This window comes from Dromaius novaehollandiae, chromosome 7, assembly GCF_036370855.1.
Source record: "Dromaius novaehollandiae isolate bDroNov1 chromosome 7, bDroNov1.hap1, whole genome shotgun sequence".
In the NCBI taxonomy this organism is placed as follows: Eukaryota; Metazoa; Chordata; class Aves; order Casuariiformes; family Dromaiidae; genus Dromaius; species Dromaius novaehollandiae.
Window position 1 is genome coordinate 9,550,764 of NC_088104.1, and position 576,716 is coordinate 10,127,479.

The window sequence follows — 576,716 nt, forward strand, 5'->3', positions numbered from 1 at the left end:
CACCAAATAAAGAACAATGAAAAATGTCTGCAGTCTTCCTTGGAGACTAAGATTTGGGACAAGTAATTTTGCATGTGATTGGAATATGTAAGTGTGAAGAGACTTAAATATCTGATTTTAATAGGTTTCATCCCACTGGGAGAGACACTTTTGATTATCTATGACCTATACCAATTATTGTGATTCTCCCTGTAGGCCAACCATAATTTTAATAACTAATCAAACTAAGCCTGAAGGTTCTGAAAAATGCCAAATATGTACTTGCACTCTTGCTAGTTACAGAGCTTATAGTTGCTACCTAACCTTGTTTCAACTTCTTAAGCTACTTATTCTCACTCCATTGAAATATTTAGCTTTCAAAGTAGGATTTCTTAAAAAGCAAAAAAGAAAAAAAGTTGATAATAAACTGTCACTTTCTTGTATTCATGTTTTTATCAAGCAAAGACAAAATAGTGTTAACTTTAGACTCTTTAAATGCAAGTTGGCTTGATGGATGCTGATGCATAAAGTGTCAGTAGTGTGACAGTATAAATTACATTTAATTCTAAGGCATTAGCCCCCTTAAAATCAGTATGTAGTTGACTGTACCAACCTCACTTTGCTTGTTAGGTCAATACCATGTCTTTTCCATTGTTATATATGTAAGAGAACATTTTCTTGCAAAATAGCTGCAGAAAGTCCCCTAGAATCAGAACAGGAAATGGTATTATTCTAAGGTGAGAGCCAGGACTTTTTTTTATTATTTATTTATTTATTTATTTTAAAAACACCACGCACTGGGTGAGCAGAAATAAGACATTTTGCTGTTATTCTTCAGACAATGGTGTAATGCCCAATTCAGGAAGAGCTATTGGGAAGCTTTTGGCAGTCTGAACAACAGTTACATTTCCTTGTTCAGAGTCTCCGTGGCCCTGTATCTTGGTAGTACAAACTGGACAAGATTTTAACACACTGATGTAAGAAACAGTGTGTTGAGCTCATGCTGGTGTAAATCAGTGATGAATTTAAAATGGCAGAAGTATATTCAAGAACTTTATCTGTGTTTACAGCGTTGCATGTGAATCCTAAATCAAACTCACTACTTCGGGTCAAACATTTCGAAATGCCCCCATCAAAAAGCTGTACACAGTTGTATATATGGTGAATGCTCTTCAAAGCTTTTCACAGGAGTCAGAGTTTGGTAATGAAAGACAGCTTTTAAATGAAGGGAAATACTGCCCTTCCTTCTATTCTGCTAAGCATCAAGCATACATCATAGTAAAATAGATGTATTTCTAAGTATGTGTAACTGTAGGGATGATGAAGCAGATTCTAATCTAACAGTGACAAATGACAGGAAAAAAGACTGCTTGAGGGGAAAGACACTGCAGTCAGGGAGATGAGCACTGTCTCAAATATGGCCATAAATACCATTACTGTACATCTCAGCTGAGCTCTGAGCTCCAGACTCTTCTGATAGGTGAGGAGCACTCAGTATGAAAGTAGATGCCTGCACACTGAATGCATAGCTTAGTTTCACCTTTAATGACGTTGCTTCTGTTTGACACCTCAGTTGGATCAACGTACTTGTGGAACAGCCGGAAGTTTGCTTACTTGTCAAAATCCTACTTACTAAATACTTAGCAGTTCAGTTGTTCTAGGAGCTCCTCACATCTCCCTATTTCCTGCATCCTTTCTGATTTCATATATCCTATGTAAAAGATTCATAGTCTAATGGCTGCTAATGCTTTTCTCTGGCATGGCTGTGTAACACAAATGCAGAGACATTATTTTAAAGCATCTTTAATTCAAATTTCTGGAACAGCCCTGAAGAGAGGAATTTCCAAATCGGGCAGCTTGCTTGCTTGTGTACTTGCACTCTTTCCCATGCAGGCTGTGTACTACTTGTGTGCTTGTACTCTTTTCCATGCAGGCTGTATGGAGTTTGGATGTGATGGAAGGAGAAAGGAGCTTCATTTTTTGTGTCATTTCTGGACAGTTGTACCTACAGTTTGATTTGAGACTATGATAAATCGAGTAATAAGGAACTGACACTAAATCCCTCATCTACTTTTATGTCCAGTGTTTCCTGGTGTAGAAAATGATACAGTCTGCAGTAATCAATACCTTTGTAGGAATCTTTTCTCTATTACAGTTTCTCCATGGTTACAATTTTTCTTGGTTTTGGGTCTTTTTTTTCTGACTAGATTACAAGCTTTTCTTAATAATTGGGTCATACTTTTTTCCCCTATGTTCCTGCTACTGTCCCTCTTCTACATGCCTCTCACTCATTCCTTTCTGTAGATGCCAGTTCACTTGCTTGTTCTCTCCATCAGCTTGCTTCTGCTCCAGTCACCGGAATGTATTGTCTCTTCACTGTGGTACTACAGCGCACGTGATCTCTAAGACTTCATGACCATTTCTTAACCCTTTTGGTGTCTTTTTTGTGGACTTTGTCAAGGTCCAACTTTCCATGGTCCATTTTATGCGCAGTTATGTGCAACTATAACAGCACCAGACTCTGTCTTGTTGCAATGCACTTGCTGCCAAAAATACATGCTTGCTGCACTCAAAGAATGCAAACCTTGAAAGGAGGTTTAGCTCCATAAAAATAGAAAATCAAGCCAATAAAGTTTTACAGGTTTCAGATTTACTCTCATGCATGCTCTCATCCGTTTAAAAAAAAGTAACACTTCTATCTCAAACCAATTAGATGTTTAGGAGCCTAGTATTTTTACATGTTAGTTCAGGCAGTAATGTTACACTAACTACTTCTTGTTACTCTGCAGTAGACTTCAACATGTTTTATACTTAGTCTTGAAAATTGGGGGAGGGGAACTACTGAGGTTCCCCTCCTCCCCCAACACCCCATGCATACAAAGCTGTATAATATTTCAAGATATAATCCATGCCCTTCTATGTCAAATCTATGTCCCTAGCTTTTAAGATTTGCTTTAGAGGAACAACATAAACCTGTTTCTGGTCAGCTGCAGTTACGAGGGGTCGTTGTTAATGCTTTTTCCAATAATTGGAAATATATAATACTTTTTCTAATTATATTTAGTCTGTCTTTGTTTCTGCTCTTATTTTTCAGTGGGGCTTCGTTCACCTCTTTCACACATGCATCTTGTCACTGAATTTCAGTTCAAGTTTCCTCTAACTTAACACTAGCGTAAGAACTCTTCCATTCTTTTCTCTTCTTAGCTGTGTAACTATCTGTTAAATGTGGAATTTTTGCTCTTCTAGGAACTAACATTACTATATTAAGGAGCATCTATCTACAGAATGACTAATAGTCTTAGAGATGGCCACTGTCAATCCATCATTCTAAAGACACATGCTTGTAGCAGACCCTTACACAGGAATCTGTGCAAAGCCCTATTAAATATTTGTACAGTGCACAAAGCCTATTTCCTGTTTTCTTGCTCGTTTCTATCCATACTCTGCACTGTGTTTTGGAATTCAAAATTATTATTCTGCTTTTCTCCCTTTACTAAGAATGAGCTTTCTTTTTTCTGTTTTTCTTTCTTTTCCTGTTTCGCTCATACCTGAACTCTATATTAATTCCGTGCTTCTTTTTTCTAGCTTCTCTATCCCCATGTCTCCTCTCTGCATTCTTATATGATCTTTCTCACGTCCACATATCATTAGCCTGTATAACTTTTTTTTACAGTCCACACTGATCTTCCCTCTAAGGCACGTTTCTTCTTGCTGTAAGGTAACTTCCCAAAATATTTTCCCTGTTGTCTTTTTGTATCATCCCTGACTATCTCCCAGATAAAGCTGTGAGAAATTTGACTTCACTGTTTGCCTGCAAACAAAGGTAGCCACCTTTCATTGCAGACTGGTGGATGGAAGCTCTGCAGGAGTGTTCGAGGCATGGAGAGCCTCCAGTCTTCCTCATGAAAATATCATTTACCCCAGCAGTTGATGTATATTGCTTAACTTCGTTCTTAACTTCACAGGACTAGAAGAACTGAAACTGGTGACCTTAGATTTAGATTCTGTCTTCAGCTGTCACAAACAAATATATCACCTTGAAATTAATTCATTTTCTTTCTCCCATTTTCCTGTTGACATGGTGTTGTCACTTAGCTGTGTGGATACTATGCGTATCTAGATCTCTGTGTGTGTGTATATATAGATCAGTAAGTCCAGCACAATTCACAGTAAAACCAGTGAAAAATAGCTTAATGGTTGTGTTTTTGGAACACCAACCTGTGTAGTGCCAGAACGAAGTGCCTAATACAGAGCTGGCTTGCTGCTGATCAGCTTGGCGTACAGCCAGAGGAGCTCTCTGTCTGTCCTTGTATGTATACCACTATCAATTCTGTACTAACTACTATACTTTTTCAACCAGTATTTCCCAGGTGATGCCTTATAAAATACTTTCCTGAAATCCAGAGAGGATTGTATCTACTGTATACATTTTATCAAGCAAGCCAGTTATCTTTCAGAGAAGATACATTAAAATCTGCATTAATCTCCAAATCCACATTAGCTAAATCTACATTGGCTTTTATTTTATTGTCTGTTTACTTTCTTGTCTTAAGTTGACCATTCCTTTAAAATGTTTTCTAAACTCTCTATGCTACAGAAGGCAGACTAATAAACCTGTGGTTGGATGATCATCCCATCCTTTTTTGTGAACTGGAACACTGGCCTGCTTTACCTCTCTGCTTTTTTCTTTCTGACTCAGCAGCTGGCTTGGTGAACTACCTTTAGAGTCAGACTGCTCCAAGCTCATAAATACGGGCTTTCAGGCCTTTTGTTGCCATGCCACAGGCATCGGAGCTTAGTCTGAGATATAATTTTTCACCTTAAGATAAAAAAGGTATTTCAGTTACTTAGAAATGTTCCTTTCCTTCTAAGAGAAGGTTAAAAATGCCTATTCATTAACCCGCAACAGAGAATAGTTCTTTGTGCTCTCCCCTCCCATTCCTCTACTCTGAACATGTTTCTGATTAACAGAAAATGCAAAGATTCTCTGAGAAGTTGTGATTTTTTTTTTTTTTTTTTGACTCTGGCAGGGAAGAAGTTGCCTGACATATGTAAAGATTAGTCCAGAATTTGATTTACTGTGACCCTATGATGCTTGTTCAAAAGCTGACTTTGAGCAAAGAAAGTATGTATTCTATTAACTGTGTTTTGTTAGGACTTGGACTCTGTGCCTGAAATTTGTATCTCGCCTGTAATGGAGGTAAATATTTCCTAATTAGAAAAGCTTTGATTATACCAGCAGATATTTTTGGGCTGCTGCTGTTTGATTCACTTTGTGGTACATCAGCTAAGGTAGTACCTACAAAATTATTTCACCTCTCCAATGACAGTTTTTAAGTAGAAATACTCAAACAGATTTTACTAGTAGGATTGTTGGATTATTAAATCATTTGGCCAAAATTTGAGGTCTTCGTTGCTTCCTGAATGATGATCTCAGAATTTGGCCTATCGATTCACATATCCAAGCAACAATCAAAGAACAGAAAGAGTTTGAAAAACAATGTACAGTAGAGGATTAAATTGCTATCTTCTTTACTTACATTGACTTTAATGTATATCAGAATATTTTTACTTTTTACTTGTAAAGAGTAATTTAAAATGCTCTTTCATATTATGATTGTGGTTCAATTAACAACCCTAACTTTACATAAACTGTGGACAGCATTTCATATTAACTTACTAGTTCTGTTAGAGTTTAGGACATTTAGTGAGAAGTATGCCTAATTATACATTATTTTCCAGAATATATTTATAGACAGTTTTTTTTAAGAACAAGTAATATACCATTGAAGTACTGTGTTGGGTGCACTATAAGAAAATACTGAAAGCTTGGAAAAAAAAAAAAAAAAAAGCTTCTTTCTTTTCTCTAAGATTCAACACAGTGGTTTGTACATATTTTGGTAAGATAGAACAAAGAGAATGGCACTGTAGAGTTATGCAGAAGCACATAAGAGCATGAGAACATCCTCTCAGTCAGGCAAACATTCATTTATACTTGTATCCAGTAGCAGATACGTAGAGCATATGTACAGAGCAAGTCCTTCAGGACAGCCTCCAAGCTTCTGACCGTGCAGGTTCAGGAACTTCTTGAGAGGGAGGTTGTGCTTTGGGCCAGCATTCTAATAGAGCAAAATGGACAATGAATTTGTCCAGTTGCTTTTTAAAAATATTTTATATTTTTGGCACAGAAAATTTAATCATGCATTAAAAACAAAAAAACAAAAAAAACCCTTCCTTTTGCTGAAACTTTGTCTGATAGTTTCATTTAATGGCTTTTATTTTTGTGTTATGAGAATTAATTCTTGGTCTCCTCCCACTGCATTGTGTCATCTTCAAGCCAAAGTCTTTGTTTTAACATCTTGTTGCATGAAAGTCATTCCGTAGGTGTGATCATCTTTGCTGTCTGTCTTGTTCACTATCACTGTTTTGGGGAGGTGATTACCATAACTGTCACATTCAGGAGGTCAGAACACAATGGATTTATCTAATGGCATAGCGATGGGGGTATTGTTTTGTTCTTAGTATTTTTGTTTTTTGTTTTTTTTATTTAACATCTCTAATGAGGCTTCTAGACAGATATATTTTACTAGACCGACTGAGATAATTGGAAAGGACTTGACTACTACTGAGAATCAAGCTGATATTTTGAGAACAATCCAAAATGACTTTATTTCTCCTGAGTGATAAGGGATTAGGAATCATCATGACTATATTGTTAGCAGTATTTTTATGTGAACTGTTTTGCAAAGTTTAACATTTAATTTCTTCTATCAATTTTTTCTACCTTTTTTGTTCAGTTGCTCACTATGTTCTCTGTATTTTTTTTTTTTTTTTTTTTTGCTGTTCTAATTTATGTATGTTATTCCAACACTTCATATGTGACTTCTAACCATTTAATCCATTAGAGGAGCTTTCTTCCTATCCCAGTTTACATAGTTAAATTTCTTCAGACATAGTGGACAGGCCTTCTCAAAAGAGCTTCAGAAATCCAGGAAGTTTACACTTAATGTAAGACAACTGATTTGAAAATAACAAAGTGAACAGGGAGGAGAGTAACAGGAACTCTCAAATAGAAAGTAAAATGTCCAGCCAAGCACCACACTTCTAAAGTGCTTTGAGGTAAATGTCTAGTTGAGGACAGTAGTAATATAATGATTAAAAGTTATGATAATGATGTTATAACTTATTCAGGAAGGAGAAGTAGTAGTTTTTAGTGCTTATAGACTGACCTGATTTGATAAACCCAAGAAACATGTTTACTTTTTTGAAAAAACTCTATAATTTCTCCATACTGTTGGTATTACTCCAAATATTTGGTCTCCAGGTGAGTATTATGTTAGCTGCCTGTATCTGTGTGATTAGTGGAGCAAATCCAGCATGAAGCAGAATTGTCTAACATCTACAAAATTCATTAATTATGTTTTCAATTTATTTAATTACTAAAATCTTTTAATCCCATCATAAATGAGAGGTTTGAGATTTAGCTTTGAAGCTAACCTACAGCAGCCCATAACAATGTCAAGATCATAGTGGAAAGGCGTAGAGATTCTTATAAATTGAATGCAACATAGCTGAACTTCTATAAGAGGGTCTTAGAATGAGCTGACTCCATGTCATCAGTAACACAACTAATTTTTTGCCAAACCTTGTACCAACAATGCAGCAGGATGCAGTGGGACACTGAAGCGTTATCCCTTGGTGAAAATGTATTTAGATGAATATTCTTGAAACTAAGTCACCAAAACTGAACAAGAGCCAGTATGGGCTGTGATCACTTCATGAATTAATAGCTTCACTGCTTACCTTAATTTTACCGGAACTGAATTGACAGATACAGTTAGAAACAAAAATATCTCAGTTCAGTTCTTCATCCCTCCTGATCAGCCCAGTTTTAGTAATGTGGAATAAATGATATGTAGAGCTGCAGCTTGTGCTTGGTTTGGTGTCATATCATCCAGAACAGACACTGATGGGACCCAAACATAATGCTGGCAGCCTTTATGCAAGGGTCCACTCCTTTTAACAGTTCTCTTCTGCTGTCTTCTGCTATGTTTATGCTGGTAAGTGCAAGAGGATTGAGGACTGATTTCTGAAGTAAAGTGGCATGGATTGGCCATATCCATACTGTTTAGGCCTAGGCCCTTTTATAACAGATTTCTCTTGGAGAGAGAAAGATGAATCTGTCAGAACAGAATTAGGGAGCAAGCTAAAAATTAAGCAGTGTTGGATTATCAGAGATCCAGTGTTTAAATTTGCGGACAGGAACCATTTTTGTTTATCAGCGTAGACTTAGCTTATGGTGTCACACAGGTTGAGCAATTACTACGTGCCTATATTACATCCAGTAATCATACTGGTATTTTCATAATCTAGATTTGGAGACTGGTTAATGCGAGCTGGTTATGCTCTGGAGCTGTAGGCTGCTTATTACTTATGGAGGAAGGCTTATGTTGGTTTTAATTGTGCCTGAAATGTTAACCTTTCTATTAACCTTTTTATTTGTCTGCTCACGTGTGTACAGGTAGAAGAGACGGGACTGTAGCAGTAGCCCACCATGCTACCAACTCAAATGGAGCTCTCCAGCCCATTTTAAAGCTCTTCTGTCAAGAAGACACCTGATCAGATGCCTTTTGTTCAATATCCTGAATCAAAGGCCTGCTAGAAATCTATAAAATGTGCTGTGCACAGCTTATGAAACCCAGTTATAGTCTCAAAAAGCTGTATCAAGGTGAAGTGCAGGTCAGCACTGACCAGGCTGAAAACTGCCCCGAGTATCCCAGCTTTTGCCACAGAGCAAAACACATCATAGATTTGAGATGTTCCTCCAGGACAAAAGATGACTGTCTACTCTGAGACCCAAGAGCAAAGTAACACTGTTTAGGCAGCTTTACTTAACATTATCATCCATGGGCTTGGGGCTGATGATAGACTGCCATATGGTCTCCTACTCAAGAATATACTTGCATATTAACAGAAGTAATCCTAGAGTAAATAAAAATCGCTTATCTCAAGCAAGTAGTACCCTCATGTAAGAACAGATGACTCCCTGTGTAATTACCCATACACCTCAATCTAGTTAGCACTGCATTAAAGAAATACATGATCTGGCATTGGAAGAGTCAATACTCAGCACTGTGCCTAAGAAATAAGTAAATTTTAGAGTCGTTGTATGTATTTACCACTATAACTGGATGCAAGTAGAACACAAAAGTTGAGTTTAAGTAAAATGGGAAGGGGAATGGAAATTAGGCAGTCTTACAATTATATTATTAGTAATGAACTGTGAGCTCTTATCAAAATAATTTTTTTAACTAATATAAGGTGATTGCTCATTTTAAAAGGCTACTTGTCGAGTATTCTTTGTGTATGAGGATTTGGTCTTTTTTTCTTTGTGAAATAACAGGAGTTCTAATCCCAGTAACACTACCTTGATTTAGGAAGGGTATGTATAATTTAGGTATTTACCAGAACAAAATAGTGTTTGCAGTAATTATTGCAACACCTGCATGCTTATATTTCATTCTAAAATTGGCCCTGCAAAACAAGCTTTGCTGTATAATTGAAGGAAAGAAGCATTTTGACTGTTTGCAAAGCCTGTTCCTGATTGGTTTCTTTATGTGAGAGGCAAAGGCCTGCAGTTTATGCAGGCTGTTTTCCTGAATGCTATTTATTTTCTCAGAGAGAAGCTGCTTCATTAAGTGTTTTCAGAGTGAAAACATAAATTTTGAATGATACTTCATTTAACTTTAAAAGATTTGTATTTCCACATTATCGTCACTGTAGTGTTTGAAATATCTTACTGTTTGGTTTTTGGTTTTCACTGTCTTCCAAGTTCTTAAATATGTTATTTTTCAAACTTTAAGCTTACTGTTTGGTCTGCTTAGCCTGTTCACTCTGTAGTTGCATGTCTTTTTCTGTTGGAAAGTACAGATCCATATTTTCACTACTTAAGGGGAGAGGGAAATCCCCAAACACAGGCAACACACCAGTAGTATTACCATTTGTAACAGGTTGAATTTCTTCATTTAGTATGCAGTAGGCTTTTGTGGGTATGTGAACGCTATGCAATAGAATATTAAGCAAAATCTTTGATCTAGTTTTGCTACTGAGAACCATATAACCATGTCAACTTACAGGTGTCTGCACATGCATCTCTGGACTCAATATTATGTCTTTTACTTAGCTTTTAGATAATGGGGACTGAAGCACATGCTCAACACTTGACTTCTGATGCCTCAATTCAGTAATTAATCATATTAGGCAAAAAATAGTGAATGACACAGCAGCCTTTTTTTTTTTTTAAACATTAAAAATACAGAAGAGCTGATTTGTCCAGTATATGAGCCTAGGAAACAACTTGATTAGTTACTCCAACTCCTAATCAACCTACTTACATCTCTTTCCTAGTAGTCTCAATTTAGGAATCTTGTAACTCTCAGGATATAATATCTCTGCAGGGCAATTCAGATAGGTATCACCAGAGGAGGAATGAGTGAGCCTGGATTCTGAATTGTCTTTCTGAGGTTGGTCTCTGTATTTCTGTGTGTCTTTACCTTATAGAGTGACTCCTAACTTGGCTACCTTAATCAAAAACAAAATTAAGTTTGTGTCTATCTTAAAGCTTAAATCATTATCCACATTCTATTTGTGATGCATCTATTTAAATTGTATTTGTCAACTAGGAAATAATAAACAGTTTTAGAATGTTTATATGTTTGCTTGCAGGATAAGAGAGAGAATTTCATGCGATTTCCTGTGGTCTTGTATTATTATGAGCTTGACATTGATTAGTCATATTTGTTTGCAGTGACAAACTAACTTGATGGAGGCTAGCATTCTAGGTCTTGAAGCACAGTGAATGGTAAGCGTGCCTTAAATTGTCTGAAATAATAGATATCTGCCATTGTATGGCAAATTCAATTTGAAATTGTGTTTTGGATAGCACATGCTCATTTCATTTTTCATCTTAGTATCACACAAAGCCTCAGTGCCTCCAAACACTTCTAACATCACCTGTAATAAATTAACCAGATTCTGCTCTACTAGAATGGCATAAACTAAAATAATTGTCCTCAATTTGATGGAGCTGCACAACAGTAACTGTATTCCAGATTAGGTGTTGTGTTGTTTCTCCTTGTTTCTTAAATTAGAATGACAGTTCTTTTGTAAGTTACTATATTCAAATCACGTCATCCTGGAAAGAAGACTCCTTGCAATTCATGAACAGGACTTTACTAGTGCTATTAACTTAATGGAAGATTTTTAGCCTCTGTGGTAATGGACAGTAGTACAAGATCATAGGTTTGATAGAGAAAATGCTAGTTGGGCTGAAAGTTATTGCTCAGTCTTAATTTCAGGTTGTGTGAATAATTGCTGGAGATGAAGATAGAGGAAAATCACTTTGGTCATTTTCACTAGCAATTCAGGTCTAATTAATTCCTTTTTCTTCTTCGCTGATTTGCCATGTAACTCATCTCTTGTTAAGAAACCTCTTTTTGCTAAATTCCAGTTTAAAGAGCTGCTTTACTGTATGTGAACGCAGTGGTGTGTGTTTTTTTGTTTGTTTGTTTGTTTTTCCTATTTTGTTAGTGTGATGTGAAGCAGCAAGTTTTAAAATTGATTTCTCAGAAGCCCTGGTATGTGAATCAGGGTCCAGCTACCTGATGGCCGTTTGATCCTCGGCAGTAAGATACTTGTTTTATGAATAAATCACTAATTCACCACACTTCACCCAAAGGTGCATGATGAGAAGGAAGGTGAGCTATTTAGCATTCCACTATAGCATATTTAGGTTGAATGAGACAAAATCTATTTGTGCATTTTGGAACTTATTTTGAATGGAGAGTCCCAAAGGAGCTGATGCCTAAGAAACTGTTGTTTGCTTTCTTTGCAGATAAACCTGGTGCTATGTCCTTGAATGCATGTTTTTATTACGCATGGTCTTGCTAACTGCAAAAACCTAGCCATTGGTTGCAAATGACAGTATTCCATAGAGTTCATTTTACATCAGTCATACAATCATGTTGCTTATAAACAGCTTACAGCAGGGGAAATATTGGCAGTAATTAACTAAGGATTACTGCCTACCCTGTTTTTCTTGCTAGCTGAAATATTTTTAAAATGAATGTTTGACAAGTAAAATGGGAGGGGAAAAAATGCTAGTTTAAGTAACCTTAGTTCTATAATGCTGTTTAGAACCTGTACGTGAATGTATTTTTCTAGTTTTTGATATATATAGTATATATGTATATTATATACACATATATACACTCACATACAATATATGTATATTTTTATATATATACACACATGCATGCACACACATACACACACACGTACAAGCCCACTCTTCCCCTTCAGAAATCTGTGCTGACTGCTCCCGGTCACCACCTCATCCTTCATACGCTTGGCAGTAGCATGCAGGGCTAGTTAGTCCATCACCTTCCCGGCATTGAGGTGAGACTGCCTGGCCTGTACTTCCCTGGATTCTCCTTCTGAAGGCAAGAGTGATGTGCTGGTGTCTGGGCAGAAGAACTTCATGAAGTCAGCTGGTGTCATTAGCTTCTACATAGTTCATAACTTGCTTCTAGTGTTCTGAAAAAACTGGAGTAAGATAGAGGGAATCAAAGTATTGTTACTTTTTCCTTAGTTCTGGATGAACTGTGAGTCTTTTCCTTCTCTATAAAGAAGTCTCTTAAGGTGGAAGTCAGAAATATTCTCGGCTACAACTGCAGAATCCATCTAGAGTCAGTAGGGTGGAAGTGATAGTCCTGAGAGAGCAAAATTTAACTTTTGTGTTTATTAAGTTTGTGACACACTTTTTCAATTCTATATAGCCTTGGAATTTAGCTTATACATGGAAGAATTACACTTTCTTTGTGCAGTCTTGGCTACTGTGAGATGATGTATATATGAGTTCAGTTTCCTGACACTTTTGGAAGTTTTCAAATATAGGCACAGATAGAAAGTACAGTGCAGCACAAATGCATTATTAACGCACTGTACAGCACCTCTTCCACTATGATATATTTGCTTTTATATCTAGCTCTTAAATTCTCTGAAAACCTATGTGATTTTTTTTTTCAGGCTCCAGAGAGGTTATATGAAAAGGAAGTGCTGCTTTAAATTGGGTTTATTTTATAATACCTAGTATAGCTAGTGTACATGTAGGACCACAGTAGAAGATATAATTTGTGAATTAGCACATCTTATAATGTTGAATCTATGTAAGCAGACTTGCTATAGAGCAAGTGAGTCTGTAATTTAACTAAAAATAAGTAACATATCTGAAATAGCTAGTGTATAAGTATTATATCAAAATGAAAATTTATTAAAGTTGGCATTGGTGGTCAAACAGTTATGGCTGTAGTCACCTACTGTAGTTGAGAAAAGGCTATCATGATATTTATGACGCACAACTTGTATTTAGCTAGTGTTTCAATGAAAACCATCAGCAGAAAAAGACAGACACAGGAACTGGGGAAGATTATTATGCTTTGAAACAGAATGTGGATTTTTAACACATACAAAAGATATAGCTGCCTTGCTGGAATGCTTTATTATAGTGAAAGTGGTTGTTAAAAATACTACTTTTTGCAGTAGGACTTTGTCCTTCCATAGTCAGTATGATAATTAGCCAGGATGGTATCCTGCTAATTCAGCAAATGGCCCAGGATGTACATAGCTAAGGCTTTCAGTAATACCTGCATAAATGTTCATAGCATAGACTTGTATTGAAATGTGTTGTAAAATGTGCATTTTTCTACATCTACATATCTTATGTCTTTTACTGCAGAAGGCTGTATAAAATGTGTGTTTCCATGAATATTTCCTCCAAAAATTCCTTTCATTCCCTCCAGGATTGTTTATAGACTTTGTGCAGACTCTCCCAGGAAAAATTTATTTTTCAGTGTTTCTGTTGTACTTTTGAGGCATTATCCTCAAAACATCAGTCAGCATTTCATTGCACTACTACATGAAAGAGTACAAACCCTTTCTTATTCCTTAGCCTCATGGCATGATCTCCTGTAGCACTATACCCACAGTTACAATATAAAATTAAAATACATGATTGCAGAGGAAAATTTTTTATAGCATTTCATATATACTAGATTGCTCAGATAAGAGTATAATGTGCATACTTTGCCCAAATGCTTGCTAAATACACTGTGATTGTGGTTAGCAAATGTCACTCTCCAGCTCTCTCTGCTTAGAAAAAATTGGAAGAAGCATTATTAGAAAGGCAGTGAGGATTACTGAACTATTAAACTTTCATAAAAAGATCAACTCCGTATGAAATGAATGTAAACAGACTGATCACTGGGAATTTGTAATATCTTTGGCTGTCTTGTCAGTTAAGATGATGATAACACATGAAATAAATATGAACACTTAGGATATGGTGGCCTGTTTGATTTATGCTGTATTGAGGTTTACATCAGGCACTTTTGACATGTAGATGGAGACTTGTCTCTGGGGATTTCCATGGCAGAGAAAGATGTCTGACTACAGCTCATTGTTTTGCTCATCAGGTTCTCTGCTGTTGCTTTCAAATTCCCTTGCAAGAATCCTCTCAGGATAGCCCATCCTCCTAATAACAAGTGACTTGATAAAGAAGACAGACAATTTGTAGCTTCATTCTGTATCAGAAGGCAAGCTTTAAAATTTAAGTGCTGATTCAATAAGTGAAATAGCATTATATTACACTGTGATTTCACCTATACCTCTGTGCATATGAAATAAATGAAAAAATCTGAGTTCATTTCAGTTTGATCCCTGAAAAGTAACTAGCCCCCCATTGCTTTAGCAGAATGTTATAGCAACACTAATGCTGAACGTATTCTTTTGATTGTCGTCTTTTCAGTGTTATAGGTATCGTAAAGGAGTTAACCCTCAGTCTTTCACTGGTCTCATGAACTACTTAAAATTCTTAAAATAAATTATTGAACAGATTCACCTATTTTTAGATTTAAATATAGATTATTTATTTACTACTTCAGTAGGCACTGGTTATCAAGGCTAGATCCCCAAGGAGGTTTGTTCAAAGTTGCAGCACTGAGCTCTCGGGTGTCTTTCATCTAAGTTGCCTGTTTTCAGTAGAAGAAGAGTTAGCCTTGGAATGAGACCTGAAAAGATCTAGATGTTTGGCAGGGTAACAGCAAATAACTAGTAGGCAGTAACACAACTGATTCAATCCTTTCTTGTAGTACAGACATTTACCTTCACTAAAGATATTTGCTTTCTACTTGTGCACTTTTCAGTTCCTTTGCGTGTGCAAGGGGAAGAAGCTGAAGGAAGTCTTAAACAGGTCTGGGTAAAAATCCTGTAGTCATGATCACATCTGGAATAAAAGCTGTAGTGTGCCCTGGTGTGCATCATGTCAAACAGTACAGAGCAGGGATCTCTGTTAGCATTCTTGGTGTCACAGGATTTTTAAGGCACAATAGGAATATTTTTATTTGTATTGTGGGAAATGAGTGAACTTGTCACCTTTCCTATAATAGTATTAGAGATCTTTAAATATTCCTTTTCTGCCAGAGTAGTTCAGCACAATTATAATTGCAATCAATAAAATTACTGATTAATAATAATAAAAAAGGTAGTCAGGAGAAAAAAAAGAAATTGAGTGATTTACAACTTAAAATGTATTTGATATTTTCTGGATAAAGTCATTTTATTACAGTGAATAAAACAGCATTTTAAAACCTTGTTTCATTGTATTAGGTTTTAGTAATAAACAAGAAGCCAAGAATGGTAAATATTTAATTGGCTTATCTATATCAAATAAATGCAGAGATTTTGCTGTATAGTGTAATATTTCAGAGCTGTTGTTGGATTTTCTTTTTAATATGAGTTTATGTTGAATTTCTGAGAAGCTTCAACACTGGATTTTTAAGATCTACTTTAGCTAGTACAGTGTAACACTTCAGCAAAATACACAGTAAATCAAGAAAGGCTGGCAAAACTGCTCGAGTGTGCTATAAGCACAATAATCAAAGAAATAAGGAGATATTTCTCCTACTAACAGTAGTAGTAATTCTTTAGAAATGGATAGGAATACAATACATAGAAGTATTTTTACTTTTCAGAATTTCAAAGACACTGCTCCTTCACTAGTGGGGTTTATTCTTTCAAGACAGAATTTTCTGTTATGTTGAGTATTAATGGAGAAGGAAGTATCTCCTGCACTTTGTTGTTTCTGAACACAGTGTTCTTGGCCAGAATGTCTCCTTACCTCCCGTGTGTTTTTGATATATCATGTGATGTTTAATTCTGATTGTAGCATCAAAGAAGCTTAACTCCTGTGCTTTCCTAGCACTGTAAAGTCTTCATTTTGCCTTGGGGCTTCCTGTTTTCAACCTGAAATGTGCCATGTATGTATACAGTAATGATACATATTATTAAAGGTGAGGTACTGAGACAAGTAAGTATTATCCGTGTTTGTATTAAACCTATCTGGGTTATGCTTTATTTCTTAAAAACTGAAGGAAAAATCCCTGGAATTTAACATCTATGAAGTTTGATAATTGAAGACTAGCAGACTTTGGGAAAGCATGGCTGGTAATGGGTAGCGATATAATTCTAGCAGCTGACTAGTCTAGTACTGATTTCCAGAGAAAGCATTAGCACTGTGAAAGCCTAGCAAAAGAAAAGTAATATTCTAAGTTATTGATGAAGAAATGCTGTGGGGAATTCAGGTTTCTGGTTGTAATCTGGCCACAAAGGTGTGCTATGTTGCCTTCTCCAATATCAGTGTTGGCCAGAACCTTTGAAAATCCGTGGTTTAGGGAGTGCAAAGAATTCCTGCATTTGTCATTAGTGGCCATCCTAGAACATTACTACAGGCTCTCTTTTGAAGGAGTTAAATGCTTGCTTTGTAACTCAGTGGCCGAAGAAAGCTAGGAGCCTGGTTTAGTGCATGCTTGCTAAGCATATATGGCTGTACTTGGCTGTTGTTTTCACACTGACATACACGGCACAGCAGAGAGTCTAAAGTAAAAATTGAAATGCTGTGAAATGGAATAATTAATTTTAGCCAGATTTTATTCTGAGGGAAGGAAAAAAGGGTGCCTGTGAAGGAGAGTTTCAGCTAAGCTTCCAAAAGCTTTTCGATAAGATTTTTCTTTGGAGAATTTTGAGATGCTGAGGGTCTTATTCTAATACTAAACAGCCAAATTAAAAAAATAAAAAAAAGCCTAAAATTTTTCATATGAAAGAATTTTTCTTTACTGTCTCTGGTAGATGTTTCTAAAGCACAATATTACATTTTCTACATGTTGCTTTAAAGCACAATGTACATCAATTCTGGACTAGATTAAGCAATCATGGATGGAATCACTGACCACCAATTTAGTAATCTCAAATGCCAAAGCAAATAAATGAGGCTTATTATGAGAAATCTTGAAATGGATTTAGCCTGATTCTGATCTCTAAATCATAGAAATCTTTCTTATTTTTTTTTAAACAGAAAAGTTGTGTGATAAGAAACTAGTGTCTGGGCTTATGAGAAAAAATTCTTATAAAATGGTCAAAATGGTAGTTAATTGAAGATCCAAGGGTAAAGTCCTACGAATCTGATTTGCGAGACAAGTTGTTCTTCCTGACTTCATGCTTTAGTAGGTGGACATTTCATGATATGAAACTGCATTAGAGGCCAGAAGCTAAAATAAAACACTACTTGATAACCAATGGAAAAAGGAAAATTAAATCAACTTCACGATGGAAATGTTCTCTACCTTTATCATCAATCCCCTACTGAAAATAAAGATGAGCTTTTTATTTGCCTTGTGCAATAAATTACAGCATTTTAGCCTGAAAAGTCATACTGCCCTCCTCTTCTGTTAAGAAGCTCAAAGGTTGGTTTAATTACTTGAATTACACTAACCTCAGATATTCTGAAATTTAGGATTAATTTTTCCCACATTCCCTGGGGAAGTGGAGACAAGAAATTCTTACTTCAGTTTTACTAAAAGAAATATTAAATACATTAAATGTCACTCTAACCATACTGTACCAATATGTGAAATGCTCTGTTCCCTAACACTGCTGAGGAGAAAATGCAGTCAGAATTACCAACTCAGTAATTTCAATGCGGTGCTATGCCAGATGAAGCTGAACAATAAAATTAAGGAAGGTGCACCCAAAGTGTGAACTCGCATGCTTGAGTACAATAAAGTTGCTGCGTGCGGAAGTTCAAATACAGAAATCCCAGTGCATATTTTGCATACCAGTTTTGTAGCTGTGTTAAATATTGATAGCTAAACATAGTTAGAATTCAACTTCCTTCTTGCACTGGTTATCATGTTAGAACATACAATGTTCTGTGAACCAGAAAAGAGACAATTCTCTGGTTTAAATTTATGAAGATCACAGTTTATACCCTAACAGTCATCCTTCTGTTATCTTGACCTTTTGTTTGAGGGGCACAACTGATCAGTTTTCTTCCAATGTTCTTAAATTTAGTAGGTGTCGGCTAAATTCATGTTGCTGCATGTTGTCACTTGATAGAGTATTTTATTTTAAATCTTTTTCGTAGTGTGATCTGTAGAACAACATAAAAATTTGGAAAATAAATATTACAAGTAAAACTCCTTCAGCATAGAATTTAAGTGAATCATAAACAGGAGCTTTATGGAGAGGGCTGGTGAAGGAATTAAACTCTCTCATTTATAAAGCACTTTCAAGACCTGTTTTTTGTTTCGGCTAACTGCAGGCACTTACCTGAGATACTGAAGTTAAGGGTCTAGACACTCTAGCCTGTCTATGATCAACAGTGAGAGATAAGCACTTGTTCAATGTAGGTAAGAAAGACTTGAACAAGAACAGGGTCTCCCTCTTTACCGACCATTCTTCACAGAATAGGAAGGGAACCAAAGGTGACGAAGAGCACTCGGACTGCTGGACTAATTGCACAGCATTCCCTGTCTTTGCAGCCCCTTGGTGAGTACCTACCTGCATAAGGATTGCAGTCACAACTTTCTGATCTGTGCTGTTGGAAGTCAGATCACATGGGTAAAAGGATAAGTGTTCACCCAGATGGTTTGATGTGGAGTTGGGATGCAAGAAAAGACCAGATGCAGACTTGGAAAGGTCTGCCAGTTCCCAGAGCTTGCAATTACCTAAGTTTTAACTATTGTGTTTTAGTGATGTTATTAATAGAACAATTCCATAGCTGACGTTTCAGATTCCTCACTTGCATTGCTTTTTGAGGTTATAGAGGTAAAACTTGAGATGGACAAATATTTTCTGTGAACAACTATAGAAGTATGTGCCATGGAACAGAAACATGCTTGATTCAAAATGATTAATTCACATAAAAATCAAAGAAAAAAACATTAAAAAGAGGTGAATGCTGAATAATTGAATTGTTTCAGGTTTGCAGAAAATTTCATAAACAGTTCTGACTCTGAACTTTTTTTTTAAGAAAAAAAAGATAATCTTGGAAACAGTGTTTTGTACAGGGAAAATGGCTGAAATTTAATCATATAAACAGTAGTTTAGCCTTCTTACAAGAAGTTCATGAAAGATTTTGGAAAACTTTAGTGGCATGTTTTTTCCAGGTCTTTAAATGGTGGAAATGTAACTTTGTGCTACTGTTATTTATGAGTTTACAACAGATGAGGATAGCTCAGCAGAACATCCCTGCTGAACACCTCTGTGTACTCCCTGTGCCACAGCCACATGCTGAACTTTCTTTGTTGTCATAGTATTAAACATTTAGGTTTACAAATACATACTTGTAATTTATAAGTCCATTTTTACATTGGGTCTTAGGAGCTGTTAGTATAGTTATACTGCTCTTATGTTGAATTTTAATGGATTTTAAAATAGTATAAAGACTTTTGTGTAAAAACCCAATCTTTCCCTCAAATTACCTTAATTCATTGCTTTCTTGCTATGATAGTTTAATTGAGTGCAGGGTATAAAGCTAATTTATTTCTCTTTTGCCATTCTAATAGTTTTCACTTTCTTTATTGAAAAAGTAATTACTGACTTTCAATACAATAACTGGGAAATGACTTTTTCTAGTAACTCGGGTTATATCATCATCATCATAGCAAAATTCATTGATGCACCAAAAAGAGGATTGTGTGACTTAAAATCAGTTTAGCTGATACTGTTATAAAAATGTTGTATTTGTGTGGTCGCCATTTAACCTTCTGTGACAAAGACTTTAACGTTGTGTGCAGAAGGTCATAGTCTTGGAAAATGTTGAAAAGTTTACTTTTCTGGTATTTCAAAGTTCACCATGTCAAAAAGACACAATATTTTTTGTGCATTAGGGAATGCATCCAACTTTTCTAGACTATTTGCTGATTTCACAGAACCTGCCCCTCCTCCTAACATGTTTGACTGATATAAGCTAAAGAAAAAAAGAGGATTTAGTGGTATAAAAGCAGATCTCTTTTACAAGTACATAGATATATGCCATAAAACAATGTTTACATGTTTAAAAAAATATATATATATGGTGTTGATAATGACTTAAGATTATGTGAGGTCTATGTTAACTACTTTAAAAAATAAGGAAACTGACACTTTTAAAATGTGTAGCAAAAGAATTACTACGTAAGCACTTTCACACTGGCTGTCTGAGCAATTAAAGCTGATGCAAGGATTTTTTGATTGCTCAGCTTTTGCAGATTGAAGGCACAATAAGTTGTATAGAAAAGAAAATTGTTACTCCTAATGTATATAGCATATATAACTGAATTTTCCTCTTGGACTTGCTTAATTAGGTAATGCGTTTTTGTTAACATGTTCATCAGGAAAAATAAGCTATAAATGTGATTGTTTTCCTCCCTTCAGTTCTGTTGTCAATAATTATTATTTTGCATTTGACAATTAAATGACTGACTTTAGAACTCTGTCTTGGGGTAAAATAGAGTCATTACGTGGCCAAATGGGACAAGGCTGTGCTGAACAGGTGGAGCACAACAGGCTGAGTGTCAGCTCTGAGGCACTTGTAGCAAGGTGTATCACACATAAGGAACTAGGTGGTGATAAAACTCTAGAAATGATAAGGAGACCATTCTGTCATTGATTTTTAGGATTCAGTGCCTGATGCATTGCTGAGTCTTTCTGCTGATGTAACTGAGCCAGAGTCCAAAAGACTGAGCTTGTAGGTGTGCATGGCATAATGTTCAGGTACACATTCCTGTACCTGGCATCATATGAATACTTAGACACTTCTCCAGAATGACAGCCATGATTTTTCAGTGGAAATCTGTGCAACCAAGTATTGTTTCATCCAGATAAATATAGGCTATTATCAAGTTTGCTTTATTAATGACTATTACTATCATTTGGTAGAATGAGGTCACCTACCTTTGATCTTCAGGCACTATTTTAACAATAGATGTAATAACAGCAAGAACAGGGATATCCCCTGGGAGCTGGAATATGGTGTGTGTTTTTTGGAAATCGGTCATGATCTAAAATTTAAAAATTGTCATGTGGTCATCTAAAAGATAGCTTTTCTCTGTATTGTGATTTCTTATATAAAATGCTTAAAGAAAGTAAAATGCATAGTATATCCTGTACTTATTTCTTTTTGCCACTGTTTCATCTCTTTGGAGGCAAGTAAATTTAGTATTATGATTTTTAGCTGTACTGTGGTTTCTCCAGAATTGATCATAATCAACCATTTGAATAGAATGCTATGCAATTACCTACTGCTATTTTGTGATGTAATTTTAAATAATGCAGTGTGCTTGTAATTTTCCCCATTGTTTATTCTTTTTATTCTTAAATCCTAGCCTTTCTATTCTTCCTACCCTTCACTGCAGCAGTGACCACATCAATACTAGTGGTAGAAAAGAAATTATGATGCCACCTCACACTTCCCAGAAGCTTTGGCTTAGTTAATGCTAGAAGTGTATTTCTGTTCTTCTGTGCAAGGTCATTGAAAAGTCTTCTTTTAGTAGTAAGACTCCAAAAGTTATGTGCCGCTTTTTGCCTAGCGTATTGGTTAGGAAATATGACACATCAGCTCACAAATTTCCCAGGAATAAACTACACGTTTTTGATCCTTCTTAAATGAAGAAGGTGGCAATATCTTTGAATCCAAGACACTGCAAATAGAGAGGTCTTTCCCTGAAAACATGCATACCAAACATAAAATGGAATGGGAAAAGGCAGTAAAGACAGTCCTGTCTGAAACATTTTGTAATGAACAGTTTACCTCTCTAAAGAACATTGTGCTGTGTGTCAGAGAGACAAGCCAAAACCTTGTGTTGTAATGACATCAAATTGTAAAATATCACCAGGGTAATTTATCCCTGGTGTAAATCTTTTGACTTTAATAGCTTCATGTATTTTGCATCAAAGCTCTAAGTACTATCCTTTCCTTCTAATTTTCTGGAAAGAAGGAAGTATGTATTGTGACAGGTTATTCCAGAATAATGCTGGCTTCAAAATATAAGGAATGGTGGCAGGTATGAATGAAAGGAGCTTTGATGTCGTTCACTGCAAATAACAGACTAAGAGTAAGCAACTGACAGTGCGTGAACATTATAATTCCAACTATGAGATTTAGCCAGTAAGAACACTTATAACTTTATTAGGTGCCTTAAATAACAAGTGTACAAAGGTGTGTAGTCTCTGCACCTCTGTTTCAGTGGTGCTTCAGCACTGAGAAGAGTTTGTGTCAACATTTTACAAGCAGAGGTCTGAGTGAGCAAGAGCCTGTTTTTTTGGATCCCCTGAGGCATGGAATGAGACTCCCTGGGGAGCTGCAGAAATAAAAAAATATAAACACCTGGTGAAAACTGATGCTCATTCATTCAAATGTCTGTTGGAATAAAGCTTAATAGCTCAATAAAGATTTTTTCTATTTAAATATGCTTCAAAATTCTTGTTTTGTGGGACATTGTTTCATAAGTGTAAGATTTTAACTTATGTTACTTTCTTATGAGGATTTGGGAAAATATATCACAGAGACCCATGTTTATTTCTGAGTTTATTGATGATTATCTGGAGAAATATAGCAACTTTGAAGTAAAAACTGTGACTGCTTTGCTGGGTCATGTTCTGACTGCTGCCTGCCTGAATGTACATGCATGATTTGATGAATCTGTTGCCTTTTAAATTTGGTGGGCTGATTTTAGAATGGGTTTTCTGATGATGAGAGCTGTTACAACATTGTTTTATCAATATTAATAATATGTATTGTGATTGCCAATAGAAATACTAATCAAGTTTCAGCCTGTGTTTTGCTAAACAGGAAGCAGATTCTGACCAGCATATTTAAGTAGATAAGGTACCTTTTGAGGTTGACTTAGCATCTAAAAAATCACAGAAGATTCATAGGGCCAGAGAGAATGTAATGGGGAATGTAAGACTCTATAGGCTAACATTTACCTGAAAAGGAGCTCCTGGGCACTGTTTATGTGTATTTCATTCAGGTCCTGAGCAACTTATCTAACTGGGAAGTTAGCTCTGCTTTGAGAAGGAGTTTGGGCTCCTCCAGATCCCTCCACAGATCCCTTCTGACCTAAATCTTCCCATGGCTCTGTAACTTTGTATTTAAACGGTTAGTGGTTAAATTAGTCTATTCACTAATTCAGTTCTTTGGTACTCTGAGCTGAATTACTTGGGTATGTTATGCAGCTAATGCTGTTAATAACTAGGGAACAGCTGGAAGAATAGAACAAATTATTCTGATTAGATGCTTTTGTAATAAAGGCTGTTCTAAGGTTCCCAATCTCTTGAATGTTTCATATGAGCAAACAGGTTTTAAATGTTTAAAAATTGTGTGTGTGTGTGGAAATATATCTTTAAATATACAACCTGGAAATATAAGTTTACTGACATTACAACGGTATGTCCTTGTAAAGGCTAAGTCACAGTTCAGTGTTTAGCAGTGTGTCTTTGAGGCTAGCAGCCTAAAAATTTGAGCTATGATGCGGACTCACTTGGCTCTAAAGTACAAAAAAAGAAGACAAGAAATAAAGACAGATAAATCTCAGCTGTGGGCTAAGTGGAAAGCTTAGCACAAGAAATCTGACCTCCATGAGGTGTGGCTGCAAAACACACAGTTAACCATTTCTTCTGCTGTGGCTCTACAGATATGAAAGAAATGATAAAGCTGGCCGGTTACATCATCAAACACAATATTCTTTATTACTGACTTTTTTTTTTCTCTGGAGTGAAGTTTTCATGATGCAAGGCCATGAACTCAGCACCTGAAAAGTGTACTTTCTATATGTACAAATTGACTTTTTATCATCAAAGATAATAGGATGTGAAATATACATTTGTATTAAGAATGTCATACTGGTAGAAGAAAGGAGCCCCTTTGTAGCTGATGTCCTTTCTGACTTAAAATTTTATAACCAGCTTTAATGCTGCTGCTGCTTTGTCAAAGATGAAGGTACATGGTTTAATGTTAATGAAAAGTTGGACTTCAGGAATTCCCATGTAACTACTGTGAGAATTATAGCTGTATTGAAAATCAAAGTAGCTTTAGGTAAATTTGCTATTAAAACTCACTGCTTTCTTCTGTTTTAACCTTTAAACAACATCTTAGCAAAATATTTCATGTTTGCCTCTGTCAGAGTAAACTTTCAATATGTGCTGCTCCTGCAAATATCATCTCAGGCCTTGTTCCGCACTGGACTGCAGCCAGTACTTCTTTTCTCTTTAGCTGTTTCTTGAAACATTTTTCTGTTGTCACACATGCAAAACATGTTGAATGGCGATGGCTAGGTTGAGCCACAGTTTGGTGTAGTTGATATGATTTGTTTATTGAGTTACAAAAATAAATACATAAATCACAATAGTTAGAGTTGTCAAAGGCTTGATATGAAGCCTATGAAAGTAATGGGAATCTTCCTGCTGATTTCTGTCTATTATCGATCAGGTTCTTCACTGGCGGTTGGGACCTAGCATTTATATTGTCTTTACAGTTGTTGCTGCCATCTGCTCCACTCACTTGTCATGTCATGTTTACATTAGATCTGTAAAGTCTTGGGGTGAAGGTGACCTTATCTTCCTTTATGGTTCTGTAGCTATTAAAAAGGACACTTAAATTTGACTGGAGAATTTGAGTCCTATAGCAATATGAATAACAGTAATTTAATTCACATAACTCTTATACATTTTAGTGTGCTTGTTTACATGTCTACTTCATATATTTTAAATCTGTATCTCTGTTCAAAGTTGCACTAGACGCAATTGCTTATCAAAACAGGAGGCTGTGATATGAAGAAATTGTGCATATCCTTAGAAATATAACCTGTGTGATTCAACTTCATCCCCTCTTCCAGTTCTGTTAAATATAAGCAGAACTTGTTGACAGGGATTCAATATGTCATATCCAAATTAAGCCTTGTAACTAGTCTTGGCAAAGACTTAACAATGGTTGCAGTTGTACATTTTCCAGTTTGGGTACATATGTTGCCATGGGAATGGATTAATGTCCTGCCATTTTCTGTCCTTGTTATAATCTTTTTTCCCAAAGAATGTCATATCAGAATTTTAATGTCTTGTATAATCTGTGAATTATATCATTGTGCTCTACTGCTTTGACCTTTTCTACATGCTGTAATTTGATTGAGTAGCCGTTCCATTGCTGTCTTTTTTTAACTGCTTTATTATCCCGCAGGGAATGTGTAGACTAGGCAGACATTCAGAATACACTCCACCCTCATTTTGACATCAACTGTCAGCCTTTTCATTGCTTTACAGGGTTGTTACTCAAGCTTCATATTCATTAATTGGTATCTAAAAGGGAAGTAGTCTTATCAAGGAACGTGTTACAATGAGAGTTTTGAAGGAATGAAGTGTACCAGAATGTTGAAAATTCATAGTAGTGTTGCACAGGTAACATTTTGTAAAGTAGCACAGCAATATGGTGTTCCCAAATGATACAGAATTAATCTGTGCTATGACAAAGATGATAATGTGGAAAAAGAAATAATTTTCACCCTATTCTCCTTATGATCTGGAGTGATCTTGTGGTCTTTTTCAATGCTGTAATAATAGCAAAAGGTATGATGAATGGGAGATAGTACCAGACATTACATTTCAAAGGGATACAATGTTATCAAAACCACATCTGTGGCTGAATATGATATTTAAGTATTAAAACTGTAAGAAGACCGATTTAATTTTGCACTATTTTACATTGTTTTCATTTGAAGGTTCATCATGAGAGTGAATTGATTTTATTTCACTTTCTGTTGCCATTGTGAACTTTCATGTCACTCTGCTTTACAAATGTCTATTCTCTGGCACAGGTTACGAGTTGCAGCGTTTCTAATGGGGCAGTATGCTCATATTTTGTTCAACTTCCTCCAATTTTACGGTACAAAAAAGTTCCCGAACTCTTACTGTACATTGTCCTACTGTACAGGAGTTAGTTATGGCTAAGGAGAAACTAGTTTTGAATAGTGGAGATAGCAATCCAATACAACGTACACTAAAGTGTGACCAACTGAAAAACAGTAAACTATTTATTGAATGAACCTAAGAAACTTATGGCTAAAATTTTTATGAACTTAAATTTATGCTGCACCAAGCAGGAAGAATCAGAACGATTATGTCCGTGATGGTAGTTGTAATTCTGATATCTATGAGGATGATTTGTTTTGGGCAACACTGGTCTGTTAAGCTGTATTAGCTTAGAATATTTATGTCATTTTTTACTGAGATCTTTTCAGTAAGTATATAATACTCCAAGATAATGTTTGTATTGGTGGGAAGTTTCTTCTTGGATCTTTTTTCTTCAATTTACTGTCCCCTAGTTCATTTAGTGTATCAATTTTTATTTGAATACACATGTACACCATTACTAAGTTGATCATATTCCTTGTTTCAAATTAATTAGGTAAGTACATCACTGTCAGTTATCCAAGAGACCAAATAAAAATGTTAAGTTCAGACTGTTGATACTACTCTTGTTTAACAGTTGCTGAGCTGTTACATTTTATCTTAAGGTATATGTTATCAAGTGGACCAAATGTTTGTTCTGCTATTCTGCATTTGATAACATGCAGTTGTATCACAGCATCAATTTGTAAAACCAGGTCAGTGGAATGATCACAAAGTTGTTCTTGATTTTTCTGATAATCTCGAATTCAGTAAATATACTTAACTTTTAATCATGTTTTGGTATGCTATTCTGAATAAGAATCCCTATATTGAGTAAGGGGTAAAAATTGGATGCAAGTGTTGTGAAGGGTTAAGCATTACAGCATGGTATATGGTATAAATTATAGACAGTGGTCATATTAAGACTTTGTGTGATGAATGAAACCAATAAGATATAGGTAAATAAGAAGGGAACAAGATTTCTAACTGGGAGATATTCTGGAGTTTAGAATAAGAAACTATTTGATGTTAGGTGGTGATTAATGGGACATAAGGTGGAGCTTACCACTAGGGTCATTATTACAAAAACAGATAACCAGGAGAGAGACTGATTGTGAAGGAGGGGGCGGGGATATGGCTATGTCTTTGTCCATGTACTTGCCAGCTACAGCTAGTTGACACCAGAACTTTTAGGGAGTTGTACTTTAGACCATGCCATATGAAGAGCCAGTTTCTCTTCTATTGCTGATAACTTTTGCGTTACTGTTGGCAGAAGGTTATTTGCATTGACAGGCAGACAAAAAAATAAAATAAAGCTTTTAATCCTACGTGATTATATATGTAGTATCTGTAGTTATACACATGCCAGCATTTTTCCAAAAGTCTATTTCTCCAGAAGTCAGCCAGCATTGTTGCACGTACTTATCTTATTAATGCAGTTGACTTTCAGAATCAAAGTTGTCAAACCATACTGTGCTTTCATCACATAAAAAGTTTGAAATGGCTTTTAAATTAACTCATAATAAAAAATTACATATATATATGTTCTATGGAAATTAAGCCAAGCTATTTCAAAATTCAGGAAAGTATTCCTGACTTTTCACCCTGCTTTGGAACAGCAAATATTTTTAAGTGTCAAGAACAAAAATATTCACAGTAGAGGGAAACATTTCCCTTTCAGTTCCACTGTTGAATGGCTTTAGAAAATTCTCTTGACCTCTTTGCTTTTTCTTCTCCTTGTGCTTTGTATCTTTCCTATCTTATCTTGGAAGCCCTTGAGCGCAATGTTCTCGTGTGCAACAGAGGGCATAGAGTCTCTCTTGAAGGTGGGTCTTTGAGACATAAGACATGCTATTAATTTCGTTAAAACTTATTTAGATTTATGTGTGAAAAAACTTTGGAAGCATTTATTGGAGAACTGATCTATTACAATACATTTGAGACACAATAGTGTTAAAGTATATTGCGCATATAGTGGTCTGTCCTGTCATGTGCATTACACAAACTGGTAGCCTTTCTGTAGCTAACTCCATAAAAGTTGATTTCTGTGCTATATTATAAAATAGAATATGTTTAAACATGAACTATAATATCAAAAATTCTATTAAAGCTTTACCAGGTGATGCTGGCCCTATTGTGCTAAGTGCTATACATGCTTTGTGAAAAGGTAATTGCTGCTTTGAAAACTTTGCAAACTAAATACACATAAAATTTAAATAATGTGGAGCTGGTTAGCTTACTGAGGTTAATTTTTAAATCACTGAAACATAAAATACAGAAATTGCCAGAAATACACTTTAAAGGAAAGTTGGAAAGTATCGCTTTAGTTTCTAATTCATTCTGTTTTAAGGAATCAATTCCTACTGACCATGGTCTTCTAGCTGTAATGAAACTAGTATGTGCTGCATATGAGCCACAAGACCAATCTCCAGTTAAGTTTCAGTGAGGATCCTGTGGTATAAAGACCATGACAAAGTTACGCATTAAGAAATCAGCACATGATATGCAGAGAGGGATTTGAGAAGAAGAGATGAGGCCAGCAAAAATAAAAGGGTAGGTTCCGTAAATGAATGTAAATGCAGGAGAATGCTTACAATTTGAATAACCATCCATCCTTAATCTTCCTAATAAAAAATAAGGTTTTCAGCTCCTTTTCAACAAGTATTTTGTTGGTGCTCCTTTTCAACAAGTATTTTGTTGGTGCTCCTTTTCAACAAGTATTTTGTTGGTGCTCCTTTTCAACAAGTATTTTGTTGGTGCTCCTTTTCAACAAGTATTTTGTTGGTGCTCCTTTTGCAGACAGGAAACAGTAATGAAGGTCAATGAGTTGCTATTGTCCATGTATGTTAGCCCTGTAAAAGAATTGACATGTTCTTGGCTCTTAGCCTAACAGTCATGCCTCTAGGTCAGAGCATCTCTGAACCATCGCTTGCCTTGCTGTTCAGTAGTGTGCAAAGGAAACTGATAGCTGGTGTAGGAGCCAGCCCTACAGCAGAGCTCAAGGTCTCCTTTTCCATCCCACATTGTGGGATGTAGGAGAACATATGGTGCATGTTGGATAGTCTTTGGGGTCCAGCCCACGGGTGCTGTAGCTGGGTGCGGAGTCAATGCACCACTAAAATCGGTGGGTGTGTGCATGAGCCTGCCAAACTCAGCTATGCCACTGGCTATGATATGCTTGACTTTGGGAAATAGTTTGAAAAACAGGGTTCTCCCAAACTAGCAGAAGAAGAAAACATAACTAAAAAGCCTTCCTCCTGCTTCTCAGGGAATGTCTGTGCACAAATAGAAGCTCCTGTGTTCCTACAACTCAGCAAATGCTCTTGGCCTGGCCCCTGTCCCAGGCAAACTTTGGAGGAAAAAAACCCAGTCCTTTCAGAGGTTTTTGTGAAGCCTGCGTGCATACTGTATGCCTTGCGGAGGATCCCCGGTGAGCCCAATTACATACAATCCCAAATACAGGTAATCACACACTGCCAAACTCTAACAATGAAATTCACTGCTGAGAAGGGGGAACAATGAGAAGTAAAATGCTGTCTATTTTTCTGTTCAATTTAGTGTTGAGGACAATCCTTGAGTGTAGTCTTTCTGTGGAAGCCTAAACCTATCATTAAAAGATAGAGGGAGAAGTAAGTTTTCACATTGAAAAATAATTTTTATCTAGACAGTTACTTTTAATTTAGACATTATTGCTACAGAAGAAAGTGTTGGGGTCTGGTTCAAATGGAAATAGCAAGGGAGAGATTTCCTTGCCCCCAGAAGTGTTGGGGAGAAGAGTTAAGGACATGCTGGGATAAGAGATGGGGAGGAATCCCCTAGGGAAAACTCTGGAAGTTTTAGTTAGCCTCTGAAACTGCACTGCCCTTACCATCGAGATTTTCCAACTAAAATTCACTGCCCCTCAGTGCCAACAACCCCCAAACCTTACTGCTGTCTACTATATATAGATATATATATATATATTTTTGTCTTCTCCTCAGCCCTCTCCAGGAATCCTCTGTATTGGCCCCATAAAAATGGGTGAGGAGGGGGAGAGGGTTTGCCTGCAGAGCAGGAAAGCCCTAGGTCCACTCCAAATGTGCCATACGGGGTAGACACTGTGGTGCAGCGTTGTGAGGACTAATCATCCTTCAGTTACTCTTCAGTGTCTCTGTGCTCTGAATGTGGATGATAATTCCTGTTACATATCTACATCTTTTGTTTTTGTGGAGGCTGATGTTTAATGACACAGAAGGTTTGAAAAAGAGATGACCTACTTGATTGATGCACAAGCACTTTCCCTGTGGTCAGTGGGACTCTTTCTGTAGATTTGACTGGAAGCTACATTCAGCACTGCTGTTGCAGGCACCAAATCTGAGGAGAGACTATTTTTTGCCCTGTAACTAGAGGGGGGGGGGGGGAAATCTGGGGTGAAAAGGGTGTGTTACAGCTTCATTCACTTCTTAGGATCAATGTTAAACAAAAGAAACTTTAGGAGCTTTTTTCTTTGTCTTCAGTTTATTTTATTTTTTAATGTATTCCTTTTCTTTATTGCTAGTCATTTTCTGTCTTTTCCTAGTCTTTTGTATGCTTACTAACCAATCAATGTCTCTCTCAAAACTTCCCTAGAAGATTCTTTTACAATAATTTGCTATAATCACCCATCTTAGTGATACTTTGCAGAAGGCACAATAGCTCCAAGAACAGACAGACAATTGGTGCTTATTTTCAGACAATTTTCATTTATATGATTTTTCTTTTTTCTCTCTTTCAAATGCCCGTAACTAACTACTTGACTTTTTCAAGGTCCCTTCAATGTGACTCTGCCTTAGGAAGATGAATCACAGTTCTGACCTTCAGTTCCCTTTCCTCATCCTGATGAGGCAGCTTTCCATTTTGTAAAATAAAAAGCTGTTTTCACTTGCAAAATTGCTTTATTGTGCCAGTCAAATTGCACAAGTCATGACAGAATGAGTATCTCTGATTTATCATGAAGGCTAAAGGAATATTTAAACAATTTTTCTTTGTGTGCATGTGTATTGGGTTTTTCTTGTTTGTTTTTGAGAGCCAACTCAAAACATTTGCAACACAATCCCTCTTGTTGTTGTTGCTTTTTTTCCTCACTACTTAATTCTGGTGCAAATTCCTCGTAGTAGCAAGCATTCACAGTCTTGAATATGCACAGGGATTTCATTTTGGTAGGAACTGTGTGTTTTCCTAACAAGTAGACATAAATTTTCTTGATTTAAGATTAAAGGAAAATACAATTAATGTTTTTTTAAAAAAGTTCTTTTAATAGAGCCAGCAGTCTACTAGAAAGTGCACTTACAGAGGATTTAATTAAATTGATAATATTAATTGTATGTATTATTACATTGAACTTTTAGCAGTAAAAGGAAGTGTTTATTTTAATAAACTTTAAATTGATTTGGATGAGAGAAATGTCTGTCCTTGTATTTCAACTAACATGTCAGAATCAGTTTCTTATAGACCTCTGTACTTCCTAATCTTTTCATTTCCCATTCAAAGACCTTAGAAAATTGTGTTTAAGCCTCTATTGCTATTTGAAGCTTTACAGAAATACAGAAGCTTAGTTACTTTACTCTGATCCTTTTACCCTTTCCTTACTTACCACTGGCCCTTAAAGCATAAGAAAAATACCTGAATTACCAAATTTCTGCAGTGCTAACAGATTTCATGTTATATGGCTTATCAGCGGCATCTCTTTGTCAGTGTAATAGTTAAATGCACTTGACTTGATTTTTGCCCATCTTTAATTATGGAACACTTGAATTTTTCTGAATTGTTTGGGCAGACTTCAGGTATTTTCTTATCTGGGGAGCAGATGAAAGGGAGTAGGATCTCTAACTTGCAGGAACCAATACTCTTCGGGTCAGTGTTGTGACTACAAGTCAGAATAATAGTAATTGTAAGTCACTTCTGTCTGAGGAGTCTTAAAAAGCTCAGTTTAGTTGCCATATAAAGCCATAGCAGTCACATTTTTGTGACAATAAGAGGGAAGCAAAGTATTGATCTGGCAGTGTTTAGAAGATGACAGAGGTGTAGAATGTTTTCAAAGCTGGTTGTAATGAGGAATTCAGTTTTTCCACTGTGAGTATTACATTACCTGTGTGTATTGAGGATGGTATCAATTACAAGTGCACACTATTTTCTATGCGTTGTCTCAGACTGATAGATCTGGGCCGCAGTGTCCAACAGGAGTATGTGTAAAGTGAGTTCATGTAATGGCAATGTTGAAATATGTTGGAGAGAAACATGAAAATATTACATATTGCATGCCCTAATAGTGATGACACAAAAATAATACTAGTAGGCAAGAGTTCCTTTGGGATGTTGTCTTAGCTGAAATTTGTGATGACCACTATGGGGGTATTATCATGAGCTTTACAGCATTTTGTGCTTTTCTGAAGGTATTTTTGATTGTACATGGAGGCTTCAAAATGAATGAAGCTTGGGTTTATACCTGGCTTTATTTAAAAGTCAAAGAATTACAAGTTGGTGTTTTTAAATCTTAAGAATTTTTAAGTCATTCTCATGATCCTTTGAAACCTGTTTTATGATACTTCAAATTAGCAATACTGTAGGTTTTGTTTCTTCTGAGTTTCCTGTTCCTCTCCAGATTATTCAGCCTTCACAAGCAGGGAACTGGTGGGGTTTTTTTAGTGTTCTCTTAATGAGTAGTGATAAGCTCTTTAATTAGGTTATCAGACTGAGAAAGGATGTATTAATATTCAATTTGAAAACCGTATTCTTGTAAATCATTGTTACTGATACTTTGACCTGCAGTGGGTGCAAGACATGAGCTGCTGAAAGCAACCACCCTTATTTATTGAAAAGATCTCCAATACTGAATTTCAATCTTTTTCCCATAACATTTTCTTTACTTTCCTCACAAGGAGCTATTTAGAGTGTATTTATTAGCTATACAATAGGTAGCAAACCTAGATGCAGACACCATTCTTGGTCATATATGCAGTATTTCAAATTTATGAAATCAGTTGTAAACCTGTTTTTTGCATTTTCATACTTGCAACGTGCCCTGATTTATAATTCTGAGACTGGTGTTATAGGCACCTCATGTGAAGAAACTGTCTTCTTTTGTAGAGCATTTCACGTTTTCATGAAATTCCTTTCATACTTAGTTTTAATTTTAAGCACCATGTTCCTGACAAACAGGAGTGCTGTTATTTGAGTGCATTTTATAATTTTAAAAATTAAGTGGTAATATTCTGGAAGATACAAGAAATAGAAAGAGTATTAGTTATTTTGTATATATGTTTTTTTCCAGCAATGTGAAGGCCCAAGATTTCATCAAAGAACAATATTGGGATGCTGTTTAATGGAGGAGGAAATTAAGTTACAGAGGAATACAAAGTCACTAAAATACTAAATAACACTTCAAATAATTTATCAGAGAAAACTCTCAAACTGGGCTGGTGGTATATCTTGATAAGGTTTTCAGAATATTTTTTAATTCATATCATATAGAAAAACTCTAATAAGCGAAGGGCCCTAGACCTTTTGTGCCTGCGCTATGTTGATCACTTTACTTCTCATTGTCTACTTCATCTCCAGAATCCTTTAACTTTTTAAGAATGCAGCTATGAGAGAAACTCATTTTAGATGCCTTTCTTGTTTAAAATCATTGCTTTCTTATGCTTTAATAATTGTTTGTGATAATCTATTTCCTATTTGCACTTAGAACCTCTGGATTTGGTAGTTTATGAAACTTAAAAAGTTTAAATGGATCAGTTTTTTATAATTTTAATTAGATCATATGAACTTTCTTCTTCCCACTAACCATAATCCTCGCACACTGTCGGTGTTTTTGTCTGTTTTCTCACTTCCAGAGTATAAATCCAGATGCTGCTGTGTGCCACATCATTAGAAACTGAGTGATTGTTGCCTTTCAAATGGAGATGAGAGGACATTAAGGAAAGACAGAGCTTCTTTCTACTTCAAACCCTTCCTTCCCCTTTCCCCTCAAACCCTTCAGCTAATGGCACTCTGTTACCATAATAGTTGCCATTTCCCAGAAAGAGATTCTAGGTCTCCCGCTTTATATCTGCCAGTAACACCAATGCACCTGCTTGCAATTTAATACCAGAGAGAATCAGCCCTGCTGTACTGTCTGTCCTGCTCGCACCAAGAGATTGTAATTATGTGTTTGGGAAGACAGTGGGCAGGCTTAAGCTCTTGAACCAAGGTGGGAATCTCAACACCTTCAAGCGCAATTTGAAGTGAGCATATATACTACTAGGTTTCATTTCTTGAACAATTTATCTAGTCTGCTATCTCTTCAGGCTTCTGAAGGCTTTTATTCCTGCAACAGATTTTATTAGTTATCTCTAAAACTCTTCAGTTTCTGCAATATCCCTAGCTTGTTTTCCTAAGGAGATAAGATACATGTGGTTGCACTCTGTCCTGTACTTCCAAAGCATTTAAACCTGTTGGCTAATTCCAGCCAAATTTGAGAGAGGTGTAGTTTTGAGGATGATTCAGTTTCCACACATGCTTCAAAAATTTGGTGACTGGCTAGAGAGGGGAGAGGCTGAGTTAGTGCTGTGGCTGAAAAGGCAGGCAGGGCTTGGTTTGTGGGGCTGCGGTAGCTGTGGGCTGGCAGCCAGCTCTGTCAACCTGCTGCAGTTTCAGGGTGGCTGCTGCATGCAGTATCCACAACTTGTACCAGTATCTTTGGAAATGTTAATTGATTTGGAGTCTTTACAAATGGAGCATTAAGTTTATAGAAGAATGTATTTCTTTTTGAGTGTTTGGGTCTATATTTCAAGTGTGGATGAGTTGTCAGTTTGTATTACGAAATTATACTTTTTTCAGTGTTACTCAGATTGGTGATTTGCTTTCCAAGTTCACCAACCAGTCCCATCTTTTTATTTTTTATGTTCTACTCAATGGCATAGATGTACTGACAGGCTGAGATATGTGTTACTAGCTTGTGTAGGTATTGCAGTGCTCTTGCTGTATCATTATGGGGCAGTGACAAAGTCATAGTTTGTCCTCGCATAGAATGTGTGATTTTTTTCAGTAAAATAGATTTTACCTGTTAAAGTATCTGATGGACTAAAATAGTTATCCTGTAGCTCAACCTTTACTAAGTATTCTCCTAAAAATTGGGAGGACAAAAACCTATAGAAATATCTCTTTTCTTTCATTTGTCTAAATCATCTCAGGTAAGAGGACTTGCTAGGGATTTAGTTATAGCTAAACCAACAGACTTGGGAGGAGCTCTTAATACTAGGGTATCTCATTAGATGAACCTTATCTGTCATTGGAGATTGGCTAACAATGTTTCTTTTCTTTTTTACTGTTCATCTGTTATCTTAATTTTTTGATTCTATATTTTTCATTCTTCCTGCAGTGAAACTAACCCCACTAAAATCTGCAGGGAAGGAAGGGAACTCTAACAAAAGGTAGCTGATGTTGAAGAGAATAGGGTGCCTTTCTGTTTCTCCTGGATTACTTAGCCATCAGTGAGCAGATGCATTCTGTTCAGACTTAGAAGATAGAGTTTGTGGCTTTTTAAATAGTAACTTTATCATAACCAGAGACACAGCCTTTAATGTCTCATCTGGTGCAGTTCCAACTGAAAGAAAGGTAGCATAGCTTAAGTGGTAGGTATAATGAAAAAAGCCCACAGCAGTTAGTAGTTGCTGAAAACCTCTCTTTTCCTGTAAGAATCTTGTAAGTTATCCTGAGCATGTTAAAAAAAAAAAAAAAAAAAAAAAAAAACACTTAAAATGTGGTGTATTTGCCAAGTCATCTAAGGCATTGTGATGTTTCTGCTCTGGGTACTGATCCATAGCAAATTTATCAGTTTTCTTGTATAGAAATTTATAGGACCAATATTACTGCCTGACCTGTGAAGAATTTTGGAGATCTCTGAATGAATTTCCCATCTGGTGATTTTTGTGAAAAAAGTCAATACTTTGTTTTGCATCTATATCTGATGACTTATCATTTCTGGTGTTCTGGATAGCAGTGCTGGTTGCTAATCTTACACCCCTTTTCTATCAAAAGAAGTGTAAAAATAGCTAAAATGAAATCATCTCCTAGTTGCAGCTCTAATTACACCATTTTTATTATTTATAAATTTATGATTTGCATTATTTGTATTTGCACTGATAACAAGGAGGACCATTTGCAAAGGCGCAGTCTCCAGCTTCTAGCCAGGATTAATTGTCAAGTTACTTTTAGCCTTTTTGAAAAGCTATCCCCAAAAGAAGGATGAATTACTGGGGAGCGTGCTCATCATCTTAAGGCATTGTCCTGGCATTAGGAGATCTTGATGCAGTATCTGGTTTTGAAAAGCTTTTGGGATGATCTAACATATCTTAGCCAGACCAAAGTCTGACATCATTTGTCAAGCTTTCACCCTCTTTGGGAAAGGAGCATTTGCATCTCTGTAGATTGTATGGGCCAATATCTCCATTAGCTTATGTAGTTCAACAAAAGTAGTAGTGTAAGTCAAATAAACCATGAGAAGATAACAACTACATGGATGAAACAGAGCTCTTTCCTGTGTAAATGAAATTCAGGCTCTGTAAAGCCAGTGGCAATGCACTCTATCTGTAGACTGTTAATATAACCAAACTGCATCACCCTGCTTATAATTTTAATTATTCATATGCTTTCTTATTTGCCGCTTAACTCTAGCTGACTCTGTTAGAAGGCTTTGACTTGTTTTTGTCTGAGAATGACAACCAAAAGCAGTTTTGAAGGTAAAACTGAAATTCTATTCAAGTAGTAGGTAATTGAGTTTAAAGTTTTAGTTTTCTTCTTACCTTTTGCTTTTAGTTCCTTTCGACGATCCTTTTAGTTTAAAAAAAAAAAAAAAAGTGTAGCATGTCTGCTATTAAGTAGTCTGATGTGGTAAGGAAAGTGATCCTTGCTATCTGTGATAATTTGTTACTAGCTTGTGGAGTTGCATAGGAAAAATTCTGTCTTTTCCTCTTGCAGTGCAAGTTTAAAAAGGAAGTGGCTGTAATTTCAGGAAATGTAGACTATCATTTGCATAGGACCATGTATTCCTTGCCTGACTTTCTAGGTGAGAAGGGCAGTGAAATCTTTTCTTGATGCTCTCCTCCAGTCTTTATCCAAAGTCATGATCTGGCGGGATCAGTAGTGGTGGTGTTCTGTGGATGTATAAGCTCATGACATCTGTCTGTACTCCTTCTTGTCACAGGGTATGTTTCAAAGGAAAGTTTGATATCAGTTACTGATTAAAATTGGATAGGTAAAACTCAGAATGGAGGCTAGATATTTTCTAAGCTGTGTTAAAATCTAGTGAGGTATTTATGCAATTAATATCCCAAATTAAATGTGTTCTTTTCTGTTTTTAATGCACTTCTGTTAGGGATCAGTACTGAAAAAGATGTGCAATGCCATGCATGATGTGAATGTGTATTTGCCATGATTGTGTGCTGGACCTCTCTGTTGGATTAATGGGGCTTATGTGTCTTTGGTGCACAACTGAGCATGAATTTTTAATGTTTCTCTAAGCAGCTGTTTTTATTTTTGCTGTTTTAACTTATTGCTTAAATTAGCAGCATTTGGTGGGAGTGGTATAACAATAGTTCAAAGAAGGTGAAATCAGCCCTCCTGGGTAGTCTGCCTAGTTTGGTTACTGGCTGGATATGTGAACTTAAACTGCTCAATCTCTTAGTAAGTTCATTATTCTGATTGTAAAAGTGAGGGGTGCAATAATTGCTTCTGCAGAAGAGTCATGCTCCTCTAACAGGGGTTTTCAAACAGTTATAGGCTTTTGGTATACAAATGAATACTTTTGTGCCTACTTTGCACAAGTCAAATACCCAAGGATCTGCTTTTTGCATTATTTTCTCAACTTAAAAATCCTTACTCAATATCCTCCATGCTCCCTCACACAAAATATTTGCTATATGAAGAAGCAGTATAGAACAAAACTGTATAGAAGGAGCACAATGGTGCAATGTGCACCAACACATCACTTAATTGCATCAAACTACAGTTTGTGAAGTGTCCTGAATTACACTAGCTTTTTGCTTTGTGGTCTTAATCTTTCACATGCTGCTGTAAGGCTTGAAGGATTTGCTGCTGCTGCATGTCAAAGCCTCATTTCCTCCCGGTACGTTCTTGTAGTTCCATGGCTCAGGTTAAAAGAGAGAATCTGGGAAAAGGCAGAGGTTCCAAGAGCAATCTGATGGCTCATTTAGGCCTATTATTTTTGCCTGTTTAAAGGGCAGATTTTGAATTTAAATTCTTGGGTACTTTTTTCTCCAATAGTAGAAATCCAAAGCAGAGAAACTTGAAAAACCAAAAACCTGTTCCTGTCATTTCTGTGACCAGTTGTTTTCCTGAGTTTCAAAGCATTTAATATGTTGCTTGCAAATGTTAGTTAAGAAAGAAGTTTGCTTTGATACAGGTTTTCACAGTACTGCTGTTTGTAGCGCTGTTGGTGATAAAAGATAAGAATATAAACATCAAAGGACTAATTTATGGACGTCTGCTAAATTTTACTGAAGTAGAGAGATGTGCATGTTTGGTGGAAAAAATACAATCAAGCCTTTGTACTTAAATAGTAGCTTGTATGTCAGTCCTTGAGGACCTAGTGAAGGACCTTGAAAAACAACTATACTTAAACATGTTTTTGTTTGTTTATAGTGATACAATAATTTGTTTGAGATTGTTTCAGAAATTTTCTTTTGGTTCTTAGGAGGCAAAAAGATCCAGGAGATAACTGGGAAGTCCAGAACTTAAACCTTTTAGGAACTTGAGTCCATTGTCCCCTAAAGGGCTGCACTGTAGTTATATAACACTGCACTACCTTTAAGTTGCCTTGACAGCATAAAGGAATAGAAAAGTGGACCAGAAAGGTCCCAGAGTCGCTTGCATGGCATGTGTGCTCTTAACTTGGAAGGGTTATGCCATGCCTGCTGCAGCAGGAGCTGGTTTTGTAGAGTGATTGAGAAGTATCCTCCTACTTTGCTTCCTACAAGCCTTTACTGTTACTTTGTGTAGAATAAAGTCAAGGAAAGAATAGAAGTGACTTAGAAAATGGAGGAATATATATAGCTATTTTCGTCCAAAATGTCACATCTTTATATCCGTATTAAACATTTTTTAATTACCCAGTGCAGATTTATGTCCAGCCACATGACTCTGGAAGGATGCATTTCTAGGTCAGGAGTTTTAAGGCAGGTGCTCCATGGATGTTTACTTTGTTGCTTTTCCTGCAGTGAACTGGAACTGCTTGATCTGGCGATGGTTGCTGGCTTTTCTCATGGATATTCTTGTTATTTCAAGTGGTTAAAACTGGCATTTTTAGGAGATTCATGTACAGTCCTTGATATGTCTATGACAATCCAAGTGGCCATGGTGTGACAACTATGAAATCTTGGGTGTCCATGGCTGTTGTCCTATATAATGCTGAATACATATCCCAAAAGCTTAGTGTACTGAGGAGTTGTGGAGTGTGCAGAGATTTCCAAAGATGCAGCAATTGTACTTAAGTCAGTTAAAGCTGATTAAATAAGTTCTACTTGGTTGCAGAGATTGCATACCTCGCTTCTGCTCATTCACAGGAAAAGAATTAGAGAAAACTGAGCCACAGTTAACATTTTATATATAACTGCAATAAATTAATACTCACTGTAGTTTTATATAGAATGTCTGATGTTGTTCAGTAGAAAAATTATTCATGTACCATGAGATCAGTCAAATGGTGACAGTACCCCAGTGTAAGAAAGTAAAGTAACATTGGAGACCAGGAGGACAATATAAGTTTTATCCTGGTAGCCTTTTACTTTCTCTGGCTTTCTACATTTAAAATTATTCTATAAAGAGGAGCTTCGTGCATTAATTAGGTTGCAGTGTAGAGCTGTGTCCTGAAATTTGCAGAGCAATTGAAATTAATGAGGTTTCTCACAAACGCAGCTGTGTCCTTCCTATGCTACCATTGGTCCAGTCTAGCCTTAAGGAGACCCTGGAATCAGGAGCCAGTGGAATTACTTCCTTTGTAGTAAATAAGTAGTGGTGGATGCTTAAATATAAAATGTTATGTGTGTGTATACTGAAAATTAATAAATAGATAAACCACATATATATTTAAGTAAGTGCCACTATTTGTATTTAAATATGCATACCTGCAAAATGAATTACAGAAAAGGGCATTTCATTCATTCGTTCATTGCCTTCTGGCCTTATCGCTATTGTCATCTTGTTAAAACTACAAAACATGCAGTTTTAGCAAAAAGCTGATATATTTCAATGTTTCAGAAGATACCACAGTCTAATTTAACTTTTTCAACCACCTCTAATAGTGTGTAAAGCAAAGCATATACATACTTTTTCAGTACTAGACTCTATTTCTATATATTCTTTTTATAATAGGTGATATACAAGAGCTGTATGTTATTCTAAATGCAGTAAGCATTCTATAAGCCATGTGAAATCATTGTAAATCTCTTATTATCTCAGACCATTCTTTGGAAAACAAGCAATTTGAAAAAAGAAACCAAATTCACTATAAAAGGACAAGAAATTTCTTTTAAAAGGTTGCCAAAGGAGAGCTACTTAAACAGGCCAAGTGTAATTCTAGAACATGCAATTGATAGGGAAGAATATAATTAATTGTGGGATTAGCTGTCTCTGGTAGTGGTCCACTTTAGAATATATCAACAGATTATAAAAATATCTTGTAATTGAAAAATGGGAAGAGTAGTAATTACATTGATTCCAGATTTTAAAGATGAAGAAGAAAAGGTGTGTATTTGGCTGGAAAAATGTAGTTACTTTAAGAGAGTTCAGTTAATTATATGAAATCTTAAATGTTACAGGTAATGGCTTTACAAATTAGCGTTGTCAGCCTAAACCAGATAATAGGATAATACGACATTTATGGAGATTATATTTAAAAAAGTTACAAATGTGTACTCAAGCCAGGTAGATTGCAGGCAAAAACAGTGGGGCCATTTAGGAAATAATTAGAAATGTTCACAGTGCAGGGTAATACTAAGAAGGAATTGAACTTTGGGCTTAGTGGCTTTTACTTGTTTCCTAAAGGACACTTAAGTCCTTTTTTGGAAAAGCTCTCCCTGCTATAGGACAGTTATACTTCAGTTATTCTTCAGCTCCTCTGTCACCTGGCCCACAGCTGCACAAGTTTTCAAATGCTCCCTAGTCCTGTAGGTCCTTTTGGAAGATGGGGTTATCTGATATGCCACTCAGCTGTAAAGAGGCAGGGTGTTTGCCAAGTACCATTTTCACCATCTGCTGGTGTTTCCAGTGGAGTAACCCAGCCCCAGTTCCTCTGATGCATGTGCTTACACAAACTCAGAATCTCTCCTCATGAATTATTTGCTTAGTTCTGCAGACATGTTGTGTGTTGCAGTTTTAATTTCCTATGAGAAAGTCATTTCATGACTTAGAAAACTGAATTTCTTTCAGATAAAATGGTCAGAGTTTGAAAAGTTTATAAATAGTTTTCTCAATAGTTCAGAGAAAGAAAGTTGATACAGAGGGTATCATGAGCAAAGAGGGATGTGATTATGTGTCAGACTTTGTCAGTGCTGGAGGTTTCACTGACTTAAATGGGCCATATGGATCTGGTTGTATATGAAAATTATGGAGATAATAGAATGTGAAACAGAAGGAATAATAGAGAAAAGATGAAGAGATTAAGGAGGAAAGGCATCAGAAAAACTGGAAAAGCATGTACTGCAACAAATAGAGATGCATTTGAAGAGAATGCTGGTACCTGTGGGTCCTGCCTGTTCTGTACTTGTCAGTGAAGGACTTCAGAGACAGTTGGCCCAGACCTTACTTCACACGAGATCATGACTTGGGTTGGTGGGGTGGAGTTTATTGTACAAAGACATGAAAGTTGGTATTTCATTTTCATTAACTATGTGGTTACCTTTAAAGTAAACAGTGTCTTCAAAACCAAAATTTAATAGAGCTTTTTTCAGTGGATTTTTTTTGACACTGATTAGGAATGGCTACCTAACTTCACAAAGATGAAGGGTGTTTACAAGCTCCACTAAATCATGAAGAGACTAGAAAGGCACACTACCTTCTCATTTGCTGCCCCTGCATGGGAATTTTCAATCCTGGTATTTGCCATCAGCTCAAAAAGCTTGTTTTGTTTGATCCTTGCTTTTTCTCTATGCATCCTGAAGATTTCACTTGCTCTAGTTCTCTTACGTTGTCTCTCAAATTAAGTATCAGTTTTCCAGTATTTTCCCAAACAGGCCTTCCAGCCCCATTTATGGTTCTTGTTCTCCTCTGTACCTTTTCTTGGCCTTTCTACAGCTGGTCTTAGGACACTGTTTTTAACTTGGAACAAAGAAGCTTAATGCTGCCTTTCAGGCGATTTCAAAACTCATATTGACCTCAGTAAGAAGTTAGCACTTGCAGGTAGTGATCGAGTCCAGACTGTCTTATCGGATCATCTCAGCTGATTGCATGTCATGTACTGTTAACATTTCATCCTGTTTTAAGTGAATAGCTTGTTTTTTGTGTTTTTCCTCCTAAAGCATATCTTCTCAAAAGACTTTAGATTCAGAGACAAGGACATTTTTCTTTGTTGCTTGCTGTTTTGCTTTTAAAAATGTGTGTTCCATTTCCAAGATGCATTTATCTGACTATACCTTGTTATCGCTGGTTCTCTTTAATACTGCCTTTCATTTTGCTAATGAAGAAACCTCTTTAATAGCTGCTGGAGTTTGTTGACATAGCAGTTGAGGCCTTTAGCTACAGATTCAGAGTGGTGAATCTGTGGATCAGATACAATAACCAGCTGTAAGCAGATGCTGGGATGTAGTGTTAGCTATGTCATTCTTTGTGCTCTTTGAGGAAAACTGAAGCAGAGTGGGAAAGCTTCAGTCTTGCAATGTATTTTCTTCTTTGCTGGTAAATATGTACTAATCATCTCTCAATCTTCTTGATAAGATTAGCAGATGTGTTTTTTTTACTGTGTGGAGCTAACTGCAGAGTTAGAAAGCCTAAGATTACATCTATGGGATTACCCTTTTCAACTAGTAAGGTTTATTATCTGTCAGGCTATAAGCTTTGTTCTGTATGATTGGTTTTCTATAAAAAACCATGTTAGCTTGTACTGTGTTCATCATTCTGTAGTTTTTATAAAAGTCAATCTAATATCAAATTTTCCATAATTTTGAATGGAACTGCAATAAAATTCATTTGGCTATAGTTATGAAGCCATTCCTTTTGACTTTCTGAATATTTACTTGAAATTCAGCAATCTGTAATCTTCTCAGTGTTTTAGTCCAACTTACCTAAAAGAAGGGGGAGGGAGAAAGAAGAAAAAGAAAGAAATCAGTAAGGAAGAAATTAGGGAGTCTTGTGTTCAAGTTATCTAGATCAGCTTATTTTAAAATATTTAGCCTACTTGATATGATTTAATATTTACTCTATTTGTCCATTGTCTTACTTCTTACCAAGGATAAACTGGAAATAATTATGGAATAAATTTCTTTTCTGAATCATTATTGAGAATATATTGTTTTCATAGAATAATTTGTCCAAGTATTAAGATTTCTCTTCTGCCTAGAATTGTCAAAAACAAACTTTAACTCTTGCAGTGATTCATTCTGCTTCTATCTTTCCTGTATTTTCTCAGTGCATTTTCCCACGTTTCTTATGAACTACTTCAGGAAAATTCTTAGTGATTTTCTCACTTTGCCTCTTTCTTGTTCATGAAATTGTGATTTGGAACAGTCTAATAATCTCTTTCTAGGTCCCAGTTTCAGTGAATATTTCACTGTCTAATTTTCTTCTTTCACTTCAATTTGCTTGTAATTTTCCTCAGTTGGGATAATTATTCTGTCTAGGATGTCCAGCGGTTGCTTACATTGGATTTAATCTAAGATCACTTTTTCCTGGGTAAAGTATTTATTTCCAAGAATTTGAAGAACACTGAAGGCCAAAATCGTGTTACACTGTGTTAGCTGTAGTATCTTTGGTTTTAAAATTTTGCCCTGTATAATTTTCAGGAAAAAAATGTCATTTTATTACTGGATGCGTGAGAATTTCCATGCATATTGTAAACTGAAGTTGTCCATAACAAAATGTTCTTTCCAAACATTGGAAATGATCTCTGTTTAGATTTAAGCACCAGAGAGAGCCCAACATGAGATTTAAGGGCTAGTGGTCTAGTTCATATGTATTCATTGTCCCATGAACCTGAATTACCAATAAAGCAGGGGATCTTCAACAGAGTTATCCCCCTGCTTCTGCTTATCTGAACAAGTTAACTATTGAAGCAATAAATTATCCCAGCAGGTTTCGATAAGGCCATTTATATCAAATTTCTTTTGATCAGTGAGAATATCTAATTCTGTTTTGTTGTTACCCAGATTTTTGATTTACGCTATATAAGCCATTGATTTTTTTCCCCCATCCCACGCTGTATTTGTTAAGGCTGAAATTCACCTGAAATTCAGATGCATTTCACACAACATTGTTTTACTGCCACTTCTGAGAACTCTTTTTGCTTGCTCTGCCAGATAATCAGACTATTAACCCCTTAATTCTCATATTATATGTATTCCTCTCTCTTTCTGCCCTGGTGACCCTTTCCTGTGTTTTGAGGTCTGTGCAGCCTCTGCAGCTGACCACGCTGTGTGTGGAGCTCCATGCTCAACTGCCAGAGGACAATACACAGCATTTTGTAGCCTGTACCCAAGGAGACCAGACTCACTGTGCCTGGGATGGAGGCTGTCCGGGGGAGGTGCTGTAGGGGTGATGCATCTGGTGTTGAACCATCTCTGTGCTAGTTACAGACCCCTTTTGTACTTGCAATGCAAGCTAGTGAGCCTCCTATGTCCATGCCTTAAGACAGCATTTCGTGCATGAACGTTTCCAAGTCTGCTGCTGCTATAGACTTGCTGAGGCACTGTTAGGCCTCTCACCAGTCATCCTTCTAATGAAGGAATAAGTTTGAGTTTGAAAATGATTATTTAAATATTAATTTCTTCCCATTGTTCCTACCTTAAGCTGTTTTCCTCCTCTGGGAATCTAGCATTCACTCAAGCAAGGAGAACTTGCCTCCCAGTTCCAAGTAGTTCTGTATTTATATTCTAGTTGTTGCCTCCCATAACTTTTGGTTGTACAGTGTGATTGTCTTCCATGTTTTTGGGATGAAGGAACTGCAGAATGAAGTTCACCAGCATTATGAGCAGCCTGAAGATCTGTGTTACTTAAAACATGCACTTTAAAAAAAAGAAACTGGCAAAAAAAACCCAAAACAAAACAAAAAATCCCCACGCTTTTGGCTAATGCATGTAGACACCACACTCTCTAATTGTTAGGTATAAGAATTTTTCATTCCTCGCAATATACGGTAAGCTGTAGGAATTAAATGCAAAATTTTTCTACTGTGTTCTCTCTTTGAAGATACTAAGATATTTAAGGAGATAGCTGCATCTTTAAAATTACTTTCTCTGATGGCTTGATTTCAGATGTAGATTTTTACATTCTAAACCTCTCAATTGATGGTGCGCTGACATTAATGTTTAGAATATCATTAAGGATGTATCATTACAATAATGTATTAAGTGTAATATATCACCAATATAATGTTCTTCCGATCATACATCAATGAAATACATCATTACTCTGAATTGTCTGATGTATCAGCGAAATGCATCATTACCTTGAACCATCTGAATTTTTTGCAGTGTAATACATCACTGGCGTGGTGTAACCCTAATGATAAACTAGCATGCAACCAGGCTTCATTATGTTAAATTATCTAATACAAGATTCTTTAGCTCAATGAATATATCGTGTAAGCCATCTCATCAACCGAGACACTGAGAGAGAGAAAAGATCGGTGTATTAGCATATGTCTGAGTGTACTGGGAGAGCAAACCACACAATTTGATGTGTTTTAGAAATAAAATATAAGCCCAAGATGGCTTTAGAAATAATTGGATAAACTGGCACTTGAACATACTCTTTCAATCACAAAAACATGATATTCACCATTCGGTAATTACTTTTTGAGCTTAGCATTATCCTGTTGGGTCTGTCAAATAAGAAATGTGGAATGGTACCTGAAAATGCCTATCTGAAAAAGTCTGTATTTCTCTATATAGACATGATCATTAAGAGGGGTTGAGCCCATGGAGGTACAGGCTCTTGTAGTTGCAAGAAAACAGTTGACGTTTTTAGTAATGGGGAAAAGGAATATTCAGTCATTTACATTAAATTCTGATGTAATATATACTTCCAGGTCATCTACGGTGACTGAAAGTGTCCAAGTTCCATACTTCAAATGCTATCTGATGGTTATTGAACATAAACCATATCCATGTGTCCATCAGTATACTATATTTTAAGTTGTTATCATGAATTCTGACACTACTAGCATGAAAAACAACTCCATCTGTCACTGAGTTAAGAAAATCTTAGGTAGTAGTTTAAAAAGTAGCAAATTGAAATAGTTGCCAACAGCAGACTAGAGAGGGATGATCAAGTACGTTTGGTCATGTGTTTAAAGAAATGTGATAACTTATTTAAATGTATAAAGCAAAGTATTTTCCCCTTTAAAAACATGCTTTGGAAAAAATGTCATTTTCCACAAGTGATTTTTTTTAATGTGAAATTGTAACATTTTTATTTTTCACATCCACTTTTGATGAAACAAAAGATAGTTGATTACAATCAGAACAAAATGCAAATGGTCAATTGGTTTTGCTTCAAAATCTATTGTGGAGAACAGAATGAAATGAATGAAATTAATGAAAAAATCCAAATGAAAAATTCTGCTTTTAATTCTTTTGTAAAGTAAGGAAACATTTTAAAATCAGCCCTCATCAAACATAACCTGAATATGGTATTCTATTTACATATTTACACCTGTTGGAATATCATGAGGTCAGGACTGGATTTGGTCAGGTTGTTAATGAAATAGATTCTATGCTAAAACTAGAAACACCCTCACCTTCCTGTTTAATTGTTTTCAGATGAGTATTTGTCCAAACAGCTGATAAGAAACAGCAGTGTGATCTTGGAGACTTAAATACAGTTTATGCCCAATGGGGCTCACCTACAAACAAAGCAGATTTACTTGCAAAGGGAAGATTTCATTCTGAAAACTAGCACGTGCTTGAATGTAGACATAGTCTGATACTTCAGAGTGCTTATTAACATAGATAAAGCATGCCAATAGTTATCTGGAGGATCAATAGTCAATGAACTACCCACCATGTGAAAGGGTGAAAAAAAAGGTCTTTAAACAAACAGTAATTCCTGAATTTTAGGTTACAAATTTTTGCAATAAATTCATGCAGTGGTGTGTTATACGTAACAACAGTATAAGATTTCCTTTCTCAATTTGTTTTCATTAGGTGGATTAGAAAACCATCTATTTGTTTGTAGAAGAATATCTCAAATATTTACTTCTCTTGTCTAGAGATTTAAAAATTTGCATGAATTCTCCAGAAAATGTTGGATGGCAAGGTAGCATCAAACAAAATACATCATTTTGATTCAGTATCTTTATTCATTTCCTGAGTTTAAATTTGGATATAAATGGGATTTGCAGAAAGTAGTTAACTAAAAAAATCAAATCTAATTTAAAAATTCATAGCCTGCATAAGTAAAGGGATTTGCAGAATATAGTGAAAGATTCAGACTTAATTAAAAGCACCATATTACATTAAAAATGAGGGAAATGTTTTCATGATAACTGTACTCCTGCAAATAGTAGCTTTTTCCATTAATACTGTTTGTTTAATGCTCTCTGTTAAGTTAATGAAATGCCTGGAGATAATTTGGGATACATAGCTTTGTGAATTTTTTTTGCCTAATCCTATGTGTGTTTTAAAGTCCCACACTGATTATTTTTCAGTAGGCTCTGAAGCTTGTATCCAGAAAAAAGCCCCACAAAAGATGATCTGAAGCAGCTATGTAAATATATTTGAAATTCAGTTTATAGGTGCCAGCAAGGATTGTTGATATTTGTTTGCCTGTATTTCAGAAAGAACAAACAGAAGAAGAAATGATCAGATTCAGTACAGCTGAGCAAAGTGTGTGGTTTTTGTGTATATGCTGGGGGTGTTCGTATATGTATAAAAAGCATATTCACCTTGTCCTGCTGTTTCTCTTAGCTCCCTAGCTACTGCTAATTAACGTAGAAAGGTGAGAATCGGTGGGAAGGCTGACACTTGAAACTTGGTTCCATGAATACCTGGACAACCAAACACCTTTACAGATCTGTCCCTTTTCTATTCCTGCTATTATCATTTATTTACAATGGGGCCCAGGAACTTCAAGCAAGGATCAGTATTTCTTATAGACTGGCACGGGCTGGATATGTAATAAAGAAGACTTATGTCTGGTGCCACATCCATCTTTCGCCTCCATCATTTTCTAAAAAAAAAAAATCTGTTCACTGGTTCAAGCTCTTAAGCACTGAATTCAGGATATAACTCTGACCAGTCATAGTCATATGCCTATTTTTCCCATGAGGAAGCACTCTGCAGTAAAGACAGGCCGCTAAGGTTTTAGGTATTCCACATTAAATTAGAGTCACTTAAACTATATCTGAACAAATACATAAACTATGATTTGTACAACCAAGCAAATTGACATTCCTAAACATTTCAAATAAACACTGGGCAAATTCTTCCTGGTGAATTCTGTAACTATTTCTCAAGTATTTTCTCACCTTAAATGTAGAGTCCACCTTCAGTGTGTGATTATGAGCTATGCAAGCTGCTGGTTAGGTGGTGAAGATTAAACTAAGAAAGGCAGTCAGGGAATTTGTTCTTTGATACCTGCCCCCTTTTGAACCTTCTCCCATCATTTATCAATACTCACATAAAGTTTCCACAAAATAAAAATGTTTGGCTCTTCCTTCCCTCTCCCGAAGGAAACAGAACACTGTTTTAGAAAGCAAATCCTATAAAAAGCCCAAGTTTCTGATTTCACAGAACATATCTAGTATGTGGAGGAAAATGCATTGTTTGTATGCAATAGATTAGTAGCACTAAGTAACTCTTAATATCAACAGTCTAAAAATCCACATATTCAAAAATCAAAAAATCCACAGAACACAAAGTTACAGCACTTGGTATCCTGTAGCATCATCCCTCTGTGTTTGCTTTGGCAGCAGCTGCAGAGTGAAATGCGAGAGGTGTTGAATGCGAGACGAATGAAATGTGGAGCGTGGGTGAAGGGTCGCAAGGGATTTGTTGGTATGTCTGTATATGCACAGATATATATATATATAGAGAGAGAGAGAGAGAAAGAATATGCATTGTGTAAAGGAGCATTTGTGCTTAGTTAAGTTATGTCATTTGAATTTTTTTAATGCTATTTGTCCCTGTACTTAATTTCTTTCTTCTGTGGAATCTCATCAAGAAACTAATTGACACAGTGGCTGAGAGTACCTTTCATATGGCTATTTTAATCAATCTTCAATAGTGTATATGGATTCATATAGGACCTTCAATTAACTTGTACATTAACATTGGTACAACAATTTTAGATCCTTAACTTATCAGGAATGCTCTATGCAAGGGAATTGAGTAGTGGAGTAAAACTTGTCATGAGACATATTTCTTCGCTGTGCTCATGTAATGCTGGGTGTCAAATGGAAAAGGAAACAAGTGGATTGAGAATGTTTTTCTCTGAGATTTTCCATTATTATCTGCATATTATTGTCACACAGGTTTTGAGAGATTTTTTGAAGGGAAAGGTACTTCCTGTTGACTTCATTCAGAATTGCTGGTATTCTCTACCTAAAGAAGCCCAGCTCACTTGATTTAGTAATGGTTTGTAACGTGTGATTTCCTCTTGTTATTACACGTTATCATATCTGTTATCTGTAGTTATCACTAAAATACAGTTCTAAAACAGTGCTTAGCTTTACATGTTTGAACAAGTGTTATCAAAGTCAACGGAACTACTCATATAGAAAACCTGTATTTGTGGTGAGCCACTTTATCGCTTGGGAGTAGAAGTTGTTAGCTAGACATACACAGAAAATGGCTAATGAGTTTAACAGCTTTCTAACAGTTAACAGACAAAGAGGAGATTAGATCCACTGATCAATCTTCAGAATTTAGACATTTATTTTTAAATGTGTACATCTCAGAAAATCTCCTAGAAAAAAATGCACTATTTTTGTTTTTTTCTAGCTATTTTAATTGCTATTTTAATCACTATATAAAAATAATATATTTTATGGTTGATTCTAGGGTCTGACTAGAAATGCAAATCTCCTATGGTATGGATAATAGTAATGCGTTGTACTCACTACCCCTCACTGTGAAGGACTTGGAACATTTTAAAATCTAGTTTAGTCATTCAATGTTAGATTCCACCTTCAGAAACTGCAAGATAAATCCAAACCCCATGACAAAAAGTATTTCATTGCACTGAATGTGAGCTCATGTTTCTAATTATTCAAAGGTTCCTAAAGTATTTTCACCTGTAGTAAATTAACTTCTGCAAATTATTGTGTCATGTCCAAAATGATATAATAGCTCTTTTCCTATTCAGAAAGATAGCAATGAGCGAGTTTCAAATCTAATTATTCTGTTATCTGCTCAAAATTTCTAATGACTGGATGACATGATTATTATGCAGGTTTGTACAATAAGTATTGGGATAGCCATCACGGGAGCAATGAAAGATTACTGCCTATTGTATTGGAGGTGTAGCAAGGACTTCCATTTAGTACTCATTAGTGACCCTGTTAGTCTTTAAACTAATTCAGCTCTGGGGTGAGTGCGTTCAGGTCCGCTCAAGTGAAATGAAATGTGTTAGACATGGATTTGGCCCCTGATCTCTGATAAATATTTAGACATGAGAGTAAATCTGTTTTTCATGCGACTTACTGGAACAATTATGTGACACAAAAGCTTCACACTGGTATAATGAAAATGAATGAATATGAATGGCATTTATAAAGTTACAAGAAAACTGCACTGCATCACTAAGCCTCTCCTGGTGGAACGATTTGTATGAGACTATGGTTTCTTAACTATACTGTACTCTTTACAGAACTCAGGAAACATGAAAAAATGGTCTTTGGTCATATTGTATTATGTCATGTACCATGTGTTAAACTAAGTCACTGTCATCCTGTTAGTTTGAGAGAAGCCTGAATTGAACATAGCACTGTATAGGAACCAGAACTTCTGTCCTGTGAGAAATTTTGCATTTCTATGCAAATATTTTTATGAATTGTAGATTAAAACACTGTTTAGAGGAAGTTAATTTTATAATCCATTTATTTTCAGTGAGCAAACCAGCTCTTAAGCAGACCAGCAAGTGGATTGGTGAGCCAAGAGGCATACTAAACCAAAGGAGCAAGCTCAGGATTATGTCAGCTTTGTAGGGAGCTCAGAGTCTTAAGTTAGACAGCCCAAGAGTTCGGGAGCTGGGAAGTCCCAGGATGGACAGTAGCAAAACTGGAACTATTCATTAACATGTGTAACTCCAGGAAGCTTGAAAACTATATGCAATTCCTGGACACAGGGGAAGGCAATTAAAGTAGTGCATTCCCAGTGTAGAAATGTATAAGAGTACTAGAGACTAATTAAAGATGTAAGCACACAGATCACTAGGAATTGCCCAAGAATAGAAAGTTCAGCTGAAAATAAGGTAATTAAGTTAATCTTCTGATAGTGGAATTTTGCAGTAAGTGCATGTATCAGATATGGAAGTAAGGAACTTAAGAGGTAATTAAAAGTAATTCAGGCATTAAATTAAGCTTCTAGCTATATGAAATGGTGGTAATTACAGGCATTGAAATTAGAACCATATTGTAATCAGAGTAACTACAGTGTAATTAATGTACCTACATCACAGAGTATCTAAATATTTCATCGACAAAAATGGAATGTAAGGTGTTTGTTTCACTGGAAACTTTACTGTTTTAACTGGAGAGCAAGCGAGTCAAAACTTGGGACAGCCATTGGTACTCAAAATGTGAACAAGGATACGTGGAGGATATGTACTAAATTGCAGGTGCTAAACCAAAAGTTGCTGCTGAGTTTCCAGGAAGTTTGTCTAAATTTGGGATCTTCACCTGTTTTTACTTTCCAGAGATGCACTTGTACAGTGCACGAGTTGCAGACTACCTGGCAAATCAGGGGTTACAGCTCTGTCTGGGAAAGACAGAGCCCCTACAGTTGCTTTCTGCAATTAAGCTTGTCAACATCTCTCTCAGGAAAGTACTACTGGCTCATTAAGGCTAATTGCTGTCAGGCACCTGATTCCCTTGGATGAGAAGGAGAGAAGCCAGGCTGGGGGAGGGCAGTGATGGGCTAGGTGAGAAGAGGCTGCCAAGCAGGTGTGTGCACCCTTCCTCATTCCTGCAATTGACTCCCAGCTACAGGAAGCTTGACCTTTTCTTTGATTAGAATCTGAGCTGATGAAATTCCTCCTCCTCTTTGCAATCAGCTGCCACATGAATTAGGCCATTAGAGATGTGTATCTACCTGTCTGCCCTAGGCATGTTGCTAATGCTACTGTGATTAAAGTAATTTATTACAAATTATTGGGTCTGAAAAGGGATCAGATACTATTTTTAAAAGGCATTCTGAAAGGTATGGTGAGTGTCATACTTCATTTTCAGTTATTTTCCTTTGCAATCTTAAATGTTTTTATCTCTGACATGAACAATAGATTACCCAATACAGACCTAGTGTTACAGGGAAACTTCTACTGAATCTGTGAAGCAAATCTAACCCCTTCCCCTCCGCAAAAGTGGCTACATCTCCGTCCTAGCAGAGACTGCAACATTCTCCTCTGCAGTGGAAGCAGATCAGGTACTGTAAAGTTCAGTTCTGTGTATACCTTTACTCCACAGTTAAGCACAACCCACTTTTCAGTTTCAGAGGTTTATTACATTTTATTCCTCTCCCTTCCTTTTCCTTCCCTCTCCCAATTTATTAAATACATTCACCTGGAAAATGTTCAAGTCTTATTTTAAAATTGAGTGTTGAACTATGGCTATGTGCACCTGAGCAAATACTGCAGCACTTGTCCACACTATGTTAACGTCGGGGGTTTTTACTTTAGAATTACCAGATTTTTTGGCTCAAGGCCTTTATCGTGGAGCTAGGCCCCCTTAAAACAGTAAGATTTTGGATGTACGAGTGATGTTACAAAGTCTCCTGTATATTTGCAAAGGTCAGTTTTTGGAGCTCTGAGTGTTTTAAATGGTTTGGAGAGGCATCCAAACCTTTTCACATTTATGACAGTGTGGTACCTGACTCCAATATATGTGTTCAGGCACATGGCTATTCTCCTCTGTGTAGAGGGTCAGAGCCACAGAGACCCATAGCAACACCTTTGTGTTTCCAAGACTTTACTCAACAGTTCTTCACTGATTGCAGCTGAAAAGATGTAGATTGCTTTGTGTAATTACCCAGTAGAACTGCTGGAATTGCCTAAGGGATAAATTGTATATCACGTTCATGGCGTTTATTACTTTTCCATCCGAGTGAAATAAGAGAAGCAGAGTGCTATGTAAGTCTGATCAAAATAAGCACAACGATGTACTTAGCAGCAGCCATAAATTAACAAGTAACACAAAAAAGATTCACAGAAAAGTCTAAATTTTACCTTAAAACTTTGATAAGTGCATTGTGGTGTGTCACTGAAAAAATGCTTTTTTTTTTTTGTGTGGATTAAAACAAGAGGAGAATGAACATAACAAGGAATTGGAGAAGTAAGAAATTGTATCTTTGATGTAAAGACAATTAATTCTGTAAAGGGTGACTCTTTGATATTTTCCCAAAGGAATAGTCTGAGCTATTTTTATACTTGGCTTGTAAGCAGCCTTTATGGGTTGGACAGGTGTCCAACTGGAAAGAATCTAATAATCGTTTTCGTGAGACACTTTTTTCCTGATCTGATAAACTGTGTTAAATTCCTAAACATCTTTTTCTTTCTCTCTCTCTTTTTTTTAAAAGTCTATCCTGTTATTTTGTGATTATTTAGGGAAACAGTTTTTGGTGCACGCATATCAGAAATAATATAGGATCCAAAATTATTCAGTGGCATTATCGAGTTTAGAATTACTGTTTTGCATGCAACTTGATTTTTGTCAGTTATGAGTGTAAGAACCAATAACTTTTTTCTGTTTCTGATCAGAAAATGCATATATATTTTTCATATAGGGATTCTAGCTGAGTATTTTAAATCTGTCTTTTCTGGACACTGATTTTATTGGGAGAAAGCAATGGTTTAAGACTTAAAAGGAAGCGTACTAACTTTTCATAGTCAAAGCTGTACATTTTCTCACTATTCTCAAAAAAAGTACAAGAAATTTACTCCTTACTGAAGTGCAGTGAGGAAAAACATTTAAGCTGCAAGATTATTACAAATTTGGATATTGCCAGAATTAATGGCACTATAGTTTAAGCAGTAGCTGAGAGGCATATAGCTTCTGATGGTTCTGTAGCTATAGGGTGTGTCACTAAGTCTGAAATACCTGTATTTTGCGTCGTAGTTGGACAAACTTCTAACACAGTGGAAGGAAAAAGAATAAGGGTTGTACCTGTAATTATTAATAGATGCATCCCATCTGCTATGGATTAGAGGATGACAGAAATTACTATTTTATTGCATGACTTGCACAAAAGAAGTTAAATTAAGTAAATCTATAAAAGCAAGACTGAACAGTGTTTACTTCCAAGGGCTTCAACCTTGCTTCTAATATCATGCCCAAACTTTGTGGGTGCAATAAATTGGAGGCACAAAAAACAGAGGTTAGATCTGCAAGCACAAAGGGCAACAGAATTTTCACCTGTGGTTGAATGCAATATCGCATGCAATATTGAAGGTACTAAAGAGAAAATTAGGTTGAAGACTGTTGGAAACGTGGTCCTAAACAGAGCGCTCACTGGAGAAGGAATTGATGTTCATGGGCAGTCATGCTGTCTTTGCAGAGGATTAGTGCTGTGTAGGGGGTTTGGAAATACAATTAGTATGTTTTAATCTTTAGAATATGGCTCTGGGTATTTGCGAGAGGTTAGGGATAATTTGCTGCTTGTACAAATCTCATCTTTTTCAGGTAGTCTTTTCCAAAAAATTCTAAGTATAGTTCCACTGACAGTCAGATATTCTGGAGTTACTGAGCAGCAACTGAAAAGGTTGGAGCAGAATGTTCCTTTCATCTGATTTTAGGGAGTCCAATCTGCTGAACTGGCAGTGCAGAGAGTTTCAATAATGTGTTCAATAAAAGTAGGTAACATCATTTATTTCCAAATGAGTGTAGGCAGTGGCTTAGTCTCTCTCCTTTATTTTCTGTGTTGTCTTATTACAAGAGTAAAGAAAATACTAGTGCATATCTGTGCACAGTTTGGAGTGATGGATATTAAATTTTTGAGCAACCTGATTTTTGCATGGGAGACAGCACAACTGGATACTCCATACCAGATTTTTCAGAGGAACAGCTGCTCTTGTTCGGAACGAGATTATTTCCTGTATGTCCTTGGAAGCGCTGGTGTGTGTCTAGAAAAGTTGTGCAGCTGTGGAGTCAGGAGGCAAATTGTCTGAGAAGAGCTCTCAAGAGGAGGACCTCAGCATGTCTGCCTTTGTACCCTGCAGTGTACAGAGTCCTGGTAACTCCAGGCATTCAACTATATTTTTTCTGAGCTTAGAATAACAAGAAAAATTTCTGATAGGGACTTTAAGGATCACATTTCAAACTTCTTGAAAACCACGACAGTGTGAGACTTCTAATGGATTTTTTAAATTCTGGGATTCTTCACCAAAAATCAGGAGTTTTAAAAATAAGTAATTGGAAATATTGCGTAAGGCACTTCCATCTTAAATTCATCTGATGCAGAAGGAATGAAATCTTGGAAGCAAGGGTCGTATCTAACCTGTAGTGCAGGAATTGTTCTGAAATCAGACCCGAAGCCAAGTTTGCTGTCCATCTAGTCTTCCTGCTTAAGAGTCCTCAGGGCTCCAGAGTGAATAAGCCAATACTTTACAGATGATCATGCTCCTGGGCAAGCTTTGGTGTAGGCAGCCTCTGGTAACACCCATCTTAGCCTTGTCGTGATGGCATGTGGATGATAATGGGCAGAAGAGATCACAAGGCCTATCCTTATGGATCCACCGGAGCCCCAAAATCACCTGCCACAAGGAAAGATGAGATTTATGAGCAGTTTGAAGCTCCTTCTGAGTTTAGACTGCCTGTATCAGCAAAGTGGATATGTGGAAACAGGTTGTGGGAGTGCCCTGGGCTTCTAGCTGCTCCAGGGCCACTACAGTTCAGTCTGGTTTAGCCATCCTTCTCATGCCTGATTCAGACAGCTGAGCACTAGCTGGAGTGTGACAGTAGCACAGCTGGGGGACATGCTTTGCCTGGTACATGAAAGTGAGTTGAATACTTTACTTTCATACAATACTGAATAGTAATTCCCTTCCTAAGCGTAACCACACATAAGTTTGCTAACAGTGAGCCCCATTGATATAAATAAGGTAGCAATCACTGATCACCCCCAGTTTCTTTCATTTTAGCACTATACCTTATGGATTAGAAAGTGTCTCTTGAGTAAATGCTTTGGATGCTATGTTAGGTTGCAGTCAGGTTTCTTTTCTGTTTCCCACTCTAGTCTGAATGGCTGGCTCTCGCATGGTATGACCTGATCACCAGGACAGGTCATTCAGCATAGAACTTCAAATTGGGTTGGATGTATCTTGAATTTAATTAACTCCTGCTGTTTAGGCCACTTAGACCTCACTTTCTGAGCTGAATGGTTTACTCTTCCACTTTCATCTCTTCAGAATGAGAAGCTGGGTCCAAAGACCAGTGAATTGAAAGGACTTCAGGAAACTTTGTAGCATATTACAATAATAATGGGGGGAGGGTTGGCAGAAGCTACCTTTTGTGCAGTTATGCGCCAGGTGAGAGCAAACTCTCTGAAGCGGAGGGCAGGATTACTGGCGTGCACCATTTCTTAACTTTTGTTCCCGGAGCTCTTGATGAATAAGGCCAGCTTCTGTTCTCTGTGCCATGCACAGCGGAGACTTTCCAGTAGGGAGCAGAGGAACAGACCAAAAGGAATGACATGCTCCCGGGTTACTTGAGGTCCTCTTGATTCATCTTTGTTTTGTTCCTTGCTAGAGTCATGGCTCAACAAACCTGTGTAACCAGTGCTGCTTTTAAAGTGTCAGACAGTAGAAGCCCACCCTCCTGCCCCCAAATAAAAGGCTGTACTGGATCTTTAGAAGGGCTGTCAGTTCATATGTGTTTGAAGGACAGTACTTGCAGTTCACTCCATCATCCACTCATCATTTGCAATGCTATCTTCTGCATGTGGAGGGTGACCAAGACTCCTGTTGCAAGATATCTGGGGACACGCTGGTGTGAGGAGAAGGGAGAATGGAATGGTAGAACAGGATGAAGGCCTGTGAGGTGGAAGCAGAGATGAAAGTTTGGGATGAGGAAGGGAAAGGGGGAATAAAAGCATGATTTGGGTACAAAGAGAAGGAAAGAGGAGAATAAAAAGCAACGGCAGAGAATATTGAAGGACAGTAAGACTGAACAGCAGGGAGTATCTTTTGCTGAATAGAAACTTTATAGAAAAATAATACTAAAAGACTTAAAGAGAGGAGTATGTAAATGATGTCGGAAAAACCTAACTCAAAGATTATGGTAAAGAAGGTAGCCTAGAAAAAGAAAAGAAGAAAATTCTGTGTGTGTATGTGTATGTAAGAGCAAGAGAACTGTACTTCATGGAAAGTTTGCTTTAATCCTCAATTGTCATCTGTGATTTAGTAACAGCTGTTCTAGTTACTTCCACTAATACTTTCAGTAGAAAACCTGTTATCTCCTGGGTTTTTATATGGAGATTTTCAATTCTTTCTAGTGAGTACTTGACCGATTCTGAATTGTATAAATTCCTTTGTGTCACTTCCATTTATCTTTTTTTAAAAAAGGTAGACAAACATCATAGGGAGTGAAAACTAGTTGAATTGAGGAGGACTGACATAACACATTTTAAGAAACTATGCTCTGTTCTAGAAGCATTCCTAAATTTCAGGGGACACTTTTAAACCTTTGCTTCTGAATAAATATAGCTGTTTCTGCAGAAACCTTGTCTATGGAGAGCTGGTGACCTTGTTCTGGATCCTGTGTGCCACATCCTGTAAAGAGGCTGTGCTGGGCTAGGTAAGAATTTTGCAGTGGAGGAACAACAAGGAGTCTTTTAAAAGAAAACTACAGTACCTGTCCTCTTCTTCCACATTAACATGCCTTGGCATAAGGGTATGTCAAGAGGGTAGGTGTGAATGGTGGACTCATGGAGGCCATGCTGTCTGTGTACCACTCAAAGAGGCGTTCTGTAGTGTGGCTCAGAAAATGGAGCTGTAGGGAAGGTTTGTAGATTGTATCTGCTGCCCAAGGCTGTTACAGAGCTATAGGTAGAACAGGGCTATCTGCCCTTTGTATAGGGTTACATATAGGATGTATGCAGCTATTTTGGCTCCCAGACTAGGTTGTTATCTTCAGATAACGTATTAGCTTTGTTATCAAACAGAGTTAAATCCACAGAAAAATGTCCCTATCTTCTAAGAAACCATTCCGTGGTTGAGCTGATGATTAAATGGCCTAACAAAATGTTGTCATTGCCATCAGAGTTGCAGTCTCTTAGTAGTTCAGGTAGGTTGGAAATACTAGTTTTATATATTGCTGCAGTGCAATGAAAACGAGAGTTATGATGAAGTGAAAGTCCACGGTGGAAGTGAGGGTTACGATGTACTTGCTGTCATCGCAGTATTGCCCTACCACCGTGTTGTAGAACTCTGATTCCAGTCCCAAACCGGTGTCCTGTGCTATGCTATGCTATGCGTACATCACAGCTTAGGTCAACAGCAGCCTGGAGATCTCTGCAGCAGTCTTTGGTGAGCTGTGCAGACATGCTGATTGATGGGCTTCAGTCCTCAGCTAGCTTCTCAGTCTATAAATCAGGAATAACATCAGTTCTTCAGCTCATAATAATGTTACAGTACTTAATGCTTTAATAGTTGCAGAATCACTTTTGAAATCCTTTTAGTATCAGTTATTTTATAATGTAAATATTGCTGGTGCGGTAGTGGTGGGAAATGGGTTATAGTAAGAGATTAAGAAATCATTTTCATTATATGAGTGTTCAGTTGGTGAAACCTGACATTTCTGGTTTTTCATACTCGTTAAAGTTGCCACTGTCAAAATTTGATGAAATATTTTTCATTTGGAAAATAGACCCCAATTTCTATACAGGGTAAGAGAGGGAAATCTGTTAAACTGCTGGACATTTATTTACTTACAGAGGGTTTTTTAATTGAGTATAATTTGTTATGTATTCAGTTTTTAATTATACCAAATATGTTCTCAGAGTACTGATAAGAGAATAAATAATTTGTGTACTTTGCATGCTTACTTGTGTATCTAAGAAAGTGTCTCTGAAATAAGACTTTGTATCTCTGTTTAAAATAATAAATGATCAATATGCAGATTTATATAATATTTCTATGGTTTATGATTCTGTATCTTTACAAATACACAGACCATTTTAAACACATACCTTTGTTTTTAGTGTTAGCAGCCTTCTACAGACAAAACAGATATTTTTCTGGCTGGTATTGTGTGTTACTAGCTTTGACTGAAAAACATTCTCACTCAGTGAAACAAAAGAAGGATTGTGTAAGTGGAAAATGGTTTAACTGAAAACCTGAATATTTGTATTTTGAAATCTTGCCACCTTGTTTCATGGAACCAATAGTTGAGATGCTTCGGGCTTACAAAATTCTCCTTAGTACACCCTCCTGGCCCCGATTGTGAAACTGTGGATTCGTGGCACTTCTATGGACGTGGAGTAGGGAGTTCAGCTGGGAGGCTTAACATGGAAAAGGGAACTGAGCAGCACTCAGACTAGCTCTCGGGATGCTCTGTGCTGGTGTGTCACAGGCAAATTTTAGCTGATTTCTCTTTCCTACAATTTTTTGCAGGAATTCAGTTCTTTGATTAGAAGTTAACACATCTAATATTTGGAGGAGCAGGTTAACTGCCAGAAGAGGGAAGGGGGCAACGTTCCCACCCAGCGATACAGCATGGGTTTTTATTACTCAGCTTCGCAGTGTCTGTAGCTGAGGCTTCTGATTCCAGCCCAACTTTACACCTTTATAAAATAGGGTTGGGCTTGCGTTGGCCTATTTCTCTTCATAATCCAAGGCTACTTTAGGGATATCATTCAAAATTTCCCCCTTCCTAACCCAGTTATATTCATTATCTGTGATCCCAAGCAGGAAGAGCTTTGGCCTTGGATAGAGCCTGAATTCTGTCACCTGCCCACAGATGATCCATGATCTGCTGAGCCCACATAAAACTGATAATTCATTATAAGGAACAGTGCTCCTTCCCAGTGGATGAACAGAGAACTGTCCTCCTATACAAAGTCTTATATTCCATTCACAAACACCACGCCAGACAGAAATATATACATGGATATGCATAACTGGGATTAACGAAGGTTACTCTGTGCCGGTTCATGTGAGACCTGGCATGGTGATAACCAAGCACTCTGAGGCGAAGACTAGTTTGTGGCTCCTGGTCCTCTTACTCCCCAGTCTAGTTTTTGCTGGGCACCTGCACAATTATACAATGTCTTCCGTTTCCATAGATACATAGTCTCTGTGATTTTTTTTGTGCCATACATATGCCTGTTTCTTGCTCAGAATAAATGTTTCAATATTCACTTAAAAGTACAAAAAAAATTAGCATCTGCAGCTGAGCTCTCAAGGGCAATGATCTAATAACAAATGTGTGGATGAAAGGGAAAAAGAGACTTGATTATGCATTTCTAAACCATTATGACAGACAACAACAGCGAGGAAATGTTTTTAACCTATGAAACTTAATTAAATTTTATCTTCCAATATAAAATATTCTGGGAGAGATCCAAGAAGGACTTGAGCACGAATGCCTCCCTTCGAGGTCCTTGGCATCTCAAGTGGGTTGCATGACCCTGTGTTAAGCAGTTTGTCTCTCTAAGCACATCTTGAAAAGAGCTGGGAAGAATTAGGCTGCAGCTGGAACATTACTTTCAAATGTTGTACTGGTTTAAGCAGCCCTGTTGAGGCTGTTTGATCCTGCCTCTCTCCTGCTCACATTTAATGCATCAGCTCCTGACCATGTTCATCATGTGGCTGTAGGCAAAGCCATGTACATGCATCTAAGTGATGTGATGGGGGGCACAAACATGGGAGAGACAGAGAGCAAAGGGCCACTGAAACCTGCTCTCTCTCTGAAGGAAAGTCTGATGGCTCCTGAAGGAAAACTCCATTATCAGGTAGGCAGAAGAGGGCTCAACGCCACCAGCTCGGCATGCAGCCAACTGGCTGGTAGTGATTCATATCCTAAACTCCCTCCTGAACACACCCGCACTAAAGAACTAAACAGGGCTTTGTCCTTGCTTTTAAATGGGGCTGGAGAAAGAAGACAAAGTGCAGGCAGCTGCCTCTTACTCATAAAAGCAGCTTTCCAACCCTTTTTTTTATAGTTTATGTATAAAGAATATTGAATCAGCATTAAATAAAATATGGAAGTGTTCTGGAAGCAGGACCTGGAATGACCTTCCCAGGCCACAGAGTGACTTTCTTCCCCCATGCTCCTGTTTGGGCACTGTGGCACATGGTTTCTTTTTCACTTGGTGGTACAGCCTAAAGGGGGATGTAAGTATGTTTTAGCTTAAAAAAAAAAAAAAAAAAAAAAAAAAAAAAAAAAAAGTACCATGAAATTTGTGTGAGGTATAAACTGACTTTTTAACCATGTAATTTTGGTATGAGGTCCCTACATCTCATCTAAGTCCCACTTTAGTTGTGTGACTACCTTTCTTAAATAATTGCCTGGTTACTTTTTTGTTAAAAATACACCTCTAAGCTAGGTAGCTTTCTTAGCAGTATTTTTCCAGCCAATGGCCTTTTTCAGGAAGAATTTCTTCATTTTTAAAAGCCTGTCTCAATTCTTAAAAGTTTGTCATTCAGACTGTGGTCTGAGTGTCCTTTTGGTGAAACACTGATGTGATAATGAAATATATATATGATCTGAAGGCCAAAAGTCCTCTTGTACATTGCCTTGAAATTCTTTATTGCTAAACAACAATTTACTAAATCTGTCTTTGTGTAATGTGTATTTAGGTTCCACTTAGGCCTGTCACAGGTTTTGCATTTGACTGACTTGATGTCTGTTTCTAATGATTTCATAGTAATAAAGGTATGGGGAACTGGAGAAATAAACTATTGATGTATTTTTCTAATGGAATTCCTATGCCACAGCAGATGCTGGTAGGAAGCCAAAAAGGGTGGATATGGAGTACTTCAGAATTAATGGAAGGAGGGCTGGGCTCAGTATTTAAATATGATAAGACTTGCTTTGTCAAGAAGTCCTCTTGACAGCTAATGTCACATTGGATCACTAAATAGAGGAAAAATAAGCCCTTGGGAATCCTTCCTTCCATATGACAAACATCATCTTACAGAAATAAAAATAGATACTCCGATAAATATAAATGAAAGCAGATGGGAACTGACCAGGCTTACCTGTATTTTCACAACATCATACACTACTTAAATTTTATTTTTCTGGTTGTATGATCGCTGAAGCTCATTAATGAGAATGTGCTTATGTAGGCATAGTATCTCACTTAAAATTTACTGTGCCTAGTTATTTTTATCTCTTCTTTCAGTTCTATGATTTAGGCATTGAGTGGGAAATTTGTTAAACATTCTTGTAGGATGCTCAGAGAAAAATGTTTCCTGGTAGTTGTCCATTACATGCCAAATACTGTAATACAAGACCCCTGATGACATGCATTCACAGGACGAAAGCCTGAGCAGTGACCATCACTGAAGAGAGGTATGTGTAGGTAGTTGCAGCATACTAACCCCGCATTTTCTTGGCTTCCTGGAATATGTTTTGTAGAAGTGTCTTCCTATACAAAATTCCGTTTTTCACAAAACATTATTTCCACTTTTTTTCCTTCTGTGTGAGATACCCAAATAACATAATGAGACAGTAAGTAAAATAGTGATGTACTAGTTGTATTGTCTGATTTTCAAGGACATGTAAAGGGTTACTTTTTAAATGTGAATTTAAATTAGGCTTACTGCAAATTCCTGGCCAAGTACTTTTTGTCAGGCATAATCTTCAAAATGTTCTGTGGCTGATGGATAAGAACCATTATCCTCATTTTACACACACCCTACAGAGGGGAATTGAATTTAATCTCACACAGTGAAATCAGTAGCAGAACCAGACCTAGAATACATGTTTTTTTTCTGCGTTTAGGTTCTCATTTTGATACAGCTGTTGAAGTTGTCCCAGAGCTGCAAAGCTCTGAGATGCTTCTTCTACAATGATTAGTGCTATTATAAGCATACCACTGAGATATGATGTCTGCAATACAGAGAATCGTTCTTTTTAGGTAACTTAACTGCTGAGTCAACACTAAATTTTGTGTTAGAGTAGAAAGAGATTAAAGAAATTATTTGATTAAAAAAAGAATTGGGCAAAAATCTGCTCTAGCTGGAACTTTCTGTAAATCTTGAGACCTACATAGTGCCATGTAAGTGTAAGCTATGCATAGCACTTAAAGGAAGTTAGTTTTAAAATAATTTTGTTTTTGACAAAAGTAGGTTTTGAAGGACACTCTAGCTAGTTTAGGAAAAGAGAGGATTACATGTAAATTCTGTTATAAAAATATGCGGCAAATACTACATTGCGTAAGAATGAAGTAGCTGGTGAATGCGTGTACTGTCAGTGTTTAAGAGGAAAGCTGGCTTATGCAAGAGCTTTTGACTGATCAAAGATGGAAAGGCCCCACAATTTATGCCATTAGGAAAGCTTTTAACAAATAATGGGATCTAAAAGAACAAGTGAAAAGTACTGTTGCTACAGTAATTGGAAAACAGTAAAACAACTAACAGAGCAAGTGAACTCACTGGTCATTCTTCTTGGTGAATTTGCAAGATTAAATACATGAGAGAAAAGCATTATTTTCCATGCAGGAGATAAATTAGAGGGGACTATCTGATGCTAAGTATATTTATTTAATCCTAAATATTTTTGTATACTACAGGTATCAAAAGAGATTGCGAGAGCTCTTAGAAAAAAACAGTACCTGTGGTGTGTGTACTTCTATCCCCTTTGAGAAACTGCTTTTGCAGAGTATTATCTGGGTTGCGTACAGCAGATGAGGTGTCACCAGAAAATAAAGTGTTCTGTTAATGATTCAAAGGATAGTGAAGTTTGTATGAATGATCATTTAATCTGAGATAGGAGAGCATAAATGCTTAATTAAAGGCTCCAGGCAGTTTCACAAAGTGTGTAGTGGGTAAAGCAAAACAAAAACTTCCTGAGGAGGGTATTGCTGTCTTACAAGACAGAGCCAGAATTAGGTACCAGTATTCTGCTGCCACAGACAATAATGAACTATGGATCTGTGTGTCCAGACAGGAGTGGCGGCTTGGAGAAATAATCATGGTGCTTAACATGCAGCATGAAATTTTTAATTTATTGTTTCTTTTGCGAAGCTACCGTTAGTTGCTTATTCTAGGTCTGTTTTCTCCTGGAAACACTCCCAAGAATGCTATGAGTATTTTTCTTTTCTAGTTGCAAAGGTACAGATTCTAACTCTGGAACAAGCTCGGGAGCAACTTGATAGCAGTAGCTAACATTTTAAGGCTTGTTTTAACTTCCAGCAAATCTCCTTTAGCATTAGGTAGTCAATCAAAGAACAAGAACAGGTTAGATTTGCTTTATAGCTTGGTTGCTGAATTGAGAAATTCCGAAAAGGTTTTAAATGAAACATCATTTTTTTAGGGTTTGTGTTTGTTTTTCACTAGACAGTACCAACTTTTATTGTTGCAACTTTAAAGACGGAACAGCTAGAAATATTTTTCTGTTAAAGCAAAAGCTCGTGTTTTGCACAAACTGATGGGAATGCATCAAAAATGCAAATAATGTATTTGGATAGGTTTACCATAGATTTACGGAAGCTCGGTCTTTGCGAGTAAGTTATACTGCACGAGGCAGGGCAAGAGCACAGAAAATAAATGCAACAAGCAATGGGAGAACAGCTGTTGCGGAAGATGGATGTTTTGCTGTAATGATGTTGCTAAGATTATTAATTTATTTAATAGAATTCAGAAAGGATTCATCTGTTAACTGTCATGGTTTTATCACTGGGAGTCTGCAGGTTGCCACAGGCTATGGGCATGCTGCTTGCCTGTTAACAACATCCAAGGGGGGTCAGCTGACAAATAGCTTTGTTTATTGCCACTTGGTTTATAGTTCAGTGTTCATTTGGAATGTCCCAGCTAATGTTTTGTCCCTCAGTTTCCTAGGATTGCTGACACCAGCTGTAACAGCAGCCTTTCTGTCCATGAAAATCTTTCTTGCTTTGATGAGCTTGTTCCCATAATTGGTCAGATTCCTTTTTTTCTCCCTAGATTTTATTACTATTTGTATTGTAGTGATACCTGAAGGCCAGTTAGAAAACACAACCTTACTCTTCTAACTACTGTCTGTAGACATCAGAAAAACATATGTTCTTCACCAAATGGCTTACAGTCTATGTTTAGGATGAGACAATAGGTGGGTAAAACCAACAGATGCAAGGAACACAAGGTAACAGCGAGATGATAGCAATTAATATAATAAGCCATCTGCCTCCAGTCACTGTCTAGAAGTTTAATAATCAGAACTTGATATCAAACATTTTGAGAAAAAGGATGAGAATTTTTCTTAAATATTGAAGGAAGTTTATAGGTTGCCATGGTTTTGACCACAGCTCTTTGGCTGGTGTTTTTGGTCTTTTCCTCGTTCTTTCAATGCTATGTAATAAACTGAACTTTTCCGCCATAGTGACATCTGCCTTAGAGTATGCTGGTATCACTTCGAGGCAGAGAGGTGAAGGTGACGGTGATTTATCCTGATACGTGTACCGATGGTGTCCGTGTTGCTTTAGTCATCAACAGTTACTGCTTGCAGTCTTGGGCTGTAACTCAGGTGGTTTGGTTGAATACAAGGGTGGATAATGCTCCTTCTCATTATCATTCTGAAGGAAAAGCACTTGCAAGTGACCACATAGTCACGATTACCTCATCACCTGAAAACTCTGTGAACTCTGGTTTGATTTCTAAGGCTAACGGAAGAAATTGTATTAATTTAAACAAATATAGGAGCCTTGAATGTCCGTCTTTCACATTTCCTACCATAAATCTGACATAGCTTTAGAAAATAATTTTACTTTAATGAGTGATTTGTTTGTAAATTGTCTAAGAAGGAATGTAAATAACAGAAATTTGAATCATATTATTAGGATCAACTTTTCATTGAAACTCAGGCAGATTACCCAGTTGAGTTCTCTCCATGCTTGTTGAAATATGATACAGTGATTCATAAAGCCAAAGAAGAAAAACCATGAGTTATAGGAAGTACACAATGTGTAAACACTTGGCAAGTAAGGAGAATGAAACCACAGTATAGCAAGTGAATGAAAGAAAAACAAAGCAGGAGTGTTGTGATTACTGCGCTGCTCCTGAAGGGTGAACTGTTAAAAAGAAGGCAGCTTCCTATTCATAAAGGGAAATATTTTAGGGAGTGTTTCTAAATCTGATATCCCTGCTGTTACAAGCTTCAAACATATAATCTTAGGAAAACATATCCTGGGACACAGCCCCAAGACCAGGTTGAATTTTAACCTGTAATTTTAGCTTGCATTATTAGGCCACTCTGCTAATGTCCTTGTCATCTCTCACCTTGTCTTCCATCTTCCCACGTCCCCTTCCAAGCAAAATAGCACCAAACCATGGCCGCAGAATTTATTACTGAACTTCTCCAACTTACGTACTGCAAACAAGTGGAAAGAATGTAGCAGATATTCCACAGTACTGCGGTGTGACAAGTAACCTGTCAGCCTGAAAAATAGCTGTACCCACAAAAATTAATTAGAATTCAGATGACCTCTTAGAACCGTGCCTTGAACACTGCAGTAGGATCTGTCAGTCCTTTCTTGAAACCGATTACTGTCATTAACAAGTCAGATATTCCTGTTCCAGTGATTAAGGCACTCACCAGCTTCATCTGGATAATTGTTAGTTGAAAGTGAAAGCAGTATATGTTGCTGATCAGTACTACTCTGCTGAGGAATGGGAGCCATGAACTTGAGTTCTTTGGTCTTTCTGTGCCAGCTGAGTAAGCTGAACACAGGGAGACTGGTAAGGAGAGTCTGTTGTCACCTCTTTGCTTATTTAAGCAAAGCCCAAGTCCTGCTATTTGAAGACTGCTAAACACGGATAGGTAAACTTGCACAAACTGGTAGCCAGCTTGTTGGCAGGGTCAAAGAGCTTAATTTAGCAATTGATAGTTATTACTACAAATACCTAATGCAGAAATAAATGCATTTAAACAATTGTCAATCTATTACAATATTTTTACTAGACTGAGCTTTTCCTTATAAAAATTGTGTGGCTATTAATAGCATAACTAAAAGAAAGCCTGCATATTTTTGCTAGGCCCACATACTTTTGCCAGTGCTGTGTTGCTCCTTGAAGAGCAGCTTAGTGAGGTGACACATAGGCTGGAACCTGTTTTTCTTTATCTCCTTTGTCTCTTCTCAGGCATTTTGCACTTGCTGTGTTGTGAAGTAATATGTGGTTTGTTTTCTGTCTTCTCAGAAAATGCAAGTAAATTTGAAAAAAATTTAATGAAAATGAATCAGCTCAAATGTTTTGAGGACAAAGCCTCACCAATTAACACAGTAAAAAATGTGACAAGTTTGGACGTGCATTGTATTTCAGGGGATTTTCTGCAAGATAATCCTTGTAAGCAGATGACCTTTTCGATATATATATGCATGCTCACACACAAATGTGGACCCACATCTCCTTTTTTTCCCTAAGAAACGTCGTTATTCTCTGTGGATGATATAAAATACCTGACAGTCATGATGTTAACATATACTGAGTTTCTAAGGATTTTCTGACATATATAGAATTCAGATGGGTGGGTAGATTTAGGGTTTGGGGCCCAGTATGTTCTGCTTTCTCCATCTTTTAAAATGGGAGATTTATGGAGTCCTTTGAATCTCTGGAATACCATGGTATCATTTAAAAGAACATTGTGAGAGAACTTAGCACTTATGAGAGATCTAGGATTATAACTTAAACCTGGCATGGTGGAGGTGGATGCAAATAATTCTACACCTGGATTTCTGATGGTGCCTCTCAGTCCTGAATTGTGCCCTGCTCGCTATGGCAATCTTAGTCTTTCTGGAAAGACTCATGTCTCTTTTTTGTAACATATTTGATATAAGTAAATACAAATTCAAACCCTACTCCAAACTTACCAAAATTTGATGGATGTTCAGATCCAGTGTTTCAGTTTGAGTTTACATCTGTTTACAGAAAAGATGCTACAGGAAGATCTGGCTAATTTTCTGGAGGGAGGGTAGGAGAGTTGAGGGAGGAAAGCATGAGGAGAAGATTAGGGATAGAGAGAGGAAAACTACCACGTCAACTCAGGGCATCATTAGTATCTGTTTATTTTTTACTTATTTTGTCATCTGCATCAGCACGAAGATTAATACAATGATAATATCTGAAGAGAGTTTTTTTGTGAAGAATGAGGAAAAAGACACACTTGCATAAATTTGATCTATATTGTAGTACAGCAAAGCCTAATTTAAGTGTTAATCATGTTTTTGTATTATTTGTAAAATTTCATCTGAGACAAAATAAAGAATATTGTCTCATTAAGAAATCTGGCAGTATTACTGTGACAGTAATCACGTTTTTCATTCTATTTTCATAACCAAAGCTTCAAAGCAGCTTGAGAAATATTCATTAATGATGCAGGCTTGAACATGCAAGTGAATAGCTGTATCAGCACTGTCATATATAATTTCAGTAACACTATCAAGCGCAAGAGAAGTTTAGCTAGCTGTGGAATAAAAACAATGGAATGCTGGATAAGATTAATGCAAATGTGCCTTAACAGAAAATAAGCATCTTGGAAACAAAACAAAACAAAGCAAATGGTAATTTATTATTAAAGCAGTAAATGCTGCTGCTTTATTGTTTGTTATTGATGAATTGTTTCCTTAAGGAATGTAGTCCCATGGATTTTAAATATATATTTTTATGTATTTTTGCTCAGAGGAGTTTCTCTAGAAACATTCAGTGCAAAGAAAACAAACGCAGTCTCCTACTTTCAATAATTTAGCTACAGTTTATGCATTTAAAAACAAATGTAGATTCCATCTTTTTCTTTTATTCTTTTGGAATTTTTTATCGTTATTAGATGCCAGCACTGAACTCCTCAAAAACACTTTGCGACAGTAGGAGGTCCACGGTAAGAGGCTTTTTGCTCTGCTTCCCCACGGAGCCTGTTGTACCCGGTAGACAGAAGGAGACTTGCCAAAGGCGCCGGGGCACCCAGCTGGGGCCCCCGTGGGAGCAGCCTGCCTCCTCGCTGCGCTGTGGTGGGTGACTGGCGTAGACACTGCAGCCTTCCCCACCCCAGGGTGAACGGTGTATGAATTAACAGATGGCATTGAGCACGTAACCTAACACCAGAAGGTCAAAATGTGTTACGTAGTGTATCGCTAGCAAAAGAGCCGCAGAGAACGTCACAACCATAGTGCTGCCCAACTGCAACGTGACTTCATAGTCTTGTTTCTCACATCCCACCCTTAGCCGCAGCTGAACTTCCTCCTGCGCAACGTTTGCAGTTTCCTGGCGCTATTGCTCTCACCTTGGAGAAGAAGCAATAGCTATCTATGCTAATTTTGGATCTCGTCTGCATTTAACCGAGTTTTTCTTTATTCTTTTATACATTTTATATTTCTAATTCTTCTTCATTAAATACATTTAAAACTACAGGCTAGTAACAAAATATTTGCTTTAATGTTCTCTGGGATCCTTTTCCAAAAGTCCTTGAGATAAAATGAAAGTAGCTGGTGTGCAGCAGGCTATGTTGCTCTGTTTGTAGAGTATTGTTGATCACTCACATCCCTTAGTATTATTTCTACTTCCTAACTGTGGTAAATAAAACTTAAAAAAAAAAAAAAAATGTGAATAGGGAATAATTTTCTTCAGGCACAAAGAGTTTGAAATGGAAGTTTATGAATACTTGGTGGTTAAGCAAAAACTCAGTAATAATAATAATAAAGACTAACAGTATCTCCTCGGTTCTGGACTGTATTTGAAATTAATCACGATTACTTTTAAATGGAAAACTGCACTGTGCAAGAGCTCTGAAGACTTTCTTGCAAGTCAAGGTGTCAGCTTTGAGATACATTTATGTACATATATAGTTTGTTTGTTTTTCTTAGAGTTTCATCATGAGTGCAACAGAGCATGATCCTTATGAAGTTTTGTTGTCTTTGAGAACACAGTAAGTGCTTTCATAGTAATTTATCTCCTTGGGATCTCCTTGCATCATTTCAGGCAATGTTGTTCACGTTCCCCTCATTTAAAAGCTAGGTGCTGGAAGGACTCGTTCTAAGATAACCATTCCTGCTGGTCTGATAGGCTCTGCAGTTAGCTGAAGAGCGGTTGATTAAACATGTGACAAAGTCCACCTTTTCATTATGTTAATTAGAGAAGATGAGCCAGAGACTCAGTTATAGCCCCAGCTGTAAAAATCCATTTTTGCCCATTAGGCAAACTTCAAAGGGATTCGAGGTTTTGCCAGTTCAGGAAAAGCAATATGCTGCTCCAGGATACTACACATCTGTGGTGCACTCTGTGGCAAGGAACCAGAATGACACAACTCTTCAGGTTGAGAAACATGATGACTGTGGTCACCGGCGCAGGGCTGGAGGCCTGATACAGCCTCTCACCGGAGAGGAGCGCCCGGCACGTTCTGGACCCTGACTGTGGATGTTGGCGAGATACAGTGATGGTGAGAGCTTGATTTGGCTCAGAGAATGGAAAAGGCCAAGGGAGGATTTTATTTTTCCCTCTCCAGTACCTTTTTTTTTTTTATTGGCTTTTCCATTTCTTCAACTAACTCGGAAGCAGCAGTTATTCAACTGAAGTTAGAAATGTAATTTAAAACTTACAAATGCTGTAGAGTTGCTAAGAGAAAGAAGGAAAATGGGAGAAGATGAATACTACTCCTGTAATTTTCATACCTAGAGGTTCTGAGAGATGCACAAGAAGGAAGGTAAAGTTAATCCCCACCCTGTCCTTCTCTCCCAAGCCCTGGGGTACATAGTTGTAGTTAAAAGATATCTAATACTAAAACTGATGACAGAAAACTAGCTTAAACCATGTTTCATTCTGGACCTGCCTCCTGGCTTAAGTCATAACAGTTTTAATGATGCTGTAATGGTATATACAGTACTGCATATAGCTACAAAGGCTTTTTTGGAAATGGGAAGTGTCTGAAAAACAGCAGTATTTTGGCTGTGGCTCTTGCATTCCCTCTTTTACTAAAGTCTGTGCTGAGAAAGCCGGGAAGTGAAGTGGGAATGGCACCACAACAGGAGCTCATTTACACATAATGCATCCTACAGAGTAGTGTGGTTTCTGTATGGTGTTCCACCATTTCAGTGATATTTTTTTTCCCCTCAAGGTAGAATTTAACCTTAAATTATTGGGGTGTAATTCTATAAACTGCCTGAAAGGGAGAAAAAGAGTGGATTTGTCTTGTTTTCTGTTAGAATCACTAAATGAAAGAGTTGGAGTTGGCACTACTATATTTTTAAAACCTGAATAAATATAGACTAAATAGACCTTTGTAAAAAGTAGTTCAGAAAATTTGCAGTGATTTTCAAACTAAATTGTTTTCCTGGTGTTGTTCCAAGTTAGGCTTTTGCTGTCATTTCAATCATCTGAAGCCATGCAAACCAAGGTACAGTACTGGGAATGTGAATGTGAGGAGTAATGCTTTCTAAATCATATTTATTGCTGCCAAAGATCATCTTGATTAGTGTAGCTGCACTCATTTCTGTAAATCAGCTATGCAAGTGAAAACTACAGCTTTGATTTATTAGCTGAGAGAGTCATCAGGCTTCACTTTGGAGTTCAGTCATTTTTGGAATTTGGCTTTAGAACGCGGTGCGGTGGCATGTCCTGATTGTAACCTTGTCTAGCAGAAAGCAATTACAATGTTCTTGCTTTTTGTTTTGCAGTTTCACCACACTTTGATGTGATGTTACACTATTAGCAGCTGATTGTGCAGCCTAAAGTCTTCCAGTGAGAACATGCACAAATTTCCTATGGCACTCCATTTCTCTGCTGATTTCCCTCTGGGATCTTAGTCTTCTGTGGGTTGTGGTTTCAAGGTTTTAGTCTACTTAATATTTAATGATGTTGATAGCAAATGGAAAATCAAATTTGTGACATTCATGTTTATTACTGAAAAAATGTTTGCAGCTTTTCTACTGTGTAAATTTAAGGGTGCTTAGTGTGGTGATACTTCGAGCTGCTATAAAGACTTCTCTGCTTTTGTCCTTAAAAATCGATCTCTTGTGATGACTGCTGTTCCATTTCTGTTAAGGATATTTAAAGGAGCCAAATTAAACAGGTGGAGTGGGAAGAAGGTGAGGGAAGTGGGGTTATGGGGTTAACAACAAACCCCAGCCTTGACAATGTGGAGATTTCATAAATCATACTGTATGCTCACTGCTCAGTTGTTCACAATAGCAAAATAGTCTTGTGTCCTAGGTTAAAATAGATGTTATGGAACTCTGTAAAGCAATGAAATATAAGAAATCTTTACAAGCAGTTTTTTCAAATAGACACCCCAAACAGATTACCCTATATAGGGACTGTGTAATAATAAATGTGTAGTAATAAATGAGGCTATATTAAATTGCAGATGTACTTCAGCTCTCAAGAAGAGTTACTATATACTATAAAGAAAAACGCTTTTCATAGGTGTAGGAGATAATGGAAAATCCTTTCTCTTGGATCAGGACTTGGAATCTGCACATAGAGGGACTTCTCTTAAAAAAAATAAATAAATAAATAAAATTGAGACCTCATTTACTCTGGAACACCTGTGCTAAGTATTGCTGAATATTTCTCTTCAGATATTCTTGCTTCTTTTTAAGTTCTCTCTTTGCGTGTTGCCGTATGTCCCTGAGCAGCTCTGCAGCACTTGCTGGGTTTCTAGCAGGGCGGGCTAGAGTTGTGCTGTGCTCCTGCAGTTGTCTGGAGAAGAGGAAGAGAAATCACCACTGTGTGTGCTTGTCTGTGCCTCTGCAAAAGGTTTCATATATAGCACTAACTTTTGCTCTAATAGATGCCATGTTTTGGGCGTTAGCATGCATGCTTTCATATTCCAAATTCCTTTCCTTTCCTTAAAGCTGGGCTTTCCAAGACTGAGCAGGATCTATGGTATTTCCCAGAATTGTTTTTTATGGAAGTGTCAGGATATGATGGCTACTAGGCCTGATTTGAACTTCTAGTGGTTACTGGAAAACATCTGTAGATAAAAGGTGTTCTGGCTGTTGTCTGTTTCCAAAGCAAGCCCAGGTTTGCTTGAGTTTAACCTGTGTGATTTTTTAGGCTTTATCCATAAAACATTTTATAATGGTCTCTTAAAATTCATCTGTTAGTAACAGAAAGTGAAGGATTAAACAAAGTTGAGCAGGACCTCAATGAAGACTTGAAAAGGAAAGGTCAGAAACAGCAAAATACCAAAACATGCGAATTAAAATCTGAGGATTTTAACAAATATACTGCACGGGAAGATAGATGAATGGGGTGTGTGTGTATATGCACATATATACGTGTATATAAACACATGTGTATATATGCATATATGTGTATATATGAGACTTTTCAGTATGTTTATCACTAGTATTGAAAATCAAACATTGCTCAAAAGGAAACAGACTCAATAGATGAAGAAAGATGAGATTAACACAGTTTGCAATTAGTGGTATGGATAAATTGCACAGAAAATATAGAAAACTGATTCTGAAGTAATGAGAACCTTGTTAATGGTAAGCAAACTGAAAAACTGAAATGTGTATATTTGCACGTGAAGATGACAGTAACAATCAGTATATCAGTGGCAAGGTTCAGTAGGAAATAAGCTACGCTGTTACTTTTTTGGCAGTTCTCTTTTTAACATTGGGAAGGGTTAAAGTGGCTATAATTTAGTTAAATGAAGAAAAAGTAGGACTAGCTTTCAGTAACAGATCAGTCTTTTACCTGGTAAGATACTATGTTAAGTAATAAAACATTACATATGAGAAAGTAAAGCCTGGAAAAATGTAGGAAAATATAACCATGAAAAACAAACTGAGCACAACTAAATGTGGTTTGAGCTAGCAGGTCCCGTTAGGCATTAAAACATACTGGCCATACTCTACAGAAGCCTTTTGCCCGCTTGGCTAATACAGTTATTGTTGGCTATACTGATAATTATTGCATGTAAGCCAGTGAAATGAATAATAGTATTGCCCTTTTCCATACTCCCAGTGAGTTAAAACTAAGCTACAAACTACTGGGATATTGTCATATGGTGTAGTTCAATTCCTGAAGTAATGGAGGATGGCCTAGGTGACCTAAATATGCCTATTGTGTCTTTAACCATTGAAAGGGGGTTCCTCTCTGTGATTCAAGCAATATAGAGATGTCTGCAATCTGTGTTCCTCTGTCTTGTCCTAAATAAAGTATAGATATTATCTGGGAGGTAACTACCCATGTAGTCTTGCTCCCTCACTGTAGTTCTATTTCTAGGACCTTTGGTTAGTTTTTCCCAATGTCATTTGTTCAAACATGACATTTGTCTGCTATCTCCAGAGTCCAGCTTTCACATTTACAGAGAGTTTAGCATTAAGGACTAAGCTAAGGCTCCTATCATTCTGATTTTGTGCTTATCAACACAGTCCATCCCTTTTCCATGAATGTAAACTGTTGTAGATGTCTGTCACACACTGGAACAATCCTGAAATGTTACCCTATAAAGGCATTTTTATCTGTTTGTTTTATACAGTTTCTGATACACATGTAGGATTTGTCACTTCAACTTTATTATTTTAACTATTTATAGGACATTTGTGTTAGAAGGTACAGTCATGCCTTACAGAGTGAATACTGTATTGCATTAGTAAATAATTTATGTAGTTTCTTCAGCATTGGGAATGTTCTGCTTCCTCAGATTTAACAGTGAGCTTCTGATTTTATCTGATTATTCTGTTATGACTAATGCTTTACTCTAAACTTAACTATTAGTCAACTTTCTGCCATCCCAGTCTATGACTTTTCTTCTTAAATTCAGTAAACCTGTAGTTCTAGTTATAGCAATAAATGCAATACAAAAATTAGACTTGGTAAGAGCGTAGGTAGAGCAGGATTTTGGCCAAACTGCCCAGTTTTGGTTTAGTCTCATGTTTTTTCACACTTTGTCATGAAAAAATCTCAAAAGTCTTGTCTGTTGCTACAAAGACCTTAACATTCATTATTGATGTTGTAACTATTCACGTCCCTGAAGTGCCCGTTACATACTGTAAACAGTAGAAATATGGGCCAATACTAGCATTGACACATTTATAGCATTGATTTTACTTCTCTTCATCCCAGCTTGCGATATGTTTGTTTGCAGAGTAGTTAACCTGGCAAGGCATAAGTAATTCTTTTCTGCCATGGATGTTGAGATAAAATGTTAGCGGGAAGCTCACTGAGAAGCTTCTCCTTTTCACTGACTTCCCTAAATCATTTTCTCTCTTTCCTTTCTAATCTATAGTCTGCTTCTTTTACTACCTACTTCCTCCCTGCTGACTCTTGAGTACAGTCATACTGGAACAGACTAATGGTCCATCAGGTCTGTTATCCTTCTCTGGCAGTGACCTGTACCTGGTCTTACGTGCTTTTGTTTTGTTTTTGGCCTTGATATTTGCCGAAGAATGCACTTGCGTTACACAAATATGTTAAGAAATCTTAGCTGTCAATTAAAAAAGGGTTTTGAACCTTTCAATTACATAGAAATCCTTTTGAATACAAACTGAAGGTGTGTTGTTGCAGCTCTGTGTGCAGGAGTCTGCTGGTATTGTAAAGCAACACAGACACCCTTTACCCTACAGGCAGGTTTATCTTCAAAATCTAATGGTTACAATATAAATATCACCATGACCACAACATCTAACTCTTTTAATAACTAATGTTTCCTATTCAAGAACCTCACACCTGTTGTGGTGACAGTGGCCAAGAGAGCAGCATTCTCAGAACTTCTTTTTTTTTTTTTTTTTATCTTTTATTTTATTGCAGGTCACCTGCAAATAATCTATGTGCAGGTACCTTGCAAGTTCTTGCAAACAAAACCTTTCTGCCATCCTATTTTATGTGCTTATTGTGTTGCATGTCACACATTAAAGCAAAGCTTAATTTGGAGAAATTAAAGTTTTATTAAAAATGTTTATTTTATGACCTTCTGTCTGTGAGAGCAGATATCTTAGCTGTCTGTAAGCCTTTTTATACTACATAAGGTAGAAGTATGAGATGAATACATGGAAAAGTGTCTGTTTTACTCCTAAAACGTGTTTTTAAAGAACAGTATCTCTTGATTCCCCATGAGGAATCTCATGTTGGCACTGCATTCCTCTGGAGAATTTGACTTCTTGAGGAGCTCTTAAATACAGCTCTTTAGTTCTGTATGACACTGTGGTCTGCTTGAAAGCCCATTCTCCACAAAAGGCAAGTACCATTGAATAAGATCCTGTGGTAAGCAGCAATGTGGTCAGGAGAGCTGTCTGAGAGGTTGCATAATTTTACCCAAAGCTCTTGACAGTCAAGCCTACTTCTCCTAACACCTAATGTGAACGGTTTTCTGTGTTGGAGTGGATTGAAAAAGTGATTTAGTACTTGGTTTTCTTTTCTAGAGGTAGGAAAAAGGAACAGTTCCTGCATTTCTCTAAAGAGGAGCTGATTGTGTATGTTTGAGAGAGACACACATGTGAGATGTGTGCAAAGGACACAAAATAATGCGTTTTGTACTTTTCTTCCAAGTACTTTTGTGTTAGAGCAAGGCACAGTCTGCCTAGAGCATGCAATCAAAGTCAATCCCTTTGCTCCCATTTACGGCAAAGTATTTCTTTCTGCTTAGGATGCGGTATGCGGAGGGTCCTGAATGGATTGGTGATGTCCCTTTTCTTGAAGAAACAAATGGAGATTGTCAATAAGTGAAGCGGAGATAAGATAGATAGTGGCTTGTTAGTGATTTGGGAGTGAGGTAATATGGCACAATAGATTAATGCTTTGCCTTCATTTGTTGACATTTAATCTCTAGACTTTGGTTTGTATTCAGTGCACAGAGTAACTGAAAATGTCTCCCATTTGATACTCGTGGAGTTGATATTCCAATAACATTAAGGACTCAGAATCAGTTTCCATGATCTTTAACATTTCCTTTCTCTAGATAGGTGTTTTAATTTGTCTTTCTGCAAACTGACATAATTTCACTGTTTTCCCCCAAGAGGATTCAGTACTTTTGACTCTGTAGTATATCCTGTCCTCCTCCTCTGAACTTCTTCCTCCTTCCTTCCACCAGTCTGGGCGGAGGCTCCCTAGTTTTGCTGTGTTACTCACTACGCTGCCTGCATTTCGCAGGTAGCTACTTGTCTTTCCTCACCGCACTCCCATATCTAATGAGACCAGTATCCTAGAGCAGAGGTAGTTGTTCCATGTCGGGACATAAGATGGACGAGGGAGATTGCTGACTTGCTGCCTGTCCTTTCTCTCTGCCAGACAGGGCAAAACCTGGAGGCAAGGAATGAAAGCTGCCATATCTGCTGTCTCAGATAATCTGGAAGCCCTCTTAAAGAGAAATACTCTTTTGCATCAACAGTTGAAACCTTACTAGGACGTAGGATTGTACTGTTTTTCTGAAATGCTGTTTAGAACAGTGTGAGACTGAGTTGATCATGAATTCAGGTTGGGAGACAGAGCGCCTTTACTTGGAACCTCTGCCAGAACTGTACATTACATCGTCTTTGCAAAAAACAGTCGTTACTAGTGCAGCCAGCATTTGAGAGAGAAGCTATCTTAAGATGACTGATGATTGAAGTTCCTTTTCCCTCAAAGCGTTTGTGCAGTCTGGGCAGTAAAAACTGTTTCAGTGCAGCCTCCTCATTCCTGTACGAAGTTTCCCTGAGCTCTGGGGAGTTAACATCAAATACTGAACTGGAGCAGGTGAATAACTCCGCAGGTCAGTTGAAGGGTGCCAGCGCTGTTAATGCATTTGATAATGACCCTTCTTGTCAGGAACTGTGCTGTCTTTGAAAGAAGGAAGCGGTAAACTTGGGCATACTTTCTAGACTTCTGTATTCTCCTCTCACTTCAGCTCCTGAAACAAAGATGTTTTCTACCGTCTTGACCTATTATTATCTTATGCGTTGTTAAGAGATTTCCTGCTAGGCAGTGACGAAATGACATATTCCACCCCTGGAGGAGAGATTGGGTAGCTAAGAGCAAGGCGGAGAATGGGCTCTGTGACAGCAAGGAGAGGAGGAGAGGGAGCCCTGTGTGCTGCTTCTTCCCCTTACACCTTCCTCACACAGATGATGATGGCAGTCACAATTGTTCCTATCCAGCACACAACTGTCTTTACCATTGCCAAGCTTTTGTAAGCACAATAGATCCAGGAGAGAAGAGATGGAGTAGAAAAATAGGGAAACCTATTTTTTCTGCTGGCATAGAATAGCAGATGGAAGAGTCTTGTGCAGCATGCTGCTGCTGCAATGTGTCTTGCTTAGAGCCAATGTTCTTTTTCATTCAGAAAATATCAGTTGAGGCAAAAAGCCAGTTCATTCATGTATTTTCTAGTGATGGAAACAGACCCTCAGATATTATCTTCTCATAATACAAAATAAATGAATGAAGATTACATGCTCCGGATGAATGGACAAATAGAATTTGCAAGGATGACCTGCTTCCTTTTTTATTAAAAAAAAAAAAAAAAAAAAAGCACTTGGGTCTGTTCTTATTTTAACCAATCTCTCTATCTTTTATAGCAGATTTTTCTGTAGTTAATATGCATTACCATTTTTAATTGTTCTTCAGGTTTCCCCTAAATCAGCCTATCGTGTACAGAAGAATGCTAACAGATTTTGTTTCTAAATCTTCTAAAGTACCATGAAAACCTCTGCTACATGGCTGACTTCTGCCTCTTAAATATTTAAATTAGTGTATTTCTGTGTGCACAGGTGATTTACATGACCACTGTGTGGTCATGGCTCTGTGGCTATTGTAAATACTGCAAGATTCTGTAATCACCAGAAACAGCATGCAGTCTCTTAAGAGACCATTTAAAATAAAACTTCATGAGGTTTCCATTCAGTTCCACTTGACTTGTTTTTTAAAAGGCATAGGTCACATTCTGTTTTTTGTTTACAGAGATATATATCCACTGTATCCTCAATAGCCTCAGATTTATCTCAGCTTCCCTGAGATCAAAATTTACTACAATTACCTTAGGTGGCCATTTTTCTAGTTGCTATGGAGGTCAGTTGGGATAGTCATTTCCATATCTCATCTCTTGGGAGATGTTTGTTGAGTTTAAGTATGGCACTATTTCTCCATTCTGAAAACCAACTGTAATGATGACCTCCATGGACTATCAGAAAAACTATGTAGAGAGCAGCTGTCTCAGTCCTACACTGCTTGCTGCTATATACTGTAGCCTCTTCTATAATTAAAGTATTTTCTTAATCAAGTATCATCTGCTGCAACTTTCCTGTTACTTATTTCTATCAATATACTGACCAGCTTTCCTGTAAATCCTGTTCCTCCCACTTCTACCTGCCACAACTAAAAGATTCAGACAAACATTTTGTTTCTAAACGTCTGGTTGAGTTACTTCTTGTTTACAGTGTTAAAGGTCATAGAATAATATATGGAATGAGCCAGTGTTAGTAAAAGCTTGGTACTAGGTGATCAGCTCTAGAAAGGTTTTGCTTTCTCACGGATGCTGTGGTTTAAGTGAAGAGAGCTTGCTTCTGCTGCAATCTTCTGCAAAGTCCATGAGGGAGGTCAATCTGGAAGGCTAATAAAGGAGTAGGTGCCCTCACAGAGGCTGGTGAAGAGTGGCTCTGACCTCTTCTTGTTGCCTTCTTGATGGTTTCCTCTGGTTAAGGAATGTGTTTGTGGTTTCGGTACTGATACTATTCCCTGGCGCTATCTATTGCCAGGGAAAAAAAGGGCATCTCTTGATGGCCAAAGTACTGCCCTTTTCCTCTGTAGATCTCGGATCCAGTGTCTAGATTTAATCCGAGTTTATAGAGTCAGTTACTTGTTTCTGGTCTTAAGACGTACCTTTTTGCCTTTGACATCCCTGGGTTACTCATGATGGCTGCTGCGCAGTACGCTAAGTAACAACATCAGAGGGGTTGTGTCCAGAGCTGCTTAAACTTCCCGATAACAAATGGACCAGCTCAGCCTTAGTTGTAGAGAACTTCAGCTGTTGTGTGCTTTGGTGCTATTTGGAAAATGTGTACGAAACTGAAAGCAATATCACTTAGCAGCATGTGTTTAACACCCTAAAGAGGATCCTTTGAGGGCTTCCTTTCTCCATTAGCCACAGTACCATCTGGAAAGCAGGATAAGTGGAGATGCGATGCTTTTCATCTGTTCTGCGTCATCATTTTCATCTCCATCCTAGCTTTTTTAATAGCATTGCAGCTCTTTGCAATGGCCTGGGAAATGATCTGGGAAAATCCTGCAGCTCCACATTAACTTACTTTATATGACAGGTCTTTAATTTTCTGTCTTCAGGATTTTGGTTTCTGAATTTTATTAATTTTTTCCAGTATTTTTACATTCCAGAACTCTAATTGTATTTTTTTCTTCAATCCTTGCCCCAATCTGAATAGATGGACCAACTTGGGTTAGATGACTGCATACAGTTTGAATTATGGCACATAGCTATTAGAGTCTAGACTCCAATAATACTACCGTGCTTCCTCTATAAGAACCAAAATAGGAAGAAAACAGCATTCCAAAATAGATTTTTCTCCAGCGCAGATTCAATAAACAAATTCTGCCAAAATATTTGTGATGCTGATTACAGGAAGTCTTGCAAGAAAAGAACAAGAAAGGTCACTCGATATCTTCTTGTGATGTTCATGACTCACTAATCAGAATGCAGAGTTTGCGTTTATAATTTTTCTAATCAGACAGTGAAGTTATGAAGGAACAGGGACAATTAGAGTATATAACAGATTTAATACTAAAATGGTTAAACGCATGTTAATCCAGTGTAAATCAGAGATTTGTAGAGGTCACATTTTCCTCCAGCAGGAGTAGAGAGGCAGTGTTCCCATATACTCCTTAGCAGTTGATTTTAAAGTTGAATTACTGCTTTAGTGAATACTGTTAGTCCTTTGACCTGTTAGGTCAGTGCTGTGATGCAGCAGAATATAGATAAGGAAGAGAGAAAGGTCAGTGCTGTGATGCAGCAGAATATAGATAAGGAAGAGAGAAAAACCTTAAAGGAATGCGGTCATTCTTTTAAAGTTTCAAAATACCCTTTCTGCAAAAGAAGGTAAATCCCATGCAGATGGCATTTTTTATTTGAAGACTTTGTTCACTTTAACCGAGGCGTTGGCAGTCGCTTAGAAGGTGCCTTATTGAGTCCTTTGACATGGAGAAGTAGCCGTCTAAAGTATGATTTTAGACATGCGGAGTCCAGATGCATAAATCTAAGTCTCTAATAGGTGGTGTTGTTTTTTTCTCCTCCTGTGGTCATGTTGACTAGTCTGACAAGTCCTGAGCAGTTTGATCTAACTAGACCTGCTTGGAGAAGGGGAGTAGACCTGATAACCTTCAGGGGTAATATTTTTATTTCACCTTACAAGTGGGACAAGAATTTTAGGAAGTAAAGGAGAGTGTTATGAAGTGTGAATTGGTTAAAGAGTTATGCTTGAGCAGAAGATATTTACAGAAAATTAACACTGTTGACCTTTTAACATAAGCCCTCTGTTCCCTGCAGTGAATTCAGAGTGGTGTGCGTTTAGTAGGCTACATGTCTGTCATTTGATTCAGTAATTGTTCAGCTGCATGGTTGAAACTGTGCCAAAGTGATTTGACTTAAAATGTCTGACTGTTACTAAGTTTAATTTATATAATAAGTTTTCTTACATATTAGTACATATGTAGATACACATTTTATTTCTGGTTATTTTGAATAGAAAATCCTCCATGTTTTCATAGAAGAGTCCATGAATATCTGTTATACTTCTAGTATATTGTGAAATTATGGGTTGAGCAGCCATTACTGAAGATGCTGTTGTTGTGTGTAGATATTTGCATATGTTTTCTCATCTCATTTTTTTTCTGTTCTTTTGATTTTACTGCTTGCCTGCTGTCCTAAATATTTTCTTGACTGTTTGTGTAGATCCTCTCATAGCAATATCAAGCTCAGCTAGCTTAGCTCCAGTGACAGCAGGAGACTGTGGCAATTCAAGTATTTTTGCTTCCAAAGTATATGAATAAGATAAGTAACCTAAGACATGTTAAACTGATTTTTACAGTCGTGAGCATGTGTACATACAGTCTGAACAAAGAAACCTAACTAGCAGGAAAAACATCAGTACCTCTCTCTTCTTTCTACATTGCCAACCATCTAACACGTCTGCATGTGCACGAAGTGAACGTCGGCCGCTAATAGTGGAGGGAGCTCTGCCGATGAGGCTCTGCTTTTGCCCACGTCCCCTTCCCCATCCCCTCTTTGAACAATAGGGAATTTGTGAATGTGTGCAGCTGCCGACTTCTTCCCTTTAAGTCCTGAAATTGAATGGTGCAAATTTTCTGCAGAAACCAGGAGATTTAGAAGTTTACCAATGTGAGGTCTGCACAGGGTACCAGACCTCCCGGTTACGGGCAGCTCTGAGGCCCAGAGCCTGGTGGCCTGGTCCGTCCGCTGTTGGGTGCACCCGGTACAGCTTGCTGACAGATCCCGCCTGCCTTGCAGCAGGCAATATCAAGACCCCTTGGAAATGACTTCTGGATCCTTTACAGGAAAGACTTCTGCTTTCTTCTTTTTTTTCTCCCCCTCTTGTTTGATGTTATTCCTGCAAAGGCAGACAGCACAGACGAAGATCACAGAAAGAACCAGCACTGTAAGCACCAGCCTCCAGGAATAGCAGAGGGGTCTCTCCTGAGGCTATTGCTAGACCCCACAGCAGTCCAACAAGAGGAGAATGTGCAGAGGCATCTGTATGCATATTTCTAAACACTGTTCTCATATACCCTTCTATACGCCCACCTAAACACAGGCACCAAAGTCACTTCAGTGATCTAACAAGGCATCTGTAAGGGATCATGATTCTGGGGGACAAAACTCCTTTCTGCCCTTTTCAGCCTTTCAGTTCGGTGTACAATATGGCTTTCCATGTAAGGAAAGGCTGATAGGCATGTTTTACGCAAAGCATGCAATTACATAATGCTGAAAAATTTTCCAAAGTGTTTAGTGATTAAAGTTCGTTTTTGTCTTGCACATTTTGTAAGATTTGTTTAAAATGGGGAAAATATTTCCTTTGACACTTCTGACAGCTGTGAAGCTGCAAGCTTTCCACATGCACTTGACAAGCTATTGTAGCTCTTACACGCATTATTTCAATCCAATATTGTCTATACCTAATAGACTACAATTCACTATTTCATTATAGTGAATATCTAGAGTACCTGCTGTATGTGTTTTTTTGAAAGAAAATTTTTTTTCTTTTCAATGCTGCAGATGAATGGATAATATTTTAAAGAGTAATTATTAAATTTAATCTTTAATGTCAAGTGATTTATACAAGTGAAATATGTCTAATAAATGAAAATGACATTTGGAACTGTTTTTTAAAATCATCTTTTGCTATAACATTCAGGCTGATTCTGATCTCAAGTTTTATCATAGCTGAATTCTGATTTCAGTAATAGGTATTCTTGACTCTAAATAGTACATAAAGGTTCAGAATCAGGTCTCATAGTTCTGTAAGCTAACCCAAAATGCCAGTCTGAGAGCTTGTCAGGATTAAGCAGAAATACCTGTCTTCCAGTGTAAATCTAGCTATGATGATTCAAATACTCTTTAAGCACTATAGGAGCAATATTTTAAGTACTTTTGAAAATGTGTATGGAGTTTCGGTGTTCACCAGGAACGTCCAGCCAAGCACACTGCATTGGTGACTATCCTAAGCATAAACTTTCCAAGAAGACTCCCTGGTATGAGCGTGGCAGGGTTGTACGCTGCACAACCACGATGCGGAGACTGGTGTGGTAAAGGGCCATTACTGTGCCTGTTCACTTAACGTTCTTTATCTTTGTATAGATGCGGAGAGTTATTGCAAAGATTTGTTTCCTTTAATTGTAAGTATGTTTTTTTTTTAATTTCTGTGTGTATTTTAAGAATTGATTCCAAAAAAAGGTGATAGAAATTATGTAGAAAAGCTGGAATGGTAGAGTTTTGACATGCATAAAGCACAAGAATTTTGTAGACAAAGATGCGTATCTGGAATGCTTACATACGCTAATTAGGTAAGATCCAAGGCATCAACAACCTCCTCCAGCTCCATGCTTTTATGGTTTTGAGGTTTTAACAAATGAAATTCATTTCACAAAGCTGCTTAAAGTTCTCTTTGATGTGCAAACCTTTGGAAACACTGAATATCTTGTTATGTTCTTACTGATGCAGTAATCAGCTAAAGGACAGACACGTGTTTTATTATCAGAACAAACAAAGTGCATCTGTTTGAGGGATCAGAGAGAAAGAGACAAGGTTTGACAGCTGTAGACTTCTAAAACAGGCTGGACTAAAGAGAAATTTTGCAGAACAAGAGCTGTTAGTGCTGTGACAATCAGTTTTCATCTAAATAAAAACATTTGCATTAAAGTCAACTCGGAAATAGTGACATTTTAATAAGATCCGCATGTTCACATTTGTGCAGCAGCATTGTAGAGCTACAAATGCTCTGTAAAGATCTGAAAGCTGATTTTGCTGTATGTCAGGGGAATATAAATGAGATAAATTAAAATGCCAAGGTTCAATAATAAAAAATAATAATAAGCTAAAGCACGGTGATGAGAAAGCCATTACAGTATCATATTAACCTTGTAATGACTTGTGTTAAGCTCCACAAGGTTAAAATGTTAATCTTGGCCAGAGTTCTAGTAATTCTATGAAATTTGCTTTTTTAAAAAAACATATCTCCATGAAAAATGTTCTTCAAAGTTATTAATATTTTCCTTTTTTATAAAACTCCCATTCCAAAGGTAATAAACTCAATTTTTAATGTAAGCGTTATAAATGTCCACTCCCCGAATGACGGTCTATCCTAGCCGTGGACATAAAGCTTCATTTTTATGATTTAAAGGTCTCTAACATCCATGGATTCCTACTAAGATATGGAATTACTCCTGCATTCTCTTCCCATGGTTTCCTGCCCAGCCTTCAGTGTTGTCTGTCCCTTCCCATGAATTTCTTCCCATCCGTTCATGCCATCCATTCTTCCATCATGGTTTCTTCCTGTAGTTCCCTTTCAGATCAAGAGCCACTGGGGTTTAGCGGTCCCAAAGAGATACAAAGTACCTCTGTAGGCCAAGGTTTGGGCAATAATGCTATACGACCTTTTGGCAAAAAAATCAATTTTTTTCTCTTGTGGTCTCAAAAATTGTTCATAGTGTGTGAGACTTGGGATTTCTTATGAAATCTCTCAGACCAGCAGACAGATAAACTTGTGTATCAGTGCAGTTTACTCATACAGCTTACATGCACTACAGTATTTTGTTTTTTTCCCCAAAAGAGTGAGATAGAATAAATCATTCTATGGTGTGAAATTTTTTTAAACATCCGATGTATTTCTGAAGTAGGCTGTCAGTCACTTCACACACATCCAGGAAGAGAGAGACTTAATAAAAAGTGGCAGCTGAAAACCAATATTCCAACCTGTCACCAACTAATTAATTTTCTCATTCATATTCTAACTACATTCCCAACTCACATGGACTGCTGCCAAGAAACTTGACAATAAAATGTTCGCTTAAAATTCTGAACAATAAAGAAAATATTGAAAGGCTGGGAATAAACAGATTAACCTTTGATGAAACAGGTGTCTTCAGTCTGAAAATTTTGTAGTTTCTGAATATGCAAGAGCATGGCCATCACATTGAGCTAATGGTAAAACCACAGCGACCGACAGATTGCCTTACATTTCAGGAGGAATGGAGTTGCCCTTCACACATTAGCGTAATTTTGGAATTCCTCAGAATTCACTGTTGCTTTTTTTTTCCCCTGTGCGTTTTTAAGACTATCAGACAAAGCAATCATTGATCATGCTCTTTAAATTTAATAATTCTTACATTAAATTATTTGTTGCAGACTGGTTTGCAAGCTCGGTATCCACCTACAAGTCATTGCTTTCATTTGCAGATATTGAATTCAGTAGCAAGACTTTTTAAATGTACTGAGGTACCTAAAGGTGCAACTAATGAGATGTATCAGAAAACATCTAATGACCTAATTCCCTAAATGCTCAACTACTTTAGAAACTCCTTGAGACATTATCTGCATCACTAAATACCTGTAAAACTCCAGCACTACAACCCTTATAACTGTAGATTCCGGAGCCTGTCTGTGTTCTTACTTTCACCTGTGAAATTCCATTCATGTAATTATGTATTGTATAAAATTTATACTAATTTATGTACATGATGCCCAGAACTATGCACCGGTGTTTGGTAGGAAACCTATCTGTACAATTTCTGCATCAGTAACTTTTGCATAGCGGTTTCTTGTGTTGTTTTGCTATCTGGTTAAACAATGTATTTGTGAGAGCAGTGTTGCACTGGGACCTCATGTGACACCGTAAAAATATATGAATGAACAATATATTTTTTGACATAGCAAGGAAAAAAATGACCTAACTTTTTCAAAGATGCTGCTTGGTTTGGAAATTGAAAAATTGCTTGAAACTATGCTAAGAATTGAAAATAAATGAAATGGAAATACAATATATTATAATGAGACAGATGTGAGCTCATTTTCCCTAGTGCAGGTTCATGGACTATGCATTCACTTGGTCTGCCTGACATTTAAATTTGAGTAAATTCAGTGGTTTATAAGAAAAGCATCTGTTGTTGGAATGACAATAGCACTATACAATACCAAGGAAAAGAAATCTAATTGTTATTAGATATTACGCCAGAATGTCAATGAAGGGGCTCTCATTGTGTTCAGATTCTGGCATCAGCCTGGATATTAAATTGGCCAGCTCATCAGGGAATATAGTACATTAGTGAGTGATTCAGCTGTGACTGAGTGTGTGCATTAAAATGGTGACTTAGAAAGTTTCTAATGCCATAAATCAAGAAAAGATTTCATACACAACACACTGATGAAGGGAATATAGTACAAATGTGTGTGCTTCACTTCTGTTAAGTTTAACCTTTAATCATATTAGGCTCACTGTTTAATTTTTTTCATATGATCTTTATGTCATGTTTGCTCTGCACTTTACAGCACAGCTGAAACCTTGTGTTTTGCTCTATATTCCACCTGAGGCAACTGTAAAGCCTGGAGCTTGTAGCTTCTGGTTTTAGGTCTCTATTTGGGCATGTTCAGCAACTGAATGGTGGGGTTGCTTTTAATGACTTTTAATTAAATCAAAAAGCTCTGAGATCATAAACCTGCTGACTTCATTTCCTTTTTCCAGTGCACTTCAAAGAAGTAATTACTGTACTGCATTTATAGGCAAATCTTGTAAAATGCCCTCAAGATGCAACTCAAAATTGAGACTTTTGGTAATGAACAAAATCAGTAATGTTTTTTAGTAATGAAATGAAGCAAAAGTTAGTATATTCTTCCGAGCACATTTACGAATGATATTATTTCTGTTCTGTTTTTGAACAAAAATTCACAGGAGCCTGTGTTTTCAAGCTTGGAGAAGGTTAAATGTAAATCTGATTTTCTTTTGTTTGTTGATTAGTTTCTAATCACTGCAGCATATGTAGGGCCTGTGCTTGTTTTTCAGGTCTTTACATTTTATATACTTTGTCTTTTCTTCATCATTAAAATTAGACCAAAAGCCTTCTACAAAACACGTTGAGAAGACGGGCAGAACTTCTGTAATGGAATATCTCAAAAGTGAAAGACCACAAAGATGAAGCAAGTATCCCCCAGAACATTGAGCCACCCATATAGCTGCCACCTGGGGTATTTTTTTTTTTTTTTTTTTTTTTTGGTAGGAATCAGAACAGTGAGTCCTGAAAGAAAACTAGTTCTTTATAGATAATCCGAAGATCAGCATTATGGATCACTTCAAGATGATTGTTTGATATGTAGGAAGCAGCACTAAGGAACACTCAAAGGCAGTTTTTCACAGTGCAGAGAAGTTTTCTAGCCCCTAGACTATGCTATCTACTAGCACGAGTGAAATGCAGTATCTTCAGCTGTAAGGAATTCTGCACAGCATAGAGAATCTTTTTGCTTCATTGCAATACCAAAATATAATTATCTGGAATGAACAGCCACTGTGTCCCAGTATTATACCTTCCATTTGCACAGATGAATATAAATGTGAACATCTCATGCCTAGCAGGACCCTGCTACGTTTGGCAGGCACTTGAGGTTTTATTTTATTTTATTTTTTCTGTGTTTTTTCAGAGACTTAAATTAGTTACTCATCTAAAATGTAAATGTGAAGATAAAAAGATGCAGCTATGCAGTTAATATTCATTTTATAGTATTAGCCAGTTTGTGAAGACATTAAGAATTTGGTTGGTATTAGAAAGACACTAAAACATCCAGAAGTAATAAGGATATTTAGAAAATCACACCAAACAAATGCTGACATTTACTGTTTATCTTCTTGTTTCTCCAATCCTTATGCTTTAGATCCATTGACAATGTGTATCCTCACAGGAAGGAGTCAGCTGTAGATTCCTATGTGGGCACATACATCAGTGCTGCTGCATTGCCTCAGTGTAGCCAACTGTGATGGAGTAATTTGGAAATATATTTAACTGCTTCAGGAAAATAAAATATCGTAAGTTTGTTTCACTATAACCTCCAGTGGCAACGTATACTTTGGAAATACAGCCCATGGAGAGTAGGTAGACTACAAAGGACCTGCCTATTTTGGGATTATGTGGCTGTGAGGGATGCTAGTCCTTGGCTGGGGAGTCTGGGTTCCATGGAAATGATACGATTCATTGTTATCTGATGAAAACAGCTAGCTTTTGAGGCCCCATCCTGTTTTTTCCTCTGTGATAGTGCAGATGACTACGCTTCATCATTCATCTAAGTCTTGACTTATTGAAATTAGTGAGAATATTCAGATAGTATTGGACTTCAGTTAGGCAGTAATCACGAGAAGAAAACTGATCCCTTCTAAGAGACATTTATTTAACTGCAAGCATTTTGTATTAGGTTATTCACTATTACCTTTTGAACTGAATTAGAGACATACGTGAAGACCTTTTTTAGATTATTGTTAGACGAGACAAAGTGAGGTTATCTGAAAATTCAAATATTTTAATTAGCAGAAATATATATTGTATATCTTTTTTAAAAGATGCTGATGATGCTTTGATTAATTGTTCAGACCTAGGCTCTCCCCTGTGCATGCTCTATGCAAATGTTATTTTTTTCTGGGATTTTCAGAATATCGTTTAAAATTAAATTTTTGTTTTTACTTGAATATATGGTTTGGGAAATGTCTCTAAGATTGCTTTTTTACTTCTGCTACCTTTCCCTTCTGTCCTAACCCCTTCCCAAGGAATAACAGGGAGACAGGAGAGGCTGCAAATATAACATTTATTATCTGTATAATATGGGTTTTTTTTTGTCTAGTGAAAATAGTTCAGTAGAAACGTTTTTGTGAAGATACTTGGTTCCTTTAATCTTTTTGTATTCAAAATATTTTGCTCAGCTGGGCTACATTTTAGAAAACATGAAACACAGGATAAAAAAAGACTATCCTTTAGGAGGAATGCAAATGTTAAAACTGTCTTTTTATATTTAAGTATTTTCATGCCTTGTAAAATGGAAATTTCTCTACGCAGTGTTTGTCCACACAAATGACGGAGAGGCGAGTTTCCACTCATTTGCAGTGATCCTCATCCCTCACTAGTGTGGACCATCTGTAATTGCTGAAAGAAACTTTCACTTTTCTTACTGACTCCTTGGCCTTCCTGGGGAACTGCCAGCAGAGAGCTGGTTTTGTATGGAAGACTGCCTAGAAGCAGTCCATCAAGCTGGTGTTTTTCTCTAGCTGCTAAGTAGCTGGTTGCAGTATCATAAGGCTAATGCTGATGTACTGTATGCAGAAATGAAGCGACGTCTCTTTGAACGGGCATCATGATGGTGTCCTTTCGGAGCAGCAGTATATATACATACAGCTAGAACTTGCTAGTGCAAGGCAAACTCTGGATGTTTTGTGTATTTCTATTGATGTCTGTGATAATTTGCACCACAGCTCGGCTGTAACATCATCTTGCAACAAGTGGGATCAACAAATGGTAAAGAAGAATGGGGTTTATACACAGATGGCCATTTATGCATTTGGCATATAACCTTTGCGCATTAAGACTTTTATGCACTTATTCCCAAACATATAGAAGTGACCATTTCCAATTAAATTATGCAGCGCTCGGTCTCATTAACTGCTCACTGCCTGCTTTCCTTCCGCGGAAAGCAAGCTCCATTAAACACCTAATGGTGTTCATGGCAAGCAGGGGTGAAAACAGGCTGATAGGAGGTGTTCTCTTCTTCACTGCACAAACTATATTAGGTTGAGTGAGTATAAGAAAGTTGGCCAGGGTGAGACTAAAAAAGTATTCCACCATATATATACACTGTATCTGTGTTTTAAGCAATGACTTCATGGTGCTATTTAGTAAGAAATGAACACCTGTAACATACCCATTAGCAGTCCGCATGTAGCTGTTACATGAGGAGTGTAAGTACTAGAGAAACTGGGTCACTCATATGTAATATCATTTTCTAGAGTTTTAAATGTAATGAAGGAGTAGCAATATTTATCGCTATCCTTTCTTTAAGAAAATTAAACAAACTTGGAGGTGTATAGTCAGGTGCAATACTAGTTGAGATGTTAAGCAAAGGAGAAAAGATACCACTTAATATTAGCTTATATTCTTCCAACTTTCAGTTCAAGGGATTTATAAATAGGTCTAACACTGAAAAAATAAGTTTCAAATTACTTCCCTAAACTGAAGAGGCTGGTTTTAGCAGTTTATTAGCCAAACTGTATCGCTTCATGTGTTGCAAGAGCAAGTTGTCAGCGTTTAAGAGAGAAGTACTGTTTTAGGAAAGCACGCTAGTTTGGAAACAATGGAGAACAATGGACCATATTCTAATTTAAAAAGTAGTTTGATAAGTTAATACTAATAGGAATAATAATTGCAAACAAAATTTAATGAGTATTGGGGTTATTTGGAGGGGCTTTTTTGAAATGGTGACACCTTGGACAAATATTTTACCGAGTAAGCAATTTGCAGCTCAAAAATTTGAAATGTGAATGTCAGTTCAATAAAGGGAGAACAAACCGCAGCAGCATTACTGGCATGGTTATTCTGCATAGCAACAAGCTACTAAATGTAGCTTCCTTAGTCAAACAGGAGACTTGAGCTGAAAGGAGATCTCGTTATCCTTTGTTGAAAAGATCAATTGAATACAAGCAAAAATCACCGAATCAGAGATCCTTAACTTGACTTGGATGCCATTAACCAACCTGCCAAAGAATGTGGCCCTTCGTGCTCTCTGAAGTCATGAAAGTCCCATGAAATATTTGGGTCTGTATTTATAGCTAGTGAAAGCTGGCACAAAACAGTTATTAAAGTTCCTCTCTTTTCCCAGTAGTAGCAATAACTGATGCCGTCTCCAGGACAAGGCAGAAAAGGGTACCAGCCGTCCCTTGACTGATGATGATAACAGCCAAATCCTCAGTGTCAAATAATAACTGCCAGTACCTAGACACTTTGAAACTGGGCAGCGCCTCGGGTAGAGTTTGGAGGCAGCATGTGTAGTCTAAATTGAGTTCTTTCATGGCAGTGGAAATGAGAAGATTTTCCAGTTCCTTGGAGGTGTAAGCGGCCAGAAACAGGAGCAGGGCGCTTTCAGCTGGGGAAGATAAAAAAAAAACAAGTGGAAGTGCCTGCTAGGACTCCAGCTTCTACAGTAGGTTGGTAGCTGAGGATCGGGTGAAAACAGCTGATCCTTCTCAGAAGTGCTCATCTGGGAAAAACGGACCCTGTCACCCTGTGCCTTGGAGCGGCGGCGGGGCAGCGTGGAGGTACGCAGCTGTGCGTGCTCTGCGGCGAGCACACCTCGGGAGGGGAGGCGTGGGGGCATCAGAGCGGGGAGCCAAATATCAGAAAGAAAGCTGAGGTTCTAAGTCTGAATGACAGGGAAAATGGTGTAATTTCCAGTTGCGATGAAGGAGCAAGCGAAGAAGCTTTTAGAAAAGGAGAAATAAAATGTTGAGGTGTCGACATGCTGGGAGAGGCTGCTTGGCTTGTGAGTGCTTGACATTGGGATAGTGTTGTAACTAAAACAGCAGGGGTGAATAATGTTGTCAAGAAAATGAGAAGGGGAGAAGTATCAAAACACTGAGCTCAGAAGAAATTAGAATAGACTACATGTAAGGTGGGAGACAGCAATAAAGCATTAAAGGTTTGTTGAGATAGAGGAGAGGAGGAATAGACAGGGAGGAGAAAGGCAGGCCTAGCGAGGACTCTCCACAAAGAGGTCCGTTTGAGAGAGAAACAGAAGAATGATCCCAGAAAAGTGCTTCCTTGCACCACTTGTTACTGTAATTACGGTCACTAGACTGAGTTCACATGATGCCGCATGTTCTATTTCTAGTGAATGAGGAATGATTGCACAGCTTGCAGTAAATTATCAGTACTTGCATAATACAAATAGTAAGTTCTTCAGTTACTTGATTGAGGGTCTCTGGGCACCTAACAGAGCTTTCAAGTAATGATAGAAAAGGAGCAGGCATGAAATCTGCTTCTATCCCTGTCCTATGTTTTATTTGGGTAAAACTCGAATAGAGGAAGAACCTATTGCATTATCTTCATTGTTTGTTCTAGGATCCAGCTATTTATTTCACCAAATTGAGGTTTAAATTCTCATTAGTTACTAATGCAGAAAGCATTTGATGCTCATAATTATACAAACATGATAGCAGCTTATTTAATTTGCATCTTTATATTTTCTCCACACAATGATTCATCTGATAAGTGCTTTCTTACTTTTTTGTAAAATCAGCAAAATTAAAATGGAATAAAAATACATTGGTTCTCCCTTTAGTTACACTGGTGTAATCAGAGGGGTCCAATGAGGTCAATGGAGAGAAACTAATACTGTAGCTCGGCGGTTGAGAGGTGAGAAGGTGTTTTATAGCTACAATAATTTGACTTATGCCAAGAATATGGTATTGTTTGGTAAATGTGACCTTAGTAATAACAATTATGAACGGTTGTATTTTTTCATTAAATATATGGAAAAAAATCTCCAATGTTGAGGTACTGATTAAATGAAAGTTTTCTGATGAAAATACTGTAATAGAAGTCTTTTGAGGGAAGTATTTTGGAAAATAAAATGTTGCATTGGATGATCTCCTGTTGGGAATGTGACTTCCATGGACAATATATGGCTAGTATTTCAGGCTGCTACTGTCTAGCATTACTTCCAGTGGTCCACTGAGATACTCTGTACATCTCAAAGCAACAAATATATGAGAAACTGGACAAAAAAAGAAAAATATGTTTTTTTAAAATTTGAGTAATATTAAATTAAGCCTACTTGAGTGATTCTGTTTTCCCCTTTGGACTCATTTAATTAGACATATGTGTTGGGGTCTCTGACATAGGTTTTATACACTTGATATTTCAGGCTATGTTATTGTTGGGTGTCACATCATGAAAGCTCTTCTGCTGGGCACCTTCACTGTTGTTACTAGATTTCAAAATTAATTTACAGAAACTGATGCCAACCAGGCTGAATCATCTTAAAATTCCAAAGAGTAAACAATTCCTATGAGAATACTTTTGCTGTCATAATATTCATTAATTCTGAAGTAACATACAGCATGTTGTAACATAAAAAGATGATCAAGAGTTGTAGAGAACGTAAATACAGGCCTGGAAACACATTGCAGATAGTGTATATTTTCAATAACTCAACTCTTTTTCAAACAGCTTGTTTGGGTTATGATGCTTGTCATCGAAAGCAAGTCAGATTGAGCATGTGGACACAATACAACCACAATTAAAATGGAAAAATAGATTTTTAAATAAATGCTAGCACTCACAGGCGATTGGGGAGCTGACACTTAATCTGCAAGCCCTGATCCTTATTGTCAGATCAACTAAAGAGATACTGTATGAAGTGGCTGTCAAATTACATGGTTTAGCAGTCTTTGTAATTGAAATGGTTGCACATAATAACTGTATCATGTCTGGGTAGTCTGTATCTAATGCAGTGCTGGCATGAATTTTGATTTTCCTGTACATTTCTGGTGCTTTCCTTGAAAACTAGAATACTTGCAAAGACGTGGCATGTTACACTTCCAGTAAGCGTCAGAAAGTTTTGTTGCTCTTGCTTGGTAGTCTTTGGGTCTTTTTAGGGATTTATTTTTGTTTCAAGTTTGAGAAATTTAGTCCAAAATACAAGAGAGGTGAAACACTGTTGAGGTCACCATGGGGCAGTTATTATGAAAAGGTAAAAGAAGTAATTCCATATGGGCAGTTCTTGGTCTCTAACAGGCTATGGAACATTGCAGTTAAGCGTGAAATGTGAAAATACCCGAGCAGCGGCTGTAACTCCAGCAAGAACGCCGGTACCTGGTGTCTCGGACTCGGTGGCAGAGGGGACCCTCTGGCATGGCACGCCGAAGTACCTGGGAGAAAGAGGAGATACATTTCTCTCGTGTGTGACCGAACTTGAGTGTCTTCAGAGAAACAAGAGGTAGAAATGGGAGGAATATGGGAACAGTGCAATGTTGATCAGCTCTCAGGTATCCCAGTAGGATCAGGAAAGGAAATCAGTAACTTCCTACAGGAGCCTGCTTATGCCGTGGGCTGCTGCTTCGAGTGGGTCGTGGTGCAGGAGCAACTAAAATGTTCCCTGGCAGTGCAAGCAGAGTAAAGCCAAAATTTTGGGAGCATGAGTGCGTTGCAGAGGAAACGCTGTTTCTATGGAGCCTCAGGACAAAAGCTTTTCATGGGAGGCTTTTTCAAAATGCTCCTTCTTTTACAGAGGAAAGCAATAGGAACATTATGCGGTTTTCTTCTTCCTGTATATTTGTTACTATGTAGAGAAGATAAATAAGTCGACGTTGAGAGACCTGAGGAAAGGAATTACAACCCTTATTTGCCAATAGAAAACCACTGTAATTCTGGAAGGTGGATTCCTTGTTTGGTCTCCTCGTGCAGTGACTGCTTGCTTTATTGCTTTCTGAGAAATGCAAATGATAGTCCATGAGGATGTGGTGAGGACAGAGACGTGTCCTAAAGACCTCAATAAACCTTTGGGCCAGTTCCCTTACATAGCTCCTACAGTTAGCTGAAATTAAGACATTTAGAAAGAGTAAGCCTCTCATTCACTATCTCATCTCTATGGACCAACAAAAAGCATGAATGTAGTTAAACCAAAAGACCCGATCAATGGGAAACAATGCAGATCTGGGACTTCGGCATTTACTATTGCCTTCAAGTAGATGAGCTGTTTACCGGAAAAATTGCCTTAAACAGTTCAGACTCGGATAAAGTCTGAGAAATAAAGAATAAAATCATGAAGTCAAGTTCCAGTGCAAACATAATCTTGCCTTCCTCAGGGACTTGTTCTGTAGACTGCAGTTTTATAACATCAAATGACTTCCTAAGGCCTATATTAATACTCTACAGTATACGGTAGTAAACACGATGCAATTTTTCACATTCTTAGTGACAACAGCAACTTAAAGTCCCCAGTCTGTGCTTGTCAAGATAAAGGTGAAAAAAACCTTTCCCTATAGCAGCTGGAGGTGGAGAGGGCCTTGGTAAGTTTGAACAACAGAAAAACTCCAGCCATTCTCTAGAGTAATTTGGACAACAGCTTGCTTGGTTTTGAATAATATTTCCTTATGTTTCAAGCCCTCTTTCCTTCCCTTTTCATTTAGGACTCAGTAGTTTGCCAGCTGAGCCCTTTTAAAAGATTTAAAAATATTGGCAAGTAGTTCTTGAACAAAGGTGATCAGGGCAAAGACCTTCAGGATCCAGAAGTACATGATACGGAGTGTGGGATCGGCAAAGTCCAGTCACCGTCCGTGTTACTAACTGTTGCCTCTGTTTATAGGTAGTGCAGTTGTTACTTGACAGCTGTTCTAGTGAAAGAATAAACCTGAGGTGAATTGGATTTAACTGACAGCTGGATTTCCATTTAGCATTAGGGCATTTCATGGCCAGGTATTAACCTGTGGTGTACTTTGAAGTATTTGGACAAGCTCAGTTGTTTTCAGTTCTACTTCCCTAGAGTCGACTTCCAGGAGTTGACAGAGTCCAACTGCAGGGAATATGTGGATTATGGAAGGCAATAGCTCTGTTTAGCAGTGCAGTCTCTGTGTTCATATATATGCTGAAATGTCATTCAATGGATCAAACAGACCTGAGTATTGTCTTGCAGTTTTGCTTTTAGAAAAGATGCAGGTAACAAAACACGAACATGAAGCGCACTCTGTTCCATGTTGCAACTCTTGCAGACGCCTCCGAGTTCAACAGACCAAGCCTAGGGCCAAGAGCGGATTCAGATTTTATGCTTTCCATAGTTTTGTTGCTTTGTGCTTTCAAAAAGTTACGGAAGCATCATACTTGTTGGGCATAACATAGTTGATTAAACCTTGATACTTCAGTGTTACTGACAGCCCTGAAAAAAACCACATTACCCGAAAGATTCATTGTATGGATTATAGTTCCTATTGTTTATTGCAGGGGAAGTAAATGGAGTACAGCTTAACTGTCAGTTTATTGCTATAGTTGTGGCTGATTTATAAGCTATTCTAGCTAGCGTATACATTCAAATGCCTATGTTATTCAGTGAGCCTTTTTCAGGACAGATCTCTTGACAGTAATGTCTGTAAGCCATCAAAAGCAGAGACCATACAGAAAAGCTGCAGCCCTGGGAGGAGAAGCGAGACCTCTGACAGAGGGAGGAGGAATCAGACAGCTTTAGGAGAGGGGTGTGAATCCATGTTACAAACTTGGAGTGCTGTTTTATAGTGTGTGTGTGTGTGTGTGTGGGGGGGGGTTAATCTCTTCAGGAATTGTCTTTTTTTCCAGGGACTACAGCAGTCAGTCTTTGCAGGACAGTGCTGTGAGGTGGTAGGCTAACGGCGAGAAAATGGCAACTAATGTGCATGTTGAAATGGGTTTACTTTTAATAAGAGGTACTTAATTTATTTTGAGTATCACAGGTGGCTTGAGGCAGGCTGTAATCACCTGTCATTGTTCCATCAAAACATCCTTTCACTGCTAAAATATGAATTGATCTTTTAAACAGTAGATCACATTTAGCTTGATTTTGCTAAATATATATAGTTTTGAATATAAAAATGACATGGTTGGTTTAAAGTTCTACAATATCGTGTGTGTGTATATATATATAAAAGTAAGTATATATATTTATGTATTTATCCAACACAAGGCTGTAGCTCTGATTCTAGCCATAATAACGAATTTTTGTACAAGATATAAAGAGCAAGTAAGATGTTTATCACAAGCATGAGCAACATGGTAAAATCTTCTTTCCCAGCTAGGCTGAGAATGCTAAAGGCTGATACAGCAATTAATCAGGCTGCACAGTGCGCAAGTTTGCATAAACGCTGCTTTTAGTAACCGAAGAGTGAGGCTGCTCTGTAGATACTGCAGTCCGAAGAAACAGAATTTGTGATTGTTCTGTTCTCAGCTTTACCTCCAGTTTTTAAGAATATTTTCTGTTCATGCTTATTTCTATTGATTGTACCGTGCTACATTACATTTTATGTTACTCTTCTGTTTCTACTTTGTCTCAAAATAGCTCCTCAATTGAAAAAAACTTTTCCCTATCCTTGTGTATTGGAGCAAAATGGAATATTGGAGCACAACAGAGAACATGCAGAGTGCTCTATTTTCGCTAAATTTGTGTGCTGTCGTACTAAAAGGTTGGTACTAGTGCAATACTAGATTGTGTTTGTTGAATTACATTATTTTCTATAGGCTGATTTGCTCCTGTAACTGTCAGAGAGTAAAGTAATGGTACACAATTAACAAAATTTCCTGGTGAAATTTCGTGTTCCAGGAACTAACAGCGAATTGTTGACACCGTAATCCCAGCATTAGTTATTACCTTTTCATAAATACAACAAAAGCTGAGATAAGGATCCCTGTACTGAAACTCTGCCAGACCTTACAGTTACACGTGGCCTAACCACACATCAGCCTTGGAAAATTCTTTCTAGTATTGCATTTCTGTCCATAAATAATTTTTCCAGGTTTCTAAGGAATGAATGATTTAGGGGAAACATCTAACCTGATAGTGTGGATGTGCGCTGCGTTTTACCTGGTGTGTCCTTGCTAGCACATCTGGCTATAGGGGATTGTTTGCTGTGCCAGGTGAGAGCGGATGTTGCTATGGGAGTGACAAAGGGGACCACTACGTTTAAACACTTGCACATCACTCCTATGATTGTTCATAATTGTTTCTCTGGTCAAGTCATAGGGAGAGGTCTTTATTAATAAAGGCCTATAAGATCAGAGTAGCGGTATCACCTGATCAGACTAGCATAGATAGAATGGAAGATATGTATAGGAGGATATCATATTTCATTCATATCTGTGATATAACCATGATATGTCCTATTTTTTTCAAATATTACCATATGTATTTTTTCTGCATCTAGAGAAGTTACAAGAAGAATATTTTGCTAAGAAATAATGTTGTCCTGAAATTTATTTAGAAATAAAATATACTGTGGAGTGTTTTGAGGGTTAAGTTCCTTTAATTTTTGTGTTAGCTCCTTTCATTTGTGTTTATTCTGTTTATGTGTATTTACATATAAACATACATATATGTATTTACATATAAACAGAAAAAGAATTAAAATGAAATTATTCAAAATGATAGTTGAAATGAAAACTTTTCACCTTCTTCAGCTGATAAGATCAAAGTTATTCATTTTCTAGCTTTTCACTGAAAAATGTTTTTGATTTAGATGTAACTACATTCTCTTATGGAAAATTATTCCATTCATTTTTTTTCTGACGCTAGTCTCTTCTATGAATACTGCAAAAATATTGAAAAACTGCAGCATATGAAATCTCTTCTCTCTCTAACACTGTTCTAAGATGATGGAATATTAGAGCTGGAAAACAGTTTTGTTTTGAATGGTCGAGCAGGAATATGTAAGATATATACAGTGACAGTAAAGCTCTTCCAAACCAGGAATTAATATGTGATGCTGTTGGAATTCTATGAAGATAAGGTTAATTTAGATTTATTGTTATCTAATGTAGACAGGGTTATTGTGCAGCATGCCTGGTTTTTTGGTTTGTTCATTTCTGAATAACGCTTTTCTCAGGTCAGCCACAGAGAAAGAACTTAGAAGTTCAGGACAGAGGTGTGTGTTGGACCTCTGTGTTGTATTTCTTAAACAAAAAGAGTAGGTACTTAAACAGGTAATACTGGTTCGTTGTTACCTTCTGAGCCTCTAGGGTATGTGGCGTATATTTTGTATACGTTTTTGAATGTGTTAATATGTGCCTTATTTTTTATTATAAACAGTCCTCTGTTTAATTTTGGGGAAATTCAGAAATAACACAGTCCCTGAATTGATTAATGCTGGTAATGAGCTTCTTGAGTAAACAGTTTCCACTGAAAAATAAAAATTTATCAATGCCATTTCCTAGCGGCAGAATGGAATCTGTGGTCAGAGAGAGAAAGCTCCTAGAATAACAGACAATCCAAAATTTATTGACAAAGAATTGGTCTTTCTCTCAGTTTGCTCAACTGGCTCATCTCTCACTTTTAAAATGTGTGCATTATTTCAATTTGCCTGGCTTAGCTTCCAAGGATTGGTTATTACTCTGGAGTATTACTCAGTTTGCTTTGCAACTGGATTATTGGTCTTTTAATACCAACATTTTTTCTTCAGCAGTACGTGCACCTTCTAATCAAGTCACCTTCATCTTCTTTTTGATAAACTTAAAACCTCTGCCTTCAACTGTAAGACATTCTTTCTTGCTCTAGGTATAATTTATAATTCTTTCAGCACTCTCAATATTTTAATGAAAAATAGTAGACAGCAGTATCCAGTTTTGCCAGAATCAAAAATACCTCCCTATTCACAATCATTTAGGAATCAGGTTTCTAAACCACGTTATCATGATGGCAGCCCATGTTAATGCAGCATAACCCCTCTCCCGTTCGGGCGCATAGTCTCTCATTTTGCATGCGTGGTCGGTGTATATGGCACAGGTATGCGTATGGCTACCTTAAGATGCATCTTGCTTGAATGTTCCCAATTTATCAAGCAATCTGTATTTACTCTTATGACTGCCCTGGCCTTGGTTTACATCCAGTGGTCATTAGTTATGTCATCTGCAGATTTTATCAGCATTGATTTTATGTTTTATCTCTAAATCATTTAAGAACATCTTGGTTAGGTCCGTCTACTGCTTCCTTATAGAAGGTCTTTTCAAGTCCCCTTCCCTCAAGGATGATTCCTGGCAGCTGACTTCTTTTTGAGTTTATCAAATAGCCAGCCAGTTCTTTGCCATTGAGGTGTTTCCTACACGCTTAGGTCAGATATTTTACAAAGCTCTTACTACAACTACACAATTCTCCAGTTTTCTGGAGTGTGTGCGAAGCCCCAAGATTTATTAAGCTGAGAATCATGAGTAATAGTGGCTTACAATGATCCCGGGTAGATGTTGTCTGTTAGGAACTTGTATTACTAGTGAAGTGAGGGGTGTGCTCATCTTCTCTCCAAATATAGATGAGAAATAATTATTGAACTCTTGTTCCTTTTCTGTGGTACTATTAACAGTGTTACCATTCTGCCTCATAACTTGAATTATTACAACATTTTTTCATTCAAATGTGTTTAGAAAACAAAAGCAAATCTCAGCCTTTCTCTGCATTGTTATGCCTGGATTTTTTCCTGTGTCTTCAGTTTTTCTTATCAGTTTTCTATATTTAGAAATTGCTATTTCCTGTTAATTATTACTTCTCTCTTTTGTCTTGAACAGCTCCTCCACCATTCGAAAACATGTTACTTTCTTTACACTAATACAGTGGATTAGGAAGATTGCAATCCTGCTCCTTTGGATCTAAACAAACAGCATCCGTGGCTGTGCAGACTAGTGCAATATCTGGACTCCCCAGCCAGATTTTTTTCATCCCCCCATAAGGTTAAAAATGGACAGGAAACTGTTTTTGCTCATTTTGCTGCTTTATTTTCATATTCCTTCCTTCAAAGTTTGTCTGTGGTTTCATTAGAAAAAAAACAGTGTAAAAAATACCCTCATGTTGGGAGATTCTGATCTCCTAGAGTTGTCAGCATCTTCCAAATGTTAGTGGCCAATAGAGCCCTTTTCCCCTTTTTGTACATACAAGGTTAGGTCTAGCTACAATTGCACTCCTAGGATACAAGACTGATATTCGAAGCAAGATTGTGACAACTGTGGTATTCCAGCAAACGTACTGTGCGGCAGGAAGCAAAATTTTCCGGTTTGGGTGAAAGCCTAATCCCCAAAGGGACTGACTGCACAGTCCCGACTTTCGGTCATGCCCTGATCCTTTGGTCTTTGGTCTGTGTGCTTGTGTCTTTTCTCGTCAGTCTTCCCGTCACACTTGACACTCAGAGGGTGCCGTAGGAGGTATAGGGTTAGGATCAGCTTCAGCATGCCACAGGGCTCGCGCTTCCGCTTTTGTGGAAGTCAGTGATGATGTTCATGTGCGTGTTTCCAGGAGATTTTACCCCGATGGCTATGACCACTCAACAAGACAAGTACGTTTACACTGGCTGTGTGTAATCATCACTAGCCTGTGAATATTATGGAGATTTTTGGTGAACAGGAACCCCGTGGTGTCACAGGTCGGGTCAAAGTGACACAAAGGTGTTGCCGGTAATGCCGCAGCCCTGCAACCAGGTGCTGCTCCCTGCCCAGTTCAGGCACTGTCAGGTATCTCAGTTAACATCGCAGATGAAATGGAGCACCAAACACCTACATTTTTTTACCTCTTTGGAGGGAAAATGATAAGGGAAGGTGGCAGAAGAAGCCCACGTATTCATGTATATAAAAGGACCATGGACTTGGCTGTCCTGCACTTGAAGACCAGGGTCTTTTATTCATCTCCGGTTGTTTTGCTGCCCCCTCGAAGGAGAATCGGGAGAGCGATGATGCTCTCAGTCCCCTCCCCTGTGCGAGTGATTTGATACACCAGCCTTCCCGAAACTTGGCTAATGGTGTCAGCTGTCTGCGCGACCTCTAACAGACGGCTGGGCATAAACTGCACCTCTTGGGCTCTAATGCATTTACTTCAATATTTGAAATGCATTTCTTAATATACCGTATCATAATTTTGAAGTTGCTTTTTTCTTTTGTTCTTAAAATCAGAAAACAGCAAATGCATTTAACCATGAAAGCAGGTACAAACGTATTCCTGTTAGTGGATAATAATGAAAAGTCAGAGAGATTAATGTGCTGTTACTGTTTATTCAGTACTGCATTGCTTGTGACTAACTACAATGGATGAGACCTTCTTTCTGCCTCATTAGATAAGTTAATCATGTAAATCAGGAGAAAAAACATTTTGGATAGTGTGTGAGTATAGGTTGAGCATCACATAGGCATTTTTTACCACCATGTATTAAAGGAGATTTGACAACATACAGGTGTCCCAGCTACAAAACATTAACATCAGTCTTCCGTTATCTCTAAAGTAAATGAAAACAAAATTAAAAGGTCAAAGCGGTGCGTGTTTCAATCAGGACTACACGGCCACCGACTGGAATTTTCTTTGGAGGAAGACGGAAGCTCTTAAAGGAGTGGAAGTGCTTCTGATATGAGTAGACAATCAAATTATAATGGATATTCCAATATATTCAGAAAAAAATACTGTTTTATGTCTTTTAAAGAGTAAACCAAAAGTATAATTAACTTTCTATGAAGGATTTACTGAATCTTCTAGGTATTGCTTTCTTGGCTTACCAAAAAAAAAAAAAAAGAGGGAGGGAGGGACGACACAAAGATGTACTGTAGATTTGAAGCCAAAAGAATAAAAAAGTAAATTAGGACCTAATCTTGACAACATGGCAGGAATAGGAATAATACTTTTTAGATGAAACTAGCAATATGGTGATAAAGAAATGTAACTCTCAGGATTACAGGATGAAATAGTAAAAAGAAAACTTATCTGAACATTTGTCCAAAGCACTATTTTAAGCCACAGCTGAGCTGCTGAGACTAATGAAAGTTTAGATTTTGATGTTTGTTTTTTAATAAGACTGAGGGCTTGCATTGCAGAGGGGATGGAAGCAAAAATTCTAAATCCAACTCTCTAAACCCAAGAATTGCAAGAATCCTCATTTTTGACATCTTTCCAGTATTTCTAATCCAAAAACATCAGATAAAGTTAGCAGCCTTTAAGGTTCCTCTAACTCCAATACAAGAATAAAATAGCCATGTTAATTGTCAGAATTTGGATTAGAGGAGATAGAAGTATTGCAAAAGTAACTGCCTGTTTGTTTTCAACTGCAAAATAAAATTATCTTTTTTTTAGAGATGGTAGCCACCACAGGGGAAGCAAATAAGGAATTCTGCAAAAGGATACTGAGAAAATGCCAAAATTTTATTGGTTGGAAGGAAATTATTATGCATCTTATGCAAAACTTACTGAAATCAGTGGAATACTCTCACTGGTTTCAGCAGTGCTTGGGTAAGGCTCAGTGTGAGCTTGAGGAAATGTTATATAATTAGGCTCCTGACTGCTATTTAATTCAACAAATTGTACTGATACTTAATTGCTGGAACAAAACAGAATTAAAATAAAGTATTCCTTAAAATAAAAAAAAACATTATGCTTCTGCAGTAAACTTAGTCTACATTTCAAGCTAGAAATATCTGGTTTTAGGATCAGGATCTTCCATTTCTGGATGGCAGTGTAGCAGCTAGTGCTTTTTTCTTTCTGTCTGTCTTTCTTTCTTTCTTTCTTTAACCAAATGGCTATACAAATTTGATATTAAAACTTTAGGCAAAATTAATTGTTATTGATTTTCAGCACACTTTTTCATGTTTCAATTTCATGATGGTAGTAGATTTAAATGAATTGTATAAGTGGGTAATAATGAGAAAACTCTAATCATTTTAAATTTGTATCTGAGTTTAGAGTAGGTGAATATCTGGAGACTTTGTTACAGCTGTTTATTTTGGCTTGAAATCGTTGGGTGTAGGGAAATTTTTATTTTGTAGCATTGCCATGTGGTGCAATTAAAGTTAAAATTATCAACAGATCATGTCAGTTGGGACCAAACAAATATCATTTACCCTCCATCTCGGCGGTGATTAGATTAATCTTTTTCTCTTAATGTAACTTTGTTCAGGTTTGGATTTGTCCTAGAACAGGACCTATAACCAAAATAAATGTCAGATAGGATTGTGTAAGAACTGCTGTCCCGATGACATTTCTTCTCAAGGTGACAGAAAGCTGGCCAGAATACCTGGTGTTACCACATTGACACCTTTTTATGCAGAAATGTTTTTGGAACAGTTACTGACATTTTGATGTTCTTGAAACGAATGCTTATCTTCATTTCATCTCTAGTGACGTTAGTATTACTGATAATTGAAAGAATATGTAACTTTATGTTTTTATAGCAAAAATAGGTACAGCATTAGATTTTTTTTTTCCATGGCCATTTTCATAGCAACATAAACAGGAATACAATATGTGGCTTAGAATGACAAAAAATTATGTATTCAATTTGGTAAGTCGGTTTCAATTGAAAATATAATGTATTCCTAACTAAGACATACTGCAGTGTGGCAGACTGTAAGTATTAGGGAAGAACTAGTCTATCTGAAACAACATAATTAATGCTCTTTGTTGTTTATTTGCTTATCATGAACAAAGACAGGTCTTTTTCCATGATAGATAGCATCTTTATTAAAGGATTAATCTAGATCTCAAGCCAGGATCTATCTAGGATATAAATCAAGGTATTGTGGTTCCATTTACAGCTCCTTTTACAACTAAGTGCTAAGTTTATTACATACAGCCCAATAATTCACTGTTCAGGGGCTGCAAGCCCCTTCCTCTCTATTTCCACTGTGAGTGGAGACGTATTTAGTTCACGACACTATCTCTGGTTTGTTCTGTTTGTAGCAAGTAGCTTAAGTTCTGGCTGTCTAATGGTACCTATATGCTTTTATTAAACATGTTGAAGCTGTACTGATAAAATGTGTTGATATATGCTAAGTATTTAGTTTCTTCAACTTGTGTGCAAAGTGAAGGTTGCCCTGGCTGAGGGCTTCGATGCCACATGCTTCAGAATGTGATCTCTTGAAACAGGCAAAGTTGGAATAACAAATGGATCTGCACAAAAAACTGCAAGGAACTTCTGTATTATGGTCAGTTATTAGCTAATGTTTAGACATGATGGGTTGAAGTAATCTGTTCCAGCAATTCAGTAGATGCCATGATCTGTGAAAACTTCTTTGAGCAGCTGTGGCCATTATCTTTGTTTCTAGTCAATAGTTCCCTGTGCTACTTGGGGCTCCCAAAGGCTTTTTCCTTACTTGACTCAGGGGCAAATGAACAACCAGAACACAGGTGATGTATATTCAAAGCTATACTCTACCTTTTGTTGGTTAATATCAGACCAAACTAAGGGGCCACATCAGATTGTTGTATGTATGCATGCATATGTGGTGGTGTAAAATTGGTCGATAGCATGCAGAATCCCTCGGGGAACTCCTGAAAGCTCTCACATGCCTCCCTTCTTTCTGGCTGAGAATACTGCTTTGAGGTAAGGATCACAGGTTGTTTGTACCGTATTGTATCCATTTGATTTTGCTGTGATCAGACTATTAGATTCATGGTTTAGGGAGGAACTTGCTGAGGTTTATTTTATGCTTTGATGTGCAATGGAATAGCCAACGATGATGGTGTTTAAACAATCATCAGTGGTATCACGGATAGCTGCTACTGAAAGATCACATCAACTGTGGTTTCAGATTTTCAGCAAATGCAAGTAGGTAAATCGGTGGAGATTACACTCCTCAGGACTGGAAGGTTTCCAGAACAAACATAGCAGAGCTCTAACTTTTAAAAATGTTATTAGTAGCAGTATTTTAATGAAAACTGAGATTTTAGAGCATTTGAGAGGCTTGCTTACAAGGTGCTCAAACAGATGCTTCTGCTCATTAGGGAATGCCAATACAGAAGTTAGATACCTTACTGGCCTATACATACAGGAGAAGGAGATGTACTGTGTAAGCATTAAGGACAGTGGAAAATCTGTAGTCTGCATAATCTCTTTGAAACATACCATCCTCCAGTTTTCTTTTTTTTGGGGACCTTGAAACAGGGAAGGCATAAAGAGAGAAAATCCCTTTTATGGACTTTTTTTTTGCTTACATTTAGTTTTGGGAAGGCAGTGAACTAACTAACTTGGTAATTGTGAAGTAAACTGTAAAATGAAGTGTTTTTCAACACAAATAAGGGAATAAGAATTTGATTCTATGCATCTAAACTATTTATCTAGCTTGAAAAATAACTTTTCAAGAATATGGATGTAGGATATTGTTAACACATTTAGTTTGAAATGGCTTGTGGTTCTCAAAAATCAATGGCTTTTATGATTATAATCTTGACTTCAAGCAAAATGAGGCCCAGATTTTTATAAATACACTAGTGACTTTAACCGTGAATATGCCTGTCAAGACATAACAATTACTTAATTACCAGATTTTGTATCTCAGAAAGTCAGTCATGTGAAAAAATCTTCAGAATGCTGTCCCTGCTGATAAGAAAGTAAGGCTTTATAATTGCCTCCACAAGCAGGTTCAGGGTTGTGACTGGATTTGAAAAAAAGTCATGCTAAATTAGGTTTAGGTCAAGCCACTACTAAAAAAAATAATAGCATTTCACAGAAGCAGGGAATTTGAAAACATCCCAGTGCCAGTGACCGTGTGTTTTGGGGTAAAGTCACCTTAAGTTACATTTCTTCCCTTGATGTATTGATCTTTTAGCTTTTCTTAAATTTTCATTTTTAATACCTAGATAGTTAGATGTTTAAATGTCTTTAAGAATTACCCCCCACACACCTTCACAAAGAGCTATTAGCATTCATGTGAAATATGCTTAATCCAATTGAACTGTGCAAGTTTGCCCACAAAGCTTTGCAATTTCTGTACTGTTCAGCTTCTTGGCAGTTCTTGGATAGAGTCTTTGCCTTCCATTAGGCAGCATCAAAATGCTTTGAGATTTTCTGAAATGAATAAGTGGATTCCGGGACGATGTGACCAAGTTAAAGATCATTTGTGATCTGAGTTAAGATGTGCAGCAGTATGCTATTTTTTGTTTCGTTTACGCATTTTTCCAGGGTAGAGCCTTGGTCAGACTTTTTGCAGCTCAAAGACATTTCTGTGTCTTTTTTCTCATCTTCTAAATCATCCTGCTAGTTCTGCGTGAGTTGCAAAAACACAGTGACCCAGATCCTCTACTGCAGCTGAGGTGGCAGCAAAGATAGCTCCTGTTGCCGTATTGTTGGACTTTTTACTGGGTTTGACTTTGAACACGGGTTATCACAATCCGGCAGTACCCAGGCCAAATAACACCAGTTTTGGTAGGCTGATTTGCAGCTCGGTATTACCATGGGGGAAATGAAATCATATAGTCATGGTTTTCTCCTTATGCACAGCCTTTTCTTTCAGTTGCTGATAGTGAAGTAGCTTAGGTACGTGTCAGGGATTGCATGTGTTCCTCTGAATTATTCTCATATTGTTTATGTGGTTATAGGGCTGATAGTGTCATTATGCAGCATTGCATGAAGCTGTGACCATTGCAGATGTGAGGAAGAACCTCTTAATGATGAGGATGATGAAGCAAGGGAAGAGACTGCCTGCAGAGGCTGTGTGTGTATTCCTCATTGGAGATCTTTAAGGAGAGATTAGGCAGGAATGAGGTGCACATAGCTGATCGTGCTGTAAGTCTGATGTGTGTCCTAGATCAGCATTTTCTACTTGTGATCTGCAATTTTTTTTTTGCCCCATCAACTCTTTCATGGGTTTACAACTGAAGCTAATAATTTCCTTTTATTAACTTCCCTTTAATAATTTCCTCTAACCAAGCGAATCTTTTTCTGCTGTTTATTTAAGTAGATGCTGGTTTTAGCATCTATTTTTAAGCCTTGGAAGCTCAGAAATAATGTAATAAAAAATCAATGCCAATACTGAGTTTTACTGACATCATACCCTGACCTCAGAAGCCCTATTCTGAAATTCAAAACATCCATATTCTTAAATAACTTTTTTCCTCTAAAATAAGTGGGATGAATTTAAGAACTTTTTGTCGTTTGTGACTGTTCTGTTCCTCTGAAAGATGGCATTTTTTTTAACAGGGAAAGAAAGCGATAGTGATAAAATGCTATGTTCCCTAATCTTTGGCCTGTTGCGAGACTTTTTCTGCCACTCTTCATTTTCCTGATAACGCAAGATAAACAGAAGATAGCCAGAAATTAAGAAGGAATGTTTTTGTTTCAGCAGTGCTTGGGTTTAACCATTCCCTATCTGATGATTCCATATGAGTGAGACACTCCCTGCATGTGACATTAAACTTGCTAAGGAATTTGAGGGGACGGTCATTATGATCACTGATACCGTTCTCAGTGGAAGCAGCTGCTGGCACGTTCAGTGGTAGCATCAAAGCACTACCTAGAAGGGAAAATTTGTGCTCTGGAAAGGAGGAATGCCAGTGGAAAACAATGTATAAAAGCAAAAAGAGTCATAAAAAGGAAAAAATGGCAACAACGACCGCTAATAAGACCCAAAGTTAATCAAGTGGTGTCTTTAGGGCAGCACTGTGGGAGAACAGGAACAATGAAAAAGCTATAATAACTGCACCTTCTATGGAGAGAGACTCTGGGAGAGGGCAGCTTCTTCCTTTGTGTCCCTAATCCAACGCTTTATAGGTCTTAGAAGGAAAGTAAATGAGAGCGATCGTATTTGTGGACCTACTGATGTTGGGATCAGGGCTAATTGCTAAATATAACACAAGCCTCCAGTCAGCAGAAGAAAGAAAACTTAAGACCTGTGGAAGAGCATCTCCTCACTACTAGTGACAGCTATGGAAATGATGTACTGCGCCTTTACTATGTGAGTCTCAATTTACAAGGTTGCTTTTGATATAAGACCCCTCTGCAGTGACAGCTACCTTCACTGAAGTTCATTATGCAGTAAATAGATGCTGCTTTTATAACTCATCTCCTGATAGAATATGTTTATTTCTTAATTCCCAAGAACAGGCTGTGAGAGTGTGCTCAACTTCTCAGTACCGGATTTTTCCGATCGATAACCTAGGAAATCCAGCAGGTTTTTTTTCTGTCCATGTGATGCTTTCCTCCTGTGTGTGTCTTCCCCACCGCAGTGAATTGTTTTGGGACCTTCCTTTACGTGCAGCCAAGGACAAAGAGCAGTGGAGAGAAGGTCAAAGGAAAATGACAGCAGGCATAAAATAAGGCAAAACGAGTATTTGCATCTGTCTTCCTCTGCTGCCATGTCCTGCTTGAAGCAGAGGAAAGAGGTGGGCATCCGGGCAGGCGCTGTGGTCCCCTGCCTGCCTGCCATCCGCGAGCTGAGTGTGCTACTGAGGGCGGATCAGGGCTCTGGGGACCTGCTTTGCCATGCCTGCTGCCTTCAACCCGGTCTGGAGCGAAGGGCTGCCTGTTGTGGGTGCTGCAGGTACAGAAGCCACTTCACTGTCTCCAGCTGTTTTATCTGGACCCTGCTGAGACCGGCTGGAGAAGGGTCCCCAGCAGCGCAGGTCTGCGCTGCTGGGGACCCTTCTCCAGCCGGTCTCAGCAGGGTCCAGATACAGTTTGTTATTTGTGTGTGCAAAGTGATGGCAGGGCTGGAGAATCCATCCAGTACATGTTAGTATTGCTAAAAAGGAGGAAAAAAAAAACCCTCAAACCAAACTCCAAGCATTAGGGAAGTTATCGGCTCATCCAAACCCACGGAGCTGTTTGATTTCTGGGTACAGACTTAAATTACTGTCTGCACTGAGTGAACAGCCAGGACTAGAGGAAGGTGACCCATCTGTCATGCTGCTGCTCTGGCAGGTTGCTGTGTCCAGGGTCAGTCGGAGGTTTTGGTGTGGTCTCACTCCTAGGCCCGCAATTCAGAACAGTCTTTCCTAGGGAGCTACATAAGATGATGTCTCTCATAATCCAATGTTTCCTTTAGCTGTTGTCTGCTGAAACCATCAAATCTGTTTTTCCCCTTTTTTTCCACAGTGCTTTTATACCACTGGCTGCACAAAAAATCTTGTTGCTTTCCTTTGGAGATCGTTCCTTGAAACAAGGTCTTGTGTACTGTAATCTACCCCCCCCACACACACCCTTTTGGGTGTTTGTTTCATTTGTCAAAAAATACTTTTTCCTCCCTGATAGTGCTGGTGGTTAGTAAATTTAGATGCATGTCTTGCCTATTGCAAGTCTTCTGGGTTCACGTCTGCTGAGGGAGCAGTATGATTTCTTTTTTTACTTCACCTCAATTTTGCAATAGCATTGAACAAATGCAGTGGGGCTTCTGTTTCAGATGTCTTACCTGGATGCTGTCCATTGCAGAATTCATGCCTTTGGGGAATATTTGTATGACAATACCTATGCTTCCTGCTGATAAAGGGCTTCAGTATATTGAAATATAGCTAAATTGAAAAAATAAAGAACCTCCTGTTCTCTGAGAACTTGGAATTTTAACTAAAGATTGCATAGTACAAAAGTGATATGCTATAAAAGCTTGTTCTACTGGAAGCAGTGAAATTGGAATAAGATTACCCACATGGGTATTTTTAATAAGTTCAATAGTGTGTTTCCCTGCCTGGTTGAGAAAATAAAATAAATCTCTTGCTTTTGGAGCACCTTACTTACATTACTTGGAATGAGATATATTGTAGCTCAAGCAACATCATCTTCAATCAAGAAAGCAATAGCCTTTTTTTCTTGTAATTTTAAAAAATTACCAGTGTAAAACCATTCCTGATGAAAACTGGTTCAGCTAAGCTGAAATCAGAGCCTCATACCAGTCTAAAATCGTATTTAAAATGTTACACGCCTAAATTATGTTTCACCCAACTTTTTGATCAAAGATCATTCCACTCAACCTGGCCCGCGTGCAGTGTCCCTTTCCTATTTCAGTAGGACTTTGCAGAAGCAAAGGATCCGTCTGCATGAAATTTATAGTAGCAGTAAGGCTATACATAATATTTGTGTGAAGTGTAAATAATATATTAGCATACAACATAACAGTCATTAGCAGTTGAAACAGGCAAGCCAGGTGGTGCAAGTCCAAAGGAGAAAGAAAACTTCTAGTAGTGGTGAAGGCTAACAAATAATAGTTTCTTCTGGCTTAACAATAAACAAAAAACTAAAATACTTTGGATTAAATAAATTACAACAATTCTTTTGTAGGAAGCAGCTTTAACTGCTGTTTTGTTTCCATAAGTAACTGCATAAAATTTATCTTCTCTGCAAATTCTCTTTGTTTTTGGCTTTGCCTCCTGGGGTTTTAATTTATCAGACTTGTCATTTCTTGAATATTATCACAGATTGAAATGTACAGTAGACACCTGGAGGCTTTTACTTTCTTCCATCCCTGGGCTTTGTAGAAATAGGACCATCTGGCCTGTAGGTCTGGAAGCATCCACATTCACTCATTAAATGTGTCTGAAGCCCTCGCTTTCAGTCTGCCTCATTTAGCTACCTTAGGACTGTGGCTGGGTGCTCCGTTGTGCTCACTCACTGTTTCCCAGCAATTTAAACGTGTGCTCCGAACGGAGGCCGTCTTCTCGTACGCCCACCCCCTTCTTTGTGTTTGGCGTACCATTTGGCCATTACTGGAATAAAAATTTGGAGGTAAAGAGAGATGATATGTCCAAAATTTCTGTTACCACTTCAGGAACAATTCTCAAATAAATAGTGAGCCTAAAGGTGACCCTGCTAGTGGGATGTTTCTAGTAACACAAATGGCAGCGAAGTGTCTACTTCCCAGTAGCAATTGCAGGTAAAAATCTGTGTGGAGTGAGCTGTGCAAACCTTAACCATGTCAAACCACTCAGGTGTGCCTGCCTTACATGTCAGGCTTGGAAAGAGCAGGTAAGAGGAGAAAATCTAGCGCTTTTGCTTCTTGCTGGGAAGGGAGAACAATCTTCATGCTGGGAGAGAAAACATGTTCTAGTTGCGAACTAGCTGCAGGCTGTCATCTTGCAGAGTTTGCCTGAGAGAAGTTAGATCCGAGGCAGGAGCCTTCTTCTGATGGTTACCCGTCGCTTGCCTGCCTGTCAGTAGATGCTGACAAGCTGTAAAAACCCTCCTCTGTTTTGCACATGCTGGAAGCATTGACAGCAGGTTATTGTGTTCTCACTAGTGATGTAATTGCATTGTCTTGCTAATCTAGTTTTTTCTTCTCATGTCTATAGTTAAAAAAATACCTTTAAGAACTTCCTAAAAGGAGTTGAGAGTGTAAAATCCCAAACAGAATACTAAAATGATTACTTAGTCGTGTGACTGTACCACCTCACGTGAAGCTGTGTGAAGTGTGGCTGAATTAGGCTGCAAGTTTATCAGTTTACCTGGGAATATTATTCAACAATAAATTGTGCAGCCTGACTCCACGATCCCTTCCTGATCAATCTGCTGTTCATATTTGTTGTACATCTGCTGCTTTTTTCTGTGGTCTAACCTCTTCCCACTGTGTCCCCCCTTCATATTAGAGGCAAGGATGTATGCAGCATCTCTTACGTAAGAGCTAGGGAAGGGCTCACGGGGAGGTGGGGGAGAGTTAGGTGGTGAAAAGGTGTCTGTCCTCCTGTGCCAGATGTCCAAAGCCTCTGTACTTCCAGCTTCAGTAAAGTCTTCCTTTGAGCTGCCTTCAGCTCCAGCTGGCCTCTCTGTACAAGAAATGCATATGCTAGCTACCGAATGGCAAAAGTTTGGGTTTTATCCTCCTTGTCTGCTGAACCACGTCCTAGCTTGCCCTGGGAAGGGGAGACAATCTGGGGGAAAAACAAGCATTTCTCCTGCAGAGAAAGGATTCCTCCTGCAGCTGAGGTCACAGCTGCTTACAAAACTTGGCTCTACTCTAACTCCCAGATTTGGGCTCAGAAATCAGAAGGGTTCAGCTGATGGGTATGTGGAGTTATTCCTCCTTCCCTTCTACTGCTACTGACATTTGGCTTCTGTCTATCCTCCTAACTTAAACTTCATTTGAAGCTGTAAGAAATTTTGGTGCATGCTTCCTCCTAGCAGTCGGTAAGCTAGTTCATGAAACAGTTGCATCATCCACTGTCAGAGTCAGTGGGAAAGATCCCTGGGGTATCACCAGGGATAACAAAAGCAGTTGCTTGACCTTTGTTCTATCCTTGATGGCTTCCTAGCTTCATAACCCATATTTTGGTCTCTGTTACGATGATTTGGTACCTGAATGATCTATGCACCTCAGGCAACAACAGTGAGGTAAAATGACTGAAATGGAAACCAGGGGCAAAATACTGCATCAGCTTGAAAGAGCAGTATCAGTTTCTCCTTTGTAACCGTTCAACTAGAGCTTGAAAATTAAGGGATGCAACTAATTTACTGAATTCCAGATTTCAAATAGTTATTAGAAATAACCACTTATTAAAATTATGCATGTGTTGCTATTTATATGGTTCAATCAGGAAGAGAGTTTTATAGCCAGTTCAGAGATAAAACATAAATGAAGCAACTGCACTAGCCTCAAAATAGTATTTTGCACAAAGTGAATGTTAATCTGTGTTTTATAAATGGTAAAACTGAGGCACAAAGTGATGCAAATGCCTCCTTGTAAACGTTCATCAGCAGAACCACCGTGTCCAGGAAGCTCTGAACTTGTGCCATCTGCACGGTGCAGTTGGACTGTGTAAGTGCTACACATCTGAAGTGTTCAGGATATGATAGATAGGGTAAACTCACAGTGCTGAGTCAATTTGCATGCGAGCAGTGGCCTTTCCAAATATCCCAAATCTGACAGATTGCTGGTAGAATGGCAGACTTAGCTTGTTGAGTCTGTGAGATTGGGGATTCAGTTGCAAAGCCTAAAAATACTTCAGTCTTTCAAATTTTTCATGCTCTTTTTCTGCATCATAGCCTTGAATCTGAAGTCTCATAGTTATTCCAGGAAAGACTGTACTGAAATTGTTTTTTAATTATATCAATGTGTAACTACTGGAAGAACAGAAGTGGGATTCTTACAAAGAGGACATTGTTTTAGCTTTAAATCAGTTCAAAATTAACAGTAATACATATGTTTTAGGATACATAGTCTTTTATTACAACTTGTTACTGTAAATGTGCGTAAGTTTAATGCATGCTTTTAGCAGCTGCTTAGATTACCATATATGAATAAACAAGCTTAAGTGAATACAGGCATCATCTAAACTTCCATAGGAAATGTCTGAAATGTAGTAAGCAACTGGGGTGAGCTCAATTCAGTCTCCCAGGCAATAATTACGGCTGACTACTGAAACCATTCATTATATGCAGACTGTTTTGTGTTTACTTCATCCAGCTTCAGCTGAGAAAAATCCCAGAATTTGGTATCCTACTTCCAGTACAAAAGGGTAAATTAGAAGTTACTGTATTAGTGCCAAGTTATACCAGCCTGAACCTGGTGAGTGTGGACAGAATAGAGCCCTCTCTGTTCACTCATGGTTTATGAATGTGAGCGACTATCTTGCTCAGTTTTCAAATAGAGAAAGAAAAATGGACTGCTCACTGTAAAGCTGCAAAACTGTATGATGTGAAAACTGCCAGTTTCTATTCACATAACTGGATGAGATTACAAAACTCCAGTAAATGTAAGCCTGAGAATTCAAGTAATGACGCTCATTCCTGTACGGGAAAAACTAACCCAGAGTATAAAGTTAATTGCTGTCAATCACAGACAAATTATTCTCTCTGAAACAAATGTGAGTAGCAGACAACAAATACCAGAAGCTCTTGTTAAATGTTAACCTGTTCACAGTGGTTTTGGATGGTTCTGTGTGGTACACAGGTAAAGACAATGCACAGTTAGACTCCTGCTTGTCCTCCTGACTGCCGGTAGGTATCCAAAAATCACCCTACAGCTCAGATACAATCTTTATGGCTTGAATAAGTTTAGTGGCTTCAATTCATCCTTACAATTTCAGATCAAACTTTTTCTTACTAAACAATGTTGATACAATGAGTGCTTTGAAATGGAAGGTGCCTTATTGTAGTGTAGAAATGCTCATAGCTTGGATTTATATCATATGCAATGTGAACTGTAGACATGTGATTAACATTCTAAGCTAATATCTAGAACAGGTTGTCATTTTTATAACCTATCAAATGAAAATTATGACGCTCTTAAAAAAAAAAAAAAAGAAAAAGAAAAAAAAAGAAAAAAAAAAGAAAAAAAAGCCCTCAACAACAGACTCATAAAGGGGATAATGAGAGAGACATTAGCTGTTTATAAAAGATAATATCTCATGTAAATTTGACATTACATGTCTTACGGCTTATTATTATATGTTCATTGGTTATGCAAATGTTCATTTTTTGTAAATGTTTTCTGCTCTTCAATCAGCATAAGGAAATATTAGCTCCAGTACTATGGTTTAGCATTTTTCAGTGAAAATAAAGAGCTAGATTACATGTTTGCCATTGATCAATGTACAGTCTAACAGGAAACTATTAGTCCTTATTTCCAATGCTCTTCTGCAAGGTGGCAGTAGGTTTTTTAATGCAATGTTAAACTACATAAATACTTTAAATAATAAATAAGAATACATGATAGAATTGATTCATAATTTCTAAAATTGTGTTATCTATTCACATTTATCATGTTAATAGTGTGAACATTTCTGAGACTTAACATACCTGTAGATTGGCATGAGGAAGGCCTAGCATGGGTGCCTTTCATTTGTTTGGTTTCAATGAGTTTAAGGGTATCTTGTAGTAGTATTTTTCAACAGTGAAAATACGTGGTGTCCCATTCTCTTTACCTGAAAATTGATGTGGCTTTGGCTTCATAGTGTGGGCTGGAAGAGCATCAGGCATGTATCTTCTTAAGGCTGAGCAGACATTGTTGAAAAGCTTCCAGTTTAAAGATGAAATGTAAATCCTGATTTCAAACACAGTTACAGGGGAGACCGAATTCCAGGAGCTTCTGGGTCATCAAAAGCAGTCCTTTGCTGTGGCTTGCAAATACAGCATATAATTCTTTTCAGAAACAGAGTAAGTCCTATTTTCAAAGCCCTCCCTCCCCCAGGCTACTCCCCTGGGAGGCTTTTACAGAATCTCTCTCTTTTAACTGTTCAAAATCTTTCTCTAATGTCCTGCCTAAATGTATTCAAGGTGATTTATACCCATTTGTTCCTGTGTCAGTATTGTCCTTTAACTTAAAAAATGTCTTTTCTCTTCCTGGTATGTCTCTGAAGTGTTTTCTGAGAGCAATTATACCTCCTCCTAGTCCTTGTTTGGTTAGGCTAAACAAGCTAGGTTGTTTTAGCCCTTTCTCTTGAACTGATTGAAGCCTTTCCCTTGATAATGATGCTTCACTGCTTCTCTTCAGGTTTTATTTCTTCGATATATTTTAATACAGGCAAAGAGAATTGTTCAGAGCCTTCAAGACAAGGACTAGTGCCTTGTACAATGCTCTTTAGTACTTGCCGTATCTCCTTGGCAGTATCTCTCTGCCCACACATGCATTTACTTCTTTTTCCTTTTTCCTACTTCTTCCACAGCTGACAACTGCGTTTTGATCCTGTGCCTCCTATGCAGTTTCTAACTTTAGGATGCCCAGTTTGTAACTGATATTCTTTCTAGTCCCTAAATGCATGGTCTTAACTTCCATCGAGTACCCCTTACCCCCCTTTTTAAAGTCATGCCATTCATCTTGTGTGATACCCCCATGCACTCACGTATGAATTGCCTTTTGGAATTTGTATCAGCAGCAAACTCCGTCAGGACTCCTCCTCCGAGTGCTAAAGTAGTTCATGAAGATAAAAGCTGTGCCCTAATTCTCCTAGTGACCCTCCTCCAGCTGCCAGTTTCCCCTATCAGTGCCATCTATTCTTGTGATCTCTTCTTCAGACAGTTCCTTGTCCATCTCTTAGTCTTTCTGCAAATCTCTTTCACCTTTAACATATCAACTGAATTACTGAAGTTCTGAAAACTGAAATCCCCTGTGTTTTCCTTGCTGGAGCATTCGTTAGGTGCTTTTGTATGTGGCCAGGCTAGAACGGTCTCCTCCTGGTAGACTGGCTGACAGTCAAGCGTGGGACGCCGGATGGTGCAGCCCACAGAAGAGGGGTTTGCTCTGGGGCACCAGTTAGCAAACGCCGGGTGCACCACGGCCGGCCCCACCGCTCTGTGGGGTTGCTGCAGCCTGGGGGTGCACCCTCCACCCACCCCGTGATTGACCAGTCCAGCCAAAGGAGAAGCGACACCGCAGACCCACGCCGTAGACATCTCGCCCTGAGGAGCCTTTCCCCGCAGAACGACCCGTTGGTACCGCTGAGCAGGGCCGTGGGCTGAGCGTGAGGCTGATGTGCACGCCCGTATGGACTAGAGCCACGCGGCCTCGGTACGGCAGTGGGCTGGCGTTCTTCTGACTGCGTATAAGAGGGAATAAACCATATACGTTTGGTGTGGACTTGGACCCGCCGTCAGCTGGCCTGCGGACTGGAGGACCCCCCTGTCAGTGGGGACCGATGTCAACAGTGTGGTGAGGAGAAGCCAGGGAAAACCACCCCGGAGAGGTGGCCCATAAGGGGCGAGAGCAGTCGCTGTACCCTGCATCCCTTTGCTTGAGAAATTGGGGAAAACTATTGCGGAGGGGTGGCCCTCGAGGAAAGGGCGAGAGCAGGCACTATACCATGCACCCATGACCGAACTGTAGAGCTCTGATATGTATATGTATTTTCAGTCCTATTTCTAGCTTTGCTATACTGTTAGCTTTGCTATAACCTCTTAGCTCGAATAAAATCTCACGCTTGACAAATGATGCTCTCTCGAGCTCAGTATGGCTAACCCTGGAACCCGAAAAATCCCGGGTGCCCCTCTGGTGGTGCGTCACGCTAGCTTACATTTGGACATTTCTCTGTTTTATACCTTTTATGTCTTTATCTTGCTGGAATTTTCCCCCCCCCCCCCGAAACTTTGCTTGCCATTGGTCCCAGAGTGACATGTCTGAACTCATCTATATCACTGTATTTTTGTCATAAAATTGCTCAATTAGTAAAGGAATGAAGCTACTAAAATAATGTTGTAGAAGAGGTTTGGAATATCGCTCCTGCAGACGTGCTACGCTGACGGCATGTGCGCATCCCCGAGCCAAGCTGTCACCTTGGCACGTGCTAGTTTCCCGTGCTTCCTTAATCCAGCTAGCAGCTGTAAAAGTCCCGCTGAGGATACGCAGCTGAGTGCCTGTGTGTACCTTCTGCGTGGTAGCAGATAGTCCGGCACTGCTTTTGTACCTGCGCTTACTACGTAACTACCTGTGCAAGATCTTGCTCCTGCTGTATGTGCTGTGCGGACATCCTCAGAGCCTTGCCAAACACAGCCGCCCTCAGCCGCGCTCTCGAAAGTCGGTCTGAACACGTGTATGCTTAAGACAAATTAGTGGGATAGTGTAATATGGAATAATGTGACTGGATTCAGTGAAGTTACGGAGCGCTGAAAATCTGCATGTGAGTTCGGTCTGGAGCATGTTGTTAAGATGTTTTTTGCCCGTGTGTTTCCAAGAGGGGTCCTGTTGCTTGGAAATAGGTTTCTGTAAATTCAGTGATCCTGCAGTTCCAGCTACGGTTCACCCAGGCAACATACTTTAAAGCAACGTCCCTGGTCTGCATGGTGTATAAATGGAGCGAGAGCCTAATAAGTTACAGAAAAGTAAATGTGTCAAGCAGTACAGAACTTAGGCTGTGGCCATCCACCAGGTTTTTCAGATCGTAGCACAGGCAGATCCCTTTCTTTAAGAAACAACCGATATTTTATTCATAGAGACATTCCCTGCTCCATTGCCTTGTGTGATTCCTGCTGCGTACAGATGTGAATATAGTGGCTTTAAATTCACCTGACTGCTGCATATGTCCTTGAATCAGCAGTCTGCAGTGCACTTAGCAGCGTTATGCTAGCTATTATTTTCCTGTTTCCCAGTGGGCCACCATTCATTCCAATCCTGTCAAAACCTCCAAGTGCCAAATCCAGAAATTTAACATTCAGTTAACACTGTTTTGTTCAAGAAGCATTTTAAAATAGTAATATGCTGTTTGTATATCACTGCAAGATAGCAGCTTTTCTTTGCTAACACCTTGCTGTAATCTGTCACAAATGCTACATTACAAAGGACAGTAAAATTGGAGTTATAATTATATATCTTAATACAGTGCCTTAGGCACAACCATGCTCATGGTTTACCTTATATTTCAGCATTTTATTATTTAAAATAATTTCTTTCAGGAATTATATTATTTTTCTTATATACAGCCCATGTGTGTGAGAGAGAATTTGTTGTTTGTCTGCTGTTATGATCCGCTAGTGAGTTTGTATGGTTCATATGACTCGGCCTTTGCACCGTTATTATTTTTGTGGCAAACTCCCACTTCCTATGGGAGAATTTAGGATACCTGATGCAGGTGTCTAAAATATAAAGGATGTTGGTGTCTTTGGGTTAGAGAAAACTTCAGAAGGTCTCAGAGAAAAACATAAGACACTATCCAAAGTTGAATTACTGTCTATAGGCAGTTTATATATATTAGTAAGAAGCATAAGAAATTCCAAGGTAGGGGATGAATGTGGACCAGGTCAGGGTCTGAGTGCTCTGGTGAGATCAATTCAAAATAAAATCTGTTTTGACTGTTAGGAGTTACGTTGTGTGTTTCCTGATACCTGATTTATTTTCCCTGAACCTGATTTGGTCACTTAAAATCCTTAAAAATGCCAGCTAAGTTACTTGAAGAAGATGCCATTCTCAGCTTGGGAGAGCAAACCAGGAGATAAAGCGGGTAATTAACAGGCCTAAGAAAGTGTGGGGCAATCCAATGATTCTCCTGCCTTGTCTTGTATGAGAGGGTTATACTTGGATATAAAAAAACCCACCACAGTGGTACAGGGGCTGGGTGCTTCCTGATGTGGGATTTATTGCCCGTTCAGCACAGCTGATGGGGCTGTTGATGTAGGAGAAAAGGGACTTCAGAAAATGATGCCAACATTTCACCTGAAACTTCAGATTTACTAGAAGCTTGAATTCAACTCTGTTAAAAATGTTACCATTTTTCCACCTATTCAGTCAGAATCTGTCAGTGTCTCTGCAGGCTTTTACTGTTCTCTGTCTTGCTGGATAGTCATTTGAGAAGATGACTGAAGTTTATTAGCTAGTGCTGGCAAAATAAATAAGAAAAGCACCTACTAAAGAATGCTGTTAAGTATTGCGAGCTGTACAAGAGTGGGTGGTTTGAAAATACCCTGAAAGTCCATCGATCTTTCTTTCCCCACCATTGCTTATCTTGCTCTGGATCCTGCAAGCAGATAAACGCAGTCAGAACACCCAAATTCCTTCCTGAAGTTTTTGAAAAGGAGTAGGATTTACTGTACCTCCGATGATAGCAGTGACTCACTGAGATTGTTCTCATCTGAAAGGTCTCTTTCCTTCTACTCCTACACCTTGTCTAATACTTGAACAGGGAAAATATTCCTTCTCCATTGAAATACAGCAGCTGAAATGGCATATTTGTACAAAGATGTTCTGTTCAGAATTCTTTTGACTATATCTTTCAAATGTCCCCTCATATTTCTGTCTAAAACTGAGAAACCCATCATTTTTATTACTGGATGTTATTTATATCAGGTAATGGAAATTGTGTAATTGCCTTTACTCAGTGAGCAAATTATACAGAAGAAAGGAATCTGGCATTAGGTTTAATGCATAACTATTTTTCTGTTATTTTCCAGTACGTTTGTGTGCAACAGTTAGACCTTGGGGAGTGGCGAGGTAGGTGTGGTTCCCGGCAGGCGCCAGGAAACTGGGAGGGTGCCATTAGCGGGTGACAGGAGAGGAGCAGGAGCTGTTCTGCTCCTAAAATTCAGAGGGAGCTTCCCTTGCCTTCTGTGCCTACACTGCTGCTGATCGTCTCTCCTTTCTGGGAGAGGTTCCTGATGTAGATAACCAGCGTATGTATTAAAACAGCATTAAAAGATACTAAAAATCTTCCTAAATGTGAATGCTATAGATGAATTAAGTAAGCAAACTTTGTATCTGAAGTGTTGGTATCCAAAGTATTTTGATATCAGTTGAGGGTAGTTCCCTGCTAGCTGCATGCCTGCCTTTGACTTTGAGTTTTGAGTGGGTTACCGGTTTTCAGGAAAGGGGCACATAAGGGGAAACCCATTTCTGGTGAGAAACAGAGCAGCAATACCCACTGGTGGCTATGACTTAGGAAAAGAGAATTATTGTAATAAAAATGCAAAACAAACCCTACACAACAACAAATTGAATTGTGAATATTCTTATTCTGGGCTTAAAGTTTCTTCCTGATAGGGTATATGTGTTTCTACATTTAAGAGCCTTTGGCTGCACAACCACATTTCAAACAGTGAAGCTGTACAAAGATTTCCCAGGAGATCTGTCTTTATTAAAAACAAAAAACAACAAAACCCCTTCTTCTCTGCCATTTCCCAGAATATTCTGGCTCTTTCGTGGGTGCCCAGCAGAGTGCTATTTTACAAAATATATGCATATCTAAGTGATTTCCCAAATGCACCTGTTAGTATGAAGTAATGTGGCTGACAAGTATTACACTAAACGAAGTGTGTCCATATAAAAATATATATATTTGGAAAAAAAAAAACTATTAATGTAATTGAGCTGAGAGAAATGTACATCTTGAATAATGAAATCATAGATGGAGTATAGCCCTTATTGTAATTTTCAATTGACATTGTCCTAATTAAGTAAGGACATAAAGCAAGTAATTCTTGATAGAACAGCTAACTCCAGGTATGGTTTAACTATCTGATCATTTCTTGAAAATATATTTCAATACTCAGTTGAACTGACTTAAGCTGAACCATCTTGAGTGAATTAAAAAATAATGATTTCAGTCATGATTGAATTTATCCAAAATAAAATACTTCACTAGTCTTTTTCTTCCAGAGGGTAGATCAAATATTCAGAACTTCTTACAGCTATAGGTTATTTTTAACAATTAGCATAAATATACTAAATTATTGTTTATTTACTCCAGTTATTGAATTGGAGGTTGGAGCCAATAGGTTAGAAACTAAGGTGGCAGAAGCAAAGAGAGAAAGCTGCAGAATGAAGGGGTGCTGCTAATGTGGAAAGAGGAAAATGCATTTTACAGAAAAAAGAGTGAAGAAAAACTACAATAGAAAAACACTGTGTCTGGGCTACTTGAAAAGAAGGCTGGAAGCTGTAATCGAAGGGCTGTCAAATGTGAGTTTTTTGGAGAGGTGAAATGGTATGGGCTACTATACCTTTCTTCCCCCGAGCCTCATGACAGACCTAGAGATTGGACTGTAAAATTTTATCATTATCGGCGGAAAAATTTCAGACAATACCTAGAGGTTATACTCGAAGAACAAGCTGCAGTTTTCCCAAGACCTGCCTGCCCAAAGGAGAAGAGAGCCGGGAGAGATGACAGGCCCATGCAGGAGGGCAGGAAGCAGCTGTTGAGCAGAGAGTCCCGCTGGATGCTCCTTCAGCTTCTGAGATCCGTGTTGTCCAAGTAAGATTTTGAACAAGGGGAAAACGCACTCCAGATATATTTGAAATGAAACGGCCACGCTCCAGGCAGACACGAGAATACGCCAGACACAGAAAAGAAAGATAAGCAGCTCAAAAATCTTGGCTGAGGGAGTGAAGACATAAAGGAGAACTACCAAGAAAATGAGGGTAAACCAAATATGTACAGAAGACTTTAGAAAATGTGCTGGAAGGTAACAAAAGTGAATCTTAAAAAGAATCCACGGATACCAAAAAAGTAATCTGGAGATTAACTAATTACTCTAAATAAGAAGTTGGCAAAAATGAACAGTAGGACAATGACAATGTGAAAGAACTGAAACAAACTTCAAGCTATTTTCATTAGAAGCTGATGAAATTCAAATGCATGTTTTTACATATTTTTTAGAGAGAGTGAAGCATAGTAAGTGCAAGGTGAGTGGATAGAAGATCTTGGTGATAGAAGATACTGGAGAAAAGAAAGAAGATGGTGACGGGTCCCTGGAGCTGCTGTGTGAATTGTTCATACACAGCGAGGGGAATCCAATGCTGGTTTATTCCTAATGGGAAGAGCTGCGATTCCTGAAGCGCTGAGTGCACTTCCCGCGCACAGCAGCCCGGGAGCATGCTTGCACAGCAACTGGCGATGTGGCTGCAGCATTGCTAGCAGGCGTGCCGTTGCTGATATTTTAACCTGTTCAGCAGGATATCAGTAATGATGATACGCTGGTACATACTTAAATGCTGTTTGTGCAGGCAGCTGGAGCGCCTACATTTGTGTTTAGGCTTCATGATAGCCTAGTAAGCTGTGCCAGCAGGTCTTCACAATTACTCATTCTTGTGCTAGCTATCTCAAAACTAATGTTTGAATACCTGTAAAGGCTCCAAGTGCAATTTGCTTTCTATGTAAATAGGGTAGATGTTTATTTAGTGTCCTCTGGGGTTTAGTCTCATCACAGCCATTTGGGGTTTGATTCATCTCTCACTGTGGGTTATTTAAATAAGGAGAATAGGTAGGAAGGAAAGGATGGAGAACATTTCTGGGGGCAGGGAGTTTTAATGCAGAGCATAGCTGTGGAAATGTTGAATGTGAGCACAGAGTCATGATTCGAGTATATTTAGAAATACCCATGCTTTCAAATAACATTGTTTCCTCAGCAAACTAAGTCATTACCACTGTCTCTTTTCTTTAAAGCATTATCTCTGTGTGCCCAAAGGCTGAACAAGATCATCAGAAAGAATTCAAACTCATATTATTCTTCCCTTAAAATCTCATTTTGAAAGGGAGGGGGAAGCAAGGGCATAGGCGTTACTTCAGTGCTGCTTTTTACTTTCATAAAGCAAAGAGTATCAGACACAACATTTCTAAATGCCTAACATATCGTGTTAAAACTCAATTTAAAGTTAAGGAAAGATGGTTTTAAATTGTCAAATTATTAGTTACATTGAGTGTGGGATATGTTCCCACGTAAAATCAAAAAGATCTGAAAATCCCAAATCCTCGTAAACGCTGCTATGTGAGAAAGACAGGGAGCCTTTGAGGAGTTTGTGGTGGTACACAGCCTCCTTACTGGGACAAGTCTGATTCAAAAACCAAGAAAACAAATAAGCAAAGAGGTGCAACATTAACCTTCCTCTTTTACCAGTAATTTATTCTCCCCAAGTGCTGCAATGAATTGTACCCAGAGGAACAAGATTCAACATTTTATCCATGCCCTCATCATTTATATACTAGAATGGATTAAATGTTAACCTCTTAATAATCCTTAATGAAGCAAGACAGATCTTCAGAAATTAGCACTGTTTAATTGTGAGATGCCACCTCCAAGGAAACACTTTTTTTTAGTCAGGGCAGGTCCCAGTCATTGCTAGTTTTGAAAATGGATCGTTTCCTTCTCCAGGACAAAGCACTACTGCAGCAGCTGGAAACTATATAGTTTAATGCCTGCAGATAAGTGATACAAGTGATATAGGTAAGGCTGTCTATCAGAGACAGGTAAATCAGCAATTTGGAAGCTTTTAGTAAGCGGTCTTCCTCATTTGGAAGGTGAGGTCAAGGAAGAAACAACACAAGATGCATAAAAACACTGACTTAAAAGGCATCTAAAATGAGAGTAGTGGAAGACGAATGAGTGCATAGATGACAGACTCCTTTCTGTGCATCCTCAGGTATATGGTGTAAATAAAAGAACAGGGAGCGATAAGGTTCGGCTCAAGAGCTACAAGGTCTTCAAGAACAACAGGGATTTAACAATTTAAAAAAATCAAAGATATTTTAATTCTCAATGAACCATTTACTATTTCTATTAAAAACTAGTAAGCTTGAGATATCTGAGCTCTGAAGTTACAAAAAACACCTGAAAATAGCAGATGTGCCAAAAATATATGATATTGTCCAAGAAACGTTTTGATAAAGTAATAGCAGAAAAAATTCTTACAGGTACAACTAGGAGGAAGAGAAAACTTATGACTGAGCAGAGATGTCCATGGTCTCCTCCATTTTCCTTATCACCCATGGAGCCTTTTGCACAGAGAATAAGGAATAAATCTGTTGCAGAAATAATCTTGAAGGCTGTTCTATGTTTATCAGATTTTTATCTAACCTGAAGAGTTTTTTAAGTTATTATCTAAAGAAAGTGTCTGTGTCTGTCTTTAGACTAATTCCTGTCAAATCTGAAGTGTTAGCTGTATGATTGCCTGGCTTAGAGATGCTGTCCTTCCAAAAATGTTCTGGTACAAATTGGGCAGAAGATTTTTGTATCTGTAAATGAAAAGGGATAGAAGGGCTAATATGCAACTTCATTATTAAAAAAATAAATAAATAAAGCAACAGGCAGAGGAATATTTAGTGAAGGATATCTTTATTATTCTAAATTCATCCTGCTGTCTTCTCAGGTTAAACTCTAGTAGGAATAATGAAAATATTGCTGGAATTTGTTAGGAATGGGAATGATAAAAAAAAAACAACAACAACAAAAACCCCAAGGTGCAAATGTGCAACATTGAATGTTATATCACTTTACGCCACCTAAGTAGGCAGGTGATAACCAGAGCAGGGCCTGCCTAGTACTCAGCATTGGCCAGGTTTTGCAGACATAAGATATTTAATTTTCCTTCCCTGGTGATACATAGTGCAAGTAGTTAAGTCTTTAACCCAAACCATAACCAGAAGTTTCAAAGATGAGAAAGCAATGGAATATATACAGTTGGCTGCCTGTTCCTCTCCTTCTCTAGAAATGACACAGGCAGCTCTGTCTCCTTTCTCTCCGTCTCATGGTTCCTTCGAGCTAAACACCATACGTCTGACCTTTTCAAACATACGGCTAACTTTAATAGGCAGAATAATCTCTGTCATAAATAAGATTTGCCTTTTTTAAATGAAAATAAGGCTCTATAATCATCTGATTTCTAATATTTTCCTATCTGTCATATATAAGCCTCCCTGAACTTCCTAAATAAACCATACTAGAAAAATAACATAGTTCTGGAAGTAAAGGAACAGAAAATAATCAAGTCGCAGGTAAGTCTATTCAAACTATGTAAACTTGAAAAGATGTAGGTAAGAAAGGAAAGAGTGAAATGGGACAGGTTCTTCTGAGTGGTATTGGTAACAAATCTTAATTTTTGTTTGTTCCTTGAGTCACTGGCTTGAACATAATATTGTTAGATGTCTCAGAAAGAGTCCCACAATGTGGTCTAAAATATCCATTTCTGAATGAGTTATATATTCATTAACAAGATTTCGTAAGCTTGTTTTGCCACTCAGTCAGATCAGTCAGGTTTTCACCCTTCCAAGACCTAATAACTTGAGGATCATTTTTCTTCAGTGGCAATGTCTCTGTGAAAACACAGCAGATAGATATAATTTAAGCCAGAAGATGTGCTTATTTCAAGGTAGGAGACACAGAATGCCAATGTTTTTATGTTTAGATAGTGCATCGTATAAATCTTCATGCATGCTGAAACTGAAAAGGAACAATTATCTCATAGAAACTAAGATGTATGAAATGAGGTGCTATCGACTTAAAAAAACCCTTACATATTTAGATGTAGACTTTTTTTTTTCTGATTAGGCAAATAAAGCAAGAACGTCTTTTCTTATTTCACTAACAAGTTCAGCAGTTCCCCTAAATTAAAATGTCTTTGTAGTTTTGCGTGAAGTTTGTTGAATGTTTAATATAGTATTCCAAAAAAACTCTTTTATCAGCGTCATAATGCTGTAATCCCATAGCAAACAGGAGATTCCCCCTTGTTCTGAGGGTTGCAGAGACAAAGAACAACAAATTGCCTACGCCAAGCATATGCAGTCCTTAATGTAAGACAGAAAAAACATGCAATGCATTGACCAGCATGATTGCCTTTGAGGTCTTTTAGGCATATGGGAAATGCTTTTTTTAGAAGAGATTTGAGGTGTGTTTTGAAAAATATGAGAGCTTACTTTATAGGAGGGAATTTGTAAGTAAAAAGTCTCTTAGCTTATGCTATGAAAGTGATAATAAGTTTTAATGAAAGTGTTTCCGTAGCGCTCTAAATTTCAGTGGCAATCATATTATGATATGGTAGATAAATACAATTTTATTTGCTTGAGCTGTAGGTCTCTGTTAAAAGGTTCATCAATACGTGGGCTTTGCATTTGCATTCCAATAAAATTTTGGGGGCAACAAACTCCATTTCAAACGTAAATAAGAAAATTAAGATTTAAAAAATTATGTCTATCTGCAGAGGTAATTAATAATCAAAGATGCAATTAAATATAAAAGGAGTTTTAAACTTTGAAGAGTTTCCTTAATGAGTTCCTAATAATAAGAGATATTAAATAACTTTGAAAATTCATTTAAGTAGGCATTTGCTTTTGACAGATGTAATGCTTTAACACATTTTATTTTAAATCGGAGAATGAAAAATAGATACTGATGGAAGATGTTAAGGATTAATTAATGGCATATTTTCAATGTCTGTTAATGACTGCTAAGCTGCTAGAACAACTGGAAATACGTATGTGCTATTGACATATAAAAGGCATGATAAATTAATTCCTCATTGTTACTACTGTGAAATATTCCTAGGATTAACTTTGCTCAACAAAATAGTGCTCTAACTCAGCAATTAGACAGAACATTTAGAAGATGATGAAGTAGAAGCTGTTCTTCATTTTGAACTATTGATGATGCATTGAAGTATTTCCAGAATAACAGGTTTTAATCAGAAAATGCAGTTTTGTCGAAACTGAATCATTTCAATGCAAATGTGTCCTTTTCAGTAACAATCCTGAAGGAAAGTGTAAATCCTTTCAAATTTAGTGATCTATTTTGGTTAGGTAAAAAATACTGCTAAAGACAAAGCATTTTATTTGACTTTTTTGCTCATGCTGTTTTGGTCTTTACATTTACAGAATCTAGTTATAGTTCTTATTTTAAAACATGATAATAAAAGTGCTTTTTCACAGTTGTTTTAAATTATTTTTTTGAGAGAAATCTATCACTCAGCAACCTTTTTCCATTTGTCTAATGCAAAAAACTAGTAAAGTATCGTATCCAATTTCTAGGAAGAAATGCATGGGGAAAATTTAGTTAAAAAACTAAGAGAACTTTTGGTGATAATTTTCAAACTCTTCACAGCAAGTATGACTGAAAGAGTTTATCAGCATAGTACAGTGTCTCAGGTTTCTCTTTGGCCTATTACCTGAATCTAGCGTATGCCATCGGAACCAGAGCTGATGTTAACGTAATGTACAAATAGTTATATTTGTGATTCTGGGTGTGGATAAAGATGGAGCATTCTGTTCAACCTCTAGTAAATGCTCTCTAATGTCTTCAATCATGAATCTGGCAGGCGACAAGAGTCCTTACCAAAAATAAGAGAGAAAGCAAAGTTGCGTGGGGTTGTTACATTGTGTTATGGAACAGCACAATATTTAGCTAAGCCACTTTCATTGCCTGCACCATTCACAGATCTGCAGCGTATGAGGTGTGGGCCTTTTCTGCAAGATTTGGGGGTTTCAGGATGATCAGCTGGGGTTTCTTCTGAGGGAAGTGGATTTTACCATCTGTGATGGTCCTTGTGCAGGAACGTGCCATTTCACTGAAAAGGTGATACAGCACAGGCGCTACAGCTAGTTTTGGTTGTGTCTGAAGAAATGTAATGTTCTCTGATTCTTTTCCCTCAGTCTAAAAAATACTCAGAAATTATTCCTAGTATAAGTAGTTTCTATTAACGATGATTTTTGCCCATTGCTTTAAAACTTTGGAATTTATCTGTTTGTCTAGTCTCATGGATGAGAATATTTTTCTTCATAAAGGGAAAATATACATAAATCTATATGAATATATATATATCATATAAATCATACATGATATATCTTCTGGGCTTGGAGCAAGAAAACTGAATACAACTACTTCTTCCCGTGTTGTGATCACTCAGCAGCTATTTAGAGTGTCACTATCAATAAATGCAAAATTCTTTGTTTCGGCTGCAGACAAATATTTTTGACAACAGTGGCAGTTACAGGCTGGTTTCCTGCAGTAGGTTTTACTGATCCCGAAGTCCATTATTGTCAGTATTTTGAAATGAAATCATGGCTCAGCAGATACACTGTTTTATCTAGTATTCTGTCTTTCAGTTTCTCTGTGTTTTCTCTTTTTTTCCACCAGTCTCTTGAGAGTTTGAATGAAAATGTGAGACTATTAACCTCTTTTTTTCCTTGGAGTTGAAAGCAGGGTTAAAACCAACACTGTGTTGGGGCCTGGTGTATAACAAACACATCTCTGTCCATAATGATGTCCACAGAGAGAGTGCTGTTTCCATTAAAAACAAGGAAAAAATCCTGCACACTTGATCTATCCCTAAGGGCATTTCTTCACACAATAACATTAGAAGCTTGTGATTGTTTATTTAAATGTTGTGATACATAGTACTCACTTCATCTGGTTGTCAAAAGCCCATTTATTCAATTTTCTCTTAAGAAGTTAGAATAGCTTTCAAATGAAGTATTTTGGCATTGCCATTCTTTTTTAGGATTGAATGGTGTTTTAATGTCCTGGTGTAACGAGTGACTCATATTCACTCATATTTTTCAGTGTTTCTACTCGAGGTACCCCTGCCGATGCTTCGTAACGTTTGGGGTCTTTGTCGGTTTATGTATTCACTTGGGCTGTATGCACTCTTGGGGGGATCAGTCCCTCTGCTACAGTGATTTCAGGGACTGATGAAGGATGAAGCATCTGCAGGGAGCAGCGCCGGTGCTGGGCTCGGTTTATGGGTGTTGCTTCTGACGGGTGCCGTTTCCTACGTAGTACCCGAGGCTCAGCGTGCTGGGGCGTCACGGCAAGCGGGTACAAACCCTCCGTCAGCCCAGGCAGCAAGGGAGGGCAAGTGCGAGACCGCGGGTCCGTGAGAAGACACATGCTGTCTGGTAGCTCCATGTGACAGCTTTTCCCTGCTTCAGTACCCTGCGTGCTGGCTTCAGGGAGCTGCGGCACCAGGCAGCTGCGTCTGTCCTGGAGAGACAGCTGCCGAGTGGGGTTGGGAGCCCGTTAAACGTGAGACTCGACATCGTTAAAATAGTTAAGCAGGTAAATACAACAATGCCAGCTTGCTCCAGCTGCCCCGTTCTTCCTTGGATAAAATGCCAGCATGAATGTTACTCCTTGCTGCAAACACACCTGCGCCTGCAAAGCTCCATGCTGAAGTCGAGAGATGCATGAGTTTCTAGAAGGCTTTTGAGCAGTGAAAAAATACATAAAAGGATTGTAAAAGATTGAAAAAATGTTGCCTAGGTTATTAATGTAAAAGAGAAAGAATGAAGTAGATTAACTAGATTCATTCTAAAATGCTAAAATATGAGAGTTATTGCAGTATAATAAAAATGTTTAAGTCTTGCCCACTAGTATTAGCAAGCATTCAACATATTTTTCTTTAGGAAATTCTCTAATAAAATGGCAAGCATTGAATTATCATAGAGATAAGTACTTGCTTTTAATGTCAGTCCTTCAGAACAGCTTCTGCATCCACTTATTCTAGAATATTTTCAGTTTCTTTAAAAATGAAGTGAAATTCTTTCCTTTATTGTGAGACACAGGTTGGTGTGTGGGAGTGAAGGTACATATGGCTTTGTTTCCTGATTCCTCCTTGGAAAGTAAGGGCCTCCAATGTCCAAAGCTATTAGGTGTTTACGGCTACAGTGCTCTGTACATCTACAGGAAGTTCATGATCTTTTATGACTCAGTAGCTTTTTTTTTTTCTTGTCTTTTCGTTTTTTTGACGATGAAAACTGGAAGTTTTTAACTCATTGCCTGCTTAGTTCTGCCTAGTTTAAATGATTATTTACTAGGTGATGGTTATTACAAGATGTTATTAGCGCACACTGCAATACACAGAAGATTTTCTTTTTAGAAGGTAAACATTACTTTCAACACTATAGTTGCAGCTTGGAAGGAGTTTTATTGTTAAAGAATACATAGAAAAGTAAATTTAGAAGTACTCCCAGGGCGGAGAGAGTGTCTCATTTACTGTATTTGTATTTTGGGGTGTCAGTCCTGAGACTACGGAGAAGGAATACTGTGTTTTCGCAGCCGTTATTGTCATAAACTGAGAAAGAGTATTCCCACTGTGGAGGAGGAAAGGCAGTGTAAAGAGATGAGAAAAAAGGGGGAAGAAAAGGAATCTATCTTGAACGAAAATGGAGAAATGTTATCTCAAAGAGCTTCCAACAGCAAAGAAAGGAAAATATATTTTGCAATTTCTATCTTTTTATGCCAGCTCCGAAAATTCTTGCATAGGAGGTGATATGCTACTGAATTATTATCTTCATGCTAACATAAGCTAAAAACTCAACATGGTCCCATGCTGGAAGACAGTGCCACCCTCAGTAGTGTTGTCTGCTTAGAAGGTTTCAGCTTCTGTAGCTGAGGCTTGCCTCAGAAAAGGCAAGTTGAAGGCAGAGCAAGAAACCGATAAAAGGGTAAATCTGCGTTTTCTAATCTTTACGCTTTTCTTTTATATGGGTCTAATGCTTTAAGACTCATTCTACAGTGCACGTTCTATAATATGTTGCATATCCAAATTATTAGCTGCATTCTGTGTTAGGAATTGCTATTTTTCTGGTGGTATATACTAGTTCGTCCAAGGCAGGCATGCTTTCCTAAAGCTTGAGCTGCACTAATCAGTCCTGTATCTGCAAATACAAAAAAGATTGACCTTTTTGACATGCTGCCCAAAGAATGACTTCCCCTTCTTTCTTTCTCCCTTTTCAATTTGGAAATGACGCTATCTGCCAGGAAATAATAATACTAAGGATAAAAGAAAGTGAGGAGTTAAAAGAGGAAATTTAGAAAGAATGATGATTATACATTGTGGCCCTGATTATCTCTGGTTTTCGTCTTTTGTAATTGGCACAATGAATGCATTAGCATAAACATATATGTTATATGGTTTACAGAGATGTAAATGATTGCAAAAAATATACAACAATGGCAAGGTAGGCTCAATATTCAGCATTTGAAGTACTACAGAATGAATATGCTGGAAATACAGGTTGAAGAGAAGCATAGCTTGTTTCTTTTTTCTGGAAATGAGAAATGATTAAGTTTTAGCAAAAGTGGGCTACTTTCAATGCCACCGTGGCAAACCTAGCAGACAACGTGACACATTAGGTACAGGACAAAACTTGAGCAGTTGCCTCTGCGATGTGCAGCTGCATTTTCTAATTTGATTACTGCTCTAGTTGACGTGCTCTTAAGCAGGGTTTGAAATGTTACTGCTCTTCTGGGGAGACAAGGGTGGGGATTCAGAATGCTTTTTGCGCTCTTGTTTCTCCTGTTGTTATGAAGCATAGAAATTCCTACGTGAAGATTAAGAAGACAAAACAGCTCCCGAGTTTATTCTTCACTTTTTTTAAAGAACTTGAAGTACACACAGTTCTTCTCAGGTTTCCAGCTGGACTGTTTGTAAAAGCCATACTGCCCTCAGTAGCTCTGCAAAAATGCTATGACTTAGCTACACTTCAGCCATGCTGGCAACCCCTTTATAAGCAGAAGTACTTCTGTTATCACTTCGAACCGATCTGAGTTTGAAACGGCCATCAGCTAAATCCTGTCCTGCAATAAGTCCCCTTTTATCACTGTAAATAAGCAATTAATGATTTTCCTCATGCTGGGAAATCATCACACTTTATACCACCTGTTCTGTCCTTCTTTAGGTGGAAAAGTCAAAAATCTGGCAGAAAGAGATGATTGCTAAAAATAGTCATACAGTAGTTTTAGATGAGAAAGTCCGTTAGCACTGTGAAATGCTTTTGGAGTCCCAGAGATGCCAATATGAAGCCAGTTTGATTGGTCTTCCATAGTTAATGACTGCTGAGTTTCACTTGAAGACTGAGCCTATAGTCTTATTTTCCTGCTTAAACAACCTATGCATTGCACTTTTGACATGTACTTTAAGTCTTGGATTAAGCGCTATAAGTTAGCAGTTCGGTCATGTACACTGAAATACCAAATTGCTAAACCAAACCTGTGGCGAGCTAGGGGCCCCTTTATTCTGAATAGTTTCAGTCAAGTAAGATTCATAGCTGTACAATTTCTGTTGGAATAAGGTACCCAATTCTGCAGCTGGAAACGCAGATCAGCCTTGATGCAGCAAAACCCCTGTTGCTGGTGGGGTTCTGGCTGTTCAGGTGCCGGTGCTTGAATATTTACCTGTTGCTCCCAGAGTGGTACTAACTGAGAGTGGAGCTAACTGAGTTACTTTAAACAAATCCAAGAGTCTGTAAAAGGCTTTAACTTGGGTGAACTTTGTCTAGAGCAGACACTAGGAAAAAAATTACTCTTGAATGTCAACATATTCACAATTTTCTTGCTCATATTAGGGGGTAAATGTTATAGAACATTGACTATGGCTACTAAATAAGATAGTGTAAGCCCTAATGAAACTGTTTCATTAACCACCTCACAAAATGTGCATTCAAGCTGTTATTTTTTAATGAAGCACTGGATGGTTACTTTTGTTTTCTTCAATTAGAGCCATGATTTTTTTTTTTTTTAATTAAAGGGCAAGAAGCGATAAACAAAGAAAAGTCCTGAGGGGGGAAAAGTCACATTTTTTTATGTATCATTAAACACTTACTTTTGATCTCTAAATGTCATTAATACATTTTAAAAAAGATGTCAAATCGTGACCTGACCTCAGTGGTTAAATGTTATTTTAGAGTGTATAATACATGAGCATACATAGAATTTCTATCACTTAAACCTATCTTGGCATCATTGTGATGACCTACTGTACTTTTGCAAATTACTTGGTCTTCTTTGTGGCTTTGCAGTTCTTCTTCTCAATGACTTGTCACTGATAATGCCTCCTTTAACAGTGACTGTAAATGCTGAGAATTACTAATAATTTTCTGACGCTCTGTTTTCCAGAAGAGTTTGCTGTCCTTTCTTCCTACCTTCTTTCTGTGAAAGTCCCATGATGACAGATTGTCTGAAGAACGGTGTTTAAATCTTTGTGTTTAAACACGTGGAAGACTGTGCTCCAAGATGAGGGAGATGCTAAAACATCTCATTCTTTAAATAAAGTCAAGCTGAAGGATGCGATATGGAATACCCTTGTAAAGATTTCATTTTACATGAAGTAATGAAGTACAGTTAAGCATACCATAAAATATGCAATTAAAAAAAAAGACCATGCACCCTGACAGGTAATATACAAAACTGCAATTCTGCAGTTTCTTTTGCTTGCTGCCATATAAGAAAACACAGATATTGACTTTTGTTGAAGGTCTTTTGATCAGACAGATAAATATTGACTACACTGAAGTAACTGTCAGTGTTGGATCCCAAGGGTCAAAATAAGGATATGTTTAGTAGGAGTGAAAGTGAGTGCCAGAAAAAGAAAGATGAAAAGCTTATAGATTTTTATAGATTTTTTTCCCCCAAAAAAGTCATTACGAGACTAGTCATGTTTGGTAGCTATAAGGCAGCTATTTTTTCTTTTTTTCTTTTGGTTTCAAGCCCTCAAATATTTAGAGAGCCCCCACTTTCCCATCTGTGTTAAAGTCATATTTCAGTTTGTGGGGTAAAGCTGCTTACTTTGATCTGGTGCAGAGCTTGTTCTTAAACTCACATATGTGTAGATGCTATGGCCTGCTGTCACCTGTATGTAAGGGAACATTATTGAACATAAAATTTGCATGTCAATTGATTTCAGAAAATAACTTCCTAACAACAGGACTACTCAGAAGACCATTGTTTTCATCAGTTTGCCCTGAAAAAAACCATGAACATACTAAATGAAGATTACCGGTATTCTTTTTCATACTACTTTGCTTCTTCAGGTTTCTTTCTTATAGCAGGCAATTACATTGCTGTGTAGTAATAATTTAGACCCATGTCACCATCATAATGACTTTGGAAAGCTATAAAGACACAGTTTGCAGAGTTTTAAAGTATGTCCTTAAAGTATATTGCTGTTGAGCTAAGCACTTAAGCACATGCTTAATTTCAGGTATGTGGTAAAGTGTCATTGGATTTATTTATACTGCAAGCTAAGGATGGCTGAAAAATTGATTCAGGAGCCCGTACGCCCACGATGCAGTGAGCTGAGGAACGTGGAGCGAGGTGTGGGTGCAGCGCGCTTGGGCCTCAGCAGCTCCCGTCCTTGCTGAAGGCTCCTCCCTGCTTTGCCCGGTGCAAGTGTAGCAGCAATGCTCTCTGAGGGGACGCACGTGTCCAGCAGTAAGCGTTGGCCTTCTCTGCTAAGCAGGACTAAATTGCTGATGATTGGATACAGGCTTTCTAGGAGAGAAGCCTTGCTACATGTCTGTCCTGAAACCATGAAAACCATCGAGAAACTTCTGTTTCAGGGAGAGCAGGGAGTGTGGGAGGGAAGGGGACACAAGGAATCATGGAAATGTAGGATTTGAAAGAGCTCCTCAAAATCCTCTTGTCCATTCCTCAAGTGCATGTAAACCCCTCTGACAGTACCTGGCCAGCTGCGATCAAGTGGGTAATGAGAGAAACCCCATAACCTCCTTTGCTAGGTTGTGGAGTGCCTCGTGGCCCTTCTCGCTGGAGACACATTCCTGATGGATGGTTCTCGTACTGCAGATGCTTGTCTTTTCCAGTAACTGACTTTTCCAAACAGGTGTCCACTGTCTTTATAACATGCTTTCACATACCGGAAGATTTATGAAATGTAGGCAAATGAAATCTCCTCTTGTTTTCTCTAGATTATGTAAATCCAGTTTCCTTAGCTGCTCCGCAGATCTCAGGCTTCTTTAACTACTTGCCTTGTTGCTCCCCTTCTTCTTGCTTTTCTTAGTGCAGTGACCAAAATGAGCCACAGAACCCCATGAGATCTCTCCCTCAGACTGAACAGATCACACAAGTCTTTGCTGCCATATATATACGAACTCTGCTCTGCACCTGACTTGGGAATGAAGTGTGCTTTTTTGGGGAACAGCATTGCATGGCTGAGTCACACTGAGCTCATTGCTCACTGCAATGTGGAGCTCTTCCTCAGTATTACTTTTGGACTGTAGTTTATCCTCTTACTGCTTTTGCGCACCTGATCTTGCTAGGTGTAGCACTTTACGTGTTTTTATTGAATTTCACATTGTTGATTTTGGATCATTTCTCCAGTTTATTTAGACTGCATTGAATTCTGATCCCGTCCTCAACATCGTATGTAATCCACCTTTCTGCATGTCCCAAAGTCTCAGTTTTGTACTTGTAATCGTTTATAAGAATATTCTCTAATAAATCGCAATGAAGCACTGAATCATAATGAACTGTACACAACTCCATGAAAGGTCCTAATTGAAAATACTTCCCCTTTTGGCAATTAACTACTGAGAAATAATATTTCATGTAGTTTGTTAACCAGCTGTGAAATAATTTAATCTAGGACTCATTTCCTTAGTTTTCTTACGAGAAAATCATGTGATACTATGTCTGAAATCTTACAGTACTTTCTCCTGATTGCCCACACTTAGCCTATTGAAGAAGAAAAGTAGATGTTTTAGGTACTATATGGCCTGGATAAATTAATGATGGCTGTTCTTTTAATCACCTTATCTTCTGTAAACTTATTTGTTTATATGTTTTTCTGAGAGCTCAAAATGAAACTGCTTGTGTGCATTTTCTCCTTTTCTTCCTTGCTAAGGCAAGCACAATTCTTGCTATTCTCCAGTCCTCCAGTGTTATCCCATCCTTTTGAAGCTCACAGAGAGTTCTCTTAAATGGTTCAGAGATGCCGAATACTTTAAATATTTTTGAGTGAGATTGATTTGTTGATTTGAATAGACTTGATTTATCTAATTATTTACCTCTTTTATTTATTTTCATATTCAGGCCTTCATAACTAGTACATATCTAAGCATCTGGTCTTAACCTTTTTGTGTAACGGAGACATTAGAAACATCAGCCTTATTCCCTTTCTCTTTTTGCTTCTTTTGATGTGTGCTTTTGCTAAAGTCCTTTATGCTTTGTACCTTTTCCTCTTCCCTTTTTCCTAATCATCCACATAACTTTCCAACTTTAGATTCTTAACCAGTTTTTCCACATTATCTCCATTTCCCTTGTAGCTTCTCCTTTTTTTGAAAATAAAACGGTGTCCCCAAAATATTCAGAAAGTTGATGTATCGTCTTTGTCCACCTGCATTGCTTTTCCATCAGACATTCATGTAATAAAAATCCTCCTTGTTGCCTCGTCCTTCTCTAGGACGTTCCTATGTGTTATTCCCTTTAATACAAAGACATGCATCTCAAGATATTTGTGAAGACTAAGGTCTGTGCTTGTTTTTCAAGGGTAAATAAGTAAGAATGACTCCTTACATTGTACCACACTTACTCTTGGTTCCTTTTATCTTTACTCAGAGTTATTCAAGAAGAATGTAATTCCTTTTAACTTGTTGAACTGCAGGCTTCAGGGCAAGGATATATGTTATTGATACAGAGGCAAAGCCTCCTTTTTCTCTGTTCTTGCTCTTCTTGAACAATTTATTGCCCTTTTATAGCAAAATCCCAATTCTGTGATGCATCCCATTAATGCTATAGTGCTGTTTATATTGTTGACTGAGTACTAAAACTTCAGCTTCCTGCTGCTATTTCTCATTCTCCTGGCATTTGCATGTCACGATCCTCGATACTGAATTGGCGGCTCCATTACTTTCTCTCCTTTACATCTGTGCCAATTTCCCAACCAAGCAGCCATCCTAAGAGTTTCAGACTTTCATAATACCAACTGTTTTCTTGCTCATCTGTGTGATTTTTTCATTGTATCAGCTTAGCTTAGGGGAGGGATGTGAAGGATAGCTCCTCTCCTTAATAGCATTTTTTCTCAAACCTACAAGAATCTCCAGGGTTAGAGCCATCAGCAATTCTTTATCTGTCTGCTTCTCTTGCCCGATAGCCTGTTGAAATCCTCAAGAGGGTTTCTGAATGTAGCTCCCCGATGAGTAATGATGCTGGGACTCATTTTAGATAGTTATTTAGAATCTAAGTACTCTTGTGCCAATATTTGGTCCTCTGCAAGTCTCCTGGGAGGCCAATGTCAACAGAGTTTTCAAAATTTGAGGTTCATGCCCAATTCTCAAGGTTAAAAATAGTCCCAAAGTTTCTGTAACATTTCTTATTAATGTGTCCTCCTAAATCTCCAGTATTAATTTTCCCACTGCCTGCATTTTTTCTTACACAATTTGCTTCTAATTAGAGATTTTTGATTATATTGAAAGAGGAAGAGCTCTCTCCTGCCTCAAATCACCCTCTGACTTCTGTACGCACCCTTAAATATCTCTGCCATCTTCTTTATAGAGCAGAAGTGGTGGAATGACTGCTAAGCTTAAAACACTGAAAATCACAGGATGTTATTCAAAGAAAATGTCTGAGCACCATAATTGGAATGAAGACCAAACTGAGAGTTCAGGCATTTGCCTTCCAAATGCCAAGGTGTTCAATCTGGGCCACCATGTTTCTTGTTTTGCAAACATAGGTTGCAGAAATTTCAATGCCTAAAGAAATAGTATTGCTGAGTAAAGTGCTATATTTATTTATTCCTCCCTAGGTCTTGTAGATACTCCTCTTTCTTGGATGGAACCATTTTTAATGTAACACCAATATTGTGAAATGTGTATGAAGATGTACAGTAAATTAGCCTTGGAATTTGCAAGACATATATATTAGAAAGTTGTGCTGGATAACCATGTGAAATTATGCTTGGATAAATTAGTATGGATTAGCTTATCCAAACTCTTAATTAGTATTAGACTTCTCTGTCACCCTCTTGATTTTACTTGCTTTGGTCCCAAAATGTGGTCCATTTCCTATTCTGTCAGGAGGCAATAACATACTTCTACTAAACCAGTTCTCCAGGATGAGGCTGAATTCATTGCACTGCTGTATTTGGATAGCATTCTTATTAATTCTTAACCTTTAATATTATGTATGCTTGTTCTTAATACTAAGCCTAATATTCTTAAGAATATACTTATTTGACTCAATATTATGATAGCCAGTGTTCAGGAGATGTCCTTGTGTTCTGTCCAAGAATCAGGATTCTGAAAGTAAGGTTCTTCCTAAATCCTATGTTGCTATATGCTGTTTACTTAACATTTTCCTCGTGGTCTTGACTGGAGAAGACTTTCTTCATTTAGTAAAATTTGTTGTGTTTATTATATAGTTGCTGTGTTTTGCCTTGGGCTGTAGTTGTTTGCATGGTGGATGAATAGCTTTCTGCATGGTAATTTGTATATCGGTTTGTAAAACGTTTTCAGATCCTGTGGGGAAAAAAAGGTATTATACAAATCTTGGATAATATATGTATATATTGTTATACAAATGTTTGATACCTTTCATTATATAATGTATGTTATGGATGAACAGGCTTTTATCTTATAGTTCTGTGACAGCTCCATTTCATATTGTAATAACATGACAGAAAAAAACTCTGGTATAATTTTATACAAAATCTTTTCTCCTTCCCTTTGATGTAGGAATAAGACGTTCATGAGCATAAGGGCTACTGTATTCGATGACTGCTAATCAGCCTTAGGGGTATTGAATGGAGAACAGGCACCAGTGTTCCCCTCTTTTCCCCCACCAATATTTTAAGGTGTCTTAAAATTATGGTGGCCAGAGTTAGTGCTCTTAAAACAACTTATGCGGTGTTAGATGCTTTTTATAATTTTCAATGTAAAGTAAGTGCCCATAATTATATCTCTGTTTCAAAGGAGAAATTGATTTTTACTCATTGTTAACATCATAACTTTTGTCTGTTTAGTTGTTGAGTAAATTACAGCTGGATGGAAAATATTTCACAGCCCAATTGTCCTTCAAGAACGAAATGGTCTGTGGGATTATGCTGATTTTTACAAAATTTTAGAAAGGGGGAAGAGAATAATTTGTACTGGTATTGAAATATTCTGTTTAAGTTTCTGGCTTCAATTAATTACAACTTGCACTGTATTAAAATTAACATACTATTTCTATTTAATGTAACAATGAAATAGAATTAACATAATAGTCAAAATGCATCATTTTGCTTCAGTGACATGAAAATGTTTCAATGCAATTAAAACATTTAGTTTAGATTTTTTTCCAAATTTCATTCTATTGTAGATTATGACATTTTATGCTGATTCTATTCTGATTCTTAACTCCTCTCCTTCTCCTCTGCTCCCTCTCCTCCAAAAAAGATATTATGGAATGAAATTTGGGATGCCTACTCCAGCCTTATTGATTTATTTGATGTATAAGGACAACATTTTCAAAACTGCATAATTAAGTGTTCAGTCTGGCTATATTTTAGTAATAAATTAGGTGCCTAATCTATTGAGGTTCTTTTTAATATCCCATTTACTGCCTAGTTGCATCCCTTGGGCTTAAATGTCTGTGCGAATCTGACAAGTCTTCCATGAGTAGCACGAGTAGATCCTAGATTCATGAATGCCAGTTTCATTTCTGTAAACTGTGGTTTAGGTCACAAAATGCGTTTGAATCTTAGTCTGAACTCTTTATTCTTTATGAACTATTGATTGTTGCAAGGAGGTCCTCAACGAACCACTTTGTGTTTCTGGAGGCCACGCATGCCATGTGAGGTTCTTTGAAGAGCAGCTGTATGACAACTACCAACAAGAGAAAATCAGTCTTGTCACTCATCGTGGTTGTACACCACGAGGTGACGGAGTAATCTCTTTGATTTTACTAGACATGCTTCTGATTTACAGCTGTTTCAGTGTGAGATATTTGAGTTCCCAAGCCAACAGGTTTCAGTCCTCTTTTGACCAAAGTTAACCTGATGTAATCTATACGAAGCTGACAGATTTGTCAATACATGCATGCAGTATAATATTCATATTTCTAGCTTTGTATATTTTGCTACAAATATGCTGCAAGAGGATTTTAAAGAGCTGAATCTTAAAATGTTGTTAGTGCAAAAGGGCAATTTTTAACCTTTTGAACATACAAATTATACTGTTTTTTCTCTTCCATGTAAAAATGTGATCAGACGCTTCACTGTTGTCTGTCTGTAGCTGCATAAACATTTTGGTTGGTCAAGTTGAATAGTGCCATTTAAAACTACTTTTACTTAAGAGTGGGTAAATACCTTTCCAGCAATGAAATACGAAGCATTTAAAAAACATTCTATCATTTTCAGGTGTTTTTCTTGATAATTAAAAAGCAAAACAAAAAGTAGTATACAGGAACTGCGTTATAACTGATCTCCATGCGTGAAGGGTTCCTACAGTAATGTTGCCATATTAGAGACATGGTGTAATGGCTAGGGAGTAGAAAATACATGTTTCAAAATATAAGATCTAGTTTTGCCTCTTCCCTGCCTAATTCATAACTTGTTTGACTGCTTTCTTGAATACGGATAACTGAAGTGACGATCCATACAAATCAGGATTTTTATGGTGAGCTACAATGAGGATTTAAAATCCACTAATAAATTCCTATAGAGTTGCTTCCTAGAGACTTCTGGAGCAGACAAGATCGTCTCCTGTTAGTAACAGGGAGTTCTCGTCTGGGCAAATGGACAGGGGCAGAACTGGAGGAAACAAGGCTGCCAGACGTTCACCACCGTTGCCTCCGGGAAGCAGCTGCTTCCAACACACGGCAGAAATCGGCTGCTGGTGCCCCAGTCCTAGCTTTCCGTTTCCCGTTGTGTCCAACAGGGATGTTTGTATCACTCACTCCTTTTCTGCTCAAACCAGCTGCCCGGAATGGATTTACAGTTGTTTAGATCCTGAAGATGTTTGGATGAGAATTTTTACTAGAGGGAAGTAAAACAGCAAAAAAAATAACATGGAGTTATCCCAGGCTGGATTGTTCTCCTGAAGGAGTCTTTGAGGCAGTAGGGCAGGTATTCCCTTTGAACGCTCCAAACACTCTTGTCAGCATATACCTATTATTTCATTTTCACTTCAGAGTTATGTTTTGCGAATTTGCCGCTTGCTACATTCATAAGAACAAATGTTTCATAAATACAATCAAACAAGCTGTAAGACATTAGAATTGCTTAAAATTTTCATAAAGGTACATCTGTTTTATAAAACTTGCTTTTAACAACAATCTGTTTGCACTTTTCTGGCCAGAACTGTAGCAATTCAAAACCTTTCCCATGACTGTATGAAATTTCTCTGAGCAGCAGTAAAGACGCTGGCTTCTGGCAATTGCTCGCAAAGAGGTGGGGGAGGAAGGTCCTGCAGGACCTTCTGCCAGGGCCATGCGGATGGCGTTGGACATGACCTTAGGACACCGACAGTGACACTTGTGACACTTGGTGATTGCACTGGCTAGCTGAGCCCCAGTCTCAAGCTGCGATACCTGACATATCGCACGTTTGTATATCTCTGTTTCTCTTGGAAGCTATTGTTTCTATTTTTTTCTATACGTTGTTTTGATCATCAGAAGTGGATGTCATAGATTTGAAACTGCTTTTGCAATGGACTGTTCCTTCAAACACTGGTGGTGCATTTTATTGGTTACCAGAAGGTATTTTTGGAAACACAGCTTTGTTCTGTTTACTTTAGCTGCAGTATTTGCACGTGTATTTTAATAAGTCCTGCAACTTTACTGCTAGAATATATTTGCATTTATTTGTATTAACTCAGTGTTTGCGTTGGTTGTTTTTCTAAAACAAGACGAGAAGAGAAAAACATAAGTACAACCTACTCACACAGAAAACAGCCTTTCAGTGAAACAAATACTAGAATATAATGTGTTTGGGAGTGCAGAAGGTGACTGCAATTTTTCCCTCTATCAGAGAATTTCTTAAGCAGCAAAGTTCAAATATTCTGTCATTTAAAACTGTCATTTAAAAAGCACCTTGTACAAAACCACATGCTGTCTGTTTTCCAGGTCTATGTGCCTCACAGTGGCTCTGCTATGCACAAGTATTTTTAGCTTGTTTAAGCCCACAGATCTACTTAAAACACCAGTGAAGAACAATCATTTTAACTTTTCTTGTTGTTTTTGGTCACGTTGATTTGATTTTTAAATCCACCTTTATAACTTCAAAGATTTTCATAGCCCAGTTCTGTAGTTTTACAGGAATCAGAAATCCGTAGTCAGCGTATGCTTGTAAGATCTGACTTATAGAAGCCCCAGATGAACTCTCAAGCCGTGACCTAACAGATTTCATAAACTCATCAGGATTGGGCTGCGTATGGGCTGGTATAATAGACTGAAGACTTCTTCTCAGGTTGTAAAATGTTGCGTGGTAATGTTGCTAGCAAATGAGACACAAAGCTGAAGTCTTGGCCAGACCTGATTGAGAATCTTTTCATCTCAATCAATTGGCTTCACTGCAAAAAAAGCAGAAGCTGTTGTAGGAGTGGGTCAGCTGAATGTTAAAGATTTAATAGGCCTCTTATTTATGTGTGAATGCTTATAATTAGCAATCATATAGTACTTATATCTTCCCTGAGCTGTACAGATATTAATTACTTAGTGCTGAGGGCCATCTGAAATATATAGGAAACAAAACCGTACCTGTCCCAGTTTCGTCCTTGGAAACGCCACCATTGGAGCAGCAGCAGACTTAAAAACAAAAACAAAAACAAACTCGCTCATAAAGGAAGGGACAAGATGTTTGTTGTTTCAGTCACGACTGTGAGTTTTTACGGTGATCTGTACAGGTACAGCATCCGCATGACACAAGGGCACCTGACACAGGACAGTTCTGCCGCTGAATCAGTTGATAAGCAGGACTTTGTTCAACAACAGATTTTGTACCTTTACTTACTTCAGCTCAGACGCTACTGCACCTCCCAGCCCACCTCCCAAGGGCACCGGTGTGATTAACCTGTGGCACAGACTCGCCGCGCAGTGTTTGACACGTACAGGTGACCCTGACAGCTGTACTCTACCTGAACTGGTAGCTGGCCAGAAGAGGTAGTGGTAAACAGCGTAGACTACAGGCTTTGTTAAGAGGAAAAAGGGAGATTTTCCTTCACTGGAGCAGCCTCTGCTATATTCTTTTTGAACGTACGCACGGCCTTTTCACTCCCTTACCAGGTTCCTGGCTTTCTTGCTGGCTCTGCAAAGTAGGCACTACCTGTTAGTCTGCTGTATCAACAAAACTTCTACATTGTTAAGTCCCAACGCGATATAATTTGCAACTATCTAATAGTACCCTGATGGATTTGATAGGCAGTGTATTCGGAAGGTAAAATAATAATGTAACTTCTTGACTCCTGCACCCAGACCTTGTCTGGGATAAAGAACATGGAAGGAAATTACAAGCGTTCTGAAACAACATTTCAGTTGCAAAGACAGATGAATTAGTGTATGACTTGTAAAGAACTTACCAAGAGCAAAATTCCATATTTTTTCTGCAGCTATTTCACCCAGGCCTTTAGAAGACACAAAAATGCTTTCCCTAATGGTACTGAGGGGTTTGGGTGAAAATGGTCCAAGAAACTACCATAAATATTGTGCACCTTAATGGCTTTTGCCCATATGGCATCAGTTTTAGTACCAGCCTCCAGTTTCAGAGATGTGTCCTATTACTGACTATGAAACAACTGTATTTTTAAACAACCTGGTCAAATGACTTGTGAACACCAATTTACAAAGGAAACAAACAAATACAAGTTGATGTGGACACTGCTGATAACTGGTGAATTCATTTCATATTCCTAAAGCATCGATACTATGAACCAGCATTCAGAAATAACGATCAAAGGGACGATCCAGTGCTATTCATGAGAGTTTTGGTATTGATTTTAAGGAACTTTAGCTAAGACTCTGTGTGTAGAGAACCACTCCCAAAACCCCTACTCTCAAAATACTCAGGATTTAAATAATTTTAATTCACTTCTGAATACCCAACGACCGCCATGTATGACCTTTAACAAAACTCATGCTGCATATTTTAGCCCATTAGAGTGGAAGAACATCACAATGACTATATTGTGAGCCACCAAGCTTCAGCTAAAACTGACTGTTAATGTCTTTTTAGTTCTTGATTAATAGTGGAACTCCAACACAATGGAGCTCATCAAAAACAAGCCGAAAGTAATTTTTATTTGAAACATGCCCATTCAAACCCTAAATTATTAGAATTCTTCAGAGAATATCTTCTCTGATAGGGGCTCAGTAATTACTCTAGTAACAATAGAACTGTGCCATAAACAGGATGAATCAGAATAGGCCTGATTTTAAGACTTATTATTTGTATTACTGTAGCACCTAGAGGCCACAGGCAATATCTGTGTCACTTCATGTTATACTTTGCTCAGAAAATAAGGTACTGAGTCCAAAAGAACACAGCCAACACAAAAGAAGGACTGGTAGTAAAGGATGCTCCACAGAAGGTAAAGCAAAGCAATACATATGGGTGCGCAAAACATGTCTTCTTGGTTCCCCTTTTTCTTCTTTGCATAGCACAATTATTATACTAAAAGAAACAGCAGTGAAGGGCAAGAAAGTAAGGGGGCAGGGGTGACAGGAGTAAGGGTAGAGAAGCTAGGGAAATGATGAACTGTAAGAGAGAAAACAGTGATATGAAATGGTGAGGTGAATAAGGGCAGAGATGGTGTGAAGGTAAGTGCAGGAACGACTGATTCCTGAGCTGAAAGAAAACTGTTCAGATTGAAACCTGAGGTGAGCAATACATGTCACCACCACAGGCCCTTGCAGCTGGGTCTCATGCAGTGAGAGGTGGTCGGACCTCTGTGCCATACTGGAAGGGAATTGTAAAGTCAGCGAAAAAAAGCATTCACTTACTTACTTTAGACTGTCCTTCTATCCTAGGCAGCACCAACTACACTCATATCACCAGTGAGAGATGTTTATCTAGCCTCCAGGGATGGAGGTCCCAAAAGCTCTGAGGCAATCCAGTCCACTTCTTTGCTCTCTTTACTTTGGGAAATATATATATTTTTTCTGATGTTTAACCTGAATCTGCCTTGCTGCTTTTTAAACTTATCGCTGTTTATCCTATCCAGCATGCACACTGAAGATGATTTCGATCCTTTTATTGCACCCTTTTAGAGCATTTGAACCTTGTTTCCATATCTGCCATCAGTTTTTTCTCCTTTAGGCTAAGTAAACCCAATGATTTCAGTTCCTCTTCAGAGCGTGTGTTTACATGACCTCCGATTATCCTTGTTAGGTATCTGTCTTGAAGCACGTTAACTCACATTGTCCCCTGTATTTTGTATGATGCCTTACCAGTACTGACAAGGGCAGGATTTCTTGATGCATCTTGACGGTTGTAGTGCTACTCGTTTATCACAGCATGGTGTCGTTTTCACGACAGCATGATACTGCCTCAGGTTCAGTTTTGAGATCCTCTATAATGCCTAGGTCTTCTTCTGGAAAACAGTTGTGCTCCATCCATGTATAGTGCCTTGCACACGTCCTTACTGAACTGCACATGAGTGTTTAAGATCATTTCTTCAGGATCATTTTAAACTCTGATCATGTCCTACAACATATTTTGCACTTTCCCCACCTTCACACTGTCTGCAAATCTGATGAGCATACTCCGTATTCCTGGTGCTCATGGAGACACCGGCAAACCACACCAGGACCGACCATCGCGAGACCCCCTTGCCGTGTGTCCTGGCAGGGAACCCTTGGAAACTACTCAGAGGAGTCAGTTTTGTAGATATTTTTTAGTTTTATTTAGATCATGTTTCTCTCTGCCTCATGAAAGTGTCATGTAAGGCAGTGTTGGGAGCCTTTCTAAATCAAGATAGATGACATTTACTGCTCTCCTAGCCACAAGGCCTGTTACCCTATTAAAGAAAGAAATTAGATTTGTTTGACAAGATCTGTTCTTGACAAATTAATGGTGACTATTAGTTATCATCTAGTTTTCTTCTAGGTGCTTGCAAAGTTTATTTGATTATTTTTTCTAGAACTTTTATTGGGACTTCCAGAGAAAATGTGGGTCTGTTGATTGGTGGGGAAGTCAACATAGTGATGGATGATACAGAAAGGTGGAAATACTCGATGCCTTTGTTACAAGCAAAGCAGGCTTGTGTACCGGCATGGTTTGGAAAAGCCAAATGTGAGTAAGCAATAGCTTAGGGGCTGCTTAGGGAAACTGGATGTGTTCATGCAGCTGGACTGGATTCCCCCATCAGAGCTGGCGGATGGGATTGTGAGGCCAGTGTTCACTGAGAGAGTGTCCTGGTGACTGGAGAAAGGCTGATACTGTGCACAGATTTTTGAAAGGCCAGCAGCTGGAAGAAAGTTACCATTCCCCTCTACTAGGCACTATGTTGACCACAGCTGGAATACTGTGTCCAGTTTTTGGGCTGTCTAGTTCAAGAGGTGTGCTGAGAAACTGGAGGGGAGCCAATGGAGGGCTAACAAGACGGTCCAGGGCCTAGAGCACACAGCCGTTGAGGAGCAGTTGAGGGACATGGGTATCTTCAGGCTGGTGAAGCGAAGGCTAAGGGCAGCCTACAGCTCCTTAAAGGGGAATTACAAAGATGAGTAAACCAAACCCTTCCTAATAATGGCAGATTGTAAAATACGGGGCAGCAGTCACATATTTCAGGGTGGAGGGTCCAGACTGGACACTAGGAAAAATGTTCCTCCAGGATACTAGTGCAGCACTGGACTGGGTTACCCCGAGGAATGGTGGAACCCCCCTATCCATGGAGGTTTCCCTGACTGGGCTGCTCTATGCTGTGCTGCCCTGATCTAGTGTTGGCGATGGCCCTGGTCCGAGGGGGAGGCTAGACTGGATGACCTCCAGCCAACATCTCCATCTGTTTTGTGGCTGCAGTGATGCTGACTGGTCTGTAATTCCTAAGCTCCTGCTCCTTCTAAAGGGGTGGTGCTGTCGTTGCCTTTTCTGCTAGCTGGGAACTCACCCATCAAGTTTTTGGAGATAACTGTCTGTGTCTCTGATGTTGTTCTAGACAATTCTTTAAGGAGAAAGTCCAGAAAATCTAGTGATAGGAAAACATTTAACTTCTCTAAGTGCTTTCTAACCTGTCCCTACTGAAGACTGAAACCTTACATCTTTGTCATTGCTGTTAATTATGCTCACCATCTGCTCAGAACTGACCTTTCTTGTGAAGTTTCATGCAAAAAATAATATAAAAGAAATCAAACACTCCCTGTGCTATTTGCTGATAGCTTTCCTTCTACCTCCCAGTCTCTGAGAGCCGGGTTAGCTAGGACAGGCTGAGGCTGCTCCCTTCAGGCACGTATTGCTGCCTCGCACGCTGTGTTCTCACCGTGACAATCCTGGTCTGCTGGGGCTACTGCGAACTGGATCAGGAAACAGCTGAACTGGCAAACAAGCCCAAACCAAACTGAAGTCCCTCATTTCTTTGTGTTTGAGGTTCTCCTTCCGCAGAGAGGCTTATGAACTTGTGGCTGCTGTGAGTTGAGTTACCATCTACCTCCGCATTTTCAACTTTCTTTCTGGTTAGAAACAAATTTTGGGTAGTCTCGTTTATTAGTCTTTATAAAAGATACCTGTCACCAACTGATGATACTGCCTCAGGACACATGGTTATAGTGTGTGACCCCAAGGTCTTTTTTTAAGTTCTTTTCTCTACCCCATGTAGCTTCAGAGGCAGAAACTGTAAGGGCTCCATATGCCGAGTCTTGTAGTGCGGGAAAGTAAAGCTGATGCTGCAAATTAAAATTGAGTAAAGTAGGAAACTGAGCTCAGACTGGGATTTCCCAGACACCTCCTAGTTCCAAATTCAGTGCAAACAGGTACGTGAGACCCCTTGGACTGGGACAGGCTCGGTAAGGTGCAGGCCTGGGTGAAGACAAGGCTGGTGGCCTGCAGCGCCGAGCTCCGAGGAGCTCCCCAGCTCAGGGGCCGTCCGTGGTGCGCCGTCCTGGGGGCAGGGAGCGCCGGGGTGCGGCGTGCTGCCCCGGGACACCGCTCCGCCGGGGAGCCAGAGAGGGGCAGCTCGGGGGCACCGCGGGCCTGGGGGAGCCCCCCGGGAGACGGGAGGGGATGACACCCCCCCGCCAGGGCCGTGCTCTCTCCCTTTCCGAGCCGCCCCCCGCACACACCTCCTTCGCTCGCTGCTCCTCCGGGCTCGGCGTTCCGCGCTGGCGGAGCAGGAGCGGGGCAGCGCGGCCGGGGCGGGCGCCGTCGCGGTCCCCGTGGCGGGCGCCGATGGTCGCTGCCGGGCGCGGAGGGGACCCGCTGTGACACCTGCTGGCGGCTCCGCTCCGCTCCGCTCGGCTCGGCTCGGCTCGGCTCGGCGCGGGCGGGCCCGGCGGGCGGAGCGAGCCCGTCGCGGGGGCTGCCCCGGCCGCGCGGCGCCGCGGGGAAGGGCCGGGCCGGGCGCCCGGCGGCGGCGGCGGCGGGGCGAGGCGCTGCGCTGCGCGGCCGCACGGCGCCGGCTGCCTGCGCGGGGCCCGGCGCCCCCTGAGCGCCCGGCCGCGGCGGGAGCACTGCGGTGGCGGCGCTGGCGCGGCGGCTGCTCCGCGCCCCCCGCCCGTCCGCCTCTTTCTCCTCCTCCTCCGCCTCCTGCGCGCTCGCCGCCGCCGCGCCACTTCCAGGGAGGCTGGTGTCATGCGGCTGGCGCCGAGGGAGAGGTCCCCGGGGCCGCGGCGGCGCTGAGAGGCGGCGGAGCCGGGCGAGCCCCTGCGATGACAGCCATGAAGGAGCAGCCGGCGCACCCGGGCGGCAGGGGGAACCCGCCGCCGCCGCAGCCCGACCAGGTGGGAGCCGCGCCGGGGAGCCGCCGGCCGCCCGCCCCGCCGCCGTCCCGGCCAAGTTGCGCCGAGCGCGGGGGGGAGCGGGGCCGCCCCGGGGGCGCCCAGCCTGGCGGCGACCCCCAGCCTCCGCGCCGGGACCCGGCGGCGGGGCGGCGCTGCTGCCGCCGGAGTTGCCCCCCGCGGGCGAGCGGAGCGGAGCGGGGCGGAGCGGAGCGCTCCGCGGTGCGGGGTGCGCGGGCGGCTCGGCCCGTGGGGCTGCGCGGGGGGAGCCGTGGGGCTGCAGCGCGGGCCGGCCGCGCCGCGCAGTTTGCTCCAACTCGCGGCGTGCGAGGCCGCGCTGCTAGCGAATAAGGCTGCGAAACAGCCGTGCCTCTGGGCCGCGGGGTGCTTCTGAAACGGGGGGAGGGCAGCGGGCGGGGAGCCAGGCAGCCGCCGGACTTGCCTTTCCTCGGCGCGGCGGCGAAGTTCCCGTTAGCGGGCGGCCGTATCTGTTGCTGCCGGTGCGCGAGGGGGGATCGGGCTTGTGCGCGCTGCCGCCGGAGACCCGCGCTCGCTAACCTGTGACACCCGCTGGCGACGTGCGGTGCTGCAGAGCCGCGAGCGGCGGGAGGGAGCCGCAGCCGGAGCCGCAGCCGCAGCCGGAGCCGCAGCCGGAGCCGGAGCCGGAGCCGCGCAGCTGCCCGCGCCCCGCAGCGCCCCGCAGCCCGCGGGCACCTCTGTGCGCCGGCCCCGGCGGGGTTTCCGAGGCGGCGGTTTCTGCCCCTCGTCAGGACTCGCAGTTTTCTGCCCTGAGTCCTGACACCCCGGGCGGGCGCTTTCCGGACGCAGACAGCCCTATTGCGTGTTTTCACTGCCCTCTGTACTAATTTACAGAGGTTCGTTTTCCTCTGATGCACCAACATCGGGTGAAAACGTTACCAGTAAAAGCTGCTGTGCGCAGTTATGTTTTAAATAGCCCGCATCCAAGTATCCGGTCCTGCACGCACACCCAGGCTTGACATTAAGCTTGGGGTAGTCCTCGTGATGCCAGTGAAACTATTCATTTAAATAGATTTAAGTATGTGTGCCTTCTGCTGAGAAGTGTATGCATTATGACAAATTTCCATGTAATATTGAATAAAATGTTACATTTGAGTTCGTTTGAAGAGCCTTATAATATCTTGAATAAATTAATTGCATAACTTATCTAAGAAAGAAAGATGGGTAATTTCCATCAGTGCTTAAATTTTATGCAAATAGTAGAATTTGTGCGCTCGAGATTGCTTTAAACAATCTGAGGTTTGCAGAGCTCATGAATTTCAGTAGCCTTGTTTTGCTTTAGAGGGTTATTGCTTTTAGACATAATAAAAAGTAGTTGAACTTAACCAATCTTTATTTCTTTAGTTTGATTCAGACATTCTGAATTGCCAGAATGGCTTTTTGTTGTTGGAGCTGGAAATTTTTTTCCAAAACGGGATGATTATATACCAGAATTTACTGGGCTTGACTGCTCTTTTAGGTCATAATGAAGAACAGTAGTAACTTCTCCATTTAAAATACTCTAAAGATTAGGAATTTATCCTAAATATAGGAATATTATTATCATAGTGCCCTAGATTTCTCCCTCTCTCAGCCGTGGATGGAAAGACCACTCCTCTCTACTGTGCCTTTGTGCACGAAGGGTAAATGTTGAGTCCCATGTATTTGCATCAGGTTTTTCCAGATCAAGTTTGGTTTTCCAGGTCAATAAAGGTTGATTCGGTATCAATTTTTACTACTGTCATAAATGCTGGGGATGTCATTTTATGCAACATATAATGACATCACATACGAAATCTGTTCTTAACAGATGCTAGCTCTTTTTGTAGCTTTAAACGATACTAATAAGGGTGCAGGCCTGAATCCTTCACGAGCTTCATACGGGGTCAGGCTGACACTGGCGCAGACCCCTATGAATACAACCACCCCTTCATACGTGCTCGCCTGTCTTGGGTAACGCGGCAGCCGAGATCCGCACATCAGGATCAGGCCAGGGGAGGACGGGCACCCAGGCTGCCTGAGGCCAGGTTTGCCCTGGAGACTTCTGTCAGCACAGCAGCGTGATGTGGGTGGGATGTTAACAGAGTGATATTGAGGGTGAGGTGGTTTTTGGTGGCTTTCCATGGTTGCAGTTGCGTAGTCTGAGCCAGCTGCAGCTCTGATGGATGTCGTGGTGGGCAAGGGAAGGCAGATGACCAGGGGATCGTACACGTTCACTTCAGTTTTGCAGCTCCTGTAGCGCTGTGTGACTGACTTGACAACATGGAAAAACATCAAGAAATCCCTCTTTGTCGGTGTACTTTTGCTGAACGTTTCATTTTGCTTGGCGAACTTGTATGAACTTGTAGTGTCAAAAGCACTTGCTTTTTGAAACATCTCCCCCCACCCTGAAAATTCAGTAAGGTGCATCTGTGCTGAGAGGGTTTCCTGGGACAGCAGGAGCAGCGAGTCTTTTCTGGCACTGAAGTGGCTGGACTTGGGGTGAGCCGCATAGGAAGTCCAAGAAGGAGCAAGGAATTACACCAGGATTTTCCAAACCTCTCTTTGCTGTTTTCAGTCGGAGTCTGGTTTCAGGAATACTCTTGCGAATAGGCATGCTGAATGCGTTTGCAGCGAGTTTATGGGCTTGGGACCTGAGCTGTAATTTCAAATTACAGCAGGCTAATACCGGGACTCTCCGCTTAAATAAAAGCTTGGATCAACTGGCTGAAGCATCCGTAGCCATCAGCTTACAAATAAATTGGATACAACTTCATATCCAACACTTCCCTTGATGGTATTTTTAAACCAGCCTTCCCCTGGGCCAAGGCATGTAATAACAACTTCCATTAACAGAGCTATTGATGTTTCAGTGATTGGTTTGATAAATTAGCCAGATTTATTCTCAACTCCCTGCTAAATGATGACTCATATTTATTGCTAAAATTACAGTTTTATGGTCAGATGATATATCTATAGAGAAGAAAATAGCTGTAAATTACTTGTATTTCTCATTTCTGGAAAGCTCTATCAAAATGCTCCCAATTCTGTTGCTTGAAAACTTGTATGAGAAGTTAATGTAGCTCCTTCAGTTACTCTTAGGTAATATAAAAAATGATGTTTCTCGTTTTTAGTTTTTAAGAACTGTCCCAGGGACTTGGGCAATAATGTTTCGTGATCGTTTGAAAAAGGCACAACCATTCAGCAGTCAGTGGACACAACAAATCTGAAAAACATAATGTACCTGGATGACTCGCTGCTTGATGAATGTTGCTGTCTTTGCAGATGAAAAACTAAGATAATTCCTTTAGGTATTACCTTTGTGAGGCTTCAGTCTGTTTACAAAAAACCAGATGATCTACACCACCTGGTGCTGCTTTGTGTGGAGAGAAGACAGACCTTTGAAATTTATAATCGTTCTCTCCTGAGCCTCTCTTCTTCTTGCAACTTAAGGACTTTTTAAAATCGATTTTAAAATACAGACCCCAGATTTTTTCTTTACCGTGTGCCATTTAGAACCACGTATGTTATTCTGCTGGAAAAAAACAGGTAAGCAAATGTGAGATGAGATTGCATTGTGCTGCACTAAATAGGGAAATTGTAGTTTGGTTGGAGTTTCAGTTACATGTTCAGTATCCAGACAGGCAGAACTGACTGCTGCTCGTTGCAGCAGGGATATGACTGCCTTTTTGTAAAGAGGTGAATTTTCTGCTGTCTCAGGACCAGTTTCTGTAGTCACTGTGCCAGAGGCATAATCTAAAACTACATCTGGATAAAAGAGAACAATCTTTTTCTTTTTCAGTGACCAAAAACTAGATTATATTTTAATGTCTTCTTTCATTGTGTTACTTCCCTTTCCCAAAATTAGACTCTCATCTTGCAATTTTTGCAATTGCTGATGGATGGCTGTGTCTATCTACGACCATATTTATCGCAGTGGAGGTTCTGCAAGGGAAAAGGGCTATGTGCCACCCCACCGAGCTCATTTTGAACTCGGCGGGTCAGTGAGAAGCTTGAACTCTTAATCCTACGCTTAAAACAGTTCCAGTAACTTGAAAGGTTTACTTAGGTAGGCAGCTCCATGGCTTAGAAACTCTGTTCTTGACTGCGTTCAGAGTTGGCCTCAAGATGAAATAAGAAATGCTGTTCTCATAATCCAAAGTGATTTCACATTTTTCCTTGTTACCCAGCTAGTGGATTTTTTTACTTGTGACACTGTGGCAATATATCAAACCTATTGATTTGCAAGGTTCAATACAAAGCCAGGAACATCAGGGAAAAAGCCAGTAGAAGTGGAGAAAGAAAGTCATCTTATGCTCAGAATATTTCATAGAGAGTTAACATTTAAATCTTAGCCTTAACATTTAAGTTCTGTTTCTTAGACTATGTATGTGCCATACTATATCCATGCTGGATCTAGAAAGAAATCTTACAGACTGGCAGGACCTGCGGGGCGTACGAGCAGCAGCAGCAGAAGTGCCCGTGGAAGTGCATTAATGACGGCGGTTCGGGCCAGCAGTGGGGACACGAGGTCCCGGGGCCGGCGTGGAGCGCGTGGCGTCGGGCAGCTTGCGTCGCCCTCGTTCGCCTTCTCTTTCCTGCGTGGCTGATCAGAGGCAGGTTGTTCATGTACCTGATTGCGGTGATTACCCCGAAAAGCCTAGGTTTGTCTTCCATTTCAATGCATTTCTAGTCTCCTGATTTGATTTCTGTGGAGAAGGGGCAAGGAGGAGCTTGGTTTTGGTGGCTGAAACGCTTTGATTGAGGAACATCGTTTTATACGTCACTTTGTACGTAGTCTCTTTACGCATAAGATCTCGGGTAGCTTGAGAGAGCACAGTCGTATGAGGTTTTTTTAAGTGTCTGTGTAGCATGTGTGTGTGTCTATACAAATTCAGAAGTTACGAATTTCGCTTCAGAAATTTGCTTACCTAATGCCAAAAACTTTACAAAGAACTTCCCAATACTCGCTGCCCCTCTGCCCCGGTGGCTTTTAAAGGAACAAAACTGAAGAAGTCTCTTTCAGCGCACCTAGAATAAGGTGCTGATGAGCCTGTTCCCCCGCTGCTTGCACTCTGCCCCCGCGGTACCCACGCCTTTACGCAGGTTAGTCGCGTTTTGCATTCAAAACAATGTGCGGGGATCTCCTGTGCAACATGCTACAGCACCTGTTTTTCAGCATTTAGAGTCTGCCACTGCTTTGCAGGTGGGGTTAATGGGATGGATTAATGCAGTAATTCAGAAACTCCGAACCAGCACATCTTTTTTGTCCATTCTGTCTTGAAGTAAATTTCAAGCACGTCAGAAGTTACATGGTAGCCTCAGATATTTGAACATATATATTGTATTAATTATTTTAAGACATAATTGGTCCATTTCTTTCCAGTGTCTTCCAGCTGAAGGTATTGCTTGGGGTAGGCTGTTCTGATAGTTGACAAGAGGCAGGAACTCTTTAAGCAACCTGAATTGGTCTTTGCTATATTCTCGAGTCTGAAAGTCATCATCGTGGCATTTTTGTCTTAAGGCATTCAGAGACTTACCTGCATGTGTTACGAATGTGAACACAAACTTTTTGTAGTGGTAATAAGGATGAATGTAATCCCCAAACAAGTATCTGAGTTGTATTTTATTTTATTTATTTTTATTTGTTTATTTTTACTAACAGAGCTGTGAAGTGTGTCTCACCTGTGAAAAATCCCTTGGGCGCACATGGCTGTAGCAGGTCCTACTTTGCGTTGCTCAGTGATATACTTTAATATTGTACCGGCAGACATAGGCAAGTAGCTGCAGTTGCATCTGCTGCCGCGAATGCCGGTGTTCTGCCAGCAGGTAGCTATAATTTGTTGATGCTGTCTTCCTAACTTATAGGACCTCTGCCGTTTCCCAAGTCCATGCATTAGCCATGAAATCTAAGCTGTCTCAAACTCTGTACCTTTCCACTTTAATCATACACTTCTTTTATGCTCCACTCAGCTGCATCGAATAATGTTCATGAATATATGATAGTAAAAAGAACAATGCTGATGGTGACTGATGATGATAAATTACTGTATTTATCCATTAGGAAGGACATTGGATGACCTACAGATTTGAGGCTGAAGCAAAAAGACCTTTCCTAATCGTTCTCAACGCTGCTGGAAACAGTCATGCAACTGATTATGTGTTATTTATGTAGAGATGCTGTAAATAGTTTTGAACGATTCTAAGCCAAGATAAAAGCACTCTGACGCTTTGAGGATGTTGTCTAAGAAAATCAATTAGGAAGTATTAAACAATGTGATAATTCAAAGAAAATAAAGATTCTTTAAAGGCTTTTTGGGGTTATCTTAGCCTGCCTGGGGCAGTATTTGCAATTTCCATTCCTTTCAGGGAGAAAAAGTGTTTTGTAGCTTTCCAGAAAGCAAACTGGGCAAAAGTTAGGTCCTTCTGGAAATAAGGAGAGAATTGCAAATGCTAGTGGGAAAACCATTCAACTCCTTTGAAATGCTGGGTGGGTGCAAGAAACAAAATCAGACAGACCCTGCAAGTACAGCTGCACGTTCAGTCCAGGTGCTTGTGCTTTCTGCTCCTGACCATGCATCCTGTTCAGAGACTGCCTAGTGCATCTAATATACATTAGAGAAGTCTTTCAGAGTAAGGATTTGAGCTTAAGTGCAATTAATGAGGGTAATGATTTGCTGCAGTTTTAAATTTTATGGAAGAGCTATTTAAATCGAATGGTCAAACCAAAGTTCTAGATACAAAATGGCTATAAAAATTAGGTGGCTTTAATAATAAAAAGCTTGGTTCAAGAATGCCTTCCTGGTAGTTCCTGCTGGAAATCTCCTTTGAGGAATTCCTACTCTGTAATATCCCACCGTGAATAGCAACACAACAAAAATCCTACTGGCATATTTAGTCAAGGGCCTGCTTGTTCTAGGGCAAAGATGATTGTATTGAGTAATTAGATGCTGTCAAGCATAAATATAAATTTATATCTGCTCAAGCCCACAAAGTCAAAGACTTTGAAATGAGGGGATAGCTGTGCAAGGAAATTAGTTGCAAAAGGCTCCTGTTTCATCTTCAGTTCAAAACTTTATTGTGTACGTATTACCTTTCAGCTCCTGAGGTGGGTGGTTGAAAATATTTCTATATCATAGCCTATTCCTAATGCCCTTATTTACACGAATTTTGCCAATAAAGTCAGTGGGATTGCTGACATGTATAATGGCTACAGGACTAATCATATAATTTTCACCGTAATCATCTTCATTTTATCTTGGGGAGGACGGGGGGAAGAGTCCTTCGGGACACGGTAAGACGGATCAAGTTGCAGTACTCAAGCTGTATGAACGGCGGTTATCGAACTTTTGTCACTGGCAATCTGCAAAGTGTTTGGTAGTAAATGTTCGGTGTTGTGTCATGTTTTCAAACGTTGAAGAGCAGAGTTACAATGCTGGTGGTGTGAGCCAGACACTGAGAAGTTGCCTGAAGTCAGCTGTCAACTTATGCAAGTTGTTTGCTCGCTTGTTATGAGCAAGGACCTATATTTAGTTTTATACATGTTCTTGTGTTTCTTGCAGGGTCCCTACATGAAATTCTGTCCTGAAGAGAGGATTTGTCCCTTTTCTGTGTCTTCTCACTGTGGGTAGAAAAGGAGCCAGATGCCATAGTCTTAAGTAGCAGTATTAAGACCCTACATTTCTGATTTCATTATGGCATAACTAGCAAAGACTGGAGGAAGGAGCACGAAGGCTGGGTATTTCAGTGGATAAAAGCTGATCTGGCTGGATTCCTGAAGTCTCTTTTTGTTGGCAACTATCTGGATCACATCCCTAGCTATTTTCTTTTCTCCCTCTATACTCTCTTTTTAGACATGTTATCTGATTCTGTAAAGCGATGTATTCTGCATGAGCAGTTCTCAAGGCTGCCTCGGTCTTTCTGTCTTCAGTTTTCTTATGTCTCCAGGTGATTCTCTCACATACAGTACTGTTTTTCCCAGCTTCCTGCCTTTCATCTTCTATACATAAAGTTTTCCTAACATTTTTCTTGCAACAGCCCTTCTGCCTTTCTTTACCAATGTCATATTCCTCCTTGTAAGCTAAGCAAAATCTTTGTGATCTTTGTCTCTGTATTCTTCTTCCCTCACATCTAATCATTTGAAGGATATTATCTCATTTGCTTAAGTGTCATGCTGTCTTTCATCAACAGTATAAAGGGAATCTCAGAACAGAGTACAGTAAAATACATAATGAATATATGTGTTTTGATATTTCCATTGTAATTCAGTGATTTCATTATGTACTGAGAAGTGGTTGGGTTTGAGGGTGTAGAAAAGAATATGCTCGTGGTAAATAGCAGTGTCGTTGTGATCCTGTCTCAGCTTCCAGAATTGTGTTTAGCCAAAGCAATGGCAGACAGTGCTTTATCCGTAGTAATACACATTATAATGCTACGAAAGCTTATGTAAATAGTTCTAAAAAGTGATTTCCTGCTCCACATGATCTGAGAAGACAGGTCCCTGCCTCCAATTACTGGTAAGATGAGACAGTTGCTTTGTTTTTTTCTATGAGGCTGAACCATGCAAGTTGAATAATTTAGTTTCTTTTCAGTTAGTTTTATTTTCGTGTTCCCAGCATTGGTATTCCAAAAACTCAAAGCGAATGTTTAAAACATTAGTTTCCATTAAAATAACTCGGTTCTTTAATTTCCCCTCCCATAACGTGAATGTATATTAAGCTTGTAGTTTAAAACGTGTGCTGGTCAGCGAATGGAAATGGAATAATCCTAGTGCAAAATATATTGATATATCAGAGGAAATTGGAGGAGGTTTGGCTTTCATGGTGCGGGCGTCATCTTCCTGCAAGAATTTGGGGAGAGGAGATTTTGTCTCTTCTTCTACCGTGTTTAGCTGTTGAATAAAAGACTTCTGCTTGCTCAGGAAAAGGGGAGGCTGAAGGAGCGAAGGCTTAGTGTGCTACTTCTGTGAGCAGCATCCTGTCTCGCGTGTCGCCTCTGGGTGTATCCTTTCCCTTTATTTCCGTCCTTGTACGCTGAACCCAAGGACCTGCTGTAGCGGCCTCCTGTGGTACGGCACGCACGGCGAGGTGGTGGACACTGCCTGGAAGGAGGAGGCACATACAGGGCTGTATATCATGTCAACATGGGAATATATTCAGTGCGTTAAGAAAAAGCAAGCTTCTTAACTGAAAATGTTCTCCTGAGGTCCTTTTACCTCCGTCGTGCTGCCGCCTGCCTGTATTTCTTTCCCGTGGGCTGGGGTACCCAGCCAAGCTGGTCTACAGCTTGGGCTGTGTCATTTTTCTCTGAAAACCACACACCAAACCAAACCAAGCAGTCTGAAAGCAGCTTTCAGAATTTCCCCGTTTGTCCATTCCTTCATTTGGGTGGTACTTTATCAAATGTGCTATTCATATCTCGGAAACTATCAGTTACAGTCTTCATAAACCTTGCGTCGTTGCCGTGCAGGTCAACTTGCCTTTCTAAGCCGTTAGCTGGGCAGGCGCCGTGCTGGCTTTGCTTCAGCTGAGCTCGGAGTGGCCGGACTAAGCGGACTTGCTGCCACTTTTTGACCAAGATGAGATGGTGCCTCAGTACAGGACTTTTTCTTTTCTATGTAAAAAGGTGGAATAGTTCCTGCCAGAATAAAGTGTTGCAAGTGTTAAGCAAATAGATGTCCTTACCTGCTGCTGTTAGTATCTTTTAAGCTACTATGCCTTAAAAACTTAATTGCTTTGCTCTTAATTGCTTAGTGTCAGGCTTTTTCCTCCAGCCTCCCCTGCTGTGGGAACTGCCTGTGGAGCCGGGGCGAACGCTGAATGCGTTTGCCTGTGTGCTCTCCTCTGAGGGAGGGAGTCCTGCCCCGGGAATACCGTACGCTGGATGTTTGCATGCAGGCGTGCGCTTAGGGCTTCCTTCGATCTAAAGCAAATGTCAGTCTACGAGTGCAATAATTTTGGGGTAAGCCTGTGGTAGCGTTTGAGTCCGGATCACAGGCATACCTCTGAACCAAATCTTCTGACCATGGTTTTATAGCTTTGGTTGGCATCTTGCAGTGGTTTCAGGAGTGGGGGCAGTGGCTTCCTTTTGGGTGCAGTGCTGCATGATGCTGTGCTCGAGGAGCACGTCCAGCCTGCCCCGGCTGCTAGCAGGGATCCGTCCCCCGGACCAGAGCTGGTCCCAGCAAACCCTGCGACACGTGTGGGCTGTGGGCCCCAGGTCCTCAACACGAAGGGTTTCTCTCTCCAGTTCTGCTCCTCGCTCTTTGCCAGTATATGCATAGCTCGAACACACACGGAAGGAGAGCACAGGAAGGAGAGTATGCTTTGGTTCTCTTTGCATTTGGTTTTCATGCAAGGCACAATTGCCTTCTGAGACTTTTTTTTATTGCAACACTGGATTTTTTTTCTTACATGTTTAGACATACTTGATCGCCATTTTTCACATGTAGCAATGTTTGTTGCCTCCCCAGTTAAGATGGAAATACACTGACAGGACCGAATGGGGTGCAAGCAGTGGAAGAGTCTCAATTACGCTAGGGAGATATTCAGAAGAGCAGCTCAGAGTCTGAGACTAAAAGAGAGAGAGAATAGACGCAAAGACAAGAAAAAACAAATCTTGCTGGAGGTTTTCTAAAATTTTAAAATTGCATAGACATTTATAGATCATATGACATTATGTAACTGAGTTTTTGTTTGCTTGTTTGGCCTGAGAAGTCAATAGCGGTGAGGGGGCATGCAGGGTTTTCCATAGCGGGTATGTACGTGGCTGTGTTTGGAAGAGTGCTGCTATCTTGAAAGACCAAGAGGATTAGGAAAGTAGAAGTTGCAGAGGGGTAGCATTGTTGGCAGCTCTGGCTTCTGCCGTGGGGACGGTGTGAAACCCGGTGACGGCAGCGGTGGCCTGAAAGGCCCCGTTCCCGCTGCCGAAGCAGTGCTCCCCGCTGAGGGGTTACGGTGCGGTGCCGTGATGAGTCGTAGAAATAAGAGCACATTAAAAACACAGTGATGGGAATGGAAGTTAATTTGATCTGTTTGTCCTCTGCTATCTGTTCTCCATCCGTTATTCTAGGAAAATACTCTTAAATTGTAAATAATGAGAGTACTTTTGAACTTATTTCTAAGTGGGTAAACCTTCTTCTCTAAAATGTCAGCTAGGCAAGCACAATGCTAACTTTTGCTTTAAAGCAAAATAAAAACATAAAGCAAGATATGATCCAGCCTATCTTTCAGCGATTAGCTGTGGAGTGGTTAATATGGCTAACTTTGGGGCCTTTTTTGTTTTTTTGGTGAATAATTCTGTATTTTTGCACAGAATTAGCAGTCTCTGTTTGCCTGGCCCGGCTGAGGCGGGCTGTTCGCGGGCTGCTCTTGCTGACGGCAAAACCCCGGAGGCCGGTCGTGCCGCTCGGAGCCCGCGCCGCTCGCCTGCTCTCCGGCCGCCCGTAGCGCTGAGGGCCCCAGCCGCAGGGCCGCGTTTACGGCCGTGCGTCCTTCCCTCGCTCGGAGGAGTTAGTGCTGCTCACAGCGGTGAGGGAGGCAGCACGCAAAACTGCTAGGAAATTGCCAAGTATCTGTGCAAACGCGCTTTCCTTGCGTCCGTCTGTCCGCGTTGCGCTCGGGCGGCCTGGCAGGTACGGCGCGGGGTGAGGAGCCGTGGTGGCGGTGCCCTGGATGAGGCCCGTACCTGCGTTAGTGCTCAGCGGCGACACCCGGGTGAAAAACCTGCTTCTAAAAATGCAGTGGGGTTCGTTTCTTCCAAAACCTTTCGCAAGGCAAATAGCCTCGCGCGAGGCGTTTTTGAAACGTGAGGCCTGGAGAGAGCTGCTGCCAGTTCCCCGGGCCGGAGGAGGGGGCTGGTTCCAAGGCAGCAGGCTGCGGAGGGGACGCCTGCGGCAGGGCAAGGGCACGGCGTGTGGCGGCGTGGGGTTTCACCGCACAGTGAAGGTATAGTCGGATGACATGTATTTTAACAGTGTATTCGACATTTGGTACTTGACGCTAATGTGGTTGCTGAAACGCCCTGCGAAGACAGTGGAGAACTTTTGGTACGTGGGTAACTGCGGGAGATACTGGCTCTCAGCAAGGGTAAAGAGACCCAGAACACTTTCACGCAAGTGCACAAAGGGCTGGGTGATATTTAGGCTGCTTATTCCAACCCGAGCGTATTTTGGAGTACCAGTACATCTCAAGCGAACTGGGAGAGCCCTGGAGGCGATTCGCTCAGGAGAACCTGGACCGTTCGTCTGGCATCAGAGTCCTGGGCGAGGTGATGTAAGAGCTCGACTGGTGGTGGAGGGGAGCTTAGTTTACATCAGTTTATGGGAAATAAATTGTATCACACATTCTTTGGTACACAGGCTTGATTATAATTACTGCATGGAAGTAATAAACAGTTGGAAGTTTTTTTCTTTTTCTCTGAAAGATAGATGCAGGCAATAGGGCTGCAAAGAACTTTGGTTGAATTATTTATTTCTACACCTGTGGAGAGAGCAGGTTGGGAGACTCAGACAAATGTGCAGACAGCTAGAAAATGACTGGAGGTTGTTATCAGACATGGCTCGAGTTGTCTGTTTAACTACAGGGGCTTTCCATTAAAAGCGAGGAGTCCAGCCCAAACACCGGCTAAACCTTTTGCTGGTCCGAGCTCAGTGGAAACAAGGGATACAAATAGGAGTGATGGATGAAATTGCAGTCCCTCACTTGGAGCAGTTGAGGTAGGAAACAGATATGTGATAAGAACTGCCTGTTGGGTCCTGGTCTGGGTTGTGTTCACGTTTCCCATCTTGCAGAAATGATAACAGCAACCAGTAGCTACCTCCAGAAAAAAACAAATAGGAACTAGGGAACACTTTTTTTGTTTTTAAGTGAAAAAATTTAACCCTTGCCAAAGTAAGTTGAACTCTCCACCTTTCGATGTGTTTGAACTAAGAAAGGTTTCCAGAAATATATCCAAGCAAAGATTACTGGCCTCAGGACAGAAGTGTCTGAATTAAATTTAATGGCTTGCTGTCTACAGGAGACTAGATGATGGTGGTCCCTTTTGATGCCTTGGTCAATCTATGAATCATTAGTGCTTTTATCATTGTTGATAGTTGATATAAATGAACTTGTAGGAGGAAGAAAAATACTTTCCTTTCCAATCATCTTTTTCTTTTTTTCCTTCTGCTGCTTGACAATGATAGAAGGTTCCTTCTTCTCTTTTTATATGCTATTGTAAATCTTTCTCATAATAGCAAAATAATAATAGGCTGTTTTGTATATAATCTAAAGAGAATAACTTCTCCTGAAAAAATACAGTTTTAAATATGAAATGGTACTTTTGGGAAAGTTTGCATGTGGCATTTTTGCAAAACTTAATATGTATTTGCTCTGGGACCTGAACACTGCAGCTGAGGCTATGAAGAGGATTTCAAAGTCTGTATTTTGGCTGCAGGTGGTTAGTATCATCCGCGACCTGGTATTAACTCTGGTTCTAGAACACCAGTCTGGTTGTCAGTACTATGCAAGCTGCTTATTTTTTTTTTCTCTCTGACCGCTCAAGAATTTTAATTATACCAGGTCTCACTTACTATACACACGCTGAGGAAATTGCTTCTTGCATGCGCAATTGCAACGGAAGAGACCAACTATATATCTTCCTTGTAAATATGCACAATGATGGTTCAATTAAAGCAGGCCTGAAAATATGGTAACGCTTGTTCGCTGCTTTAGCAGATACGGGTTTGACCATGCAGATGAGTAATGTCCATCCGGGTCTAGTGGAGGGACTCTTTCTGTTCAGCGTGTCACTTAGTCGCTACATCGGGGAGGTATTTTCCTCCCATAAGACAGCCTTGTCTTACACCTGGTGTATTGGGACTTGATTCTGAGACTAGGTCAAGTCAGAAATGCTTGCTGTGTTGTTCCTGTCTTCCAGACACTGCACAAAAGGTGCAGACAAATTCTGTACTTAAAAGTGTTTGTAGAAGAAGTGTTTATGCGTTGAAAATAACTATTTCTATGAAGGCTTTCAGAGTTAGCTGATAGATTACTGGGAGGATTTTGCCCTTAAGGACTTTCTTGAGGTTCTTGATATAGAGAAAACCATGCTTTGAGACTGAATTATTCAGCAAATGTTTTTCAAAGTAATTAAAGCTTCTAGCATTTAATCTTTTATGTATGTAGATTAAAAATGGAGGTTGATTAAATCATGACAAAGGGAAGTTTATTCACAAACAGACGGTAATGTCTCTTTTGTGACTGGTGGAGCACTGTTGAGCCTACTTTATTATGTGGAATACTGAATCTGTTATATTAGTGCAATTTTTTATATGTGACTGCATAGTTAAAACGTGGGTGGTAGCGTTTGATGCAGTAAGGTTCTGGCTTTAAGTGGTGCAGAGTGCTTCTTTTTCTGTCAAGTATCTGATTTGTGGGCAATTTTTCAGCTTGTGTTTTTTGAAATGGCCAGAGAAGGCATATAAAACTCAACAGTATCAAGAAGCAGGTCAAGTAGTGATTTTCTTGTTGGAAAGTAATAGGCATGCCAATATACCGTGTAGTAACAGCAGGTTTTACAGCATGGTGCAGAACAGTAGGAATGTGAAAAGTACACTACATAAATTATCTGTGCATGAGTTTCTGTGGCTTTCTGGCCTACAGGAACTCGGTCTATCATCTTCCTCCTCCCCCCCCCCCCCTTTTTTTCCTCCAGTCACTTTAGAGTTTCAGCATGTAAATTCTTTCAGCCCTTTAAAATTTCTGCTTCGCTATCTTCTCTGGATTGAGTATCTCATTACTTGAATACATATACGTGCTCTTCAGAATAGTCAATAGTTGTCTTTGAAGTCTAGCAGAAAATGAAGCCTTGCTGCTGCACATGCCAGGGTACGTGAAGTGCCCACTCGTGTGCACGCTGCTTTTCCCTGGCAGGAGCTTCCCCCGTGCAATGAGTCCACCTTTCTGGCCGAACAGAGGGAGAGGGTTGGTCTTTTTGGTCTTTTATTCCAACAGCATGATCCCATCTTCCAGGTGCTTGGGCCAGCTGCCCAGGATGGCCTGGTACCCTGTTTCCTAAAGAAATACTTTCATCTGACAGAAGCCATATAGCCTTAGGGGGATCAGCTAAGTCTGTTCCTATCGTTATGGCAGAAAAAAACCACTGGCTGGATTATCCTCATACTCCACGGCATACTCTGTGGAGTGCTTCACAGATATTGCTTGGAGAAGATATGATTCCTCCTCAGCTTCTCTCTTTCATGAACATCCATGTAGGTATTGTGCATTTCTGATCATTTCTGCAAAAGGCAAAGTCGCCAGAGAGCATTGCCACGTAAATTTATGCAAAGTTTGGAATATGTGATGTATCATGCCAGGCTAGAAGTAAGAGCCCTAATTGTTGAGAAGACGTATGAAGAGTGTAAATCCTTAAAAATTCATGGACATTTGATGGAGCTTCAAACTATATAAAATAAGCTAGTGAGCTCTGGGAAATATGTTGAGGGAAATATGTTGAAGGAATCTTCATCAATTTCAACAAATCCTATAGAAAAGTCCTATAGAAAACACATAATAGTTGTTCCTTAAACAGCATACATTTCTCATATTCTTTCCACTGGAATAGACAATTTCAGGTGATCTTAATAGATTCTTCGCAGGGGAAAAGACTCTGGCTTTTGAATGGCTTTGTTCTCATTTGCAAAAAGATTTTTGGATCAGTGTACATTGAAGAAGGGGAGGTTAATGATGGGGAAAATCTTTTCATGGTATGAAGGTATTTTCCATATTAGCTCCCTTGCAAGTCCTGCTTGATGAACCAGCAGCAGCACCCCAAAATGTTTTCTGATTTTTTTTTTCTCTTTTTACTATGTGGCGTATTTCATGGCTATTCCTGTCTCTGTTACTGTTTGTGCTACCAAAAAATTCCCTACCCATTAGAATTTGAGCTCTTCCTTCATTTAGGGATTAAGTTTTCTGTATTTTATATCTGGAAAATGCATCTACTTTCTGATCATGTTACAGTCCTCTTCTGAGACTCAGAGGTGTCTACACTTCACCTTGAAGTGTTTGAAAACAACTCCCTGTTACGAAGATTTAAGATCACTTGGGAAAAATCAGAAGTTAGTTGGCTTTTAAGATATTGCCCAAAGGCATTGCATTCTGGACGCAGTGTTCTCTGATGCCAGTGAGGCACGAAATTTAAGACTCTCCAGAAGTTCACCTCAAGTATAAAACTTCTAAGGAAAAACAGAATCTGGAGGCTGCCCTGAGGTTAATCTGGGTGAGAGTGAGTTGTTCTCACGGATAAAAACACATTGCTTTACAGATCTCTGGACCACGGCTCAGGATCTGTCAAAGCTGCTGAAATACCTCATCCTTCTTGGTGAGGAATGAAAGATTTTGTACAAGTTTATAGGACCTTTCATTATTTTTCTTCAAAGCAGCCGCTGATTTTTTTTGAAGGCTCTGTTCTTCAAATAGATGGCACCTACGACTGCATTTCTGAAGTTTTGTACATCCGCAGTTCCAGTTTATTGCTGAGAAAACAGATGGTTGCTCAGCATTTCTGAAAGTTTATTTATATTGTGACCGGGCTTCAATGCTCATCCAAGATCAGACTGCTGTAGTAACACCAAGGGAAGCAAAAGCACTTTTCTGAAATCTGAATAGTTAAGATAAGTAACAGGTGGAGGAAAGGTAATACTGTTGTCTTCATCTGCCACTTCTCACTTCAGTTTTTCTGAAAGGGAAGTGAGTTGCTGTGGTAGAACAAACCTACCAGTAGCTGAGCTGACTCTCTCTGAAATGGAGGCAGCATCTTTTCATACAGAGGTGAAGTAGGGAGTGAAAAGTGTTTCGTTCACTTGAAAAAAAAATCAGCAGATAAGATTAAAAAAAAGGTACTACAGAAATAGAGTATTTGCAAACAGTCTCAACAGTGGGAAAAGAGAGTATATTTCTGTATTAGAAAAGTAGTAACTACAAGATATCAGTGTGGCTTAGCTGAAAACCTTTAACTAAAAAGTTAGGATTGTTTTCACGGTGACCTTTCTTGCTCAAGGACTCTTGGTGAATATTAAAAATGTTACGCATGCAATGAATTACCTTAAACAGATATCTCTGGCATACCAGGTGGTGGTAACTCAATCTACTGCAGTCCCTGTTATAGTTATTTGTATATACTGACTGGCTGTGCTCATTTTGCCTGTAAGCAGCGTGAATAGTCAGTGGTGAAGGGAAGAACCACCAGACCTTGGTGGCTGAGGAACCAAAAAATTAAGTTGGGAGCAGTAAGGGGAAAAGACCAAGGCACCGGGTGGAGATGACTCTCCTTAAACAAATGTGCTGTGGAGAAGTGGTGGAAGGTTTCTACATTCAGTTCATTTGCTCTAGGAGGTTTCACCCTCAACCCGCAGGGGTACTTTGAACCCCATGATAAATTCCTGCTGTTTGGGCCCTGCTAAGTGTTCAGCTGTTGTCTGGTCATGCTCTGATTGCCTAGAAACCTGTTTTGGGGGCCTGAGGATGAGCAGCCGAACCTAGAGCTGCGAAGAGAGCCAGCCTCTGGAAACAGTAATTGTGAAAGAAAGCAGTGATCGTTTCTGGAAATGACTGAGAGTCAATCGGTCCCATTCCACAGCTGCAGTCCTGACTTTCTCTCATCCTTTTAGGTTATGCCCCTCATCAGTGCTTTCAAAGAATCAGAGGGATCTCAGAAAGAGCGTTGTTCATCCTGGGTTTTATTGTTTTATCGCTGGCCAAGACTAGTTTTGTCATGCATGGATTTCTGAAACCTCACATGTATAAAGGCTGTTGTCTGCCCTTCTCCTCCTGATTTTTTTTTTCTTTCCAAACACACTTAGGTCCCTGGAGGATGTTGTGGCACTTACAGTTGAGACATTCTGAACCACCAAGTCATTTGTGACATTAAACCAAGGTGTAATTGGGTATAATGACACCTGCATCCCAGGACAGTATGCGTTTTGGGTAGTTAACATTTGTGAAATAGTTTGAGATGTTACATTGATAGGTGCTTTGAAAATGCAAAACACTATTATTATTCCCCAAAACACAAGGCTTCCCACTAGAAGTGCTCGTAAACATGTTACTGTTACTGTTGAGATTTACTTAAGTCTTCATCTTGGGATATGTGCTGTGTAAATCCAGTTGGAGATTTTATTGATATTTTTCTTAGAAATTAATGAAGCTACAAGTGGCCCTGCTGCTCGGAGAATGGTCTTATTCTAATTCATTGCACTAAGGCTTTGAAGAAGCCAGCCTTGCAGAAGTTTCTCCCTTTTCACAGGATATCGAACTGGTAAAGATAGATGTGGTCCGTAGTAACCCTTTACTCTAAGCAATATAGCTTACAATAAATAACCCTTTATTCTAAGCAATAACTGTTCTCTTCAGCAGCATAACTGATCTTGAGAGGAGCAAAGGAAGAGTGAGTAAAAAGCTATAATCCAGCTGGCAAATCCCTGAACATTAAGCTAAAGTTCCAAATCCCATTTTCCTGTTTAGAAATCTTACATAATAAACACAGTAGTTGTCCCAGTGTAATCTACCCCTTGCCTCCGTGTTGCTGGCCAGGATGGGGAGCTCCTGCAGTGGCTTCCGGCACTGAGACATAATGCAATATTGATACCAAAAAGAGTCAGGACACGGTCGTGGTGTCAACGTACTGTGGCATCAACAGTGTGTTGCTGGCACAGTGATTTCTCTCTCCCCTAGTTTCCAGGTAGGAATGTAATGATTTGAACACCATTTGGAGCTGCAGGTTCTCAAGTGCAGTTGCACCTCTTTTGGCCATTGGCAGATCTGAGAAGAAAGGCCCAGAGGGATTTTGCAGGCTCATTTCGCTGGAGTGGAATATGACTCAGAGAGATACTCAGAAACACTTATCCTCAAAACATCTGGCTGAAGCCTGGAGTAGTTGAGCACCTGAAAACTACTCTAGAGGCGGAAAAGATTACACACCGTTAGACAGTAACCAATTTTTACGTCACTGTGACAAAGCCTTTTCAAATAATTGCTTGAAAATACAGCTGTGAAAGAAGTATTTCCTATATTTCTAGTGCTATTTATCAGATGAACATCAAGTTGTTAAAACTAATCTTCATCTACAAATTTCTTTCAACCAAAACGCTACCATACTGACTGCGTTATTCCTAATCCCTAGAGTTTACCAACCTGTGGGCATCGGAAGAAATATTGTTTTGCTTTGGAGCTCTTATGCATAGAAGATAGCACAGACTATGGGCATCTGCATCTTTAAAGTGTAAAATTGGTTCTATTTTTAAACATATTTTAATGCATAGGCATTAAATACTTTGTGGACCTTGAGTAGTCGCCTGGCTTTTGTATGTCTGAAGTAGAGTTGATAATCCATATGGTAGGTTTCTGGGTTGCTTTTTGTTCTTTGCAGTTTATTTTAATTTTAATTTTTAATTTAAAAGTTTGCCTCCTTACCTGACTTTATGGCATTAGATGAAGTTCTTGAATCAGCAGGGAAGATAAGACAAATTTGAAGTATTCCAACGGAACAATTCAGGTCATCTGTTCTTGGCTGATAATTATAGAGGAAAGCCTGGGTGACTGCTCTCTTAAATTAGATGCTTACAATGAAGATGAAATGAATCTGGATCTTAGTATGCTAAAATGATTTTCAGACCACAGTATATGCAGGTCAAATCTGAAATACAAGAATGAATTGCTTTTTTGTTGGTTGCTATTAAAAATACATTCCCAGAATCAATTTTTATAAACTTTTCCTAGGCATAAAAAGTAACTATGCCTGAGCTGGATTTTCTTCAGATGTTTCCATACATTTCTTTTTGAAATGGAGAACAAATGAAAGAAACTTCAGTTCAAAGAGGAAACGTGTGACAGTCATAGGTGATGAAGAAAAGCTGTTGGTCTGCAGTACCTTTGAACCACTGCTGCGGTGGTGTAAGGTTCCTAAAAAATCCAGAGATCTACTTCAGGTTTCATTTATACCCCAGCAGTGCTGGAGTAATTGCAGTGACTTATTAGAGTTATGCCATGATTTCAGAACAGACTCAAGCTGCCGTTTCCCCAGAGAGGAAGCAGAGTTGTATCAGTATGCTCTGGTGTCACAAAATGTAAACTTTATACAAAGGCAGTTGACAAAAGATTAATGTTTTGCAACTGTGAGCAAGAAAAGGAAGCTAAAGACCTTTGTACTGTGTATTTTTAAAAACAACTAGCAAGCTGTTCAGAAATGTGCATGTGGATCAGCATAAAAATTTACCTCTCTGTGGAAAAGAGCCTTAGTTAAGAGTAAAAATGTCACTTTGCTTTGAGTCTTTTAGTGGCCTCCTTCATGAGAACATTTTGCTGTGGTGAGTGCGGAGAAGATACAGCACACAAACACCTCTGAGGCTTCATCCAAGTCCCTGGATATGCTTTGAGATCCAAAGTTAAATTTCGTTGTACAAAGATTATATTTTTTGCTACTGAGATCTTTTTTCCTGAATTTATAGGAAAAATCTGTTCTTTATGCATAGCCCAAACTATTGTTGAAAAATTACATGCTAACCATCTTGTTTTGTATTTTAGCTGTGGCATGAAAAGAGTTGAAGTCATCAGTGTAGAATTCCTTGGCTTTCGAAGGGAAAGAAGAAGGGATGATAGTTCTCCTTGAAGCACTAGCTACAGGACAGGGTTTTTTTCCCCAGTGCTTTCATCAACCTCTAGTACAAAATTCTTGTTGTGTCTGTGTGCTTTTCATTGAGGCTCACAGCCAAGTCCACTCTTAGGCTGGCCGAAGTCCATAAAACTTGCGTCCAGACCATGGTGAAATAACTGCTTGCAGAGTCTGGCAGCCCTGTGCCTTGGCGGTGGAAAGGTGAGAGAGTTCGGTAAAGCACCTGTAGTGTCACAGGTTGGACAGGCCAGTGTAGAGCTCTGAGATTAAGTTATTTTTCAGCTTTACAAGCATAACGCATATAATTTTCCTTTCTCTCCGTGCTGTCTTTCCCTGTGTTTGGCTGTGCTGGAGAGGCACTTGTCCTTGCTTGCTCTCGTTGTGGCGTTGCCGGCGCTGGCTCAAAGTAGGTGATGAAAATTTGTTTGGAGAAATAGTGGGAGGGTGAACATTTCTGCTATGTGGAGGTCTGTGACTAATCAGAGATGACAAAGGATAAAACCTAGCAGAGAATATAGCTCAAATGCTGTCAACACGGGGAAGAAGTTAGGGACTGATTTCTTCTTTCCTTTATTGGGGCTTTGATGGTTGCTCGGTCCTGGTTTGAGTATATCTTGAAGGCACAAGCTCTCGATATTCTTCCCACAAAAGAAGAGAAAGATTAGATTTGTAGTTGGGTAAGTGCTTGATCATTTTCCAGGATTTGCAAATGTATCACCCTTTTCTTAGTACAGTGTCCTCTAATAAAGAGTGATAATGATCAAACGCTGTCTAATTTTATAAAGTTTTCCATTGTTGTTGTGGCTTTTTTGAAAAATATATCCCAAAGAACTCTAAATATCATCTTGTCACACCAAAAGTCATTTTACCAGAACAGCTTTTTTTTTTTTTTTTTAATCTTTATATGCGATAAATGAGATTCTGATGGAAGATATTTGCCAAAATGTACATTTAAGAAACCTTTTTCTCAGCGGTTGAGCCTGCAGGGTAGTCTCAGCTGACATAGTGTGTTGTCAAGTAAGCTTCAGACCCAAGCTATTATTCAAGTTGTTCTTCTTTCACCAACTGCTGTAAGAGCTCCCAGTTTTGTTCTGCATCCCACCTGTCCTGGTTCTGGATTAATGTGTTAAGAAAGTGAAATGCTGTAAATCTTGTCTTCGTTTTGAAAAGAAAATGTGGAAAAAAGGCTTTTTTTGGAGAAAAAAAGAGAAGGTTCATATGTTTTGGTTCTATTTAGTTTGCCTCTGGAAAAATGTTCATCTTCTCTGTGTATCCCTAGTTTCATTCTTTTTCTTGAAAATAAATAACTCTTTCACTAATGACCAGCTATAGCGCAGGGGTGGCCAGCATGCCTTCGAGCTGTATATAGCCGCCTTCATAAAGACAGGAGCCCTAAGATGCGGATAGTATCCCACTGAAGATTAGGATATTTGGGGAATAATTCACAGCAGATTCGGACTCGCAGGCCTGCCTCGCTCCCAGCATTAGGGTTTCGGGGGTCCAGCAGTGCTCACGTCAGCGCGTGGGCAGGTGTGCGACTGAGGCATGGACACGGGTGGCACTTTGACTGCTGGAAGGTGGCATGTGCTGTGAAGACCACGTGTAACCAGCCCAGCCTGGCTACTGTACGTACCACAAGGTAGGAACGAATTCGGATTGTCACTGACATTTTGAATAATTTCAGTAAGGACAGAATAGAAGGATTCAGGGAAAATGTATCTGAAGTAGAAAAGGAAATTGCTTAAAATAAATTAAACTTTGAATATTCAGTCTATCCTTAATATTAGGTTCTATGATGGATGATTTGTATTTAAATCTGTGCATGCTCATGATACCAAGTTATTTGCCCAGAGTGAAATTGTCTCCCTGTCCTTCATTTGCTAGCAGAAACAAGGCCTGCAGTAAGTGTGGGCACCCTCTGATATCGCAGCCGAGCTCCACAGCCAGACCCGCTGTGCACAGGCGTTGAGGGTAGACAGTCGGAGCCTGATCCTGCTCTCATTTGCAGACCTGCAAAAATTAGGGATGCTCATAATTCACACGTTACTGAGGCACGCTTAACGCTAACATTTGTGCTGAGTGATAAGTTGTCCTAGTGAGACAGTATTTGAAATAATCCTAAAAGTGGTGATAAGCTTATTTTTAATATCATTGTATAGTTTTGGCTTGAAAGTGTTCTACAAGAACTATAGTAGACATATCTAGATGCATACAGCAGGTTTTGCATTGTCAGCCCTTTTTTGGGCACTCGTGGTTTCCTGTCATTACTTACGTTTCTTGAAAGCAGCAAGGATTTGGCCAAGAAATCTTTGTGAACTTGCTTTGGAACAGGAAGAAAGAAGGTGCTCGAAGCTGAGTGCAGAGAGTGCCTGCCAAGACTGCCGGTCATTTCAGCCAGCTTAGGAAGTTTGCTGGTGACTCCTTCTCTCTGCAGATCTGGTTAGTCTTTGCTTTCACCAGCGCAGAGGACTGTGAGCATGCATGGTCCTTGGCTTCTCATCCTGGCTCTTGCAGGACGCTCTGTGTGTGACTGAGTCCAGCTATGTCAGGGCAGATGGTGGCGAAATCGTCTCTTCCCGTGCGTTTTATGGAGTCGATGGGTGAAGGAGTGAGGGTGAAGTCAACTGCGGGCTCTGGCCTGTCGGAGGTGGTGCAGATCGCCTGGCTTCCCGCGCTGCGTGAGAGCCTCTTCTCTCGTCGAGATGCAGTAGCTGAGGTAGTGGCATAGCGTGCGCGACTGAGGAGGAGTCTGGCCTCGTAAACTGGGCTGGTTTTCTGCGATTGCGCGTACATTCGCCTGTATGTCTGAAGGCAGGTGGGATCCTAGGCATGGCCACGTGTGAGTGTCTGTAATAATTCACCAGGGGGTAAATGAGAGTGGGGTGGGCCACAGCCGCTGGCGTCGTGGCTGACTGTGGCGATGGTGGGGATGGAGCAGGCGGTGGTGAGGATTTGGAGGTGGCAGAGAGCGTCTGTGAGTGCCGGAGGAGCAAGGGGAGAAAGGGAAGGTATGAAATACCCGTTCTGCACGATGGGTGATTTCGGAGCCTGTGGAAACTGTCATTTTTACACGAAGGTTTGAAGGCAGCCGCTTCCCTCCCTCCGGGTAGTAAGATGAGCAATTGGAAAGAGATGTGCCTTGTGTGTTGTTTTGTTCAGGGTGTCCTGGATTTGAGTTGTTCAGTTGTAAGAAAGACGGAGAAAACCCTCCGAGTTTTGTGCCTGAGACGATCTCGGGGGGCTGCCGCAGGGCTCGCTGGGGGCTGGTGCAGCAGCACCGCGTGGTCCTGCGTGGGCGCGCTACGTTTGCTCCATAAAACCCCAAAGGAAATAGCATCATTACTGAATATTAAAGAATTGTGTTGCTTACTTTATTGGAAAACTGCGTCTTAGTGGTAGAGACCAGTATCTTTCTGTTGGTGTGGGGGTGCGACCTAGCTACTGCTGTTTGTTTTGGCGTTGAAGCCAATGCCCTACCAGGGCGTATCTTGCCTCTGAAATCCTTTCTTAGTTACCTTCACAAGATGTCTTTTATCTATTTCTATATAAGCAGTATTTAAAATGGAGCAAATGGCCTGTGTGATCATTCCTGTGTTCATTTTTTGATGCATTTAATTACTGATGCTGAGACTTTGTTTTTCAAAGCAGGATTAGAAGTGATGAGGGTAAACAGTGCCAACATTGCACAGGCAGTAGTGGGCAACCGTGCAAGGCTCAGCCAGGGTTTCCTATGGACCAAGCTTAATTAAAAATGGAGAACGTTAAAGATGGTTGTCAAACGTCCCAGCATGAACCATCTCATGCAGCTATTCTTGCAGGGGCACAATGGAAGTTAAGCCATGAGTTGGTAAAAGGCTTTGATGCCAATCTCTCTCTTCTCTCGGGACTAAGAAAAACCATGGTTTTGAACACGGCATTTCCATGGGCGACACGGCGAAGCCCTTTAGCACAGCTGCCGTCTCGGTACGTGTTCTGTTTAAAAATCTTAAATTGCTTTCCTGGAGCAGTTCCTCAGTGCAGCCAGACCGAGCATCAAAGGATTGCCCAAATCCTTGTGGTAGACCTGTTTATTAAGGCTGGTTAACATGACGAACATGCTGCACAGGGATTAATGGCACCCATAAATACCAGACCTCCAAGAGTTTGTAGCATGTCTATAGGGAATCTTTTAGGAGGCAGTGGTACAGCCATTGCTTTTGCATTTATTTTAGTGCTTTTTTAAATTGATTCTGATTACCTGGAAGTCGCTAATAAATTTTACCTGATATTCAGTGGTTAAATGAATATCATGTTTTTAATAGTAAAGGGTGTACAGGATGTATTTCAGGATTAAAAACAATTATTTCTGTTTGTTCTGGGGTACATAAGTAATGACTTAAGAACAGCTTTGTGGTAGAGTGTGTTTTGCTTTAGGTTTGCTGATGAACAGGGTTCCCTCCAGCCAGCGAGGACAGGCAGGGCGTTGCAAGCAGCGACCGCGTCTGTCCCACGAGCGCTCACTCTTGGTGAGGGTTTCGTCAGCCGGTGGGAAGACGGTCACTGTTCAGTTTTGTTGTCAGGATGGGAGCAGAAGCCGGCCCCCCGTGAGGGAAGCAGGATAGTTCAGTGATGTATTTTATTATAGCTTTAGGCAGCGTGTGCTGTAAGGCTGTATGCTAATTTAGGATGTCACTACCCAAAAACCTTTTGCAAAAATAACGCAGCACGCTGGTTTATTGAAGCTGATGTTTCTCCCCTTTGTAAAAGGTAGGGGAGGATCCGTGCAAATGTAATACTATTGGTTTGATTTTTAAGAAAGAAATTACTGAACATAGGGTAGATTCATCATTTTCACAACTCTTTTGGCCCTTTAACCGACGCTGTGTTTGCAGTGTGGAGCTCACAAGTGTGCTGTGTAAGGTTAAGTCTCACTACAAGTGAAATAATAGTGGAAAAAAAATTGTAAATGAAAAATTTTGCTTGTGCTTTCTCATGAACAGTGGGAACTCTGAACACTTACCTGAAGGATCACCTTACTCGCTTGGAGTGACCCGGCTCATTCTTTTTAAAGCCAAACTCAGGTGGTTTCGTTTTGTAAAATCATGTAGCGGACTTAGTGCAATGTAGCATAGCTCAACATTACGCTGGGTAGAAGATATTAAAATATTTCTTTTTACTCTGTTTCCTGGTATTAGCAATGCATATCTAATGTCCACAGTGTCTACAGTTATAGGGAAGGACAAAACTGTCCTTGCCGCAAACTGGCAAATGCAGCTTGCTGCTTTCAGACTGGCAGGTTTTTCATACAGGTCCTGCTTGGTGACTTTGACACATATATTATTTAGTGGGACTTCTCAGGACATTTTGATAAATTAAATATTAGTACTTAGCAGTACTATTTACTTAATGTTGTTCAGTGTAAACTGAGGAATAAGTGTAAATAATAAACAATGGTTATTATAAATAAATAATTTGAGCCAATTTTCATCCTTTGTACCTTTTAAAGTCATAATTGAGATGTAATTATGCATAGCACCTTTGCTGCACCATTTTCTCTGCTGAATTCCAGGGGGAGGTAGCTAGACAGATGTGATCATTCACAACTGCTTGGGATGCCTGCGGCTTGTTTTGGGTTACTGGAATATTTCAGTTTGACAGATTGAAGAAGATTCTTAGAAAACTTTTCCGACAGAAGAGATACTTTATGGTCTTTTTTTGTACAAAGATGCTGGGCATAATATTCGGCATGTATCCATTCATTTTTGAACATTTTGGATATGTTGCTCGTGAAAATACATTTTTTTTCTAGTGGCTTATTAATGACAAAGTGGCTTGATTTGTCTTTTCTGCTCTGATTGTAGAAAAAGCAGCGTATTCACAGAAAGAGAAGGCAGGCAGTCTGCATATGTGTGCTCCAGTGTTTAGAGGGAGCTTTGATCTTGAGGGTGGAGAAGGAAAAGGCATATTACTCCAGTGGTATGATGCCAGAGCCCCTTGATGAATAAGCAAGGCATCTCTGAAGACGTTTCCCTGGCAGATCATATGCAAAAGAGAAAAATCTGAATATAGGGGAGAGGACCTGATAGATGCCCAGGTGAGCTCCTGCTGCAGGAGCTGGTCCGGCGCGGCCGAGGGGTGCTCGGTGCCCTGCCGGGGCGTTCGGTGGGGCCGGGAGCAGCAATGCCCGGGAGCAGCAATGCCCTGGTGCGAGCACCGAATCCAGCTGTGCCTCCCTGTGCCAGGCGGAGCGGGGCAGAGCCCTCCGAGAGGTTTTCTTGCCGAAACTGCTGCGGGGAGGCTGACCCCCCAAAACTGGAAATTTCAGCCAAAAGCACAGCCTTTGGCCGGTTTGCTGTTTGGTTTTGGTTTTGCATCGTTTGTTTTCTGCTACCAAGTTCTGTATTTGGAAGCTCCTATTTAGGAGCGTCTCTAGTGCAGCTGAGAAACAACGCAGTGGAGCCACTGCACAAAATAGATTCATTTCACATCTTTGGCAAATTTGACTAGATTTTTACAGTCTTTCAGGGTAAAGAAAAGCAGATTACTGTTAATCTTTCTGAGTAACTGAAATCTGATCGAGGTTACTATTGAGACTTTGTTGATCATGTAATTAAAAGTCAATACTTTTGGAAACTACTGCTGTTCCGGTTACCTTTCCTGACCTCAGATGGTCCGGGATGGGTTGAACTCTGTTATTTGCTTTATAGCATGCGACAGAAATAAACCAATCCCAAAGATAAGCACAGCTGATTTGCTATGGTCGTGTAATGAGCTCATACTGAATGCTCATTTATTTAGTATCTGCTGTTCGTATCACTGTATCAGTGTCTTATCCTTAACAAAGCTGCTTATTACTATCATTTCCTCACTCTAAGACAAGATGTGGACAGCATAAAGTTTGCATGCTGTCATCATGCTGGACTGATAAAATCATTTGCTATGCTGTGCCAAATTAAAAAAACAAAAAACAAAAAAAACCCCAGTACTTTCATATTATTGAAGTCATTTTAATGAGCTTTCCTGTCATCTGCCCCAGGAAATGGTACTTGCATCTTTGACATTAGAGTTATATACTGTGTTATATCTCTATGAAAAAATCTCTTATTATTTTCTAATTTTAGCTGCTGTTTGTCCATATCGACATAATATAATTTTGTTTTCTATAAATGTTTCAAACATCCCTAATTACATATTCTGATTTTTAAAGATATTTAAATATGACTGAAAATATAGGTAGATATTGATATTAAAATGCATATAAATGTAGATATTTTAAAAATATAAATGTAGATATTTAAAAAGGCTTGCAGTGATACATACCCGATAAGCATGTGTTTTTTCACCGTAAGTACGCCAGGCACAGAGCACCCTACAAAATTACTTTACTCCCCGCTTCACCCTGAGGTCCTGGTTCCCTGGTCGCCCAAACTGCCTTTCTGCTCTCTTGACATGACCCAACTCATTTGTTTGAAGGCAGAGCTCAGGTGTGTTTTGGGTTTAGTTTAGACCGGGGGCTGCTCGACCTAGGCAGTATGCCTGAGTCTGCATCAGCTTTCCTTCCCTGCCTGCCCCTTCCGCAGCATCCATATATTTCTCCAGTGCTATTGCAGAAGGCTCTGCACACACAAGGGAGCCAGGACCTGCAGGACCTGCCATATATACTCCTGGGGCCATGCTATTAAAGTAGTCTTTTGCTAAAGCAACACAGGCCTTGTTTTATTTCAGGCATTTTGAACTGAAATAACTTTGTCTTAAGGCAACAAAGGTGCCTCATGGGGCCCGAAGGAGACCTATATCAAGCGCTGCGCGGTGCAGATACTGCTGGTCTAACTTTGAGCAGTGCGGGCAAAGCCATTCTCCACAATCCAAGAATTTATATGCACTAGAGAGAGTAATTTGGTTTGGTCAATAGTTTAATATGCATTTTAAACACTTATTTAGAAGTATTTAATATATCACAGAAGTGTGTGGGGGGAACTATATCTTTTTTTTTTCCAGGTTGTTATTCATAATGATAAAAAGGAGTTTTGTTAACTTCACAATTCTGTTCTATTGATACTGTTCATTTTTGCTGGGTTTTGTATTAATCTGTTTTGAAGGAACAGGACAATACTGTCTACTTGTGGTTTAGGTTTTATTTATTTATTTATTTTGCTGTCATTCTTTTTAAAACCCTAAGTACAATTTGGGCTGAATATTCAAGACTAAACCGGGGACTTCCGTAACAAGCATGACCAACAGAGACACTGGAGCATGAAGGAAAGAGCTCTGTATCTGGGGTTAGAAATAGCACGTATTCTCTGTTAGTGTGAAGACCGAGGATGGCATATAAAATGAATTTTCCAGTAAGACACGGGGAAAAAAATAGTAAAGTTAGTGAACTAAACGATAGAGAAAGAGCAGGGAGAGATTGAGGAAGAGAAAACATAAAGTGTGCAGACAGACAGTGTGCCGCTGTCAGAGGACTTCCTCTGTATGATGTCTGCAGGCTGAGTTTCTTCAAGGAGAAGGTCTGATCTTCAATAACTGTCTGAATAAAAGCTTGGAAGGAAAACTATTCATGCTCCAAGCAATAACCATAGAAACCATTACAGTTGAGTGCCAAGGCAACTTTTTAGGGTGTCACATATCAGACAGATCTTCATTTAAAATTAATGGGAAGTGATGAGTATAAACATTGACAGGAGTAGTTCAGACTAGTTGTACATTCACGGAAAGCATCAGTCTATACGCATTTAACAAGGGGCTTAAGAGCTGCATTCATGCCTGAAGCAAAGTTTGAATGCGCCAAGATTCAGATGAAACATCAAAGGTTAACGAAACCTTATTTACAAAGAACTACATTTTTGAATGAAAAATGGTTTCCTCAGTTCATCACTGTGATGCGAAGCTAGTAATCCATCTCCAGGTGTACCTCACAGTAACAGCTCTTTGGTCAAATGAAGGTGCATTAATTTTGAAATTAATTTTCAGAAGGATTCAAGAAATTGTAAGGGATTTTCCATTGCCTAAATTCCAGAAAGGCAGTTCATTTATCTTGAGAGATCCACAGAAGTTAAGAAGAAGAGAGGATTTAAGATGTTTGGAAAAGTCGATATAGAATTGGCTGCTTCAAATACTTTTCTTGTTCAAGAACTGTATAAAAAGAGCTTATAGAAGTATAAGTCTTCAGTCCTAGAAGGTTTCAGGGCTTACTCAACCAAAGCAATAGCAGCTTTGAGGGATCATCAAGAGCACAGCTTCAAATAACGATTTATATAGAGTCCTAACTTCAGATTCAATCCCCATCTTCTCCACCTGAGGTAATCAGCACAGCTCACCATCAGCAAAGCCTCCATCGCGAAGGAAAACCTTTTGTAACGGTCTTGTCAGGAGGGCCCATTCCCCCTTTTCTTTAACATGTAAAGTCTTCAATCTGCAAAATTTTGATACGGATATGAGGGTTGCTGCTGAAGGGGAAATAGTCCTTGTCCCAGAAACTTATTTATGGGTGACTCTCTCCAACCTGATACGTAGTGCACGTCTATGTTCTGCTTAAGGAAAAAATGGCCTGAGATCAGGTTTCCTTTACTAATGTAAATGATGGTTACTGAATTACCGCCTTTGATTTTGATAGTGATACTCCAGAGCTTTAATTGAAATCAGAATCTGGCCTACTCCGTTGTTTAAGAAGCTGTAAAAGGACCAACTTGGGTAATACTCTTGTGAAAATGCATGCTATAACCCATAGCTTTCTGAAGCAGGATAAACCCTAATCTTCAGCTTTATCTCTCTTTGTCTTTATCTTCTGTCAAAAAGTGGCTGTTAACTCTGAAAGAGGGGACTGATTTGTAGCAACCTGCAGAAAGCAAAGTATTTCCAGGAAATTCCAAGAAACATTTGCAAATGGGGAACCCCCCACTCTTGTGTATGCTGTTTTTCTACTATTGGAAAATGAGAGAGACCACTGTGAAAACTTGGACTGTTCATAATCTTTCTCAAAAGTCTCTGTTTCTCCTTACTGTTTGGCAACACATAAAATCTTAGGCATGTGCGTGGAATGCTAATTGGGACAGTTTTTAAATTAATGTTACCTCAAACATTTTTTGAATCAGCTTCTTGTGTCTTTAATTAATCATCACTTCTCTGGCAGCTCAAATTTACATACTCTTAAGGCTGGCTCTGATCCACGTTGGCATCTGCAGTGCAGAGAGCAGAGCTCTGCCGAGTGATGGAGCGAGGCACCAGGCAGCGATAGTGAAACTTGAAATGCCCTATGAATCGTTAACTTCTGCCTAATAATACAACTCTTGGCTTTGGCAGGCGGAAGAAAGACTATGAAGCCGCTGCAAAACACTTCATTTTAAAACATGCAGTGCTTGTTTGCCTGGGAAGCTCCCAAAAAGAAAGTTTTCTAGAAACTAAGCATCACAAACTGCTTGGGAAGTAATATGTGCCCATCCATGTGCTATTATTAGTGGAAAGATGGACGTTACGTATCTTCTCTCTCCCATCAATGGTGCGAGAAAAAGGAATCTTTTAGGTAAGAACTAAAGGAGAAAAGATTACTAAAACTGTCTGTTCAGGAAAGATATATCATGATGTACATGTAGCAAATGAGTAATTGTATATCTTGTAAAACTGAAGTTAAAAAAATATTTATAAAATGAACTTTCTTAATGGGAGGAAGGTTTGAGAGAGCTGAGTTTTACTACGCTCTTTCCAGTGATGAGCACTAGCATGTGATAGAAGGTAGATAATTTTACTCGCTTAGTTGTAGAAGAGCATTTCTAATTAGAAATTGGCTCTTCTGCAAAAGAAGAGACCTTCCTCCAGTAGAAACTGATGAGGAAGATGAAGGCTCATTCTTTCCGGTGAACTGATTTGTACATATGTTGGTTTAGATTTAGGATGGTCTAATCGTCTGTGTGGAGACCATGGAAATTGCCCCATTTCTGGGTGAAAATCAATAAAATGAGCTGCTGGTGTGTGAACTTCTGCGAGAGTGCTCAGGATATACAGTGTGTGCTCCTCACCCTCTGCTAGAAGAGCACAGTGTTCCCCTTTCCCGTCCGGTCACACGGGTCCGTGTAGTGGGAGTTTAATGACTGACAAGGGGTGCTACGAATTACCCGTTTCTACAGTCACTGCCCCATTTTGTTGCTGTTAAATACTGCTTTGTGTCAGGAGGGGTGCAGAAACAAACGTCCCTGGGGAGATTCCCAGGAGGAAGCCGTCATTTCCAGAGCTCCCAGCAGCCGGTGATGCAGCTTTCTCATGGGTGGTGGGTGTTGTGGCCAGCCAGCTGGCCGGCCCCGCATGTGGGTGCTTACAGAGGACCCTCGACGCATCCCTCTGGAGAGTTTCTGCTGGGGCAAAGTCTGATGCCATCCTAGCTGGGTCTTCTCTCAAGCCAGGTGGTTAGCTGTTGTCTAGCATTTTCCTCACTTGTTCTTTCTTTTGTGTCCTGATGTGTTGTTCTTCATGTCAGATGGTTTATTAAACACCCACCCCCCTAAAAAAAAAAAAAAAAGAAAAAAAAACCCAAACACCAAACCCCAGACCTGCATGGTTGTTCTCCAGAATGGTTTCCATTCACACTAGGATCTGTTTCTCGTTGCCTAACAGCTCTTCCCAACGTCCCAGATGGATCTGTCTCTTGGAGAAGATCACTCTAGCAATTTTGACTTTGAATCAAAACGTAGGGCGAGAGCCTTAGCTGATCTGCCTCCTTGCTGCTATCTATTAGCTGAACATATATTTAACTTGCTCTCATAGCAGCTTTGAGTCTCACTTTTATTTCTTATTATACCACATACAAGCAACGATGGTGTATTTGGAAGTGAGGAACCCCCCCAAAACTAGTTGTTCGTGCAATTTAAGGCAGTAGAAACCTTGAATGAGGAGCTTGCCTCTTACATACACAGGTGTAGGCTACACTGGAGATTTACTTTAGGTTTCTTCCTAGTTCTACAGCAGTCATACTATCCCTCTAGTTGCACTTTCTGTAGCACATAAAGTGCAGTGATGTTGTCCTTTGGTGATGTGATAGAAATGCACTGGTATTTTGCTACAGACCCACCTGTATATCGTTATATTTCCTTTGCAGAGCGTTCCAACACTTGCAGTTGCCCGTATTAAAATGTTATTTTGGGTTTGTTTTTGCATTTGAACTGTGCTTTTTATTCTTTTTTTTTAATTTTAAATCAGGTTAGTGGGACTTCTGGGAGTAGGAGGCACATTTGGGAAGCTGACTTTCCGCCCTTTGCGAGGAAGGAGCACAGATTTCCTCGCTGGCTGGAGGCTGGCACGGCCGCGGCTGCGGGACGCAGGGCAAGGCGGTGGTGACCTGCCCTCCGCCGCTCCGTCTTGCTGCTGCTTGTCCATGCACCCGGTGCGACGTCGCTTCAGCACGTGCTTTGCCGTGTGTCCTTAACTTTGACCGTTACTTTTCTCTTTGTGGAGTTTTAAGAGAATTGTATTTTTGGAGTTCTTAACTGTTGAAATAATTTTTTTTAAATGATCTGTTATATTTTAATTAAAAGGTCATATTTGAAGACCGAAGTCTATTTTTATGTATAATGGATCCTCTTCTGGAGTGCCTTTGTTCATTAAAATTAGAAAATTAAAATAGAAAAAATAGGCAAGGGAAGTGAGGCGTATTATATTATTACTTTCATGTTTGGTTTTGAAGGTAAAACTATGTCAAAATTATAATTAGGTTTCGTCCTTGAAATGGCCTTGGTAGAGTAAATGTGTCGAAAGAAGCAACTCTGATACTTTTTCCTTGATGGAGTTAGAGAAATCCCAATCAAGACGGGTCAGAGTGCCTCCAACCAGTCCACTGAAGTCTGATTACCATGCGTACCTAAAGCACCATGCCTGTACACTGCACCTTCATATATAGGAAGTAGAAGCATCGTTCTGAGAAATTAGACTCTATACAATTGTTTTTCTCCTTTGAAAAATACTTACTAAGAAAAAGATGCTATGTACATTAAAACTACAGAGTCGAGTCTTTTGGCAAAACGGCATCCTTTCTACACTCCTTTTCTAAACTTCTTTCAATACCTTAAAACTGTGGTTCTAAGGTTTTTTTTTGCCCCCAGCAACTGATGGTAGATATTTGTCTTTGATGTGTAAACAGTATGTATAAGTCCATTAAACAAGATTCGCTGAAACCGCAAAATGTACTTGCTCTGATGGAAGAAGCGTGGTGTTTGGCTAACCTCCCTTCCTGGGGATGCCCGCTGGGGGAGGGCACTTGTCAGTCCTCAACTACGCTGGCGGTCTGCTTACGAGCCCGTCTTTGGGACGAAGGGACGTTTCATCATCTCTTTCGGCCACACGCCTCTCCCTGGCTGCTTTTGGGGTCCGGTGGGCTTCCCACTTGGAAAGTCATCTGCCATTGGCGTGTCCATCACTGCCTTGGCTGAGCTTTGTGCACTGCAATTTTAAGCACTGCATTTACTAGGAATAAATATTAAAGTGCAGAGAAGTTATAATGCAGTGCTTCTCGTAGTACTTTAACTTGATTTGGACTTAAGTGAGACTGTTTGTACTAAGGTAGATTAAGTCATCACCATTGGATTGAAAAGACTTAATTTAGGTGCCATTAAAAACCTGACCCTGAGAGACTGCTGGGGACTTCAGGTCTGAAGTCCCTGCTTTTGCGTGATCCACTCATAACGAATGGGCCCTTCCAGACAATCCAGCTGCAATTAAAGGGCGAACATGCAAAACTGTAAATGCAAAGCATTCGCAAAACTAAAAAAATAGAGTTGACAGTCTGTAAACCTGAATTTGCTTCCTCTTTGATGATTCTAAAATGAAGCAATGCTGTTTTTTGGGGGGGTGTTGAATCCTTAAACCTCAAATTTTAAATTCCATTTTAGACAAAAGCATAATTTTTCTCACAGTCCTCTAACTCATACCTGGCATAATAATATATTTCTGTTTTCCTGTAGCTCTGAAAAATCAAATTCAAAATAAATCCATAAAAGCTCAAGTTACATTGGTACGTTGGAGTGGAGTCCATACCCAAACCTGAAAAATGGCAATAAAAAGCATTATTAGAATTCACTGCATTTTTAAAATCAGTGGCTTGCGTTTAGGTATGTTTTATACTTTTGGTTTGTCCCTATGACAGCTGATTGACTATTGATTATTTAATTTTCTATAATCAGAAGTTGTTAATCATTTTATGTTCTAATGTTCTAAAGTACCACTTGTTGCTCTGTGGAGGTGTCGGGAGTATCACTGTCCTTCCAGGTTTGTTTTGCTGTGTTTCAGGTACTCAGATGTTCATTATGCATCAGTGAAATATTAGTATTATATAGTATTTTCTTGAAAATACTGTAAATGCATGTAATGTGCTGCCTTCATTTACAAATACTATTTTATCTCAATAGGAAGAATTGTTACTTAGATATGATTTTGGTCTAGAGCAGCAAATAATTTGTGTGGATTTTGTTTGATTGGCAGTGCTACTTATTCTTGACAAATCCATTTTGATGTGAGCTAATAAATACTGTAGCATTAAATCCTGAAGATTACCAGGTGTTTGGAGAGGCTGTAAACTCTCTTTGCACTGTGCACTGTATGCTAAAATCATTGTAGAAATGCAGATAATACTGAAGCTTATATATGAATTCCTTGGATTAATTCACAAATCCTAACACCCAATAATCATTACAGACACATCACTAGTGAGCTAACTGGTGGACCTCCTCTAAGTTGTGGTAACGTTTTCAGTAGTTTACGAGCTAAAAGTCAGCTTTGCCTTTCTCTGCTGTAGTAGTCGAAACAGTTTTAGCAAACTCATGGGCATCATAACTTTGAAGACCATCAAAATGATACTCCAATATTACTTCTAAACTTTTTTGCTAAAATATAGTCATTTTACCATGAATTAACTTCGTAACACGACATTGATCATACAATTTTTACTTAAAACTTACTTAATACTTTTCTTTTCAAAGAAAGCCTTAAGTGCTTATGCATGATCAAAAATGTTAGAAATGGCTAGAAATTATTCTTATTACCACAAACTTTTGATAAAGCAGTATGATTTGGTTTTATGGTTCATATTGTTAATGGTCACTATAGATAACAAGACTACTTCTAGGTAGTAAAACTGTAATGTAGAGAAAATGAGAATAATGGAAGGGAAATGATAGATTTATATAGTGTCTGCAAAATGTGCAAAGATGAAAATGAGGGAGTGGAGAGCTTTTAAAGAAATGGAGGTCATTTAAACTCTTTATCGGTATTAGGGTTAACAAAAACAAGAGTAGGAGTGTAGAATAACGGGCAAAATGGGAAGGGGAATCAAAATTCAAGCAGTTGTTACAGCAATAATTCTCAGCTTGTAGTTGCAGTTTTCAAAAACAGATTAAGGAAAATGATTTTCCTGTTCAGTTGAATGCTAATGAGGATATCAGGAATTTGAGGAGAAAGCTTCAAAAAGTAGCGACTAAGTTCGAAAGGTTTGAGTAGACGTACCCGAAGACTGAATTTGGCTAATACATTGTAGAGCAGCTAGGCAGATGGTATGAATCCAAGATTTTTAAAGACCTACTGGAAGGAATTGCAGCCTCAGGTAGTCATTCTTACCAGCTCATTTATGAACAGCTGAGTAGACCATGGTTGTGATTTTCCTCTGTCCTTCAAACCTGATGATTTCTTCCATAGTGGGGGGGGGGAAATCATATGGACTTTTTAGGAAGTGAAGCGCTCAAAATGCTGTCTGATGAATTTACCCATTTTTTTTATTCTTAAATGGATAAGGACTCATTATTCAATCAAAAATCTTGTAATGCTCTGAAATACACTACAAGAATGCTACTGTCCTCATTCTACCGAGAACTTCTCTCTATCCCCGATATTAAAGTATTTATATCATCATAGCTTATTTTTGTTTCTAAGCTTACTAAGGTTTTCTGATTACTGTAATATAACTGTGCTACATGATACATTTACATGAAGCTTTAGGCATATAGATAGATGTGTCAGTCTTTTATAAAACTTTGAATTTCTAGACTTACCTGTTTTATCTTGTAAGACTTTTTTTTTTCTCATGCAATTTTCCTTTGTTTTGGTATAACAAACCCATGATCCCAGTTTGAATGTATATATCTCTGTATATCCAGCTATGAATATAGCTATATGTATCTATATATAGAAAGCTGACAACTGAAAGAGAAGACCTGTAAATGAAGAAAAAAATGGAAAAGCACTACGTAGTCGCATTTCAAGCAGCTCTTCAGTTTGAGAGGAACATGTTGTTTCTCTAATGGAAAGTTTTCCTACTGTCTCTGAATAGTATGTTATTTTCCTGTGACCTTGCAGCGTCTCTGCTGCGGGGTATATTACAGTCGAGTCAGGCGCCGAACCCTGGTAGCTGACAGAGTACTTCAGTTTGGGCATTTTTTGTGGGGTGATTTGGCAGAACATAAAACAAACTGAAGGAAAAAGAGGATAGCTGCTGTTTTGGGTACAGTTAGTGCTTGTTTTTTCATTCGAGTTAATATAAGTGAATGGTTTTCAGTGTCCCGCAGAATGTGCCACAGCTGACGGTGCTTAATGAAGTTTTACCTCTCACGCAATTATCAGTCTAAAATAGGTTTTAAAAATTCCTGGTGTGATCTCAGGAGACAGCGACCTGTAACAGGCGTGCTATCGAAAATCAGGTATGTGGTAGAGAACGTGGTCCTTGTTTCTGTGAATGCACGTTTCTGTGTTGGTGGTATCTGGCAGTATCTCGGTCTGCCCTTAATGTAGCTGTCACTGCCTGGCAGATGAGTCACAGGTATCAGGACAGTTGTGGGTCATGGAGATACCTTCTGCTGAGATGGTAGCAGCCATATGATCCTTTATTTACTGGAAGACCTGGAGTCCTTTGGAGATGCTATGAGGACGGAGGAGCCCCAAGGGAAGCAGGGGTGCCCGGCTGCCCGTGCCGCTCGTCTGGGGTGGGCGACCTTCTCGTCGCCTCCCCCTGCCCACGCGCCGGGCGTTTTCGGGGACGGTCCCCTGCCTTTCAGACACAATTAGCTGTCCCGTTGGTTTCTTCCCTTCGTGTGCCTCGTTAGGTGCTGGAGCCCGCAAATCAGCTCGGCTGCAGTCAGAGCACACACAGTTGCGCCGTGGATTTGGAGCGCAAGTGGAGCACGGGCAAAAATTCGCGGCCTTCGTGCGCGGCCAGGGAGGACGGGGCTGCGCGGCGCCAGCGAGCGCGTCCTGCTGAAGCCGCAGCGGTTAAGGCATTGATTTGCTGCTTCTCCTCTGTCCTATAACGATAGCTTGACTTGCAATCTGAATAATACGTTTTTCTTTTCTTTGTAACCTTCACGTTAATGCAGTAATTACTGTACGCCTGGCACATTACAGAGCAAGGTCTCATTCTTCAGGAGTTTATGCCCTTTTCTTGCTTGCTCTGCTTAAAATATCGAAGGTGCAGTCTTAAAATAAATTACTTGACAAAAGTGCCAAGGTTTCCTTTCCTCTTTCCCTGTGCTGGGTTGCCTAAAGATGCAACTAATAACCCCAGGGAATGCACAGAAAACAGAAAATAAGACATTCTTACTGCAGTGGCTTGCGGTGCATTGACTACTGACATAGACACAGCGAGGGAGGGGAGGTACCTTTAGTGGTAGATGCTGAATTGCATAGAGACAGCTTTGGGGCAAACTGCAGTTTTTGATTGCCCCTTTGGTAAAAGTACCCAGAATAATTAATGCACATATTTTTAGTAGTTTTTTGTTTCAGAGGCTGACATATACAGTTACTGCTGGTGCCGTTGTAGTTTGCAAAACTCTCCACTATTTCCATGGAGGCTTTCAGATGTATTTTTTTTTAGTTCAATTTTTCATTTCTCAAACAACCTGTCTTTTTGCTTGCAGTAAGATGTTAATACTTCTGATAACTAGATAGGGTAAAAGTACTCAGGTTATAGAAATGCAAAGTCAAAATGTCCAAGTTTAATTTTGTTGCAAAATCTTGCGTGCAGTATGCTTTCAGATTATTTTATTTAATACTGTATGTAATTATAATACAACGTATATATGCTCCTCTCCTAGTGGAAATAATGGAATAAATACCAAGAACAACTGTTTTGCTAGGTCAGAAAAATGATTGTTATAAAACTGCTCCAGCTTACTACGTTCCAACAAATTGTTCATTGCTGCCATTTTGATATATATAAAATAATTAATTAATAAATAATTATTAATATAATAATATTTGATATATTAATTAAGAATAACATCAGCAACCTAGATAGGCAGTTAGTATTATACTGAACTAAAAATACTAAATACTTTTCCTTTAAGGTTCATTGCCTCAATTTCTTTTGCTGCGTCACGTTGGAACATTGCAGCATTAACACAGGCTGTTTTGCAGATGATTCTGTCGTAGACAAGTAGTCTTTAAGAACAGATGAGATCAGTTCTTGATCTTACGCACCCAGCAGAGAGGCGAAGGGATTTGGCTGGCTCCTTCTAGCCGCTGCCATTTGAGGATTTGCCTCCCTGAATGGCCGCCGTAGCCGAAAATCATTGATCCGGCATGTTGCCAGGCGTTCACGTCATCGCTTGGTATGTCAGGTCAGCTTCAAGGAGCTAATGTCTTTGGGCTAATTTTGATATTATTCAAAATCTTGACCCTCTAGGAACACCTGAAATTGTAACCTCATCAGTTGTGGTATACCTGCTCCCAGAAAAGTTAATAAAATTTTTACACGGTGGAGGCAAGGTTATAAAAAATTATGCAGTTGCTCAACAGGGAATAAGGAGCCTGTGATATTATGAGCGGTGGAAAACAGGAAGAAACCCCACAGGTGTAAAATAAACAGAAAATGTGAAAAGGAAAATTCTTCTGCAGAAGTCAGATATTAACTACAGCAGTGCTTGTGATACACGGTGAATTATCTTAAAAATGATTCTTGGCAGGTTTCCACTTATTTGAAAAGATGTCTGTTAATCATTGCCACTTATATGTGAAGAACATCCACACTTAGTTCTGTGGGTGGTTTGTTTGTTTTGTTTTTTTCTTTCTCTGAAAAGTGGTTTGTATTTTATGAGCATTCAAGATCACCTATGAGAACCCATTTTTGCTAATCTTTGGCATGAATCTGGAGACAATCTTCTTCTATAGCTGATTAAATAAATTATTCAGATTTTGTGTCCATAAAAAATAAGCAACTCCTGACAAGTATCAGCCTTTAAGAAGAAGAAATAAATTTTGCATTTCTTATATATTAATCTGGATCTCATGGTTTGAGTATCCCAAGAATCCATTTCCTTTATAACTTAAAGAGAAGTACTGCAAAATTTGTGATAATAATAAAAAGAAAACCATAAAATCCTGTCTTGTAGCTCAGCTCCTTCATATGAGTCAAATATTGTGCTTTCCTATGCTCACTTAAAACTTCTGGAGATTTCAGTGGGAGTCGTTGAAGTAGATCTGAAGGAATTATTTGGCTGTAATATTAAAGCTCAGAGCCAAGGAGAGATTTTGAGCTGAATATCTGTTGTGAGTACTGGATCCGTAGACAGCAAATTACCTTCAGTGCATTAATGGAAAACTCAGTGACAAGACTGTTTTGAATGTTTCATCCAATTTAGTATAACGGCTCAGCCAGCAGCCGAGTACCCACCTCTGCATTGGTAAGATGTTTGTCTTCTTTCTCTAGAACTGTTTAACAAACTTTTAATTATATATTCTTACCTCTCAAAATGGCAAGAAACCAAAAAGGAATAGATACGGTGCATTTTTAAAAAAATCACCCCTGTCTTATTTGCTGTGAGGCCCAGGTACATTAGCTAGGAAGAAGACATTACTCTGCAGAAGATTAACAATGCCATTTGCTTCTTACCCTTAGGCAAAACTCCTAGTTTGATGGATTTCTGCCAAAATTTATAAGATGTCCAGTGATATGTTCTCACCTTTATTAGTGCAAGTATTAAGGCATGGATGGGAAGCCTGACAATATCATTGCCTTTCATGACGCTGTCTATAATTCTCATTAAGCAAATGACAGAGCCTGTAAAGATGTTCTTCATCAGCATCGTTGGTGTTTTGTTTTTGTTTTTCCCCCCAAATATGTGGTGAAACTTGGGTGAGATATTGCTTTGTATGTGTGTGTGTGTATGTGTGCTGTACAGACATAACCTTCTTGGGTTAAATTAGCAGCAAGACATAACTCAACCATTGCGATTTGACATTGCTTGAAATAGTACTACCTAAGCCCCCGCCACTGAGGGCTTTGGGCACCCTTCACTAATTGCAGCAATACGGTTTCTCGTTCTTGCTGCCGTGCTGCAGTATTTCGATGCACAGCTGTATGGTGTAAAGTAGGAAGTCCACGTAGAATAATAATGTGCTCATTTCTCAGCCTTCCCCTGGTTTTCTTTTCCATCCTGCTTTATCTCTACTAATTCCACAAAATACCGGGTCTGGACACGTTGTGTGCTCAATTCTGGATGTCCCGGAGAGGACTGAAACTTCCCCACGACTGCAGCAATAGAAGCTTTAACCAAGAGTCAGATCCTGGGCAATTTTCTATCTTCATGACCAAAGGTTCGATGACTTGTTTGAGCAGACCGGACTGTATCTGCTCATTCATTTCGCCTGCAGTAAAAGCAGCATCTGGAAGATACAGCCAATAGGAGCATCTCAGCATCCATTGGGGGACCCTGTTCAGGAGCATCTCAGCATCCATAGGGGGATGCTTAGTCCCCTTTCTGTTCAGGAGAGACTGCAGTCAGGACGGAGCCGGCTGTGCGCCGTGGCAGGAGGTGTGCTCTGCCCCCTCCAACATCCCCCTGATCCTTAAATCAGCCAAGGTCTACTGAGTTATTGGGTTGCTCACATTCCCCTGTGAAACGTAATGGATTAAGAGGCCTTTAAAGTGTTTTATGTAGTGTTGGCCATTAAACTAAGAGTTTGCAGGAGGGGGGAAAAAAGCTGGATTTTCACAGTATCCTAAAACATACTGTTGAAATCAATTAATCCTGTAAAACAGCCAAGAAATTCCTGATAATTTTTTTTCTACTAGAGCTTCCCTTGCTTTTTAAATGAGTAGAGTATATGTGAGGAGAAGAGATGGTGGCCCATGCTCTTTCTACAAATGCCTCTTTATAGGTGGTGTGTGTGTGTGTGTGTGTGTGTGTGTGTGTGTGTGTGTGTGTGTCTGAAAAATATAATTTAGTCATTTAGTGCTGTCAGGGCTTGGATGGTTTTTAAATGAACTGTGATCTTAGTTCTGCGAGGTTAATATATATATTAGTCTTTTTTGTTTTTCTTTTTTTTTCCCCCTTATACAACACGGTTGTAAGTATCTAATCTGCAAATCTGTCTAGTCTTCTTCCCCTAACAATCTGCAGGGGAAACATATTTGCATTTCTGATGAAGCACAGTATTCCTCTGTATCGCATAAAATTGCATTTTTCTGAAAAGTGAGTAAATTAATCATGAAGAGGACTGTGGAAAAGTAAATGATAAACTCCTAATCAGAGCCCAGTGACACTGGCCAAGTAATTTAGTCTGTTACAGTTTTGTTCACAAATATTTATATGAAGAAGTGGCAGGTTAACTCTGGTTTGCCATTCCTACATGACCTTGGGAAACTCAACTATCTTCCTGCTACCATAGGTTTCCCTAAAAGCATAGATTACAGTGCTCCCTTTTCTGGTACTGACACTCTTTGGCTTATTTACAACGTAATCTATTTACAGCAATATTGCCTTTAACAATATATGCAACAATATACAATACATATAAGTATATATAAATATTTACTATTATATGTATGTGTTTATATAGATGCATACACACAAAGGGCTATTAAGGCATACTTGGATATAAATTACTTGTTGTATTTGAAAATACCTCTGGTTTATTGGAAAGCAAACAGAAAAATATTGAGAGAAATCTGCAAAATAACTTTTACAAACTGATTCAGTATTTTGACAACTCCTGATCTGATATGACTGATCTCAAAAATGTTTTTGTCCCATGCATTCTCCAGGGACTATTAAATGGCATAAAATTAACATGGGTATAAACACCTGAACAATGAGAACTGCAGAAACTCCAGAAGGCAATTTTGGTTCTTCAAGTCTAGTAATAGTCTTAATTTAGAGTTATACTCCAGTGCATAACTCAGTGTTATGCCACTAAATATAAGGGCACTGTACTTGGTTCAAATTGTAAAATTATGTGGCATAAACCTGACTTTGACTTAATGTGACATTACCGCGGTATAGTAACCTTTCCTGTTTTCCTAACCTTTAGTGGAATGTAATATTATGCTGTCAGACAGATCCGCTGATTAATGCCAAAATCGACTATGTGAGATTTAAAAGTCCTCTCTTATGGGACCTTGCAAATACAATTGAGAAATAAAAACACATTAAAAAGCAATGTTTTTCACAGCAAATCAGGGAAAATATATCTTCGTTTCTGGGTTATGAAAAGGACAAATTCTAGCAAAAAAGATATGTTACATCTGGTGAAGCCTCTGTTGTTATGCAACACGTATAGCCTGTATTCATCAGTTTTTTGTATGTCCCTTTTTAATGATATATTATTTTACATGATTGGTTGATTTTTCTTCAACATAATCAATAGGAATGGAAGAAATATGTTACTATCTTGTGACATTTCATTAAACTTTGGATCAATAGGAATTTGAGAAAATACCTTTTTAGCCATAAGCGACTGTGCAAGTACTCGTGTAGACCTCTTCCTTTACATCATTGTCACCTGCAGTAACATCATCTTTCCGCTGGCTGCTTTGTCTTCCTTTTCTGTTCAGGACATTACTTTTGTTAGTAAAATAAGAATTTTCTTAAATTATGGCAAACCGATTGTTGATTTCCTGTAGATGCTAATGAGGCATGGGCTCGCTGGAGATGAGCCGGTCGTTCTGCTCCCCTGTATTCTTGTAGGCCGTCTTTAACGTGCAGAGATAGTTTTTCTTATTCAGACAAAATCCTCATTAGCTTCCAGATGAGACTCCTGCGTTGGGGCGGGGGAACACAGCGCAGTGAGAACATTGGAGCTTCGGTCCGACAGGAGACGTGGAACGAAGCCCGGCGTCGCCGCCGTGCCAGGATGGGCCCCGGAGCCGCGGGAGGGTGTGCAACCTCACGGCAACCTGCTGCTGGGGGGCAGGTTTTCAGCAGAAATGGCATGAGTACAGTTGCAAATGGATGTATTTTATAAACCCCATGTTTAGAAGCTGTCCTGCTTAGGATCTTTAACCTGGTAGGTGGCTATGCGGAGCTTTCGTGCTCGTGAGTACTGCTGGGTGTCTCAAGACGCTTCCTCAGATCTCGGCAGAACATCGCGGTTCCCCTCAATTCTCCAAGTATTTCTGCTGGGCTGGAAATGCAGTAATATTTCTACTTCTAAAACTTTGTTAGAAACAGAGTGTAGAAAACTGTGCACACAGCATGAAAAAGGAACACTTCTTCAAAGTATTGAGCCTCAGTAAAGTTGACCTTGATGCTGCAATAACTCTATATGGGATTAAACCTCTTTACAGAAATGTGTTAAATTCAGCTCAGCTCCTAAAAGCCAAAGAAATTCTTTGCCTGCTGTAGCTTGTCTCCCCATCTTGACATGATTTTATTTTAGATTTAAATGAGTTTTGTCATCCGTTGTTATTTTATCCAACTCCCCCTTGGCCCAGCTACTCAACACTCCTTATGGCAGTATCTACAATGACCTGTGGAACCTGTTTTACACATTTTTTTGGTACAGCACAATATGAAACTTGATATTTATTTTTTTTCTTGCTTTTCTACACTGGGAATGTGAATACTCTTATATTCTCTCCCCTCTACCCCCCCACCCCCCACCCAAAGTGAGTGTCCACAAATTGTAGTTTCTTAGTTATTCTGACTTCTGCATGTACCATACTGTTTTGATTCGTTGTGCTGATATATTTCCCCATTTTGTCCCTGTTTTTGCATTTCTTGTATGTATAAATAATGACCGAAATTTTAAACTCACTTGCTATGATTAGACTTTGAACAGTGATTTTGGTGGGAGGGTTTAAAAGTTTTGCTTTTCCTTGTTTGTCTAGTATTATAGCTAGTTCACTGTGTGTGAATAAATGTTACAAGTCCACTGCAAAGAGAGCTGAAAATGTGAAATACGTTCTTAATATTGGCCATTCTCCATTAAATAATGTCCAGAGATTTTTCTGGTCATTTTTGTGAGTAATCAGAACTAAGGGTGTTGACATCGCTCTTCTAAAACATCATGGAGCTCCTGAACGGTCACTTGCAGTTCTAGGAGAAAAACATAGCAGCTTAGAACAAAAATAATCCATGCTGAAAAAAGCACAAAATGTTTTGCAGGGTTTAGAAAATACATAACCAGTGTGGGGAAATGATTCATACTTCTCAAAATGATTTGCATGTGCACATTTATTCTTCTAGTTTATTTCTACTGAGACAAGGATGGGTATCGTTTTTCTTTTGATTTTTGATTTTTTTTTTTTTAAGTTTGGCTCAGCAAAGAGCCAGACTTGTCTCGTACCAGGACAAGCTTAGAGAAATAATAATGCGAGACAGATTGTTCCCACGTCCACACCCCACACCTGTTCTAAGCAGTGCAGTCGCTTACAAGCTGCTCTCTTTTTCTATTGCCCAAAAGCTGACGGAGAGTGATGGATTCTTGTGCCGGTGGCATTTCACAGTGACTCTGGAAGACAGCTCTGCTGTTTTGATGAATAAAGATATGGACTGGGGAAGTAATTGTATGGCCATCATCGTTCAGAGAAGAACTGGAGCAATAGGCTCTTACAACACAGCGAATTGTAAAGGGGGCATGGGGGTTGAAAATGATGGTACTTATGCAAATGGATTATAACTATCGTGTGCCACTTTGTGGATCTGTTTTTTAGTCTCTCTTGCTATCTAGGCCATGGGATTACTCAAAAACAGCTGGGAAGAAGTAGATGCAATCATTTAATCACAAATTCAGAATGCTTGCTATGGTAATTTTCCTGCATATGGTACGCTGCAAAATCAAGGCAGGTAGTATTTAGCACCGGTTGCAGGACCAGCTAAATAAAGAACTCTAGAAAAAGAACTCTAGAAAGACCAAACTCTTTTTGTAAGTATCCTGGGTCTCAGGTGCTTTAAAATACCTGAGATACAACATGAGCCTGTTTGTCTTTTTATGTTTATCACCTTTTCTTCATGTTTGTGGAATGCAAATGATAGTATTTAATGAAGTAGATGCTGGAGGAGTCATTAAGTGTTATTGTCATGATTGCATCTCAGCTACAGAGTGAGACTCATTCACATTCCTACTGGCAGATCATGTTTGTTTTTCCTAGCCTAATGTGCTTTGCCCCAGAAATTCTTGCCAAAATGAGAGAAGGCTGTGATTTTTCTCAGCTTTCCTGTGTAGGTTTTGTCTTGGTGACAGCATAGGAACAATATATATATATAAATATATATATATACATAAAAAGCAAAACACACACAAAAAAGACAATTCATTCAAGGCTTCAGAAGATGCTATGCTGGCAGAAACTACAGTGAGAAATCCTACATTGCTGCAACCCCGGCTGCTCTAACCCGGAGCCTGTGCCTGCCCTTAGTGTCCCACGGCATAAAGGCAAGCAGCCAGCGGTACTGCTGCAGCGCTCTGCTGGGGGGTTCTGCTTCGAATTCCCGCAGTTGGGCGTAAACTCCACTGTCCATCGGTGCATTTGTACCGCCGAGCACGTAACCCTGGAAGAGTTTGCTCAAGACTGCAGGAATAATGGCAGAATCTCAGCCTTAGTTTTGAGCTGCACCCATAAACACAGCAGAAATAGTTGAACTGAGTGAAATTCTTGTTCAAAATTTTTTAGATATATGCATATTTTCTATATTTAGATCATCGTGCCATTTAGCAGCCTGCTGTTAAGCACTGCTGTTGGGTTCACTGAGTTTAGCTCCGTGACTGCATGAGCAGGTAGTTCTGTGAGGAAAAGTAGTTGAGTTAAACTTCAGCTCTCGGTGTCTCCCATACATCTGCAAAAGATGGTTTCTCATTTCTTGTCCCAAAGGGAATGATGCGTTTTATCTAACCTACCTCATCTGGAAAAGCCTGGGAGAGGCACTCGTCAGTCCCCAGTCTCCTGCCAGTGCCTTTCAGCACGACCTGCCTCCACCAGCAATTCCCTGCTGCCGCCGTCATTACCGTGCGGGAGGAAGATGCATTACGTTGTGGTTTACATAAAAAAGTTTTCCAAGAAATCAGGAAAATGCTATTAAGATGATTCAAAAGACTGACTTATTAATTCAGCGTGTTAAGGCAATGTTTTTTGTTGTTTGTTGTCTCCTTAGTTGCACACATGCTTGTTAGAAAAATTATATCTTAAAGGCTTTTTATCCTCATTGATTAACAATAAAGCTGTGCAACTCAATAGGCTTTAGGAAGGAAGCTGTAATTTTTTTTCTGGTTATGGTGCTTACAAGAAAAAGTGGAAGTATATTCAGGTGAAAATATTTGAGCTTTTTTTTTTGTTGTTATGGTGATACATCTATTAAATTTAAATGATTCTTTTTTCCAAATCTATATCCCCAATGCTACTCAAAAGGAAACAGCTCCCTTAAATTATAAGCGTTTGCATGTGAAATGATAAAAAATATCTCTGTACGAATTGAATTTAATGGAAATTAGTTTCCTGTTATTACTTCCATTGTAATAAGGCCCTGGGTTGTATCTTCCTGTTAGATCCAGGCTGTCTGAAGTGCAGTACATTGTGGTGGTAACGTTGCGTTTGCAAAATGAAACATCCGTGTCAGACTCTGTATTTCATTCAGAAGTAGAGAACAACTCCTCATCACTGTTGGATGGGGTTTTGTGCCACAGTTTCTGAAATTCCAAGCCGCATCCTGCTCCCGCTTAAAGGATTTTCATTCTCGTAGTGAATCAGTCCATCAGTCGGTAAATTGTGTTTGGAGAGGGAGTATATATTTAGAAAGCAGACCAGGAAGGGAGAGAGGAGACGCAGCATATGTGATTTATGTTTGGTTTCTCTGTTTTCTGCATGGAGTTATCCAGTGCTTTCCTCCGAAATATCCTGGTGTGCAGTGGCGAGGGGGATTTAGCCTAGAGGGATACTGCAGGGCTGAAGTGACTCGTGGTCTCTCTTGGCAGCCTCAGCCTGTCATCTCTGTGCTGTCCTGCTTCGGGGGATTTTAGTCTTAGCTTTCCTTTTGGTTACTATCGTGAAGTTTTGGTGGGATTACATAAGTACCCTGGACTTTGCCAGTGGAGATTGTTGGCATCCTAAGTCTCAACCCAGGCTGGGACTGGACAAGCCCAAAATGCGCTGCTGTTTCTTGACCTGGATGAAATGCTTATTGTGTAACCTCTGTAATGCCGTGTAATACCTCTTTTCATAAAACCGGCCTGCCGACGAGTTGTGCTGTTCCCCTTGGGGATCTGCTCTATGGAAACAACGGAGGCGATCACAAAGCGGCGAGGTTGGGCTCTGGCGGCGTCCCTCGGCTGAGCGATCCTGCGGGAAACGGCGTCTCTCCGGTCTGCCCTCGCCCAGCCTTGTCCACGGCTTTACGCTGCAACCGGGCACCAGGGTTGGCTCTGCCGGTTGCAGATCCACTCGAAAAAGATTGCCGGATTAACAGGAGCCCAAGGCCTAAACCTCGCTCAGAGAGGAAATGTTAAAAAATGTTCCGCCCCTTTGGTGCTGTAGAGAGAGCAGATCTTCTCTGTCCTGGGTTGGTGTGATTTAATGTTTAAGATGACTTTTTCTTACTGGTTGAGGACAGATTTACCTTGCTCTTACCCATGGCAGGCTGGCTGCAGGCACCCGGTCTCCCAGGCATGTCTCAGCCGTTGACGGTCCCTTTTCCCCTCAGCAGCCTCCCTGAAAGCAGCCTCTTACGCAGGAACTGAGCAGCTGAAGTTAAAATATTTAGCAATTCTGTAAAGTTAATTTAGTTTTTTCACTGATGTAAACCATACAGAAGTTCCACTGTGTTTTGTAATGCTTGGGCTCTTCAGCTAGAACCTCCCTTCAATCACATACATTAAGTTCACTGATGATAGTGATTTAAAACTAATGGTAAAACGTGTTCTTTAGCATTTGGGAGGGATAGGTGGCCAAAAGCACTAGGTCCTATAATGTTGGTGTACTTCTTTTTTTTTTTTTTTTTTTTGTACACTATAATGGATTTTTGTCTTTGTGGCTGGGTTTTAGTAGTGTGTGACTCGATCACAAATTACATTCAGAAATATATATTGCTTAAGGATTGTATTTGGCAACAACGCAATTAAATGGTTCGTGAAAAAAGGTACTTTAAATAATGAGAATACTTGCAATTGTATTATGCTTTGAGCAGCCATTTTCTGATTCATTAGAGTTAGATTGTAAAATCTATAATAACATTATAGTAGTATTATATATAAAACACCCTCTTCAAAAGTTGGTATTTTTTCAAACCACTCTAATATAACAGCCTATTTAGAAGATTACATCCTTAAATCTCCATCTGTGTGTTCATCGCTATTATGTGCCAGTTAGCAGTTAGTTATGGGGAAATTTTATGATGTCAGAAGCTTTTCATCGTACAGCCTTCCGTGATGCTTCCTCTTGGATGTCCCCAGCCTCGTCATGCTCAGGATGACAACTTCTGTCTTCGCAATGATACACAGTCTAAAAACCCATTTAGCTGCTTTTTGTTTATGACTGCACTGAAAACCAGTGTGAGGCTGAAAATGGTTTATTTTTGAAGCACAGCAGCTTAGTCTGTTTTAAGACTTTGTGGGGTGTACTCCAAGAGTTGCATTGGTTAACATCGAGAAAGCTCATTGAAGATGTCCTCAATATTGGCCATATTAGTAATTCACATCATAGTATTTTTTCTAATATTTTAGCAAATCTTTTGTGTTAGTGTAGATTAACCCCACCAATGTCTTACCAAAGTGCTGTCACCTGATACCAAAACTTCTTCATGACCTTCTAAATAACTTCTAATCTAATGAAGTGGAACTCCTCATGAATTCCATCTAATTATGAAAACCAAGTACTTTCTTCTTAGTCAGAGAGCCGTCCTTTTTATGCCACTCTTCAAAGTTTTCAGCTAGCTAGAAGCCCCCTTCTTTCTCACCGTGGGTACCAGTAAGCTTTGTATGTTCTACGCTAGATATATGTGTTTGATCTTTCCCTTGTAAAAATTTGTGGTAGTGTTTAGAATAGGGTTTTATTTTTAGAAACTGAACAATATTCATTTCTGTAGAGAAGAACCTTCTGAATAATGAGAGCTTGCTACAATTTTTAGAGGCTTTGGTACAGAGAACATTCATCAAGTTGTCTAGCCTCTGTCGTTTTAAGCCAGTCCTTTGGAATAGGATTTCGCAATGCTCTGGGCATAGCTACTGTTTACTTGCCATAACTCGCTTATATGAACCACTGGTTCCTCTGTTACAACTGCACTCTGTTAAATGTCATTTGAATAAAGCTTATACCATTATGTCCAGAGTACGTCCTTAGTTTCTTAGACTGTGTTATTAACATCAAAAGAATTCTTACTCAAGTAAAAATAATAGGTTGGATCTCAGTTTGCTTGCAGGTGGTGAAAGTTTTGTATTGTTATGAAAAGACGAGGGATCTTGGCTTAGTCAGCGTGGTCAGGACTGTCCAAGAAGAATTGACCCATGCAATCCTAAGCACCACAAAAAGGGGGTTGTGAAGCTGACCACAGTCCTTATGGCTGGTCAGGAAACTACAGTGCTGATTAGTATTTAACAAGGTGGGAAGGAATCAGAAGGAGCTGAAGAAAATCAGGGAAGCAGCTGGGTCTGCAGAAGCTCTTGGAAGCAGGGGGTGAGCAGGTAGAGAAAGGACATGAGGTGCCAGGAGTTGCTGCTTACCCTGTTTTAATTTTTCTCCTACCTACGCCGCACAGCAATCCTCAACTTTAGAAATAAAATAGAGGCATGAAAAGCGCAGTGCTGGGATGTCTGCCTGGGTTAAACTGGTCTGCGGGGGTGCCGAGGACTGCCTTGGTTGGTGCTACAGCAGTGCTGGTTAAGGCTGATCAGGCTGCTTCTGTACAGCTGCGTCCTAATGCCCAGGAACGCTAGTGCTGACAGCAGCTGCCCACGGGTGTTGCACCGTCCTCAGTACTTTCTTTTTATAGATTATAATTGAATAGCGTTCGGTGTCTGCAATTCCATCAGTATCAAAGGGGAGATTTGTGTCGTGATAAAAGAGAAGAAGTGCAATTGCCATTGCTGCATCTGTGGGGAGGGGAAAGGGCTGAGGAGCGGCCAGGCTGGCCGGGAGCCCCGTGCTGTTAAGCTTCAGTTGCCCTTCAGCTGTGGGGAGGGGAAGGTTGACGGCAGTCAGGTGAAAGAGGTGTCTGCGAAGAGCAGCTGCAGTGCAGGGTTTAAGTGGGCAGAGGGTGTGTGTGTGCGTGCGTGTGTGCCCCTGGGGAGGTGAACAGCCTGGGAGGGGGCACGGCCAGGACCAGGGAGGGTGAGGGGGCCAGGCTCTGAAAAACACAGCCGAGGTGCGAGACCATCTTTTACAGGTAGAAATGACCAGACAAAGGCTATAAGAAAAAGAATTAAAGAGGTGAGGGCTTTTAATTGGCCCTGCCCAGTGGCCCAGCATGGCTCAAAGAGCAGACAGGAGGTGCAGGCTTTCGTGTAAGGCCAGGGTGAAGGAATTTCCCTTGCTTGCTGCCCTGTCTGCGTGCTGTTCTGGGGCTGTATCACGTAGCAGTGGCGTCCATCAGTCAAGAAAACACGAGAATGTTGTTATTTTCTCTTAAAGACTTTAAATGTGTGGTAGGAGCTTATTTGACCTGGAAGAGTGTATAATAGTCTGTGCTTAGGTGTGTGAGGCAAGAGAAGGTGAGACCTCGGGGCAGCTTCAGGCTGGTATCGCTGGCTGCTCCCCAGCTCGCAGCCGCCTCTGTCGCCTATATTTTGTGGCCAAAGAAGCTCAGCTGTCAGAACAACTTTATTTCTCACCCATTTGCTGTTCAGAAACCCCAGTGAAATAATCTATTTGTGGAGAAGTACATCTTTGAGAGGGTGGCCCGTCGCAGAGCTGCCCGGCCCTCCGTCTGCACGGCCCGCTGAAGGGCCAAAGACGAAAGGGCGCCTTTGCTGCGTGCTCCCAAGTCTGACCAGCCCGGCGTCTCCCCGAGCAAGCAGGAGGGAGTCCCCATAACCTCTCGTCTCCCTTGGCAATTCCCCCCGTGGCCGTAGGGACGGCTGCGTTGCCGGCAGGGCTGCGGCACCGTGCCAGTAGGTCACGCAGGAGGGGACACCGGCTCTTACGCAGCCGTAGCGTCGAGACGGGGCGCGTACAGGTGAAACCGTACCTCGCGCTCACCTGGGGCTTGGTGGCAGCTTGTGCAGGCCAGGTACTGCTTGTATAACGTAACTCAGCCTCGTAAGTAGGCTAAAACTCTATCTTCTGAAAAGTCCTTTTTTTTGTTTTTTCTTATTTTTCCGCACATTACAGCAGTTTAATTTTGCGATGATAAAGACATCGATAGCTGTGGCAGAGAAGCACTCACGCGTGCCAGATGTAGATAGAAAAAATGTTGTTTCCTGTGAGAGAAAGTTAAGCTCCTGCGAAACAGCTCTCTTGCTGTTTTTGCAATTCTGTTAAGTTGTTGAATACTTAGGTGCCGTTTTGGTCTAAAACGGGGCTATGAGCAGAGGCAACGCATCGCTGCTATTGATGAACCTGCATCCCTGGTGACCGGTGTTAATAGGAGTTAAACGTGTGACCAAGGAGAGTATCCATTTAAGTGTACTAGTAGTTAAAGAAGCATTTGTGTAGCATTTGTTACAAGCTCCTGCTTATTTTTTATGAGTAATAGGGGAGTAGTTTACAGTTGAATTTCTGTATAGAGAAAGAAGAGCTGTTCAGTTTAGTGTGGAGCATTTTGAGCTTCAGGCAGTTTTGTAAATGTTTTCTATTACAAATAAGTTTAATAGCTTACGTTAAAAAGGATGTGTGTATTTAAACCTTTATGGTCCATGCCACTTTAGGTGGAATTACAGTAAATTGCTACATTTCATTTCTGTAATTATCGTGTAAACTGCTAGTTGATATTGTCCTGAAGTTTATGTTCAGCACACTTTAACACCAGTCATATTTTGGACAACTTGTATAAGCTCATTTGATTGTCTCTTCGGGAAATAAAATTTCATGTATATTAAAAAAAGGCATCTCTATTAAAAGGTGTAAGAATGATGCACCTTTGGATGACTATGTGAGCTACTGAGAGGGGTGGGGTGGTGCTCAGCTCCCGTACTGTGGTTATAAGTATGCACGGAGCAATTTCTCTATCGATAATACTTCTAGAAATATATGATGATGAAACATGGCCTTTTCCTTTTATTTTATTTTTTTCCATTCCTATAGGAACTTGGAAGTAACAGCCCTCCGCAGAGGAACTGGAAGGGAATTGCTATTGCGCTGCTGGTGATTCTAGTTGTTTGTTCACTCATCACTATGTCTGTCATTCTTTTAACCCCAGGTAACCTACTTCTTTATTTTATCTTACTGAAGGTGTATGATTCATAATGCAGTCATTACAGTGACATATAAATGTGAAAATATCTCTTGCCCTTAAGCATTTTTAACTTCTGGCTACTATAAATTTGGTGCCTGTAGGGGCTCGGAGTTAGCGGAGGCCTCCTGAAGCACAAGTATTTGGCTTCAGCGGTAGGTCCTTAGGTTTGTGTAGGCCTGGAGATGGCCGCAAGTGATCCTTGTTAGCCTCAGCAGGTGGGAGCTGAGTTTAAGATTTTTGTCATTTGTCTCCCAGTATAATTTCAGATTCAGAGGTGAGCTAAGAGAAGGCTGTATGTCAGGTAAATCTAATACGGAGAATGAAACTTCTCGGTGAACCAGAAGCATACATCTTCCATATGTACATGTGCAGGCTTCTTTTCCTTCTCTCAAAAGGGAAGAGAGAGGAAACTATTTAGCAGTTCACTTACCAAAAAAAAAAAAAAAAAAAGGCAATTGCACATAGAAAATTAATTATGCCTAATTTTTTTATTCTAATTTGATCTGCATGATTTTTCCAAAGATGTTATTGCTGGAGCAGCAACCATTTAGCTATGTCTAGAAACCTGAGAGAAGGAAACGCTGCACAAGCTGTAAAGAGGATATCTCTTTGACTTCTTCCTGTCACATTTAAAGTCATAATGAAAATGATTTGAATGGTATGTCTAGATAATAAGTATTGGTCTGCAAATGTTCTGCCATGCAAATGCCCAGTTTATACAAACCAAAGGGCAAATGACCTGTTGTTTAGGCAAATAACAGTTCCAAGTTACTTGACCACTGGACAAAATCATGAGGGGAAGCTGGGTGGGTCTGTGCATGGGAAAGTGCAGCAGTAGCTGCTGCCCTGGAAGGAAGGTGCTGGGAATGAATGGCAAAGGACCAGGAAGTTTGCTGTAAGAGCAGAGTGTGTGTAGGCATACTAAAGACTTCTCTGCTTCCCCTGTTTCGTAGAAATATCTACTGCATATGCATGGTGCTACCCAGAGAATGATAAAGAAATGATTGTTTGCTTCTCTCCACTTAGAACACTTTGATAAAAATAAAAACAAAGTTGTGCTGCTCTAGTCTCAGTTAGTGTACAGGAGTTTCTCCAGGGGGTAATGAAAGACAAACGTGAGGGCAAATGGTGGCATACTCTGGTACGCTCTGAGACAGAAGGCTATTTTTCTTTTCAGGGAGAGGTTCCTTTGGTTTTAAGGCTTGTGAAATCTCAGAAGGATTATGCTGGAATTCACAATAATGAACATCAGTTCTGGTGCTTATATCTATATAGCATTATTAATGATGGAAGAACATAAATTCAGTCTTCGAAGGCACTTGTGTAAAAAAGGATAAACAACCCAGGGTTTTTTTTTTTTTTTAATATTATGGTAAAAAAGCCCAGTTAATTACAGCATCTCTGGGGCTGCTGGAAAATCCAGAGAGCTTGCTTCAAGACTTTTATGTAAGCTGGGACCTACATTTCAGTTCAAGTCATGCAAGTGAAAACTAGTTCTGTCAGCTCAGATGCTCTAAGATATCCCAAGGAGACTGAAGAGCTTGGTATAATTAAGAGTCTTTTTTACAAAAGTGATCTATGTCTGTAAAGCTAAGGTTTTTTTGTTTTTTTTTTTTTGTTTTTTTTTTTCAGGCTGGAAACACTTACCAAACTAAGGTTTTGGGGGGTACACTATAGGATATCTACTTCACCTATCTTTGCTCCTAATCAGTGCTCTTTCCACTTCACTTTCATGATTGATTAATACATTTTTGAAAGAAAATGTTTTAGTACTCTGTCAGTTTTTTGGTGGGTGCTAAGCACTGCAGCTGAAGTTAATTGGTGTTGAATATATCCCAGATGACTCTGGGATGTCTAGTATTGGAGGAGAGAAGAAAGTCAGAGACCATCTCATAGGTTTGGAAATTGGCTATTGAGAGGTGCTTAGTGCTCGGGTGCTCCAAATCTGTTGTGAAAAGATATTGTTTTTGCAAATTCTTCTCATAAAATATGGCAGATATAAATTAAGATGGTCAGTGCAATAGTAAGAGTTATGTCATATGTTACCTTGGGGTAGTTCAGAGTGCATTGCTTTCATTTCTAATATTACTATTTTGAGCACCAGGAGTTTGTTTCCCTATTTAGTTCTGTCTCTGATGGGTTTTTTAGACTTTACGTTAACTCCTTTAAGCAGTATGTGTCATGCTGTTTTCATTTTTCAGTGGGGATAGTGACACAGATGGTGGCAGTTGAGGAGCTGGACTGGTCTTTATAAAGCATTTTAATGAAAGTTATATGAAGGCAAAAATGTATTTAATAATGCTAAATCAAACAAATAATCACTTTTGCTTACAATTATTTATGTATTGTGTTGCCTATAATGCAAGAAATTGAGGTCCATGTACCCTTTAACGGTGCCATTGGACTTCTTGAACTTTGAGCAACAATTCTCTTGCCTGTTCTAATAAAGGGATCAGTGCTTTTCTATGAGATAGCAAGCTTTTACAACAAAAACTTCTGTGTAAGCTGTATGCAAAAGACTTCAAAGAGGCTTTCTTTTCAGTTGCTTCTGTTAAAGATGCAAACAATGTTAAAGCTAAATAGAAATTCTTGATGTCTATTTTCAGTGGGTTTTTTTTAATAGCACATGAAATGCATCTTGAATATACAATGCTACTTAAGAACTATTTTGAAATAGGGGATGCAGCTCGATCTAATAATATCTTAGCTTCTGTTAAAACATGAAACAAAATATTTGTGTCACAGTTATGGCTGTGGTACCAGTAAGCAGTGGCAACCACAGTAATATTTCAGTCCCCTATATATTGCTTGTCATCTGCACTAATACTCTGGTGCTTAACAAAAGAATTACTGTTGTCAGCGGAGTGATGGAGAAGTGGGAGAATGGACCGTTTCAGGTCCATTCAGGTATCATTGGTAGAGTTTGAATGGCCTCCCCGTCCAGCCCCCTCTTGCTGCGGCTCAGCAGTTCCCTCTCAACCCTCCTCTGTGGACTCAGGGTCTTAAAACCCAGCTGCATCCCCCAAATACAAATGGGTACTCTGTGCTGTAGCTGGTTGGAGGAGGCTTATGGACTAGTGTCCCCACCAGTTTTCTCCGCCATTAGGTGAAGTGCAAGAGGATAGCAAAAAACGAGATTACTCTTGTTGAAGGCAGTAAAGCAGTGGAGTGTGGAAACGCTTGGGGTTTTGGAGAAGGAACCCATCTGTCCTACCAGGAGCTTAATTATGAATCCAGTGATTTTTGTGTGTGTAAGATCTGGAGATGATTGCAGGAAAAATTATTCAAGAAAAGTATAAAAGCAGAAAATACCTTGGGAATAAAACTGAAAGCAAAAGCATCTGTACGAAAAATGGTCTCAGAAGAGCGTAGGAGTTGTTCAAATGTTGCCATCTTGGTACAGCCACGACATTTAGGACTGTTCTTCTCTTTGGGAATGACAATAGTTCTCCCTTCAGGTTAACATACACTTTGGAAAGATGCAGCAGGCTCTCAACGCTGTACGTGGGACTCCTTTATTGATATATATTGTTGTCAGCATTTAAACCATGCTTGCTGATAGATGGTAATTGCCGTTGAGCAGAGTGGCATGTGAACTCTACGGCAAAACGTAGTCAGCTTTGCTCTCTCTTGATGCAAAGAAAATGGACAGCTTTGCAGAAAAATTCCGTAGGGAACGTTTAGGTCAGCCAAACTGACAGCAAATGGTTTTGTGAAATTGCTTTGGATAAAATGGAGCTCCAGGAAGCGGATCCATTTGGATCAAGTCCAAGGAATGAATGTTCTGCCCAGAAGAGGGCTGAGACTCACCCCTTCACACAGTGTCGCATGTCACTTTTTAAATTAATAGAATGGGAACCAGTGGTGGTTTTTGCTGGAGTAGATATTTATCACCAACAAGATTGAGGTTTCTGTTTAAAACTGCATGGGCTCTGTGTAATCACTGTAAGCAAACAAGTTTTGATAATCTGGCTACTTTCTGTCAAGTTGTCTTTCCTTTCTCATACAAACATAATATAATTATACCAATTCCAGTAGCTTGCACACAGCTAAGTAGTGATGTTTTTTCCACTTTTCAGGCATTTAACATCAAGCTTTTATCCCAGTTTCTACTGTTATTTCCCCCCCCCCCCCAAGAAAGTAATGTAAGGTGTTTGCGTTCATCATACACTGTGCTACCTAATTATTAGTTTTATTTGCAAAATTGGAAGATAAATTTTGAGGTGTTTGGCATACATGTAATTACTCATGCAAAAATAATACCCTGTAAACTCATGAAAAGTGATGAAACTATTAATTTCTACTTTTGAAGTCTTCTAGTTTACCAAATGCAAACTGGTTTGTCATTTTGAGTAAAAGTACATCAGTTGTTGAACTGTTAAGCTGTTCATCTGAAGTACAGTTAAGAAGTATAGCCATGAAGTTTTTAACATTTGATTTTGTTTGTCCCTCTTGTAATCTGTATTCCTTTTCTATACATAATTTATATAACTTCAGATTGAAATATAGAAACCCATGAAATAGTGGGAGGACAGTCAAAGTATGAGTCCTTCAAGGAATAATGCAATCAAATTTTAAATGGAAATGAAAGAGGGAGAGAGACTATTTTGTAATGCCGTAATAAACATAAAGTGGAAAAAGGCAGTTTTTAAAAATAGAGTACTTTGTCAAGTACGTGCCAGTTTGTTCTTATCCTGGAGAAAGATTCACCCTTTACAGTGTTTTGAGAGCTAACATGATATGTAATTCGTCTTGCTATATACAAACTAAAAGTACTATTTTTGATTCTTTTGCTGTCAAATCAATATTCTGCTCAAAAATTACTCAATATGTGACATTGACAGAGTGGAAAGCTGGTGTCAAAGACTACAAGCAAGGGTCTGTTTTGGTAATGGCTTAGGATTAGAAAAAATTACTCTTCAAACATGTAGTAAAGTTGCTTGGAAATGCCCTGTCTCAGCTTAGAGATGTTAACAGCAAGTTAAAAAGTTATTTTAAAATATGGTATATCTCAAGATTACCTGGCAGGGATGTGACTTGTGAGACAGGAGAGCAAAGCAGGTATCTGATAACCTTCCAATACACAGTTGTAGGAGTTTTTACAGAAGTAGCTAATTAAAAAAGTGAAAAAAACAGAATGTCTTCAGTAAGACTTTTTTTGCAGCACAACAGCTTGTGTGAGCTTGGTTGGCTGTCAGCAAACAGGCAGGATACGAAGGGTCGTGATAAATGGGAGCAGAGCCCTGCGGAAGGTGCGGAGGGGAATCCTGGGGGTCACGGGCAGCACCGGCACTGTGGGGGCTCCACCGAAACGGGGCAGGACGTGGGGCAGAGCGGGGTTTTGGGGGACGGGCAGGTGAAGGGCGCAGCGTGTGATGCTGTTAGGTACAGGAGTGTTTTGGAGACGGGAGATGCGTTTGTGGAGCTGAGCAGAGCCTGCGTAACAACACGCGCTTGCCTTGAAGGTGAAAACTCGGCGTTCGGCAGGAGTGAGAGCTAACGAGGTGCCATGGTGTGTAAACAGAGGGATTTAGGTACAAATCAGGAGAGAAAATTTTCTTCTCTAAAGCCCTGGTACGACTGCAAGTGGGTACTGAGTCCCACGCTGGACTGGGAGACCAAAAAAACCAAAAAATTTTGATTCCCAGAAGGTAGGAAGATGGCGAAAAATTTATTTAAGGATTAGGACATTTGTTTTATGCAGCTGGACCTGAACCCCACTGGCTGCACGGCCGTAGGAAGGTGGCGCGTGCGAGGCGTTGGGCAGGGGCTCGGGGTGCACCTTTTGATGCTAAAAAGTGCCTGGAGCAGGCAGTGCTGGCATCTAAAAGCACCAGAAAAATCCTATTGGTGTTGATTCCAGTATGCTTTCGGAGACTTTCAGCCTCTAATTTTGCAACTGGACTGAACAAAGACCAATAGCTACACCGTGATCGACTTTATTCGCTGTGAAGGGGTCACGTTTTCATCTGAAACATGTTGCAGGACAAGACCTTTACAAAGCACAATTTTTTTTTAGTTCTGTTAAAAACGTGCTGGTAACGTATTGGGTGAACACAGAGGTGACAACCAAATGTAGGTTCCTTGGCTGCGGGGATTCAAGATGCACTTTTATGTGTCTGTCATCAGTGGAGCTATTTAGTATCAGCAATCGGGAAAGACAAAATCTGCCTCTGACCCAAAGCTCGCCTGGGAGCAGGTCCTCCTGAGTGCCCACGGGGGAAGGGAAGAACCTCAGAACAGCTAAATCCTGCTGTAACCTCCCAACATCCTGGCTAAGGATGACAAAATGGTGAAAAGAGCTGACTGGGCATCTGTCTGGTTCCCGGTGCGGGATGCGCATAGACGCCTGCTCTCACCAGTGCACGAGCAACGTATAACACCTCTTTTAGCAACTGCTGTTCTGCTAAACAGCCTGAAGTGGTTAGGTTAAGTGCGTAGGGGTGGTATATGAATATTCATTGGAAAGTTTGTATTTTGACAGCAAATTGTGGCTTTTGCTTTATTAGTGCCTCTCATTTCACACGTCGGTGAGGCACACGACCTGCTGAGATCTTCACTATTTATTATTTATTTAATCTGCAGCACAAGAGGAGCAAAATTTGAAGATCCATATTAGCTAATCCAAATTAAGCCAACTGTTACGCTGTGCTTATCACTACAGAGCAAGCACAGACAATAAAATATGCATATGGCATATATTTTTTCTTATTTGATTTTCTAATATGTAGAACAGGTAATATTTGTTGTAAAATGATTGCTTGCAGGAGTATTTTACCTGGTGTCTATCCATCTGAGGTGCTCAATCTGGCCTTCGTGCTGTAGCTGTAAGAAATAGTTATATTGGTTTGCAATCTGGCTCGGCTTGTGGGCAAGAGCTCTGGGAGCGGGGAGCCACCGTGGGAAATGGCCAAACACTTTGGCTGTTCTGTCCATGAGGTACCAGCGCTCTGGTTTTTAAAGCTTTACTGAAGAAAATTGAGAGTTTTTCTTCTAGTGGGGAAAAAAACCCCTAAGAGCCGGTTATTATTACTGATTTTGGCAGGACCTTTCAACTACATAATCTGGTTCTGTAATCCTGACGTTTTGCTATCTGCGCTGAATGTGTTGTTTCGATAATCATCTAACGTGGTCTTGTTTTATTTTAGATGAGCTTGCAAATTCATCAGAAACCAGATTGTCCTTGGAAGATCTCTTCAGGAAAGAGTTCATAGTTCATAATCCAGAAGCCAAATGGATTAATGGTAAGTGTCTAATATCTCATATAGCTTGGAAGTAGGTAATCATTTTGAGTGTCAACTGTTGAATTTTGAGTGTCATTATGCAGGCATTGAGAAGGAATTGGTTAAAACGTCAGACTCTCTTGAAATTGGCCAATGTCCTGGTTTTCTTTGTAGTTCTGAATCATGTCTTCCATGAATTTTTAAGTGGTTTTGTGATTTTAGAGCTCTGCCTAGTAGAAATCCACTAAAATTTTCTGTTGATGCTACTGACTGAGTTGGAGGCAGTGATGAAGAATTGTTTTTAAGAACTGGACCTTCTTTAGAGATTTGGGAAAAGATCAGTTCAGAAAATTAAATGAAACTGTTCCGTTAATATCTGAATTTTGGGATTTGCAAACTGGTTCTGATGCTTCACGTCCGGAATGGATGCTTAAATATTTCAAACTATTTCAGTATACCTGTGCAGCTCTTAGTCATTTTCTGAAGCCTACAAGTTGTATTTAAGGCTCTATTTTATCAAACGATTTATAAGTAATATGCAAATTCCCAATGAATAATGCTCACTTTTAATGTAAAAGAGTTTCTTTCAACTCCTTTTCTCTCCATGAAATAGGTTATTTGCATTCTTTTTCTTAGCAAGAAAGGTACAAATAGCACAATAGTGTCTGTCTGTTTCATGCCATTACAACTGGATGCATATTTTTGTGTGTTATGCCAGGTGGCATGATCAGAGGCATAACAATAGGCTTTGTGCAAAATAGTGTGACCGTGTAAGTTCAGAATCAGTTTGCAAGGGCAATAACGGTTCAATTATATTAATCAGGTTTGGCATTCAGTGATCAGTAGAAATGGATTTCATTTGTGGGAAGCTATATGTTTTAATTAAATTGTTGCTTTATGATACGCTCTACAGAATGAAATGGGCATAACCAGGATGCGTGCATTTCAAAGAAGAATAAAAAGGGCGAAACGTATCAGTCTCCTTTTTTCCAAGATTCTTTTTATATATATTTTGTTTGTTGCTATGTCCTAGTTTGTTGCATCTTCATTTATGGGTCGGCTAGAATAAGTACAGTACTGTTGCTCTTCTAGAGCATCTGTGTTCGTAACGACGCAAGGATTCCTGGACTACCCAGCTGTTGTGCAGGTGAGGGCGAGCTCACGAAACAAAAGAAACCAGAGTCTTGAAGGCCAGAAAAACCAATGCACACCGCTAGCTCTACTCCTGTTTCCAGAATTCTTTGAACCTGGAAGTAAATCCACACTAAATAATTAATCTTCTAGTTTGGCAGTCAAATAAAACAGGTGTTGGTCAGATAAAAATGTAATTCTTGGTGTTTGCTTTGGGGGGCAAAAAGGAAAGAAAGAGGGGCAAATGTGAAAATTTGTCTTTTATTCGACACGCAACATTCCTTGAACCTTGAAGCAAAATGATTTGGTTTTGGTGGTTGTAAAAGAAGAATGAAGAGCCCTAGTAACAAAAAGAAGACTAGCGAAAGTGTTAACTTGGCTGTTGTGCAGCTGCGCAGTGGTTAGGGAGGGAGGGCTCGATTCAGTCCCTGCAGCTGCCTTTGCGCGGTGGCCAGGCCCTCCCTGAGATGCTCTTAGCTTCTCCTTTGAGCCAGGTTCCCTTTGAAATTGAGGCCAAAAACTTTCTGGAGTTTCTGGATAAAACCAGAACTGTGCGACTGCCAAGAATAACAGTTTTCTGTGTTTAGCAGGAAATATTTTTCCAGTTAAGACTATTTGGCTAATTAAAATCTAAAGTAGTTTTTGATGAATTTGTTGTTTTCTGCTAAATGTGCAGTTTAGCAACTGCCTTTGCTTTCACCCCACTTGAAAAATCCTGATCCTAATTGTCCAGCAAAGTTACTAGGGAGCCAATATTGTCAATAAAAGTGTTCACTAGAGGCAGGCAGGTACATACTGGAAGAAGATCCATGTGCAAGTTGTGTATAATAAGCTTGCTACTCAAAAATTATGTTAGATTACTCAGCTGGGAGCCCTGATGGGCATTAATAGAACATGTAGAATATCCTATGCATAGAAATACTTATAATTTCAAAACCCAGGATGCCCTAGCTTCCTAAGGGGCTGTGGATTGACTTCAAGTTCTTTGAAATACTGTGTAAAGTATACAGCATGCAGTCTGTTGTATTTTTGAACTCTATTCTACAGTCTGTGGTAAGATAAAGCTGCTTCTAATAACTTTGCACATGTGTGAAAAGGAAACATGGAATTTGCTGATAAACACCTGCTTTTGGTGTTTCTTTTGTGGCTCTCAAAATCCATCTGAAGAAGCTCATATGATGGAAGATAATTTTACTAGTATTGCTTGAAAAACAGAGTTTGTGGGCAATCTTGTTTAAAGCTGTGACATCATACAGTTGTTAACTTTTCCATTTATTGGAAATAATATTAGAAACATTATGTGATAGAGATAGGCCTGTGTTTTATTATCAGTATGGTTGTACTAATAGCCAGCTTTTCTGCAGTGCTATTTTTCTCAGCCAATATGAATACCAGCAAGCAGGTGTTTCCTGCATTTATTTGTCAAAGAAGCGACTAAGTCGCTAAGTGATATGCAAGAAGGAAAAAATGGGTATTTTTTTCCTCGTTAGAATATGTTGGGGGGGGCAATTAAGGAAAAATTTGGGACTACTTCCAGGTTTCACTGATTGTTTAGCATTTCTCATGAACACAGAATTATACAGAGGTTTTTTTTCTGTATTTTCTTTGAAAATCCCCAATGTAATCAATGAAATAAGTATCTTATATAATCCCCAATGTAATCAATGAAATAAGTATCTTATATAATAAGCAAGAAGAGGAGGAGTCTTACCAAGTAGCATCTCTGTTTTCTGCTTCTATTCTTATTTTTAAGGCTTAGGATAAGACTTTATTTTGTTTCTTGGTATGGTAACATTGCTGTGGTGGCTTTATATGCATGGAGAGTGAAATTCATAACTTAATACTCAGCATTCATCATTGTGGAGCTGCAGGGGAGCATTTGATGCTTTTTTTGGATATTGGCAGGGAAAGTTCCTCCTGGACTTTGCACAGGAAGACTTTTTTGCAGAAAATGAGTAACTACTTACTGCTACATTTTATTCCTCTTGGGACAGAATAATTTGTATCCATCTGAAAGTTTTATCATCTTGACCTCCTAGGAAAGAATAGGAATAGAGATTGAAAAAGTGATTCCTGCTGTAAGCAGTTTCTGCAGTGGCTAGGGAATATTTTGTATAAAATTGTCCAATCTTGATTCAAGGATTTCCAAGTGCTCGATGAATCACTGTGTTCTTAGGTAAGGTCTAATACTTAATTGCACCCATTTAAAAATACTTTCCACACTGATGTATGGAAAATTTGTGTAGCCTTATCTTCCAGCCACAATGTTATTTCTTCCTTGTTTGGAAATCAGAGCCCTCCACTATAGAAATCCTCCCTGTGTAGATACTCAGATGCTTTCATAGGTTCTGGTCTTAGATAAGAAAAGGTCTTTAAAAAAAAAAAAAAGTATTTACATTCCATTTCCTTTTCTGCTTGAAACTGAGTCTGCAATTTTTTGCTTGCCATCAAAGTTAATAATTGTGCAAACATTTAAAGCTGCGTAGGGAATGCTGTTCTCTACCCTGTTTCCCATGCGATGATCAGCTATTACCAAAAAAAAAAAAAAAAGTCTGAACTGTAGTTCTGAAAGTGAGGAAATATGTTCACATTGATTGTAATTTTAAGATGTACATATGCAGATGTCCTTTATGGATTTCTGTCCTTCTGGTAAGAACTTACAAGGAAAAGAGAAAGAAAATACCTTCCACTGTCATCTTATTTACCTAATTCTTGCTATCCATGACATTTTTGGCACTAGAAGTGCCTGCATGTTCGTATTTGTTCTTTCTTGCTCTACAGATGATGGCTAGTATTTTTCCTGAAAATAATCACTTAATAGTTGACTAAGCTTTTTTCAATTATATATCTGATTGCTTAGAGTGCATGAAGGCATTCCAGTTGCTTGGCATAGTTCTGAAGATGTTAAATGAGAGTGCGTCTTCCCTTAGCATTATTGATCTTTTTTTTTTTTCTTTTTTAAGAAGAAGTGAAAATTTAAAATGCTGCCAGTGAATAATAAAAGTACTTTAATCTGACAGCACATTGCTACTGAAAAGAGCTTCGCATTAGATAACAAAACCAGCTTGGTTTATATAGGTTTAAAAGCAACAGTGTGACATAGTTTAAGTAATTACATTTAAGAAAGCACTGTAGTTAGATTTCCCCTATGCTTTCCATTACCAAAAAAACCTGAAAGGCTTATGTATCCATCATATTGCTTTTTGTGGGGAATTTTAACTATTTTGAAACGGGGACTGTTCTCTGCTTCAGCTCTGGCATTGCATCTTATTTCATGACTGCAGGTTGCTTGGGGAATATGTTTCCTGGCTGCTAGTATAGTACGTTTAATGGAAGGAGCTGATACGTGATATATTACTGCATAGTTTTAAACTAGCTGTATCAATGTAGACTATAATCGCTCTATTAGTTGTTCATAAAGATTCATACTGGTGTGTGTATCGTTGCTGATCTGCTACTGTCAGCAGTCTGCAGCAGGATCTTGGAGCCATCCTTAAGAGCGTTTTCAGTATGCTTTTTTTCATTTCTGTTAAGTTACTTAAAAATATGTATGCTGGTCTTTGAGCAATGGTCCAGGGGGTTTGCAGTCTAATCTCTAGAGCTTTGCTGGTGTCCTTACATCTCCGACTGTCGTTAGGCACCTTGGCTGTTAATGGCAGTAAAGTTCTGAATCTTTGCTAGCCTGGTGCCTGCAGCAGGGCCCTGCGCCCCGCCGGGGAGGGCATGGGGTAGCTGGGCAGGCGGTGTTCGTGTCGGCTTGGCAATGCTCTGCTCCTTGGCTAACCGAGAGGAACTGAAATGTGCCGTTTTGCTGTGAGATTCCTGGAGAAAACATCTCCTTATGCCTCTCTCTCTCTTGTTGTAAAGCCCGGCTTTTGGAACGAGGCTTTGCGGTGTGAGTTCCCAGGGTGTGCCTGCAGTCTCAGCAGGGATAAAAAAACTGTTGGGAATAGAAAACCTGCTCAGAATTAATTTCCAGAGCAGATCATCTTCCACATAAGTTTTCAAGGCAAAGGCTCTCCAGCACTCTGCTCTTAGGATTTTTAATGCTTCTTTTATGATCGTTAGGCCATTCCATCCCAAGTCAGACATACTTTCCCTCCACCCTGGAACAAAACCAAACACCTTTTGCCTTGATACTGCTCACAACTCACTCCTGTGCTTTCTTGCCTTGACCTTGTTTTGATGATGTTTCTGAATCTCCTGCATTAGCCCCAGCAGAGGCATGGTATTCATTTTCTCAGTAATCTCTACGAGTGCTGACGTGAGGATCTTTCAGTTTCCCCGGTCATGGGAAGAAGAGTGGGTGAGGCTTAGCCTTGGAAACGGTGAAACGAAAGAGCTGTTTTGTGGAGTCTCCCCCTTCACCCCTTCACGTCTTGTTTTGCACTTGCTGTGTTGAACATTATAGTCTCTTTTCCATTTAAACACTTGTGCTTTACAGATGAACAGGCACTTCACTGCAGTGTTTTGTAGACTGTGTATTAAAGTCAGCATGGCTGGATATTACCTGGCTGAAAAAACATTACTGGTTCTCATCGCCTGTTTAGTCTCCTTAAAGAGAGAACGAGGCGGTGGCTTCCCACGCCTTTATCTGTGACTTGTCCCTGGCGCCCCGCTCTAGCTGCACACATGCTCCTGCCCTTATCTCCTTATCTCCCAGCGAGTCCGTCATGTAGACAGGGGCCTTTGCTTGAGCTGATGCTGTGCTCGAGTCCCTGTTGGCTCTGGTCTACCCTGAAAAATTAAATAAAAAGTGAGCCTTGCAAGAAGATTGTTGAATTTGTTTTTAAAATTGCGGCTGATGAAAATGGAAGTGGCTTGGGAAGGGCAGCACGTGGAGATTGCACAGTGCAACATGCCAGTTCTGGGCAGGAGACTCGTTTAAGCCATTTGGCCCTTCTTAAAGGATGCCTTTTCCCGTGTGCGTGAGGCAGATGCGGGCTGCACCGGAGCTGCACGTGCGCTGTCCTTTGCCGGTGGGTACGGGTCAAGGGCAGGAACTCATTCGATCGCTGAGCAGCACAGACTCAGCTCCAGAAACTTGCTGCTGAGCTGGAATCAATAAACAGACAAACCTCTCTGTTTGAATTACATATCTGTGTATGTAGGTATTACTCGTGTAATTTATAGTGGATATTATTAAGAGTGAAGTCCTTTTCTTTCCTAAATGAAATGAGTCAGAAGTGGCTGGGCTGGAACGTAGCCATCGTGCACAAGCATCTTCTCGGTACCGTCGGGGCCGAGTTTGGCAGTCAGATATTCAGGCTGCGATATGATGCATTAGTCTTCTGGCAAGGGCCTAGGCAGAAGTGGAGAGAGATAGATACAGCGATGCGGTTGCCAGCTCTCTGTGCAGCTTTCGTTATTTCTCTGAACGTACGTGCAGAGAGGGGTGGCTGTGGCTCCTGTGGTTCAGCCTGATGGTCTTTTCCGAAGGCCGCGGAGGTGCCTGGACCTCTGATGCCCTGGGTGGGGAAAAGCTGTGCGTAGAGGAGCAAGTAAAAGATCTGGGATAGGTCTCCAGTCTTTGGAGGCTTTTAGCTAAAACTCATCTTTCGTAAAACTCTGGCAGTTGCAAATTACACTAAGTTTTTGCCAACTCTTAAAGTTTTGGAAAATCCCCAGAAAATCAGAAAAGCCAGGCAGAGTGTCTGCAGGGCGACTGAAGCCTCTGTCGGCAACTGCGAAAGAGGTGCATAAAGGCTTTATTTGGTACTGTTGCACAGATTTATTAACGTAACTTGCTAAAAGAGTTAAAACCAGCACGAGTTAGCAGAATGATTCAATTATCTCATTAGGGAATTAAATACAGTAGTTTGGGCCTTTATTTGCTCTAATGCTGAGAACTTCTCTGCAAGTCAGTTGTAGATGGGTAACTGCTCAATCAGGGAAGGGACGTGGAGGTACCCACAGCTGGCCCAAGGCATCTTGTTCCTTTCTGTGTCCCTTGGGGCAGGGGTTGTGGCATTGCCAACAACGGCCATCTAGGTTTAGGGAGAATGCTCATCTTTATAACGTTTTTGTGTTAGGCTGGAGTTCAGGTGCGGTAGTGCCTTGATTTAGGTTTTTCTGCATGTCTCTAGTTATAAAAAGAATTTATTCTTCAATACTCTAGATGCAGAAAGCATATGAGGGAGAAGATAAATAACAGGAGGTGTATAAAGCTACAAAAATGTTAATGTGAACAGGAAATAGAAACTGAAAGGAGTGGTTTTATGTTCTAAGTAGGACTGAGTAAGAAGGCATGAGATTATTTGGTTTGCAGCTGTGTCAATTTATCTCCCACCTTAAAAAAAGGGATGGAGAAAATCCTTTACTCTTTTTTTTGGCCTGGAATTGGGGATTTCACCTTACTTCTGTAGTGACTTGTCATAAAACAAATAGCCTTTTTCATCAGTAACCTTTATCATAAAGCAAATATTTTCTTTCATGATGCAGAGATGTTTTTATGCCTCACATTTAGAGACTTGCACTTGGGAGTGAAGCTTGCCGGTTCAGACGCTGTGGTCTCTGCGGCCGTGGGACGCTTGCAACGTTGGCAGAAGAAGGTTCCCCTGCGGGGCGCAAGGTCGAGGATTGCAGTTACCTTCATCCGCTAGCTCTCTGCCCTGAAGAGGAGCAGTTGTAGTTGTAGAGCAGCTGTAGAGCCTGTGGCTCTCAGAGGCCTTGTGTGCTCCTCGCTGTAATTCTGTATTGTGTTACAACTGGTGAAATACAGTTTTTCCCGGTTGTTTTTTACTCTGGATGGTATGCAGTCTAGTCTTTGGATAGTATTAGTGGCTATTTTTACTGAGCTTCCTTCCTGACCATGCCACTACCATCTGCTGTGTGCACAATTCTTCTTTCTGCTCTCGTGTTATTGATGTCTCTAAGGGGCCTCCTGACTTGCTTGCTTAAAAGTAGGTCTTGGGTAATTTCTGCTCAGATCAACGGTGTTAGGCCCCACTGCTACATCGATACTGGTGCCAGTGTTAATGATAGTTAACAAGCATTAAACTGCGCTCTGTATTCAGGTCCATTAACTTGTGTCACCGTTGCATTTTGTAAATGACTCCTTAGCACACCTCTTCAGAAATCTCCCTTCCTTCGCTGATGCTCTTTCAGCACAAATACAACATTGTATTAGAGGTGACCTCTACACTGTCTTGTACCTCTCTTCCTTGCTTGATCATTACCATTATTGACCGCAAAAGTTTTCCCTGGGCATTTGTTTTCTAACCAGTTTTGCACTAGACATGTTATAGTTCCTCCACAGAGTACTTGAAATTTATTTTTCTGAAGAGTCTTTATTTCCTGTTACAACTTATTTCTATTTGCGTTTACTGAGACAAAGACTGATTCCCTGCTTGGTGAGATCTGTGGCGATCCACAACCAGGCACTGAAGTTAGGAAATAGGAAATCGGCTTTTCCAGCTTATGGGAGATCAAACTACCTCTTGCTACCTGTAGCCAAAAATACAACTAATCATTGCAATCCTTCTTAAAATTTATGTCTGTATTGATTTTACACTTATTCCACAACTCAAAGCATTAAGAATTCAACAAAGAGATCAATATACTTACTTGCAAAATATTTACGCAGGCAGCAGTGTATCTATCAGATGATGTATTGTATTTCAGAAGAGGCTAGCAGAATGGTTTACATTTTCTAAGCAGTCTTTATAGATAGCAACCTAATGTTCAAAGGGTAAGTACAGTAATTCTGTACGTGAACCCCTAGGACAGTGGACCAGATGCTTAATAAATCTTAGTTCTCCCTTTCTGTTGAAGGTAAAGTCTCCCAAGTGTGCTCTGTATCTTATGGTTACGCTTCTAGTTACTATAGCAGTGTCCATGAAAGAGGGAGACTTTCTTCTTCTTAGTACTACATTTTTGACTAAGAAAGCAGCCCTTAATGTAAACAGGTACAAAGTGGATGTGCTGCGTCATTATTCTTAGATACTACCCTTTAGGACAAATATATTTACTATATGGGAACAATAACAGAAAATGAAAGGGTGCTGCTGAACAGGTCTGCAAGTTCCTTCCAGAATGCCCTGTTTTTCTCCATTTTATGTGTTGACATTGGAGGTGTATGTCATGCAGATTTATATAGATATGAAGTTTTAGTTCAGTATGCTAAATAATGCAGCTGAAACTACTGTGTAGATTCTGCATGAACATTTGCTCCAAGACTCTTGTGCTGTTCCTAGTCACTCTAGCGGGAAAAGCAACGCATGTTGGTGTCAGATCTTATTCATCTCTACCAGTTACCTTATGCCTGAAGTTTAAAAATATAGCTAAAAACTCAAGCATCTTCAAAACTGCCTGTTCACTGTGGGTGTTTGCCTGTGCGCACCTCTGTGCCCGTCCCCACGCTGCACATCTGTAGTGTGCAAGGCAGGCAGTGTGTTCTTCCCTTCCCACAGCCCCTTGCTGTGTTTTCTCCCACTTATCATGACTGATCCTCAACTTATTTCAGGGACCTGTAAAAATTGCATTTATATCTGTGCACACGCATGCACACGTTTATTACGCCTTTAGTCCTTTTCCTTTGCTCTCTCTTAGTTCATTGTGTTGTATATTCCTTGATTTCTTTTTTCCTGTTCAAATGCCAGATTTCAGCGACACTGAATCGTATTTGCCATTCCTTCATGTGTTTCCCTAGTCTGTTTTGCTTTCTGTGCAGCGCGTTGTCTTCCTTGACTGTACGAACTGATCCTCTAGTAAGGCAAGTTGGACGCACAGAGATGGATACCAGCCCAAGGTCGTTCTCCATATGGAAATGCAGTTGGTACTTGAATAGTTTTGCTAGTTATCTCTTTCCATGTGATGCAAAAAGACTTTTTTTTTTTCTTTTTTTTTTTTTAATTTAATATGTTTGGGAAAGTGTATGGGCAAGACACAGATGCGTGGCCTGCTCCCAAGCCGGGAGTTGCCCCTTGCAGCCACAATTTCATCTTTGGGCATGTGCGAAGTGCAATGAGAACAAAATTGCCATAAACTTTAGATGGTTACATTTTTGACAGTCTGACTTAATTACATTTTTAATTTACTGTTGCAGAAGTTGAATGTGGCCCACGTACTGTCTGTACCAGGCAACGTAGTTGCGGTGAACCAGAGGCAACAGATATTTGCTTGTTTATCCAATCTGACAAAGTTTCCAGGCAATTTGTGTGAGATATTTGCCAACTAGTAATCATTATAGCAACCATGTATCTTTTTGCCAAATCAGTAAACATAGATTGATTTTAATCCATTAATAGGGCCATACAAACCCATAGCCTCTCTAGTGAGATAATTAAATTCTGGGCACTTTGTTAAAATAAAATTACTAAAGCATGGAACTGGGAAAAACAATCAGGTTTTTGCCTGAATTTAAATATTGGCTGTCCGCGCTGAGAGAGCTTCAACTTTATCCAGTTTTTTCTGATGTTTTCTGTGGTGTGTTCATCATGTAAAACCCCTCAGGAGAAAGGAAATCTTTAGTTTTGAGATGGTTTTTTATCCATGGTTCACAACCTACTTGCTGATGAATGAAGACCATCTTGTTTTACAGGTACTTTAGAGGGAAGTGGAGAGTGCGTTTTCTGTACTTGCAGCCTACTTCAAGCATATGGCTGAGAAACTTCCTCCCACATTTGGAATATTGATATGTAATATATATAATCAATATTTTTTTTTTTAAGTGGAGTCAAAGCTAATGGGAAACCTAAAATTTGCTGCAGATCTATGAATTGCAAATTAAAAGTTGAAATACTTGAAACTGTAAAAACATGGTCAGTGAGGAGCTGCACTCTAAGTCATAGTAAAGTGCACATCAAGCAGATAAGTTAATAGCTTTATTGCAGGAAGAGGTATTACATAAGAATTAGTAATAACAGCTTCAAAAGTCATAGTTGTTGGCCCCATCATGGAGCAGCCGTCAAGAAGGCAGCTGCTTCTCTTTCTCCTCTCAGCCCTGGAGTTAGGTGCTGGGACTTGTCTGCTGAAATGGCTCTGTTAATTCTGTAATGTTGATTCAAATATGTAGATTATAAGGAAGAGTGTTTCTATGGAAGCTTTGTGGAAAAGGTTTAAATGGTTCACTCCAACTTTCTCATATTTTGGATAATGTGCGTTTTTTTTTTAAATGTTGAAAACTTCTCTTTAGCATAATCACTTTGTCATTTCTGTTTTATTTTGGTACACTTTATATTGCTTGTGCACAGTATTTTATAAATACCAAAATGCTATGTTTTGGCATTAGCAGAGTAAATTGCTTCAACACTATAAAACAAGTATTTGAATATATACTGTTTAAAATTCTGAGGAAAAATAAATTGGAGATTTCCAGTTTATTGTAACTTGGAATAAAAAGGCATGCAATGTCCAATACTTTGTTTTCTGTTTACCTCTATGCAATTTAGAGAAGAAGGCTCTAAATCAGATTATAACTTACTCAAGGCTCCAGAGCAAGTTATAAATTATCCGAAATATCATGTTGTATTCCATTCATGGAAGTCAATTGCAGAATTAATACTATAACCTGCAGCATTTGCGTTGACTTCTGATGGGTTCCAGATGTGCAGAGATATGGAAATCGGCTCTTCTTATGAGATATTTCAAAGGTGGAAACTGGTTCTTTGCTTTCTGTCTGACTGCACATGTAATGAAATTTATGTAAGTTAGGAAAAAAAGATGAAAATTCATTTTTCATACATAGCATTGTATCTTGTTCTCCTAGAGGCAAGGACTGACTGTTCTAGTGTGTTAGTCTTTTCTTTTTTTAGCAATTTTTAAATGATCATATAGAGTGTTATGTAAATGTTCCTCTCTGTTTTTAATACTCCGTTCTCTCTTTCAGCTATTTCTTGAGATCCTATTATGATAAATTTTGTTAGCTAAAGACAAGTAGGCCTCCAAACTTAATTTTTGAAGACCTTGATTAGCCTATGCATGTTACTATAATGGGAATAATAACGATAGTCTTGCTGTGTTCTGGCATATTTTATAAAGTTAATTTAATTTTTCAACAATTTAGTAAAGGTCAGAGGAAACCAGGAGTATTGAAAATGAGCTAAAAGTGGAGAGCTTTGCCCCCCCCCCCCCCATTTGGTACTGGTTTCTATATATTTTTACTGTTTGCTATACTGTATATGGAAGCAGAAGACAGTACATTGTTCAGGGCTAAATGCCTTCTTTCCCATTACCATCTTCCGAGTGCTCCTTTACCAATTTTAACCAAACACGTTTTTTAGCATCGTTTTTGTGTATACTGTATACTCCTAACACACATCAATGAATGTTGAGCCACAGTTCTACATCAGAAAAATACTCTGAATTAGTGGTGTTAACAGTATTCGGTTCCTCACTTTGCAAATGAACCTGTTTGAACGGCAGGGTAAGTGCAGTCCTTGGTGCGACTGCTTGGAGTTTGGGGGGGATTGAGGGACACTAAAGTCTGAGGAAATAAAATGACACTTGAAATATGGTTCATTTTTACTTGAGGAGAAGACTTTCCAGAGATGCTTGCAGGAAAACAGTGTTTTAACTAGCCTGACTTCACCTGGCTCTTTTGGGGGAGTTTCTGGACACTGTGGTGAAGCCGACCAGTCCCTTCACTGAAAAATATGAATTACGCCAGAATGAGAAACAGGATCTGATCCATGAGGTGGCCCCTCAGCAGATCCTTTACTTCTGAAAAATGTCCGTTTCTTTTTGAAGGTGGATAGCCTCACTGAAAAAGGGGATAAGCATCTCTCTGTGCTTTCCTCAAGAGCTGGTCACGGCACCCTCATGGTAGAGGGGATATTGCTCACTGCTGTGCCAAAGTGTTTCCTGAAATGAAGAAAGAAAAGGTGAATTTGTTTTTATTTCAGAAATGTCATCAGTTCACCATCTTAATAAATACATGAGTAACTGCATGTTCCATTTAGATAATCTAGGTGTCCACCAGCAGACCGCTTTTGGTGCAAAATCTTACTGCTTATCTAGGAGAGTATTAAATAAAGGGCCGTAGACAAAAATCGTCTGATCGCATCTTCATCAGGACAGCAGTGAAAAGTTATTTCAGTGATGGGAATTCTGAAAGCCTTTTGGAATGACAACCTTTAATTATAAGGGTAATTATTTTTATTGCATTTTACAATGTATTTTTCTAACGTAATAGCAAACTGATTTCCTGCATTCAGGCCTTCCAGTGAAGGAAAAATCTCTTCTGAGTGCATAATTTGAATTTAAATGAATGCAAACCTTTGTACGCGGCTTGCATAGCATGGGAGTGATAACTTAAGAAAAATACAGCTTTGTGACACACTGATTACTTTTGTAAAGACAGAAGTATATTCTCTCTTTGATGAGTGTGTCTAACTTCCATTAGTGCTAATGGGAGTTGGGCATTTATGCTTTGAAGAGCCTGCACTCCAATTAATTATAACACTTTAAAGAAAATGTGAGATGTTATTAAAGGTAGAGATTCCATTGTGTGTAAATCTATTTTTTATTTTTTTCCCTGAATTTCTATCCTGTTCTCCTTCTGTGAATGCTTTAGCGGTGACTGACGTATTGTCATGAAATCTTGTAAATACCAGTATTGCGTTTAGTTGCAATCGCGCTGTGACACATCGATGGTTAAAGTCATCTCACGTCTAGTTCTCCCTGAGATACCAAGCCCACCTCCTGCCTGGCCGGGGCTCTGGGCTTTTTCCTGGTTGCCTTTAGCTGACAGCTGAATAACTGTTCCAGGCAAGTCGTCAAGTCAAGGTTACGCTCAGAGCAGGTTTTATCTGCCCGAAGCGGAGGCAGGCGAGTGAGCTGCCTTCCCAGCGTCCTCCCGAAGGTGCGGCAGGGACACCTGCAAACGGAGCATGTTGAGCACTTTGCTGTCTAAGTAGGGGTGTAAATGGCAGGAGATCAGCGCGCGGTGGAAGAGAATGAGAGCACGGCTGTATGTATAGCCATCAGGTAGACCAGAGAGACCTAATTATTTTTTCCCCAGAAGCAGCTTATTATATTGTTTTATTATCATTATTATTATGTTATTATTATTATATTATTATTATGTTAGTCTCCATCTCTTCTGCCTGGTGTCTGACTCCCCGAGCGCTCCGTGGGGACGTGGGACGGACCCGGCAAAGGGTGAGATGCCGCCGCGGACAGCAGGGACAAAGGCGCCGCTCGGACTGTGCTTCATGCGTTGCAGATCCCGGGTGCCATTACGTCCTGGTCGATACCGTTTGCAGATTTATTCTTGTGCACCCGTGATGTAAAATTGGCTTGTTTGCTGCAGCGTTGGGCAAGGGTTTGGCTTCCATGCTGCGTGTCCTTCGTCTGGCTGATGCCTTCAGCTCCGTTTGCGGGTACCGAGTCGTTCTGTCTGCTCTTTCTTAATAGCCAGTGCAAGTACTTTCCACGTGGCGAGAGTTTTATTTCTGTATCTGTGTATATATCTCCACTTTCACGACAGAGCAATGATCTCTTTTAGTGGCTGAAGTCAGGCTTTGCTCGCCTAGGGATTAGATGGGGAAGATCCTGGCCGATCGCCGCCGCGGCCGTGGGACCGTGCTGCTGTGAGGCTTCACCTCGAGCATGTGATTTTCATCACAGCAGAAGAGCAAGTCTCTATGGGGATTTAGCTTTCCTTCCCTAATGCAAACAAAAGGCACTCTCAAAATGTACGTTTTTTTGTTTTATCTGTTACAATGGGCAATTAATCTAGACACAGTGAGGAAACTGCGCTGATAAGGGTAAAAGCTGGCACGTATCTTTGTAATTTGTATTGTAACAAAATGAGAGATATAATTGCAACAGAGGAGGATGTTTAAATAAAATTAAAGCTGTGATGAGCTGACAAAGGGAAGAAACTGTGAAATTGAAGGATGGCACTTTGTCTTATTTTCACACAGCTGTGAAATGGAAAAAGACTGTCTCAGTGGCACGTCTTTGGTCGGGAAGGATGAGCTGTCAGCCCCAACTACAAATTTCGGGTTTTGTATTTGGTTACGACCTAGCAATTGTACTGTTAGGACACAGCTTTGTCTGTGATTTTCCTGCTTTTGTTGTACTTTAACAAAACTGGAGAACGGGCTAAAGTGGTTTTATTTAAAATGGGAACAGATTGGCTAAGCTTGCTTGCTAACCTGTATTGAGGCTGATCTATTAACTGTACATATTAGATACATTACGTCCAAATATACCTGTTTTTGCCTACAGATATTATGTTTAATTAAGACAAGGAGCTTTTAACGCTTTGTCAGAAACAGAGATTGCCTCACGGGTGGGTTAGGGGTGCTCAGGACTGTGACGTCCCTTTTCTCCTGCAAAACTGCCTGGCAAAGCTGAGCGTGGGGATGAAGCAGTCTTTTTTCTGTGCTCGTACACTGAAACTTTATTTCAAATGAAGAAATGAGCACAGTGTAAATCTCTGTTTGGTTCTTCACTGCGCCTGTTATGTGGCTATCATCTTTGCTCTTTAAAGGGCACTTGGGTGTTACAGTGAGTGTTTTCATTTAAAAAGATTCTTCTGTGGAGTGAAGTTGATGTGAACCAGTAAGTCATTAGCTAGTAGCAAGCTGCTGTACCTCCCTTTGCTGCGATGCAGACAGCCCTGCTTCTTTTGAGTGGGAGTCTCTCATTTCTGGAAGCATGGAAACAACGACCTCAGTAAAGATATGCATCATCCAGATAGCACGTTTTCCTCCATAGGTATTCAGGTGCTTTATCAATGAGGAGCAAAATCACTATCCCCAGCCTGATGCAAGGAAATTAAGGCAGAGCACTGAAGATGTGAAAGCTGCAGTTGAAGAGAAGAAAATTATAAAGACTTTATTTCCAGGGCTGAGATGGCAAGAGAGAACTTGGTTTTGGCTCTGTCGGTGCTAGCGAGCGGCGTGGGCGACCGGAGCGGGCTGAGTGCAGGGCTGGTGCTGGGCCCGGCCGGCCTGGGGTGGGGGATTTGAGACCCGCTGCAGCCTGGTCCCGAGGCTGCAGGAGAAGCAGGCGGGTGTCTGGAGGGCGTCCCTGCCTCCCGTCTCGCCCTGCGGGAATCGCCTCTGCACGCCGAGGTGGCTCGGGGACGCCGAACGTAGCGCCGTAAAAGCGGGCAATGGAGGCGTTTGTTCCAAACGTGCTTTTCCAATCTGAGCTAAAATACTGATTTAGAAGTATCTTTGTATTTCTGCATGGCTAAGTATTAGGAAAGACATCATCTAAAAAGGCAAAGGAGAGGAGCGCTGAAATGGGCCATCAGGGATGCTGTGGGCTGTCTTCCTGGGCACTCTAAAAATCATGTTAGACAAGTATCTGCAAGGGGTTGTTCAGGTGTAGTTGTCTCTGATCTGGCCATGAGAAGCTGTGGGAGGAGAGCGACAGAGGAAGAAGGAGTTTGAGGGAGTGGAAGAAGTTATTTCTTGATACCTCTTCCAGTCTCTGATTTTTAAGTTCAGAGACTTTTCCTAGTATCACAGGAGAAGCGAGTGTTCCCGGGAAATGAACTCGGATCCTTCACTCCCTTTCTTATGTTTTAATTATCTCAGGAGGCTTCTCCCCCTCAGGAATATTGATTAGCTTGTGAAGTCCGTCAGGAACCTTGTTGTGGTGATTTGTCTGTTTTGCGTGTTACGGTGGTGGGTACCTTGCAGTATCAAACCTTCGGAAAAATATGTTCCAGGAGTGAAAAAGTTTTCAGCAAAAGAATAGAGTGACTTTACCCAAAGCTCTTGGGTAGCAATTAAGGGTAAATTACATAGTATGTATAATAAATCCTAAGGATATGCCTAGACTGCTAGTCTGTTTTAATTGGCCTTAATTGATTACCAAGAATAATCCACAAATGTTTGCGGTATGTCTAGACTAATATTTACAGTTGTGTGTAACTCAGTGTAATGACTGTTTAATTCATTAGTGTTAAAAGGAGACCTTGTGCTGAATGGTCTTTTCCCACTCGATATCGTGATAACGCTGAGGTGTCGAGGTGTTTAATCTGCAGTCACGCGGTTAATCACGCGAGCACTCGAGCGCGATGATTTTCATGAAGCGGGATGGAAGATCTGGCCTGCATAACGTTGTCTGATAAAGCCTGAATATTCTGAATTACAGGACAGATTGCAAAGCATGTTTTTCTATCTGTGCTCCTTTTTCATGATTGAATGCAAAAGAAGAGGTGTACTTAACTGCCTGATGGAGAAAGACTTGTTGTTACAAATTGTTAAGTTTTCCTTTTTAGGTACCGATCTCTATATGTGCTTTATTTTTGCTTATGCTCAAAACTCTGCATGAAAATTATTTTTAATTAAGTTTCTTTAAATTAACACTTAGGTAGAAAGTTATTTTATAAAGTATACACAGCAACTGACATATTTTTCACTTGAGTTTCTTGGGAAGTGTTGATTATGATATTTTTACAAAGGATGCACTCACGTTTCTATTGAATGGAGCATTTTAAGAATTAAATACATATTGCTGGATGTCAGCTATCTCTTAATCCAGCCTTGATACATAGCAATTTTTCTGTTGTATGACATTTTTAAATATGGAATTCTCCAAAAAGTCAAAGGCAAAAAATTTGAAGTCAGCCTGTCTAGACCTGCAATTCTGTTTTGGTATCAAGGTATCTCTAAAATGACCTATCGCTTAATTTTCACATACAACTGGGGTTCAGTGTCTAAATGCCAACACTTAGCCCTTTGCCTCCCCCGCCAAAAAAGTGATTGTGCCACGTGATGGCCAAAAGGTGGAGGGAGTCCAAGTGCTGGAGCTTGGAGCGAGCTTCAGGGGCTGCGCTGCACCTCCGTGCGTCACCCTGCCCCTGTGTGCCACCCCGTCAGCGACAGCACGCTGAAGTTTAGGAGTTTAGGCCAGGCATTAAAAAAAAAAAAGAAATGTGCAAAAGCTGTAGAAATTCATAAAAGCCACGGGAGCTTGGATTCCGTATGTGTTATTCAAGGAAAGGGTTTCTTCTTGAAAAGCCAGAAGTTTTTACGCACATCGAAGCACCCAGTGAGGCAGAGCTGCTGCAGCCCAGCGAGCGCTCGCTGCCGGTGCCCTGCTGGCCCTGTGTCGGCCAGGTAAGCAGCGCCTTAAATCTTTAAACGCATCTGGGCAGCAATTGCCGAGGGAACTGCTCTGCAGGAGATGTCACCTGCCCCGGGGGAGGTAACACGAGGCAAACGCCTTGCCCCGTCGGTGGCGAGGGATCACGCGTTCACAGCGGTGGGATGCGCGTGTAGCCACATGGGAGCATGTGCAAATTTAAAACCAAAGGATGAAGCATTTGGGACTGGGCTGTCTTTCCTCTTCCAGCTCTGTTAATAGTTTGGAGGATGGATATGTATTTTGTCTCACTTGCAGTGGTTTCATAGCAGCGCACCTACAGAGATTTTAAGCGTTACTCTGGTTTTACCTGCAGAATCACGGTCCCTGGCTTTGTCCTTATTTTTCTTTGGTTGCTCAGCAAACAAGCAGATGGATCCAAAATGCCGCGGGTGGAAATCCTGGTTAGTTGTGCAGAACGGCAGGATCGTCGCACTAGTGCGCGCAGGGCCGAGAGAGGAGGGAGGCGAGCCGTATAGCCCGTACGAGTAGCTGCTCGCGAGGAGCTCGGCTCCCTTCCTCCGAGCGTGGTGCGGCGTGCTGCGCGCCTGCCTGCCGAGAGCCCCTGCGCTGACGGCCTCCCTCCAGCACCTCTAACGTGGTGGGGAGAAGCGCGGATACCCTTAGGTGAGCGTCCCGCTGAGATGCGGGATTAGTGATGGGTTTCACGGTCGGTGATTCTCCCTGAGGTTACTCGTTTTTTAGCCTTACTCTTCACAGTGGGAATCTTTAAGTATTATTTTGATGGGGAAATAATAGTGTTTTTTGACAGAAGGAAATCAATAAAATGGCTAAGGTGAAACTGTTAGGGCTGCGTTAAGTTTTTAATTTGGGAATTCATGTGTTGCATGTGGTCTTGCACAGCCAAGGTTTGAGATTCTGCGGTCCACCAGCCCCACGTGATGGGACAGTGGGATGTCGGTCGTGGCTGGAGGTCAGGAGAAATGTCTGTAAATCAAATTACTAAAACTTGATTCTATTGATTATCTTACTTTTTCCCATCCCACAGTGAGGATCTCCATTTTCTAATGATCTCGTAGAGACGCCTGCAAAAATAGTCCTTGTCTTAAAAGTTTTGCAGACTAAATTTGGATGAAAGTCCAAAGTGATTCAGCTCAGGAGCACTAATGAGTAAGATGAATAGTTGCTTAGGTGGTTGGGGTTAAGAGGAAGAATACGAGACTGTGCAAAGACAAATGCCTGTAAATAGGTCTACTTGTGCGAATTGCCTCCGTCTGTGCATAGCAGATGCGACGAGTGACCGGTTGCCCAGCTTGGGGCTCCTGAAGGGGTGCTGCTTAGAGAGTTTTCTGTTCAAGAAGTGTGGTTTTTCTTATTAAGAACAGGTCTTCCGTGACATAAGGTGTAACAGGTGTCTGACAGGGTCTCTCTCTGCAGATATTTTTAATGAGTATTTCAGCTCTCCCTGGACAGATTGTTGAAGGACTTTTGGGTGAGCATTTTTTCTCTTTCTTCTGCAAGTTTGATGATTGCCTAATAAGTCATTTGCTGGAAGCCACTCATAAATCAGAGCCCTGCAGAAGTGCTTCTACCTTTTGTCAGGATACGTCAAACTTGAAAGTAGTGGGTTTTAGTCCAGATTGAAACCTTTAGTAAAACCTAAACACAGCTTAATTCTAGACACTTGAAGCATGATGATTCTGTCTTGCCTGAACAATTAGTACTACAAAAGCTGCTGGGAAAAAAAAAATGTGTTTTCTTAGATTAAAACGAAATATATGTAAAACATGGTCAGATATATAATACATATGTAATATGTATATAAAAATAACCATTTATATAGGTTAAGAGGGTCATGATGTCTTCTGGGGAATTAGGGGCCTTCGTCCAAGGTAGATCTTTAAAAAGTGTATGCAGAACGCATGTCAAATTAAAAAAAAATTCTTTAGGCTTGTGAAGGTTAATTTTTTTTGATTTACCAAGAACATAAAGATGGGTGGTCTGTTCTTATCTAGAATGCTATGATCAGGTAAGCCCTCTTGTTTCTGGGAAATACTGTCCCACTTTGATCCTGATGCTATTATTATTTATACGCTAGCCCTATTAAAGCTGGGAGGACTTCTGCCATTTTATGTGAGGTTATGCGCTCACCATAAATCAAACTTTGTACTGCCAAATCTTTGCTGAATCTAATGACTACATACCTCAAGATTTCCTGCGACAGCAAGATCAACGGGTTCATTATATGTTTTGTGAAAATTTTATTCTGTCCGTATTATGTCTCCATTTTAATATAATCAAGCAAAGACTAGTCTTAGGGAAAGAAAACAGTATGAAGGACTGTCTCTATTGTTTTTTTTTACTGTACCTGAGGCTTTATTCTATCCTCTTTCTTCTGAATTATTTTCTCTGTAATTTTTTATAACTGGAAAATACATTTCTAACTGTATTCTGCTGCTTTCTGTGGATCTGTTGTGTCCTAGGTATAGAAAATGAATTGAAAACTTGCCTCTATGAAATGGCATTTTAACATACATTTTTTAATACGTCCCTTCCCTTTATCTGTTTTGACTGTCATAGTCAGATCCTGTATTGCCCTGGAAATGCCGTTTATCCCATTCTCTTCCCTTTTGCTCAGCAGTCATAGCTAGCTCAGGATGCCCCGCATATACCAGCTCCCCCAAAGGTCTTTCCCATGTTCACCCGCTTGGGCTGCACTGTGCTGGTGGTGTTTTGTGCCTGGGTGTGTGGAGGTGTTTTAGCACTTTACTAAGTAGAGGGGAGAGTTGAAATGCATTATTGATTTCTTAATATAATCTGTTGTCTAGCCAGAGCTCTCAGGTGTTAGGGTATCAAGCTTAGATGCAACCTTGTGGCTTCACCTGAAGAAAAACCCCAAGCCCAGTTTCATTTGGGCACATCCCAGCGGATGTGGGCTTGGTCAGCCGACCAAGCCGACCATGGCAAGAGTGCGAAGCTTCTGGGATGGTCCCCATTTAAATCAGAAGGAGGTAGTGACTTCTGGGAAGCCACTGTGGGAATTAGGGGCAAAGGCAGGAGGGAACTGGGATTTTTGCCTTCCTTGTGGCCGGGACCTCCTTCCTTTTGGTGTCTGTTCCCTTAAGTGACAGGCTAGTCCCACAAATCTTTTGGATACTCCAATACCCTTGCATTTGTCTCTGGGCATTTTCATTTTGCTGCCTGAGCTGTTGAACTGCTCCTCCAGTCACCTTGGGAGAAGAGGCTTATTTCGGCTTAGCTAATGAAATGATGAACTATTTTCATGCAAAATACCCTTCTTCTCGTTTTTGTCAGTGTTTCCCTGCCGGCCCTCTTGCTGCCCTTGGAAGGATAAGCAGACAACGCTGCCTCTTTGATGCTGCCACTAATGCATCTGGCAAAGTCAATTTTTTTTGTTGATACACCTGAACTTTCCTGGTGGCATCACAGAGACTGGTCATTGCCAAAGCTTGTGCTCTGGGTTGCGTGAGAAGGAATCCCTCTAGAGATGGAGAGTAAACTGCCTTGCTCTAACTGTGTATAGAGTAAAGGAGAAGAAATGGTTGAGAAATGGGAATCGAGATAAGGGTAGGAAACAGAAGAAAGGGAGGCAAAGTCTGATACGCTCGTCTGTGGGCAACCCCCTACCCTGCGCAGTAACGTATGTATGCTCTGGCCCTAATAGGGAGAAAACTTATGCAACCTAAGTCTTTCTCTTTATTCCTTAAAAATCCGAACTAAACCCAATCTGTCCTGTGGGAACTACTGAAAGTCGAACTGCCAAAAGAACAAAGACCAAGGGAATTCTGAAAGTCTGCTACAGCTTTCTCTATTGTCAGACTAATTCATATTGATATTACTTGAATATTGCAGTGACGATCAGGGATGCAAAACCCTCAGAAACAGCTGAAACAGGTATTTAGAAGAATTTTCACAAATTACATCTCTGGGTTAAAATAATGAGATTCAGGAAATCTAGGCTCTGTTCAGGAGTTTAACTTTTTTTTTTTTTTAATTACTTATTTAAATAATCACTTTATTGCAAAAGAGCAAGTACTGTAATACTGGTGATGATGGACTATCATCTTGTTCCATCCATCATTAGTTCTTAGAGTTTGACTTTTAAAAGTGAAATGTTGTCAGTGATTAAGATTACATAAATATAGTTTGCTAAAGGTTGTAGTCCTAAAAGATCTGAATTACCAAATATGGGAAGGTCATTCAGTAGGCTTGTGAAGGTCAGTCTCCTCTTTTTAATTATATTAACTTTTATATGTTTCTATTTGCTACTGCATCTGCTTCGTTATTTTATTTTGGCAATGTCATGATCTATAACTCTCACCATATAATTTGGATAAATAATTATTATGTTGCAGAATTCAAGAAAAGATCAGGCGGTCCTGAATCTTTGAGCATCCTCTGTCCAAGATGATGCAAATAATTTCCATTCGTTGTCATTAACTTTAAACTTCTGAATTTCTTCCAAGGTTTCTCTGTCTTTACTCCAGCCATTTGTCAGGAGGAAATAGCAGGAGCTTTTGATTAACACTCAGCTGTCTCCTCTTTTGTTTTACTGATGGTTTCTACTGTCGTTCCCCTCATCACCTTTGTGTAGGCCCAATGTTTTCCCCTTGTTGGAAACTGCAAAATCAGTTTGATTCAAAGTCGTGTCCAGTGGTGCTGTGCCAAGGGGTTGGGTAGCAAGCTTGCTAGGCAGGAGATGTGCAATGAACCTTTCGTTCTGGACTTTATAACATGTCCTCCACGCTTTTCCGCAGTGTTTGTTTTTCTCCAGGCTCTGATGTGTCTGCAGTAGCATGGAAGTCGTAGGGCACGTGCTTGAAACGTCACAGGGAACCGCTCTGCCCATAGGGATTTGGACCCGGATTTTCTGTTTCCCGGACAAACGACACAAGTACCACCCTCTGCGATGTTCTGGGGCGGGCGTCTTTCAGTGATTCATGCTGCAGTGGTTGCATTTTGCCCAAACTAATTGATTACTTATTGATCCCGAGTGCTGCCCAGGTTATCCTAAGCAGAGCGCTTGACGAGGAGCAGGGAGCTTGACCCCCACGCTGGACGTCAGTCTGCTTTACGTTTTGTGCAGCCTCCTGCTTTATAGGTCAAAATTCACATAATTTGGGCAGGGAGCCTCATGCTGGTTATTTGATCATCTGAAATAACAAATAAGCATGGATCAGATGGGATCTTTGAGGGGTTTTAAATAGATTGAGAGTGATCTGGAGAGCCTTATTTGTTTCCATGCTTCAGACAAGTGGCAGAACCCAATGCTCTTGAGATGAAAGAGGAACAAGAGGAAAACAATTCAAATAAAAATTATTGAAGGAAGAAGAGTCTCCATGACCACAGTTCTGAGAAATGCTCTTCTTTCTTTTCTAGTTCCCCTAACTTCTGAGGAGCTAAGTGCTTGAGTGCTTGAATAGAAAGTGCTTAGTAAGAAGCTTTTATGTAATTTAATAAAAAAGAGCAATATGGTGCTGAAGCAGAGAAAGCTTCCAGGGTATGCATTTGCTGGACTGCACTATTACAGCACTATTTCCCAGTATTATCCTACTGTAATTGCATATATGTGAAATACAGTGTGCGTGGTAACACAGTCCTTTCCTACAAGTTAATTTCCGTTCTAAAACGGATCCTGTTTTCTAAAGTTCTTAAATACCTGTTCCATTTTCAGAGTGAAACTTCCAACGGTTGGTGCTCAGGCTGATGGCCTCATTCCCACTAAAATTAGTTGTTTGCGAGAGGAATGGTGACATGTAGTCATAAGGAGTTCACATTTATTTTTAACGTTGCTGATGGATGAATGCTGAGGAGCTGCGGTTGCCAGTTCCCTTCAGTCAGCTATTCCTGTAAATTTGTGGGGTGAGTGTTGGGGAAATTGGTGACAAGTGTGTCAAGGCAGGATTTTCTTCACCTAGACAAGGTTATGCCAGATAGCTGCAAAGCAGTTGTGTGGTTTTTTTGTTTGTTTTCAGCTTCTAGGGCTCACAGACTGCGAGGTGTCAGGGAGACGTAGACAGGAGAAGACAGGGATCTTCTCAGAGGCTGATGTTAAAGCGTTGAGATAAATTGCCTTGGTTTTGTCCTTCCTGCTCCTCCTGAAAGAGGCTCCTGCGGCCACTGATCTGGGGTGCTCCAAGCCGGCTGCCGAAGGGGCTCCTAGCTCTGGGGTTGACTTCAGGAGTGAGCCCTCGCGTACTAAATGCAGCTTTTCGGATACCCTCCTAAATGCTTTGGGTGTGTCCATGGTACATAGCCAGAATTTTTAAGCACTTAGCTTTCCCAATTTGATGCTAGGAAGAGAAGAGCTCGCAAATCCAAGTGGGTCGGGTTGTGCGCGTTGGAGAGGGGCTCGGTGCCCGATTTGTGGGAAGGAGGTGCTGGCAGGTTGTGTGAGCAGAGCTGAGAAAACTGGTAAGAGATAAGGAGAAGGCAGAAATGTGCTTTCTCCTGGTCAGCAGAGCGCTTAGAAGAACACTAGTCCCTACAGCCGCAGGTTTTCGGATGGTGAGCAGAGCTGCGTGTCCTGCTCTTCCCGGCTTCAGGCTCGTGGCCCCGGGGAATCTTCCGATGCGCAAGACCTGGCAGCTTGTGCGCTTTTTCATACCCAAATTTTTATTTCTATTTGAATCTTTTATCAGCAACATTCTTTTAATGGATGCAGGTAAAAGGTGGGATCATACTTATATGTATGCATATAAGCATCAGTCAAATCCCCCCAAAATATTAGGGGGAAAGAAATTCTTCAGCTTGAAACAGCTCTAAAACTCAGCCTAAGGAATATGCTCCTCAGTGTGTGCTGTGCCGTTTGGGCTGAAGCCCTGAAAAATCTGACATACTCAAATGTTAATTAACATTTGTACATTTAGTTATACAGATATTTTATGGCTTTAGATTATCAGATTTTTTTCTTTAAGGTTGCACAGCAATTTCTCAATAGCTGGATGAAGAAACAGCTATAATATGAGATCTATGCAACTGAAAAAAAAAAAGTGATGGTCCTGAGGCATCTGTTCAGATTTTAGATAAGAATTTTGGTATTAAAATACTTATCAGGCTCTAAATTTAAGACTCAATTAGGCTGGATAGTAAGCCTTCAGTTGTAGCCTACAATCAAACCGACAAAAGCCTCCTTAGATCTTTCATGGATTTAAAAGGATTGATTATCTTCATATTAATCACACAATTTAACTAACTTGGTTATTTAATTCAAATACAATACTGAAGTTAGCATATTGGTTTGACCTTGATTTGATTGCTATGTTGTTTTATTCCTGATTTAATTTACAGTTATTGATAGTAGTAGTTCTTGGGGGTTTTTTTCTTCTCTTACTGACTTTTTAAAATGATATTTATAATACGGGGTTATATTTCTTTCAAGAAGAGCAGAACTTCTGATGACTTGGTTAAAGCCCTGAACCATTTCTTTTTTTTGATCTGTTGTATAATTTCTTGTGCTTAGTGACTAAACACTGGGACAAATTCAGCAGCAATTTTTGACACACTTCCAGTAAGTAGTAGGTATGTCGCAACTGATAATCAGTAAAGAATTTACATCACCTGATGTTCAGTGAGCCTGCAGAAGTCATCCAGAATTTTGCTGTGGACTTCTTTGGAATCAAAGCTTCATCCATGTTTAAGTAAGCCCATTTGGGTTTTCTGATTTCCCCTCCCCCCCACACACACACCTATGTGGTATTTGGGGTGGATTTTTTCCCCCCTTCTACAAAAAAATTATACTGTCAATGAGAAAATGGATAAAGATCCATATATGGATAAAGATATGGTGAAGATCCATACAATAATGTTTGTCTGTAGCATAAAAATACACAGAAATTATATGTCAAAGATGAAGAAAAGCTTTAACCATAGCAAAGAAGTTATACTAAAAATGTGAATTCATTTTTATGTTGAAATAACATTCCATTTGCCCTTCTGAAGAATTGGTTGTGGAGTGCTTTTGTGTGGTTGTTCCCTTTTAGCTCTGTTGGTAATTGGATTTCCACCAGTTACCACTTAGAGGAATAATACTTCATGAGCATCCTTCTGTCCTGACCTTTTTCATGTGTCTTTTAATCCTTCTTTATCACAGAAAGTGAAAGTGACTGAAATACTCAGTTTTTGCACATTTAAACATAGTTTTTCACTTCTTACTAGCTTTTGTTTGCCTTGAGTAAAAATTAATACATTTGTACATGGTTACCAGAGAAGTAGAAACAGTGTTAACTTTTAAATCTAGTTCTTTCTATCAGAGAAAACTGTAAGATAACTTCTTTTAGTCAAGTGAAGTTTTTCATTTTATTCATTGTAATCTTAACAATGTCTAGCTTTAAGAAAAATTTCAAATTTCTTTTTTGTCCTGTTATCCTTCTAGCCTGAATTTGACTTGCATATATGTTATTTTGGCAAAAAGAAAAAAAGGCACAAATATTTTTCTGATTCTGACAACAATCACTAGACAATTTTTAATTTAACAAATACTGGTGAATGTCAGGATCTCTTTGTATTTCTCTAATGGTGCTGGGATCTGGTGAAGTTCCTCATCCTACTGGACATCTCGGGCAATGCAGCTTTGCATCAGTGGCATTTTTGGCAAGAACCAGTGGTTGGGAAAGACTTGACGTGCGCACAAGGAATCGGAGCCACTGAATGGCCACAGGGACTCATGAATAATTGCACAAATTAGAGTAATGCTTGTTTCTGCGGTGTCCTTGCTAATAACATAATAGCTTATTTATGTGTAATGAATGGTATATCAAAATATCTCTTTGAATAAAGCTTCTTGCTTTTTTAGTGGTTTACTTGGTTATTAAAGGGAGTTGCTGAAGGAACCACAAGAAGGTAACAGCAAGATAAATCTGTGAAAGAAAATAATCCATATAAACTGGTGTCTACAAAATAACTCCTGGATGGCTTCAGTCAGACTATCAGCATCCTCTTCCCAAAACTAGAGCTAGGATATTGAGGAAGATACTAAACGGAAAGAAACCCTCAGCCTTAGACAGGATGGGGCTGTTCAAGTAGACCAGGGATTTAGATTGCAGTAGGGGGTGAAATTTCTGAAAATTGAACACTGCTGCACTCAAAGGCTTTCTGTGGATTTTCCTTTTGTAACTAAGGTGCATAAGGACTAACAGGAGATGGAGAGAGAGGCAAAAAGTACAGGAGAAGGATTCAAGTTATCCAGACCTGCAGATGGAAATAACTGGGGTGGCCAAAATGCTTTAGGTGGTGCTTAAGGAAAAGCGGAGTGGGAACTGCTGCTTTGAGGGAGGGGGGAGAAGAACTCCCCAGCTGGTCCCCACCAGCTCTCGTGGATGTGTCTGCATCTCTGATGTAGGTGGTGATATTCCACCTAAGAGAGAGATACGAGTTTATTCTTCCTGTTCCTGTTGTACAAGGCTTATATTTCTGTGTGAATCAATACCTAGCAAATTGTTCTGAAAGGATATTTTGAAGTGGTTTTACTTATCTTTTGACTCACAGGTTGTCCAACTGAAAGAGGCAGCAAATGCCGCACAAATTTGGATCTGTTGCAGCGCGTGAGAAGTGCGGTATAGTTGTGGGGCAGAGCGAGTGTCCCAGTGTTTAACTTGCCTGGTGCGTAGGATGCCAGGATTGTCAGGCAGGGAAAGGATACCTCTGGATGCGCTTGAGAAGGACTGAAGCAGTGTGTTGCTCGTGTTCGTTTGCAGGGTAGACACAAGGGCACGATGCTTTGGGATGGGCAGCACTGCTGAGGGCACGCTGGTCAGGCTCCCCTGGCCTGAAGGACGTACGTTCCTTGGAGCAGTTGATCTGCGGGATTTGCTATTGCAGAAGCTCCCACAGTCAAGTAGCAAAACTGGATTTTAAGTGATGAGGGTCTTGTGTGACCACAGTAACATTTCCAGTTTAACACAGGGAGAAGGACAATCAAATACCGTCTTTCGTATTTGCAGCGCGTAGGACAGCAGACGACTGGCCAGAGCTTTGTTTTCCCTTTACCTTCTTCCCTTCTCCAGCACAGCCACTGCTGTAGGTAGAATACTGGTTTCAATGAATCTTGATCTGCTGTGGGAAGAATTATTTTTCGGCTTTATTTTAATGATTGTTTCATTAATAAGCATATGCTTATTATTCAGTGCAAACTTATTTAGAACTTAAGATCTTTTTAAGATAATCCCCAGTTCTCAAGTTTATTCAGCATTGCATGCATGAGGAAGAAGCTTTTGACAGAAAATTTTCTCCTGACTATGTGTAATTTCCAACATTGTCCATGGGAAAAAGGGATATCCAGAACAGGAGAATTCTTAGTCGCCTTTGGGGTCCGTTGCTGCACTGTGTCCATGTTGGTTCCCTGAGGGCTGGCTTTCCCTCCAGAAGTCCAATGGTGATGCCGTCCAGCTTATGAAGGGGAAAAGGAATATAACATTCAGGAGCCCTATTGCCTGCATCATGCTGTTAGCTTTTCTGAATCTTTTAGTATTCACTGTAAGACTGAAAGTGGATGAACAATATTCAAGTTCGGAGGAGAAATTTTACAGCCGACTCTGTTCATAAATCCCAAAGAATGTGGCAGAAGAAATCACTTGGTGCACAATTTCCTGTATTCAGTATTCTGTAATATAAACTTTCTTCCCTCTGCCCCACACAAGAAGGCTTAAAGGAGTGCAATCTTAGCTGAAGTAGCACTATGTCAATGTGACTCCTTTTGTGTTGTTTAAGGCTGTGTGCAATAGCTGTTAGAAGAAGTTATGCGCTGCTCTCACCAGAATGGGTCTAGAATAAATAACCAGTTCATTTGAAGGTGGAACATTTTGGAGAGTTGAATTATTGGAGTATACGATGCTAACAGTGCTTCCTCTTTGAAAGACAGCGTTTGGTCACCACCACGGATACCACTGACTTGTAATGCTGTCTGCATAAATACCGGCAACTCAATCCTATGGTGGGGGAGGAAGGAAATTTTTTGATACTTTTGCAGCTTCTTGACTATTAGCTTGAAAGTCCCAGGGTCCTGATAGCAGTGAGAGAACAGTGGAAGGGTGCATCAATTTGGAGAGTTTTAGCAGGCTCTGATGAGGCGTTTGGTTTCAGATTCTTCTCCAGCCTAGCAATAATCATTTTCTGAGTGCAGGCATTTATGATTCAGAAGCATTTTATACTTCTGTATCTTTGTACGTGGTTTTACTACAGGCAAAGCAGTCGGAAATCTAACTTCTTTAAAATTAAAGCTGAAATATCAGAAAGATAATGAAGATCTTGTTCCTTTAAATCTTGTCAGCTTTTTCCAACCATAACAAAGGTCTAATGAAACATACTCTAGCTTGGTATGAAAATTTTCTTTTATATTCTGTGACTATTACAGCTACAGCTGTAGGACACTGATTTCAACAGAAGAATTCAAATTCCCAAATAAAGCGTAGTATTGAATCTGCACAGTTATACCTTAAGATGTTAACTAAAGAAATGCTAATAAATGTCTCATGCAGAAACAAGAAAGGATGCATCTCAAGAAAGACATTAAAACAGGTCCTTCAGCTACAGTTTTTGGAGTAGTTCCAGTGATGTTAATGGCACTACCCTGATTCATGACAGCTGAAGTTGTACCTTTTGTATTTATCACTCAATCTCTAAAATGTTAACTGTTTTTTTTCCAAAAGAAGCAAGACAGTAGTAGCTGCAAGATGTACCCAAATTATGAAAGTGAAGAGAATCAGGGTGCTATTAAATACAGCATCAGAGAATAGGTGGGGTTGGCAGGCACCTCTGGGGACCATCTGGTCCAACCCACCTGCTCAAGCAGGGTCAGCTGGAGCAGGTTGACCAGGACCATGTCCCACTGGGTTTTGAATATCTCCAAGGATGGAGACTCCACAACCTCTCAGGGCAACCTGTTCCAGTGTTCAACCACTCTCCCAGTGAAGAAGTGTTTTCTTCTGCTTAAATGGGATGTCCTGTACTTCATTTAGTGCCTGTTGCCTCTTGCCTGCTGTGTTGTCCGAGTTGTGCCTGTTTGGTGCGGTAGTGGTGGGGTTTAAGAGAAGAGTGAGCTTGGGCTGCCAGGGCGGTGGCACCTCTGGGCTGCTGTGTAGACTGGGGTGAAAATGTGGAGCTTCTGGCTGGGAGGTTGGGAAAGTCGCCTAAGGCAGTGTTGCTTTTGATTTCATTTCTGTGAGTGGATGCCAGTTACAGAGATTTTTCTCTATTTGTGTTTGCTGATCCAGGGAAGTACACGGCCACAGATGGATACGTTATTTTCTTTGCCCATTCCTCTTCCAGAGCACAGGAGATTTAAACTAATTAAAACCTTCAGAACTAACTCCCAGATAAATAGGGGGAAGAAAAAAAAAAAAAAGAGAGAGAGAGCATGCTTCCCAACCCTTTTCTAACAATAGGAAATTTAAAACCCATACAAAACAGCCCTCTAGGTTATATGTAAGAAAATTTTCTATTGTTGTAATTTAGATGTTAGAATGCAAGACTGATGAGAGAGAATAACTTTAAATAACTGGATGAGTGAGTTCTATATTACATTAGCAAATTTTATGTCATTTAGTGAAATGCTGTGATTCATGAACCCACATTATTAAATAATATACTATATAAATGCAATGGAAAAATTGTTCATGTGATTAGCATTTTCTTGTTGTATACCAAGTAATACTTTATTTTATTGAAAAATCTCTTAATATTTCCATTTTGTAGGAATCTTTATAGCATTTTTTCTGATGGATGTATTAAGTATGACTAAATGGCTTGAAATTTAGAAGCTCATTTCATACAGAAGAAAGGACAGTGGGAGATAGGAAAGGGCAAAGTGATTTGTATATGTAAACACTAATAGCAAATAAAGTGTTTCTAGAATCCATTTAAGAATGTCAAATACTTAAAACTCAGTAGACTTGCATTTCTGCTACTAGCCGTTTTAAATTTAACAAATTAAGTAGATTTGTTGAAATGATCCCATGGATGAAATGCCTCCTTTTCTTTCTTTCTTTTTTTTTTCTCAATTACTTTTATAGAGCTGTGGTTATTAAAATACTTTACATGAGATTCTTTTAATGTGTTTAGGTGTATCATCAGACTACTGATGCTGTGGTACCTCAGTTGTTTATGTAATACTGAAAGCACAAGCATTCAAGGTTTCTGGGGGAGGAAAAAAAAAAGCTTTAAGCAAGTGCCATTTTTGAAAGTGATGAATGAACGTGCCAGTCAGCTTCTGACAAGTCCAGCACAATTCCATATCAGGGGAGCCCTGCCTGGTTCGGCTAAAATACACACATCAGCTTTTTGGGATGTGATTAGAGAGCTAACAGACTGAGTCTTCCAGAAAGACTCAAATAGGAGGTAAGAAAAACAATGGTATCAAATGGAAGTGTAATTTTTTTCTTTTTTTCTCTGGGTAGATAAACAGCAAACCTGGAATTTCCTGTCCCATAAATCCTGCATCTGTTGAAACAGTGCAACAAGTAGTCCGGGTAGTGAATTCGCAGACATGCACAGGAATTGCCCTCTCGCCTATGGCGGCTATAGGCAGCCTGGATTTTTGCCTGCAGCTCTACCTGAGCAGCGAGGTATCATCAGAGACGAAGTACGGTTCCTCCTCTCCTCCTCACCTGCCTCCTGTTCTGCCTGGGCTTGGCAAACGGGACCGGTCTGGGGGGGTTGCGTGGTCACCCTGCGGAGCTGCTCCTACGAGGGCCGTAGCACCGATGCATCGTCGGGCTGCTTCGCGCCTGCCCCAGCCTTGTGCTGCGCTTTGGCCAAGGTGCATCAGCACGCTGCCTGCCTTTCACTGGATCTGGTCCGAAAAAGTCACTAGTGCAAACAATATCATATGTTTATAGGTGTAGGGTGTTTTTTTTTCCTGTCAGTAAAAATAGACCAAGTGACTCCATAACTATGCAAAACCAAATGAAAGTAGGTTACTTTAACAGAGGAATCAGAATTCAAGGATATTGCTCTTTATTTTTTACTGGTGTTCCGGTTTTTCTTAGATCTTAAATTTCTGGAAGCAGTAGTGTAACAGCTACGAGGCTGAGCAGCATTCATTTTAACCCTGGTAAATGGCAGCTCCGGAGTAGCGGTCCTAGCCGTACACTGGGAGGGCCATTCGTTATTAGGTTATTGGAGTGATCTCCTGTAGGAAGCAATTTGCAATGACTACAATCTGTCTGCCTGTCTATCTCATTTTTAAATAACATCATTTTGTGTAGACTGCATAAGATGATTGCATGCATGGTATTAAGCTGCTTACTAAAAAAAAACCCTATAAAAATAGATGGCATGAGTTTGCATGAGACGTGCAAAAATTTCACATTTTTAAACTCATTTGATAATAATTTGCTTACCAACTGAGAGACCCTAGAGGGCAAATTTAAGTTACTCTGAGAAATGCTTCTTTACAGCTGGCTTTTAAACCCTTAAAAACAGGTTAAATTATAATAATACTTATGAGAAAATACTCAGCTACTTTGAAAATCCTGTCTCAAGAAATAAGCCCTTTTAAAATCTCCTCTCATTGATTATTTTAATAGAAGAACCAAAAAAACATAGTAGAAAATCAACATAACCAAACTGAAATACGACTAAAACTGCTCTGCAAGATTGGTTTAGCAGCATGAGGCATTGGTCACCAGATGATGGATCTGCTGGTGGTTTTGAATTATTGGGTGGAGAAGGGTCATCCTCTCGCCCAGTCCAGAAATTGGATCCTCATCACTGTTGGAGCTGGAAGAAGCACTGAAGACCCGGTTCCAGGCTATTTGGCATGCTCATGGTCCAGGCCCGCCATACAGGAGTTCCTTCACCATGTCTGTGCAGTCAGGGATCAAGCTGGAGACCAGCTTTACAATTTAATTGGCTTTATGTTCTGATGTGTACTACGCTGCCATATTAGTGGTGTGCCTGAAAACTGTCAGTGTATTTACCCAGAGGGGTGTAAAAATGCTTTTTTCCCATCTAACAAATGAGGAAGTGAGTCAGAGCAGGCTGTGATATATCTGCAATCAGACAAGATCTCTACAGTAATGTAGAAAATTAAGTGGTTGTTTCCTGTATCCCAAACTCATGCCTTTGCCTTGGAGGATTGCTCATCTCGGATTGACTCTTTGGCCTTTGGAAGGGCACAACTTAAGACTCTCTGGCTACAGTTCAGGAAAGCATGTAAGCATACAAGCTTACCATGACACTTAAACAGGGTTGAGCCTGTGTGCGTATGTACTCTGCTACACAAGAAACAGCAAAAATGTGATACTCATTTACTACTGCCATGCCTCCTCCCTGCCAGGAGCAATACTTTAGACATGCCAAATAGACTGTGTTGCTGTTGTGTTCTCTGTCCAAATGGGAAAAAATTCCAGCCAGATGACATTCCTGGTTTGCATGCACAGACAGCATGGCTTCACTATTTTTCATGTAGATCTTGTCTCACTGACACATTGCAGCAATGATACGGCTATGGAGAGCCGAGTCTTCATACATATTACTTGACTCTTTATGAGGATGGCATTTATTGCAAAGCTGCTTATGAAAAAGGGTTGCATAAATATAGTACTAGTGGTACAAAAGTTAATGCTGAGAACTGTTTTGTCATAGATTTCAGAGTGTTTAAAAGAAGTAATAAAAAATTTCAGTTCCCAGAACTATTAGCCCTGGTTGCGACCGCAGAAGTCACGGCAGTATTGGTTTCCTTTCATCATCGTCTCGCAGTCAGATCTACGATCACCTTTATAAGAAGAGTGAGTTGTGAAAACCACAGTAAAAGATGAGTCTGAAATCTGGAAGCTTTTAAACTTAATGATAGCTTTTTTTCCTTTAGGTGACAAGGTTAAAGGGCAGTCTCAAAACTCCAGTAATTTACTTTTCTTATTGTTAACTGAAAGGCCTTTATTTAGGAATCAAGTGGTTGCCCAAATAACAAAGCTGATTAGTAACCTCTTTGTGAACAGGGCTGTATAATACGATAGCAGTTAAAACATTACTGATGGATGTCTGAAGTTCATTTGTTATTAATTATGTGATTCCAAAGTCACAGTAAAATCTTTTGCTTATTCATTATTATTTCTGCCTGCCGGTAGGGATAAGAAAAAATATACAGCAAAGCAAGACCTCTACAGCTTGATTCGTATTCACTTCTGCCAGTTCCAGCTCTGTCTGTAATTGATTTTAGTGGAGTTATTCTTGATGAATAATGGTGTGTGGTGTACATTACAAAGCACCTATGAACAGATTTGTGGACATTTTCTAATGCAGCACTCAGCAAACATTTGGACTAAAGGCTCAGGCTTGCAAACTCTTCAGCAGAGGCACAGCTTTTCATATGAATCACCATGCTGATATTTGTGAGCTGATTTTGATGAAACATTACAGCCCTTTTGCAACACTCAGGATCATAATACAAGTGCTGTCAGAAAGGACCCTTCCGTTGGGCTGGATGACTGCAGATATTTCCCCGACAAGGATCGCTGTGGAATATCCATGGGGGACGTGGGGCAGCATGTTCTAAACTGGTCTTGCTTTGTGAAAGCACAGGGACCGTCTTCAGCTTACTAGTTCTGTGGATCCGTGAGAGTGTTTTGGGATGCTGTATCTTTTGGGTGCATCTGCATGAGGTTTTTGTTTGGATCAAGTTTGTGCTGTCAAAGAGTTACCCCATTGTCCTCATTTACTATACGTTGGTTTGTGTTGTGGTTTGGTTGCAGAGCGTATGAAAAGGAAGGGGTTTCTTTCAGATGAAGCTTGCTTGACAGGTGTGATCCAGGAGTACCCCAGATGTGCTCCAGTCGCTACTGGAAATTCAGTCCATGAAACCACTCTAGAGCAGATCTCTAGTAAAATCTTTGAGATACAGTTGTTGATGGATGTTGGATCTTTAGCACTGCTTCTTTCCAGCTGTTGGGCTGCAGTACTTGCTAGTATACAAACAGCTTTTGGTTGATTTCTTTTCCTGTAGAAGAGTTATAAGCTAGTAAGAAAGAGAGATTTGCATTTTTTCCATGTCGAGGATTATGGCAGGGGGCTTCATGGCAAATCTTCCTGCCAGATGAACATGGCTTCTGCAGCTCAACATTTTTTTTTAGCAATGCACTTGACTCAGCTTACATAGTTTCAAGAGATCTCCCCTTATCCAATACTAAAATTTTTTCTTCTAGAGGAAAGCTTTCGTATAAGCCCCTGTGCTACATCTGGTTATAATATATCTTTTAGATGGGGACATGCATGGTGAAGCTTTGTCTAGGGAATAAACTGAAATAGCTGACTGCCCTGTGTTTATCATGGCCATCTAATACCTGCAGTAGCATTGGGTTAAAAACAGTAGGACAAGCACCTCTGCTTCATCTCCTCACAAAGCCACACAAACCCAATTTATATCTGTTATTTGATGAAACACCACTATCAGCCAAAATCAACGCGTTGGTCTTGAGATATACAGCAAAAATAGTGTTTTGATCCCTGTTTAATGAACAATATATTAAAAGTTTTTGAGAAGTGGAGTCTTTTCTCCTGGGCATACGTTTGTCTGTGCCGTAGCAATGGCAGAACAGAACGCAGTGAAGGATGCGCTGTTGTGATTTAAAAAATGTTCATTGTATGAAATTAGCTCTTACAAGTTTTACTGTACTATGTTCCTCATGCCAATAAAACTATTATAGAGTATAACATATAAACCAGATGCTAATACAGATTTCAACAATGGCTGTTAAGAATTATGGATTACATTTTAATTTAAAGTACATGATGGAGCTCTTTTGCCTTGGAAGATTAGCTAGTCTGGCACTGAAGACTTTAGATGTGATAGGTTTGGAGGAATAAAATGTGCAGACAGGTGTGCACTAGTTTTGTTGGAATTTAAATTAGTTATGAATTCTGCGGAATGAAATCGGCTTTTTCTGTTAGGAGTGTCGTGTAGAGTTTCGTAGAGAAATGCAGTTGCCTGTGGTTATGCGAGTGTTTGTTTTGCGTTTTGAAAAGAGCGGAAATCAAATCTCCACGCAGTCAGTGTTTGCTATAATGTATATTTAATTGAGAACAGAGAGGCCCGTTGTCTCTTTATGTATTTGGAGGCATGTTTTATGGTTAATTTGCTTCTAAGCATTTAAAAATGTTCAAAATTCCAAGCATTAGCTTCCAATCCCAGCATAAAATCCTTGATGAGGATGGTGCAGAAGCGCTTCTTCGAGGTCGGAGGGAAGTGGGTCTCCTTCCTCTGTGATGAGGGTTTTTGGCCGGTATCTCAAGTTCAGGACTACTGTAGCCTCCAGGAGCACAGTTTCTTCCCAGCCTCTCGGACAAGGGTGTCTGATTTTGGGTGGCCATTCAGCCACATGCTGTTAGTTTTCATTTCAAAGAGCTTTTCCAACCACCCTGTCTTTCTGTTTCACACATTTTTGTAACCCTTGCTTGAGATGGAGGATTTTGCCTACAGTTCTTAGTCCTTAGCTCTGAGAGAATGGGACGAAAACCTTCATTAGCATTAGAGGCTTGTGGTATCCCAAGGCTTATTTTCAAAAGTTTAAATTCCATCTAATTTTGGGATGCTAATGTATTCTGTAGTAGAAGAGGTAGGTGCAAATGGGAGTCTTGAGGCCATGGCTTATTTTCAATAAAATACTGCAGCTTAGAATTGTGCAAGTTATTTCCCTTAATATCGCTTACCACATTAAAAGCATAGCAGTAGAGAATACTAGTAGAGTGCATTTTAAATGGATTAAGAACTGGCTGATTGACAGATCTTAAAATGTGGTTGTCAGTGGGAAATTACAATGTCATGAGAACGGTTCTAATGAGGTTCCACATGGGTGAGTTTTAGGTCCCACGCTATTTGGTATGTTCATTAGTGAACTCAAAGTAAAATATCACTGCTAAAATCTGCAAATGAAGCAAAGATCCTCACACTAGTAAAAATGTTCTTTACATCTTTCTATATCATATACAGCAGTAATATGGAAGTACATGCACACAAACAAGATGATTTTGTATTTCTTTTAAGACAGCAAACTAAAAAATGCTGTCTACCTAGGAAAGAAAAGATTGGAGAGCATCACTGTTGTGACACAGTTGTATTTTAGAAAGTTGTAAACCTGAGAAAGGTTCAGCTGTCACAATAAACAAGGTAACTTGAGTTCCCAATATGATGTTCTGGTAAGAAAAAGGATGGGTGAAATTGGGACTGTCACACAGCTCCTACAGCTGTTAAAGCAGGAGCAGGAGTAGGGAGATGACTTTTATCTCAGGATATGGAATAGGCAAAATCAGTACAGGAATACTCTTTCCTTTTGAAAAGTCCCCAGTTTTTGAATCATATTGCAAAATTTTAGACAACGAAGGGAGGAGCCACGTGTGCATTTGAGAACTTGAGAAGATGCCCCAGGCCCGTTACAGATATAGAGGAAGAGGTGTTTGTGTTGAACAGCTTTTGGTTAAAATACATCAATAAACCTTTGCTCCAGTCCCTCCTCCAAGGAATCTCACGTTTCCAGAGTTTTCCATATCCTGGCTGAATGCAACTCGGCTACTGGATCCAAAGTGTTTCTATGAAAATGATTGTGAAAAGAGACTCCTCCTACTGAATTTGGAAGGACCCCAGTCCCGTTGCTGTGTGTTTGCGACCGCCTGGGTTGAGCCGCGCAGAGGACCTTGGCAGCAGGACAGACAGTTCGTTGATCCAGACTGGGGCTCGCGTGCAGGTAGGCATCAGGGTGCTCAGCCCTGCTGATGTGAGGTATGCGCAGACGCTGAACTGAAAGCACCTGGAGGAATGTGATATTAAAAAGTCAAGTTCTGTGGTATTTAGGAGTTCCCACGTTTAGGCAGTAATTAAGTTGGATTTTTCAAGATTAAAATTTTGGCTTCAGGTCCTTGGGATTTGAGAATATTTATTTAGAAGAATGGTGGCTCAGGCTTGCATTCTGATGGACCAAAAGGAGTTGATTATACTCTCATTATTATTCATCCATATCATCCACCAAGTGAAGCCTTTTTTCTTTGTCCCCTTTATTGTGTTACATTTTGACAACTAAATAATTCTGAACACTGTTCTCCCAAAATAGAAAAGGAACCATCTCGGAATGATTGACATCTTGCTACCTATTAAATGTAGAACACGTTAAAACAGGAGATAATTTTTCAACAAGTTATGGAAAGTAGAAGATTCATTCAGGGAATGTGGCCGATAGTTTGGATGATTCAACGTGGTGGGAGACCTAGGTCTTAAATGTACTTTGGTTCTGCATAGCTTGACCACTGTGTAACCGCATAATGCTTATGTGATCTGCCCTGGACTTGCATGTTCTCAGGGAATTGAAGGTGTAGTTTGGCATTTATGGAGGAAATAGCTAAAACTTTCCCACTAAATTGCTGCTCTTTATCTTCCATCTTCATAGGATTTTTTTTTCCCCTTTCTTCTCTCTTCCCTGTAATGGCCATGCAGACTGTTTCTCTCTTTAGGCCCAATCTCAGTATCCTGCAGTGTTAAAGCCCTGCTGTGATAGCAAGCAACCAGTCTAGAGGTGGCTCTTCACCAGTCAAACCAGAGAACAAGAACTACATTCAGGTGTCGGTGAACACACAGGAACTTTTACTGTCTGCTTGTTTAGGAGGTAATGTCAGTGCTCCTAATGCTGCTGGGGGAGAGTACTGTTTCATCGTGAAGGTTTGCAGAGCCTGCCGTCCCTGTTAGCTTGGTTCTTCTGGGCTTGTCCACTAACCTAGACATCAAAGTCACTGTCTGTGAGCTGGGAACCCAACATGGATAGTCAGACTCTCTCGAAGACTGTAGATGTCTAAAGCAATTGCAAAGAAAAAAAGAAACATCACTTCCATCTGCAATAGACCTTGGTTTTGTATTGCATATAGAAATCTTTCTTCAGACTAACATGAATGTTTAACTTCATTAAAGAGCAGACTGGACATCTTTTTAGAGATCAAAGACTCCCACAGTGAATAAAATAAGTTATTTAAAATTGAAAGAAATACGTAACATTATAATTCAGCTGTGGTATCACTCTGGAATTCAGAGAGACCGGGATGAAATCTGCATATTGGAAATTTCCGTATTACAAAGTTCTTCTGCCTCCTTTGAGGTGCCGCACCGGGCACTGGAGAGCCGGGGCTGTACGGGCTTTCTGCCTCTTGTAAGGAACTAGCATAGCAACTGTCAAAGAGAAGGACCTGTGAATGTGACTAAGTTGAGGCATGTGTGAGAATTTAAGACTGCTGCTTAGAAGATGTTCTGTTCTGAAGAGCCAAATTCGCCTCTAGGTACACAGCCAACAAAAGCGCTGCTTAAACTGGAATGTAGAAGCTGTGTATAAATGCTGCATAGCATTTCTGCCAGCTGCTAGCACCTAGGTAAACGTCGCCTGTCTTTCGAAGGAAAGCACTTGGCAGTTTTTCACTAGGTTCTTGCTTTAAAGTACATCTTGTGCTTTAAACTCATTGACTAAAAGCAGTCAAGCTGCAGAAGTAATTCTGAAATTGTTACTGGTTGTATTTTTAAAATAAAGAGAGCAGAGGTGAACGCGTATCCAGAGCTAATGTAAATTTGCATAGTGCCAACGACGTTAATGACAGAACTATAGTGATTTATACCACTGGAGGTCTAACTCTGTATTTTATTTTTGTCTTTGTTTTTATATTTTGTATTACTTTTGTATTTTTAAGTTGGTAGAAGGAGAGACTTTTAGTATGATTGGAGAAGTTTTTAAATATCAAAGCACCTAATAACATGAGATCATCATCTTAGACTATAATAAATATTTAAATATGACAAAGTTTAGAGGTTTACACATCCCAATTACAGAAATGTTTGAAAGCAGAAAAATTTACACTTGTATTTTTTTTTAAATCCAAAGCAAAATCAATAGCTATATTGAGACTTGAATCAATCTTTGCTCATTAACTGAATTTACCATAGCATTAAACCCAGTTCCAAATGCTGAAAACTCTGTTCTTCTCCTCTATTTGTTGCTGATACTGGTCTGTCTCAAATGGCTTCTGCCTGAATTGGAGAATATCACCATCAGTGATGATCAAGTATAACAACAACATAACAATTCTGCAAACAAAGCTGACAGTAATAAAATGTGATTAATAGAGTACACTTTAAGAAGATTACCAGAATGAGTAAATAATGTTTAGGTAGTGTTCCCATCTGCACATAAATGTTACCCAAATACACTTTTTTTCTTTGTCTCTGCTTTGGTTGTATATCAAATAATAATGAAACGAACCCTCAGCCTGAGCTCCCACCGCAAGTTTTCTTGTTCCCGTGTGTGCGCTAGGTCACTGCAATCCTAATGTTATTGCTCAGTGCTGACTTTTTAAAATTGATCTCAGCACACTTATCTGTATTGATCATAACGAGCAGGATTTCAATCGTCTTCAGTGCAGTTGGATTCCGTCCCGGTTTGGGATGTGGCGCACGTTTGGATGACACAACGTCTGCATTATGCAAGCACACTGTGGTTGTGAAAGCACAACCCTGGATGCTGCATAATGGGTTTGCATCTCGGTTTTGTGACATAAAACTAGTAGGGAGAAGCATAACCACAGTCGTCACTGGGAGCAACTGCTGTGCTCTTCTGGAAACAAATAGCAAGGAGCAGCGTGGTTCCTTTCTCTCCCATGTTCCAGCCCATTTGTGAGGCTGGTATAAATCAGTGCAGTGATTGGGATAATCACTGGTATGCATGATGGCCCCAAACCTCCCCCCACTATAAGACCCTGAGATTTTGAGTCTCCCGCCGTTTCCCTGGAAGATAAAGATAATTGCGTAGATTACTCAGAGAAAGGATTCTTCTGTGGCTGTTCTGATAGTCCAATCTGCGCAGGCTAATTATACTTAAGAATCCATGCATAAAACCCTTACCTTTTTCATGTCCTGAAATTGTCTGTTTTAATAGCTATAAGAGGGTAGCTCACTTTTTTTTTTTTTTAACAGCTATATCACAGCTAGTATGCTGTAGGATACAACTACAGTATACTCTGTAGGCAGATTTCCAGCATGAAAGTAAAACCTGCTAAATAATAATCTTTGTAAAATCAATGCCTTCCTCACAGCGAGCCTGAAAGCGGCATATAATGGCATTTTTTGAGAAGGAAAGAGTATCAGTGCTTGCAAACCTTATTCTTGCCATGGATAACAGATCACTGTGCATGTGGCAGACCGTTCCTTAATGTGAACATCAATTCCAGTCTTTCTGTACTCTTCCTCAAGGTAGCAGGACTGTCTGTCTGCCCAGAGAAGTATTCCACCTTTGTGGATATTGTGCATCGAGTACCCAGACACCAGCTTTACTCTTCCATATTTATGGTTATTGTCTTTTGTCATTGTTATTTGAAGTTATTGTCATTGTATTTGAAGCTAGATCTGAAAAGGTTGGTCTGTTCTGTTTATTTATCTTAACACCATTTCTGGCTTTGGAGGGAGAAAATGCATTATTCCTAGAAACAAAAGTAGCATAAATTATTTACCCAGAAACACAAACCCGGCTTGAGAGCGCTGCTGCAGACGGAGGGACCGCTCGGCCTGGTGAATCATTCATGAAGCTCCGTTTAACACAGCCTTCTTTCTGTCTTCACAGATTAGTGAATGCTGTTTTATAACTTTCAGGGTGTTGCTGTACGTTTTCATTCTGCTCATAAATAGCTGGGTTTTTTAAAAATGTTTTCTAAGGAAACTCTAATGCATAAAGTTATAATGATCTGTTCACTCCTGAATACCTGTTTGCTTTTATCATGAGTGAGAAGGTGTGGAAAGAGGTGAAGTGGTGTGGGGAAGGAAAAGGAGGTATATTATAGGTCCTGTTTGATCATATCCTTCACCTCATTTTGGCAGATACTGGAATATGTGGCAGCCAAGTATCTCAGCCTCAGGACAGCATGATCTTTAGCTCCTTTTAAGATTTGCTCAGCAGCTCCCGCAAGTAGGCCATCATCTTCTCCGCTTCCTTTGTGTAATTTTTAAAATAATGTTACTATTCATATATAGGGATTTTATTAAAGAGCCGCTTGAATGTATCTCATCTCTTTCAGTGATAGTGCAAAGCTGTTTGTGTCAGCAGTGTTTTATCAGCCGTTCGGGAGCCTGTTCCAAGGCGGTGTGCGGAGCGAAGCACACTCCGGATAATCAAGTTTCACCACTCCGGATACTCTCCTTTCTTCTAAATTAACTGTCCTGGCTACATACATACTTGCTTAAAAAAAGGCATTGAAACATCTTATTTTCGTAATAAGGCTTGATCTATGTAGGAGTCTTTCCATTCATTTATACAAGATCCAGATTCGGCTTTCGGAGCCACAGTCACCTCACAAGCGTTATTTATAGTAGGCACTAGAGCTACTGACATGAAAGATGTGTCAGGCTGGTCCTTAACCACTGCTGATATTTTATTACGATTTAAAAAGAAAAAATGCTCTCATGTTTGCTTCTTAGTCAGAAGATCTTATAAGAAAGTACTGCTTAATATGACCTGAAAAATTTTATCATTTGTATGCATATTTACACAGTTCAAATTTAGAGATGCGTCAGCTACTGCTGATTTGGTGAAGTTCAAAAGTGAGCTTTTAATAACCTGCTTGGATCTTTTAAATATTTAACAGTTTCAAAGTTGGGAAGTTATACTGATGTAAGAAAAAAAGGAAGAATAATGAGTTGCTTTGGAACTGCACTGCAAACACTTGCTACGTGCTGTGGTGTCACTGGAGGCAGTAGGGCGTTTCCTCTTAAATCAGTGCTCTCTTCTGGGATGGCGTTTGTACAGAAATGTGCCGACAGGTATTAAGACTTCAGCTTTTCCTTCCTAAGCAATTGGAAATGAGGGCCTGTGAGACTGAGTCAACACCCACTGAGGTCTCTGTAAGCCCTTCTGAAGACTATGCTTTGGCCCCTGGTCTTGCAGAGTTACTGTCAATGTCTGGTTTTATATATGTGTGCTCATGTGCCCTATCAGGTAGGATAATATCCAGTCTCATGGAGTTTGATTGCCATTATAAATCAAAATAAGATGCTGTTTCATTTACATGAATAACATCCCTTTTTGTAATACTCTTCTAAAGGAAACATGGGAATACAAGGCAAAAATAAAAGAATCACAGCTGGATTTGAGGAGTAGAAGATAAACACGAGAAATATCAAAACCTCTCCATTTTCAGTAAGAGTTCTTCTCCTCTCCCCAATCAAAGAAGAGTTATGACTGCTATTTACCATGAGAGGCAGAGGTAGGATAGATCACAATGACATTGTGAGTCTTGCTTGTAGACCTGTGGTAGATACAGAAAGGAAGCACACCGAAAAAACACTTCAATCTATTTAAAGGCAGCCTAATTTCAGAACAGCTCATCCTGTGGAAGATGCATAATCCAGTAGATATGATTAAATGGTGTTTCTTCACATTGCATTTTCTTGTAAAAGCTCTGGTGGTAAGACAGATATCTTGGGAAGATTGCTCTTTTCAAATATAGATTTAATAAAAGGCATACAACAGCCAAAATCTGTTGGTGGATATCAGATAAATGCATCTATTTGTAGCACAGGTCTGACACTAGATGTAATAGTATTTGATAAACAAATTCATCTGACTCGTGGTGCTGGAAATTACACTTCAAAAAAGATATTTTTAACTAATGAAGTAGGTGGAGTTTTCTACCAGGTAGGTTTTCTCTGCTTTGTGGCCAAGATTCCTTCACCCCGAGTGAGGACAAGTCGGGCAAGCTGGGTTATCGAGGGAAAGAACAGGGGAGTGGAGGAAGTGACCTGTAGTCCCTGCGTCCCAGGGAGAGAATGGACAAAATCTAAACAGCATTTAATTTTTGATGATTGCCTTAATGTTTTCTGCTCCCACGAGAACCCTCGGCAGTAGTGAGAGAAGAGTTGATCTTCGTTCTCTGCTGCTTACACAGCTAGTCTTCCTCAGGCTTATTACGGAAAATGTCACTGAAGCAAGAGTTCGGTTTAGCAAGGAAATAGAGTGACATATATAACTCCCTCTAATAGAAATATGTTAATGCTAAATGTATGTACAGTACCATATGTATTTATGGTGGCTAGGGAAATATACCATTTTTTATCCTGATCTAATATTAAACTTCATCATCTGAAGTTTTGGTTTAGTATATCTTCAGAGAAGCATGTACGTTGCATTTTCCCATTCACTGTATATATGTTTTTGCCATCTGCGTGAACTAGTTGTTCCTCTTGGATGAAATTGAGAAAGCTATGGTGAAAAGTACAGTTGCTCCAGCACCAGTATGTCTGGAGCATACCTGGGAGTCCTTTCTACTTCTCCTTCCAGAGGTGATTGATCAGTTCAAGGAATACTAGCAGTTCTCATCCTTCTTTTGCAAGGGATTTGTGCAGTTAAAGCCCGGTTTGGCCATTACGGATGCAGGAGTGACTGTTCTGTCTGATACCTGTACGGGGGTTGCTTATTTTCAGCTGAAAACCTCCTTGTGCTGTGAGTGGATATTTTGCTGCAGTGGCTACACTGAAGAAAGGCAGAGGGAGGTATGTGTGCGTTTATATGCAAGAGGATGATTATGGATCAGCTCAAAGATGAAGGTGCTTAAGAATTTTCATCAAAGTGGAAAGTTTACTTGAGGTAAATGAGGCTTTTAGTTATTTCCACCAACTGTAAAGGTCTGATTCAGAAACGGTTTTAGGGACAATTCATGAAGCAGCAGAGGAGATGCCGTTACTTTTTATCTTGTAACCTAGTGTTTGGGACATTTGTGGTAAATATCTCTTAAATCTTTTCAGATCAGTTAATCAATCTGAAAAGTTAGGACCAACCCACTCAAAGCTTAAGAGAGAGACAGATTGTGAGTCTTGTAGGAATTAGGACAACATGAATTAAAGCTGTATACTGAAGTTGGCAGCAAGGGTAGTTGAACCTGAATTTCATACTCCCTGGCTGTCTGTTCTACCTGTTATGTCTGAAGGCATAGTTGGCATTAAAACATTCCCAGCTCCAGTCGAAACAAACTGTTAGAAGTCTTTGTTTTTAAAAAGTTATTTTTAAAAGATTTTTTTTCCTCTTTCTTGTATGCAAAATACTTACTTTGGTAATGGTCAAACTCTAAGCATGGTTCGCGCGGTTCCAAGGTACCTCTCGCTTCTGCTATTCAGGCAACTTTGGTTGTCCTTTAGGGCGGAGTAATGCTTTGGGGAAACCTATGAAAATTCTTTACTCTGTGCAGCTGTGACATACCACATTCCTTTTTTTCTTTCCACCTTGGTGTTTGCTACCGTTGTACCATTCGTGTAGCTTTTTCAGACTTCTGTCTTCACACTTGGAGTCGATATTAATAGAATTTGAGGGCGTAAGAATCTTCAGTCATCAGTGTGTGTCTGGGGAAAAAGTCAAGTGTCTGCTCCTCTATCTGTGTTTTTAGGGCATCATTAAAAATAAAGACAGGAGTTTAAACAGTACATTTTAATGGTACTGCTCCTGTTAAGGTCAGTGCTAAGCTCTTTCTGGTTTTCAGACCTGGGAAAGAAGTAATACTGGTATATCTGCTGTATATATCATAAAAGATATTCCATCCCATTAAAACAAAAAATTGCAGGCCAGCATAACGAACATTACAGGCCAGCATAACGAACAATATCGTGCAAATTACAGTATACAGAAAGCAAAATGAAATACTTTGGATCACCAGAAGGTTTCAGATAATGTCCTCAGCATTTCAGAGTGCCAAAGCTGAATTGCAAGGCTAAAGCTCTAATTTGTCTATTCTTGGGCTACCACCGTTATCGAGGGCTTGTTGACTGTGCCTCAGGAGGTGCCCTGGTTTAGGATGAGGGTACTTGGTTAAGCTGGGGGTAGTAGTCTGTCTCAAGACAAGTTTAATCTCAGTGTCCTGAGCTTTTCGCTTGGATTGTTGTAGCCTGCGCTGCAAGCTTACAGCAGGACTGGGGTAATCTGTGCTAAGAAATACAATGTGCAGTTAAGAACTAGACACCAAGTGATAAAGACATGTATTAAAACCCTCCAAATGGCCTTATTTAATGGGAAGTCTCCCTGGTGATACCATATAGCATATTTAGTTGATTAGTATGTATCTTTAAAAGATAAAAAAAATACAATGGAGACATTACATGTAGCACTATACAAAATGCTGCATATAGAAAATAATGAAGCTAAAGTCGCTGCAAGATTACAAAAAGCCAGTACTTCTGCGGGAAAGACACTGTTTCATTTTCTAGCTTTAGCAGCACGGCTTCCCCCATCGTCTACCCGGCATCTACCACCGTCATTCCCTCAGAGCGACTGTTGTGTGGTTCAGGAGAGTGCTTTGCTCGCGCACCATTTATTTGTAGTTCCCATACAGATGCTGTCCTTGTGCAGCCACCCACTGTAACGCGTGTATGACTGAGTCCTTAGTTTTGCATGCAGACTCCAGCACCTTCCTCCTTGCTGAAGGTTTGCTGGGATCTGCTGCAGGATCAGTGAATGTCGAGGAGAAGCCCACCTTTCTCTGATACCTTTTCCAGCTATTGAAAAATAGCAGTATAAGAAAGGAAAGGTTTATCAGCTCATTTTATCTCCTCTAGACATGAAGACACTGTGAAACATTTGCCTGTGAGTATGTGTTTGATTTTGCAATTGAGTGAACTGCCTTTTTGCTTTAGTGCCTCGCACATATTACCTGGGTGGGTCTTCCATAAGCAGCAGTAACTCGTAATGTTGCCTGAACACAGACTTTGAACGTTACGTTCCGGTGAAGCATTTTTAATTCACATGTCTCACCAAGTTGCTTAATTACAGAAGTCACCAGTTGGTGAACTGAAACATCTCTCCGTCTTCTGTAATGAGAGCAAAACTCTGTCTCAGTGTTACTCTACAGTCGTTTCCTGTGAGGGGGAAATATTTGTTTAAGAAATTCACTGGTGAGCTTTACAACCAAATTTAATTAAGAGTTTTGCAATTCTGTGTGTATGAGCAAGTAAAAATATCAAAGCGGTGTTTTGTTAATATAGATCGTAAATGAGTCAGTCCATTCTCGTTCTCTCCCTGGTAATGCTAATTATCTTCTACAGCATAGTCTAAATCTTTTGCAGTCAGCACATAAATAACAGATTGCATCTGTTGCTCCTTCTAGAAGATGATTCCCACCAAGATGAAGTACATTTGGAAATGTATTTTGTGTACTTAAAGTCTCTCAGTGTATGGGCACCTCCTTTTTGTCTTTTCTTTTATGGTTGTATAACATGTGCAACTACCAATTCTCCTACTTTGGATTTGGATATCTGTAGGCTTTTTTATTTTGTGTGTCATTATAATTCATTTCCTTTCAGCTATAAGCTTCAGAGAAAAATTGAAAACTTAAACAAATTCTTTCTTTATTGCAATGTCTAAAAACCAGTGATTTAATTTTTACTATGCCAGTTCTTCAGTCATCTTTAATGATCATATGATCCTCTCCAAACAAAGTCCAATCTATTGGTATCTTCACAGTATTAATAAAGTACTGAGGTATACAAACATGCCCATCTTTTACTACTGGTTAACATATTCTACTGTAGGTACTATCTGCATTTGCATATATGTCTTTTACTTGTTACTGCCTTTTTAGAAGAAGTTCTGGCTTTTTGATAATATTATTAATAACATGATGTATAAGAGGTCAGGCTAGGTGTCTTTAATGGTCTCTTTCAGCATCAGTGTCAGTAAGTCTGGTGTCTGACTGCATGAATTGCTCTTGAATATCTTCAGGTAACTGAAGTCAATAAGGTATTGTTACCCATTTAGCCTTCAACCTTCAGTTTAGCTGAAAAAAATTTGATGTAAGCAGAGCCAAACCTCATGGAAAAATAACAAACAAATAACAGAAAGAAGGAGTCCAAGGATGAGACTAATAGTGGACCTTTAAATTATCTGACTGGTGAAACCTCAAGCTATTGGAAAGAAGAGCATCTCTTATAGCAAAAATGCCTGCAGAAGAAAAACTTGAAAAATGTGACTCTTAATACTGCAGGGTGTCTGCTTTCTTCTCAACTTGACAGCAATTTCTCCAATAAAAAGCAAATGCAGAACCCGAGGAGCCCTCTCTACCGCCCCTTTCCTGGGAAGGAATGACTCCTTCCTCCTTCAGCTGAGTAGCTGAGCTCAAGTAGTTTGCGTGTGTCAAGCTTTATTGCAGTGTATTACCGATGTAATGGCACAGAGGCATGAATAAACCTATCATAATAACTGGATTAGAAATATTGGTCATCTTATTTGCCATCCAGCTGAAAATTATGGCTTGTTTGAATCCTCCTGGCCACCAGAATTTTTACTGCCATCTGACAGCGATGTCCTCGGAGTGCACTTCCATCACTGCTAACGGCCCCGCGGGCCGTCGCCGGATGAAGGACGATGCAGAGAGCTCTACTGCCGTGCCCGCGCTGGTGATGGAGATTTTTTCTGGCTCAGTGGACAGAAGCTAGGCAGAGTGCTTTCACAGCTGAAGTTGCCCTCTGCGATGGGCAGAATACCCTGAACAGGAGGATAGTGGAAGCGAGGCAGAGAGTACTGTGCTTCTCTGTGCTCAGGTTTACTCTCTGTTTTGCTGCTGTGGCTTACCAGAAAAGTCCACTTGATGTATTAATCTTTTAAATATTTTAACATTTCCTCTAAAGCCACATATTATTGAAATGGTTCATTTAACTTGAACAGAAAATCATTAAAGTATAATTATAAAAGAAAAACATATCTAAAGGGGAAAAAAATCACTATTCTTGCTCCTTTGGAAACCCGTTCTTCATTAACTGCATATTAGTTTGTCCAGCATCTGCAATGCTTGCGTCAGGCCAGGTGAATTCGCGATGTGTATTAAATGCCGGGTGCTCTGCAGGGGGAGTGGGCGTTCGGGATCTGCTCCTCCCCGGAGGCGCGTGCCTGGCCCCGGGCTTCTCCCCGTCTCTATTGCTTGCAACATGCCTTTTTTTCAAAAGTGATTATTTCCCCAAACAGCTTTATTAAATTCCATCTCCGAACTGCAGTAGTTTAAAGAGGATGAATGTTCTGAAATATTACCTCTGCTACAAGGACAAGGGGAATCCTCATGCATAGTCTATGCAATGTAACTAATATTTACCATTTTGTTAATCGTCCGCAGGGCTTTCTTTTGTTATTAAACTTGAAATGGTGTATGTAGATTATCTGATAAAATGCAACATTCTGAGAAAATACTGTATAATCTTAGATGCCAGTTCACTTTAGCATATCCTAACACAGTTAAATGTTAATAGTATGCTGTTTACCCCACCCTCAGCTATATGTATAATTAGCCCTATGTTTTGCGAGCAAAAAATATATGTAATAAAATCTCAGATATTGATTAGACATACTACTTAGAAACCCAATGCTGAGAAATACCTCGGTGCTGAAAGACTTTGAAGGCGTTTTGTCTTAAAAAGCTGGGGTAGTAAAGAACTGAAGTGCAGATTATTTATTGCACTGTAATTTTTCCAGTGCTTTGTGGTATTTCAGAAGAGGAGGGTTTAATCTATGATAGATTGCAGAAGCATGGTTGATAGTTTTTTGCCTGTTTTTTTCGTAGCCACAGATAAACTTCTCTCTCATACGTAGGCCTGTAATTGTATATTTATTAAAAATATTGAATTTATTTTTATTTGGATTATTTGGTGTATATGCTCAGTACTGTTCCTAGAGGTAGGAAGAATGGTTGTAAGTCCTGCAGTAAGAGTCAGAGCCCAGCTGTGCCAAACCTTGTCAGTGATGAGCTTCAAATATTTTGAAAGTCACAGTTTTCTCCCAGCTACTCTCCTTGCTGCAGGGAGCGAGTAACCTGCTCTTGCTCTTGGCAAGAGATAGTTACTTTCTTGTCTTTTTCTCTGTCTTTTTCTCTGTCTTTTTCTTTCTGGAGAATTAAGGCGTTTCTAACCTCCCCACCCTCTCATCCCCCCCAAAACCAAGACTACCAGGCATGTCCTCCTCCCGGGGCACAGGCTGATAGTGCGGGTGTTGCACTGCACTCTTGCTTGGGAGCTTTCTTCCGCTGCTGTCCTGGTGAGGAAGAAAAGGGAAAAGTCACACAGAGTCACTGATAAAAAACAGGGGGTTCTTGCCCCAAACTAGGTGTCCTGGTAGAACAAGACGTCTGTTCTCGACTGGAGCAGCTGTTTTCTCCCTCCATGAAGCCCTAAGAGTAGGAAGCTTTCTCTGTTTGCTGATTCTTCTCATGGAGGACAGCAGAGTTGATCCAATGCAGTTTTTTGTCTAATCTGGAAATCAGTGTTATGATAAGAATAATGTTGGTATTGTTTATTATTTTCACACTTAGAGAAAATGCCACTGCATAAAAAGGAATGTTTGTGCTCTGTGCAGATGGAATATGTGTGTGTGTGTTTGTACAGGGCATAGAAGTTTACATATACCTATTAATTACGTGTTAGAGATTGAGTGGTCTATCTTTAGATACTTTGTTATCTGTGATTTCGGGTGGCCTAAGTCCAAAATGTATTCTCCGAGGCAGAACAAGCTATCTCCAAATGCTCAGATTTAGCCCAGCAAGTTTAGTGGTGTCACTAAATGAGCATCATTGCTGCTGAAAATTTTGAGACTAAAAAAGCATGTAAGGAAAAGGGATGCAAGTTTACAAGATTTCCTGCCCTTTTTATCTCTCTACATAGAAAAAAATTCCAGTGCATTACAAAAACTTGTTTTCTGCGTTGTGCATACCTATGCCTTTGGCACAGGTACATCTTAAAAAGTACAGTGTGATTGATGCACTATAAAATACGATGGATCCTTTCAGTCTAACCTCCAATGGTAGAGATGGTTTCTGCACTGTTCCTGCAGGCTGTTTTGATGGGAGACGGGAGGCTATAAGGTAATTCAGGGCACTTTTTATTTTTAGCATCCCTTTCTCGCAGGCCGTCGGTGCCGTTAGCTGTTGCTCGCGGCGGCTGCCCGGGGCTGGCAGCCGGCTGCAGAGCCGGGCGCTGCCGGGGGTTACAGCCCCCTCGCTGAATCCGCCCTTGCTGCAGCTAGTGAATCCCAAACCCGCGCAGGCTGTGTCCAGGGCAGCGACCTGGGCGTCTGGGTCCGTATCAGAGCTGTAACGCGGGAAGATGCGATACTTGAGGCCGTTTCCTACAGTGGGTGCGGGGAGATGCTTGAAGCTGTTTGCTGAGCTCTTGAAAACAGCAATTTAACTTGCACTTTGGGGCCAGTCCCCACAAATCTGTTAACAGTATGCTGGAGACGTGTGGATATAATTTTGGGTTGTTACCTGAACAGCTTCCCTGACACCAGCGGGATTCGGAGGGGGGGGTCGTACGAAGCGGTGTGCGCGAGCGGATCCCGAGTCCCTGTGTTCACCTATTGCATTTCAGATTGCGCTGTATAAATTATTTGGTTTTCTTTTATCGATCGTTCTCCTTTGTCAGCTCATATCATAGTATCAAGAGGTACCGTGGATTCTACATTAAGGTATTTAAATCAAGCCTGCATGTCTTCTAGAGAAGACAGCCCCACGGGAAATTACAGGCTTCGTGCAGGAATTGCAGGTTAAAATCCTCTCGGTGCTCTGAAGGAATTCAGGACAGAAGACCATAATGGGCCCTTCTGGCCTTGCAATCGCTGAATCCACCGTGTATAATGAATGCAATTTATTCTATTTACATCACTCCTGCGTGTCCAGCATTTACGCAGTTTGAATACACAACAATTTGGAAGAGAAAATCCACTTCGTGTGCTGAGGACTAGTACATGGGACTGCTAAGTGGCTTCCCTGCAGCGACTTCAATTTCGACCTGTGAGCGAGAATAAAGTTCATGTTTAGAGCTACTAAAAGTGATTTGTGTTTGGGGAAAATTGGAGCATTTTCTAACCGTGTTCCAATTCAGCAGTACAAGACCTTTTCTTTAATTGCAAGTGAAATAAAAATAATAGGACAAAATCTGTTTGAAAAATTCAACATCAGAACAAATGTTTAATAAATACTGAAAATGAAGTAAACAAACAATTTTAACAACTTTCATTTAGTAAAGTACTTAACGTTCTTCTAATGCAAAATATCTAGATATGAAAATATTGGACATATTATAGGGAAATTCTGCCAAAGTAACAGTTACACCAAGATGAATTTCATTTAATTTCAGTTAATGTTTTTGGATCAGCCCTTCTTGTATGCCCAGTAATATGTCTTTGGTAATGAGGCTAGAGGAGGAAGAATGAGGATGTTTCTATTGAGGGTTTCCCGTTGACATAATGATGCTTATTCTGGATCTGTTTATTTTGATTATTATAGATTATGAGCGCTGGCTGTATAATAAATACTTTTCACCTTTCATTCTCTACTTCATTAAATCTTTCCATCTATTCTTCTGTTTTTATCTGTCTCTCTCTCCCCTCCCCAGTATATTACTGCCACCTCTTCTGTCCCTTGCTCTGTCTCTGTATACTGTGTTCCTGCCACCTCTACTTTTGGGTGCAAATGTACGAGATCCCCAAAAAGGTGTGTGAAATTTGTAAATGGGTACTTTCTCAATGTCTAAAAGTGTTCCTGAACAAGTATATATATACTTATGAAGTTGGTATTTAAATGATGATACCACAGCGTACCTATGCTTTGACTTACGGAAAACCAGCAACTATTTGATGAAGTGTGTAATAAAGCGAATAATAATCTGAAAGGGGCAAGTAATTCAAATGCAAAATCAAAGGTGAATTGCCCGAATGATCTGATCTGAGGTTGCGAGCTTGTGTAATTCCCAGGAATAATCAGTAGGATAAATTTGGAGTCGTAATTTCAATTTTTATTCTTTGAAGCTACTGTGTGACTGAAGTATGGAGAAAAGTCCTATTGTTTGGCTTAGACGTTGCACCTGGAGCAGGTCTGTGCTCCTCCTCTTGTGGGGAACAGGCAATCAAATTGCCACCAGATGTTCATACTATTAAAGAACAGTTGTTAGCTTCCAAAAAGAGTGCCATTATTCAGCCTTTCCTTGCTTTTTTTCTTGTTGTAATATCGCAGTTCAGCTACGTTTGATTTTAAATTAAATTAATTGCGTAGATTAGCTGCACAAGATGTCCCTAACTGAAGTGTCACCTTTGCAATTTTGAGGGAGGTAAAATAAAGCACATCAAGATAACGTTAGGGTAGAAACTTAATTGCTTATTTCTCGCTCCCTTTGGAACGAAGACTTCATGTCTGAGCTATGCAAAATAGGTTGGCGAGGGCTCCGAAACGCGAACGGGAGGGTCTCCAAACCACGCGGGCAGCTGCTGCCTCGAAGGGTTCTGCGCTGGAGCTTGAGTTACGGCACTGAGTTTTCTCTTTGCGTCCTGAAGACGGGACTGGTTTTTCGGATGACGTTTCACCCTCCGGACCAGCTTCCGATTTCTGTGGAGCTTGCGCCAAGCGCGGCAGCTGGGACAGGATGGGACCTGCAGCACCAAGACGTGCACCGTCCCGGGGACGGGGGCTGTGCTGCTCCGCGGTGCCACCTGTGCCTTCCCAGTCCCCTGCTCCAGCGGACCTGTGTATTTACATGCCCAGTCTGGAAAACGACACCCCCACGGCACAAACGCCAACGCAGATTCTGCCAGCGCTTGCAAACGTTAGTGCCAAATCTGTGTTTCCATATCCATGTTGATTAGAGACCCAAGCACTCACCATTTAGCTTTCAAACTACTCAGCATGGGTATTTCCCGAGGACTCCAGTAGTGCTGGAAAATAATGACTGTGCCTGAGACCAAGCACTCTGTTAAGTGCTTTTATTTCGTAAACGAAACTTAGATGTGCAGGATTGAGTACTTCTGGGCAAAATTTTTAATGGCACACATGACTTTTGGGTGCCTGATTTTTGTCCAAAGCCTAGGTGAATGTTCAGTAGAAATAATGTAATGTAGACTAGTATTTTAGGTTCACAAAAGGATACAAACTGAATCACTAAACAGTGCCTTGATGTGATTTGTGTGTTTCTACTTGCATGATATTTTTTAAGAACTAATGATCTTCATTTAATCAATGTTTTTTTCTCGTAAATTGGAATGAGACACCTGCTATTTTGCAAAGCCCAAGTTAAATCATTAAGTGTGAACAGAAAATTGCCTACCTTTGTTTATTTTAATAACAACTTAGAATATTTTGTTTATCCTTTGGTAGCATATAATAGAAAAGCAAGTCCTGTCAATCACATAATTCTGTGACATTTAGCTGCACCTGCTAAATTCTGGGTCCACTGCACTGTGAAGCAAAGCTTTTATTGACTCAGTAGAGTCACCTTTTTGAACAAAAATGTCTAAACTCTAGCAAAGCTGTTGGATTCAGTGCTGTGAAATGGAAGTGCATGGTAAATATCTGGCTGAAAGGGGCTGAGAAGAAATGCAGTAACAGCTTATTGAATCTTTTCCACCTAGTGCCATAGTGAAGAAAATGTATTAAAGAAAGAAGCATTTGTATTGTACACAGATATTTGAATTTATTATTGAAAATTGGATTTTTTAAATTTTAATTTCATCGTCAGAGGATTAATGTCTGCAAAATACAAGTTTTATTGTTATCTGTAAGCAAATTTCAGAGTTTATTTCCAGTCAATGTCCAAGATCACAAACATTTTCTTATTACTACCTAGTGGCTAGCAGATATTTGCTACCAGAACTATGTACAAGGTAGTTAAAAATTGAGAGGATTGGTTTTTGCAGACAATTAGCAATATTTTCCACCTCACAGTCTCCATCTCTAGATGGTATAGATTAGGTATACATAGAGGTATACATTATCACCATCCAATTGATACATACAGGTAAAGGTAGTATTAAATAGGTGACTCTGTAGATACCTCACAGTTTTAATTGCATGTTCATTCTGCATCTTCTTGCCACAGCTAAATCATCTGATTCTGACAGTGACAGAAGAGCCTGGACCAGTTGCAAAGGAGGTTGAAATCTGCAGTGTCTCAGTAATGGGAAAAACAGTAGAGAGCCATTCAAATTAGCCTTGACAGAACTGGATAGTCTCCTGGTGATTTGCACCAGGAGATAATAGTTGCTGATAATGCACTCCAAAGGATGCTCAGGAGATGTGCTTTTCTTTCGTTATTCTCTCCCTGTATTGACCGTGGGCCAAGGTTCAGGACGTAAACCCGTTGGTTTCAGGGGAGAGTTTGCTTGCGTTCTGCTAATGATTTGCTAATGTTTGCTTGTGCTTTGCTGATGCTGTAATTTTTTTTTTTTTTTTTTTAATGTTGCAGCTTTATAATAGGCAGGCCAGGTGTGGTAAATTTGGTGATTGCTGTTTTCATTACAGTGGAAAGCTTATTCTGAGGAAGTGAATAATCATTAAAAATTAAGGAAATTGGAGCATTAACTGGAATGTTATTTGCCACCATCTTACTCTGAAAATTGGTATTTAATTGGATTGATATAAATTTTCATTCTGGGACATAATATATTGTCCTCTAGTCTCATTGAGTGAAATTAGAGAGTTATGATACATTGGTAACAGATAGTCCAGTCTTAGATAAGACATGGTGAGATCTGGACAAAGCTAATTTGATTGTATACATACATTTATTTCTCCTTTCAAGTGCCAATGAATACTTATTTTCCACAAAACCATCTACAAGCTTTTTATTTTTTTATTTTTATTTTTTTTTATTTTACTGTAGCAAATAGTCTGACTTTGGCTGGTCCTTGCTCTCCCTTTGTGCATAGGGGTCCCATCGTACAATCACGTACTCTGTATCTTTTATTTTGATTATAAACCCTGCAAGATGAAGTTCGCTAGAGGCCGTACTGCACCCAGCACAATTTCCACACGTGGGGAAATCTGTAGAAATTATCTAGAGAGTGGAAAATAATAACCATCCTCCCTGTGAGTATATATCTGGAAATCCTATAACTTCGTTTTCCTTTGACGTGCTCTGCTGTTACTGCCAGACTGTCGAGGGCTAAGTTACAGCTTAAGAGCATCCCCGAGGCCGCTTCCGACCTTGTCCTTGCTGCTCCTGTGGGCTCTGAGCCTGCGGGCCACCAGCCGCAGCTGAACCAGCTATCTCAGACGCATCGGTGTGGACAACGCGGGGTGGGGAGCGAGCTGCAGGCCCACAGCTGCTCCAGGGGCTGTTCTCCTACAGTCGTGTGTGCATCGCCCTTGAATTTGAATGTTCTCCTTTGCTGGGCCGGTCTGTGCGGTGCCGATCGCACCTGGAGCGCTGCAGAGGTGGGAACAGCGCTGAGCTCTGGGAGCGCTTGGGAGGCAGGGGAGGTTCACGGTCGTACTGCAGGCTGAAGTACTGTTTTTTTGAGAATTGTAACTATATAGGAGTACACAAGTACGCAGCTCTTGCTACCTTTAAATCTTCATTTCTTATCCAAAGTGCAGCCCTGCCTATTCTGTAATCTGCATGAAGTCCTGCCTGGGCCTTGCCACCTACTCCCACAGAGTGTGTCCGCATCCTGCCTGGCTGTCCTCCTGATGGTCTCCGTAGAAAAGTCAACCACTGAGGCTGTCAGAGAAGCACTGTTATCCTGAGATACCTGGTTGTCTCTCCAGGGAAGAGGCTGCGATAGGTTAGGTGACTGAGAATCAGAATTTGTTCACTGATTTTCTCCGTAGGCCAGGGACACATGCGTTATTTGGGTGAGAGCTGGCTGGCTGCATTGCCAAGTGGGCTTGGGAATGTTCCTCGGTGCTTTTCAAGAGAGGAATCAGAGATCGTTGTTTATTCCTCTGCAGAAATCTTTCCAGGCAGACAGGTAAGATGGATATAGCAAACTTCCTCCATCCATTTCCCCCACAGTCCTCCAAACAGCATCTGCCCCCATTTATCCTTCTGCCTTGGCACAAACACATAAAAACATACAGTAAAGAGAATACTGCCCTTCCCCTGCTCTTTTTCATGGTACTGATTTACTGTTAATTGGGTTTCAGACAAATTGGAATGGACTAGTAGATTCAAGTCTATTATCCTAGCTTTTAACACCATGAAATCATGTTCAGTGCTTTCCTCTGTAGTGGGAAATGAGCCTTGCTAACATTTCCCCCTCGGTAATGACAAATACAGATGAAGATTTGTGCATTAAGAAAAGTGGAGTGGGGAAAGGCTGAGGAGGGATGGCAGAAATAGTCAAATCATGTGCTGTAGTCCATCAGCTGATTGCTGCCTGGGCTGGATAACTGCTTCCCATTTGTGCTAGTGCACAATTAGATCTTGGTGTTTTCATTTGTATTTATTCATTTGCTTTTCTCGTGCTTTGTCCAGCTGTATTCTAAAAATGAAGGAGACATCTTCTACTTCTGGTAGGAGATTAATCATAGCCTAACTACTATTTTTCTTCAACTTTTCTTAATTATTAGACACCTCTTCAAATGGTGTAAGTTAGTATTTTGCTTTTACATGGTGAATTGACCATTTAAGAAAGTTGGAGCTCAGCTCTATGTGTATAAGCCTACATGTACTCTTGAAATGGAGAAAATGAGGCAGATCCTGCTAGGGCAGCCTGGACTCAGGGAGTGGTCTGAGTGAGCGGATCCATGTAGAGATGCTCTGCTTACTCCTTACCTGGAGAGGAAGAGTGGGCTGTAGGAGAAATTCCCCATCCAGAAAGACCAGGTATGAAATACTTTCTTGGAGCTGTCTGCCATGGATGGCAGGCCCAAAGCCCTCAAGGGGACTGAGGTGAGTTGCTGGGCCCAGAGGGTTATAGCATTGGTAAGCCTGTAGGAAGAGTTTGGAAATTTCTAAATTGAACTGCTTGTGTCGTGACAGCAGCACATAGAGCAGGGATGTGTCTATGAAAAGCCTGGGTGTGATGGTTCAGTTTTGCTGTGACAACGAGGATGATGGAGCATCTGGATTCCTCAGCGTGACTGGTCTGAGCCCAGTAAAGTCACTGGGAGTGTTGTACAGCTACATTCCTGGTGACTATGTGCATTTCATACTCTCTAGCCAAATCTTTGGTGTCTTTGTGAACTCACTCAGCTCCTTTCCTTGTGTTTACATCTCCCCAACACGTACAGGAGAAATTACTTGCTTAGGCTGTAGACATGCTGTCAGGTTATTCCAGCTCCAGCTGAGCTGGTCACCGACTTCACCACCTGCAGCTGACGGTCTCTCTCCACCTTACTGCCTCCCACAGCTCTGCAGGGAATATTTCCTAATCTGCTTCAATGCAGACTGTTGTTAAGGCGGTTTAACTAGCCCAGCTGATTTTGCCTGAAGCAGTTAGGCAAAGCTCCAGCTATTTTGCCTCCTGGGTTAATCTCCAGTAAAGAGCTGGTAACAAGCACTTGGGTGAGCAGTGGCTATGCAAGGGCATAGCTGTCTACACAGTAAGGTCTCGTGGAAGGCTTGGTTTAACTGCACTATATATTTCACAATTGTATTTTTTCCTTATAAATCAGTCCTACAGCAGATTTGTCCAAGTTTTGGAGCTGTCGCTTCCTCTGCCCTCTCTGAAGTGCTGGCATGGGCACATCAGCGGTTCTGATAGTGATGCAGGATCCTGTGCAATTGCATGATAGAAAAGAAAACTATTATTTTTTAAATGACTAGGGACTGCTGGCATAATGAGAGACTTTCATGTGTTGAGACACAAGAGTAACTGGGACCACTAAAAGTCTGGCATGAGGTGGGCATGACTCGGAATGACGTCTGGTGACAAGACTGGGAGAAAAGGAGGAGAGCATGATAAAGGAAGGAGATTTTAGCTTTCCAGGCCGATGCAGGGTGCCTGGTTGCTCTGTGCTGGCATTCAAAATGGTGGGAGGAGAGACTTTGTGCAAACACCTGCACTCCTGGCTTGTGGCAGTTGCCTGTTTCTTCACAAATATACAACATATGATAGAGCGTGGCTGAACACACTCCAGGTTGTTTCTGAATAGGCAGTTCATCACTTACAGCTTAGCAGTCTGGACCTTCTGGCTCAGGCTGGACCTTCCTGGACCTTCTTAGCTGAGCTGCTTGGCTTGTGTTGAGCGGGACGCTAGCGGGGCTCTGCTGCTGCCGCCTCCGTAGGTGACGTGCCAGCTGGACAAGGTGCAAGAGCCCAGCCTGGCCCGGCTAGTTTGCGATTGTGCTGGGGAGGGCGAAGGAAAGGGAAGGAGAAGATTTTTGGCGTGTGTGATGGCATGCTTTCTTGGGTGGTGTTAGGATGGGGCTTGCAACAACGTTTTTCAAACAGGGAATCTTCTAGACAATGGAAGAGTCATTCTCCAAAAATGTCACAGCCACATTTTAAAACTAGTGCAGAATAAATGTTTTCGTGAAAGCCCTACTAACCAGAACCTAAATTTTAGAGAAGCGGTGGAAATGTGGCTCAGCTGAAATGTGACGTCCATGGCATATTGAAATTTTGTCTGTATCTGTAATATCTTTCTAAATAACTATTTTATTTAATTAGCAAACACTTAATTAGACAAAGATTTGTCTAGCACCTCCTGTTCATTAAATCAGAAAGCATTCTCTATTTTAATTAGCATGACATTTTCTATAATCAATTTAATGAAATGCCATCTGCAGTTCTAATAATATTGTATACAGCAAAGGCTGATTGACATATGTGTTGACAGCAAGGTATCAACCTTCTCCTGTGTTCTTATTTTAAAAAAATGTGAAATATAAGGGAAAAAAGGACCCCGACACTGCTTGTGTGTGCTGCAAAGCAGAATTTCGTTTAAACAAACAACAATGCGGTAAATAGGAAATTTAGTAAGGGGATTATAAGCATTTACAATCTTCATGTTAAAACTATCTGTAATTTCCAAAGATTGCCCTGAAGCCTCCGTGCTTTGGATACTGTGGGCCAGGTTTTCAGCACAGCTTGGATGTCTCTCCATCTCTCCGCTTCTCTGTGCAGGTGCTTCCTCCACCCAAACCGCTTGGGAGGTGCCTTGCTTTCGGGCGGTGGCCTTGCGCGGGGCTGCCCCAGGGTTGGTGCTGCTGCTTCGCCAGCAAAGTCGGCTTGGCGGGAGGCAGTGGCGGACGGCACAAGCACTGGGCTGGTATCTGTCTCTGCTCCATGTCATAACCAGAACAAGGAGGACAGAAAGCACACCAGATTTCTGCAATGTCCATCTTTTGTAAGTGAGGAGAGGTTGGAACGTGATTGCTTGAAGAACATCAGTGGATAGTGCTTTCTGTGCTCTTTTAGGCAACTATTTTAGGCTAAGATTTACAGTGCTATGTACAAATGAGTAAACAAAGCCAGAAATGAGCTCTCTACGCTCTGGGTTTACAAATCAATTCTTTCTTCCAGCTATTCAACTGCAGTATTAGTGAATTCTAATACACTATTGAGCCACCTCCTAGCAAGCTGAAACTCATGTTGCCATTGGAGTTGATGGATCCACAAAAATTTACATCAGGAGTTAAGTTGAAGTAAACCTTGTTACTAACAAATAATCCAGATTTAGCACATATTATACCAACATACTTCTGTTTTGTAAACAAAATTTCCGTTAACAGTAATGTGAATTTAGTAGGAAGTATTTCCCCCCCCCCCCCCAAAGGAGGGGACTCCTTTGACTCCATTACTCCTTCTCACTATTAGCATCTGCAGAGGTTATTGAAGGTAATCTCAGACATGGTGGAAATGTAGATTTACAAGCTAGACAGATTTTGGTTTTCTGATAAGGGTGGGTTACTATGATGACTATGAAAGGCTAGAGGAAAAGTACAGTGTGAAAGGTATACATTAGGTTAAAAAAACCGCAACTGGAGTAGAATAATAGAATAACATTCAGTAGAATAATAACATTCAGTAGAATAAACCTGCTGAAAGCAACGCAACATTAGCCTGACTAAAATTCAGCATGAGCAGAATATTTGGAGGCTCAGATTCAGGTATCTCCCTACTCCTGTGGTTTTAGTGCGTCAAAATTGTCTCTGAGTTTTTGTAAATTCTCAGAGTCCATGCAGGGCAGTTTTGTGATTTTATGCTTTATCTGGGAATCTCCACATATTACTGAAGCTGGTGGATCTTTACAGTACAACACTGAGGACTTTGCCTCAAAGCTTAATACTTAGTTGACCAGTCATATCTGATATCCCCACTCGTCTGGGATCTCTTGTCACGTAAGCCAGGCTTAGAGTCCTACAGAAACGTCAAAACATTTCCCATCATCTGTGTTCATTCATATTTAGGACATGACTGGTTTTCTCTTGGTTCTTCCAGTTGAAATTTGCAGTTAGTAACTCTCTTCTAACAGTTTGTGACACACGGGGAATCTCTTAAGTTCTTTGAAAAATTGCTACATTTATTTGTTCATTAGCCTGAAGCTTTTTGTGTCATCCACAGGTCAAAATACACAGCTAGAACAAATAAAAGAAGAAAATTTCTAAGTACTAAAAAGTTGGCTCAATACTGAGATGCAAGTGTATTGGGCACGGGACTAAAACTCAAGAGACTAGAGTTCCTCATCATGCTAGTGATATCCTGCGTGACCTGAGGCAGGTCACCGCAGCTCTTTGTATATCTGCTTTATCTGTTACCTTCTGTATTGCTTTTTTGTTTTGAATTGCTTGGAACAGGAAACTCTGATGATGCATAATCCAGTTTCTAACACAACAGGCGTGCATCTGTAAGATGAAACAAGGAAACGGTTGGGTTTGGAGGAAGTAGTTGCTCTACTTAATGTCAATTGTGTCCCTGTGAAATAACATGCAATTGCTATCTGTTTGCTATTGCTATATATATTTCTGTTGCTAACATTTTTTCAAGTTGTTGAAATAACAATTAATGTTAATTTGGGAAATGCTGGTAAAAAGAGAATTAAAAACAATACAATGGACTGACAATGGACATCATACAACTCTTGTTTCAAATAATTACATGATTTATTTGGCAAAACGGTTACAATAGCCTTCTTTACAGATGTAGTCATTGTGATTAAAGATTACAGAGGCTCGTTCCAAACATTAGTAAATTATTCAATGTTTGCAATATGGCAGTTGAGCCATAGTTCAGTAGGTTTGCTTTGGAGGATGTAGGAACTTGCCCTTTTAACCTAGTCTGTGTAATTTAAATTACAGAAGGAGTTGCTTAAGTTCAATGATATGTGAAATCAGAGATTATAGCCATCAAAAAACCCACTACGATTCAGTATCCTACTTTCAGAATGCTGAATCCTTAAAGGCAGCATAGTTAGCAGGCCAAATTCTCACGCACTAGTGCAATTCAAGGCTTCATTTTTAATGATGGCAGTGTAATTCAGAGTGGGAGTTGATCCATTTTTTTCCCAAATAGCACATTATTTTAATTAAAAGGGCTTGAATTTTTTTAGATAATGTGACCATATATGATTTCAGGTGAGGCTAGTCGGAGCGTTGAGTGCTGCACATAAATTCTGTATCATTTAGGACATGGCAGAGTACTGTCAGTTCAATACACGGGGGTAAAGAAATAATTGCAGGATTGTCAAGGATGGGGGTCAAGCTGTTGATCAGACATGGAAAGTTTTTACATTGCTTTCATTGCCTTTTGTGATATTTTGCCTGTAACTTTGATGTTTTCTGGAAGAATATGTATTAGGCCAGGCACAGTGCAGAGCTGCATCTCTGCCATCAACATGTTTTCTGAAGTGGTGAACCTTTAGAACCTGAAATGTGAGCAATAGCTTTAGTAAAACTATTAATATAAAATGTTCCTTTTGTACTAAAAGCACCTGGAACTGTGAGAATGTTATTTTTATATAATAGTTGTATCACTGAGGGATATATTTATGTAATTGATATATGCATCCAAATTATATAAATTACATGGATTTAATCATTTAAGCCTTTTTTTTAATCTCTGTTCCCTACAGTATTGTGCAACTTATTCTTCTAACATAGCACTGGAATCAGTGATTGTTCGCTTTCACTACACATCATTCATATTAGCGTAAATTCTTCTCTCTGTCCGCAGCATTATGTATCATCAAAGACCTCTCTCATTTTCCAATGAACGTGGTTACTAAACACATCTTGTGTGAAACATCTTCTCTTACTTCTTCTTAAAGGCAGTATTGACCCCAGCACCTGAGCTGTCAGTTTTGCCTCGAGCTCTTTTGCGAATACGGACGTGAGCTGTGCTGAGAGTGGAAGTAGGAGCTTCCCAAAGCATTTCTTTTGCTGCTAGGATGGCTGCAGCATGTCACTGATCTTCAGACAAGTATTTTTAAAACATCCTCTAAGCGGTACTTGAGGACCAGCAGAAATGAGGATCTCTCTTCAGTGTTTTTCCCTTGGGCTCTTCTCTTTCCTAACTCAAACTGAAGAGTGCTTCAGGGGAAAGGGATGCTGCTCGTTGCATCGGTAGAGCGCATGAGCCTTGGGGACACTGTAGGCAGTCCTGGACCTGCTGTGCTCCACGTGGAGTGGGCATGGGTTATGAAAAGAAGGGATTGGGCACCATGTAAGCCTTGACAGCTCCTTCGTAGCTCAGAGCAGCTGAACTGCAAAACCAACAGATCTGTTTCCTATTTTCTTGCTGAAGATACTCTGGGAGACTTCTCCATGCTCCTGGGAGCACCCGAGAGAAAGACTGAGAAGCTCCAGGGTCTTTTAGGCTGGATTAGGAAAGAAATTCCAGAACTGCTGTAGAAAGAATAGGGATTATCTCCTGATAGAACCAGGAGTATATTTATGTGTATGCATGTGTTCTTTTATTTTGTATATATATATATGTATAAATGGATTGATAATAGTGATGGGAAATCTGGGCAGAGTCTGCAAAGGAAAAGGGAAAAAATAGCATTAAAAATTAGGAAAACAGAGAACCTGTAGTTACTTGAGGAGGGAAAACTTGAAAAAGTATCAAAACTTCAATGGGATGAATGGATTATGAACTGTGAATGCTGCAAGAGTTTAATCAGACATCATATAATACTAACTTTACTATTACTATTGCCTGTTTTTTTATATCACTTTTTAAAACTTACCCTCGTTGTAGTTTCATATCAATTTTAAAAATATGACTTTTTGTAGTGCACAGTAAAGTGTTCTTGCTTACATAAAACAAGGTTTGCTCCATTTATCAGGAATGCAAGAGATTATCAAGTAGCTTTTAGAAAGTGTTTTATATGTTAAATTTTCTATTTATCTAGATATTATTTGTGCAAATGTAGAAGGAAGAAGTATAACATTTGTGTTCCAAACTCTTCACGCAGAGATAGGCCAAGTGAGGAAGAGTGTTACTTTTAAAAACATATAGTAGTATGGGTATGAATATAGACATTTTAGCCTCATGATGATAAAACAAATAATCCTTTGTTTTGCAGCAGACAGATTTCTGTGAGCAGATGTAATAGTCACTTTGCTGACTCAGGTGACATTATTATACTGTGATAATCACAGAAGAGGTTTTATTTTTTTAAAAAGTGCATCTTCATTCACTTGTTCCATTCTTCGTGAAAGCCAAAGAAGTTGCAGAGATCCTGTTCAGCAGCTGGTTTGACTAATGGAGCTGCATGTCCCCTAGGCAGTCTCCCTCAGAGTCAGCCTTAGAAATAAGCTGAAAATAAGATGGAATAAATTCTTCCTGAAGATAATTATCCATAATAGCAGCTCTGAACCTACCATGTCTTCATCTGTCTGTCTGTCTGTCTATCACCGGAGTGACTTGAATTATCTAGTTCGTTACCTTATACGGGCAATCATTAAGTTCATAAGTCTGTGTTCTAACAAACTCGATGAGTTTAGTTAAACTAGATATTGCAGCCCTGGTGAAAAACCTTAACTACGCGGTATGGGCAGAGAACGGGAATGACGTACGGCACTGCTTGTTGAAACGCCTGTAGTGGAACGAATAGATCTGGTAAGCCGTCCCCGCACCATCGCAGCGGGTGAACCGAACCACGCGCTGCAGACGAAGGCAGGAAGAGGGTTAGTCCATGTGTGTGTCTGGGGAAAAATCATCATTGTGAAACTCATGGACTTTGCATGCTGCACCTTTGAGCATCCTGCTAGGCATGCATCCAGGAGGACTGTCTGAACGAGGCTGCAGCACTAACCAACCCCAGTATCCCGTCTGCAGCTGAGATCAATATTTGATAATTTGTAGTGGAGCAGGAGGCACAAACGAGAGATGAATTATGAATCAGAAGGAAAAATAAATATCCTTGATCCCCCAGGCAGTCAACTAAAGAAAAAAACCCCAAAGTTTGAGATTTTTATTAAAATTGCCTTAACATAGCTACAGACATGAGTCATATTGTGAACAGTGCAGACAATCCTGTATTCCCAAAGGTGCATCGCAGAAGGGGATGAGGGAATGAACAGAGGGAGTTAAATCCACAGATTCCAGGCCAGGAGAGATGATAGCAGCAATCTCAGCTGAACGTTTTATATCTTTACTCCCATTCAGCCTAAATTAATTCTCATTACAAAGGTCTAAGGCATACCTTTAAAGAAAAGACTCCTGGGGCTGGCGATTGTCATCTCCTTTGCTGAACTCTTCCATGCACTGCAACCACCATACCCATCATCAGCCTCTCCTTAACTATATATATACATATATGTATGGCCTAGATGTCTTTGAACTTTCTCCTTGTTAACCTGAATAATTTTAGCTATTCCAACCTTGCATTGTAATGTTTGCCTTCTGATCCCAAGTAATACTGAGGCTTTACTAGCACTCTAATGTACCCATTTCACGTTCTTCTCACAGCACGCCTTCCAGGAACTGCACATTTTGTACTAGTGGCAGTCTTACCAGTGGTGTGAGCAGAGGCAAGATTACCCTGCTGCTTTTACTGGTGATCCTTTTGTGCTGAAGAATTGCCTCAACCCTTTCTGCCATCATATTGCATTGAGAACTCATAGGACAGTATTTATTTATATAAACTCATAAATTTGTCTCTCCATTCTGCTTTCCAGTTTCAATCTCTCATCTACAGTTACGATCAGTTAGCTAGGTGAGACAGGCCACTTGGTAGGAGTACCTTGTCTACCTCATTATTTTTCTTAGGAATAGCATTTTTAATGCATCTGGTGTGTTTCCTGTTAATTCTCTATAATGTAAGCTCTGGAATCACAGTCTCGTGGGGTAATAAATCAGATGCCTCCAAGAAATCCCAATATACAGTTTCAGCCTAGTTGCCTCTATCAAACATACCTCTGTCAAACTCTGTTTGACAAGATCTATGTTCCATAAAATGCTGATGGGTATTAATTATATTGCTAGCCAGTATTTTGTAGGTAGAGTCCCAGATTTACTGTAACACTACTTTATTTGGGAGTGATGTCAGGATTACTTACTTGTTGACCCTCAGCTGTCATTTTTCACCCGTTAGATGCACAGAATGATATTAACTGTCCTCCAACGCTCTGGAGTTTTCTAAGTTTTCCGAAGCTTGAGAACTATTACAAGTAGGAAATTTTCAGTGAGTTGTTTTAAAGAATATTTTGTGTTTGTCATCCAGGGAAGCTGACTTGAAAGTATGTAATCTTGATAGAGCCTTCCTCACATTCTCCTTTATTGTATGCTTTTTGTTTTAGTGACATCCTCAGAAAGGATGGATAACATGGCTCTTCAATCCAAATTCCAGAAACACACAGTTATTAAAGATCGCTACCTTTTCCAACTCATTCTTTGAAAATTAACCACCTGTGTTTAGTTCTGGGATTTGTGCCCAGACAAGGTTTTTAAAGTGATACTACTCTTACTTTCCATCTTTGTTGTTTTCTTGTTCATGTGTTATCCTTGTTTCAAATTAGACCAGAATTTCTTTGGAGCAGGAGCTCTGCTGGGTGAATGGATTTGTTAAGTGTCAGAGATGCCTGAGCATCCCTGGGAGAAACATGCCAGGACAGTAAAATAAAATAAATCGATCAGGTGTGTGAGTGGACAATGTTAAGGACTTGTTCACTCTAGATAACACAAACTGAAACAAAAATGTATGTTTATGGCACTTATTTTCACCTGAGCTATCAATAAAATATCATCATTATGTTGAGTGGCCATCAACTAACTACCCATTCTCCAGCCTGAGAAGAGCTCTTCATCACCCAGCAAGCTATTGACTGGAATGAGACTTCTTTATAAGTTAGTGTGATTACTTTTGAAGATGTTTAAGTTCAGAACTTGATGTAAATTTTACCCGAGAATCTCCATGCATTTTGCAAGCAGTCATTTAATTTATGCATTTCAGGAGTTAACTACTGCACCCAATATACGGGTGAAAGCCTGGATTCAGTGAGAGATGTACTTGCTGTCCAGTGAAGTCTGCCTTTTGAAGAGGTCTGACTTTCAGTTTTCTCTTCTAATCATTAGAATAAAATTTTCTTCCAACTTGAGAACAAAGGCTTTAGTTTATGTCATTTCACATTATTCTCTGTTCTAAAAGTTGTTTTACATCATGTATATAGCTTATGCAAAAAGAATGCTAGCACTGGGTATTTTACTGTTGGTCCTATAAGCATATTTAAGAGAAAGGTCTTCATGTGGGTGAAATTGTCTTGGTAGGCTTTGCCGACGCTCAAAGTCCTCTTGGCCAAATGCACGTGGCCTGTTGGGCAACCAAAAAAATAGATCATTAAAAAGGATTTATATTCTGATATTGTTGTTTGGATTTGGGTATCATATTAGTCTCACCTGTGGTCCAAAAATATATTGTGTGGGGATGTGTACAGGCTGAGAGCATGAACACAGATAGTTGTTGATGGTTGTTGATGTCTCTGGAACATAGCACCTCAACTGACACATCATTTTTCATTTGCTGGTTTATTAATAATTAGAGACAGCTCTTTGGCCAGAATATTTTGTTTTTTGTATAATACTGATTAACACTGTGGTACAGCATCCTTGGGGATTTTCAATGCATAAAAAATACATACAGAGAAGTACATAAAAATACATACATACAAAAAAAAAGAAGTTGCAAAAACTTTAATGTCCTGTAGTAGTCCGTAACCTGAAAGCGAAATAACTTTCTAGAAAGTGTTTTCTCTTTTTATTCAAAATGAATAGTTGATGTCTTTTTTTAAAAAGTAAGTTTTTAATTCCACACTTCACAGTCTTACTAATTTTCTTTTCTAAACAACAGATCCGATAATCCTGTCCCAAACTCATCTATCCCACTTCCCTTCCTAGCCAAGACCTAAAATAGCTTAGTAATGGTGAAATGAGGCTTCATTGATTGTGCAGAATATACCAGGGGACATTCACTAGTGCTATATATCCAGAATTTCTATGTAGTCTGTTAAAATTTAGTCACATTTTTCTGAGTAAGTGAAGCACATTTTATAATTGCATAACCTTTTTCTGCTTTCTCTGCTTGCTACTTCATAAAATGCAGGGATCTGCAATGAATTTCTCAGACATTACTGGGGATTAGTACGGTTCTTTTGTGTTTCCTTTTGGCTTAATTCAGATTTTTCCTTATGCTTTTCGGCTTTTTATAACAAAATAGTTTCACTTGATTAAATACAATTCTCTAACCTGTTTTTAAATAAAACCAAGGAATCAGTGCTCAATCTCTTATTAGAGATAGTGGGACATTTGGAAGCAAAATGTTTTGTTGAATCGAGGTTTATGTATTTGTTGTGTATTTCTTGGTAAAGATATTGGTACAAACAGATACAAAGCCCTTTTCATAGGAACCACAATTAATTTTAGAATTTGTATTTTTTCTTTAGTTCCGATGTATTATTTTTTGTTCTTTTTTTGTTATGGAAACATATGAATCAGGTAAGCAGTAGAAGGGAAAAAAAGCCACAGAATTCACCCTGCAGTGTTTTAAATGTTGCTCAAATAGACCTATTAAGCTTTATTCCTTCTTTATTAACATAATGCAGTTTAATTGACTATCCGGCATTCTGTGGTACAGCAGTAACCACACAGTACACAAACTGTCTTAAGATATAGTTAGTACATACCTTTATGCATACAGTTACCAGAGCTACAGACTAGCGCTGAGATTTTGTTGGCGACAGGTGAAAATGGGTGTCCAGCAAAAGCCTCCTGCTTGGCAAACCTTTACTCCAGTGAAGAGCACTTTCTCGTCACAGGTCGAGTTGGACCTTAAGGTCTCAGGGTGGCAGAGTGATACTCCACGAGAGAGTTGGGAGGTTCACGATGACACTTTGTTCACGGCAATCACGTGCGGTGTGCTGTCGCCACATAAAATGTTCCCATTTAAATGCAATCCTATTTTTGAGCAAGGTGGACATGCTACAGGGCATAAATTGATATTTTTGAAGCTCATGAGGTAAACCAACAAAACTGGATATTATAGGTGCAAATCTTCTCTCAGTCCTTTTTGCTCATTTTAATAAAGCTACTTTAATATGCTCTTTTCTTCTACAGGCTGTGTATTAAATACTCAATGTATTTGCTAACCATCAATGCCTTTGTTGTTGCAGATACAGAAGTGGTGTATAAAAATAGGAATGGACATGTTATTGAACTGAATGTAGAAACAAATACATCTACATTATTATTGGAAAATACAACTTTTGTAAGTAATATATATTATTTACTCCTTTAAAATATGTCACTTCTCAGTGGAAGTCTGCTAACATTTTTTCCTGTAACAGTGGAGACAGAGTATAGTACAGAAAATATGTTTATAACCTAGAATAGATTATATATAAATGGAAAGTATAATCCATTCCTCTGTCAGTGCAATATTTCCAGCTGAAGTTATTTGTCATTTTATTCAACCTACCTGTAAATAACCAAGATGTTGGAGGATATATTGTTGGCAGTAGTCCATGCTTTGTTCAGGCCATTCGAAGGCTCACTCCTGGCATATGTGCTAGTGAATCTAGCTGATGTCTGTTATAATAAGAGATTCCATAAAATGGGGGGATACGATTCAAAATTTTGAGAGATTTTCCCTATTTTAGTCAAAATTGTAGCATTTCAACAGATCAAAGGAGGAGAAAGTGAGGAAACGGGGCAAGAGTGTTTGAAATTGTATTAACATTTTCCTTTAAAAAACTAAGCAATTAAGTATATAAAGAAAAATATATCCTCTAGTCCTACTAATTTGCTGCCTACCTGTTCTTCTGTGCTTTAATGGCAAACTAGTTGGTTGGGGATTGTTCCTCTTGACCAGTAAATGGTATGTACATGAGTGGCTTTCATATGTTACTGACCAGTAAATTACAGTAGTAATTGCTAAGAGATATTTTAGTACTTAATCTATGTTTTCACTTGTTTTCCTTAGTGCTGTTATTCTCAGTGAATCTTCTTATATCCTATCCTGTAATTCTCATTTATCAGGGTTTTGTAGCTCAAATGCTGCTCATCAATCTTTCCTCATAAGTACACCACACAGACCTCTGGCTGTTATGGTTAATCCCTGTATTTTCAGTTTATTAAAATCTTTTGCACCTGCAGAACCAGAATGAGGATTCATTTTCAGCAGAGGTCTCTGGCAAAGGATGATTTTGTTCTTGGTCTGTTCCTGGCCCTTGCTGATACAGATCCCTCATTTCAAAGCTTTAAGCCCCTGGTGATCTTTTCTTATAACTCCTGGAAACTAGAAAGGGAGCAGAAGGTCAGAGGAATGAGCTTGATGCTGACTTCCCAATCCGGTGTAAAGACGAAGCGAAGGAGAAGGGCGAAGAGAGCTGTATTTTACGGGAGTTTCTGGGAGGTTCCCCTTGGGCGAGCTGCGCCCTCCCGTCTGCAGGGCAGCGCCTCACCGTACCCCCAGCCCCCAAAAAACCCAATTAAGAGTGGGTGAAACGGTGAACGTCTGTGAAGTGCACACCGCAGAGTACTGCACAAGCATTTTCCTGCTTATCTTTCTGTGTGTGTGTAGGAGTGTGTGTGCACATGTGTGTGCATGTGAGGCTAAGCAGAGGATTACCGGCGTCAGACCTACCTGTTAGCTTTAGTGTGCAACGTGAACGTGAGCAGCTGTTTGGACGTTTCTGGCTATAAAACTTGACTTCAGTGACAAGGCTTGAGCTTCCTCACAGATGAATTCATACCCTTTTGGCTGCAAGCATTCGGCCCGTGAGATGTCAAGTGTAACGGCAGCATGACAAGTTATTCAGGCCATTATGCTAAAGCAGTCGTGCCAAGTAATGATGGATCAGGGTGGACAGGCTGCTTCACGCTGTAAGTGTATCCTCTGTAAGGAAAGTCGCTCCTCTCTGGGCTTCCTTTAAAAGTAGCCGATTCATCCATAAGTCACACAGACTGACAGAGATACTATATATCTGCTCTTCATTAGGCATGGGAGACTGATCCAAGATGGATAACGTTCGAGCAACCATTTAGTGATTATGTATGGAACAGAGAGAAACAAAGATACAGGTATGTTGTCTTCCTGAGGAGCTCCTCTCTGTACCACATCACGGCACAGAGAAAAGCTAGGTGTGCTAGAGGTAAATAAAGTGACTTCCATCCACAATTGTTCATGTGGAATTAGAATAAAAAGCTGCAAGCAGAGCAGAAGTCTCAGTAAGATTGCTGGCACGTATTTGGCGGAGAGAGCAGTGGAAAATGTTGCTGTGCCCGAGTGCCTGTCTCTGTTGAAGAGGGGGCCAGCAATCCTAGCAGGAGATCCGAGCGTTACAGAGTCAGGCTCTGCGGCTGAAAGCAGAAGCTGTCCTATTCTCCTAAGCACCATTGTCCCCAAATTCGCACTGCTAAATGTACTTCGTCCAAAGTTAGACACCTGGATCGTTAATCAAACATTTTCCCCGCTCAATGTCACATCTGCTTAATCACTAGTGCATAATTAGAGCGGTGCTGGTTTAATGACTCTGCAGAGCTGTCTTATATTAATAAAAAATAGAGTACAGATCCAAGATAGGCAGTGGCAATGCAAGTTCCCTCATTCTCCCCTATCAAAGGGTTTTAGTCATGGAAGAGTCACCTTTAGAGGAGTTATTAGTCTCCTTTGAGTGTGCATCCCCTCTCCTGTTTGCCTCTCTGCTCAAGCAGCCAGCAGAAGTGGCAGGGTTTTTCTTAGTAATGTTGATAATTGTCCATTGAAAACTAAACTGCCATGATAAACTCTGCACAGAGCCTAGCGGCTGGTAATAGCTCTTTGTCGCTGTTGGTCGGGCTGTATTTGAACCAGCGGCTTAGAAGCGATTTTCTTTTTTCCTCCTTACTAATCCCCTGACGCAGTCTTCCGCTGGGTGCAGATCACTCGTCGTGTTTTGCATCTCAGAGGCTGCCACGCTTGTGCAAAGCACATTTCTGCTTCTGCTGTGCTCCCTTTTCATATGCGTACCAGCACAAAAAGCAGACTTTTTTTTGGTTAAAAACATATGTGTTATATATGAAAGATTTTCAGATTTTCAAAAAATAGCTGGGTTTTAACCCCTGGAGTTGACCTGGAAAGAAGAAAAGCTAGTGTTTTGTTATTTTAAGATGACCATTTCTCTTCCGTAGAGAAATGTCTGTCCCAAGTTCCTGAATGAAAATTTTTTTTTTCCAATTTCACTAGGATTTATTCAGACAGTGGAAGAAATTGTAGCACTTTAGTCTAATTAAGCCATTTGTCCTCTTCAAATGGAATCCTTTTCTGTAAACACCCTATTAGTAAAACAATCTAACCTTTATATAATTAAGCTATTAGCAAAGCAATCTAATGGATAACAAAATACAATGGTACAAGAGAAAACAGTAGCTTTTAAAGCACCAGGAATATCTATTAGCATCTCTGGAGCTCATGGTTTAGTCATGTTTCTAAGCTATACCTGTCCTCCGAATTTATTTGTGTAGTGCATCCTGTTCGAGCTGCCTAATAAACAGTTAATATTCTAAGCCAGAGGCACAGAAACGTTAACAGCTGGAGGCCAGGCGACTTCCTTATCGGATGGAGCCAAAAAAGCCCTAGACATTAATCACTGTGTGGCATCCTGATGCTTGTGACGCTGCCTCGATAGGCGATTACAGTATGTTCTCTATCACAGCCGAGGTGCCTGTCACCATGATCGGCAGTGACATCCCGGCTAGGTATTCGGCACGTAGCGATGCTTTGTTACACGCCACGGTTCCAAAATAAATTAATGTTATAGCAAATTTATATAAGTGATTTTAGTATTTTAAAAGTTTTTTTTTCAATGCCTTTTGCTAATCAGTTACTAGATAAATAGGCAGTGACTAAAAGCAGGCTACAGTTCCCGCACAGCCCGGCCACCCGATGTGGCTATGCTGGAGAGGAGCTTTGGAGGTCCGTCCATCTGGTCCCTCAGCAGCCTACTAGCTCAGCCCCCCTGCTTCGTTTAAGCCCAAAACAAAGTATAAAAGGAAATTCAGAGGTGAGACAAAACAGGTATTGGGACTGTGTGTTCTGTTATAACACTGTCCAAATTGTAACCCCTGAAAGAGGCCTTTAGAGATTTTTGCCTTGGTGTCCTCCTCTAAAAAAGCAATAGCGATGAGAAAGGTAAAAGCTATTATTTGTTAGCCATCAATTCCACCCACTTTTGTGGTAGGTGTATGGAAAAATTCACAGATGTCATGCATGCACTCTAGCAAACACCTGATCCAAAATCCTCGGTCAGAAATGCATCTAAGGGTGCCTCCTCAAACCTTCCTTCCATCCTGCGTGATGGGACTTACTTAGAATCACAGAACGAGAGGCTTTGGATTTGTATGTAGTGCCAGGCAATACACTTATAATTGTTTTCAGTTTGGAAATGTAGATCCTGGAATAAGGTATTTATAAGAGCTTCCCACCAGCTGTGTGCTTGGGACCCTTCTCAACGCCAGCAGTTGCTGACCTGCTCTCCCCCTTCATTTCTGTGCCTTCCCAAGAAGGCTTTCGTTCCAAGCTCGGGGGAAAGTTCATGCTGGTCCACAGCAAACAAACCTTATTAAGTGGCAAACCTGTTTCCAGGGGCTTGCCTGGAAGATGCCGTGAAGTATCTTGCATTACCGTGTTACTGTGGGCCATCTTTTACACAAGGGTGGAGAGCACAGGATTACTTTTTGCTGCCTGCTAATTAGGGGATGGCGTCAGAAGGGTGAGCGGAGCAGTAGTCTCGGCTCATGGATCATGATTAGGCTGTGGCAGCCCAGCTGTGAAAGCCCTACGGAGGCCTCGCAGCCAAAAGCGGAGAATTAGAGGTTTTGTCTGAACAGAGCTTTTGGCAGGGAATTTTTTTTCTGCTGTTTCACAGAGCATTGTTCATAAACAGCCCTTCTTGCTGATAATTCTCTTTTCCTGATTTTTTTTTGTTTTGCCTTTTTTTTTTTCCGTACCACACCCCCTTCCTCTTCCGACAGGAAACTCAATGCTGGCATCTTAATGCAGTTATGGTTCCTTTGTTGATTAATGGGGCTTTAATTGCAAGAGTAGTCTACATGCTTATACTTTAAGAGCCTTGCACAAGAGATTAATGAAAGGGTGAATAATGGTAAATACATTAAACAACATTATATAACCACATAAATATTAGTAATTGTTGCAATACTGGACGTTTTAATGACCTGCACATGTTGTAAATAGGTTGTTACGAACTTTGTAACGTTATCTCCTCTCCCATGCTCCTCTAGAGGCTGGATAACCCCCTCAGCAAAACCTCTTTGGCAGAGGGGTTTTTATGAGTTAAGGTTTGCTGTTGCGGCGCAGCAGCGCGAGCAGAGACGGCGCAGCCTGACAGATGGAGGGGCCGCAGTCACGGTGGTTGGCGGTGGCCACTGGTTTCTGTCCAGGCGGAGGAGGTGTCCACGTCCTGGAGGAGGTGTCCCCGTGCAGGACGCGGTGGAGAGGACGCTGAGCTGTCAGGGCCGGGGCCGTTCTGCGCGGGGTCTCTCCAGTTGATACTGCTGATGAAATCATTCCTCGGTGCAGAAAATAGTTGGGGCGAACACTGCCAAAGACGGCAGATGAGAGGGAGAAAATCCTGTGATTTATTGGTTAGAGGTTATTTTCCACCAGTGAAGCGATGGTGCCAGACTCCAGGCAGGTTCACGGGTCTGCTCGTGCTTTGTACCCCACCATCGCCTGCCCCTGTGCATGGACTGTGCCGTGGGGCTGCATGCGAGGGGCTGGCGGGATTTTGGTTTGTGTTTCTGCGAGCTGCCAGGCCAGGACGCCCGCTCCATCGTGCAGGGTTTAGTTTGGGTCACGTTGTGAGCACCTCACTCCTTTTCTGCTGGATGGGGAACCTGGGGGTTAGAGTAAAGCATCACAGCACATAGCGCTGCAGCGTTTTTGGATCTAGACTCAGTGCTCCGGGTGGCCCGGGAAATGGCGCGGGGAGGAACGTAACCTAGGAAACCCACGTTCCTCAGCGTGCTAATTACTGTGCATTTTGCTAATTACAACCTGGCTCTCTTCTCAGAGGTCCCGTGTTTTTACTGCTACAGTATTTGCTCTTCGGCTCTTGCATGCTGAACTGCTCTCGCTCCCGACCTGCCGGTGGTCCATATTCTCCTTCCAGTGGTACTGGAAGACAAATCCCCCTGAGAGCCGGCACCACGCAAGGAAACTTAAATACCCAATACTGGGTCATTTTGCAACTGGTGTCATTCTGTCCCATGTGATTCCTCTAACGGGGTGCCGTTTGGCCGGTGTCCGTCTGCGAAGTCGGGCTGCATCGCTGTGACTGCTAACGAGCATGGATGTTCGGCCGTACCATTTAATTAAAATTCTGATGTGGATGTAGGTATGGAATACAGAAAGCAGTATGATTAGCTACGTAACAGTATTCCTAACAGGTATAAAGTGACGGCCTAGAAATGGATTCAAGTCTTAAAATATTTTATCCTTGATGAGTGACAGAAGTACTAAAAGCCTAAATATGCGTAAAGTGGCTATTAAACCATAATTAGAGAAGGATAATAACAAGAGTCTGGAAGATGTAAGGATGTAAGAAAAGTAAAAGTTAAGAAACTGAAATAGAAGGAGGGGTAAAACTAAAGGAGAAAAATACCAAACAAGTAGGTTAAGTAAACTGCTTAGAAGTGAAAATTTCCTCTAGTTAATCGGCTTAAACTGTAATTTATCATTTCATTTTAAACTATCCCATTGAAACTATAAAAAGGCACTAAAATGTGTGTGACAGGATAAGGATGCATTCTGGTAGCTGTGGGCTAGGCTGTCTCACAGTTCGCTTCCATCTGTCTGCTCTATGGTACAGTTTTGAAAGACTACAAATCAGGCACCGATTTAACTGTAACAGCAAGGAAAATTCACTCACATCGTGGAGACAACATTTTCTAGTGGGTGAAAATATTGAGCTAGTACATCAGGACCGAGGTTTAAGAAAACAGAAGAAATAAAGGGGAGCTGGTGCTGCGGGGCCCTTACTGGCAATGGAAATCAGGTTAAGGCTGAGGCAGGATGAATATCTCCTGTCTTACTTGCATAGGTACTTACTCTGGCCTTTAACATTTGGCAATGATGTGAAGTGTAGTATTGTCCTAAATTCTCATATACGCAATCGCAGCAGGTGTTTCTCTTGACAGCAAAACATACAAGATGCAAAATAAGATTCATCCATGCAAAACACTGCCTTTGGAAATAAAACTTGAGAAAATACTGTTCATCAGACTTTTTGCATATCCATTTTAATAATCTTTATGGAAAGGTGGAATAAAAAGCTGATTGCTGTTTTTTTTCCCCCTTATATTTCTTTGCTGCAGAATTTCATTCTTTTGCTTTGTTTCACATTGTTTCAGACTATTCTCATGGTTTTTTTCTTTCCATGCAAAACTGTATTTAGCAAAAAATACCTGGAATCTGGACAAGAGAAGGAAGCTAGAAAGCGAAAGGGCTAAAGGTTGTTCAAATACACTGTCTCATTTTGCCTCCCTGTGACTCTCACACTTGTGGTCTTTAGCCGTGGTGATACTGGCAGGCATTGCTTGTCCGTGGATCCTCACGTCATGGATCACTGTCAGGAGAAGAACTCAACCCCTTAGCCCATGAGGCTTTTCCTTTCAAAGGAACCTAGAAATGCAATGTTTAATATGGTTAGATCTAATTATATAGTCAGTGGGGGTTTTGTTTGGGTGAGAAATGAAAAATCTGATCTAGGAGCTTGCTTTTATCGCTGAAAAAGTGAAGTGATGTCAAATTCAGCAATATAGGCAAAACTGACAGGAGATTTGTGAATTTAGAAGGGAAGGCAGTGCACCAATATTGAAAAAGCCGTGTTTTGGCTCTTAATTATGCAAGTGTGAAGTGCAACTACTTTAAGGATAAGAATGATGGTTTCATAGGGATTTGAAGTGTTGATGTGGCCAGATAGAACTGACAAAGTTGAGGGATATAAGGAAGTTTCTGTATCTTCTTCCTTCCCTTCCATCTTTCCGCTATGTTCGTTTGCAGGGGGACGCAGGGCAGCACCACGCAGAATTACCCTGAGCCTCCTAACGAGCTGGTCCTGGGCAGTGATGCGGAGGGAAACTAGCCCTGCTTCTGCATCTAGGGACCGTGCCTAATTAGCGAGCTGTATTTCTCCCTGTTTCCGAGCTTATTTGTCCAGAGCTACATTTCTTACAGATCAAGAAAAGATAAACCCTAGAGGCATAGCCATGAGGGCAGCATTAAGGTCTGTCTTACTGAAGGAGGCTCAGCAGCTCCTGACAAAGCAAGAAGCTTGGAAAGTTGCGGATGTGCAGAGATGGTAGGGGAACAAGCAAGAATTTTCCAGATTTTTCATAACAAGACATTTGAGGTTTTTTAATTCCCACTGTCTCCAATATGATATTTTTCCAGCATTCTCTTGTAAACTTCAAAATGAGTTGTCCTGAGGAGAGAACATATCCCACAGGTTAAAGCCTTCATGAACTTCTTCACAATAAATAAATATATCTTATGCCTGCAGTGAATATCATGTATTTTTGCCTTGTCTTCAGTTTAAACAAAAAAAAGAGTAATCTCTCATATGGAAATTAGAATTGTCAGTAGCTGTATGGTCTCCCAAAGGCTTCGGTGGCATACGTCCAGCCTGCTGTGGGAGAGACTGAAACCTTCTTTTAAACCCGTCATCAGCTGATCTTCTCTCCTCAGGCATGCAGTCAGGCATTTGTTGCTTGAGGAAACACCTTAGAAATGTTTATGGAGAAAAAATAAAAACTGTCTGTCTTTTGTTTTCCTGAACTCACAGATTCTGAGCTTGCTTTCTGTGTTAGGCAGGAGGAATGAGTCAGGTGGGGTTTTTTCCCCTGTTTTTAATCTAGAAGAGTTTCTTCTGTGCATACAAGTACACAGTTTCTGAATTTATTCCAATTGGTTTATGCCAAAATTCGGCTTGTGTCAAAAAAAAAAAAGTCTATGAAAATTTTAGTTACTTAAATCCCCTTGAAATTCAATTAGAATTGAACATGTATTTCCTTACAGCTTTGATTATAAACCCAACCTCAAGAAATAGGCTAATAATGTTTTTAGGATGTTTTAAAGAAATCAGCATAGCTGCCAACCTTGGCAGTGAACACATGGTTTCTGCTGGTCTCATATTTATTCTCTTGTTTCTTAAGTGGAACATTAGAAAGTATGGAATAGCTTTATGCTCCTCTTAGCAAGAATAATCCTATAATATCAGCAAAAGGAAAAGTATTTTGCCAAAACTATTACCTGCGTTCAAGAGATTATAGCTCACTGGTATCCCACTACACCATGTGTCTGAGACAGTGCTGGAACCAGGCAAAATTTTGCACATGAGTGCAAACTGAACAAACAAGGTCATTTTCAGTAGGATTCAAATGATTTTAAATCCCAAATCTACAAGACTCTACCTGGATACAGAATATGAGGTTAGCTCTTGCTGGGGTTGCCTAATGCTGCCAATACTTTGCAGCTGAGCTACTCAGGTGTGTTGCATTAAGTGCATCATTATTTTTGTGGTGGCACAACCAGGGAGTGGAGATTCTTCCTAAATGCAGGGAATGGTAAGTGCTGCATGCCCTGAAAATGGATCTGGAAAGCTGCTTGGGTTGTATGTTGCAGAAGACTGAGGTAGTGGGGACAATAATAAACTGTCAGAAAGCAGAGGAATTCCACCTCTAAAAATGTTGTCAGTGATTTGCCAAGCAAAGGGAACGTAGTTTGTGTGGTGAGTCTTGGCTGAAAGGTGGTTATCCCCCAAAAGCTAGTTTGCACGTAGCAGAAATCTAATCCGCGTGCTTTGTACAAAAATACAAAAAAACCCCTCTGAAACTGTCCTTTTTCTTTTGTCTTCCTACCTTAAGACTGCAGATTTTTCTTCTAACTTGGGACAGTGTAATGCTCTTACAATACAGTTTTTCATCAGAACTTTTTTTTCCCCCTTTGATTTCTTTAGTTAACTTGATTCTGATTATATTATCTAGGGACTTGAGTTTAGCCTGTATGTCAAAATATAGTGCTGTCTCAGGTTGTTGGACTATCTGCCTCTTTATTTGGAGGAATAACACTTTAGCTACTCTGAATGTACTGGTTTGTGACTTCTGGTTTGTGTACCTTAAACCCCTATTGAATTCATTAGTTTAGTAGTGGGATTAGACTAAATGGAGCAGAATGCATAAGAAGCAAAATCAGGGAAAGCCTTTGAATACTGGATAACTGTAGTTCTGCATAGCTATTCATTTATTGTCTTTCATCTTGTACTTTTGTGATTCTGTTAGTTTTCCCATCCTACTTCTTCCATTCTTATCTGCGTTTTTCACTGCTTCTCCCTTTCCCTTTCATTCTGTAAATAGATGTCTCCAGATTCATTTAAAATTATTTCCTTCAATGCCCTTTAAAGCATGCTCTTATCTTCCTCTTACATTAGATGCATTACATTCTTTCTGACATCAACATTACCCCTTGATTAAATTACAGCCCTGAATTCAATTGGGTGTCATGTAGTCTTAGCTAGGTATAAAGCAATATTAGTTTTATAATGCTACCTTATGTTTCACTTTTCTTTCCACCAAGCCTTTTACTTATAAGGAAGAGAGATTTTCATTAGTGCAAGCTGTCTTGCAAAATGTTTATATACATGGCCTTAAAAGAAAAGCAATAGAGACATAGTGCACAGTTATTCTTTCTCTTGTACGTTATCTTTAAACTTAACCTAGTGATGAATCTCCCTCATAATCGTTCATGAAGTACACGCAAACCGAGGTGCCCTCCATCATCCTCTCCAATTGGTTATAGTCGCTATCCTCGAGCACGGTGCTTGCAGTCACGACAGAAAACTCATCGACTTCTTAATTTGTTCTTGGAGTAGAAGCCTGATTCATCTGTTGTGGTTGTACTAATATCAGCAAATTAGACTACGAAGTGTTTTGGTCCTCCTTTCAGAGAAGCTGTATAGGTGTTCTTGATCAGAACTGCCTTATGCATGGGAAGTTCTTAAACTAACAATGAGAAAATTTGGGGGGGAAAGAAAGAATCCTTCCCTATTGTAAACTCACTTGTGTTGTTATTTCATTTTAGGTAACTTTCAAAGCATCAAGATACTCAGTTTCGCCAGACTTGAGATTTGTTCTTCTTGCATACGACGTTAAGCAGGTAAGGCAACCGCTCACGCGGTCAGCAGAGCCTCGTAATGAGAACTCGGAAGCGCTTCCTCTTCTGTGTATTTTGTCTGCGGTTCCTCATAACAGACTTCGATTCAAATGCTTAATTTCTCTGGACAAAACTTTATGATGAAATGGTGGTGTTTAATGGTGTATGGAAATAGCACGAGAGTCTTGGGGGGTGTCGATGGACGTGGCTCCGGGGAAGCATTGCACAGCTTCTGTAGCAGAGGTCCCTAATCCTTGACTTGCGGCCGGATTAGGCGCCAGGCTCTCGTGCGGGATCCCTTCCTGTCCTGAGCAGCTGTGTCTCTCGTTTGTGAACTGTCCTGAATGAAATGTTAGGCCGATTCTAGTCGCGCAAGTTTTATCGTTTACTTGAGTAGTCTGAAACTCAGTAGCGTGAAAGTGTCTCGGACTCTATAGTCCAGCGTGCTCTTTGTTTCTCACAGCATGCAGATAACAGAGATTTTGTAGCTTATTATTTTGTCAAAAAGAGTTTCAGTCAATGATACCGTAATACAGTTTTCTAAAATAATAAACCTAGGAACACAAAACAGACACATTTGATGAACTCCCTTTATGATGAACTTCAGTGTTCGTATACAATATTACAACACAGTATTACAGAATAGTTTGAGACTGACAGACTAAGTGAATACTAAGCTAATATATTTTTTAAAATTTTGGAACTGTAAACTTTTAAAAATGCCTGTTAGTTACTTCAATATCATTAATCAATGTTCAGATATGGGAAAAGATTAATGCTATTACTTTTGTTATGCTACAGTAGGTAGTTTACCTAAAGTTTCATGTTGTTAACTGATAATACAAGAGCTGTGTGTCATGCGCTGCGTGTCTTAGAAATTCAAATATGTCTTTGCAGGTCACCTGTAGCTGTAATGATAATATCTGCACACTGGAATATATGCTGAAAGCTAATCTGAAATATTCTAACAGTGTTGATGTAAAATGGTTCATTTATTTGGAGCTAGATCCAAATCACCACGTGTTTTTTCTACTGACTCCAGAGGATTTTGAATCACTCTTTTTACAATATATATTGACAAATGAAAAGGAAACAATGCTGCTAATTACAACGCCCAATTCCCTGGTTTTGTTGTGGAGGATTCCAACTTGATTCCTGCCTGCAAAATACTTGTTCCTTTGCTGTTTCCCTTGTTTATTGTTTCTTACTCTGTGAAAAAACTTGATAATTCTCATATGGATTTAATTTCCTCATTTGAAATATTGCAATTTTTGTTGTGGGTGGATTGTTTGCTCGGAATTTTTTTTAAGATTGCATATAGAGCTGATGCAGAAAAATGGGGAGGAGGGGGAGAAAGAAACACCAGGGATGAATGCTTAGCCCTCCGTAAAGATGAGCTACTGCGTGCCAAGAGCTCTCCACCCATAGTGAGAACCTCACTTTGCAGAATCACCTCTCCAATTTCGTTGCATGGATTTGGTGCCCACAGTACAGGATTGTACAGTCCAATTCCCGCTAGGTCCTTAGAGGGGTGAGCTTTACAGCATGTACGTTTTGCATCTAGCCATGCCCTGGGCTCAACTGTATTGACAAGAAAAAACTAAAATGGGGGAGAAATATGGTTTGGCAAGCAGTTTGTGGTGGTGTTGGTGGCTGGCTTTGGGTGAGGCTTGTGCCGCCGCTTCGCGAGTGCTCCAGCTGTGCTCACAGCTGTCAGAGCAGAAAAATACTGCGCTTGCGGCATCCTCTAGAAGTGACAGTGATGGTGCTAATATTGTTTAATAGCTGGATGTTGCCAGCTAGATCTTCAGTTGATGTAAGTCATAATAGTGCCATTAAATATAGAGTGGTGCCATAAGAATCTGTTCTTTAGGGTAGAAGTGAAAATCTCTAAGACAAAAAAATGCATGTGATGCAATTCTTTCACAACTTAGGAAAAAATATTATGGTGCATATGTGGTAAAAAGCTTTTTTTTTTCCCTCCAAATTTTATGATTCGTGACGTACTTGTTAGGCTGCCAGGGTGCTTTGGTGCTGGCTCGGAAGGGCTGCGGGCGCAGGCTCGCGGTGCCGTGGAGCGCCCTTTTCCTTCTGCTATCCGCCTGTCCAGGTTCCTCCTCCTCCCCGCTGTTAGCCATCAAATATTAACTCCACAAATCAGAAATTTTCAAATTGATTTCAGTAGGATCAGGCCAGTTTCTGTCTTCAGAAGGCCACTCTGAACATTTGCATTCGCCAAACTGAGGTTTTGTTTTTGTCATCTATTACAGCACAGCGGGTGATAAATGTGGTGTTTTTAATAATAACCAGTGCAAGGAACCACAAGTAACTTTTAATAAAGATTTAGTTGGTCTCACCACCCGATGTAAATTAGCACAGATCTCTGGTCTTTACCAGCTATGTTTGCCCCTTATTTTCCCTTATCTGTTATGGGTTTAGGTGTTTTATTGCACTGTAACATATTTGATTGGATTTCTGCTCTTGCAGAATAATAAGGCTTTGGGGTTTTAAAAATGATAATGGATGTTTACATATATTAATCTGTTCCAGCTGTATTACTGTATGTTACAAAGAACACAGATTTATTAATCAACAGTTTTATAAATAAGCTAGTGTGGTTCAGCTGAACAGATTGAAGAAGAATAGAGACAAATGTTTCTTCAAGACATTTTGTCACAAAATTGTAATTAGAAACAAGGTTATTTTGATGTTTGGATTAAAAATAAATGTTGAGTTAAATTAAATAGTTGAATATTTATTTTAGTGTTGTCAGCATTTTCTTTAATCTATTTTATGCTTGGAATGGCAAACTTTAATTAAATTTGCAGTTGTTTCAGCGCAATTAAGAATGTCCTCTATGCATAACGGGATATAAATCTGCATGAAAATAAGCCATCTTTGAATACAAAAGTAATAATTGAATGAATCATTTAAATCATGCTTAATAGAAGGAACAAAACCATTTTGTGTGGCATAGCAGCTGTTTTAGTATAGCTCTGTAAACTTCATGCAGAAGAAAATTCCTTTGCTAAAGAACTGAAAGTGTTGTAAATTGATTTTTTGGACATTGAATCCCTCCATCTCTTTTATAGCAGGTTACAGAAAGTAGCCAGCATTACTGGCACGAGCACTCTGGCTCTCTGGCATTTCTTTTCCACAACAAAAAGCGAAGGCTGTGGCAATTTGAGAGGTACTTTCTGGGTATTATTTGCCGGAGTGCTCCACACTTCTGAAATACTTTCATCAATTCTTCGAGTTTTTTGACTTTGCTAGAACTTGCCTGGATCAATTTAGTGCAGTTCCGACTTTCCTGCCTGTCACTCGCCCTAATTTGATGAGCGTCGCTGAAAGCTGCTCATTTTTGCAAGGCAACAAATCGATAAGCAGGAGCTAATTTGGGAACGGAGCAGCCGCCGCTGATGCTGAACGTGCCGCCGTCCGGATGCTCCCGGGATGGTGTGAACACCGCAGCAGGGAAGGTGGTGTTGCAGTTTTGTGACGGTACCGTTTGGATATTGCTTTTACTTTGAAGTTTGTCAAGGTGTGAGCGGCGGACGTGATGCTCGGAGAGGCAGAGCTGAGATTTCCAGAGGAGAGGCTGTTTCGCTACTGCTTTTAATAAGGGCCATGTTAAAACACCATTTAAAATTTTTCTTGCTCTGCAGGCGGTGGTGTTCACAACTGCCAAAAAGTGATTTATAGTATTGATTAGAAAAAGGATATCGGTAGGCTTTTTGCCCAGGCATTACAAGCATGTTCTCCCTGTGTCCTTGCCGAAACATGGTATGCCACAGAAGAGCCTGTGAAAAACTAAATAAGAGCAATTCCTCTTTTTCTTTGCACCCCCCCCTTTTTTTTTCCTTGACATAATAATCCCTTGCTTGTGATTCCAGTTTTTTCCTACGAACTGCCCATTCTTTCTCCCTTCTTTCAGATTTCTTTGGAATACCAGCTTATGGGAATCTTCCCTGCTTTCCTCTTTTTACCATTAGCAATGCATGATCTTCCTCTTTCAGTATAAGCTACATTTTATTATATATATATCAGCAGTGTTTCTGAATATTTGTAGTTGAATGTATCAAAGGAAGATGAGTGTGAAGGAAAGAACCCCCAAGAGAATGAAGTTGCTCATCTGCTGTGCGTTGATGTCTGTCATTGCTTTGCTGCTCTAATATCTATTTTTAGAGGCTAATGGTAGGGAATACTGACCAGTCCGCACCAAAGGCGAGAGGTGCCGTGCTCATCAGGCTTTCGGAGATGGCCTCTGGTAGCGGCTTACTCGAGTGTACTGCAAGGATCTCCAGGAGTTTATCTGCAGATTAAAAGAATCCATGAGGGGAAAAATGCAATGAAGTCTTAAATTATGATTATCTGCTCTGCATTAGGAGATTATCTTCCTACCAATTATGTAGAAACTAAAAGTTCAGTTGTCAGTAATCTTCTTGGTCAGTGATATTAATTATTGGATTTTTTTTCTGCAGAAAATTAAAGGACAAAGAAATGGCCATGCATTATTTCTCATTTTTTAATCAAGAGACTGTTCTGCATTAAAATGAAATATCAAAATGTGCAGGTGTCTTTTACAAGGTGGTTTAGATGATGCTTATGAATATCTGACCTTAAAGAGCATTTTCTGGAGTGCTTTTCTGGTTGGTAACACAAAAATGAAGAAATGAAATGTGTCTGTTAACACTTAGAAACAATACAAATTTGCTCAACAAAATCTCTCTGTACAAAATAAAGAAAAGGCTTCTTACCCCAGTGCTGATCCGGACAACTTCTTTTATGTAGCACTGTATATGAAGTAAAGATCCATTATGAAATTCAGTGTTAGTTTTTTCTCCAGAAATGATCCTTCTCCAGAAAGCAGATCCTTCAGATAAATCTGGTTTTTATGTGGATTTTTGCTGGTCCTCAAAGTTATCCTTTGTTTATTCATTTGTTAACTTTGAAATGAGTCCAGAAGAAAATTGTGCAGGCACAATCCCGAATTTAGGAAATCTTAAGTTTGATCCAGACATGACTTTTCCCATTCATCTTTATTTCAAGGATGTGAAAAGATCGGTTTTTATCAACTTTAGGGCAGTGAGAAAAGATCAAGCAGGGAATTTTAAGTTGGATTCACTCCCAAAATTCTAAGTTATTTCTTGTCAGTATTTTTGTGGTATATTTTATTCCTCTACTAGATTACAACAGCAATAGGTTTTTAAAAGGTCAGATATTAAGCGACCCATGGAAGAGGGCAACTCAAATTTACCTCTTTTGAAGACCGGTCTTCTACTTTGGGTTGAAGTTTTATGTGGATAGATTGGAATTTTTTACATCAGAATTGCTAGGCTGTAGGTAATCTTTGCATAGTGCTTACCTATCTCTTATACTTTTATTTGTTTATTTTTAAATGGCTCCACAGATACAGACCTGAGAAGACAAAGGTCTGCCTAAGGAGATGGCATGCCTTGAAGAGAGTCTAGCAAAATTTGGTCACAGTATGTGCTATCATGAATTCTTCCGTTGGAATAGTCATACAAATTTGTCTTATATCCAGGGTTGCATCTGAGTCACGTGGCAAAATGTAATAACTGCGGGTCCTGCTAAGCAGAAGGCAGGGAAACATGGAATTTGAGAAAATGAGGGAGCGTTTTGCACGGAGAGCGTATCACGGGCGTTTCTCTCTGTTTAGCATTTGGCTGATATTCAGCCTTTTCTCATTTCATCCACGCTGAATTGCAGTCCTGGAAGTACTTGCATTCGGTTCACTAGACAACTTACTACTCATTAGGAGTAGCAGGGCTATACCTGGAGTATCTGCACGTGTTTTGCATTACTTAAACTGTAAACAAACCCAGTCTGGCTTTTTTGGTGATGGGGTGATGGGACCACGCTCCATCTGTGGGCCCCCACGGGACGGGGATGAATTGTCACGATTGCGCCTTTCCAAAACTCTGAATTAAGAAAGTAGGGAAACTCGGCTTTATTTGGACACTTCCACTGATTTATTTGGCTCCAGTATGTAAGTTGTCACGTTGCGCATTGGTGCATATGTTTTCACCTGCCTGTTTTCGTTGTCTGAATGAAGGATAGATAACGCCGCTGGAGCTGCAGGGGTTTTAATTTATTCCAGAAAGCACCTGATTTCATCAAGTGATGTGTATTTGTTTTTGCTGGATCAGCCTTGTGTAGCAGTTAAAGAGAGAGAGAGAGAGAGAGAGAGAGAGAGGAAAAAAAAAAAAATAGATCAGATCCTCCTTTCCATAGGAAACCACATGAGGCAAGATTTTGCTGTCGTTCAATAAGGTACTGGGGCTCTGTTGTGTTTATACCTAGAGGAGTGCGGTGCAGCCGCTGGTTGCGTAAGGAAACAAAAATAATTCTAATTAGGGCATAGGGTGGCTCTTTTTTCCCAGTCAGAATCATCAGAGTTGAAAAATGAGAATTCACAGTTTTAACTTGTTGTTCACAGACCGTCCTGACGGCAGACCCTTGCACTTTGCTGTCATTTGGGGAAAAAATGAGCTCCAGGACATTCAGCTTCCCAAACCGAATGTTTATGGACAGAAAATGTTTGTTTTCAGTAATACTCTCCTTCATCCCAGGCCTCAATGCTGTTATTTCAGGCATCCTCAGGTAGTGTCCAACAGGGTTTCTGAGATCCAGCAACGTGAAAGCTCAGTCTTAACGCAGCGATGATCTTCCCATGGTCCCGCTGCTGCGGCACGCGATGCTCCGCGGCGGCTGCGGTCGCTCTGGGCAAATGCCGTATAAACGAGCAACGTTGCACCGTTCAACGCGGCAGCTCCCTTCATCTGTGAATTTCATATTTCTCAGAAGATGAGCTACTACTGATATTTTTACCAAATAGATATGTGAGAGCAACTCTTCCTCAGGAAAGCTGAATAGAGAGAAATAAAGTTATTAAAAATAATAATAATAATAAAGGACAGCCTGAATAAATAACAGGGCAAGTACTATTAGGAGTCCTAATTTGGAGACTGTATTAAATGACTGTATATGCAGTATATTTTCCCACTATGAATTTTTCTGTGTTTACTGCATAAAATAACATTGTTCACTTTTGCTTCTGCCTTTAGTGGTGCCTGAATGTAGAGGGGTGAGGTGTTGCTGTTCTCACCGAGCACGCAGCGACCTTCGATGTTTTCTGTGCGTTTGAGGCCGTATATATGTTATGGACCAGTTTGTCATACTAAGCTAAATTTAGGCAGGACAGGTAACACAGGATGGTTCGTAGTATCTCTGTCTTGGAAGCAGGACAGGGAGATACCGCGAAGGCTGTTGCATATGAGTATACGTTATAGTGCTTTCTCCCCACTGACCACCACGTAGACATGTGCAGCCACGTTCTCATTTCTGGGGGAGAAAAGTTACCAGGTGACTCCCCGCTTGGATTCTTCTCTATTGCAAACGCGTGCGTTTTAAAAATTAAACACGAAGCGTTATAACGGAGCTGCGTCCCACACAACCTGTAATTAGGTACCGCAATGCAGCGGCACACATCTGTCTGTTACTGTATGACATTAGTAGCTTGAAAAGCTTGAAAGCTTTAATTTGGTTTTATTAAGAGTGCCAAAATTCACTGCGAGCAGTGATAGTCACGCAGGTATCCCTCCCTGTCTGTTTTTAAAAATTCTTTGCTCTATATTCCCAAGAAAAAAAATTCCCTTTCTTGCTTCCAAAACAATACGGACTAAAAGAACATTTTGCGCATCTCTCTATTCTGACAGGTTTTACCCTGAGCATGAATCATTGCTAGTTCAGCTTCTGCACTTATTGATTTCTCAAATATAAGTGCTGGCTCAAATCTTCAGCTATAGTGAATAAATGACTTCTGAGCAGCAAAATCACTTCATGGATGTGACCCATCATGTTAAAACATTTTGCTGAAAATGCCATGTATGTTCTTTATGATGTAGATATTAGCAAGTTTCATAATCACTGATTTAACTTAACTTAAAAGACCTACTTCTTTCTAAGCGTACTGAATATAAACACGGTTGAATTACTAAAAGAATAGCTCTGTTAAAAAATACCTACAATCTGGATCATGTGCTCAATACACTTGGAAAATCCCTTTTAAAGAATATTCTTTTATTTTGCATTTATTTCATTTTCCATAATACCCTCTATCTGAAATTCAATAATAATGTATCTTAGTGAGAAATGTGATATGCATTATAGCTTTCTCATTAAACTTTTAAATAAGATACCATTAGTATTGATGAATGTAATCCCAGATGGTCACTTAATCTTAAAATAGTCATTGATCACACATTCAGAGTTTCAGTCTTGCAGCCAAACTAGTATGTGTTGTTAGTAGTCGTGAATTTTATACCAGAGGGGATTAACATCTCTCTTTGGCCACAGTGGTATGAATGAGACTTACAAACTAGTGATGAAATAGTGAGTTTGTTTTGTTTTGTTTGGTTTTTTCCAAAATGCAAAAACACTTGCTAGCAAATCTTTTCAAGCATTCTGTTTCATATATCAGATGGATTTAAGCACAGTCTAAAATCCCAAAGTTTTTCAACTTTTGAAATAGTTTCTTTGACTGTAAATTTTTATTTTGCAAATTATTTTTAAGAGGTGGTGTTATTCCAGGATATTGATTTTTGCTATGTTCTAGTGTGCGTTTAATTTACATTAAAAGCAAGCATGTACTAGTTTTCTGAGTATCTTTAAAGAATCAAAACCTAATCTTTGCTATTTTTCACATTTAAAATATATGTAAGTATATGTATTTAAATACACATACATTTAAATGTATATACATATTTAAATCAATATAGATTGATTTTTAAATCAATATAGATTGAAATGTTTATGCATCTAATACCTATAATGTAAATAGTAATACAGACAAAGCAGAATCATATGCAAAAAGAAAACATTAATAATTCTCTAGTGTTGTCAGTGTTGTCATACATCTTTTGGCTGATGCTAACTTGAAATTAAAACTCCAGACTTTGCATGCATATATTATTTCATCAGTTAAATACAATCATAAGTAATTAAACACTGGATTAGGTTTCACACTTCCATATTTAGAACGTGTCATATTGTACAGAAGTATTCTTTAAATCATTCTCATTAGTATGATTCATCATTTTCTTTTATGCTCATTTAGATTCTTAATCTCCAAACATTTCTATACCTTTGTGTACATGAGAGATCTCATCTTCTGCCTCGCTAGATATATGAACAGATAAAATTTTCATTTTAACAGTTAGATTTGACTGGAAGAAGTTCTGAAATGTCTGTACGCTGCAAAATGAGGAAAATAAAATTAGGAAAAAGCCTAAATTCTGAGTGAAGATTTGCAATTACTTCCTATTATGATTAAATAGTCAAACAGTCTGGCCAGATTTGGAAACCAATTATTTTTTTCCTCTCACATTTTAGAATATATCTGCTTGTTCAGTTTTTCTGCATAATTCTGTCTGTATCAGTAATGCACATTGAATAATAATTAAATTGCGCTTAAAATAGACAAGTAGAAAAAGATTAAGAGCAACTTAAAACAAAAAAATTGCAGGAGTGGGGAGGAATTGCAACTGCTTTTTAATTCCAAATTGTAATTTACTTGTTAGAGGAATCTAATTCACAAACTACAAGTGCAACTTTTACATTCTAAATTTTCTAATAAATCAGTTTTATGGTATTGAGAAACATCTTTAATAATAATACTAATTTGCTGCTTTGGCACTCCTTTGTTTTTCTGAAGCTGTGCAAGTACTATTTTCTGATTATTTGTATGTGAGTAAAATAAGCTGCACAAATAAAGCCAATGATCAGAGTCAACGTTTTTTGGATTAAAAGAATCTATCTTGCTTTCTGTTTAAATGCAAAGTCTTTTATACGAGGAAGGTATTATACCCTATGTAAGCTCAGATGTTTTTAGAGAATGTTGATATGGAAATGCTACCAGCTTTGGTGGTTTCTGTTAAAGCAGTTGTTCAAGGCTGTAGTGAACTTCCCCATTCATCATTTTGTATAGTATTTTGCGCAGTAATGGCACCGTGTAATCTGTTGCTTGTGCATATCTGCCTTTTGGGGCAGCTTGCGTTTTGCTTTTTGGAGCTGACTCTATATATAATACCAGTAGTGAAAACAGAAATTCCCAAGCTGTATTCCTCTAATACTGGCTTTAATATGCAGATGTTCTTCTCAGTAGCAGCTTCAGTCTTTTTAATGAAGTATTCAGCTATATAAAGGCAGCTTGCATCTGGTGAGACCATGTTTTTTTCTCTGTTGTACCTGTCCGAATCTGATCATCAGATCACGGCCATGAAGGTAGAAGGGGAAGTCAAGATTGTTTAACAGTTACAGTGTATGTCCCATCATCCAATGATAAGAACATAAGAAATACAGTTCCCTTTTTCTCTGAAATGCTCCTCTTTTTCATTGCATCTTCCAAGTTAACGTTTCACAGAATATTCCTCTATATCTTATTTTCAATGAATAAACTTTAACGTGATCTAATCACATTTTTGTTGCTTAGCCTGTCTTACACATTTAACTTTACTTTTTCTTGAAAGGTTTACAAATAGGCAAACAGTGTTGTTATACTATTCCACCACAGGTTTTCATATATCAGACTGTAGCAAGTATCTGAAGACAGATATACATAAGTTTGTGGTAGAGGAACAGAATACTGTAAGTATTGTAAGGCTGTGCTTGGAGAAGCCTGGAAGATGCGTTGTTCCCCAGGTCGTCTTGGACTCCCTGTCGAAGTTGAGAAAGTGTGGAGGCATCTACACCAGCATCTTATTTCAGAGGAGCAGTGTGTTTTCGAAGTGACTGTTGTGGTTGTCTCCACTTACCGAGACAGTAAGAGGTGGGGAAGTGGTGGGTCAACCCCAGCACGGGCAGGAGGGAGGCAGGACTGAGAGAGGCAACCACAGCAGATGGTGTGCTCCAGAAGGCTCTTCGTGCCCCCACCTCTAGTGGGGGTTCAGTCCCCCATCAGGGTTTAGGCTGGATCAGAGCTAGTCCAAAAAAATCCCTGCAGTGTGTATGGTCTGGAAATCGGGTCCTCAGCCCCAGTAGTTCTCATTCGCAGATGTGGTCCTGTTCCACCTCAATATTCATGACTTTGGCTCTTGTCTTCAGTGGGCTGGTCTCTTGTAGAGCATACTGCTCATTAGCACGTGGTTTCTACCTAGCTGCCGTGGTCCCAAAGCTGAGTTCTTTCACAATGAGCTAAATAAATCCCCCAAACAGTTCTGTTTTTATACACTCTTTAATGTATTGTTTTTAGTCTCTAAGGAGAGTGAGCCCTTCTGTATCTTGCATTCACTTAAATTGCTGGGGAGGGCGAGGGAGATATTACTCCCGCCTCCCTCCCCCCCAAAAAACAAACAAACAAAAAAACCCCAAATAGAATGAAATCTTAATATTCTGGCACCTTCCATAAGCATTTTGGAAAACATAACTCACTCCAGAGACAAAATCAGCATCAATACACGGGGTAAGGATGGCATGCAGCAACGACAAATGGGTCAATAAAAAAGCAGTGTGTTTAAATACTGTCCCATAAAAAATGAGTGTCCCTCTCAAATGCCTACACAAAAATGATCTGGGAGCTGGAGGGTATTCGGTACTGGGGGGTGGTGGTGGTGTCCAAAGCTGACTGTCACATTTCAGAGAACCAGTGCAAACGCATCAGAATTTAATTTTCTTCCACGATCTTTGACTTTCACTGTGCAGGCAATATCATTAACTTTGTATTTAAGTAGCAACCTTTATCTAGCAGGCACCTAAAGTACTTATCGCTTCTGAACTTGATGAAAAGGCCATTAAAGTTGGTGGAACTTTTTCCACTGGCTTCAAAATGGACTTTTGGATCAGGTCTTGTCTATCTGTCACTGAGATGTAATAAAGTCACGGCCGCAGTGTGACAGCAGCAGCTGGGTGGGCAATGAATAAGGCACCGTGTGCTGCTGGGATTTTCCACAGTATTTCATAGAGGATAAATTTATCAATGTTTCTGGTGGCTAATCTGTGCTGTAAGTCAGCCTTTAGGTCTGTAGTTTCTTGCACCTTGGTGAACGTTAGTCATCTTGCTTTCTGTGGCGTGCTCTGTTTAGGGACAGCCGCGAGTTTCGATGGCTCGCTATCTCCCTCCTTACTTTTGGTAGCATTTTGGGTGTAATTCCCATGGCTCTGGTGCACCGTCTGCTTGTAGCCGTTCTAATTGCTGTCTGCAGCGTCGTTATCAGAAAGGTGGTTTAAACCTACGTTTTCCTCTGGTGGGAAGCTTCCTGAATGTGACCTTCAGCTGCTGCTTGTGGATGCCGAGACTAGAATTTATTCAAGTTCCTGTCGCTGTCAGCTTCATCTCTCCTAGTTTCTTCTAAGCCCCTTCTTTGCATTCTTCGTGCTGACACGTATATGAATGTAGTGCGTTTAAGACTAAGCGTCCGCATAAGGGAGCGAAAGCAACTTTATTCTACTGCGGGTAGTCCTCGTGCACCCTGAAGGTGCATCTTTCTTTTCCAGTTCCCTTTAACCCTCTGGTTTTCTGTGCTCAGGAAGACATAGAAGATCAAGTTGACAGAAGTAAATTTGTAAGTCTCTCTCTCGCTAGCACATGATGTCTGCGCTGTTTTATTTTTGGCTCAGATGTCTTTTTGACTCAGCAACACTTCCAGTAATGGAAGTTTTGGTGCGGCGATGTAATGAAGATCTGTCGTTAAAGGGGTTTTTAGCTCATCAAAATGTCCTTGAGGTTAAGGGGAGATGAGCAGTACTAATGTATTGGTTTGGGGAGGCTTTTTCACATCCTGGATCGTGTTAATAATTTAATTTATTGTATGGGCCATTATACTTTTTTAGGGGATATGTGTCTGTCAGGTAATGATGTCTATGTTGGTCAAAGTTGAGGAGCTTTTTTTTCTCTTTTTTTGAAAAATGTTGTCCCTGCTTCATTGTGCTATCCTGGCATGGCATTGTACCAGGCTCAGATTACAATCGTGGTTGCAGAAATTACTGAAATAGTATAGATAAGCTATAGTTATCTCATAATAACCCTTTTAGCAGCGAATCTATGGCTATTTCTTTGTCAAATTTTTTGTGCCCTGATCTCGTGTCTTTTAAAATAAATAAGGCTTTTGTTTGAATAGTAGACTGCTTAGATCAGTTTTACCTTTTGAGGAAGTCATTCATTTTCCATATGCTTCAGTCTCAAAGCACATGTTATTCCATGATGCACTGCGCTGGGGATTCAGGAGTCTCAGTGATGTAAAAAAGAGATGTTACGCTGTTCCTAGAGATACTTTGTATGGTATCTTTCATCCAGGCATCCCCAAGTGACATAAAAGTATTCATAAAATATCTCTTAAAAGTCCTAAAAAGTAGTTTTTGTATTTGAACATATGTGTATACTTAACTATTTTATATTTTAAGTGATACAAAAAGGCTGTTTTCTATTGGCAATGTATCCATTTCATATTAAATATTTTTGAAAGCAGAAAAAAAAATTGAATTTTGTCAGCCCGTTGGATGCTTTTGTGAGAAACACTCCTTTTGGGCTACTTTACAATGTAACTAGTAGATCTAATTATTCAGTTCATTTAAAAAAAAATGAGCAAAGTTTGGAGTAGATGGTTGGTAAGGCTTACACATTGTAAGTATATATCTGAACATACGCTTAACTGTATATATATCAGGATTACACTGAAAGTTTGGTTTATAGTACCTCGGGAGATGTGAAAAACAATTCTTCTCCATGAAAAGATAGACTATCAAGTAAGTTTTGATGGTTCAGAAAGGAAACTTTTATATTAATAGTATTTCTCATCAGCAGAATTTCACTGTGATTCTCAGCTGTGGTATTCAATAGCCATCTGCTTTGGCAGTGCCATAATTTCTTCTTCAGTATCTCAGATGAAATTAAAATCATCATAGAGTGAATACTGCTAAGAAAGTAAAAAACCTAAATATGAGCTTGGCATTAAAGTTATTGTAGCTTATTGCAATTTATGTTCTATTTATATAGCATTCCAAAAATAGAAGAAAAACATCCAACATTTTTGAATATTCAGGAAAGAGCTGTCTATTTGGGTGATTTTGCTCATATTAGATTCCAGTAACTTTTGCAACCTTCCAGAGAAATACAATTTTAAAACTTGTAGATGTGACAGGCAAATAAAGGGGGAGAAACACGAAATCAGCCAAAGAGTCATAATGAGGAACACATTGGTTTTCTCTTCCCCAGCATCCAGCAATCCGGTTGTTAACTCTCTTTTCATTATAGACTTTGACAGTCTAAGCCTCCAGGCATTTGTATTTATCTTAATAAATTGTTGTTATATTTTTCCAGGGAGCGTTCCAAATCCTGGCTGTTTTCTGTGACTGCTTGCATAATGAGCACCTTTTAAAACCAAACTGCCTGACAAATCCGGTTCTTCTTTCTCTCCTTCCTGCTCCCCTTCTCTGGCCTTTCTCTTCTTGCCTCTCTTTCTTCCACCTCCTTTACTGTGCATGAGACTTTTTTTCTTTTTTAATTCCATCCCCTCGCAGGTATAATTATTCGTTCTCTTACTCCCTTCATTTTCCTTTATTTTCTGTCCCTCACTAATTTAGGTTCCCTTTTCAAATATAACTTGCATTTCTTGATCTCAAAAAATCCTCATTTAATCCAGATTCTATCTACTTTATTATTTTCCCTCTTCTCACAGTTAATAATGTCCAATTTCCGTATTCCTTGCCTCATATTTGACAGTTTTATAGATAAATCCATCATAGCAATCTTAGGAAATGAGAGGTAAATATTTTCCAGCAAGAGGGTGGAGGAATCCAGAGCAGACAAACTCCCTAGTATTTATAACTTGGCCACCCTTGACCAGAGCATGCCTAGGAAGTGCCTAAACGCGTGGTGAGACCTGCGATTCCAGAACTTCTGTGCTCGTTTTGCTCGTTGTGTCTCGGGCTCCCTGGTGTTAGGATGGCCCCAGTTGGGAATATCTTCTCGTGAGCTGGGCAGACACTCTCGTTGGTGCCCAGTGCAGCTGGAGAGCGTGACCTAGAAGGGTTGTCCAGTCCATTCGCGTTCCCATGCTGTGCTTGTCGTGGTGAGGTTTGATCAAAAATTCTGAGACTACAAAAAGTTCCCATGGATGGAAATGAGTTTTGAATAATATGCAGAGTAAAAAATGAATACAATAGATGACAAATGCTGTCAGCTAAATTTGTGCCTCATTTCCACTCTTTTCTATCTGATAAAGTACTCCAAATGGATAATTATTGCCAATAGTGGCTAATATATCTATCAATCTATACATCTACTTATATTAAATTGTGGAAATGAAAGCCAATTGATGAGCTATATCTCTTTCAGAAATGCTTGAAACCTTTTCTTTTTTCCTTTTTAACCTTGAGATGATATATATGATACTATATTAAATTAGCATAAAACGTTATGGTCATTGAGAGTGATATATGGGCTTGTGCTCCTTTACGTTGCATCAGAAATAATGAGTGGTAATCGGTTCAGGACATTGATTAAGGAGCTATTGAGTAATTTTGAAATGCAGTTTAGTACACAAATGGCGTACCAAATTTCATCTCTGTGTACTTGCCACTTTATTACTCTGAAGTGAAAACATTTTATGAAAGTACACTTAGTGTTTATATTAAACACTTCATATAGCTCTGCAGTCAAACTGTGGAAAAAATCCTTTGATCAGAGAGATTGTTAAAGGGGTATTTTAACATCTCCAAAAGATTTGTCTATGGATGATTTTAGTGATACCAGATCTTTAGCTGTCACTTCTTTAAATTGCAGAGGATCATAGAGAGTTGCAGTAGCAGGTCCTATGCATTATTGGCCTATTTATATCATATGGAACAGAAGTGATTAAGCTGACCTATTTGGTGTTAGATGTCCACACCCAAATGGGGATGAAATAAAGGAAACCTCTTGGAAATGGCACACTAATCTCTCATGTGTTTCTAAATAGTTTGGAAATAATGGTTTTGTTGTTGTCATCCGAGGAAAATAGAATGAGCACACTGTACATGAATAAATTCGCTGAGATTTGTGTTTCTGGCATGTTTCTCATTTATTTACACAATATATTTTTCTTTGCTACCCCTATAAAGTGTAAATTCAGATATGACAGATTAATTCACTGAGAAGCTTTATTTAGGAAGTGTCATTGCATGTTAGAAAGTGGTATCTTCAGCTTAATTGACATAAATTTTTGGAATACAATGTTTTACCCCCAAGCTTTCTGCATGCTTAAGAACAACCCAGTTGCCATGAATGACACTCCTCTTGCATTGTATTCGAACAGCATATTAAATGCCAGTGTTATATTGGAGGGGGTTTGCTTTAATAAAAAGCATAGAAAAAGAAAAAATCACTGTTTGTCCAGACTTACCAGAAAATTAAATGAAAGTATCTTGAGAAAGGATGAAAAAGAGCGATTCCCCTAAAGCCTTTGCACGCCTGTGCTGTATCAATCAACCCAGGCCAGGAGTTTGCCGGTACGTTGGCATGGCCTTGCACAGCAGCGTGCCGAGGTGGTAAGGGAGAGCCTGAGAGAGGGGTAGCTGTGTCAGTCTGTCTCTCGCCTGACTATTAGTTGGCATTCGGTACGTAGCACTTTTCATGACTTCTCTGGAATACTCAGAGCGATACTAGTCACCTCAGCTCAAGAAGTGCAGAGGAAGACCATGGCAGGGACCAGGGAGGTGGATACACAAACTCTTCACAAGAGCTAAAAATTCTTGGTTTGTTTTACAAATCCCCATGATGGCAAAAGGGGGAGGAAAGGATAGGGCTGGCCACATGAGGGGAAAGTGCTTTGTAAGCTAAAGGAAAGTATTTCCATGGGGCAAATAAATGTAGACTACAAATTCAGAGAATAATGGCAAAGTTTTAGCCTCCAGAGGGGCAGGGTGTGGGGCTGGTCTTCCAGTAGTAGAGCAGCGGCAATAACCTGCTTGGTTTGAGGAGGTCAGTTTGTGCACGAGATTCTGTGATGGTTTTGCTTATGATAGCACTGGGATACATTTGATGGAGGGGAAGTCCTTTTTAATCTTATTCCTCAGTATTTGGGGTGCGGCTTACAATGAACAGTTCCAGTGGAAGAAAATTTATTATGTAGGATTTTAAGAAGTAGGAGAAGCTGGTCTGTAAGTACTTCAGGAACTAAAGTGAACATAATTCAAAGAAAAAAGCCATAATGGAAGCTGAACAACCCTATACTGTGAAGTAGAAGGAGTGGGTGATGTATGAGGAGATTTCCATGTGTAATTGCATTTGATCCCTTTGATCCCCAAACTGTCCGATATATTTTTCCCTGATGATTTCCTGCTTCCACCCTTGCCTTCATTTACTTCCAGCCCTACACAGTATATTCTTGGCCACCTCTGCACCATTCAGTATCGACTTTTTTTTTTTTTTTTTTTTTTTTTTTTTTTTTTTTAAGAATCAACTGCAAAATATTTTTCACCCAGAAGCATTTAGCAACTAAGAGAATTAATAACAAAGAGACGTTTGGGAGTAAACTCGTCTGGTAGTGGAATACATTTTCTGAAGAAACGGGCACCTGTTTAGTGCATTCCTGCTGTTGCCAACATCACAGACTGCAGCCTCTCGCTTTGGAGGGATTTCAGAGGAAAAAGCATCCTCCAGTTCTTTTAAACTTCATCGCATTAGCGGAGGGAAAGGATTTAGTAGCTTAAATGAGACAAAAGTAATAAATAGTAGTGTGAAGTCTGTGCTACGGATTTTTTTCCTCCTGATCGTGTTTTGGCATTAGATGAAAGAGACTCTATAATGGAGAGTTGAATCCAGTGACTAGATTCAAAATGCACAAAGATACCTAAGCAGATTAAGTAAGTCTGAAATCAAAGCTGAATCGGTAACAAACTTTAGTGTAGACAGCAAAGTGCCGTATCCGTAAGAATACACTGAAAACTGTCATCTAGGTCTTGCGTTTGAATAAGAAGAGACATTCATCTACAGAAGTGAGTGGAATTAGAAGCCATCTCTCATTCTAAATACGTAATCACTAATAAATGTTGCATTTCTGTAGTGTCTTCTAATGAGAGGTTTCGAAGCGTTATGAGAATATAATGAGAAATCATTGGGATGCATGGTTATTTACTCTCATAATCCTACTTAGAGTGACAGAAGCATATTATATTGTTGTTTTGGCATACTCTTGGTTTCTCTCTGAGATCCTGCTTTCTCTTCTTAGTACCCAGCCTCTGCTTTGGAGTAAAGTAAAAAATTCAGTAGGTGGGCAAGAGTGGTCACGGGTGCAGGACAGCACGTGTGTCGTGGCCAGGCGCCATCGCGCTGTGATGGGGCAGGGATTAACCCCTTGCGTTGTACAGGTGGGCCGTCCTGAAACCCTGCTCCTTCACTGCGTCCTGCCTAATTCCCCCACGCTTCTCTCATATTATTCAGTACTATCGCAGGCTCCATTAAGTGTTATTACAGAGTGCTGTAGATCTTTGGATTGTTCAGGGTATTTTTTCCCCCTCTTCATTTCCTGCTTATTGATTAAATGTGGCATCTGTGGTTCTGTATGTGGTAATTAAAACTTGCAGCAGCACAGCAATTTTAACCAGGTAAGGGCTTCTTAATGCACTGATTCACTGGGTCTGTTTTGCCTTTCGTTCGCTTGCTCTGGAGTAGCAAAGGTAATATTGTAAAGGACAATATTTTGTATTGATTTTACTTACAAAATCAATAAATAACAGTAAGTTGGCACAAGAGGGAACTATATTACAATCTTCATGGAAACTACTGGGAGAAATAATAAAACCTTAAAATACAGTAATATATGTAAGTAGTCAAGCAGTGTCGACTACATCATTATGAATGACAAGCTTATGATATAAAGTACTTTCTTAGTACCAAAGATCTATTTTTATTTTGGGACTCTTCCTATTCTCATGGGCATAGCACATAAAAATGATCTATATTGTTTAGAGAAGTGTCAGATAAGAAGCAGAATCTTTCAAGGAAGTCCTAAAACATATTCTTCATATCTGTTCTGCTTTTTCTGGGTGTAGTCTTCTACTCATTATACTTCCCAGCTCTCACTGATTCAGTGGCTGCAATAAAGGCTACTAAATTAATTGGCACTGGGTTTTACTGCAGCTGCTTTGTGGTACTTGGATGGAGCAAAGCAGATACTAAATCATTAAAACAGCTATTTGCATAATACTCCAGTAAACCTTAAGGTGACTGAAATCTAGACTTGCATAACTGAAGGCAGGATTAGGTAAAGAAGACTATAGCTGGAACAGGTGACACACTTTAAAGCCATTTTGGAGCTCTTTTGGCCAATGTAACAGGCTGAGAAAAGAAACCACAGTCATAATTTTTGTCTGTTTTTTGCATCTTTTTTTCACATCACACCTGACCTTTTGCTCATTACGTATTATTGTATCTTACATGAAGAGCAGAACATTCCTTGGTTCCTTCCACATTAGTGATGAAGCAAAATGCTCGTGTTACTTTTGAACGCTCTGCTGTCCCTGAAAGTGAGGAGCATCTATGAGTGTACGTGAGGGTTGGAAGACTTTAAGGGCAACAGAATATAAGTTAGGATCTCCTCTGCCTCTCTGTGAAACGTGTTCCCTAAATTGTTTCTGCAAGACTGAAGTTGCGTGTCACTTATTTATGATTCAATAAAAAGGTTAAGTCAGTTAATACACTAGGTAAATCAAGAATTTGCATTTGATTGAAGATTATATGGTATACTGAAGTTCACAGCAGAAGATCATTACAATTTTGCAGTGTCAGGCTTCCTGAGAACTACTTTCTACTTAAAGAGAAATATTATTCTGTAGTTACAACCAAAGGAGTTCATATAGGTAGCACTGGGTTATCACTGACCTGATTTATTTCTAGTTTTCCTGAAATTAAAGATCACTCATGATGCACAGGGCTAAAATAAAAACCTTTCAAAACTGGCAAATTGGGTTTTTACTGAGGTTAAGGGTGTTTGACTTTGCTCTGGATGGCTCTTTCCCCATGACTACAAAGGGCCAGCACAGAGAATCAGGGAGTGAAGAAATGAGAGACGTGTAAGCATGGCTTTTGGGCTCAGCCCTTCTTTTAGTACAAAGCAGTAGAAGCCACCAAGAGCCTTTCTGTAGTTAAAATGACTTTCTTTGTTTTATCTCTACTATAGAGCTGGACCATGGTATTTGAAACGTGCTCATCAGTTATATCAGGAGGGTGTGTTTTCCCTTTCCTCCTCCTTGTTGAAGTTATCAGACTAATGCATCCTCAAAGAAAATGTTTTATGTAGGCTTTTCTCTTCTTGTATGGTGCTGATCAGGGTATAATTTGTCGTGCCCTTGCACATTATAATCTCTCCTTTGGGAATCCAGCCATTTTGACAAGAGGTAGGGAAGGGGGGAATATATATATTTTTATATATATATAAATATATATATATATTAAAAAAACAGGAATATTGCAGCTTTCATCATTGGATCAAAACCTCTAGTTATACAGTGTTTATTGTCTGGGTCAAAAGGAATGTGGGGTTAAGACATAAAGAACAGTTAAATGATTCAGCATTATACTTTTTGCAAAGCTATCAGGAACAGTATTGCATACCCTATATATCAAACACAACAATTAGATCCACAGAGATCTTAACTATGACTATACCAAATGCATAAAGCTGTCAGACAACGCAGTTACTCAGATATGCATTACTAATGCTTATTCAGACAGAAAATAATGCAACATGTAAGGAGAAATGCCAAGAGTTACAAATAAAAAACGAAGGCACGAGACAATGAAGTTCTCCTATGTTAAAACCTTACAATTGTGAATCATCTAGTCATAACAATTTAAATGTATACCTAACGAGAGCAAGAGCATTTTTAAAAGAAACCACTAAATAAAATGTAACTTGGATTTAATATAACAAATTGTATTTTTCCTTGTCTCTAAATGTAAAAGAAAAGAACTTAAAACCCTAAATCAAAGCCTGCTCTGGAATATTAACAAATGACATTATCCTCTGAAATCTGATTTGTGATCTGCAGATTGAGATGGTCAGATTGGGCATAATGACCGAAAATATCTTCTTTATTTGGAACTTTTAGAATATACGAGTCTGTAAATTAGTTGTTGATTGAAGACTCTAGTTATGAAATAAAACATGATTCCTAGCGGTGCGTCAAATTTAAATCTTCGGATTATTCCTGAATGGGAATATATGGAAGCATTTGTAATAAACTCAAGTTTGCATAATATTTCTCCACTCTTACACAGCCTCCCACAACTGGTATTAACCTTGCATCCTTTTACAGTTGTCTTCTTTCAGTTTGCACTTGAATATGTTAGATTCTTGATATCTTACTTTTTAGCTAAAGAAGATATTTTGAGAATTGTACCCTTGTTTTACCAACCCCTTCAAAAGCGAGATTAAAACAGGAAGGAGAAATGTTTAAAAATGCTTCTCAATAGTTCAACCAGACCCATTTGGTTTATGTAATAAAATTAAAACAGACCAACTGTGCTTACATAACCAAAGTCAGATAATTGAAGTGAAACACCATTTTTTAATCCTTATTATTTTTTAACTGAAAAGTAGATAAACTATCTGCAAGCAAAAAATATCTATAGTAGATGGATATAAATAACCATTTTAGTAACAATCGAAAAAGATTAAATTGTACTAGCTTGAACAGAAAGCAACTGTGAGGACAAAAAAACATTCCAGTAAATTTTTAATTGTTTCACTGAATGTAAGACAATCATCAGAAATGTCCAAATTCTGGACTGCAGAAATACAAAGATACAAAGAATACTAAAATACTACACCGAAAATATTACTACAAAGATGCGTAATTTTATTGTGCATTCACACAAAACTGTATTTCAGAAATATGGACAGCGTTTTCAGGAAAAAAGTGCTCAAGTGCTCAATTCTCAAGTTTTTACCCATATATACTCATACATTTCTAATCTAGCATTGTTTTTTAGGTTATCTACCGTGCCAGAAAGCCTTTTCATTTGCTGTAATTACAACTGAAATCACACTGTCTCTGCTGGCTGCAGAGCTTTCAAGAACTGTCACTCTCATTTTCCAATTCATAAACATGCCGAGAAAGCTTCTCCATTTCCCTCCTCTCTGCAAATTCAGAACATCATCAGACCTTAATGCAGGAAGTATTTTGCTTTTGAATATGGCTGTTTTCTATGGTTGCACGTTCATTTTTGGAGTGCACCTCCACATAGCTATGCAGGAAAATGATTTTAATTGCAAGTGAACCTCAGAAAGATTCAGAGGTTAGTTCCAAACTACGTATGAACCCTACCTAATCTTTGCAAAAGGTAGGAGCTCTCAGGTGACCAAGGTTCATTTGGTTGTTATTTAGATCTTCTTCACTGTTTTACCTATTTTACCATTATTCACAAAGCAAGAAGAAGAACTTCCAGGCTTCCCAAAATGTTTTTCAGTTTTCAGGAGTGAGGAGGTGGTGAGGTTTTTTGTTCTTTGGGTTTTGTTGCCATCTTTCTGGTTTGTCAAAATAATGTATTTAGAAATCATTCTGTAGTAGTGTGCTCGCCACAAAAGGAGCTGTAAGGGTGGCAAGCAGAAGGACGTTAGAGGTGGTGATGAACTGGAAAAATTAAGCTGCACCAAAGTGGAAGCAGGCACCGCTACAGCTGTAAGCGTTGGGCGGTTTTGAGACCCGCGTATTTCAGATTTCTTCCTCCTTAACCGCAGATTAAAAAATGAAAACACCGATTTCTTGCACGGTACATGAACTTCAGAAAGTTCCTGTTGTTAGGGAGCTGCAGCCATGTAATGCATCTATAAAGGTGTGCAGCTGAGCTGCTTTTGGTCGTGGCTTCACCAGAGCACAGCACAGAGTTGTCTCGAGTGCTCTGCTCCTCTTCCCGTGATGCCAGGGAAACATTTAGCACAGAGAACGGAGTTCATAAATAGAGGAGCAGAGCTAAAAAACTGTTTGATATAAACAAGAAATGGAAGGAAAAGGGTATGCAATAAAATGTGTTTTTTGGGGGTTTTGGTTTTTTTTTTTTTTTGGTTTTGGAAGTAATGTAAACCAATGCAGGCTAATTGTACCCTTATGCCTGTGGTATTTACAGAGATATTTGTTCAATAGAATATGCATGTTGCTATGGCAATCATTTTGTTTGTCAAATGTTAAGTAAACTTCAAAAAAAAAAAAAAAAAAAAGGAAGAAGCCTTGAGATGTTTTTTTCTGTTGTGACTAGTGTCTGCAACCCACACACAGCTGCTCTGAAATAGCTAATGTTCTCCGGGTGTATGGGATTCGTAGTCGACGAGGGGAGGAAGCCTCGCTGCCATCAGAGGTGCCCTCCGCGCTGCTGGGTATCTGCACGCTCCTCAAAGGGCCACCGCAGCGGGAAAGCTAACGCTCCGGGTTTGGCTGGAAAGTTGTCCCAGAAACTGAACATCAGACTTTTGCCCCAATCAGCAGCCCTTCCTTCCCCCCCACCGGGGCGACGTGACAAATGTTGTTCATAGACGGGACCTGCTTGCTCAAAGAAAATGTTACAGCTCCGTTTTATGTGTGCTCTTAAATTTTGAACTATGAACAACAGGCTTTTATAACCTGCGACAACGCGTTGAGAGAAAAAAGACACTCTCTGAGTGTTCATAACAGCTTCTGGTAGGCAGATAACAATGACAGCACAGTAAAATTCGAAAAGGCAAATAGTATTTGCGGTTTGGCTTGTGTGCATATAGCTACTGCTTTCTTCTGCCTGGCAGCCATTTGGAGCTGAGTGAGCACGGTGGCATATTTTGAGAAGAAAAAGGTACCAAGCTGCAGCATAAATCCCTTGCATGGTTTCTGCCCGTACTGGATCGTACCCAGCATCCCCCTTAATTGGATGACTACCAGGAAAACACTTTAATACTTTCACTCCCTTTAAGATAATAGCAGATATGGCAGACAGCACTTTCTAGGTTGAAGCACCTTTTCTGACACTTCTCCCTCCCCAGCGTGCCCAGAAACCCACACCTTGGCTCTGAATGCTTTGGGAGATGAAAGCCGTTGTCTCACATGAAGGAAAGATCCTGCCAAGAAGCGAACTGACTGCAAGAAGAGGAGTTGCAAAGTCTCATTTAGGCATAACTTGGATTCCTGCCTCTCTCATCTCTTGAAGATTGTGGTCCTTGGTCCAGGCTGCCCAAATCTGAGGGACCAGGAAAACTTGCAGAGAGCCCCTGGGGGTCTGGATCTTGCCTCCCCACGAAGTACCACCTTCCCCTGGCTTCCAGCCAACCCTGAGAGTGCAGCCAGAAGTCAAATGGGGCCACGCTCATAGCCTGGAATAACCGGGAAGGAGAATGAGGGGGGAGACGGATATTGCTCCTGAACTGCAAGAGGACTAAAGATGAGGTGGACAGAAAGGTAGGAAGACAGGAACAAGAAGAAAAGTGGAAAATTGGGTTTGACTTCTGTAGCTTTCCTTTATGCTGTAACCTCACTGCAGGTGGTTTATGGAGGGAGGTGAACAGTGACGGAGGTGGGTGCAAACCCAGAACAAGAGCCGGCCTGCCAGCTTCGAATGAAATGATATGTATTTTCTGTGTGGATGAGAGGGTTGTGTGAGCAAGAGTATAAATGCAAATTTCAGATACCATGAAGTTTAGGCATATTTTAAGGATTGCTTTAAGCTGTAATTTTGAGAGGAAGATACCTGGGGAGAGGCAAAGTTACTCATTGGGCCTCCTTGGTAGAAGGAAGCTTAACTGATGTGGTGGTTAAACAAACAAACAAAGTGAATGCATTTATATAGTGTATGTGAGAATCAAAGACAATTTTATTGCCCAGAAGAGATATAAATGAACTCAGTTTTCCTAAATTTTCCCTTGCTTGTACTGCTCAGGAAGCTGAATTTGAAAATGTACATTTTGCATTGTGCTCTGAAAGAAGAAATGCAGATACTTTGATTTGGAAGAGAAACCCCTTAAAATTAAGATATGCTGAGGACTGTCACACTATCAGCCATGTAATCTCTATTAATCTCAGTATTTTCTGCAAACTGGAGAGACAAAGGAATAGATGAGAGCTTTGCTTAAGTAGACTTAGCTAGGCTTTGGCCTATGCCTACTGAAATCTTGAACTTACTCGAGCAAAATACCATAGATTTCAGCAAGGTGAATGTTGCCCCATTAAAGCTTTGAACATGAGACTGGTCTAATGTGTGCCTAGAATTGGATAGGAGGTAATGTGAAAAAACAACCCAGACATCGGACCCTCTTTCTCATTCATTTTACTAAGGAAACCATGCTGCTCAGCTGAGATTGCATGACCAGGAGCGTTAGGCAACAGAGTTACAGCTTATTTCTGTAGTCAACCTTGGCTCGAGGTGTCTGCGTTTGGGAGGGAAGGGGTGGTTGCTTGGTTGGTTGCTGCTCAGGACAGGAGCAGAGCATTTGTGGTTACCGATATTTTTAAGGATTCTGATTCAGACTTTGCTAAGATTAATGACAAGATTCCTTTGGCACCAAATCAAGGAAGATTAAAGTTTCGGATGACATTAGGCAGGGCAGGGCACTGAAGAGACCTTTATGGATGAACCAGAATGGATTTTTTTTGTTTATAAGCTGCTAATTGTATGTTTCTCTACATTCTGTTCCTTAATTTTTAGACATTTCCAATGCGTCCCCTAACTGCTGTGATTTTGTTGCTGGTTAGATAGTTGTCGTTGTGAGACACTCGAGGTGGTCATATTACACTTGCAGATCCAAAAGAAAGCAAGAATAATACAAAATTTAAGCAGATAAAAGTGTTGTCTCTTCCCCTTGAATCCATACACTTCAGAAACCTGTGGACAGCGGATGCCAAAGGAAGACTGCATGTTCTGGTAGCATCTGTTTTTATAGCTTACTCCCTATTAATTGCCATTGCATAAGATAATAGCTGTAGATCTCTTTTCACTTTTAAGGATGACATCAGGGGAATCAGTAGCAGATAACCCGCAGCTTCGGGGCTTTGCAGACAAGAGGCAATGGAATTAGCACAGAGGAGCTTGGTTCCTGCTGCTCAGATCAGCCGTATTGCCCAGGGGAAGTGCAGACAGCTCCAACTTGCAGGTCAAATCCCTTTGTCTGCTGCAGTTTAAAGGCTGTTGCCCTTCACAGCCCCCTTCTACCCTTTCTGCCCTTATTCCAAGAAGTTATGTTAGGAAAACTATGCAGTATTTTGGCCTTAAAGACTTAAATGTGGTATTTCCCTGATTCATTAATTGTACAAGGGACTTTGCAACATTTTAATTTGGGAGCATGAAGATTTAGTAAGCCACATCTGAAATCAAATCTTTTTTTTTTTTGTTAAGATAATAGCAGTAAGAAAGTTTTTATAGTTTTAATGTTGCTTAGCATTCCATAGTTACTAGGTAGCTCTGATTTTGGTGCGTGTTTAGTGAAGAATGTTGTTCCTAAGTTTCACTTTAAAAAAAAAAAAAAAGAAAAAAAAAGAAAGAAAAGAAAAGAAAAATCAGGACCTGGGTGTAATTAGACTTACAAGCACCATCCCTCTTTCCCTTCAAAGCCCTCCCTCTGCCTATGGGCTCTGGGCGAATGCGGGGGCTGAACTTCAAAGAGAGATACTGGCTCCCTCCGTCCAGGCCAACCACTGCCTTCAGCCAATCTAGAAAATATTGGAGTGACTTTCAAGTTTAATTACCTAAAATGCTGAACTGGAATTGCTTCTGATTAGCTCACAGTTTAAATGTAGCTTTATTTTTTTTTTTCTTTGAGCAAGAACTTCAGAGGCACTGGTATATGCAAGCTAGGCAAGACTTGGAAGAACAGGCTCATTGGGAAATGTGACTTTAAGTGTACTTCTTGCTGAAACATCAAGTATTTATGATAAACATGTTTTCAGTAGTGGAAGATAGTTTTTACACATTTTTTCAGTGAGTATTTTCATCCAGCCCATTCATGTCTGTCTATGCCATGATATATAAGGGAGAGGGACTGACAGCACATGACCTGTATTTAATCGAGACCTTCAGCAGCAATGTGACTGCAACAGCGTGAGTTTTCTCCGAATCATCCAGAAGACAGCAGATACAACAGGATGACAGGGACTGCTTTTCTGTTCTTCCTCTCCCTCTTACATTTAAACCAACATAGCATGAATACATTCACTTGGGGAGTTGTTATTCTCAAATCCTTTCGGTTTGTTTTTGTTTTGCAGCAACATTGCAGGTTTGGTACTTGCTGTAACTGGCAGACTTTCAAATGTCATACAGGAGAGTTTAGCAGATGAGCTTTTAGCAGTGAAGTCAAAGACTTTGCAAGCACATATGTGCCCAAATGAATGAAGGCTGAAAGAAGAAATGTGTCTGTATGAAAAGATGGGTGCAATTTGTTTCAGCTGTTTATGTGTGAATATGGCTTGCACTTGGGAAATATTTCAAGTTGGCCAAGCTTTTGTTCCTTTCACCATTAGTCCCAATTATCATCAGCAGCACAAACACAGCAACACAGGAAAGCTTTCCATATTTACCTTCTGACCTAACTCCTGGGCACTTACAGCCTATTTGTACATACCGTCTCTTCCGATGTGTAGTATACTCGGGTTTCATGAGTGCACCATAATGTGAAAAAACTATTCCACATTGCCGAACTTTAGCTTACTAAGTACATTTGAAAAGAGGAGACTGAGCCTAGACTATGGAACTGGGGAAAATTCTTACAGAACACATTGTATATATTGTAGCACATATTTAGTGTACTTCATGGTCTTTTAAAGTTATAACTTGTTTCTAAGCTCTCAGTTGAAGGAAACCAGTGTGTGATGGGAAGTCAACTTGAAGGTGATGCAAGGAGAATCAGTTCTGTGTTTCAGTGAGTCAGTTGTCCATATTTCTTCAAATGGTCCTCCAGGCAGTTCTTCTGTTTTGGCATCAAAGATCCCTATTCATCTGATACTTCTTTTTTAAATTAGTGCCCACATAATCTTCTGTGGATACTAGATGCTGACTTTCAGCCTAAAGGATGGCATAGATATCTTTGACTTGAGGAAAGATTATTCTTCTTAGTACTCCATCCAGTTTCATGCTTTGATGAAATGCTTGAAATCTGGAATTGCTTCAGTGCTTGACTTCTTAGCTTCTAAGCTCTTGGGAAATATTATGATTAAGAGCTCGTGATCTCATTGTCTTCATTGACTTCAGTCGTGATAGATCAAGCCTTTCATGTATAGCATACAACAGTGAACTAAAGGCTTCAAAACCATTATGTCTACTCAATTTATTGGGATCATTCTGAGTCTAAATTTTCTTGAGGCGAAGACTGAGAGACAAGTGAAGAATTGAAGTATTGAAAGTGAAGTATTGAAGAATATCAAACAGGAGGAGTGAACAAACCTGCTAATATAGCAGATCTGAGTACTCCTGCAATCCTCCAGTCTCCTATGAAAGCGTTTTAAAGGCAGCTTGCTGGTTATAAATGGCTGTATAAGGTGGAAGTCAATAGAGCAGCAGGTCCCATATCTCACATTTTCTGAAGCTATTCTTTTTTGAAAGGCAACGTTTCTGTTTAAAATCAGCCTCTGCGCAGTGTGGTAGTGATGTTAGAGCTGTTGGCTTCCTAAACTCTAGCCAAACACTGTCTGTGGCCTTCTGTTGCGTGGACATCCTGACAAGCGCAGGAGCTGCTAGTGGCACAAGCTGGCATGTTTGGGAATCCATGTTTCCCCACACGTTGCAGAGCTGGGTCACGTTACAGTGAGTTGTGTAAGAGTTTTGTGTTCCATCGATGTTTCTCGTTGGAAGTTTGTTCACAGGGCAGCTGTTGCTTTCATTTCCAAGCTACTAGAATCTTATTATAGAGCTGAGAATCTTAAATGAAATCTTAATTTGAAAGTTGTCGGCTTATCAACTAATATTAAGTGCAGGTCCTGAGAGTTAAAATTTCAGAGATATTTTGCTAGAACTGGAAACTAAGAAAATGGTACTACATACACTACTTTTAAGTTAACTATGCAATGGAAACAGCATGTAGTGTTCCATATGTAGGAACTTTAAAGCATGATAAGGTTTTAAGTGGAAAAGCTTCAGTTAGTGTGATTCATCAGGTTCCTTGAGGGAGCTGTCTTGGCTCGCAAAGGCAGATGTTGGCAGAGTGGAAGGAAGAAATAAGTAAGATTAATCAATATTACTAGGTGTTACTCTACATTTTGATTAACAGTGGTCTTTGGCATAAATAAATTGCAAGGATGACTTACTTTAAAATGGCAGGGTTTATAACTGAGCAAAATCAAAATATCTAAAGTGGGTAAAGTGTAAGTGCTTATAAATCCTATTGGGCTGAAGTCTGCCTTGGTTTTATTAAGTACTCTCAAGCAGGTCGGATAAACTGGCCTTAGTGAAGGCTTGGTCCTCGTACGGGTACTGAATTCTGCTTTGCGACCTGGGCAGGGAGGTGCTTGCTGCGGGGCCGTTCTGGGGAGGAAGGTGGAGATTTGCCTGCCCCAAGTCTTGCAGCTTTTTCCCTTCCTGGGAAATCTGAACGCTCACCCTTGCAGTCTTTGTCGCGAGGTCCTCTGCACTGTCACCTTCCAATGCCTCCTGTGGGGATCCGAGGGTTTTCAGCAGGAGTGTTTTGCGGATCGTAAGGCTAAGTTTTTTGTAAAAACAAAAACCTACCTCTTTTTGTCTCTAAACATGCTCAAGGGAACAAATCACACTCATCGGTGGAGCAGAGCAGGCAAGAAGGATATTAATTGTAGATGTGTAAGTTAGGAGATTCACCTCTCTGGTCTTCCTCTGTTTTCACAGGAGAAAGATAAACTTCTCCAGGGGATGGTTAAGAACAGAAGCTTAACTTAAAATGCTAGGCCAGTAAAGGTTAGGCTTTTGATATTTCCTGTTATTGATTAAAAATATATAAAAATGATGTGAAAAATCTAAATGCTTAATGAAGTCGATCCAGTTTTGTCAACCTTCTTAGAGAAAATAAAAAGTTGTGATGATTAGCTGGCCATTGTGAGATTAAGGATGCACATTTTGGGGATTTTTTTTTGTTTGTTTTTTTACTTTGAAACTGCTTGTTTTTCTTTCCTTTTTAATGTCATGTTAAACAATATCATGCAATCCTAAAGAATTGCAGAAATTTTTCAGGCTTTATTCAGTTTCGAAGTTAAAACAGATTTCAAATGCTTTAAGTTCTTTTCAGAACAGGAAGTGTGTTTTTAAGAATGTTACCTAGGTGCATATCTCCCCCTACATTAAGTAGGGTTGCAACATTTTAGCTGTAAATAACTCTTCTTCTTCTTCTTTCTTTTTTTTTCCTAATTGATTAAAGATGAATACGTTTCTGGTTACTTGGACCAGCATATCCCGTAAATTCCTCTGGGGTTTGGTTCTTTTTTTTTTTTTTTTTCCCCCCATGCAATGACTTGGTAATTCCATATAACTCCAGCAAACTGCAGTCTTCTTTTTCCTGTTCATTTCTTTGATATTTCTCTGGTACTCTGCTCTATTCTTTGTTTCCTTCCTTCCTCTCTGCCCCCCCCCCTTTTATATATATCGCTGTTAAAAACAATTACTGTTTTCAAGAAACGTTTTATAATCATTTCACCTGTTTTATTTTTCTAATGGAAATTCAAAAACTTATCAAGGTTTCAACATTTCATTTTTCTAGAATGGTTTCCTAATATAGATGTGTTTCTGGGACTTGTCTGTCAGTCATTCCTCCTCCTCCTCTCCCACCCTTCACTCATAACTTCAGAATTTCTTACCTGGGTTCAGTCAAATAAAAAAGAGGCGTTTCAAGGTTATGAACCTTCCTCAAGTTTTTCTCTATCTTCTCATTTTCACCAAAGCATCCAAATTAATATCTGATGGAAAACCACTTATAACTTGCTCCATGTTTGTACACCAGGGAGCAGCAGCCAGATGGGTAAATTGGTACCTGCCAAAACCACAGGCTGTCGGCACCTGCCTGGCCAAGGCAGCCCGCAGCGCGTGTCTGCACCGCCCGGCCAGCGGCCGGGGATGGCCACGGGAGCAAAGGCGGAGCGGCTCTGCCCCGGAAAGGCTTGAAGGAACGCAGGACGCACATCTGTAGGGTCGCAGTAGCATCGCTACTTTACCACCTTCAGATAATTTAATTTTTAAGCAGTTTTAGAGCAGTTATACCAAATGGCATTTTTACATAGATTTCAATCTGCTTGTAAGAAAATCTAGGAAAAGAAATTCATGAGAAGTTAAATCAAAATTCAAAAAGGTTTACTCTCTTTAATTCTGGGGAATCACAAACTGTCTCCTTTACTCTGTTTAATTTTTTTTGCATTCCTAAACTCAAGAGTTTGCCAAATCTTCTACTGTGGGCTTCCTGTCATTCCTGCTGTCTGTACTGTGCCTTCCTCTCCAACCTCTCACCTTCTCCTGCTGTTTGCAGGATGCACTTCAATTTCTCAGTTACGGCATTAGCAAGTACCGTTACTAAGTGTAATGGGTTCATGGATACTATCATCAGACAGGATGAGAGACCGTTAAATAGTTATAGATTCAGTGCAGGTGCCAATTCAGCCTTTCGGGTTCCTACCTCTTTCACGTAGGGTCTCTTAAAGTACTGTTTTATGTTGATTGTTATCAAATATCTCTCCAGCTGTTGCCAAATCAATTTTCTTCATATGGTATCTATGCTACCTATTCTTTCATTTACTTTAGCATCTTTCCTATTTTGGCCATCTGCCAGCATGATCAACATATTACTGCTGAACTTTGTGATTTTTAGGAACCTCTCTGCCCCGAAGGCAGCCATTACTTAGAGATGCAGAAATGACTCACTATCAAACAAAGGAGGTGGCTTTTATTTAACCAGTTTATTTCATCTTACATCCCTGAAAAAAATGCAGCGTTGACATGTACAGAATGTCATGTTATTCCACAGTGGCTGGGTGGAGGGGGTTAACTTTTTCATTGCCACTTTAGTTAACGGAAAGTTTATCTAGCTGAGCACGAATCAGGCTCAGAAACCTGCACAGCTGCCTTGGCAGAATGTAAAAAAACCAAAATCTCCCTGATTAGATCACTGTTAAGAAAAGTCATTTATTTGGCCTAACAACCCTGACTGTATCCTCTTAAGCCAGACAATTGATTTGCTTGCTTCTCCTAGCACATGGGAGGTTGTACCTGGCTGTCTGCAGGATCCTGAAGTCATGCAGTTTTTCTTATGCGCGCATTTTATAATTCATTAAACTAGTCCGACAAGTTCATCGTGCTTGGAGCTACTACAGCAGTCTGTGAATGATCCTGTGTTAAGCAGTCAGTATTGGCTTTGAGAGGAGTTAAGAGTTTATAACCTGTACTCAAAACTGTAACCTGCTTGATGTGAATAGTTCATGCCTGTTTTATTAATAACAAATGCATCAACAAATTAATGACAAAGCCAAGTTAATTTGTAAGGTTCTGTTAAGATACACAATAGTTTACAAAGCACATACTAAGTCCCAGGAGCAAGGACCTTTGGGCTGAAATTAGGCATCCAGGAACAATTTCAAAGCAAATTATGTTCTGCTACAATACAAATTATACCTTGGTTATAGATGGACTTTTTTTCCCTAATGCAGGTTAGAATACACCTAGATGAATTGACTTCCCAGAAATACTCAAAGTGAATTAAAGATAAACCTCTGTGAATTTTAATAGTAATTTTGTACAAGTTCTGTTCTCATTATTCTTTATGAACTCTATATACTTAGGCATTTCTACTTGACTTTTTTCTGTGTTTCGGTATGTTTATGTATTTTTAAAGTTTTTTGGTTTAAATGTTTCAAATGATCTGTTTCATCACCACCTGTTACGGGGAAAGAATATGCACTTGATGGAATTTGAAATAGAGTTCAGCCACATTTAGATTATTTTAAGATTCTATGACATATAACCATCATGTACAAAGACAGAATTTCTAATTTGTAGGAGATATTAACTTTGAAGTTGACATTTCTTTTCTCTAGCAGTGATTGCAACTGCAGATTCTGCATAAATGGCACATTATGCAAAGTGAAAGTTTAATTATAAGGGGAAACTTAACTGAATATTTCTGTTTGATTAATAATAAAGAAGCAGGTAATATCACATTTGAATTTAGACATCAGCCATGTAAAAGATGTTGAAATATTACTGTCAGTTAATAAAAAGTGGTACAGTGCTAAAATGTGCTTCCTTTTGCTATATTTCCAGTGACTGAGTATGGGCTGTGACCCTGCTGCTTTGATTTCTGCTATATGTGGTGTTAAGAGCATAGTCCAAGACAGATAAGATATAGGTCATAAGGCTTTTACTCCAAACTCTGCTTGTTGGCAATACGCTGTTCAGTTTAGTGAATACAACACTACTGCCAAAATGAGCAATCGAGCAGCTTTATTTAGCTAGCTAAAACAAGTGGAAACATGTTGAAACATTGAATGCTGCTGTCTGTAAGGCTGAGTCTTGCCCCTTTCACTCTGCCTGCCTTAAGGCTTGTGAGGAATAAAAGCACAACCATTTCGAACTCAATGGGCCTGATTCGCATCTTATGTAAAATAATGTGAATCAGAAATAACCACAGAGAGCTCAGTAAAATCACCCCGGGAGATGCACCAAGGAACAGCAGACTGATGCATGAAATTGTGATTTTAAAATACAAGGTATGCTTGGCTTTTTTAATTTATTTCAGATTGAAGGCATTCAAAGTAGTGGTTTTGTGCATTTGTTGACCATCCAGCTGGTCATTATGAACTACTAAAAGCTGCCCGCTGTGTCCTTCCAGCCCTGGGGTCATCCCTGATGCCTCCCTGTCAGGCTTTTTAACCAACAAACTAGCAACTTGAGGGGCAGCGTGATCCCCTTCCAAATGACATATGCTTTTCTCTGATAGCACGGGCAAGCCATTTATGGCAAGGGATTCATATCATGCCCAGGTGGTCAATGCATCACCCAGCAAACTCACATGAACATGCACAGGATTTTTAACAGGCAAAGATACTTTATCTAGTATTTTGGTGTTCAGGAGTTAAAATCTGAAGTGTTACTGAAAGTTCAAATGGGCATTAATTGAAAAAAGGTATGTAATAGTTTCTTCACTGAGCAAGGAACTTGAAATTAGACTATTTGTTCCAATAAAACAGAGGTGTTATGTAATTTTTAATAAGTAGTCAGCATTAGGCTTTATGCATCATATAAAAGATGCTTCTGCAAAAGCAGAGGGTTTCATAAAACTGTTATGGGATATTGGTCCAAGTATTAAGATGAAATCCTCCTGAAAAACCAAAATCATTTTAAAGTAGTTTTCTTCTGAAGTCTCCCATCCAGAAATGGACCTAACTCGCTACTAGGGGCTAACATCTCCCACAGTTACAGATGTGGATGTGGTGCGATAGGATCACACCCAGTGCTGTTCTGCGTTACCTGTTTTTTTGACTCATTAGGTTAAAAAAAATGAGTGGGATCCGATTTCTACCACTAAAAGCAATAAAAGGCACAGAAGGGAAGATTTTTTAAAAAAATGGGTTTTGATCTTCAGCAATATTATTCAGCTTCATAGACTGCTGCCTGTGAGTGAATACTAGTCTTCCTTCAAAGCGTCAGTATTTCTGGAAATAAACATATTTAGTAGACCATTGGCACTGCTTGATGCTCTGATAAATGATGATGCTTTGAATCTGCGCCTTAGGAAACTTGTACTCTAACTTGCGTAGCTACACTATATCTAAGCTGTGTAGCTTGTACTTCTTTGCTGTAGAAATTGAAATAGAAGCCTCATAATTTATCTGAAATGTATGCCTGGACTCCCAGTGCATAAGAATAGCCTGATGATTCGGCATGTGAAGGGGGAGAAGCTTCTGAACTTTTCAGTAGGGGATTGAATGTATATTATGGCAAATAGATCATTTTAAATTAGTGTGCTGTACATTTAGGATAGAGTATATTTTTACTCCTGCATAAATTGCCTCTGAACACAATTCAAAAACCCAATCTTAATCTTAGCAATGAACATTTCAAAAAAGTAAATTAATATCTTCAAGGGGAAGAAATATGGCTTATTATAGAAGCACCTACTGTTGCTGCTATAATTATGGCTTTGTCAGTATTTCAGTGAAAACTCTATTTTGGAGGGTTTGTGGAAAAACCTGTTTCATAATAAAATTTAGTGCAGCCTGCAACTTGGCAGACAAAGTCCGAGCCTGAGGTCTCTCCCCCGCTTAAAGCACCGAGCAGGCGGGTTTGACTTTTCTTTTGCAGAAGGTCACACGCAAGTAGGCGTGAGATTCCCAGAGATGCTGCCTTTTCTTTTTAAATATGACTTTCATTATTTTAGCTATGGAACAGTCATGCCTAGCGTATTTTTAAGAGAGAGCTTTTCATGTGGACAGCATCACTCGCTCGGGTCCCAGCCGTGGCCCTTTCCGGGGGTGGCCGTGGTGGAGCAAAGGGTGCAGAGGGCCTCCCCACCGCTCCGAGCCCACTGCCTGCGTGCTGCTGCGCCTGCACAGGGTCTTCATGTGGGAACCACCCCAGGCCACCCTCTCCCAGCTACAGAGGGGGGCCCACTGCCCGTCAAGCCATTAGATGCGTTTTTGTTTCTAGCAACCGCCTGGTCTTCTGTTGGATGCTTCTTGTCTTCATGTTTTTGTAACCTTACACCAAACTCTGGTGTCTTTTACCTGCTTTCACACCAACTCCTAACAGAAAGGAGCTACTTCTACTGAGCTTTGTAGCCTCCTCTAGCTGGCAATTGCCTCCTGCACGTGTCACGGCCAACTCTCAGTTCTCGTGTAAGAGAACCCTGATTTTGAGAGTGGCATTGACATCTGTGTGGAGCAACTACAGAAAAAGGAGCCTAGAAAATATGGGCTTTGCACTGTAAATCTTCCTCCTGAATGAGGAAAAACTAGAAAGAATTTTCTGTGGCAGCTGTTTTATTTCTTTGCTTTCCTTACGATAAACTGGAGATGAAATACCTGCATATTTACTGCTATTTTAGTTGGAAAAAACCTCAAAACTTTTGATATATCTGTTGGCACAAGTAAGATATATAATTCAGTCTTAATTGTATTTTCCTCAATAATAGTGCATATATAATAAAAGCAGAGTAATTGCTACTGTAAATTGCAAAAGTCAATTTAATTCAAATTTCCAAGTTAATAATTAGCCTGAGAAGCCTACATAAGTTTATGAAACAAATTTAAATCTACCGAGTGGATGCCGTTTGACCACATTGACTTTCCACTTTAAAGCAGTGATTTTTCTATTTTTCTTCCATCAGAGATCTTAATTCTGTAGTCTGTAAAAGCCTTATAATTCCTAAGAAACTTCTGAAATTACTAGAATGAGAGTTGGAGTGAAAATGAGGTTTAAAAAAAAAATGAAATGGAATACCAGACCTTGTCAAAGGATGATTAGGGGAACTATGGAGAAAGTCGCAGTTAGCTCTGAATGCCCCGGTGACTCAGAATGTGCTTGTAATCCAAGCAAAATGAAAATCAGGGAAATAATAATTGGAAATTGAAGGAAAAGCCTTGATCTTCACTTCTTTCCCCTGTAGTCCAGCTAGCAAATTATAGTGAGCCAAGGGTTTTTTTTTTCCTCAGTATAAAAATAGTTACAGGTCAGAAATGGTATTGATTTTAGGATTTGTAAAATATGAGAAAACTGATCAGGAAATTCTGAATAATCAGCTAATCCAAATGTTATTTTGCTCCTTTTTATAGTTGCTAAACCCACTCAGATTGCTATGATTTGGTCTCACTGGCGAGCCTAAACCAAATGCGAAACCCGTATGGAGTTCGTCTTTAGTAGAGCAAAGCAGAATAGCGGGGTCTGGAACGTGTTACCTGAAGGCTTGCTCAAAAAGGCAGCCGGCTTGAGCTCAGAAATTTCGTGTCTTTTCTTTCCCCCTCTCAGCAGGCCTGCGGCTGCAGTTCAGAGCAGTCCCACCTTCTCTAAAGAAGGGAGAGAGAAAGGAAGGAGGAAAAAAAGGAAAGGGAAGGGAGCACCAAGTCCACTCCTCTTTCTGTGGAGAGTGTGGACAAATGACTAAAAGAAACAAGAAAGATTAAAAACTGAGGGAAAGAAGAAAAATAAAAAGGAACTTAGACATGTGAGAAACCAAGCTAAGTACAAAAGTCGAAAAGATGACAGGATAGGGGATGGAAGTAAAAGCATCTGTAGCTCAGAAAAAATAGTAAAAATCTCAAAAATACACCCAGGGCGCTTAACTTCCCGTTCAGTGGAGCGCAAGGCGGTCGGCCTGCAGGCCCCAACGTTGCCAGCTTCTGGTATGACGGAAAAAACGCAAGGGCTGGCTCAAATTGGTTTGCTTTTTTGTTTTGACCACAGTATTAACGTGAGTGGGAAAGGCGATGGAGAAGGCTGCCTTCAGGGTCTCTCCTCGGGATTTTCTGCTGAAGGCTTCGCAGGAGCGTTGTTAAGGAAGCGGCGGAGCAACGCTAGTGACATCCCCATCCTATGGGTTCAGCCTCCAGCGAGACGGATGCCCAGTCCTGGTGCCTGTCCGTCGTGGGGCTCGGGGTGTTTTTTCGGTAGCCCCATGGTTTCGATTAAAGCCGCTGGGGCTCGACGGGGAGGCACGGAGGGCAGACTTAGCTCCGCGTCAGCCATCCCAATAAAACAGTAGTTTTCTCTTCCTGGACAGCTAAGTGTAAAGCTATTAAGACATTTACAAGTGCAATTTTCTTCCGCAACCGATAAAGGTGTTGGAGTGTTACCAGAGAGAGTGTTAATGAGTGATTAAAAATGGGAATAATTGAGATTTTAAGAAGTTCTGCTCGCTCCTAGCGGTTTGCGGTGAGCGTTTAGGTGTAGGCAAAGCCTGGTGAAACCACGAGGACGGGAGAGGGCGGGGGCGGATTGCTCGAAGCGGAGATGTGGCTGCGTTTGCTGTGTCGCAGCCGTTCCCTGAGCACCCTGGACTCGGTGACATTGTTTGGGTCTTTGAGGGATCAGAAACCAGATACCTTTTCCAGTTTTTGCTGCCTGTGAAAACCTTGTTTTCTGACCCCAGCTACATAAGTAGCATTACTTGTTAATTAAGGTGCTGTTTAATATGGACAAGGTTACCATAACCTGAACTTACAATTGCTTAAATGGAAGCCAGAAAATGTTGGCTGAAAATGGGACATTATAAAACTTTTAGGAGAGATACTTCACTGTTCAATAGCTTGTGCTGTCTTTTATGATGGATTAAATAAACAGTGATACCATATTTGAATAGTAGCATTTTAGGCTCATTTGCTATCAGATAACGGGCTTATAGTAATGCAGCACTAACTTGCAATGAAATCAGAACATTATATGAATATAGCTTTGATTTCTACACACCTCCATCGGCTTCACATTTATTTTAAATAATGAATCGATGCCAGAATCCCATACTACCTTTCATAAGAACAGTAAACCAATATAATAGATATATAAAGTAAGAATTCAAAAATTGGAATACAAAATTATAGAAACATAGCAATGTTTCACATGCTTTTTAAAAATATTTTCAATATGGCAAGCTTTATTTTTTATACTAAATGTGTGGTTTTAAAATCTTGGGTTTTTTTCCATGCTCCGACAGAAGAGAAGAACGGAAGTAAATCAGCCAGGGCTTTTGTCACGCACGTGAGCACAGTGAGCTCTGCGGTACTAGCAAGGGAGGAAAAACTGCTAATATTTTAAAATCGCATTTCCTAACACTTTCCTAATTATAAAATTAGCTCAGATTACTAAAATCATTACCATGAACTTGTTGGCATTGCCAGTTATGTATACTCTATTGGTATGCATTTTAATAAGAAAAGGATATTTGCGCAGATCTTAAAAGATACCGGAGGCAGACTTTTCTCAAAACAGTCTTAAGCCAGTTTCCATTTTAATCCCAGGTGTGCCAATGGAAAGACTTGCTTAGGAAGTTGTGTGCAGTTGTTTGGGTATGTAAAGGAGTACATCTCATTTGTGTCAGTCTCTCTTTCTCAAAAATATATATACATAGAATGTGTCAAGTATGTGCTACTGCTTTTTCCCATGCCTGCTGCAGAGAAGAGCCAGACTACACCTGAGCCTAAATTTGTAGTAAAATTCTGTAATTCCCTTCTTCCAGGAATTCATTATTTCATTTAAGATATTCCGGTTGTTCACCATGGAAAGAAAACAAGCAAATGAAAACAAGCATCCTAGGCACAGTTATTGCAATATTATTTTTAAAACACAGAATAGCATTTATATTTTCTCGCATATTTTTTCATTTTGCACTTTTTGCATATTCCTTTCATCTTCTGCAAATAGAGTGTATTCTGTATTACTATGAGTAACCTATGGCAATTCTACATCTTTCTCTTTGATTTTCTAAGATCATAAGAATATTCAGAGACTTTTATATAGTTGTTGGTTTAATGAGTATGGTGTCATCAAAGATGAAGCTTCAATTTAAGTTTCTCTGAAACTGGTAATGCTTTACTCTGAGAAGATGGAACATTTATGTGGATATATATATATATGTATCTATATCTATACACATATATGCTCAATTTATCTATTTTTCTTTCTTTTCTGTAACTGTGTATATCATAATTTTCAGATGTGCCCAAAATGAAATGAAGGCTTGTAAGCAGAAATTAAATCATATAGGTAAAATTATTACAACTATTTTGAGGCAGATTGTGTCCAGGCAAGGACTGCACGACGGTGTGAGTGTGTGCGTATATTTGTGTAGGGAGCCCTCCTCTCTCCACTTTGCCCTTGCGTTAATAAGAGTATTCATAAATGCAGTTCCTGCTTTCCTCCGTGGAAAATAGGATGGGTTTCTTCCTCCAGCCCAGGCGAATCTGAAATCTCATTTTGTTCGGCTCAGAGGCACAGGCTCACAGTGGTGTGCAGGTTTCTAACGCGAGTTCAGCTAACCCTGAAGGATGAATGCCACTGCTGGTGCTTTTGAGAAGGCGTTTGCTGCCAGGCCACGTACATCAGCCATCTTCCTCCTTCTCCTCCTCTTCAGCGAGAGCTTCCTAGATTTGTTCTCAGAAATGACAGAACTGTTTTTCTTGAAGCCTCCAATAATAAGGAGAAGCAAATCCAGTGCATTTTGATTGAAGGCCCCTATACTGAAATAAGTTAAATGAAAATATCATTAATGTTCAAAATTTGTCAGTCCTAAGTATGTTAAGCAGTGTTTGAGGAGGTACCAGCAAACTGTAGCTACAGGCAACTATTACATAACACAACTTCTATGCCTTTATAAAACATTTAACTACATTAGAAATGAAGTTGGTCCTCATAATGAAGAACAAGGAGATCAGCATACCTGCTTTATTTTACTTTTTTTTAAGATTGAGGGGTCTTTTAGTTTGAAATCATTTTTTATTTTACACTGTGAGAAGAACAATTTGCATGTGAAGATAGGCAAACCCTTAGTCCTGTCTTTTATCTTGTTCTCAGAGTATTTTCCCCACTTCCCTTTCTGTTCTTTATATAATACTCCATACTCTGAGTGGATTTAATTCTGGAATGCTGTCAACTTTATTGCATAACTGTGGGAGATGTTGCACTAAATGTCAGGTATTATCAGAGCACAGCACAGTTAGAAGAACTCCAGACTGTATAACCCCAAGGTTATATGTATTTAAATCTGACTTCATTACATTGTATACAAGATAGAATATCTCTGTATAAAGAAGGCCTCTAATTTTTTTTTTCTCCCATTAGTTGCCATACTTTAAAGCCAGTGGAAAAAAACTCAAAGCAGAGCCACGAGGGCCAGAGCTGCACGAAGCATTGACTTATTGAGGGCGTATGTGTTTGTTTAACTGTAAGATACAACACTATGTTATTCGTTGTGCCAACAACACTTCTTCAGGAACAGGCTAATTTCTTCTTGGGTAAGGACTGATAAAGCAAGATTTTATTTATTAATAGGAAAGGCTTCCCATTCAGTATTGTAATTTGCCTGGCTTGGAGGCAAATTCACGTGGAAAAATGTCTTTGAGTCCAGTTTCGAACCACTTGCATTTTAGAAATGTCCCATAAGTGACTCAGAAAGCTTTTCTTAGGCTCTAAAATCGGGGAGAGGTAAATTCAAAACGAGCTGGAGGTGTCATACCAGAACCACGCTCCCTGGGTCTGGGCTAATCCCTGCCTGAGCTGCTTCTGCGTGTGGTCTCTGGCCGAGGATCCTGCTGTATGCTCTCTTTGCCATAGCTGATTATAAAACACAACCTTTTACAACATTTGCAAACGTTTGAGTCCTCGTGCCGTGGAGTGAGAGTGTGTTCGTCGCTAGATTACCAACCCATGCTCTCTGTGCCATGGTGCGTCCTCTGCTCTCTGGGGCAGGGAGAAGACGCCCTGCCAGGACACCTTGGTGCTTGCGGCAGCCTGGGGGCCTGGCAGGTTGGATCCTACGCCGGAGGTTCATGCCAAAGGGTGTCACCCCTTAAATGCTCTGGAAAAATGCATCCTGTACTCAGAGAAGTTTCCAGCTGAAATTAATGAAAAACTTGACCACACGATGGGGTTAAGTAGTTAACTTGCATCGCAGTCTTGCTGCAGGAGTGCTTAGCTGAGCCGCAGCGCAGGCGGCACGGTTGCTTTGTGCACGAGCTGCCGGATTGATTTGTAGGTATGGACCGATCGTTGATTCTTTTTCTCCCCTGTTCTTTTCTCTACAGTTTGTCAGAGCTGTAGCTAGAAATCAAAGTTGTGCGTAGCTGTGAAGGTTTCCTGTCGTCTTTTCCCGGTATTCTTTTAAAGTGCTTAACTCTAGCAGTTGCCGCCCTGCTCTGAACGGACTGTGTCCTGGCTCCATGCATCATCTGCTTTGTTCACTCGCTCGTGGCCCTCTGAAAGCCTGGAGGAAATGCATCACCCAAAGAAAGAAGCAAATGCCTTATGCCCAGCTTTGTATAGACAGGGTCAGTAGTCTTTATGTGCGGGTAGTCCTTACCAGGGATAAGTTTAACAGAATGAAGTGAACAATCAGGGGAAATGAGAAAGATCACAGCGCTAAATGAGACAGGCAGGGATGCAAAAGCTGTGTCTTAATTGCCCTGCAAAAGGTGGTCCCTGGCCAGCCCAGAGGACACGTCGGAGTGCCCCCTCCGCGTGGAAGGGACGGCACGAGAGAGGAGGGAGATGACGTTTGCCAGGGTTTTGTGGCTGGGCATGCAGGCCCCCGCGATGTCTGGGTGTAGGTGAGACATCATTAGGAAATAGTTCAGCACCAGCTGCTGAAGATGTCTAAGTTTTATTCAATGTGATCAAGCTGTTGCTCAGCAAGTCTGCGTTAGCAAGGAAGGTTCTGAGATCCCCGTTTCTTTACTATACAGGGCTCTCTTTCTGCAATAGCAAGTCAGAGAAATGCGTATTAGGCCAGATCTGATATAGCGTGTAGAAAACTACTTTGTGATTGGAAAAATGTAAATAAGAGAAATGAAAAAAATAATCTTTTTACCAAAAGAAGTAATTTAAAAGATTGTAAAGTAAGCACTATTTGCCTTCATACATAAATGGAGAACTGTATTTAAATAATATTCTGCAACTATTTATAGTTCTTAAATTGAGTGGTGTCTGTCCTACTGAAAAGTAATGTAATTTGCTATGTTGATACAGTATATATATTTGTGAATTATGATAAATTATTTTAATTGACTCTCATTTTTTATTACTAGCAAATGTTTAGCTGAAGGCAGATAAAGTTAGATGTGAAATGACCTCTCACAGAATGTCAAATCCCAGGAATATTTTTATTAATGTTTTAAAAGTGGTGTTTTGTCTGTTTGCACACAGCAATTTAGTACTCAGAATTAATTGTGTGCTAATTCATTTAGACAGGGAATCATCTGTCAGTGTTGGGAAGTTAATAATAACTTGTAACTTGCTCTTAAAATGCTATGGACAGAGCACTCTATGCTCAAACCTTGGTGTTTTTAAATGCGTTTGTAGAACGTAATGAAACACTTGGCTAAAAATCTTCAAGAAGGTATAAAAGAGGTAAATGTGTTATTATCGGTATGCAGTAAAATGGAAAGACTTGCTAGGTTTAGTCTTACTGTACAGAGCATTACAGTGTCTTTATCTCCTCTTTGTAGTGCAGAGTTACAATCAACAGAAGTGTAATTGCTGGAGAAGCGCTGCTCAGACGAGCTGCATTAGCAACCGCGGGAAGACGGGAGAATCTCGGTGTTGCACTTTACAGCTAATGGTGTGCTAACAGATTCGCTCAGATAGGCTCAGGAGCTGTGCCACAAATGCAAACGGAGATTTAAAAGGATCTGCTTGGGAATACTGAAAAATGCAGGTACTTCTGGACAAAAATAGTAATAGGCTCATGGGTGGCCGTCCTGTTAGATCAGCTCTGTTAGAAGAATATGTATGTAAAGAAAGCAGACTTCCTTCGGTAGCAAGCCCCATCACTTAGTGATTGGAATGGATGACAAGCGAGTTAAAATTTCTTCTGCCAAAGCAGATCATTAGCAGCCTAACTCTACCTGCCTCTTGAATACTTAGAGAAGTGTCTGCTACCAGAAATGACTCAGTATCATTTAGTTATAGATATCTGAGCTGTCACTGGTACCCCAACCTAACTTGAACAAAAGAAAAAAGGGGAAGACATATCTAATAAGGAAGAAAGTTCTTAATAGACCTTTATAAATTCCTGACCCATAAAATTAGCATGCTCTTAATCATGCAGCTCACCCCCTTTTGTAAACCAGCAGTAGCCTACAGAGAACAGCATGTGTCCTATATATTATATTGGTAGGGCTGTGCTGGTAAGGTGCGCTGCTCTTGCTGGTTATCATTCTTAATATTAAAAGAGAGAAGCAGCTATGAATATCTTTTTAATCAGTAGTAATTCTGAGGGTCACATCTAACCTCACTGCCAGAGTGTTTGTATGTAAACCAGCTCTCTCTGTGCTCGTTCAATGTGAGCTGGAATGGGGATGGCGTGAAGTCAGGTCACTCCACAGATGTGAACAGAACAGTTTTGCAGAACAAAACAGTCTTTGCAGAAAGCCTGGGTCATATATGTTCCCATTTCTTTTTTTGTCTGAAATTCCATGTTGAACTTAAGGATCCTGTAAGTAAAATGTAATTTAAGAGATCTGAGCAAGAGTGCTTCTAACTGCTGCATCATTATGAGTAATAAAGATTCTATAATGACCCTGCTAAGTTGACAAGAAATGTATGTAATGGAAGGTCTCAGAGAAGCTTTCAGGGGACTTGATAATAGAGATACAAACCAAACCTCGAGTGCATACCCTATTGTACCTCTCTTTTGACAAACAAACCATTTGTTTAAAAAAGACTACTAAATATTTTAAAAGAGGATATAGGTGTTCAAAATGAACATAGCTCAATAGAGTAGGCAGAGTTAGAAATCAGTACAGCAACTGAGAATCTGGCCAGTAGATTATCAAAGAGCCATTGCTTACTTTAAAATTTAAGGAGCTTAATTTGATTAAAGTCCCGTTATTATTTTTAAAAGGACACAAATGTGAATTTTACTAAGTAGTTTCTCATATTAAAGGTGCTTAAACATTTTTATAAACCCCACTACTGAAATTAAAAGAAGGCTTGATCTGTTTTTACTCGTTATGTACATAATCACTTTAGGTTTAATCATTTAATTCTGCCCATTGAATTACAAGGAAGATGAATTAAATGTCAAGTAAGTGGTTATATTATGGAATTTGCTCCACTTGAGTATGTGAGAGGAATATAAGCATGTTACATCAGATATTTGATGCAAAAATCTCTCGGATTTCTTTATGCTTCAATTATGAAGGCGTTAGAGTATGCAGAAATGGCAAAGGGCAACAGTTTCCAAGGGCTGAGGTGTCAGGTTTACAGAGTTGGATTCCTAAAGGTGAGATAAGCACCTTGCAGAACGTGAAGATTCACGTTAGAGGTGAGCATCTCTTTGCTTACTGACATCTCCTTGACTTCATTGGACACCTCAGTACGTCCATCTGCAGAAAATTTAGAAGCCTGTTCCCCATATATGTTTTATGCAGAAGAAACAGAGAGAACGATACCTCCAGAATGGCCATGAGCTGTACTACTGCTGTCCCTGTGGGAGAGCCCCAGCCTACGGTGACCCATCCACGTTGTGACCCATCCCTGTGGATTGCTGACTACTCAGTTTGTTTCCATGAATGAATCATTCTTTATGGTTTTGTTGAGCAAATAACCCCAAATCTCTAGTCTGCACATACCTTTACCTCATGGGTAGAATTAGTAAAAGGATCAGGCAGTAAACTATTTTTATCAAAACTTAGGTTTGAAAGGCCTAAAATGAGGTTTGGCTTCCTTAGTATTCTGCCAAGAATCTTTTCCTTTCAACTTTTCTTTGTCAGATGAATGGCCAAAATCTCAGTCTGAAATATTTGCTTCAAAATACAATCTGAAACATTTATGCTGAGTTTCACAAATTTATTTGATTCCAGTTAGAGAAGCTGTTCAGCTTGTTAACCTCTCCCTAGCAAAATCCACCAGAATCTGTGATTGTTGAACTATATAACTTTTCTTTTTTTTTTTCTTTTTTTTTTCAGAGTATATACATATAATTTTTATATTTTACATGTTTAATAACCAAATGTGCCAAAGGTCACACCGAAATCAACAGATTTTTTTTTCACATTAGTCAATTCTGGATCAGGCATATATTGTATAGAAATCACTATGGTAAATCTTTCCTTTCATATACTTATATACTTATTCTGAATTTGAACCAGAGTTCCACCAAAAACAATGTAAAGTGTCCTTACAAAAAAAAAAAAAGGAAAAGAAAAACTGACAACCCCCCCGCAACCCTCCATTCTGTTCTGTGGGATTGGAGTCCCTGGCAGAGTAGCTGAATTTTTAAAACATCTGGACTGTAAGTAAAGTTATATGGGAACTGGTTTAAAGAAGAAACAATTTAAGCACCTCTGTTTATTTAAATTTCAACCAAAAATCACTGTTTCTGTGTGAAGTTGGTAGGTAAAGCGTTTTAAAAAAAGTATTTTGATCACTAGATATACAACCTCACAAAAGAAGAAAGTCTCTCCATATATAATCTTCACAGTCGCATTAAATTCAGTCTTTGCAATGGTAAAAGCATTTTCAATGAAGTGCGCTTGCCAGAAAAAGACAGCAAAAACAATGTAGTTAAAATACCTTTATGTCTTTGTAGCCAGTAAACCATAGAAAGTCAAGACCTACCTTGTTTGTCAAAGTTTATTGTTTTATTTAGCTGAAATCACTAGCTTTCTTGTAAAGATTTTGGGATCAGTATAGAAGCTCAGAAAATATGCAGTGGCATGGCAGAAGGTTTTGAAGATTAACTTCTGATGCAGCAGTGTGGAATGAACAGCTGAGTTTCCAACTCAGTGTAGTGAAACTGGTTCATAGAAACATTTAACTACATAAGAAAAAAAAATATCGTGCTATTGATACTTACCTAGCTGATGGCTGATGTGAAAGATTGTGTGTATACTTACTACACCTTAGACATGATTAGAAAAATACTTTTGAAGTGTGATCACTGAAGCAGCTTTGTACTCAGGATAGCAACCTGAGAATGCATCTTGGCAAAAAGTGGCCAAAGCAGCCTGAAACCCGCGTTGTTCCCCGCAGTGGGGACTGGCAAACCTAGCAACCACCACAAAATGTAGTCGGTTCAGAAGCATGATGTGCTGCCTTGTAAACCTTGTTTGCACGGATTATTAGAACAGGACTTTAATGAAGCACTTGGAACCGATGCCTCTTGATGGAAATAGGGAAACCAGTGAGTTGACAGATGGAGAATTCTATAAATACCATCAACAAAATTATAAAACGTTGAAAGACAAGGGAACAAAGGTCTGTGAGCAAAACAAATTTAATTCTCGGGGGAGCTATATTAATACAAGCAACACCATCTGTACTATCAGTTGTGCTGAAATGTCCATGAAACCCCACTTTTGACATATTCAGGACCAACAAACATAGATGAATAAAATACGGACAGTTTTTCTATTCTACTGAATCCATTCTTGAAGTTGCCTCTCTCTGCTTTGACAAGAAAATAGGTGAAGATGATGAATGGCATGCTTGCCAGTGCCCTTTTAAACGTCTTAGAAAAGCACAGTGTCAAATAGAAAGCAAACCACTGCATTTTATCAGCTGTGTTAACACAAGGGGAACCAAAGCTGTGTTACCTGGAGGTAACGAAAGGAAGATGTGTGGCAGTGATGAAGAAGTTTTGCTTCAGAGATTCTGGAATAAGCAGGTTTGCCCATAGACCTTGCTGTATACACCATTAATGGTGAGAGCACTAAAGAGACAAAAAAGCTGTTTTTTTTCCATTACTTAAAAAGGGCTAATACTTGATGCAATTTAACAAGTGGTCTCTTATGTTCTGTGACTGTACAACAAGAGCAGAAAATTGTTCTCTGGGAAATATTTAACATCAAGAACAAAAAAAGAGGTAAATTACTTTAAAAATAGAACAAAAGATGTGGTAAGAACAGAATACAAAGAGAAGTATGAAAATGAATGCAAATATCTTTACTGGCCACCTCCCCAAAGAACAAAAAGTTAGTGAAATAAGGCAGTGAAGGATCTAGCTAGCTCTTTGCAGTTAGAATCTGTGATTTGCTGCTCCTTCACTGGAGCAGGGACAGGTAACCTTCATCGAAACATACAATTGAAGCTGCTGTGCAAGTGGATATACATGGGGGTGGTTGGCACTGCTTTATCTTTTGAGAAGTATTACATAGCTTTGTCACTGAAAACTTTATCCCAGAGCAAATGCCCAAAGACAGAAAGGTCCATGTATTTCTCAAATGCTTTAATCATCCTGTCTTACAGTTCTCCTGTTTTAGCTCATTATATGGCACAGCCATCTCCCGCCTACATTATGCATGAGGAACCCATCCCACCCTTCTCAGAAGAGGCATTTGCTGTTTTTGTGGCTCCTCGATCAAAGAAAAATTGTCTGACTATCTCTTCTCTGACTAGGCCAACAGGTCAGTCAGGAAAGCAGGTGCATCTGCTGGCATTTGCATCTCTCAACAGTGTTGAAAAGATGAGTGTTGAATAAGTGAATTCCTGAAAAACGAGAGTTAGCAGTTACTTTGGTACAGATAGAAAGAAAGATCTTTTAAAATACGTACACAGAGAGAGTTGAAATACCTTGAAGTAGATTGCAAAGACTAGACCTTTATGTAACTGTCCCAGAGACGTGTTTTATGCACATCTTTGCAGAGTTGTCTTTGTTGCACATCATGTTTTAAACCGAACTTCAGCCTCATGCCTCGAGGAACACTGGTAGTGTGACAGACCTACTAGATCAAATGCTTGGGTCCACTTTTTAGAGAAATATTAAGATGTAGCCCTTTATTACCCAATTTTTGTGTTCTTTTTAAGTAAGAACAAGTCTTTTTGGGGTATTCGAGCATGAAAGGTTGTTAGCCTGGGGTCTTAGGCAATAAATTAATGTTTCAGCGAAGGCAGTCAACCACCTGCACAAATTTAACCTTTTTAATTCTATTTATTGTCTGCAATTATAGGACCAGATTAGATGTTTCCTGGAGAGCTGGTTTTGGTGTGAGGTATTCATCACTTTGTTATAGCTTCTTTGAGATCACCGTGAAGTAGTCCCTTGTACTAAATGAATAGCTCTCTTATCGTGACCTTTTAATCACTTTATCGTGAAGAGGTCTTTTATTTGCTACAAGAGTCTACTTCATGTTACCCCCATCAAAGGAACTATAATATCATAAAGCAGCTATACCAGAGACTAATACAGAAATATGGTACAATACGAGAAAATTAGTGAAGGTGGGCCTGGTGGACTACAAGAAGCATTGTGGATTGTTAATAGGAAGTGCTGGAGTAGATAACTAGGTGTGAGCTCAATTGTCAGAAACTGCATAGAGAGGTGATATTTTGCTTAGTTTTGCAGCAAGAAAGTGGAACCAAAGGGAAACTATATAAGCCAGTTAGCAGGATGAGTAGCACCAAAGAAATCATAGAGATAAGGAGATGAACAGGGCATGACCAAAAAGGAAGTTTAAAGCTAGAGGTGAAATTTAGCCTTAATGATCCTTGTGAAAGTTATTCCTATGCACAAAATTCTGTTTTCCTGCTGTTTTAACATAGGTGTGGTTTATTGAAGATACTGGAGTTCACGCTCCGGTGCAGAACTGGTGTAAGAAGGAAGGAAATCTAGCTTTCAGTGCTCAAACTATTTGAAGGGTATAAGCAAGGATCGTAGAGAATGCTTTGGAGTGACTGTGGGTCCTAGGCGTGCTGGATGGGTGGTTCATAAGAGTTTGCTTGTCATATAAGAGTGTTTAACCTCATGATTTTCAAAAGTAGTTTGGAAACCTGCTTACAGCTCAGACTCTTGGGATGCAGATGAATACTCAAAAGTCAAGGCAGATAAGTAGCCATTTTCTCACAAAAACTCTATGGAAGACTAAATGAGAAATTAAAAACTGTTGAAAAAAACATCCCACTAGCATACAGAAGATTTCCCTGAAGAGTCTAACATCCAGAGATTAAAGGTGTCTTCTGGTATCACAGGGGGGAGGCTCTGTTGGTCCCAGGAGAGATGTAAGGTAAAGGAAACTCTTCATTAAGCTTCCTTGTAGAACAATTCGCCTATAAATACCATAAGTGTAGATCACCTTTGGTAATAAAGAATGTTGAGTAGTTACTTATTTGATTCAATGTTTTTACTGTAGTTCATGACAGTAAGGGAATAGCAGGTTTTTTGAAAGGCTGGGAAGTAGTAATTCAGAAGATGTTTTAGAGCATGATAAAAGTTCAACATCATTAAGAAGTGCCATAGACGTGCTAATGATTTACTAGGAAATTCTTCCTGTATTTGTCTGGTATAACTGAGTCAGAGAGCAAAAGAAAAAGACTTATATCACATGTGAAACGCCCACAGCATTCCTGCCTCAGCCCATGGAATAGCGATGCTCAGCAGTTAGGGATGATGCTAAAAAACATAGCAATTTCTCAGTGCCACGTTGCTGAAGTTCACGTATTCAAGGCCTGAACTATTAGACGGCCAGATTCCTGAGAAAAATGTTCCCCTTTTTCCCTTGCATCTTTTATCCTCCAAAAGGTTCTCAAAAGCACTCTGCTTTGTAGAAATTTCCTTCATCAGTCCCCAGAGCCGCCATCCCCACACATGGCGAATCCGCACGCTGCTCGCTCTCCCTGCTGTCTCTGCATTCGCTTTTGATTCTCGTTCTCGGGTGAGCTGCTCTTTGATCCATTATTTTTTTCTCCTGTCCCTTTCAGCCTTTTAAGTGACTCAATTCTGTTTTGTTCTGTACTCGTTCTGTTTTTTTTTTCTATTTCTCTTCTTATCCTTCCTGGTATATTTAGCCCTGTCTGTTTGTCTTCCTTCTTCCATCTTGCTTTCTTTGCTGGTTTACCCATCTGCTTCCCGCAGCCCTGTTCTCCTTTCCGTTTGCCCATTGCACTTCTTCATCCCTGCAGGCTGGCGATCCCATTGCTTCTCCCTTCTCCAGCTCCGTAGGGTCCTTTCATCTCCCTGTGTCATTTGCAAGCGAGGAGCACACGACGTTTGCTGCTCGCTGCTGCCTGGAGGAGTCAGGGCGCCCGGAAAAGAAAAAGATTGAAGCTGTAGCCTTTTCTCAGAAATTGTGCTGGTATATGCTTTGATCTTCTTTTGCATCCTCATCATTTCAGGGCATTTCCAGCTCAGTTTTGTGCTCCGTTTTATATGGAATGGAATTTTAGCCCAGAAAATATTTTCTCACAAATTTCTTTACCTGTTTCTTTGCCCATGTTGTTTCACTTGAAGCCACTAATACACTTCTCTGTAAATATCACCACATGTAGATGTGTTTCTCTTCAAAACAAGGTGGTATCTTTTTTTCTGCATTTGCCAATTTCATCTTTAGCAAGCTGTTTGAATAAATACAATATTTGAGGATCATTGCCTCAGAAAAAGCGAGAAGAGAACCAAATTTTGGCTCTGTTCTTCTCCTGCGCTCTCCTGAAGAGTTAACCAAATTGGACGGTCACAAAACACTCTAAGGAGCCTTGATGCAGCTCTGCTTTCAAGTCTGTGATTTAAAATGTGTTTTGGTCTCAGTTAACAGTTTTCAGTGTACGTGGAGATATTCAAACTAAAGCATAAGGGGTACTGCTCATCTGTGGGACTCAGTTAAATCGTACTGGAAGGACCCTATGAAAAGATCAGATGTTTAAAGCATTGGACAGTATGGAAATATTTAGAGATGGGCTCTTCTAAGCCATAAAATCTTCAGCTGTGCTGACCAGAAGTGAGCGACCGCAGCAGCCTCGTATTTCTGTGGAGAGAAAGTTCTGATTTTTGGCATCAGAACTAGTATTTTCTGTTTCCCCGTACCCTCCTCCAGATCAAAATGTGCATGCGCATTGTGAGCCTTACTGCAAAACAATTCAGGAAAAGAAAAGTTTCTATAAATACTGAAATATTCATAAAGTCGAAATTTTCATCACAGTGAATATACGCATGAGAATGACGTGTGTGTACATGTGTATCAGTATAAAAAGTGATCAGGCAACGTCATGAGGCTGGAGGCTTACCAGTTCCACAGTCAGGTAACAATGATTTCAGTGAAGTTATACCTAGTTTTTAATGTTGAAGGTGAATGAGCCAGAAAAAAGTTCCATATAATTTTTGTGGTAAGTCATCTTATACAATTCTTGAGAAACATATTTTACACAATAGTGTAACTAATAGAATTTCAAATGACAGTGACAGACGAGAGTTTCAGAAGTAGTAATGCAGTACATTCTTTTTTGAATAATTCACTCATCTGAAATGATTATATATTCAAAAATGATTGAGTTGCATATCCAAATATAGGGTGGTCTATCTCAGTTCTTGAAGTAGCACAAGAAAAAAGTTTCTGCAGTTATTCTCAACTGTGGTTTGTAACACATTACAGTTGGTTAGATGAACTGAGTTTAATTGATTGTGAATTAATTAACATTCTACAGTAGATGTCTTTTTCTTGAGATAATTAATCTTATTGAAAAATTACATGTGGAACAGTTGAAGCTTCAACAGATTTTCTAGAGGTGCTTTTTTGTTTAGGCTTCCTTGACAGCCTTTTTTCTTATAGATAAATTACATGTCTAGAAATGTCTCGGCTTTATATTTATTTTAGCTTGGCAGCATGTCGTTGTTATGGCTGGCAATATTTCATATCCAAAAGTGTTAATACTAACCATAAATTATGACCAATGATATGCAATGGTTGTTATCAATCATGACAAGTAATTGATGTTGATTGAAACAAATAAATATGGGGCTTTGCAAAGTTATAACCTTGTCATTTAACTTCAGGGCCATAAATGCATCAAGCGAGTTTAGATTAACTCTATGCAATTAGATACAGAGGTTTAAGAAACAAGGCCAGAAGTTACATAACAATATACAGAGATTTAGGCATCAATATTGGCACAATTTACCTCTATTTTTTTTCCAAAATTTGAGTGAGAACAGTAGGATTCAAAGATGTGTAGAAATTTTTTATCTCACTGTTGCAGAGTCTTTGGTTCTTTGTTTGCCTGAAACCCGTTGAAGAATCCATGGGTAATCTCTAGTTGTGTCTCACAGACTTGGAGTGAGAAGTCCTGTGAACTGTGGTACAGGTGCAGAAGGTCAGGCGTGATGATCACAGCAGTCCTTTCTAGCTGCATAAGCTATACATTAATGTATCATTAACTGCAATTTAAAATTAAGGTATGCTTAAAGGAAGGATTTACTGGATCATGGTGCAAACCCGTAGTTCGTGAAGGAATGAAATTCCCTGCCTCTGTCTACCCCAGATACAATCCGTATGAAATCAGTCATCAGTTCATCTGATTAAACTTGTATGTAAATTCTTGCTGAATCTATGGCCAGGTAAATAACAGCCAAATTAAATATAAAGAAACTAAGAGCAAAATGTGCCGCTTTACTGAAGCGCAGTGCGGACCCTTTCTGGAGTCCAGCACGGAGGGAGCTGGGCCTCAGTACACAAGCTGAGTTTCACCGTATTTGTTTCCATCTGCTAAAATCAACAGAATTCCAGTCTTTAGCCAATATTATTTTCATAACATGCAGAGTTAGTCCTTTACTGATATCGTGTGTGTTTTCTTAGAGCTTTCCATTTGCAGTTGGTTTCATGTTTCTGTGTCTCTGAAGCTGATACTGCAGAGCTCTCTCTTTTCACACATTACACACCCAAACAGCCAATTATATTAGACTCTGAACTTGGTCCTGCCGAATTTAATTGTTTAAGCTGCTTTAAAAGCAGTTCCTATGCATGGAGGTAGACTGGACAAGCAAATGTGGCACTAATTTAGAGGAATGAAAATGCAGTTTTAAAGGAAGGTGGATTTCAACTTTAGTGCTGATACTGATAACGTTATTAATTTATTTAGTAGATAAACTGCAAAAAGGATGGAGGATTCATCCATCAGCTGTACTTCGCCTTTGGCAGTAGTCATGCTGCTACTAATTTCAGTTTATGAACTACATCACAAGTATTACTAACAGAGAAGTCACATATCTTGTAATATGAAGGAAAGAAAAGGATGTATCATCTTGATTGTTTTGTGAAAGTTCTGCCTCAGCACATCAGCTACTGATGCCACTCTCTTTGCACTGCAGTCCCAGCGGAGTCGCATGTCCTTCAGCTCATAAAAACAGAGATGAGGAATAGGAGTTGGTCGATCCATTTTTTGCAAGTGCAAGAATAGGTGGAAGTTGCTGCCAGGAATCCAGACTGGAGAAAGCAAAAACTAACTGTCGTCCCTCTGTGACTCATCTGCTTTCGGGAGACTATCACAGTGGACAAAGTCTGCCATGTATGATTTGGTTGTCTCCGGTTCATCCCACATGTGTCAAAATGTAGAGTTTCTGTATAACATTAATAGTCTGCTCAAAGTCTGTTCTTAGTTTCATTGCTGCAAATCTGAAGTCCACCAGCATATGTAGAGCAAAACTGAGAGTAAATATGACTAGGTAGAGGAGAAATAATTTAGATAAAAACTTGCATAAGATGTATAGATTCTGTGTAGTTTGGGATAATTTGTAATAATTTGTATAGACTATGAATTTGTATAGAGTGAATTTGAATATGTAGTGAATATATATTTGAATCTACAGCGAATCGACTTACTGCAAGTAATACATAATACAGTTATTCCTTTTGCCTGACTCGTTTTGTGCTAGTTGAAAATCAAGTAACATAAGGCAGGTCTATGCTGTGCAGCAGAATATGTCGTAGAGACATCCAACCTTGTTTCGGTCTGAGTTTGTACAGTGCTGCACGGGCTGAAGATACTGATTGCAGCCTGAACTGCTGCAGTGTCACACTTGGGCAGCCTTTGCCGGGGCACCGCTGGCTCGCGCAGAGCTAAGTTCAGTGCTGCGCTTAGTTGTACATCCCATTAACAAGGGTTAAATCATGTGGCACTGGATGGCCTGTGTGCGTCCATGGTGTAGACTTAGCTGAAGCTGCCACCACAGTCTCACTCTGCCTGTTGTCTGCTGCACCACATGTGCTCAGTGCGACTGTGTCACCAGCGTATTGCTCGAGTGCACGCGTTTCAGTAATTCCTCCTGGCTATCTCTCTAAAAATCCTCTATGTCCAATGTTTCATGATGCTCTGCTCATCTTCTCTCTGCTCGGCTTCTGCTCCTCGCTTGGTGGTTGTAGTTCGTGGCACGTTCTGCAGGCTCCCTTTTTTCTTCCAAGGGGCTTTTGTCCTAAAGGGACAAAAGAGGAAACAACATTTTTTTCACGTTTCTCTCTGAAGAATGAATTTTTGAGATTTTAGTGAAGGGTTATTATTACAGGTTTGATTTTGGAATTGTAGATGAGGCTCCATGGGTACCTCTATGGGAGTAGTTCCTCACGTAAATGATGAGTGATTGATTACCTGTTATCTTGGCCTCGTAATCACTTTACCGTGGAAAAGTCTTTGGCTTGATTTTGAGCATAAGTAGATTTTTCCGTAATTCTTGAAATGCTTAATTTAATCATAGAAAAGAGGATGAAGGGAGAATCCTACACATGTTGCTGTTGCAAGCTGTGTACAACAGCCGATATTTCCAATGTCTGGCAATAACCAAGGTAATTTGAAAACATGCATAAGCTTTTCACTAATACATTATGGAAGATCTTAAAAGTGAGAAAGGCCATGGGTGAATGAAGAAGTGAGTGCCCTTAGAAGATATGTTGCTGTTTTTCCCCTGCTTCAGTGTGTCCTCTCCCTTGATTTCTTGGTTCACACGGATTGTATAAAATACTGTAACGTAGATGACTAATTAGGAAATAACATTTTGAGTTTTAGATTGTTGGGTGTTTCAGCTGGGCTCAGGACTGTTTGGCTCTCTCAGTAGCACTGTTGTTATAGGCATGATGGCCTGCAGGGATAAATGAGGCAAGATCTGTGGGAAGAGGTAATATCTTTTATTAGACCAACTGATATTGCTGGAAAAAATAGAAGAGCTTTCAGGCACACAGAAACCTTTTTTAGGTCAGGTTCTCTTAGCTTGAACTGCCTAATAACTGACTGTTGTGCCTATGAAGCAGTAAAAGCTGTTTCTTGATGAATCTGTCTTTATGAATAATTCTATCTGTGAGGCATACATATACTGCAACAGTTAAAACTTCCTGCAACTAAGCCAGTCATTCTTTTTTAATTCTTAGAACAATTATAAAATCAATTTTTATTTAGACTGGTTATCTCTTAAAACCCTAGAATTTTTGTTCAATGTGGTCAGAAATGTAAATTCACCCATAAAAGATCTAATATCTCACTGAGGTGTCATAAAGACCAGTATGGTTCCAAAGCTCCCCGTCTGAGAAGCTGCCTCTGTCTTCCCAGGTCAGTGTCTGTGTTTTGAGGTAAGTGGGATGGACATGTTGGTATAGTGTGCAGTTTTAATTATTTAATGACACTCCACTGCATTTTTTTAGTTAGTGGGAAGGGAATGGCTTTCCAAGGGTAAGTGGTTGTCTTACTATTTACTAAGTACGAAAATAGCTACATGTCTACAGTAGGAATATTGAGTATCATAAATATGTCCTATTTGGCTGGTAAACTTTGGGATAACTGAAACTGTTAATGCAGAATGTGATGCACGTGCTAACATTTCTATTTTACATGCAGTTTTTTTCACTCTTACTCAGACTGAGTGCAGTCATGCCCTGTGAGAAGTCCCATTTGAATCTTAAAGGAGAATTTAGAGTATAGCAGCACTGAGAAGTGCAGAGACTTGTTCAGAGTGTGACTACATACCTTGTATGGGTGTCTGCGTGACTGAAAATGAAAATATAGAGCAGCTCTTACAACCCTGTAGAAAGCCAAGTGAGCAAGGAGCTATCATTATCACTCAAAATAAATAGCACATGAAAGAATAGAATTGGTTTATAATGCAGGGAATGGATTTAGGTGCATCAAGATGTTTAGCATCCCTGAACATTTGGTGTTGGTCATGCCGTGGGGCTCTAACATCCTCAGCTCTTCTCAATATCCTTGGAGTTGAGGGCCCTCATAGTCTTGTGGGAATATTGCTAGTGAGGTTTTCTTGGCAGCTTTTTAGCACAAATAGTATTCTGCTGAGGGGTGTCTTCCAAATCACCCAAGGACAGCAAAGTGAATATTTCCTGGAGAGTATTGCAGAATTAGTGGAGTATATTTGGCTAAGCATATATCGCACTTTGTTTTCCTACATCTTGCTGGGCTATGCATTGAGTTCCATGACAATATTTCATTTTTAGAAACCTTAGAAAGACAAAGACATTCCTTGAAAGACAGAAGATAAAGGACATATAAAACCTAGAACAATATGTAATCTAAAAGTTCAGATCATGATTGATAAGTGTGGGCTTTTCATTGTTGACTGTTAGCTGAATAATAGATTGTTATTTCAATATGTTTTGACTGGAGCAATTTGTCTTGAAGCTACTTTTTTCACCTTTTTCTTTTATGTCCTTTGTAAAATAGTTCTGTAATTTGATTTTTTCATACGCAAATGCAGGTAACTTTTTTTCAGTGTTGAGCAGCATCGCATGAAAGCCTGTCTTCAGTTTATAAATTGATGAAAGACTCTGAATGCAGAAGAAATGTATGATACGGAATAGTTTCTACCACATTCTGTGGCAAAAGAAAAATTAAATAAGTTATATTGAGGGGGAGGTGTGCCATCTATCTTATCTAAAAAGCCATTTTCACGGTTCTTAAATCAACAGCGTATGGAGCAATTTCCAACTTATCACAGCAGAAACATGCAAGTTATTTAGTTGTCAGAAAGGCCCAAACCCTAGCAAGCATCTGTGTCAATCATGGAGGTAAGGATCCTTTCAGTGTCCCACCTTAAAATGTATTATATTATTGAACAATACCAGGGTATGTTCCTTTCTTCATTTTCCTCCACGGATATTACAGTGCAGGAATGACTCTAATATATGTAATGTTTTAAAAGAGAAAAAGAGTGAGGGCTTGCTCGCCTGGTCTGTTCCACTTCCTGGAGACCTTCTGTGTTTCTTTATTCTTTAATTGATTCTCTTCTTTATACGTAGAAAACTAGTCTCTTTCTGCTACAGCCTCCTTCCCTTTCCCTCAGTTTCACACTACTTCAATATATGTCACTTTTTTGACAGCTAAAGTAATTTACTACTCATGCTTAAAAGATCAACCTTAACTTAGTCTTTGAATATAGCTGTAGTTAGAAGGCATGGAATATAAGAAATGTTTGAAAATATTTCTGAAAAGAAATGATGGCCCTTGAGATTTGAGTCTTGAAGAAGTCAGACAGCTTTTGCCATAGATAGGCAGTGAGAGGGGACAAAACATCTCGATCTGTGACCATCTGAGCCCTCAGTGTCTTTGCAAACCTCCAGCGTAAATAGCCAGATTTATTCTGATTAGTGCAAGTTCCACAAAAGATAACTGTAGGGCAGAGCCTGCATATGTCTTTCCCAGAGAGGGCATCCCCGGTGGCAGGGGGTAAAGTTTGCTCCTGGTATTTTGGGGGGTATTTGGGGGGGTCACTGAGATTCCTTAGCATTAGCATCAGGCTTGGTGCCCTCAGCTGGGCTCCTGCCTGGGTGCTGCCAGGTGCAGTGCATTAAGGATAGACTTGTGGTCCCAGCCACTGAGCTGGCTCTGTGCAAGCTGAAGGTTCACCAGAAGGGTGGACATCCAAAAACGAGCGATTAAGCAGCAGGTAAGCCTTTATACAAAACTGCTAGAGCATCCTAGGGGGGCTGCACTTATTGTATGAGGGTTGAAGTAAGATACCCTGCACCTTCATATTTTTATTTTAGATAATGATTGTGTTTCAGTATGTGGCTATTGTAAGCAGGATAAATTAGGAAACCTCTTACTTGTTATCTATTCATAGTGTTCCTTTTAAAAAGTAAAACTAACATGAATAACTTTAAGAAAAACGTCAGCGTTGTCTGAAAGCGACCTCCTGTAATGCTGGTGTCCTCTGGTTGTGGAGCTCTTGCAAAGGTAGTAATACTTTTAACAGAAAGATGTTAATACATTTACATAAACATTTAGATAGAAATTTTATTACAAGAAAAGAGGAGAATTTTAAGTGCGATATAAAGTGCCCTTCCTGTTGTTATGGTGTGTTTTCTGTTAAAGCTATCAAAATGACATATTACTTTAGCATTTCTTGTTAAAAGGTACTCTGTCTAGCAATTTACTTCTTAAACATTTCTATTCTAAATACCCATCAGCCATCCAATAATGCTGTGTGATACATTTGTCGGTGTTTCTGGAAGGGTGGCGGACCAGTTCGTCCCAGCTCTGCATTGGCACTGGCCGTACAGGATTGTGCCCTTTCACAGCTGCTGGCGAAGCGCCCGTCAGGCCATGGGTGCCCTCCGCAGAAACCGCTGTGGTTTAACCACTTTAATGGCCCTTTGATCTGCCCTCTCTTACCTCTAGCAAAATAAGAGATGTAAAAGAAAGCAGGAACTTTGAAGCTGACAGTTTATCTCAGTCTTACCGATGCATACTTGAATAAATCTATCTCGAGGGTCATTGTTTTGTTACCGGATTTAATTTTCTCACAAACCCTACTGAAATTTAAGCATTATGGTGTCTAAGCAAATATTCTACTATGTATATAAGTAGATATATATATTTATATAGTATAGAGATATTTATAGTAGATAGGTATATCATCACGATTTAGAGAAAATAAGTAGTTATCAATGTTCTTAGAATAGATGTCTTAGTGTCTTTGTACCTTCTACGATAATCATAACATTATTACAGTCAGCTCTATTTCTGTCACGCTTAGCACTTCGCAGAAGAGGCTGGTACCTTACATGATCAAACACTTTATTGTAAGCTGTAATAAAAAAAAAAATCAATTTGGGACATAGTTATTAGTATATGTGTGATTCTTTTCAGTGAAGCAACACTTTCAATGTTAATCACCGTAGGCTTAGAGAATAGAACTGATTCTTGTCTACAGGGGAGTTTTTATAGAAGGGAAATTTGGCTGTAGCATAAAGTAGTTACCAATCTCACAGGCTTTTGTGGACTTGTGGTGTCAGGCAGCAAGGATTTGGGGCATGCATGCTAAATTTCTTGGTGTGTGTTTTAATGGAAATGGAGTCAGCGGAGGGATGTTTCAGATCATTGTTGCTGAATAACCTCCAGTCAAAATAACAGCCTCTGAAGCCCCTCTCAGGTGTGTGATGGTTGCAAATTCAGATGGTTGAATGCATGTTTGTAAGCGAGATCACAGCCGTGTGATCTCTTTGGTCTCTTCTCTTTTGGAGAAGATACTGGAAGATTCATGGTACAGATAATATAAGCTAAAGAGTTTGCAACGATACTCTACATCAGGGTTTTAGCTTTGCAGAAATATCTTTTTTCCTCTAACTGGAACTATCCTGATGCTGTCCAGAAATGCATCTTCCATGTGCCAAGTGGAGATATTGTAACTCTGCACATGTAAAGCTACCGAAAATCTGGTAGATGTCACCTGATGTTTCTTTCTGACAGTAGTTTACATTAAAAAGAAGAACTTCTCTTAGTCCAGTCATGCCTGGTCACAATTACATTTTATATTCTAAGAACAGGAAGTAATTTCAATACATCATAATAAAATTAGTTAATACTATGAAATTGTGCTATTTTCATCATGTGAGCCATGGTGTTAACGTAATGAACTAGATTAAAATAAATCACCCAAGTCTGGAAGCTAGAAAAATGTCTACTATTAGCTATGTGTATATATATATTTATATGTATGTATGTTTCTGCATCGATACATATATATACATAGAGTGAACTATTTGACTTCAGGGAAAATAGATACTTAGATTTAAAAGATTTTAGTCCTTCAGGTTATTGGTACCTCACATTATATGCTGTCTCATACTCTTCCACAGCACTGATCTTTTGGCTCCTCATGTGTCAGGCCTTGGTATTTTGCACTTTCATGACAGTTCTTTTGATTTCAGTTGACTTCAACAGAAATTTTCAACCAGTAGTGACAGCAGCATAAGACTCTGCATCAGATTTGCCTCTCTCTCCTGAGCTTTCTGAGATCAGAGGTTGCTGGAAACTTCCTGACGAATTAGGAAGTTTTATTGACAAATAGCTTTGGTTTACCCAAATTATTTCATCTGAAAAATCTCAGATTAACTGACTTTCCCTGAATTTCCAAGAAGTCCAGGCAAAATCATGACTTATTTGCCTAATGTATGCAGTTTTGTTTTCTTTTAAAAATCTTTTTGTTAAAGCGGAATGCAGATTTGTCTGGTTGAAACCTTTCCTGCGAAGGTATTGCACAGGTTCGGTGGCTGGTTAGATCAGCAGAGGAGTGTGCACGTCCTCCATACAGCGGTCAAACCCTGGTTCAAGCCTATTGTTTATAATTAATACCGGAAATATTTCAGTAATGAAGATAGCAGTGTTCATATGTATTAAAAGCCTGTGATTATAATAATGATATTTTCTAATGCCAGTATTTGTAATTCTCATGCTTTCTTTTTTTGTCACAGGTTTTTCATTATTCTTATACAGCTTCATATGTGATTTATAACATACACACAAGGTAGGTCACATTGTTTTTTCAGTACGGTGTGATTGTCAGTGGTTCTATAAATAAGGTGATGCCAGTGTGTTCAATTAAAAATGTTTACATTTTTTCAAGGGAAGTTTGGGAGTTAAACCCTCCAGAAGTAGAGGATTCAGTTTTACAGTATGCAGCGTGGGGCATCCAAGGACAGCAACTGGTAAGCACAGTCATTAAAAATGCTAAGGTGCAAGTAGTTTAATAAAGTACTTACTCCAGACAGACCGAAGTAAAAATAAAAATCTAAAGCCTTAAGAGAAATTTTGTTGTATATTCCTGTTGGGAGGTATGTAAAGGTACAGTCCTGTCACAGGCTTTAGGGGGTTTTCTTTAAGAAAAAGCACATAAACATGTTTTTTAAGTCTGATTCCGATAAGCAAAGCCTTTAATTGCACAATTATGGAAAGAATCACATGTTCATCTAAATAGGCACTCGAGTGATTCTCAAAATAACCATCTTTATGGAAGCTACTATGAGAGAAGGAAAGTTGAAGGTGAAGAGAAGTTTTCATTTGCAAGATCAGTGAAAACCTTGAGCACATGCAAGAAGCTTAACATCTAAAAGTGGATGTGATGAATTCATATTCAATGAAATGTGTTGTTTTTATTTCAGTACAAAAATTACTGCCAAGGCCAGTTGTGTTGCATTAAATTCATAATAAAAACAACAATGCTATGTTTCATCTGTTGTGTTTTACGAAAAGCTTTACAATTTTTTATGAACATGTATCATCCTTTATGACCAACTTATATATGAGAAGAAGAAAATCTTGATTATCGGAACAGCACTGATTTTAAACAGACCTCTGTTGGTGGTTGATGAATGCGAGAAAAAGACTTAACAAAAGCTTCAAGTCTCTAAGTAAGGAATCCAGATAGTCCTAGTTACAATGTTCTAATAAGCTCATTAAGGCCTGCAGGCGTGATCTCATCTTTGCAGATGTGACTTGTTCATGCAGAGAGGTTATAAGTTGGATGAAGATACCCTGTTGCTTAAATCATTCATCAAGATGGTGGGAATATAAAAAATGTTCCTGGTTGGAATGTATTGCATTAAGTAAGTAGAAGCAGGAAGAAAAAAGTAATTGGAACATGCATGGTATACTTTAATAATTAACCATGTTAATTTATCCATAACAAGAACATAGTGACAGGATTGATGATATCAAATATATAGGTTATTTACCAGGCAGTATTATGAAGTGCTGCAACCTGTGTAGGCTGTAACAGGAAGGCGATGCATCTGCAAAACTATGCAGAAATAAACATATTTTAAATTAAATTGCAGTTCATAGGAAGATTGTCTATGCTGTACCTCTGATTAGTAATTTAAAGTACAAGCAAAAAGTACATGCAGTGATTCCTGAGAGAAGAACTCTTTGTTTTCCTGAAATGTTTCTTAAGGACGGAGATAAACCTAGGTATAACAAGGTTCAGAGAAATAACAAATCAGATCAACTCTGTATCTGTTTTACCTGGATTGTCATTTTGGAAATACGTATAAATACTTTCAAACACAGGCACAAGCTGACTCCTATGTGAGTCTCAGAGCAGTGGAAAAAATAGGCACTGTTTTTAGGTGCAATCTTACTCATCCAAATTTGAAAATGTTAGCATAATTTATACTACAGTGAGGATAACATTACTCATCTTTGTTAATGTCCCCAGCACAGTTAATGTCATGCTTTAAAAATACCTTCTCCACTGTGGGCTTTATGGTGCCATATGGTCTGCAGAATTAGGAAATAATAACTTCCATTAAAACACAAAATCTTTTGTGCACTCTGAATGGTGCCAGGTGTTATCACATAGATGTCAACCTGCAGTGAGAATATACTTAAGGGTCTCTTCCCTGAGAGTCTTAGAGAATCGGTAAGAATAATGTCCTCTTGAAGCTTTTATATGGCAAAAGGAGGTTTCTAAGGTGGCAGAAATGCATTGCCACGTTACCTCTCGCTTCAGCAGCAGCCAAGAAAACTAGAAGGAGCATGGATGAATAAAGACTGTAGTGAATAATGGCTGTTGCTGCTGTCCAAAGGAACAGCTGCCTCTTTAGCCAGAGCAGGATGGTATAGGTAGTTCCAGGAGAAGAGGCTGGGCAGAGAGCAGGTGTAACTGGGGACTTCTCACCATAACGGTTCTTAGTTACAAAATTTGTCATTAGAGCAGACACTTTATTGGTAAATTTTGAATTAAAGACGGTATCAGAAAGAGTCGGCAGTCAGCCTGGATAAGGAGGATGAAGTCATAAACTGGAAGATGTACAGCACGGTAATCCATCAGTGGGTAGCTATCTATAGTGCATGTCTGGGTTCAAACAGAGTTGCAGTCTTACAGCTCCGTGTTGCTGCAGAAGCTGTGACAAGTTTACTAAAGTCTCTCTCTGAACAATGCTTATGCCTCTTTTCCATATAATGAAATAATAATTCATAATAAATAACATGAGCAGTGGAATACATACTCTAAATAGAATGGTTGTAGTATATTAACTTGAGTAACCTCGTACAGCCATTCATTACAACTGGAAAACATATAATATCAAACGATGGAGAACAAATTAAGAACTGTATATGCACACCAAAATTTCATGTAGAAGGGCTCATGACCTACACACCCTACAGCCATCACTTGCACAAAGTATATGTAGACCTGTAAAATGAAGACGAATAGCACCCTTCCAGGTGCAGTGCAGAGCAGAATTGCAGTACCCTAGCCATGGTCAGCAAAATTACCCCATGAAATGTGAAATAAAAGACACAGGTATGTCTGACTGCTCCAAAGAGCCTAACTTCACTCTATAACTGTTCAGAAAGTCCTTGATTAAATCAAAATGATGTGTGTATATCACATGGACTTGGATCAGCTATTTTAAATAAGTTGTCTATAGGGTAAGTTAAGATGTTTCCAATACTTAGTTCTGCAGAAAACCTAAGTAACAATATAGGGCCTACACAGGAATCTTAATTTGAGTTCCTCAGTGAGGGAGAAGTGTCCAAGTTTCAAACAGAGAGGTAACATGAGAAGATGAAGAAGAAAAAAAGAAGTGAAATATTTGAGCAGGACAGTTTATATGACACCAGGAACTGCTTATTGCACGGAGGAAGGACTGTGGCTGCAGTGCAGTCATATACAGTAATACCTTACGTCCGTGTGAAAATCGCCGGTCAGGCTGAGCTGTCTGCTGCTGTGAACAATTTCTGGGGTCGCCTGGTGGGACAGCAGACCACGCGTGCTAGTGCAGGAGAGCAGAATTAGGTATATATCAACTGTCAGGTGACGGGGTCATAATACCGGTGTTTTGAAGTTACCAGAATGGTTGTGAGTTATTTCAGTTTCTTGCTATTTACCTAGAGTGGAGGATTTTGTAAAGATTAAGAGAAAAGCTCAGAGAAACATCTGCTGTTTGAGTCGTGACATTTCGGTGGTGAAATTGAAAATGTTTGCCATTTGGGAGAACAAACTTTTATCTAATGAATTAATGTATTTTAATGTCACATAGCTGTTATTTTTGAGAACTGTTTCCAAGGTCACATTCTTCCAAATGCTGTCTCTTAACTGTGTTAGAACTGTGCCACATCCAAAACACCCTGTCCCTGGCTCTACGTCTGCTAGGGAGCTGTTGTTTGTTAAATATTTGTCATATTTGTTCAGTCCTACGTTTGATCAAGATTTTGAAAGAGACCGATTGATTACCTGTTTATGTAACTCTTATAGAGTCTGTTACCACAGTAGTGAGTATTTCTGGGGAAAATGAACCAGCACGCCTTGATACCGAGTTGATCTCTTCTTGTTTACTTGATTTGGGACCTCTTTGCATGTGTCTGTGAAAGAGCTATGCCAGACCTGGTGGGAAGGCTTTATCAAGGAGGTGAATGTTGGTTTTAAAGGGGTTCTGGTGTTGCAATACACAATTCTCATCCCAAACCCTCTCTTCCTTGGCCATGTCTTCTCCAACAGTTTGTGCCGACAGAACTTAAACGTTCAGAGGCACATCCTTCAGCTCCCATAAACCCTTACAGTTTCTGGGAGGTCTAAAGGCAATCTTTGTTGCCAGAGATTGCTCCATGCTGTGGAGGTTCCCACATTTCCACGCTGGACCAGGCTTGTGTTGACCTGGGTCAGCAGGGAGAAGGGAGCCAGCTTCTCTGGCTGTAGTGATCTGTGGAGGCGGATCATAGTACAAGCCCAAATATAAAAACTGGCCTCTGATCTCCAGCGTATGTCCGGTTGCCTACAAAAGATGGAGCGTTTCTCCTCCTGCAGTAGGGGTACCTCTTCCAATCGGTCATCTGATAGATGATGTCAGGTAGCTCCCGTTGAAGCGTATCTGGGAGCTGTTCAGTTTGACATCACTTTTTCTCAAAAGTTCCAAGGGGTTTAAAACTAAGCTTGTTGTGCCTGGGTTGTGCGTGTGGTTTATTTTGTATGATGTCCTCTATTTTCACATTATTCTGTGAACATATATCCATGTAAGTCACTTTGCCTTTGTATTTGAAATAGGTATTTTATTTACTACGTTGAGCTCATTATTCTCGTGATGTATTAAGTGGCTTTGAAGGTAACTTGAGTTATATATTTGGAAGGATCAGCATAAATAATGATCGATTGACTTATGCATGAATGTCTGTGCATAAATAACTGCATACTTTAATATAGCAGAAATAAAGAAAATAGTTTAGCTATCCAGAATACTAAAAAGATCATTTTGCAGAAGCTTGGTAGCTTGCTTTGTCAAAGTTAGATGCCATCAACAAAATACAGCATTATGAAATGGTATGACTGTTAGATGAGCTTTTACTATGCTTAAAGGTAATTGAGGTCAACATTATGTAGAATTACCTATCATCCTGTATACACAAAGAACAATTGTTGACTGTAGCTGAATTATGGATTCCAGTTGCTTTCATCCATTTTCAGAAAGTATTTTAAACATTGGAAAAAATAAAATTGCCCTCTTGTTCAAGGAAAAAAAAAGAAATAGGGTACTCACAACTAATGGAGCTTAAAAGCTGAAGCTTTTGTAAAGAGAATCAAAAAATCCAACAAAAAAAGGACTTCAGCTTATATTAAAAACACCTTAAAAAAAAAAAAAAAGAGCAAATGAACAGAAACCTGGAAACAAAACAAGGCAAAACCTACCTATATTTCCATAAATAGGTGTACCAGTTTAAGAACCTCAGCCCCTCTGCTTTGTTTTCAGTCATCTTTATCCCGGTTGTCTTGTATGGAGGTTCGTTTTTCCTTCCTCGCTCAGTAACACCTACTGCCCCACAAAAATGCAAATATCTTTCAGACTTTGTTCAATTGCTGTATTAATGTGATATATTTCTTTATAGCTGCCTTCTCTTCAAACTTTCAGTTTTTTTGTGTGGCTTTCGCATATTGTTTTGCATAATACAAATACTGCAGCAAGCAAGTTCTTTGGTGGTATATTATTTGCCAAATACCCAGAAAAGCTCAAGGACTCATTTTAGTAAATGAGAAATTAGCAGGACTATGTTAGACACATACCTTGCTGAATGGATGCTTTGACAGCCATTAGTTGCTGAAAGCTTCATTTACCGTTTTCTCTATCAGGTTTCAAAGTACAACTCCTGTAAAAATTGGTAACTTAACTTTCTGGAAAGTTATTCACCATGTTTCTTATTTTTGCATAATTAACGCTATGGGTACTTGGCACCCCCTCCTGGCAAAAACACTTCTATTTGCAAATGAAGAAAAAGAGATCTCCCAGGGTTCATCAGCCGAGTAGGAGTTTAATTAATGCTAATGAAGTAAGTCCTAAGTAAATATATCTAATGTGCTGTTTTTATTTTTCAAAGTCTTCTGCTCCTTTGACTTGCTGTATTTTTAGATGAGTAACTTAAAATCACATATGGAAATGTCAAGGCTTTATTTCATCTTTCCTTTTAATCATGATGCTAATGAGGCAAATGGCTGTAAAACTGGGAGGAAAACGTCTGCTTGAATCTATTCTGAAAACCAGAAATAAACAGGAACATTTTAGTGTGACACTAACCTCAGGTATGATTTCTTAGTTAAAATAAGTGGGGGGCTCCTTACACAACTTCTGTACGTCAAAGTAGACTTTGGAGATCCTTTATCTTCCATAGGATGTTTCCACGAAGTAAGGGAAACCTGTACAGTTCAGCATTGGATAGTTAAACCTTTAAGGAATTTGACCGTAATTCGAGCAAATGCTGAAGTCAAGTCTATCTGAAGGCAATGAGAAATGAAGGAGGCCACTGAACCTTTTTTATTCTCTCTTCCAAATGTTTTCATCCACATTTCTGTATTTCAGCTGAGAAACTTGCAGGGTCAGAGTCTGAGGATCGAAGCAGAAAAGTGAGAATATCTACAGAGAACAGGCACACAAAAAAAATGTTTTAACGGCAGCTTCTGAGCTGAGCAGCAGTTGAAGTTAGATTATGCATTATTTTGCAAGACTGGTCATTGTGATATTTTTTTTTTTGAGTAAGATAAAATGTGCTAAATGGTCAGATCCTGATATGGAAGCCACTTACTAGCATACTAGCAAAAACTTTCTGCTTTTTTTTTTTTTTTTTTTTTTTTTTTTTTTTTTTTTTTGGTACCAGAACTGTTTTTTATCTGGGTCAGTGGTGAGTGCAGGCAATATAATGTTTTTCTTCACATAGGAATTAGAACTACCTAAAGGTCTGGAGTAAAACTAGATTCCTCCTAAGCTGCTACTATGAATCCTCTTGGTTTTCTCAAACAAGCATTGTATAATGTAAATGTTTTTTCCTTTCTGTCTAAAACATTCAAACACTTCTTCAAACGAAAAATTATGTGATTAGTTTCTCTGAAGGTATTCTACTGAATTAATATTCATTTTAAATTATTAATATTTAGATGCCCACTTCACTTAAAAATAGATGAAGTTGGAGAAGATAAGCTTTAAATGTATGTTCTATAATTTCAAAAATGATACTCTATTTGAGTTTTCCCTTTCTTGGAAAGGGGGAATAGGGAGTCTTACTGTAGAAAATGCACACAGTTTTGGAAAAGAGGAAAAACATATTCTTACATATCAAAGTTGGAAGTATTTAATAAATGTTTGTGGATGATAGGGTAACCATTAGAGAGCAGAAACATTTTTAAGTGGGAGGAAGGCTGAGCTTAGTGTAGAATAAGTTGCTTCATCAATTAATGATGCTTTGTTCAGCTTAGTGAAATGCAGTAAATGTGTCCTTGCATCAACTGTGAAATACAATACGTGATCTTTATTGCCTGTGGGTAACTTTAAAATGTTAAGTATTAAAGGTTAGCTATTGCTAGCCCTTTGTGAGAGTAGCTACTTTGCTGCATCTGAAAGAAGATGTCAAGAAATAATGAGAAAATCATGTTTTATAGGAGCAAAGCATTATTCCTCCACTACTGTTTTTTGTGTGGAACAGTAAAAGTCCCAGCAGCTTTATTGTGAGTAAATTGAGAGGGACGTAAAAAATGTTTCCTCTCCGGATTCCCTAATTCTATTCTATTATCGCTCTTCTAGCACACGGCTAATATTTGAATTGGTATGTAAACCATGCACACAGGTAGTGCGCTTTTGTACCAATAACTCTGTTGGAAATTTGACGTATCATAGTGCTAGAAAGTTTGTTACTTTTTTCATATAGATGTATGTGTGTGTGTACACACACGCTCACGTGAAGACATGTGCACAGAACCGTAGACACGGGTTTGATGGGAGCAGACAGGACTTCTCCTTGTAGCAGCCTACAGGGAATGATGAAAATAGAAATACGCCCCTCTCATCTAGATTATCCTGTTGTTCAACATGTGTCTGTGTAACAAAGCATATCTGAATATTCACGTTTCCTTCTGTTAGCTAATATTAACTGCAAGTCCAATGGCTCATGAGACTGCTGTGCTTCTTGCGTGATAATTGCACTGCTTTCTGTAATGCGGAAAGGAGATTATACTCAAAGTCTATGATTCTTTAGGAACAGCCACCCATGAAAAGCCAATACACAATCAATGAGAAGAGAAATCAAAATCCGATTTAGCCTTTTGCTATATCAAAGTTGAGAAAGATTAAGTAACAGAATTTATACGTATTTATACACGTCTTTACTTAACTCTGAAATCTTGCCCCAAAACATTGCAGGCTTAACCATATCCACAGATTGTATAGTCATTTAGCCACCTGATACTCGATATCAAAAGAAAAGGTGTGATGTACCTTGCAATGGGGTGCAACATTTGCCTGTATTCCTCTTGACATTTCATTTTAAGGTGTCTCCCTTCAATTCCTAGATTAAAATAAACCCAAGTGATACAGCAGGTGAGTATCTTTAGGACTCATTCAAATGTCTGTTTTATCTGTGAGATTATCTGTGATTTTATCTGTGATACTCTGTGCTACTCTGTTCTCTGTTTCTTCCTTTCTGCCTCGTCGAAAGGAAGGGAAAAATCCAATATGGTAAGGTGCCAAAATCTCAAAACAGAGGAATGTGAAAAACTGGCATTTCTAATGCTTCTGCGGTTCAAGCTCTAAACCAGAGATTATTTTAGCCAACAGTAAAGAAATTTTGTTCTTTAACCTTTTGTAGAATTTCTGTAAAAGACTTGCAGGTATTTTCCTGTTCTGTCACTCAATGTCTCCAATGGTACTGGCACCTACAGAGTTCAAGGAGGAGCAAGTGCAAAGGGTAAAATGACAAACTTTGCCGGAAAAAAGAAAACAAAACCTTGAATTAATGCTGCCTGGCAAGGTTCCTCAGGTTCTTGCTATGCAGAGGTTCCGTTTGCTGTACAGTGACATTTATTTTCTCATTTGGCTTGTAGCTGGGGGCAGTGACAGTGACTTCCCCCTTCAGTGGGGTTAAGACTCCTTTCCCCCCGTGCCTTTGTGGTTGCGGTGAGCAGGACATGAAATCTTGGCCCAGTTTAGGTCTTTGGGCTCTTCACTTCCGTCAGCCAGGATTTTACCCATTGCATATGGGGCAAGATGGAGTAGATGGTCCTTGTTAAAAATTTTCAGTTTATAAACCATGGATAATGATATCATGACTCCCTGTTGAATCTCTAGCAGGAAGGCAGCTGTGAGGAGAACATAACAGGTTATGACTGCAAGCTTTGGACATATCCAAAATTCTTGTTGGTTCTTTCTCTCCGTTTTAGCCAAATCTTCCTTGAAAAGGAACCATTTAGCTCTGTTGTCACCAACCCACAAATGTCCTTGCATGCTTTTATCCCCTGTAATGGGCTCGTGCCTTCCCCACTGTGTTTGCGCTGCAGGATGGGAGCAGATGAGAGTCCTGCCGCGCTGCGTAAACGTGACTTACGCTTTTCTGCTGACTCGGCAGGAGACAGCAGGTGAGATGCCGAGGGCTGCTCATGGATGTGTAGCTGGGGAAGTATATTCACTGACAGCTTCAAAGCCAGGACAGCCCTGGAGAATAAGCAAGAAAACTGCTAGTCACGTGCACCGTTGATTTTTAAGAGAAAATGAAGCATTGATCGGTGGGGAGGAGAGGAGGCTGAAGGACCCAGGAATCAGCCAGCACTTAAAACTCTTATTTTTGCAGAAACAAACTGAAGTTGGAAAGCTCTGGTCTAAGTTGATGCAAGCAGCATTAAGGAGGGAACCAGAAACCTGTGCGGATCAAAGTATTTGTTATTTGGGTGGCGGGGAGTGAAGAAATAGTATACTAGTAGTATTCACATGCTCATACAAACTTAGCTTATATAAATGAGCAAGGCTTGAGCAGTGGCGAATAATAGGTAATGTTTGGTCATATAGATAATATTGCAGACCACTACACACATTTTCAGTTCACAGTTCATGGCAGGTGCCAGTGGGTTTGCAGACACAGAAAAATTTTGTGTGGGGAAAAAAGCAAACACAGTTTTTTTTAAGTGTTGCTTTCCAGTCTATGAACTGTCATGAACAGGAATGTCATTATATGAATTAGTCAAATTTTCTCTTCCTATCAGTTTCTTCAGATAATGAGTTTTTCTAGAAAAACTGGTATTCTTATACTGAATGCCCTGTCTGCATAAAGTGGTACATGGCAGTGCAAGCTGTAGGTAGATGTTGTCTGCTGAAACGTTGGCCCGTCATGAAGACCAGCAGCACCTTGAGCAGCGCACAGCGGGGACACCAAGGCACACGTGCTGCAGAACAAAACGGGCTGCTTCAATGACGGTCTGTGGAAGGGCAGAGCCTCCCATTAAACACGCCCTGGATTATTGCTCAGAAGCATCCTGATCCGCTTCAGCATCTGAATAATGCCCTAGGATCTCAGGAATTGTCTACCACAGTAGGGATGGTAGAAAATGTAAGTACAATCCCCGCCACCCCCCACACAGCATGCTCAATTCTGTCTTTTTTGACTTTGGCCCTTGCTTTTAGGGTGCTACGTTCTTATGTTTTATCAAAGAAAATAGCAGAAATTCCTCATCTGGCACCAAACTGATGTTATATCCCTTCTCTCAGATGTTATTCCTTCCCTCAACCTTCCCTTTTTTCTTCTGGAGTAACTAGGTTGAAAACCTTTAATTTTAGGTTCTGTTATGAATTGATCAGTCTGGGCAAAATCGAAGGCTTGATATCACTGTGAGATGAGCCTTCGAAGTAGCAGAGGTCATTTTAAAAGACTTTACAGTAAAGGTAGGTTGTGATTTTATTATAAGTCTATAGGAGCAACCCAGGCATGTAAGAGTGACGTTTCCGTCCACGCTCTTCCATGCTGGTTCGTTAGTCACCAGCTGTCATTAAATGCGAGGAACAAGGAGTGTGGGTTTGTGAGCATACGCTGCCTATAGATAGGTGTGTTACAGCACATCACTTACATGGGCAAGGACCAAAGGGCTGAGCAGTTCAAGCCCTCAGATGTGTTTGGCACAGTGCTGCAGCCAGCACAGCTTGAGCACAGCTCTTCAGACAGCTCCATGGGTGGGAGGAGTAGATCCAAACTGTCAGCGTGGGGGGGAGGTTCTGGCAGCCTTACTGTGATCTTCGGTGCAATCAAAGAGATTTACAAAGTAGCCTTCTGCATAAGTCCAGAATCAGATGTTATATGTGATATTATTTATATTATATATTGCAGAGTGTATGCACTCATGAGTAAGTTGCCATGGGATTAGGCAGGGTGTGAATTTAGTGAATGTCATACTCCAATATCCCTGGAAAGGCAAAATAATTAATGTGTATCTTAAAAAAAAAAAAAAAAGAGAGGGCAATAATTCCTCACTTTTATTGGAGAGCAAGAACATAAACATCAGCGTTACCGCGGAGCGCTGATACTCTGTCAGTTCGTGCCCTGGTTTATTCTGCGGCACTAGAAACTAATCTTGTAGCCGCGTTATGAATGTATCCTCTCTATTGTTTACAGTGGATTTAGAAATGATCTAAATAGCAATTAAATATAAGAGCCTTGTAGGTTATTTGCCGTTGTTCAGGAATGATTGTGCTAACGTATTGCTGTGATGCGGTGGCATGAATGTAGTGAGCAGAGAAGTTGTGCCTGTGTTTTGTTCTCTTGTTCATAATAGGTCCATCAACTTGATTACCTCAAAAATAGAATTAACATATTGTAATTGACAGAAAAAATGATGGCATATAGCATTGGGATATATGTGTTTTGAGGGCTGCCTGTTTCAAACTGATCAACAGCTACTTCCCCTCTGCCTTAATTACAACATAATCAAAAGGTTTGAAAGCTTCCCCTGAGAAAATTCCTGTCTAGGTCAATCACGATCTTTAGAAAATTGGTACCTTTAAGAGTGAGTATAGTTATTATTGCTTACAATTATTATCATTTTGTTATTAACTGTTATGTGTTTTCTGCCTCATTTGCAATGTCTGATGATTTTCAAACATAGAAGATCATACCAGGGTAGATTATTGCCTACAGCCACGCTTTGCTTAGGTTTCCTCAGGATTGCACCTGCTGTGCCTAATACCCACATAATTTAGTGGTTCATGGTAGACATGGAGCTGTGGGGTAAGAGCCAGAGCAAGTTGGAGCTGAACTGCCCTGAATATTTTTTACTATGTAGGTTTGCCTGCAAAAAAAATTCTGCATGGAGGAGATCAGAGCCCTTCTGCATTACTGGAGACTTGCAAAGTGGCTGTATAGCAAAGTGTTTCAGGCCTGCAGCCCCTATCCGTGGGAGCTCACAGGCTAAATAGACTTAACAGATATAATGTGAGGGAAAGGGATATAACATAAACGGCTTTGCAATACAATTCCATAAAACCTTCCGTGAAATTATCCTCCTGTAACATATGTGATCTGGACAGAAAATACCTAAGACGTATAAAAAGGATTTTGGAAAAAGGCTGCGTAATCGTAACTGACCAAAGTCATTAATGAACACTCTCACCATTCAAAATTCACACTTATAAATCTTTATGTGCCACTTCCTTGCGTTTTATGTTACCCAAAATACAGTAATTCTCTTCGGTTCTGGGGATCTCTGCAGGATCTATAAGAAACGCATTAACAGGATAATCAGTCACACCGGTGAAATGCATTATCGCTGTTTCGGGTAATAGTTTGCCACCTTGCTTTTCACTTGCATCTCGCTGTGCGAGTGTCCCAGTCTGTTTCCATGGAGCTTCTGGTACAGGTTGTTACCACTGGCAAGAAAGGTAGCTACTGACCTTTTATCTTGCTGCTGATGAAACAAATTTCAACATGTGCAAAGCATGACCTAGAAATCAGGTTCCTCAATGTTATTTTGCATATAACAGTTCTCACTTTCACATGTATGGCAGGGTAAATTGACTCCAAGCTTGGAAGCACCCAGTATTGTCCCATGCAGCCTGCTCACCTACCCGTGATCCTTAACACGCGTGCAGCCCAGCAGCAGCTCCAGTGACCCCTGTGCCAACACCACACGCAGCCGAGTTACGTTGAAGATTAGCATTATTCGAGTCTCTATCTGTAGGAAGAAAGAAGCCAAACGGCATCACAGCACGAGTCCACCACAGCTCATAGGAGAGGCAGCTCCTTCCTGCAGCGATCTGCTCCTGCAGGTCCCTTTTCGTGGCTCGCAGCAGCACGTGTCCTGTGGGTCTGGGCCATAGAAACGCTCTGCTGTGGACCATGAAGTTTGGATAGCTGGTACAGAGCTGCTGCCTGGGTAAAAGAGACAACTGTTCCTATATGGCGCTGTAGGGGCAGTTCTGGATGACTTTAGAAAGTGTTTTCTTTCCCAAATGAGCTTTTTTTTTTCACGTGAGGGGAAAAAGAAAACAGCAGTTACAGTACTGTTGCATCAACACACAAAACACGCAACCTTAAGTATACCTTGTTGTTCAGTGGAAGGCTGCTTCAGCTAAATGAGATTTTGCCGAGGGAAAAGGGCAGAAAGAAGTACTCATCATCTGTAGTGCAGTGGGTATAAAAATTGTCTGGTGATCCCAATTTAAGTCTATTAAGTCCCTTGGGTATAGTAAGTGAAATCATAGATGGTGAGAAAACATTTGTCTGTTCAATCTGGACACGAAGAGGAGAACAGACAATATGCTGTGACTACGAATAACCTAATCAGAGGCTTTATTAAAGAAATGTGTCTGTCAGGGCTCTGGAGGGTGTTGCACAGTGGTACAGAAGATGCTGGGCTAGGTCTTTAGTTGCAGTGGTAATGTCTGGTTACTGTGGCTGTTTTGCAATAATTTTTTTAATCAGTGAAAACTAATTGTAAGTTTCTCAAGTGGAGCAATTTGTATAATTTTTCAAATCTGTGAAGCAGAAAATGGTAGTGAATATGTTAACTACTTAAATGAAAACCAAGCTTGCTACCTTGACACCAAGGGTTGAAAAACCATAGACAAATGGTTTCCATACAATGCAAGGGTGTGATTTTAATTCCTTCCTGTAATTGCATCAACAGTTAGTTCAAATATTATTTACAAGTCAAAGGAAATGCATGTATGTCTGCATTTTCCATAATTGTGGCCAAAACTGCAATTAGGAATGGGCAAATCTAGTTCAGAAACTTCCAACAATGATCAATCAGTCTCCTACCAGAAGAAATTACCTATGTGCATTTTCCATCCTGATCAATTATGTAGAAATTTAAGCCACTTTTTCTTCTAAAAATCACTTAAAATTATTTTAAAATGAATGATTTCATTTAAGATAGCACTTATTGTTATTTACTTGTTTATTTAAGGTCACTTGTTTGCTCCAAACTTTGCGTATGGAGCAGCATGTTTTTGTCAGCTCCAGACACAGTTTGAGAAACATTGGCGCTTTCAATATATATTATATATACGTGTGTGTATGCACACACACATATATATACACATACATATTTTGTTTTATATGTGTGTGTATATATATACCTACATATGTATTTATAGTCATGCAGTTTAAGCACTGCCAAGCAAGTTTGGATTGATCTGCTTAGCTTCAAGCTATTTTTTCCCTATAGCAGTAATGTGTGAGGCCAGCCTGCAGCAGTAGCTTTGAATCCTTGCTTTAGCTGCTAGTTGACTGCTAGTTCAGTTGGCTGTATCAAAGCTATTTAAACCGTGCTTACACAGCTTACTCCTTCAGCTGTGGCGTAGATAGTAAAACAAGTCTTCTCTTTCACCCATTGCTGTGTGCTTTGTTTCACCGCACGTGGAAAAGGGAAGCACAGCTCTGCCTTTTTTCTGCCTCTTCCAACATGTGCTCAGGAATGGGAGGAATACAGCTGCTGCCTGTGCTCTGGGTTCTTCTCTCCCTTCCCAGGATGAGTTTGGGCTGCAAAGCAGCCAACGCTGTGCCAACGGTGACTTTGTGTTGTGCTGGGAATTGGCAGAGCCATGGTTTGGTCTCTAAAGAGCAAGAGAAAAGTACAAAATTTGCTGAGGCTAAGAATGTGATTTTTTTTATTTGACTTTTTTTTCTGTCTAGTGGATAGCTCTTTGTATTAACAGTTGTCAGCAAGATAACATATTTCATCTGGAGATTTTGCTGACTGATCTAACTCAGGGCAGTTGGACTTGGCCCTGGTTAATGTATGGTAAGACAGGAAACAGAACAAATGGTGGTAAGAGGCAAACCCAGATGGAAAAACATCTTGAAGCTTTTGAGGAATTAATTATCCAGCTAATGAGCTGGCAGTCTCACAAGAAGAAGGGCTGGAATTCTACCTTATGCTTTGGAAATGATGAAGCCGGATGGATCATGTGCCTCGATGTAGCTATCAGCAGTGGTAATGGGGGAGTCAGCTGGTTAGCCGGACAGTCTATGGGAATGCACGGGGCCATGTTCATTTCTGCATCAGTAAAAATAATTACCCTGCTGCAAAGAGCAAGAAGTGAAGTTGAGAGGTCTGTTAAGTAATGCATTGGGCTCTGAAAGCACCTGTGCTCGTCCAAACAGTGATGAACTGTATGTCCTTGGCAAGGTCACACAGGAGTGAAGCTGCAGATGGGTTGCAGAAGGATGCTTTAGGTCCAAGTCTTTAGACCTGTCATCAGCAACTGCCTGTTCTACAAGCAGCAGCATTTCCCAGATGCCTCGATTTCTTCTTCTGGGCATAATCAGAAACACCTTAGTCTTGTTATACTATTCCCTATGTGAATAATAGGAAAGACTGGCATGTACCCCAATATGTGTGTTCATTTGGAGCACTGAAATTGTTCCAGGTTGGACTAGTTAAATATTTGCTGGTCGAAGAGACTGTGGAAGAATATGAACATTTCTTCAGTCTGTGATTAGGGCACTTACCTGAACAGGAAGAGGGCAGTGCTGATTTTACAGAGATTTTGTTTGTTTGTTTTTGTTTTGTTTGTTTTTGTTTTGTTTGTTTGTTTTTGTTTTGTTTTGTTTTGTTTTTTCCTTACCAAATATCTATTGATACAGATGCTGTCTCAGTAGCTTTAGATTAGTAGCTTTAGATTTTGGTTGCCACCTTCCTTGAAGTGAGTGTTCATCCTAATGAAGCCATGTAATTACAGATCTGTTGGTCATGCCATTGGCCACAAATTCTGTGTTTTCTCTCCACCATTCTTGTTCTTTCTGCTCCCTCCACTGGGTCCCTGTGCCATGCCACTCTGTCTTGACAGCAGACAGATGCACCAGCTTTATTACCTGCACAGTTTACATGTCTTCAGGTACAAAAGATATAGGCAAATATTTTGGAAATGTAGGCCCAGTCCTGATGTCGTGTTCTCAGCCCTTACTTCAGACTTTGCTGAAATCTACACTGAAACATGTTTTAGATCAGTTCCTGGGGAATGGTCCTCTTCAGAGATCCTCATGGTGACAATGCTGAACAGTCATTAGGACTGAGAATATGTCAGTGCAATTGTATTTAGCTGCTTATTAATACATTTCATATTACAGAGGTTTAGAGAACATACTTCAGCCCAAAGCCTGAAATAGCAGTAAATATCAGAATATGCCTGTTGGTACTCCATGAAAAGCTGTGGTTGAAAAAGAATTTCTCAGGAATCCTTAAGTGAGCCAAAACATATTCCAGTTTGGGGGAGATTCACCACTTTGACCAATCTAGCTGGCCAAGATGATCTCACAGACTTCCTATCCAGGAGTATATGAGAAATCCAGTGTTTTTTTAGGCACAAAGTCATGTTTATGTCTTTCTAGAAAAGATAGTGGATTTTTGGTATTATCTTTTTATCTTGAAAAGTTGATTTCAGGATCTGTTAAAACTTATGTAAGGGTTAACTGTGGCTGCAAACCCATTGATGCTTGCAGCTTGCGTTGCATATTGCTGCTGTTTGAGATGGCACACTGTACTTGTGGTGTCGGTATCAATCAGGAAATCAAACAAATTGATCATACTCAAACTCTAGGGGATTAGTTAGAAAGATTTACTTATTAAACCAGGGACATAAGTCCCTGATTTATTGAGCATTATGGGATAGGTGTTCAAGTTCCCACTATGACAAATATGAAGACAACTAAAGACAATCTTCATAAATAGGAAGACTTAATTTTCTTCTGTTCTATTTGTTAGTTGTTAGTGACTTTTGCTATTGTTACACATCAGGCAATGTGGAAGTATTATATCAGGGATGTGCAAGCATGTGCTCTGTAGAGTCTTTGTGCCTTCTCATGACTTGTAGGTCATGCTGAGCTCCCCATACAAAGAAGCATGAAGAAGTACATGGATGAGGTACAGAGCAGTGCCATGGGGATGTACTGTCATCTTCAGTCAATATTGCTTGGACAAAGCATATCCTGAGTGAGTTATGCTGCTTCCAGACCCAGGATGGGTCCCCTTCGTATTGGGGAGCAAAAATAGCAATCTATTGTACCTGTGTGGTTGATGTTTACGTACTTGTGTGGTTAATGTTTATATAATCTATTTTTAGAACTTGTTGCATGGCAAGTTCCCTTATCATATTCATATACAATAAGTCTATCCTTGCGTTTATTAGAGAACGGACTAAAACTAGATTGTCAGTTTTGAGGGGAATTTAGCCCCTCTCAGTTTTGCAGCTTTACTCTGCAAGCAAGACTGATGTCTCTGGTTCCTGGGAACTGCAGCTCTAAGACAGGTTTCTCTTCCACTTGAGGAATACTGGGCTTTTGCTTTCAACTACAAGTCCGAACCTTGCTGTATGGATGTATTTCTAGGACGCATGCAAATATCCAAGAGTAGATTTGTCCCGCCTGCCAGGGCTCACCAGCTGTTGGCAGCTTTTGCTAGAGAAGCTGCACCCCCTTTGCAGAGTGCGGAGCTGTGCATGCTCGCTGCTTCCGAGCAGGGTGAGCGGTTGCACAGGTCCTCCACGCGGCTTTGAGCAAACTGCTCCTCACGGTGAGTAAAAAGCTACTCCTGCAGTCTTCACACCACCCTGCAATCAGAGGGGTGGCTGCGGGTTGGATGTGCCAAGCAAAAGGCTTCACATGCAGCATCTAATGGGAGAAACAGGGATGCTTTGGTTTTTCCTGTCATTTAATGGCTTTTCTCCACCTATAGTGGTTGAAATGATTAAAGATGCACAGGGGACTACTGCAGCTCTTGGCACAGGGTTGGCCGTTCCAGCTGTGGCATGGGGAGGTGTCTCTGTGTTCACAGCTGTCTGCCATCTGGAACCAACTGCTCGTCCTGGGTGCTGGGCTCGGTGCCTCAGCCTGAATGAAAATCATGTAGTTGTGAAGTATGTTGCAAGCAATAAACAAGTGTTTTGGAAGAAATTAATTTAGACAAAGATTTGTGGAAAAAATAGTTTGGAGGCTGACAGATGTGGAAGAAGCAGAAGGGGGATTAGTGCCATAGATGGAACAGGAGAATCAGCAGAGCCTCTAATTCTTCAGTCACTTGCAATAAATGTGATCATTATCGAGAATTAATCTCTCACTAATCCAAACATTCTTATACATGTTTTTCATTAATTGGAAAATAGTTTAAAAATAAATGATGAAACACTTTTTTTAATTTGTTTTTTAATCTTGATGTGAGTACCTGTGCCAAATCTGTAAGAAAAGAAAAAGTCACATGATTTTGAGGGCATAGGTTTTTATGTTTATCTCCATTTACAGCATTGTTAACTAAGGGTCTTAGCTTCAAAAAGAATTTGAAATGCTTTTAAAATACTTGGAAAGTAGGTGGTGAAGAAAAGAGGTTAAAAAAGTGTAATAATAATTTTCATATAAGATAGCATAGCCTGGTTCCACTTTGTGCCTTTTTCAATTTATTTTCTTATCGTCATGCCTAAAAGCTGTGAAAGCCTTTTGGGCACAAAGCCACTGATGTATTCATGAGAATACCTGTCTGATGCACAGTTAGCAGCCCCTCCTTGAGCAATTTTGGGAGATGCAGTAGTTATAGTCAACATTTTAGCACTCCTGATGTAACAATTAGACACAAATGTATACTAAGGAAAGTGCTTTTACCTGTTCCCAGATATCTGACTGGGGATAGATCAGCAAGGGAAAATTTCAGTTTATGTGGTATTGCCCAAAACACGATACACAAAGTGATGAAGTATGTGAAAGCCCCACCCTGAAAACCTGTAAACACGTGTTTAATTTTGCTAATGTGAGTCAGGACTTCAGGCACATGTGTTTGCAAGATTGTGGCCCAAGGGTTATTGTTTGTTTTGATTAATAAGTCTTATCCTAGTATTGCGATTTTGCTGTCTGGCTTGCAGCATTCAAGAGTTCAGGTGTCAGTACTAGGGGAGGTAAGAGGGTGAGTCCTCCCCCAGTCACTCGCTCTCTTTCTCTTGGTTTTAAAGACCAAACTGTAAGAAAATCATTCATGAATTCAACTCCTGTGTGTTGTGATGCTGAAGTAATCAGCAGCAGCAGCCAAAAAAATAAAAATGTTCATCTAGTCTTTGTGCTTTGAAAGGAGAGCACAAAAACATACCCCAATGCAGCGCATGCATTACTGCAGTATTGATGAGAGATGGGTGTTTGTGGTTATGCAAAGTCAGTTGAAATTGTTGTGTTTAGTTGAATCTGCAGCTGGATTTGCAGGGAGCAAGGCAAAGAGCCTCCCAGGGCAGCATGCCTGCCTTCGCCATGAGATTGCCATTCCCGGTGCAGCTCTGCTCTCCGTTTCAGTGCCCTGGCAGAAATCACCAATTTAACTTCAAATCCTTATTTCCAAGAGGTGAAGGAGCTAAATAATCACAGAAGAACACTTCCGCACCATCAAGAACGGAGGGGAACGCGGTCCTTGACTTCAGCGGTTAGATAGCGCTTTTGCAGGAAATACGCATGTAGGCAATATGCATGTAGCCACTTCTGTCAGCGCAAATAGCAGCTTGCGGGCTTCATGTGGAAAATGGCATCTCTAGAAATATAACAAATATTCAAAGTTACAGAGGCGATTAAATGACTAATGGTAACAGTGAATCTTTCTAAGATGTTTTTACAGCCTCGAGCATGGGGATATTGATCTTTTGAAATGCCGCAGGCGGTGCAGGCTGATGCTTGCCGGCGTGCCAACCCAAAATCATTGACGTGGATTTACACTCTGTTTAGCTACATGGAGACATGTGAATGGTTGTATTTCACGAACTGTTTTGCGAGGGAATGTAAATTCATCTTTTCTAATGTAGAATTGCAGCAAGCCGCGAGCAGGAGAGAGCTACCGGGCAGAAAGGTTTTGAAGAACGCGAAACCGTTCCAGTCCGTGCGTTCGAGACAGAAATTGTTCGCTGGGGTAGCTTTCCAGGCTGAAGGAAACGGGAAACCTTTGATGACAGAGTAGAGTAAGAGGATTGTGAGGATGTCGGTTGTTGAGCAGTGAGTGAGGCTGGCGACAGAGACACTTTATAAAACAAATGTGAATAAAGCCGAGGAAGGCGGCACTCGGCAGAACAGCAGCGGGTATTTCTTCTGAGCTATTTACTTATCTGGAATGTGTCAGATGGAATTAGCAATGCCTGCTAACTAGCAATAACGGGATTAAAGATCTTTTCATGGCTCAGTCATAAAACAAGTAGTTCTTAATCCTGCTTTTTGACTGACAATGATGGCTTTAAATGGCAGTTTTTCACTGCAGAGACTAGACACTGCAGGTATCTTCACCCTGAAAAATGCAAACTGCCTAAAAAAGGGGAGAGAAGCAAAATTATCTCTGATCTTCAAAAAATGAATGAGATTGAGCTTGTTGCTTGAAGAAGCTTAAATAAGATAGAATCATTTCATCAAGCAGGCTTTTTTTTTGTAACCACCTGAAAGTATTTGTTTATATGAGAGATTGTCAGCTATAAGAAATGGCTCCTTAGTAAGCAATGGTCAGTATAGTAGTTTCCACTACTTACACTGTCTCTGATTTAGTCTGAGATGAATATTTTTAGTTCACCTAAATAGCAAGTGCTTGACAAAATTATTTTATTTTGCCTGGCTAAGCAATCAACCATGGCTTATTACTTGTATTTGCTTGTTCTATCTTAGAGAAAGATATATTGACCAAAGGTGTCTGTCAATATTTTTTTCAAAAGCTTGATGTCTTCAGAGCTCTCTGATCTGTCTCTTCTCTTAGCATTAATGCTGGGTCACATGGCAGTTTCACATAAATTATCAACTGTATCAAACATTATGTATTAATAAGTAAATGTAATGGCAGTACTTTTTGGATTACTGAACCTGGATTAATTAGTTTTACTTCGGTTTTGTACTCACTGAAGGGTTTTGAATTTCTGATCAAAATAGCTTTGTCCCAAGTCACCCTTCATTCAAGGTAACAGTTAAAATCCTTGCATTGCTCATGGGATGAAAAATCTCAGCTTTATTGCTTTGTGCAGTAGAAATCATGAAGTGGCTACTCTTAAATATCAAGAAATGCCATTAGTTTGGGGGCTCATAGGGAAATCTATTTCAGATGGTAATTTGGAAGAGGAGAGAACAGCAGTAATAGTGATAATAATACTTAGCTCTCTGGTAAGTATTTTCCCATAAGTCATTTATCATAGAAGTATGAGAGAATGATAAATGACCTGGCTTTTAAAATGCTCTTTGGTGGAAATACATTTACTTCGTGCTAGCAGCCCCGGAGAGTGTGTATCTCGTACGTTGATGAGGTCACGGTACAGAAATTTCGATTGTGCCTTGCTTCACTAGTGCTGTTACCCATGCGCTCTTCAGCGTGAATCAGTTTTGGTGTGTAATATTGATATTAGGTTGACTGCACTGTTAAGCTGTGCAAGCGCACATATAGATGTCATTTTGGTTTATTGTTAAATTACAAAAAGGCTCCAACTCTGCGATGCCTATAGCCGAAATAAGAGTCTGGTCTCCAGCTGCGACACCTTGTGAAACTGAGGAATGCAGGACTACAGACAAAAGGACTAAGGAGGGTGTTTTTACAGGAAATATTAGCTGTGGGGCTGCTTTTTTTACCTGTCTGCATTTAGTTGATTAGCACGTCTGCTGCATGTTTCCTATTAACCTTGAGCGGGACAGCCAGTGCCGCAGCAGAGCTGTGTGCCAAGGCGTACCCACGCGCGGGTCCCACCGCTGGGAAGCACCGGGAGGTCTCCGGGCCGATAGAAGAAAGGCGGTCACATAGCCCGGTGTGGGATACTTCTATATATTAGAATAGGTATATTAGAATTTCCTTCCAAAAAACCTGCCTTATCATCACTGTGCTTGTCTCCTGCCCCTTTTGCCACACCCCATACTCCTCCTTAGTCTTTCATTCATTTCTTCTTTTTCCCTGTATCTTCCTTTGCCATGGAGCTTGGAGCTTAGTGAGTGAACTTGAAACCCTTTGGGGCAAAACCGTGTAGGGAGAGGAAAAACAGCCAAAGCTGAGACGTGGCAATGAAGGAGAAAAGGACTATCCTTTCTGTCGCCCCCAGGAAAAGGAGACGAGACTTGAAAATAAAGGGCATTTTTATAGCACACTTGAGGTAAAGCACTGTGTGTCACAGTCAGAAATAGTGTCAGAAAACTGAGAGAAGTGAACAGCAGTAGGCTGGTTTTTTTTTTACTTTTTCAGTACGTTTCCACACCATGATATAAAACTGTGACTTACATTTATGATCAGTTTAGCTGTATGCACTTGCAGAGCTGTGTCTAATTTCATAGCTAGAAAAGCAGATAATTTTATTAGATAAAATAGGGTTAATGGAAAATGTCGTAATGTATTTAACTGTTATAAAACTTGGCTCCTATATGATTCCGAGGAATCAATAACATTTCCTAAAGTGAACAGAAACATTTCAATTGGGAAAGCAACTTCAAAGGCAAAATTTGGCCTGGCGCAAATAGTAAAAGTTTGCTTAGTTTGTCCAAAATGATAATAAAAAAAAATATGAAGACAATGTCAGTGGAAACTCATGATGAGTTATTCTATAGACTGCTCTGAACCTGTGGAAATTGTATATTTGTTGCTGAGCATGCATTTATATCTACGAAAATGTTCTTTTTTCTCTCTACTCCTCTTACCTTATCCAGATTTATATTTTTGAAAATAACATCTACTATCAGCCTGATGTAAAGAGTAGCTCATTGCGCCTGACATCTTCAGGAAAAGAAGGAATTATTTTTAATGGAATTGCAGACTGGTTATATGAAGGTAAGCCAGACAAATATATCTGTTCATTAAAACAGATGAGAGGTTCTTGTACAGACCCAACAGCAGAAATCTGTTCATTTCAAAAAATGCTATCTAAGGTTGTTTTTGTTGTTTTTGCTTTTTGTCTTCTCATTTTCTTGCAAGATTGCCTTGCAATCTTTCATTAGTATCTATTCATAGTTTACGTTGGCTGCTGGTTTGCATATAATGATATTTTCTGAGAAAGAGGAATATATTTTCAACCAGACTGAATCAACTGTATTATGAGCACCAGATAATATGTAAAAAATTTTGCAGTAGTGAAATCTTGATGTATTGAATTCAGCAGGATTTTGCTACTTACAGGAGTGGGGCCAGCGTTTCAAATAGAGCTGTCAAATAGGACTGTTCAAATAGAGCTAAATGCCCTGTACGTTTTGCCTACCTAGAATAACTCCACTCATACCTTTGCAACTATTCTGTATTTACAGCACATGTAAGGAGAGGAAGAACGCAGTTTATTGCTTGTGTGAAAAACAGTGCAGGTACAAAGCTATTCACAGTTAAAACACTTTAATAGAAGAAGGCATTGAAGAATCACAGCATAGAAAAATTGGCTATGTTTTCTTTCTTTACTGCTGGCTATGTATCAAAAGGTGATCAAAGATCACCTGAAGCCCTACTCCTTTATAGCCCTGTCTCTCCTTCACCCTCCGTGGTGTTTGGTCTGCTCTGCATTAGCACGACTCGCAAGGGACTCCAGCCCTTCAAGGCAGGCAGTCAGATTGTACTCAACTTTAAGGACGTGCTTGAATCCAACTGAGTGTTCCCCGAGATCTGAAAGTGTCATATGGTTACCTCAGCGGTGGCTGCTGCCTTTGATTAAATCCACCTAGGCTAGACTCCTTTAAAACTTGCTGTATCTGGAAAGCAATGCCGAAACGCGGTGGAGCACAGCTCCCTGTGTGCCATCCTCTGGCTCCTGAAGCCGCCTTCTGCGCAGGATGTTGCTCCCCACACCTGAAATGCTTTTAACATAATAATGAAGTTAATAATAATTTAACGTAATAATAATCAAAAAGATGGGAGCAGATTATCCAATTCAGTACAAAATCTTTATGTTAATGCACAACATATCAGTTATCCCTCCTATTCTTGGGCTCTTTAGTTGTATAGACAAATAGCCCAGAGTAAAATATTCAGCTGCCTGAAGTATATAACTTCTTGTTTGTAAAGTTTTCCAGGGCAGAGTGCCTTTGGGAATGTTAGACACCATGGCAAGAAACTTTAGTGGGGCCCTTGGAAATGATCCAGCCAGACCTCACTGCTTTTCAAGAGAGCTCACTTTGGCACCTTTGAAAATCCCTCTCCAAATGAACCCTGAAATTAGAATGATAGTTTACATTTCATAGCCATATAAATGCCTTTATTTGATAATTACCTAATTCCAAGGTTTTGGTGCTTTCTGTTAATATTTTGAAGTATTTTAATGTGTTGGCACATTTCAAAACTTAAGGACGAAAGGAATCTCCGCAATGGAATGGTATTTTATATACACTTCAAATCTAACATGACTGCAAATAAATATAAGTATTTAAGCATATCTAGTTAATTGATATTGGCACAGTGTATCAACTTTTTGCTGAAACAAAGCAAAGTTAGTATGAGTCACATTCATGGAAGTTAAACATTTGACAAGGTATCTCTGGGCCCAATTCTGCAAGCATGTTGAGGACCATTGTTCGAAATAGAGTAGCCTGGATTTTTTACTCTCTTTTGGGTGTAATATGAAGCCGCACTAAACTGTGTATAGTTAAGGATCACTGTGTAGCTCTAGCACACAGAAGAAAATGTAGTACAGGATTTAAAGACCATAATACATTCCCTCCTAGTCTTCAAGTGATCATAAGGATATCATAGGATAATTCAGGTTGGAAGGGACCACAGAAGGTCATCTAAAGCAACTGGTCCCTTCTGGTATTTGCCACCATTTATTTGAGCTGTAGGGAAGAGATGGAGTAGATCCCATCTCAGCATTATGCAGATAGATGTTAAATGCATATTCCTGTGAATAAATATGGTCTTTTTATATGATTTTGACCTCTGTGTTCATAAGATCTGTATTTAGGAACTGAAGAGAAGCAAAACTAATCTCTGTTATTTGAATCATGCCAATATGGTCTTCCATTTCAGTCTCAGAAACAGTATCTGAAAGAGGTCAATGTGGATTTTTGTAACTTCATAAATGATAGATAAATGATAGATAAATGAAGCTGTTGATAAAACAGATGACTTTTCCTTTATCCTGAAAACATCTCATGATGAACAGAAAAAGAAAAAAGAGGAACTTGGAAAAATAGCAGTGGCTAGCACAGTAGTGGCAGTGATGCTTGTATGAGGTTATGCTCCTTCTGCTTTCCTGTTTGTGCCCACCCTTTCTACAAGCACACTTTATGAATTAATATTTGTGGGTTGAAATGCTTTACAACTTCCCGGAACTTGTTTAGTTAATGGCAAAACCCAGAGCTGTATTCATATGCACACGGGTGATTTTTGCTTGTGGACATATAGATATGCAGGTCTCATACCCAGCTGATTTCCAGCAAGGCCATAACCTTCCACTTTTTTGAGAAGGAAGCCAGATGCACTCATCCAAACGTTTCCTGCCTCCACACCACTTATTGCCTTGGTTTGTTCTCCCTGTTCCCTGTCACTACATTCCTGGTGATACGGGTCCTAAAGCACCTTCAGTAATTTTGCCCATTCTTTTCCAAGCCCTTTAATCCCTGGCCCAAAGAGCTGTTGCATTTCCAGTCTTTCATAGCATGCTCTCAAGGTCCCAGGGGTGAGGTTATTGCTCAGGAAGGCAATCTGTGGGCTCTGTTCCAGTATATGTGTGTGTGTGTGTGTGTATGTATGTATGTATATATATATACACATATATATATATATATATATGTATGTATGTATGTATGTCTATGTATATGTATGTATATTTAAGGTCAAGGTAGAAGAGAAATTTGTCTGTACACAATTTTAGGACCACAGTCTGTGTTTATATTGCTTTTTCTCGGTTAACTATTGTTTTATTCAGAGCAGTCCTCTACCATTCAGTAGACAAAACTGAAACATTTTTAATAGCATCAGAAGAGGAACAGGTTGCATATTTTTGCCAAATAAGTTAACAGACATATAGGGGAATCTGGAACTGTTCCTCATTTTGACCTCATTTGTTTTCTTTTTCCATTTGTGTGAGTTTTTTTTATTAGCATTTTACCTTACACAAGCATTTGGGCATAGCTTTTGTTTGTGTGATTTTTGCTATCTGGTGTTCACCATTCAGTCTCTGCTGTTCTCCTGTGTAAATGGTTTTAGTTACTTAGTCAGGGGGAGAAGCATGATGCAGAATATATGACTTTGAATGTAGGCCCCAGCTTCATTACACCTAACCTTACACACTTCAACCCCTTCAGCCACTTCAAACCTTTCAAGATCTGATTTGCCTCCTGGAGAGACCCATATCTCTCTCCATTGACAATTTAAGTAGTATTTGTAGGTAGGCTCTTACGTTAGGTATGCAAGGTCAGGCGTCAGCTCCAGTTGGTATATCATTCGCAATTAGTTTTCCAGACAGATTCTTCAAATATGAATACAAAATGTTCACCAAATAAGTAAATATATAAAACGTAACAGAAAAATCCAAGTCCTTTCACAAGTGTAAGGCAAAAGATCCCTACAAGTGGTGTGTAGAATTGGTCAGGAACTACTTTTTTTGCAGTCCCAGAATTTGGGGGCTGCTTCTGTGGTTGTTTGTTTTGTTCCTTTCTGTTATGCAGTACAATGAATGTAAGAAAACAATCATCATGTGACATCTCGGATAATGACTTTCATTTGGAAATGAAATCAAGTTTGGATCAAAATCAAATGTTTTGTTTTGATTCTAGAAAAGTTAGATTGCAGAAACATTAATCTTTCTAAGAATTAAAGCTGAACATCAGACTGAGAAAAGAAAGCTAAAATATTTCACTCCAAAAATAATTACATTTTTCCTTGGAATATTTCTTGCAGCTCTATTCAGACCATTTATTCACAATGAATATTTCAACTAATTTCATTCCATACTTTCATTTTTTCTTTTGCCTCTTGACAGAAATACCTGTCTGCAATTTCTATTAGAAATCTGTGCAGGGCACTATGATTTATATTGTTCTCTTCTACATTCACACCATAAGAAAACCCTATTGTAATCCTCATTCAAATTTCTTTTACATAAATAATCACGGTGTCAGGATCTGCATATTGGCAACTGCCACAGCTCGGAGTAATCTGGTGTACAAAAATTTCGTATGAAAATAATGGCCTGCTAGTCCTAAAAAAAAAAAAATCTTTTCTATTAAATTGGTGCAGACCGTTTAAAAATTAATTAAATGCTTTTAGTGGCCTGCAATAGAACTAAACATATGGCAGTTACAATCATCCTTCGCATTTAGATGATTTATTGACGTCAGTGAAAGTGTTGTATGAGTAAGACGCTTTAAAGTTTGGTCTCTCGATATGCCTTGTTATTCAAACATTCAACCCAGGACAATTTGAAACTACAGTAAAATTACTACGGATGCATTTCAAGTAGGCACAGAAAGAACAAATCGGTGCCAACTGAATAAACTGGAAACTATGTGGTAGTATTTTTAAAGACCCTAAACATATCTAATTTTGCAGAGGAACTTCTTCATTCTCACATTGCCCACTGGTGGTCTCCAGACGGTGAAAGGCTGGCATTCCTGACCATAAATGACTCACTGGTACCAAACATGGTTATTCCTCGGTTTACCGGAGGTCTGTACCCGAAAGGAAAGCAGTATCCATACCCTAAGGTAAGATGAGTGTGAGCACAGTCCCCAGCTCCCCTTCGTTGTTCAGTGATAGCAGTCAACCGTATGGGAGAAGAATTTCCATAGAGCAACGGGCTGGTTTCATTCATGTTGCTTTTTAGTAAATATTAATTGTGTTTTATTCTGGGGGGTTTTTTTGGTAGACTTTAAAACCTTTTGCTGAAAAGAAACTATCTGGTTAGGGAGCAGCAGGCAGACTGGTTCACAGTAGTTTCATCATTGGTATATGACGTGATAAAATCCGCCACTTCTGCAAGAAGAGTAACATGTTTGGAGGAGTGCACGGCAAAAAGAGAGAAGGTCGCAGCTGCAGTGGAGATGCACGCTGTGCCCAGACTGTGTGTTCAGTTGCAGTTATAGAGATGGGTTGAATGCAATCACAGCTCAATAAATTATGCTATTATTAATAAATGTGAAAGATGGGTCTGATAAAAAATAAAAATAAAAAATAAAAAAAAGCTATGGTAAAGCATTTTCCTGGTCATGAAAATGAAAAAAAATCAAACCACCCCTGAGCTTCAGAGCATTTAGATAAGGATTTTTAGATTTGTGTTGAAAAGTGACAGAACAGCAGAACAGCCCGCACAGGGATAAAGTCTGAAATCATTTATCATTTTCTGGGGGTTTTCTGATTGGCTTCTTCCTGAAGTGCCATTTATGTGTTGAGCTGCCCAGCTGGTATTATCTTCCAACTTGCCAGTTTATCCAGACCTTGCATGCATTGTGTAACCTCAAAATATAAACTAGTTGAGGAGTGGAACGCTATACAAAATAAATAGTAAGTTCTTTTGTCCTCTACCAGTGTAACCTCATTAGCTTCAAAGAAACCGTGCCACATTTCTGTTAGTGAGCAGCTAGCCAGGCTCTCTCGCTCCTAGATGTACATCAAAGGCGTGCTTTCAGGACGGAGGGATATAACACAGCGTAACATGCACATATGCAGAAATATGACAGGGGGGCTGTTTGATGCAAGAGATGTCATACATCCTGATACGCCACAAAGCTAAATATGAATATATATAGCTGCATCTAAGTACGGTGTGTATAACTGAACCTGAGCTCAAGGTTAAAACCTTGAATGGTGTTCCAGGGTATATAAATGAGATATTTTGGATAGAAATTTCAAAAGTGCCTAACTTCCTTTCTGGAGGGATATGTGGGTTCTTAAACCTGATACTTCTTTCACGTTTCAAGGGAAGTTCATTAGGGGCTTTAGAAGATATTATTGTGTTACTGCCACTTTTAGGAGATGAGCCTTTATTCTTAATGGGGGCAAAGGGAGACCATAATAGGTTCTATGAAACAATAATAAATGTAAATGTAATATGTATGTAATATGTAGAATGTGCTATGAAATAATACTATGAAATAATGAACTAATAGCATTTTCAGAGGTAGTTTACATACTTTCATTGGCATAAAGCTTTGAGTGGCAGAACAAAGAAAAAATAAGGAATATTTTAAAAAATTAACTTTTAAACAAGAAATGAGAAATTTCATTCATTAGCAATTCAGCACAAAACTGATGCACAATACTATTTCAGTAATCTCATTAATGAAAAAGCATTATCTTTATTTAATGTCTCTTTTTAATGCCAATTTAGCTACCCGTTAAACATCATTAATTGGTAATGAAGCTTGTGGTATGGCAACAGATATGAAAAAAGTTTTGGTGTTTATTATGGAATGAAACCATGGGAGAAAATTACTACTATGATTAAAAAAACTGAAACCTAGATGTGTTTGTGAACTACCTTTGGGTAGTCTTGCCCAAGGGAGCAGAGCTTGAAGCTACTGTCTACAGTCGACAGTAGACTCCAGCTCTGACCGTGTTCTGTGTACCCAATACCATGTCTCAGAACTGCCCTTAACTTTTGCACCATGCCATGGAAATGTAAAGCACTGTATGTATTTTCATGCTATTAAGAATTAGTTTTTCTATGACTTCTAGTAGGAAAGATGGTGTGGCACGTGCCACAGTGAGCCTGTGCCCCTTCTGCACCAGGGCTGGGGGCTGTGCTCAGCGTCCTGGGCTTCTGGCTGAGACGTTAGCAGGGATCTGGCCATGCCTGCTCTGAAGACGTGCTTCAGAGTTTCTCTCTGCAGGGTGGTAATTACTTGTGACAGGCATCGCAGGGAGCGTACCAGGTTACCGCTATTCAGTGTCAGGTTCAAAGGATATGAGGAGATTGCATTCGTATCCTAAGAGCTTGATCTTGCAGTGGTTTTCTTTCTCCTTTTTGCTTTTGTATAAGCTGTTTTCATCCAGAGGATGCGTTTGGAAGAGCAAGGGCAAATTCAACAGTGTTTATAAACAAAAATAAATTTCAGGGGTCTAGTCAAATCCATTTTCAAAGTTTTGCTTAGCACTAGTGAAAAAAGGCAAATAATGCTGTCTTTTTCCCCATACCACTCAGAAATGGGTGGATGCAGCATTTACACTATCAATATTTTGAGGTAAGTCCAATTTCTAAAGGCGATTTGTGAGAGTTTGTTAACCAAGCCATTTTCCATTTCTAAATATCCCTGCAAAGAGTCGGATGTACAGCTTTGTAATAACTAAATCCGTAGAACCAGTGATTATATCTTGTCCTTTCAATTGTCCAGTGTTAAGAAAAAGTCAACTCCCTTTAAAGACACACTCTTTATTCCCTGTGTCCCAAAGACTCTCTATATAGAGAGCGTTGCTGTGTATTACACTGGAAACAAGCTCGGATACGGTTATGGCTGGGACAGCAATATGGGACTTGTAGTGTCTCGTTGCCACCCTGCAGAGCCTTAGCTTTCTACTGCCAGTCCTTGCTCTTTCATCTCGAGAAACTTCCCCCCCCCTCCCGCCGATCTGAGCCCTGTTACCAGGAAAGCAGGAGTTCTAGCTTCCTAGGGATCCTTGGGATTTATCAGACTTTTTCCAGTCGATTTATATCAAGCACCTATTTTCTTCCCCTTGTAGCAACAAGAGGCGTTTTGTTTCCCTTGGAGCTGGCCTGCCTGGCTTTGCAGCTGGCTTTGCTGGGCAGGACCAAACCCCTTGTAGCGCTGGTCCCTTGCTCTGCCCAGGGAAATCTGTCATCTCTAAAGGGCAATGTGAGAGAATCGCTTCACTAGTGCTTCATACTTTTATAGGTGTAATTTGTATGTCTATGAAATTCATTTTTAAAATTTCTGTAAGAGCTTTCTCTTTATTATAAGCATACTGAATTATGTTAATGAGAGAATCTATTTAGCTGTCACTGTTTCGGTGTCTCTAAAGTTCCTTTTTCCTTTTTTTCAAAGGCGGGTCAAACAAACCCAACAGTAAAGCTGTTTGTAGTTAATCTGTATGGACCAGCACATACACTGGAACTGATGCCACCTGACAGCTTTAAATCAAGGTATATAATTTCCTTGTTTTGTGAAACTCGTGTTTAATTAACTCGATAATCTTTGAGGCTAATCTTTGCATTTATACATCAGCATAACACTTATATTTGACTAGAATGCACTTGATCTCTGTCCCTGTGGCTGAACGTATGGATGCTAGAATAAAATACAGCTCTATGGGATTGATGTTCATAGTAGAAATCTCAGAGATCTGGAATTAGCTTATTTCTAATGTCCTGTGAAGCTCAAATTTACTTGAAATACATGAAACAAAAGATCTTCAGCTATGGTAAAGGGGCCTGAGCACTGCCCTTGTTTTGAAGTTGCTCTGGCATTCACTTCTTGCATTTATTTGCTACATGCCAGCTTGTTGCTTTCACTTTCTGTAATGAAATTACAGAATATAGGAGAATTGTATTACAAATATAGAAAACATTTCAATCCTGTAATTTAGACAGGAATATTATGAACTTTTTGAATCAAATACATTACGGAAAGTTTAGTTTCTGCCCACAGCTGACAAATGCACAGAGTTCACAGAAGGTGAGATGTGATGCCACCAGGTCAACTACGATAAGAAGGGCTGGGCTACATCTGTGCTTGATAGTGAGATTTTCATGAGAAACCCTGTGTTTTGCAGCTGAGGAGTTGATTTCACAGTCCCTTTAACTTCGGGGCTAACATAAGGATGTCTGGGTGCAAGCAGCGACTCCCTTACTGAAGCCGAGCTGAGCTCCCAGTTGTCTGTCCTCCTGTGAGATGCCTTGAAATGTTTTTTTAAGGGCGAGAAAATTTGCATTCCATTCTCTTATGCATATTCCAGTCTGTATAATTAAAGCTGTCTTGGTTAAATTCCTGTTGTGGTTTCAGTTCACACTAATGATCTTCAATTCTGGTCCTAAATTGTTATATAATATAAATTAACGTTATCAAACAGTTGCTACAGTCCAAATCTGGCTTCCTTCTAAGAGCCAGGGAGGTTCCACTTCATCTCTTTTTTCCAGGCATTTTTAGATGGGGGGGGAAAAAAAAGTAAATAAGATTGGCAACTATTAAGCTATTTCTAGCTGAAAAAAATATGAGTATAGGTTTTTAGTTTTGTAGTTCCTACAAAACCCAAAAGATTTTACAATAATTGTATTCAAAACAGTCATGATTTTATCAGTGGGCACCGATTCGCAACTATTGCTCCCAATTTTTAGCTGGCCTACCTCCCTTCCACACAATTTGAGTACACTAATTTAGTATTGAATCATGCCTTGTAATTATTGATGTCAGCAGGAAACTTACTGATTGTGTTGGTGAAAGGAATGATTTTGAATGAATTGTGCTTTTTGAAATATTTTCTTTCTGTTGATGGGCCTCTATTGAAAAATGTAATAAAATCTCCTGCTGTTAGCTAACCCTTCATTAATTGAACTGCTAGTATAAGCTTCAAAAGAGCTTCCCTGCCACCAAAATTAGCATCTTCACTCTCTTAAACAGCATTAAAATTGTCCTTTAAATATGAGAAGATATGGAAAAGTGAAATGAAAAAGCAATATGTACTTTCCCAAGAAAAAAAATCATCTTGGAAATGTTATGATTTCCCTCTAGTTTTTTCAGATTCATTCTTACTCCCTAACAGATTGCAAATAAGAGTAGCATCAAGTGAATGAATATTGACATCTTAAAATCTTTTTTCCGTCTTGAACCTGAAGGCTAGCAGTGGCCAAATTAATGGAATTTCTTGTGTGAGCCTGCAGGGGTGCTGTCCCTTGATTCCTGAGTCCTTGATAAAGATATTCTACAGGTTAATTGAAATAACATTCCCTTTCTCTGCTCTTTGTTTTGCAGTTACGTATCTTAAAATTTCTGTTTTGCTGCTGTGTCATAGAAGCCTGAGTAAAAACTGTTTAAGCCTAGAAAAAAAAATGATTTAATTTTAATTTTACATATTAAGATACAATGTCCTTGCTATAAAACTTAGAAAACTTGAATAGATGTGAGCCAATATACTGTGAATTTTGTGTTCTGACTGTGGATTTGCAGAATTATCACACCATCACCACCCTGGTCACCAGTCTATGTGATTGCATGTAAAATATAGACAGGTAGGAGGAATGATCTTTGAGCAGGCCTTTCTAGAGTGGAAATCTTTGGAGGTGACTGTAATGACTGTGACTTTTTTAAAAAGCATTAGATTTTTTTTAAAAAGTAGTAGTAGTAGGTACTTTTAGCAGTCAGGTTTTGTTCAGTTCCATTATCATTAATTCATCGTGGAGTTCCTGGTCAACGGCTAATAGGAGTCTTTCAGAATTAAGTGGAATGGGCCACTCTCAAGTATAGTTTTATGGTTACTTCAGGGTGGAAATGTTTTGGAAATACATGTTGCATAAGTCATAGCGAACTAGTATTATGGGAGAGATCCACTCCTACGCAGAGAAACCACGCAACTGGGTAGGGAACGGGGCTTCCACCAAGCTTTATTTATAACCCTGTAAACATTCAGATTCCCGCCTCTGCCCAAATCGGGTGCAGTGCAGGACCTCTGAGGATGGAAAAGTGCTCCTCTGATCCTTAGGGCCTCGGGGAGCTTGGTGCAAGGCTTGGGCCCATTCAGTGCTCCACCTGCACTTACTGCTTGCAGGGCTCCCGAAGGGTGCGTGGAAACGTTCCCCCAGTTCTGCTCGGGTTATTCTGGTGCAAAGAGAGCACTAACATTTGCAGATTTACCCCTGAAGGTTTTACTCCTTGGATAAACTTACCAGCTACTGTGCACTGTTAATGCCGCAAGAAGACTGCCAGTCTTCCTTTAAGCATTTGGTTATATTTTATGAAATTACTGTTTTTCTCCTATTTCTATTCCATGTGTACAATTAGATCATTTTTTTCTTCAGTGACAAACATGATTTTGTACTATAGCTTCTTTCTCGTTAGTCCTAGGAAGCCAGTGTACATATGAGGTGAAATGTGTGTGTATTCACGTACATGATCATTCCCGTCATGGCATGAGTGTTTGGCTTTTGGTTTTAAGGGGAGGACGAGGCCCCGTTCCAGCTGGAAAGCTGATACTCGCCTACTGTTACGACTCTTGGAAAACCAGATACGGCGGGCAGGGGGTCAGTTCAGACCGCTGTAACTAAGGACCGTCGAGGAGTCTTTGTCACTGGTGAGGGATTTGGTATTAAGGAAACAGACCCTTTTGATTTTAATTAATTTTTGTGATGGACCTGGAAACATTTAAGAAATTGAGTTTGCATGAGTTCCAATATCACACTTACAAATCGTTATCCACGTATTTCCACATCACCTAAATCATTTAGATATTTATGTACTTCTAGTTTTAAGTCAGCTTTTGAGTTTCGAAAGGTTGCTTTTATACTTATGACAGCCAGTTTATTTGCGCTTGCTTTGGAATAGCAAACTTACTTGATTCCAACTGGAGACGGGAAAGATTGGGGGGACCCTAAAGCAAAAGATTTGGTACTAAGGAAACAGGCTTTTGTTTCTGGCTTTTCTTAGATGCGCTATGCCTAGTCTATTCTTTCAAGCTTCTGTTACTCTCATCTTCTGTAAATATGCAATAACGGTACTTACCTCTCAAGGTTAATGTGAAGGATTAATTCACTATCACACCTTACAGCGAATGGTTATAATATATTCAGCCAAAGCAGTGCAGGGTGAAAATGTCTTCACCGGCTTTATTTTGTGGAAACTTTGCCGCACAGCGTGGTTGCGGTAGGACATCTCATCACGCCCAAGGACGGCAGCCGGGGCTGCGCAGGAGGAGCGTGGCCAGCGGGGTGAGGGAGGTTGCTGTGCCCCTCTCCGTGGCACCCTTGAGGTCCCCCAGGGCGTGGGGACCCCTGCTCAAGGGGGACAGTGAGAGTCCCTCAGGGGGCTGCTGAGGTGGTCGTGGCCAGGGCCTGTGAGAGGAGGGCTCTTCTGCGGTGGTGGCAGGGGATGTCACAAGGGACGATGGCCACAAGTTGCAAGCTGAGAAGTTCTGGGTGGGCAGGAGGAAAGCGTTTTTCACTGGGAGGGAAGTGAACCGCTGGAATGGGATCTCCAGAGGGTTGGGGAAATCTGTGCCCAGGGAGCTTTTCCAGGCTCGGTTGGACACAGCCATCCTGCTCTGATCTCTGTGGGCAATCGTGCCCCTTCGAGCTGGAGCTTGGGCTCTTGGGCTCCCCACGAGCCTCCTCACCACAGGCCTCTGCTTCCGAGTCATGGAGCAAGTGTGCAGGGCATCCATCAGTGCGTATGCAGAAGGCTATACGGTGTTGTATAGGCTAAGGTTAGTATGCAAAAATACCAACAAACTGTGGTTATCTTAGCTACCTTGCAGGTCATGTCTTCATTTCTATCAAGTTCTGCATGTACCTCTCTGTTAATGAAACTTCCTATTAGTAGCTGTAAATTGTCTTACACTTTTTAATACTCAATGATATAAATAATTTAAGGATATAATAAATATTCCAGAGCATTGTGCAAGGGGCAAGTTTCTAGTGTTTACCTTCACGAATGGCAACCTGCCAGTGAACTATTGGAACATAGTAGCTTGGTTTTCTTAAGATAACCCTTGTTGTATTTATTCATCCAAATCCAAATCTATTAATACCATCGACAAAAGTAAGGTTACTTGTTCCATTGCCTGAAATGTTAAATGTCTTCCAGCTATTCTAATAAGCAGATTTGTTTCACAATGAGCTCATTAGTTTTAAGTTAGAGCAGAACGTCTCCATTATACGAAGTGGTATAAAGTTGCAAAATTTGACTTTTTTTTTTCTTGAGCAGTTTCTTATTTTAAAATTTAAAACTGTTCTTTTGCCCTCTTGCTAGTCTATTTCAAATCTAAGTACTTACTCCTAAGAAAAATTTAGATTATGAGTGTAACTATGCTTCCAGTGCAGTGCAATGCAAATCTCTTTTCATTGTTCAGCTTTTTCTCTCTCTTGACCTTGTTAAGCACTTAAAATAATGCCCAGTGAGGTATGCATATAGCTTTCCATTCACAAGCATCCCAAAATGCGCAGGTGAAAAAAGGTATGCAGAACATTCTTCAATGATGATAAATCAGCTGTTAGCAAATGGTTAAAACACCTCCATAGAATTGTGTATCGATTGAGATAATCAAAATAAAGGAAACCTTTTTATAAGATAAGATATATAATAACTTGAGGCTTTAAGTTTGGCAAAGGGTGATAAACACCTCTGATGACAAACTTATGTCTTTCACAAGCATCATATAAATGAATCGTGGTTTCACCAAGTCTTTGAAAAAAAATAATTGCCATAAACTCAGGAGAGATATACTTGCTTTTCCAGCAGCTACAGCAGGAGATTCTTTTTGCACTGAATATCCTCCATCCCCTTCAAGCCCCAAGACGTGATACGTCAGTGTGCAGCACCTCCCCAGCACATGGGAGATGTTCCAGCTCCTCCTATGGAGCTGGCTGCACACGTTTCATGTTCCTGGTTCACAGGCCTACGGGAAAGCAGCACCTGCTTTATACTGATTGCTTTATTGAATTGCCCTAGGCCAATCTGAAGCCAAGCAACCCATTTAAAAATCAAATGTGGAATTAGAAGTATGTCTTTGTCTTGTGAAGAAGCTGTGAAGCTCTTGTTTTTATGCATTGCCGGATTTAGTCCAACTCGGAATAAAGTGAGTCATTTGCAAGCTCCGTCGGTATTGACTAGTCACAGGGTTCTGTGGAAGGAGAATGTCTTTTCCATGTTTTTGGTATTTTCCATATACACTTACACAGAGCGAAGAAGAAAGTTAATTTTTGAATTTGGAAAGAACAAAACCTAGAGCAAATGAGATGTAAGGGTTCCTTAAAAGACTGAGATGAAAAGTCTGATCAGACCATGCTATGATGGAGAAAGGAAGCTGGGACTGGCTGAAAACAAAGAGATGGGTCTATGAGGCAGCGAGTGCAATGAGGTTTTCTTGGGAGTCAGGGGCTTGATGGGAACCCTGGGAGAGGTGGTGGGTTTAGAGAGGGCAGGTATTGACGAGCAGGTTTTATGGTTCCTCTGAGATGTTTTATAGTGGCCCTGATGTGAGAAACGAGATCAGTAAGGAGAAACGTGGAGCCAGCTACACGAAGACTAGGAAGAAGGACATTAGGAGTGGGGTCGGGAGACAAAGCTTGAAGGAGACTGGCTACAGCAAGAGAGAAAGGTCATCTTATAATTAAGTAAACTGAATGCTAAAAATGGATTCACAGAGCCCATATGTAATACAGTGAGTTTAAACTAACCATTTCACAGGTGATCAGTAATTGTGCGTTCCTTATTCTTTGGCTGTGATGTAAGTTAATCCACAGTCTGACTGAAGAAGTGTTCCTGAGCAAAGTTGGAAGTTGTGCTCTGAGCATGTCAAGTGCCACAGAGCACCGAGCAAATGGGTCTCAAATTGGGCGTCTAAAATGAGTGTAAATTTTTATTCAGTATCTTGCTTTAGCCCTTCATCCAGAAAGCAATCATACTCTTTCCTCTTTACAGTGATGTTGCAAAAAAAAAAAACTTAGTGTTTGTGCAGATGCAGAGAGTTCAGTAATTGCAGTACATTTGTGTACTTGGGTCTGGAGGGAGAGAGAAAAAGAGTTAGTTCTCTTTATTACAACAGTAGATTAGTTGCAAAAAAAAAAAACAACCCAAATAAGTTTGGAGACGCAAACTGAAAGCAGCTTTGTCAGATTTAGCAGAGTTTTTGCCTTGAAGGCCTGTCTATTTTTATCCAACTGTATCAGTCAATCTAAGAAAACCTATTATTTTTTCCTACAGACTTTGACTAGGTTGTGTCTGTTGACCTACAACAACACCACTACTCCGTGTGTATATACACTGCACGGATATATAAAAAACTGATTAACTACAAAATTGTGAATTACAAAAGAATATTACTTGGAGTATACATGGAGTATAACGTGGGTACATGTTACTACATAGGTATACTATACTACACTCCTGATAAGTCATAATGCGGTGGAATTTGAACAGTTTTTTTGCATAGTTGATGGAAGGGGGGAAAAAAGGAATTTTTAAATGATCTTTCATTTTCACTTCAGTGATCTGGCAGTTTGTCAGTGATGGAAAATGATGTTATGGCTTGATTTGGACTATTAATTACTATATCAGCTGGAGTCTGCATGATTAAATCTGCCATTTCCATCCCTCATTACAGACCTTTTCAAATGGAACAGCTCAGTCTATATTTTATAGAGTTTGGTTCTATAGAGACTTCTGTTGAAGGCTCAGAATTTGGGATAATGCAGGCTCTGGGGCCTGTGGCTGCTGTGGGTGCCTAAGTAGTGGCAGAGGGGGCAGCTCTGATGTACGTTTTGAACGTTCCCTGTTGGCTCCTGCACGGCGGCAGAGCTTCCAGGCTGAGGCGCGGCCGCAAAGGGAGTCGTTCTCCAGCCCTTGCTTCTTGGGTTCTACCGGGGACCCGTTACCTGAAATTTGGTGTTAGTTGGATCCCTGCTTTGTTGGCTATGTCACCAGATCTTGTGTTGGAGATCTTGTGTTATTCCGGCACGTGTTTTTGCTTCTTGATATGTTAAAAATCTTGTTAAGCAAAAAAGGTACATAGTGGACCTAGAATATACCTAAAGTCACTATGTCTAGTTTCTATTCTGGTATCCACTACAGAAAGTATTTATCTCACTAAAAGTCAACTGTCAGAGCTAAAGTGGAGGTGATGGGTTATTCTGCCGGGTGCTTCAGACGTGGCCCCAGGCTGAGGCTGGGCGAGGCTGCCGTGAGCTGCCGTCTCCTGCTCTGTTTGTGTGCGGCATCAGAGCCCTACGCAGCTTTGTGGCTGGCGCTGCTTAGCATCTTTGATCTAGTAAGATGTCTTTTGAATGTATAATTAAATATGTGTTGTCAAAGAGTGATGAGAACTCCATCAGTATTATCTTAAAAGCCTAATTAAACGTAAGCTAAGACCCTTGTTTTAAAGTGGGGCTGAGCTGCCAGACAGGTTCGCTCTGCTGTTGCATGTAGCTCAGCTGGGCTGTGAAAGCCGCTGCCAGCTGCCGGGGCAGAGATGTGAAGCAAACAGCCGAGCCGGGATGACAAGCCGCAACAGGTCTCCCTCTGCACCGCCGCAGCCGGACAGTCTGGCAGCGTTTCGGGAGGAGGGGGCAGATGCTCCATGCCGCCGGAGGCAGTGCGTAAGGAGACCCTCTTGCTTGCAGCGACGCTGGGGCACAGGCGATTTGTCTGGTACTACGTGGAAGCTCACACGCACCGACACCGAGCGTGACTCACGTACCATACGTGTTTTGCAGCTGGAAAGCTTACTATTACAAATGTCTGCGGAAGAGTTGCTAATGGAGTACTTATTTCCCAGTGAAACAGCTCACTAGGATTCAGCCTTCCTAATGGTAGCATCCAGGACACAGACGCCGGGCGTTCGAGGTTGTTTTCCCCATCCCTCAGTGCTGATATTTTCATGCAGTGCAATGTACTATATGCAAATGCATCCATACTTTTTTCTTCAGCATTTGATCAACTGTATTTTTTAAAAATGGTCTAATATGAAATAGGAATGATCTGACCACTGTGTTTGCAAATGTTTACCTCAGGGAATATTATATCACCATGGTGAAATGGACAAGCAACACCAAGGCTGTGGTGAGGTGGCTGAACAGACCCCAGAATATCTCCATCCTCACGGTTTGTGAAGCCACGACCGGGGCTTGCAGCAGGGTAAGTCAGATTGCATCCTAAGTACTGTTTTCAAGGTTTCTTCCTGCATCTTATTTTCATATTCATAAGAAGATTTTAGGAAATCAGTTTGCAGATGTCATAGTTGCAAGCTAAATATAATTAGTCAACAAGGAGGAAATTGAAGTGAGAAAATTCCAAATCTCGTGAAGTGATTTCGTGCAATTAGTAACATTGAGTGACATTTTCAGAATTACTAAGCTTTGTTCACTCATTAACTTCAGTGGAAACTGCAGTTGCTGAATACCATGTACTTTGGATAGAGCTAGGCCAGGGACAAGCTTGCATTCCGTCGGATTTTCAGCTGTCTAGTCTCCGTTCCCTCCCCCTACAGAGTTAAATTTCAGGTTTTTCTGTCTTTCACAGCTTACATTTAAGGCAAAGGTGTAAAATTCTAGTAATCTGAGCAGATTTGACAACATAAGAAAATACTATTTTAAAAGAAATCAAATTCAAATTAACAGGCAACAAGGATATTTCAGTTTTGGGAGTAAGCCAAGCTTAAATACATTTTTCCAGTTGAATCCTGTCACATCCCATCTTTTGTCCCAGACTTCAACTTCAGCACTCCTGTTTTACATCTCTCCATTTTCACAGTCAGTCTTGCATCTTGAATACAGTTGGCCACATTCCCATTCTCAGTCATGGTGTCTTCCCAGAACTAGCTAAAAATGTAAATATTATCTATACATATTAATATCGGTACCAACAAATGTTTCACAATAGAAAGTATAATTTGGAAGTCGAAATAGTGATAAGTGATTAATTCAGGTCTAAGTTTGGTCTTTGAGTCAAAAGGCTCCCATCAGTGTCTGCTGTTGAAGTCAATCATGTTAAAGAGTTGGGACCCTTTCCGATCTTGTCTACTTACATGATTGAGGTATACCTAAGTAGAGAAGATATGTTGCAGATAGTGCCGCTTGGTTTTCCTGACTCGGAGAAAAAACCCCAAACTATGGATTAAGATTGTAAACACACAGTTCAGTCACTTCGTACCTAGTTCCTGCAAACCTTATGCCTTTTTTTTTTAAAAGCAGTCAATCAGGAATCACTGTGAGCAGTCACTTCTGAAAGGAGACCCTTGTGTGCTCCAAGGTCAGTTGGACTCACCTGAAGTAGGTGTCCAGGGAGCTGTAGTCCAGAACATCAAGTAAGAGAGAGGGACTGTGAAATTCCACTCCAGCAGAAATAAAGGGCAGAGAAGGACCTTGTAGGTACATGAGAAAGGGTAGCAATGCAATGCCACCGTCGTACGCACAGCTCTGGTCCCTGTGTGTAGCCCTGGGAGGCTCCTGCGCCGCATCTGCTGGCGTGAGGTGGTGCTCTGAATTCAGGAATTGATGAGGAAAGGGCAGACTGTGAGAAATTAATGTTATATCATGCTATTTGATTTCAACTGAATACCTAATTTTTTTATCCTTTTTGCACGTGTTTTCAATTCTAAAAAGTACTGTGTAAGAACAACTATTCTAGTAGATACTGTTCTTCAGTTTTTAGATCATATTTGTACAAGTGCTTCTATAGCTAATAAATTTTCATTACTTCAGTGCGACTGCAACAATTTACAACAATCAGCATGTGCTCAATATTTTTTTTCAATAACGTGTGTGGTTTTTGGCATGAGGTGGAATATAGTTGTGGCCAATACAAAACAATGTCATTTGCATTTATTTTTTTCTCTTCCCTAATACCACATTACTACCCATTAAAACAAGGGATCATGATTTGAAAAGGTTTCATGCCATGAGCTTGATGCTGGCTGTTTCCCCAGTGTTGATAAAGGACCTAAAATGTCCAGTTGTCAGATGATGCCTAGAGGTAGAACCCAAAGAGTACTAGTGCCTGTGCAAAGCTTCCTGATAGCTAATCAGAAAGGACTGAAAAAGGCATTCTTAGATCCCCCCATGGTTTTCTACCAAAAACTGAGAATAAAGCAGCCGACTTTGTAGTCAAATTATCATTTGTTTCAATGTAAATGTCAGTGAAGCTATGCGAAGAGTATAACACAATAGGAAAGATACAAAATAGCAAGAGACCTTTTGCTGAATGTGGGAAATACTTTTGGTCTATAGCTATTCCATAAAATTAAATTCTTCTCTTTTAGAAATATGAGATGCAGTCAGACGTGTGGCTTCCTAAACAGGTATGGTATAAATGCTATTTCCAGTATATAATGCGTAGCTGCTTTATTATAATTTTTATTTAATTATATGGTATTTCATAAGCTATTAAAAATCTGTTACTTTTAAAACTGACTACTTTTTAGGATCCTAAATTCATTTAACATCTGAGGGTTATAAAAGCGACTGTGTGAACATTCAGATGGCAGCTCATTTCTCTAGTAGGGGGAATCCTGTCGCTTAACTTCACACACAAGGTATTTTCTTATCCGACTGTCTGTATAGCTGGTAGAAGGAGGTTGCACACTTCCAGAGGGCAAGCCAGCCCAGGGATGTGAGACTTCTGTCTGGGTTTCAGAGGCAATGTTCCCTTTCGTTTCCTATCTCTCTGCGTTAAGTAAAGCAGGCACCTTAGATGATTTGCTGATTAACTGCTTTACTCTTAGACGGTTAATGGCAGGTCAGACAAATCCCATTCCAAGCATGTCCGATATACCCTGCTGATTTTTTCTGATTAAAAAATAACCTCACTGATTAAACCCAAAGGAGTGCAAAGATCAGAGGTCACATAGGCTGTAATTGGAATGCAAAGGAATAATATTACTAAGTTCGTACTCAGAATGATATGTTGAACTAATATGTCAGCAAATGGTTCCATTTTCATAGCTTCAGAAGAGCTATCCAGTAAATGGATGAAACACGTTCTATTTAAAATACATTTCAGGCTTCATTTTGCAACGAGCAAATGAGAAATCATTTTAAAAAAATCTATGCTTTTATAGCAAGCAGTTTTACTTTAATATTTCTGTGCAAAGTTGGACTTGGAGAGATGGTATCACATCAGACCACAATTTATGGTAAGACCATGGTTCAGGAAAGCGCTTAAATGTGCTTGTTATTTGTTGTGCATACAAGTTTATGAAAGTCAATGAGTCTTAAGCATGTACTTAATAATGTTTTGCTGAGTCAAGGCCATGGAAACTTTTTTTTGCCCTCATCAGTAGTAGGACTTACTTCTCTCATTAATTGTATGCTTGTAAAACAGTGTAATGAAGGTCCCAGCTGCATCTGGCGTGAGGCCACCAGCCCTTCAAGGAAGGGTTGCTTTTGCAAGGGCTGCACCCTTGCTCTGGGACAAGGTTCCACAGTAGTGAATATTGACATGAACCACATTTTTATTAATCTTAGCAGAATATATTTAAAGTCTACGGATTTTTCTCTGTTTGTCTTATGAGGATGAGAAGTGCGAAAACCAAACAGACCAAAACTGATGTTCTGTTAGAAGTTTATCAGAAGATGTGGCAGACTAACACAATCTTCTATTCATAGAATGAAGAACCTGTTTTCTCCAAGGATGGCAGTAAGTTCTTCATGACTGTCCCAGTGAAGCAGGGAGGCCGGGGAGAATTTCACCACATAGCCATGTTTATTGTTCAGGTAAGTTTTTGGTTCAGGGTATTTGTAATATCCCAGGAGTCATCTAGGACTGTTGCTGAGGATGCCTGACCCAAGCAAAGGCTTGCACATAAATAGTCTCTGCATTCGTGTCGCGGAGGTGCTTGTTCATCCTGTCCAGACTGTCACTCTCTGCAGAGGGACATATTTCTAACCTCTTGCAGTGTAAGCAGAGGTCTCTCTCACCATGGACCCATGCTATGGTGGCACATAAGATCTGTTAATGAAAGACACATCCAAAGTGCCCTGGAAGATTTCTTGTTTTTGTGCCTCTAACCAGAGATGTTTTCTTGTTAAACCCTTCTATCGGTAATAACAATATGAATGGACAAATGTTTTATAGCCATGGAAATTCAAGAGACCTGCTGGAATGCTCGTTTTATGTCCTTTACATATACTGTATATGTATATATAGAATTTTAAATGTCAGTTCAGAATATTTGGAATTCTGGGCTTGCACACAAGAATAAGGGGAGGCAATACCCCCAAATTAAGATTTTTGCGAAAACTAGGGGTCTCGTATTACCCTTTGCAACATTTTCCAGTGGATTCCGCTTCCCAGGGTCATTGCTTTTTCCCAAGAAGAACCTGGAAGAAGATATATTTGCACTATGACTTTGAAGGTCACCAGTATGAAGTTGTGATGAACTAATAAAAGAAATTATGTCCTGGAACTGAACACTTCTAAGGCATCTATTTAAATCAGGGCATTAATCCAGGTACTTTAGCAGAACCATATGACATAGGAGGGATTATCAAGGTACCCAAACATCAAAATAGCAGCCTTGGCACCAAGCAACTCTATTATCCCCCTTTCTGACAGTGTTCTGGTATGAACATTATTAAGTCTGAAATATGTTCACAGTGTACTGCAGACAGCACAAGAGCAAAAGAACCTTAATGAAATTTTAACCTGAAGAAGGAAGAACAAGATACTCGGTGACTAAAGTAAATATATCGAGAAAGCATCAGGGAAGAAAAAAAGGAACAAAGACATATTAAATTCTGTTTTCTAAAAAAAACAGAACTCAGAAGAGAATCTGATAAAGGTGTATTAATATAATAACCACACAGAAATCCACAGCAAAACAAAGCCATTTAGCCTATCAAGTTTTCCTGTGGCTTCTTCCCCAATATGAATTAATATCATTAAAATACATGAAATAATAAAATTGTAGGTCTAAAAATTCACCTGCAGTGGCCTGTAGCACAGATGTTATATATATGATAAAATTTACCTTAAACCTGCAGGCTCTGGCATTTTTCAGTGTTAAAGAGTCCAGGAAAGTTGATTCTAATTCAGGAAAATATTTAACAAAAGATTAAGCCCACTTCTTCAATAAGGCAGTTAAATGCACACCTCATTATAAATACATGTTTTAATCCCACCAGAATAATTTTTAAGGCCAAGTTTATGATTAAAAGCTAAGTAATCTGCCCTTCTTTGGAAGAATTAGAGCCTTGGGTAACAGGTCCAAAAATCAAAAAGACTTCTGGCTATTTGGACCACCATCGGCGCAAATAAACAAGTCTGAATGGTACCATCAATGGCCAGTTTGGCTTTAAGTATATAGCTGCTCCTGAGGAGTAAAGGAAATGTGATATCCCCTGTATCAAGCATTATTCATCAATAAGCGACATGGTGTGTGGTAATGGGGCTGATCCAGAGCAATAAAGGACAGGAGATGTGTTTATATGGTGTGTTTTACACACTGCATTAATCTGATTGTCCATTATTTCTCAAGCAAACACGGAGGCATAAAAATTATATTAACCGTTGCTCGTAAAGTCCTGTGGCCCGTCCGCTGGTTGTCACACCTCGGGAGAGCCCCGTCAACGCCGGAAGATGAAATCACGTGTGCTTCTCTGTGCTCCCGTGTGCGTATGGGCATCTGCTCGTTAACCAGAACGCACCTAAACAGGCAGGAAAGTTAAAAGCATCGTGTTGACCCAACGTGGACACAGAGTAGCACAGAAGTAAATTTTAATGGCTCCTTTCAGATTCAGTTAATCACTGGGGTTTACTTGTCGGTCTTCAGCAGAGGTAGTGACAAAAGCATTTCTTGGACTGTATTTTGGAAAATCATGTGTTGATACAATCAAAGCAGGTTAGCAGAAGCATCTAATTAAATCTTTTTTGGGGGGAAAGTTGCTGTTTAAAAAGATAAGTCTATCATAGTTTATTTACTGTCTGAATTTACGAGCTCGATGTGTGTTTTACTGTTTTCAAACACTTTTAGTAACTTTTGAAATATTTAAAAGAAATTAATCTCAAAATGGGATTGAATCATGTGTTATGTGTCTAGAAAATTCTTACTTAGGGTTTCGCAACTCCAGGAAGTCTCTTTTTTCCAACCACAAAATAAGAATTATAAAGTAACTTTAATGGATCAAGGCAAGAACTTCCTGCAAGCTTCATAAATTATGTATTATGGCTGTAACCTTGAAAAATAACCATGTTTATTAACGCTTGGCTGGGCTTTTTATTGCTGCGCTTTGTTAGACTCTGTGATCTCAATATTTAAATATCCCTTTCAATAGTCACAGCTCTTCTCTATCTCCAGAGAGGAAATAGTCACTTCTAATAAATTACTAATTTGTATTTTAATCATTCCTTGAGATGTCACTGAATATCAGAACCTTCCTGAACAAGGGAACCGAGTTTAGTAAACGTCCCTACAGTGCCTAGCACAGTGTCCTGATTTCAGCTGGTACTTGCAAGACCTGTTATAGGGCTACTGGGTCACTCTGACCTCATGGATCTTGCCATTACCAAACACATCTGTTAGATCTCCGTTACCACTTTTTGCTTTCTGGTCATTGCTGCTGTTGATGTGGAGCTCAGAGTGTACAGGGTACGCGGGTACGGTTCAGAAATAAATAATAATTAAAAAAAAGTCAGATGCATTTACAACCCTTTTTGTAGGCCCACAGCTCCATCCCTGTTGGTGCCGTTGTGGTTAGATGTGGATGGATGTTCCCCATTCACAGGACTTAAAGGCCAGAGGGCACCATCAGATCCTCCACCTGGCCTTCCTTTATAACTGTTCAGCTTCACCCACCTAATCAGCAGTGTGACAAAAGCTGAATATAAGATTAAGCGTCACCTCTTTTCTTGCAAGGGTTTGTCATGAATTTGAAAACCCAGGAATTTTTATAGCCCAGCCAAGCATTGTAGCCCTAGTACAGCAAACCGCTCTTCAAGTCTGTTCATGCTGTATCACAGGAAGGGTTGGAGTCTTAATCTTCAGCAGCCCAAGCAAAAATTTTACATTTTGCACTAGCAAGCACTCGAAAACGAGCTTCCCAGTATTCAGGTTTCCTTATTTTTAACCTGTCTGCGTCTGATAAGAAAACTGCTACAATAAATCCTGCACTTTCCTGGTTCAGTTCCTGGTGGACTGGCTGAGAGAGGTACCAGCACGTTGCTTAGGAGAGGTTTTGTACTTCTCTTCCTTACTTGTAAGCAGTTATTTTCCTAGGCTCTCATTGGGATGGAAATCATCCATGAGAGGGAGCAAGGGGTGCTCACACTTCCCCACTTGTAAGCATTTGGTTCAGTTGCCAAAAATGGGAGTCCTAGACTGTCCTTATGGCCCCGGGAGGGAGAGAAGCCCCTCCAGAGTGTGTTTTGGAGCAGAGGCTTAACCAGGGTTTAGATCCCCTAAACTTCTGCGGCAGAGTTTGTGTGGTCCGTTCCTCGGAGAGATTTGCCTGCCTTTGCTGCGGTGCTGTCGCGGCCTCTGTCCGCGCAGCCTCCGTGCAGTAATCTTGGCTCGGTGCGAACACACAAGACGTGAAGGCTCAGCGGACACGTTCTGGTGCAGCGTTTTGATTGCAGAGCTCCAGCTCAGGTTCCCCTGCTATGCCACTGCTGTAAGGAAAGGAAAAAAAAAGCACTACGAGAAACAAAATGTATGTGGTGACAAGGTCCTTAGCTTGAAACCTAGGACTTCTGTTGTCTGTTTGCATATCAGCAATTGAAAGAAAAATTGTGGTGGAAGCTGAGATGATTTAATAGCTTTGATAAGTTTACGTAAGAGAGGGAAAGGAAGGACATTTGAAGTTCAGGCCTTTCAAAACACAGATTTTGTGATTTAAAGCCATTACGTTGTACATTAAAGATTAAAAAGCTGCAATCAGTAATGACATGCGCAGACGATCCTGTTAGGCAAAGAAAAATGTAAGAACTAAGATGAAAGTTAAATATTTTCCATTTCTCCCCAGGCTAAAAGTGAACAAATCAGTGTGAGACACCTAACATCGGGAAACTGGGAAGTTATCAAAATCCTGGCATATGATGAAAATACCCAGAAGATGTAAGCAGTATTCTCTTTGTCTGTTTAGGAAAATATCTGAATTACTAATGTGGAATTCATTTAACCAGAAATAGTGTATCTAAAATTAAGTAACAATATTTCTTTCATTTTTGAACATTATCATAAATTCTATACTCAGAACACACAAAATGCATTTGTAAGACAATTTGTCTGCCAGTGTATTACTGCATGCATTTTTATGTGGAGGGGAAAGGAGGGTACAGTTGACTGAATTGTTTTTTAAATAAAAGAAATCACACAATGCAGCAGCAACAACATTTTGCTGGCCTTTTCCTGGATTCCAGAAAAGAAGTCCTGTTCAATTATTAGACGTGATAAACCCCAAAGGCTTCAGGTTTCAGGTTTGCTTGGTAACTGCAGGAGCTCTCTGGACCTTGTTTGGGAATCTGGTTCAAACATATAAGTTCAAATGATGATATATAGAGGCACCTCAGAACCCCTGAGTTTCATCCGGATCACTCAGCGAGGGAGAAACCTCCTCAAAGCCCAGCCAGGAGCTGCAGTGCCTCTGAAGTGGGAAGGAGATGCACCACATACCTGGTGACCCCTGGAGCAGTAAAGAAGCGACACAAAACATCTATCTGAAGGCTCCAGCTAACGCCAGTGGATTTTGGTTAGTCTTCACCGATGTCTGCATAAAACAGAAAATAAATGTGCTGAATTCCGATTTGCTTTGAAGTAAATGATATTTCAGCAAGGACCTTCACGAGGCTGGAGCAGTGCCTGTTGTCCCCAGTGTTACTGGCAGCAGAGCTGATGGGATGCCCTTTCTGGCCAGTCCTTCCATGGGTTTTGAAATCCATCTGAAGAGACTGTCCTGATACTTCCTGAAGGGGCAGCTGAAAAAATGTCTGGATGTTCCTCAGCCTGCAGAGAGCTTGCAGACTGCATGCAGGTTGTCTCAGCCGCCTGAGAGGACTTCCTCACCCTCCCTACGCCTCCCCAGCTGAAACTTTGTGAGGATCTCGTCTGGGACCCACCAGGGACTTGCCTTGATATTCTCGCAGTAGCTCTGCTAAACCACTTTCCACCCACATATCTTGTCAGTAAAACATTGCCGGATGTGCTAGCTTCTATCACTATAAAGAAAAAAAAGTCAGTCTGCAGCTCAAAAGGGTTTTCATGTTTCACAAGGCCTGTTGCACTTCACAGTGTGGTTTCATTGTGACCTTGTTCCACCCCTTGGATTTATACTGCGAACTCTGGAAGTGACGGAGAAGCTCTCTGTTGGGTATTTGTGAGTACGAGGCATGACGGAGTCTTAGTCGCTGTCGAGAGGTCCTGGGCATTGCAAGAGCTAAACAGAAACCATGAAGCATTATGTTTATCGCTGTTTTAATATGAAATCATGTAGCCTCTGAAATAGCTACTCTGTACACTAGGTGTAAATTTTAGCCTTGAACTTTAGGTTTAAATATATGTATTTGATCTTTGTGTATACTTGGGAATTTTTAATGCAGTAAAGGTAATTTATGACATATTTCAGTGCTGTAAATGCCACCTTGGTGAGAAAGTTTTCCAAACTGAGTTTAACTTTCTTTGTCTTTTGGGTGCAGTTATTTTTTAAGCACTGAAGAATCCCCAAGAGGAAGACAGCTACACAGGTAAGAAGTACATACGTCTGTATGAACAGCATCTTCATCCCAAGCTATAAATGCTAAGATGATATGCTATGAGCTTAACTGCTGCTTTGGGTGCTGGATAATCATTTGTATTGTCTAAAAATGAGTGCATTGTAACTGTAGGAAAGAAAGAATTGCAGTTTTTCCAAACTAAAAATATTGATGATGTTTGATATTTTAAAAAATTAATGGAGAACATTTCAACACAAAATGTTTTTACCACTTATGTTTTTACTAGCCTTTTATAAGAGTATAAAAAAAAAACAAGTTAGATCTATATGCAAGCGTGTAGTAAGCCTGTATTTTTAAGACTAGTGAAAATATTTAGATAAAACGCATTTCTGGAGCCTCTTCATAGATTTAAGATGTGTGGGAAAAGTGCCTCCTCCTTACAAAACCCATAATGCTTAAATCTGAAGTTAAAATCTGAGATTAGTGAAGCCTTTCTTCACCTGGTGCCCTATTAATATTTGTTACTCCAGGGCACTGCTAGCTATTGGGACCCTGGTCCTGCTTTAGGCAGGTTTGGCACCTATCCATATTGCCCAGTTTACAGAACAGTAGTGCATTGAGTCATCCAAAAAAAAGCTTGCATTAGACGGAAAATAGGACAGTGATATTTTGGCAAGATTAGGCACTGGAGCAAATTCTGCTGCTCTCTGTGAGCTAATTCCTGACATGTTGTATTTTATTCCAATGGCATCCTGATATTTCTGATGAACTTTTCCCCCAGTGTATCAACAGTGGGATCGTTGAATCGCCAGTGTCTCTCATGCAACTTCTTGAAAGACCAGTGCACATACTTCAGTGCAAAGTTTAGCCCCATGAATAGGCATTTTTTACTGCACTGCAAAGGTAAGTCAAATGTACAGCTTGTATTATATTAGTAGCATGTGTGCTTCCTTAATTAATGTATTCCCCTGAGAAGTGCATTAGGCTAGAGTCTAACATTTAGCTCAGTAGTGGATTACTCAGAAGTTCTCTACAGAGCTTATTGCAAGACTGTAAGTAAAGATGTTCTGCGTAAAAGCTAAATAAACAAGTGAAACCAGAAAGCTGCTCCAATCCTGGCCCTTGAGTCCTAGTAAAGAACATTGACTTTTGAATTCACCCTGGATAAAAATCCTTTGCAAAAGAAGTGTGGAGTTTTACAGTGATGGTACTGTGGTTCCTAACAATAATGAGTGGAATAATCAACTTCCATGTATTTTCTGTTGGGACTGGTCTTGGGCAATCATATCTAGTTAAAAAAGTGAGGGCCTGCTTTCCATAACACTGTGTCTGTTTGTGTGTCTAGACATGCATGTGTATATAGACACACACGTACACATCTATCTTTTTGTCTAGCTATGTGTGCATCTATATATGTGTGTATCTATCAAAAATCAGGTGTAGTTTAATCCACATAGACAGATCCTGTTTATCAATAGAATTGCTGTAAGTAGCATTTAGCCAACTGGCAGCAGTTGGGCTCAGTGCCCCCTAAGCAGGCTGGTGTGTAGAAACAGAAAATTCCCAGCCTGCCTTGAGAATTTTGTAATATACATCCAAGAAATAAACACTGATAAGTAAATAAGAGGATAAAAACAGGTTCAGAAAAGCATGAGACAGTCAATGATAAAGCATATAGCTAGACCTACCGACCTTGAAACTTGCAATATTTTACAGATATTCTTCCAGTATTTTTTCCCAACCAGCATCAGATTGAAAATAATAGAACACAAATCATCTGAAATACATGTGAATAGCCCATTCTGTTCACGTACATTTTTCCTATTTTTTTGCAGTTGTACATTTTTTGCACACAAATAAAATATCTGCCTGCTTGAGAACTGAATCTATTCAAACAAATAAACTATGAATATATATTGGCTAAAATAAGGGTCTTTTTTGTGGAAGTGCATGTATAATACCTAGGCGATTAGAAAAAACAAATATATCAACTGCATGGTTAATACATGGTTAAACCTGCAGCACAAGTTATGGAGCTAATCCTGAGGCCCTTGTCTGAGCAAAGGCTGCACCAGTAATGAGCTGCTTGTGGTTTAAGCAGTTCTCCCTTGTGCCTGATATGGTCTCTATGGGGGAAATCTCAGACTGCTGCAAGAAGGAGTGTTGGTAAGTCAGGAGGAGCTTTTTGTACTGCATCAGCACTGTGCCAGGGCCCTCAAGCGTAACTTCTCTTATTATTTTAGTAAAGTATATTCAATTTGTATTAGTTAGTTTGTACCTCTGATATGAAAGTGCGGATGTCAATAAGAGCTTGCACATGAAATAGCTCACAGATTCCTGACTTCCAGTGACTTTGGATATTCCAGTTTCTCTGTTTGAGGCTGATTAGTCTGTAGAGCGGCCTCCTGGGATTAAATTTACACTTCACTAAATTGCAACCAGATTAGCCTAAATTGCAGGTGGTGCATGGAGATGATAAAACAGCATCATCAACTTTCTCATGCCTCTAACGTTGTTAGAGTTGTTGACCTGGGGTTATTCATAGCTCTTCTCTTGTGTCAGTACGAGTTGAGGATTACAGCAGCCTTGTGGCCCCACTGTACTGCTACAGCACTGCAAAGTGCCCCTGTTGGTGAGGACCTGTCCGTATCTTTAGCTGACAGGGACATCGCCACAGAGCAGCATTAAACCTCTTCTGCTTGGAGGTGCTTGCCAGAGTGCCAGGTAAAGTGCCTTCAGGAGGTAGATGACACCACATGTATGTACACAGGCACGCATTTTCCAACAACAAACGAGCCTGACTGGGTTGTAACAAAAACCAGGTCTCCCAGAAAACCTTGGAGGACGCTGGACTGTTCCGATCTACACAAGTTTCTGTTCTTCCGCCTCCTGTTTACCCATGAGCACCTTTGTTTAGGATAACTTTTTCTCCTTAGTTACCTTCAGACAGGAGATCTGTCTCATTATACCGGTTGTATCCATCTCCAGAAGGCCTCCAGAGACTCTTCTGAGTGAGGAGTTAATTTCTAGCTTGGTAGGAGGAGGACAGGTTTGACAGCCTCTCCGTTTTGGCAAGCTTCCCTTTTACTTATTTTCCACACTGCCTGTGGCTTTTTCTTTTCCCTCTGCATTCAAACAACATCCTTCAGAAAGGGAGTAATTGTTTTCTCTGCTTTATACAGGGGGAAATAAGATGTGGATTTGTGTTAGTGAGCTCCAGCAGGTCAATGGCAGATCCAAGGCGCGTGCTCAGTTCTGCTGCGTTCTGAGACGATGCCGTTAACTCAAGCCTGCCTTCCTCCTTTTCGACTGGCTTTTTAATCTGCTTTAATCTCCCTTTTTAAATCTGCCTTCATCACTCCATCCTGTAGGGCTGTAAATAGAGCTGGCCTGGAAAATGCCAGTGTTCCCCCCTGCCAAATGTCACGTTCTGAAAAGCTGTCTTTCTGAAATGGGAATTCAAAGCCAAAAAGCAAATGCACAAAAAGCAAAAAGAGGTGATAAAAAAAGCAGAAAGAGATGCTGAAGAAATTCTGTTGTTAAAGAGCTAAGGCAGAAAGCTTTGATTTGGCAGCAGTCTGCCTGTACGATTTCTGTCAATATTCTCTCTTGAGGCAGAGGATGACATTGATAAAAATCTTCAGCGGAGGCTGTGAATGGCATTTATGCTATTTACTTCAGGTATTTAAGCTTCCCTAGGCTTGTGCCGTAATTAATGAAGAGAGACAACCAGGCAGCCTCCTCAGGATGACTCAAAACCCCTAAATTAAACTATGTCTCTGAACTGCTCTCAGAAGGAATCTTTTTGTCCCGAGTGGCTGCGTAAGGAGTCTGAGCTGGAATTTCACAGGAGGGTCCATGCCCTCCTCTGCCCCAGGGGCCTCAGGGACCTCAGCTTTCCTCCATCTGCCTTTCCAGCCCAATCGTGGCTACCTGTCTTTAACTCAAACAGTCTTACCAAGAAAAAAAAAAATCTAAGTTTCCCATGCACAAATTCCACGCTTGGGGTGGAGGGGAGCGTTTTCTCTTGCAAATTGATGCTAGTGGGAGTCCTCAGAGCAGGACAGTAACGTAACTCTACAACTGAACATGCTGAATGTGTGAAGTGACCCCGTTGTCGTATGTCCTCTTGTGTATTTGCACAATACCTTTTAACATGGAGAGTTATTTCTGGTCCTTTCAGTTGGTTAGTGGTACAGTAGAGCATGAAGCATCTAACATTACCATGAAATAAGATTAGATTACATTACACCTAGATTTAACCACGATACTGCTGCTCTTACAGAGCTGAGGTACCAGAGGAGCTTCTGAAGTAGGTAATTAAGTGAAATACATGATAATTTTGCGATACCTCTGTAGCTTTACCTTAGAAAATATAAATGAATATTGTCATTAATTCATTTTCCAGTCAACCTGAAGTTAGTGTTTTGGAATGTTAAACTGATATATTTTAGACAGCCCTTTAAGGGCCTCTGTAATTTTTTTATTCTTCACTTGTAGATAAAAAAACAAAAAGGGGGGGGATAAAAACAAGCCTGCGTACAGGGGGCTAGATCGCCTGCTGAACCGGCAAAATGCCATATGGGTTTCACACTTTGTTGGTACTGTGATCTCACCTGTGTCCTTCCCAAAAGACATCAGTGGAATTACTTCAGTGTTTGAAATGAAGCATGTGTGCGGGGCTTGCAGGGTCTGACCTTACTTGGTTACTGGCATCTTCATTCTTTGTTATTTGTTGAAATATTGAGTATTTACAACCCTACACTTCCTGTATTTTTTTTTTCTCTTCTCAAACAGGGCCAGGGGTTCCGGTTGTTAGTGTGCACAGTACAAGTAATACTGGAAGTGAGTATTTCTTATTAATAGGTATTTTTTTATTATGGCCCTTGATTGTTTTGGAGACCATAGAGGAGAGGAAAGACAGTTACAAGCAAATGGAAAAAAATGGATGGCTTATTTATATAAAGTTCTCTTAATTACCTTTTAACAATGTTCCCATCTGTAAATGATAAGGAAAGAAGTTAATCAGATGACTGAAACTTTCCCAGGCTTTTCAGGTATATTTTATGCTAAGTGCATATCTTCCCTCTCCTATTTACACTTGAGTTAATTAGATGGCAGGTTGTTCTTCATCCCTTGCACTTGCTATGTAAATTATGCTGCCATTACGTTACACCTCCTGTATTTTTAGAAATGTTTTTAAAGTTACAATCCAATTATCCTGAAGTAAGGTACGGTCCTTGGAGGACTGCTCATCAAATTTCACCTACATACAGTGAACTAAGTCCTGCTATTACATTTTTCAAACCAGAGCAACTCCACTGACATTTTCAATGATGGCAAATCCCTTTTTAAGAGGGTATTTGATATCTCTACTCTTTCAAGCTTTGCTCATTACTTTCTCTATGTGGGCACCAAATCTGTTGCTATTTCCTGGCTGCATGAGGTGCTGTGTCATATACTATCCTTGAGCAACAGAGCATGAAGGGATGGATTAGAGGAGAGGGGACATCTTTCTGTTCCAGAATGCTAGACCAACCCTTGGCTGTCCTCATTTAGTTCGGTAGATTATCCCCAGAATTATTTGCAGAATCCTGAAGTTCTGAACTGTGCTTGTCTGCATCCCTCTTGTCCTGAGCCAGCTGCTGCTCAACCACAACAGAAGATCTGGTCTTGCATGTTACAGTAGTCTACTGCTAGTATAGTATACTACCAGATATCAGATGTTAATTCCTTTTTCTTTTTTTTTTTCCTCATTGTTTATAGTATTTGCAAAACTCAATACCATAGCATACTGAGTGGAAGGAATTTTATCCAACAAGGGCTACTTATTGCTCAAAGTAAATTCATTGACTTCTGTAGAGCTACTCAGTTCTGTGAAGGTAGACTTTGGTTCTTCATTATTTGTATCTAAAATACCATTCATAATGATTCATTTCAAAAGGGGATTTATGTAGAGCATCGTAAAGCAAAACAAAGAAAGTCAGGATAGAAGGAGGTTGTTTGCTACAACAACAAGAAACCAAATAATGAGAGAGATAAATTATCTAAAATGTTTCAGTGCAAGATTAGATGATCCTCTTCAATTAATAGAACAATGATTAAGGATTACTTCAATTATTTCATCCTCAGACTATAATTATACCATTTTGGTTGACTGCCCAGAACAAACATTCTTCTTAGATTATCCCTTTTGGCCCTGAGTGGAAGGTATATTGTTTAATTAAAAATTTACATTTTGGAAGCAAGATCGGTAATTTAGGTAAAGAAGAAAAGGAAAAAAGAACTAATTAATCTTCCTTTTGTATGCAAAAGTACTGCCTCAAATCTGTCAGAGTTTAAACCAAATTGCAAAGTCTTGCTCCTTGTTGAAGTGTGGGAGACAAAGGACTTGTAGTGATCAAGCAGAGCTGTGCTGGCCAAATCCCGACGCACAGTATATGGCTAAAAGGGTGAAGAAGAACGTGCCCTTCAGATCTGCTGGTGGAAGAGTGCCTATTTCTCTCTTCCAGGTGTTTCTAATCAATTCTCCCTGTCAGGCTGTATTTTGTATTCATGCCTGCAGCCTGAGAAAGCGTGCCCACTTGAGGCTCAGGCTCTTGCCCAGCACACCAGCCTTTCCCCGTAACGGCTGCTCTTCGTGCTTGTCAAGGATACTAGTATTTGTATTGTTCATCAGCAATTTCACTGCAAGTGTTTTAACAAAAACAAAGCATGTTGAAGCCAGAAAATGGAGTAGAGGTATGTTTTGAATTAAGCTGATTGCTCAGTTTTTGGATTGCAAAACAGTTGCGTTATAAAAATGTGTGTAAAGAAGGAATCCATTTACAAGATTTATCATTGCAGATTTGTCTCTTTTTTAAAAAAAATTTTTTGGAATCTTGATTTCTCTTTGATGCAATGACTCTCCATACCTTTCAGCTTGCTTTTTCTTGCTATTTTCTACAGAGTTTTATATATTAGAAGATAATGCTGTGTTGAAAGAAGCTGTTTTAAAGAAAAAGAATTCCAAGACAGAAATTAAAATGCTTCACATTGAGGATTACGGTAAATTTAGCAAAATGTTATTCTAACAAACCAAAAGCTTTCTTGAAATGTTACTATTTTTCATCTGTGTAACTACCAGCCTTTAATGTTTTGCTCTTTTCTTAAAAGAACTCCCTTTACAGTTGTCACTGCCAAAAGATTTCACGGATCGAAACCAGTATGCCCTTCTATTAATAATGTAAGTATCCATGCAGAATCACTTCTAATAATAAAAACTACCTCATAGAAAACATTTAAGTCTATAATCAGAAAGTGTAGCTAATTCCTGTGCAAGAAAATTACCTCATAGATTTGAGTTGATACATCAGAAGGGTTGTTCTTGGGAAGATTTTGGTTCAGGTGCTGTCTGGTAGACACGCCTGGGTTTTTGAGCTTGTCAAACCCAGCTCTAGTTCGCTTTACTTTTATGTACATGAGGCACCAGCCCTTCTGATGGTGTAGCTGCAAAGTAATGCTGCCGTCTTTCGTGGCCCCATGCGGATGTATGCCCACAGAGGACCTGATTCACAAAGTGTGCTTCTGTTTTTCTTTTTTATCGCTGATAGAAGTGGGTAGCGCTTCTAAGGGGGGCTCTGTTAAGACTCATACAGCAAAACTGCTTTGGGGAGCACTGGAAAGAAGAAAATGTTTTTTGAGCATCAGTGGCTGAAAACATTACAGGCAAGATCCAGAGCCTGTTGATGTTTGTTGAAAACCTCTGCGGGAGGAAGGAGGTACTCCCTGGCAGCCTGTGCTAATCCAGTAAAAAGAAATAGTGTGGTTTTTTCAGAGATTGTCGCCCTTTAACTTTTCTCTGCAGAGAAGCTGTAGCAGAGGAAAGGAGCAGAGTCAGAGCGCGCCGGCAGCCCAGCTGGGATCGCGGCTGGCGGCCACCTCGTAGGTGGCACTCGAGGCTGCCCCAGGTGGAAGGGCTGGCCTCTCCCTACGGGCTTCTTTCCGGCCCTGATGTTGTGTGTTCCTCTCCAGTAAATTGGTGGTTCCTAACGGACACAGCAGGGACAAACTACTCAAGAATTTATCCTGGTGTTCCCCAGGACGCTGCTTTCCTGTTGTCCCCTCTGAATCCCATAGATGGATTCACAGTTCTGCTTAATATCGCCAGGAATGTGTTTTTTGTGTTCCCAAACTCTTACGGCCCTGGCTGGATCTTCTTCTAGTACCGTGTGGAAGGAATTGATGTGGATTTCGCTAACACAGCCGTAGGAGTACACAGCTAAATTTTTGAAAATATAACCTTGGATGAGATGTAGCACCTGGATTAGACCTCCTTCGAATGATATCAGAGGTCCTTATTGCTATATGTCAAATTTACAAGTTTGAGCTGCTGAGTGATCCTGAAATCCTGTACACAGATCATTTCTTTGGTAGTGGGACAAAGAGGTGTAAAACCACTTATTTCAAAGCCCAGTTCACCTGTGTTTAAAACTCAGGCTGCGCATTGTATTTAACTGCAGCTGTGGAGGCTCTCTGCTTTAAATGGCTCACGAACACGTTCTTCTTTTCTTGTGGAGAAAGAGGACGCACGTGTATTATTTTATCTTTGCAGTATTTGTCAGTGTGAACCTTGAAGCACGTTTATATTTTAAGCAGCTCTTTTAAGCATGGCAAAGGCAAACAGACTCTGCTAATTGACACCAGCAGCACTACGGGGAGCTGCGAACGCTTGTGCTTGTTCTTTTTTCTGTGGGTAAGGAAACACTAAGGTGTTAGCAGTGTAACACTTTCCTTTTAAGTATCCTGGTAAATACATACTCTGCCATATATCCTTCTGGTAGAATATAAAATTATATACTTGGGTAAAGTGTAGCAAAGAAAGGAAGCAGAAACCTGAAGCAGGCCAAGGCCAAAAAAGACAAAGAAAAAGAAAAGCTAAGGAAATACTGGTATGAAAATGCTTTTAGATATCAAGAGTTCAAATAAACAAGAAAGGCATTGAGGCAGGGCCTGAATTTTAAACTTGCCAAAGTTAGGAACGCCTAATGAACCAATAGTTTGACCAAGTCACTATGTATGGATATGTTTTATAATTTTTTTTTCTGTAATGTGAATGTGGGATGAAAAGTACTTTTGTTAACAAATACAAATTGTGGTATCTACATTTGTTATACAGAGACTGTGCTTCTTTTTCATCAAATCCTTACCTTTGCAATACTGAATTCTCAAGGTTAGAAGAGAAAGAAGTTATATTTCTTCAACAGCTTTTTACATACTTTAAGCTAAGGTCACCAGTAACCCTTTTTTTGAGTTAAAGATGTCCCAAAATGAAACATACAGCTGAAAACTGTCACTGAAGTTGGAAGACGTTTCCTTGTCGGATGATTATTTGAGCCTGTAAGTTGTAATATGACTTAAATTCTTTCTAGTTCCTGAGAAAGTATCACTGGAAATCTCTGTGCATGCAGGTAGTTTCTTGACCCCACAACTCCAAATTGACATCTTAGGGTTTCTTCATTATCAGAAGTACTACTTGCAGAAGAAAAATAGTATTCAGTTCCAAGAAGAACATGTGGCTTTTATGGGAAACACCAATAAGTTGTGTATGTGGTATCATTTCCCAGATATTTGACTTTCCTAAGTCTCAGAGTGATACTTTTGGGACTGACTGAGAAACACCTTGTTCCTACTGCTGGAAGTGTTACATAGGAATTATATTAGTGGCTGATAACAAGGGTTGCCTTTCATATTGCTCAGTTGTACCTATTTTTTTGCTTATGTTCTCAGCTATAATTATCATTATATTCCAGCTATTGAAATTTCGAAAAAGGACACTTACCAATCAATGCTCCTGATAATCATGTTGGCTTAATTGTATATCAACTTTTTAGAGCGCAAATTCTATATAACATCTTGATGCAGACTATATACACTTTATATATAATATAAATATATGCATACACACACAGATATATAGAAAAAGAGAAAAGATATATTTGGAATAGTGAAGTGTTAGTAGATATGAAGTGGCTTTTACATTCCAGTTCAGTAGGACTGCACTTTGGCAAGGGCTTAAGAAGGGAGTGATCGGAAGGAAAGAAGATGAGAAAAAGAGAATGGGAGTTTAAACATGAAAGTCGCCTAATACATTTTATCTCTGGAGTCCAATATAAATGCCTAGTTAAGTGCATATAGACTTCTGATGCTTTCTCACCTGAGCTGGAGGGTAAATATGGCATGTGAGATCTAATGGCCTGTGACTGGCTGTTCACTACAGTGGTTGCTTCCAAGTAGTTTCCAGTCTCTGGTGAAGGTTCATCTTTCCCGTTTCATGGATGCTGCCAGGATCTGCATTGCCTGTGTGGTCTGGCCTCTGTTTGCAGGATTTTGCCCTGGTGGCCAGTTTCACTGACTCAGAGTAAAGCACTTTTGATGGTTGAAATTCATAATTTTACTGTAAATTTTCAGTAACAGCAAGTCCTTTTGTGTTGTGTATCTATGCTCTCTGGATATATGGGATTACAATCCCAATAACACAAGCTGGAAATAGGTAAATGGGAGAATGTTTTGTATTATTCTCATGCTCTCACAATGCCAGGTAAATTTTTTTCAAATCACTGAAAGCTAATGTCCATATCAAAGATGCGTGGCTATAATGAGATTCCTGTATTCATGTAAGGATGCCTACATGTAAATTTGAACTCCTAACACAGCCAGGTTTCCAAATCCTAAAACAGAGTCTGTGCTGGTAGCTTCTGGTCCCGGCACAAAGCCCTGGCATGAACTCAGTACAGCTCCGTGTAGACACAAGCTTCCTCCAACTCAGCTTCAGGACCAGGCCCTAAATACCCTTAAATGCAAGCTGTAATCTTCTTCATAAGGATTTTGTGAAGACTTATCCATTAGCAGTTGTAAAGCATGCTGCAAGACTTAAATACAAGATCACTGTATCACTATGTCAAAATTTATGTTCATCTGGGCTATCTAACAGATATATAGGTCTCACACAGGAACGAGCTATGTTGTCTAGCACTATTTTTCTTTACAGAATTGTGATGCGTAGCCCGTAAAATGCTAAATAGATTATAACACTTTCTCGCATTTGTTCTCCTAAACTACTAATACATTTCACACTCAGTTTCCCTCAGATATAATACATACGGTGTAGCTATAGATTAGAGAGGTGTACAGTAATTGCCTGAAAGAGTGATTATCATCTCTTTTCTATATAATTAGGATCAAAGTTTAAATTTCAGATCCTCGATTTTCTCATTATGTTTCACCTTGCTCATTAAAAAAGTTGGAAGATACCCTCCTTAGTAACACAGGAAATGATTAAGTAAAGACTCTGGCATTTAATCTGAGTAATAAAATGAGAGGTGATAATCATTCTTTATTTTTTCTTGAACATAATTAACCTCATTCCTTCAAAATCTGTAGGTAATGTATCTTAAATGTCAGCATTTATTATTTAACACCATTTAAAACTGTCCAATATGTAAGTGGATATAGTAGAACTGAATCAGTAGAGAGATTCTTCTGATCCTCTAAGAAACAACCCAACAGGTATTCGTCCAAAGTAATCAACAAATGTCCCCAAGAGGTTTCTGTCCATCTGTTTGTTCACTTGTTTTCTTAGATTTTTATAATTAACAGGACTCACTTCACCTATAATTAAAATGAAGAAAGATTTAGGCCTTACACAAGCAATCAAACCTGTTTATGCCTCCAGTTAATATACTCTAAGGACTAATAGCAAGAGGAAGACAGTAGGGTTGGAACTGAATTTTTTTCACAGCTTCAGGAATAACTCATTAATAGAAAAGCAGAAACGGAGAGAGGCGTAATGCAAGTATTGGGAAATATCAGAGATCTGAGATATGATAATGCTTTACATATTCATAGCCATCTTGTTTATTTGTTGTAAAGGACTTTACTCATTTTAATTGGCAGCAGTTGCAAGCGAAGGGACAGCGCTTTGCTGCATAGTAAAGTTTAAAAATATGTGGTAGATTGCACTACTTTTAATGCAACATGCTTGCAAGGAGCACATCCCTGGAGGCCTTTGCATTTGGCTGTGTTAGTTCTTCCCCTGTAAAAGAACTACAAAATTTAATTTTGTTGGGCTCCCTTTTGCAAGTCATCCATCTAATGCCTTCATTCCTCCCTCCTCTATCTAGCGTGGCAGTATTTTACTGCTCTTTTTCTGTTGCTGTTACATCAAAGTATTCAATGGAGATTCTCTTCTTTTTTACTCTTTTACATTGTTTCCACGTTCTTTGGACTTCCTAATATTTTCCATATAGGGTGAATTCATTTAGCTCAGCCGAGACGAGGGATGAACTGGAAGCTTACTGCAGCTGTTGCATTTTGGGCAGCAGTCTGGGTGCATGGGGGATGCTGGAACTGTTCACTCCCTTTCTCTTGAGTCTGGTCTCCAAAAGCTTGGAGAATAGTTGAACCAAGTTGAACTAACTGATCTATCCCCTTTTAGCCTTCCCTCTCCCCCTTTTCCCCATAGCAATACACATCTTACATAGGGTGGCATAGTAGGAGACCCTATGCGAATAAATAGTTCATCTAAGGTTTGTTAGAAAAAGCCAAGAAAAGATTCAAAACCTCTCCTGCTTTTCTGATGACACAGGACAGTGTTTCATCTCTTGTTCTCAAAACTATATTTTCCAAGTCTTCAGCCCTGAGGGGTTTGGAAGGATGTTTTAAGAATAACAATTTTATTTCTTGTATTCTCTACTTCAGTCCTATCTGCCACATGATTCTGCCCTGGTGAGGGAACCACTTCTGATGGTGCGTTTTAATTAGTTTGGCTATATCTGCAGGGAGGAGTTGTAAATACATGATGTGGTTTTAGGTGTGTGTATCTAAACAGGATATATGAATAGGGAGAAAATGTTTGGGATTCTGTGCTATCAGTGCTTGAGGCTACTCACGTTCCCTGATTTTGCACCAGTACTGGTGGGTGTGTTTGAAAGCTAACCAAGAGACGCTCATGACATCAAGAAATGAAGTGAATTTTTCCATTATGCCAGTTTTGCAAAATGGTCTTTTTTCATTCTGTTCGGTTTCACCATAAGCAAAAGAGGACTTTTATCAGTGATATTTTTTTGTATATGGTGGATAGATTTTATCCTTTGAGATGCAGCCTTTCTCACATATTTGCTGTCCATATGCCGTATGAAATTCAGTTTTTCACAGATACAGAAATGTTCAGAACATTAAGCACTGATGATAGCAGTTATTTTCCACGTATCTTTTAGAACTGTTTTCCCTCTGCTTGGTCAGCCCTATAACTTCTAAAATTCCTCTTTAAAATCTCCCCGTTTAGTTTTTCAGTGGAGCACAACCTGGAGCAAATTTGGCTGCAGTCATGTTAGCACCATGGCAGTGGAGTAGCGCTCAGAGTATAACAGGAATTGCCTCTCTGATAAAACTATATTATCCCCCATAGGCTGCAACTAGAGTCATGAACAGAGACTTTAACTAAAGCTTCTGGTTACAGAATCCAAAAACCAGATTCTTCTCTTTTCAGCAAAATATGAACTTATGATGAGCTGCCCTTTTTTTCCAGACAGTCTGAGGTGTATGTGACTGCATTGCCAGAAGCATACAAATTACCCACTAAGGTCAATGATGTTGGTATATTATTGATGGCTTCTGTCTATTTAAATGGTACCTCGATGGCAAACTTCAGCAGCATGCCTGAGTCGTCAGCAGTTGCGCTGCCACAGCGGACTCATAACCGAGTGTAGGCACTGCTAAAGGCACACACTTGGTAGATCTGAACTTTGAAAGTCAGGAGGAAAAATTAAAATGAGCAGGTGCAGATGCTGTCACGCACAAGAAGGCAAAAATGAATCAGGAATTATTAGGCATCATCTTCATTTAAATCATTCTGCTCTTGTTATTTGACTGTGGAGAACCCCGGGGTGCTGCTGCTTAAGGAGCCCCTGGGGGATGCCGAAGAGCGTGTAGCTTTGCATTGCCATTTCGGGGCTGGCTGTGGTTTTGCTGTAATGCTTTGGCAGGTCTGTTCCCTAACGTCCGTCTGTAGTCAGGTGGGAAGAAGATTTCTGCATTTATATTACACTCCAGCATAAGTGCTTTTCTTCCAAGCTTATTAGTGGAGTCAAGAAATAATTCTTTGAACAGGGTAACGCTGAATAGAAGTTAATTGTTAGTAGGCTATAAATAGCAATGAGTGTAAACCAGAAACCCTTGCATCCAAATACTTCAGACCTGTGAGAAAGCTGGAATCCCAGAACACCACAATTTGGGCTGTGCATCTAGTATTGCACTGTAGTAACGAGTCTGCTTTCTTACAGAGCCCTCGGGGGGGTGGTCAAACTTGTGTGAAGGATTAATACCTTGCAGAAGCCCCACTGAAGGGTAAAAGTGGGGTCTAAAGGGGGCATAGGATATATGCTGCCTCCCTATGGAAAAGAGAATCACACCCCAGATAATCAGTATCATTTTATCCTGGTGGCTGAAGAGTAAAGAGACCTTTTGATGCTAATGGGAACCTTGACATGCACCTCAATGGAAGTGGCTTCAAATGCCTGTCACAGACTACTTATATGGACATTCTTGAAATAAATTAGCCACTGGAAAATTGCTTCCGAAAGCAATATGTCAAACAACCCATCATGAAGGAGTGGAAGATGTATGGAGTTTAAAGTTGGAGTCTAAAACCAGCCCAGCTATGCCCTCCGGAGAGGGAGCTCGGGAGGAACGCTGTGGCCAGTTCCTGCAGACCAAGAATCTTGCTGGGGTTTTGTTTCATTTAAACCCCTTTTTTTGGTTTAAAATGCCTGCTGGTGCAGAGGAAAGCTTCTAAATGTTTTCCCAAGTGCCTAGCTACATAACGTAAATAAAACAGATGAGGACACTGTAATATGTTTTGTTCTTATGTTAGGTGGGAAGGAAACAGGCTGACTCGTGATTTTATTCACTTGTGTGGGGACCAATAAACTACTGGAAAGATACCTAGCCAGACACAGCCAGGGTATTTCTGACAGATTATCTAATTGGGAAAGTTGGAAGAACTTAAGTATATAACTGGACAGAGGCTGCAGGTATTGAAAACAGTGGTAAAAGTTCTGTGAAAATAGCTGTGTCAGTGCAGAGGGTTTCTGAAAACCTTGCTCTGTGCAATAAGCACAAATGGGAAGAGTCGTTCTGCTCCTATTGTAAAAATAACAGTAATATATTTCTGAGACTGCTATTTTCCACAGAGCTCACTTGACAATAAGTAATTCCAAATTCATTGCTGTGCATTGTTTCACAGTTCGTGTAATCACAACAGAATTGCTGTAAACTTGATGCACAAGATAATGATAAATCAAGCATAATGTATTTTCCCCGAACCTAAAACTAAGTAATCCTGATTTCAGTGTATGATATACCAGCTCTGTATGTATGGTAGGTCCTACTGAATCGAGAACATATGTATTCATCATATGCTTGCTAATTAATAGAATGATTACCTTGAAGGTGACCTGTTATCCACAGCTAAAAAAGATACTGAATCAGCACCTTATTGTATGTAAAAGTAGTTACTGTAGGAGATGGCGTTATCTCTCTTTCCTCCCACAGGTTTTTGTAACTGTCTCAAGCTAAGACTTCTTCAGCAAAATAATTTCTGTCTTCATCTTTCTTTCACCTTACACAGGATATTCCCGCAGACACTGTCCAATCTAATTTCCATACAGCCAGCACAGACACTTTTACATTTTAATTTGCATTCAACTGGCAGATGCAGTCTGCATAGAAGTGTTTTGCATTTTGTACAACTTCACGGTAGCCTGCTCTCTTATTCGCTGTTTATCTTGGGAGAAAAATAATGACAAGCCTCCCTTTTAAAGCTGACATTTTGTTTTCTTTGGAAGAAAAAAAAGTATATATGCCTTCAGTGGAAAATGCTTATTGTTCCTCTAGAAGCTGCATTCTCCCATTCCTTTCTGCCTTTTCTGCTATAAACCACTTTTTTTTGTCATAAAATAAACTTATCACTCCTGTCTGCATCCATTTCCTGCTATGAATTTGGATGGAGAAAATATAATTTTCTCCAATGTGTACTTTAGTCTTCTTTGTAGCCTGTTTGAAAAAATCCATTCAAGGATACAATAATGCAGTTATTTTTGTTTTCTGAGATGACGTTCTTCTTAAGAGTATTATATAAATCACAATCAGATTACTGAGCAAATTTTCCCTTTTGTCTGTTTAGTGCAATTTAACAAATTCTACATGAGATTTCTCAGAACTGAACTAGCCATTAGAGATAATGCTGGGTTTTTGTTCACTTTATTAGTGTATAAGCACTACGTGCTTCAGTTTTCTGTTTTTTTCTATAAAGTCTATTCAACTAGTCCAGCTACTGGCAACACTGCAACAGAGTGCTAATAAAGTTAAAGAAATTAATTTGCCTGCTGCTACCGTAGGGCTCCCCGCACTGGCTAACGTGACGGTATCGATGAAAATGCCAATGATTCAGCAGGGTGGCATAACCGACTGAACTCTGCCAGCTAGGTTAAATGCAATAGCGGAGAACGGCAAAGCGCTTCACGTTGTCAATAGTCTTCGTTTGTGTCTGGTGTGTTGGTATTTGCAGTGATGAAGCTCCAGGCAGCCAGTTGGTTACAGATAAGTTTCACATTGACTGGGACTCAGTGCTTGTCAACTCTGATAATGTCATCGTAGCTCGATTCGATGGCAGAGGGAGTGGATTTCAAGGCCTTAAGATCCTGCAGGAAGTCCACCGGTGCTTGGGATCAGTGGAAGTGAAGGACCAAATAGCAGCCGTAGAGTACGTATGTGCAAACTTCTCTTCTCTATTGCTCCACCTCCACCTTGGTGAATAAACCTTCCCAACTTAACCTGCCCAGAATGTTTTCTGTGCATAGTGAATGCCGTTAATGTTTATTTTTAACGCAGTTGCAAATTTTGAAACAATCATCTTGCATTGCAAATAGCAAATTAAAGATCGAAGAGGTGCTTGCTTTGTGTGTTGGTGCTTCTCTTCGATGAAGCAGTCCTTCAGTCTAAATATGCTATCTAAGCTAGCTCACATTTGTCTAGATTCCTTAATGTTTTAATATTTCACTGCATTTGTTTTATAATATCTTAGGCCTATTCAGTACGATGCTGCTGTCACTTCCACCACAGAGTTCTGGAGTAATTGTACCAAGCAGATGGACTTGTAATGGTGTAAATGAGAGCAAAATTTGGACAAGTGCCTATTTATTTCTCACTTTCCTTGTCATTCTTATAGTGGTATAAATCCAGCAACTGCAGAAGAGAGTCATCACCCACTGTAGATTTATCACACAAAGCTTTGACAGCACTCTTTACCAAGGAAGCCCCTCTCAAATAGGCTGATATTAAGGTCTAGATGGATTTTTTGTAGGGGGTCCTCCAGGAAAGGCCAGGACAAGCTGTAAGCTAGATTTTTTTTTTTTTTTTTTTTTTTTTTTGGAAGGGGTTGATACCTCAACTGTCGCATGAGTAGGTCTGTCTCTGACATGGCAGAAGTGCATGAGAGGGCTCCTAGGGCTGAGGCTGGTCAGGAATGGGCTGCAATTTTTCTCGCTGCCTTCCGAGTGACCCTTGGGGAAAGGCCATCAGAAGCAGCCTTGAGCTGTGTTATGCAGTTTGAGCTCTGTGTTCAAACACTAAGAGGTTATAGACTAAATTACACCTGGCCTCTTTCTTGGACGCACTGCATGGGAAGAGCCCTTGGCTGAGAGGAGGGGCTGCAATTGTTTTTGGCTGTTCAAAAGCAGTTGGATTTTGCCCTCGGGTTATTAAATCTTTCCCATATAAAATTGACCACTGCTGATTAATTGCCTTAATGAGAAAATTAATCATTTGGATAATTATCTAGACTAAAGAAGTTGCATTCGTCTAGCTGTCTGAAAGCCAGGGCGCTGGCCAAAGGCAGTCGCTTCAGCTCCCTCCCTTGTCAGTGGAAGATATAGGTGCTGGGGGAGGCTGCTGCTCCCCAGCCTGAGAGTGTCCTACGTGGGTGGGAAGAGGGACCATTCGACGGTGTCTCTCTTCTCTCCATTCGCTGCAGAATGAGTGTGAATGAGCAGTATAGACAAGTTGCATTTCCTGCAAACTTCCTACTTCGTTGTCACTATTTGTTCTTTTACCTCGCTCACAACTATGACAATTACTTACTGTGTGAACACTTTTCTTTACATATTAGATTCACTAAAATAAAAAGCAAACTTCATTTTTTTTTCTTGCAGATCCTTACTGAAACAACCGTTCATTGATCCTAAGAGACTGAGTATATTTGGAAAGGTAATGTGCAGAAATAGCAGGATGTATCATCATGATTCTTCAAGAGAATACTATAAATTCATAAGCAAATATATTTATGTGCTTTCCTAAGACAATTTCAATTATTAAAAGAGGGGGGGAAACTTGCCATAATTTACTGTATATTCTGTATTTTTTCTATTTTTTTTTTCTCAAAATGGCTATTTGAGATAGATCGGTTTTGTGGTACTGCAGTATTTGCATTTCAGAATCTGCTGAGAAATATCCATTTTCATTAGAAATTTTGAATATGGACTTAGTTTCTGTAAAAGCTTGCTTCTTACACTTTCACATTTGGTCTATAGTTAAATAGATAACGTCCTTCTAATACAAGTTTTGTGTCCACATGCTTTATTGACCATTCAAGCCGGCTGAGTTGTGAGCCTATAGTACCAGGAACCACTTCCTCCTTGTGCCATCTGCTAGAAATCTCTCCTTTGCTATTTTATCAGCTGCTTAACTGCTTGGTATGTCATTGCCTCTAGCCTTAGAAAGAGCCAGGCAAAGGTTTAACCTTTAGTAAAGAACTAAAACGCATTTTACTGATTTCTGTTAAAAAACAGCAGTTAGAAACAGCACGTAATTAACGCTTCTTTTACAAACTAGCATTTGCATCCTCCTCCTTTTTTTTTTTTTTTTTAAATATTACCTTGCAGATGATGATGATTTGTGCCTTTCAACACAAAGCAGCAACAAGCCACACACCAGGGTACCTAGACAAGCCCCATGGTCACCAGTGACAGGAGCAGCGTGCCCACCACTGGGAAGCCCCTCGCTTCCCATCGCTGCTCTGCTGCTAACTTGCTGCCTGGCCTCAGGCAAGGCACTTAACCTTCCTGTGCCTGTCTGTCTGAATGCAAAATGGGGAGAGTGGTATTCACCTCCTGAGCGGTAGCATTTTGAGCGTTGGTTAATGTTTGTAAAGCGTAGTGGAAATGAAGTACTGACTACTTTTAGCGTTCCACATGAGCATGACCTTCTCGAAAGACGTGAGCTCCTGCCACATTCCTTGAGCTAAAAACTGTCGTTGCAAGAATATCAACAGCATCAAGAGCAGTATTTGGTTTTTAGGGGAGCCTTCAAACAGGGATTGCATTCAGCTGAGGGTGGATGGATGGATGGAGCTGATTGCATCTGCCACATAATGGCACATGTTGCTATTCAGTTTTGGTGCTGGTTGCCAAAACACAAGAAAGTACACATGCATATAAGCATATACATTCCTCCATACCCTCTTTCCTCAAAAGGCTGAAGATATCATTTCTGAAATGCCGTCAGTAAACACACCCGAATTACTCAGTTGTTTCTGACTTTAGAGATTCATTTCATTGCCTCTTGAAAATTTCCACAAGTTTGTATAGGAGATTAGACAGCATCTTGTTTCCTAATGGTGACGTGATGAGGCAAGTACCATGGGCTTTACATTTTAACAGGACTTTTTACATGACTGCGGAAAGCTACCTGCAAAAACTTTGTCTTCTCCAAAATATTACTGATAGTGGTGTTCCCACATTTATTTTCAGAAGGAAAGACTGAGGAATGAAAATTGGAAGTGTGGGAAGGCGAAGAGCAAAAACTGGGAAATTCAGTAATCTTCAGTGCTGCTTTGAATTCAGAGTTTACTGTTTCCAAAGTAGTTAACCCCACAACATTGCTTTCCTGAGATCTGACTTCCAGTGGCAAAAAAAATAAAAATAAAATAAAATAAATTTTAAATGTCAGTTTTAAAATTAGGAAAAAATCCTCTTAAAAGTTTCCTAGGGTTATTGCATTTCCCACCACTGTGCTTATTTTAGTCGATTAAAAATCTTCTTTTAGACCCATTTTCTGTTTACTATGTACAACACTGTGATAGGAAAAGTCTTTTTTTTTTTTTTTCTTTCTGTACATGAAATTGTGCTGATTGATGGAAACGGAACATGCATTTGCTTGAAAATAAGTTGACTTTTTTATTACCAAATGCTGATCTCATACAGCTGAACTCATGCATGCTGTCATGGAGCTCTTCAGATTACTTGAATTCTAAGAGAGGATTCAGAACGACTCAGAAATGAAAGTCTTGCCAAAATCAGTAATGTAAACTACTAATAAGAGTAACAAGAATGTCCAGAGGGCACAGTGTGGAAAATACCTGCTTCTTAGTGCCAGGCAATCTGCCAGTGCCGTCTTGCTTATCTCTGCAAGCGGTATGTGCTCAAGTGATGAATGATCCAGGGGCCTTCCTGAGTGGTTACACAGCGAATTATGGTTAGTTTGCATTTCCCTGTCATGGAAGTAGAAAAAGAGCTTGAAAATAAGTTAAAAGGAAGGACTCCACAGCCAATGGCTTCTTGAAAATATCGCAATTAGGATGAAACAACAGAAATCAGACCTATGAGCAAGGCACCCAGACGCTTGCATTAGGAAATATGTAAAGTATTGGTTCCATCATCATTGTGAGATGCTTCTAAAAGTGTGGGCTCACTGTGTAATGTTTTTGTCCTGGAAAGCTTGGCTGGAAGCAAGGCCACAAGCATAAAGGAAAGAAATTCCCAGGAGAGCTAAACCAAGTTCTTAATGAATACATGGCATAAATAATAAATAACCTGGCAATATCTATCCTAGGATTAAAATCATGCTGTGGAGCTACTGGGACAGACACAAACAGAATATTAAATAAAAGAAGTAGAGAACCCAGAGGCAGAGGAAAGTTGCTATTCTCTTAAACTCTTTGAATTATATAAGTTTTTGGTGCCCACTCAGAAATTCTTTCTTAGGTTGAATCTGCTCCTGCGCATGGACAATTCTGTGCTATTCTTGGCCTGCTGTGCTGGACTTTGCATGGGTAGGGGACAACTTAGTTCCTCACACTCCTTGGAAAATCCAGTTCTGTATTTCCTTTTGTGTGCCCATCCACATGTACTATAGGCTGGCTTCAAAGAACATTCCTGTTCGCTTCCTCAGTGAGGTTAAAGGGTTTTCAAGTATTCCAGCTCTTCCAGAGAGGGCAACTGTTGATTAAATATTTAGACATGAAGAATGGGAGCAGGCAGGATACAAAAAAGTCCACAAGAAGCCTATGTGAGCATTTGATGCAATATTTATTCTTTGGGGTTGAGGTGTTTTTTTTTTTACATTTTTCTTTTCCTTGTCATGGGATAATTTCTTCTTGTTGAAATGTGTTTGTGCCAAACACAAAACAACACAAAACCCCAAAATACCTGCAAAAGTCAATTTTCAAGCATCGAAGAAGAAAGAGCAAAGATGGCAAACAGAGAAATTTGAAGAGCCCATAATATATGAGAAAATCATTGATCTGAGACTCCACAACTCAAAATTTCATTTTCTATGGGTCTGGAACAGAAATAGCTGTACACATATGCATTGTCAATGTCATTCAAAAGGAACCGCTGATCTCATGTTAAAGGACTTGCTTTCGTGGACTGATCGGCTGTAAGGACAGCCAGGAGCAGTGGGGTAAGGAGGGAGCTTGCCCTCTACACCCCATGTCTCCCAGCTCTTTCCTGCTCTCGGTTCTCCTGCACTGTAACAGCAGCCTGGTGGTCAGAAATTGCACCCAGAGATTAGCATGATATTGAGCAACGTGGCTACATATAGGTTTTTTTCTGCAAGTTGCTGAAGGATCTGTACCTCTCTCTGGGGTGTTTGACAATGCTGCAGCAAAAAAACCTCATTAATAGTGGTAGGATTCAATCTGCAAAGGTCCAAGTGTCAGAGGGAGCACGCTTTGCAATCAGTTCATGGTTTTTCCCCATTCCCATTCTCTCTCTCTCTCCCCAGTCAGCAATGTGCTCAGTGTGTCCCAATAATTAGCAAATATCTACGCTAAATATATCAGAAAGTGAATACAAATCTTACTGTCTAGGCTGTATTCCCAAGAGCCTTGCCTTCCTTTTTTTTTTTTTTTTTTTTCCTGTAGCTTTCCAGTCTTTTCCTAGCTACAGGGTAGTGTGCCATGATGGAACTATGGACCTTAAATTGAAATACACTCATTATTATTAAATGGCATACTTTAAAGATCACAGCCAGGCCAAATGATATCTTTATTCACTCTTAACTGTATGTTTGCAATTGTATATAAATACATACGATAAATTACGTACATGCTATAAAATAGTACTGTCGGATTAGCATAATGCCATTTAACTTCATTATTATTAGAAAGAAATGAACAAACAAAACTCTCATGATATTGTTTCCACTGGTAGGGATACGGTGGCTACATTACATCAATGATCCTGAAATCCAGTGAACGGCTTTTCAAATGTGGAGCTGTGGTGGCACCAATTACAGACATGAAGCTGTACGGTGAGTACTCCTATCCTTCACCTGCATGACAGCTTATTTCAAAATATCTTTTATTCATGGAGCTACTATTCATTTTACCTAAGGGCAGGCAATGTAGGGATATCGACTATCCCCTCACTATCTCATTCTCCCCTTTAAATGAAAGGGTGAGGGCAGATAACACTGGGATGGTTCACCGAAACATATAACAAATACATTGTTATTTACACCACGATTTTTGTCAGAAGAGTTGTGTTTCCCATTTCACACCGAAATTCAATCAGGCATCTCATTCCCTTAGACTCTTTTAGTGTATCAGCCTGAGTCCAGATTTTTAATAGATATGGTAAGGAGAGATACGTATGAATCTTTTAAAGTTAGTGGTAAAGTTCCTTGTGATCTCCACCGTGTCCTCATTCAGTCACAGGGCATTTGGCTGTGTATGTGACACACTGGGCGTATACTACGGACTATGCTACACAGGAGATCAGATTAAATAGCTTCTCCTGACTGTAAGTCAGACCTGAGCATCTTTTAAATAGAATTAATTTTGATGAATTCTGAAGCTTTTGTTTTTGCTTACATAGCATCAGCCTTTTCAGAAAGATACCTGGGTATTCCTTCAAAAGAGGAAAATACCTATCAGGTAAGTTAGTGTAAACAAGTAATTTAGAGTTATAGTTTTACTTTTAAAATACAATTCAGTTACACCTTTGTGTGTGTTTGTTTACTAGGCATCCAGCGTATTACACAATCTTCATGGTTTAAAAGAAGCAAATTTGCTAATAGTTCACGGGACAGCTGATAGTAAGTATTTATAGATGCAATTACGTTTGTCGTCAGAGGTCTTAATAGATATTCAAAGACAGGTGAGGCATGCACGTAACAAGAACATTTTTAGTTCTGCTGTCCCTCCAGTAGGGTTTTCTATCCAAAGAGATTTGATTGTCTGTTTCAATTGTCGCTTCTGGCTCTAAGCTGATGACGCTTTTCTTTGCTGAATATTTGTACCTTTTAGGTGCTGTATGTTCTAATTTCTTTAAATCTTGTGGACCACTGTCTTGCTCATGAAAGGTATTATATCAATTATTAATAGAACAACATACATTTTTAATGGTATTTCAAATTTATAGAGCTTCTGCAATTGAAGAAAAAATTACCGGTACAGTCGGTGAAGTACAGTACCCAATGGGAAGTTAAACTTCCCAGCTAATTAATTGCAAGTTACTGCCAAAGCATTGGAAGCTGAACTATGGGGAGGCCTTTCATAGAGCCGGCAGTTTTAACACTAGTTTAATGCAGACAAATAGAAAAATAGAATAAGGTCTGGCACTTAAACTGCAATTACCCGCCAACCTCATCAAAGCTGTGTTTTGGATCGCAAGCGCAGTCCGAGGGGTGCAGATCCCACCTGGAGCACCGTCCTGCGCAGAGCGGGTGAGAGCAGATGCCTTAGGCGGCCGAGCAGGCGTGAGGGTCGCCGACTTTGCCGATGGTAAAAGGCATCAGCAATTTCTGCCCCTCTGAACTCCGCTCTCAAGGGAAGTGGGATGCTGGTAGGTGTCTGAGCAATATAATGTGTTCAAGACTATGATTCTTATTGCCTGCTGTCCTTGCTTAATGTCACGTCTAGTGACACGGCCGAGTCCACTTTCAGCCTTAGCTGTACAGGCCTAGAGCACGGTGATAAAGTTGCCAGTTTTTACTACCGAAAAGATTAAGTTGCTGATATATTACACAAAGTTCATTACCTGAAGAAGCGTGGGCTGCAACAATCCTGTGCAAGCAAGAGAAAATCTGCTGTGCTGTCCCTTAACACGGTTATTAGCTCTCATGATGTTCAAACACAATGGTTTTACACACCTCAAAACTACTGCAGTCTGAGAAAATCAGGGGTGGCGAGAGGAATCTTTACTGAGTGCCTAGAAAGCATAGCTTGGTGCTTTCATCTCCCAACTCACTTCTCCAAAAACATCTATTCTTTCATACTATGTCACTATTATTGATTGGGCTGTGCGTTTGTGACCAGAAATAAAGTTAGTCAACTGCAAATCTGGTATTTACAAAGAAGCATTCTGAGTCAAAGTTATTTAACAGATAAACATTTTGTATTAACTTGGCTTTTTCTGATAATATCAAATGTCATTGTCTTGCAGTGAAAGTCCACTTCCAGCATTCAGCAGAACTAATTAAACATCTAATAAAAGCTGGAGTTAATTACACTATGCAGGTATGTGCAGCTGTGGCATTTTCTATAAACATAGTTCAACATTTAATCTCATATCGCTATTCCTTCCCTGAAAAGGGTCCTCCCTACCACCATGCCCTCGCATTGCCCCGGTTTGCAGGTAGAATGCTGCTTAATCCTATTTTACTTACTGTTAGTGTGGACGTTAAGAACCGGATCTTGTCACTGTTCCGCTGGGCTCCTTCCCCTCTCTCACATCTCCTTTTTTTTCATCTATTTATCCTACAACACTATATAAAATGCCTTCTTGTCCACACGCACTCTGCATAATACGGAAATATCAATATTGTGGTCTGTTTTTATCTAGAAAGGTGATGGGTCACACAAGACTAGTTTCCCCTTATTTTCAACATTTCAAGCCTATTAAGAGATAGCTAAAATGTTGGGACGCTGTTCCCCTCTGTCTGTGGTCGCCCTGAGGGTGAGCGTGCTGTGAGGCCAGGCTGGGGCGGAGGAGGACAAGGTATCTTTGAAGACGACCAGCTGGAGAGTAACTGGATTTTGCTGGTTGAGGGTTCTGTTGCAGTAAAGTTTCTTGAATATCTTAGATGATGTGGTTTCTGCTCACTTCTCCAAATATCTCTGATGTTAGGCATTACAAACCTTGTTTTTACTGACCTATATAGGTGAACCTGTAGTTTCCACTGAAATGTGTAAGATCGCATGAGGGAGGAGGTGGTAGCAGGGAAGTAGATATCAATTATGAATGGAAAAAAAGTTTATGCATGAAATCCGAATGGCATAGGAGCTGTTCTCGCTGTCCTTGTGATTTCAGCTGAGATGATGTTTTGTCCTGTAAAGAGAGGAAGAAGTAGAAATGAGAGATGTCTCTCAGAAACAGCCCTGTTAAGCAATTCTCATGCAATCTTGTGATTGCCAGAGTTTTAGGAAGGGGCTGAATCTGTTTGCCTCAAACCACAGCAAGTGTCGTCATCTAAACTCTGTGATCTGGATTTATTCAGTCAGTCTACAAATTCCCATTCAGCCTCAGTTGGACGAAAGTCCCAATGAATTTTGAGTTAACAGATAGAAACGTCCTCGTCCACCCTGGGAAAGGCAGGTGATGGGCTTTAGATAAGATAGGAAGGTAGTTAAAAATATTAATAAAAAGATTTTTTGCTTAACCCTTAGAAGCTGAGATATTAAGAGGTACCTAAAAGTATGAGGTAATTAATCCACATTGACGTTAATGGAATTTGGATGGCTAGACACCATTGAAAATCCCATCTAAATAAACATGTAAGCACAATGACTGAGAATTTTTTTTTTTGTTTTGTTTTGCTTCTACAGATCCCACTGCAGTGGTTATTTTATTTAAGTTTTGAATTCCGAGGGAACGAGTTTTACTTTGAGTTCTATTAGCTCTCCTTGATGCCATAAAACTAATGTTGTCATCCTGTTGTTATCTAAAACATTTTGAAGATCAAAAAAAGAAAATTAGAGCCCTAAATATTTGAAAAGCCTTTAAAAAACTGTTTACTTTTTTCCTTTTGCCTCTGCTAGATCTACCCAGATGAAGGTCATAACATTGCTTCTGAGAAAAGCAAATATCACCTTTACAGCACAATCCTTGGCTTTTTTAGTGCTTGTTTAAAGGAGGAGACACCAATTCTACCACAGGAACCTGAAGAGGATGAATAAGGAAGCCTATTTGTGTAGTACTGAAGGGGATTTACTTTGCGGCTCAATGAAACCTTAAATAAAAGTGACTGTAAGATTGCAGATTCTGCAGAAGCTCAAGGGCAGCTAAAGGATATCACAGCGGAACAGCACATTTAGAGACAATGAGCTAATAAACTGGAATTCGAATACAAAATCCAAACGTATTACCAAGGGACAAAACCTTTACCTTTGTGGAAGGTCAACAGTTGGTTACAGTTTCCTGGAAGAACTTAGTTTTGCATAAATGTAGGGTTAGTGCATGTTTGTTATGTTAAGCCTCACTGTTGGTTCTGTAAGTGGTTGCTCGTTTTTTAATTTAAATGCACATCTTTATTCATCTTTGCATAATGCACAACCTATCGTAAGTATTATGGCCACTAATACTTTAAAAGGTGAGCTGCAGTCTAACACTTTACTGTAATGTTACAATAAGTGCAATTCTTTCGCTGTCTATTACACATAAGAAACCATGGAGTTAATAAAGGGCACGATATTTTCTGTAGTTTCTGCTCAAAGGGGAAATATTGTCCAGTGCATCATATAACATCAATATTGAAAATGATTTTTTTTTCAATTTTAGCATTTACTATTATTACTGTACCTACTAGTAACCAATAGAGGATTTTTTGGTAGTGTACTCTTGGTCTTACTGTGTATACATGAGACTCCCTAAGCAGAAAATCTTTCTGAGCTTGAACAGGTTTTTCAAGATGTAATTAACAGCTATACTTAAAACAATATCTGCAATTGAAATCTTTCCCCAATCCAAAATGTATCTATTGTTTCCTTAAAATATGTTTGGGTTGTGCTTTGGTATTGTTTATAGTAGTTAATAGTTTGCTGGTTACACTCTAATTTTAGAATATGCTACTTTGTCACATGTAAATTAGATACATAAATATTAAATTATAGTTTCAGATAAAGAAAATTTATTAACAATGTATAATGCCACTGAGTAATACTTTACTCTTCAAATGAAGAATTATTTTGTATAGTGCATCTTCCTTTTCTTCCATCTGGTCTCAGATTTAATTTGATGTCCATCAGGGTGGCCACATCGCTGGAACACTCCATTAGTTTTTATTTGGTATTCCACGGCTGCTCATTAAGTCTCTTACAACAGGATTTAGATTCAGCGGCGTTACAAAGAAATGAAATGTTTCTCATTCAAGGCAAAAGAAGATCCTGACAAGTGAAATATGATTATTTATTCAGGAGGAGAGCCCCCATACATCCATTTATTTGCTGAGGCGAATTACAGCAATAGAAATTGAAACTATGAAATAAATAAGGCAGCCAGTTTCAGTCTTCAGAATATTAACTCTGATCACTGAAATCAAGTACAATGTTCACCTAATTTGGGGTATCTTCCTGAAGGTATGTGAACACTCTTGACAGATGCTGTGCAACTTACAGGAGAATAGCTGTAATTTTTTTCTTTCTGGATATATTCCAAATACTTTCCTACCCAATTAAGGTCTCATTTCTTGCAAGATTAAAAAGAAGGTAATTTTTGGAAGGTAACTTATACTATAAAAGATGCAAAGATCTGTGTATTTTATGAAGAATGGAAATTGTTTTTAAAGTAATTGAAAATCACCTGAAGCTTTTTATTCATTATTTTCCTCTGGAATATTTTCTTTAACTATTAGCATTTTTTATGATGCAAATAATTAATTTGTCTGAAAGATGTGGTTTTATGGAACACTGAAAAGTCTCTGTCTTTTAATGTTTAGTATTTATCTTGTTTTATTAGCAATGTTTAACTATTTTTCAATTAGTTTAATACAGTTTTAATGTGCAATGACATCTTGTCTGGGTCCCAGTGTCCACAAAGTATGACTTTGCTTTGTGGTATTTATAGTACATATGTGTAGTACATATGTACAGTGCAAGTATAGTATATATGTATGAAACCTGGAGGCTGCCTGTATGCACTAGGATAAGATCATACAAAAAAAAAAAAAAAAAAAAAAAAAGCAAGAGAAGAATTCAAACAAGGCTCTACAACCCCTGCTTTTTACTGAAGGAGCAACATTTTGAGTCTTCTGTTGGCTGGGACTTCTTCTAGATTGTGGTTTTATAAATTACCCCCATTACTTAATAAATGTCCACCTGATAATGCCGATGGTTTTCCTAACCGAACGCAGTCAGCGAGATCCTAATCCGGTTGGACTCCATGAGATGTTTTTCTTGATTCGGGCCAAGCGCACGCAAGGAAACCACAGCCCGTGTGCGGGGCGCACGGCAGCAACCCGGCGTGCGGAGGCCGCGTGGAGAGGTCGGTCCTTCGCGGGATGGGCTGCCTCCTTCTCTGCGAGACAGCTCGCAGGTGCTCCCAGTTACTACGTTTCACATATATCATCTTTAGTCGCCTGCAGACTACCCGGCTCACGTCTCAGCGGTAGGATCATAGATGCATTTTATTTCAGATGCGTGTGTTTTGCAGGAGCCCATCCCCGGCCCCTCTCTCCCCCGTGCCTCTCTGCTCCAGGCCCTCCAGCTTGCTCCTTCCACCCCAGCATCTCACCTCCAGTTTTGGTCAGTGTACCTGAATGTGAAGGTGACGTGAGGACATGGCTTCTGTAAGAACACTGTTGCAAGGACTGGTATGTTTAAAAGGCGTGTGGTGTTTGAAATGTGGGTTATCCTCTGTGGAAATTTGGTATGCTTTTAATATATTTAATATGTCTCACACTGCTACAAATACATGTATTTTTACATATAAGCATGTACATGAAGGTGATCGTCAGACCTAGATTAATTGGTTTTAATGGAATTGTGGTATGTCACTTAAATTCAGATATTGCAGAAGTAATTGTAGATACAGCCTCCGATTCTAGCTATACTAAAGAATTCGGGGCAGGGGGAGGTCCAGAGCCATCCCGCCCTTGCTAACCAGTTCACATATTTCTTCCGCTTCCAGCACAACTGAGTGTTGTTACCTGTCAGCTTCTACATACATAACTAATGGCTATCAGTCATTAATTAGTTTATGCGATTTATAGTGCCAGTCAAGAATTAGTACACATTGCATAGAAATGGCATGAAAAGTGGATTTTTCTGTAGCTTATCCTTTGTTAAACACCGTAATGATATTTTAGGTCTGAAAAATTACTATTTGATTCAGTTGTCTTTAAAGTACGACACTTTTTAGACTAGACCTACTAATTTAGGGAGACCTAGGGAGTCAGAATATCCATTTACTGCATGATAGCTTCTTGATTTCATCTCTCCTATTTCTGGTATTAGGACTTGCAAAACCTATGAAACCTCTAGGTCAGATTGTAATTTCAGTTATATTATGAAATCAGGAGTAACTGCACATCAATTAAAAGTAATTTTTTCAGATTGTTGAGTACAAAAAAAGGGTGATTGTTTTTAAATCCCTTTTTTAACCTTTTTTGCAGTAAGGACAGAATTATTCATGATCCAGTTTGATCAGCATCTGCTGCCCCTTGCTATGATTTCCTGTAACCCGACTGCTTGTTGTTCCTATGTTTTCAGCATATGGAGACCTACCCGTGGCTGAAAATGAAGATGATAACCTCTGTTCCCTCAGCTCTGGCACTTAGCTTGAGTATGCAGTCAGTTAGATTCATTTAGCGGAGAAATTGTGCCTTTCGAGAGAGAAGACCTTGTATTTGATAGGTAGCCAAAGATTCTCCTTGGAAACTTGGGAGTGTGAGTGTGGGCTCATTTAATAAAATGCTGCGGATACAAGGTGTAACCCCGTATCCCTCGTCGCAGGTTTATTAGATGTTACTGAAGGAACTGAAACACGGAGAAGACTAGCCCAAAGAGACCGAGCGCCGGCTGCTTTTACACAGCCTGGAAACACACAGGCAAGGTGCAGTGGTGCTGGCATTTTGTATTTGCTTCAGGTAACTCCTGCTGTCAAGGCAGTCGCCTCTGGGGAAGGAAGACCCTCACCGGCATTGATTACCGGTGCAGCTCGTGCAAAACCTCTCTCAGTACCGTTAAGAGCCCTCCCTTCTCTTTTGAGTGATTTCAAGAGCGCTTCTGGGAATTGGGAGCTCAGGGGATGTGGCTCAGGAGAGACAGTTTCCAAGTGCCTGGAGCTCTAAAAAGGAAAGAAAGGATTTAGTTCAACTTGTCTGTCTTGCATTTCGTATGCCCAGAGGCTGCTCTGGAGGTAGGTGGGTGACGAGCATCATCGGTTCCTTCACCGGGGGTTAGCATCACATGGTTTCTACCAAACGAGCACAAAATTCTCCAGTGGTAATCACGGTGAATGCCTATATTACAGAAGGAAAGCGATGCCTTAAAATTACAGTGCTGTTAGATCAAGTCGCTGAGCTGTTTCGATAGAATTGAGGAAATTCGAACTGCTTGAGAATCTGGTCCAAAGTTTCCATTTAACTTGGGACTAGACTTCTTGCCTGTATAATTAGTTTAGAAATACAATATCCGACTTTTACATAAGCCTCACTCAACAACAACAAAATTGATTTAATAATGATTATACCCCATGAGGACACAAATGATACGTACAGTTCTTCTTAATTAAAATATCCCATCAAGCGGTAACAGCCCCACATTTTTGTATTTCAGGACCAAATAAAAAAGAATGCTTCTGGTTGATAAAATGAGCAGAGCGATTATAATTGGTAGGAAAATATTCCCCTAAGGAAAATGATTAGAAAAATATTTTCTGCCAAAATATATTTTGTGTCTTAAGTGAGCTCAGAGTACAGCTGTCAGTGTTGCTTCTGGGAGAATTTGGGCATTGCTCCACAGCTGGTCTCTGGAGTAGGTACCTGAATACACCGAGAGCCCTGTCCTAAGCACAAGGCAGAGCCCCGGCGGTTTTCTGTAAAGGAGGAATACAGTTAGCAAATTTGGTTTGCCAAAGTCCCCTTTGGACCTGTTACTGATTTTGATTTCCTCTTTGATAGAAAAGGAAAAATGGAAAAAGAATGCAATCTGATGGGCAAAGATAAGAAACAGTTACATGAGGAATAAGAGGAAAAAAAATTTGGAGTATTATAGTCTTCTAGCTGTTCCCCAGTCAGGCGAAGGTGAGGGTAGGAAGCTTAAACAAGGCACTTGCTGATTAACCCAAACACATCCCAGCTGAGAGGCCAACTGGCAGAAATCAGAGATCAGGCCCCATCTTTAAATGGCCTAACAGAATTGTGAAGAAAGGGAAATGAAATATATGCATGTAAAAAATAGTTGGCCTCCATCAGTATCTCAGAAGAGTTACTTTACTGAAATAATCTTACTCTAAATTCTTAGCAAAGGGTAGAGCAAGCTGTAAAAAGTGCGTTGGGTTGTTTCAGTGGTGGCAACCACCAGCCTTATCTTGACGTATACATTTGACAACTGAAACCCCCCTAGGATCCATTCCTGAGAAGGTTTCTACCACTATTAGGAGAGAGGTGAAAAAGAGACATGTTACTGCAATGTGTTGTGGTACCACAAAAAATAACAGTAACCTTAGAGACAAACGTAGCCAACGCTTGATTCAATAAATTTTCAACTAAAGCAGGAAAGCTATAGCAGCCACTTATTTTCATAAAGGAAGATGAAGCTGTATATGGTTTCTTACAGACTTTCAGTCCAGTATTTACGTTTTATTTTTATCCTGCGTTTCAGATAGTCCATTATAAAATAGGAAGTGGTAAATATACTTTCACATTTGACATAAGCAGTTATGTCAAAGAAAGCTTTTGTTTTGAAAGACAGTGGAAAGCATTACATTTAAAGCTATTTACACTGTCAAGTTGACTGTTCTTTTTACTTATACTAAATGCTGCATTTTTCAGGTTAATGGGTTGATTTTTTTTTTTTTTTTTTTTATTGGAATGGAGTGGAAATTGTAATGTGCTTGGCCAGAGAGACTTATCTACTTCTGTAAGACCTGCTTATAGAAGCACAGTGACACCGGATACCGGCAATATAAACGAGGGAGGTTTTACAGAACATCATATGCAAAGTGTAAGTTAAAGCTGAGGACCACAACTGAGGAATCAAGTGAGGGCAGTGTAATCAGGAGGCTTGAGCAAAACAAAAGAAAAAAGCAATGTGGAAAATCGATTTAAAGAGGGACTTTCAGGCTTAAAAGGAGTATTGTGAAAGAGCGTACCAGATTTTGTAGCTATGATTTATCCTGAATTCAAGAACTTGTTTCCGAGCTGGGGCTGGAAGAAGTGGTCTGGCCAGTTTTTTGCCAGGAAGGATCACTCCGTAGAGAAAGGCTATGTGGCTATCGTTGCATTTTCTTCACCCAAAGCCACCGGAGCCTGGAATGCAAACCAAGAGCTTAGCAATAACAAACTGGAAGACCACGAGATTTGACTGATTGCCATGAGCAGCACATTCCTTCACCAAGAGGCCTCCCCGCAGTGGGAAGACAGAGCAAGGTGCTATTTACTATGAGCAAGAAACTGAAATGGGGCTCGTAAACAACACTAGGAAGAGACCCTTCCCTGACTCAATGCCAAGCAATGAGAACAGCATGTGAATGCTTAATTCCTTCAGGGTACTAGTGAATATTCATTAATTACAGTAGAGACCAAACTTGTGAGGCTGAGTGCCAAATGCATCCGGTGCTTTCTAGCTGCACCATGTAACATCCAGCTAGAAGACAACATTGGAGTCTGCTCTTAATTTGGGGGTTTATTGCCTGTGCTACCAGAGTTAGAAAAGGGTTAGAAAGAGTTAAAGAGGGTGCAGCCGGGTGGGAGAGCAGGCACCGAGAGGCCTCCTTGGCCAGGTCAGCCGGGACTGCAGCCAGCGGGGAAGGAGGGAGGGTGTCGTGGGTTTGGGAGGAAAGTCCGTCTCTCTGCTCCCACTCCTTGGAGAAAGGGGCACCTTCCAAGGGAAGGGTTGGGGATGATATTTTGGGTTGGATAAAGTTGGTTCCCAGCTCTTCTCTCATGACATCTTCAGGGCTGTTCTGGAGAGTGACCAACAGGCTGTGGTGAATTCCTGCTCTTCCAAAGGAGAAAGGACAGGGCAGAAGAGTCTGAAATGGGCCTTGGGGTAGCGTTTGTGACCCTGAAGTATTTGAGAAGTAGGTGGGTGCTTAGCTATGTAGCACTCGGTGGTGGGAGAAGGCAATTGCTCGGGTGCTTCACTTGCTGAGCAGTGAAAGAAACTGGTGAAGACCAGCTGGGATGGGTGCTGTGCTGTGCTGTGAACTGGCTAAAGGTAGAGGGCTGTTTATCTGAGCGTGGATCATTTATTTTTCTCATCCTTAATACTAATTCATATTTTCAATAATTGTGTCTTCTATTAGTCTTTAAGCCATGACACAATTTTACACACGCCTGAAATTAATTTTACATTTGTTTAACCAGAGTGTGTGTGTGTGATGCTAGGAATATAAAATGTAATAAGTGTGCTTACAGAACTGTACAAATGCACCCCGGACTGCAATATCTAAGAAATCTATGTAAAGTAGAAGAGTAGCGTACCAGCCACCCGGTATAGGAACAGATAGCGCTGAACGGAAGCAGGAAGCTTCCAAGTTTTCTACAAAGGAAACTTTGACTCTTCCTCTTATTCCAGATAGAGCACAATTTAAAAAACCAAACCCCCCAAGAAACAAAAACTCTTCAAGCCTGATTTGAAGAAGTTTTTACGTGGCTAAAAATGTAGGTAAAATGAGGACATTCCTGCCAAAAAAAGTCTCCCTCGCCCTGGACACTTGTTTTAAAACAGGAGTAGAGCGATACCAGCAATTTTGCTGTCGAGCTGATGTGTCACAAATCCAAGCGCCCGCTCTTTGGCAAAGCCTCAAAGACAGGCTCTGGTGAGCAGAGGAGCCGCGGTCCTCAGACTCGAGCTGCAGGAGACGGGCAGGCAGCTGGGAGCGCTCAGCGAGGAACCGTCGTGCGGAGTACCCGAAACGCTCAAAACCTCAAAAACCCCACTTGAGGGGTGGCAAAAAAGAACTACAGTTGAACTGCGCCGTTGCTGAACAGACGGCTTCCCCCACTAAAGAAAAGAAGAAAAAAAAAAGAAAAAAAAAGAAATCTTTGAGCTGGGGGAATTCAGCAACAAAATTTCTGTTTAAATACAAAGACCTAAAACCTGGAGCTCATGGGAAATACTTCCCAGTCTGTGCTATTTTACAGTTAACTGCTAATATTGTTATGCACAGCAGAAAGTGCCTAGGATGGAAGAAAAGTGGGAAGTGGAGAGAGGTAGCAGGTATTCTGGATCTTGCTATCCAGCATGCATTAAAGAACCCACCTGACAGCTTACTATCTGTTTTAATAACACCTTCGATAAGACCAAACCTTACTGAATTACATATATATAACTCCGGCCGGAGGAGCAACTGTCCTGTTCCCTGCTGGGTGCTGCCGAGTGGGAGAGGGGAGTCTGTAACAGAGAGGGGAAGGGACAGTGCCTGGCTCTTGCGATTTGCCCAAGAAAAATGCATTGTATCTTTTACACACGATCCTGGTGATAAGAGAACTGTCTTGGAGCTATACACACATTTTGGAAAAATGGTTCCCGTGCTTAAATGGCATATAGTGCTCTGAGCAAAAATGTTCCGGTGGATAAGTCCCATAAACACGGCAAGCTTTAGAAGCATTTCAGGTTTATAAAAGATAACTTCTGTATTGAGGATTGATTTCCTATCATATTCAAAGTCTGCCTAAATAGCATTAGAGCTAGACTCTCCCTCCTCCCAAAGAAATCTTATTGCTGTTATGCTCAAAACCTTGTTTATGGGCAAGGAAGGTACACACCTTATATCTAAAGACAAGAACTTAGTGTAATTGAAATCTTAACAGTGCAGTTCAAGGGTTGTTGTTGGTCTAGATCTGATTGTTAAAGAAAAAAGAATACTTCTGTACAGAAAACATTTCAGTGACAGTAATAATACCACTAGAACTGTAATACCTAGCTTAGCTCCTGCCGTTTTTCCTGGCATTGCGTCACCCTTGCGCTGCTCCTCGGGGTCTGCAGGTGGGTAGCCTCAGGCCGCTGGGTGGGCGTTACAGAGAGCTGCCGGCCTCTGGGGTCCTTCGCTGGGGGAATACGATGTTGGTGTCTTCTCCTTCCTCACTCTGGGATCCACCTGGGCCGTTTTTATGTGTTTGCGAATGCACTTTGACGCCGTCATTTTTCTTCATTGGCTGCAGCTCTGTGTTACAGCTGAATTTACCATACGCGATGTCTTCAGTGTGTGTTTGAGAGTATTTGTTTGTCCTCTCTGTTACCCCTAAAGCCAGTTTTGCCCAGCTCCACACCTGCATTCCTTCAACTGACCATGGTTAAGTACCCGGCTGGTAGCTGTGGGGTCTCCAGTGCCAGCCTGTGCCCATCCCGCATCATCCCACGCCCGTGCTCCTCTGCGCCGCATCCTGCGTCTCCACTTCTTGTGGCTTCTGCCGTCATCTCAGGCTGGTATTTCCCTACACGATATCATGGTGTTGGAGCTGTGAATATCTCATTCTGCATAGAGGAACTGCTTGTTCCTGCTGTCTCTATCATGCTGGGGTTGTACTGCCCTAAGATACGTATGTTTGCACGCAAACGGCAGGTGCTGCGGCGTCGCGGGGCTGCGTGTGCTGCCGAGGCACGTACTGATAGCGAAGCACCCTCCGCAGTGCCCAGTGCAGTTGAGCGATAGTGCTGGGAGCATCTTCTCCCCGTTCACGTCTGCTGTGGAGTGCTATACACATCCCTAAGCTCTCACTTGTTCATGTTATAATTTTTTTTTAGTGCCTCCAGAGAGCGCACACTGCCAGTCCCCTTTGGTAGGACGGCAAAATCCCACCACCACCAGCACCAGTCAGGCCGGTAACCTGCAAGTGTGTCGTACGTGCCCTGCATGAGCCTCTCTAGCTGAGGTGGTACAAGGTAGAGGGTGCTCAGACCCTGCTGGCAAGCACCCACGTGTGCCCGCTGCTTGGTGCCGGAGCGGCCGCGCCACCCTCCGTGTGCTTCCCCTCGGAAGAGCGGATGCGTTAGGGTATCTTCCCTATCTAGCCCCTGCGGTCCGTGACAGATGGAAAATGAAAAGCAAACCTCTTCTGGTAACTTGATGTAGGATTATGCTTCTGGATGAATAATGCAGTCAACTTGAGGATGTAAAAAATAAATCAAGTGATAAGCATCTGCTTTTTGACAAAACAAAATCCTTTAAAGTTTAATCCATCTGAAAAGCTAACTTTGTCTCTCAGTTAGCATTTTTCAGTGTTATCTGTCTTGGTTTCTCTGCGACTGCCAGTGTGAGTGTGGCATCCAAGGGAGGCGAGAGACCCCACACAAAGTGGCAGACTGTGTGTGTATGGCAGGGGTGGGAATAATAAATATATTTCAAAAATCAAAACCCAAGGAACACAGCATAGCACATACATGATATTTCCCATGGATGCGATTTGTATGTTAACCCTCAAATACTGGTTCCAGCTTCCGTTAGTTGAATTTTTACTTGAACCGAACTCCTGAAGCCAGACAGAGCTGCATCTCGAACCTGCACCTCGCTCAGGTACTGCAGGAGGAGATTGGAGCTGCAATTTGTGTGCAGAGAGAGAAAAACAACGTGGTGCCTGCCGGTTAGATTTAGGTTTTCACATACATCTATAAAAACATCTTTGTGCTTACTCTGAGTATTGGTTTGCGAGCGGGTATCTGGAAGGAGTGGAGACACAGGTTTTCGGTGCTTTTCCTCTCCTTTCTCAGCACTAGCACATGCTGCTTATTATGGATGCTATGCTGCATTTGGGTTTTGTCCCAATTAACCTGTCACCTTCTCTAAATGAAGCTTTTACAAATGTTACCATGCATGACCAGCAAATGTCACTGCAGCCCAGCACCCTCGACAGAGAGCTGGCCATGTTTTACGGATTCTTTATTGTGGCACTAAATTGATTATTTATACATCGATTATTATAGCAAGTTCATCAATTTAATACTGTAATAAACTTGATATTGAACATAGTTTAAGACATGCCAAAGCATAAATATATGTATATAGCTGAATTGCAGGTACTTGAACCATGCAGAGAGCAAAAACTGAAAGCTATTTCTGACATGTAATGACCATATTAACATCCCTAATTGTAGATGACAAGGTAATTAAGGTGGGAAAAATATCCCAACAGAAGTGGTTTGAGGAATTACAATAATGTCATGAAAGTAAGAGAACACATCCAATTTAATGGTGGTGGTGGAGGGGGGGAATCTCACGTTATCCAAGTAAATTGATTATTCAGATTATCAATGTCTCATTTAAGTATCTCTAACTACATAGTATAATATATGAACTGGCACATATGACTGTTTTAAGACATGTATTCCACAGAATTATAAACTCCGCTGGGTAAGGCAGAACAGTATCTACAGGTGATACTGGTACCACCAGTACAGAACGGATTAAAGTGGCTGAGGATAAAAGGAATGCAATTTTATATCGTTGTTGCTGGGTGAGAAATCTGTCCTGGACTACTGGAGAATATAAAGCCAACCTGGAGGTTTTATGTGCAGAGAGAAAGGTTGTACTTGACTTGACGGCACGATTATAAGAACTGTCGGGTAGCAGTACAAAAGGTTGGATGATCTTTTAGGAAGGCTGATAGATGAGATATGAAGATCTAGTTCTTCTGCTGTGTTAAGACCTCTCTTTAGATAAAAATAGGGAGAAGCTCTCATGCCATAATATCTGTTGTATCCCGATGCGCCTTCTCTGTATCTTGCTATGGCAGCTAATTCTGGGTATAATATATCCCTGTGATATACGTGTATGGGACACAAAGAGCTCAGGTACCAGGGGCAAGGTGACGTGGTGAGATGGAGGTGGTAAAATAGGATAGATGACTTTCTTGTTGAATTAATACCTTCTCCTCTTGTAGAAAAGGGTCAAAAATAGGAAAAGTGAGGATTCTAGAGGAGAGCTGTGAAAACACCACCCCTTTTCCTTCCTTCTGAGAAGCAGAGGCACATCTGCATGCAGTTCTGCCCACAGCTGGTCATGATCTGCAATGGAAGAAGTGATGAGCCCCTTCCAAGGGACTAAGCCCCAAAATACAGAGTTTTAGAAGGTGTTTCTTTTCAGCCTCCAGCCAATGATGTTTCTGTCTGCAAAAAGAAATTCTACAGCTGCAGGGAGTAGAGAGGAAATGCTGGTATTGAAAATGGGTGTGAGGACCAAAGTGATGCAATACCTTCGATTTCTAAAAGAAGAATTTCAAATTCTGTGCTTATAGCTGGATGAAAAAGTCAAGTAGCCAGCCACATAATAGCTTCTGCCACCAAGCTTTCAAATGACAAGCTGTTGAAATCGCTGCAAGAGAAGCAGCAGGTCAGCTAAAGTCAGCAGCAGCCTTCAGCGTTTTAGGAACCTGCGACTGCGGTGGCTTCCCACCCACCTCCCTGACACTACCCCCTCCACAGATTTCTTTCTGAATTTTAATTATTTTATTTTTTGACATTCCTCTTTTTCCTTACTGTGTATCCTGCTCCTTTTGAAACAGACAGAAGATGAGCTCTTATGGTTATGGGTGACAGTGTTTTCACAAAGTCTTTCAAAAGAATGTGACTAAAAAGGACTTCTGGCTCCCTTCAGGTGAATGAAACAGACTTTGTTATGCATCTGAAAATGCCTACAATATGGACCTAAAATTCTGCTGGACATCATAAACAATAAAACCCCTACTTTTATGTTTAAGTTTGATGACCAAAGAACAGTATCTAGAGAACTGGCCTGTTGTATCCCTCCTACCCTCTCCCTCCCTGTGCATACACACCCTCCTTTGGTACTTGAGAGGTTAAAAAATAAGGACTCTGACATGATCTAATTGACTTGTTATAATACAAAAAGTATAGAGCAGAGAGGTCTTTGGTGGATAACTCAGGAAAGAGATAATGTGGCAGCTTTTTTGTTTTTATAGCAATTAGAGAAGTGAAAACCCCCATGCAAAACATTAAGGCTGAATTTTCTCAGCATAGCCCTACTTAAAGTACATTGAAGTAAAAGACTCCCCTACCTAACTGATTGTCTTGACACCCTTGTAGCTGGACTCCTGCACATTAATTGTAGCTAGGTCTCCTTTCCAGGGCTCTCATTCAGCAAGGTGCCTATATTTAGGGCAGCTGGCAGGAGGAGCGTGGAAACGGCTGTCCTCTCCCTCCCTGCTAACCCTACTTAGCATCACGCTCTGCTTTCTGCTGGGACAGTCTGCGCTGCTGCACACCCCCATCGACGCTACAACTCCTTGCGCTACGCTGACTCTTCAGCAAGCATAAACCCAGCTGTGCTTGTTGTATGTGGCCTGATAAGAAATCTTGGAACAAAAGGCCACCCATTTTCGGAGGGCTGGATCCAAACCGTGGTGCAGTCGGCAGGAATATTTCCGCGGCTGCCAACAGGCCTCGGGTCAGGTCCATCCTGGTCTCCAGCCCCAAGGAGATCTACCCTGGGCTGACACAAGATGTGCAGCACCAGTGCAGGAGGGACTGTGCCAACCTTTTACAAAACACTGAACAAATTCCTTCCTACAAAAGAGGAAAACCCCTTATCATGCTTGCTAAGGTGCTTTTTCTGGTTTCTCAGTGTGTTAGAGGAGACGAGGGGTTTAGGGTTTTAGTGAACTGCACTCCAGTGAAGCCAGTGCAAACTCTGATGGGAATTTTGGGGGCTGACGGATGAAGTATGGTTCTGTCATGAGCTACCTGAAGATATCTGATGTGAGACGGTAACCTCTTACGCGGCTTATTCTCACTTGGAACTGGGGAAATCTTTTTGCCTTGTGTTACACATGCTCTTTCTGCTAGTATAGAAAAATAAAGAGGGGGAATCAAGGTCTTGCTTGCCAATTTGTAAATAGCCTCATTAAAGGGGAATGGTATGGGTTATTAAGGTTTTACCTCATATTTAGGAGGTTCTTCTGACTTGTGTTAAGGTTTTACCTAATATTTAGGAGGTTCTTCTGACTTGTGTTAACAGTCTCCCAAATCCATTTCTGGCCAGAGTGCAGCACAGCTCTTCCAACTAGAAACCAAGCTACTATATAAAATTAGTAAAATTATAAAGATAATTTAGCTTGGAAAAATTAAGAGTTTACATCATAAAATTCCAAATGTATCATGGCTTTTATTTTTGACATTTTACATTTTGATATGAGAAAAAGATCACCTAACACCTCTGACTTCTATTTGCCTACAATATGTGAAGCAGAGAAATAGTCACACAGTGCCGTGAAAAAGCGCAAAAAGGAGTGATATATTTACCTTAAATACTTAATTCTAATGTGTTGACATATTTATGCCGTGTCAAAAGAGTTTTGGTGGGGGCAAGGGCGAAGGCATTAAGCAAAATAAACTCTCTGAGTTATATGTGTGGTTAAATGATTATTTGTATTGATTCTTAGAGCATTCGTGTTTAGCAGCAGTGCAGTGCATTACCACTGCTGATTGCAGTTTTTTATGGGAAGGCAAGAATAAAAATGAGGTGAATCTTACAATTATCTTGCTATTCCCAGCTAACCATCTGCTCCTTGATGGCTCTTAAAACTCAGATGTGGGATGGAAACTAAAGGCACTGACATACTTTTCTCCTGCCTGTTAATCGTAATCAGGCATTCTCACTGATGGCAAGGTTGAGTGGTGCACGGAATAGCAAATTTTTAGCAGGAGCAGCACCCTGCCAAGCCTCCCTCCCTCCTGTCATACCCACCCTGGGTATCTACCAGTGAGAAGCTGGGTGCCTTGTATTTCCCTTGGCCGTCCTGATGGGAGTCAGTAGGATGTGGCTCACTGATGGTGCTGGTGTCAGTCTAACATCTAGGGTTTTCCATCGCCATTTCCCCAACCCCTTTTTTCTCTGTGAGAGACTGTATGTGCAAGTTCTCACTGCCGAAAGAGGCTCAGAAAGAATAATCAGGTGTGCAAATGCCTAACTGCTACTGGAAAAATCCTCCTCTCCGCACTCCTCTCATTATTGATAGACAGGAGATAGAAACGAGTTCTAGCTGATGTCTCCAAATTTGCAGACTTTGACAAATCACAAAGGCAGTTTGAAGGAATTCATTTTGCAGGCGACCTGTGGCAGCGCCAGTGCAATGGACATGGAGGCTTCAGCTCCCTCTGCGATGTATAATCCATGACTGTATTTAAACAGTCTTGATGGTACCTAAGTATCCGCCACCGTGGCAGTATTAGGGCTGCTGGCACCTACCTTGAATGCATGCATGGTCCAGAGAAGAAGTATCCCTGAGTGTCCCAGTCCAAATGCCTCCAAGACTGGCAGCACTGAGCTGTGGCCGCTTCTGCTTCGAACACACCCAGAAGTGCCAAATTACCACCCTTCTTCAGATATAATGACCTGGGGACTGTCTGGTGACTGCAAACCTGCATGTTTGCCCATCCTCTCCTCCAGGCAGACCAAACGCACCTGTGACCTGCAGAAGGGCTCAACCTGCCCCATCGGTGCCGCGAGCAGTGGGGCTGTCTCATGGTCGGTGTAAACAGGTGGGCAACAAAACCTCAAGTGATTGTCAAGAGACAGTGATTTACCCACCCCCAAGCCTAAACCAGAACTAAGATATATTAAACGCTGAACTAGGCTGCTTCTCTTCTAATGAAAATATAGCTTAGATCATGGGCTCTAGTGCTGAATAACTGTAGAGAGCTGTGAGGACTGGGTAAAAGTGTGAAGGTTTGCTTTTGCAAAAAAACCTCTGCTCATAGCTTGTTACTCTACTTGTGACTGTCTATATGGGAGGCAAAATCTCCTCTTGAACTCCAAAAGGTGAGTTAACCCATCTGTTCAGTATCATGCATAAAACTGGGATGCCAGACTGTGGTTTCTAACCCTCTGGCAAGATGGAACCCTCTCTCAAAATTAGTTTTGGTATTCACACAGTGTCATATGAATGCAAGTTGTCAGGCTTCAAATGCTGAGCGGGAGCGTGTAGTATTTTTATCTCTAGCATTACAGCTGATTTATCTGGTAATAACTTGCGTGTTACGTCTAGTGATGGCTATTTTCTCATTGTCTGGGTACTCAAAGTATCACCTGAAATTGCAGAGTTTGCTGCTTCCAGTGAGCTGGGTAACAGGGACGCTCACTTATGTCTCTGATCAACAATTTTATAGGCTTGTGAATGTGGCCAAGGAAGCAGGGAGCTTGCTGGCATTTAATTTTCCAGTGCTTTCTAGAGGTATAGAATATTCTCTGAAAACTGCACATTGCTAATTACGTAAAAATCATCAACAACAACAACAACAAAAGAAAAATAGGAATAGGAATTAGAAGGGAGGATAAATTTGATATAGATTTAGTCAGAAAATCCTCAGTCCTAATTTCTTCAAGTGGTTAAAAATCTGAAAGAGTACAATAGTTTTTACCAGGAGATAGCACTGATAACTGAGTAGAAGGAATTCAGGAGTAACGGCGTGCAAAGTAATAGCACTGGAATACTGCCTAACACCTCAGTGGCCTTAGCAAGGGTAAGTACATTTCATTTCCTTAAAAATGGAAAGTGAGCTTGAAGGAGAAATGTCACAGCTGTGTAGCAAATGCCAGGATCTATGTAGCCAAGAGAGGGTAGCAGGCAAATTATAACTGAACTTCAGGGCTGAAAAATCAGCAAACAGGGAAGTACTGCTTATAAAACTAGTTTAGGACTTAAATAAGAAGTGGCCTACTACAAAAGGAAAAGTATACAGTTTTTATGTAACTGGAAGAAATTTAAAAGCTGAAGGAGACTTCTCAGGCCGAGAACAAACTTGGCCTTTCATAAGGCCACGGGTGTGACATAGAGGAAAGAATAAGTAGTAAATAAAGTGAAGCTTTTGCAGAATCTGCAGGATTCTGCCGAATATACTGAGATAAGAATGGAGTGGATGAACCTGTACAAGTGACTGCAAGAAAATGAATATTTACATGGAGCTGCACAATGTACCCTGAGTGTCATGCTCCGGAAAAAATAATTTTACTGTCTCTGTGTTGCAGCATGCCCTGTATGTCTCTAGGTCATGGTTTATCTCTTTGCCTCATTTGTTCTGTTTGGTAGGTGATGTTGAAGTGTATTTATTGCTTATAAATACAAATAACTACCCAACTGGCTACATAAAAATGAAATATAAAAATGAAAAGCCACCCCTTCCTTGTAAAACTGCTGGTGCCACCTGTGTCTCCTGTTGTGCTGCACGGCTGCCTTAAAGCCTGACTCATACTTCTGGTTCTCTTGCAGGCTGAAATTCTTCCTCTATACAGGAGCTGTTGAATGATGTTTCAAGCCAAATGTGGCTCTTTATTTTTAAAAGACTCATTTTGCTATCTGGTTTGGAGGACAAATGATCCCAAACTGTTTACTATCAGGCTCCTTAGCTTCTTCTGCAGCATTTTTTGTGTGTGTCAGAAGCAAGATAGGTGCCCGGGAGGATGAGATGCTACCAGAAGTAGACAGGCCCCATTTCCTCAGCCCACCTCTCCTCAACTTAGTAACTGAAAGTTTAAAAGACAAAGAATAGTGTTTTCCAGTCAAGATGGGGCACATTTGGTCAGGCTAAAGCAGGCGAATGATGAGAGAGTTGGAGAATATCCAACTGATTGTCACGATATTTAGGCCAATTTTTGAAAATTACTCCATTACCTCAGCGATGTGAATAATCTAGTAAATGGGCTTAAGTGTGTTTGTACACTTTCATCTCTAAATTGTCGTTTGTGCTGAATCTTCTCTGTAGTGCACTGGAAGTGTGGGCATTGTTATACTTCAAGTTTTCAACTTAAAAAACAAACTCTGAATCTGGCCATGAGTTGGTCTAGAGAGAGAAAGGTTGTTTCTTTATCTGAGAGTTAATCCATATATTCTCGGTTACATGGAGTAAATATCATGTTCTGTGCAGACCAAGGCTTTAATGGGTATTTCTAAGGACAATTCTTCAGAATGAGTAGGAACAAAGTTCTCTGGGCTGATTAGGATAAACTGGTGTCTTGTCTCCTTAATCTTCACCTGGCATGATCCGAGTGTGACCTGTCTTGTTTAGGAAGTTAATGAGTTGATAGTGATCTAAGACCATGCTGGCTAAAAGTCTCACTAAACTTGCACAGATGCACTAAAATCATCGGGTCGTTCAATGCGCTGGCCCCTAAATGTTCATTGCTATGCATGGTCAACATTTTCTAGATAGCCCAGAGGTCAAACCCCCCCCCCCCCCCTTTCCTTGCTATTTATATGGAAAATATCACCTTTGTGAGGGATTGAAACACTTCTGAAGGTCTCTGAAACCACTGATCAGCGTTATGAAAAATGAAGTGAAGTTTTCAAGAACTGTTCATCCTTTATCTTCTCTCTGACATCCCTGCTGTCTCTCTGGAAAGCATCTCTTGATGAACATGTTTTTTATTCCTGCTGTTGACAGCTTTGTTTCCTGCCAAAAGATTATTTTCAGGAAACATACTTGTGCAATACTTTGAGCTCTTTATCCTGATGAAAACTAATGAGACACGCTAAGGCTCTCCCGTTTGTGTGTGCTGGGCATTTGAACTTGTAGCTCCTGCTATATTCCTTTACAGACCCGCCTCCAGCAGTCCATAGTGTGAGCCAGATTCCCTGGGCATTATGGGCACTTTGCAGAGAAGCCCTCAGAAGGGAGACAGAAGGAAGGGTAGGAACAGAGTTTGCTCTGTCTGTGATGACTTTTAGTAGCGATCCTTGCAGACACTTCAGCCTGTGTGTTCATCTAGAATCTGGCCTACGAGTTAAATAGCTTTGGCGTTTGCTCAGAGTCCCATAGGCACTGATGTGAGTGAGGTCTTTTGTGCAACAAGCGTGGCTGTGTAAGGACAGCTTGGTAGAAGGTGCAGTAAAGAGAGTATAATGATGAGTCAATATTTATTGTAACGACAAAAGTGACAGGAGCACCTGGGGGCAGCTTCATCTGCTCCGGTTTGAACGATCCGTTTATCAGTTTGTGATAACTCATTCATTCTGTATCTACTGTGCACAAATTCGTTTCGAATTTTCTTTTTCTTTACACAGATTTTTCTGCCTCACCAATGAAGACAGGGGAGAAAGAGGGACAGTAGGCTTGCGCATATGAAAAATAGTAACAGTCCTATGGATTTCCTTTGGCTTCTGCCTTTTCAAAGTCTCATTCAATGTTTTGCATGGATGTGAGTTGTCACTAGAACCAGCAGAAGGAGTCACACGTACAATCCAGCTTCCTCTACATGTACTTCTGTCCTTTCTTCCCATCTGTCCTTTATTCTTAGCTATCTTCCAGTCTGAAACGATTCTTTCTGAGCTAATTCATAGGGTGCAATTGCCCAATTTCTACCTGCAGCTCTGCTTATGGTACGAGTCTTGAAGATAGCCTGTTGGTATCGGCCAAGTGAAAATGGTAACCATGTGTTATGTACAGTTTTGCTGATTGATGTAGTGACAGAAACCTTGTTACTCTCAGTCAATAGCATGGGAGCGATGGCTCTGAGCTGGATTCTTTTCTTTCTGCCATCTGTTGTAAGTACTGCACAATGCAAGAGTTTGAAAGCAGAAACTACTTCATCCAAAATGTCTAAAACACTGTAGTGGTGCTGTGTTATAACTCACAGGAATCTAAATTAGCTCTCAGATGGTATATGTACAAAATCTTCTGATGTTCCTAATAAGCAGAAGTCTTTCCAGGGGTAAACAGGGTAACACCAGAACTGAATGGACAAATTCCAGTAGGTGAATTAGTAACAGAATCGGGGTGTTACACATACTTACTAGCTTCTAAATTCAATAACCTACCCTAAAGCAGTAACTATCACATGGAAATACAAATCCCCATTTGGGAAAGCAGTGGAAACAAAGGAAGAAAAAGCTCACTTTGAACATGCACCCCGATGGCTTATACATGCAAAATGATTAGCCTTTGCAAATGAGACCCTCGATTTCTTGAATAACATTTTAATCTTATGGGGTATAGAGCTACATTTTGTTCCAACACCCAGAAGCCAGAGTCAATTGTACCCTGAGGTTTTGCTCTGCCTGAAAAGTCTGGGCCAGCACAGCAGCATCTGTGACACTTCTGCAAGTGGTTGAGATTCCCGAAATTTAAGGCAGGAGAAACCATTAACCTGGCCTTCTTCTTATTCCTGCTCCTTATCTTTCATCCATTTACTTGTACTTTAATCCCAATAACTTGGGGTGGCTTAAAACATAATATTGTGTACAGCATATCTTTCTGGAAAGAAACCAGTCTTGATTTAAAGGGGTCAGGAGACAGAAAACTCTCTGCTCCAGTTTCCCTTAAGCAGAGGGGATAAATACCATGTAGGGTATGGAGAAAAGGTGACATTTTTAGAACTGTTAATGCTTCTTCCTTCTTTCAAGTAATCAGGGAAGCTGAAGGAGGAAAATCAGCTATTGATAAAGTCATGAGTGATTTGTTGAACCTTGCGTATGATACAACTATAGACAAGCCCATGTGTGTCAGTGAATATACCACTTTTCTATTCGACATCAAACTAAGAGATGAAAAAGTCACAGACAAAAAAATCCAGTATAGCAACTTTAGCCATATGTAGGGGAACAACATAAAAATGAAGAAAGCTAACCAAAGGAGCGGTTTGCAGGGGCATGGAGATTGTTTAAAGATGCTGTGTTAGATGCCTGAGGTAAATGGCCACAACTTGCTAAAAAAAGGCTTTTTAGAAGGACAAAAAAAATCCATCTGGTTAAAACTGCAGTGTGAAAGAGGCTTTGAGAAGTAAAAAAGATGCCCTTCAATACATGAATGATATGTCTGAATGAGCAAAATAGAAAAGAATATAAATTCTAGTGGTTGAAATGTATTATCACAATAGACAGATCAGAAAAGATTTGGGGACACAACTTCCTAAAAGCCTGAGAGCTAATGGCATAAAACCTGCATAAAACCTGGCAGAGGCAGAAAACCTACAGGAGGTCTGGGGCGGGGTGCGGGGGCGAGGTGGCGATCGAGGTGTAAAGGAGCATCACAGACACGTTAAATAAATCTGTGCATGAGAATTCACTAGGGAGGTGGGAGCTATGCTGGGCTGCACCTGAGCAACTGTCCCACATTGAGGCCTCAGTAGAAAAGACTTTAAAGCAAATCAATAAAATTTACGGTTACAAATTGCTGGGCCCAAAAGCTCTCCAAGGAACTTATATATAAAACTGCTGAACTATTACTGGTGGTATGTAACATTGCTTAAATATATCTCGGTACCAGAGGAGGGGAAGTGATAAATGTAACACCTACCTTTAAAAGGACACAAGGAGCGATAGGTGCATAGCGGAAAGCCTGATTTCTGCACCCAACAAGAAATAGGAGCTATGGTAAAATATGAATGTGAATGTGTCATGGGTACAGATGATACAGTGAGGAAGAGGTGTCATGAATTTTGCAGAAACCCCTATTGTAGTAAGGATCAAAGTATGTGCACAGGACTACTACAATTAATAGCACGTGCTTGGATTTCCAAAATGTTTTTAGTAAAGGCCCTCACCAAATTTTCTTACTGAACAGAAGTTTTATGTGGTAGAAGAGTAATAAAACTAGTTAAAAGATGGGAAACAAAGATAGCAAAAAATGAGGAGGTTTTAGTTATCCCAGCAAAAACCTCTGTTGGGATCTGTGCTACTCAAGGTACTCTTAAATGATCAGAAAAAGAGAGTTGAAAAATGAAGCCAAGAAAACAACTTGGCTGATGACACAAAATTACTTAGTTCTGACAAATCTAAAGCTGACTGCCAATGCGTACAGATGGATCTTGCAATGCTGGATGACTGTGCAATAAAACTGCAGATGAAATTCAGTGGCAATAATGCAAATTAATGAATATGGGGAAAACGGTTCTATTTCTGTGGGTGATGGGCTCCAATTCAGGTATTACTATGAGAGGGAGAGATCAAGAAGCCATTCTGGACTGTTCTCTGAAAACTGCTCACAGTTCAACAGCAACAGGGCAAGGAAAACATTGAAGATTATAGCAGAGGCATAAAGAATAAGAAGGAAAACCTTACTATACAATTGCAGAAAACAGGTTTTTAGAAATCCATCCAGAAATTATGATTACCATGTGCAGTTTTGCTATCCTCCCTCAAAAAAGATGTGGTAGAACTAGAAACAATGAGAGGTAGAAATTTTGAATATCTACTCTATAAAGATGGCGTAAGGATCAAATAAGCATATACATTCTCAACATCTAAATCCTGAGATCTTAGTCCATACAGATTTGCTAGGAATGTTTCACAGAAAGTATATTCACCAGAACTGGCCAATGCTGTGAGGTCAAGGATTGCATTTCTTATTAACTAAGGAAAATTGGAGAAATTTGGTCTAACCAAGTTGATGGTTGTTCCAGATAGGATTCATGTGTTTTTATCCCTTATAGATCAGACATGAAGGATCTGCTGAGACAGAGATGAGATGTGCACGCAGTGAAAGGAAAGCCCTGGCCCTGCCTGAAGAGTCACAACTTTTAGGGCTGGAAGGAAAGACTAGGTCTGAGAGATGATAGACCCTCCAGATTGTGGCATTTTTTTCCATTATTCCCTGATCGTCTAGCACTGTTTTCTTTGCTCTTTGTTTCCACAAATGCAATCTCTGAATTCCTGTGACATCAGGCACATGACAAGTGAGGCGATGCTGCTGCTCTCTGGAGTGTCTAATCCCTTGTGTAACATCACAGCAAATGTCAAACTACTTCCATGACATCCAAGAATGTTCTCAGAACGTTTTATATTCTCCTGTAATTTCCAGACCTTTCAGCACTGTACTGTTCAAAAGCCTGGTTTCATACCAAAATAAAGCTTGGGTAGAAAAGATGCTGCAGAGTAGTCATTTTGCTATTCAGTGACAGGTAAACTAACTGAAATTAATTAAATTAAACTTCATTTAAAGTTTATATCAAACAATGAAAAATCTAGGTTATGAAGCATTGTTCAATATCATGATTTGTTTGATTTCATTTTGTTGATTTGCCTGGTACGATTTATAAGGAATCACCAGCTCTGGCATGGAATTATGCAATAGATCACAGCTAGATGAGGCAAACTGGAAGTTAATGTAACATTAAATAATTGGAAATGTTTTCCATTCCATAAAAGTAGAATGGAGAAATGCTGAAGCATGCTGTAAACTGCCTCTTTCATCATGCTGTTACACAGTCTTAATACATTGTTAGAGTAAAGTGGTAATTTTTCACATACAGCACCTATCTGTTACGGATTGATAAGTGAATTAAGAGAAACAAGTTACAGAAGCACAGATTTTAAAATACAACACAATAAAAAGTCAGTTTATACTGCAAGGCAAAGTGAAATAGACATGGTCTGTGGCATTTGGACAAAATAGCTACATCTAGAAATGTGATGTGCCATTAATTATTTGCTAGGACTCTTGAACTGAAGCTTTGCTGACATGTAAGTAAAAAAGAATTGGCATTCGGCACCCTCTGAGGGAGACCAGGCTGCTCGAGACCCCGCTGGAAATGCCTCAAATCAGATGACCTTACAGCGAGATAGCTCAGGGATGGTGCTTGTTACCACCACAGCTGAACACCTCAGCAGACCCTCACGACATGGCAGTTGTTATTTCCATTTTACAGTTGAGAATCAGAGTGTCTTAAATATATTTAAGGGCATATTTGCCTCTTTAAGTACCATGGCACCTAAAACCTTCTAGACACCACAGGTATTTCCATTGCTCCAGTTAAGTGCTATGGATCCATTATGCAGGAAATTATGGTCATCTATTTCTCTTGTGGTGTGACTCTGGGACATGACTTGTCACACAGTCTCTCAGCACTAGAGAGATGGGGGTGACTTGGAATTGCAGCACAGGTTGAGAATTCAGTTTCCTGTTAACGAAGCAGTTGGTTAGGTGGTTGGACATTACTGAGCTGTTGAAAATTTATAGCAATATCTCATTCAAAAAGATTTGGGTTAAAAAGCACCATCTGAAATGATTTATTTTGTATTGTTGCCAAAAATCAGAGAGATGTGCCCAGTTTACCCTTTGCATCAATCTTAAGAAAGAAACTTGAAAAATTACTGAAGCTGAAGAACAAAAGGAAGGTTTTACCATCTTTAGAGCTTTATTTTTACATATGGATAAAACCAACCAGCTTTTGAAGGTTTTTGCACTTGAAAAAAAGATTTTTTTTTTCCTTTGGCCTGTGTTTCTTCAGAGATAAAGAACAAGGGCCTATTTTTGGCTTGGATCCTTTCTTGGAGACTAAAGAAATCAGGTAAAAGACATTTAAAAGCCTCTTCTCAAAAGCACTTGGCTTTGGCCGGGGTGAAAGAATGCTCTACTAAAGTAACATACCCAAAGTCACTCTCACTAAACTCACGACAGAAGAAGGAGATCAGGAAAATATGGCATGATACATGGTTTCTGAGACCCAGGAAAAGTTGTCGCTGCTGTGCGCTAGAGATGGCTTGTGCAGGAAGAACATGACAGGGCTAGTTCTGATCCTGCTGAAGCCAGAGGTAAAACGCACTTATCCCTCACGGGGAGTACTTGAGCCAACTCTGTTATGGGTTTAAAGCTGTGGCTCTGAGACAGACTGGTGCATACGATGCGCTCTGAAGCAGCAGCACCCCTGAACTACCGTGCCTCAGCTGTCAAATTACTTCATTGGGCCACTTTGCAGTTAAAGACATAAAAAATGGGTGTCCTTTCCCAAGCATCACAAGAAAGAAGCAGTCCCCTTTTTACTGAAAAAAACCCTACGATTGCCTAATTAAGGAAGATGACAAGCTAAAGCCGTGGAGAAAATGCATCCGTCATACGTGTCCTGCTCCTGATTTGCACTCAAGGACGAGTCAGGGCTGAAGCATATCTGAGTGCAGAAACAATCCTTTAGGTAAGTGGGTAGCTTAAACTGCCTACACAAGAGCAAAAAGATGCTGTGAAATTACTACTTTTAGCTAGCTATTTATACATGTCAGGAAAGAGAGAAAGACATTTCATGAGAGGTTCTTAAAGGAAAATGGTGTTTGGTGTTTTGCAGCCTTCAAGACAGAGATGTGCCAGTTAGTGCTAACAGTAGTATATGCATGCAAGTAAACAGACAATTTTCCTTAATGGAGCAAAAATGAAGAATGCAGCCTGGATTTAAGACATTAAAATCAGGAAAAAGAAAAATCATAATTATTTTGTAACTATGGGAGAATGGTCTTGGCTTCTTTACATCTGTGCCATGAGAAAATGCTACAACATCTTGGGAAAATTCAAGGCATGATTACAAAACTCTTGACTTTTGCCCTTTTCTCAGCTTTTCAGCGAAATGCCTGGCTGTAAAAGTAGTGAAAATTACTGTGTTTTGTTGTTGGTTTCCTATTTAATGGCAGCTTAATGACTGAGATTAAGCTGTCTGAAGGTATCACCCCAGTTCAAGATCTGTACAAATCATTGAAAAGTGCTTGCTTTTTTTTTTGCAGACACAGAGTGGAAGTCTTTGATTATTTAAAAGTTTAGCGTGATTCTTACGGTGCAGGATTGCAATCTGCAGTGAAACGCCTGAGTTTCAAAAATTCCCACCTCCCCCTTCCTTAAGGGGCAAAGAAAGAAGCTCCATGAGCCTGCTTGGTCTGTGCTAAATTGAGGAATATTCAGCTAAATTGAATGCTACTCTTTGTAAGTGTAACTCAGGGGTGTGGGGATGGGATCAATCTGAAATTGCCAAACAAAACTAGAGAAGCAAGGGAGGCCAGTGAACCCCAGAGGATGTGGATACATAAATTGTTCAAACTTTTGGTTTCTAGTTAGGGTCATTCTCATGGAGATCTGTAGATCAGCCTGTATCCATCACTACTAGCAAAACCAAACCCGCATAAATACTATTTTTTTTTGAAGGTTTTAGATACCCTTGGGAACCTTTGTAAGAACAAAATTTGTCTTTGTGTGGGGAAAGCCAAGTTCTGTCCTTGGCACTGCGTCTCTGGCCCCTGCAGTGCCCAGTTCCTGCACACTTTTTCAGATGCACCCTTAGGGAGACTTGTAGTGCAGATGCTGCAAACACTTGTGAATTAGGAATATTTTCTTTAGTCTCCTGCTCATTTAAAATATTCTCTCAAGCAGCTAATAATGTTTATTTGTTTTTGTTTTGATGATTAAAGTTTATAACATTTGAATACTTTAGAGGCTGAGTAAAGCTGTTTTCTCAGTGCAGTGAAGAATGGAAACATAATAGCATAAATTAAATGAGATGTGGAAAGTTTATCTTTTGTTTTGTGAAACTGTTCATTTGCAATGGCTGAATTAGTTCATTTTGCATGTTGCTAGAACGTCTTATTCCGTCTCAGAAACCAAGTACAGAACATTTTTCTCCTTTGTTGGAAGTGTCTCCTGCAGTACACAACATTAGTATCAGTGGAAGGCAGTGCTGTCAAAGGGAAAGGTCCAGGGACGAAGTCTGGTTGGACTTTTCTTTGGTTTGTATATGTGTATACAGCTGTCTGTAGAATTACTCTAGATTTTTGCTGTGATTTGTGAAGTCAGGCTGTAGTGAGTAGATTACCTGATTTCATATGGACTTGTGAATACTTTATCTAGCCTGAATAATTGCATATGATAGTATTGCGGTTCATCATCTGGCCTGTCAATCCTGGCTCTTCTACTTTTGTTTTGTTTCAAGTTGGACTCTCATAGTTGTTTTCAGGCCCAGAAGCCTTTGCATATGTGCCTCTTCCCATTTCCCCTAAGTTTGACTGAGTCGAACGTTACCAAGACATACAATATTTCTGCTTCTGGATATTTGCAGGGTCGTTGGGAACTGTGATGTACGAAACATTCTTAGAAAGAAAAAGGCTAAATGACTTCATTAAATAACAGGCTTATTTGACTTAATTTAGTGTTGTTATCTAAGTTTAGTTGAGGATGTGGCAAACAAAGTATTTTACAACCTTCCTACTGCTCTTTGCATTTGCTTTTTGTTATGTTTGTGCTTGGAAGCTGGGAGCTGCGTCCTCCCTCCTGAGTTGCTAACAAAAATCTCTTGCCAGAGAGCCTACTTGAAGGAAAGGGTGAAGGACAACAAGGATAGGAGGAGGAGTGAGTGTGATGGATAGCTTGGACCTCAAAAGTCTTTGATCAGCCCAGCGATCCTGTTGTCTGTTATGGGCTTTATTCAGAAATCACGTTAGTCATTTTGCTTTATGGTAGGGCAATGAATCAGCTGCGTTGGAGCAACCGTGCATCCAGCTTGCTGGAGCGTGTGTCTGGGTCAGCAGAGATCATGGCTATGTCAGGAAAAAAAAAAAACCCTATCGCTCTGAGGTTTTGGTCTCCAGCCTCATGCTTCCCGTGATGTGCTTTCACAGTTTTCACAAGCAGTCTACACAGGCATTGAAGAGAAATTGTATGAACCACAGCTTATTTTCTACGTTGCTTCTGATACAATGTGCCAATTCTTACTTGGACAAATTAAATAGTTGACCTAGATTTCTTTCAGTAGACCTGCTTTCCTTTTTGCTTTCTTATTCAATGACTTATTCTGATTAATTAATCCTAGAAGTACCGGAAGCTCTCACAGTCCTTTTTTGATGGAATTGAATTCTTAATTTGCCAATGGGAACGTCTAAAGCAATCCCTATAAATTAAAGAACGCAGCATGAGAAATGGGAAAAAGCCGCTGATTTCCATCTTTCTGAGGGATCTCACCTCACCCTCCCTCCCCACTGGGTCTCAAGTTACTTTCTGCACGTTGGCATAACTGCCACAGCAGCACCTGGGGTTCATTCACGCCGATGCTGCTCGGGGCCCTGGGTGGACCAGCAAGGCTGGGGCCGCGCAGAAGGACGACTCATGACTTTGCCTTCCCAAGGAATGGTTAAATCAATGTGGGACCATCGGGCTCTTTTTTCAGTTCAGCATTTGGTTTTATTGCATAGTTTTCTTGCAGGCCCATAATTTTCAGGATCTTGCAGTCCTGAAAAGTTTCTTTCACCAGGATCCAGGGAAACCCACTGTCTTATTTGCTGCATTGAGATTTGCCTAAGAAGAAGCTTCAGGAATTGGCATATTTTAATTCAGCTAGCTGGTTTGCAATATATCAATATAATCTGAATATGGAATAGGCTGTTTTGTATAAACAAAGGCATGTACCTTTTTTTTAAGTGGTCACAGATTTCTAAAAACTTTCTCAGCTCTAATTTATTCTAATAGAGATTTTACAGAATAATGTTGTTTGAAGCCTGATACGCAGTAGGCTATTTATTTTTAAAATCTCTCCAGATCATATTAGCCCACAGAGCAGGGAAAGGAGGAGAAAATTCTCACACAAGCAAATAAAAATTTATAAAATCTCTCCCTTCTTCTCTGTGCTTGCTGTAAGTTTTATAGCTATGCATATTTTGTAACATCCACTATAATTTAGCTGTTGGTGACTGCCAGCTGTTGGGGACTGTGTGAGGGAATAATATATTATAAGTAAGTGATCCAGAGGAATAAGAAGTCCCTGTTTCTTGGGAAGATCGAAGTGTAGATCATAGTCTTTTAACTTGTGCTCAATATTTTTTACTGCTTTTCTTTTCCTTCCCTGATTGATTAATGGAAGTAATTGAAAATACAGGCTCAGTTGTGAACACTCATGATCACTGGCTGGAGGAATGTGCAAACCTACTAGATGAAAGCGTGTGGCCCTGTATGTATGTTACTACATGAATGTAGTAACAAAGAGTGAACTTGTGCATATGTTGTTTTGTAAGCGAAATTTGGTCACTCGGATGTTCCTGCTAAATGAACACCAATATGTTGAATTCAAGAATTCACTGACCGGGGTGTATTTAAACCATGTGGCATCACCTGTGATTGCAAAGCGCTGCACTAACTTTATCCTTCCTAAAAATACAGGATTCTTGGTATGAGCAGTTGGGCATTTTTTTCTGAGAAATCTTATGAGTCTTCAGGCAATATGAGGAGTGAGAGCAAAATCTTGAGACCAGCATCTGGATTTGAATCTGGGGGGGATCTGCGCTTACCCAGGACCTGGGCAGTGCTCTGGCAGACTGAGCACTGCCTCTACCCCGCTGTCTTCACTATACCTTTAACCTCTGGTTGCATAGCTTTGGGGGGGGGGGGGGGGGGTCACACGGTGGTAGGTAAATCCCTGGTTAGGACAATGGCTATAAAGAACTGTAGAGATAATGTTATTGTGTATGTAAAAGCGAGGAGCTGGGTGGAAGGCTTTGCCTGGCTCTGCTGGGATAGCGGACAGCATGCACGTGCCCATCCTCTGCCCGCCGACCGCAAGGCAATGCTTTAGCAGGGTCGTCTGTACACCCCAGGAGACAAGCACCGCCCGGTTATGGGGACCAGGGTCAGGTGCAGCGGTGGCAGATGTGGCAGGAGGTGTCCCAGGGGCCAGGGCTCTTCCCGTCAAGACAAATTGATGCATCTCCTCCCCTGTAATGAAGTTCATCCTACTATGCACCAAGCAAAGGAGAATCAGGCGAAGGATGTGATCGGTGGTGAAAGGCACCGGTGGCTTGCTGGTGGGCTTGGACCGTGGTGGTTGACAACACACGTAGCTGAGGCTCTCTGTGGTCTTCTAATGTGTGAGGATACGAGGAGATTTTTGAGGTGGGCTGAATTCGCATGATCATGGTGGAGATCCCACATACAGATTTGTGCTGCTTGAGCTTGGGCTGTTCCCCAAGGCCCCTTAGGGACGCCTTGTGCCCTTGGCCTCGTGAGCTGCAGGGTACCTGCCGGGGCTGATTAGTGGTATTTGTACAGAGCACTGGGCTGTTGCCTGAAAACCAAATACAGTGTTTGTGCATACATTAAAGTAATAAAACTTCCCGCATTACCTTTATTGAAATTCATTTATGCTAAAAATGTGGGCACATCGGTTGCCTGGACATGGTTCAATCTCTGGAAGAAAAAGACAAATTAAAATACTAGTCTGTCAGGGGAGAGGGGGAGAGCAGGGGCAGAAGGTGTGCCAGATAAAACTCCTTCTCTGAATGAAAGAAACAGGTTTTCACCGCAGAATTTCCCTGTGCAGCTGACTCGTGACAAGTGACAGCAGACAGTCTGTGCCACCGTTTCCCCTGACACAAGGGGTTCAGGATTGATTCCCCGTTTCCTTTGGCAGCACCAGCACTCCCTGTTGGAGACTCCTGCCCTGTCTGGGTGCTTCTTTGCACGTGGAGATCCCACCTGCCTTTCTGGGAAGGGGCATCGTCTTTTAATTGTCCTTAACTCCCCGCACAGCTCACACCACCTGCAATGCAACCACTTGCAGTGAACAGCAAAGACAAAACCTGGTGCCATCAGCTGCACCCAGCTGCTCCTGTAATAAGGTCCCAAGGTATTCCTTGGAGAGCCGATGCAATGTTCTCTTTGCGACCGAGGCTGCAGTAAAGCACTTGCACTCCTCGTCCCGAAATGCCCCCAGACGCCCTGCTCACGTGAATGCAATCAGCAGCGCTGGGGCTCCTTGCAACTCCTGTCGCCAGCCGCCCTACAGAGCCAGAGGAGAAACCCAGGCTCATGAGTCAAAGAGAAATATTGCAAGATGCCTCTTACAGCTGCATGGTAGAAACGCGAGGGGAAAGACATTAATGTGCTGGAAAGACACAGCCTTCCCACTGGTCCTGTGTGAAGCCACTGCTGAATTTGGGGAGTGATTAAGGGATTCAGAGCACTGCCCGTAGCAGGAGAGCAGGAGCCCAGGCCATTGCGCAGAGCAAAGTGCTCTGTGTGGGAGCTGGGAGCAGGCTGAGGGGTCTGCGGTGTGAGATGGAGTTAATTTAGTAATTCAGAATATACTAATATACAGCTCTTACCCCCTCCCTCTTTTCCTAATTCCACATATGCTTTCTGAATTTGGACTAAAATTCTCTTTTTTTCTCTTTTTTTCAAATAACAAGGTTATTGTTATTCCATTCCTCAAAATGCAAATAATTTGTGTGATGGTGCAAATATGTGTACGTTAACAAGCTGGCTTATCCTCTGCTTCTCCGCACATTACGCTGTCCTTGGGAACAGGAGCAGTGCGAGCACCGCTGCTCTGCGGTTCCCTGTGAGCACTTTGCAGATGGAAAGCTGCGCTGAGGGCTGAGCTTTGGCAATTTCTTTTTTTCGTTTCTTTTTTTCTTTTCCCAGCCTCTTACTTTTGCTGGTCCAAAATGAATCACCTCCGTGTGCTGTGTCATTTACGAAAATGGCACTGGATCCCAGAAAATCACTTTCTGCTAACACTGACCCAAGGAATTTATTCGAAAAAAGGAAACAGTATTAGCCCTACAGCTACTTTTTCTCTTTTCTTCCCTTTCTGTCTTGAACAAAAAACCTTTTCCTGTTGTTTTTCTCTGTCCCACTTCACTTGACTTTCTTGTACAGATTTAAAGAAACAGCGACATTTGTAAGAGTGGTCAAATATCTCGCTTAATTAGGCTAAATACAGAAGCCATAGCTGTAAGCACAAACTGGTTTTCTGATGAGCTAGTCACAGCCTGAACTCCCAAAGGCACCATTGGATTTCCTCCCCCATTACTTCTTTTTTTTAAGGGCAATTTTAGAGGTCGATAGCTGAGAACTTTCTTAGTGCTGGTCTCTAGGTCCTCTGAGGTTCAGAGGAAGCTCGGGTCCTAAGACGCGTTTGAAAATGGAGATATCAAACACAGTGGTGCAGCCTTGGAAAGCACTTGCCGCCAGTGAGCCAGCAGTTAACCTCCGTGCAACTCTTACAAGTTGTTCTTTTTGAAGTGCTTTGCTAATGGGCCTAAGTTTTTCTACGAATCTATCAGATCTAACAGGTATAAGGTGAGCAAGCTGTTAAATTTTTTTTTCTCTCTTTCATCCACTTAGACGATTCTGTGTGTTTCTAGAGTCAGCAGATGACAAGACCAAAACCCGACAAGGTCTGTGACAGTTCTCCTCTGATTTAATGAGCCAGCTCCAGGCCCAATCACTGGCGATGCGACAGCGTTTCTGATTTCCAGCCTCACCATGAGAAAAATATTATTGTATTTGTGACTCACAGAATATTGTTTTAGCAAAGAAAGGGCAGCAAGAGAGGTTGCTTATAGTCGTCTTGCAAAGCCGTTTTACAAGGGGGGAAAGGCAAAAAGGTGCCGGCTGAAAATGGTTTGACGACTGTATCTGGCCTGTGCATAAAATTGTTTTAGTGACCAAAATAGCTTAATGCGTGTGCTAACCGCACACCCCTTCCTGTACACCCCTAAGGTGGTGGAAAATGCTTCTGCAAGAGGATCGATGAGGATACGACTGGAAGGACAGGCAGGAGCTTTGCCCGCCTGCCGGGGTGGGTGGCTGGATGCCCCCGGTCTCAGCAGTGGCCTCGACGCGTGGCTCCACCAGCCGTGGCCATGACCCAGGTCACTCCTGTCCCCTGGACCTCAGGTTGTTCAGCACGAAGCAGGATGGACAGTATCCTACGGCCCAGGACAGTCACAGCATCTATAAAGCATGCCGATGTCGGGAAAGGAGAAAAACCCAGCGTAGTCAAATAAAGGAGACGTCTGTGATCGATGCAAGGGCCTTGGTTGCTCTGCAGGCAGAACAGACTAAATCTACGCTCTTTGGCAGAAATATAGAAATTAGTTCAAATAGCACATGTTTTGGGTTGAGGCTTCTTCAGTAAGTGCTGTGTTTGAGTGACAGATGTAATTTAGAAGGAGAAAGGGCGCTATAAATATTTTTAAGCAAGCATAACTCCATCTCTGAGTATCTAGGCCCTTCTGTCTCACAAAGTGTATATAAAGATGTATGTCCTTAGGAGACAGTAAGTAAGGTGCTAGTGAAGCTTGTATCTCCCCAAACCATAAAATATGACCAAAAAATGAGTTTTTCATGGAGCACCTTACAAATGGAAAAGGGAGGGTTACTTAAAATGATGCTGTGAAATGTATGCATACTAAATGATAAACTGAAGATATTACATTTACCACATTTTTAATTACAATTTAATCAATCAGCTTTAATCATTTTAATTGCTAGGAATACTTGGGATGTTTCAGTGTTTTTGTTCACTGATGTGCTAAACAATGTTTTTCAATGATCGTGCCATTAATACTAAAGACCTTCCTCTTCAGAACGGCCCTCTATAAAGTAGCCTAATTTCTTCGGCTGAACTATTTGTTTTGAGCTTTATGGTGATGAGGTGAATCTCCAGCAGGCAGGTTTGTAACTCTCGGGTTTCAGACGTCAGCAGTAGGCGCTCACGTGATGAAATAGCCCACCAGGGAAAAGAGATTATAATTTGCCGTATGAACAACCAAGTTCATTCACTGTCATAGGGCTTCTTGGAGAAAATCCTCCACATACTTCTGGACTATTACACGATTTTTCTGAAAGGGGTCACGCCAAGGAACGGGATCGCAGGAGCGTGACCTTGCCTTTCATAAATAGAATTGACAGCGGTTAGGCAAAATTAGACTAGGGTGTTATGGACCCCCTGAAAGCCCACAGTGGCTAACCTGCCATCCATCACCAGATGGGCTGGGTATGGTACAGTCCCGCATGCTAAAAGATTAAGGGAGACCAATAGATTTTACCAATTGAAATTTAATGAGGGGTGAAAAGAACTATGTATAGATTTGAAAGGCGCTCACCTGATTTTTTTCCATTTTCTAAATGACCCTGCATTTTAATGGCTATAGATTAAAAGCAGCTATGATTCCCATGTGTCTAATGCACATATAGCCTGGATTCCATAAACATTAATGGATACCTGGGAATAGACATAGATACTACACAGAATATAACAATGACCTTGTAAACAAAAAGTTGATTATTTAAGGTAAAACAGAAGTCTTCTCTTTCCCAAGGCTAAAGAAAACAATCAGAAGCTGTTGCTTTCCCCAATTTGCTGTGGGGATAAGAATCCTAGAATAGTTTTAATGATAAAACATGGGAAGACTTAGGACCTGTGTCAACACTCATCAAATTCAGTGACTACTGGCTCATGCCTAAATGATTCCCAAGCAGAGCGCCTTAGCAACATTTTATAGCCAGCTCATGTCCTTCAGAGAACTGATGGAGAATATTCAATTATTAATTTGGAAGCAGAGATGTGCTTGTTGCAGTGAAACACTACTCTTCAAGCTCTACTGAACAAAATACTTTCATTTCAGCAGAGGAAGAGCGAGGATGTGGAAGAGAACCAGTCCGCTGATACACTGGAGTGCAGCCATTTGGGGAGTTTGAAGGAGACTCCAACACCTCAGTCTTGTGCCATCGCTTATAAGCTGCGTTCACTGCATGGCATTTCTTACACGTTCTCACAGCAAAGGAGAGGTGCCTCGGGGGCTAGTGAAGGGAATGAGCTGAAAGACATATTTACTTGCAGCTACTTTTATCTTGCCTTTCTTTCTTTCTTTCTTTCTTTTTCTTTTTTTTTTTTTTCTATCTGAATTAGAGATTGACCCTGAAAGTTTTTATGCTTGGGGGCAGCCACTGGTACGTGTGTCTTTCAGACCACATCCTACAAATTGCTAAGTAGTGGGGCTAGTGAGTGCTAGTAAAAGGGTTTGATGCCAACTGAAACATGCGGTAACACAGGAACATGCATGGAAATGTTGATTTGAATTTGCTGATAGCATGCACAACAAAATAAAATGGAAGGATACTAGCTAGAATTGATATCCTTGACTGGAAATCCAGTCAAACTGAAGGAAGGAGTGGCTGAAAGGAAAAAGATCAAAATGTAAGTTTAGGAAGCTTGGAGTGTGGCTCAAAGTTTACTGAAATAGGAGTCTGTTCCTAAATGCGTTTCTTCTGCTTGCCTCAAAGCCATAATGACCTGGATTTTTTTTCTGATATAACTTTGACTTCCCTGCGCTATGGGGGCTTATGGATCTCTTGGCAAGTCTCTCAGGTCCAGGTGACCCAGGAAACCATCAGGGCATATCACAGATGCTTTCCTCGTCGGGTGCAAATGTTTCTGTTGTGTTGTGTCCCTGGTGTGAGAAGGCAGCAGGTGGGAGAAGGTGCGTCCCTGGCAGCTCAGAGGCACTGCTGCCTTCTCCAGCCACCACTTCCACAAGCTAGAGAGATAAGAACTGCCCGTTTGTATGCTATGAATTTCTAATTACAGTATGTTTAATGTTTACTCAAACCCAAATGTTTTCCAATTAAATGTTTCCCCATTCCTCAGAGAATCTATTGTATTTTATTATTGTGTTCAGAATTTGACTGTGATCTAGTTTAAAGCATCACAAGGGCTCCTGTGGGGGATTCAGTTGCACCTTCTGCCTTGAGCTATGGGTCTCATCAGCCAGATGAAATTTGGCTCCAGTACCTCCCAGAAAACAGACCCTTTGGCAGCAGCTGAAGACTGGGCATGATTCAAGCTCTAGCTTCAACCAGGCCACCCAGCAAAGACCGCTGATCATCTGGTTCTGGTTACCACCAGTTCATAGTGTTCCTCTTCCGGTGCTAGGACTGGAGCTCTTATACCCACAAAGCCAGAGCACATTGCAACTGCTCCGTTAATCTTCAGAAAAGTGGGCAATAGGATTTAAACAGTTAATCTTGGGCAACACACCTATTGAAAAGAGGTGGTCAAGATAAAAGAAATGTCCTTTTTCCTGGAAAGTGTAATTTGTTATGGTTTATTTTGACCGTTTCACTGAGGTAAATATTCAGGAAAAAAAATTGTGAAAAATATTTTTTTGCAAGAAATTTTTAAATTATGTTATTTCTGTTTGAATTGTGATGTATCAGTAGTTTATTATGATATGTCAAATGATAGCATAGGATACGTGTCTATGCAGTGTGGTGCAAAGAGTTTTCTATTTGCTTTCTGCCTGGGCTTGGAGGTGCTGGGATAGGAACCAGCTCTGTAGCCAAAACTGCTTTGCTGCAGCTTCTGGGGGCCTGACAGTGAGCCCGGATGTGTCAGCTTGGGCTATGTGCCCAAAAAAGCAAAGACATGATTTTTTTTTTCTTTCTTTTTTTTTTTTTTTTTTTTTGCCGGACCTGACTTGCATGCTGCTGGGTTCAAGAAGTGGGCAGAAAAGAGCCTACATTTTTTGCCATAAGCTTTAGAGATATAGCCAATATGACAATAAACAAGTCAAATATTCAATTTATTTTTTTAAACACAAAGGGCAAAATACAAATTCAAATTCCTTGTAGAAAAAATCAGAGCTGCTTTTATCTAGAAAACAAGCCGTTTCAGTCTGTACTGCTAGCTATTTGGAAATGAGGTGCAGGAACAGCCAATATGAACAGAGCAAACTAGTGACTTGTCAAAAACAGACTTTGATCGGTTTATGCAAGTGGGTTATAGGGTGTGCATTTGTGTGATAGCCGAAGCCCAAGCTTGGGGCCCAAGGCGTCCTCTCCAGCGCTGTCTCTCCCGGTCCCTGGGCTGAGCCTCACCCCAGCAGGGCAGAGCTCCAAGACTGAACTGGAGACCAGAGCTGGAAAGTCCATTTTGTGATAGTAGCTTAGAGTCAAGTGTTAGAAGCAAAGCATGGAATAACATAATATTGACCTTTTCTTTATTACCTAAGTGAATTAACTTTGCAACTTTTCCTCATCTTTAATGAATGCTGGAAAAAAAAAAAACCCTCAATCCATGACGTTGCTGGCTGCACCAAGGTTAAATGTAACAGGGAAACTGGAAGATGCTGCTCCCCCGGCTGATCTCTGTCCTGCTGGGTGAGGAATTTACTTGATAATTTGGATCTTGGTACCAAGAAGCTGTCTTAATTATATCTCCATTTTATGGGTATTTAACAGGTTTCTTATATATTGTTTCATATGTATTTCTGCTGGTTATCATCATCTTTAATCTTTTTTTTGTTTGTTTTTTGGCTGGCTAATTGCTTTTTCCACATGGCAAACATATTCTCTGGCTCCAGTCATTAGCTGTGCCATGTGTTCAGTTCATGCTATATATCGCTTATGCTGTATCTGCCTGTTTCCCAATCTGTGCATCCTCCTCCATACAACACCAAGATGCATGTGCAGACCTTTATTAATGTTTTGGTGGACTATGATATCCTGTTCTCTAGTCTAGAGTTTACATATTCATCCATCACTTTCCCACTTTCCTCATTACTACAATTGCACAACTATAATAATTAGGTTTTACATTTTTCCATAAAGTTGCTTTAGCCTAAGGTGAACCTCAAGTGTACTTTTTAGATGTTCTATTTTTCTCTTGTCAACTGTGGTTTACATTTGACTTGTCTGTGTCATAACTGAATAAATGCAAATTCAGATTGTACTGCCAGTGCTTGATAACATCCTTATTCTTTCTCATGCCCATAAGACGTTACAGCATATTTTTTATGTGGGACATCGAGTCAATAATAATTAGTGAGGCTGATTGATATATATGCATCTGAAAGGATGAGTATTGTGCCAATTTAATGCAGGATTAGGTGATATTAATGCAGTTCAGATGGAGTTCCTCGGTAGAGCAGGTGGTTGTTTATTCTTTTGTGGCCGGCCGCATCATGCCCAAGGCTGGAGATATTGCATAATGTTGTCGACTCCAAATGTATCTCAGTGAAGCAACTAGTTGATGAATCATTCAGTTAGAGAGGTCTCAAGCCACCATTTATCTTTATTTACCTGCATTTATTCCAGAAAGTCGGTGTTTACCTCTTCAGAGAAAACTTTATTATGTGTATTCTTTTTTTCTTTTTTTCTTTTTTTTTTTTTAATATGTTAACGGGAGAAAGACTTGGCATAGATTGAAAAGGGCATAGCAGGCATGGGGGAGCAGCTATCTGCAAGAGATGTCTAGTCCATTCTACAACTAGACAGTAAGAGAAATTGCCTTTTCAAAAAAGAAAAAAGTAAATTTTATTATTTTCAAGCATTTGAGCAAATAATTTAAAATCTGTCTGTCTAGTTTGGGTTTTTTCCTCATCGAGGTCCCGAAAGACCTTTGGAGAGTAACTTAATTTGATAACAATAAGGAGCCATACATATTTCTATAAATTTAGAGCAGTATTGCCTGGACAATTTGCACTTTGATATAGGCATTGCGAACTACTCTTTTGTCACAAGGGATCTGATAAGTTTTATAGTAGTGTGGAGCACCAATTTAAGACTAAGGAAGACATTTTGTCCATAAAAAACAGTCGTTATACCAAATAAATCTTCACAGATTTATGAATAGCAACAAGAGGTGGTATGTGCTCAATAGGAGAAGGATAGACATTCTTGTTCTGACTCCTTTTTAACAGCCTATACTTTGGGACTATAATGCTATTACTCTAGCTTACACTTTAAATCCTGTGGTTTCCTAGGGGACTGCTTGTGAAAGAAGGTGCAATTCATTCGGAATAACGTACTGCCATGAATTCTACCTCAGCCTGACTTCCAGAATTCAAAATTATGTCCCAACATAAAATTGTTCAGAAGCTGGATTGTAAAATTAACTGTTACGGAGCCAAAGGCCTTCCTTGGACTGATATTACGGAGAAAAGCCTTTGAGTTACTTGTCAAGAGAGCAAATTGTAAATCAAGCTCTTCTAGTAGTGCCCCTCAGTGCTTAATTCTAAATTTAAACAGATTGATTCATTTGAATGATGAAAAACTTGAGACATGTCTATGACCATGATATTATAGTCTACATTTAAAAGAGATACAGGAAGGAAATACAGTTTTTTTTAGGGTCATATTCCTTTCTCTGGGGAACAAAAGCGATTTCTCATGAAAACAATATCAGCTCCACTCTCATCATGATCATGCCTAGTTTATCATGCCTTGATCTTGGAATAGCTTTTATGTAACCCGTGACTTGGATTTTCATCTTGTTGACGTCAGTCCAGTGTTACTACCTGACACCTCCTTTCAGGAACCAATTCAAGATATAGGAAGCTCAGAAACTTTCCCCTGTTCGGGCATACAAAGACAGAAGCAGATTTAAAAAAGAAAGAAAGAAAGAAAAAAAAAGATCAGTTGTGTGTATGAGGACAAAACCCCATCAAAATAGAACTATTTAATCCCTTGCTCTTTATGGTATTTCTGGAATTCAAATATTTCATATTATAGCTCAGTAGGCTAAATCCTTCCTTCAGTTCTATCTCCATGAATGCAGAACACCTCTTTGTATATCAGTTCAGTTATTCTGAGCGCACGATATATCCCTTCAGGGACAATTTTAATAAAACTAAAATGATTTTTTTTCTTTTTCAGCTGACAGTGCCTAATTCCCTTAAGGTACAACTGAAGCTAAGAAAGTCTCTTGTTCCTAGCCCCAAAACTCCAGAAGATTATCATTAAAATGCAGCACTTCATCAATTTGTAATTGAAAGAACTTTTGATGCACTAAAAATGAAGTTTAGGTAGAAGAAGAAATCTGAGGGGTTTTGCAGTACAATCCCTGTATCGCAAATACAGAAAGTCTATCTACAGAAAGGTCTGTCTGCTCTCTGCGTGTTGCTCTAAGTCTGGACTAAAGACAGTTGGTACTGGGTGAGTGCACTAATGGTGGCTGATTTCGATTGGCTCCTCTGTTGCGTACAAGCCTGGCCCTGTGCATGAAGTGATGAGCAATTCTGGGCAAAAATGATCCTGGTGAGATCAAGTCCAACAACTAAGCGACAACCACTCAGGTCAGATCTGGCGTAAGATGTTCAATGACAGAGTTATGGCCTTTATTCAGTATAATGTACAGAGATGTGTGTCTATCTTTAAATATGTTATTTGATGTATTGAATGAAAACAGGTACTTCAGAAACTTTCTTAGGGACAATGCTAAGCTTATTCTATCCTGGAAATGATCTAGAAAAGAGTCTTTACTTGTTCTTGAACACTTCATTTTAGAAGATGATTTTTTTCCTTTTCTTTTTTTGCCATTCGGTGAGCCGATCAATATTCATTGATTAAGATCATTGATTTTATGTATGGAAAAATTTAATACACATCAGGCTTTAAACTTTATTTTCTGCTCTTGCTAAATGACAAATGACTTTCTGTCATGGCATTTAGGGCTGCATTGCCGACAGATTTATTTGCTGATGCAGTGACTGTTGCAACATCCTGTAGTTGGATATCCCAGGGAGCCGGGATACTGCCATGAGTCGCTGCTTCTGACAACTGGCCTGGCCATAGCCTTTCTCTGTCTAAAGCTGCTCAATCTTCAGTATAAAGTGTGCACACTTCTGTATGGAGCACACATTTTTTAAAATGCCACTGAAAAATGGAGAGGTGGCATGGAAGAACCACAGAGACGTTGTTTGAAAGATGTGGCAGCAAAAGACAAAAAGAGACCAATCTTTAGTGCTGACTACGCGAGGACTCCTCAACTTAGGAGAGAAAGGCATAAAGAGAACAAAGGCTACATGTACAGGAGAAATTTAAATTAGATCCGAGGACAAAGACGAAAACTTTAAATTAGGTACTTGTGTTTGACGGGATGGGAGGAGAGAAGAGGCACATTGTGTGTGTGTGTGTGTGTGTGTGTGTGTGTGTGTGTGTGTGTGTGTGTGCACGCACATGCGTGTGTGTGTACTTGACCACTAGAACAAGCTGCTGCAGGAAATAGTGGGCAGTAGACCTTCAGATCAGGGCTGAATATCTCCCAGGAAGACATGCATTAACAAGGCTCAAGTTATACTTCAGCCAAATGCAAGTTATTGTGCTCAATATATAGGTTGTATGTAGTGTCGTGTCTCATACAGAGGGTCAGCTTGATGATCTTATGGTCTTGTCAGGCCTGAAATTCCATAAATCCATTTATCTGTGCGAAGCTCTGCCCCCCCCATGGCTCCCTTGGCAGAAGCTGCCCCTCACTTCTGCCAGCACAGTCTCTTCTCGCGGTGGACTTTCTGCCACCAGGGCCCTATGCCAGGATTTCTTTCAATGAAAGCGAACATCGTAACAAAGCTGAACATATGTGAGCCTGTGCAAAGGAAGGACACAATAATTGTCAGCCGTTTATTAAAGATGCAGCTCTATGCATTGGTAGCAGCACATCGGGGTCCTGATCCTGAGCTGGAGTCGGGGGTGATGCTCCCCACCAGCCCCAGCGACACGCAGGGAAACCACTGCAGCTCTGATTAAAGACAGCAGAGAGACAAGTGGAAGGCAATGTAAAATTTCCAGCTTCCACCCTCACTTTCCTCCCATTTTTTGGGTGTACAGGGCATAATTACACTCCACACCTGTCTATGAGTTTCAGGTTTTTGGCTTTTTACCATGTCCACTGAGGCAATGAGTAGTTTTCCCCTGCCCAGCACAGCTCTGTCGCTACACTAGATATGGAAAAGGTCGTGCCAGCCAGCCCAATAACATCGAACCTTAATTGCAAAGAAAACCTTTCTTATGCTGCAAAAAGAAGCCTCTGAGCATGATCTATGGCCAGGGAGGTCAAAAGAAATATTGTGTTTTGTGACTAAGAGAAAATTCAGTCTTCCAGTAAGGTCAGATTTTCACCTACATCAGCAAGTGTAACACAAATGAAGTTAATAGCAAAGACGCTGTGCAAGCTTTGAGGAGAATAAATATTTTACTTATATGTAGGAAAGAAAATCTAATCTGTCACCTAGTATTCTATAGAAAATGCTATATACATTAGAATCTGCCAACCTTTATTATATCCCTTTGAGTTTCTCTATTCAAACCCTTGAGCTAAATATTGACTTCTTGCATAAAGTATATGGTAATATACACAGAAGGCGGGTGAACAGACCAAGAGGGAATGCAGCCTAGGCAGCAAATCAATGGTTGGCTTAAATTCTCTAGGGCATAGGATAAAGCCAGGAATTTCACTTGTGTAACTCTTTGTCTTGCAGTTTAGGGATGCATGAATCTTCACTATTTCTCCAAATGCAGTCTTTCCATTTGAAGGTTGTTGATTCAAAACCTTTAATGACCATTGTCCTGGACTGGTGAAATCATTGCATTTTAATATCAAAGAGAGTAAGATTAAGCTTTCAGATGAAAACTATTTCTCCACTTTTTTTCTCCTTCAATAATATATAGAGTTTTAAGCAGTGAAATCTGTGGGTTAGACTTCTTTCATTCTTGGATCCTCTGCATATTCTCTCCCAGTTCCTGGCTGAAAAATAATCTTCTCTTGTCTTGCCTTGAAACACCCTTTTTCATATATATATATATATGTATATATATGTATGTATGTATATGTATATATGTATATATGCATGTATGTGTGTATGTATGTATGTATGTAAATGTGTATGTGTATGTATGTATATGTATGTCTATATATATGTATAGCTGTATACTTATGCAAATAACTCTTACTACTCTACAATAATATCTCGTACTGGATACTTATTCCTTCCATTTGCCTAATGCTATATAACAATAGAAATAAGCAAAGCTAATGCATTTATAGATAATACTGCTAAAGGCCAGATACAGACCTTCATCATGTGAGTAGCAACTTGAAGAATTTTTCTGTGATGTGTCATTGATTTTGACAGAACTGCACAAAATATACAGTGTAAGTCTGTGGGAGGCAGAGCCTAGATCTTTATTAGAACTGAGCCCAGATGCTTTAATTCCTCATTTCAGCTTTCTCCTTTTCCAGGCCAAATAGCCAATGCCACTTCTTCCTCTCAGCTAGTGCAAATTCAAACAAATTTTATCTCCATTGTCCCCTTCCATTTCAGATGCCCAGGTGGAGCACCAGGCTTTGACACCATGTGTATTAGTTTAACCTATTCTGAAAAAAAAAAAACTAAAGTAATTGCAAAAAATCAATTCTACTTCTTTTCCCGATACGCTAATGGGAGAATAACAAATGAATGGCTTTTTCACAAGACAAAATGTCTGTTGAGTAGTTTGGACTTTGTAACCTGATTAGCTTGGTGTTAGGCGCAGCACTTTCCAGATTAGATATGAACAGCTACTTTCCCTGGAGCTGTTTTTGGTGTGCCCCAGCCCTGACGGGGACGTGCCACCGCTGCTGTCTCGGGGCTGCGCTCGCATCTGGGAGCCGGGGAAGGGAGCCTGATGCAAGCTGGGATTTAGAGGCAGGTATTGTATTATTTTATTGTCCCCAAAGACCCTAAATATTCAGGCTTTATGAATCTATTACTGCCTCGTGTTCAGAAATGTGGGAAAGTCATTTTTCCAGATATGCACAGCCCAGGGAAGTAATTAAGCACCAGCCTCATTTTAATCAATGTGCTTAAGTAGCTTTCTTACTCAAATCATAATAGCCATCTACATATGCTAACTAATCACTGCTTCCATTTTCATGCAATAGTTATAAGTTCAGGAATTGTTATTACAGCCTTTTTTCATAACCACATTTATTTTATTTTGAATTAGTTGTTGCCTTATATCCCTATAATTTTGAATCACTCAGCTGTAAATACATGTGAATAATACCACAATTACAAAGCAAATTCACTGTGGTTCTCCTTGATAATTAATTAATCTACAGAATTTCTCATTGTGGCTTCATATTTTATAAGTATAATTTTTTAGGAGTGGGACTCATTAACTGAATTTTATTTAAGCTGTGATAATTTTCAGTCAGTAGTTAACCTTCCAATTACCTGATTTAGTTGAAATTATAACCATCAGTAAGCATACGTAGTGTAATTAGAGCCATTCTAGAGTTATTGCAAAGAGAGGATAATAAATTATTCTCCATGTCCACTTAGAATGGTGTAAGAAATAATGGGATTAATTTGGAGCAAGTGAGAGTTCGGTTAGGCATTAGAAAGAATTTTCCAATGCTAAGGATAGTTAAGCAGTAAAAGTCCTCTGGACTCCCCATGACCAGAGAGGCCAGGTTAAACTGTTCTTAATAGTCTGGGTGTAGCATTTCTGCTCTTAAGACAATGGCACTTTTGAGCTCTAGTGATCCCTTTCACCCCATGTTCAGTGCTTTTTATTAATTTTGCTTTTAATTTTCAAAAGCATTTTTTTTCCATCTTTTGTACAGTTGTTCTCTAAAGACATTTTAGGAAGGTTCATGGTGCTTTTACTTTATTAAACATTTTCTAAAAATACATATTTCTTCATGACTAGCAACAGATTCTTGAGAACATGGCAGGTGATATTTTGGTTTCATTTATATGGAAATTTAGGGACTGTAAATTTCCAGTGGTGCTCCTGACTTAGTGAAAAATGTTTCCCAGAAATATTATTTTAAGGCAGCGTTTTGACTGATCTTTTAATCTCTCTACCTCAGCCACGTGCAAAGAATATGGAGAGATGTTGCCCTTAATTTAGTCTACATTGTGTTTACTTAGGAACTTCCTATTGACACCAAGTGCTTCAGACTGAGTGCACTTAGCGAATAAGGCAGTGAGCAAAATACATACACGTTAGCATTAAAGACACTCATGTGTTCAGAACATCACTTTCCAGGTTATTGCTTGTTTTCCCCAGGCAGTATTTTTCACAAGTAATAGGTTGTCCTATCATTTTTCTTCTGTACTCTTAAATGCATATTACAGCATTAAACATGCAATTACAGAACAGAAGCAACAGAAAAAATGGAAGAGGAATTTCCACTTAGGTAAACTGTGGTTCTTTGCAGTTTTCTGAAAGCTTTTGAGGTTTTGCGTATCTCAAGTAATTCAGAAAAAACAGGATTTGATAAGCTTTCTTTTGTGCAGCTCTCACAATGCATCTATTCGCTACAGTCACCAACATGTGCCAAAACTGGTTGCAATAAATAGTTGCCTTTTCATAAGACAAAATGTAAGAATGGGATTGTATTAGTATGCAAACTGCTTTCCATTTTTTCATTATACACTTTCTGAGATCTGTGCCTCCAGAGATTCTTTTGTGTGCAGGCCAGAAGAAACTCAGATACTTAAAAGATATGCAAATCCTTTATGAAGTGGACTCAAAACACCAAATGACTTCCAAAATATCTTGTAGTATATTAGAAGCCTGTAAGTATCGGATTATACTGTATCTATTACAGAAAGCAACATAGACTTCAAATAAGCTTGTGTTCTTTTTTAAAAAATAAAATCAGGATTTCAAATACCTTCCCTATAAATATGCTGTTTATGACTAGGTCTAGAATCTCCCCCGGGTTATAGCATACCAGCGCATTAATCAAGGCCATTATAAACACACAGAAACATTCGCAGGCTCGTAGCGACAGGTTTCTACCTTGCTGGCAAACCACCAAAAAATGGTAAAAAAGAAAGTTTACGAGCTTTTGTAACTACGGTTAGAGCATAACTGAATATTTTAAAATAATAATTATAATCCATGGTAAAAAAGCCCTACCAGAACTATATTTTTTCTTAACTAACATTCGGTTACATTTTCATTGTAATTGGGAGTGTCTCTATTTTGCAAGATGCTCCCGCATTTGTTATAAGAATGGAAAGGCTAAGACACAAATTTGTTTCTCCTTGAGGTGGCTGGTGGGAAAACAGACTGATTAATAAAACCCCACCTAAATTAGGCTGACTTGTCTTTTCTTGAAGGCCCAACAGAGCCTGAGGCACTGATCTTCAGCAATACTGAAGAGCATCTTGTACCAATTTTGGCTTCGGTGCAAAGAAACACTTCCACGTCTGGCTCACAGCATCATTCGCCCCATATTTGTTTGCTTTTTCACTGGGTTGTGCCGTATTTCAGTGTTCCACGTTTTATTTAACATAATTCTGCCTAAATTCTTTTTGATCCTGAAAGTCTCAGCTACAAATGTGCCAAAATAATGTTATTAAGGACATGTTCATGAGGAAATGGGTACAATTATATTACTCGAATTACATAAAACAAAACTGTCTGAAGTCATGTCATTATGTCATTAGAAGTCATGTCAAATGTCATTAGAAGAAAGATCTCCCATGATCTGAGGAAAACCCAGCAAGCTCTCTCTCTAGTTTATTATGCTTTTTTCCTTTTGTGAATGCACAGGTAGGAAGAATGAAAATTTGAGAGTTCGGGCAAATAGCACAGTTTGCTTGCTTGTCTATACAAATAGCAGAGAGCTGCTCTTTTAGCCCTGTGTGAGCCATCAAGGACACAGTGTGGAGGAATGTGAGCGGGAATGACGGCTTTAATGTCTGTTGCAGGTAAATTGGTAAAGTAATGCATAATATATTGTCAGGTTTGTAATAACAGTTTGGAGAGTAAGAGAGCAACAGCTGCAATGTGTTTAGTATTTTCTAAAGAACCATATCTAAATCATTACATAACATCCCATCACATCACATTTAGCCATGGGAGTCTCCATGAACAAGGAACATTTTCCTAAACCCCTATGTACTGTCAAAATTCATGAACACTGGCGTTGTTCGTTGTCTTCTCTGTGGCTGGCAGTACTGCCAGCTCGGCTGTGATTTTTCTGGAAATCCAACAGTTGCTGTATGGCATCTACCTTACATTCATGGAAACTTACTGCTTTCACATGAAAAGACACCTCTGTGTGAACCTGAGTCCGCTCCGCTCCTCCCGCCCTGCCCCTCTGGGTCTTCAGCATTTCATGTTGGGCAACTGGGTTCGCGCGGAGCGGAGCGCGGTTGCTGCCGTATGCATCCGCATGCCTCTGCTCCCCACAGGACCGGCTTGCTCCTTTCTTGCAGGGCTTTAGCATTGCTCCCCTCTTCATCACTTTCCAAGAGATAAATTTTTCTTTTTTTCCTCCTCGAGTTATCTGATTTTGTACTTTTTTTCCCCTTTCACGCCCATCTTTCTCAATTCACGGCAGCCCAGCTCCGTCTGCAGTTTCTTCTTTGGTGAAACCCGACAAGAACTATTTTTTTCTGAACAAAACTTCACAGAAACTGGCAAAATCCAGCAAAGTGTTTCTGTATGTGAATTGACATTCGCTGCTCAGAAAATGTTTCCCTGCAAAATTTTCACCAAGCTGCAGAAATGAAAGTCCTTTAGATTTTGTTTTAAAGCTGTAATCCTACTCCCAGGCCTTTGCCTGAGCAGCCTAAGGAAGAAAAAGAAAAATGATGAATATTTTTGTTATTTATTTTTTTGCTAGAGGAGGAAAATCTATCAAAACCAAAATAAGCTCTGTTGTGACCATTTTCACAGAAGTGTAAGGGATGCATGAACGTGCCAATGATTATTACTGATATGTACAGCGTGGTTCCAATTTACAACAGTGTAACACTAACGAAAATTATTTCTAGGAATGTTTACTTGTTGTCAAAATTTATCCCATGCAAGGTTATTCTTTTTAAAAGATAAGGCCATGCTAAACAAACAACCAGAAGACTTGACACACTTATAACCTATGCAACGGAGTTTGGTTTGGGTAGGGTTTGCTGTCTTGCTTCAAATGCTGCATAGTGTGAAAAGGAAAAACTTTGATATCACCTAAAGAGGTACGAAGCAGCAAGCTTCTTTCTTGAGATGAGCTGAGTAACTTTAAAATCATGAGGATAATCTCAATTGACATGCAAATTATGCAGCCTAAACAGGGAAAAAGCTACTCCCTCATTTATACTTGGAAAATGCAATTTGGTCTCCTGTAACTGGGGCTTTCCAAGAGATAAATTTCTCAGAATGATTAATATCTCTGGCAGAAAATTATACCAGTAATATGTGTAGAGCACAAAGAATGCTTGGAGTAATGTAATTCTGCTCAGAATGATTTTTTTTTTTTCATAAAGGAGAAGGGTAGATTATGCCATCTAGTTAAGTCTTTACATATTTTAATGTGAAGCAGTATATTCAAATTCCACACTATGGCTCAAAATGAATAAATTTGTATCTATCTGCAGGTTTGTAAACCCTCAAGGTAATGATTTAAATAAAAAGTCACATTTTTTGGAATGGGGTGAAATGTTAAAATCCCAGCAGAAGACGATTCTGAGTTCTTAACATTAGATTTTGCCCTGAAAAACCTGCCAAAGTGTTTGAGAGCCTGTAGAAAAGACATTTATGGTTCCCTTTTTTGAATTTTTTTTTAAGGGCAGCCTTTGTTAATACTAAAACTTTCATATCAGTGTAAAGGATTAGAGGAAATAGCAAAAAATGATATTTTATTGAACATGACTAGCTCAAAACAAACTCCGCTGGAATGGCATTAGATATATCTCGGCACTCAGTCAGAGTGGAGCTTCTCCTGAATCCAGACAGATGATCTGGACCTTTTTCTTTTTTTTTTTTTTTAATCAGCAAAAGGATTATTGCATCAGACATCCGAGGTTGAAGGCCAAGTGCCTGAGGGATCCTCTCTGTTTTGTCTGAGTTAATTAGCTACAGTACATGTTTGTCAAAGAGCAGGTAGGCACCCTTTGCCAAGCATTTAACAACATTAACAACTAATAAGATAACTGGGATATATCACTTTCTTCCAGGTCATTGTTTTTCCTTAATAAGTACTTACAGGAATGTAAAATCAAAAGCAGGTGCGCACAGCGGATTGGTATCTCCCAAACATGAGAGGCACCAAAGCATATGTGTGTGTACAAGCGTACATAAGAAATGCAAAATTTTCATTCCTGTGAGGTTCCTCACCCAGGTAAGAGCTACCAGAGCTCAACAGTTGCTACGAGCTGCACCTGCCACTAACAGGCTCCTGCTCGGCAAGTGTCCCACCTACAGCCATGCTCCAGCGCAGAGGGCTCTGGTCAGACCCATACGGACCAGCTGAAATAGCCATAAACCACATGTTTTACAGGGAGGGAGCAGCTTACCCATGCTCTCCTCCAAAAAGGGGGGATTGTGACTCCAGGTTACCAATATCTCCCTTGACTTCAGCTAGGTTGGAATAGCCATGCGGGCTTTCTCCTGCTTTTGAACATGACTGGAAATGGAAATCACAATCTGTGGCTTGTTTTATAGGGGTTACTTTCATATTAGCTTCCACTTCATGCCAAAGAAAAAAAACGGACTGCTCTGGAAAAAAATACTGAGGAAAAATTCTTTAAACTGAGGAATAATCAACTGAGATATAGATGACTAATGCTCTTCAAATATGTCTCTTAATAAAACACTCCCTTGGCTAAAACGGCAGCAGGCATATGCACAAAAAGTTGAACTGATTTTCAGTTGTTTGAGCTTACATCAAGTGCTTTTTTCCCACTAAATTTCTGTAACTGCGCTGCCTGGCACTGAGCAGGCTTCTTCCAGAGGGAAGCCCCCAAACTGTTATCCCACTTCCACTTTCCTTTCCCCGCCGCAGTCAGGTTTCCCTGGAGGGAAAGTGCGTCAGTGTAAGTGAGCAGTCAGCGCCTGTAGCCTTGTCGCTGATCCCTGGAGCACTTCTTGCCAATAGAGCTTTCAGGCTTTCCTGACATTTGTGCTCCGGTGTGTATTTCTGAAATCGTGGAGCTGATTAAACCTTTTGTAGTTTATTTAACAATGGGCCTGTCTCGTCTGTGGGTGATGGAGAGTCACAGGGAAGGACTGGAAAACTTGCCAGAATTTGCTCAGAATTTGGGGAGGCTCGTCAGAAACGGAAGGTTTACCCAATTTCCTTGATGTGAAATTGTGCCAGTGTTTGCTACCAGAAGTACTTTCCAAACGCACTGGTTTTGTGTCTTTTTCACAGAGCCACTGTCAGTTCTGTAAGAGCAGGGAAAGTTTCGGAGTAGTTGCACCCAGAGCTGCTTGCTGATCTCATGGCCCTCTGAGGGCAAATAGCTGGGATTTCAGAGCAATGACCGCTGTCCTTTTGCTTCTCTCCCTTTCCAGCAAGCTGCACCAGTTTAGAGCTGCTGAGGTTCTGTCTTCCTGCTGAGCAAAAGCAGCCCCAAGGATTACAGCCAAATGCCAAAGTGAGATTTAAATGAGAAACCTGGGCCTCTAAAAATGTAAATGCCCAAGACTGGAAGCTGACTGTTTTCCTGAAAGGTCATTCTCTCGCGGAGTAGCAAACAGCATCACTGCAATGCCACCAGGAAGGCTGCAGTGTATTTTTTAAATCACTGAAAAACAGAAAAAAAAAATCATCTTCTCATTATCTTTCACTGTGCATATCTCCTGCTTTCACCGGACCCAGTGGCAGATGTGCCAATTAATATTGGATCAAAACCTTAACAACTGTTTAATTTTTAAATTTTTCTCCAGTCTTTCGTTGAATGTTTTTTCCATTAAGTATTCTAGACTAAGTGGCTGTTACTGGGTATTGTAGTAATTACTCGAGATATATCATATTTGATGTGAATTTTGGAGACAATTACATGTTTAAGCACGGATCTTCAGGCTCGAGTGTTTCACTGTTTGGTGGTAGCGGACGAAAGAGGCTATCAGGTCTTCTCAGGCAGCACAAAGGGCACGGCTTGGCACTGGTGTTTAGCTAAAAGGCCAGATCATTGAGGCATTTCTGAAACGCTTTCGTTTATCCCAGGCAACAGTGCAGAAGCAGAGCTCCTCTATGGCTCCTCCACCACAACTGCTGGAGTGCGTCGGCTGTGCTCTGGGTATGACAAACTGATGAGGACCTGAGTGAGTTGGCTCAGTTACTCCCTGGAACAAATTATGCCTATGATTTTATTACTCTTTATACCTTCATCATCCGCCTACTATTTTGTCTTGTCTTTTTTAAAGCAAACCTTTTAGGGTAAGAAAGAGCTGCATTTATTATGAGCAGTGCTTGGCACAATGGGATTTGGCCTGACTCACCACTGGCAGCTACCACAATGCCATGATAATAAAGATATTTCTGGTCTGTGAGACATAACAGCCAGAGAGTCTTTTTAATCCTGCAGCCAGTGGATATGTCTCAGCAGAGTTGTATAGGAGCCTGCAAACTCCTTTCCCCCTCCAGACCCCTCCACGGCCAACGGCTCAGGCTGCTGCAGAGCTGCTCTGCGCAGAGCAGATCGGCAGGGAGGAGGTAAGGATCATGTTTATGAAGATATTTGTGATTCTTGATATGTGAAGATAAGCAGAGATTACACTAAACGCTTTCATAAGGAGTTTTGGGAACTGCCAAATTAAGTCTAAAATACATGGGATTAAACAAGTGCTCCATATCAACTTTATGCATGACCAGAGAGATGCCACATGCAATGATCTTCTGGAAGACCCTCATTTTTTTCAGGGGTGATGAGGTTTTTCCCCTCTTCAAAACAGAAATAAAACCAGAATAGGAAGATCTCTGAAAAATGGCATCCTCATTGCCCTACATGCACAGTTCTTGCCACATGCACGAACCCATAGTGTAAATCGCTCAACAGGGTGATTCTGATTTATAGTGATGCAAGAATGAAGAGAATCAGGCCTGACATTCGTTTGCTGAGCTGTATTACTTTCACGCCTTTCACCCAGAGAGTTCTTCAAAGTGCTTATAATAAAAAGCCAGCTCCTTTTGCACAGATCAGTGCTCTGATTTACTACCTCAAGCATCCTGGAGAAACCTGAGATGACAACTATAATGGCTGTGGTCCTTCCTTGCCATAGGCCTGGTCAGACTCCTCTTTCTTCTTATTTCTCTTCAAAGGGCTTTGGAAAATAGCCTGCATTTTCCTACAAAATTGCTTTGGTAAATGTTAACATTATAGTGTGTTTAAACCATGCTTAATTACTGAAAACTAAGTCCAGGGCCAGTGTCAAGCAGGTATACATCTCACAACACAGTTTATCTGTGTATTCCTCTCAGAAATCTGAAGGAATGGAGAAAGGACAGAAATTACTGTAGCCTCATCTCTGTCCCCCTGACTGCAATACAGTGACCTCTGCTTGCAGATACCTGTGCAGGAAGTTACAGTAGCTCCATTTTTAGAAAAGCAGTGCCTAACGAGCTGGGTGTGAGAATGGGTTGGAAAGCTCATAAGTAATTGGCTATATTTTTTCTGCTGGTGTAATTTGAACCAATTCTATCAAATTTACATCATCTTCAATGCACCAAATTAAGTGCAGTACTACAATTCCACTGATTTTTTTCATCAGAAAATCTATACAAACCACAGAGCAAAAAAAAAAAAAAAAATTCTGGGGTACTAACATTTACCATTGGGAAACATGCACTGAGTTGAAGGAACTGACACATTACAATAGAAGACTTTGGGTGCACCCATTTTCTGGGGGTGCTGCCTGGCCTCACCTACAGATAACCACTTTACTATTAGCAATAGCCTGTGACTGTGGGGATAAATAGTATGTTCATATGACCAGTTATTAGGCAACGTACGTCTTCATCTGCAAATTTGGCTCCCTGTGCATTAGGCTTTTCTGAAAACCAGAATCTCAGGCAGCATCTCAGATTGAATTGCAAGGTATGGCAGTACAGTCGTGTTGACTGGAATGACCTCTGCTTTGAAAGGGAAGGAGGTAATTGGGTTTCCAAATTCAAAGCTGCATCTGACATCAATCAGTTGTCAAATTTCATTAACTCTCACATCCTGAGTTCCACGGAGATTGACTGTACATGCCTTTATGGTTGGGAAAGCACTGAAACTCTGACAAGCCTTGATAACCACAGTTGCTCGAGAGAATGTCTTTAATAAATGCTTGCTCACTTCTCTGCATGGCCCAGATATCTTCGAATAAAGGCTATTATACCTTAGCATGTAAGTGCTATATATATACGTACGTACATATATAAACCCCCAAAACTCAGGCCTTCAAACTCCCCCTCCAAGGGGAGGACTTGCTGGAGGAATGGATGACCTCTGCTTGTCTTGTTAACATAGCCAGTTCTTTTATCAATAGGAATGTCTTTACCAGGATCCTCATTCCTAACTGTTCTGCTCTAACTCCTATTTCCATGATAGCTGCAAGCCTTTTGATATAATTTATATGGTGAAATGTATTTCCTATAGCGTATCTCATGCATCCTGTTTCCTCTGAAGTTATAGATCTACGTACCTTGGGCCAGGAATAAAGATAACTCAGGGATTTAGGAACAAAAGCATTAAAGTCAACCTCAGAATCTGCATTAGTCACCATCTTCCTTTCAGTATAAGTAATCAGTTGCCAGGAACCTGAGGATTTGTTTTTTTCTGGAGCAGATAAAGAGATAATAAAGAGTATAAAAATAATCAAAGACCATAAACAACAGGGTGATTTTTGTTTCTTACTGCCTCAGTACTGCTCCCATCCAAACGCAGAATAGCTCTATTCCTGAAAGAGTTCCCATCTCCCAGAGATATTCACCACTGATGTTGAACATCTCTGGTCCTTCAAGAACTGCTGAAGTTCTGGATGCAGAAATCAGTTGAACAAAACAGTCTGCCTTGTGATTTCTTAGAACTAGAAGCAGCCAATTAAGTAACCTTAGTCCCTGTTTCACTATCATTTTTCAATTTGTTGGGGATCTCTAAAAATGATATATATTTGTAAACTTAGTAGCCTACAAAATTTCACAGTAGAAATAAATGTAATGACTCCCATGATTACCTGATGTGATAAATAAGACTACCAGATTTTCAGTAGAAGTCTGCTTCCTCAATCTTTTAATTAAGGTCTTGCCTTTATATTCTTATCTCAAGAATTAATTTAATTCACTATCACACCAAACTCAGCACTTGCTTGTGTGTGCTCCATCACCTCCCTGTAGCTCCCACAAGAAACTAGAGTCAACCAGCCTGTCACAGATCTACTTAACATAAGTAGCCACTTGGAACAGTAGATCTATAATTTTTATGTGCTCCATTTATGTTACCACAAATCTTAGAAAGTCAGTTGTATACATTGTGTTACATGTCAGCAGCCCAGAACTCATTTTAGAATAGGATTAGTAGATGCTTATTTATGGCAAAGGCTGTCTTTCTTTTCCCCCTCCTCTCATCTATTCTTCACAGAAGATTGTGGTTCCATTTTTGACTCCACTAGGTCTTGACTAAGTTATTCCTTATAGAAATATTTTGAAGGTTCATGCTAGAGTACATCTGAAACAATCAATCCAGTTAAAAACACAGCAAGCAGCATTTTTCTAGTAACTGTTGTATTGTATTTCCTTCTTTTGCCTTTTAAAATCCCAAGGCAATCCCAATCTTCTTACAAGAAAAAAAGTCAAATCATAACTTGAAAGAAAGTAGGTTCACGATTAAGATATGCATTATAAATTCCAAACACATTGGTTGTTTTCAATGATTTTTTTTGGCTTGTTCCTCAGGCAGTAATGGTAAATTAATGTGTTTGTGACATTTCTGCAATTCTAACTTTGAATGAGACTCATACCATATATTGCATTATAAATACTGACTTACATTAAGTCCCATGTGTGCCTCTCATGTAGAAATGAAATAGACAGTATAGTCATTATTCAGCTTAATTTGCAATATTTATTACCCTTGGTGGATATGAATGTATTCGTTACATTCACAATAAATGACCTCTGGGTTTCGGAGATATGTATTATGCTGGGAAAACTTGCAAGTAGTAAATAATACCCTTCCCTTTCTCTCTGTGAAGCCTTGATTTCTATACTGTTGCTATTGTGTCCTGTATGTAAATTTAAATTATGCTAATCTGAATGAGAAGATCTTGCTCATGCTACGGTGTGAAAAAGGGGGTTGTGTAAACGCTGTGAAAAAAAATGTAGCCATGTGACTTGCCTCAGTAGCATTCTCAGAAAAATGCCTATATATACCAGCCATAGAATAAATGTGACATAATTTTAGCTAGTGTAAAAATTGACATATCCTTAGGAAAAGAAAGCAGCAACAGAGTTCATTATCACATACAGCTGGGTAGTCAGTGCATAGCATTGGCTGGTACTTGGAGCAAAGCACTCTACATAGACATGACCATTAAATCAGATAGTTGGGTTCTTTTTCGCCATGAAATGGAAAACACACAAAACACGGAAGAAACAAGTAGAGCAACAGTTACACACCTAAAAAAAAAAATGTAACTTTCCTGGGCATTTACAGTTTTGAAAGCTGTGTCCTTCTAGTGGTCAGCGCTAAAGTATCTATCTCACTCGAAGGGTTAGACCAAAAATATCAGATGATTAGATTATATGTAAAACTTTGTAGTCAACATTTGTAATCTGAAGATTGCCAGCAATCATTTTGAGAAACTTAAGGGTTCAGATTGGACTTCCCAAATCTAAATGGACTGGCTCCATCCTATGGTCCTGCCCCAATGTTCACCGACGCCAGCACAAGGGTGGGCAGTAGTTTTGCTGGGCAGTGGCCCAAGCTCTCATGCCTCCCACCGTCCATGTGCTGGGCTTGCCATGTGCCTTGTAGGCCTGCTCCTGCTCTGCTCTGCACCACTTTGGGTACAGCCTGCCTCTTCCAGGAGGAGACACCAGTCATCTGTGCTGGTTAATCCAACAATATTTGTCTCCCACCAGCAGGAAGAGGTATAAAGGATGCAACTACTATGCTTCCTAATAAACGTCCAGAGGAAGAAAACACTATTATTTTCATATTACAGGTGAAAATAAAGTGATCCAGCGACATGCCTGAGGTCACACAGGAAGTCTGTAGTAGGCTGAGGAAGCGGACCTAGCACTTCTGAGGGGTCTTGCTAGTGCCTCATTGCTAGAATAGGACTTCTTCTTCAATTGCCCATTAGCCTGAGTAGAAGATTTTATCTCCATTATCTTAATTTGCTGATGAGAAACCTAAGGTGATGAGCAGAGCAGTTATTACAAGCTCACTAGCACACTAGTGGCAGAGCCAGCACTAACATGCAAATCTCACCAGTGCACCAAACACCAGTGAAAATGTTGTCTCCAGTCTAGAGCCACAGCTTATCAAAGGTTGCTTGGGGAAGTCTTGTAGTTTATAGCTGCAAGAGTGAAAGCAAATTTTCTTGAGGTGTCACCTTCCAGAATTGCTTTAAAATCCTTGTTTGAGCAAAGAATTTGCCTGCTTAAATCTGCTGGATGTAGTGAACTGGATGATGAATACTTGTTATTCTTACCTAAATACTCTGCATCAAGACTAATATTTTCTTAAAGCAATGTGAATCTTTCCAACAAGATCATAGACTTCTGAACTGGATTTTAGGCCAACAGCTTTTATTGTATCATTTGCTTCTTTTCTTTTATTAATGAATTTAATATAGAGTTATTTCTACAAAGTGAGTGCCTAACTGCTGAGCTCTCTTGTGATGTTGATCTGTATAGCCAGAGCTGATATAAATGGAAAGGCCCTCTTCATATTTCCACTAATTCATCTCCTATGTGATTAGTGAAGGAATTGCTTTAATCTTTTAAATGTCTTCTCTACGCTACTTTTGAACACTCCAGTACCAGTTTCATAACTGCCTCCCATGGCAAATTATTTTATTCTGAACTAAGCTGGCTGCACCATCAGAAGCATTTAATCTTAACTAAGGTGGCTGTATCATCAGAAGCGCTTAATCTTATGCTCTGTAGTTGAAATGCACCTGCCCTTAATTTCATGTCATTAATGTGTACTTAAGTATAATCACAGTACTCTGAATAGTCTTTCTCCTTTTTTGAAATGCTTGCCCACATGTATATTTTCTCTGCACTATATACACCCATTTTCCCCACATTTATGCTGATTAAGCTTATGTTTAAGATGTTTTTTAGTCTTTAAAACTCCATTCATTTAAAACTTCCCCTCCCCAGTTGTCTTCTGGCTACTTATAGTGGATTTTACCATGGATATGGTTAATTTCTAGTACAATTCCGAAAGTTCATGCTTGTGTCTGGCCTGTCAAACAAAACATAATGACATCTCCAGATTCTTGTTGCTTGAGGCTTGGAAAAACTCCCTTGCTGCTGGGCACTCTGCATTTGTGCAGTCCTTATATTCCCCCTGGTTCCCTTGCTTTTGTCAGTGTCCTGTAGGAAAGGCACTGAGTCATCCTATGAAATAGAATAGTCTTTCTAGAAAAGAGTACTCTGGATAAGAAAGGCACAAAAAGTCAATCACCATCTCTCAGTTCTCAATGGTTTCCTTAACCTTAAGCTCAATCTTTTACTTTGCTTTTTGTCGTTTGTTTGCTTGTGTTGTTCTGGAGATGTTTATAGCTTCACATAATTTAGGTACATAAAATGTAGAAATCCATGTCGTTTGGTGTTGGAAAAGGAAATTCTCTTAATCCAAGTTGGTTTTTGCCTACAAAAGTTAAAAACTACAATATGCAGTTGGACTTTACTATCTTTAAGGGGTTTAAATTTATTCATGACCTTTTTTTCTTATCTCCAGTAAAGACAACCATCTGGAATGTCAAACAAGACATGGTAATGCGAGCTGAATCAATTATTTATTTATTTTGCTTCTCAACGCACTTGCTGAATGATCAGCTTTTCACCCACGGTTAGACACACACACACACACACGTATAAATATATATATTTTTACATATATATATATAATGACCAGCTCAATTTGTAATCAGTAATTTCCAATTAAACTACTTATTTATAATAATTCATAAGTCACTGGTGGTGTTATTGGAGATGTGCATCTCAAATGCCATGGATTGAGTGTGGAAAAAATCACATGTTTTGGAATAATCCTGGTCATCAGAAACTCCTAATTTTACAATGGCTGAAACCATGTCCTGTTGGAGAAACGATGGCACTGGCTGTAAGCAAACGAGGTCAGTAGAGTCAGCAGGGACTTTTTCAGAACACCCTTTTCCCTTTGAAAGCAGATGTTTGGCATAGTTCGGAAGGGAAGTAACAGAGTGATGGCAGTGGAGAACACCTGCATTACCATCCTGCTTGTTTGCTTGCCAGTGCAAGTGCACTCCTTCCTTCTCTGGTGACTTCTATCCATGCAATATGTTAATCTCAGCTACTATTAACATGGAGAAGGTTAAAACATTAGTATGTATTAGCTTTACAAGCAACATTTGCACATATTACTTAATCGGCACTGCTATTGTCTTTCCAAATATTGGACATTATTACACTAAATCCCTAATATACTGTATTGCTTTGTTATAAATAAATCCAGGGCATGATATGGTCACAGCAGGAAAACTACTGCCTTCATGTGTGTAATAAAGGCTGTGCTTATTCATCAATGAATGGAAATATTTTTTGGCTACCATAATGAATTCCAGTTTCAAGTACAGAATTCTTATATAAAGTATGATATGAAGTGTGAAATGCTATTATCCAGATCTTAAAAACAGGAATGTTCCAAAAAATTGCCTGAGATAACAGCGTTAATCTGTGTCATAATCTGATAAGGAAATCACATCTCCTAATTTATTTATTTGTGTCATCATAGTGATTTGGCATAAGAAACACGTACCCGGAGTCCATTTTATTTGATTTTACCAGACACTACACAAACAAACTAAACAGCATCCTTGTTCTGCTCCTAAGTAATCAAGAATGCAAAGATTAATAACAAAACAATTTTGAAGATTGGTTGAACATTCAGTAATGTAGGTGAACATATTCTTTTGGTAGATATGACAACAGATCAATTTACTTGCAGATTTTTCTCTTCTGGTTTGATCAATGCTAGCAATGAAGCCAGAAGGGTTTTTCAGTGAAATGTGTTAAGGTTGTAAATATGAACAAGTTTTGTTTTGTTGTTCCGGGTTTTTTTTTTTTAAAGTTTCAGAGTTAGTGTATGTTGACTTGAGTGGTATCCCCAGGTGTTCTGTTCTGACTCCAGGAAGATAATAACCCCTTGCAAAGAATGTAAATTTTAGGCTCCAAAGACTGCAAAGGAGAGAAAAGTAATATTTTGGTTTTGTTTACAGGGAATTAGAACCCAAAGTTACCTCCAGTCCAGGCTTCCACCAATAAATGTTTTAGATAATAAAATATCAGGGGGCAATATCAAATAGAAGCCCTGCTAATTAAAACTAGCTTTTGCTTTCTGTAATACGGATGCATTTTGTGTCAGTGGAAAGCTTCAAAGCTCTCTTTGCATCTTGCCAGTTCTTTAGGAAAGAAACCAGCAGACTGGCCCCAAGTAAATTTTTCAGAAGGAAATGCAACAGATCTGGATAAGCCTCATTTATTTAAATAAACACACTCACAGTGCAGCTGAAATTACTGGCACTGAGGTAAAAGAGACTCCTAGAAGGAGAAGCTCCCCTTCTCCCCAAGATCTTCCCCCAGAGGGCCTGTGATTCCACATCCATTGGCACATAAGACATTTTATATAGTCCCCTTCTGAGTATTCTGTATTTACTAAAATGGGTCACAGGTTTTTGCTAAAAAGGAAGTTATTAATTAAATGATCTACAGAAGAGACTGGTTTAAGAACTGACTTATAGAATTTGAATTCGAGATTTTAAGATTGTTTTAAACTAAACAATATTAGACTGGAAATCAAGGTCGGATGAGAAGAGAGTTTATGTACTAAATATAAAATAAGAAAAAAGTATCATTCTTGGAAGAAATATATTTCGATACACTTCATAACTTCTCACGTTTTTCAGCAGAGAAGAAAATCCCTGTCTCACAGAAATTCATGTTGCAGAAGGTAATTTTATTCAATTCATAAATCCTTATACCAACGATTTTTGCTTTCCCAATTATCCGGATATTCATTCCACAGGAGATGATAAAGTATGTGGTAAATGATCTTATTTTAACACCACACCATCCATGTGGCAAAATGCTGTACATAAAATCTTGTATCAGTCTTTTATTGATGTAAAAAATGATACTTCAAAACGTTATGCATACTCATGGATGAGAGTCTAAAATCAAAAACCATAAAATGTGTTATCAGAGGTTGTGTTTTGCATAAATGGCAGGTGTGCTCTTCTCCCATAATGTCACTGCCAAAGCAAAGTGAGATAAGAAAACTCATTTTTCATTGACTTATTTTCTTTATAAATTATATAAAAACAAGCCATGGATATATATTGCCTTATGGAAATGGTTTTTAAGATTCAGTACTTACAAAGCAGAACTACAAAACGTCCCTTCTCTCTAAAACTCACAATGGCTTTCTGACAAGGACTCTGTAGGCTTGTCTTTGGCTGTTAGACTGGATTCTTTGCTTTGAAGTCAAGATATGGATGTTCTAATTATCTGAGGACACTATAGGCGTATAGTACAGTTTCATCCAGTTCCTGTTTCTCTGAAGCAGTTGCCATGCAGCATGACCTAAAAAGCGGTCCTATAATTCTAAATAGCCTAGACTTATTACACCATTATATTTAGTGATAAAAAGCACTGCTTTATCCAAAAAAAAAAAAATCAGTGTATAGAATAAAAAGGAAAATGAGTAAGAAGTGTCTGTTAAATCAACATTCTCAGATTTCGAACTGCCAATATGAAGTTTCTGTAAATATAAACAAACTTTCCTCAAGCAAGATATCTAGCTTATCAGGCTGTATTTTGTAGCAGACTAAGGCCTGTATTTTCTATTTCTGTGATAACTCATAAAAATAGAAACTTAACTAAAACTCTCCCAAATCCTAAGTGTTCGTTTCTGATGATGCACTGTTTAATAGGCTGTCGCCTACCAAGAACCAGCTTTCCCAAGATTTGTGTGTTCTTATTCTAGGGAAATAACCAAATCCTGTCTCACCGAGGTCAAAAGGAAAAACTAAAGCTGACCTCATTGTAGATCGGGTCAGGAGGAAGAAATCCTACCATGTAGAGTGGGTATGGGTACAGGCATCATATTGCACTAATAAGGTTTGCCAAAGGGACTTGCTCCTAAAAGTTACTTTCTTACTTCCCTCCTTTCCAGCTTTTCTAACTTAGTTTTGACTCTTTTATGGTACTTTTCTTCTCATTCCGGGGACAGAATACAATTATATAGAGATTGAGAGCTGGAGGGGAACTGCATTAACAACAGTGACAGAGTTATTGCATGGCTCTCTTCACAAATGTCTTTTTTGATCTTTACTAACAAACAAACTCACTTAAACTGAGTTTATGTTGGCATTTCTAGGGCGCTGAAATAGCCTCATATTGAAGAGGCCATCCTTGTCCTCAGATATCATCTAAGTAATAGTTGAGATGTGCACATGCATAAGATCAAGGATGCATTTTGCTAGTTTAGAAATCCACCCAGAAGGCATCTCAGGACTGATACTGCTTTAAAGCAGCATTGAAGATGCTGTGAACTATGGCCACCTGGAAAACCCTGACAAAACTACTTCAGGCTCTAAATATAAACAGAAAGCAACATTGCTCTCAGCACTGCAGTTTATTTTTTCATGATTTAGCTCCTTTTATTCTCTTATTTTCTGAAGAGGCAGATTTGTAGTGGTCCAATTTCATTTCTAGTTTGCAAAGAAGCTGTCTGAATATCTGTGCTAGGAAGTTCCCCAGCTTTCTCTTGTATGTTCAACTTTAAAAGCAAAAATTTTGGAAATGGTCATCTTTGCCTTGCAAAACCTTCATGAAAATCCTTGTGACAAAAGGTACAGGGAAGTTGACTGGTCTAAAATAGCTAACTCTTCAGTTCTGCCTCCTGACAGCATAAAATACTGTCTCATCCTAAGACACACTCTTACTCTTGCTGAGGTCTGACCAAGATCAAATCTTTATAGAGGTCTCTGATATATTAGTGAAAGCGATGAAGTAAGAACCAGAGATTTATAAGGAATAGTAAAGGCAACAGATCACTGCCTTGATCCTTGGCTCTGGCTGGGATTTGACTGTGCATCCTTCTCCCCTTCCTTTAGACATGTCTTGGCATGATTTCTTTGTGGAGTAAGTCAAGGAGCAGGTCCTAAAGGGAGCTACGCAGAAGGATTGGATATGCAAGCTAGGGTTTGACTTGAAAATTTTTTAAGAAGTACGAATAAGTTTTGCAATTATGGAGAAATGCTTTATTTGGAACCCATAATTAAAAATCTGCAGCTGTGGCTTTAGTTAATGGTAATACAATCCTAAAAAAAAAAAATAATAAAAATAATAAAAAAAAAAAGGACCTGATTGATACTTGGAAAAAGATATATGGTAACTAGAATTATTTTGCATTACCATTTGGGAGAATTCCGTAGAAAAATGGTCAGTGGAGGTGTGTCTTGTATTTACATACCATCTGTATTTCCTTCTATTTTAAGCAATAAGAAAACACTAAGAAAAAAAAAAATCTCTTTAAAGTCTCGCTAGTCTGTTCCGCAAAAATTGTTAAAAATAAGATTTTGCCAGTTATGGAATAAGCAAAACAATGAGCATATAAATCTGCTTCTATGGGAGAGTACTTCATCAGCGAAAAGAACCTTTCCTGATACAGAAAGGCTGCATGCTCTCAGGCTTTGACTTTATGTGGCTTGTTTCTGCCAATATTTTTGGAGGATAAATCCATGCTTTTATTCACCTTGAAGAGCTTCTTCAGTTTGTAAAACCTATCAATCTTGTTATGGAGTCTGAGAAACCACAATTTGGGGCAATGTGTTAATAACGGTAACATTTCCTTTGTAAAAAAATAAACAAAGAAACCCCAAACCTATTGAACAGTGCTAGAAAACTGTTCAATTTACTTTTTGTTTTTGTTTTTGGTTTTTTTTTTGCAGAACTCTTCACACATGTTCTGAGGACAGGATTTTCCAACGTGATCTTTTACATGCAACTCCTAAACAAAATATTTTCTATTTTAAATTGCTGGTTTGGGGGATCTTTGGGCCTTTCTGTATAATCATTGCATCAGGTGCTAGTAATATGAAAGTCCCTGAGGAATTTTAAGTGCCTTGCAAATGAAATGTATGGGATTTGTGGATCCAAACTGTTTGGAAAATGTTGCTCTGTAGTAGGCATGTTGTAAGACTACAATGTCTTCTTGCCCTACAGAGGAGTCCTAGGGCCATGTGTCGGACACGACTTGATGTAGTCAATTATTATGATATCAAGTTCTTTTCTAAAAGTTTCAAGTCATAGACTTATGTCGATCAAGTGAAAAATCTCAGTTCGCTTTACTTACATATACGTGTGTTTCCGTGTGGGTGAAGAGGAGCTCATAAATTTGATCTGGCTGCTCCAGTAAAACTCAAAAACAATGAGATAAATAAATAGGTCTCTAGATTTAATGACATAACACCCCCCCCGATTTTAAAGGCCTTAAACTCTAGAATTTCGAAAGCCTGGTTTGGGTACATTTCACCTTTGTCTGCTGAGCCTCCTGATATGTATAACAGCACCGACACTGCACCACTGCTTGGGCATCATATGAAACACATTTTACAGCAGCCTGCAGACATAGCGGAGAGCCAGTCCCCTAATTAGAGAGCTGTAATGGTGTTTCCCATGATTCTTCCTGCTCAGCCAAACTGCTGGGCTATTGTCTGGTTTTTAAGAAACTTAATTTCTTTCATTAAACCTTTTGACTGTAAAATGAACTGGATTTATAAAGTACTCATTACTTGTGATTCTGGATTGAATACCTTGCGTTACATCGTTCTTTATATGGTATTGAAACAGCCTTGGGCAAGATTGTAAGGCAGCACTCCTAGTGAGCCCCTCGTAAAGATGAGATGTTCATCTCATCTGGCAATTGCTGAGAACAAAAAATGATAGATAAATTATTTTTAATGGTACCTGGAAAATGCTACTAGCTAACAATAGAACCATAATCCCCCTCTTTCACCTTCTTTCTGTGTTTCCTCTGTAACATCCTCAGCAATAACCTTGGGGTAGAGCAGACTTTTCAGTGTGCCTGTGACAATGCCAGTAGGAGCGATTGTTGCTTTTGCTGTTCATTTTGGGAATGCGCATACTTTGTTTATTTGAGCTGCATATTGGGAGTATTTGTAGAATGTCTTAAAACTTCCTAGAGAGACCTTCCCACCTAAAACAACAATAAAAGAGCAGCTGTTAAATTTAATTTCTGCTGAAAGAGTAAGTTACGTTTTACTTTACTATACCAGTAAAAGCTAAGCATCTGATGAAAAAGGATCACAGCTGAATATAGAAGGAAGGGTTTTTTTTAATCAGTTGGCTCTCAAAAATCTGACACACTCTGCATTTGTGGATAAAGGCATTGATTTTTTGTCTGTTGGGGGGTACCAGATGTCACATTTCTATACATTGTAGCTTTACATTATTGATGTGTATGCTTACAGCAATAAAATAAGTGTAGACTCAGAATTTTAATAAAGGTGTAAGTACCAATCATCACAGAAAGGACATAAACCACAGTTACAATGAAATCAGAAGTTAACACAGCTGCCACCAGACACTTTCAGTTCTCCCACAACTGATGTGTGTCAAAGGCACACACTGAAACATGCTGAAACCTTAACGCTGTTCCTGCATGAAGAGGAGCTCCCCACCAAGGCTTTGCAAAATCGTGCCACCAAATGGCTCTGTCTCTCAGAGCTACTCCACGGAGATCATGCTATCTGTGTAAGCTGTAAATGTTGGTGTGTTTTAAGACTACCTCCATTAAGAAGCAGATCTAGTATTACAATATATAATTGCATACTTTTATATTTAGTGTACCTGAAATCCTTGTTGTCAGGTAACAAGAGAGTGACTAAGATGATCAACTTTAGGAAATGCTGTAAACCTAACAGATGGCTGCATGAGCTAGGCAGATATTTTAGGCAGAGCTGTGAAGGTGAAAATGAATTTGGAGCTGATTCATCTGAATAGTTAGTCAAGACAGAGCAGCGAAGAGGACATGTGAAGCAAAAAGATTTAAGACTTCATCAGCCTACTCAAGACACAAGGTTCCATACCACTAAAAATGCAGTAGTTATTAATTCACTTTCAGATCTGCACTGAATTAATAACTGAATTCATCCGTAGCCTTCTGGCTGGCAACAATGGAAAAATCAGTAACAAATGCAGGATTGGAGTGTATATAATAATCAAGGCAACTTTCAATGACAAAGGAAGAATACTGCCAGATGCTGGCAGGAGAAAAAAAAAAAAGATTTAAACTGAAAGCATTATGGATTTGTTGAGGTAAGTTACAATAAAAAATAGTGTACAAAAAGTTAGTTTTAAAGATAAACTTTTACAAAGTTTTGTTTTAAACTTTGGAGACGTTCCCATACAGATAGGAATACAGAAAACAGAAAAAAAAAGTACTTCTGAGGAAGAGCCAAGATGACATAGCCTCCCTTTGAAAGGGAAGAAAGAGCATGTCCTTCAAGAACCTTGCTCCTTAGCTAAAGAAAAGCAACCCAGCAACTGTTTTCCTGACATATCCCTTGTGGATGCTGTTTGTGAGATTCAGTAGTATATTAATTTGTGTGCGAGGGAGAAGGAGGAGTTAATAACAGTTTTAGTTTCCTCCACAAGTCACAAAGTTTTTGTATTCATAGCTCATTTGACTATCTATCTTATAGTAACTGATGTGAAATGAGAGTAATTAGTGATCCTTCATTAATGTGTATGTTACATTAGATTCTATTTTTGTCAGGTGCTGTTTAGCATGCTTTAAGGAAGACCTTTTTTAGTCTTCAGTCTTCATAAAAATTCCAACTGGGAAAGGTGGGGAAACAGCAATTACAGCTGATCAAGTTTTCCCAGTTTGTTAAAGCAAAGTAGAGCTTAAGTGCATTGCTAAATCAAATTTTTACTGAATTATTTTTATTCTAGCTAATTTCAAAGAATCAAAGGCAGACAGGTAGCCAGATCTCATTGACAAATCAATGGGTGTTCAACTCCCACTTGTGTCTTTCAAATTTTTACTTTCATCTCTAAATATCTGCTGGAAAATAAAAGTTCAAAATCAGCATTATAAACTATTCTTACTTCAGGGTATTTTTTAAATGTTAACTTCTACAGACAGCTAGGACACTTTATGAATCTTCATTATACAGAGCTCTTGCTTGTGATGAAGAAAGAGAGTGCAAGTGAGGATCCACTGATCTGCTGCATGACCTTCAGTAAGTCACTCAAATTTCTATGTTAATTTTTTTCCAGTTGCTTCCTACAACCATACCTATGACACTGGGGTGTTGTGAAGCTTACCTACTATTTGAAGCTATATTATTAATGTTTGTGAAAGACTTAGAAATCCTCAGATGAAAAATGAAACACAAGTGCAAAATATAATTATCACTATTCCAAGCTATTTAATATAAACACTCAGTTCAAGTGAATTACTCGTCAACTGACAATTTTCATGTGCTCATGTTCTCAAATTCAGTTGTTTTTTCATTATTGTCTGTTAAATAGGAGAAAGATCTCTAATGTGAAATTTGACCCTTTTATATCAGGTGAAATGAAGGGTCTTTTTAAAAAATCAGAAATATGCACCTGCACATCCATTAGTGGTAACAATTTACCAAACTAGATACTAATTTTCTCCATTAACGTCTTGTTATTTTGCATGTGGAGAGTTCAGATTTTGAAAATCTACCATTAACTACCTGTATTGCCGAGTGCAAAGCAGCTGTCCTATTTCACTCAATTTTTCTTGGATAGTAAAGAGACAATTAGTCTGTATGGGGGGATTAGTGAATTCCACACAGTGTTTCTGATCATCACCACTTCTGGCAAAAACACATGCGTAAAAATCTTTATCTCAAATAATGTTCCTTTAGATAGATTTTCTATGACACGCAAAGAGGTAGAAGCAGTTACACACAATGTAATCTAAACTGTACATCAAATGAACATTGATATGTTTAAGCTTCACAGTTCAATAAAATACAGAAGTCACTTTGTTTTCACTCAAGTCAGTTAAACTTAAGTACATACTTAAGTGTTTTGTTAACTCAAGGACCAAATAGACTTCACTTAATTTTTATAGTAAACTGAGCAATTGCACCCCCAAATTCCCAGCGATATGAAAAGTTGTGTGCTTATGAACAAGAATCAATGCTTAAGACAAAAATTAACAAGAAAATAAATAAATAAACAGTGAAGCATTAAAGAAAAGTTGTGTGCTTATGAACAAGAATCAATGCTTAAGACAAAAATTAACAAGAAAATAAATAAATAAACAGTGAAGCATTAAAGATTTGGAACCACCAAGCTCAAACAAAACACCCAGTGGAGTTCAGTGTTAACAGTGCTACTGCTCTGACCAGTGATAAACAGACAGACAGTTATGTGGCTTAACGTGAAAGATAAGATTTAAACTTGTACACAAAGAGCTTTCCATTTGCCAGTTGTGTACATATGGCAGTCATTGCCGTAGCAGAAGAGCTGACCTTTCTTTGACAATCATTTGCCAATGAATCCCCCAGCAGATGTCCTAATAAAGTCCTCAACCATTCTGCAGTCAGTCACTCCAAAGAGGGTTTGCATGTAAGCAGATAACCAGAGGAGGGGAACAAAAGCATTGTACAACGTGAGAAACAAGTGACCTGAAAGCTGAACATACTAATCCTATATGAATTGCTGTTTGATGGAAATGCTGTTTCTATCATCCAGAAAATCTGTGAATAAAAACAAGTCTGAGGCTGAAGTCTTATTTGGACTCAGCAGTTGATTACCTTCTTCTAAACTATTGGATTATACACTTTATCAGAGTAAATGTCATAAGGCATTGAAGGCACTCTGAGAAATATGATGATGTTTCAACTCCTCAGAGGTCTGAGATACTTTCATTGAAAAGGAAATTTAATATTGAAATCACAGAAATTCTTTAAAGCCTGTTATATAAAGTTTTATGATAAATTTGCTTTGCTTTCCATTCCATCTGTTTTTATAAACTTTAACATTTAATACTATATATCTAAATAGCAGATTTAAAAGAGAAAAGATGTCAAGTGCACTATGGCAGCTATCAGAGTTCACAGTTCATCCGAATTGTTTGTTCTGTCGTAATCTACAAGTGCCACTTCTTTGAAGATGCTATTCTGATTATTCCTAAACGCTATCGGTTCTGACTCCTTATACCTGTTCAAAAGGGCTCCGTACTAAGGAAGTATTTGTTTTAAGCTTTTATACTTATCTATTTTCTACATGCAAGTTGAATAGAAAGTAGGTTTTGATTCTTGCTTCTTTTTCCTTGATTTAATGGTATTTGTTTCTTCATTTTCTTTTTATTTTTAATAACATAATATGGTTTTAATAACAACGGTTGTAGTATGAATGCATTTCTTGCTGGGCAAATAGATTTCAAAACACAAAATTCCAGACAGTATATATTGCAATGGCAGACTTTAATGATGTGAAGATGAGCTGTTTTATTGGAGAAACTGATTTTAGGTCTGGTTGTTGCCTCACTCCCAGGGGAACATAACCAGCACCATATGCTATTTAGAGAGCAACTCTGTCAGAAAGATTTTGAATGGCTAAACATATCCTCTTTGGTTCTCCACCATGTATTACTTAAACTAAGTTTACATTGGTACCTGACCTGTGTTTTCAGGAAGTCATAAAGCTTATCTTCTCTTTCAGAGTGGTTTTGTAGACGTTTAAAAAAATGTTTATGGAAAATCTGGAATAATTCTGTCATTAATAATAACAATACAGGTTATTCTACACCTCTTTCCATAGGGTCAGTTAGACTTCAGTGAATTATACCTTCTTACTTTCCTGAGAGATATTTCCTATACTATTATCACCATTTCATATATAAGGAAGCAAAATAGCAAAGAGATTAAATCATCTCTTTGCATTCAGAGTAAATCAGCAGGCAAGAAATGAGAGCAATTCCATTTTTTATCACCTAATAGTGGAATGTAATCATTTGGGCTAGAAAAGTGTGTTCTGTTTGGGCTCACTAGTTTCTGATGCTTGGCCAGGGTATCCTTGAATCAGCCTTAAGAATGAACTAACTGCTCTGATATTTTTGCTACATCTTGTAAAGCCGCTTTTATTTGAAGTTGTTAAAATGTTTTATTGGTAAGAATTATTCATTCAGCTTATTTGAGTGGAAAACTAGAAGCCCACAGAGATCCAGACATGACAGTCCCAAAGCCTTACCTATTTAACCAAGGCCCAAATATCTGCCCCTCAGCTGTGTAATCACTGGGCAATATCATACCATGTATATAAATAAAAGTCCTATTAATTGTGTTAACACACAGCAGTAGACATAGGAATGCAAAAATAAAGCCTATGAGCTTAAAAAAAAGTACTAAAACAAAGCATTGCAGTTACCGGTTGTGTCTACCTCTATACAATGCAGAGTAGGTACTTATGCCTACATAGGTTTTAATCAATATTTAATATTAATTATATCAATAATTAAAAACAGTTTGTAATGCAAGTCGAGATTATATTCAGTTACTAGAATCAAAGCTTTGAAACGTTTTACAGTTATTCCCGAAACATTTTATTAGATATATTATCTATTGTTTGAATAGTCATTTGCCTTCCAAATATAGTAGTACGTGATCAAACAGAACACTCCTGGAACAACAAAAATATGAAAAGCCATCTTCCTAATTTCCATTTTCTTGCCATAAAAAAGCCCACCTCTAAACAAAACTGTTACTGGTTTGTGCCAGAAGACAACTGACTAATTTGTAATTCACTGGCAAAATGTATTTTTCATTTCTTCATTCACCCATGAGTGATTAAACAAAGCATTCTTGGCATTTTCCAGATACCTCTTTGCTTTGCACTTTCCTGGGATGTTCCACCTGTGGGCAAATCCTTATGAAAAACCACATGGGCGTTAAATATGGGGACAAATCCAGCAGTGTGATGAACAGGTGAATCATAACACTTCCATCTCACAGTACTTTCTCAGTCGGTGTTTAAAAGTTCTGAGGGATATAGGACTAACACAGACCTCTTAAATCCCTGAATCCAGACAACCACATGATATAATCCTTTTTATAAACAGCTCAAGCAGTTTCTTAAAAGTAGTACTTATTTGCTTTCACTACAGGTAAGGCTGTGACAGAGCCTTGCTGCTGTAATGTTAAGGCATCTTTTACTAATTTCCAGTTTAAATATAATAAGAAAAAATAAAAATAATTTGTTTATTTGCCACCATAGGAGTTTTTGCTTAATTAGTTAGGTTTTTTTTTTTTTTTAGATGTCTCTCTAGGCAAAAAGCGTATCCTCTTTCAGCCTGAATTTTTCTGTTAAACATGTGGAGATCTTTTTGTTTTCCACCTTCAAATATGTTCCTCGTTCCTCAGATCATCTAGTATCTCTTTTCTGTAGAATTTCGCATGTAAAGTCATCCTGATGCTCTGTGTTACAGAGGACAGATCACCAGTGTGCTTCTTTGTCACTTCATCACCTGGTAAGTAACACATTGGTGGCTGATGAAGTTTAGGTTCAGAGTCATCCTATAATCCGCTAATACAGCAGGCCTTCCTCTAGCTAGTGTTCCCAGATCTTTATCGTTCTTTGTCATTTCCAGCTGATAAGGTCTCATTTTACAGATTTTTACTCATTTTACTGTTCATCGCCGTGTGCTTGAACTTGCACTGTAATCCCCAAATCTGTGATCTCCTGCCTCAAGGCTGGACCAGTTTTTATAGTCGGTGTGGTAGACTGATCACTATCAGGACTGAAGATGCCTCCCACCCTTGTGTCATCAGCAAATGTAAATACATGTAAAGTAAATACAAGTTAATGACACATTATTCTTAGCATTCCTTTATTTTTTTTAAATCATCATTGAGGATCACACCAAATGCTCCATGAAGTTCAGATGCAGACAAGTTACTGCATTTCTTTCAGACAGTTAACATAACGAAAAGAGATTTCAGCAGTTAACATAATGAGAAAAGATTTCCTTTAGTCTGGCTGTATCTCTTTCCATCCAGTCCTACTGTCTTTTGTTCTGTTTGCCATTTACCTTCACCTTTTTAATTATTCTTTCAGATTAGTGGATCAAAGTTAGACTAATAGACTGAGGTCATAAGCGACTTCCTGAACCACTTCCCTTGCTCATCCCTTTTCTTAAATCTAGGTACTGTATTTGCTGTTTTTTGACTCCTACAGTGTCATTCATGTTGTATTACATCTATCATATGAACATAATAGCAGACCCCTACTCCCCTGTGCCAATTCTTTTAGAGTTTTAGTCCTAGAGGAGCACGGAAATGAGCATATTGTTCTCATTCTGTAGATGTCACTCTGGTTAAGGGCATCTCTTTTACTTTTACTGTTGTCTGCTTCGCCTCTTGTGTAATTTAAGTTTCAGTGTAGCAAAGTATTTCAGTACAAACCCTAAGTAGTCCAGTACAAACCTTAAGCAAAATCCACTGAACTCAGTAGTAGCACTCAGGTGTCTATAGGTTAATGAGGCTTAAGTGCTTTTCTGGACTGGGGCCTAGCGAATTCACAAGTTACTGATCATTTTCTGTAGCCTAGCTGTTGATACGACTGTCTGTGTCCTGAACATACCTTGTAAATGCTAGTATGTCCATGCCCATTTCTTCCTCAGCTCACACATTTCTTTTGTCTCCAGTTCTCCAGCTTCTCTGTCCAGCTGGTGGAAATAGCAACATCCTTAGCCCATGTTCTGACAACAGAAAAGAAAAATAAATTATTTTCAGGTCAGGTCTTCAACTGTTGCAAGTTCTGTGTCGCTTTGATCCCAAAAGTGTGCTTTTATATTACATTATGTGACTACATGGCTTATAGACATACTAGCAAGATAGAAGGTAATTAATAAATGGTGAAGACCAAAAATTCTATGGACTGATTCAAGAAGGAATTTAAACACATGCACAACTGCATATGTTTAAAGACTAAGAAGTATACCAATGTGTACATTTAATTACAAACCTGGTTAATATGATGTGAAACAAGCCATAATTTTGACAAGCTAAAAATAAGGAAAACATTTTTACAGAACTATCCATCCATTTGAAGATGTTTTACCATTTCCTTTATGCATCCGCTTGAAGCCGATGTTTCGCTGTTTCCTTTGTGATTTATTTCTTTGAATCTTGTCTGATTAACGACTGTAAGATTTATTTCTTCAATATTATATTCCTCCTAGAATTTTAATTGTAGAACAGCAGGAAAAGAGCTGGAGCAGAATAAAAACATATTGATTTAATTCAATTTTTATACCCATTTCAAGTTATTTTACCTTTGGGGGAAAGTATGTTTGAAGATGGTGAGGGGAATACAAGCTATAAATTCTACTTGATTGATCAGTAATAAAAATAAATGATCTCATTTAAAAATTTACAATTAAGCAATGAAACACTGAAAGGCCATATTAGTTTGACAATGGGTACCATGGGGCATATATAAAAGGGAGTAGTGACAGAGCAGCAAAAAGTAATTTTAGTCAAAGAACATTCTCCATTATCTATAGAAAATATGGCTTTTTTGGCATACGTTTAGATTCAACATGCAAATGAAGCTTTGAAGTCAACGAATATTACCAACAGAGGTCTTTTCTAATAATGCACTTGTAACAAGTTGGAGGAATCAGAGGGTTTGCTTGTCAGGATGGAGATATTTATGGTAATCATTTTTTGATACACAAAAATAACTTAATGGTTTAATTTGAATTTGTGATAAATTCCTTTTATATTAGAATAGTAGATACCCCAATGAGTAGCATATCATGCAGGACAAATCATTAAGGAAGGTATGCTGGAATGAATTGCAGTGATCTGGAAATCTCAGGGTTTCTTGCCTTCTTTCCATGTGTCCACCTCAGAAGATTTATTTTTGGCTGAAGTTTATTATAAATATCACTGGGTATATTTATTACTGAAGCATTTGGAGTCCTCAGAAATGGACTGGGACCATAGTCTGCTTGATGACATATGAAACTGATTAAAAAGCTGGAGCACAATGAAAGAAGTGCTGAAGTATTAATCGGCCTGCCAGCTATACCACAGCCACAGCCCAGCTACTTTCTTTGGCTTCTCCCCAAAGCAACATCTCAAAGAGGAACCCAAGGGATGTTAGTGCCTGCTGGAGTGAAATGTGGTGCTGAAGATGTCAGGGAAATGCTACCTGGCAATCTGAGCTGGAGCCATCACATCCAGATCCATGTCTTCCCATCAGAGGGAGGGGACAGCTTCCCTCCCACACAGGGCATGATGGCTAAAAGGACATCATCTTGCAAAGTCTTTGAAAGAGAAAGTTATAGGGACAGGGGAGCCAGCAGGGTCAAGCTTGGAGAGTGGGGACGTACCATTAAGATGACCATTACAAAGTTTCCTTTTGCTTTTGCATAACTGAGATAATACAAAGGTTTCTCTTCCAAGCGAAGGTAGGCTCAGCAAATAAGTCAGAAAACAGTGTCTTGTTTATGGTTCAGCTCTACTGCATATTATTGCATTCTCAAAATCACATGACAGGTAAATTCAGAAAGAGAGTTAATAAGATACTCAAACATTGACCTGAGGCACTCCATTATGTATCTCTTAATAGGCAGCTAAAAAATTAAAAGGGTATTTAAATTCCTTTTCCATGTATTGAATTATATTATAATTGGTTTATGTATATATGTGTATATACATATCTACACTTACATGTTTGAGTGGTGGATCTTGTCTTTTAAGTCAAGCCTTGGCAAAAGAGAATGCATAGGGCTGCCAGATTTCTAGATGTATGTGATTTGTGTTTCTGATGTATCTAACCGTTAAATAGTTTTTATTCTCAATGTGAACAAACCCTTTCCATCCCTTCTTATTTTAGACAAGAGAATCACTTGATAGATCGCTATTGTTTCCACAGTCTTCATCTTTATGGGTAAACTATCAGTGCTAGTTGAAATGTATTATGGAAAGAATGCCAACTCCCCACTACCCTGCTTAAAATATGCCCCTACTAAAAAACGGATGCTTTTTAAAATCCCTTTTTCCTTCTAACTTAACTGAAGATGAACAAAAAGACAAGATTCTGGCTGACTTGGAAGTTGAAATGGGGAGAAAACAGGGACAAAGAATGATTAATTCTTGCAAAGCAACGAGTACTTCTCTGAATAGCTTAACTAAGAATCATAGACTTCATGTTTCTGCAGAGAAGGAAGAGTAGAATCAATACATTTTAAATAGTGTTACTTAAAACAAAATTGAGGGTGTTAAGCAGTATGGCTACATCATCCATCTTTTCTGGCATTTTGCACAGGAATTTCATATTTACTTCTCATAGCATCTCTTTCAAAAAACCCTTTTTCCACTGCCATCTTCTCAGACAAGTAAACTTCAGTATATCATTAGAATAATTATGCTTTCATTGCCATGCACAATAGATTGCTTCTAATGACCGTATTACATTTCCAGTCTAATACCTAGGAAAATAAGAACTATATCGAGAAGCTTTTAAAAAAAGTTTAAAGTCTCATAACCAACTCAAACTGCAAAGTGTTTTTTAAGGAATAACAGTAACCAAATACACTTAGAGCCGCCCAGAAGCCTTGGACATAATTACGCATCTTCATACTGGGGCTTAGAAAACATTAAGTCAAAATGATTATAAATATGTAATATGATTAATTTGATGCATTGGTTTGAAACATTGCTTAACTGTCATATCCTGTTTGACGCTGCTGCTTTTGTTGAGTACTTATATTCCTACTGCAATAATCCACTGTGAGCCAATAACGAAAGACAACCTGCAGAAGTAAATATGGAAATTATGTTGTCTGAGGAAGACCTGCCGTACTCAATATAATGAAAAGCAAGAGGAATTCTAAAGAAGAAAAAGCTACTTCTGTTTTCTTTTCATAAAAGCAGCTGGGCAAAAATGACAATGGACTTTGGTTTAGTGAGACGTAAAGCGTATGGGCGAATCATCCTGCGGTGCAAACTGAGAGATGGCCAGGTGAGGCCCCTAGCAGAGGTTACTGGGGTCTGCAGTAACTTTAGGATGCTGTGGAGTAAATTTAATCCATGTGTAACTTTGGTAAAGTTGTGGTAGGTTACTGGGGAGATTAGCCTGCTGTGAACTTGTGGCTAGGGTATGTTTATGCTGCAGTCTCTCCCTGTTTGTGCTCCAAGCTGGCCAGCCCAAAATTAGCTCCATTTCAGAAATCGTTAGGACTCACTGTGCTTCAGGAGTGGCTCAGATGTGCATCACAGACATGCTCTTCCATGCACACAGAACACAGGTATTTGATTCTGCATTTTGTTACTCACCCAGAAGCAGCTCCTTGTCGTCCTGCCAGGGGGAACCCAGCCGGCTGCTGCATTAGCCCTCTTTCACCTGAGTCTCTCTTTCAACAAGTGACTTCACTTTGATTTTCTTCCTCTGCTTCTGAAACACACTCAGTTTAGCCTCATGACAGAAGAAATTGGATTGACTGGATGTAAGAAGGTCCTCGACAATTGCATGGCTTATACTGCAAAGATAAAAACACAGTCTGTTCTTTCTGGTGCATCCTTGCTTTGATCTACAAAGTGCTGAAAAACTGGGCCCCTACCCAGCAAAGTGTTTCAACACGTTTTAAGCCAAGCTCCTGGGGTGCTAGGAATCCTTGTGACAGAGAGACAAAAAGTTAAGCTTATTCATGGTAATATCATTCATTTTCATTGTCCCTGCAGTCTCAAATGGGAATTAATCAGTTCTTTTTTCTTGATTGTATATCATATGCACAAGAAAAACAGTTTGTCAAGCGAGGCAGCTGAGCGCTTGAAGGCATCATGTTTAAAGTGCTAGTATTTTTAATCAAAGGTATTTGAGCTTAATTCTCAAGAAAATGAAAGAAACCTTTTTTCCCCACCATCACTAATCAGTTTAAGAACAAGATAAGCCATGAATGACTCTTTCAGGGCTTTTTTCCTTTTCATCAGATCAAACAGTTAAACTTGGGATCTGGAGCTCCACTTAAGTCTCTAGTACGGAGAGCCACTTGCTACACCCAGTGTCTTTCCAGAGTTCCCACTGACTCTGTGTTTCCCATGTAGGTGCAAAGGTCTACGCTAGTGAAGGCTGATGGAAGTTCAGAGCCTTGCTAACATACCTCAAGGCCATGTTGGCCAATGCCCCAGAAGTTGGTGCTGTTCGTCTGGAATTTGTCATCACTGGATGTGCATGAGCAAAGAGACAGCAGTCACTTGGTGGATTGCCCCCTGAGCGCTGATTTGTCACCTGAACTCCCTCCGCTCTTTCCAAAGCCATGCAGGTATGCAGAAAACCACCCCCAGGCCAGGCTTGTCATTATTTGTTCAGCTCCACCTCTACTGATGAGCTATCTAAGACACATTCTGCACTCTGTACACTCATCATACACTCTGCGTATTCCTTTCATGATTGTTCTCTTATATTATTTTTGTATAAAAGGTCTTGTTTTCTTGTTAAGGATCCAACCTTCCTCTTCCATCTTTTATTGCTTACCCAAATCTTTAAACCTATCTTTGTATCTTCCTGTCTGTCTGTCCGTCCCTTTCGCCTATTACATAAAATGACAAGGTGGACCTTTCTTGGACATTACTTGTACAAATACACACAATAATTCATAAGTGCTAGTTTTTGCAAGCATGAAATCACTGCTAGAGACAATTATATGAACAAAATCTACCACAAACCATGTGCAAAGTAAACAGCCATTTCACAGAAATGACTGCCTCTTGTCTTTGTCAGGATGCGTGAGTAGGAAACCTAAATCCACCTGGGGTGGTATAATTTCATAGCTGAGAAATTAGCGTGCCACCTTTCATTAGGTCCCTGTGGTTGCTTCACTGCAGAATATTTTCTTTCCTTCATTACATCTGCGACTTGCAGTTGGAAATCCAAAATGGATCAATCTGGCATGCTGCTACAGTGCAATATGTTCTGACAAACCGCTTAATAAATGCCAGTGAAGAAGTGACATACAGCCTGCCTCTAAATAGCCTTTTGCCAGACACCAACAAAACTATCTGCATCTGTCTGATAGCAGGAAACCATAATGATTTTCTCGTCATATAGCTTGTGAATACGCAGTGAAATCTTTTCCTTCACCAAGTTGAAGATGGCTGCTTGTATGTTGATGAATAACTCTTGTGTTATTTGCCAAAGATATTGACTTGTCTAGCCCCTGAATACCACTACCTGTAAACACTGTATATTTTCAGTGGATTCCAATAATTGCATAGAACAAGCTGTCACTCTCTCTGCCTATATATACACTAATAACCCTTCTTAGTGAATATAGGAGTGAACTTTAGCTTTCTTTGCACATCTGAATGCACATTCCTATTGTATTCTCATGCAAATTAACACAGTATATGGATGGGACAAAGTACTATCAAGTGGGAAGAGGAGTATGCAATGAAAGAAACAGAAGAAACTGTGGAAGTTCATCTCAGACATAATATTTCAGCAATTAGCTCAAAAGAATATTACAGAGTGCTGACAGCTTTTTTGTAAAGTTTTCATGTAGGTTTTGCTCATCAGCTATAAAGAAATGGTATTCAGAAAGGTTTGCTATTATTTTTTAAATAAATTACTAAGGAGTCTTCACAGTAATTTATTCAAGCTTTCGTAATATCCTCCATCACAAAACATGTACACTAAGGATCCCATAAATGCTTTTGTTCAATGTGTCAGTCAAGGAAGGGCTTTACTATGGTTGCACTGACTGATTTTGTTCCAGCCTAATTATTTAAAAATCTTCACTGGAAATCAGTGATACCTTTCTTTTAGCATTTTGTTACTGTTTTGAAGCATCAAAATGATGGATGTCATGGTGATATTTCAGCATGACATTTTAAGCACTATCCTTTGTGTGCATGCACACAAGTTTCCTCAGTTCTTCCCTGAGAGCCGAAAATATAGGTAAGAATGTTATTAAAAAGCTGAGTATAGACCATCTTATTTTGAGGAGTGATTCCATCTTTGAACCTGAAGGGTCCATATTTTATGCTCTGTCTTTGGATCGGTTGTACAATGTTTGCTTAGCTATACAGCTCATGGCATTTACACTGTGCTGCCTTTGAAGCAAGGCAGTCCTCATAATGGTTTACCTTTTATTCTTTACTTTGTGTCAGGTCCATGCTCCCATGCTGCAGGACTAACCTCCTTCCGATCAGAGAGCAGAGTCAGAGGGAGGTTTGAGGCTACCTCCCTCTCTACAAGCTTGCAGGGAGCTGGAAAAGGTCAAAGCATAGGTAGTTAATATGAATAAAAAGACTCCACACCAATTACTCCACAGAAGGCTGAGTGTGCAAGCTGAGGCATTACTGCAGCTCTGCAACCAAAGTTTATGGGTGATATTGATAAATAAAGGTTGTGAGACAGTCCTGCCTGCACTGGGACCTATATGTTGCAAGGATATCAAAATATTTCATTTCCTTAATACAAAGATATATGAATAGTGAGAAACAGATCTACAAAATGTTTGGATTGTGCTGTGAGGCATTTATTGCAGCATCATAATCGTGCCAGTAAGTGAAATCACAAATTCAAAATAGAGCAGAATTATGGTGTTATTTGTATCTATAGCCCCCCCCCCCCCATATTTGTATCTATAGCTCCCCTACGCTACATGCTGTTCTTCGAAATGTTAACAGTTACCTGCTACTAAAGCTTTTAAGCAATTTGAAAATTTGCAGGGACAAAAACACACACTCTGCCTTCTCCTTCCTGGAGATGTTTTATATATGTTCTTTGCTGTTTTCCTTGCTCCAGCATAAGCCATGTGCACTGAAAGTACCTTCCACCCACTGGATACGGGAACCATAACTGACAAGTAAATCTTGAAAGGTTCCATTCAAACCAATAAAGTCCAGGTGTTAATCAAATTCTATATAAATACACCTACAAACCTCTACACCTCAAACACCCAGCTAATGGCTAAAAATCAGCTGAGACAAACGCCAGGTGTATGCACACATCCCTGAGAGAGCACATCTGCAACGCTGACAGTTGATAGACACAGAGCTGGCTGAACGGTGAGTCAGAAGGGAGCAAAACAATATCTACAGCCAAGTGAAATAGCATTTTATTACTTCTCAGTGCTCTCCTCTGATCTCACATACTTTTGTGTTTCTGTTGTCTTCTCTGTGTACACGTGTGCATGCGCACACACACCCACACGTCTCTCTTCAGTGATACAGGGTTGAATGCTTGTGAGTTTGAACTTATTACATAATTTTGGAAAATTTTCTTTAGGTACCAATCTCTGTGCATCACACATCACTCAAGTCAGAATTTATGACAAACTGAGGTCTGCTTGTGACGCTGCAATAATGTTTGCAATATGCTTCAAACTCTTCAGATGAGCAGAAACTTTTAATAATTCCGCATTACACAGTCCAACCCTTTGACAAGTCAGCTGAGGAGGTCTCCACCTGGCAACAGCCCAGCAATTAAAGCCTCACATGTACTGTCCATGTTTATTTAAAATCAAACCCTCTCTTCTGCCGCAATATGGGTAATTACAGTACCTGGATAGTCCATTGTATGGAAAGAACTTTCTCTACAAAAATATCTCTTCCAAGGTGTTACTTCCCCAGAATTAATGTGTGTCTCTCTCCCCCCCGCCCCTTTTCCCTTTTTTTTAGTATTAATAATCAGAAGGTGATGAATGGAACGAGTTCATCCCTACCCATTCCCCTGCGGCATTTCTTCCTCTCACATACACCGGGACCTTTTCCAATCAACACCTTTTCTGTTTTCTCAGCTATACTCTGTTGTTACCCTGCTGTCAGGCTTGAGTACCTCACCCAAAAGGGATCTGAGAATATAATAATGTTTCATATTCTGCAGGGAGAGAAGGAAGCAAGTCTGGTTTACCTGCCTAAGCGCTGAAGTAATTCGAGGCCTAGTCTAACAGAATTAAGCAAGGACTGAACCCGGGATCCCAAGATCCTCATATTTCCTAGACGAAGCTGAAGAGGGAATTACAACCTTCTTTCTTTTTTCCCTCTCTTGTTTTCTCTGAAGTACTTCTCCCTCCTCTGTAAAGAACTTATTTTTATTTGACATGCCCTTTATAAATATTCCCCAGGGACTTGCAGCTGAAATTGTTTGGTAGTTTAGACAGCTTTTTTCTGTTGTGATATTTAACCTTCTTCCTTGCCTAACTTGGTAGCAATGCTGCTATTTTCAGATCATCAGACAAGCTTTTGTTTTGTCTTTTTCTTTGGAGAGCCATGTCCCAGCCTTTGTAATTAATTATGGGCATAACTCCATTTCCAGTTCAGCCAAATTCCATTATACCTTATGCTTGGCTCCTAATAACTTTGTTTACAAAAATTGATTTGCCTTGGTAATTTCCCAGGTTTATTTCTAAGGCAAAGGGCATCCCATTTTAAAGAGCATTCTGAGAAAAAAAAAGTTGAAAAGTTTCTCCATTGTTATTAAGTATCTGTATTTAAATTGGGCAACTGCAGCTCTACTGCTTTTACAAAGCTTGTGAGTTTGCATATAATTTGAATAATCATATGTAAAAAGAGGACCTACTTTAGAATACCAGACATTTGCTGTGAAATGAAAGAAGGACATGCTGGTTTGAAGTTTAAATTTCTTTACAGGTACTTTGTTTGCAATACCAACCAATTACATTTTTTATCCCTCTCCAAACTCCTTACCGTAAGACTTCACACCTGTAAACAGTTGCTGCATTAAAGCACTTCAAACCTTTGGCTTCCTGGCAGGCAGCACTCCATACACAGGAAAATGCTGTGTGCGAAGTCGATAAGGCAAAACAGGCTTTCAGGGGAAGAAACAATTTTTTTCTCATTCAGAATAGGCTGGGACACATGCCTGAACTGGTATTTGTAAAGTTCATGTTTTGCTCTGTGTTTAATCTGAATGGCCTGGTACAAAATAAATGTAGGTCACTTTGCAGATCATAGGTTGAGATTAAGCAGTGCTGAAGATGCTAAGTTCACGTTACTTTTTTTCTAGATTACTGAATGCAATGTTATATCTGCATGCCTGAATTCAAAAGTTTGATGATCTATGAGGATCTTGATAGAGATTTTAAAAATGTATTGCTATGTATAAAATATAAATAATAAACTGTAAATTTCCGTGGTATAGATATTTTTAGCCTTGATGTTATGCAGTGACGGTGGCAAAATCACCTTTTAAAGTAGAGATACAGCTCTGTTATGAACATCCCTCTCTTTTCCCCAAAATTGGCCCTATTCATTTACTTGAGTATTTGCTGAAATGTGGCACAGTTTAGTCAAGCACAGAGACTTGCCTGAGAAGCAAACACTGCTGATCATGGATTAACATTATTAACAACTAAGCGCTAATTCAAACAAGAAGGAAAAAAGAAGTGCGTAAAGGCTGCTGAGTACAACAGGACTATGAAAAAATATTTCTGCTGGAAACCGTGTGTGTGTGTGTGTGTGTGTGTGTGTGTGTAAAAAAAGCTGATTGTTTCTTGTAAAAAGAAAAAAGCTTTCTGTGGTGATGTCAGGACTATTTTTAAGTTGAAAATTGAAAGTTATGGAAAATATATAATTTCACTGTGTCCTATTTCTTGAGTTAATGCGGTGTAATAGTTGTAGAAATGCAATTTTCATTTTGATATATGTTTCCTTAAAAATGTGTCCAACCACCTAAGTAGCAATATTTGCTTTAAATGATATATATTTAAGATGTAATGTTAACAGAATATCGTAAGATATTGTATCAGAAGGGGAAGAACAGTGAAAAAAACATTGATTCTTTTAACAAATCAATTTAAATGGAATTTCTAGAAATAGAAAACTGCCAACATTATTTTTATGTAATATATTTAATTTAATAACCAATATATAGATAGTTATGACACAGTAGAGTAGAATATCTGTGGGAAAGAGTATTCCATTAGCTAAGATTAAAACAGTATTATTATTATTACTCATATTATTATTAATGATTATTATCTGACATTGGAGATGGATGGCCAAAAGAAGCCAGACAAAAATGTCTAAGAACTCATCTAGAAAGCTCCTTGAAAAAGAGAGAGAGAGAGAGAAAGAAAGAAGAAAAAGAAAACATCTTTTGGTTGCGACTAGATTCTTTACAGAAAAAAATATTTTGATAAAAAAGTCCTGACCAGCTGAACCAGAGAAAGATTTAAAAAGTCTAGACTCTAGCCATATGCATTAAATTTTGGGGGCTTGCAGTGACCTCAAACTATTAGACTGGATTTCAAATGTTATAAAATAGAAAAAGAGGACAATTTTCAACATTTTTTCTTCTTTCCTCTTTCGTAACTGGAATCCAGTCCCTCTTCCACCCTCAATCCAGGCCCATCTGTAGGATACCAATTCTTTATTCCCATGGAAAGGGGAGGCTTGATTTTCAGGAGCTTCCCAAAGATTGTCCTGAATGGGAAATGGTAGGTGCCTGCACTTTTGGCTCCTTAGCTATGCACCTGAACGGAAGTGTTCAGTCTATGACTCTTGAGCTTCATTCCATCTGTGAGCTGACTCAGTAGCTCCTGTGTGCGGAGCAGGCCACACGATGGTCCAGAGCTGGGTCCGTATAGCAGCTGTCAGGAAATCTAACTCCACGGCTGCAGGAAGAAGCAAGTCCCTAGATCACAGCCTGGTGATACCAGGGGGCTCGAGAGCTCTCCTGCCTTGCCTGCAGCAAGAGCTCTCTTGGGAAACCAGTCATCTTCGGGATGGGATTTAACCCCAGAAATCTCCCTTCTTTCAGCTCTCCCGTATATGCAGTATGCATGTGTCTTGACCATATAGAGATCTGAGTTTGCAGCTCATAGGATATCCACAGATTTTTGGGGGGCAAGTTAGCTTGCATTTGTAAATAGAAAAGCTTGGGGGCTTCTTCCCTTGAGAGGGGCATTTTTATGTTGAAACCTCAAGCTATTTAAAAGGGTTAAAACACACTTTTGTCTTATTTTTTTCAGTTCTCCATGTTATGCTATGAAAGACCTACAAGGGAAATTAATAACATATAAAAATAAAGATGATCCGGTGTCTGATCCCAGTCTTTCACCTATGAATGACCCTGCAGTAGGAGTAATCTGTGATGGACTATTTGTGTGGTGAGTCATGCAGAACCTGTCAGCAAAGGTCTAGGACTGACTTAAATTTTCTTCACCAGTTTTCAAAATTACTTATAAAAAGGCAAGGAAGGGATAGTAGATACAGTGCAAAGTATTTTGTGTATACACATATAGATGGTATATACAAATGCAATATATGGTAATTGAAGCAGTTTGTAATCTGCATTGCAACTGTTCTGCATAAACTGTTCTACACATAATATTTTTTTTCTGACAACCAGACTACTAAATGAAGAATGGCTTGGAGTTACTGAAGCCAACTGAAACTATGATAACTAAAACAGCACAACACAGCAATGCCCACAAAATACGGACAGACCTGTTTAAACTACAATAGTAAATTGATTGATTACTGTTGTCAAAGTTTGCTAATCCTTACTTATGCTGAGTAGTACCTTTTGCTGTGAATAGTCACATTGAATTTAAACAGGAACTTCTATGAAGCAAGATGATGGAACCGATCTTAAATTAGTCCAGTGATGAGAAAATTAACAGAGAGGGGTGAAAACCACATAGGAAAGCATAGAGGCAATAGACATGGAGATATCTGTAAGGTAGCCAGCGTGTAAAGATATACTCAGAGCCTGTTTACAGCAGTAACTAAAACCATGCCACATACAACTCAAAACGGGGTAAGAAAAGCTGTCTTTGTAATGCTTTCACAGTCTGAGTGCATAAAGACAAAAATAAGGGAGATCTTTAGCTGCTGAGGAACATGACTTGTGGCACAGAAAGAGACGATGGATCACAGGCTCAGATATCAAAGGGCCTTTGTGAGGGAAGAGTCCTGTGAGTCCTCCCAGCAGGAAGGGGAATTACTGGTAGCACTGAGACCTGTAATATTTTCCTTTTCTTTTTGCTTCAAGAAAAAAGTAGTCAGCAAAATTCTGATGGAAGAATCTTTAAAGGACAAAGAAAGCAAAGTGATTTTCAAACCCCACAGCTTTAAGTTGTGGAGGTGGAAATCAAAACAAAGACATCAACCTTACCCATACACTTCTGACTTATAAACTAAACAAATTTGACCTGCCACTGCTAGGAAGGAATAAATAAAGCAACCCATGACATTAGCCTCAGAGTCATTTCTATGACCTTACCTGATCTTTACCTGAAAAGCAGTGAGTGCTTTAATCCTGAATGAGTTTCTTTTCCGTAGCAGAATAGATGGAAAAATCAGCTCTAGTTGTATTATTTAGTAAGACTTTTGTCTCCATTTCTATTAAAATGATCATGCTTTTACTTCTTTTAAATATTAAAGCCCTATTATTAAGGAAAAATATTTAACCAGGTCTTAGTAATTGACAAGTATATTATTCAAATTTGCCATGGCAATGGCAAACTTTCATAAGGTATTTTACTCTTACATTTGTGTGTATATACGAAGCCACTGGAGTATTGTCGAAGCTCTTCCCAGTCCAAATATCCTTCCTTTTTTACGACTGAGATACAACTAAATAGAACATTTTCAGAAAGTAAAAAGAATGAAAACAAGGGATGCTAAATCTGGGAAAAGTAGGCTGATGAGAAGTAGAAACATTGCCATTAGCTTTGGATTGCTTTTCACCATTATTAACATGTTCTTGAGTTAGACAAGAAAATTTGTTGTACAGTGCTAAAAAACCACTACTCAACAACTCTCCATTTTCTCTGTGTAAAATCTGGTCTGAGCTTGTAGAAAACTATCAAGAGGACAGTGAAGTGAAAGAAAAGACTTCTACTGTCTATAGAGATTTAGAGCAAGCAGTAAGAGAGCTTTTATTACCTCACAGGGATTAAAAAATACCTGCACACAGCTCCTTATAATTGCAAGAATAATAATATTGCAAAAACAATAAAAATATTTAAGGTTCCTGAGGGTTGTAACTTTGCAAAAATTAGTGTCTCCTGGAGAGATATCTTTGGTGACTGAAAGAGTAGCTTCAGCTGTCTGAAAGGCTGTGCTGTGCTTAACGCTAAACTACACCCAAATGACATCCAAGAGGTAAAATTAATTCGGGCTTGCTTCATTTCACCACTATGCATCTTTCCACCTCCTTATTCAGAATCAAATGCCATTGACTTGCAAAGGAACTAGAGCAGGTTTCTAGTTTTTGCTGTCTGTGAGACCGTGCATCCTGATTACTCAGCACAATGCTCTAATCCCCAGTCTCTGAGGAGAGCAGAAAACTGTGAGATCATCTGTCAACCAGAAATTACTTTGCATCGAAAAAAGACCTGAATAAAAGACTTTTCCCTAATTTTACAGTGACTGTCTATGAAGTTTTGTTCTCTTACTCCTTTTAAATGTTCTCCTCCCCCACTGCACAATCCTCGAAAACTGGCTGTGGCATCACGGTTCTCACAAGCGTTGGGATCAGTTAACTAAATGTACAGGGAAATCAGTGAAAACAAAATACCCTCACAAATGAACAAAACGGCCAGCACGTCATGGAGAAACAGGACTTCGCCTTTGCTATGTCTTTCTTCTTACAGGCCCAGCTTGCAGGGGCAATAGGTATGAAGTAGTCAAATGAGGACATGACTTTTAAGACGACAGAATATCTTTAACTTTCATCAATTTCCTGACTGTGCTCAGGATTTTTCCTTATGTATAAAAAACCCCCAGCATTTATCCTTGAATCAAAATCACTGATATATTTTAAAAATGAAATTAGCTGTCCGCTACATTACAATGACTTACTTTCTGTAACTTGTCATTAATATGATTCTATCCGAACGTGCAAAGTATGAGTTAAATTGTCCAGGGAAATATGATGAACCTATTCTTCAATTCCATCAAAAAGCAGACAGTTATATTCTCTTTGCTCATAATAATCTTCATCCCTCCACTCCCAACACTTTTATTTTAACTTTTCCAAGTTTTCTTTTTAGCTCATGGAAAAGGCAGCATACAATTTGACCTTCACTACCAGTGTTGTATGAAGCTGTCTGCCTCCCTGCCTTGCAAAGCAAGAGTTAAGACTACATTGAGGGTTTGGCTGCAACTCACAAGAAAAGCAATAGTCTGATAAAACTCCAAATCCATTTTTAATGCATTGCCTGGTCCAAAGCATATCTCCAGCATAGCTCTGGTACTGTACCTTTATAGATTTCAGTGTGTCAAAGAGTTTCGCTCTTTTATGAATCAGGCCCTGTGTATTGCAGTGTCTTGTTACACCATCAACCTCTCTGAGAGATGCTGTGTTTATTAAGCGGTAAAACTCCACACAACCTTTAAGGATTAAGAAAGAGCCTGTATTGGTTTAACATCAACTTTGGCAAACTGTTTGTTAGTGTCTGACAAAGCATAGATAAACTTTGCTGCTTCTTATAGCTGGTCTCCTTCCTCATAAGACAACTGCTCAAGTCATTTAAATGGGAAACCATTCTTACATCTGTGACTTTACCAGCTGTCCGCCTGTTCACTGAAACCAAGGAAAGAAAATATTTCATAGCAAGCAGCAAGATGCAAATATTCAAAATGCGTAAGTATGTTCTTTGAATTACACAACGTATATGGAGGATGTTTTATGCATCATGCTTTTTCCTATCTCTTTCTCAAACTGTTATTTGTTAGACATTTGTACAGATCTGAGGTATTAGCAATGCACATAAAAATATCACATAAAGAGAGTCTAAGTGGTCTAGCTGGAAAACAAGATTATGTGGTCTGTATTGCATTTTTGGGACTGTCCTTATAGAGGTAAATTCAGCATATTTATGGCATCAGCAAAGGTTTTGGTAACGTGCTCCAATACATTCAATAGCTAACCTTTCTCCTGTCATCTGGCACGAAACTATTTCTATTCCAGATCTAACAGCTTAGTTTTCATTGATAAGCATTGATATGATTCTGCGTATTATTTGTCACCAGTGTTTGAGACGTTTTCCTAGATCTGTTTTCAGGTAATAAATGCAGGTGCCAGACTGCATAAGCATGACATAGGGCCACATAGACTTCAAAAGCTTCTGTAAGGGTTCCCAAAGTCATCCCATTCTTGCTTCCTCAAGTATTCATTCCTCTGCTGAGCAGATTTATTTTGTAGCAGGCACCTATTTAAGACATAGCTTAAATAGTCATGCATAAATACTCTGGCTTGTCAGAGCATTGAAGACATATCTATGGTGGAAATTACCGTCAGTGAGTTGTAGGTTAGTCATGTTTTATGGGAGCAGACTGGGAAACTCCCAGATCCAGCGACTGACAGCAAAGTATCACAGCCCGCACAAGGCTTCTCATCAAGGTAGGCAAAGTTGAGCTTTGGTCCCCAAATACTCAGGAGCTGGGTTGTTCCCACCTAAGAAAGGGAAGGAAGGAGTGGAGAAGGAACGCAGTCTGAAGGAGAGCTCTGTTGTTTTTCCTGTTATTGCCGGAAGGATGGTGAAAGTAGTTGTGGAGTCTGCTGTGGCTGGGATAAGCCAGTGCTAGACCCTACAGCCTCTGCCTCTGGCAGCAGCATCAGTCTGCAGCTTGGTTTCTCAGGGCCCTGACAAAATAAGCAGCAGGACCAGGGACATGTTATTGTCTCAACAAGTCTGTTGCCACAGACAACTGCTTAGGAATTTAATTTATAGAAGCACTTTGAGAAGTCTCTCATGTGTCTTTAGTAGCAAATCAATGATACACAGTTTCCAGATAGCTAATTGAAGGACAGCTTGTCCCTTCTACCTAGGTAGTCCAACAAGGGTTTACATCTTACTGCCTGTCAGCACGCAATTCAATACACTAAGGCTGGAAGGACACAGAAAAGGACTGTCCATGCTACAGAAAGAGGGCAGACTGGGCTACAGGTACATCCCGACACATTCTGGCATTCTCATGATCTTCGCGGACATTAGCGTAATCTCCATAGAGCTTGCACTACTACATTTCTTGCTGCAACTTCTACTTAACAGGACTTCTACCTTTTCTATCCCCTTCTCCTGGTTTCCTGCCCTGCAATGATACTTCTCTCATGCATGATGATGGGTAACATCACATTTGAATAAATCCACCTATATCATTTTTTATTTCCTGCTTTTTATCTGCTTCTTTTGGAGCACAGCACACAGAGTGGGCACAGTAAACAAGCCACTTTTATCAGAGTGAACACTCTCCCATATTAAATATCTCATTCATTCTGGACTCTATAGGCAGCATAAAATATGCCTCATGTCAGTGCCGTCACAGCCTGGAGACACACTGCAAAGCCAGAAAAGGATTGACGTTCTGATAGCTATCTGCTGTGATAATAGTATAGAAGGAATGTCAGTCATACTCCTCGCATCTTTGCCAGCTAGAGAAGAAACGCAGCCTGATCATTTTTATGGATAGCGTGAGTATATTGGGCAAAACCCCAGCTGATAAGCAAATGTGATGATATCTCTGTCTCTCTCAATATATATTTATAATATTTTATTCTAAATATCCTGCTGTTATAATCATTGCAGCATATATAGGTAATTTTTTCGTAGTATCTCAGGATCATCAGTGGGTTCTCATATAGCTACTGGAAGGTTATCCTTTTTAGGGCACACATTGACATTTTGTTCACCCCAAACAGTATTAAACGTCCCCAGTTACATAGGCCCTGCACCTCTCCATGGGGAACTGAAAAGTCTTTGAATCTCAGCAGCGGAAGATATGTTAAGAGCTGCACTTGGATTCTTAATATTTACTCAGGCGAACAGGGTGAGGCCTGACTTCTCACTCAGCTGAATCAAGCCACAACACTATGCAGTGTTTCATCTCTCGTGGCCCTATTTATACTTGGGCCTGCTTCCTTATCCAGAAATAAATGTCCTTCAAAACATAAGTCCCTTGTCTGCTTTTCTCCCCAGAGATGTGTGTTAGCAGTAATTTTAAAAACAGCAGATGAGAAAGGAAGCAGACAGCTCCATCATGGGTTTTGGTCTCTGTACCATTCTCTGCTTTTGCTTGCTTCAGTTGGGATCCTCAGTATCACAACAAACTTCTGGCCATGTGTGTCCATTTCTCTAGAGCTCATTGGTACACAGTTACTTGCTCACTCTGCAAGTCACTTTAAAGCAGCAGACTGCATAAATTAAATAATTATTTTTTCCTGCATCTATTAAACCAAGAGAAAAAAAATCTGCTGCCAAATACACAGCCATAGTAAATCAGCAGGGTTCCACTGATTTTAATGGAGGTTTGATCACATCTATTATCTCAGGGATGAGATCACATCAATTATCTTGGTGGTGGTCCATCACACAACAGCTTAGCAGTTACCTTACATGAGAATTTTTCAATTTTATTTTTGCCATTAATAGAATATGGCAAACTTTTGGTTCTAGGAGATCCTAATATGAATGTGGATTCCAAACCTATTTCTATGGCTTCCAGTTTTCAGATTTATTGGAAACCATCTGATGTGTCCCAAAATGGTTCTGAGCGAAACCATAATAGCAGTTTCATATTCAAAATAGTGATATTTTATGACATATCTGTTACTGAGGCTGTCACTAGCAGATCTCTAACCATTCTGTAGTTTCATTTATGTTTTAATTTGCCTTTTTCATTAACTACAGGCTGCATAAACTCACTAGTATCCATTAAAGACCACAAACATAGGCAAGCTCTATGAATTCACTCTTGAATTCATCTGCTTAGCATGTGCCCTGCAAAACAGCTGAGGTTCTGGTATTTTTTTTACAACCAACTTTTTTCTAATATTCCAGCTTTGTTAGGGTTCCTTTAAATTTACAAAATACATATAATTTTAAACGCAGGACTTCTTGCTCTTATCGTCATCTCAAACAAATAAAGACTTGTATTAAAAACTAAAAGGCAGAGCACATTTAAAGCCCAATCATTTTTCTTGGTGTGCAAGGTAAATTTCTTGGTACAATTTAGACAGTGCTGCCCCACATGGGGAGGAACCTTTCCTTCCCCCCCAGCAGAACATTCCAGCGAGAAATGTAGTGAATTCACCCAATGATTCAAAGGGAGAATCAGAATGTTAGAACAATTTTTAATGGTCTCTCTTCTTTCCTACCTTCTTACCTTTCTGATATAATTGTTAATAAGTACCTTTCACACACAAGAAAATTATATGGCATTTAATGACATGGGCATGCTTCCTAGCAGCCAGAATGGCTAAAACAGACTTGACCAACTTCCATAACAACAGGCTCCCCAACACTTTAGCGAGAGGAAGACAGATGTTAGTTGCAAGATGCTCTGTGCATTCTTTCACCTCTTCTGTGGAACACATCTGGCCTCAGTGGATGCTGACTGTACAGAGATTTTGTGAAGGCAAAGGCCACCATAAACTTTTGTTTGGTCAGATAGTTTTTTGCCTATTTGCCATGATGGTTAACTCAGTGAATCAGAAATACAGCAGACTATTGATTTTTAGACCTCTAAAAGCTTTCCATAGGAAGTGTTCGTATAAAATTCAAGCCTACCAACAAGGGGCCTCCTTTTCATGCTATTTTTCAGGCTTCAACCAGAAGCAACTACTCAGAAGACTCCTAGTCATATCTTTAAGTAAATCTGTTGGCACTAGGTAGCCTAAAACAGGTATGGTCTTTGAAAAGATATAATTTCCTGATGATATTCAGTGGGATGGAGGATAGGTGCCATCCTAAGCATAGTAATAGATACTTTTAAATGCATATTGCCTTCTGTAACATCCATAAGAAAAGAAATATAACCACAATGAAAACAATACTGTAATCAGTCAGTGGCTATGTTCACCATTATCCCTGAACTAACTATACTAGTATTACTAAGCAATAACTCTCTTATTCCAATATGTGAGATGGTTTAGCTGAAGTGGTGGGAGTAATGATATACCCGTCCTACCCTAATGCTTCCAGTGGCCCAAATGAAGGCTGTTCACAGTAGGATCTTCATGAAGTCTTAGCAACCTATGACTTGTTTCAGTCCTTCATTGTATGAACAAGTGAACGAGAGGGAAAAAGAGAGAAGAATAAGAAGGTGTATGGAATTTCTTTTAAAGAGGTTTCTGTAAGACATAACATCTTTTTCTTCTTTGATTCATATTTCACTGTTTTAAAAGCTATTGGTTTTGAAAAAAATGGAGGAAAAAATATACAAATGCAGCTGGGGAGAATACACATTACAAAGATTTTGAACTAGTAACAAACACTTCATAATAACATTTTCATCTGCTTATGTGATGAACACCTGTGGCTTCTTGGCATTGGAGTTAGCTGCAGTTTGGAAGGCCTCCAAATGCAGTGGTAGTCTTTTGTTTTCCCTTCTTATTCTGCCCTTCTCATTCCTTCCTTCCCATTTTTTTGCATTCTGATGTTCCTGTGATTATACTAGCGGCATCAAGAGGCAATTATGGAAACTAAGCAGCTGTTTTGGTGGGAGGTAAAACACTCTCAAAGATCAAAAGCTGGATAAAAGGAAGTATATAAGAGGCAGGAATAAGTGACATCCTTTTAAATTATGTCAAAAGAGTGATGATGGAGTATCACAGACACTGGATAGACACACAGGATCAGGGTCTAATATGGTTCACAGCTATTTGAAAAAGAAGTAAATAATGACACATGGTGACTGAAAGTAGTTGTTTCAGTGCAAGAGAAGACTGACAAACTCTTGGGGAACCTGATAAAGCTACTCATCTGAGTCTTCTTTGTTGACAAGTGCTATTTAATGTGCAAATGGAGAAATGAATGTAGTCATTTCATCGGTTTGCTAGATTTTTTATTAATTGGACCAGTGCAAGAAAATACACTGAGGACTATCGTGCTTTTAAGATCACAGGATCATAGCATAATTAAGGTTGGAAGAGACCTCAGGAGGTCCTCTAGTCCAGCTGACCCTGCCTGGAGAAGAAGGCTATGAGATTAGACTAAGCTGTGCAGATCTTTATCCAGTTGGGACTTGAAAACCTCCAAGGATGGAGAATGCACAACTATTTTGGGCAACCTGTTCCACTGCTATACTATCCTGATGGTGAAAATGGTTTTCATTACATCCAGGCTGAACCTCTCTTGTTTCAGCTCATGCCTGTTGTATCTCATGCACCCATCATGCACCACTGCAAAGAGCCTGGCTCCATCTTCGATAATCTCCTCAGAGGCGCTGGAACACAGTATTCTAGATGTAGTCTAAATCTCAGTGAATACTCCTATTCGTGTGCTTCACTGAGCAAAAGCGCCAAGAAATGTTAAGAGAAAACAAAGAGGAAGAAAAACAGCAATAAAAATATTATTATTTGCTATAGTGGCACACGTCATCCTGTGTACAGTTATTCCACTACTAAAAGAGTACAGTGGAATTAGAAATCATTCAGAAATGAGAGAAAAGAAAGAATAGAGGGGAAAATAATACTTCCATATGAAGAGGTTTTTAACATATTGTAAGTGCTTAGAAAGAAATAGGGAGCAATGTAAAGGTATTCAAAGTAATGAATAAAACACATTAGGCAATTCTATTCTTTTCTTAATTAAAAAGAGAATGTTCAGTGAAACTGAAAAAAGTCTATATTTAATATATTTTGATTCACTGAACAATTAGTTTGAAGGACTCATTTGTACACAGTACAATTGAGACTAAAATGTGAGATCAATTGGGTAAAGAATGAAATATCTATATTTATCTATAGATATGTATGTAGGTATGACATGTATGATAAAAGCATTTAGAGTAAGAACAGTGATTAAATGAAAAACAAGCAAAACATAACAAAACAGAAGGGAAAAAAAAATCCCAGAACTGATCTTACATTGCTGGCATAACTCATTCCTTCTGGTCTTCCCAGAAGGGATTGTCCAGTACTGCAAGCTGTAATAGTAAGCCAGAAAGTATGGCTGCTACCGCTCTGGGGAGGAAAATGTGCAGCACCACTCCTCCCCTCGCTCCTTTGAAATGCCCTCACTCTTGAGCTAGTTAGCAACATCCATCTTGGAGAGCAGGGATGAAATCTTGTCTCCATTGGAGTCAAGGCAAGATGCTCACTGATTTCAACAAGGCTGAGATTTCTGCTGAGGCCAATAATTCTGTAATGTAAAAATCCTACTAGAGAGGATAGACTTTGAAAAACACCTACTTCCGAAAAAGTCTTTGCATTTTAATGGAAACAATATCTGTATCCAGTAAGCAAGATTCTTGCCAGTACAGTTCTAGTCAGTGTAGCCAGACTACAGTGTAGTTACTGTCCAATGGATTTTCTCCATTACACATGTATCTCATTCACAAAGTCCCAGCTTTTAAAAAAATTATCTGAAATACACCTACAAGTGACAGAGAAAGCTTTTGCCCCTGATGTTACCATACTATAATAAAACAATCAGGTATCAGTTTATAACCTTTCATTCTAGCTGCATGTGGACTATTTTCCTATAAAATTTACATCAATGCTAACCCTTAACAAACTAAATCACCTCTTCAGATGACAAAAACATATATCAAAGATGAGCTCCTGGCCTTATGTCAACAAAGACCCTTATATTCAAGAACATTTTTGACACAACTCTACCTCCCTTTTTAACTCTGGTATCTTCAGAAAACAAAATGTTTGCATAAATAATATAGTAAAAGATTATCTTCAACACAAAAATGAATTGGTAAATATGGTTATAACATAGAAAGTTGTGCTTCAGTTTTACTTTCATATGAATTATCTGAAAAAGTACTATAATTGTATCTTATTAGACCTGCCACCTAGGAATATATGGTATTCTACCTTAAAATTTGTCAATTGTAATGAACACAAGATCCGAAAGTTTTTGGCAACTTTTTTCAAGACTTTTCAGAATATGTCCCTGGATTTAAATATACATTAGGACACATTAAGTATTTTATTAAAGTGAAAAATAGGCTGCATTTGCACAAGACTGACTGACTGAACTAGAAATGGAAATTCAAATGTACTATGGCTCATAAATTTTGAGCTAGACATGACTGAACAGTAGTTAGTCCAGAGTCCAAAAAAGGCACAGTTAGGTACATATCCTTTAATCAGACTTTCCTTTCCTGTTTAGAGCATCTACGCTGCACAATCAGCTCAGACACACAGACAGAGATAAATAATGCAAGTGGGTACTCTGATAGATTTTAAACAGCTCTCTGGGGGAAATATGTTTATTTCTTCAGATACTTTCAAATAAAGATCCAAGCTGCAAGATTTTCCTTTGCTTTATGATCATTAGTTTCTTAATGTCCAAGAGGAATTTATAGTGGCCTCACTGCTAACATGTGACAATATCTCACAGACTTAAGACTTACAAACAACTCCAGAGATCTTCAGCTTCCCTGGCCTGCCTTGCCACTGGCATGGCATAGGCACTGAGCTCCACAGGAGCTGCTCTAAGTAAAAACCTTTACTCCACTGCCAGAAATACTCCACTGTAGGTAAAAGGAAGTCCTCTGGATACCATAGTGAGGCAAAAAGGTGACCTCTGTAGCTTTATGGGTTGTGTAAGAGAAACCCATAAGAAGATGCCCAACTTTGCTTTCTCTGACTGTGAGCTAACATAGAGAGGATCATCTCTGAGGGTGAGACGGTTAAAATTCAGCCAAGACAGGGCGAACAGGAGATTCCACTAGAACATATAAAACCTGTATCTTGTCAGTAACGTCAATGGGCTATGGCCAGCAAAGAATAAAGTAGATATGACACAGGCTTTAGCAAACATCTCCACTCAAACAGCTCCAGTATTTTCTGAAGTTTTTAGTTCTAGAAGGAATTTCTAGAGTTTCACATCATTGTCTTCATGAAAATAAAGGGTAGCTTTTGCTAAACCCATAGAAACATTTGCACTCCTGATTGTAATCTCACTGCTTTGTAAATAAAAAACTTGATTTAAACAAGCAAGTGTTCTACCAGGTACTACTACAACCTGTGGTGGACAGATGAATGAATCTTTTTGCCTTAAACATTTCTTGGTGCAGGGGGTGCAGGCAGGCCACAACCCCGAACAAGCCATCTGTCCCTGGTGGAAACAGGACTGGGCTGCTGCGACCCCCGAGATGGTCTCCCTATGACCACCCGGGACACACCGAGCCTGCACTGAATGAGACCACGATCGGGCAGAGACTTTGGGATCTGGACTGTAAATTATTGTCCGTTTTTAGCACAACTTCTATAAAACTTGCTTGGCATGAGTGGCTAAATTTGCTGAAGCCTTAGGCCACACTCCCTAGTTCGGTGAGAAAGGGCCCCAGAGCTGGTGCAGGCGGGAACGATAAGGGAGTTACCAGCAATTTGCATTCCTGTGCACTGCTGACACAGTGCTAATTGCTGGAGTTACCACCTCTTTGTCAGGACCTTGAGAGATGATGGCGGGACCCGAGGAAGGAAGACGCACCTGTCCGCAGAAACTGCAACAGAAAAGATAAGGGAGAAAAGAAACAGCCTGCCTAGGAACAACGATGAGATCCAATAAGGAGCAGGAGACCCCAGACTCAAAAATTACTATTGGTCTGAACTACCACGTGGGGGTGGGAAACTTAATTTGAAAAAAGCTATAATTGCCCGGGGATCTCTTTGTTCAGGGTCCCTCTTCGGAGGCACCCAACTCGAGCTGTAACCACTGCACGTGTGCCATTACAATTTATTTATTTAATTTGCCTTGATTTGGCTCCGAGCTTTTCAGTGGGAACCTAGGGTCAGACCCTGCTCGAGTTGTAATTACTGCACGTGCATCGCCAAAACTTACACCCAGGGTGAAGAGGACCCGCCTACCACCAGATGGGAACCCCCCCACCACCGAGACTCCACGGACGCCACTGGATCCACAGGCAGTGATATCTTTTTCTCTCTCTCTCCCTCTCCCTCTGTCTCCCCCCACCCACTTTTCCTCTCTTTGTCCCTCTCTTTTGTTGAATGTTGGTAAGATCTGTTTGAAACGTGTGGCACGGGACTTGTCTAGCTAGTTGCAGTATTCGCCATTGAATTATCCTATTTGACCACATGCCTTATCTTTGTGTTAATAAATCTTAAAACTGGCTGGCTGGTGTCGTTTCACCTTAATTCAGTCCAAGGGCATCAGAAACTTGGTCCCAAGGGGAGGGAGGTCGTCCTGAATGACTCCTTTCGGACTGCTACACAACCATAGAGTCAGCAACACCTTTGCTGCCTGTAAAAGTATCTATTTCAGGGCAGAACCCTTATTCTTCTCCAAACTGCCAATCACTAGCTACATGACATTTGTTTGCCCAGTATGTTTTTTTTGGTGGTACAGTTTGGTTTGGTACTTGTGAGGACTGTTGACACCTGTGGGAAATGTAGTGATTCAGAACATCTCTCAAAACAAATTATCTGTTATTTGTCCATAGGAACATAACTATCTGAGAAAAGAGAGAGAAAAAAGGAAAGCCTGCTGGCATGCTAAAGTGAAGTGTTTTGCTCAGAGCTTACACAGATCACCTAATCTGAAATGGCTTCTGGAGCTGGGCTGTCCTCTGCCTAGGAGCACTTGGCATTTTGCTCTCAAATTGGGGTTCAATATCTTCTCCGTTCAAGGCTGCCCGATTCAAAGCTAAGTATTTTGAGGCCAGTTCAGTCAGAGGCAAAGCTTCAACAGCTTCTGTATTAACAGTAAGAACAATTGACTTGCCTTATATCTACTGAAAGCTTCTGTAAGACTGAACCTTTTGAGTCTATGTATTAGACAGTATAACCAAATATTTATAAAATTGATAAACATAATCATATCTTCAAATATATTTCAAAATTTTGCCTGGAATGTGACCTTGTTGAGTTTTCATCATGAGTCAATATGCAATTAAGATTACCTGAGGCTGATAGAGGTAGTTGAAGGTAAGTTGAAAATGCACCCAGAGAGCATTTTATAATTGCCTGATGAAATTAATCTGTTTACAACAATTTATATTGGCTAAAGAATTGCCCTTGATTGATAGTTTCATAGACAAAGATTTCAATATTCTTCTACCACAATAAATAAATATTGACCATGCAGCTAAGCTTATTAGAAACCAAGTTTCTGTTTATAAAAGTATCATAGTAAGCAAAGTCAGTGAACTTTGAGTAATAAGAAGTATCCACAAAAAGTTTTGCTTTGATGTGGTAATACCATGTAAGGAAAAAAAATGCATGATTAGATTTTCAAATATTAGAAGGTGAAGAAAGATTTAAACTGAATACTAATGTGCTATAGAAAGCCTTGAGGAAGCCCTTCGTGTAAAAATTCTGCTTTTAAATTATCAAGATGTTCCCCTCCTCGCCCCCCCAAAAATTTCTTGTCACTTGGATGATATTTATCAAGTAAATAAACAAAAATATTTCCATATTCTCACATAATCAGATAATGCACCACACAGCAAGTCAGCATTTAGCTAGTGTTTCCACATACAATATCAAATAGCATATCTCTTCTTCTAAGGTATTAGAATTTACCTGAAAAAACAGTGGCTCCCTTGTTTCTCAGGAGGAATACTCCCACCAATTACTGCATCGAAACCAGCCCTGGAGTGAGGAAATCGCAGCAGACATGATTCACTTGCCATACAAATATAAAGTGTCAATCTTTTAATTTACACCTTGGCCTAATAGTTAAATGAGCTTATGGAATAATTAATGATCTGTTTTATTTTGCAGTTCTTTTCAGAAATACAAGTGCAATGCCACTAAAGAGACCGGGTGGAGGTGGATGAGAAATACATCTGACATATTAGAAACACTTTATGATAGTCCATGGTAAGAAACAGGCTCCTAATTTAGGTTCTCTGAATTAATTACTCTAGAGCTTTCCTCTCTCGTTAGCTGTTTATGGAATAAAGCTCCTAATTTAAAAGCAGTGGATAAAACAGTTGAGATCTTCTGCTGTAGCAAGCAAACATCAATGAATCTATATTGGCTTATGTAAGATCTCACCCTCTAATTTGGAAGAGCTCAGTATTTCCTCATCTGTTGTCATCCAAAATGAAATTTCTATCATCACTGGGTGAAATTCATCTTTAATACAAATATGCTGAACAAAAGGTGCTTGACAAAACACAAATATCACCTTCTTAATATAAAGAAATAAATGCTTTCACGCCCAGTAATGTCTATTATTTTTCTTGCCAATGATTCGTGTCTGCACTTGACAATATTTTCTTGGCTGGCGTAAATGTTAAAAGACGTGAAAATGATTCTACTTATTGATTTTCCTTCATACTTAACAGATAAATCAATAGCATGTGAAGATGAGGCTCCATTAAAATGATTTCTGGTGACATCACTTTTGCCTGAAAGTTTCCACAATAATGACCCTTGAGTTTTTCTGCAAGAGGTCATTCAAACGAACACAGCAAAATCATACATCTCTTTTGGGCTTAAGCTCCAATTTCTTCTTCTTAGGATACTTTATATCTTAGTTAGTATTTCTGCTATAATGTAGGTACAATTTGTTCAGCTAAAAACAGAAAGCAGAAAAACAAGAAAAAACACTATTTCACTGTGAATGTTAAATAACCCAGCTGTCCTTCTCTCCCAAACAAATGACTGCTTTAGTCTATTACAAGAAAGCTCATACGATAAATGTGTCAGAAAGTTATATATACAAAGGTACCAAGTTGCCAAAAGCAGTTATATTCCTTGCGAAATTGTTGTGGAAGCTGCAATGATTACCGTAGAAGAGTATGTAATGACAAAACTTTTTGCAAGCTTTGTTCCCTGAAATATTTTTACCTAGAAAGATAGATCCCTGAAAAGGACCTCATCACCAGATCACACCACAATCTACAAGTTGAAGATTTTGTTGTTAACATCATTTTATTATTGTCCTGCTTGTCAGCGTAAGTACCTCCTCAGGGATGAAAATCCCTTACTGTGAGACACAACAAAAAGAGCCAAAGGAGGGTTCAGACACAAAACTGCTTACAATCTGTGTGTGACACAAAGGTGACAGAGAGATACCAACAGGGGTGGAGAAGGAAACAATGATTCATGCTACTCAGCCAAATAAAAATGGTATCATGATGTAAGTACTACTAAGACTATGTTACAAGCTTTGTGTTAAAAGGAAATTTGAAGCCTGACTTAAAATGGATACAGAATGAGATGATTTAGCATTGTTTATTTTGACATGCTTTTTCTTAGTCTGACAAGCAGCATAATGAAAGTATGAAGTAGCTTAATCTGAAAATGTCACAAGTGGATTCCCAAGAGCAGCATCACAATCTCTGGTTGCTCCGAACTGAATGAGAGAAAGCAGACAACTTCTGAAGTTCTCAGAAGGTGAAGACAAGAGAAGCTATGTGCCATGCTCTTCCCTCCCTCCATACCCTTCACACATATTAAAGGCAAGCTAGGAAAATCAGCTCTTAAGCAAAATTTGGAGCAATGATAACGGGCAAGATTTATTGTCCTTTAAGCCCATTAAGCGGGATTTATTGCATCCTAATATGCAAGATGATGACAACATAGGTAAGGATTTTAACTACAATAGGAAAGGCTGATAGAGAGAACAATGGTATTACCCACTGTTGACTAAGAAAGGCAATAGCAAGGTAGCTCTCAGAAGCTGGAGTTTAAGAACTATGGTTAGTCACGTTTAGGTTGATCTCTGATGACTCTGTGTCCTCAAGAACTTAGAAAAACTGGTAGAAATTTTGTTTTTTAACAAAAGAGAGACAATTGAAACTGAGATGAAGATCAGGTAATCATATGGTCAAAGATGGTTTTGCTTGTGGAATTAAACTCAGAATACTGTTGGGAAAGGATGGGAGAATAAATAAAGAGTTTGGAGGAGAACTGGGAGAAAACTGAATCATAAAGGAAGGGCAATATTTCAAGAAAAAGAGAATGGTGGCAGTGTTGAAGGCAGCTGTCAGGTCACAGAGATGAAGACAGAGTACTGGTTCTGGGACTTGGCTAAGAATAGGCTATTAAAAATTTTGGCATGAATGCTTTGAATTGATCGAGTGCAAGCGATGCAAGGCAGAGTTAACAGGTCTGAGCATGGAATTAAAGGAATTGAAAACAGCGTGGTAAATGAGAATAAAGATAAATGAGAACAGGAAGGTAAAGTGGTCACCACAGAGGCAAACGGGCTTAAGTGTGGGTTTGTTTTTAATAGGAAATACTAAAGTAGGATCAGATAATTAAGAGAGAAAGAATCAGCAGTATATGAGAAACTTTGGAGAAAAGTAACATGAAAGCTAACAAAAGAGAGATGAGCAGATGCGATGGGATGCAAAAAGGGGGAAAAAAGAGGTTGGAAGACATTTTTGAATCCATGTCAGGAGAGAAGGAAAGGGAAATGAGAGATTAGAAAGAGCAAGGCATGAGGCTATCTTTCATTTTTGATAATTTTTCCTTGGAAGAAACTATTAAGAATCTGTGAAGACAGAGAAGGCAGGATGCAGAAAAATGACAGAAGATTAATACATCTTGGGAGGAAACTATGTTAAAAATCAGCTATAGGAATAGAAGATATGAGAGGAATGGAATCAATCGAAATTCATCAATGCTAGTAGACTACAGATAACTGAAAGCCAAAGTGACAAGATCTGATAGACTACAGAAAGTGAACAGGGACTGAAGAGGGGAAATTCAGTAAACAAATGGTCTGAGAGTAGGGCATAGTGGAGATCAACGTGGAATAATAATTCCTTTGTTGACTCAGCAAGTTGAACCAGTGTACAAGACTGAAGGTAGAAATGAGGGCAAAGAAATCTGAAAGCTAAGTGACTGCACTGGTCACCAGGATGTCACCTGAAATCACTCTAAAAAGTAAGAAATTATAGGAAAGGTCTTTTGGGAAAAAATTGGATGGATCATATTTTGATAGTAAAGTGAGGGAAAGAAAAGGATCAATACAGCCAGATCTAGTGTTGCTCCAAAGAGAAGAAAAAATGGGAAAAATGAAAGTGGTAAATATTAAAGAGCAAAAGCTAAATCACAGCCTGATCCAGGTCAGAGATGGATAGAAAGATAGACAGTGGAAGAAGGCAGCTGCAGAGGCAGTATGAGATGGATCCTGGACTCTGTGACAGCACTGAGCCTGTTGAGAATGTGATATTCAAAGAGTGAAAATACGGAGGAAATGTTTTCAAATATGTAGGCAGTGCCAAAGATAGCAAGAGAATTGGAGGAGGGAGGGAGTGGGATCAGCAGGAATGTCTGGAATAGTGAGATGAGCTGGGGAAAGGAAGTGATAGAAATAGACTAGTGATAGAAACAGACTTGGGTTTTTGCAAGAGTGAGCAGAAGTCAACAAAAGTATAACGTTTATCTGCAATATGTATTTATGCTGGAGTTGAGAGGGCAGATCAGGATGGAGAAGAGAAAAAGAGCATGAAGATCTAGAGAAACAGTGGAGGAGATCATCCACTAGAAAGGTTTGAGGGAATAGGAAAAGGGACATGCTGTGACTAAAGCATTTCCCCAGTGCTTGAAAAAAATCAGAGGGAGGTTTTGGCTTCAGTAGCTTTAGCAAGCAGAAAAATCTCAGTAGGTCCCCGGTCCTTAGATATCTAAATGCCATTTTGTGCCAGTCATCCACTCATGTGAATTTTAGCTGGACAGGAACAATGCAAATACTCTGGCTACTCTCATCCTTTTCTCCTTGTAATGGAAAAAATCATTATCTTACATTTGTACAGCACCGAGAAAAGGTAGGCACAAATATAAACAACCTCAAAGCATCTGGGTCATATTATGACTAGCACTTAACTTGGCTTCTGGATTGCTACAAGAGACAAAGGTACAATTTCTGTTAAACATGACGGACTGTGTTAAATGGCAATATGTTCTATTTTTCCCACCATGCAATTCACATTAAGTGTTCACTAAAAAGCAAGGGGAAATAGCATTAAAACCAGTGCATATGGACTTGTGATAAACAAAAATAAAAGTTTTAAATAATGCAGTTCTATACACAACAAAAAGATTGTAGGCTATTTATTTTTAGTTCTGTTCAGTAGTATGAGCTTTACAGAGAAGGCTTTAAGAGTCAGCTTCGTGAGAAAGAGTTATCTCAAGAAGTTGGGTCCATCATCTGCAGGGAGAGAGTTATTACAACACCAGCCAGTCGAAGGCTTTTTAATATAACACACAGTCTTCATGTTTTTTTTCCTGGAAGAAGGGCAATATTATTTTGAATGATAGGGATCACCATCTCTGAGCTGACTTTTGACACCCTGTCCGTGCCCTCCTGTGGTTGACTAGCTACTGCTTTCAGATTCACAGCAATATCGAACTTCCTGGATAGCAAGATCTTACAAGTTGCATACAAGAGCAGCCATTCCTGTATTAAACACAATGCTTGTCAGTGTGCAGTGTAGTGTGGTACTTCTGGAAACACTGCTCTGTCGATAGCTAAGAAACTCAAATTCGTACGCAAAGCAAAAAATATTTGTAATGTAACCATCTTTCGCTGCAGGGAAAGCACTGTATGACTAGCTGGCTGAATTAGTCAAAGCATTTCTCTGTCTGTCTGTCTGTCTGTCTCTTTTGTGTCGTGTTCTGAAGCAGCTCTCTGTTGGCGGTCTCTGGGATCAAACATTTGATTATCACGTGAAAAGCTTATCTGAATCTGTGAGATTACCTCATGCCTTTTGATTGTCCTGCTTCACTGACAGTGGCCCAGAGGTTATTCATTTTTTTTCATCCCTTCTGCATAATATTTAAAAATAAGCGTTAGATCAAGTGGAAAGCCACTGATGTTAAGGGACTTGTATTTCTTAGGAACATTTATATCGTTAATCGAAGCAGAAAGGTATATCAGGCAATAGAATCCTCGGTCCTGCGAGCTGAGCAAAGAACCCATCGTTTGCGTGTCAAATTCCATGGGGACCCTTAGGTTTCCAGCATGGTATTCAGTATTTTACTGCCTGCTAGCTGCTGGCCTTCCTGAGATATCACTGGCCACTGGATTACATTTCTTCCTCTCCTCATCCCTGTGATGCTAGTTCTTAACTCTGCTCTTAACTCTACCTATACAACTGCTGCAGAATGCAGTCTATCACATCCAGGCTGCTTTGGAGAACTAGCTGAGTAGTTAGAAACTTGCTAAAGTATCCCTGATTTGTACATTTGCCAGAGTCTGGAAAAAAAGCATCCTTAAATCAGTAAAACAGATGAACGAACTATTTAAATCTTCTCCTTGTAAGCTGAATTCTATAGGAAAAGAGTGTGAACATATCGGTGTCCCTGGCTAAGCAACAGAACAAGAATTGTATTCAATAATTCCCAGGTTGCACAGTAGCCAGAGTGACCTCAGCCAGCATTGTCCAAAACCCCCTCCTCTACCTGTGACATTAGGGAGCAGAATATTGAAAACAGTCTGCAGATCCTTTTAGGAGCATGTCTTCAGTTGTTAGAGAGGTGCCTACCCCAGTTTTGGGTCTTCAAATAATGCTATACAATCAAGTACAGTTGAGTTAACAAATATTTGTGATGGACAAGGCCATTAATCTAGCTTTATGGCTTCCTCTGCTGTCACTCAGGCTGCAAATGTGTTGCCATCTGCTTTCCTCTGTGTTCTCATCCAACCTACAAGATGTGCTCTTGAGTGATTAAAAAATAAAGAATAAAAAGGACCAGCTCCGTTTCAGACTGGAGCTTGAAACTTGTGTCAGTCATTGGCAGAATGCTTTGTTTGTAGGCAACCATGCGGTGTTAAGACAAACAGCTCTTCTGCTAGGAATACATTTTCCAAGAAAAATGGTGGGATATAGCCATGAGACTCTCACGGACATAATGGAAATCAATCTGAAGGTTTTGAATAGTCTCCTTGCCTTCATAGAAATGCATTTTCTCTACTGACTGAACTGTATTTGCAGTCATTTGATTGAAAGAGCTCTGGGACTATTTTGGCACTTTTTTTAGTGTTGAAATTTCCATTAGATGAGGTATGATTGTGTAGAACTACTTTTTTTCTGTCTTAACAATGTTATAGCTTTTTATGACTAGTTTAATAGTGCACTTACATAAGACAGGAACAGAAGTGTCTTGGGAAGAGCCTTTCTGGAAACCAAGTTCTCTGTCTTCCTTAGTCTAAAGTGTCATGTCTGAAATGCATAAAGATTAAAAAAACCAAACACTAAACAGAACTTCTGGAACGAAGTCAAAATGAAGCACATGAACCAAATAATCTGGTGTAAACTAGGATGACTTTGTTGGTCAGCTGCCTGATCACACTAATTTTAGGAGTTTGCGGTGAAATCAGACAGAATTCCTCCTGATATCTCCGAACAAAAACCATTTCAAAAGTAAACACTAGCTGAGGGAATAGATATAAAATATAGATGAGGCAAAAAGAAGGAAAAGATAAAATTACAAAGGAAAAGAGAAAGTAAAACCTGATAGAACATATACAAATTTCTCCACTAGAGACTTCCATTATTATTTAATGTCATTACATCCCATTTCCAATATGTGATTACGCTCTGTTTTCAAAGGCACAAAACACTGCTTTTCTTTTTTTCTTCTGGTATGGGAAAGGCAGGGAATGAAAGGGTACAGTATTTCTTCTAACATCTGATTACTATAGGATTTTCAGCATCATACATAAAGTTTGGAAGGAGATGTTTTAATCTCACTCAATTAACATTTTTCAGACTTCATTGTCCTCTGCAATGTATAGAGGTAAAAAGCTGATTCTCTCAGTGCGTGTACAAACATATATGTCCCACACGATTGGACCCTTTATACTTCAGGGTAGTCAATGTCCTGATTATCTCTGGATAGTGATTTAGGGGAATCCTTTCTCTGACTGCATCTTTACCTGCATCCTTTAGGACAATCTTTACTCTGAACTGAATATCAGTCTTTTGAACCTGATGTGAGTTACAATGAACTGATTTTTTCAAAAAAAGTTTAAGGCATTTTAGACATTTTGAAGCATAAGGCAAATGCAGATCACTTATCAGAACAGACCCAGGAAAGGGAAAAATAAAGAAGGTATGGCTAAACTGCTGGGGAAGGTAGGTTATTCAAGGTGAGAGGTAATTTTCAGAAATCTGAAGTTATGTCCGAATGAGAAAAACATATAAAACACAAGTGATGGCAAGTTAAATGTAAAAGGCACAGTAAGACAGACCGAAAAAAGACTCGTGCTTGAGAAGTATTTCCTGGTATTTTTTATACTTTTAGTACATTGTGCCTCAAACACAGTAGGAGGAAAAATCCTTGCACAAGGTCTCCAGAGTCAACGGGTAATCAAGATTTGAAAGGAACACTCAGAGAGAAAAGGACCAAGCAGAAAACTCAATTAATTTTCTGCCTTTGTATTCGCTGTAGAAGAACTTGGGGAGGTTCCCACACTGGAACCCTTCATTACTGGGTATTCACTGAAGATTTGGACCAAACTGAAGTGACAATAAAAGTTATGGAACCAACAACAAAACTGAACAAGAACAAACTGCATCAATCAGCATTTACCTAAGAATTCTAAAGGAGTTCAAGGACCAGAAAGGTGAACAACTATCAGTGGTATACCAAGTCTCACTTAAAACTGCTTTAGTAGCTGAGAACAAGAAGGCAGCACATACAATAAAGATGTTCCAAAAAGCATTCTATGGAAGATCCAGGGAACTACAAGCCATTAAGCATGGCATAAAAACAGCAAACCAGGAAAATCAGTAGAAAAAGACAACAGGCTTGGGGAATATATATGTGAATATTTATGATATAATGGTGAAAAGTCATGTGCTTTTTGTAAGGAATGTCCTCCCTCACAGACTTAGGCCTTCTTTGAAAGGTTAACATTCCAGAAAAACAACAAACAAGTTTTCTGGCAAAATGACCTTCATGGTACAAAGTGATCATAGGACAAGAAGGTAGGTCTTTGCACAAATAAAAAAGTCATTGCTAAGAGTCAGGAAGCAGAAAATAGAAGTTAATGGTCAGTTTCCATAATGAGTGGAAGTCATATGTTGAGTTTCTCAGAGGTCTATATCCAATCTCATATCATTCAAAGTATTCATTAACAGTTTGAGAAAGGGGCCAGGGAAACAGTGAGACGATAAATTTTGCTAAAATACAGTTACAAGGTTGTGAGAACAAAATAATGTGACTTTAAGGGATGGCAAAAGGATACCACAAAAATGAGTAACTGGGCAATAAAATAACAAATAAAATTCAGCATAGATAAATGTTAAGTAATGCACATGGTGCAAAAAGATTATTTTACATATAAAATGAGGGGATCTGAGTTGATCATTACAGCTCAGAAGAGAGATCTTGGGGTTATGATGTGTAGTTCACCTAGTTCCTCTAGCTCAAAAAGAGTGAAAAAAAGAAAATAGCATGCTAGAAGTTATTAGAAAAGGAACAGAGAACAAATAGAAAATATTTATGCTGCTGTGTAAATCCATAATGTACAGCTCTCATTCTCTTCTATAAAAGGGTTCAAAGAAGGGCAACAAAGACAAAAAGAAATATTGAATCGTCTCCTTACCTTGACTGGGTAGACAAGGACTTATTCTACTGGAGAAAAGACAGGTGAAAGAGAATTTGATAGAAGCCTGTGAAATGCTTGGTGAGAGCAAATAGAGATTGATTATCCACTGTCTCTTCCAGTACAAGAACGGGAGGCATCAAATGCAATCAGATGGGAGCAGATACAAGGAAAATAAGAAAGCTGCTTCTTTTACATCTCATGTGACTAAGCTGTGGAGCTCCATGCTGCAGTATACTGTGGATGCTAAAAGTCACAGAAAGCAAAGGGAAACTGGACATTTCCATGGGAACGAAACCCATGAAGGTGCATTAAATACATATTATCATCCCTGGCTTAGGAGGTAACTGAAGCACAGGTTTTCGGAGGCTACCTTGGGAAAGCAGCCCACTCTTAAAGAAAAGCTTTCCTAAGTTGTTGACTTCTGATTGTGTTAGGAAAAAATTGTGTACTTGGATAGATCTTTGGTCATACTCAATACCACTTTTCTCATGATCTTTTACTTTTCATCCTTTCTTTCTAATGCTACAGATAATAACAAATCAACATTTCTATTTATTTTAGAGGCCAACTGCTGAAAATTTTGACTGGCCACTTCATAAGGAAAGTCATTCAGTCAGTCATTTATGCTTATTGTTAAAGCATTAGCTGGAGGGGGTGAGAAAGGGTGTGTGGTAAATACTCTTTAAGCAATGTAGCAAAAAGCAAGCTTGACAATATTGTATTTAAATTCTTCAAAGATAGCAAGGCAAATTATTGTGTCATTGTTTAAAATAAAACTTTTGGGAAAATAATACTTTAAAACCTTCCCAGAAAAGATGTAGAGAAAGGGATGATCGAAGGAACAGAATAAATAGAACTGAATAAAAAGAAAAATCTGTAAAGCTGTTGGACACAACATATTGGACACATTGGATATAAAATAACATTTCAGGTATCTTTCTCATATTGTTAACTTCTGCAATAAATTTCTCTACTTGAAATACATCATCTGAGCAAGACTGCATACAGATTAATGAACAGAATGCTACCAGTAAGCTGAAAATCAGGATCTGAAACATGCATACTGCTCCACACCTGAAAAGTGCTAGTTTCCTCCTATTCACACCAGATGCTGCAGAGCAATGGTCTCAAGCTGAGCTGAATACAGCTGGGTCTGACTAGTAGGAGAAGCTGAAGGGTGGAAATCAAAGTCACTGGAGTCAATAGATATTCTACAACAGCTCTTGGCAGGAGTTGGTAAGGACCACACTACCAAATTCAATGTCATACTAATTCCAGAAATATAGAAGCATTTTGAAGTAAAATTGAGTTAGCTCTTGTTTTGAGTGTTCATCCCTTTTCAGTTACACTGAAAGAAAGTCTACTATGCTTTACATGGGCACCAAATTTTCATAACTGCTGCCTGTGTAAACTCATATTGTCCACTTAAACTAGAAGCATAGTTCCATTAGCAAATTCCAGAATTTCAAATTTTCTCAAGATGATTTGGCTTTGTGGCTTCCTGCAAACCCATGGAAACATGAAACATCAGAGCATCAGAAGACTCTCCCACATAGGTACCCAATAAACATAGAAACCCTTTGATTTCTAGACGTTCAGGAAGAAATAACATGAATTTTATGACATAAAGTAAGAGTGAAGCATGTCTGCAAGAGGGATGCTGTAAATATAAAACTGTTTCCTCCCTTGTTCCTTACTTGAAAGTTATCGTTGCTTTCTTCAGTTTGTACTCTTGCAAGTGCACCAATGCACATCAATCCGAATTCCCCAGTTCATTAGGAGGAACAGGGGATCCCAGGGAAGATGAGAAAAGTATCAGAATTACTTTTCACAAAGTAATCCCTCAAATATGGAGGAAAGAAAAAGGAGAAGGCTGAAGCTATGAAAATATGGTCATCTGCTGAGAATAGACTCCCACACTACTAATAGACAGGCAATGAGGGAAGAGACAAGCTAAAAAGATACTTCAAAATCACAGGAACATGGGGCTGGTTCCCCCAGTCACTATTTAATCTGATCTGTGCACTGAGACAAAAATCACATACGCCTAATAATTTACAATAGGTATTTGTCTTACCTTCTCAGAAACCTCCAAAGAGAGAGCTCCATAAAATCCCTCAACGGTCAATTCCATTGCTGCAATACCTTTATATGGGAAAACTTTCCCTAATGCCTCAGCTAAATTCTCTTTGCTGAGACTCATCCATCACTGAATAGACATGGCAAACAATTAACATTTGTCTACTTAATTAAAACTTGCTATATACAGGAAGGCTGTTATCACATCCTGTCTTAAGCTTTCTTTTCCTTAACTTAATATCTCAAGTCTTTCAGCCTTTCCCCAAAGCTTCTACTTCCTAAATAACTTATTCCTGTTGTTGTCCTATGTATTTTTCCCCAGTTTCTCAATTATTTTCTTCAGACTGAAGCTAGTATTCTACCTGATCTCATTCTAGTATTTGAAGAGTAGTTTAAGTACCTCTTTTTACCCGAGACCTTCTTCATCTTGCAGTGCAGGGGGTGGTGGTGGGGGGAAATGCCTTTCTAGCATTTGTCACATTCTAGCATAGTGTCACATTCTTAATTTGTCTTTTATAACCTGAGGATCATTTTCAGCAAGTTTTCTATAAGTAGCCTAACAGCTCATTCTACAGCATGTATATACAGTATTCTGTATACAGTTTTCTCTCTAAAGTGTAGCACTTGTGTTGAATTTGAGTTGGTTTACTTCAGCTGCCATCTCCCAGTTTACTGAGAACATTGTAAGTTTTAATCCTGTTCTGTGAAGTGACTGTCCTCTTTCCTTGTTTGATGTCCTATGCAATCAGATGCAAAACATTATGGTGATTTCATCAAAACTGCATCTTCTTGTTTTGCTAATGAGACATAGAAATGCTTCCCTAAATCAAAATGTGTATATATTATGTTTTCTGTCTCCTTATTATCTGATTGGCAAGACAAATTGTCAAAGAAAAAAATTAGCTTGATCTGACATAACGTTTTTTGACAAATCTAGCTTCATTGACATTATTACGTGTTTCTTCTCTGCTCACAAATTGATTGTTTAATAATTTCTTTCAGTAACTTTATGGGAATTGAAATGAGGTTGGCCTGGACATCATTTTCCAAGTCCTCTTAGTTTATCTAGACAACTTTTGCCATTTTCCAGCTTCTGTTCTCTAAGAGTTCTCGAAGTTATTTGCTCAGGAATTGCTTTTGCTCATTCCTATAGTACCCATTGGTAAATTTTTTGGGGGCCACAGTGCTGTGAATATGTTTCTCTTATAAAATATTCCTTAACATGTTTTACACATGTTCTGGCCTGTGATCTTATTCCCCCATTAGGATGAATATAGCTAACTACTTTGTAAATGTTATAAAATTCTAATGAAACAATACCAATCTCTTAATGTACTTCTAGTGACACTTTGCTATTCTCTCTTTTACTGTCTATTGCAGTAATTAGTTGTTCTTCTTTGTCTGTTAAGAATAATCTTCCCAAGAGTATATACTTAACCAGTCTTCGATCTTTTTGAAAATCTTTTCCATCCTGAGACCTTCTCTAGTTAATAGTGAACTTCATTATTTTATGATCACTTTCACACAACTAACCTTTCAATCAGCACTGAAAATCCTAAAGCCCCACAATTTGAACTTAACCAATTCCTCCTCGTGAGTTAGAATGTAATCCAAAATAATCCATTCTAGTAACTTCTTTAACCTTCTGAAAAGAAAACTTTTCTTAAAGTATGTTGGGAATGTTCAACATATTCCAGAGACTGTCGTGTTTAATCTGCAATAGCCAAGTAACTAAAATTATCCTACATTATGATCAGATTCTGTCCTTTGATTCTCTTAGGGGCTCCAAAACTATCACCAATACACTTGTCACCCAGCTTGTACAGGATGTTGTTTCCTTTCACTGACATAACTCAGAGAAAAGCTTAAAGCTTCCTAGATACTTTAGAAACATGATCCACACAGAACGTTCAAGAAATATCTGATCATTTAGCATGAGCAATGGTAGGGATTGTTTCCAATTTGCCTTGAGCAATGAAAACCCTAGAGCCAGCACTATCTGTTTCTGCATAGCAAGATCTACAAGGCTGTGCAGAACATGTACGGTGTACAATGCACAAAAGAATGAAAGCCCTTCTCCTATTTTAATGAACAAAGCATTCTAAATAGTCAAGAGTCCAAAGGCACCAATGCGCTGTTAGGCTCTGGAACAACTTCAATAGCATAAGAGTTAAGTAAATTATTTAATGGCTTCCTTTGCTATAAAGAAAACATAATCGCAGCTCCACTGGGCAACACAGTGAACAGTCATGATCAAAAGCTTTCTTTCTGCTTTGTCTACTGTACCATCTGCTTATTCCTTCCAGAACTTCACCCTGGCAAGTGACCCATTCTTTGCAATACAGCTTGGCAAATAAGTAACATTACAGGATATTTTGTTTATGTGTGTATCTGCATGTTTAAATCTATAAATATTCATAAAGTGACTTTTAATGAATGAAGTATACAGCAGCACAATACTTTGCTCTGTCTGCCATTTCTGTCCTGAAACAGATTTCTTGCATTTACTAATAGCAATCCCCCCCCTCCCCCCAGATAAAAATATAATTAACATTTCTAACATGTAGTAACAGACTAGGTCTTGGCAGATTTTGTAAGATTGCAAGGCTACGTTTGGGAAATTTCGGTTTCTAGTATAACGAATAGACTACAATCCACAGTTCAGGAGCTACATATGCGACTACGTTATAAAGCAAACAAACCATAAGCTGAAGATAAATTCAGCGTAAAACAAACTTGTCTTGCAGAGCAAGTGCTTGTTGGAGAGGACTAACTGAGCATAAAGGGAATGAACTTTGTCGGTGGAAACCTGGACAGATATTGACTTCCTAGTTTCTAAATTCTTCTAAATCCCTGATTACCATTTGTTAGTATCTAAGTTCTTAGATATTAAGAAATGGAAAATCAGTACAATTAGTTAATAAATTGGGTTTTCTAAGCACATTTCTTTTAATGGCAACCTGTTCAGCCACTGGGAACTTGTTCACAGATGCTTCACATTTTTCTCTTTATCAAATACCAAGAAAGGTTTTAATAAATATATCAACCTGCTGTTGACATTTCTCTGAAATCCTCTGCTAGCCACCCTGAATACCAGGGGTCAGTATCCTTACAAGTGTGTAGCACAAGAGGGCTTCGGGTCTCTTTGATTATGATGGCAAACTACACAAGCTGTTTTTATTCTGCAAAGCACTGTTTGCAATATGTACTTGAATTTTGAACAGCTGTTTGGTTTGACCATGTTTTTGCCCCTTTTTATTCTCTATTCATAAACATTCTCATGGATGTTTGTGGTTTGGGGGGGTTTGTTTACACAAATATTTGAATAGCTGTGCAGCATAAATCCTTGAAAACAAAAATAGTGTTTTGACCTATGTTATTTTTCCCTCTGTTTTCTTCATTTCTGTTAGCCTTTGCTTCTCTATTTAAGTTTCAGTCATGCCACACTGGAAGCAAAACTTACTTCCTGATGTAGGTGTCTGATTCATTTGAATAATACCATGTGAACATTCAAAATGAACAATTTTCAGGCAGATTTTTTATTAGAAGCTGTTAGCTCAAAGTGTCTAGCAAATGTTTGTTAAAAATTGCATTGGATCACAATGAGATTATTTAAATAATCTATGTACAGTAAGTAGGAACGCATGCCATATGCTTTCCTTATGAAAGCCATAGACTTTGCCGGATGTTTTAAAAGTGGAATTCTTTTATTGTACCTAGATTTCTGTGTGCCTCTCAGAGAGCATTCTGTTCTCTGGCTATTATGGAACTCTAAAAAGGAAGAACATGATTTCCCTTACTTGTTTAGGAAAATAATATATTCCCCTGGATGATGATGAAGATACTTACTATCATAAAATCCCTCCTAGTAATAATACAATACACAAACACAAATAATTTATATCCATGCCAGAGTGACATCTTACGCAGTATAACCCAAAATACTAACACTAGAAGCACTGACTTGTGAACAGAAATCTTCATGATTCATCATTTACATGACAACAATTCAAGTAAGCTCATTCACTAATTACGATGAAAGGAAAGAAACAGTATATTTTTTCTTCATTAACAACTTCTCTTAACAGAAGCTCAGAATATAAGTGAGTATGGGCTGTTTGAATTATATTTTCTAAGAGAAAATTGAATTGCTTGTGGTTTATATGTTGGTTTGTGGCTAAACCTGTCAGAATCAGGTTCTCTGATATTACACTTCTGAACGTTTCATCAGATATCCACAATCATACCTAGATATTTATGGAAGAGTTCAGGGAATTGGATTTTAGATATTTGTGACCACCTGAGATGCTGCTGCAATGATCTTATGGGAAGTTAGTAACACATAAGTGTTAACTGCCAAAAAGTGCATGGATTTTCTTATATGAGATCTTAACTTGAGGACCATGATATCATTCAGTTAAACTATATTTTATGGCATATTAGGTGTTCAAGTCTTGAAACTTGACACAAATATAATGTTCCACATTTGGGTCTTTAATCCTGAATGATCATAAAGTGGGTCTTTGTGATTTATTCTTAACATCAACAGCTGCACAGCTATGGATACAAATCATCATTTTCAAGATTTTTTTTAAACAAGATAACATCTGTGCCTTGATACGATAAATTAGTGTGAAACTTCGATTGCTTATCAACTAATTAGGTGACAGGATTAATAATTACATGGTAATTCTGCTAAGAGCAACGTTTCATCTCGCTTAAGGAATGTAGTTTTATGGGGTCTATTACCTACCACACACTACTTACAGAGTTCAACTACGTTGCAAGAAATTACTAGCAGCACTTTTTCAATGGCCATACCAAGAAGTATGAAGTTTCTTGGAATACTTTGTAGTGGTAACCTTTAAGACCTAACATATTCAAAGCACTCTGAATCCCAGAAGAAAAACAAAGTAAAACAAAAGAGCTTGCCATGGCACACACTAAACTAGAAGGTACTGAATCAAATAAAAAAAGGGCTGAAAAGCTCACCAGCTAGGATAATGCTTGATGCTGCTCCTAATGCTTGATGCTGACACGTCTATGGGAACATATGAGAGGCTGTACAGGGAGATAAACGGCCCATCTCTGATTGTATCGTGCCTCCTAAGAGGGAGCAAAAGAACATACCTAGGTATTAGAATAAAACAAGCATAGATGTTTTCCTAGAGTATTCCCACAGGCTCCAGTAACTTCTGTCTTGGAGGCTTCCTAAGCTGAAAGTAGTTTGTATGTATTCAGTAATTAAAGGATTAATCCACTATATACCCGTCCATTCTTCTCCTGGAGCCATGTAAACTTTTAGCATCCACAGTGTCCTGTGTCATGGAGTTCTAAGTCACACTGATAGGCACCTGGAAATGATGACAGACAGGCTCTTACTGTAGTGTGGGACTATGTAGAGAAACCTAAACTTGTTGTGAATGAGAAAGGTAAGATGTTCAAAACAATGCAGCCGAATTACCATGACCTCCCCGCCAAGCACAATATATAGCTAGATTTAGAGTTAATTTAGGTATCACTATATGGTTCCCTCATATGAAATTATCCCAATTCTGCTTTCTTTAACTTAATAAAAGAAAACAATATATGGCATAATCTCATTTGGACAATGCTATGGATCTTTGTGTATAGAAGACAGTACACTGAATTCCCTTGTGGTACACATGGCAAAATATGATGGAAGTTAATGGAACTGCATCAGTCTACAACAAAAGAAAAGGTGAACCGTTGTTCCTGTGGACTTTCTACAAAGCAACATGCAGTTCCTGCCACACGGACCTTGAAAATACTTATTTCTGAGATGCTTAAAAAGCAATGACATGTGGGAGAATTTTGACAATCACAGTTGCCACTGTGCCTGAAAACATACATGCACACATACTGACATTTTGACATGATAAATAAAACACTCTCACAATGACAGTTTCCACAGTTCATTATCTAAAATTTTTGTTGTTGGGCAAGAGATCTGTAAACATTTTTATAATTCCTTCAAAGCCAATAAATATCCAGGACAATTTCAATGTGAGAGCTCCATTCTTTAGTGTTGCCAGCTCTAGAATCCTCAACATATTGAAAACTATCTTGTAATATATGTAATGGTTTCTCGGCAGAAAGTAGTCCTCAGCACTGTGAATTACACTTATTGAATGTGACACTGGGTGTCTCTTCTTTTTTCTCACAGGTAATGAATGTATCATTATAGAGGCCTTGGTAGACATGCAGAAACTACTGGACGAACTACCTTAGGAATAACCAGTCCTACTAATCTAGATTGGTCCTTCACGGGCATTGCATTAAGATGAAATATGCCACGAGTTGGGGCTAGGTCACTCAAGGAATAGTTATCAGTTACTAGCCTCCCACTTCTAAGTTCTCAGTTTTATTCTACACTGTAGGCTGGGTGATGCAATGGATATATACTCTGTTCACGAAGAAGATATGTTTTTCTGGATATCCTTTCTGATATGGTTTGCCTATGAAGTTTTAATTGCAGCTTTCTGGAGCTCTGCTGAGGTTTGGAATGTTACAAAATCACAGAAACACAAACTGTTGAGTAAGAAACTGAAAAATAACTGGAGCTGATCAGATGTTTAGGTACCCAGTCACCCAGTACTACTGATACTATATGTATGATGTTTGTATTATAGAAGTGAGAGAGAATTAGTCATAAAATCTTTTGGAACTTTCTTGCACAGTTCCGTACAAGATTGATTTTGATGATGCAATAGAGAAAGTATTGACATACATTGCTAAGCAAATGTGTTCCATTTCAGAGGTGAAGTTATTTACATAAATTGAGAAGTCACAAACCTATCTCCTTCTTTTGCTGACATGTTACGCTGTTACGATTGGCTAAAACTGATCTGCTAATTCTCAAGAGGAAATGAATCAGACCTACCTAAAAGGAGTATTTCTTTTCTTTCATTTCCCAGTTGGAACAGTAGTTCTATAGCCAATTTGCACTCATATTTTCATTTATTCCAATACCATTTTTAACATGCCATATGATTTTTTTCTTTTAATGGCTCTCCTGCTAAAAAAGTCTCAAGTTTTACTTTCAAAAGTATTTGAACAGCAGATAATGAGCTGATGAGCTGAATATTAATTAGTTTTATTGCAAAGAAAATTGCATTGTCAATCATTGTTACTGACTAATGGATAATGGCATGAAATTACACTAAGATAAATGATTATTCTTGCTAACTAGTGAATATTCTGTTTTGCAATGCATAATTTTCTAAAATAGACAAAGTAAAAAAGCAAAAAAAAAGCTGTATCATCTGAAGAATTTCATTTCACAAGCTGTCAAGAAAGATGAAGATGAGAAATAATTAAAAGTGACTGAATAATTGCAAATACTAACAGGAGAACATGATGTAGCTATTTGTTGCTCTTTCTGAGTTTTATTCGTTCCCCCCCTTTTTCTTACTCAGGACTGCAGACACAGAAAACACATAACTTCATATCCGTCCTGGAAATTATGAGGTCCTATGAAGTACAGAAGAATAGGATAGGAAAGGGATTTGGACAGAGGCTGCAGCTGCTTATCCAAAAAAGGAATAGGGAGAGGGAGGGAGGCAGGAATACCACCATCAGGCTTACACAAGGCAATAAAAAGGCTTAAAAATGCAACTTCTATTACTGTGTTTGACCACCTTAATTAGTAAGAACTTGAGTGTGACCAATAAGCACCAATCCTATCCTACTGGGCAGAACATCCTGTAGTCTATCAAAGCCCATAAAAGCTGTCTTTGGTACAAACTGAGAAAAGAATAAATACACCACTTAAAGACATTTATCCTGAAGACATGTAGCTCCCAATGTTTGGGAGTGTGCTGAGTTTATGAATAGAGGAACTAGCCAAAGTGCACGGCAGACACATGCACAGAAAATGGTTACCAATAGGAGAATTCATCATATAAGGTATAAAGACGTCTTTCAACCTATGTAAAGGAAAACTGTTAAATGCATTCATTGCTTTGAGCTGCTGGAAAGTTAGGGCTGGATTCAGTGCCTACCAGAAATGCATGCCATCTGCCACGGCAAGTATGACTCCGGTCTTACAGGAGCTGTGTATCCTCCTGGAATGGCAGGTGGAAGCCAGGCCAGACACTTTGCACAACTAGGAATAGACTATTTTTAAACACTAGATCTTGCTCCTCAACTCTATGGCGCAGGGCTTGATCACTGTACAAACTGCTAACCTCATATCGATCTGCTGTTCAGACTGCCCTGAAAAAAGAACCCACCTGACAAATCCTATGTTGAGCCAGCCTATGTGGCAAGGCAAAGCTGAGCGAGTCACATCCGTGGACAAGGTGGGATTTATAGACAGGACCTAGCAGGCAGTTTGCTCTCAGCAGTTGAAATGGTGCATTACACAGTGCCAGCAAGAAGGCACGAGTCTCTGAAACACCAGGGGTCCCTTGAGTGCTGTCAGGGCTGGTGGGACAGAGAAGCCAGTTGGAGAGGCAGGAACTGCCAATACCACCATTAAACATGCGAATCTGCATCACCAGAATTTTAATCTCAGCAAGTTGAAAGATGTGTGATGTCCAAGGACAATGTTCAACTTGAATACATTGGAAGACCAGTTAAGAAAAGGCTGTGTAACAAAATGATTTTTAAAAAAGGAGGTATCTTTCTGTGTGGGAACCAGAAAGGCAAGGATTACTTGCTTATGATGGAAAATTTTGTGGGAGGATGAAGTTTTTCTTCTCATGTTAATAGATACGACATATATAAGCAGCTTCCAGGGAGTAGTTTATAAAACAGCTACCTAAAATAAATATTTTGAGACACTGAATTGCTAGTCTATCTGAGACAAGCTTGTATATAACAACCAAAGCCACCCACATTGTAAATAGAAGAAATATCTTTAAATACTTCTCTTGCAATCAAAATATGAGACAGATGCTTTCTGCAGACAGCAGGACACTTGTTCAGAAAACTAGACAGCCCTCAAAGTATGCAACTTTTTGGGCAGAGAGAAGAATCATCTCTAGTGAAATATTTTGCTTCTCTGGTGCCTTCCAGGCACTGCCAGGGCCATACTCTGCTCCCCACCTCCTTGGCAAGCAGCTGGACTCCCTCTTCCTATGCATCAGCAGCAGCTGGAAAATCATGGTCATATTTAGCCACATTTGGCACTTCTCTCTTGCTCAGTGCTTGCTGTGGCAAGAATAGCATCCTCCAACAAAGCAGAGTTTTAGAAGGTGGCTAGAAATGAATAAGCATGCACTTAACTCACAGCATGATTTACAAGAAATTTTTGTCTATAGCATAGCTGTCATCCCCTGTCAACAGTAGATTTCCCCAGGGCAAAGGGGAAAAGAAAGCCTAAACCTACAGCTGCCCTCTGAGTCCTGTAAAGGATTTTTCCCATCTTTTTCTCTAGAAATCTTCAAGGAGTAGGAGATTTTGCAAGTCAAGCATAATTTAAAGAATATATGAGGCTTTCCTAATGCTTTTCCCACAGATTTGAGGCTGCAACGATAGTGGGTCTGTATTACCAGCCCCACTGTATATTTGTAGCAGAGGCTGGTACACAGCCTCTGCTGCATGCACAGCCCAATATTTTTGTCATTTCATTGTCACAGGACTGCCTTGTCAAGGCTCAGTTTATATCGGTCTTTTTCATGGGACAAGTTCAGTCACACAGTATATTCTCCTCAATCTTTGTTTCACAGTTCTTTCCTTGACTGTCATGTTTTGTTTCTAAGCTCCCACTGTGTTTCAGATCTGGCCCCTATTTTTGGCTGCCAGCAAAGAATTATAAAAAAATCCAGCTTTTTTCTTTAACAACACTGCCCAACCTCAATAGGAGGGGAGCAGAAAAGAAAATGTCTTTTTTTCGATAGGCAGGCTTTCTCACCATGCTCTATATGCCATCTCATACTGTGACTCTAACTATTGCAAGGATGCTGGATGATAATTATGTTCAAATTGAGCAATGCTACCTATAGAATTATTTTTTCACATAAAGCCTTTCTTTCCTCAGTAACTGCTTTCGTAGAAGCTCCTCTGCCCTTCAAAAGCAAAGGAGAAAGCACAACAAAAGACCTGAGTAACTGAGTTGAACAGATTTCCTCTGGAAGAGTTGAACCTTGAGCTTTTGGAGATTCATAGATGCAAATTGACATGATGCTACGGTGGGGGGACCCATCAGGTCCCAGGAAATACAGATCTGCAACAGCAGGCTACATTTCCTGTATGTGGATAAGGAATAGAAAATGAATTGTGGGTACAAAGAATTTACCAGCGTGAGTCTGAGATGGATCCATTTCAGTGCAACAGTCAACAGCATTTTAGATGGAGCAGCCATTAGCTACACACTGAATGGATGACATTTTCATGACTCTAATCTTCCCAAAAGAAAGCTCACTTTTTTAGTCTGTTTGTTAAAAACTGTATTTTGATTCACTTTCTTAACGAAAACTTCTTCTCTTTAACCTGTTCCCTTAATCAAACTAATGTAGTCCTGGCCTTGAGCATATAGCACATTACAGATGAGCTGATCACTGCCAGAATCCTCAAAACGCAGTGGTGCACAAGACATCGAACTGCAGTACTGAGGCTTAAAGCAACAGTTGCTTGCACAAAAGACACAAGCAGATGCATAACTGTCATGGCCTGTTTTTCAAAGATGCCTGATTTCCCCCTATTCAATTGTCATTTTACTCTTTTTTTCTTTGCCTTTTATGTCCAAGTCGTAGGTGGCTTTTACAGTGTTTTTGTTTTGACATACCTTCTAAAAAAACTGATCATGACTGCAAAGGGTTAGATAAGCTATCTTATTCTCTACATTACCAAAGGTAAAATAGCATCTGTCTGTAAAGATGACTAAACCTCATTCCATTCCTGAAATAACTTACTGAGATATAACAGAGGATCTAATTGTTTGCACTGGATTTTGTAACACTGTGCTTAGGATATTACAGATGCATCATTATTAGCTATTATAGAACAATTACACTGCCATAAAAGTATAGTAATTCTCCCTTCTCAGAATAAGCCATGCAAGATTTCACTGCATTTACAAATCTGAACTAAAGGGAGGAGGTATCTGATTATACCCAACATTTAAAGTCCGTGATTGGAACTTTTCAGCGAAGCTGGATTCTAGCTTAAACTCCCCTGCTTACTTTTATCTCTGCAGTCCTAATGAACTGTTAAGGTATAAGGAAAGGATGCCTCACATTATTTTGACACTCTTCTCATTTTACTGTAAATACAGAGTGGCCGCCCTAGACAAATACAAACAAGGTGTGCTCTAATCAGAGACAGTATCAGATTGCCCAGTAAACTGTAAGTTCCTTGGTAGGAACCAGGAATTAAATCTTCATCCAACTGAAATCAATAGTAGAGGTCTCATTAATTTCATCTGGGCTGGGAGTTCACCCAGTGTCTCCTGTCATATCTTGCATGGCTCAGAACCAAAAAGCTACTCCTCTTCACCACTGATAAAACTTGCAAATACTTACGTATTGCTTATTCTACATACTAATTAATACTACTTACTTATTCTGCATTCAGAACACTAATGATTCAGAATTTTAATAACTGTCACTGGTTAGTTTTGTTTGCTGGTTATTTCCTTAGTTTAAGTGACTTCACTGAAAAATGGATTCCTTCCTCTACTTGTGTCTGCCTTATGGGTCCCTTCTTCCCTTTCCATAAATTCTTATGACTTCAGCATCCCCTGGACTACACAATGATGGATAAACTCTGAAGCTACTTCTGCTAAGGACTAATGCACATTCCAACCTCTTTCTGACAGGCTGAACACAGCATAAATTTGTTTGCTTTGGACTCTTTTCCTGGCAATATTCATTCTGATCTAAATTATCAATGTTAATTCTGGCATTACCAGTTTGATATTTATTAATCCAAGACATGAGAACAAGCTTGAGGACAGGAACTTTTATCTCCAGGGATATCCATTACTGTTAATACATACTCAAGTCCCAGTGTACAAAAATTCTAGCAAACTGATCCAGTAGATTATGTCTTGTTAAAGAACTCTTCCTCTTTTTTCTCCTTGCTCTCCTTTCTGCATCTGTTTTGCAAATCAGTGCCACCCCTGACTCAGCTCTACTTTGTGGTGCCAGTATAACTGAGACAAGACCTACTAATGGATCTTCTTTTTATTGGCACTGGGCTCTCAATGACATCCCAAGCTTGAAGAAATTGGTGGGGCATATTCTGTCTCCTGCCTGCGACAGGTAAGTCCCCAGGGTGGCTTGGAGCCATAATCTCCAACTTCTGTTAGTTTGAGAAGCTGACTGGGATTCTTACTCAATGGGAAGTAAAAATCAGCCATTAGGAGAGAGCAGGGGATTAAATTGCTCCTGATGTTTTCTGATGATGTCTAAGCTACAGTAAATTTCATCCTGGCCTGAATCACATTTGACATACTGAGATAAATTCATTTAGTATCATGAAGTAAGCAGTACATTTGTTTTTACATTTGCCTTTTCTTTGCTCAAATTCTTGGTAGAGAATTTGCCTTCATACAAACTCTGTGATGGAATATGTTTGTATCCACATACGTTCCTGGGTTTTGCAAACAGCCATAAAAGACTACTGAGTGTCTTTACTATCTGTTTCTTTCTATATTGCCTGGTGCAGGTAACTGATAAGGAAAGAACATGCTGTAAGCTCTGGTATTCATTCCCTTCCATTACAACTTTCATCAAGATGCTATGTCTTTATGTTTGCAGTTACAATCTGATAGATATTAAATTAACAGAATTAGAAAGAACATTAATTTGTCTGTGGATGAGATGTTATTAGGAATAATGGGATAATATTATCAGATGTTCTTTTTTAATGTTCAGTTTTACGAACTGAGCAATTATGAAAATATTTAAATAATGAGTGTAATTGCTTATTAAAATCATTATCATGCATAAATATTTATATTCTTAATCAATGTTTCCTCAAAGGTATAGCCGTAAGCATTAAAAAAAAAAAAAGTGTGCATTGTACATACAAACACATGTATCCAGCTACTCAGCGAGTATAAATCGCCATTGTTTAATTGCTCTCAGAATTGCACAAATTTGCACAAGCTAAGGATCTGGCTTTTTTAGGCTTCACTGCTGATTTGGAGTCTCTTACCTTTTAAGTGACCAATGTTAGATATCAGTGATGGCAGTGATTTTTAGACAGCAGAAACACAGTATTTTTTGGCAATGAGGCATTTCATGGGTGGTATTCTGGCCTCATGCTAGTCAACTGAATTTTCCCTCCTATACCTATAGGTTGGGATTCTCAATAAACTTAGTACTCAGCACTTAATACTAGTGGTTATTTTCAAAAAGATAACGATACATTATTATTTGGTTTTGTAGTGTGACAGCTTTGGAGAAATGCAAAACAGAAAAAGGAACAAAACTATACAGGGAGATAGTTTTATATGCCTGATTCCATAAATAAATCATGAACCTTACAAAGAAAGCTCTGAAGGAATGTATTTTGTGTCCACCATCTTCCCTTCTCTTCAGTCTGACTGCATGTTGTTCTCCAAAAAACATGGCATTCGAACTGTGCGAAGGGTATAAACTTTAAAGGTTAAATGTAGCATACCTCAATTGGAAAATCAATGATGAGATGGCATCTGTTTGCTTTTTAGCTCCAAAATGCTGCAGACTGTTTTATTAATTCACTGCTATACACTACATTACCTTATGTAAATAATTGTATTAACCCCTATGCTCCCTCTCCTTGTTCCGTATCACAGGGAAGAGCAGACTGACAGAGAAGTCACAGTAGGGCATAACAGAACAAGGTGAAGAATAGCAGTATGATTTCTAATTAAGAGTCAAGAGTCTTAGATGACACATTATTACTGGAGAAGAACATGGATAAAAGATGAATGTCTAATACAACAGTGTGATATCTAACAACGAAGTACAATAGCATTGCCCTATCAAGGAACCCTTTGCATTCCAAGGATTTCCATTAATATAGGAGGGTCTGAAGGAGAGGGAGTGTGTGTGTGTGTGCATGCGTATGTGCAGATACCTGTGCACACTTGAAGGATGACTGACATATATTTTGAGATTATCAAATCTTAACAGCATTTGAAGAGAAGTCCTAGAATTTGAATCACTTGGTGAGTGAGATCAAAGCAGTGGTCTAGCTTGTACGATTAGGAAAAAAATGTATTTACTCCATATGGTACCATGATAATCCATAGCCAGCTTTCCATCTGAGGAACAGAATTTGGTTATAGTTCCTGAAGGCTGGCTTGTCATTTATGAGGTAGGTTACCACATTTGAAACTATTTTGGTTTTGTGCCTGTTTTGAGTAAGTGGTTCTCATTCTCTCCCTTACAGATACATGTATGTACGTGCATGCGTATGTGTGTTTGTTGAATTAACCTGTTGATCTTCAATATATGACAGACTTAAATAAAGAGGTATCAAGAGAAAATTCCACCTACATATTTATGTATTTGTATGGTCTTTTCAACAGACACTCAAGCACCTTGTATAACCCTCTCACCACTCCAGTGAAGTGCTATTTTCCCTTCCCAAGTAGCAAATTTGAGGAAGAAAGCAGTTAAATGATTTATCAGCCTCAAGTTTAGTAGGAAAGAAATGGATGCAGATCAGAACTATGAAGAGAATCTTACATAATGAAATAGATGTATTTTCCAGGTGTGCCACGCTAAATAACCCCTGATCATATTATACTAACATCTTCCTTACCAATTCTCATTCCTGAGGTCATTTCACACTTAAAATTATGTTACAATCTTTTCTGGTTACTGCATCTTAAGCACATTAAAAAAAAAAAAAAAAATGGAATGACTTTATTGTGTTACATCCCATCCTAGGTTCACACATCTCTCCCTGAATGCCTAGAGGCCTAATCGTGGGGGAAGGAAACTGATACTGGAAAAGAGGGATTTTTCCATCTGCTGGCATGTGCATGAAATATACATTTGAATCAATGAAAGTTCAAGAAAGAAGAATCCTCAAAGTGAAAGTTTTCCCTCCTAGTGTCTGTGTGTAGCACTCTCCATCATCTTTCCTACCAGAGAGGGCTTTCCTATGGAGAAGGTTATGTTGCCGAAAGATCCTTCTAGCCCTCAGCTGCAAACTGATGTGAGGGAAAAAAGCCTTCTAGACTAATCACTCTTCAGATACTTCAGTTCTGATTGCACATCCTTTGACTGGCAAAAAGTAAAGAGTTGAATTCTTGGTTGGTGATACAGAATATAATATCCCATTCTTCTTTTCCGTACTTTTCAAAGACAGTATTTCTATCCCTTCCACAGCCCAGGGCCACGATTCCACAGGCATATCTTTCTTAAGCAGCGCAAGTCCTTAGTTGTTCATCTCCTCCTTCATACTGCTCCATTACAAGTGCTGGTGTAATTGAGTCAGGGGCTATGTGCTGCATAGATTTGTTAAATAAACAAACCAGAAAAGAACAGCCAGGGACAGGAGTTGTGTAAAATGGTACTGCCATTGAGAGAACTTTTTCCCCTTTGAACTGAAGTAAATGATGAAGGGGAAACAGAAAATACCTCACGGTAAGAGGACTATGTCCCACACAGGCACTTACAGACTCCTACATTCCTAGTCAAGAGGACAAAAAAGGGTCTGCCATACTTTGAATGGTGAGACAGGGTGGCAAGCTTGCTTGTGGGAGTGTCCTAATTAAAGTAAGTTGCTAATCAGTGGAATTTTACCTAGTCCAATGCAGAACTCAAACTCGCTCAATAAATAAATACTAGTCTAGAACATCATCTTGATAAGGATCCTAAACTATTCTTTAGCTTACGGCATAATCTTTCTCAGAGTACGGTATTCAGATTCCAGTTGCACCTTGTGACAAAGCCTATGCCCCACTATTGAAATCACTTTGACATCAGTCGCTTGGTAAGAGCAGCGACAAGAATCGTGATGAAAATCTGTTACTCAGAATAATGCGGGAAGGACAAGAACCTAACAACTGGGGCCTTCCTGCCAGTGAAATCAAGGCAAAAATTCTCCTTGATTTAAATAGCAGCTAAATCAAAATTTGAGAGAGAAAAGGTAGGTATCGTGCCCTACACTTACAGGCTGTGCTACAGAATTTTGTCACAGCCTTCTGTAAATCACTCAGAAGTATCTACAATTCACAAGATACCGGCAGTCAGAAGCTTAGTTTCGGTCTTTACCATACCAAAAGAAAGAGAGAGGAAGATATGTTTTAAATTCCCTTAGTCAGAGGAAGGAATTGAACCCATAACTCCTTTTCTAATACTCTAACTTCTGGACATATTTAAGAGAGGGGAAAAAAAAAAAAAAAAAGGTCTTCCTCAATTCTTTAATAGGCCCCATCTCCTTGGAGGAGTAGTGGAGATAGCTATATTTAGTCCTGATGACAATACCTTAAGGATAAGATTTTAAATTTGTGCTGTATCCGTTTGCCCTCGCTGCTTGTGCTGGGGAGTTATATATTGCAGAGCTGACTTGGACTGTGTGCCATTACAGGGAGTGCTTTGAAACCTGTTTGACCCAGCTGTGCTGCACAGTGTATTGGGTGCCCAGACTCCTCACACACGGTTAAGAAAACCATTCTGAGATGCCAGATACCCAAAGAGCTTGCTGTTAGGGAAGTTAACTTACAAGTATTGCAGATTTTTATCAGATCAGATCTCACAGCACTTACATATTGAAATAGACCTTCAGAATTTTGGTGATATCTTAATCGTCTCCATTTAAGATGCTTCATGAACACAGAGCAAAAAGCTTATTCTGACCTAAAGAAATTACAGCGCATGCTTAAGATCCAGTACAGGTGAGGATAGACATGAGAAAACAGTGGGAAAATAGCAATCAGCAAGATAGGCTACAGCATTCCCACACTAACCAGTTCTTGTGAAGATTGCATACTAAGATCACATTCTAGACTTTTTTCTTACAAAAAATGAATATGTAAATATTTGTTAAATGTGAGAGAAAATGTAACTGTGATAAAATTCTTAGCCCTATTTTACTGTCAAGTATAAACCTTTCAAAGAATAGACATGGCAGCAAGATAAAAAGCCAAAGAATAGTCCGTCTAACTGAGCTCTGCAGGAGGGTTAAGGACTGTTCTCACAGTCAAAACAATTTGTTTTGTAGATTACTCTTAATGAGTAATTGCAAAAACCTTTTCAGGTCAAAAGTCTTTAGAGATTTTTTCATGCTTTTCAGTTTCTGTCACACTGTTCTGGAAATGACTTGAATACTGCTCTAAAATGATACAGAAGAAGATACTTAGTATCAAGTTTCACATACACTTGCCTTATTAGTAGTCTAACAATACCTATCTTTAATATTGAAAGACAGTGTTTAAAATTTATTCCTTTCAAGGGAATAGATTGTTTTTATCAATTTAAAATGGTATCAGACTACTGCATCTCACTTTGAACACAACAGTAAATATTTTTACAAAACAAGTTTTATGCACATATCAATTGCTGGTATTATTGTACTAATTTGGATGTATATGTGGATCCCCAAACTCGTTTTTATGCGACATTCATTTCTATTTCTAGTTAAAGCCACGCTTAGTGCAAGGCTCACTGCTACTATAACAGATGGCTTATTCCAATTCATTGTGACTGCAAAAAAAAAATAATGAATCATGTAAGCAAGACCAAGTACCTCACTTTCTCTGCAAGTTTTTCAGTGCCTGGACCCAATCTGAAAAACAACTCAAGGCTGTGGCTGTGGCTCCCTGTCAGAAACACAAGCGTGCTCTCGGGTTAGATGCAAGAGCACATCCAAGCAAGAAACAGCAAAACTAGCAAACCACAAGGCCAAAAGAGCTCCTTATCTGGGCAGTCCTGCTTTTCGTTCTTAACAAAATGCAGAAGAAAAAAAAAGAAAAAACAACGTAAATCCCTGGTGTTACTTGAGGATTCAGTTGTGCCCAGACACTGTTTACACTGCCTCTTACCCCATCCAACTAACTCAAAGGGAAGAGACTTTTGTGCCTCTGTAACGGGAGGGCCTGAATCACGGCCCCACTGTTACGGGTTAGTTCTGACTCACGGCATTCTTCCAAAAGGGGCATGAATGTGCAGAAAACCACATTTCTTTGAAAACAAAGAATCCATTTGGAGAAGTTAATATCAAAACACAGCAATTCTGAAAATTGCCCATAGTTTAGATTTTACATAGCAAAGTTATCAGACATAAAAGAAAACAGAGATCTCAACATACAGTTAGGAAACAGCAAGGACTGAAACATTTGCTATGAATGTTTTCCAAGTTCTAGTATGTTTCATTTCAACATTTCTCAATGAAACTGCATTTCAGCTTTGAAAAGGCATTTTTCAGGCAGAAGTGACACAAGCCAAAGCTGGGGATGGGGGTGGGGGGATTAAAACAGGACTGAGCAGTTGAAAAGCGAGCAAGCATGTTGCTTTGGATTGAAACAGCATTTTGAGATGATTCAAGTGATTTTTTTCTCCTTCTCTGCTTGAATAGTATACTAGAAATCCTTCCTTTTCAGTTCAATGTGCACTATATGTATTTTTACTGTGAGTTATCAAATGGAAAAATATACCACTTTCCAGCTCTTTTTTTCCCCTCCTGGTGGGTTTCTGCTGAACATCATCCTTTTTTCTTCTTGTCAGTGGCTACTGTGAGCGTGTCAGAACATGATGCACACTGCTGATGTACACATTTAAACCTCTTCTGAAGTTCACTTTTAGTTCATTTTGCTCAGGAAAACTATAGGAATGATACTAAAATGGATTCTCAGCCACCATTACCCGCAGACTTCAAAAATATGCATTAGAATGTGTAGGAACAAATGGTTCATCCTTCTCAGTAAAAAGTTATCTGTGCTATATATTCTATTGCATATTTATGAAGTGTGTGGGTAATGGTGGATGGGAGTCTATTGTGGCAACAGACTTGTTTATTTCATTTTCTATGATCTGTTTTTGTTATCTTTTATTTCTTCTGCTGAATACTGCACTGTTTATTGCTTCACCAGACACATTTTATGTCATTCTTTTCATGCAGCATCTGACTTTAGGAATGTAGTTTATACGTACATAGACATTAGTAACTGAAGATGCTTTATAAATCGTGAGCCTGTCAACCCCAGAGTTGATGCTGTAGCATGTCATCAGGAAGTATACCTATGTGTTTTATAATTAAAAAGTGCCAGCACATATATATCAACGCAATATAAGAGAGCATATTGATAACAATGTATTTACTTACCAAGCTAATTAACACACACATGCTACTCTCCTCTTTAAACTGCCTCCCAAAACAATGTAGGTTTCTTCTGTGGAGGATGGGTCTCCGACAGCTCTTTAAATTTGCCCTGTAAGTCAGATCTAATAATTCTTGCTGCTTTTCCTAGAACACCTTTCCTAGATAGCACTGGTTTTACACTAGATCCACAATGTGTATGTTTGCAGGGGTTTACTCCAGATCACAGTCAAGCTGGACCACATTAAGTGCACAGCTGCAGTGCATCTTTCAGTTTGTTTTCATCCACAGCAAAGCCAGTACCTTTGCTGAGACTCCTCTGTGATAAAAACCAATGTGGGGTAAGTGAAGCAACTAGGAGTTTCACCAATGGGGAGGTTCAAAAGCATACTCCAGATGTGAACTCAAATGTTAAGGCAGGTGCACCTTGTCTTGACCATGTGGACCTACTAAATACAAGACCTTTGCCTGCTCATCAGCCAGTAACAGTTAGTTACCATTACTTACTATTAAATATGGTTACAGTTATAGTTTATGAAATTACATTCTTGTGAGGAAAACTAGTTGTACCTACAAATAGAGGATTTAGAAGGATATTCTTTCCTTCATAACATTTGCCCTCAAGTCCTTGCTGGCAAAATTTTCAAGTTAATCATTTCTTTAATCTGTATTTAAACACACTGAGTGGGAGCTGCCTTGCAATCAATAGGAACAAAAGGTGTATAAGCTAAAGCAAGTCTTTTATTTCAAAATCATAGTGATTTCCATGCCTTTGGCATAAAGTAGGCCAAAGGAAACCTAATTGTTAGTTCAGTTGCAAATCCACATTAAAATTGCTCAATTTTAAATACTTAGTGTGTATCTACTATCTCTATGCTCTCTTTATAGTCAATGATGAGTGACTCAGTCTATGCCTGTGCTGTGGGACCAGTGACACTTTGTTGAGTGCCTCCATCCTGAGCCCTGGATTCAGTTCTTCTGTATGGGCTAACATGCCAGGGAAACCCTGGTGCGCCATATGTGATGGTGGAAAGGAGGGAAAGAAGAAGGGATTTCAGATCTCAGGTCTTGGCCTGACCTAGGGGACACAGCTGTGAAGTGTGAAGGCAACACAGCTGCAAGGCACTTAAGAGTTTGTCTCTGACTCTGGAAGACTGCTCTTTCCTTTCTTGAGCCTGTAGATAGAATCTAAGGAATATAATTGACTTTGTCAGCTACAATGACAAAAATGGAAAGTTACGACAAGCCCATTTTTTTCCTCCATTTTTTTATCCTGCAGTATGCACAAGTATGAGATAGGTGAAAGACTCTGTTGACATTATGCAAAATGAAATACCAATCCTCTATTTGCAAATGTGAGGGAGTTTTTATGTAGTTTAACTGAAAAAAAATATATAGCTTTTGTGTGAAAACCCATAAAACTCCCGTGAATGATGTCTCCAACAGCGTAACTGAATAAATGCTCACAGGGGGCTTTGATTTGAGCAGTTCACTTATTTGCATGATAATAAAGAGGATGCGTGTGCACAGGGACACACAGTCCTTTTCAGAACTCTCTTCAAGTTATAAAATGTCCATATCCTTTATTTTATGTTCAAAATTTCATTAAGAATTTTTTGATTTACTTACTAATTTTTGATGTACTTCCAATATAATTTTCTCCTTATTTTATATTCAGAATTCATACATGCTTGGTTATACAAAGATATCTATTGCATTTTTACTGTAGATTTTAATATGCTAAATCTAGAATGTGAAAGGTGCCATGCCAGCCTCATAACAGGATATGCATGGATCTTCGTTTACCAAATGTCATGTGCATCTCAATGTCTGCCTTCAGTACATAAATTGTGGCTTGCCCTTATCAGATATCTGCAGAAAGAGAAGAAAATAACAAAGCTGGCAATTATTTTATGATCCTGTGAAATCCTGAGATCTTTATCATTCATTGGAAAACAACTTTGATCTTATTGTGCAAGGATTTCACTATGTGAAATATAACTGATTATGCGATTTCACTGTGTGTTTATGACTATACTTCCGTCTAAGTTAGCAAAAACAAACCACTCTTCAATCGAGATCTTATGTTTGTTTGTATAGGATTATGACTATCTTACTATCCTCCTTTCTCAGAGTGAGCAAATAATCTCTTTGGGAAGTGGTCCTAACGTGTGGATTTATATAAAAAATAAAATAGTGTCACCAATAACCTGAGAAAGTAGCATGTTCTGTCTTTCTCTTTAAATTTTTGCTGAAACCAGACTCTTGCTTTTTGTTCATATTGAAAAAGTATTGAGCAGTGGTCTTTGGATGGCATAGGGGTTTACAGAAAAAAGTTCTGGTGTTGCATGTGGAAATGTATCAGAAATGCATATATATCAACTCATCTGTGTTTAGTAATTTAGAGAATGCATAATATATCTTGTGGTACAAACTGCATATCATGACTAAGCCATGTGGATTAAATTTTGATTCTTCATGGCATTCTGTGGTATAAATCAACAACTGAGCTAAATGTCAAGTTTATCAGTAAAAGTCACTCACAAGTACTCTGAGATAGCAAAAATTAGGTGAAATTTATCGATTAAGGTATGTGCTGTTTGCCAGGTGCCGAGCTCCAGTTATTACCCTACCTGGCACAGGTTCTTCATTTTGTTTCTTGAGCTTAATTGTTTTACGGGAACAGCAATATAATATAACGAGAACTGCCAAGATTGCTCTGCTCCTCTGGGATAATGCAGTTTACGGAGCTCAGGACAAAGCACGTGAAAGCCAGAAATAAAACATAATCAGTCAAAGAGATCTAGCAGAGGTATGAGCCCTCCTAAGAAATCCAACTAATCCGAAGTCCAGACCTTCTTCAGGGTACATTGCAAGGCCTACAGTTTTGAAAAGTCCCTGACATTGGATAGGGTATAGGATCAGAACTGCCTATAATCAAACAACAATAAAGAAGGTTCCATAAGTTCATCAAGGTTCCTTTTTTTACGCTTAATGTTCATCTTTTTGTTCCATAAAGCTCATTTAATTTGGGAATTTTAAAGTTTATCTTAGAAGGGAGTGATGGGCACTTGAGAGGACTCAGGCTTGATTCTGTTTTTATTTTGTTTTGTTTTGTTTTGTTTTCTGTTAGCACTAAAGACCTAAATCCTTTATCTGTAAAATGAAAGGCAAAAAACAACATTGCAATTCACATGCTGTTAAGCACTTTGCCAAAGTACACTAGGCAAAGAGGTTACTGTTTCACCAGCAGGAGTAATATACACCCCAGAAAATTCTGGTGGTCTTTGCTGAACGATGCTTTTTATTTAACAAAATTCCAATGTTGTGAATGAAAATTATGCTTTAGAGAAATGTTTCAGAGAGCAGGGCTGTGTAGGGACAGAAATAAAAATCAGTGAGCATTGAACCCACTGTTGCATGGACCTCCTATCTCATGATCCAAATAAAAGGGAATTGAGAACTGGCTGCTAGACCAGTTGCTACAGCAAGCACCAGAGGGAAGTAACCTCTCAGCCAAGGAATGGGTCTTACCTTGCCAGGCCAGGCAGATCCTCTATTGCAGCTAGCAATATAAGCTCACCAAAGGTCCCCTAGGGCATCATTTTAGGTGGAAGGGAAGAAAAAATTCCTGTCATCAAAGGCATATAGTTGAGCTCTAACTCTGCTGCAAAAAAGGTATCTTTCAGGATTCCCTCTCCTGCACCTATATCTCTTGGATACAGAAGTTAATTCCTCTTTCTGTCTTTGCAAAAGACAAAGTCGATGATGACATGCATGGGAGCTCGCGTTCACTCCCCCAAGGGCTTCAACAGACACTCTTAGCATTGCTATTGCCAGCAATGACTCTTGAACTCCTAGTAACTCATACAGAGCTACCCTAGCAGGTAGAAAGTCTGTGAGATGTATGTGTATATACGTATAGATACATACACACTTTTTATACATATAAACAATCAGTTCCAGTTCCCTTTACCCCCACTGCAGCCTTCTAAAGACTCCATTCTTTGCTACACAGACTGTGATACAAAGCATTGTCTTTTAGGAGAAAACCAGGAAGCAATCTTATCCATGATCTACTCAGTCTTCGTTAACTATCTGCTCAGGAGGATGAACTTTGAGCCTAAAGAGATTAAGCAGACTTAACCTTACATGTTGAAACAATGACATGGGATCCCAAATCTTGTTATCAGTGAAGGTTACAACATACTTGGTCATTTGCATTCCCTCTTTCAAACAACAGTACTTTCCAGAATGATTCAGTGTGATCTAGTTTTACTGCCCACACAGCTTACCCTTATTGATGAAATATCAGGAAAATAAATTAATAATATATTATGGTTTCCAAATTCCATCCCCAGTTATTCAAATTTCTATTCTGTTCACTTCCAAAAATGCTGCAAAAACATTTCACAATAAAATAGCCCAAATGGGAACAATGAGTTCAATACTAAAATGTTTTGACTAGTGCTCATTCGCAGGAAGCAAATACCTTGACAAGGGTTATAGGTTGAATGCTAATGTTAATGCTTACACCACAGTGTATCTCCAGAGTATTATTTTTAATGACACTGTACCAGTTAAAGAATACCCTAGCATTTTAACAAGTTTTTTACTTGCTTGGGGAACTGAGTGAATAATAGTATTGGCATCTGTCATTACCAATCAGTGCTGCAGATAACCTAGTTATTTAGAAGGCAAAACACTGAAATGATGCTCATTCTCTGGTAATTGATGCTTACAGCTGTGCTTTCATTAATCTATGGGCTGAAGATGTCATACCTAATTGATAGCTTGATGCTGAATGAGACAGAAATGAGCTTATCATGAAAGGCTGATGGATTTTAACACGGATTATGTTCTGAGACCCCGCTAACATATAGAAAATAAATATTCCTTTTTTGTTAAAGGTTGTATAAGAGAGATTTGATTCTCTTCTTTCACTCTGTACATTTGTTTACGTGTATGTAAAGCACAAGTTCCATAGATAGTGCTTGCCTCTTGTTACGTGTTCAGACAGCTCCTATCGTGGAGCATCTGAATAACCTCATGACACAATGATGAAAAAAACAAAACAAAAGGATCTAGGATAAAAAGATCTAGATGTGGATATTTACTTAAAACACTAGGAATTAGACATTGTAGCATTTATGAGTATATCAAATTTCTTTTACACTTTTAAAAGTTTTTAAAAAATCTGGCTCTAAATCATTTTGTAGGCTTTCAAATGAATCATTCGATGGCAGCTTCATGGTGTTACACCACATCTCCATAGGCTTAAAGATTTAGGGAGACGTTTAATGGGAAAACTTCCCATTGATTATAACATGCAATAAATATAAAATGGAAATAAACTGTTACTTCTCACAAATAAATTCTCCACAGTTAGTCCTCTCTTTCTCTCTGCAAATATACTGTAAAATGTGTTTGCTTTTTTCAAATTTACTAGTTCATGCATACATGTTTTAACCTATAATATATTTACTGTCTGTTTAGGTATTTGCTATTAATTATTTGTAAGGTGAGCTGTTCATCTAATGCATAATATCTTCTTTCTGATAACTCACACAAAGCCTAAAATTCAGGAAACTATAAACTGTATTAAAACTAGTAACTGCCTTCATGCCCAAGTATTATTTTTCAGAAGTAGCATTTACATTTTTACACAAGTGAGAATCTCCAAAAGAGTTAACACGGGAAGAAAAGCCTGTGCTTTCTACTCATCTGAACAGGCAAAAAATCAGTCGTACAAAGATTTGTGAACAGAGAATAAGGAGATGCTAAAACACTATCTGGGTTTCCCAGAAATGTTTAGAGAATGCATTTGAGTGTGGTGTGTGAGAAAACCCTTTTTTTCTCGTTGGCTGGTATCATTTAAGTCTGCTGTTAATCCAATGATGAATACTGAGCAGTAAATTACAGGCCATGTAGGATATTATAGTTTTAAGACTGTCTACAAAGCTGCATATCAGTATACAGAAAACAAATGCTTGCTTGCATAGCCATACGTGGGAGCTAAAAGGCAGAAGTAAGATGCTTTCCACTCGTTTAAGGGACTATTGAGAGCTGAACCCCCGCTTGGCACGCCTGCCATCCTCATCACGCCAGAGGGCTGAGGCAGGGAACCTGTGCTGCGCTCTCCATTTACTCTGCGCTGAACTCTCCATGTACTGCAGGGAACTCACTCAACAGGACCAGAGGAAATTTAGAGGAAGACTGATTCACAGTCATCTGTTTCAGGGGCAGTGCACAAACTGGTTCTTGTCTGGAACCATGGATAAAACCATGATGATGTAGAACAATGGAGGAAAATACAACTCCTGCAGGTCACCTATTCTTTTCTCAGTGCAAGCATAGTTAGTTCCTCTGGTCCATATGCACCTTCCCGAGACGTGTGTGAAATAACTGCTTCTGCTAACTGTTACCTCTTTCCCAGTTTTAGCCTTTTTTTTTTTTTTTTTTTTTCTGGATGATTTTAAGTTTGCGCATGTAAAACACAGACTTTATGTTTCTGGACTTTATGTTAAAGCATTATCACATTGGTATTTTAAATGTTTAAGTCACAGTGAAAACTTAAAGCCCTGTGAACAGTAGTCTGAGCACAATAACACAGCAAATTATCCAAGACTATCAAAACAGCGATGAAGTGCAGCTGGTTTTTCAAAGACAACTCTGTAACTTAGTGTTTTCATAGTAAAATAATTACATCCATGGAGAAGGACACAGTTGCTTACTTTGCACAATGGCAAACAACGTTAAGAAAACTGGTTACCAGGAAAATCACTCAGTGTCAGTATTTCCTTTCTGAGGGTTAAATCCTGCACTCTGTCAAGTCAGAGAGAGCTCTTTGATTGGTATCAGTGGGATCAAACTTTAGGATAAGTCTGGATTTGCATGATTCACTGCACGCTTTTCCATAACAGGGTTGTTTATCTCTTTATCCTCAAAGCCCAGCATGTTAGCTCTCATTTTTAAGGTATTAAAGCAGGCATGAATCCTCCTTCTCTCTAGATATGCCCATGTATACAGATAGCTCCTTTCCTAAATTCTCCTTAATAACACTTAATGTGTTTATTCTTGCAACACTGATATGGTGAAGTACTACTAACCTCAACACCACTAAATAAGAGATTCACAAAGATATTGAGGTAAATAGCCCCTCTTTCAGGTCCTTCTTTGTAGGTCTGTACCTACGTGACTTGTACCAGATATATAAGGACAGATGGAGTTTTCAACTTGTGCAGGGGTCTGAATACAGATCTTCCAGACTCACAGCTTCATCAGGCAATCAACCTTTCTTCCCTTTATTCCTTTGCCACAACCTCAATATATCAAGGGATCCAAAAAACTATATTGATTTTCTAGAAATGGAAGGATATTTTCAGACTGCCAAGTCACCAGTAACTTTGGACCAAAGAAATCCATTTTTCCAATTACTCTTAAGAGTACACAACTCATAACACAGAATCACACAATGATGCAATATCTAGTATTCCCAGGTCTAAGCCAGTGAGGTGACAGCATCCTAGAAACCCATTATGACAAACAATATCTCTAAACAAACTACCAGTATCTATGGCAATCAATGCACAGTAAACTTCCTTAAGCTTTTTCATGCAATGCTGAGTCAGATTTTCTACAGGTCTAAAATCCATTTCCAAATGGAAAAAAAATTGTCATGTCCTGTAGAATTTTGCAGCCCTATTAAAAGCTAATAAAATTTTATACACTTCTGGAAAAAGCCTTTCCTAATATTTTTCTAAGCAAGTCTAAGCAATGATTCAGTCAAAAAAGAGCTTTTCTCAAAGTGAGAGTAATAAAACAAAAATATTACGTCCCTTTCATCTTTATTTCTTAAGTCTACAGAAACATATGAACCTTCCAATTCTTCTGAACTATTTTTTTTTCTCAGTAAAATATCACATAAAGCAGAAAAATAGTAGAACGGAAAAGAAAAGGAATAAAGTATGGCACAGCTGTCACAGGAAAGCTCCTCAGCTCTCCTGCAGTTTTTGGAATTATTTAATAAATTCTTATGCTGGGTAAATGAGTAGAAAATGTATAACCTATTTCTGGATTAATCTTCCATTGAGACTAACCCAGGTTAATCTCACATTGAAGATATTTTTGCTTCCACATTCCCCGTGGGCCTCCAGTACGATTAACATGCGAGTATAGCACCATCAGCTTTTTTAGCGTCACAATGGTCATAGTTGGTGGCAAATTATTATTATTTATGAAGAAACAGATTCTGTGCTGAATTAGCTCTCTAGAAACATGTTTCTAATTCAGAGATAAGTGGAAATACTTACAATGAACACTCACTTTTTGACTAACCCAACAGCCAAGGCTGGAAACTGGTGACAGCGTCTTCACAACTTGTGGCCTGCATGCCTCAACATCCTTGAAAATCCTACCAGCTTTAGGAGGCCTTATAAACTGCACTCTGTTTTATTTGTGCTTCTTCCCTGAGCATCTTCATTGTATGACCTGACAGTAGTAACACAGGCTTTGTTCTGGCCATCTGTATTAACCCTGTCAGCCTAGGTGTCAGGTTTCCTTCACCTGTGCTTGAGCTAAACCATCTTTCATTTCTCTGTATGCCTACCCTATCAATTTGCTTTGTGCTGTGAAGTCAACCAATGGGCAAAGCAGTTGTGGCCAGACTGTTCCTGTCCTCGCCAAAGCTGACAGCTGAAAATTAAACCTAAAAGCTCTGAGTAGTGGGCAGTCTGTGTCTCTCATACACAATGGCTTGAACCTGAAAAGTATCTGACAAACCTTTCTGCCTGTAGGGCATGACTATCTTCATCACCCACCTGCTGACGCATCATTCACCTGCCTAATGCACACTATGTCCTCACTCTACCATTTGCTGTGTAAAGCTGATGATTCAGAAATCTCTCCTTCACAATTGCCGGCAGTAAATGTTCAGTTACTTTACACATGAACAGGACAATGTAGCTCCACGAGATTGCCTGTGAACTCATGCTGGTTCTAACTGTGAGCTATCCTGGCAAAAACGCCATCCCACATTTGCCTGCCTTTGCAGTGAGCAGGCTGAGGTAGGAAGTGTACTTTCTGTGGGGAAAAGGTCCAGGAGGGCAAAGAGCCTGCAGTGCTTCTGGTGTCCTGCAAAGGCTGTGGAAGGGGCAATGGACTGCAGCAAAACGGGTAGCTCTGGGCATCCTGGAGTCCTGTCTCTCAGACACTGCTACAGCTTACAGGGGGCAGATAAATTAACATCCCATATTCCCCGCGTGGGGAAACAGCACCTGGCTGAAGCATCTATTTCATCCTTGGTTTCTGATTAAAGCTTCTCAGCCACATTAAGTTTATCAATGAATTTGCTATCAGAAAATGAAAAAATGGGACACAACTCCACACTTTGTTCCCCCAGCTTCAGTGGGACTAAGTGGATAAACTGATTCTGGAGTATATAGTCAGTTCCTATGGCACGGGGAAATGTGTGTCATGAGCAAGGACCTAATTTTGCAGTCATTCAATCTAACTAATTGCACGAAGGGTCACAGCCACATTAGTTTCACAGCCTAAGTTCTTTTATTGCTTGAAAGCAATAAATCTAAAGCAGAAACCAGTATCTATTCTCTAGATATAGATTTATTTTCTGCTTTGCAATTCTCAGGAATCACTCCTGAAATGGTGAACTTTTCTAAATGTCAGTTAAAAGGTTCAGTGATTTCCTTGCTCATTTCCTAAAACTAATGTATGTTTGAGTTTTCTGGACCTATTGTTTTACCTAAACCTGTCTTCCCAATCCATAAACAATCCCTTCACTAAAACTTTCCTCCAGTACTATTATCTCCTGTTCTTTCCCTGTTGTCTTTCAAAGATTGATCTATGACTTTATCAGAATAAAAGTAACTAATAAATTTTACTGTTCATTTCATACCTTTTGTAATTTTAAAACAAGTCTGTGTTTTCTTTCTCTTCTGTTTACTGAGTATATATGGATTTGAAAGTTCCTTACCTTTGAGATTTCAAATTTCAATTTGTCATTTGTTTGCTTTTATCTCCTTTCACTTGTTCTTAAAAACCTCCTGGTTGCCTTCAGCGCTTTGTGTCTGTATTTTTTTCAAATGGCATTTGCATACATCAGTCTCTCCAAGCACAAATGCTTAAGATGTTGTAGAACAAAAACTCTCTATAGTGAGTCTCAATGATTTAAAAAGACACTATAAATAAATATACCTTCCCTTCTTTCTGTCTTTCCTTCACCGATAACTTGGACACTGTGAAAACAGAATCAATTTCTGAGGCTATTAGGAGTTTCGTTCTAGTGGCTGGAGAAGGAATATAGCCTTGGAAAGGGGCCAGGTCCCAAATGGCAACTTCTGGATTGATGGAAGTTGTGTGTTTCTAGGGGCTCCTGAGAAAAGAGGGTGAAAGCCTCTACAGAGTCTTCATTGTTAAGTATTGTACTGAAAGGAAAACTATATTCTTATTCATTTTGTCCTGATTCATCAATGAGATGCCTTGTCCATGTAGATGAAGGAAACTTCGATACACATTTCTTTGACGTTGTTAGTAAATTGAATCTTTTCTTAACTGTCTCCTCCTTTGGGCAGAAGAGGCAGGATCAAAATTGAGAAATTAAGCCATGGATGAATACCTTAAAGTGGAAATGGTGCTACTGCCCTCAGCTAGGGCTCTAAAAAGTAAACTAGAAAAAATACAGCCCAAAGCTATGAATCATCTTCAGAACACAGATTAGACAACCTCATAAACATTCCCTAGCTGTGACTTGGAGCTTCAAAAGACCTTAAAAATTATATCCTTTGCTTTATACAGGTGCTGTCATTTTTGTCTCTAATCCTGAGGATACTGGGGTAGTTTGCCTTCTTACATTGCCACTCTCACTTATACTGTTGAATACTCACTTGCATGAATAATTTTATATAGGCTCAGCATAAGCTAGTGTAATCCTCTGTTTACATTGCTGGTATCCACTCTGCCCACTTCTGGATATGAGGATGGAGGGGAATATGAGTCTGCTCAAGACCCAGGCATGGATTTAATCTGCAATTCTATGAATCAGCAGTCTCACCTAGGTGAATGGAACTTCCCCCACAATCAATGTGAGCGCACCAACAAGAATACAGGTTCTGCAATTTGGCTCTGAGTTTTCTTTTTTTCTTTTGGTAGCCTGAATTTTAATTGTGATCTTGTTGTTGATGTCTGACATTTTTAATTCTTTTCCACTTTTTGTATTATTGAATTTCAGCCAAGTTTCTCTTTACTCATTTCACATTCCTTCAAAGTCCTCTTCTCTTGAAATCCAATATATTGTCATTGCCACCTTCTCTGCAGGCCCTCATCAGCATGTTAAACTCAATGACAGAAGAGAAGAACAAAGAGTCAATGTGCTAAAAGAAGGCTTTTTCTGATATATGTTTGAAAGGGGTCTTTGAAATCTCAATGAGCTAAAATTGCATGCATGAAACAGCCTGCTTTCCTGAGGTCATCAGCAAGGTGAACTATTCTCATCACAACACAATAAAAGTGCCATTGTTTTATGTATAGCAATTCTGTAGTACACTCTACCTTGCGGTGAGCAATTTGTCCAAGAATAAAAGGTAAGTGTTCACACTATACTTTTTATATGATCATTCCTGTTTGAGGAATCTTACCAGCCAAACCGAGGTAAAGAAGGTGAATATGAAGAGAATAAATAAATAAATAAATAAGAACAGAAAACAGGATAAGCGGGAGGATTAGGAAAAAAAGACAACAGCAAGTAAATAGGGCTGCAGAAAATGGAAACTAGAAGGACAGATTCTGCTTTAGCATCTTTAAGGGGAACTAAAACAGGTAAAACCTATCATTAGTGAATTCTGCATGGCATAAAAAGATTTTAAGGTGCTACAATGGTACCACATTCCACCAGCAATTTCAAAAACTTGAGAAAGATGCCTTTAATGCAGCATCATCAGCAACTAATGTTGGAGGTGAGGGAAGAGTACTAGACCAATGTGAATATGTCTGATTACTTTTCGAACATATGTACACTTTTTTGCACATGCAACATCTTGTGGCAATGAGTTTCATAGCTTAACTGCCTAGTTTGTTAAGACAAATCACAATGAAGTGCAGGAGCTCCATTGCCACCATACCCGGGTGTTTGGTCCAGGATTTTGAAATCACCTCTAATACCAAATCTTCTTTCAAGTGTCTGCAAAGTCCAGAGTATTCAGTTCCACATCCTTTTCAAAAATAAAATATCTAATTGTGCTTCCTACACTGCTTCTAAAACTAAAACTTACAGATGTAGCATTAACATTTTTTAATATATTCACAGTACATTTACACGCATCAGAAAAAATAAATCTACATTCCCTGTAACAGAGTGTAAGTCTCTGCAGTCTTTAGATTTCTATATTCAAATTACTGTAAATTCTGTCTTTTAACAAAACTTGTTACTTTTCTCATTTTTTAGAGCCAGAGGAATAGTGTGATAAGACAATTAGAGACACTCACATTCAGCAACTTAATTACTCTAGATGCAATTTTATGGCTAGATTCAAATCTTTAACCATTTAATGGTGATTGAATATATCATGCCACTTCCTATTAGACCATCTGAACAAATTGAGCTTACCTCATTGAGCACTCACCCTCCCAGTGCAGCATATTACACTCAGTTGAAGCTGATCTAACGCAGGCCTTATATCACTTTAGTGTCAAGCATTCAGCAGCCATTTCTGAAGATTCATGAATGGCAAGAAAACAACTTTAATATAAAGTGCTTCTCAAGAAAATCTGTCCTTCTGTGCACAAAAGTCTCTCTAATTCATCTTGTTTTTTAACTGAGAGACTTGGGGCCAGGTTACAGCCAAAGAACTGCATTAAAAAGTAGAGTAAGGGCTGTGCTAGCTTCCAAATTCAACTTCCTTTTACCTCTACTGCAAGGTTTGGCCCCTTAGCACCTCCCCACATATCCTCTTGGGGAGATGAGGAGATGTGTAGAGCAGGCAGACTTCTGGCTTGTTTTTACACAATGTATAGCAGGGTCAGCCAGAGAGAGCAAGAATCTATTGCCATCCCTTAAGATGTCATCTGTGAGGTATTGCTTAAGGCATGAAACCATGAACTGTCCCTTGCACACAGTTATTTGTATAAGGAAAAACACATTTTTCAAGAGTAGGCAAACAAAAGAACCATGGGGTGTTTTCACAGGAATTCTTTATCATTCTGCTTGGTGTTCTTTTAAAAACATATTCATATGAGACCCTTTGTCTTTTTTGGAGCTCCTACTGCCACTTTGATTCCTTTGGCACTTTCTCTCTTTAGTGAACTATGTGCTCATCCTAGCTGCACACCCAAAGAACTGCAACACGATAATAAGACACTGGGATATTGAGAAAACGTTGCACCAAAGTTAACACATCTGTGGTGCAGCTCTGTAGAACTGTTTTTGCAGAACAGATATATTTGGCAGATTTTGACTAATAGCTAAGCACAGCTTGTTGGCACATGTTGACTAATAGGCTAATACAGTTTGCATCCACAACACAAACACTCTTTAAAACCATCTTTAAAAACAGATACAGTTCCTGAATGATGTCATTAGGAACTAAATTATACATTGTACGAACTAGAACTTGTGCACAATGGGGGTAGAATGGGTCGGTCTAATTTCCCTGAAGGTTTGGCCTGGCCTCTGGTGAGACAGTGGTACAAGAGTGTAATGCCAATGGGTTTCCAGGAGTGGAACAGGCCCTTAGACAAATAAAAATCCAAAGCAAAGCTACTGAAAATAATGCCCTTTTAGATGCAAAGACAACTTTTCAGTGCTTCCTTGAGGCTGATGCATCCTTTTTAACTCAAGGCTTGCATGTAAGGAATGCAAGAACAGAAATTTCTTCTTCTTTAGGGTGGATTTTTGCCTCTCTTTCCAGCCTAACAGCTTTCTTCTTATAGCCAGTATAACCTACTCTTTTCTCATGTTTTTTGTAGTATACTGTTCTCTAAGATATAAATTTAGGCTCTATATCTTTTGCTCATTAAGGAACTGATCTCCCTGCTTGATCATCAACGGACTGACTGCCAACTAGGGAGGAACACTAAGGATGTTGTAAAGGAAAGAGCCCTGTTCTCCAAGCAACTGGGGAGAATATAATTCCAAAGGGGATAATCCCTCTCTTCTGCAACAAGTCTTAGCTGTAGAAACTTTTAATCAGTCAGTAAATTCCAGGAGAAGAAAATTTTGTACTAATAATCAAAAGCAGCAAATATTTTGTGAGAGTCATCTACTTATTTACATGAAAATTTGCTGCAAGCCACACACTACAATTGGCAAGCTAAGCTTTTCATAAAAGTCACATTTTCCAGTTTAGCTTATATAAAAAAAAATTGTACAGACAAAAGGGACCATCCTCTTTGGTACTCTGCCTGAGTTATCTGCTTGTGAACATCCTGATGCAATAAATACTCATCAACAACACACACACATTGCCAGGCTGAAGAAAACTATGATGGGATTTTGTTAAACTATAAGATACAACAGCAATTTAAATCATTGCATGGAATTCTGGCTCCCCTTACAGAATAAGTGTAGCATGAATATACCAAGAACAATCAACAGTTCTAGAAAGGTAAAGGGTATGAAAACTTCAAAATTTTTATTTCTTTCTAATTTCATCTAGAAATGTGATGAACTGACTCCTCTCAGGATTGTTGCAGCTCTTTAATACTTCTCTTGATCTGTCACACACAAAAAGCAAGCTGCAGTTGGAAACGCTATGCCAGGCTCTGCTATTTGGAGTTTGGTGACATTTGCTCAGTAATATATAGTAACTTATTTCCCTGGTTCACACTATGACAGAGTGCATTAGAGCTAACCTTCATGATCTGCTTTTTCAAAAACTCAGAATTTCAATTTGAATCAGATTTATTTACCTTTTGTCTTTTTTTAGTCTACCATTTTACCCAAGTTTTCTACGGAAATTTCCTCTAGAAAGTGCCAGCATGTGAAGAGGTCTCTGATAGGTTCCTACATGCTTTACAAAAGCAGGTCTTGCTTTGACTTCATCAAGTTACCAGGCATTTGGTGTTTTCCACAGACCTAAGGGAGCATCCTGTATTTTTTACCATTCTCTGGTGTCTCCAAACCAGTGTAGTTCGCAGCTGTGGACACAGAATTGGCTGGAATCCCTGAAGAGCAGAACTCCATAAAAGAACCTAGCAGGCCTAAAATTACGTATCTGCATAAACAACTATTCTGCCTGCGAGAAAGCATCCCCCTACTCTTTTGCACCTTCACCTCCAATAATACAATCAAAGTTCCACTAAAAACAATATACCACCTTTGATTTCCTTCACAGCTGGCTATGACACTGTATTAACTACTAAACTCTCATTTTCTCTTCCCTTTATCCCACAGATTAGAAACACACACAGAGATGAGAAAACTGCAATGAATGCCCAAATGGTGACTCTTTGGGTTCACATTTCATAACACAAAATATTATGCCCTTGCTTTCTCTGCTCTTCTCTCTTCTTCCCTGCTTTTTCCCATTATAAAGTCAATTCCCACAGTAATGCTTAGGGCAGAGTGTGCCATTGCAGGGCCCAGATGGTTAGCTATGGAAAACTATCCTCCATCTGGTTTCTTATTAATATCCTTAAGCACATAAGCTTGCAGCTCTGAAACCATGGTAAGTTTTTCATGCAGCTACTGTTTGTAGCAAAATATGCCCTGCATCTACCTTCATTTTTAAATATTTTCTTTTGGGTTTACAATGAAGTGAAGTCCTATATTAATATCAAATTCACTTGGGAACAGAAAAAAATATATCCAGAAAAAAAAAATTCTATCGGGTAGGTTTTAAAATCCTTTGAATTTCCATACCATTTTGCATTTCCTTGTCCCCCTCTCCCTCAACATAGGTAGATACTTGTTTTCTTTATCTGTGTATGTTCATCATGAGACTATGGATTGTTTTAAAAGTCAAGATGCTACTGTCTAATGAAAAATGTGATGCGAAAACCTTTCTTTGCAATTTAAAGAGGTGAAGTGACATCAAGAACAAAGTGAAATCAGGGGCAAAGCTAACTTCAAACTAACAATTGGAAAGTCTCTCAGTGCAGCTGGGGTGAAAAAAAGAGACAACCTGGAAGCTAATATGTGTACAGATGGGATGTCTGGACTACAGAGCAGGCAAAATCCACTAGAAAATAGAAGAATATTTTTAAGGAGTCCTAGAGTGAGACAGAAAAGAGGTTTTCACACTCAAGCTGCCAAGCTCTTCAAGAAAGTATTCCAGTTCCATGAGGCTGGATCTTTGCTCAGGCTGCAAAGAGCTTTGGATCAGGCCACAATGTGTTGCATCTAAAGAAAGCAAAGATTAAGGGTCGTGGAAATAAATAATTTTAGAAAGATGATGAGAAAGGGTTTGGTTATTTTAGGTAGGCAATTCCCTTTATTTAAAGTGTTAGTGTTCACAGGTAGGAACTAGAATTACTTTTTTCTGCTACCAAAGATGATTGATTAAATCATCTGTTTGCAAAATCACTGTTTATTGACTTGTTATTGATTGTTAAAAGCCCAAGAACTAGTTCATATGACTCTTGTTCATGAATGCAATCGTCCATTGAAAAACCATGAAATGCAGGTTTTTCCTGTTTAACAGGATAAGGGACTTGTAAAGGCCCCTGTGTTTTTTAGCAACTTTATGTTTTATTAACTGAGGACTGCAATGCTGTAGAAAATAAGACTTATTCCTGGTAACAGGTACTAGGTACTGTAAACTGTCATATTTTGGCTAAAACAAAAAGAATTTCCTATTAAATTGTCACTCTTAGTTGTTAAAGATTTTGTATGACTCTTTTTGTGAAGACAGTCTACACTCCTGAGCAGAAGGTGTGCTGGGAGCAGAACAGCTCATCTGCTCAAGTGCAGTAATGGCTCCTGTTAGACCTCGGATGGATCGTGGTGCTCCATTGCTCCTGAATGTGCATCCCACACCTCCAGAAGTGTAATGTCTGCAGAAGCAAGTGGGAGGCATTTGGCTGATAGCTGTATGGCACCTGAGCACTTTAGTACAGGATAAACCCGAATTTCACCAGTGTTCCTCCTTTGCTCTGTTTCTGAGAGGAGGAGGTATTAGTTGGTGTCTCCTTGCTGAGGCCATTTGAGGCCATGTGTGCTTCTCCTTCACTTTTCCTGTAGCTACGGCTCATAGGTCAAAGCAGAAATGGAAGATATTTTTTGCCTAGATGGTGGCAGGTATGGGCAGTCCCCACCGCTGAGTTTGTCTGAGTTCTCTATAGCTTTATGCCACTGGGGGCTGAAGATAAACAGCCTGACTGCAGTACCTATATCAGTTTGAAGGTAGAGGCTGCTGTTGCCTCCCTCCTGGGTGATATTATTATCTGCAAACAACTTAGCCTACATCACTAGAGGAGCAGGGCAGATCATTCACAATCCAGCTCTGTTTTTTGGCTGAGATGGAATAACCGTTGAAAAGCACCATCTCTTGGCAAGCCTACTGCTGCCTGCTGCTCCCAGCTGCCTTTGGACATAATAGTGCTGAGCTGGTAGGTTTGCTGGGTTGAAGCCTGAGCTTCAAGCCAGAGTCAAATACAAAAGTAGGCAAAGCTGAGAATAGCTGGCAGCTAAATATGGTCTCTGGTTTTAGCCTTGCTCTGATGCTGTGATGGTGGTTGAATGGTGATGGATGACTGAAGTTTTGGTACAGTCCTGAGAAAGTAAGCAAGCAGCTAATAAAGGGGAAATTGACATTTAAAACTGTTTTATAACTTAACTAAAACTAAACAGAATTTTACTGGATAAAGGAAAGATATTTTTTGGTCAGGGCCTTTCTCCCAGCCAAACACCAGACGGGCCATGCATAGAAAGGAATAGTTCTCAGATAAGGCTCACAACAACCTCCTAAACATAAAGAATTAGGCTGGGAATTGGTGAGAAAGTTCTTTCATGACAATAGTCAGGGATAAAATAATGGTCATGTAAAATAAATGTCAAAATGCAAATAAATATGCAATGATTTCTCAAGAGATGATATGCTAATCTACATGGTCAGTGTGTGGACAGACAGCTCACAGATGAAATACAGAACATAACAAATGAACAGAAAAAGAAAGAAAATTAAAGAACAAACAGAATAATAAAAAAGCAACCCTGTATTGCTGCTTCGCATTCATGACCAAAGGAACAAAACAGATGAGAAAAAGGATTCACAGTGAATAAACAAATTCTCCCAATCTCTTCACAGGGACCAACTTAAGGAAGAAAGAAATAATAAGGAAATATTTATGAGCTTTCCTCAAGGGCAAAGAACATGGGGGAGGGGAAATTAAAGACTTAAAGAAACAAATTGTTATATTTCACTTTACAGAAAAGTAAATGAAAAACACCATTCTCAAAGCTAAAGATTTATTATTTATAGTTGCTTTCCCCAGTGCACATTCCTATACAGGAGGGAATTTTTCAGAGGCTGATTTGTGTTCCCTTACTCATTGTTGTCATAGCATATATTTGGTGTACGTCTTCAGACCCTCAGCACCTGAGGATGGTGTCAATCAGCACAGTTCCTCTGCAGTGAATGGAGCTGGGCTGTTTACTCTATCTCAGGATTCTCCCCCTAGTCACCTTACATTGAGACAGATTTATGGTTACCTTATTACTGTTTTTTCCAAACTTCCATTTACTAAAACCACAAAATACACATCTTTAGTTTTTGTATGTTATTTGCACAATAGCATATTTGCACAGAAGTGTAGAGTTTTTGCCACATTTGCTTTTTAATTCATTTGTCATCTCAAAGAAAAACAAAAGAGGAGAGATTAAGATTTGTAATCATTCTTAAAAATACCAAGCTGATAGCAGTGATGGTAGATATGCAGAGTGCTGCAGTGAAAGATAACTTCTAAAATAAGTCACATTTGACATAGTACTTTACTGAATGTAAGGTCCTTATTGTCTTGAGGAGAAAATTCCCATGTGATAGAATACTTCTTTCTTCATATTATTCATGATGACTAGTGCCAGCTCCAAACATGTTACAAATTTGCCCTCAACTTCACTTGAGAGCTCTGGAGCCTACAAGGAGACTTGTATCCCCTACTGTTACATTAAAGACATGCAGCTGTACTCTCCTAACTCTTTGATTTTAAATCCTTGTTTTGAACTGAAGTGGATGCTGAGTGATGGTTTGCCCTTGGACTGACCTTTTGCTTTACAGGAGCTTCACCTATTATATAACATGGGATATTCAAATAGGCGGATGAACATTTCACTTCAAAGTGGAAAGCCAGCTGAAAGACTGTAAAAGAACATGAAAAGGTGCCAAAGGGGGAAAGTCCTCAACAGCCTTGCAGCTCCTGTGCTGACTGTTACGTTACACCAACATCACGCACTGTTGCCCTGATATTTTTCCTTCATAATTCCTCCCTCTCCCTTGAAATTGCATATAAGCAGATTTTCTTTCAAGAGTAAAATACCATCAGTTGTGGTTTTGTTTTTCATTTTTTTCTGCTTTTGTTTTTAAAGTAGCTCACAAACTGTATCTGTGCATGGTTGATTTTTCAAGGCTTGTACTTTATTTGCATTTCAAGAAAGTGGGAAAATAACATGAAAGCCTGAAGGACAGTAGCTTCTGGCGTGTGTTCTTTCACATTTTGTAAATGTAATGGTGCATGCTATTCTGAGCCATGAGAGATATGTTAGACTGTTGTATGAACTGTCAAAAACGTGCAGCAGTTTCATTTAGTCTGGAGCAACTTCAACCACTTTAGCCAAATTTCATTAGGACAAACTTGTAGACAAGGCAGCCGACATGCATTACAGCTCCACGCGTTTTGTGTTGGAGAGAGAGATGCTAGTGTAACTGGACAAGTAAAGCAAAGACCAGCAGCATCACACAATGTAAGTAAGTACTGCTTAACACCATTAGCACGTGCCCATGAACAAGTTTCAAAGAGCAGAAGAATCAAATGTGCAACTAAAAACATAACGAAAAAGACAAAACTGTGTGCAAAAATAGTACATCCACCTAGTAAGGAGTGGAAAAGAAATCTTAGGCACAAGTCTGATCATCAGCTTCTTTACAGCTAGCTGATGAAGCTGAGTACTGGGACTTGCCGGCATCCACCTCTCACAGAATCAAACCTATTTCCAATTTAAATGATGTGTGCGACACCCAATAATACAAGAAACGGTGATAAAGCAAGGTAAGAGATGTTGCCAGTGTTCAGAGCCTCTCAGTAAAATGCCCTTTTATCTATTTCTGAGAGCTATAAATCCAGATTACTTTCAGCCATTTTCTGTAAGCAGTTTTATATATTCATAAAACTCAGGGTTCATATAAGATTCCCTGTCATGGTCCATACTGGGACATGTACAGAAGTTTTAGGCTGAGAACACTGTAGTGTTCAAAACACAATGTTTTATTAGACACACAATTCACTGCAAAGCAACAAGCCAGACATGGTAGTCTGCTTAGAATTTATTGCATGTAATATACTTAGTTTCTCTCTATTTTTAAGTCCACACTTCAGTTCCTCACAGCTGCAAGATGTTTCTTAAATGAAAGAATAAATAAATACCAATGAACAGAAGACATAACTGTATATTAGCATAGCTCCCTTTGTTCTTCTTAGTCCAGATGCACTAAAGAATGGCAGACCCTTTCAAGGGCTTTGCAGCAGCTCAATCAGTGAATTTTTTTTTATCACAGTAGCTAAGAGTTCATCTGCATTGGGGGAAAAGACCATGGCAAGCTAGGATGTGAATTTATATCATACCAGCTATGCTCCTCTACCTCCCTGGGGGGAAATCCTAGTGTGCACTCAGGGCAGATTTGACATCCATTTATTTCAGCAGTCCCAGCAGCTTAAGTGGCCATGCCCTTCTGCTTTCCCTCTCCTGGCCACTCATCTCCTTCCCCACCTCTCCTTGCTAGGTGTGCGGATATAATTGTTTGTGACACCACAGGGAGAACGGATGCGGGGAACTGATCTGGAATAATAATAGCCATTTTTTGACTAGATTCTTTTTAACCAGTACCAATCCCTTAAGGTGGTTCAAGGCATGGATGCAAAAATAACTATGTTAGCACAGCTGAGGAGGAAGTGAAGGAATGGAAACAGACAGGCAGCATTTGCAATCATCTTCTCACCTGCTAAGTAGGTTGAGTAAGTCAAACCAGCCGAAAACTGACCAAAAGAAAAAAGGCAGTTAGTTTTCTGCTTGTTTAGACAATGAAACTGGTTCACCAGGTGAAATAAGCCCCCAATGCTGGTGCAAGCA

At 39.5% G+C, this 576,716-nt stretch overlaps 1 protein-coding gene and 3 long non-coding RNA genes across 6 annotated transcripts; 2 read left to right on the forward strand and 2 right to left on the reverse strand.

Annotated features, from left to right (window-relative positions):
• Nucleotides 1-130,234: 130,234 nt before the first annotated feature.
• Nucleotides 130,235-149,992, reverse strand: LOC112981466 (uncharacterized). Its single transcript, XR_010389925.1, has 3 exons — nt 149,808-149,992; nt 144,297-144,344; nt 130,235-140,077 (listed from the first exon to the last, which is right to left on the reverse strand). It is a non-coding gene; the product is annotated as an uncharacterized LOC112981466 (long non-coding RNA).
• Nucleotides 149,993-150,078: 86 nt separating this feature from the next.
• On the forward strand, nt 150,079-430,545 carry DPP10 (dipeptidyl peptidase like 10). 3 transcript variants are annotated; one of them, XM_064514639.1, is made up of 26 exons: nt 150,085-150,464; nt 203,497-203,611; nt 210,796-210,891; nt 280,322-280,416; nt 291,289-291,363; nt 352,405-352,457; nt 352,557-352,638; nt 375,338-375,458; nt 380,157-380,311; nt 383,606-383,703; nt 392,275-392,398; nt 394,521-394,559; nt 395,866-395,973; nt 400,219-400,310; nt 401,888-401,935; nt 402,687-402,808; nt 406,703-406,750; nt 408,854-408,952; nt 409,061-409,130; nt 418,512-418,706; nt 420,154-420,208; nt 424,435-424,534; nt 425,101-425,159; nt 425,248-425,320; nt 426,670-426,743; nt 428,265-430,545. In XM_064514639.1, the coding sequence occupies exons 1-26, from the start codon at nt 150,393-150,395 to the stop codon at nt 428,400-428,402; spliced, it is 2,406 nt and encodes an 801-aa protein (XP_064370709.1). In that variant the 5' UTR covers nt 150,085-150,392; the 3' UTR covers nt 428,403-430,545. The 3 variants fall into 3 exon arrangements, with proteins under 3 accessions (XP_064370711.1, XP_064370710.1, XP_064370709.1); XM_064514640.1 differs by lacking the exon at nt 418,512-418,706 and having other exon boundaries at nt 150,084-150,464; XM_064514641.1 differs by lacking the exons at nt 418,512-418,706; nt 420,154-420,208; nt 424,435-424,534; ... (2 more) ...; nt 426,670-426,743; nt 428,265-430,545 and adding an exon at nt 409,752-411,048 and having other exon boundaries at nt 150,079-150,464.
• Nucleotides 430,546-470,512: 39,967 nt separating this feature from the next.
• On the reverse strand, nt 470,513-505,906 carry LOC135328835 (uncharacterized). Its single transcript, XR_010389926.1, has 5 exons — nt 505,788-505,906; nt 502,980-503,182; nt 499,753-499,903; nt 499,273-499,390; nt 470,513-475,212 (listed from the first exon to the last, which is right to left on the reverse strand). It is a non-coding gene; the product is annotated as an uncharacterized LOC135328835 (long non-coding RNA).
• LOC135328836 (uncharacterized) lies at nt 471,234-512,054 on the forward strand. The gene is made up of 3 exons (XR_010389927.1): nt 471,234-471,323; nt 503,748-503,965; nt 510,641-512,054. It is a non-coding gene; the product is annotated as an uncharacterized LOC135328836 (long non-coding RNA).
• The last annotated feature ends 64,662 nt before the right edge of the window (nt 512,055-576,716 follow it).

Excerpts from the sequence above, each read along its gene's own strand:
- DPP10 (XM_064514639.1), top strand. The coding sequence starts at position 150,393 with ATGACAGCCATGAAGGAGCAGCCGGCGCACCCGGGCGGCAGGGGGAAC. Across the intron at positions 352,458-352,556 it reads ATTTATAACATACACACAAG|GGAAGTTTGGGAGTTAAACC; the intron begins GTAGGTCACATT and ends CATTTTTTCAAG. Across the intron at positions 425,321-426,669 it reads AGTTCACGGGACAGCTGATA|TGAAAGTCCACTTCCAGCAT; the intron begins GTAAGTATTTAT and ends ATTGTCTTGCAG.